Genomic DNA, 405,226 nt, shown 5'->3' on the forward strand with positions numbered 1-405,226 from the left:
AATGAAGAGGGATCAACAGAGCAGGGACTGCTGGCATATTTTAACATTCACTTTGGGCAGGTCTGCATTGTAGGGGAAGGTCACATGAAGATATGCAATTGCAGCTGTGTTTATTATGTAGCTAGAGTCAATGCATCTTAATTGGGCCTCCACTAAAGGCGGTCAACTGGAGCCCACATTCCCATCAAGTTGCCTTACTCCTAACTGCAGGGTAGTAGGGGGCGGGAGTACAGTGCTCCACAGGGGTGCCCTATTAGGTCAATTTAGTGTGTGCTCACTGGGCACCGTAAATCAAACTCTGGAAGATTAACTGGGGCAGGGTCAATCTTCCCTATAGTGAAGATGTACCCTCAGCGGGAGCAGCAGGGTGAGTCTCCTGCTAAGCGCTTTTGAATTCCCACCTTGCAGACCTTTGGTCATGTTGGCAAACAGTTAGAGCAGTAGCCCCAACTTTAGTGAGACCGGCACTATTCCTAGGAGTAAGGTCTTACCACTGTGAATAAATGCAACCTGTTTTGGCTCTAAGAATTCACCTCAGAAGATTTACAAATGAGGCATTCCAAGGTGGTAAGGTAAAATAAAGTCCTTGGAGATGGAAGGGAAAATAAGTTAGTTGTCATCATAAACAAGGACTTTGCTGTTTAACAAATGGCAGTGGATGTATTTAGTGAACTTCTCAGCTCAGCCCATTTTAAGCTCTGTATTTACTTTGCTGTTGGTTGTTGACTCTATTTCTTAACTAACTAAATAGCGCTAGGCCACTATTTGAAAAATAATTTCTCTCACACCACATAGGTCCCTCAATATGAATGAGGAGGAATGGATTTGAGGTAAATCTGCAATTATACTCTCAGTCCCAAAGAGGATGATATGCTATACCCAGAATGAAGTGGGGGAAGGATGTGACAAAGTGTCCAAGTGAAGAGGAGAAGGCATGACTTCTGGAGTGCCGAGTGAATTTAATTGTATATTAGAAAATATTAAAATAACAGAAGCACTTTAAACATGGTGGTGGGTTGCAGGCAATCCCCCCCAGCATAAACTAGAGCAGACCAAGGAATCCTCTAAACAACTAGTCTGTCACACTTCCGTGCTGACCACAAAAAGGCGGAGTGGTGTCAGAGCTATTACATTGCCTGTCCATTACCCAGTTATTCCCCTCTTCTGACGTCAACGTTCTATAACTAAACATGTTGGTTTTTTGGCCTCTTTGCCCGGAGCACAGAGCAAAATAGCCTTAACACAAAAGTATGGCTTTTATCTGATTTGAAACACTGGAACATGTTGGCTTTTTGTTTTGTTTTTTTTTGTCATTCAGGGCCTGTTGGGGTTAATGTGTCCAAGATTTGGTCCTTCGGAAATAAACAAGGTCAGAGATAATTAAGGTTTGGAAAGTCCAAAGATTCTGCAAAGGCATTTTTGATGATCCATACTGTTTAGAGCTCGAAGTCTACTGGGTTCATCCTACCATCAGTACAGATGCAATTGTACATTAACTGGAAGAAGTCAATTTCACCATTAACTAGCTGACAGTCAAGGAATCCCATGGGCCTATCTTCTGTTATAGTTTCAGGCCATGAAACACGCTTAGGCTGGATTCTACAGACATCAGCCTGAGGCATTAGCCATTCTCCACTGGCTTCCCAAAACATGGGGTTTTGTCCCTGGGATTTGAAACAAATTTCCTCTCTGTTGAGAATTATTGTCCTGAATATTCTTTCTGAAAGAACATTTCATAAAGATTTGGGTGCCAACCATCTGTGCACAGGTTTTTTTCTTGTAGTGCTGAACCATTCTGTTTTTGGAACTGGCAGTTAGAAGTCTGATCCCTGTGCGTGCCTTCTACCCTTAATATAATAATGGGGAATAATATTTTTTTCTGATCTTGGGACAGAGACCACTTTATAACCCTATACAATCAAGACACTCAGCAGAATGCTTAGTTCTGTTTCAGAAAACAGAGAGATGTAGAAGTTGTTGCATGTCCAGTTTTCTTCAGCTGGGGGGGAAATATGTGATAGACCTAGAGATAGGGACTATCTGTCTCTTAATTAATTATTGGTAATCTATCACCATGGTATCCAGGTACTTAAGCTTTTTTCAGGGCAACTAGTCTAGCAGGATGGGCCTACCTTCAGGCCCGCCTGGGAAAACAGATCTGATTAGATACTTATGTCTAATATTCTTCTGCAAGATTTGCTTGCCTTCAGTCTTGTGCCAATAAAATAAATACTGCTGGGAAAAGAGGAGGTAGTCAGGGTAGGCTTTGGATATGCAATACTCTTTGTCTTTGCCTCCATATGCATCTCCTGGGGTTCAAATTTTGGTGATGGAATGAATCTCAAGAGAAATGGAAATCCAAAGGCTTCAAGGCCATATGGTGGAGTATAACTCATCCATGAGTATTTCCAGCTCTAACTCATGACATGAGTCAAATGTAAAGTCCATAGAAATGGGTGCTTCCACCATATCAGCAAAAGCATTTCTTAGTTGAGCTGGAGGGTAAAATTGCTCTGAGGCCTTGGTTAGGAGCTCCTCCAGCCAGCTGGATGGTCAGACATGAAACTCACCCCATGGGTGATTATTGGTGGACCTTTGTAAGAAGAGGAGATGAATCCTTTTAGGGATGGGACCTCTGGTTATGGTATAATGTCATCTTTAAAGTGCCGGTGAAAACTAGCATGATGCTTTTGGTCAATGAATACATATCTGCAGCTGGGAGCATAGCAATCTATGTATCCGTGCTATTGTAGAGCAGAACCAAAAAGTGCTTTTTTACAGAACTGTGTGCTCCAAGGTCATGAAATGTGAAAGGCCTGCACCATGTCAATAAAAACTTATCTTAGAAACAGATTCACAAGGGTTTGAATCCACTGTTCCATTTCCCTGCTTTATGCTATCCCTGACTCCAATAAACCACACAGAAACTGCCTTGTAAATAAAACTTAAGCATTTAAATGCCAAGTAAAAATCTGAAAGTCCTGCAGATACCTTCTGGTCCTGAGAGACCCATCAGGACAAAGCAGTCCCAGCACACCAGATGATTTGTGACCCAGCGTATTCCAGTAAATAGAATCTGACTACTAGGTCTTTGTTTAACAAGCAAGAATCACTAATGCCAGTCAATAGAATCAGATACAGTGGAGGTGAAAGAAGGTAGAATCTTAATATTTGACTTGAGAAATGCTTAATGTCATTCTGTCTAACTCTGTTTCCAGTAATAAGCTTGAAATGAAGGTAACACTTGGTCTGCTCTTTCTAAATGGAAGCATCTTATCTAAGTGCTCTAATAGGAAGTAAAATGTACACAGTGGATTGGATTATTATATTCAAAGCACCCTGTATATACCGAGCAGGCCTGCTGATGAGGGGTGGGGAGCAAATGGGACAGTTGCACCAGGGCCTGGAGATTCAAAGGGGTCTGTAGATCCCGACTTGCTGCTACTGCAGCAGTGACTGGAGCCGCAGGCACCTTTGAATTGCTGGGTGCTGCCCGAGGCCCCATCCCTTTCAGAGGCACAGACCCCTCTGCCCCACCACCTTGCTCCAGGGCCTGCAGTGGCTGTTGCTGATACGGAGTGGAGAACAAGAGTGTATTAATAGAATAAGTTCCATGCCCTAACTGGCTTAGAAATGTCATTCTGGAAGAATCCAAAACAAATAGCAGAAAACAATCCCAAATGGGTTAGTGAGAGGACACAATTGGCACAGGGCATTCAACAGGGTTAGTTTTTGTCAAACAAGGTGGCCGGGGGGCTTTGCATGTGTTTCTAAGTCAATGTTCATATTTATCACCATATTGAAGTATGTATTCACTGATTTGTTGTATTGCTAATCCCTCTGTGACTTCTTTCTCGTTAGCCCTATGCATGGTTCATTCTCATCAGGCACCTACTCTCCCTACTCTTAAATTTATCTTGAAGTCCTTGTCAGCTCTGGTGTGCAGCGTGAATCTTTTCCTTTTCCTGATCCATTCTCTGCCTGTCCGTCCTTAAGACTGTAACATTGTACATGCAGGGACCATCCATTATTGTATGTCTTGAAAGCACCTTAGCACATTATAGGTATTGCTAAAAATTAGTATAAATAGAAACCTCAGTCCTTCAAACACTTAAGTAACCTTAAGCATATGAGTGTTCCAAATGGGAGGCAGGTAATAAGGATTTTCTGCTGCTTACTTAGGTGTCTTTTTACAATCAGGCTCACAGACCCCACTCCCAGCTTAGCCAAAAATTCACAAAGTTCCACTGTGAAGGGTTAATTCGGGATATTATTTTCTGCACCACACACTAAAGCAGACTGAAAAGTGTGCCAGAAAAAGCCTGTGCTGCGTCACAGGTAAATACAAAATGTTATCCATTTACAAGTTTCAGACAATTAAATTTAACAAATGGAATGTTGGAAAATAAAGATTAACATCTAGTTAGTCATGACTGTTCTTTGTTTTCAGAATTGCATCTATATGTGGCTTACAGCTTCTCTAATTCTCTTGGTCCTATTCATGAATGACTTATGACTCAGGCTGGAGCACTTACCACATACAGTAAATTATGTAAGAAGATTGCACAATATGACTCTCCCATCATGCAATTTACACTAAATTGTTCACCATGAACCTTTGCCCTCCCCATCATGTAATAGGATACATAGCTGAAATGCAGACAGGAGAAATACAAGTTGAAAAGTCTGGTGTTACCTGCTCAGCTTTCATTTACTTTGACACTGACTTTTGTTAAAGTCCACGTAGAAACTGAGCATTAGGGCCTACAAAAGTGTTCTACAAATGAGCACAAGAGAAGGAAGGAGCCTCACAAGAGCCAGAGGGGGAACAGAGCAATTCCTGCAGCTGCTGCTGGTGAGTGGATACCCTGGGAGACAGCAGGGAGATGGATTATACCCGACTCCTGAAGGCAGAGCTAGCGGGGCTGTGCAGAGAGAGGGGCCTGACTGTGGGGAAGGAGACCAAGGCCCAGCTGATTGCCCAGCTGGAAGAGAATGACTGATCCGGGGGTGCAGAGCCTGTCCCGGCAGAAAGTGGCCGATCACCCTTGGGAAGCGTTTCGGATTCTTCGACAGGAGCGGGGGCTCGACTCCGTACTTCTTTGTATGTGGGGGTGGGGGGGCCGCATACCCAGGATTTTAAGAAACTAGTTTATTTTAGGGGGAGGGATGTTTTAGTTCTCTGCTGGACAGTAAAATAGTCTTAAATCAAAGGGAAACAAGGCTGGGAGATGGTGGTCTGTTGTACTAGTCTGAAGCTTGTCTTCAGGGAGGTGGAGATTGACACTGGTTCAGTCAATCTTCCGGGTTCAATTTAGTGCAACTAGAAGGAACACATTAAATTGAATCCTGAGGGTGCCCCTGTTGACCATGGTAAACTGCTGGAAATTTGACCTAAGGTACATCAACTCCAGCTACGTGATTCTCGTATCTGGGACTCCAGCTATGCAGTTCTTATAGCTGGGACTTCAGCAACTTATTTAAGTTGCCACTTCTTTGAAAGCTTTCATATAGGCTATGTCTACACGTGCACACTACATCGAAATAGTCTATTTCGATGAATAACGTCTACACGTCCTCCAGGGCTGGCAACGTTGATGTTCAACTTTGACGTTGGGCAGCACCACATCGAAATAGGCGCTGCGAGGGAACGTCTACACGCCAAAGTAGCACACATCGAAATAAGGGTGCCAGGAACAGCTGCAGACAGGGTCACAGGGCGGACTCAACAGCAAGCCGCTCCCTTAAAGGGCCCCTCCCAGACACAGTTGCACTAAACAACACAAGATCCACAGAGCCAACAACTGGTTGCAGACCCTGTGCATGCAGCATGGATCCCCAGCTGCCGCAGCAGCAGCCAGAAGCCCTGGGCTAAGGGCTGCTGCACACGGTGACCATAGAGCCCCGCAGGGGCTGCAGAGAGAGCGTCTCTCAACCCTTCAGCTGATGGCCGCCATGGCAGACCCCGCTATTTCAATGTTGCGGGACGCGGATCGTCTACACGTGCCCTACTTCGACGTTCAACTTCGAAGTAGGGCACTATTCCCATCCCCTCATGGGGTTAGCGACTTTGACGTCTCACTGCCTAACGTCGATTTCAACTTCGAAATAGTGCCCAACACGTGTAGCCGTGACGGGCGCTATTTCGAAGTTGGCGCCGCTACTTCGAAGTAGCGTGCACGTGTAGACACGGCCATAGTGATTAAGTTCAGAGATGTCACTGTCAAGCGAGGCTGGTCCCCTACCAGATTTGCTTTTCTTACTACACAGCAGGATGATTTGTTCCTGTACCTTCAGTAAGACTTCTTTAAAATACAGACAGCTCTACTGCACTCCTTTCCCCCTCATGTTAGCGTCCTAGGGAATCCTGCCCATCAGTTTCCTGAGAGAGTCAAAGCCTGCTTTTGTTAAGTCCAGGGTCATTATTTTGCCTCTTTCCTTTCTTCCTTTGGTTAGGATCCTGAACTTGACCATTTCGTGATCACTGCTGCCCAGGTTGCCATACCCATCTGCCTTCCTATCAGTTATTTCCTGTTTGTGAGCAGCAGATTCCTGGCTGGTTCCTTCAGCACTTGCACCGGGAAGTTGTCCTCAACTGTCTCTGAAAACTTTCTGGATTGTCTGTGTACTACTGTATTGGTTTCCCAACAGATGTCCGGGTGATTAAAGTCTCCTATGAGAATCAGGACCAATGTTCTAGAAACGTCTGTTAGTTGTTTGAAGAAAGTCTTGTCTACCTCATCCATCTGATCTAGTGGTCTATAGCAGACACTCACCTTAAGCTCTCCACAGGCTTTTCTCCTGTTTTATACTGGAGCTCTGACCAATTATACTGCTCACTTACATACAGTGCAACTCCACCACTTTTTTTCTGCCACCTGTCCTTCCTGAACAGTTTATACCCTTCCATGACAGTGATACAATCATGTGAGTCATCCCTCCAAGTCTCCGTTATTCCAATCAAATCATAGTTCTTTGTTCCAGGGCTTCAAATTCTTCCTGCTTGTTTCCCAGGCTTCTTGTGCTCGTGTGCAGAACATCTTAAATAATTAGCAGATTGGCCTACTTTCTCAGAATGAATCAGGGGTCCTCCTTGTGTTTATTCCTGGTATCCCACTTTCCTCCCTCTGTTAGCTGCTGCTCCGTTCACTGCTCCCTTTTCAAGAGTCTCAATTTTAATTTACCTTTGAAAGAATGAGAGTCACATGCTCTAATAAACTTTTAAGTTGATATTGCATATTTGGTGTAAACAACTGAGGGTGTGCCTGCACTAGTAAATTAGGTCGAATTTGTTAAGGTTGATTTTTTTTCAAGCAATCAGTTTCGTAAAGTTGAGGGTGCATGTTGACACTGGAACATGAAGTTGATGGAGTGCGTGCCCATTAGGGTTGGCAGCTTCTGCTTTGTCAGCAATGCACTGTGGATATCTGTCCCACAGTTCTTGCTGCCTACGTCTTGTGGTTAAGCTCTCAGTGTCTGAAGGAACAAAAAATACTGTGGGGGGTTCTGGGTGTGTGTCTCAGCCTCCCATAGTGCATGTATCACTTCTGCCTTCCTTTGCAAAGCAACAGCAAAAAGGTTTTGCACTCTTTTTTTACTGGGTATTCATGCAGGTGCCATTGCAAGGCTAGCATGGAACCTGTTCAGCTTCAAACTATTGTGCCAAGTATTATGAACACCTCATGAATTGAGCTGTGGTATGTGCAGAGCCTAAGGTGCTGCCAGACTGATGGAGAGTCTGAGGTGGACAGGAACGTATTCCTCTCCAGTGTTCCACGTTCATGTAATGGTGAGATGCTGGCTGCACTTGATGCTTTGTACGCAGTAGAGCACTGATTCTGTTGCTGTGGAACAAGCTCGGACTGGTGGGACCACATTGTTCTGTGGGTATGGGATGATCAGCAGTGGCTACAAAACTTCTGCATGTGTAGGGCCACTTTCATGGAACTTTGCACATTGCTTTCTCTGACCCTGAAGAGCTGTAATACCAAAATGAGACCTGCTCTAATGGTTCAAAAACTAGTGGCAACAGCTCTGTGGAAGCTTGCAGTACCAGACAGCTGCTGGTTAGTGGGCAATCATTTAGGAGTAGGCACATCTACAGTGCAAGGAGGATTGGTGCTCCACCCCCAGATACATTAAGAAATTACTCCTGAGAACCAAGGCTGTGTAAGTACAGTGCCTGCCACAGATCACACCCAACTACTTAAACCCTCTTGTAGCATGATTAGAAATGAGAACTAACCAGAGGTGCCCTCCCCTCCATCAGGGTCCATCTGCAAAGTGTCCTGGGAGGAGGGGATGAGCTCCAAAGTTAAAAAAAGTTCCTGGTTGTCAATGAGATCAGTTGTTCCGTTCACCTGTTGACCATTGTTCTCCTCCTCTTCCCCATCTTCCATGTGTTCCCTGCTGTTGCCAGAAGCTGCCTGAGGAATTTCTTGGGAGGTATCCCCTGAATGGGGATGGTGCTAGGGTTCTCCCACCCCAGAATCCCATGAAGCTGATCACAGAAGTGGCATGTTTGCAATTATGACCCAGAATGTCTGTTTTCTTGTCTTCTGTTGTGCCGTCCAGAGCTCCTTTATTTTCCTGCAGCACTACTGAGCAACCTTGGTCCCTCCTTTTTTCACTATGTCCTGAGAGATCTTCACAACCTCCCTCCAGCAATAAGGTCCTTGATCTCCTGCTCACTTCATGCTGGAGCTCATCTGCGACCCTGGGAATTCATGGCCAGAGGGGCTGCTATGGTGTGCCACCTGCTCCTCTCACCAGGCTGGCCAAATAGGAAATGAAATTCTAACTTTCCTTGTCTGTTTCTTGCACACCAGGGCTGTGTCTACACGTGCCCCAAACTTCGAAATGGCCATGCAAATGGCCATTTCGAAGTTTACTAATGAAGCGCTGAAATGCATATTCAGCGCTTCATTAGCATGCGGGTGGCAGCCGCGCTTCGAAATTGACGCTCCTTGCCGCTGCGCGGCGCGTCCAGACGGGGCTCCTTTTCGAAAGGAAGCTGCCTACTTCGAAGTCCCCTTATTCCCATGAACTCATTTGCATGGCCATTTCAAAGTTTGGGGCACGTGTAGACACAGCCCAGGAGAGCAGCAGAGCTGAAAGTGGTGGCCAGAATGGTCACACTGGGATACTGTGGGACATATCTAAGAGGCCAAGAACATCCAATTTCATGACATTTTGTCTGCACTACCCTAAAGTTGACCATGCTAGGTTGATTTTTGGCGTTACTCCTCATGGAAAGCAGGAGTACAGAAGATGACTTTAGAAGCCCTTAATGTCATCAGACTGGACCCTGTAGTATGGACTGATTGCTTAGAATATTGACCCCCAAGTCAGCCAAGTTTGGCCTAATGTCCTAGTATAGGCCAGGCCTGAGTCTGATTATTTCCTGTGCTGTGATTGATCTTAAACTCCTACACGACATTCAGTGCTCCTTTTAACTGCACATTCTGTGCTTCCCATCATACTACTGTGCTGCCTTTAGAGTCTGCTCTTTAATTATTTAGGCTTGTCAAATAAGTTTGACTGCTTTTATTTTAAGAATCTTCTTTATTATGCTATATTTTTGTGCTCTAATTTACTCATTTGCATTTTTGACCTACAGCAGGTATACTGTTTTTTATAAGCCAAACGATATACTGCTGTAAATTAATACTGTATGTGTTACTAGTATTGGAAGGTGTGAACCACAGAGAGTTTCAGAAGGTTGGTTTGAACTGATCCCCAAAGAGTTTACATGCTGATTTCAACTTTATTGCTGAGTATCTCACGATTTCAAAAGTCTCCCTTTTCCCTCAATACTTTGTCTATATGTTCAAAAATCTGCAGTGTTAACGAATACAAGCAGACATTCTAGAACCATTTTGCAGGGCAGAAGTGATTGCTACATGACTCATACTAGTCATACCTTGCAGTGTAATTCTCTCTTATGTTCTCTTGTACATAATGAGGCAAATTAAAATTCTCAGCATCCCTTCAGATGACGTAAGCTGGTTTTAGAAATCTGACTTTTTAACCTTTTTTTGAGATTATATGGAGACATTAATTTAAACAAAGTACACTGCCTAGGTACAAAATGTGAGGTCGGCTGCTCGGCATCTGCTGAAACTAGCTGTCTGCATTGATGACTGGTGCGTTCATGAATTTTTCAAAAAAGAAATCTAATATCTTTTTATAAGAGGCCAGAAAGGATTTTGGATGCTTCAGGTTCAAACAATGGATGAACGTCTTGGTTTTATAGAATCCCGCTTTAAGAAAATAACTTTGGAAGGAAGTGCATGTGAAGAAGTAATTGCATTGAATTAAATATTAATCGTGTGTAAAGGTAACTGATTAAGCACAATTGTAAACAGGTTTTTCTCTGTGGCAGTAAGCAGGGCCTCATGAAGGCAACTGGGACTCAGGGGCTACGTCTACACGTGAAGGCTACATCGAAGTAGCCTATTTCGATGTGGCGACATCGAAATAGGCTATTTCGATGAATAACGTCTACACGTCCTCCAGGGCTGGCAACGTCGATGTTCAACATCGACGTTGCGCGGCACCACATCGAAATAGGCGCAGCGAGGGAACGTCTACACGCCACAGTAGCATACATCGAAATAAGGGTGCCAGGCACAGCTGCAGACAGGGTCACAGGGCGGACTCAACAGCCAGCCGCTCCCTTAAAGGGCCCCTCCCAGACACACTTGCACTAAACAGCACAAGATACACAGAGCTGACAACTGGTTGCAGACCCTGTGCCTGCAGCATAGATCCCCAGCTGCCGCAGAAGCAGCCAGAAGCCCTGGGCTAAGGGCTGCTGCCCACGGTGACCACAGAGCCCCGCAGGGGCTGGAGAGAGAGCATCTCTCAACCCCCCAGCTGATGGCCGCCATGGAGGACCCAGCAATTTCGACGTTGCGGGACGCGGATCGTCTACACGGTTCCTACTTCGACGTTGAACGTCGAAGTAGGGCGCTATTCCTATCTCCTCATGAGGTTAGCGACTTCGATGTCTCGCCGCCTAACGTCGAAGTTAACTTCGAAATAGCGCCCGACGCGTGTAGCCGCGACGGGCGCTATTTCGAAGTTAGTGCCGCTACTTCGAAGTAGCGTGCACGTGTAGACGCAGCCAGGGTGTTTGGCATTGCCTTTAGTGAAGCAGTTCCAGACCACATAGTCAAGTTCCCTCCAACCTATAGAGTTCTTCACAATGCCAACACAAACCACATTTCACTGCCCAGAAGCCAAATTTATTCCTTTACTTTCAAATATTAACTGTATGTTCTGTTTCAGAAGTTCTCAAACTGTGTTGGGATTCCAAAGTGAGTCATGACCCATTTTAATAGGATTGCCAGGGCTGGTGTTAGAATTTCTGAGCCCTGCTGCCCGCAGTCAAAGCCTGAGGACTCCAGGCTTCAGTTTCAGGCCTGGGAAAAAGGCTCAGATTACGGCCCCCCCTGCGTGTTTCCTGCTTGGGGCTGAAACCTTGGGCCTGGGCTTTGGCTTTATCCCTGTCTTCACTGCTAATGGGCTACAGTCTCAAGCAGGCTCACAGGGGTAATAGAAGTCTCCTTGTGCTGTTACAATACAATTTCTTAGTGGAAATCTGAAAAACTCTACAAATACAGGTTAATTATCTCTGTAAACAAAGCAATGCAGTAATTACATGATAATTTAAATTGTCCCATTTTATACTTAAGTTCAAATTGTCATTTTAGGTGCACATTAGGAAGAACAGGAGATGGAGTTGAATAAATCATCCTAGAAATTAAAGGTAGAAATGAAAATCTGAACTCTAACATATTATTTCCCCAGTGTATTAAAAAGTGATTAAGGAGTAATGGAAAAGCTTTTGATTTTAGTAGCTTCTAATGCATTTCTACACTGCTTAATCAGCTACTGAGGCAGTTGAGGCAATGTGACTCAGAAGTTGAGAGATGGAAAATTACTGTCAGTTGTCAGTCTACAAGAATGCAGAACTATTAGGGATGAAATGAAAAAGGCAAGAGATGATTGCAAAAGCTTAGAACATAATGTATAACCTTTAGGACAATCTCTCCTCTCTGCTCCCACCAATAGATGGAAATAAAAAAACAGACTATTTAATTGGCTTTTAAAAGCAACATGGCTGGGAGCAATATATTTTGGTGTGGTTCCTTACTGAAATTCTAAAGGCTAATCTGATCTGCTTGAGCTGTCTTCCGTACAAGTCCCAAAACCATTACACCACTCCTATAATCACCACAGATTGTCACAAAGCACGGAGTGCATACCTATGTCCTATACAGGGCAATTACAAACACATTACCCAATACATGATGCCAACCCAAGCCAGAGTTTATTGCAGAAGGTTTAATACTGCACTTCTAATCTATACAGTAAACCCAGGATGTTGGTGCCACAGCACCCCAATGCTTTATTAGAATTAGCATATAAAGATACTGTAGACTAAGTACTGTATGTAACGTGTCAATTTCAATGTTACAATCTGGTGAATGTATGTATCCTCTTTTGGTGCATGTGTCATTCTTACATGTCTTGTTTATAACTTCACATGTGGATCTGTTTATAAATCTAGATGTGCTCATGAGGGCCATCACTGATGCCCTGGGACCTAGATGGCCTGTGAATAGTCTTGTTTGTTCTGAAAGCACAAACTGTGGTTGGTCCTAGAAAAATGGTTAGCCAGGCCACCTGATGGTGAAACCCAATTTGTATCCAGTAATTTTCCATTTAAGGTGAGAAAAGTTTGAAATAAGCACAAAGAAGTCCCATCTTGTGCAAAAGGTATATAAGAGGAGGCAAACAAAGAATAGGAAGTTGCCAGATGCCAGGAGACCTCCATATAACCGTGTAAGATGCTTGCTGAAAACACCTAACATTGAACAGGGGGAAGTATCGGCCCAAGCTAGGAGGCTGCTTAGCTTGTGAAAGAGATAATTAAAACAACTGTTTAAGGTAAAATTTGCAAGTAACAGGTTTTTTAGTGGATTGGAACTGGCTAAGCATTTTTTATTCATTTTAATTTAGTGGCTTACTTTGATGTGACTGTTTTCACTGCAATCACTTTAATCCTACTTTTTATATGTAGTAAACACTTTTGTTTATTATCAAGGCAAGTGTAAATAATTGTTACGTGGCTGGAGAGAAGGGGCAGGGAGGAGCAACCATTGGGCATATTTCTTTTGCATTGACAAAGAGGGCAGACATCCTTATAACTGTTCCCTGTGGAAAACTTTTACATGGAGTAAGAGATTTATTTGAGGTTTTGATCCCTTTGGCGGGTCGGGGGAGGAGGGTTGGTTTTCTGGGCGCTGAGCCTTTAGAACTGAGTCCTCCCAGAGCAGAGACAATTCAGTATTTGTGCTGTTCAGCAGGATGGTAGCTACCCAAACTCTGTGCCTTATCTGGGGGAGACCATAGGGTCTGGCCCAGCAGCACAGCATGATGGGGAGCCCCAGAGTTCAAGAAGGTAGATGTCAGTGGTTTGATCAGCACACTGGAGGACAACCCTTAGAGGACTTATGTGAATTTTACCCATCACAATTGGCATCCAGTTTTAAGCCCCCTGGTTAGCCTAGCTCCAGCTGCTCCACAGCAAAGCCTAGCCCCTTCAGAGTATCCTCACTTTTGCTGCCCTAGCCCATGTGAGTCTTGGGACCAACCCATTTAGGTTCTGCACTGACACACTATAGGAGTCTTTCCTGATCATTTGTGTTAACTATGGGAAAACTCATCCTCCGGGGAAGGGTACTGGAGGACTAACAGCTATTAAGTGAGCTCTCCAGCAACTTCTCTGCAAATGGGTGGCTTCCAGACCAACTTAAAATACAGACATACAAGCAAGCACAGCTTTGAAGCAAATGTTTGAGAGTTTTTGTGTGTATAGAAGGAAGATTTGGGCGAAAAGGAGCATGAGCTAATGTGTAGCTGTACCCTAAAAGAGCAAAAAATACACAAAGTCCCCAGAATTCCCCTTTCTTCCTTACATATGAATATTCATACACTGTACAAATATGCACCTATGGTCACAGTGTTATGTTACATCAGTTTGCCTCGTAAATATTTACAACTCGGAATGAAAACTTATCTAGGGAGTACCGTGTTTTTATTGCAGTCTGGCAGTTATTTAAAAAATTACAAAGTATGTCTATACACAGTCACTATAATGAGTAGTCAAAATAAATAATCTAATGTCTGACTTGTGGAAGAGAATAATTAGCTCCCCAAGGGTCATCCAGCCAGGCAGTATGTAAAACTAGGGCTATTAAAAACATAAAATATTTAAGAACCTTATTACTTTCATCAATTACAATTACATATTGCTCTGTTATTGATGTACAATCCATTGATTCTGTTTTTTAGTATGCAATATTTCTAGGGCAATTTATCATTTAGAAAAAAAAATGTGTATCTCCTGAGTGGCTTTAAAATCCACTATAGAATCAGATATAAATTTCAACAGGTGTCTGAGTCTGCAGCACTGGGGATTAGTTCTGCCACGAAATGCCTGATCCTGTACCACTGAATTCAGCATGCTACTTGTCATGGCAGAATTCAGTGCAAAGACTTTCCACAAAGCCCTTTGCACTGCTTAGGCCCTGAACAGGGAGTTTAGCTGCTACAGAAGGTCTTGTGTGATCTTAAACTCCATCAGAGTAAACACTGGGGTTTTAAGTGTATCATAGAATCATAGAATTCCAGAGCTGCAAGGGACCTCAGGAGGTCATCTAGTTCATATGCAGTAACATAGTTATTTGCTTAATTCTTATTCATTTGCTGATGTTGCACTTTATGCAAAATACTTTAAATCCACAGATATATACACTAGTGCTGACCTCATGAGCAGACCACATGTATGCTCCAAGAAGACTGGAGAATAGAGGCGGCTTTAAAAAAAGATCAGTTAAATAACTCCCCCCCACAGCGGCTGACTTGGCTCCCTAAAGAAATTAAACTATCTGACTCTAAAGTGAACTTTAAATGCACTAAAGAAATACATCTTTTCTACTAAATGATGAATTGCTCCAGAAATATTGCAACTTAAACCCAGAGGAATTCTGTATCAATAACAAAACAAACGGTAATTGTAAGAGATAAGAGTAATACAATTCTTGTGTGTTTTATATTTTGTTTTCTTTTAGACATTTGAGTTTTTGTCTAAAATCAACATTTAAAAGATTTCCCTAATCTCTCCTGGAAAATTGTAGCTATTGAACAGAGATGACCAGTGTGGGGATTCCAGGGGTGCCCCTGCCCTGCCCTCTTACCACCCCTTCCCCCAGTTCTGCCCATGCCCTGCGTCTTCCTGCAGAAGCTCATGCTGCTCTTGGGCAATGCTGCTCTGGGAGAGAGCAAGGACCACCCCCCACACTCATTGCTGATGGTGAGTGCAGAGCAGGGGGCAATACTTGGGGGGGTTTGCATGTGGCCCCCTATGCACTCCCCACCTGTTGCCTCTGCTGTTGAACTTACTCACTTGGTGCCCTGATTCTCTGAGCATTCAGCAGGCTGCTCTGGAGCCCTTGCTTAGAGAGGGAGATCCCTGTTGGGGACAGGACTTAGGAGAAGTATTAGAGTCCCAGGAGGCAGGTTTTTCCATTTCATTTCAGTGCCTCAGATGTGTATTCCCTGGCTTGGCCACTGCTCCTTCCCTTGTCTCACAAGAACACCAGACCTATGAAAAGCCCATTTCTAGGATCCAAGGGAAGAATGACATACTTTTACAGGGGGGTGGGGAGTTTGAACCCACAGATTTTAGGCACATGAGCTCGTCCTGATGAAGTATCACCCCTGAAGTCTTTACTTGGACAGCTCCAGGTAGGGCGTTGTGGTGATGTGGACAGCTCCAGGTGGTGGTGATGAAGCTCCCTTCCACATGCCCCTGAGCTTTCTTACAGGAACATTACTGGCTGTTTCCCTTAGTCACTGTTAGGGAGTGAAGGGAGAGTGCACAGTTTGCTTCATTTCTCACTCTGGCTGCAGAGGGCAGGGGCTGATGAGTGTAGACTTTGCTCCAGTTCACTGACAGGGACAGGAAAGGGAGGTGCCAAGCAGCCCTGGTACGAATCTGAGGGGCTTGGCTTGGCCCTCCATCTTCCCTACACTCTCCTACACACAGAGGCTATGTCTACACTAGCCAATACATATGAAATACGTGTTCAGCGCCTCATTAGCATGCGGGCGGCCGCGACTCTTCGAAATTGATGTGGCTTGCTGCCACGTGGCTCATCCAGACGGGGCTTCTCTTCGAAAGGACCCCAGCTACTTCGAAGTCCCCTTATTCCCATCTGCCCACAGGAATAAGGGGACTTCGAAGTAGCCGGGGTCCTTTTGAAAAGGAGACCCGTCTGGACGAGCCGCGCGGAGGCGAGCCGCATCAATTTCGAAGTGCCAGGGCCGCCCGCGTGCTAATGAGGAGCTGAATATGTATTTCAGTGCTTCATTAGTAAACTTTGAAATGGCCATTTGCATGGCAATATCAAAATTTTTGGCTAGTGTAGACACGGCCAGAGAGAAAATCCCCAGCCTTCAGCTCCTCCTCACCCCCAACCCTGACTCCTCCATCCCCCACACCCGCTGCCCTGAGCCCTCTTCACATCCCAACCCTGAATCCCGCACCCTGTCACACATACACCAACCCCCTGTCCTGAGCTGTTCCCCCTTTGACTCCTGCACCAGTCTTCATAATTGCAATAACTGAGCAAATGTTGAAAGAGTCTGAACCAAGCTGAAAGAGAGTGAGCCAGAAAAAGAAGATGAACCTGGAATAGGTTTGCTTCTCAATAAACCTCACAGAAAAGAGATAAAATGGGGAAATTTGGAGTAATGCTCCATTTTGGCACAGCTAAATACATGTGTAAAGTTTGAAAAATAGAAGAAAATGTTGTTGCAAGACAAATTGACTATTGCCCTTTTTTATTGAAATGTAGCAAATAAGAATTTATACAGATGAAGAAAAAATACACTTGATGGAATTTCCATTTAAAAATTCCTAGAAATAAAGCACACATTTTTAACAGAGAAGATGATTAACCACTGGAACAACCTACCCAAGGAAAGTGGATGGCTAGGGATGGCTTTCAGGAAGCTGCTGTAGTCAAACCTGAGCTCCTGGGCTCAATGCAAGGGTAAAGGGGTGAAATTCAGTAGCTTATGATATACAGAAGGTCAGATTGGATGATCTCATGGTCCTGTCTGTCGTTCACATTCCTAGGTATGTCTACACTACGGAGTTATTCTGGCATATTTTATTCCACAGTTGTTATTCCAAAATAAGCTATTCTGAAATAATACGTCCATGCTACAGGAAAGCCCCAAAATAAGCACAACTTATTCCAAAATAGCGGCCACTATTCCAAAATAGCTTTACTGCGTAGACATGCTCTCTGAGTTCTGCAAATTCTGGAGAGTACATGCAATTGATAAACCCACATAGGCAAAGTCTCAGACCCTGGTGTTCACAATGGCTCCTTAAGCGTTCACAAGCCTATCCAGCCACTTATCAGGCTACATTTTCACAGCCAATGTTCTTAAGTATTGTGATACAGCTATGAAGTGCTAAACCAGCCCTTTGGCCCTGATCTGGGGCACTCATCCTACACTCAAGTAATCTGATGTGATTGAGAACTAAAGAAGGTGCATACGTTAATAACAAATCTGATTCTGTGTTGTCTACTTAAGTGCTTTCAGAAAGCCTTCATCAGCCACAAAAAATGCACACCATGTGTAATAGGCAATGGTAGGTGACCAACCGTCCCATTTTGGGATGCCAAAAAGTCCCAAGTTATTTTTTAAGATGGGCAAATTGTCTCATATTTAGGCCCTTGGGGGGCTGGGGTGGGCTCTGCTGCTTCCTTGGGGCTCTGGTGGGCAGAGGGAGCACCTGTGGCTGCCACTTTCCTGGGGCTCCCAGGGATTGGGGGAGCGCCAGTTCCCCAGGACTTGGTGAAGCTGGCAAGAGCCTCCTTTTCCAGCCATTTCTCGCTGTTCCATATTTGGGTGAGGGAGATACGATCACTGTAGGCAAAGTGGTAGCAGTGGGCACTCTGTACTCCTTCACAATAGAGTGTTCCAGTCTGGTGTCATCAAATGCTGCTGTGCACAATAGGGATGGTATTAGTGGGAGTAACAAAAACCTGTTGCAGCACAAAAGGTTGGCTTTCTGGTCATGACAAAGAAAAGAGCCTTCCATGACTAGTGGAACATATTGGAGAGAAAATAGCTGAGTTGTCCTTTAAATACAACCCCTGTGCAGACAGCACAGCCCCTCCCCGAAGCATCTTAAGCATCATGCAGACATCAGAGAGAGAGAGACAAACTCCCATATGAAAGGCTCATGAGCTACTTGTTCCATGTTCCACAGTACACAACAGCACTACTGTATATATGTCCCCAGTTGGTCCTTGTCAAAGCTCTCAGATGCTACGCCCCTGTGTTAAATGTAGCCTTGTCACCAACCTTCCATGGGTGGCTGAACAGCCCTGACCCTCCCCAGGTGGCCATACAGCTGCAGCCCTGGTCCCAGCCCTCTCCAGGCCATGGAGCTGCCACAGCTCCGTCCCAATCCTGGCCCTCCCTGGGCAACTGTCCTACCATGGCCCTGACCCCGGCCCTCTCTGGGCGGCTGGGCTGGCATGACTCTGGCCTGGCCCTCTCCAGGTGGCTGTGCTGCTGCGGCCAAGGCTGCAGTCCTGGCTCTCCCCAGGCATCTGGAGAGCCGCTGCTCCACCCTGGATGGCTGGCTGCTGCAGACACAGCTCTGATCCTCCTTGGGCATCTGGACTGCCCTGGCCCCAAGCCTGGTCCTCCCCAGACAGCTGAGCTGCTGCCATGGCTCTAGGCAGGCGTGCCGCAGACCCTGCCTTCCCTGCGTGTCTGGGAAGCAGTGCCAGTCCCAACCCTTCCTTGGCAGCCGAGCTGCAGCACCGCGACCCAAGCTCTCCCTAGGCAGCTAGGAAACATAGGCAGCTTTGGAGAGGCAGTGCCTTCCCTTGCCTATGTAACTCACTGTTCATGTTGAATGGCTGGCTGCTTTTGTGTCCCATTCTAGATCTTGTTAGTGGCCTGGAGCACCTGAGGTCTTTCTGTGACAGTAATAATGGGGAAGCACTTGCTCTTCACCACAAAATCTGGTCTGTTGTGTTGAATGGAAGCTTGGTGGTTGCATCTGTCCAGGATGCTTGTATGGCTGGGATTATGATTTCAAGATCTGTGTATTAAAAATATTTCCCTAATACAGGTTGAACCTCTCTAGTCTGACATGTGCTCATCCTGCAACATCCATAATCTGGCATGATTTTAGTTAGCTGGATGACCACTTATCATGGGTGCGGCCAATTGTTCTGGGGTCCCATAAAGTTTGGTTACAGGCACCAGTCCTGGCTCTCAGTGCTCTGTGCTGTTATTTACCCCTAACTGTCTTCTAAGAGCCCAGTAAGCAGTGGAACTGTTTGTAATGTGATTGACAATATGGACCTGATGTGGTTTGGCAAATTCTCTCACTTAGCACCAGTCAGGTCCCAAGAGTGCTGGACTAGAGAGATTCAACCTGGATTTTAAAATAAATTTTCATTGATGGTGAGTCTAGACACTTACTATTACTTAATTCTCCTCTGGAGAGAAGGCTTGCAGCTGACGTGAGAGCTTATAGGAGTGCAGAAATACCTGATTTGATTAATTCCACGTGTGGTTTTCCTTGGCAGAAACAGAAGTGAGACCTAATACTCAAAAAGTGCAGGTCTTCCCATACTTTTTATTTTTTCTTTCCTTGCAACTAATAGTCAGCCCATCTGTAACAGATTGTGTTTAAGACTAAACAATCCCACACTAGTTTTTAAACAGCTCAAGGGAAATACTAATAATGGAGTCCCTAAGGCAAATTTCCTATTACTTTAATAGCACTTTCACAAGTGCCAATCTATATTGTTGCTGTGCAGTGTAGCTTAACTTGGCTATAGGTTGTAGAAGCAGTCATTAGTTGAGCACTATGCCAAGTATACCTCAGTGCAGAGCTTTTTTGTGCTGGTAGTTGCTGGTTCTAAGTAGTAGCACCCGAGCAGCCCCAGACATGGGACTGGCTGTGTGAGGAGATGGGGAGCCAGTTGAGAACAGGCTCCCCCCGCCTTTTTTTTTAAACAAAAAGGCACTGCTTGAGAGAGATTTCACCTGAGGGACACAGCGCTTTGTTTGTATGAAGGACTCAAAACTGACCTTACTATAACAGGTCAGAGTGTAAAATATATTTTATTTCTCTGACTATTCTTCTATGGTAAAGTGCAAGAAATAATGTTTACACATTTTTGTACATCTATGTCTTTATAAAAGTTTTCCCCATTTTTTCCTGTTAAATAGCTAAGATACAACAAAATACCTAATAAATGTATTACAGACCCACTGGTTGCCAAGTGCAGTTTCACTGAACATTATGAATTCCTAATTCCTAAAACTTGGAATTCACTGCAGTACAATGATCTCACTTAATTCAATTTTCATGATATTCTCTTTGTACTTCATTGTGTAGATTCTGACTAAAATGTCTATCTTATCATTAAATATATTACAGCTGCTGAAGAAAATCAGGCTGTATTGTCTGTGTCAAAAATAGATTATCGTATTGACAACATCCCATATTATGAACATGGTGTGTAGTAATTAGGTGGCTGTTGCTGCTGGAATTACTTTAAACAGATCAAAGGATGACTGGCTCAGGTAACAGCTAAAGGGGAAAACAATTCTGTTTTAGCTAGCCATGCATTTTTGAAGGAAACAATATTAGTGTTGTCCTCTGGTCTTTCATTTATTTAATCTTGTTTTATCAGAGAATACAAGATCAGAGAAGTTCTTTGGCTGCACCATCTGTTTCTTAGCAATTGGGAATGGTAGAATAATTTTCTGAAGAACTGCTGACAAGATGTGGCAAGGGAACAATATCCACAAGGACCAGATTTCTCATTAAAATCACTGGCTCAGCAGTGCTATTCTACATTCTTCATTTTTGTTGGTTATCTGTGGTGTAAGGGGGACAGGAACTGGTAGGTGGCATTTTTTTTTTTACTGTATGTACTGGTGCTGAGGCTCTTGATAGTACCTAGAATTGTTGCTGTCACATCAGTTTTGGCAGTACAGGCTCATTTAGGTCAGTAAAATTATTTCAGACTGTAATTTTTTCATTATAATGAAAGTAGCCCTAGTCACTTCATGACCTTCACCTATGGGCCCCGTGCATTCTTCAGGTTGTCTGACTGTTGTCATCTCCTGTTTTAGCTTCATGTCTCCTCCTGAACTAGAATGGGTAATCTATTCTGGGTGCTTGTTGTGTGGAATTCGTGCCATTATTCCAACAGTACTGAGGTCACAGATGTTAGAACAGGTACATTCAGGTCAATGTGTGCATGAGAGAAATTGCACGAAGCTAAATTTGGTGGCCTGATTTGGATTGTGCCATTAAAGAGAAGGCAACAGCTTGTATTTCATATCAGGGTGTGAGAAATGCATTCCAGTTGGCACCTCTACACTCATGGGACTGGCCTGAAAAACAAGGCCAGGTATTCATGATTATTTTGCTGGCCCATCTGTAGGAAGCATGTTCATTTAGCATAAGTGCATTCGTAAAATAAGTTTACACTTCATATTCCTAACTTCAGATATAAAATAATACATGCCCAGAAATAGAATATACACACTCAGCAAATGATAACATTTCTATGATATGTTACATAAAGTATTTTGTGTAAAGCATATTCCACTTATGCCATACTCATATTCCTAAGCATATTTCTATAATGAATACAGCGTACAATGTCACACAGTTAACTAATGAACTAGATGATGTATTAAAATACTCTAAGAAATATGTACATTTTTAGCCTGATTTTTTTAAAATGCATTTCTGGAGTTGTGCACACAATCAGCCAGTGGTACATGCAAATAGAAAGTTAGATGAGTCACTTGCTATTTGCAGGTACTTGCACCTAACTGGCACATACATAATTGTTGGTGCAAAATGTTGCAAGTTGCACCTGAACATTCCTGAAAATCAGACTTTTGTTTATTTCAATTCATGAGCATTAACAGTGGTTAATACAGGTTGGACGTCTATAGTCTGGACTTCTGTCATCCAGCAACATCATTGGTCTGACATCCTTGTGGGTGCTCCTGGGCTAGAGCACTCAAAGGAAAACTCAGGGGAAAATCTTGGTGCTTAGCAACTCCTCCCCTGCCCTCCCAGAGCTTCCAGAGTGCTGCAAATAGCTCATTTGCAGGGCTCAAGCTCAGGAAGTGAGGGGAAGGAGTAGGTACTGGGTGGAGGATGCTCTGGGGAAGAGGCAAGGTGGCTGTGGAGCCCTGTGTCCAGAGGCTAGGAGTGTCACCCTGCAGCTGGTGGAAGGGGCTGGAAGCACAGCCTGGCAACTGTAAGGCACAGTGCATTTCTGCAGGGCTGCACTCCTGGATCCCAGCCGGAGGGCTCCACAGCCATCCTGCCTCTTTCACTGAGTGAACCCCTTCAGTCCCTGCTCAATGAATGCTGGCTCCTCTGTTGCACCATTGAGCTCCTGGGTCTGACAAATGCCCTGGTTCGTGAACAGCCCAGTCCTGAGGGCGCTGGTTCAGGGATGTACAAACTCTCTTGCTAATGATGCTGATAAGTGGAACACTTTTTCTGGAGAACAGTCTTACTGCTTTCAGATTTGTTTTGAACCAAACTGCACAATGTTGACGTGCATTTAAATTTGATCTATAATCAACACTGTCAAAATTTAACTAGCTCCAAAATTCTTTAACAGTAAAATCTGTGAATTTTCTTCAAACTCTTCAGTAGTCACAAGTTTGTGGTTAATTCAGCATGGAAAGAGGAGTTTGCAAAAAAACATGGAGGAAAAGTTTTAAAAAAATCTTTGTGGTCACTAAAGACCCTCACATTACCTTGGATGCAGTTGCTTTTTTCATTGCCAGTTACATGAAGGCAATGTGCAGGCTCCCTAGACCGATGGACCTTTTTTCCCAGAATATTTCAATTCCGTGACTTTAATTACATGTTCACCACTGACCTACTGAAAAACAGAGGGAGCTGTTCTGGTAAAAGATGCACTCACTGGCAAGTGAGGGAGTGATATTTTGGTTAAAGTACAATACGTATTTTACAAGTCTCAGTAGTTTTCCTCAATTCCTTTTAAGTTGAAATATTTTTGTATGCACACAGTCAATATCTGTGGTATCTGCGGATGTAGATGTGCCCTCTGCCTTCTTGCATTATTGACTTTGTCAAATGTTTGAAGTGTCAAGATAAAGAGAACAGCCCCACTGAATGTTTAAGACAAACATGTCTGTCTGTGCAGAAAGCATTAAAAAAATGATGCAAGAAGCAGGCAGCCTTGGAGAGGGATTTGGTGCTAAGTATATGAAAGACTGCAGAAAAGTGTGTGACTGACAAAGGCAACAAGTACAACTGGCCCAAGGATAGACTATTTTATGATGCTTCTTGGGGGGTTCTGCAGCCCATGATACCTTGTATTCATGCTGGCTCTAGCAGTGTCTTTTTAGAACATGCCAAGCCCTGGTGGTGTGGTGGTGGTACATCAGTACTGCTTATGTAATGCCTGTACTACCTGTAGCACTTGTCACCATAGCAACAATTTATTTCCCAGCTCTGCATAGTGAGTTTTCAATGAATGTTATGGAGTTTTCTGTCCCTTTCTCTTCTATATAATGATCTAATTATGGCTGCTGTAATTGGGGTGAGTTAGGGGATAAGAAGGTGAAGGGAGATCTAATATTCTTATGCAAGAGGCAGATAAAACTGACTATTTTTTCATAATTCAAGGGGATTTGCAAAGAATGCCAACAATGCCCAATTCTCCACAGCAAGGGAGGGAGTCATGGCTGTGGGGTTTCCCCTATGCATGTGGAAGCCTGTACGCAGGAGAGTTTATACTAATCCTTCTGTAAAGGTGTAACAAAGGGTGCCAGGGAATAGGCGTACCTGCTGGCATTCTGACCCAGATCCTCAAAGGTATTTAGGTACCTAACATCCATTGATCTCAGTGGAAATCCCTATTTCCTGCCTGGATGTTTACAGGAAGATACAACTGGTTTTGGAGCTCTATGGTGTTCTGTTGTATTGAGATCATTCTGGTGTATCTATTCTGCACATAGATACAAACCTCTGGGTCTAGGTCCACAGACTTATGCTGGCAGGGGTCATGCTGGCCTGTGAAAAATGGCTGTGTGGACATTGCTTGAATGTTGTTGCTCAAACTCTTGGGCCTCCTGCCAGGGTTGAGAGGGCAAAGTTCCCAGCCAAGCTGCAGTGTCTCCATAGCTATTCTTAGTTCACTAGCATGAGCTCTTTCAGCACAAGCCTGGGGACCCAGGCTGGGAGATTTGCTCTCCAAAGTAGTGTAAATGCATCCTTAATGGCCATGCCAAAGTGGCACAGTCCCATTGCTTTGGTTTGATCAGAGCCCACTGTAAGGGCGAGTGAATGGGGCCGTTGTTCAGAGCACTGATCTGCTGTTCTGGTCAGCTTTTTTTTCTTTACGTCTTATTGGCTGGCCTCATTTGTGCTTGGCCAGTGGGTGTGTGTTCAAAACATTTTCCTCCAAGGATTAGGGCTGCTCCTAAATTTGATTATTACAAATCAGGGAGGGGATCCTCAAGGAATTCTTTTTGAAGCACTTGGAAGAGAGGAAAGTGATCAGGAATAGTCAGCATGGATTCACAAAAGTCAAGTCATGCCTGACTGACCTGATTGCCTTCTATGATAAAGTAACTGGCTCTGTAGATATGGGGGAAGGTGGTGAATGTGATATACCTGGACTTTAGCACAGGTTTTGGTACAGTCTCTCACAGTATTCTTGCCAGCAAGTTAAAGAAGTATGGATTGGGTAAATGGACTGTCTGTTGGATACAAAGCTGGCTAGATCATTGGGTTCAACAAGTCATGATCAATGGCTCAATGTCTGGGTGGTGGTTGGTAACAAATGGAGTGCCCCAAGGGTCTGTTCTGGGGCCAGAACATCTTCATTAATGACCTGGATGAGGAGAATTGCACCCTCAGCAAGTTTATGGATGACACTAAGCTAGTGTGAGAGAGATATGCTGGAGGGTAGGGATAGGGTCTAGAGTGACCTAAACAAATAGGAAGATTGGACCAAGTGAAATCTGATGGTGTTTAACAAGGAGAAGTGCAGATTCCTGCACATAGGACATAAGAATCTCAAATACCATTACAGGCTGAGGACTGACTGGCTAAGCAGTAGTTCTGCAAAAGAGACCTGGACTTTACAGTGGTGAAGAAGCTGGAAATGAGTCACCAGTGAGCCCTCGTAATCAAGAAAGCTAATGGCATATTGGGTTGCATAGTAGGAGCACTGCCAGCAGATCTAGGAAAGTGATTATTCCCCTTTTTTCAACCCTGGTGAGGCCACATCTGGAATATCATGTCCATTTCCAGGCCCCCCATTACAAAAAGGATGTGCATGCATTGGAGATGGTCCAGCAGAGGGCAACAAAAATGATTAGGGGGCTAGAGCACATGACTTATGAGGGGCAGTTGAGGGATTTAGGCTTAGTTAGTCTACAGAAGAGAAGAATGATGGGGGATTTGATAGCAGCCTTCCACTGCCTGAAGGAGGTTTACAAAGAAGGTGGAAACAGGCTGTTTTCAGTGGTGACAGGTGGCAGAATGAGGAGCAATTGTCTCAAGTTGCAGTGGGATAGGTCTAAGTTAGATATTAGGAAAAAACTATTTCACTAGGAGGGTGGTGAAGCACTGGAATGTGTTACCCAGCAAGGCAGTGGAATCTCCATCCCTAGAGGTTGACAAAGCCCTGACTGGGATGATTTAGTTGAGATTGGTCCTGCTTTGAGCAGGGGGTTGGACTTGATGACCTCCTGATGTCTCTTCCAAACCTATGATTCTATGATTGTTGTATGATAGATGTTGTGACTGCCAGAGCTTTACATGAGAAAGTTTCAGCCATTCACTGAGACCAGAATCCATTGATAGTCTTTATTCCTTGACTTCTCAATGGCAACCAATAAATCTTTTGTAGAAAAAGTCTAGAATATACTGCCGAGCGTAAAAGGGACAGCTACATGGTTGAAGTAGTGCATTGTATTTATTATTGCAACATGTCGGAAATGAAATGTGCTAATGGAAAATATAATCAGGTGAAAGCCAATAAAGCAACACCATCTCCTAGCAGCCTGCCTCCTCTGTTCTTCCTGAAAGCAGATTTTCTCCTGTATGGCAAAGACGCATTGCCAGCTGTCTCTGTAGAAAATCCATAAATAAAATAGGGTCAGGTCAATCTCATGATCCAAATGATGCCACGGAAACTCTGCTGCTTGAAGGCTGTGAAGTTTTCTGTATCTATTGTCAGCTTATTAGATTTTTCCTCTGGGTGGCATAGCTCCTGGCCTTTTGTTGTCATTCAGTATTTGAAAATCTGTTACACAGAATAATTACTGCAAGAACATTTTTGTATGTGTCGGCAACGGTAGCTTGATTACTTTGTCTGGTAATTTCTGAAAGAAATCAGGGACCAGAGCTAAGTAGAAAACAAGTCCCACTGGGAAAATACTGATTATGTGCTTTGGAAAATGAAGTACAAACACTACATTGTCTCTCTCCTTTTTAAATCACAGCAACCTGTGACAGCATCATCTTCTTTAGTTCTTTATCATGGACTGTGCCCTGAAACTCAGCAGTAGGCTAAATTCTTTCTTGCCCTCCCAAGATAACTTCCTGTTCCCTGTAACAGCTGCATTCCTTGTTTCCTTGGGAAGTCAGTGGTGTCTCAAAGATAGTTGAGTGATGGGAGTTCAGAACCTGAGGAGACAGTCTTCATATAAAGACAATCCTGCTGGAAGAGTACCAATGCCTGGGATGATGGGCTGTCCAGGATGTCTAGGTTTGTGGACCATGGGTAGCAGATAGAATACTTCTAGTTAGGGCTCTGGGGAGGTGTCTGTGAAGATTTGACAAATCACTGCTCGCATTGTCTATCCAAAGTTCTTCCCATTTTAAATGTGGGAGAACCAGAAACTATGCACACACATTTTCATATGTATGGGGTAAATTCACCCCTGACCTTCCAACTCTTCTCTTGTGGTGAATTTGGCTTGTGAACTAGTTTGAGATGTAAATTTTCTGTCAGATTAGACTAAAAAGGAAACTCAAATCTAAACCATGTTCAAAAGAGACGCTGTAAGGGAAGATGAGCAGGACCATTGCTGGGATAGAGTGAGGGAAATTTATCTCTCAAATGATCATTTTTAAATAAAAAACTGCTAAGCATGTCACTTCTGTAGCATGCAGCAGCCAGGTAGGGAAGGATTGTGGCAATTTCATTTTAACTTTGGCCACCCACAAACACCACTGTGGACTTCAAAGACAAGCACCATGATTCTGCTTAAGCTCAGTAGCTGCATGTTCCAGCACTTCAGAGGCAACTTGGTTGCTTTCAAGTTCTGTTTTCCCTTGAAAAATCTAAATTGGGAGCACTTTCCAATTTAGCTTTTTAAAGTGAAAATACAACTTCAGAAGACTAGCCTTCTCTGAAACACTGTGCTTCCCAGCAGGGGCTTCGGAGAAGGCCCAAGGGAAGAAAGAAAACATACACAGCAGAAGCTTTAAGTTGCCTTTGTTGCTGAACTCTGCAGTATGTCTTTGAAAAAGAAAATACCAAAAATAACAGGTAATAAATATGTAAAAAATCTGAACTTTCTTTTATACCGAATTGAAAGTAAGGGCTGGGAGTTTCTTGTACAAAGTAGAACATCAAAATAGCCATTATGTGGTTATAGAACTTCTGTTTTCTTAGTTATATTTACCAATTATTTTTATTTATTTTATTTATTTATCTTATATTGTTTGTTTATTTATTTATTTATTTATTTATTTATTTATTTATATTTTTCTTCCTTTATTTTTTAATATTTACCCTGCCCGGAAGACCTTACAATATTAAGTCCCACATCCTGCAAAAAACTTGTGCATGTGTTTAACTTAAGTTTGTGTGTAGTTACATTGGAACAGATTCTTAGCTGGTGTGAATTGTCATAGTTTTCCTGAAGTGTATGGAGTGATGACCATTCACACCAGCTGATGGTCTGCCTTGAGTTGATTAAGCTTGTGCTTTTGCCTTGCCAGAAGTGAACCTTAAATTGGCAAGTGAAACAAAAGATGGGAGGAAGGAAGTGGCCCAATCCCCATTTTACAAAGTGACCCAAGGTCACACAGGAACTTAGTGGCAAAGGCAGGTATTAAAGTAAGTTCCTTCAAATTCCAGTTTAGATAGATCCTTCCCCACAAAATCACCCTTTCTCTGTTGGTGAAGCAGAATATTAATTATTTATATCTTTGTCAGCTAAAAGTGTTCCCAGCAATGTACCAAGTAGGTGACAGCAGGGGCAGAATTCTATCACTTGTACAATGCACAGGCTCGCCAAGATGCTGGGTTTATTTCTTACGAGAAATTCTGACTGAAATGAAAACTATCTCATGGATAAATTTTGTAAGTTTTTCATTCTTTCCCAAAAGGTGGGGGTATATGTGTGAAATGTAACTCTTTTGAGGTGTTTTGGGTTTCCTTTCCATGGTTGCTCCCCTCTTCTATTCGGGGAGCGGGATAGGGGGAGGGAAGGGGAAATGGTGAACAAGGGGAGGAAAGGGGAATGAAATTGGTTAGAGGGTAAAAATCCCTTTGTGTTGAATCATTTTATTGAAAAATGTCAAATTATATTATTAGCAGAACACTGGTGTGTGTGTATGTTTGTTTTTACCAGCCCAACTGACTTAAATGCCACAGAAATCAGTACTTTTGCTTGGCACTTCTAAGCTCAGAATTGAGCTCAAAATCCCTACCCCAAAGAGTTAACAAAGGCAGTCAATAAAGAGGCAGTGGGTCAGGTGAGATGTGTATTTGGCCCCTTTTTGTCTTGAGAGATGGTGGTTAGCAGCGTCAGTGAGGATCTATGGGCAGTGCTTGAGTCTGCAGCTTCTCTCATGGCTTATCCATCCAATATTGGATTTGCACGATCGATTGCAATAACCTCATGTCAGTCTGTTTCCGAATTCTTGAGTCTGAGGGTTTTTCCTTCTAAGGTGAAGTTCTTTTGCATGGCTTGCATATATACTATTAAAGGATGATGTGCCCTGTCATAGCAATCGTTGCCAGGCATTTCAATCTGATGATGTAGATTCCCAGGAGTTTAGATGCTGAGTTTTTTCATGTTGTTTTTATACATATCCTTGAATCTTAGCTTTGGTCTTCCTCTTGTTCTTGTTCCACATGACAGTTCACTGAAGAGAGTTTCTTTGGGAAGACATTCATCACCCATTCTTTGCACATACCCAAGCCATTGTAGTCTTCTGCTTTTGAGGATCACTGTGAGGGTGGGTCTCCATGCCCCACTGCCTTGTGGATTATCCTGGGAAGGAGCAAGGCTAAGGGAGTAAACCCTGACAGAAAATCCGGAGGGCAGTCCTAAGGCGGTTCTGTGCCAACTTCTGGCATTGACCCGGCAACTTCTGCAGCTGAGCTGGTACCAGATGTAGAGGTTATCCTGTCCTTTGGACTATATCAGTAAAGCTGAGAGGGGAACACTGGCGTCTGGGCAGCCCAGGGTCCCAAAAAATTGCCCAGGCTTGCACCTGGAGAGGTATTCCAGCATCTCTTAACAGCGTTGAACCAACATGGAAGGTAACAGATACCGGTTATAAGCTCTTGCTCGATTGGCGTAGAGAACGAGTGCCAGGGGTTGCTTTTGACAGTGGGAGAGATTGTTGCATCTCACTGGACAGTCACCGCCCGCCTCAAGCTGGGCAGCCCCCAGCCAGTAGGGTACTGTCCTGCCAAAGTTCACCTGCCTCACTGGGTGCGTGAGGCTTAAGGTTCCCAAACCTGACAAGTGACTGAAATTTGAGCACCAGGCAAACCAATAAGAAAATCACCTTCACAGTCACAGTCGACGCTGCAAATGATGATCCCAAGTGGAACTACGAAGGGCGCGATCCGCAGTCTATGTAGACTGAAGGATGCTACTACTACTACTACTACTATGAGGGTGGGTATGCCAGATCTTGACAGGACAGCTGCATTTGAAACTTTATCTTGCCATGATATTCATAATTCTGCGTAAACAGCGAAGATGGAAGCTGTACAGTTTTTTCTCCTGGTTCGAGTAGGTGGTCCATGTGTCAGATCCATGTAGCAGGATACTCAAAATGCATGCCTGGTAGATCAGTATCTTTGTTTTTACTATCAGTTTGGGATTGTTCCATGCTCACTTCATGAACAGTTTGTGTAGCTGTTGGTCTATGACTGCTGTTGTGCGTATTGAGTCTGTGTTCGTAAGGTCATAGGCAGATTCAAGACCCAGACACATAGTCCACACATTCCAGCTACCGAGCCAGAGGCAAGTTGATTCATTATTTCATTTTATGGCAGCTGATCATTTACATCCACCTTTAGATTTTTGGTCTATCCCCATGCACCCAAAGAGAAAGACAGACGTGGCGGGTCAGCACCTTATTGACTGGGGGCTGCCCAGCTTGAGGTGGGCGGTTGCTGACTAGTGGAGTACAATGACTCCTCCCACCGATGAAAGTGACCTATGGCATCATCCTCTTCTCCAGTTGAGGAGGGCTTATAGCCCGTAACTGCCACTTTCCGTGTTGTTTCCATGCTATCATCAAGGGTGGAGTGTCCTCTCCATTTGGCTGTAAAAGCTGTATAAGCTTTATTGAGTGTTATGGTAATGTCACACACTAGCTTGTGCTGGTGAGTGTCTCCCTCTTACACGCTGCATTGACTGGGCTAGTGTGTGGAGCAAGTGCGTTGCCCAAGCTGCACTATTTCTCTCTTGGTTGCCCCAGTTGAATCCAAAGGAAAGACGAGTTGGAATGTTTGGAACCGAAGTGACTGCAGGGAGATGCCAGAAAGCAGGTTGGACTCCACCACTCCAGATTTTTCTGTCTGGATTTACTCCCATAGCCTTTGGATCTCCTGAACCTGCCCACAAGGCTGTGGGAATATTCTGACAGAATTGTCTTCCCTGGGGAGATGTAAGTAGTCACACCACCCTTGGATGCTGGTGATCAAATCATGGTCCATACGCCATTTGGATTATCCAAAATAATCCATGGACCCAAGTATCCCGTACCCTCATCTCATGCAGAATGAGGGGGCAGTAGTCTTATTTGATGGCGGGCTACTCTTGCCACGTCACAACATTGTCATTGGCCACTGAGGATTTTTAGTTGGGATATCAGCTGCTAACCAGTGCCCCATCACACCCCAGTAATGTTGCTGCTGCTGGTCCACGGCTGCATATTTGCATGACAAAGCACACTTATTTTGCAGCAAACCTCTCCTGGAGAGGTCCCTTCCTATCCACCAGCCAGAGACGTGCCAGGTAGCATGCAGATCTGCTGCCCCGGTAGGTGAGAGGTACAACAGTAAAAAAATCAGACAATGCTCAGATTAGGTGTATGCCTCCTCTTCTTTTGTTGTTTGCTCATTTCTTGTAGTTAGCTTGGTAGAAATGAGTTTTGAAGAGGGATCGGAATGAGGCAAGGGTGGTGTCACGGAGCCTGGGCTTTGGGAGGTCAACATGTCCATAGTGATAGAATGGTGGAGGATTCAAAGATGGGAATGGGAGAAAAGTTCATGATGGCATAACTGATATCTTGACACTGATTAATGCTTGCTAATATGTCTATGGAGGGCAGATATTGTTTTCCTGAAATTAGACATGGATTGTGTCACCTGGAGGACTGCTTTTGTTTGCATTAGGAGCAGAGAGGATTCTCACACTCTCTGTGAAGCCACAGTCCTTTGCCATGGCCTCCATTCTTTTAGGCTGAGCAACAAATCCTAGTGTACATTTGTATGATGGGAGATCTGAGCCTTGTGTGCCCAGGGGCAGGGTGGGAAAGAAAGGGCTGCAATTGAGGGAGAAGAATAAAAATATAAAAGAGATGCAGCTGTTCCTCCCTACTTGTTTAGGATGTCCCCATATTTTCATTTTAAAGGAGGGACAGGGCATTTTTTTTAGCACTTTGCCACTACATTCATGTCCCACTGAAACTGTTTTTTATAAACACCTTCAACATCATTCCAGTGTTTTGATTTGAAATCCTGGTCAGATCAATAAGCCCACATCTATTTTGGGCCCCAGCCAGAGCTGCAATCTGCCTCTCTTCTCCTAAGGAAAGAGCATATTTTATGTTATATATTACTCAAAGGAGCTTCTTTGTGAACCAGTGTATAACACTGTGGTTCATACAACAAAATGGCAAGAAATGATCATAAAATAAAGTAACGGAATTCACGCTTATTTGTGTATTTTCACTTAGGTTTGAATCTAATCCTCCAAACCATAAATGGATGAAGGGTTGATTTCTTTTATCAAGCTGTTCTCCCAGCCCTGTTACTGGCCTATCTAGCTGGAGGCATCATTAGCATCCAAATCAGTTGAACTTCATCATCGAATGGTTCTGCACTGTCTCTCAGAACTAGGGTCATCTTATTCCTTTCAAGCATTGGAATATTACTCAATCTTTAGACAATTTTTATGAGTTTTTAACGTTGGCTTTGCAATTTCATTTATATAGGTGGTTTTTGATATTAGTGCTAGAAACAGAATATATGTTTAAAATGTTCTCTTAGAAAAACTAACTTAAATTAACTTATTTCAGAATGGTCAGTAAGGCAGAGTCAGGAATTGGCTCTAGGTAGCAACTGAGGCCTAAATTCTAATCCAGAGATCACAGATTTCCATTGAGTTCATTCTGTTTGCCTCAGACTGTGGAGAGTCTGTCTGAAGTTAGGTCTTCACTTAAAACTTTTTCTGATATAAAGTTGATTAGGGAAGTTGTTTTTTTATAGCCATTTCCTGGATCAGCGAAAGACCCAGTGTAAATGCTGCTATAATGGAGACAATATTTTTGCTGGTATCTTATTTCATAGGGATAACTGGTATAACTGGATCCCCTGCAAGCCAATCTGCCTGAAGGGTAGTACCTGTGTTCTGCTTTTCATTCAGCTTCTGAGAACAGTGTGTTTCTAGCAGTTGCAATTTACCACACATCTTTTGAAGCAAGGACATTTATTCTTAAGGTTAAATCATTACAAGAAAACATATTCAAACATAAAGGCTCCTGTATGCATGCTGAGGGATCACTCCTCAGGCATATGGGGATGAGTAGACCAAAATATTTCCACTCCTTCTGTTCAGGGTTCAAGGTTCAGGGCTCCCTTTGACAGAATATTATGTCCATTATCTGGATCAGAAAGAAGGTTTTGCATCAGTTTAAAAAATGTATTGGTTATATGCCAAAAGACCTTTTTCTGCCTGCTCTCTGGAAATCCCAGACTATCCATCTATGCAAACTTCCCAGGCATGGTGTCCACCTCAAGGTGTTTACAACTTGAGTGAGTCATCCTGATCACCCTGTATGTTTCCTAGCAGCATCATAATTTGGCAATTCATTCTATAAAGTTAGTGAAAACTTTTAGCATAGGAATATTGTGTAAACCTGATGCAGGTTGAACCTCTCTCATCCGGCCCCTTCGGGACCTGACCAGTGCCAGATGAGAGAATTTGCCAGGCAATGGGAGGTCGATATTTTCTAGCACACTGCCAACATTTTGACTTCTTACTGGGCTCTTAGAAGACATTTAGAGGTACATTACAGCTGAATAACAGCACAGAGCACTGAGAACTAGGACTGTTGGCTGTAAACAAACTGTATGGGACTGTGGGAAACTTGGCACACCCATGATAAGTGGTCATCTTTTGGTAACTAAAATCATGCCAGATTATGGAGTTTGCCAGAGGAGAGAGTTCCGGATTAGAGAGGTCCAGTCTATATGTGGTTTAAAAGAGGAGGAAGATATGGCTGAAGTTGTCATGGAAGTAAGATGTTAATATCAATAGATTTAAACCAGCAGTGCTAATGTGTGGTAAACTTTTAATTTCAGTTTTGCCTGAGTAAAGGCTGCAGGATTTAGCCTGAGAGAATTAATGAGACATGTCAGGTCTGTTCACTGTTCTGATTCCTCAGATGTCTGTGTGGAATATACCATCTTATACCTGCTCAATCACAGTTGATTAAAGAGGCTTCTACAGTAACATGATGTGTACTTTTGTTATCTATTCTGAACCTATCTAGATCTATAAGCTGGAGGAGGAGAGTAAGAGGAAAAATTTATTTTAATCTTCTGATCACCTCTTCTTCCTCCTCTTTTCAGCTGAGATAAAATGTTTGTCTGCCTCTTTCCTTTTAAGGCTGTCACTTCAGGAGACTTTTTTTTTGATCATCTGTAGAACTACCGTGTAAGACAAAGAGCCAACTGATGAGTGCTTACAAGTCTGTGTTATAGTTCCATAATATTTTCTTTAGACTGTGTCAAATTCAGTGAAAAACTATCTCATTTGCACGAGGAGAAAAAATTAAAATACTTAAAAGTCTGACAGTACTTTAATTCCTTCAACTAATGAAAGAGGCATGACGTATTCACACAACGTGAAATATAAACTGCATGACTGATGAAACTAGTACTGCTGATATGCTATAGCTGCCTCTGGAATCTCTGCTACATTGCATTTAATGAAGTGGGTCTTCGTCCACAAAAGCTTATGCTCCAAAATATCTGTTAGTCTATAAGGTGCCACATGACTTCTTGTTGTTTATGCTATAGCTATAATTTTCATTATGTTTCAACCGCAAGATAGTGGGCATATACTTGCTGTACCATGTTCACTTCTTACTCTTAATATGATAAACCTATTGTAGTACAAAATGGTGCCAAAGACATTTGACACTTTTACTGTATTTCTGTATGCATTATTTGAGGGGTTTTTTTTTGAAAGCAAGTTTATGTTCTAAAAACCATAGGCCCAACCCTTCAGATCCATGTAGGTAATGTATGTGACTAGTGTTTACATGACTGAACTGTGTGGGCCAATATCCTGTACAACTTACTCAAGCAAAATGCCCACTGATTGCAGAGAGTAAGCAGCGTACAATCTGCTCTCAATTGTATTTATTTTATTCAAATGCTTTTGAATGGAAATGCAGAAATTTGAAAGCTATCACAATAATATATCAATCAATAATAAAACTGTTTAAGCACATACATCCACCTAAAAGATCATACATGCACATATGGTTAAATCTTTACATACAAATATTGTTAAATATTGTTAAATCTTAATGCCACTTTAAGATCACTTGCTTTGTCAATTACCAACCTCCTGATCTTTAATTGAATTTTATTCAAGATGTTGCACATAGACTTTTGTTGTTAATGAGAGTTCTTCTGAACGTTGCTTCAGTTGATTAAAAGTTCCCAATATTAGACGATGAATTCAAGAAAGCTCACAGTGGAACAAATAAATAGTGTTCAATGTTGTTGCATTGTCAATGCTCTTCTCAGCCAACCTAATATAGGAATGTCGTACAGTTATTAACCTACAAATCTTTCCTCCTTTGTCTAAAAATAGTGCCCAATCAGGTGCCTCAGTAAAAATACTAGGTGTTATAAATGGCAAAGCTGATTTCCAACTTAAAGAACAGTGGGGGAGCATGGCTATAGCTTTGCCATTTAGCAGTATGGCAGGGAACATGTTGCAAAGCACAGAGCTATCCCTCAGTAATTTTTCCTTAGCTTAGATGCTTCTTATCCTATGCTTATACTGCAAGAAGAAATCCTGTCATTGTTTACAGTTAACTCTAAATAATGTTCAAGCTCAGAGCGATACCTGTGTTTTAAGATTATCAAATCTGAGGGCTTTTTCCTGCATTCATGACTATTACATAGTGAAGTAAATCTGTGTAATTATTGACTGTCATTAAGGGAAACAGCTAGCTCAGAGTTACCTGTCATCAATTCCCCATTACTTAGGTCAAATCTATAGTGACACATTTCATGCCCTCTCATGGCTGTTGGGCTTTGCAGTAGCTGTAGATGCTTAGAATGTTTAAAGCACACTTGCTTCTCTAATATTAAGTTTTCCTTCTGCATCTCATCCATTAATATTTTTATCTATTGGGTCAATGGGCCAGGTTCGCTGCTAATTTAAAGTTGAGTAAAGCCTTGGAAGTCAAATTGACATGACCTTATGCCAGCAGTGAATCTGGGTCAGTATATCTTGATTTTAGTCAAGAAAAACAAAGGGGAGTTCTCTTCATATGGTAATCATATAAAAGCTGGAAAAAACTATAGAGGAACTACACAAGATTTTGAATATTTACGTCCCAGTCTTGCAAACTCTTATACAAACTTCAGTCCCCGGAGACAAGTTAGGGATGTAAGGAAGGGTTGGCAGGATCAAAGGCAAACACACACTCATGACCTGGAGACAAAATAAATTTGATAGAGAAAAAAAATCTCAAAACAGCCAAAGTATTCATAAACTATCACAAAACATGTGGTGTGAGAAGATGAATATCTAGATACTTTATCCTTTCTAGAAGGAAAAAAAAGATGTGTATATCAGTTTGGCTTAGCAATCTAAAAGGGAGGTCAGCAGCCAAATGATACAGGTGTGCTTTAGACCTCGCTGGCACCTGCTTGCTGTGAATTATTCTTGGCAAAACATTGGAAATTTTGGCCTTAATATTACAGTAAAAGCTGTGTGATCTGTCACCCAGATAACTGGTACATTCAGTTAACTAGCACACTGGCCTGCCGTGGCTGCTGCGGGGCCAGCTGACCATCCTGAGCCAGCTGATGTGGCTGTCTTGTGTGCAGTGAGGTCATCAGGGGGCTGCTCTCCTGTCAACACTGGCTACTCTTATCTTGGTGCAGTTATCGCCAGTGACAGGAGGGTGTTTATCAATTTAAGCAGATGCGATAAATCGATGGTTGGTTGAGTGAATGTGAAAGCATTGATCCCTGGCATAGGGGGGACAAACTAAGTAAGGAAGTCACGTTACTTTTATTGGATATTATGTTCAAGAAGGACAGTACCCATTATCTGGTGTTACAAATGTACACTTCTTGGGGACATGCAATAATCTGAAAAGCTACGTTTTGTCAGATTTCAGTTGCACACAAATATTTAGGTATCAAAACCAAATATATTGTCTATAGTAGCATGGCAAATATAAAAACAGGCATTCTTAATCCGCATATATACTACATTTGTTGTTTTTATTGAGCAGAATAATTACGTGAGTAAAGGATTCTTCAACAAACTGGATGAACAGTTTGTGCCCTTGTTTTTACATAGTTAAGGTTTGCTTTTATGGAGTATATGACATATATTTTAAACAGTTGTGCAGCATTTGCAGACTGTTTTTAACCTGGTTTGAAATTTGTTGCAATGTGTTATTTTTGGCTCAAGCAGCTCTATTTCCACTGGAATTGTACATGTTTACCTAGCTCCCTCCAGTGACTTGAAAGGCAAATAGAACTAATTGTGGAGTCTATTTCCTCAAACTGCAGCTCAGCCTTCTGCAAAGAGTGACTTCTTTTAATTACACCAAATTATAAATAGTATTCTACAATGTGCAGCTAAACAGTAACCATTAAAACCCACAGCAGCAAAGTTAACCAACAACATCGACTTTCATTATTTTTACCTCTTTCTGTAACTACTATTACAGTTAGTTGCTTTAAATTTCAGATGGGCTGAATCAAACCCCCAGTTCAATATTTTTAAGGGGAAGGGAAGAAGCCAGGAGAGGGAGGGGTTTCATAATCTCTACTAATATCTAGTTCAAGATTTAGAAAGTAGTTTCAATCTTTATAATGGAATGAATGAAATCCCTAGATAATACTGAAGCATTAAGCAGCCAGTTCCTGATGAGAATTTAGGAGCTGTTATAGGAGGAAACATAACTGAGATAGAGTAAAAATATTTCATATCTATTCCATATTTGTAAAAGACAGAAGGGTAGAAATCACAACCAATCTTAACAGCTGTGTATGGGTTGACTTGATTGAACTGAAGAGTAAAAACCAGACCCCATTGTACAAGGTACAGAATAAATGTAATTCCTGTGCCAAATGTTTTACTATCTGAATAGAGACAAGATGTGAGAAGGGATGTAGAATCTGATATAGTGGGACCAGAGTGAAGGAAAGGAAACAGTAACAGCAATACGTGATCCTTAGCTGGGTGCTCTTTGTGTGTGTGTGTGTGTGTGTAAGTAAAAATGAACTACAAGACCTGGTTCAATTCTCTGAGGAGCTGACTCCCACTAGTACCACACACAGTGGCCTCATCTTTTCTTGTCTCTTGTTGTAGCGATTGCAAAGGAACTGTGCAGGGCTATCAAACTGGCTGTTATTTTTTCATATACCAAAGCCCATTATTTAGTAAAGAAAGCAAACGTTTGGAGCAAGAGGCAGTTTTTCATATCTTTTAAGTACAAAAACTAAAGGTAAAAAAATCTTTTGGGGGGAAAAAGACATTGATTAATAATCTTCTCATTTGTAAGATGCCTCCCATCACTCCAGAGCTCAGCTGAGGGGCAGAGTGGCTCCCTTGTGTGCTATGTGGGGCTTTGGCACATGCAGGGCTTGGCTCCTCCTGACCAGTGCACAGGGCCGGAGCGTCTTGAGTTTTCCATGGGGCCAGCCCAGCCAGAGGCAGCAGGAGAAGGAAGAAGGCTGCCAGCTAGGTGATTGGGGAGCCAGAGACTGGTTCTCTGTGTAGTGCTGGGAGCAGGACACACCATGCCGGGGCAATATGGAGGACCAACAGGGGGTGAAGGAGGCAACGCAGGGAGAGGGAGAACATGTAAAGGGTAGATGAGTGGTCAGCAGAAGCAAAACATAACCAGCTACTGCAGGGACTGCACACTGCAACTTTGCCTGACTACCAGCCTTGCACATTCATCTCCATCATCAGACACTGGACCCTGACTCCTGGTGGATGGACAGCTGGCATGCAACCCTGCAGCCAACAGTAGGACCCACAAGTACTGATGGGAGGAGAGAGCTAGACAATACAGAATAATTTGCCATTTTTCAAAAAAGAAAAAGTAGAGACATTTGTTGGAGGGCGTAAATATGGGACTGTCCATTTAAAAACAGAATATGTGATCACCCTATTAATGAAGTAGTATGACTATTTCAATTTTTTCCCAGTTACTTGATTAATTATGTACATTTCATCTTTTTAATTTCTGAGAGTTATGAATAAGATCCTTTGGGAGGACTAATCGCAAAATCTCAAGGATTGTGTGTGTTAAAAAAAAGTCTAGCTGTAAGATCTTGCCAAATTTGTATGCTGTTGAACAAATTATTCCTTTTATGGATCACATAATATTGCATAACATTACATATGTTCTATCCCTGGATCTAAAAATGAATGTAATATTCTTATTACGTCCTCCTATAAAACATTTACTTTTTTCTTACATCATACCGCAAACTGTACAGTTGAGTTCTCTCTTTTGAATCATACTCTCTAGTTCCCAGGAGAAGGTTGTAGGGTGATACTTACAAATATGTTCTCTTGCACTCTTCCACACAAAGTTTTAAAAATTGAAATATCATCTCTCATTTCCTTTCCCCTTTGGGACAGGCAAAGAGCTTATTTTGGATATGGTTAGATTAGTTCGAATTCTGAATTCTTTTGATAATTAGCACCAGTTTTGAGTTTTGTAGTAGAGGAAATTATGTCTGTTGTGGTCCATTGTTGAGTCAACTATTCCACTATTATACCAGAGTTGTTGTGGGAGGTGGTGATTGCAGAATAAAGTAGTCAGTTAACAATCTGGTGGAGAGCATTAAATACCCAAACTGAACTTTTTAAATTTAACTACTCAGTGAGAGGCTAATGTAGAAATTGGCATAACAGGCAAACAGTGGTCTGTGTAGCTTAGGAGGACTGTTTCTTTCTGTATCAGTTGTTTTATGATGTGTTCTTTCATTCCTAGCTAAAGGCTATGAATACACGTCCCGCCCTTTTGGAAGGGGAATGTAAATAAAGTGGGTTGAACATGCTAATGATGTGCTGATATGAACATTCAGTGACTCATTTGCATAATAGCAACCACTTGAAGCATTAAAAGCGCTGCTTTCAAATTGCAAACTAGCTGTGTAGGCGGGGTTCCTTCGAAAGGAAGCCCACATTTCAAAAGTACCCTTCTTCCCAATTTTTTTGCATGGGATTGGCTGGACGGGGGTGGGGGTGGGGAGTAGGGTGACCATCTGTCTCACTTTGGGCGGGACGGTCCACTATTTGGGATTCCAAAAAGGCATCTCTACTTATTTTTTAAAAGGGACAAATAGTCCCATATTTGGACCCTCCCTCTGTGACCTTTTCCGTCAGCAGCTGGCAGCCATCACTTCCCCAAGCCTGGGAGAACTCGGGGGAGTGCTGGCAGCTGCCACTTCCCCAAGGCTCTGAGGGATCATTGTCAGCTGCTGCTTCCCCAGGGCTCCGCGGGAGGCCGGCAGCTGCAAGTACCTGGGGCTCAAGGACAGGGCTAGCAGCTGCCACCTCCTTCCCAGCTCTCCAGGGCTTGACGGAGCTGGGAGGAACTGCCCCTCCCCACATAGCTCCCTGTCCCGTATTTGGAACAGGGAGATATGGTCACCCTTTGGGGAGCCACCTGAACACCTGCTGCTCTTTTTTTTTTTTTTTTTTTAACAAACAAAAAGGGCACTGGAAGAGTCTACGAAAGAACTCTAAAGATTGACAAATCTGAGGGAAAATCCACTTAAATGAGAGGGAGATAGATGTGTTAAGGGTGATAAATTCTTTAAAATCCTTTCCTCTTCCCACCAATATTGTTTTGCTTTCCCTAAGTAGACCCTAATGGCTGGGAGATCGTGCTGTTTATGTCTGATGTAAAGTGAATGTCCAGTACATTCCTTGCAGGCTGGGTTTACTGACTGAAGTGCAGTCTGGAATCACTACACAGCATGACTTTCCTGCAGCCTTGGCAGAGGACAAGTTGACTTTCTTTGCCTCCTTCCCTGCCGTGACATAGATTTGAAATATGTCCTTGTGCTGGAATTTACTCATAGCACATAATGGTTCCCACAATAATACTTATCTCCTGTGTCCCAGCATGTTTTGTTGAAGGACATTGGAAAATCCTGGCGATCTGAACAACGGCATAAGCAATGGAATGGGAAAAGTTGCTTTACTAGTCAGGAGGCTGGAGCTCCTCAGTAATTAATTTTATTCCTTGGCCTCTTGATTGGGTATTTTGGAATTCAGTGACAGACCTTGATGGTCACATCTTGTTGAGGAGAGGGGGAATTCCTATTTCAACCTGGAGGCAGAAGCGTTCTGACCAAAACTGGGGGGTGGAGCTAGTCATTTGATTGCTTTTGCCCACATCCAGCCTGAAGAATCAGTTCACGGTGCAGCAAACTGCCTGGCAGAGTCCAGAGTTTACCTGAAAGAAACTTGGTAAGAACAGTTTGGATAGGGGAGGGTTAAGGTTCCCTTATCAGAGGTGTGATCCTTGGGGAGTTGGAAGTCTCAAGATGATGAGTCTTGTGGACTTTGATCACCATGTCAGACAGCTTCAGTCAGCTCCTCTGGGTATAGAATAGTTACTGTGCCTTCAAATTGGTCCCATCTGGGTTTAAGCTGTTTATGTGATGATTCTGTCAGGACTAACAAAACATCAGGTATCCTTTAACAGGCAGAAATGAACAAAAGAACATATACACACAGGCACCACATGCAGGGGGAAAATGAAAATGCTTGTGCTCCGATATAAACTCTGTTAAATATTTAGAAACTAATTCTGCTGCTGCCAGTGTGAACTGAATCAGGAAAATTTATATATATACTTGTTCCTTTGTTTACAATAGGTTAATTAAAAATGAATCTCTGCAGTTTTTCCAAATATTTATTCAGGATGCAATTATTAAATGTAAATGTGACATTTTGTGTGACCCCAGTGTTAACTTCATGGATTAGAATTTTAAAATAAATCTCAAGTATTTCTAAAGAGGCATTTATATGCATTACATTTCAATAACACCAATTCAACCAATTTAGAGGCAGACTTATATAGAAAATATTTACATATTAAAACTGGATTAAAGATGGATACGGAACACCTGGAGCCTGCCTAAGTGGTAAAACTGCAAAAATCCAAATAACCACCAACATAAAATAACCTGAACACAGCAAAAAAATTAAAGCTGAACTACTTTTCAGCTGCTAAAATAAGGCTATAACATAGCCCATCTTAATGAAGCCCTTTTGGTCAGCCAGAATCATTGCACAGTAGTGCCTGTCTAGTACAACCATCTTGTATGAAAGACAGTCTGTACCATTGTTTACCCTTTTCACAAAAAATGATACATTTTGTACAAAATATGCCTTCTGAAATATCATATGAAAACTTATAATTTTCTGATCATTGTTGTCCTGGTAAAACAGGTGTATCAATATAGTATGCAAAGTTATTAGATTCTGCTGTATAACATTGCTGTAACATGCATCAAGTTTAGCAAACCAGGAACAAACCAGTTCCTCCGAAACAATCATAACCAACACATAAATCTGGTTTCAACAAAATCAAGTGGCTTATCACCTAGTTTAGTGGCCCTTCTTCACCAGAAAGAATGTAAGTGAGAAATTTGCATATTGCAAAGAAACGGCTGTGGGGTGGGGCTAATCCCACAAACCGTCTGTCACTTGAACATCAACTGAAGATAATCGTCAAAGAAGAGAAAAAGGTGTAAGGATAGATAACACAGAACAGAAATTACCCCTCTCTCCTCCTTTTTTTATGCTTACAGCAGCAAGAGTAGATGGACAAACAATGAACTGTGGGAGGGGTCCTGTCTTGGTGGTTTCCAGCTGAAAAATATTGCAGAGAGCATGTGGGGAGAAAAATAAACCTTAGTTTAAGTTTGTTTAGCACATGGTTTCCCAAACTGGGGGTGTGAAGAAATTCCAGGTGGGGCCTGGGCAGCGCAGACCCCCTCCATTATTTTTCTCCCACCCTTTGCTTCTGGCTCTCAGCCCCTGCCATTTTACGAGGGTGACCCGGTGCAGCTTCTATAAAAAGCAGGGAGCCAGTGTAAGACCCACGTGCTAAGGTGAGTGAGTGTGGGTTGTGGGGGAGGAGAAGAAGGATGGAGTTAGATGGGGGGTGGGGGGTGCCTGGCTCAGGTAAGGGGGATGGGGATAGAGTGAAAGCAGGGAGCTGGTGGTGCCTGGATTTGTGAGAGTGGAGGGGCTCGGGTGGGCAGTTTGTGGGGCTCAGGCGGCTGGCCGGCTTGCTGGACTCATAGGGATTTGGCAGCTGGCCCCGGCATTGCAGGGCTTGGGCAGCTCGGGCTGGTGGGTGGGCAGCTGGCCCAAGAAGCATGGGGCTCAGGCGGGCAGTTGGCCCCAGCAATGTGGGGGCTCAGGTGGCTTGGACTGGCGGGCAGATGGGTGGCCCTGGGCAGCAGGGGGCTTGGGCAGGCGACTTGGGCAGGTGGGCATGTGGCTGGCTCCTCGGTGTGGGGCTCGGGTGGGCAGCTCTGGCAGTGCAGGTCTGAGTCAGGTGGGCGGCTGGCATGGGCAGCTCTGGCGGCTGGCATGGGGCACAGGCGGCTGGCCAAGTGGGGCTGAACCTGGAACCACAAGGGGCCAAGAAAAACTATTTGTGCTTATTTTTAATTTTAAATAAAGTTTCTATATCAAGTTTTTGTTTTTATTTTAAATTACAAATTGATTGTTTTGTTAAAAAGGGGGTTGGATGATGGTAAAGGAGAGGTGGTGGGGGACATGAGGGTTTCTCAAAAATCGAAAGGGGGGGCATGATGCCAAAAAGTTTGGGAACCACTGATTTAGCATGATAAGTTTAGCATGATAAGATGTGGTTTTGCCTTGTATCTTTTGTTTCCTTTGTAACCAATCTGACTTTTATGCCTCATTGCTTGTAATCACTTTATCTTTCTGTAGCTGATAAACTAGTATTGCTCTTTTATCTAAACCAATATGTTTGGGAACCTTCCCTTGAGATAACATTGTGCATATAATTCTCCTTTGATGAAAAGATGGGCTTTTAATGAATGTGTATTATTGGTGAGAGCTCTGGGCAGTCAGAGACAGATTTCTGAAAGCAAATCTAGAACTGGGAGTTTGCTGGTGTCACCCTGTATGTAATTCCCAAGTGACTGGCCAGAGCATTCAAGCAATTCAACTGGGAGAGATTTTGCATGCTGGATGCTCTGTGTGGACTTCCAGGAAGTGTTGCTTTCATGAGCTGTGTCTACACATGCACGCTACTTCGAAGTAGCGGCACTAACTTCAAAATAGCGCCCGTTGCGGCTACACGCGTCGGGCGCTATTTCGAAGTTAACTTTGACGTTAGGCGGCGTGACGTCGAAGTCGCTAACCCCATAAGGGGATAGGAATAGTGCCCGAAATAGGGACCGTGTAGACGATCCGCATCCCACAACGTCGAAATTGCTGGGTCCTCCATGGCGGCCATCAGCTGGGGGGTTGAGAGACGCTCTCTCCAGCCCCTCAGTTCACTGGTGACCGCGTGGAGCGGCCCCTTAAAGGTCCCCTCCCCCTCCCTGCCTCTGCAGGAAGCTGAGGGAACGTGCAGGCTGCAGCCTGCACACGTGGCCAGCCTGCACCACCCTCAGCCCCACAGACCTGCGATGGCTGCCCGGCAGCCCCCCCAGCGCCCCCAGGGGACCCCCCCCAAGGGGAGCCAGGGCAGCCAGCCTAGCCAGAGGGGCAGCCAGGCTGGCAAGCGGCAGCGGGGCCCCTCCTGGACGGAGGCCGAACTGCGGGACCTGCTGGGGCTCTGGAGCGAGGAGGAGGTGCTCCAGGCAATGGGGAGCAAGAGGCGGAACGTGGATGCGTTCGCTTGGCTGGCCGACGGCCTGGCTGCCCGGGGTCACCCTGCCCGCACTCCTGACCACGTCAGGAGTAAGGTCAAGGAGCTGCGGCAGGGTTACTCCCGGGCCCGGGATGCGGCCAGCCGATCTGGGGCTGCCCCCGTCACTTGCCCCTTTTACAGGGAGCTCAGGGACATCCTGGGCTCCCGGCACACCTCCTCCCCTCCGGCCACTCTTGACACCTCGGCTGACGAGCCCCAGCAGGCCCTGCAGACGGAGTCCGCCCCGGAGGCAAGCCCCGCACCCTGGGGGCCCCCCGCGGAGGCCACCCCCGGGACATCGCGGCAGGAGGAGGAGGAGGAGGAGGAGGGGGGCTCCTCCTCCGCAGAATCCAGCCTGCAGATCCTCCTCCTGCCATCCCGGAGCAGCAGCAGGGCCTCCGCCCCCCGGGGAGCTCCGGACCGTGGGAGCGGACCGACAGGTAGGTACCCCTCTCTGGTGGACACCCCTGGGCTTGAGGGGTGGGGGTAAGACATATGTGTCCAGGGCCCCCCACATGCTCACATGGCCATGGCCCCAAGGACACCAGGGCCATGGCCTTCACAGCACTGCATCCATCAGCCCCTGCCCCCCACCACCCCGCATGACAGTGCCATGCCCCATCCCCGGGCCATGGGGGAGCGGAACCTCGAGGGGCCCCCGGGAGGAGGGGGTGGGACACCCCGCAGCAGCAGCATGTGATGGAGTGGGGGGAGTGCCAAAGGGAGACTCAGGCTACATCTGAGCAACAAGAGCCGAATAGCTCCCAGGGCCAAAGGAGGATCCTGGGGCTACAGCTGGCAGGTGACACCTCTGCCCTGAACAAACAGGAGGGAGGAGCCGATCTGGCTTGGAATTGGGGGGCGAGGGCGGGGGCCACAGGTAGAGGCTAGGGGAAGGGAGAGCTGGAAGGCAGCCAGCCTGAGGAGGGGGAAAGCTGCATCCCCGAGGGGCACCCCTTGAGGTCTTCTCCCCACGACGGGTTGGAAGGACTGTCTCTTCCGACAGCTGGTGCTGTCACTCCTGGCAGAAACTGGGCATCTGTGGCCTAAGAAACCTCTCCTGCTGTCAGACCCTGCGGGGTGAAGTGAGAGTTGCTCCCACCAGGGGACGGGGTGCAGGGCAGGGGGACTCCTGAACCCCATCCATCACAGCAGCATCTCCCGGGGATGGGGATGGGGAACCTGCAGCACAGGGCTGGGGGGACAAAGGCCACGGCTCGGGGCCCACACTAACGCCTGTCTCCATTCTTCTTCCCCCGCTCCTCTCCTGTGTCCTGCAGCTGCACCATCAGAAGGACCGGAAGAGAGCGCCGGCGAGGCGTCAGTCGTCCCGGAGAGCCCTCCGGGACCATCGCTCCAGGGCAGCCCCTCGGCCGAGGACCGACCGGCCCCACCGCGGGCTAGACGGCGGACCCCGCGCCTACAACCGCTGACGGCGACGGACCCCCAGCTGCTGGCCATCCTCAGTCGGCAGCTGGAGGTCGCGGAGCAGCACATCCAGCTGGAGGAGCGGGCGCTGGCCTGGCGCCAGGAGGCATGGGGGGCCTACATGCAGACATTTAACCGCCTGGTGGACTACCTGGCCCCCCATGCCGCGCCGGCCGAACCATCGCCCGCCCTGCCTGCTCCTGCAGCCCCACCACCAGCTGCTCCGCCCGTCGCCGGCCTGTCCGCCGTCGCCCCGCCACCCACCCGCAAGGGCCGGAGCGCCGAGGGACCCCTGGAGCCACCTGACACTCGCCGGCCCCCATACCTTCCGGTCCAGCCCGCTCCCACCCAGCCACGGACCAGGCTGCAAGCGCGGCGGGGCTCCCGGCCGGCCACGCCCAGTGCCGGGCTATAGGGGCGAGGGGCCCGGGACGTGGCCCCCCCCCTTGTATATAGTTGGACCCTGTTTTTTTTGTCCCCCCGTTTGCCCCGTCCCCCCCATGTAAATAGTTCTCCCCTTTATCCTCCCTGGTTTTCTTTTTATTATTTATGGCAGACAGTTGTTTCTTTGGATTGTTTTATTTTTGTACATATTGCTTTTCTTGAACGTTTGTACCTCGTTGTTTTCTGTTTGTGGTTCACATATATTTATTTACATCAAAAAAAAATTCGGAAAGAAAAAGAAAAGTTTCGGCAAGGAAAAAAAAAATTTACGTTCAGCCACAAGTGCGTGCTGTTATTTGTCCAGGACAAGTGGGGGGGGGGGGTGCTCCATGGTGTGGGCGTTGGGGCAGGAGTGTGGGGGAGGAAGGGGCGGGCAGTAGGGGGCCTGGGCAGAGTTCACCCCGCAGCCTGTTCGTCGAAGTGGGCCCACAGGGCCTCCCGGACCCAGGTCCCCTCGGGGTCCACCTGCTGACTGGGGGCAGCAGGTGGCTGGACGTGTGCCCTGCCGGCCTCTGCAGCCCAGCCCTGGAGAAAGGTCTCCCCCTTGCTCTCGACCAAATTGTGCAGGGCGCAGCAGGCACCCACAATCTGGGGGATGTTGTTGGGGCCCGCATCCAGGCGGGTCAGGAGACATCTCCAGCGTCCCTTCAGGCGGCCAAATGAGCGCTCCACCACCTGGCGCGCACGGTTCAGGCGCTCGTTGAAGCGCTCCTGGCTAGCGGAGAGATGGCCCGTGTAGGGGTGCATGAGCCACGGCCGGAGGGGGTAGGCCGCATCTGCGATGATGCAGAAGGGCATGGTGGTGTCCCCCAGAGGGATCTCCTGCTGGGGGATGTAGGTCCCCGCCTCCAGCCGGCGGCACAGGCCCGAGTTCCGGAAAACCCGGGCATCGTGGGTGCTGCCAGGCCAGCCCACGTAAATGTCCTGGAAACGTCCCCGGCTGTCCACCAAGGCCTGCAGGACGACAGAATGGTAGCCCTTTCGATTGAGGTATCGTCCGCCACTGTGATGCGGGGCGCAGATGGGGATGTGAGTCCCATCCAGAGCCCCGAAGCAGTTGGGGAAGCCCAGGGTGGCAAAGGCGGCGATGGTGGCATCTGGGTCCCCCAGCCTCACGAGCCTGTGCAGGAGCATGGCGTTGATGGCATGCACAACCTGCAGAGAAAGCACATGGGACAGCACCAATGAGGGGTGAGCAGGGTGTGCGTGGCCCTGCCCTGCCCTGCCCTGCCCTTCCCTGCCCTGCTCTGGCCCCCCTGCCCTGGCCCCCCTGCCCGGGCCTCCCCCCATGGGTTCGCTTACCTCCATGAAGACAGCCCCGACGGTGGCCTTTCCGACACCAAACTGCTGGCCCACGGATCAGTAGCTGTCCGGAGTGTCCAGCTTCCAGACAGCGATGCCGACCCGTTTCTGCACTGTGAGGGCACGCCTCATGGCAGTGTCCTGGTGCCTGAGTGCGGGGGTGAGCCACTGGCACATCTCCAGGAATGTCTGCCGGGTCATCCTGAAGTTCCTGAGCCAGTGGTTGTCGTCCCACTCCCCAAGCACCAGCCGCTCCCACCAGTCGGTGCTGGTGGGGTAGCTCCACAGCCGCCGGCGTGTGAGGCGGGGGGTGGAGCGGGGTGCTGCAGGGGTAGGGGTTGAGCCCTTCTGCCCTGGGGGCATCTCCTCCCCTGGGGCAAGGAGGTGCTCAGCTGCCTCCCACATGGCATGGGTCAGGGCAAGCCCTGCTCCTGCCGGGAGGGCTGGGTGGACCTCTAGCTGCTGCTGCTGCTGCTGCTGCTGCTGCTGCTGGGGGTCCATGACTGCGGCTCCTGGGGTCTGTGTGCCTATGGCTCCTCAGACCGTGTGCTGTGCAGGCTGAGTGTGTCTGGGAGGGGCCCTTTAAGGGAGCGGCTAGCTGTTGCCCCGGAAGCACTAGTCCGCCCTGTGACCCTGTGTGCAGCTGTGCCTGGCATCCCTATTTCGATGTGTGCTACTTTGGCGTGTAGACGTTCCCTCGCTGCGCCTATTTCGATGTTGGGCTGCGCAACGTCGAAGTTGAACATCGACGTTGCCAGCCCTGGAGGACGTGTAGACGATATTCATCGAAATAGCCTATTTCGATGTCGCCACATCAAAATAGGCTACTTCGATGTAGGCTTCACGTGTAGACGTAGCCATGGTAATTCAGAGTAAAAGGCATGCTGGAGTGGACAGTTGAGGGGGACACAGTTGTTCAACAGTCCAGATTGTACCTTAGATAATAACACATTGTCAGAGGAAAAAATTAAATCTTCAACTTGACCGTGGCCATGCCTATGAATGCTGGTGCTCTGTGCAAGCTAGTGCTGGCACCTCTCCCACTGCAGGGGGTGGATGAGATCTGTGGGGCAGAAGCTGTTGGGGATAGGGGTAGTGTGGCCAATTCTCCCAGTCCAGGTGACATTTTTGCAAATAGCATCTGGCCCATCCAGCCTGGAGAGTTGTCAGCCCAGCCCAGCGCAGGAGCAGGGCAGGGAGGCTCACCTGCATTCTCGGGACAGAAGGTGGGAGGTGCATGTGGCAACAACCATCAGGAACATGGGGTGGAGGACTCAGGAGGAACAGAGGGTGGTTGCCCAGCTGGCTGGAAAGAAGCAGCACCTTGAAGGGGAAATGGCTGTTTTTCTCCAGCCACCAGCTGCGTGTCTGCCCCTTGCTCCTTCTGAGTCCTCTGGTCCATGCTTGTGCTGCTCACCACTGCCTTGGGAGTGAGGGCTGGGCACAGACGGCAGAGGGGAGTTGTCCAGGCTATGGGGCTGTCAGAGCCCATAGGTAGCACCCACATGCCTGCACACGTGGAATTGGTGCCATTTGGTGCCTCAAATTTTGTGGTGCCCCACCCAGCTGGGTGTTTTGTGTGTTGGTACAGGTGGTACTGTGATTTTAGGTTTATGGGTAGGTGCAGATGGCTGAGCTGTGGGTGCCTGTCAAGGTGCTTCTTTCATTTGCCATTGTGAGGGCAGCACTGAGTTCTCTGCAGCCACTCATACTATCGTCAACCCCTTTTCTCTCAGGGCAATGTTGCCTAACAGACAGACTCCATATCTACATTCTCCACCCCCTCCGCCCTTTTGGGGTTGGGTGGCCTATTGGCCAGAAAGTCAATGTAATTTCCCCTGTGACTGAGGTAGTACAGCCTAGTGGCCAAAGAGTCCATATATTTCTCTTGTAGTCAGGGTAATATAGCGCAGTGATCGAAGAGTCACAACAGTTCTTCCTGTGATGGGAGTAGCACATCCTAGTGGCCAGGGAGTTAATACAATTCCTTCTGAAGTCAGGGCAGCACAGAGCTCTTAGCGTTATCTAGCACTTACCAGAAGCTCTGCTTTTAATAGACAAGAAATCTGCATAGCTATTTTAGATAGTTTGTGCATCTGTCTGTCTGCGAGTCCGTCCATCCATCTGTGAGCCCATTTGTTCAAGAATCTCTCCTAAACTATAAGACAGAACCACCAAATTTGGTATGCAGCTTCCTGTTATCCAAACTTAAATCAGGGTCAGAATTTGATTGTGTCAGGAAAACAGGATGTACTTGGAATGAGGTTGTTTTGCATAACATGGAAAGGGCCGGGGCTGATATACTGCAGAGTAACCCCGGGGAGTAGCGAGTGTTGGGACAGCTGTACTACAGAGTGACTACAGGGGAGCAGCTGCACCAGAAAGAGAGTGGCCATCTGGGGCCAGAGCTCCCCATGTCGCCTCACAGCAGCAACTTGTGCAACAAACAAGGCAAAAGTTGTGCAGGTAGCAGTCTCCTTCATCACATAAACCTGATTCATTGCCAGAACATTATCCCTCTTGTCCATTAAATGAAGCAAAGGCCTTGCGTAAAAACTAGTGTGTGACCTATAAGAGTGTATCGTAATGCATGTGCACTAGGAGACTGAATTAAAGTTACACAGGCAGCCTTCGTTCTGACACTTCCTGATTGCTGAGTGCTTGACTTTAGCATACTGTATGCCGTACTGTAGCATGTGTTTCCACACCCAGAAATGATTTACTCTCAAACCTGGTTGGAGCCATGAGCATTGTAAGTTACAACGTGTTCTTCACTAACTCCGACAGGTCTCTTTCCTCCATGAATTAGTGATGCTGGCTTCTTCCTCATGCTCAATCACCTTCTGCCTGCATGAAATATCTTCTTCTAGGTTCTGCTGAGGCAATTCAACAAGTGTGTGAGCCTCCATGGTTTTGTGACCCTTTACCCAAAGGAGAATGGGGGGACAGGATCTTGAGTGTAGCATACCTAGCCAAGCAGAGGCATTCAGTCTCTGCTGCTGCTTCTAGAGTTAGAAAAGAATACTGAACGGGAAGAGCATATGGCGCTGGGTCTGAGTGCGTACGAGAGATGGGGATGTAGAGCCCCTGAAATGCCATGATCATTGTGCCACTTGATAAATGGCACAGAAGCAGTGTGTTTTTTGTAAATAAATGAATAAATATACAAATAAAAGAGGAGCTGGTACTTAGCCAGCTCCCTGCCCCCTACCCCAGCCAATGGTGCAGCTGGAGCTGCTGAGGTGCCCATACTGAGTATCAGCAAGTAGTGGCAGGAAAAAAGCACCGTGCAGAAGTGACGTCACTGTTGATGGCAGTAAATATCAGGATGCATGGCTCACAGCTTTGCCACTACTACTTTAGGCAGAAGGTCAGAATATTAAAATTTCAGCTGGAACTGCTGCGCTTTTATGCAAGGCTGCCCTCTGCCCCCCTCCCCTCCCAGATGTCTTTCTCTCTCCCCTCCCGCAAAGCGGAAGAGGATTATTCCTTATTGACATAGTATAGGCTGTGATGGTTTTATTACCTTAACCTCTGCTTTATTAACGTTAGATTTTTTTCTGGGTTTGTGTCAATCAGAATAGCACAGTGGGCTGCAGTGGAACTATAGTTATTTATACCAGCTGAAGACCTTGCATTTTAAGGGCTGACAACAACCACTAGATGACCCTGTCCCAAGCCAAGTATTATCTGATGCTTTGGAAGATATTAAGATATCATAACTGACAAATTTGTTAGTTAGAACATTCCATGCATGTTACATAGGGTTAACCAGCTATATAAATTTCAGAATTTTGTGTGTATTATTGAGGAACAAAACAGAATCAAGCTCTAAAAAGGCAAACAGTAGAATTATTTTGTATGTCTGTTCAACACAGAGATTGTCTTTTCAGAGTGGGATTTTTTTTATACTATGGAAACACTTAATACTCATAAATCTTGTAGTGTGTCTAGAACATCTCAAAGTAGGTGTCATGTCCTTCTAAATTACAGCATATAAAGGCTGTAATTTTCTGTAGTCCCTTTGGGCAAAAGCATAATTCATACATAACATAATTTTAATGGAAATCTTTTCCTTTATTCCTTGGCAAGAGAAAAATCTTTGGTAGGAACTTATCACAATTACTAAATATCTTTCCCTTGGGCATTCATACTAACATTTAAGCTGATTTTTCATTTCATTTAACACAAATATTTTTTACCCCCTAGGGAAATTATTCTCAGTTATAGTTTCAGGATTACTGTCTTCCACAGACTAATTTGTTTTATATATTACTGCTCTGAGATGGAGAAGAGCAGTGTGAACTCCAATCACAGGTTTTGAAAAATGAAATACTTGCAGCATATTTTGAAAATTAAACAGGTCTTTTTGATTGCCCATTCGGATAAGCAGCAGCTAGTATATCTGACTCATGACTCAAGTACATACAAATTCACCAGAGTCATTTTCTCCTGGTTTATACAATCCCATGTTAGAAACGTAAAAGGGGCCTGCTTCTGCCCTTGCTTAATACCAGAGCAATTCCACATTTGGGCTGGACTCCTGATTTACAACATTTTAAGCAAGGGGAAAATCAAACCTTATGAGACTTTTACAAGGCTCTTTATCAGATTATTCAATAGGAGGAGAATTGTTGCCATTAGAGATTACACTGCCACTCTAAGTAAATTGTTCCAGATGTTCTGCCCATTAAGAATGTGAGTGTTTTCAGAAGAAGCGGGGAAAAGTGACTCCTTAAAACCACAACTGGCTGAAAAGCTATTGCTTTAAAATGTAGTTTTGATGGCAACTTTTGTTCCTGGAAGGAAAATGTTTTTAAAAGTCCCATTAGAATGGGCTCAAAGCCGAAGAAGGGCTGAGAACTTAAACTCCCATTAACTTTCCTGGGAAGTCTGGGACTTTGTACTTCCCAAATAAAATCTTTGTCTTAAAGAGGATTTCTCCCCTTGTCTGTAGTCAGTTAGAAAATTCAATTTCTTCTACAAGTTCTTAGCCTGACGTTGAATAGTACTTTCTTCCACATGTGAAATCAAAGTGATAAGGGATCATAATCTGGTAGATAGCTTTCAGCAGCAAATAGTTTGTTTTATCCAACTCTTGTCATGTCTTGTAACATTCTCTCAAAGTACCTACAAATAGCCTAGCTTTTTAAAACAGTGTTTATCATCAGTTAGAGAGAGCTTGATCCATCCAAGTCTGAAAAAGCCAAACCCATAAGGCAGGGGTAAGCAACCTTTCCGAGGTAGAGTGCTGAAATTTAACATTCTGACCTCCATGTATGATCTGAGTGCAAGTGACCATTTTTAAAGTCACAAATCGTCCAACTTACAACAGCTTCATTAATAAATAAATCAAGATGCAGAGCAGTACTGTTTAGGTGGTTGTTGGTAGCATTAGCTGATCTTTTGTTAAACCACAGGTTGCATGGCTTTGAGCAAGCTCCTGGCGCATAGGGGAGGGGGATGAGGCTTAGATCCCAGCTCATGTTCCAATGAAAATTGTCTCATGTGCCACTCTTGGCACCTGTGCCGGGGGTTGTTGACCTTGGCTATAAGGTAATAGGAGCCCCCAAACTTAAGCATAAATGCACACCTTTTTGTGTTCATGTTAATATCCATGTGAAGAACAGCTCTTTTCCAATATTCCCATGAGCAAAATATCCTATCCATGCACATGGTCAAGTAATTTTGAACATGTCGAATTCAAGGGCTGTTCAGAATTCACAGAAGCATCTCTCTCTCTCTTCTTTCCCTGTTGTTCACATAACTCTAATTACAGCCTAATCCTGTGGCCCTTACATAAGGGCCCTTACATCAACCTACTGAAAGTTAGCTGAAATTATTCACTTCAATAAGAGGTACAGGGTGCAGTTCCAAAGAAGACAACATGAAAAGTTTTCTTTTTATTAAAAAGTAGGGTCAACTACAGGTATGTGTTTTGATGCTGGAAAAATTTAAGATCTCTGTATTGTAAGGCCCACTGGTTCTTGGAATATGTGTGTGTTCTTTGGTTTTATCAGTGCCAGTTCCAGCTTGTGCTATCTTGGATTGTACCTACCCATCCTTTGTATTCAAAATACTTTTCAGAGGTGAACTAGATGATTTTCAGGTCTTGCATATGAAATACCAGAAATACCACTTATTTTAATGATGAGAGCATCATGGGTTAAAATGTTAGTTACACAACCGATTGACAGAAGAATTTAGTAAAGCTGTTTGGGAAACAAATGTTTTTTAAACCAAAACATTGACACATGATTTTGTAAAAAAAAAAAGAATTCCTCCGTTTCTGACCAGCTCCAGAAATTAGTTTAGCTTTGGATGCATCAAAATAAGCAACAGATAACTAAAAAACATTCTAGAGAACAAGTTAAAAGGGTTAGGAAGCAGAGAAAAATGGCTAAGATTATCAAATCACTCAAGAAAGGAAAGAAACAAGCATGTCTAACATTTGGCATTTCAGAGGAAGAAGGAAATCTGCTAACGCAGCTATATACATAGAAAAAATTGCTTTTTGAGCCTTGTAACCATCTACCTATACCTTAAAGTATGAGACATCATCAAGCTCTTCTAGTACATGTGTATGCATGACAAGCCTTTTAACAAATAATCAGCTGGAATATTTGACCGCATAGAGCCATGAAAATCATGTCTAAGAACCAGATTTACAGAGGTTTTTAGGCACCTGCTGGAACTTAAAAAAACACGTAAGTTTGTTAGGAACCTAACTGCATTGAGAATTGGCATCTTTACACACCTAAATACCTTGTAAATCTGGCCTTAACTGCTCACCAGGTAATCAATATAGTTCATTTTCAGTAAGATGCCCAGACTTAGAGAAGTCCCAGGAGGAGTGGGATGTTTGGCACCTCACACACTATGAATGTTCAGTGTCATTCACAGATGCTGCTTATTGAATAATAAAATAATTACAAAACTGTGTATGTCATGTTTCCCTTGCTAGGCTCTGTATTTACAGTCATTAATTCCAGTGGAATACCTATCAGCAGATGTAAAAGCAGGTAGAATAAGAGGTGTCTCTGCAGCATTTCAGTTATGATGCAGAACACAGAAGAAAATAGCATAGAGGTCTGCTCAAGAAAATTCTATTCGTATATGATACTCCTCACTGCAGTGTGTCAGCATGTTCAGGTTGCAAATGTTACCTGCCACTTGTGATCTATAATCTTAATGAGGGCAATGCAGCATGCCCAAGGAGAAGAAGGTGCAATTGCTATGCATAGCCCCTGCATCAACGATTCCTAGGGGCCCCACCCCAAAGGACACCATTTTGGGAGGATAGGGGCAGCAGCCGTGCATACCACAGCTATCAGGGAGCGAGGGAGAAGTACCTGGCTTGTGTGTATGCCTCTCACTCCTGGCTGGTGAAGGGAGGGGGCAGAGGAGTAACTCACGCCGTCAGTGTATTTTCCCCTCACTCCCTGATAGAGAAAACAGCATCCCAGGGCACTTGGCTGCTGCTGTCCCTCCCCGCCTTTCTGAAATGGCACCCTGGCCCCACCCTGTAACAAATGTTCTCTGTGTGGAATTCCTATTAGTAGTAGGCATCCTTCAGTCTGCATAGACTATGAATCGCGCCCTTTAAAGTTTCAATTGAGGACTTCATTTACAGTGTCTATTGTGACTATAAAGACCCACACGAGAGTGACAGTCCTTGCTGCATCTCTTGCAGATGTGGTGGGTGTCTGGCAAGTCCTTATTGTGCTTTCTGTGCGCTCGCTTCTCCTCTGCTAGCTGTCTGATCTTCAACTCGCCCTTCTGAAGGCCCTTGTGTAACCCCTGCCTCCATCTGCTGCGGTCGTTCTGCTAGATCTTCCCAGTTGTCCAGCTCGATGTCTACCTCTCTGAGGTCTCTCTTGCAGACATCTTTGTAACACAACTGGGGGCGTCCGGGAGGTCTTTTGCCAGAGGCTAGCTCACCATACAGGATGTCTTTTGGAATCCTTCCATCATTCATCATGTGGACATGGCCAAGCCAGCGGAGTCGACTCTGCCTGAGGAGGGTGTGCGTGGTTGGGATTCCAGCTTGCTCGAGGACGGCAGCGTTGGTCACTCTGTCCTTCCATGATATTCCAAGGATGCGCCTGAGGCAGCGCAAGTGGAAGACGTTCAGCCTCTTTTCCTGGCGGGCATACAGGGTCCCAGTCTCGCTGCCATAAAGGAGGGTGCTGAGGATGCAGGCTCTGTAGACTTGCATTTTGGTGTGAGTGTACAGCTTGTTGTTATTCCACACTCTCTTGCTGAGTCTGGACAGAGTTGTGGCCGCTTTGCCGATCCTCCTATTTAGCTCAGTGTCCAACGACAGGGTGTCAGTGATGGTGGACCCAAGGTAAATGAACTCGTGGACAACCTCTAACGTATAGTTGTCAATGCTGATTGATGGGGATTCAGCAACATCCTGACCGAGTACGTTCGTCTTCTTTAGGCTGATGGTAAACCCAAAGTCCTTGCACGCTTTGGAGAACCGATCCAGCAGTTTTTGAAGCTGGTCTTCTGTGTGAGACACTACAGCAGCATCGTCTGCGAACAGCATGTCTCTGATGAGGACTTCTCGCACCTTATACTTCGCTTTCAGCCTTGCAAGATTAAACGGTTTCCCATCAGATCTTGTGTGCAGCAAGATGCCCTCTGTTGAGGATCCAAAGGCATGCTTCAGGAGGAGTGCGAAGAAGATCCCAAACAATGTCGGAGCAAGCACGCATCCTTGTTTGACGCCACTCCTGATTCTGAAAGCATCCGATAATGCGCCGTCATATTGGATGGTTCCTCTCATGTTTTCGTGGAACGACTGGATCATCTTCAGTAACCGTGGAGGACAGCCTATCTTGTGGAGCAGTTTGAACAGACCATCCCTGCTGACCAAGTCAAAAGCCTTGGTCAAATCGATGAAGGCTATGTAGAGTGGCTTTCTCTGCTCCCTGCACTTCTCCTGCAGCTGCGTTAGAGAGAAGACCATATCAACGGTAGACCTCTCTGCGCGGAATCCGCACTGCGATTCGGGGTACACCCTCTCAGCAATCTTCTGGAGTCTGCCAAGGATGACGCGAGCAAACAGTTTACCAGTGACGCTTAGGAGGGAGATTCCACGGTAGTTGTTGCAGTTGCTTCTGTCTCCTTTGTTCTTATACAACGTTACAATGTTAGCGTCACGCATATGCTGTGGAACCTCACCCTCTTTCCAGCACAGGCACACTAGCTCATGCAGGGGTTCCAGGAGTGTGTCCGCGGCACATTTGATTACCTCTGGTGGTATACCATCCTGACCAGGGGCCTTTCCAGCTGCAATGCTGTCGATGGCTCTCTTCAGTTCATCCACAGTCAGCTCTTGGTCCAGTTCGTCCATTACTGGTAGGAGCTCTACGGCATCGAGGGCTGCGTCAACCACAATGTTCTCGCGTGAGTACAGCTCAGAGTAGTGCTCAACCCAGCGCTCCATCTGTTTGGATTTGTCAGCGATGACTTCACCAGATTCGGATTTCAGAGGTGCCATCTTGTTCTGGGTGGGTCCTAATACCTTCTTCATACCCTCGTACATTCCTCTGAGATTACCAAAGTCGGCACAGGTCTGAATGCTGCTGCATAGCTGGAGCCAGTGGTTGTTGGCACAGCACCTGGCTGTCTGCTGTACTGTTCTTCTGGCCTCTCTAAGTGCTTGCTGGGTACTCTGGCTCAGTGAGCGTTTGTACTCCAGGAGTGCAGCGCGCTTCTTTTCAGTGACTGGAATCATCTCATCAGAGTTAGCTTCGAACCAGTCGTTCGTGTTTCTAGCTCTTCTTCCAAACACCGACAAGGCCATGTTGTAAACTGTATCCCTCAGATGTTGCCATTTGGATGTCACATCAACGCCCCCAGGGCCGCTGTGCAGATTTCCCTGGAGGGGCTCTCTGAATTTTTCAGCTTTCTCCGAGTTTGCGGTCTTTCTGGCGTCAATGCGGGGCCTTCCAGCAGGTTTAGAGTGGTACAGCTTCTTGGGTCTCAGCTTGAGCTCGGAGCAAACTAGCGAGTGATCTGTATCACAGTCAGCCCTATGATAGCTACGTGTCAGAAGGACGTTTTTGAGGTTATTACGCCTAGTGATGACCACGTCTAGTTGATGCCAGTGCTTTGAGCGTGGGTGTCTCCACGACACTCTGTGCTGTGGCTTCGTTCGGAAGAATATGTTTGTGATGCACAGATTGTGGTACGTGCACAGTTCAAGGAGACGCTGTCCATTGTCATTCATTTTCCCACACCGAAGTGTCCTAAGCAGGAAGGCCATGAGGCCCAATCAGGTCCAACTCTTGCATTGAAGTCACCCAAGATGTACAGTTGTTCACGAGCAGGTATTTGCGCTACAGCAGCACTAAGCACGTCGTAGAACTTGTCTTTTACTTCTGGTGTGGCATACAGGGTTGGAGCATAAGCGCTGATCAGGTGGACATGACCAGCGCAAGTTTGAAGCGTGATCCGAAGAAGTCTTTCTGATCTGCCCATCGCTAAATCCACCGTTTGTAGAAGGGTGTTTCTGACAGCAAAGCCAACACCATGCTCTCTGGGTTCTTCTTGGGCTTTACCGTGCCAGAAAAAGGTGTAGTCCTTTTCCTTTAGAGATCCCGAATCTGCGAGTCGTGTCTCTTGCAGTGCAGCGATATCAACTCTGAGCCTCTTCAGTTCCTCATTGATGACAGTGGTCTTTTGAGTGTCACTGATGGCCTGAAGATCTTCCGTCAAGCCGGTCAGCATGGTCCGCACATTCCATCAAGCAAGCTTGAAATGTTGATGTTTCTCATTTCTTGTTGATTTTCTTATTGGTTTGCCTGGTGCCCAAATTTCAGTCACTTGTCAGGTTCAGGAACCTTAAGCCTCACGCACCCAGCGAGGCAGGTGAACTGTCACAGGAATTCCCGCCACAGGAATTCCTATTACTATTACAGTAAACCTTCGATTTTTATGGACCCCCTGATTCAGCAGACTTTGGGAACAATGGATATGTCCCCCCAGCCTGCCATTGTTCTCAAAGTCCACTGGAGTCCTTGAAATCCTAAATCCTCCCCATCCTGCCCCCCCCCCAAAAAAGGCAGGGACTTACCGGGGTCAGAGGAGTGTATGGCAGCTCCAGTGGGGGCAGCAAGTCCTGCAGGCCGTGAGGTGGCCCCTCCAGCTGCAAGCAGTGGGATGCCTCCAGTCATGCGTGGCGAGGCAGATGCAGCTGCGTGCAGTGAGGTGCCTTTAGATGTGTGCAGCAGGTGCATCCAGTCACAGGTGGTGAGGCAGCTCCTGCTGTGTGGTGGGATCTGAGCTGGGGCAGGGTCTGGAGACTCTTCCAGCAGCGGCTTCGGTGAGTGGCAGTGGGATTTTTTTTTCTTGGTTTTGTTTTTTGTTATTTTGGAGATTTTTTGAGCCACGGAGACTGGGGCTGGGGGAGTGCAGGGAGGGGACAGTAGTAAACCCTCACATTTAACAGACTTTCGGGAATAAGGGGCACCCCTCCCCTACATCAGTCTGTTCAGTGGAGAGTTTACTGTAATAGTAATTTTACACAAGGACATCATGAAAAATAAGGGCAGACAGTCTAAAAGTCCATATTTATAGCATTTTGCTGACACTCTACTACTTATTATAATTAAATATTCAAGAATAAACGATCATTTATAGGATAGTATTAACAAAGGCTCTAGTAAGGATTGGGCTCTCACTGGTCTCATTCACAGAAAATCTTGACACTGGAAGGCTTATGTGGTTCTATAGTGTTTTCTTATATAAATCCAAAGCATCAGTTCAACTCATAGCCTTCCCCTCAGCTCAATCAAGGTTGAATCAGTTAACTATGAAAATGCAGCCTAGATGGGCTACTATCAGGTGGGTGTGTAACTAGTTAGATAACCATTCACGGAGAGTGGTTATAAATGGTTCACAGTCATACTGGAAGGAAAAACAAGTGGGGTTCCATAGAGTTAGTTCTGGGGCCAGTTCTATTCCATATCTTCATCAGTGGTTTAGATATTGGCATAGGGAGTACGCTTATTAAGTTTGCAGATGATGCCAAGCTGGGAGGGGTTGCAAGTGCTTTGGAGGACAGGGTCAGAATTCAAAATGCTGTGGACAAACTAGAGAAATGGTCTAAGAAAAATAGGTGCAATAAAGACAAATGCAAAATACTCCACTGAGGGAGGATCAGTCAGTTTCACACATACAAGATGGGAAGAGACTCCCTAGGATGGAGTACTGCAGAAAAGGATCTAGAGGTCATAGCGGACCACAAGTTAAGTATGAGTCAAAAGTATGAGACTTGCGAAAAAAGCAAATATGATTCTGAAATGCATTAACAGGAGTGTTGTGAGCAAGACACGAGAAGTCATTCTTCCACTCTACTCTGTGCTGATTAGGCCTCAGTTGGTGTACTGTGTCCAGTTCTGAGCACCTCATTTTAGGAAAGATGTGAAGCAACTGGAGAAGGTCCACAGCAGAACAATTAAAATGATCAGAGATCTAGAAAATATGACTAATGAGAGAAGATTAAAAGAACTGGGTTTGTTTAGTATGGAAAAGGCTGATAGGGAACATGACAGCAGCTTTCAAGTACTTAAAAGGGTATTACATGGTGGAGGGAGAAAAAAAAATATTTTCATTAGCCTCTGATGATAGGACAAGAAGCAATGGGCTTAAATTGCAGCAAGGGAGGTTTAGGTTGGACATTAGGAAAAAATTCCTAATTGTCAGTGTGGCTAAGTACTGGAATAAATTGCCTAGAGTGGTTGTGGAATCTCTGTCACTGGAGATATTTAAGAATAGGTTGAATAAATATCTAGCAGAGATGAGCTTGATGGTGCTTGGTCCTGCTGTGAGGGCAGGGGACTGAACTTGATGATCTCTTGAGGTCCCTTCCTGTTCTAGCATTCTATGAAAACTCTGGAAGGGCAGGAGGACTAAGCATGGGTGGTAAGTGAAGCTGCTGCTTGGGAGACAAACTCCCCAGCCTGTGAACTGGTCCATACCTGTTCTGCACTGGTCCTGCCCTTCCTCGTCCCCACTTCTCTCTTCTTAACCCTTTCCAGCCAAATCCCTGAAGCCAAATATAGCAAATGACATTTGGAAAGAAAACTCTTTCTAAAGAACACAGAGCATGATTTCCACTGCATACCAGATTGTGAACACTGGACATGCAAAAGGTACCTGATTAAAAGCAGTAAATTAGGGAATAAAAATACCACTCACAGGTTTTTTGATCTATTCTGAAGTTTGTCAGAGATTTATTTGTAAAAGCTTTGTAATAAGGGCAAGTCAGTTGTCCAATGGAAAAGGACAATACAAAGTATGGAATACAAGATGCAGCCCTTCTCTGTTTCACATTTTCTTCATCAGTAATTCTAAGCTGATTTTATATTATAAATATAATCGTAACCCTTCCTAAAGTAATCATTCAGAGTAGTACATATTTAAACTCCCTGAAACAGACATTATTTTAAATTAATCAGTTAGAGCAGTTTAGTGTGTTTATAACAAATTTCATTATTTATGGAAAAAAGGAACCCTAATTTATTTTGTGTGATTTTCAAAACAGACATGTTTATGAAATTTCATTCTGTTTATGTTAAAAATATGTTTCCAGTGATTTTAGGCATGACAAAAGATTTTATGTTTTAGTGAGGTTCTGATTTTGATGGAGGATTCTCTTAAAACTAGTTCACCAAATTGTCAGAAGTAAACAGGATGCTCATTTGTTCAGCTAGCTAGAAGAAAAGGAATCCTTTTAAGGGCTTTCTTCAGTGGGCGGTGGGGAGGTGGAAGGAGAATGGGGGTTGATAGAAAGGACAGGAAGACTTTGAAGGCAAGTGTTTGTACTATAGTAATTAAAACTAAAATGTTTATTTTATATAAGGGTGGCCTTTTGAAGAATTTGTTTAAAAAAATAGTATGTCTGAATATCCAAGCCTTTAAGGCTAAAGCTGACTGCTCAGTTGTGCATCTAAATATCTATGCAAGCAATTTTTACAGATGTGATTTTATAATCTTCAGCAACAAACTAATGCAATGTTTAAGGCAAATTTTAAGCTAAGGTCCTGTAGACATAGTAATGCACAGCTGGTCTTGTCTGTAAATTCAGGGTTGGCACATGTCTGGTAAATGGCTTTACCACCACTTAATGGCTCTTTCACAGGTTCAGTGTTAAGCTAATAGGTTTGGCAAACTAGAAGGTTTTCATTTTTAAGTTAACAGATCCAGTTCAGGAAAGAGTCACCAGTCTGCAAGCTGCAACAGCCTGCTGTGGGAGCATTCAGGGAAGGTCAGAATAGGGGTAGAAAAAGGGAAGCACTAAGACCCAGTCAAGGCATTGCCTCCTTTTGCCTCTCACACTCTACGTCCATGGGGCTAAGCCAGAAAATTGAGCCGGTGGAGCTCCTGAGAAATAAGAGAGAGCCACAGCATGAGCCAACAGGCTGAAAAACTACAAGAGCTAACCTGCAGAGTGGCCAGGAGAAGGAGCCTCTACTGGCCACCAAGCAGCAAAAGCTGTAAGCAATCCAGAAAGTTTTTTCTTTCCATCTGCACCTTGTTTAGTACTGGCAGCTATTGTTGGTTGTGTTTTTTTTCCTTTCAGGCAGTTCTACAATGATCAAGAGTGTTTGTTTAATTTGGACAGTAATCAGAGAGCATTTCTGTCAACATATGGTCCTGCTTAAAATGGTTTTTAAAAATATTTAATATAAAAAACTATTAGAAGATAGCAAGATGAGTGCCCAATATTCTTACAGTGTAATGCATTACAGGGAGAATGCATTTTCCCTATTGGAAGTTTGCATGGTCTTGAATTTCAGTCAAGTGCATATTCCTGGGAAATATTTCTAATCTCACTGTATCTAATGTGATTTTAAAAAAAGCTGGAAGAACAGCTACAAGATTTGAAGCCATCTTAAAAAAATTAGAAGCTCTTTCAACATTGACTACACTTCATTTAGATGGATTTCAAGCTCTGGATGAACATGGCTGATAAGGTAGTTAAATATGAAAGGAGAGCAGTCTATAAAAATGGAAACAATGGAAATTGCATGACACTATGCTCCAGCCTTTCAGCTCACTTGGACACATCTCAGCAGTTAACTTGACTGTTTGCCTGTAACTTTGATACCATTATAGTAAATGATATGCTCAAGTAACTCTATCAATATATATCATATTCATGTACCCCATTTCTTTCATCTTTGCCTTTCTCGGCTGTGCATTTTTCTTTATTGTTTATATGTTCACTAAAAATGGAAAAGAAAGCTAAATTGAATGTACTTGAATTGTGACTCATGCTTGAATAGTCAGAAACTCAAATTGTTACAGCCTGGAAGAAAACCAACCAAGGTCCAATTCAGCAGGTCCTCCTTGGACAGGGGTCCAGAGGGGATATTCCATGAGTTGGCCTTGAGTCAGACATGTGGTCCATGCATACAGTGAATGAGGAATTGCCTCTGAAGTCTTTATACCTCACAACAGAGGTGAAAACAGTAAGATTCCTTTATTCTATAGGTTTAGAGATCTCAAAATGATATGTGAAGGCTATCATTACTCACTCTCAAGATGAAAAAACTCAAAGCATAGCCAAAGCAGACACATGGGCTACTGCTACAATACAGATGTATTTCAAAATTAGATATTTAGAAACAGCTATGTCAAAATATTTTAATTCAAAGCAACACAGCTACACACAAAATTCATTTTGAAATAGCACACAGCATTTCTGGACACAGAATTATTTTGAAGTAGTGCCATTTGGAGCCATTATGGCTTATTTCAAAATAACACTATTCTGTGTCTTAATAGCGCCTGTTTTGAAATATCTCTTTTGAAATAAGCGTTATTCCTCCTACAATGAGGGCTACCAATTTCAAAATAATGCACCCACTATTTTGAGTTTATTTCAAAATAGCACGAGTGCAATCTAGATGCTAGCAAAGTTATTTCGAAATAACAGCTGCTATCTTGAAATAACTCTGTAGTGTAGATGTAGCCAGCTAGTCCTTTCTGAAGGCATCGGGATACTTTGTGCAAGAGTCTCTTCAAAGCTTCCGGTGCTTAGGATCAACTTGTCCATCATTATAGCTCCCCAAGTTTTCAGAAAGTGCATTTGTTTTCAAATGAAGGACAATAGTATGTGGATCACAGGTAACTAAGCTCCTGTCCTTGGCCGTGTCTCCACGAGCCCCAAACTTCGAAATGGCCACGCAAATGGCCATTTCGAAGTTTACTAATGAAGCGCTGAAATGCATATTCAGTGCTTCATTAGCAAGCAGGCGGCCGTGGCGCTTCGAAATTGACACGCCTCGCCGCCGCGCGTCTCGCCCAGACGGGGCTCCTTTTCGAAAGGACGCCACCTTCTTCGAAGTCCCCTTATTCCCATCAACTCATGGGAATGAGGGGACTTCGAAGTAGGCGGGGTCCTTTCGAAAAGGAGCCCCGTCAGGACGCGCCGCGCGGCGGCGAGCCGCATCAATTTCGAAGCGCCGCGGCCGCCCGCATGCTAATGAAGCACTGAATATGCATTTCAGCGCTTCATTAGTAAACTTCGAGGTGGCCATTTGCGTGGCCATTTCGAAGTTTGGGGCTCGTGTAGACGTAGCCCTTGTGGGAAGAATTAAAAGGCAGATTTTTCTTCCTGTGAGCAATGGGCCTGCTCATTGGAATTTGATCTAGAGCAGGGATGAACAAACTCTTTACTTTGGGCCCCACTTTTTCACCCTGCAGTTAGCCAGGCCCTCCCCCTCCAACCTGTGGGAGGACCACAAGAAGGGATGTAGGGGAATGATAGAAGGGGGGATTGCTCAGTAAGTGGGTGCTGGGAGGCTCCAGGGAGTGTGCCAAAGAAGGAGGGGTGCTTGCGGGGAGGACCTCAGGAGGGTATCGATGACGTAAAGGATTCCAGCATGAGGTAGTCCAAGACATCTGGATTTTCCAACTGCTTGGATCATTTACAAAAGGAGGCATCAGCCTTGCTTTTATCTGAAATGGCGTGAACATTTTGCTGTCTCTTTTGCTTATTTTGCTTATATCAAATTATATTTGCAAACATCTGCACTCCTTTGAGAAGCTTAAATTTTGCGATTATTGATGTAACATACAAATATGGTACTGGGGAGCACATTCTTTCTGGGCAAATTAGTGGGGGTTTTGGGGGGTCCCTTTTAGTCTGAGTTATCAATTGGGATTATCTGTTAGGATCATGTAAGCATATTGCAAGCTATCAGTGTTCTGTGATGGAAGAATTGGGGGCATTGGTGACTCTTCTTCTGTTTTCTTCTCCATTTCTATATGCAATCTGTCAAGGTGCCTTATCAAGTCAGGAATTTGCCAGCTGCCCTGCTGCTTGACTCAGGGCCTCTGCACATTCTGATTAGCACAGTGGTGTGGAGTGGGGGTGCATTCCCTTGGCAACAGCAGCGAAGACCATGCAGGAGAAAGCAGAGGTCTGGCAATGCAGTGGAAGCCATGGGGGCGGGAGATGATTGCGCTGGGCCCCCTCTTACAAAATGTTGCGCCCCATCTGGTGGCCCCCACTTTGTGCACCCCTGAGCTAGAAGACTTTTCTTGAGGTCTATACCACCTTTCTTGGGCAGGAAGAAAAAGTGTCTACAGTACCGCTGGGAGTACTGGGCATGTGTCATTTGATGCCTCTATTTGGACACTTCTCAAAGGAGAACACTTTAAACCACTGCAATGTTAGGTCAGTTATTTCCAAAAGTAGAAAATATCCGTCAAAGGGAACATCAGAAGCTACACCTGAATCAGGCAGTTATATTATTATTCTCCTGCGTGCAAAGGCCGTAATCCAAGAGGAACTAGTGAGACATCTAAGGCAGATTGAAGAAATGTCTTTAAAATCCAATGTCCCTCTGCCAAAAGGCTTTGAACTCTTCCATAGAGTCTTCAGGAGGTTTCTCTGTAAATTTTGATGAAGTCTCCTGGTTAAGGAAATCATACTTAGCTAACAGCAGCTGCAACTTCTCTATTTACATTTGATGAGATGAATAATTTTTTTCCTTAGTGCTGCCAGTTTTTTATTCTTTTTTGTTGGTTCACTTACATCTTTCTTTCCTTGACCTCCATTGACAGCAGCTATCAGAGAACTTGGGTCTGGATGAGAATAAAAACATTTGAATTCTTGGGTGGGGACATTTATATGTTTGCCAGTGTATTGAGCTGTGGGAGACAGTGAAGCAGATCTATTCCATCAGACTTTTGCTGGCTGTAAAATGACTTCATAAACTGGGAGGGTTACTCTTCCCAAGGTTGCTCCTTGAAGAATGTCCAATAACTTGTGGGTATTCTCTTGCAAAAACTCAGCTTGTATACCAAGTTCAGAGAACATTCTTCTGGTAGGATTTAAAATCCTTTGGGAGTGGTGCGGTGAGAACAAGCTGGGGACTACTGAATCCTATGCAGAGGTTGAGGACAAATTGTCTGGAGACGAAGTGATGTTCTGAGACAGCTCATTCCTCCAACAATTGCTCATTTTCCTAGGCTAGTTGTTCTACAGTACACGAGGCCCTTAGGTAGAAGGAGATTGAGATCTGTGGGATCTAGGAGCCCCCCAAGGGTTACAGAGAGACCAATAAAACATCAGAGGTCTACAGTGCTTTGGAGGCCAAAATCTGGCTAAGGGTGAAAAGCAGCTGGCTTCTCCTTGCTGTGTGACTGGTACTGATCCCAGTACTAAGAGTCCCCCCTCTCGAGGTGTCCTGGATGTTGAATATATGGAGATACACAGCTCATAGAGCTGGAAGGGATCTTGGGAGGTCAGCGAATCCAGTCCCCTGCCCTCATGGCAGGACCAAGCATCATCCCTGACTGATTTTTTTTTAATCTATTTGCCCCAGGCCCCTAAATGACCTCCTCAAGGACTGGACTCACAAGCCTGGGTTTAGCCGGCCGGTGCTCAAACCACTGAGATATCCCTCCCCACCACTTTATTGCACTTTCCATGTCTTGGTGGGAATGGAGAGGACGTAGATGAGTGTGATCCAGATCCAAATAATTAGCGGCACAAGAAGCACACTGCCAGCTGGGACTATGGAATGGCCCAATGTGTCCAACACTCAGCAGGGCAGAGGTAAGGTCACTTCTGGTTGTGGTGCCACCAGTGTCTCTAGAATGTAGTCTTATTTCTATGCCTGATGCCAAAGTAGGGCTGCAGGAGGCAGTGTATAGTCCAGTAACAACAGCCAGTAAAGACTTTGGTGCCAGAGCTCAAGCTGAGGGTGCAGTCAGTGCTGGCAGTGAAGAATGACCTGGTTCCAGTGAAGAGAGTACATGGGCACTGGATGGCACACATAAGGCAGTCTTAGTTTGTCTCCTAACCAGTGGGGCAGACACTCGGTCAGAGGCATTGAGGGCCCAGAAGTAATGAGATATAATAGTCCTGTGTACTCCTGCATGAAAGATGAACCAAGGACAGAGAGGAAGAGCAGGTTCTTTGCCACCTCACGTACCTGTGGGGTTGTAGGCATCAAAATGAGAGGTTCCAAGATGGTGTCTGTTGGTAACAAAGTTGATGGCCTCCATGAGAACCCAGATCCAGAGACAACAGTACTGTTGGGATTTTGTGGTACCCAGTGGCAACCCAGTGAGCCAGGTGTTTGGTGGAATCAAGAGTCTTGGATGCTTCATTCAATTCAACAAATCTTTATTTAATGTGCACAAATGGCGAGTGCCTGGTACAAAGTCAGCCAGAGCCCCTTGAGAGAGAAGCTCCTCCCCTTGGTATTTTATAGCACATGACAATTACAAAACATGAACCTTTGGCCAATCATATCACATTTCCATATATAGACTTGTTTACCACATGCTTGTACTTTTCTACTCCTCCTGTTGAGCTGACCCTCCCCCTTGGCCTCTTTCTAGAATGTTCATAGGGTCGTGAGACACAGCATTCTTCCTTGTGCATACACACCCTCTAAATCACATTTTGCATAAAATGAACACAAGCAGACCTTGCAGTACAGAATCGGGGTCTCTTATTTCAGTGCTGGGGAGACAAGGGCTGGTAGCCCAACACAAGCCGGGGTAGCCAGAGAATCTTCCAGTCATGTCTTTGAGGTGGAAGACAATTGTCCTTGAAGCTTAATTGGATTCTATCAGTCTTATGGGCCCATTTTTGCAAGGAAGCCCAGGAAGAGAAGATGACCCTCTGTTCCTCGGTAGTAGTGGTTGACTGGCCTGGCAGAGCAGTTGGGCATCAGTGCCAACATAGATGTAGTGACCTGTTCCAGGAGATGCTGCTCAAAGTGCTGATCCCTGGAAATCTGATTGTTTTTTTTGAAGGAGCAGGAGGTACTACACCTCTCCTTGAGATGTCCTTCAGCAAAACTTAATGACAGGCATGAGGATCACTGTGAGAAACAGATAGCCTTCCACATAGGGCCGTGCTTGGAGTACAGCATGTGTCCAGTGCTCAGCTCCACCAAATGACTAGGAATAAAAACAATAAAGAGATCCCACTCAGAGAACGGCTAACCTATTCACAGAAGTAATAAAGCTTGATGCTAACACACACACACACTCTCTCTCTCTCTGTGAGAGAGTGAGTGAGAGACCGAGAGAACGAGAGAGAGAGAGAGATGCACACAGGGAATTAGGACTCAGTTCCTGAGCAGTCACCAGGAACTAAGGTGGGTTGGGGCATGGCTGTTCTTATATAATATTAGGAGGGATCACAAGGAGACACAAGGCATGTGCTCCAGCCCCAAACTTTACGGAAAATTTTTCTTGCTCTGGCTATCTGAGATGCACACTCGTAAGTGGAATACAGGTCACTCTGTATCTGCTTGAAGAAGAACATAGAGCTTTATACAGAGAGATTTCCTGTTGGCCACTTAAGAGGTGCAATTCCTTCACCAAATGCCCTTAGATTGACATTGACTCCTTTGTTGCTGCTGCTTTTGCTATATCCAGCCACCCTTAATCTAAAGTAAGCTAGCAAACAATTTGAAATCACAGAGTGAACGAGGACATAAAGTACATTTTTATTTCCTTTTCCACTTGCTGGGATTTGTGCTCACTGATCTCCACATCTAAAACTGTGGATGCCAATGAATGTGAGAATTTCTTTTACCTGTAGTTTTTATTTCTCCTGGGGGCAGAGACATGCAGTGGTCTAGATAGTCCCTCTAAATATGACAAAATGTTCCTGATAAAACTACAGTTATAACTATAATATTGCCAATTCTATTAACCCAATAACCTGTATTGATGTTGAAGATAATGTTCCCCACTGAGTTTCAGGTTTGAAAGTTGTCTCTTGAGGTCTGATTGTGGTTGTATAGCAGTTCAGCAGAGGCAGACTGAATTCAGAGGGGGTGGTGAGGGGAAATGTGTAAGTGGCCTCTGTGATTATGGAATAAGCACTTCACTTATGAATAGCCCTGACTAGTAAGTAGATGGAAACAGAGGTAAGGAAGTCAAATTTCTTTTTCCAGCCTTTTAAGAGGTTATCACAAGTAAGAGTGAGTTAAAGCAAACTGTATAGTAGTTGATACAGCTTCAGCATATTTGCAGAATCAAAGAATTAGCTCTTAAATCATTAAGAGCTAATAAATTTTCCAACCTTCCTTACAATGTTCTCTGAGTATTTTGTATCCTCTAGCTCTACAGATTTCCTTTCTACAGCCAGCCAGCCAGCCAGTCTCGATCTCTCTCTCTCCCTCACTCATATCATCATTCTGCTTTCCCCCCACATATTTAATCATTTGGTAGTATCGGAAGGGTTGATCAATTTTAGTGCCAGTCACTGAGTTTGTAGGTGATGATGCAGGTTGTAGCTCTAGGGTAACCAGCTGTTTCCTACTTAGCTAATTGGGAGAATTAGGGTCTGTACTTTGCTAGTGCAGAATGGTCTCAGCTGGTAGCATCGTACTTTCTCTGCACTTCCTTGTCTGATTTTATTCAGGTTTGCCATCGCTTTTACTCTGAGGCTGAAGTGCAAAATCATGATTTTGTCAGTCAGAAAGTAATTTGAGCAGAGAGCAGCTGTAATGTATTTTAAAGCTGACTGGACTAACAAGAGAATACAATGGAATCTCATTATGGCAAGCCTAAACACACACTATTAAGAATTTTTATTTTTTTAACAGGTGCATTCCGTGCTTTAAGAGGGACATGTCTTTATAAGTCCCAGTGCCTTCAGTTGAGAGACCATAAACATGCCATAGTCCCTGAAGTGTATACATTACACATGTAGGTTTGTGTGCGGTGAGAGGAAATGGTTTGTTAGCTGAGAAACATGTATGTAATATGAACCTTTTTTTCTGTTTTGCCCTTCTTACATTTAAACTGCTAAGATGAGGCCCAGGTGCACCTTTATGGTTATAATGCCTCATGGATCCTAGGTACATGGAATCAAACAAGTAATACAAAGTAGTGAGAGTTGGGGTGCAACTAAAATTCTACCCTCACCTGGTTACTGGTGGGCAAAAGCTGTTGTCTTTTGTAGTCAGATAAATGACTGTAGCTTAAAGTAAGTAACTGGGACATTGTACAGGGTCTGCATCAAATCACCTGCTCCCCCTTTTCCATAAGAACTCACTGAAATGAATGTTCTCAGGGAATTGATGGTCTACAACCTTACACTTGGACCCAAATTAGTCTGGGGCTGTTCTCTGCAGTTCAGATTCAAGAGTGAAACATGGCAATGGTTCACATGCAACGATGCTACCCTCTTCTGAGCTGTGTCAGAGAATTAGGCTGCAGACAGGCAAATGAAACCTCATCATTCCCATTTTGCAGATGGGAAGGAAAGCACAGGAAAGGAGTGGAAGAGATATTTGTTTTCTAGGAAATTTTGAGAACAGTCATGTCTAGCTTCAGATCTACAAAGACTCTGAAAGCTGAGCCAGGAGCCTCATTGCACCCCTTCTCCATTTTCCTCTCTTGAAAACATACTGACATTTTAAATGCACAAAAAGGCTATGTCTATACTGGTCCCTCTCTTTCGAAAGGGCATGCAAAAATGGCTGATTGAAAATGCAAAAGAGGTGCTGGTGTTTTCCAAAGCCAAACAGCTGTGTAGATGGGATTCCCCCTGTAGGGACTGAACTCTCAACTACAAGATGTGGGGAAAAAAAGCAGGCTGAAGTTAGGGGCAGAGTAACCTAAAACCATCCCACAAGCCTTTTACCAGACAGCAGGTTGGGTGTGGAGGGTGAAGGATGTACGGTAGCAGAGATCACTCATAGCAACTAGGGAAAAAAAACAGAATAGTAAACAGGAGGCAGAACAGAAAGCTCAGCAGCTGCAAGGAGAAGTAGCTTCAGTTGTGTAGCCTTGACAGATAGCAACTGTGTACTTCTAGGCAGGCACCCTCCTTTCCCTTTTCCCAGCCTCTGGAGGTGGTTGTGTGGCTTGAGTTCTCATCAGGGTGCTAAGCCCAGATTTCACGGATCAGAGTGGGCTCCTCCTCAGTATTTATGTCTGGCTAATAAGTGTAGACCTCCAGCTAAGGCATTGCTATCTATCACTGTACACTGACATATAGTGCGTTCAGCTCTATAGGTATATTAAGGGCCCAGTTTTGAGAAGACAAGTGCCTTCCCTCATGGGCCTCATTGCAAGTGGAGAGTAATAAGCATCAGCCAAGGTTAAGCTCTAACTATTCTCTTATATATGCATTGTTGCAACCACTTCCCCTTGAATTCAATGGGCATTGAACATTCATATCAAAGGATAGAATTTCACCCATGATTACAAATTCCGTTTAACCAAATAGTCCTTTGAACTTCAGTTATTTCCCTGAGTCTCTTGTGTGTGTTTCCATATGCAAAGTGAGCATATGAATTCTTCCTAATGTACTTACCATGCCAAATAAAAATTTCTCCTTGACCAAATTGTATTGGCAGTAATGCATACTTTAATATCCCAGCAAAATCAATGTAATTATATGGCTAACATGAATCCTTATGCAGAAATCACTATGTAAAAATAAGTTCCCTGAACAATGAGGATTTTTGATCACAGACTTGTGAAATCAAAGAGAGTTTGATTTTTATTCCAAAATTACTTTAAAAATTCCTCATGCTGAGAAGGAGAAGAGATCTGAGTTAAGTCTAGAAAGACAGATGTACTTTTTCAAACAAAGGGAAAACTCAAAGCTATATACATGGGTGTCAAGGATACTGGAAATAGAATGTACTGCTAGCTGTTTAGAAACTGGTAGTTATCCTGAATGACTCACAATTAGCTTATTTTAGCCAATAAAACCAGATTTTTATTACAAAAATATAAACTAGAAACTTCCGCCTGTTACATTCTCAGAGGAATCATTGGCAGCAGTTTTCTTTCCAGTCCAAACAAGATAGCCCATTGAGGTATACGAAAAAATGAGGGGGAACGAGAGGTTTCCCTATTTAGTATTAGCAACACCAATTTAGAAATTGACAGTCTTAAGATTTTACTGTTTAAAATCAGAATTAGCCTTTATCTGTTTTGGAGGAGGTTGCCATCAATTTCTGCTCCATAAATCACACCAAAATGATTAAAGATATTGTACATAGCCATTAATGCTGGACTTTGATCTGTTCCAGAATTTATTCAGGAAATGCCACAGCATGAAGATAACACACAGTTGACTGCTTCCAAATGGGAAAACCTCCCAGAAGTAAAGAACTTCTGTTTTAAATTAAAACAAGGACTAGGTTTCCAAGGGCATGTGATCATTAATTTATAAAGGGTCTGACGAGCTTATCAGGTGACATTAATGGAATCACTGACCTGTATTAAATGCTGTGGAAAAAACACTTGTGTTATTTGGGACTAATAGATTGGTGCCATATTGCGCTTGCTTTAGCCTTCTAAATATCTATATATAGATAGATATTGTGAGTTTAAGCAACCTAACCAAATAAAACTAGATTACTAGTTATCATAAAAATTCCCCTAAGTGTCAAATAGGTACTTAGGACTCCAGAGTGTTGTTGTTTAAGCCTGAGCTATCTTTTCTGAGCTCTGAAGAAATGACCTAATTCCATCCCTTGCTGCTGTAGCGTAGAAGTTCAAGCTGTATTTCTCCAGAGAGAGGAGACTGAATATTATGATGCCAAAAGAGTCTGCTGTTTATTGTGCTGGGGAGTTCGTTATTTTCATGCTGAAGTCTCCCTCATGCTGAAATCTATTCCACTGAATCTGCCAGCAAAATATAATGATAAACCAAGGAGCAGTTAAAATAAGTCATGTGCTCTTGATTTCATTTTAAAAACACCTGAGAGGTGTATAAATCACCCTTTTAGTCTAAATTCTGTTTTAAGAATGAAATTGGTGGAAGTGGATTTAAAAGACATTAAAAATCAATAGTGTAATCAACTTCAGTGTGCGGAATACAAAATATCCCTTGAGAGGCTGTACAATTCCATAATTGATATTGCAATGGTGACCAGTACACATCAAAAACAAACACTGAAATCTCATACATGACCACCTAGGAGCCAAATCCTTCAGCCTTTCACCTTACCATGAAGGTTCAGTTCTGTTGCAATGACATTACGTATCATAGAATAAATCCTTAGAGAAGTAGAATGCTCCCAACTCACTCTCCTGGTGAGTGAGCTTGTGTGTTCCAGTTAATCCAAGAGCAATGCCATAGGGAGTTTCATATTCCAGGCATAGTTGCCCAGGGCAGCAAGGTTAAGGGGGAGGATCTAGATGAAGAACAATCCTAACAGCCCTCAATGGCAGAGCAAGCCGAGGGTAAGGCTGCAACTGCTGTGAAGGTGGATGAAGGCTGCAGCAGACAAGAGACTCTCAGTCATCATGGATCCCATGCCATTGGACCTGAGACTTCTGTCCATCAAGAATCACGTGGTGGCTGCATCTTCTGTCCATCACAAACCATGTGGTGGCTGCAGTGCAACTGTCTCCCCATGTTAAAAGAATTGCTGTACAGGCATCTTCCTCTATGTACTACTTTCCTAAACTTATACCTTACAGTGACTGCAGACAGGAGAAAGAATGTGAAATCTGGAAGCTTTTAGTCATGGACCAGCATGTAGGCTGCAAATGTATGTATCAGTCGTTCCATTTCCAGGACTGAGGTGGTAAAACAGTTTGGCTGCTGAATCCATGACTGAGCAGCCCAGTTTAGGATCTGCTCTGCTCACCCCACATGAGGAGGGGGTTAGAAAAAGTCCCTAAACATAGTCCATTTCAACCCCCGCCCCGCCCCCGACTGGATAACTGCATCCTGTAGGTTCACCTCTATGTAGTTGAAATTGAACAGTAAACTTTGCAACATGGAACACTGGGACTCTAATGGGCAGCCCAGACAGAGGACAACCTGAAAGATGCACAACAATTATTGCCTGCAAGCTGTGACAATTCAACATCAATATAGGTGCCCTGGCAGAAACTCGTAGACCAGAAGAAGGAACAGCTAAGAGAAGGAGGTGGCGGGTACACATTTTTCTGGAAGGGGACCCCAAAGGAATTAAAACAAATACATGGAGTGGGATTTGCCATCATAAATGAACTGATAAAGATCCTCGTCGTCACAAACACCCTCTTCCACCAGAAAAACATATGTGAGACCTCATCGCAACATCTTTGATCGAAGCACTGGCACCTTGTAGACTATGTCATCGTCCACACTCAGGATTGGTGTGATGTCCCTCTCGGATGTGCAATGACTAGTGCTGATGACTGCTGGACTGGTCACCACCTTATTCAATCCACAATGGCAGTTAGGATTGTCACCAAATGGAGATGTCAGAGGAAACAGATCCAACAAATGATCAATGTACAAGGGCATGAAAGAGCCCATCAGACAAATGACTTCCAGGTAGCATTCCAAAGGAAGCTGCCAACAGTACACCTTGAAGATGTGGAAGAACACTCGTGTCAACTGGAAAACGCTATCATTGAAACGTGGAGAAACCATTGGCTACCAGTCCAGAAATCATCAGGGCTTGTTTGTTGAGAACGATGTGTATATTGAACACCTGATTGAGGCAAAAATAAAAGCTTTTAGGGCCTGGCAAAGCAACATCAAATGCACAACAAAGAGAAGTGCGTGCCAAGGCCAAGGCAGAAGTCCAGCATAAAACAAGGACTCTGAAAAACCAGTGGTGGACTGCGAAGGCATGAGAACTCCAGCATTTCACAGCATCAATGGTACAAGAGATTTCTTCAATGCTACCAAAGCTGTTTATGGACTGAGAAACCATGGAATCAGTCCTCTGAGATCAAAGGATGGTACCCAACTCTTCAAAGATAATTGCTTTATAGTGGAGGGAGCACTATAATGAGCTCCTGAACCGCCCCTCCAACATGGCCCTTTAATCCCTTGACCAAATCCCTCAGCAACTGCCTTGGGATGATCTTGCAACACTTCCTTCCCTGAATGAGGTCCAAGCTGCCATCAAAGTTCTGAAGTGCAAAAAGTCAACCTGACTAGATGGAATCCCCACTGAAGTCATCAAAGAAGGCAGACCAGAACTCCACAAACAACTCCACCTCCTGATTCTGAAAATCTGGGATTGGGAGCAGATGCCATAAGATTTCAGAGACACACTGACTGTGAGTGTCTTCAAGCAGGGTGACAAGTCAGACTGTGGAAACTATCATGGCATTTCCCTCCTTGCACAGGCAAGGAAAATCTTACCTTGAATCCTTGCAAAACAACTCCTGCCACTCTCAAAAGAAGTTATTCCAGAATCCCATTGTGGCTTCTGACCATTCCAAGGAACAACGGACATGATCTTCACCACCTGGTATCTGCAAGAAAAATGTTGTGAACAAAACCAAACCTTATACATGAGTTTCATCGACCTGACCAAAGCATTCAACTCAGTCAGTTGTAGCACCCCATGGACCATGCTCTCAAAGATCGGCTGCTCCAAAAAATTCATTACCATCTTGAGGCTGCTTCATGACAACATGACTGCCACAGTATTGAGCAGCAGTGGATCTCAAAAACAACCCCTTTGAGGTCAAAATGGGAGTCAAACAAGGTTACATCATTGCTCCATCACTGTTCTGCATCTTTATTGCCATGATCCTTCACCTCATTGATGGCAAGCTTCTAGATGGCGTGAAGATTATCTATAGAATTAACAGGAAGCTTTTCCATCTCAAGAGACTGAAGGTCAAAAGCAAGACCTTCACAACCTCGATCATGGAGCTCCAGTAGACAGATGACAACATGACTGCTGCTCTGTCTTCCATAGCCCTTCAGACCATCTTAAGTGCATTTGCTGAAGCATACGAGAATCTCAGCCTCATGCTGAACATCAAAAAGACCAAGATGCTCCACCAACCCTTGCCAAGGGGACAATCTCAAGTACCTTCTCTCGATGTCAATGGAGAACTTCTGGCAAATGTGGAGAACTTCCCATACCTTCAAAGTTATCTTTCCACTAAAGTTGACATTGATGCAGAAATCCAGCATTGTCTGAGTCATGCAAGCTCTGCTTTCACCCACGTGAGACAAAAGGTCTCCAAGAACTGGGACATCTGTCCCAAGACAAAGCTTCTTGTATAAAATGCAGTTGTTGTTCCAACACTACTGTACGCATGTGAAACCTGGACAGCATACAAGCACCTTTTGAAGTCACTTGAACAATATCATCAAGACGCATGAACATTAGCGTCCTGGAAGAGTCAAACATGACCAGCACTGAAGCCAGTATCTTTCATCAACAACTTTGTCGGACTGGTCACATGGTTCAGATGTCTGATCAGCACCTCCCAAAACAGTCTGTTTTCCGAGTTGGAGGAAGAGGAGAGGAGCGTTGAGGGCAGCAGAAGCAATATAAGGACATGCTGATGGCACACATGAAAAAGTGCAGCATTGTTGTTGACACTTTAGAGAGCCTTGCCCAAGACCATCCCCAGTGTATAACAGTAATCTGTGAGGGTGAGGAGCAATTGGAGAGGTCCTGTCACAGTGCAGGCAAGGAGAGGCAGAGAAGAAGAAAAGACGATCAAACACTGCCCCATGTCCCTCTAACAGCTGCCAACAACTGCCCCTTCTTTGATAAGATCTGGAGCTCCAGAATTGGGCTAGTCAGCCATCAATGGACTCACAGACAGGAGGATGACATGAAAATATCCTACTTGTTATTGGGTGACAACCAAGAAAAGAGAGAGAGTGCACCCCAAGCCCCATTGAAATCAATGGGTTTTCCACACCATTAATGTTGGATCCCATGAGATGCTTCTACTGTACCTCCAAAATGTGCTCGGAATACAGTACTTACAAAAGTCTCGCATGTATGTTGACACATATTGATAAGACAATGCGTCCTTTATAGTCTCTTCCATTTGACTAAAGAAGTGAGCAATTATTCATATTTATATTTAATAAATTCCTTGACAAGCAATAAAAAAGCCTGCTAGGTTTAACTGGTCTTGGCATATAAGTACTTCCAAAAGGTTGAATGACCTTTTCGCTTTTTAGATGTGTTCTGTCATTAAACTAATGTAAAGTGGCTCAATTTAGGAGAATAAAAATGCTTTTAAATACTGATTGAAAATTAAATCAGCTGATCATTATTCCCAGGTGGTATTCTTCTAAAAGCTATAATTCAGAGTTTCGAACAAGTACTCTGTTTAAAGTAGATGAATCTTGTCTGGGAGGAGTTTATTGAAGCAGTTTGTTAGTTCCTAAACTTTCAAGCTCAAGTGCAAAGGTGCCTAAAAATGTAAATTTGCACTTGTTTTCAGGAAAAATAGAATTTTCTCAAACGTACAAAGCCTTTTATTTTTTAGCATTTTGCTGTCTAAATACAAGCAGCTGTTACACATGTCACAGATAGGACAGAATGTAACCTACTGGATATCACCAAATTAGTCATGATAAACAGAGAAAGTAGCACTGGGCCAAGTTGTTTTAGGTATTTGATTTGATTAGGCTGTTTTAGGGTTGGGAAGTTTGGATCAATTTTAAAACCAGCTCTGGAGATTAAAATAAAGTAGTGCATTATTGGGCTAAATTCCCTATGGATGCCAAGATAATCAGAAGAAACTGTGAACAATTTAAAATAACAAAGCTTGATGCAATAATTTACAGGAACAAAATGAACAAACAAATACAAAAAACAAACAAAACCAGGCATGTAAAGATTGTTTTTTTTGTTCCTCTGCACTGGAACACCCCACATAAAAAAGTGAGAACACCACGGGATAGGAGGAAAGATCCTTTCATGGATCAGGAATTGGTTAAAAGACAGAAAACAAAGGGTTGGAATAAATGGTAAATTTTCACAATGGACGGGGGTAACTAGTGGTGTTCCCCAGGGGTCAGTCCTGGGACCGATCCTGTTCAACTTGTTCATCAATGATCTAGAAAATGAGGTAAGCAGTGAGGTGGCAAAGTTTGCAGATGACACCAAGTTGTTCAGGACAGTCAAAACCAAAAGGGATTGTGAAGAACTAGAATAAGATCTCAGCAAACTGAGTGATTGGGCAGCAAAATGGCAAATGAAATTTAATGTGGGTAAGTGTAAGGTAATGCACATTGGAAAAAATAACCCAAATTACACTTACAACATGATGGGGTCAAATTTAGCTACGACAGATCAGGAAAGGGATCTTGGAGTTATAGTGGATAGTTCTCTGAAAACATCCACGCAGTGTGCAGCAGCAGTTAGTAAAGCAAATAGGATGTTAGGAATTATTAAAAAAGGGATAGATAATAAGACAAAAGATATCATACTTCCCCTATATAAAACTATGGTACACCCACATCTTGAGTACTGTGTGCAGATGTGGTCTCCTCACCTCAAAAAAGATATATTGGCATTAGAAAAGGTACAGAAAAGGGCGACTAAGATGATTAGGGGTTTGGAACGGGTCCCATATGGGGAGAGGCTAGAGAGACTGGGACTTTTCAGTCTGGAAAAGAGGCGATTGAGGGGCGATATGATAGAGGTATATAAAATCATGAATGGTGTGGAGAAAGTGAACATAGAAAAATTATTTACCTTTTCCCATAATACAAGAACTAGGGGACACCAAATGAAATTGATGGGTAGTAGGTTCAAAACTAATAAAAGGAAATTTTTCTTCACACAGCGCACAGTCAACCTGTGGAACTCCTTGCTGGAGGAGGCTGTGAAGGCCAGGACTCTATTAGGGTTTAAAAAAGAGCTCGATAAATTTTTGCAGGTTAGGTCCATAAATGGCTATTAGCCAGGGGTAAAGTATGGTGCCCTAGCCTTCAGTACAAGGGCAGGAGATGGATGGCAGGAGATAAATCACTTGATCATTGTCTTCTGTTCTTCTTCTCTGGGGCACCTGGCATTGGCCACTGTCGGCAGACGGGATACTGGGCTGGATGGACCTTTGGTCTGACCCAGTATGGCCATTCTTATGTTCATTTTGGGGTCATTTGTGAAATAATATTGGGCACATGTAGTGAAAATTTGTGGATTTGTTAATTGGCATGATACGTAAGTGCAACTGGACTAAAAAGTGGATTTGCTTGCACAGCCAAAAATATTAAGAAAAGATAAGGAGTTTCTGTCACTCAGATGACTTAGTCTTAACAACCTAGGTAATGTGGCTATCTTATGCAATGCCTTAAACTCCACTGCAGATGACTGTTGCTATGTGGTTTTTAAGATCGTATGATTTTAGCCTGTTTTAACTTCTGGAACTGGGTGATACTGTATATAGCATGTGCTGTGGTTTTACATACTCTGTGTGAGTGCTGCCCAATTGCGTTAGCCATGGAGGACATGTTTTACATATTCTGAGCCAGGGCTATGTCAGGAGAGGGCTGACTGACCATTACAGGAGCTCGAGATGAACAGCCTGGGATTTTCTCCTCAGGGAAGCTTCCCTATTTATCTTCCTCTTTCTTCTAGGCAGGCTGCACTTCTCAGGCCCCTGGTCCTCCCTCCAAACTTACGAGAGAGATCCTCTGCTGACTGGGGCTGACACCCCCTTCAGCCAGTTTCCTTTCTTCTGTCTTGGGAGCCCCTCTTTCCAGGCTTGATGTTTCTGGCAGTTGTTGCACTGGAGAACTGTAGCCCCTTTGGCCAAGTCAAACGATCAACCTTTCCCCAGTGTGTTTGCCTCATGTGGGTTCTATATAGCCTATCTCAAGCCTTTTTGCAAGAAAAGGAGGCAGAACACAGCAGCATGGTGCCCTCTGCTTTCATATGCAGGAAAAGTAGACTCTTTGGTCTGGGTGCTATCCTAATGGAAACCTTCTGAAGTCTTGGGGAGAAGTGGGGGCTGGTATTTATTTCCTTCCCCGTGGAAGCCAGCACGTTTTTTTCTTAATTCTCACATAAACAGAGATGTATGGTGTTCATGGGAGTTGTTCTGCACCATCCTATAGAAGACATGGAAAAGAGGGTTACCAGGCTCCAGGAATCTTTGCTCAGCCTTGCTCTGTTTGCTCCAGGTGATGATTGATGCTAAGCCTGGCTATCAGCCCAATGGGTGATTTATAGACAGTCAGGAGAATCTTATTTCCAATATATGTCTGAAGGCAATATCCATTCATTGAATAGCTTTGGGATTCATATTCAGAAATTCCTGGAGCGCTACTAGGACCTGTATTCCAGCTACTCACTAGATGCATTGTTAGATTTGCCCAATATTAACAAGCATTCCAAATAAGCCCCAGAGCTGAATTTAGCCCTCAATTCCCAGATGTTTGATGAAAAGCCTGGGTGGGTGACACACATACAGCCTCACCCGGGTGCTGAAAAGCTTCTGGAATCCTATATAGACAAACCAGAAATTTGCTTTTGTCCACCTCTGTTTTCTTTTGTTTGGGGAAAAAAAACCCAAAAAACTGTTCATCTCTTTCGCAAGTTTCTGATGAGCGGGAAGTGACAAAATGTGACATTCCAAAGCTATGTTTTCCCAAAGATGAATGTGTTGTACTTTCTTGGTAATTTGTACAGGTCACACTCAAGTGCACACACCTTGTGACTTTATAATGGTGGTTTTGAAATTGGGCATGTGACGTTAGGGAAAGCATATGTGTCAAATGTAATGAGCATTCATCCTTAAACAGTACACAGGGTTCAAGGGTTTGCTGCTTTAAGTATTCAGAATTCAGCCAATGAAAACATTTTTTTTTCAGATTAAAACAATGCTTCCTCCTGTTGTTTGCCTAAGAACAAGAATATGGGTGGGTAATAATTTTTGGGCCACTCCAAGAATTTGGTAAGTGGTGAAGGGTTGCACTCTTCTACGATATTAATTGGCCAGGCGTGGGGTCTGGGACAGAGATTGGATGCAGAGGGGAGCTCAAGGTAAAGCATTTGGGTCCAGGTGGGAGTGTGGAGTCTAGGAAGGAGTTGGGGTGTGCTGTGAGTGTTGCCTAGCTGGCTCAGGCAGTACCCTGCACTGCAGTCCCGGCACATGGAACCATGTGCAAGATAGTGTGTCTCACCCAGACGCAGCAAGCAGCCTCCAGGCATGGGCGCCAGCCTGCTGCCAGCCTAACAGGAGGCTGGCTGAGCCCTAGGCCCTGTGGAGGGGAGAGGGAGACCTGCCAGCACCTGCCATGGCTGGAAGAAGGCTAACCACAAGGGTGGCCTTCTGGCTGAGGAAGTCCTGGAGCTGGTGCTGGTCGTCCCACTGCCCATGACAAGCTGGTCCCATCAGTCAGATCTGGTGCAGTGCCTCATATCCACCTGTGCACCCAGGGAGAGGGAGGGCAGTCATGAATGTGACTGTGTGGTAGTGATGGTGAGTACCTCAGAGCTGGTATCTGGCTCGCCCTCCCACAGGAAGAGGAGGACATCTGTGAGGAGGTGCAGCGGGTGCTGAAGCACCTCAGGGTGGAGCCAGTGCAAGCCCCGGGGGCTGCTTTGGCACCATGGCTAGCTGGAAAGTGCTGGGTCTACAAGCCTTGAAGCCCTGCCCAAGCACTTGTGCTGTCCTTGTGAAGGTAGGCACACATCAGCATGGGTAGGGAACCGGTGTCGGGGCAGGGAGGCGCTTTAAGGGCGCATCTCGCCAGTCTCCTGGAAGGGATTTCTGGCCACGTGGCCTTGTCTGATGGTGTTCTGGGTGGCTGCTCTCTTGAGAGAGCAGCCGGGCAGTCTGGCTGCTCTCTGTTGACAGAGCAGATGGAAACAGCAATTTGCTTTGCTGTCTGGTCACAATCTTATGACAGAATTTTTTGCCTCTCTGTGTGGGCAGGAACTAGCTAGGGGCTGCGTGTGAGGCTCCTGGGTGCTGGGCATGGTGCTGGTGGGGTGTCTGCTCTCACTCTGGTGTTGCTAGGAGGGTGTGTTGCTGGAGGCTTGTGCTCTCCCTGCCACCAGCACACTCTCAGCTTCCTGCCACGGGATTTCTGGGTGCCTGCATCTTTAAACACAGCCAGAGATATAGACTTTAGAGCCCTGCTTATGCTGGCGGGCGCGTCTCAGCCAGCCATCGCCATGGAGCACCCCATCTTTCGAAAGAGCGGACAACGGAGCGTCTACACACATTCTCTTTCGAAAGAGCCTTTCAAAAGAGGCTGTCTTCCTGATATAGGAAGGGAAGAGTGATTTGGAAAGGCAGGTGGCATTTTTTCAAAATTTCTTTCGAAAGAATGCATTTTGTGCATAGACACGCTGCGTGACCTTTCAAAAGAGGCCCTCCTTTTGAAATGTTTCTCAAAAGGACCTGCTAGTGGAGACACCATCTGAGTGTTTTGTCCAGTTTAGTTATACATGACAACACGAATGAGGCTTCCAGTGTGATTCTTAGGACAGAGGTTCCAAATGAAATCTATTTAAACAGTGGATCAGTGAGATGTAGTTAACACTCAGCTCACCAACCAATCAGAAGATTGGTTTACAGCCATTCGTAGCCCAGAATCTGTAAATCCCGGGGAATAATTCATTCAGTAACTGACCTGTTTGCTGTCATCATGTTCGTTACTCAGTGTCAGTGTAAATTTTCAATATTGCCAGGGATGACTCTATAAACCTTGCTGTAAATACAGAAGACTGAATCACTAAAAATATCCTGTCATACGTCAGTCAACTGGTACACTCAGAAGTAGTACTCCTGGTACCTTAAGCATTGTTGGGATGTTGTTTTCATGAGAAAATCATTCCTGTCATACGTCAAATTAAAAAAAAATACAGCTTGTTGGCGTAAATGTGATATGGAGCATTGTTATGAAAGATTCAGAAAACTCATACAGTCCTCAGTAATCCATCATTTCAAACCTCTCATCATTTTGTTTCTTTGTCTAAGCAAACCAGGTAAAAACATGACTAATCAGACAGACTTGAATATCTCTCAGAGGTGGCTTAAAGTCTACAGAAGGAAGTGGGTGTAGAATACTTGAGCTTGGAAAAAATGTTCTGTATTCTTCTCTTGTTATCTACTAATTGTCTTCCACATAATTGTTCCACTCTGCTCTCAGAGGCATTCGACAGAATGCGTTGTTAGGGGGTTTCTTACTTACATTCATATTCCCATGTTGGTCACTACAGGAATTGGAGTTTAGTCCAAAATTTTGACTCTATTTGAATTTAGTGATCTAATAAGGAAAAAATCCATTGGCTGGATTCTTAGATGACGTAAACTGGCTCTACAATGGAGCTATGCTGCTGTAGCCCAGATGAAAATCCAGCCCAATATTCAATAAACATTTTCCTCTTTATGAAATGGTTAGAAAATAGGGGCTCTCTCCTTGCATGTTTCATTCTGCCAGGAATGGGGTTAAGCTGAGCACTATGTTAAAAACAATAAATTCCAGCAAAATTCTTTTGTTTATGATTGAGCCAGTCACTGCTGGCCTCTCTCTTTTGGTAGGCGGGGCTATGACTCTGTCAAATATATTTTGCAAGAAGGGTGGCCATATTGAGTCAGCTCAGTGGTTCATTTAACTCAATATCTCATCTTCCGCCAGTGATCAATGCCAGATGCCTCAGAGGGAGTGAACAGAACCAGGATATTTAATGGGCGCCATCCCCTGTCATGCAATGCAAGCTTTTGGCAGTTGGAGATTTAGGGACATCCTAAGGATGGAATTGTGTCTCTGACAACCTTGGCTAACAGTACTTCCTTTTGTTTATTTTAAACCTGCTGCCTGTTCATTTCATTGGATGGCCCCTACTGCTTTTTATGAAAAGGGGTAAATAGTACTTCCCTATTCACTTTCTTCACACCATTCATGATTTTATAGACCTCTATCATATGCCCCTTTAGCCATCTTTTTAAAACAATCTTTATAGATGATCTTTTAAATTTCTCTTCCTACAGAAGCTGTTCAATACGTCTAAGTCATGATCATGTTGAAGGGAGCAAAAAAGCTAGATAGGAACAAAACCTAAGTCACATGGTTTAACGCCTAAAATAAGATATATGCTATATAAATACAAGCAGTGTGTACGCTGTGCAAGCAAATCAGAATATGCTGGAGTTTGCCTTCATAAACTCAGCATGGCTCTGCAAAAGACAAATATTAATTTGTTAATATTTTGGGGAACTTTATGAACTTTTGGGAATTATAACCCTCCTAAAGATGTCTCTGTTTTGGTTCTCTGCCTCAAAAAAGAAACATCGCTGAGTTCCTGCTAACTGTAACCACCCAAGTGCCCTTCTGCTCATCTTTATAGATCTCCAGAGTTCTGTACCGTCTATTCACTTCTGTCCTCAGATATCACCTGTAGTATTTATATTAATCATGAGAATAATGAAATCCTTGGGTCTGGTGTGATGTGGTGGCTTATCCTTATACATCAGTGCTGTAGGTCTTCCTCCACAGCCTTTAATACTTTTGGATTTCAGGAGATGATTAAAGCAGAGCTCTTCTGTTGCAATTTTCATTTGAAAATAACTTTTTATTGTTGTTACTTTTCCCATTTTAAAGGGGTAATTTATCTGATGAGCCAAAGGAAACATTGTTATCCTCCCTAGCTTGCTTTAGAAAGATTCTGCACTCCACTTGACACGAGCTGTCAGTAGGCCTCAGACCAGTCCAGCTATAGTTAAAGAATTCAAAGTCAGCAGTTAACAGCTAAGAGGAATGGAAGCAAAGAAGATTCCAGTGTTATTTAAAATTGGAAACTCTTCCCCTTGAGGTACTTCTGGGTTTACTTCTTCTTAGAGCTCAAGGGATGCTGGTCTGGCTGTGGAAAATCCCATGTAGCTGTAACCCACACACCTATGTGTAATTCACGGTCCCACATGGAGGCGCCTAGACTACTTCACAGAGAAAGAATGAGTTCTTCTCTGCAGCCTTAACTGAGAGCAAGTGGGCTTTTAGCTCAAACTGTGAAGATGCCTGTGCTAAGCTCCAGAGGTCCCAGGTTCAAGTCTTCCTGTGGGCAGTTACATATCCTTAGTAGGAGATCATCACAATTTGGCAGTTTACCCCAGCCTCCTGAGCAGGTGACACCATGATAATTGTGCCAGCTAAACAATGACATTGGCAAAGCTTTTAGTGTTCATTGTGGCCAATACAAGTTGGTGGAAAACAGTTTTCCTGTCCTATAACCTATTTTGACATTAAAATACCCACTACACGTTGGAGTAAAACAGACCTTTTGACTTTTTGTGACACATCAGTAAAAAACAGGGGTGAACTCCTACCACCTAATTGCCAGTTGTTTAGGCCATCACTAGGGATGTAGGAGATCTGTGTTCAAATTCTTGTTTTGCAGGAGGGTCTTGAAACAACACCTGTCAGGAGAGCACCTCAGACTATTGGGTATTCTGGGGTAAGGATGTCTGGAATTGAGAATTCTTTCTGACAGAAGCCTTTCTCATGAAATATTTTGGTTTTGATGAATCCATATTTACCAATTATAAAACATTTTGTCAAAAAATTCCTGACCAGCTGTAGTGGCCAAACTTGTGCCTTTTTTATTATTATTATTATTATTTCAAATCTCTGCCTAACAATTTAACTCCATACTTTAAATTTGTAGGTGTATCCTATGGCTGTGTTTTCATTTTCAGTAGGTCTCCCCTTAATTTCACTGCTCCTCACTTTCTGAAGAATCACAGCCGCTGATGAGCAAGACTGAGAAAAACAATGGGAATGTCTGCATCTCTCTTGTCACCCAGATATGGATTTTTTTACTGAGTGCCTATTCTCTGGGTTCCCCCACCTCAATCCACTCTGGCACACTTTGCGGGTTGGGGGATCACTTTGCCCCTCTTTCCTGGATGGAAAAGGAGAGCCCACTATGAGAAGCATATAATTCTCTTGTATGCTTTAAGCATTCACTTCAGCACTTTTGGTAGAGTATTCTCCATGTATAATAGGTTACAATACCAAGGAGAGGAATCTGAGGCTGACAAAACCTTCTGGAAACATGAGAGCTTTGCTAATGTTATGGAATGTAAAAGTGATTTCTAAAGTAGAACTACACATATTTTGAATTAAATGTTTTAGCCGAGATTTATTTCACAAGACTTGTAATATCTTCTACCTCAATAAACAAAAAGCAGAGTGTTAATGTTCCAGTATTAAAAACATCTGCATCTAAGTTGTGGGGAAATAGCATTAGTGCTATAACTTGGTGACAGTCTTTTGAAAATGTGTAGAAAAGCTGACAGGTCTCTGTTCTCGGTAAAAATAAACCAAGTGACACCTGCTTGTTCAGTCAAAGAATTGTTGAGATACGGTTTCACAGTGCTTTCCATGCCATCACTGAATCACTGTGTGGCTATGGTACATCTCAATGAAGTATAGTCTAAGGCTATAACTGTACTATAGTTGCCATTTCAGGATAAAAATGTACCCCAAAATAGCAACTCTGCAGCTAAACACTGCGTTCAAAATAGCAGCAGTATTTTGAGCTCAATAGTCCAGTTCTGGTACCCCTTGGGGTAGTGGAAATTTTGAAATAGATGCTTATTTCAACCTTTGGTTCTGTGTGGGTGGCACCAAATTCAAAAGAAGTTAACTCAAAATAACTTACACAATTTGCATTGCGCAAATTGCATAAGTCATTGCAAATTACAGCTACAGTGTAGTCCTAACCTAAATGTCTATATTCCCCTTTACTTGTCCACCAGGATTCCTGTCCAGAATTAGGGTATGTCTACACAGCAAAGTTATTTCAGAATAACAGCCCTTATTTCAAAATAACTTTGCTAGCGTCTACACCAGTGGTTTTCAACCAGTGTGCCACAGCGCACAGGTGTGCCATGAGAAATGTCCAAATGCGCCATGAAATTTCATCAATTTCCCCTCACAGTGGCTCTTTGCAGAGTCACCGTGGTGGGAGACTGGGGTGAAACTGATGACCCTGCAGGACCCTGTTTGTGCTGGGAGGCAGCTGAAATGCTGCTTCCCAGCCCAAATGAGCTGGCAGGGAGCCCATCCCCACTCCCTGCTGTGGCAAGGGGGGAGGAAGGAGGTGGGAGCCTGTTGGAGACTGGATATGGTTTAAATGCTGCATTCTGGCTCCACTGGGCTGGTGGGGAGGGTAACCTGTTTTCACTGGTTACTTATTTACTCGACATCCTTAGCATGGCATTGAGCAGATTCTGAGAGTGCGTCTGTGCTCGCTGCCGAAGATGGTGTATTTTGTGGTGGATTCGAAACCATAAAGTGTTTGATCCTTGTGTAGCTTGTTGTAGGCACTGCTGTGTTGCAAACCTCTCTGGTAAGACTGTAACCGTAGCAAATGTGATATTGATGAGCCATCGAGTCAGCTGAAAAAGTGGGTGTGGTGTGCAATTGTTTGTCTCATTGAAGCGTGCCGTGTTACTGGAAAGGTTGGGAACCATTGGTCTGTACAATGCAACCGCTGTTTTGAAATTATTGTAGTGGTTGGCTTATTTTGAGGAATAGCAGCTATTTGAAAATTGGTATTTTGAAATAGGAGTGGTGCAGACAGAGAATAGAGCCTATTTTGAAATACAGTAAACCCCCTGAGTAACTCAAAATTCCTCCTTGCAACCCGTGTGTAACTCAAAACTTGCATAAGTCAGGGGAGGAGGACCCCTCCCTCCTCCAAGCCCCTGGGAGCCTGGACCCAGGCCCAGCAGTGCCTAGTCTGCTGTTTGCGAGAGCTGGGAAATTGACCAGGTGCTGCTGCAGCTGGCTCCCTGGGGCTGAGGGGCTTGCCCTCCACTCCCTTCTCCCTCATCCTTGGAGCCCCTGGGAGCCAGGGGACAGCACCCCAGGGCAGAGCTGGTGGAGCTGGGCTGGGGAGGTGCTCTGCTGGCGGTCACGAGCCCCAGCCAGTGAGCAAGCCTTGTGTTTGGGTCCCCCTCAGTGCACCACCCGGTCCACCAGAGCAGTGCTGCTCCATGGCCTCTTGCAAGAGGAAGCAGGTAAGAGGCTTGCTTTTCTTTCCCATGTGCTCAGGCTTCCTGCGCGCCCGTCCCCGACCATCTCAGATTTTGAGTAAAATTCGGCTGCCTTAGATCAGAAGGTGTCCATCTGCTTTGGGGGAGCTGAGCGGCGGTGGGTCTGGAGCCCTGTAGCTGTCCCGGCTTGCAAAAGGTGGCAGTGGCAGCTACTGCTCTGGGCTGCTTTCCCCTCTCCCCAGCTGCTATTGGAAAAGGGCTTTGCCTGGCTCAGTGGTGACTAAGGGGAATGCAGGGGTGTTGAGGGTGAGGACCCACCACCCACTCTCCTTGTAGTAAACATCATTTTGAAACAGTGGTGGGAAAGATCAAAGTGGGCTCCCTAATTCTCCCTTTTTCAACTCCCTACCTGCCCTCCTCCCCATTCCCCCAGTCTCTTATTTCAATCCAGGAGAATCCAGTGAATCATCTAATTAAAACCAAAACATGAATTAAGCATGAGGCAGCTGCTGCTGCTGCTGCTGCTGCTGCTGCTGCTGAGCTGGCTTGGCAAAGGGATCCCCACCCCCCACTGGTGGCACTCCAGTCCAACTGCGATCCCCCTGCATCCCTCCCCGCTGTGCCGTGCTGGCTGTGGTTGCTGAGGCAGCAGCTTCCAGGACTCACCGAGCAATTGCGCAAAAACAAGATACACACTTGTCAAATGTGCATATCCTGGGGGGTTACTTTAAGCCATAATGCATTCAATGGCTTTATTTTGAAATAGGCTGTATTGTGTGTAGATGCTCTATTTCAAAATAGCTGAGGGACATTTCAGAATGCATTTTTATGTAGCAGCGTTATTTTGAAATGAGCTGTTCTAGAAGAGCTCTTCCAGAACAGGTTATTTAGAAATAAGGCTGCTGTGTAGACATACCCTTAGAAGGCACCTCTGTAGGGAGAGCCATATTTTCTTCCTTTCCTCACTCACTACCAGTGTGAAGCAATGGAGGGATTACAGACATTTTGGCCGCATATTTTTACATCTACTTAGAATCTGAACTGAAATGTTTTATAAATAATAAAACTGGGGCCCTGTGAATGGGAAAGAGCAGAAGTCATATATTCAACCTTCTTGACTTCAGCTTGGGCAAGGCTCCAAGACCACTAATAGTTCCCCATGCCCTCCACTCCATGTAAAACTAAATCCTGCCATCTGCTCCATTCAGTCAAGCAATTAACACCTTATCCATTTATCTTCTCATTTTCCGGATAAATTATTTAAACTACTGCTCTGTGTGAAAGTTTAAACCTTTAATGTATTGCTGACATTAATATTTAATGTTTCAAAGGTGGAAAAATCAATATTTGTTCAGCATTTTACTCTCTAAAGAAAGCAATGGACTAAAAACTCTTTTCTATGATCCGCATGTAACCCTGACAAGGATGGGAGTGAGGGCACATGGTGGGAAAATGGATCCTGAAATTATATTACTTGTTCATGCTGACTCCTTAAGGAGCTGAGTAGCTGCTGTCCTTTTATCTAGGCTGCTGGGGTAGGTGTGTGCAAAAGGAGCTGTTGCCTGAGGGCCTGGTGATTTAAAATGGTCTGGGATTCCCAGCACTGAAAATTACTGCAGGAGCCTTGGATGGCACATGTCTGATAGCACTGAATGGCCGGGTGGGACGCTCGCCCCAGCCCCACACCTTCCACACAAGGTCCTGCGCCTTCTGGAAGCCCAGAGTGTGGCCCTCTCTGAGCCTGGTGAAGCTTCAGCCCTGCCTTTGCCACAAGGAGGGGCATGAATTGTTACATCATTTACAGAGAAAGTCTCAATTAATGACATGAGAAATCAACAGAAGCAATTTGTTTGGCCCTAAAATACACCAAAAATCATTATTTTGCACTAATTTTTTAAGTGATAAGTCCCATTTCTATCTTCCTCTTGCACTAGCAATATGTTCTAAAGGGCCGGGCTAGGAGCAGCCAGCCTTCCATGCTGCCTGGACTGCACTGCAGTCTCCCACAGCTAGCACTCAGCTCTACCTGAACTGCTCTGCTTGCAGCTCCAGCAACCGTTAAAAGGGCCCAGGGTTCTGGCCACTGCTGGAGCTGTGGGAGCAGGAATGGCAGCCTGGAGCTTTGGGCCTTTTAAATCACCAGGCCCTGGAGCAACTGCTCCCTTTATTACTCCTCTCTCTGTTGGTGGCCCCACTCCACAACATTGTCGATTCTAGGGTGTGGGATGCTAGATTAAGTCAGCTGGGTAGCCCTCCTCCCAGAGCTTAACACCACATAAGCAGCTAGTTTATCTGTGTAGGTCCTGATCCTTCAAATGACTCTGCCCACACCAAGCCACACTGAGATTAGTGGGGATCAACCACTGTGGCGTCAGTTGCAGGGTGGGGGTTTTAAATGACATCATTTTTATCATAGGGTGCCCCTCAGCTCTGAGACAATGATGTCTCCAATTCCCCACATGGCAAAAGTTTAGATAACCTATCTCAATGCAATGCAAGTAGCATGCATTTTATATAGTGTATTATGAGGCTAAAGGAATATGTACCGTGTTATGTATGTTATATATGTTAGCTTTTATACTCAGGATCATGTGATATTTGAAATCTGCTCGACTGCATGTAAAAAATCTGTATGTTGATAGTCACACATTTCTAACTTGTTCTACTGTCAGATGCACTACTCACTTTAGATAATGTTTTTCTTTAACACTGGTTTTATGGTAGGTTTACCCCTTTGGAAATACTTATTGACACCTAAGATATCAATATTCATCCCTTATAAAGTGGGCTTTCACCCTTATTATATTTTTATCTCACTTTCAAACATCTCTTGCACAAAAAACTTGAGAGAAAATGAAATAATATAAGTGATGCTAACATACTGTTTTTTCATGATTTTATTATTTTTTCAATAACCCTTGGAGCCATTACCTAAATATTTGCATGCGATTTAATGTACTGTATAATACTGAATATGTACACTGTGTTAGCTCAAATATAAAGATTTGCAAACCTTGGGCTTTGAATATGCATGGGACTTTAAATGAAACAGCAAATGACATAGGAAAAACTTGGTTAAGTCATGTTAGCAAGTTGATCAATAACAGACTGATTCCTAATTGTTGTGACAGTCATGCAGATGGTGACTGCAGACAACTAACTACTGTGGAAGCCTGGGATGGACTGTAGCTAGCAGACATCTATGCCATCTAGTGGTTGCTTTTATTTTTAACAAGATGGTTTTACATTAGGGACTTCCACTTTTCCAGTTTGTCTTCTTCCTGCCTCATTCCCCAGATAGTCTTCAGTAAAGCTTTTGGACACATGGATTAAAACGAAGGGTTTTTTGTTTTGGTTTTGGTTTTGGTTTTGGTTTTGGAGGGAGGGATTGTCTTAAATTGAAGAAGAAAGAAGAGAATCAGGTTTTTTCTCCCCAAGTGTGTATACCAGATTGCAAATAGGCAGCCTGTCCCTTTAAGAGCCAGGATATGGCCAGCTTTTCCAATTAGCTTAGAGGCTGTGTGGAAACCTTAACAGGCTGGCTGCTGAGGGCCTGACTCTTTATATAAAGAGCAGCAGGAAGTGGAAAGGGGAGGAAAAGAGATGTCTATGTGGTAGAGAAGTCTGTGGTCTTAAGAGTGGAAAGAGTAGCTGGTAGAGAAAGTAAGTAAGGCAACCAGATGCCAATGGAGGTCCAGATCAGGAAGTGAAAATGGTGATGGGTAGGCCAATTCCTGCGTAAGGACCATGAGGAATGTATCATGAGACAAGCGTTAGAATGGAATCCAAAGGGAAAGCAGAAAAGGGGACGTCACAAACAAACATGGCAACAAAGTTTTCTGGACGAAGTAAAAACAGCTGGCTTAACGTGGGATCAAATGAAGACTATAGCCAAGGTTCGCAAGAGATGGAGAATGACTGCGGAGGCTCTGTGCTCAACTACAAGTCCGAAGGATTAGTCATCATCATCATCATCATCATCAAGGCAACCAGGGCAAGCTGGGATGAAGCTGTGGAAGAAAACTTCTGAAGAAGTTACTCAGCTGGCAATAGACTCATCCTGGCCTCAGCTCCCTGAGGACTGATTTGACCAGACCCAGAGGCCTTTGTTCTGGAACTTCCAAGTTTTGTCTTGGCTCTGAGGTGAGAGCTTTTAACCCAGGAGTGAGCGGTAAGCAGCCTGCAGGCCAGATGTTGTTCACCGGGATTGGCCCCTGGCAAGCTGCCAGCTGCTTTATTTATTTGTGTGTCCACAGGTACAGCTGCTCACCACTCCTATTGTCTAGGAATGGTGAACTGCAACCCACAGGAGCTGCAAGTGGCCATACCTACAGATGCGCAGTTAAATAAAGCATCTGGCAGCCTGCCCGGGACTAACCCTGGTGAACTGCATCCAGCCTGCAGGCCCATTCTTGCCCAGACCTACTTTGACCCATTCTTCAAGTGCCCCTTTCAGAATGTCTTTAAATGAAAGCACATGGAAATTAGAGTTTGGCTTCACCATAAAATGGCCATACTGGGTCAAACCAATGGTCCATCTAGCCCAATCTCCTGTTTTCTGAGAGCAGCCAATGCCAGGTGCTTCAGAGGGAATAAATAGAAGAGGCAATCATCAAATGATTCATCCCCTGTCAACTCCCTTCTTCTGGCAGTCAGAGGTGAGCGACACTCACAGGCTAGGATTGCATCTGTGACCACTTTGGGAATGACTATTGATGGATGTATTATCCATGCACTCATCTGATTCTTTTTTGGAACCCAGTTATACTTTTGATCCTGACATCATCCCTGGCGATGAGTTCCATAGGTGGTTTGTGAAGTACTTCCTTTGATTTCTTTTAAAACCACTGTTAATTTTGATAGGGGAACCTCAGGTTTTTGTGTTCTGGGTAGAAGTAAATAACATTTCCTTATTCACTCCCTGTGCACCAGTCACAGTTTCAAAAAAGTCCCTTTTGCTAGGAGAGATCCTAGAGGAAATGGACTTTTGTAATGAAAATCAAAAATTATAAAGCGAGATAAACCTGCTATTTATGCCAAAGTAACTCTGGAGTAATTTGATTGATGGTAATTGAGCTGTTCCAGGTTTACATTGGTGTAATGACACCAAAATTCAGCGTAAGCCTAGGGTATGAATTATAGTCCTGTGTCGGGAGGATTGCGTTTTACTTTCTTGTAGCCAGCCCATGACAGATGACTGGAGAAGCCCCAGATGGGAGTGAAAAGAGGGAGAGGACTACCCCTCGGAGACTGGTAGGAAGCAGCTCAGAGTAGGGAATTGAAGACCCTGGGAGCACGGCATGTTGCAGTGGGATCCCCCACACCCCTTTGAGTTAGTAGTGGACTATTCCACTGCTGACAGGGCCCTGGGCTAGAAAGGGTGTTGAGGGAGAGTCCAGTTCCCACTTCTCACCCACCCTATGCAGAGATTTATGCCTATTGACTGGTTGCTGACTGCTAGGCCGCCCTGCCCTGCAGAGAGGGTTCTGTACTGGCTCTGGCTGCAGGCGTACTCTGACCAGGAAAAGGGGGACACAGGGAAGAACCCATCCTCTGACAGTTTCAAATATAAGAAAATTTCCTTAGAGCAAGAGGCCAGTGCATGTATATGTTTGAGGTGAGGGGCAGTATGCGTTTATCGTGGATTCAGGCTATGAAGTATCCTTCATGCTGTACAGTTGTGCAGTAAATGGAGACTACCCAAGGCAATGTGTTTCCACAGACAGAACTTCAGTGTGGTGCCTCCATAGTCCTAAAAAGGTAGATTTGACCAAGTTACCCGACTGTCATGACAGAAACCTTCTGCTCTTGGCTGCTGCCCTATTCACCTACAGTTACAGCCTCAGACAACAGAGTTGCCCCACCCTAAGGAAATACTTACTGAGTTAGCAACAAAAAGACATCAGGATTCTGTGGAAACAGGAAGATGTTTCCACCCCTTAGGGGATCTCTGCACCTTCAGGCATAACAATTCAAATAGAGAGCTGGAATAACTTTTTAGGAGGCCAGACTTGGGAGCTGCTTTGCCAAGGTCAGGATTCCACGTCTAACAAATAGAACCAGCAGGAGTCTCTGGGATATGGCTCCCTTTGGGAGAGAGAGAAGGTTTTAGGCATGCGTTTGACTTTGCTCGTTTCAGTCAAGTATACGCCAGAAATTTCCCTTCAGAAGGATCAGTCTACATGGTAGGACACGTCATCTGAAAGCAAAAACTTGAAAAATACTCTTCTAATTTTTCGTGTAGTACACGCTAATTTCCAACAAGAGAAATGGTGTGCTTTAGTCATTTTATTTTCTCTTGTGGGAAGGAAGTTTATTCTGTGGAGTGTAAATCACAGTAAAAAATGTTAATGCCTTTTGCTGCCAATACTACTAGAGATTTTCAGTTTCAGATCTGCAAGTTACCTCAGCCCCTACTTATTTTCCTAGGGAAAACTACAGTAAATAAATTCACAGATGAATACAAGCCATCTGCATGTGATTTGCAGAGTTTGGTTTTGTTATAAGTTAATGTACTTTGTGCTCTTACTAGTGCAAAGTGCAAGGTCATGCACATTAGGGGTTAACAACAAGAATTTTTGCTATAAACTGGGGTTTATTAGTTGGAAGGCAGAGGAGGACTTGGGTGTATTGGTTAATCACAGGATGACTATGAGTTGCCAGTGTGATGCAACTGTGAAAAAAGGCTGATGCAGTTCTAAAATGCCTCTGATGAGATTATTTCCTGTAGAGATTGGGAAGCATTAGAACCATCGTACAAGACACTGGTCAGACTTCATCTGGAATATTCTTCTACATTTCAGAAAGATAAACTCAAACTGGAAGCAGGTGCAGAGAAGGGCTCTTAAGATGATCCAAAGAATGGAAAACCTACCTTATCAAAGGAATCTCTAAGGCTGCGTCTACATGTGCTGCTTCTTCTGGAAGCGACATGGTAATGAGCAGTCTGGAAGATGCTAATGAGGCATTGATGTAAGTTTCCAGCACTTCATTAATATATGGCCATGTGATTTGGAGTCCAGAAGAACCTTTTCCAGGTTCCAAAATACATGTGCAGATGCACAGCCTGCACGGATCATCCAAAAGGAAACCCTGCAACCTGTGGCTCTGGAGCTGCATGCAGCTCTTTAAGGACTTTTTTGTGGGTCCTGAAACTATAATTGCAAAGTAAAACAAACAAACAAACCCATGTGATTATTTTCAATAAATGGGGAATGTCTAGAAGCCCAAAAGTGAGCAACTTGTGTCTAAATAGCAAACAATATTTGATATCAAAACATGGATAACTTCCCCTAGCATCCTCCAGAGACAGAGAAAGTTCAGGAGTGGAAGTCAGGAAGACAGTGGTACAAACACACATGTAAAGTGTGAGGAAATAGAATATGTAAAAAGTTTGTGAGCATCCTGCACTGAACATGTAGCACATTACAAATCATTGTGGGTACACTGTTCTTAAAAAGTATGTTTTTATGTTATTTTTTAAGGACTGTCTCATATTCACATGTATTGTGGCTCATGAATTATTGATTTTTTTACCGAATTGGAAAAAGTGGCTCTTCTTGCTATTTTGGTTGCTGACTGCCCCCCCCAGTCCGCCACCTCGTCAAAAGAAGGCAAAGATAGCTTGCTGCTGTTCAAATTCAGCCATTCATTTTATTGTAGCTCTGTTACTAATTTGTTTCCTATAAGCAATATAAATAAGCAATAACACTCAACAGGACATGGATTAGAATTTGATAAACATGTGACCCAGGAGCACTGTGATAAATACTCCCAAAGTCTGAAACTGGAAACAGCCTAGAACACTTAATACTAGGAATCTTGGAATATGTTTGAAAAAAAGATTTACTCTCTTAGTCTTCTTTTTTTTCCTTGTGTGAAACACTAGAGTTTTAAAAATGTATTTCTCTATATTGTGTCATCTTTTTATTTTTTCCACTCAATTCAGCTTATTTCATTGGAACCATATTTTCACAGCTTTGGGACTTCTTAGGAATCTGAAATCTATAGCAGCTTCTCAGGAAACTGGATTTCACTTCAGCTGTGCTGACCTATGAGTCAATCCCATTAAAGCATATGGCAAAATTCTCATGGAGTTTACTTGCATTTGGCTCTGAATCATTCTCTATTTTTCTGGAAAAAAAAACATGAAAGGGACAAAAGGCGTAGAATTTCCATGAGGCTAATCTTAATGATTGTAAACTGTAGAGCATGAGAATCCATTAGGACCTTTATTCCAAATCCATTGCCCACACTTCTGTCCAATCCTTCCCATCTCTCCTGCTGGTCCTCCTGCTTTCCTGGCAGCAGGACTCTCTTGATATTCTTTTCCCTTTGGATAGGTCTACGAAGCAAAGTAATTTTGAAATAACAGCTGTTATTTCAAATGAACTTTGCGAGGCCTACACAATGCAACTGATATTTCAAAATTATTTAGAAATAACGGTTGGCTTATTTCGAAATTAGCGAACCTCACTGCAGGAGAAATAATGCCTGTTTTGAAATAGCTATTTTAAAATAGGTGCTGTTTAGAAAGGGTATGGAGACTTTCTCAAAATAAGCCATAGTGCATCCAATGGCTCTATTTTGAAATAGGGTGTATGTATGTAGATGCTGTGTTTTGAAACAGTTAAGTGCTATTTTGAAATTTTTTTTTGTGGGTAGCAGTGTTATTTCAAAATAAACTGTTCTGGATTAGCTAGGTGAGACTAGCTTATTTCAAAATAAAGCTGCTGTGTAGACATACCCTTTGGCTGCATCTATGCTACCCCTCCCTTTCAGAAGGAGATTGTAAATGCAGCAGATCGGAAATGCTAATGAGGCGCACTTATGTGAATATTCAGTGCCTCATTTGCGTAATTACAGCCACTCACCATGTCGGAAGTGCTGCTTTTGAAATTTAAAATAGCCATATACATGGGGTTCCTTCAAAAGGAAGCCTATTTTCGAAAACACCCTTCTTCCCAATTTGCTTTGGGAAGAAGGGTGCTTTCGAAAACAGGGCTTCCTCTCAAAGGAACCCCATCTACATGGTTATTTTACATTTCAAAAGCAGCACTTCTGATGTGGCATGTGGCCACCATTATGTAAATGAGGCACAGAATATTCATAGCATCACCTCATTAGCATTTCTCATCCGCGGCATTTACATACCTGTCTGAAAGGGAAGGGTAGTGCAGATGCAGCCTTATGAGCAACAATAGCCAAAGAGAACAAATAGCAGTTAGTGCTTCGTAGGGTGAATGATTAATAACCCCACAACCAAGTAGTGGCCCATGTCTTTCAAGATATCTAATTACATCTAAGACCTTGCCCCATTATTGTATCTGAGACCTGACAAACATTCATATCCCTTCAGGTAAGGAACTTTATCCCCATTTGTACAAGTAGGGCTAAAGAAGCATGGAGTGACTTTTCCTGAGGACACAGAAAAACTACAGTGAATTCAAGAATGGAACCCCAGTTGTCTGAGTTGTACCCACAAAATCATCCTCTCACTCTACAAGGAATAATCCATGGAAAAAGTTGACTAAAGGAATGGCACATATCCCACTTCAGTTACTTCTTTCTCTGGTCCTGTTAATGCCAGGTGAGCCCCTCCTCCCCAGTTTTCCTCCTCCTTTCTCCCCCACCTCCCGCTGTATAAACTCTGGATTCTTATTATCTGCTCCAATCTGAAGAAGTGGGTCTTACTCACAAAATCTCATTATCTAATAAATATGATTAGTTAGTCTTTAAGGTGCTACAGAACTGCTTGTTTTGTGTGAAGCTACTGACTAACACAGATACCCCTCTGAGAGCTGGTTGGTTATTGAACATCAATTTTCATGTCTCTACCATAGCCTCCATTTCCCCACTCCTTTGGCTTCAAGGTTGAGCTAAGTAAGTCAGTGGTGAGCCTGTGTCATGCACACTGGTAGGTCCAGGTCTGTGGCAGGGATAGGCAGTCAAGGTAAGAAAGGTGGGAGAGTACAATTCTTCCACAAAGCAGAGCATCTGAATGCACCATCCCTCCATGGTTTTTATTGTACTCATAAAAATGCTCAAGTGGAGGTGTGATAAAGAAGAATGGCTCTATTAGAAGAGAAGAAAGTTTGTATTGTTTTTCAAAGCCTCTGCCTGCAATTCGTCAGCTGAATCGAAACCAGGGGGCTAAAATACAAGTGAAAATAGTTCTTATTCAGAGTGTTAGGTATGAAAAATGACCCTGGGAAGAGTATGTCTATATGTGAATAGATTTAAATGTTCAGGTCAAATTCAATAACGTAAAATTACTGAGGCCTAGATTGAGACTCTAAGCACAGTCCTGAGCAAGGAGTAGTATGTAAAGTGCGGTTCTCCAGTCGGCATTATGACAAGGCACACTTGTGTCTAGTTTGTCCCTTGCTTACCTGTGGTGGTGGGGAGGTTACTTACTACTGGCCTATACTATACCGTACTGCAAACCCCACTACTACTGCCAAAACCCACTGTCATCTACTGGCTCAGCTACTCTGGCCAATGAGCAGAGTGGTAGGGCCAAGACTCTTCCCATTCTCCATTTAATGTGCTCCAGGGGTGAAGCAAGTGACTAAGCAGCCCTGCTTACTGCGGCCTGACCTGAGCAAAGGATATTTCTCTACTTGGAAGGTATGTCAGGACATAAACTAGATACAGACTGGAAGATCTCAACAATAGTGATTGGATTAGAGTGGAAACATATAAGCAACCCTCCTCATCACAGCCAAAATAAATTTGCAACCGTCACATCAATAGAATGGCATTAAAGGAGGGATGATGATGACACCAGAGGGCATGTGTGCAAGAAAATAAAACAATGTCCAATACTCATTAGCTTTTGAGCCTAGTACAAACCTACATAAGCTTAATTTGCAAAGGAAAAGAATCAGGGGGAATTGTTGACTTATCTAAAATTAAAGGGCACAGTGGAAATAAATGACCCTGCTCTCTCAGTATAAGAAGTTGCCATTAAATCCATAAATGGAGATAATCCTATGCTTTGTGTCTAGTAAACCTGATTAATTCAGTTACAAGAGACTTTCCCAAGATATGAATACTGTGGCTGGAGCTTTAAGAGCTAAATCATTTTACAGCCAATAACATTCCCTACTCTTTAAGCTAAGATAACAAATCTCATGCTTCAAGGCACACACTGATAGTAAAGGCTTCTACTCTTTGCCAGAGAGGATTACACCAATGGTAGGAGGCATTACATTTTGGCTTCAGGGTGCCTTCTGAAAAACACTGACCAAAGTGACCAGTCTAGCTGGATAAATGATTGACTCCACCTTGGTAGTTCCTGTATCCAGTGTAGACATGGTGTGTGGTTTATGTTTTAATGACTTAGCGGGTGAACGATTGAGAAGGTTACGGCTTTTTTTTCCTACTGGCAAATAACAACAAAGGTAGGTTGTTTTAATTATAGTCACTTTAACATTTGACAAACTTAGAGCAGAGCCTCAGTGGTGGGCCAAAAGGTTCAGTTCAGCTAATCCCCCCCACTCCCATATGCAACCATACTCAAGCCTCTCTCAGTCTGTGAATCAGATGGTAAGCGTCATGTGGTTAGGTTTTGTCACAAGATTTTCAGTTGTGCGCTTCCTGATGTGTGGTGGTTTGGGCAAATGTGATGAGTGTGGGGTTTTAATTGCAGTATTCTTACATTTCTATTTCCAACTGAAACCAGGAAAAGAAGAAATGCATTTTTAAAATGTGTGTGTGTGTGTGTATTTTTGTGAATTTCGGAAAAGATTTTGTTCAGTGAGTCTTTAGCAATGAATCATTTTCTATATTATCTACAGGTGGCTTCCTAACTTCTTCCCATAACCGCAGTTGGATGTGATAGTCTTCTATGCCACATGTATTGCTTCTGTAAGTGTTTGCAGCTCTGTTGCTGTTAATGTACTTGTGCCTGTGCAGGGCCACAGCAGAATGAGGCTCTATTTCCAGTACTGGTGACATTCCTCTTGCAGTATGTTCAAGATGGCTATAGACTCTTTAATCAGAAATAAAGTGGGCATTGTAATTTTAAATTGGACCCATCAGGAGAGCCCTTCATTGTGACCGTGGCCAGGTCCACACTACTGGAGAAATTTGACCTAAGATTTGCAACTTCAGCTATGAGAACAGCATAGCTGGAGATGACATAGTGTCATCTCTAGTGTTCCCACTCTCTCATCAACTTTCCTTACTCCTGGAGCCCTGAGGTCAATGGAGGTGCCATCAGTGCTCAATTTAACAGGTCCTTACTAGACCTCTGAAATTGAACCTTATGATATCAAATTCCAGAATAGCCATCTCCAAGTAAGTGAAGATAAGCCTGAAGAATGGTCTTCTGAGAAGTGGGCTAGTGACTGAGCGCATGGAAGGCTGATGTGGTAAGAAAAGAAGTGAGGGTCATATAATAGTGAGGAGGTGGACAATCTATTTCCACCATGCCCTGATATTTTCCCCCTTAATTGGGCAAACAGTCAGAAGTGTAGGCCAAAAGGGTTGAGCATTAAACAAAGTGCCCTGTCCAGGGAAGTTAAGTAGGTACCACGAGCAGCAGCTGTTTTTGTCATATGGGGGTCCCTTTTATACGTTGTTGTTAGGGACAGTGAAGTCCCGATGTAAAGTGAAACAATGTATAAAGGGGAATTTTGCCCTGTAAAAATACATGTAAATACAGGGGGTTTGGGACCTCACATGCAGTAATGGTGCCATTGCCCCAGTGTCAGTGTTTGAGCCTTGCCTCCCCACATTCCTGGTGAGCTGCCACTCTGCAGGGTGCTCCTGGGGCTGCCCCCCTAGGCTCACTGGGTGGCTTGTCTGCCTTGCCAGGTGGCAGTGACAGGGGCACCAGAGGCTCCCTGTACAGAGAGGTGCTGAGCAGGCACTGGAAGTCGTTGGGCGGAAAGCTGGTCATCTCCAGCCTGGCTATGAGCTTGGCTTTGTTGGCGCTGGTGAGCCGCTTGAGGTGGACCAGCAAGTTGGGTCAGAGAGGTCGCAGCTGAAGTGCAGGCTGTGGAAGGGGTGCAGCAGCCAGGTGGTGGGCACGACTGAGGAGCCGCCTGGCAGGCCCAGCCCCACCTTGCTGAAGCTGTACAGGTTGAGCTGATGATGAAGCTGGTGAAGTTGGAGGTCTTGAAGAGCTTGGCCGAAGCAGCCGCAGCCCTGTCATGCCCCCGGCCCTGCCCCGTGGCCCAGCCCAGCGCCCAGCAGCTCAGCCTTGAAGAGCATACTGGGCAGAAGAAGCATATGTGATGATGTAAGAGCATGGAATTTATGCATCTTTGCCTTCAATATGTCCACAATGTAAGTGCGAAACAATGTACACTGGGGCGACATGTAAAGGGGACCCCCGGTACTACTTTGTTCAACTTTTCCAAAGAGCATTTCCGTTACTCCATGTCCCTTCTGTTCAGAGTGCAATGCTCATTCGTACTAGGCCCCTTGCCTTGGTGCTCCATCTTATGGTCAACTGGTTAGAAGTGAGCGGGTGTGCAAGGAGCCCTGCACTGATGTGTAATATTGTTGGTGCAGATTGACTACATCAGAGGCACCTCCGTGGTAGCTACCCTTCTGGTGAAAGCGCATGGAGTAATTGTTTTTTAATGACAAATGAGTTCGGGAATCATGGGATCACTATTACTGAAAATTCAAATCCTTCCATTAGTCCCCAACATGTTTCCTGATTTCCAAAGCTTCTCAAAGGTCTTGTCTAAACTTGCCCCCGGCTTCGAAGGGGGCATGTTAATCAGGGTGATGGGAAATTACTAATGAGCTGCAGTGAATATGCAGCACTTCATTAGGCTAATTCACCCCGTGGCAACTATGAAGTGTCAAACTTCGAAGTGCCGGCATGTGTGTAGCCACAGGCATTTTGAAATGCTCGTGCTACTTCAAAGTGCCTTTAGTCCCCAAAATTATGAGGCGCAAAGGCACTTCAAAGTGCCTGCAGCTACATGCATGCCAACACTTTGAAGTTTGACACTTCGAAGTTGCCGTGGGGAAGAATTAGCTTAATGAAGTGCTGCATATTCACTGCATCACTTCATTAGTAATCTGCCACCACCCTGACTAACATGCCCCCTTCAAAGTTGGGGATAAGTGTAGACAAGCCCAAAATGTAGTATAACACATGATTTTACCTGTGAAAATCAATACTGGATGAGTTGCTATAAATTAGTCTGTTGCTAAAAATGTTAGATAATCAGCAAGCAAAGCAAAACTGAATTAAATAGCACATAGTCAAACTATTCCTGAAATGCCCCAGGTATGAAAATTATTCATCCAAACTAGTTGATGAAAATTACTTTTAAGAAGTTCAGGATTGGTTTGTGTGCACAATATTTATATTAATAATTTATAACTCAACTAGTATTGATTTCCATGATGAGTGAAATTTTATATTGGGGCTTTTAATAATCTATAAAGTACTCTGGAATTCCTGTGCTGAAAGAGGGAGATATAATTTTGTTAATATTATAATATCATAGGAAAAAATGAGCTTTTCTTTTTTAAAAATAATTCAGATTTGACAATATACTACAAGATTTGTGCACTGGAGATATTCTATATGTAGAGTTTTCACAAGGGAAATAAGAACATAACACAGGAAACCACAAAAGAGCTTTGGCAAAATGCAGTCCTCCTCTCTGTAAAGTCAGACATATGCCAACAGACCAAGCCATTTATCATTGTTACAGTGTCTGTCCTTGTAGCTCCAAATTGTTCAGAGATGGGCATGCTTATAAAACCCTATATTTGCATTCAAACACAGGTAGTTAATTGTATGAGTAAGTGATTAGTTATGGTTGGGGTCTGCAATCTGTGGTTCTGGAGCTGCATGAGGTTCTTTAAGGACTTATTTGTGGCTCCTGATGCTATAACTGCAAAGTAAAAACAAACAAAAAAAACCTTCCTGATTATTTTTGATGGCTGGTGAATGTCTAAAAGCCCAAAAATGAACAACTCTTATCTAAAAGTAGCAAACCATATATGATCGCAAAATGTTGGATAACTTGTCCCCTTGTCCTGCAGAGAGAGAGAAGGTTTGGGAGTGAAAGTCATGAAGACAGTGGTACAAACACACACGTAGAGTACAAGGAAATAGAACATGTAAAAAGTTTGTAAACGTTCTGCACTGAACATGTATCACATTACAAATCATTGTGTGCGCGCTGTTCTTAAAATAGGTGCTACAAAATGTATGGTTTGACGTTACTTATGAATTACCATCTCATATTCACATGCATTGTGGCTCATGAATTGTTGAGTTTTTTACCAAATTGGAAAAAGCGGTTCTTCTTATTGTTTTGGTTGCTGACCCCTGGTTATGGTCAACATTTCACAACTTGTTTGCAAATGACCACTTGTGCACAGGGAGTAGGAATGCTTGGGAGCACACAGGCTGCATGGCATGTTGGCTCAGAAATACAAATTAATTTTAGCAAGTAGAATTCTTTAGATCACATCCTTAAAGGGATGACAGTGTTTGAAATAATAAAATGACAATATGAAGACTGCAGGGGGGAGATCTGTCAGCCTAACTGAAAGTTCATTATACTGCTTATACCATTATCCTAAAACTTTTTATCATCTGGCTGTAAATGTGCAAATTAAAAACCCAGAGGTAATTTTGTGTTTTATCTGGATGTAAAAAGATTGTGAAATTAGCATCTCTTTCATAGTTAAATAACTTTAACCTGTAAAGTGACCTTTTAGTATGCAAATAGCAGTGCTTTGTTGGATGGAATACATTTTGTTAATTGTCAAATGATAAATGGAGAAAATCTGAAAAAACAGGAACTCACTTGGAAGGTTTATATGATAAGGGGAAAGGAAATGTTTTATATTTATGTGCAGGCTCAAAAGAGTGATTGTCTACTGCTGTTCAAGTCTGTGACTCTGCAGCTGTAATCAAAACCAGCAGGAGAATTTTTAACTTACATCACCAGCAGCAAACTTGGTGAATACATACTGCATGCCCAGAAAGATGTTGGATTTCAGCAGATTCTTGGATAACAATTTTTTGTTCTCTGCTTTTAAAATGTTCTGCAAAAACTAAATGCTGTCACCAAAAATTAGACTAATTATTGAACATTCTTCTTGAGATCAAAATGTTCATTTAAATTCATGCTCTTTTTGCTTGAAGGAGGGCACACACAGGTAGAATTAACTTGTTTTAGGAATGATGAAAGCATGCACCAAGCAAGCTTTTCCATTCATTTTTGTCAGCACACCTCAATCCTGACATGAAAACCTTTGCTGTCCAAGGCCTAGCCTTCATACAGCAGTGACTGTATGTTTGGAATTGTGTTGTGGTTTTGTGATGCCTAGACTAAGACAAACTTGTTTTTAATTTTCCTGCAGACTAAAATAATATTTGAATTCATATTTTCAGAAGCGATTGGCTGGGGCAATAATCCACTGCATCACTACATTTACAATTTACTTCACTTGGAACAGGCGCAAACCCTAAATTACAAATGCAGTGTTATGGGGTTGCTTCCACAAATAAAGGTTCTAAATAAAATCTGAGGTTTTTAATGAGTTACATAGTTCCAGGTTTTGGTCTTCACTACTGAAGGCAGATGCACTTAAAAATTAATGGCTAATGTAGATGAAAACACTGCTTTTTTTCAGTTCTTGGCCCACATGCAGATGAATAGTAGGCCCATGGCAGAGTTAAGATTCACAAGCAAGCATCATAAACCTCATGAGTAATTGAAGTGATGATGCTTTTCACATAGTGTGAGTTGTTCAGGATCATACTCTTAAGATCTGATTATTGTGTTTGGTTCGCATTTGTTACATTCAAGCTGCATCTCTACACATCTATTAATGTATTTTTGTAAGCATCCATTTCTTTTCATACTTTCCGTATTAACAAAAGTAAATTACTGGAAAGTCCATCATCATTTTCAGACCAGGGAACAATTTGTTCTCCATAGAACTGTGATTTTAGACTTAACTATGCTGTGCTGAGGATGCATTGTTTCTACAATTCTTCTCCAGAGCTTCAGAGCATAAAAATATTTAGCCCCTCACTGCGTCCTGGAAAACAAAGCTCTGCTAGTCGTAGAGCTTTCTGATTATTGCTTGCTCTAAGTTTTGACAGTAAGGTTCCAACCGGCTGTGAGCATGTTATATGTTGACTACTGCATATGGATATATTTAAAGGCTTCAAACCACATAGCCAAAAACAAATCATATGAGCAAACTGTTATTTCTTGTGCTGAAGTGTTCAGGGTCCTATAGTGACTTACTGGCTGCTTTCAAAGAGGCGAGTCCCTAAAGATGTATTTCGAGTATATGTCTCAAAAGAGCAGGCAAGAGTGTAGATATTTCTGGAGGATGGTTTTGCCAGAGTGACTGTTATAATATTCATGTGTTACAAACCTCAAACAGTAACCATTTGTGTACTGGGCTGCTACACTCTGAGAAGTGATCATCCATAGACAGCAGAGAAAACATAATTTCAACAAGCAGACACATTATAGAAATTAGTTGAAGTCATCAAATATCTTTTCCTGCTTGAAATCAGGTGGGAGTAACTCAGGGAGCAAGTACAGGGGTTTAAGTATTACCACAAAATAACAGAAAACAGGACTCAGCAGTTTAGTGACCATCTTCCTCTATAAGTTAATAGCTTCCCCTCCTCTTATGGAACCCTTCCCTCAGAACCAACTTTCCTCTTCTTATCTAACTTAAAAATCACTTAGGAAAGTTAGATGTCTGCAAGTCACCAGTGCCTGATGAAATGCATCCTGGAATACTCAAGGAGCTGGTGGAGGAGGTATCTGAGTGATTAGCTATCATCTTTGGAAAATCATGGGAGACAGGGGAGATTCCAGAAGACTGGAAAAAGGCAAATATAGTGCCCATCAGAAACTACAGATGGGTCAGTTTAACTACTGTGCCAGGAAAGATAATGGAACAAGTAATTAAGGAAGTCATCTGCAAACACTTGGAAGGTGGTAAGATGATAGGGAATAGCCCGCATAGATTTGCAAAGAACAAATCATGTCAAACCAATCTGATAGCTTTCTTTGATAGGATAACAAGCGTTGTGGATTAGGGAGAAGTGGTGGATGGCGGTATACCTAGATTTTAGTAAGGCGTTTGATATGGTCTCGCATGACATTCTTATCAATAAACTAGGCGAATACAACTTACATGGGGCTACTATAAGGTGGGTGCAAAACTGGCTGGATAACTATCCTCAGAGAGTAGTTATTAATGGTTCTCAATCCTGCTGGAAAGGTATAACAAGTGGGGTTCCGCAGGGGTCTGTATTGGGACTAGTTCTGTTCAATATCTTCATCAATGATTTAGATATTGGCATAGACGGTACACTTATTAAGTTTGCAGATGATACCAAGCTAGGAGGGGTTGCAACTGGTTTGGAGGATAGGGTCAAAATTCAAAATGATCTGGATAAATTGGAGAAATGGTCCAAAGTAAACAGGATGAAGTTTAATAAAGACAAATGCAAAGTGCTCCACTTAGGAAGGATCGATCAGTTTTACACATACAGAATGGGAAGCGACTGTCTAGGAAGGAGTGTGGTAGAAAGGGATCTAGGTGTTATAGTGGACCACAAGTTTGGGATGTATTAACAGATGTATTGTGAACAAGACACAAGAAGTCATTCTTCTGCTCTGCTCTGCGCTGGTTAGGCCTCAGTTGGAGTATTGGGTCCAGTTCTGGGTGCTGCATTTCAAGAAGGAGGTCGAGATATTGGAAGGGGTCCAGAAAAGAGCAACAAGAATGATCAAAGGTCTAGAGAATATGACTTAGGCTGAAAGAACTGGGCTTGCCTAGTCTGGAAAAAAGAAGATTAAGGGGGGACATGATAGCAGTTTTCCGGCATCTAAAAGGGTGTCATGAGGAGGAGGGAGAAAACTTGTTCTTGGCCTCTGAGGATAGAACAAGAAACAATGGGCTTAAACTGCAGCAAGGGAGGTTTAGGTTGCACATCAGGAAAAAGTTCCTAACTGTCAGGATGGTCAGATACTGGAATAAACTAGGGAGTTTGTGGAATCTCCATCTCTGGAGATATTTAAGAACAGGTTAGATAAATGTCTATCAGGGATGGTCTAGACAATATTTGGTCCTGCCATTGGGGCAGAGAGCTGGACTTGATGACCTCTCAAGGTCCCTTCCAGGCCTAGCATTCTATGGTTCTATCTCTTCTGAAAAGAGATTAGGCTACAATGATTATAGTGATGGACCTGGGATAAAATGAACTATGGGCCAGCTTTTCCTAGCCTTACTCACACTGCCTTAAGTTCAGATCCATAAAGGTGATTAGCCGTCTCATTCCCATTGAAAACAATTGGAGTGAAGTGCCTAAGGCTGCATCTGTGCTGCAGTGATCCTTCAAAAGAAGTTCTTCTAGGAGAGATCTTCCAAGAAAACTTCTTTCAGAAGATCGCATCAACACACAAAAAAGACTGACTGAAAGAGTCATCCGCTCTTTCAACAGAGAGTGTCCGCACAGCCCTGGCTGCTCTTTCAACAGAACGGGCCAGGTATTGAAAAATCGGGCACCATGAGGACTTCTCTTTTTCAAAAGAATCTTTCAGAAAAAGGCGCTCTTTCTCATCTGGGAGAGAAAAGGGCTGCATTCCTTCAATTTTAAATTGAAACAGCTCATTTCGTGTGTAGACGCTCCATGGATTTTTCAAAAAAGACCCAGCTTTTCTGAAAAAATTTTGCGAGTGTATACGCAGCCTGAATGTCTTGGAAGATCTGAGTCTTACTTGATAAACAGCCCCATTAATGACTGGGACTGCTCACAGACTAAGGTAGTGCTCAGCGTGGTACAATCTAAACTGATGAGAGCAGGATTTTAGTTCTCAGATATTATTTCCAAGAGCCCATCATGCCTTCCCCGTTCCATCATTCAGGGCCCTGGCAGGGTGTGAGGTCCTGGATCTTTACTCTCACAGGGTGTGGAGGGCTGCCAGGGCTTGAGGCATCAGCCTCAGGGGTGGTGCCAGGCCCCTGAGGGTTCAAAAGTATTTACTCTAGATGGCGCCATCTGAATTCAGCCCCTGTCTAATAGTGTTGTTAGTAGTCTGGCAGGTCATTGCATTCTGCCCTAGGTTGATGAAGTGGTGAAACTTTGGCTGAACAATAGGGTAATGAGAATTTTTTTTGAAGGGTTCAGGATTCAGATTTCATTGGAAGTATGAAAGGCACATAATCAGACCCATTCTCAGCCTAATCGAGGGGTGGGGGTGAGTGGGTGATGGACTACATTTTCTAAACAAACCATTGGAATACCCTATGCCAGGGACTGGGGCTATTCATTCAGCATATTCCTGGGGAGCAAACTGTTGCCTGGCAGAAAGTGACTATCCAATTAATGACTTCACTGAATTTTGGAAAAGGAACCTATAGAAAGGGTCCTGCACTCAGTGGTGAGGACAGGTAATATTTTTGTTGGAGGCAGCACTTTATTTACAAGGTTGGGATCAGCTTTGATGTGTGCGCTCCTCTTTGCCCCACTGTTTCATATTCTTAACCTGTTTTGTCAAAATTGACCTGTTCTTAGAAATTTCACCTTCAGATAGTAGTTTTGTTGTTTGTAAGTAATTGGAATGCTGTTTCCAGAGAAGAAATCCTACATGTAATTAATTTCCATGTTCCAGAGACACAAAATGATCACAGCAGTGCTTCATGCTGGAGGAGCACAATAAGGCTGGTATTGGGCTCAGAGTGATGCTTCTCATAAGCTAATGTCACATTTACAACACACTTATCCCTGAATGAAAGTCACTGGCTATAGAATTTCAAAGTTAAACCATTCATATTATGTCACAGTAGTAGGTTTTGCTGGTGTATCTTTGTAATGCAAGCATTTGCAGGGAAATAGCCAGCTATGTTACAGCCAGAGCCTTTCCTGGGGAAGCATGTAACATCCTCTTTATGGTGGCCTCTACCTCAAGAGACAGAGTGCTAGGCTAGGAGTCATGATAATAAAATACATTTAAAAAACAGAAGATGATAGCCTCATTGAGAGAACTGGGGACCTGTCAGTGAGGGAAATGTTGAAGAAATGTTTGGCCACACCCAAAGTTACTGCCTTCCTCTAAAACTATTACTCCTCACAGAGTACAGCTCATTCAGATGACTTATCCACTGAAAAGAACATAATATGGGGAATAAAGCCTAGGGCTCAAAATAACTCAAACTGCAGTCCATAAGGGAGACCAAGTGTCTCCCTGTAGTACAGTACCAACCTTTATTGTTAAAGCAGGTTTGAAATTGTAACTTTGGGCTGTAATTAGCTGTAAAAGCAAGGACATGTGCTAAGAGTTCATGTGGTAGGCTGACATGGAAACACATTACTTTTGGCCAGGAGGAGGTCTATTAAAAATAGGAAGGGAGTATTTATAGGAATAGAATAGGAAAAAATCCTTGCCAGCTCCATATGTTTGAAATATAACTTGAGATATTTTCCTGCCAAGATATCACATAACAATGGCAGACTGCCATTACCTCCTCTCTCCCTCATAAACAATCCAGCAAGAAATCTTGGGATAAATCAGACTGCAGCTTCATTATAAATGGATACATTCCACTGGTGCTCATTTTATACGCTGGGCTCCTCTGAGGAGTAAATTTTTCACTGTGTTACCTGGTCAGCTGTTGGCTGTTGCCGTATAAGTCCCGAGGATGCTCCACTTCCTTCAAGCTTTCTTGAAAGGATAAGAACTGTGCTGTGCACCACTGAGCCCTCCTTGCTGCCTCCCATTTTGACTGTTGTGTGTATGAAACAGAACCCATTCCAGTTTCATCTGCTCACTTTGCATTCTTCATCCGTGAAAAGGCATCTTGAAGATACATAAGACTCCTGGTAAGATCCAGCACAGAACAACAGCTAAATCTAGAAATCTCCACATGAATGTAAAGTATATTTTTATGGGAACTGGTCTCTTTCTTTGTCCTTGGATTTATTTATCGGGCCAAATTACATCTCCTGTGTGAATAGCTATAGTGAGGGGAGAGTGTGGGGACTTTCTTTCCAACTCAAACTTTAACACAGAAGGAAGTGGCATGATCATTTTTCTTTCTGCTGTGGAGCACAGGAGAGGAAGCAGTGGCTGCTAGTACTGCCAGCACTATCATGGAGGCATATCTAGGTTGGGGATGGGAGGGATGCCGATGCTTTAGGAAGCATTGGTTATCAATGCTGAATGCCCATCTCCTCCTGCTTGAGAGAGGCACGTGCTCAAGAGGCGTTATGCCCTGTAAACCATTAATGCCTGTTTCCTGACTCCAACGTTTTGCCTCTATCCCTACAAACCATCTGGATTTTCTTAGACTCACATGATGCATAAATAACTCCTAAACCATGCGTTTTTCTACACTGGACGACGTCCTCAGCTAATGTAACTGGACATGGCTATATACTGGAACCAACGATGCCATGCTCATTTACATCTTCTGGGGATTTGTCATGATACATTTTTGTTTGCCACAGTTCTCATGTCCCATGCTGCTGTACCAGAATTGCTGTATTCCATATATTCTTTCCTAAAGCAGCATGTGAACAAGCATACACTATGATATCCTGCAGGCTTTCAATTGACTGCTTACTGAGTTGGATGCAAACATGGGGTAACTCCATGAAGTTCATGGAGTTGCATCACCCAGGAATTTCCAGTGTTCTAAACATGCATCTCTCTAAGTAGGTAATGTACCCTGCAACTGGATGTAATTATTTTCTAACCCACTGCCACAACTGTCTTTGGAAGTCAGACTTCCTTGTTCTCCCTGCTTTTATCTACTCCGTTGTCTCTTGGATATTTCCGTGCCTTCTAGGAGATTATCCCAGACCAAACCAATATTTTTGGGGGAGGAGGGAGAGGAACCCAATATTTGAAAAATATTAAATGGTCCCTGTCACAGGTTTACCTGAGCCAGTGGGCATCGTGTGACATGACTCACCTAGAATGGGAGCTTCCATTCCTGTAGTACAACCAAATTCCCATCCCTTTGTTACAGCCTGTTACAGCCTTGAACCCCGCAAACATAAACACGAGATAGCCATGTCATCTCCTGACATCTGCATTTAGACATGGGAACCAGAGATACCCATAACTAAGGCAACCTTGGCTTCAGCCCCATGAGAACATTAAAAGTGGCGTTGGGCCAGTATGTGCACACCCAGCAAACAGCTAAGAGATAAAATCACTGTGAGGTCCCATCCCAGCTGAGTTTCACCAGGGACTCTCAGCTTCAGGAGTGCCCCAGACTTTTCCCAGCTTGAGCAACATCTGGTGCAGCCCTGATGTGAGGCACTTCAGGACCAGAACTCCCTGTGGCAGACGGGGCGTAAGCACATCAAATAGCCTCTTGTGCAGACCTATACATTCCTGTTGTACTTGGCTTATTAATGTGTACCTTGTGAATAATTTGCAGTAACTTGGGGTAGATAAGCTTAATAAAGTACTGTTATGCCTAATTGGCTCCATCTTGAAGCAAATTCCATAAATCCCATCCAGCTTTGGCCTTGCGAGTTGACAGTCTAATTTAGGGTTGTCCGCCTGGTCTTACACAGAAGAAATAAAATATCTCACTGCTCTTTGATAGAAGCAGCCAGCTTCTGTGTCCTGACAGGCCTTTGCCAGCTTGGAGCACTGGTAACCTCTGATGTATGAAGTCTCGCTGGTTCCACCAGCAGCTGACTCTGGGACACCTGTCTTGGAAACCGTTGAAGGTCCAAACTGGCTTCTGTTCTCTTCTTGAAGGACTGCTCCTGAGCGTAGAGTGTACCTGGTATTCGAGGCAATGTCAGAGTGTGCTTGAATACACTGTGTGCACATGTGCTGTTCATATCTAGTCTTTGACTCTTGTCACCCAAGGTTGTCGAGCATGTACAACAGGTAAGAAAAATTAAAGGACTGCCAAACTGACAGGAGCAGTGAAATTCAGTGAAAAAAGATAAATATCAAGTTGAAGCTTATAAGAAAATAACCAAAACCTGATAAAAATCAGTAATTTTCAATATGGCAAAAAGAAAAAGAAAAAAAATTGCCAGACTTAGCAAGGTTTGCTAACTTTGGGAAAATAAGAGAGCAAGCAAAAAAGGTTTGTTTTCAGAGAGCTGAGAAGAGCAAAACTTAGAAGTAGCCAGACAAATCAAAGGAGGGCATTGTCTGCATTAGGATGTTAGTGAACTGTATAATACTAAAAACATTTCTCACTGTGCGTGTGTATGTGCATGCATATATACATTTCATGCAATATTCAAGGTGTGGTTATACCATGGATTTAGCTGTGGAACTGTTTCCTGAATAGACTTCAGCTGCAGTAAATCTGGTTTATTACACAGCTTGCTTGGCTTCTCTGAGTAGTGTTAAATTTCTATACAAGATTCACTTGTATAGATAGTGGTCTGAATGATTCACCACTGGGGACAGCTCAGGCTAGCCACCCAAGCTCAGACTCAAGGGGGGTCAGGTGGATCCACACTTTGGTGGCTTGCCTGAGCTGCCCTCCCATGCTACTACATCCACACTGCTAGCATACGAGCTCACACCAAGTTGGTACGAATCTGTTTACCTTGGCTTGGAGGCTCATCACCTGCTGAAGTGTAGACAGACTCATGAACATTTTTGCAATGTTTACACTATGTCTTTACATCATCCCTATTTAAACAGTGATTTTAACAGGTTTTGGTGCCTGTTCACCCAAGTCAGCCAGCATACTTGACCACTCTTGTTCCAGTTGTGTTTAAACACAATTTTTAATTATGGTTCAGCAACTAGTACAGACAGGGCAGTAGCAGGTTGTGATTCTCTGCCTTGGCACCTTCTGCTGGTCTGTCTGGGAATTAGCTCTCCCAGTCCTGGAGCACCCCCTATTGGCCAGTATCCATTACCTGCCTCCAGTTAGACTCCACCATGCATGAGGACCTCCATTCCTCCAAAAACGTGGCACCCTTCCCTCAGTACTGCCCCACAGCAGTATCCTCACACTCTGGGGTCATCCCTGCCTAGGAAACCTCAAGCCCTATACCCATCTTGCCTTGGTAACCCTCCGCCAGTCATCATCTAGACCCTACCTCAGGAGCAAATTGCAGTCTGAAACAGCTACTCATCATTAGCAAAGGGGTGTGGACCTGCTGCCTTCTCCTGCCCTGGCTGCCTCCTTGGTAGACCTAGTATCCCTCAAGCCTTCAAAGCAAGGCCTCAGCCTGGGGGTTTGCCTGGCCAGAACTTCCCAGCACTGCCTGCCCTTCCCTAACACTGCTCTGTCTCAGGTATCCTCTCTAGTTTCCCAGGCATCCAAGTCCTTCCTTTTCCACAGCTGCAGAAAGAGTATGTTCTTCCTATCTAGCATGCCTTCCTATAGGCATAGGCAGGCCATTGATTGTCTCAAGTCCATTTCTGATTGGGTCCCAGGCCTAGCCTTCACCCAGGAGTGTTTTAACTCCTTGTGGATAACAGTGGCTTGGAGCCAATACTACACTGGACCCAAATACAAACATTCTTTAGTAGTTAAGTGCAAGGAAAACAACAGACTTCCTAATCTGCTCCCTCAATACCTCACCGGTTCTCCTCAATTTCATCCAGCATTTCAGTTTATTTTATAGACTTGTCTCATAATAAGCAGGCTCTTGCTCCAGTTTCTGATAAATGCATGGAAGACTAGAACTCTGTGCATGCGAAGCAGGAAGCCCAGAGGCCAGGATGTTTTTAATCTGAGAGAGAGAGAGATCTTGGGGCATGAGCCATTGACAACTGTTCACCAGCATCCCTTGTCCTGGACGATCTTTTCCAGTTCTGACCAGGTTTATCCTGTTTTTTAGTATCTGCCTTTAGGTCTCCACGCCAGGCATTTCTTGGGCACCATTTATTCCTTTCTCCTTGTGGCTTCCAACTTAAGACTTGCATTGTGGTGTTGGTGGTTGGTTTTCTGAGGGTATGTCCAACCCATCGCCATCTTCTCACCCTGATTTATTCTTCAGCAGGAAGTTGGCACATCAGTTGCCACAGGCCTTGGCCTCCCTCCGTCCCCGTGAGAAATCCAAGAAACTGTCTTGAGCTCTCTTAGCTCTTACAGCACACAAATGCTTTGAGTGTGGCCTCCCTTGCAGGGATTTCCAGAAATTATTTGTTGATACAAAGATTCCCTGCCAGTGAAGCTCGTTGGAATCTGGCAGTCAGAAGAGGGAAAATTGCTTAGAGATAGAGATGAGTGGCTGACCCCCAGCATCTGCAGGCTTGACAGTGTGGGAGAGGAAAAAGCCTCACCAGCTGCCTCGGTGTCTGTTGAGAGGAGCACTCTGCAGAGGGCATGATCTGGTCTTTTAGTTAATAAAACTTCTTTCACGTAACAAATCACGTAACAAAAAGTGTTTAAAACTGTTTAGCCATCATGACTGCACTAGAAAAGTCCCTCTCACATGCTTATATCCTGCTTGTGTATAACACTTAGTATTCTCTTTGCTGCTTGTCTGCTTTGTTTATGATAGCTGATTTTACTTAATCATCAGCACACCCTGAAGAGGAGTTGTGGAGTCTCAAGGCAAGAAATGCACTCCAAGAAATACCACTGATGACAATAGTTGGCAACAAGCCTGAAATCTGTGAACAGAAGGTTGATGGCTCCCATCTCCACAAGAGGACAATGATGTCAGGAAGTGTAACCTACTAAAAATAGTTTTAACCCTTCACAGAGTTGTATAGCTCTCACAAATCATTTCAGGTTTTGAATATGAAAGACAATATGATCATGAAGATACAGGGGAGTGTGACAAGCTCCAGTGCTTTTCTTTAGAGTCAAACAATTCTTTGGTACAAACAATGTTTTTTCATTTCAAAGGCAATTGTTTATACCAGCTGGCTCTGACAATCCCAAGCCTGTAGAAACAATAAGTACACTGCCTTTCCCCAAAAAAGTGCTTTTCATCTGATACGAACAAGCTGTGTGATTGAAAAGCCATTTGTGGAGTGTATTTATAGTCATGCCCTTTAAATTTGAGGATGTTAGTGAACTGTATAATACTAAAAACATTTCTCACTGTGCGTGTGTATGTGTGCACATATATACATTTCATGCAATATTCAAGGTGTGGTTATACCATGGATTTATGTAGTGTCACTATATTTTCTGTCTTATTATCTATTCCTTTCCTAATATCCTAAATTTCCTAAAACCTTATTTTTGTTGTTGTTGTTTTGTTTTTCAACTGCCACTGCATATAAAGTGAATGTTTTTATCCAAGTGCCTCCACGAGTCACTGAATGGTAATAGCTACTTTGGAACACATTGCTTTGTATGTATAGTTGGGCCTAAGTTTTGCATTATTTGCACCTATCAACGTTGAATTTGCATGGAATAATTGAACAATTTTCACTATTTTGTGCTTATCCATGTTGAATTTTGTCTGCCCAGCTTTCTCATCCAGTCCCCCAGTTTTGTGAGATCCCTTTATAATTCTTTGGATTTAACTAACCAGAGTAATTTTATAGTATTTGCAAATGTTTCCACTTACTGTGTACCCCTTTCCCAAATCATTTATAAACATGGCCTGCTGGAATAATGGCTGACTGGAGCACTTCCCAGGTACAGGCTGGGCCTGGGATGCTAACAACTGAAGAGCCCCCACCAGAGAACAATCGAAGAACTCTGTAGGGAAACAACAAGCAGCAAGACCTACCTGTCTATTCTCTTTCCCTAGCAAAACTGCTGTGTGCTGTGTGGGAGTCTCTGTGTGTGTGTATGTTTCTAATGGAATCAAGTTAGGAGTGCGTGCTGAGTGAGGAGAAATGCACAAGTAGCTTGCTTCTGGTTTTTGTGATTTTGTAGAGGGCAGGCTGGCAAAGATAAGACCATGCAGGAGTAACAGGAAATACATTTCAAAGGTTTCTCAACAGTGATATGATAAAATATCCACAGAGTTCATCTAGTTGCTCCTCATTCGCGTCTCTGATCTGAGAGATTGTTCTCATCTTCTTGGGATGGAAGCCTCCAAAAGCCGCATATATCACAGTGTTGGTGTACATGAAATACAAGCACTGGGAATGCATTGGCAGACCCCCAGAAACTAGCAGATGGGAACGAGGTGTAAAACTGGAGCATTGCAAACACAGTTTGAGAACAACTTTTTCAGGGTTTCTAAGGTGATATTAGAGATGGGACCAGTGCTTTTATGCCTCTCCTTAAATGTTAATCCTGTGTCCTACTATGCTCTTCTCAGAACTGTAGCACAGGATAATCTAGTTGGATGTACCAAGGGAGAAGTAGGCTATCAATAGAGCAAGATGTACTGAGGCAGGATATCCAATGTGAGGAATAAACCTTTAATAAAATGGTGTATTACCCAAGAGATTCCCCAAGAATAATAAACAATCCTCTTTTAGAAAAGTTGAATAAATTCCCAGTCCTCTCCCCTTGTTTCTCTTCATTATCAACTAGATTACAGAATATTCACAGTTTCAGAGTCCCAATGTGTCTTGTAGTGATGGACAACTATACTGACCCTGCTAGTGTTTGAGGACTTGCTCCCCAATTTTCCATCTCAGACATCATTGTGGCCTGAGACTGAAGCTTTTTCAAGCCTTGTTTTATGACCTTGGGAGCCACTGCACCAGTCTACCCTTTGTGGTTTTTTTTTTCTTTTTTTTCCTATTTTAATCATTGAGATGCACTTGTTTCTTGGGATAGTCAGGCAGGGCAGGCACTCAAAATCAAGAGTTACCAAAGGTAGCACCTTTGCACAGAATGATAATTAAGAAAATGTAAGAATCAAAGAAAATTATTTAATCCATAATCTTGTCTACAAAGAACTCTGAAAAATGGTAGTGATATGGGTTATGAATCTTAACTTCACTGAATTAGGTGCTGGTGGCAGCAGACTTATGTGTCAGATGCTGGCCATCTGGTGTGATAGTTCCTAGAACTCTCACACAACATCTATTTGTTTCTCTAAGTTAGCCCATCACGTTTCATTAGCTTAAAACAATGTGCCAGTAGCCTTTTTTTGCTAATGAGTTTCTCCATTTCTAGAGTTCTTACCTGTGAAGTTTTGGTGGTATGTTAAGATCAGGGGTCTGCAACCTACGGCTCTGAAGCCACATGCGACTCTTAAAGGACTTCTTTGCGGTTCCTGACACTGTAATTGTAAAGTTAAAAAACCTTCTTCCTCTTTATGTTCAATAAACAGTGACCATCTAAAAGCCAAACAACTCATATCTAAATAACAAATGATATGTGATCTTGAAATACTGGATAACTCCCTCTTTAATATGTGCAGTGCATTGTTGGAGATGATACTGTACCTGTCTTTTGATCGTGTTGCTAATAAAGTCTTGATTTTGGAAAGGAAACAGAAGCTTGCCGCATTCCTCCTGTGAAGGGCAACCTGCATTTTAAGAAAGCTGAAATTAAATGTGAAGTAAAAGTGGCAGAATTGAAGTGGGTTCGGGAGTGAAAGTCAGGAAGACAGTGGTACAAACACACAAGCAAAATGGAAGGAAATGTAAAAAGTTTGTGAATGTCCTGCAGTAAACATGTAATACATAACAAATCATTGTGTGTGCACTGTTCTTAAAATAAGGGGTTACAAAAAGTATGGTTTGATGTTATTTATTAAGCACCGTCTTGTAGTTGCATGCATTGCGGCTCTTGAATTATCAAGTTTTTACCAAATTTGAAAAAAATGGCTCTTTTTGCTTTTTGGTTGCTGAGCCCTGGTTTAAACATTTCCTTCTTCAGTTAAAGCACAGTACATGATTACTGTTTTATTTCCCACGCTCCGAAAGGTTTGTCTAAGTCCATCTTACTTTTTCTTCACCGGTTCTACTGGAATTTCGAGGAGTGCTTTTGAACTGAAGTATAATTTTTATCTTTGTTTCCTTTTCAAAGGCTGTTCCCTCTCCCTATGAGTTTTTGGAGACAGACCTAGAGACTTGACCCTTGAGTATTTTAATGAATTCTGCACTCCAGAAAGTCTTACTTGACTAGGAACACTTCAGTTTCCTTTCTGCATGAGTTGTAAGAATAGATACCTTAAATAAAACATACAGGCTACGTTTGCACTAGCACACTACGTCGAAGTAGCCTGTTTCGAAGTAAGAACATTGAAATAGGCTACTTCGACGTGTATCATCTACACATCCTCCGGGGCTGGTGCCATCGACGTTCAATGTCAAAGTAGCGACAGGGAACGTCGAAAGGAGACGCCCCGGAAGGAAATGTGGAGCGTCCACACACACAAGCGCTCCCTGTTGAAATAAGGGGCCAGCAAAGCCTGTGGACAGGGTCACAGGCTGGACTAGGCCTTCTGGGGCAACAGCAAGCCTCTCCCTTAGAGGGCCCCTCCCAGACACACTTGGCCTGCACAGCATGAGGTCCACAGAGCCGACAACCAGTTGCAGACCCCATGCACACACCATGGACACCCAGCAGCAGCAGCCGCCAGAAGCCCTGGGCTGAGGGCTGCTGCACACGGTGACCACAGAGCCCCGCAGGGGCTGGGCAGAGCATCTCTCAACCTCTCAGCTGATGGCCGCCATCGAGCACCCTGCTATTTCGATAGAGTGGGACACGGATCATCTACACACGCCCTACTTCTACGTTGAACATCGAAGTAGGGTGCTATTCCCATCTTCAGATAGGAATAGCTATTTTGACATCTTGCTGCCTAACAGCGATTTCAACGTCGACATAGCGCACGGCGTATGTAGATGTGATGCATGCTATTTCGACATTGTGCCAGCTACTTTGAAGTAGCTGGCTAGTGTAGACACACCCACAGTGGTCTATAACACCTAATAGCTGAAATCAGACATGTAGAATCATGTTAAGCAGTACCTTATTCCCAACAGTTACTCAATTTAAGTGACAGCAGCAAAATAGGGCCCTAAATTAAGTTCATTGATTTGTTATACCTCTCACTAATCTAATGAAAGTTGAACACTATTTGAAAGGTAATTAAAATATTAATCCATGAAAATAGTAGTAGATGTGAGTGCTCAGGATTTTCTCCTTGATATTCAGTATATACACATGTTCTGTGTATATTTTATCAAGACTATAAATTAAACAGTTGTTTTTAAGAGAGAAAAATATTTCCAGTCTAAGTATTCTCATTCTGCATAAGGAACTCTCAGTAATCCCACCAGGAATTACAATATAGACACATACTAGCTGTGTCTACACGCGCACGCTACTTCGAAGTAGCGGCACTAACTTCGAAATAGCACCCGTCGCGGCTACACGCGTTGGGCGCTATTTCGAAGTTAACTTCGAGGTTAGGCGGTGAGACGTAGAAGTCGCTAACCTCATGAGGGGATCGGAATAGTGCCCTACTTCGATGTTCAACGTCGAACTAGGGACCGTGTAGACGATCCGCGTCCCGCAATGTCGAAATTGTGGGGTCCTCCATGGCAGCCATCAGCTGGGGGGTTGAGAGACGCTGTCTCTCCAGCCCGTGCGGGGCTCTATGGTCACCGTGTGCAGCAGCCCTTAGCCCAGGGCTTCTGGCTGCTGCTGCTGCAGCGGGGGATTCATGCTGCATGCACAGGGTCTGCAACTCGTTGTCGGCTCTGTGTATCTTGTGCTGTTTAGTGCAAGTGTGTCTGGGAGGGGCCCTTTAAGGGAGCGGCTGGCTGTTGAGTCTGCCCTGTGACCCTGTCTGCAGCTGTGCCTGGCACCCTTATTTCGATGTGTGCTACTGTGGCGTGTAGACGTTCCCTCGCTGCGCCTATTTCGATGTGGTGCTGCGCAACGTCGATGTTGAACATCGACGTTGCCAGCCCTGGAGGACGTGTAGACGTTATTCATCGAAATAGCCTATTTCGATGTCGCCACATCGAAATAGGCTACTTCGATGTAGGCTTCACGTGTAGACGTAGCCACTATGGGTTAGGATCTGATCTCAACCACAGTAGGTTTAATCCAAACTAACTCCATTGGGTTTAATCCTGGGTGCCAAAGAAAGTACTGATTTCAATTTACATCACTGAAGCTAGTCTGAAACCAGACTCTGGTCCTGCCATCTTAAATTTTGAACTGTATATTTAAAGCAACTTTTCACACAATTATACTTTGTGTTTCAGTAAAACAGTCCTGCAAAACTGCCACTTAATTTATGTTAACGTGGATCTGACTTGAGAATGATTATAACCTGACATGTGTTACCCATTGAGAATTCTAAAAACAGCTCAGTCAGCCCTTTGTAATTAACGAATTTCTGACCCAGTTTATTCTTTCACCTTTCCTCAAGCATAAAAATTTACATAACAGAATGATGAATGTATTTTTCTATTGAAGGCATATTGTACTGCAGCACAACTGCCTTCCAATATAGAAATCGCCATAGTAACTACTCATTCCTTATTGATTAGATGGATAAAAAAACTCATAATACACAAGCACATTAACTTGCAGGAACATAGCTTCAGGCCACCCCTGTGGGTGCCTTTACTTATGCATTCTCCACATTTACAATATGTAAAAGATATCTGTTAATGAATCAATGTTCTGTGAATTAGACCACGAAATAGCCTTTTCTGCTGCTTCCACCACAGTGTATCCTAATTATAAGTCAAGTTTGTTATGCAACATATGAATAGAAGTCTTTACTTAGAGTGGTTTGTTATTGGATCAGAGCAGATGGCCTGCATACATGAAATGAAATGTGCAGAAAAAGAGATTGTTGCTGGTTTCTTAACAAGGCCAGCTATTTTACATTTCTGGCCTCTAATTTAAAATGAGAAGAATATTCTGGTTTAGTGTTGATGGCAGGGGTCGATGATCCCTAGATTAAACTCTCTGCTGTGCCACATTTAAGTGGATATGTATTCAGATTCTGTACTTCTATCTAGGAGAGTAGAGCCTGATATTGCAATTGTTAGATACTCAAAAGGTTCCTTTGACTTCAGAGGTAATTTGCTGGGCAATCATGGGCTGCGTCTACACTTGCATTCCTCTTTCGAAAGAGGCATGCAAATAAGGGAAATCAAAAATGCAAATGGAGTGCAGATTTATATATATGGCACCTCATATGCATATTCTTCCTTCAAAAGAGCTTCTTTCGAAAGAAGAAAAGCAGTGTAGACACAGCTCTTTCGAAAGTAAGCCCCATCTTTGAAAGAACCCTTCTTCCCATAAAAAAAGGGAAAAAGGGTTCTTTCAAAGATGGGGTTTACTTTTGAAAGAGCCGCAACTACACTGCTTTTCTTCTTTCAAAAGAAGCTCTTTTGAAGGAAGAATTTGCAAATGAGGTGCCATATATGTATATCTAGACCTCATTTGCATTTTTTATTTTCCTCATTTATATGCCTCTTTCAAAAGAGGAATGCAAGTGTAGACGCAGCCATGGTGACTTACCAGCACTGTCAGCTGACTTGGTTCTTGGATCAGCCTTCCACTGCTTACTGTTGCACACAAATCAGACATGCTCCAACAAGACTTTCTCTAAGATAAGTTTGAAATTTTCTGAGAGTTTTGCCTGGGAACTGAAGTTATCTTTAGTAAATAACCAGAATGTTGCATAAAATTAAGGCTATCATATCTGTTGAACAAGAATCATCCATTTATTCAGAACAGCAAAATCAGAAGTTTGATTTTTTTTAAAACATAACTCACTGGCTTCAGTGGGGCCAGGATTTCATCCATTTTGCTATTTTGTCACCATATTATCCTGGCCAAATGTTGCAGAATCCTATTGGACACTTGTGTAGAAGACAAGGTTTTGGACAGAGTCAGTTGTAGCTGAGAAAAGAGGTGTGCTGTTTAGAAAGAGGTCGTACGCTAAGCACTGCAACACTCACTTTCCTCCTTATTTAACCTGCAGCCTTATGACCTCATTCTGAAAGCTCATCATATCTTAAAAGTTGAGTCTGGTCAATAATTGGAAGAGGAGGTCACCAATGGTAAGGGGTAGTCCTGCAGGAAGTGATGTGGATAATTTGAAAGGTAGATTCCCTACAGAGAGAAGGGGTCTATAACTGTCTCAGAACAGATGATTGAAGGAGTTTTTTTGGCAGCTGAAGATACCTAAACACTTAACCGGAAAGAAATGAGCACATTTGGCCTCTAGGACTGGTCTGGGGTCACGTGTGCACTGTGGGACTCTTCACTACAAGAGAGAATCAGAGTTAAATACTAAGGAAAGGGTGGGGAGGCCACACTGGTTGTTTGGTTTTTTTTAACATGCCTGCTTGTACAGTGATAGACCTGAAGAGGTCTAAGTGAGTGGATATAGTTTCTTGAAACAGATCAAGTAGGAGAAAGACCAAGAAAGAGAGAAAGAGAGAGAGTGGAGCTAGACTGAGGAGACAGGGCCAGTTTAGTGGAAGAGGCCCAGTGAGTGAAGAGAAAGGGATTGATGTGTCTATTTATTCTTTAGGCTTGTCTGCTTTGGGATTATTACAGCCTGCAAGTGAGAATGGCAGCTCAGAGTATGTCTTCACTACCCGGAAGATCAACCCTTACTTGAAATGTAAGTTATTATGAAACTGACTGGGTTGATCTTCCGGGGTTCAATTTCACATGCCTGGTAGGGCAGCATAAAATTGAACTATCAGGGGTCAACCATTGACCCCTCCACTCCTCACTATCTGAGGAGTAAGTGAGGCCAATGGGAGAGGTTCTCCCATCAACCTCTCTTTGTGAAGTCAGCCACGTAAGTTGATTGTAAATAAGTCAGTTCTAGCTAGGCAATTGCCGTAGCTGGAATTGCATAACTAGTATTGACTTTAAGGTCTTGTGCAGACATCATTTCAGTCTGTGCTAATCCCAAAGTATCAGCTCACTGGAGTTTGGGTCTGGTGGAACCTGCCAGCAAGAATCTTGTGTAAGCTCTGAAGCATAATTAATTTCACAGTACCCGCAGATGGAGTATGTCTAGTTGCTGGTGTCATTAATCCAGACCCTGCTATCATGGTCACTTTTTATTCTCTGTTTATTACATGTGTAACTTGATTATTACTCACCAGATAGTGGACTTTTCTGTTCGCATTTGCTTGCACTGAGTTATTCTTGCCTGGCTGAATGTTGCACAAGTCAAGGGAGAAGGAAGATTAAGGCAAGGGGTATGTTCCCCCTGATTCTCCAAACAAAGCCATCTTTTTCCTTCTGAAGGAATAACCTAGGACAGTAGTAAGAGGGCATTGTTCTGCATGAAGGACTCTGTAAATGTAAGTTATTACGAAACTGGTCAACAGTTAGAGAATACAAAGCCTGCAAAAATGGCAGAAAATGGCAGGACCAGAAAAGAAAATCTCTGTCTAACCTATAACTTTTGTATGAAAGTCCCCATCGACCAAGTTCAAAGTGAGGCAGAAATAAAAGCATTATTGATTCCTGTTCTTTTTGTTAAAAGTTGACTTAAAAGCATGCAATAGTGGCTTATACAATTGCCCTAAGAGAGAGGTCATACAGTGTATCAGGCTACAAGGTCTTTGCTTTCATGCAAATTGTGTTCAAGAAAAAGTCAGCTGTGTTTTTTTCCCTTCTGTAAGTGAGAGTTAGGAAAATTCACTTAGCATCATCCAGTGCAGTCAACAGCACATGCTAACGGGCTGGGGCCTAGGAGCCACTACTAGCCCATTTCACATATTACAAGATTTTATAATAAACCTTCTATCCAATAAAGGAAAAAAAAACCTGTCCTAGCAAGACAGGTTTCATTTTTGTAGCTACCTTTACACTGAAATTTATACAGGTTGAATATCTCTAGGCCAGCACCCTTGGATCTTGGCTGTTGCCAAATGAGAGAATTTGGTGGACCATGGGAGGTCAATATTGTCTAGCATGTTACCAATACATCCACTGCTTAGTGGCCCTTAAAAGATATTTACGGCTAAATAACAATAGAGAACACAGAGCTAGGACTAGTGCCTGTGATCAAACTTATGGAACGATGGGTAATTTGGATGCACTTATGATAAGTGGACATCCAGCTAACTAAAATCATGATGGATGTGGCCAGATGAGTGAGTTCTGGAGTAGAGAGATTCACCTTGTACATATAGAGAAACCAGAGTCTGTCAAGGTAAGTGATGGTGCATTTCCTACCCACAGAGGAGAACATGCTACCAAAGCTGATGACAGGTCCCAGGAATTGCCACGCTGCAAGACACTGGTGATCTAGCCTATTCAGGGTTCTGTTTCTGAGAGTGGCAAGTGCTTCTGAGAAAGTTGCAAGAAATCACTTAGTGGGCATTTATGAAATAGCCTGCCCATAGGGAAAGTTTTCTTTCTAATCTGTCAGTGACAGGTTGGTTCATGCCCTGGGGCCCCAGGGTTTATATCTTGTGTACCTTTGTTTTGCCATATAATGTAACCATAAAAGGTATCATTTGTATAAATACCCAGTCCTTTTGCATTAATATCAGTAACTCCCATCTTTCGCCTTTCATGGCATCAGCGCTTCATGAAAATACATTGGGATTTTTCTCTTTTCTCATCTCAGGTAATATTTAGATTTCGTTTTTTAATTCTTACCCTAACCTGTGTTGCTGAAAAAAGCCTTTCATTGGCCAGAACCAGTTTTTTCTAGTTCTTCCCAGCTTTCATTTCTGCCTGGACTCCATCACTTTGTGTGCATACGTGGCCACTGCCCTGACATACCCTCGCTGGAGGGAGATGTTAGAAAATGTAACATCAAGACTGCAATTTACAGAGTCAAATCTGAATCAACTGGTATTGTGAATTGGAGCAGCTGGTGTAATGGACCTTCATGGAGGATCTAGGGCCTGGTTTATACAGCTGGACAAAAAGGCTCACAAAGAGGAAGAGAAGCATTTAGATTGCTTTCTCAGATGAATGGATGTGAGCATCAGGATTTGTTCAGATCTACAAGCTGGTGAAGAAGCTAGCCAGCCTGGATGGTTTTTAACAAGTCAGCTCATCTGTATTGCAGTATTTGAAGTCCATTGAGCAGATTTAGTAAAACACCTTGACTGTGTCTTCACTACAGCGGTCTTTCAAAAGGTGATCTGGAAGATCTCCTTTCGAAAGAGTGCATCTACACACAAAAGATCTTATCAAAAGATTGATCCACTCTTTCAATAGAAAGTGTCCACGGAGCTCCCACTCTTTCAAAAGAATGGGCCAGGGACTGAAAAATCCAGCACCACGAGGACAGCTCTTTTGAAAAACGGGCCTGGAGAGTGTCTACACACACTTTTTTTCAAAAGAAGCTTTTGAAAGGAGACGTTCTTCCTGATCCAGGAGCAGAAGAAGGCTTCCAGAAGAAAAGACTCATTCTTTCAATTTCGGATTGAAAGAGCTCATTCTGTGTGTGGATGCACCGCGTATTCTTTTGAAAATGAGCCAGACTTTCCGAAAGAACTTGCTAGTGTAGACACAACCAAAATGTATTTCAAAATAACACCCAGCTATTTTGAAAAAGCATTTTCAGACACATAGAACTATTTTGAAATACCACCATTGGACACTATTATGGCTTATTTCAAAATAGCTCGATTCCATATCTTCACAGTGATTATTTTGAAATAGCAATTTCAAAATAGGTGTTATTTCTCGTGCAATGAGGTTTACCAATTTTGAAAAATTCACCCACTATTTTGATTTTATTTTGAAATCGTACGTGTGTAGTGTAGATGCTAGCACAGTTATTTTGAAATAATGGCTGTTATTTCAAAGTAACTCTTATAGTGTAGACGTAACGTGTACCTGCTACCCCCTGCTCACATCATTCATGGGGCTGAAATAGACTTTTCTTTTCTAAATTGCACTGTTATGCAAATAATGCAATATTTTAATGTTCAGGAGAGACTAAAATGAACGTGTAAATAATAGCACAAAATAGTCCTATGTGGAGGAAAACATCTCTGTTCCAGTCAGCTTATTTTTTTTATGTGCAAAGGGAGATCAGGCTGCTGGAAGGTAAACAGAGCAAATCTTTTCCAAATGTTGTTAACTGACCAAAGCAATCTTTTTGTAAATTTAAAGTAAACACAAAGACACCAAGGATGCAATAATCTTAGTAATTAGTTATTTCTAAAGGGCAGAGAAACTAATTGGGGGAGGACGTTTTCCTTTTTGGAAGAGCTAATTATGAGGCTGTTTTATTAAATTTAGTAAACCAACATGGATGTGATAAATTCCAGAGAGCATACAAACCATTTGAGCATTTAATTTTTAGGGGAGTTACTACACGCAGTAGATTTACATAAAAATTGCATAATGTTTAAGGTTCTCATCTTAACATATCTGTAATCTCTAAGCTTCTCTGTAACTGTTCTGCAAAGACCTGGAGTTTTTCATAGCAAGTTCATATGTCAATAATACAGTGGAATAAAAGCTGTGTTTTTAATGCATTGCTTTCATATGCACAGGTACATGCATTTGTTTACAGATATATATTGCTTCATAAATATTAAAGGTTAAATTTTCTTCAGTTACATTGGTGTAAACCTGAAATAATGTCAGAGACTTCACTCAGATGAGGGTGGTCTGAACAGCCATGTAGAACAGAAGTCACTATTATTGTACGGTTTACACGGATATGATTGATATCAGACTGCGGCCTGAATAATTAAATTTGTATGAGTGGAAAAGAAAAGCAGACATGGAAGATATAATTAGTGGAAATACATATGTTGTTGGCTCTCACGTAATAAACTGAGAACTCTCGCTGAAGTAATTGCATTTTATTTGCAAAGTACACTTGGGAATTTTTTTAAAGGTGATTACACATTTTCTTCCATTTCCCCAGATTTCCAGAGAACTGTACTTTACAAATAGCAACAGAAACAAGTAAACCTAGCTTTCAGTATACGCTGCCACCATGATTGCTCAGGAGCTACAAGCTTATTTGAGCCAGTGTCAAAAGAAAGAGGAATACGTTAAAGCAAAGGAAGAAGCAGGAAGTAGAGATTAATACCGAGAATAACCAGCAAATGATAGCACTGGGAAAAACTAGATAAATAATTGTAAATTGTTAGCTGCATATTCCAAGGGTGAATGTAATAAAATGCTGCTGACTCAGGAAAAGAACAGTAGTTAAGGAGAATTTTCTGAACTCTTGCCATATTAAAGGGGTCATTTTCCATGCATGAGAGGCTATCTGTAGCTTTTCCTGAATCGAAAACATTACACTTACTGTTCTTCAGATATGCCACAGATACTGACTTATCTCCCCACCCCCCAAAAAATAAATAAATAAATAGTGTCTACCACTTCTAGGGTGCAAAAAAGTCTGTGTAAGCCTGCAGCATAATGCAGTATTTCTCCCCCACGCCCCACCCAGCTGACAGATTCAGAGATAGTGATCAGCTGACTCATAAAGGCTACTTTAAAATTATCTCATTTATCTAGTAGCAAATTAGCAGAGCAAAATGGAGAGCTCTCGAGAGTGAGATCTACTTCTGTGGTCAAATACTCTGAGATAAATTTTCAGTCTCTCTCGCCATGACACCCTATTGAATTGTATAAGGAAATGTAACTATTCTACTGCTACTCATCTTCCTACCACAAATGGGGAGACGGACACCTTTTCAGTGCTTTGTCTTTTTAGACTCTTTTTGCCTTACTGAAAGGTAGCCCTCTCTATGGTCTCTGGAGGCCAATATGAAAAAATCGTGAAAAGTCAATAAATTTGAATCAGGTGGTAAGACAGTTGCTTGAAAGGCCCAGTCCTTTTAAGTAAATGGTAGTTTTTCTCCAGGGCTTGAAAGGAGACAGCTGAAGAGCAGAAAGATTAGTACAGTCATAGAATAATCCTGATATTAAATAGGCCGGGGTGGCCAGCCCACAACTCTCAAGCTGCATGTGGCTCTTTGACCAATTAATGTGGCTCCGTCTCAGAGCCATGCATCTTAAGTGCCATCTGCCATGCCACACACACACCCCACTGCTTGGTAGGAGAAGCATGTGGCAGCAGCGACGGAGGAGGCAGTGGCAGCGATTCCAGTGAGTTGCCGAGATCAAGTTTGAGCAGGGGGATTAAAGGTGCCTGGCTCTGGGGGGAGGGATGGGGAATTGGGTTATACTGGGGAGCTGGCGGTGTCTGGTTCTGGAGGAGGGGAGGTGATTGGATTAGAGCAAAGTCCGGGAGTGCCTGGCTCTGGGGGAGAGGGACAGTATCTATCTATCTATCTATCTATCTATCTATCAAGAAGTGAAGTGAAGGTATGTTATATCTATATAGATAAATAGACAGAAATAAATATATAATACGTGGCTCTTTGCACTCTATTCATGGCTCCTAGGCACAAACTGGTGGGCACCCCTGAACTAGGCTCTGTGTCTGATGACCCCGTGAGGCCCTGGCGTTTACTACAGGACAGTAGCCCAGTAGGTAATTTGTTGCTAACTGAGTCTTTAAATAGTTCATAAGTTAAAAACAAGAGTCATGCAGTCTGTCATTGCACTAATGAATCTGGGATGAGCCATGCATTAGAGGTTAATTAACAAATACATTTAACATTGATATTTTAACTCATGCACAAAAATGAACTGTGGAAAAAATTAAAAGGAATATGAATGGTCCAGTCTTAAGTCGAAAAACCAAAACACGTAACAATTTAAGCAACTGATTCCAAACTCACCTCAGTGCTAAAGATTTTAGAAAGAACAGCTGGTTAGCAGGAGCACTCTAGCTTTTTACCATTAAACTTGAATTAAAATCCCAAAGCAAACTGCAGCCTACCCTCCATATGTCAACATCACAAAAACAGTGCAATTAATAACTGGTATTTTCTACTGAAAAAACAAACAAGATTAGAAGTACTGGCACTTAAAATTAAAAAGGTCATAGAGCAGTTTTTAAACTAAGGGCTGGGGAAAAGCTGACAGGTGCAGAGGTGCACATGGTTTGGACAGTGGCATCCCTTAGGGCAGGATCTTATTGGAGATTCTCTATGTGCTAGTAAGGAGAAGAGGATGAAACATGATAAAACACAGGTAGTATCTGATGAGGAATGGTCAAGTGTAACAGAGTCCCTTTCAATCACATCATGTAATAGCAGGCAGCTAAAGAGTGACAAGTTCTTAAAGTGCTTATAGACAGATGCTTGAAGTCTAAATAATAAGATGGGTGAGCTAGAATGCCTTGTATTAAATGAAGATACGGATATGACAGGTATCCCAGAAACATGGTGGAATGAGGATAATCAATGGGACACAGTAATACCAGGGTACTATTTATCGGAAGGGCAGAAAAGGTCATGCCTGGGGGGTGGGGGTTGGCACTATACATTAAAGAAAGTGAAAAATCAAATGAAGTAAAAATCATAAAGGAACCAAACTGTACCATAGAATCTCTCTGGATAGTAATCCCATGCTTGAATAATAAGACTATAATGGTAGGGATATATTAACAAATACTTGACCAGAATGGTGATAGTGACTGTGAAATGCTTTGGGAGATTAGGGAGGCTATCAAAAAAAAATCATGGGGGATTTCAACTACTCATATAGCCTGGGTACATATTACCTCAGGACAGGAGGCTGAGGTAAAGTTTCTTGACACCTTAAATAACTGCTTCTTGGAGCAGCAAGTCCTAGAACCCACAAGTGTAGAGGCGATTCTTGATTTAGGCCTGAGTGGAGCACAGGATCTGGTCCAAGAGGTGAATATGTCTGGATCTCTTGGTAACAGTGACCATAATATAATTAAATTTAACATTCCTGTGGCTGGGAAAATACTACAGCAGCCCAAGACTGTAGTGTTTAATTTCAGAAAGCAGGATTACACAAAAATGAGGAAGTTAGTTAAATGGAAATTAAAAGGTACAGTACCTAAAGTGAAATCCCTGCAAGCTGCATGGAAACTTTTTAAAGACACCATAACAGAGGCTCAACTTAAATGTATACCCCAATTTAGGAAACATAGTAAGAGAACCAGAAAAGTGCCATTGTGGTTAAACAATAAAGTAAAAGAGGCAGTGAGAGAAAAAGTCATCCCTTAAAAAATGAAAATTAAATCCTAGTGAGGAAAATAGAAAGGAACATAAATTCTGCCAAGTGAAATGTAAAAATATAATTAGGAGGGCCAAAAAAGAATTTGAAGAACAGCTAACCAGAAAGTGAAAAAGTAATAGAAAAAAAAATGTTAAGTACATCAGAAGCAGGAATTCTGCTAAACAACAAGTTGGGCCACTGATCGAGATGCTAAAGGAGCACTCAAGGATGATAAGGCCATTGCAGAGAAACTAAATTATTTCTTTGCATCAGTCTTCATGGCTGAGGATGCAAGGGACTTTCCCAAACCTGAGCAATTATTTTCAGGTAACAAATCTGATGAGCGGTCTCAAATTGAGGTAGCATTAGAAGAGGTTTTGGAACAAATTGATAAACTAAACAGTAATGAGTCACCAGGACCAGAGGGCATTCACCCAAGAGTTCTGAAGGAACTCAAAAGTGAAATTGCAGAACTATTAACTGTAGTTTGTAACCTGTCATTTAAATGAGCTTCTGTTCCAGATGACCAGGGGATAGTTAATGCGATGCTAATCTTTAAAAAGGGCTCCAGAGGTGATCCTGGCAACTACAAGCCTGTCAGTTTGACTTCAGTGCTGGGTAAACTGGTTGAAACTCAAGGAAAGAACAGAATTGTCAGACACATTGATGAACATGATTTGTTGGGGAAGAGTCAATGTGGCTTTTGTAAAGGGAAGTTGTGCGTCACCAATCTATTAGAATTTTTGGAAAGGGTCAACAAGCATGTGGACAAGGGGGATCCTGTGAATATAGTGTACTTAGATTTTTCAGAAAGCCTTTGACAAGGTCCTTCACGAAAGGCTCTTAAGCAAAGTTAACTGTCATGAGATAAGAGGGAAGGTCTTCTCTTTGATTGGTAACTGGTTAAAAGATCATAAACAAAGGGTAGGAATAAATGGACAGTTTTCAGAATGGAGAGAGGTAAATAGTGGTGTCCCCCAGGGATCTGTGCTGGGACCAGTCCTATACAGCATATTTATAAATGACGTGGAAAAAGGGATAAACAGTGAGGTGGCAAAATTTGCAGATGACACAAAAATACTCCAAATAGTTAAGTCCCAAGTAGACTGTGAAGAGCTACAAAAGGATCTTAATAAATTGGGTGAATGGGCAACACAATGACAGATGAAATTCAATGTTGATAAATGCAAAGTAATGCACTTTGGAAAATATAATCCCAACTATACATATAAATTGATGGGGTCTGACTTAGCTGTTACCACTCAAGAAAGAGATCTTGGATTCATTGTGGATAGTTCTCTGAAGACATCCATTCAGTGTGCAGCGGCCGTCAAAAAAGCTAACAAAGGGTTGGGAATCATTAAGAAAGGAATAGATAATAAGACATATAATGTCATATTACCTTTATATAAATCTATGGTACATCTCCATCTGGAATGCTGTGTACAGATGTAATCGCCCCATCTCAAAAAAGATATATTGGAATTGAAAAAGGTTCAGAAAAGGGCAACAAAAATTATTAAGGGTATGGAATGTCCACTGTATGAGGAGAGATTAGAACTGGGTCTTTTTAGCTTGGAAAAAGATGATGGGAGGATATGATAGAAGTATATAAAATCATGACTGGTGTGGAGTAAATAAATAAGGAATTGTTATTTATTCCTTCTCACAACACAAGATCTAGGGGTCACCAAATGAAATTAAAAGGCAGCAGTTTAAAACGAACAATAGGAAATATTTTTTCACACAATGCATGGTTTACCTGTGGAACACCTTGCTGGAGAATGTTGTGCAGACAAAGACTATAGTAGAGTTTAAAAAAGAACTAGATAAATTCATGTGAGATAGGTCCATCAATAGCTATTGGCAAGGATGGTGTCCCTAGCCTCAGTCTGCAAGAGGCTGGAAAGGGGTGATAAGGGATTAATCACTTGATGATTACCTGTTCTGTTCATTCCCTCTGGGGCCCCTGGCATTGGCCACTGTTGTAGGACAGGATACTGGGCTTGAGGGACCTATGGTATGATCCAGTATGGCTGTTCTGATGAACAGGGGATGCTGCAGGTCATTACTGAATGGAAGGATCTGTGAAAGTCTTCCTTCTTGCAGTCTGCCTGGGGACATTCTTGTTTGATAACCTAAAGTCCTGGTCTAGCAGTGAGCGAATATCATTGAAACATCAGATCCTTATCATCAAAACCACTAAGCTCTTTGCAAATATGAAGAAAGATATGTTTTGTGTTTTTTTTAAATAAATTATTCAAATATTTTTCCTTTAAAAAGAATTAAAATCATGCCAGCGTTCTGTCATAATCAGTGTTTTTTTTTTAATTACAAAAAAAAAAAAATAAGACAGTATTCAGCTGTCTCCCTGTCCCCTCTTCCCAGCCAATCCCAAGGCTGCGGCTGCTAAAGTGCCCATACTCAGCAGCAGCAAGTACCGGCACAAAAAACGCACTGTTCATGAACTTGCAGTAATAAGGTAGTATGTGCCTAAAATGAAGAGAAAAATTCTGGGGGGGTTTCTCAATTTTTCATGTATTCATAACTTCTGTAAACAGATTAATCTTTCTGGCCACAGAAGGTTAAATGAGAAGATTGAACTAGGAATTTGCAGTTGAGAAAACTACATCAATTGGATCATATTACATTTTATAGGTTCTGTTAATTGTTTAAAATGTAATTACCTTTTAAAAAATGGAAAGTGGTAAAAGAATTTGCTATTTGTGTGCAAATATAGTTATTAAGCCAAGTTTTTGGAATCACTGTTCTAACTCTAAAATCACATTGCACCTATGTAAATGAAGAATAAATATAGCAAAGTAAGTGATTACACTGGTGTAATATGTGCTTAGGTGAAAGCTGAGTTAGACCCTATGTTATTCACTATTGAAGTAGCAGAAGCCCCTGCACTGATAAAAATATTTTTTCTGACTTTTTTCTAAAATTATACTCCAAGACAAATAGACGAGCAACCTCTGAATTGGATACACCAGAATTTAGGCACTTTATAAAATGCAACCCAAGAGCCAAAATCCTTTTTGTCTGCCTTGCACAAAGAATCCTTTGCTGTTAATAGGACTACAGGTCAGTAAGGTCATAACAATTGCAATTAAAAAAACCACATTTTATGAATTAGTTCATTTTCAAACGCTGTGAAATGGAAAATAATGTCAAAGTATTTTGTAATTTTTCTCCATTATTTTGACCATCTCTAATTATAACAGAAATGTAGGATATGGCCCATGGCAGAAATATTCTTTGCTATATGAACTGTAATGCCAGATTACAAATATTTTAGATTTGGTACCAGGCAAGCCCCAAATTTTTTTGAGAATTGAGAAAGGACTTTCATTGCCCTGTGTGCTACTCGATGTCAAGCCAATAGTGAGGTAACTTCTGAAACAGTTGTTCTTGCATTCAGTGAAAGGACAATGTTTTGATGTCATAGTGACAGCATAAACACACAACCTCCATCCGCTTGTCACCCTAAGCAATTGCCATTGCTGAAATATTTCTGTGATAGGTAAATATATCATTCACCACTGTTTCTACATCCTGTTAATGGAAGCAAAGTGAAAGGCTCACAAATTTCAGGTAACTTTCCTCATGTGTCTGTCATCAGCATAAATACATTTGAGTATGTTCTTTAGCATAGTGCCTCCAAAGACAGTAAGCAAGTTTGTTACTGTACCACATAAAATTTCAAACCTGGTAATTCTATAAACTACACTATCTAAGCCCATTGGATAAATATAATAAGGATGTAGTGCAACCCCTCTAAGTCACCCACATCACTATGCTCAAAACGTTCTTGTTTCTGTGATCTTGCTTCATAGAATCATAGATCAGGGTTGGAAGGCTTCAAAGGCTTCTCCTGGTTTTCAGAGCAAAAATTCATTGTGTGTTGGAAGGGCGATGAATGACAATCACAAGCATTGTCTGATAATGCAAGGAAGCCAAACCCTTCCAAAAGGCCACAGGAAACGGACTGTGTTGTATTGAATGAACAGCCAAGTTCACTGCTGTTCTGATGGGACTGGGGAATCCTCCAGAGGAATAGCAGTGCACTGTCTCATATCAGTATCCTGGTCACTGAGTGGGAGCATGGTATCATTAGGCTCACATGGGCAGCAGCATACTCCTCCCATCCGGCTGCTTGACAGATATTGGAGGGAAGCACGGAAGGCTAACAGTAGCACTACTAGACGGTACAGTTGTAACAACACAATTAGGATATTCTTAGCTGTGAAAAACACCAGCATCTGATTGATTACTTTAAAATAGATCATCAGTATCAAACGTAAAACGAGAAAAGGGCCGTCTTGTATGAAAAGGCTGATTCCAATGTTCCACAGGTCTGCGCTGTGTCTGCAGAACAGTAAAATGGGGACTCTCTTAGATGACACAGGTAACTGACAGCCAATATGCTGCACTGTAAATAAAAGACATTGTGTTAACAGAGCACTCCAGATGTAAAAGGCTGAATGGGCAACTCAGATGTAGAGTCAATTATTAATGCACTAAACTATCAACCCTGTAGGTCTTGGTTCAAAATAAATTATGCCCAGGGCTTGGTTCAGCAAAGCGTGCACTTAACTCTGAAAAATGTGTTTGCAGTTAGGTATGTGCTTAAGTGCGTTGCTGAATAGAGCCTGAAAAACAGGTATATAGCGTCACTCTGTCCTTATCCCCACCACACAATCACTCTCAAAATTTGGTATGACCAGCAGGCTCCTTCAGTGTAGCACATGGCTCACACAGCAGATGCTGCAGGTTAGGATTGAGATGTACTGAATGGGAGATATGTACAGTGCTTTCAAGCAGTAAGAATGACTATAGTCATTGCTGTCTATTTCCAAATTTAAGGGTACTAAATCACATGGTACTTGGATTCATTACTCTCCCTGAACCTGATGAAAATGTTCCACTAGGTAATTTCAAATAGTAGCAGAGAGGGAGCCGTGCTAGTCTGTATACCATCAAAACAAAAAGCAGTCAAGTAGCACTTTAAAGACTAGCAAAAGCTCCCCTAATAAATTATTTTGCTAGTCTTTAAAGTGCTACTTGACTGCTTTTTGTTTTGGTAATTTAAAATGCTTGTGGAGATATTGCACCTGCAAAGCAAGGTAATGTCTATGGTTCATTCATGGTAAATATGGTTGTCTAACAAGAAAAACTTATAACTGAAATATGACTATTTTGTTTAAAGTATGTGGTGTTTAGATTATCATTGGTAAAAAGAATATCTAGATACTTGGATGTAATCAGACTTGTTTTTATCATAAACATTACAAGAACTGTGTTGTTTGTCTTTTTGGACATAAATAATTAGGTCACAAATGGTAGATAAACATCTTAATACAGTGAAACATTTTGTTTCAATCCATTAGAGAAATAAAAGTTGCTGCATGTGGCTGCTGAATTTTCTATGCACGTGAGTCATCTTGAAATACCCTGCCATGATGCAGCTGAAAATCATGTGCAGCACTTCTTACAAAGCACAGTGGTGCAATTAGTTAAACAGTGTCAGAGAGGTAGCTCTATTAGTCTGTATCTTTGACAACAAGAAGTCCTGTGGCACCTCATAGACTAACAGATATTTTGGAGCATAAGCTTTCATGGGCAAAGACCCGTTTCATCTTTGCCCACAAAAGCTTATGCTCCAAAATATCTGTTCATCTACGAGGTGCCACAGGACTTCTCATTGTAGTTAAAAAGTGTCTCTCATTCAAATAGTGGCACAGCGGTGTTGTTATTATAAACCCACTATTAAATAGAATTGTCAGATATGGCAAATATTTTAAAGGCATGCATATACTGTTGTCTAATTTTTAGCTGTGAAATTTAGGAAGATAAATGGAATAGCAATGCCTAGAAAAAACAGGGCAGAGGAAGAAAAAACTGATTAAGCCATTGTATCAATTTTATATAACAACCTGATGAGAATTTATTCTTTAGCTGACTGTATAGACTAGGTGCAGCTGAACTGTAAACTCAGAGGAAAGATGGGTTAGAATACTGAAAGCTGATATGGGGAGACATTTGTTACACTTCTTTGAACCACCAAAGTCCTCTCTGTGAGAGGGTAAACACCCTGAGGTAGAACTTGTGATGCTTCCACTACCTCCTTTTCTTGTTCAAGACAAGAATGGGCTACTTAATACCTTTATGATCAGAGTTACTGAACATTGGAGAATTTGGCCAGGCCACACTCTTTTCTCAGCAAACAACATTCACTTAATGTGCTGTGCTGGCCTCATGTTAAGGAGAGGACAGCCTGACTTAGGGGCTTTTTACCATGGTTTATCCTGGTGGGAGCCAAACTTGAAATACATCTTTTTTTTCTATGCTGATGTTGAGCTTCCTTCAAATACTGCATAATTATTGCTGTCCAAAAGCCCTTATCATAGTCTCGTGTGGTGATATTTATTTCCCTTCAGACAGCACTGTGAGGGTATGCCTACATAGCAAAGTTATTTCAAAATAAAGCCCGCTATTTTGAAAACACTTTGCTAGAGTCAATACACTGCAACTGCTATTTTGAAATAATTTCAAAATAGTTGATGGCTTATTTCAAAATAGGTAAACCTCAGAGTACAAGGAATGGTGCCTATTTTGAAACTGAGATCTCAAGATACGGGCTGTGTAGGCAGGGGATAGAGCCTACTTAGAAATAAGCCATAGTGCATCCAATGACTATTTCGAAATAGACGCTGCGTGTGTCAAGACATTATTTCAGAATAAGGTTTGCTTATTCCAGGGATTCCCTATAGTGTAGATACATTATTTTGGAACAGCTTATTTTGGAATAAAATCTACAGAATAAAATATTGCGGAAAAACTTTGCAGTATAGACATACCCTAAGCGTGCAAAGGCCTGAGATATGCTCAGGTGCTTCTTTTTTCTTTCCTCATCTATTTGCTGTTACTAACCTGCAAGATCGAGTGGAAACTGCAACATACTCCAGGTCCATACACCAAGAATTGCATAAACAAGAATATGGTTATGCCTAAAAACAGAAAGTGAATGAGTAATGAAACGAGCTCCAAAGTATTGAGAATGTTGCCACTTTTTGAAAGAAATAGGAGCTCAACATTACAGCTAGTAGGCTCATGTGTCATTCCAGCAGAATTATGTACAAACTTGGGGCAGCTCATACTGAGAATCCCTACAGTTGGTTTATATTTTCTACCTGCTTGAGCTGGGGAATTTAGACTAAACCTCAGTGTTAATACTGAATAGTGATCAGAGTATGGGAATAAATTCTGAGGTTCAACAGGGGGAAAATGCCTTGCCCTCGTGGTGATTTGCTGAGCTTGAACCATCTTTATTATGTAGGGAGACCCTTCCCTCTTACAGGTACAGATTGGCTGAATAATGAAAAAAATACAATGTATGGACATTTCCAGGGACATAACCATCAAGTTTAGTTTTCTGTTATTTGTGCGGTCACGTTCTTTATAATAATTAGATAACTAAGTATCTCTGAAAACATATCTGAATCACTCCAGTGATTATTCATCTGAAAAATTCATGGTTGAAGCACATTGCTTCCTAGTCTCTTATTTTAAAACTTTGTCTTCCACTCAGGGAGCAGGAACAATATCATGAAACTGAATATACAACCTGGATAATTTATAGCCACAGCAAACTGTTTGCAAACAAAACACAGGCTTCAAAAGCCTCTGACTTTTAAGAAAATCAAGATAAGCAGTGAACAAACCACTGTCCAAAGGACAAGTACTGTTTGTAATAAATTTGGTTGGATGAACTGTGCTTGCATGTATTGCAAACACCATGTATTAGTTACTCCATTTTCTAGGTTCTCTGAGTACTTCCCTTTGCATGGATGTGACACATTTGTTCTGAATAATCTCCTCTGAAGATGATGGGAGCTGCTTGTGACTTTAGAGGATGGAGAGAAGGGGATAGAAAGTCCTAAGCTGCATCTACACTACGAGATAAAATCAATTTTATTAAAATCGATTTCTTAATGTTGGGTTTTATCCATTTGATTATGAGCATCTTCACCTTCCCACATGCTCCCCACAAAATCGACTTTCTGCTGCCACACACAGGTAGCTGAAATCAAGCTTAAATAAAGTGCTGCAGCAGTGTTTTGTGGGAACCTATCCCACAGTTCCCTGAGCCTTGATGCATTCTGACCCCACAAATAGATGTGGGTATATGACGACATCTTCCGACATTTAATTCTTCTCTTTACCCTGCCATGTTAAGTATGTTTAAGTAGAAACGGTTGCTACACTGAAACTCGAATGAATCATTCACAGTTACGGCTCACGGTGACTAGAAGACTCTAGACTACAGCCAAGTTTGGACCTGCAAAAGAATAGGGCAAGAATATTCCCCACTGGAAGCCTTACTTTGACAACTGTGGTAATTGTATAGCTACTACATTGCGTTCATTGAAACACGTATGGCTCGGGGCTGCTAAAGGGCCCCCTGCTACAGCCAGCACCTGAAAATCATGATGTCTGACAGCCCCAAAAACCATGACTGTCCAGGCAGACCCCTGACCCTCCCCTATGAACAGCATGCCTAGGCTTCATTTTGGGCTTGGATATTGATTTAGGCCTCCTGGGAAAGAGGATTCTAAGTAGATGTGGCTGCTACACTGAAACTCAAATGAATAATCAGTAACGGCTTGGGGCAGCTGAAAGACAGTAGACTTTGGACAGCCATGAAAATTGTGACCTCCCACAGAGACCCTTTCAGGAACTTGACCTTTATGTTTAAGTAGACATGGTAGTTACACTGAAACTTGAATGATTCATTCAGAGAGTTACAGCTCAGGGTGGCTAAAAGACCCCAGACCATAGCCAGGTTTAGACCTGGAAAAGAAGACCCTTAGGGCAAGAATATTCCCCACTGCAAGCCTTACTTCAACAACTGTGGTAACTGTATAGCCACTACATGGCCTTCACTGAAACATGTATGGCTTGGGGCAGCTAAGAGACCCCTGGCTAGAGCCAGCCCCAAAAATCTGACCGCTGCAGGAGACTTCCCTTTGGTGGCTAAAACATCCCCAACTACAGCCAGCCCCGAAAATTGTGACCTCTGAGGGAGACTTCCCACAGCCACCTAAAAGAAACCAGACTACCGGCAGCGTGCAAAAATCATGACCACTGAGGGAGACTTCCCTTGGGTGGCTAAAAGACCCCTGGCTACAGCCAGCCCCAAATATCGTGACCCTCGCCGCATGCAAGCTGCCGGGCACCTTGCACAGCACGTTCTGTTATTGATTCATGGTCAAGCCACATGGTGCGGCTGGGCATGGGAATGTCCCAGACTGTGTGGGATCTCCAGGGGGAGGGAAGGGAGGAGATGTAGGAATCAGGAGAACATGTAAACAGATGATAATAAATTTCTCATCCTACTGGAGAAGCACTACCCCCAACCACAGCCTAGCTGAAACATGCTACAGGGGGCCAGCGGCTGGCACCAGACAGCTAGCAGGGGTATACACAGAACCATGGACCTCACAGCTGTACTACTAGCAAAGAAAAAGAAAGAAGATTTTTCAGCTTCTCATGACTCTACAGCCTCGGGCGTCCAGGTGCCACGTTGTAATGGTCATGTTGCCAAATTCTGCCACACCTGAGAGCAGTGGAGATATAAGAGGCTGAAGAATTGTGGGGCACTTATGGGACATCTATGGAGGCTAATGAATTCAATGTAAAGATATGGTGCATCCTCATTACACTTCCTTCGGAATTTTAAATTCAAACTGAACGATACATCCATCAGGTTACTACGATTTTAGGATTTCGATATTATGTCAATTTTAGTGGCCATAAATCAAGCTAATGGAATTTACACTCAGGACAGGCACTTGGAAAAATCAGGCTAACTGACTTAAAATCGATTTTATATCTTAGTGTAGACGCAGCCCTAGACAGTAGCCATCTCTTGATATCTCTGAATAACACAGTTTCAACAACCCCAAATCCATACATCATACAAAACTTGAAATGGAACAAGAAGGAATTTGGTGTAACCTGGGATACAAATGTTTTACTTCAGCAAATATTACTTACCTTACATTTTCTATTTCTAAAGTCTCACTAGTGAATTCAAGTATGTCTGCTGCTGTTCCCACAAACATAAGCAGCAGCTGTGACAACTGATCACGGGTGATTTCACCGCCAATGGGAAGAAGCCATCTCCCTATTATTAACAGCAGCAGAAAAGTCTGATGAAGTCCCAGTGTCCATACAGTCCCACACACTGTTGAGAGCTGGGAGACAAGAACTCTAGCCTGTTGCAAAGATCAGAACAACAACAAAAATAATGTCACTAGAGGGAAATGAGGTGGCTTAGTTACAAAAGTTACTGTCACTTAAATGCCCTTCATTTTCTAACCATGCTAGTTCTTTCTTCAAGCAGAATTAAAGCCAACTGTTTCATGCTGCTGGTGTGACTAACAAAATGGACTGTCTATTGATTGATCTGTTTTTCTCACCTCTCATTCATTGTTCACTTACAACTGTGCAAAGTGTAACAGTTAACTCCAAAATCATTGAGCTGAATTTTGTTATTCTTGGTGAGGAATGAAATCCATTCAAACTCAGACCAATCCTGGCAACAACATTTGGGTAGGTCTATGAAGCAGAGTTATTTTAAAATAAGAGCGATTATTTCAAAATAACCATCCTAGCATCTACACAATGCAACTGCTATGTTGAAAGAATTTTGAAATAGCGGTTGGCTTATTTCAAAACTGGTAAACCTCATTCTATGAGGAACAGCACCTATTTCAGAATAACTATTTTAAAATAGGTGCTGTTAAGACAGGGAATGGAGCCTATTTTGAAATAAGCTATTGTGTGTCCAATTTCAAAACCTATTTCAAAATAGGTTCTATGTGTGTAGGTGCTGTATTTCAAAATAGCTGAGTGCTATTTTGAAATGCATTTTTGTGTGTAACAGCATTATTTCAAAATAAACTGTTCTAGAATAGTTTATTTTGAAATAAGGCTGCTGTGTAGACACAGCCTTTACATACACATACACCTATGGGTTTTTATAAATAATGATTTGCATCACCCCACTTTTCAACAATACACTGTGGGAGACTCAATAAATAGACCCAAACAGTTCTGTCTCATCTCTGCATCCCTATTTATCATAAGATCTATACACTGGTATCCCACCGTCTCAATTATGTGATGGTCTATTCCCTTATTTGTGTGAGTGTGTTCTTCTGATTGATTGAAGCCTTCTCTGTTGCTGATATTCTTCTGTGTTTGTTGAGCTTCATTACTGCAAAGCTACAATAAACAAATCATACACTCAGAAAACATCATGGGGTGGAGGAGGATTCTTGGCTTTTCACTCAATAACTTCATCCTAAATCGACATCTTCCTCCTCTTACAACATTTAATCCCCCAGTTTTCCATTCCTGTTGCTTTAGCAGTATTTGCAGTACACTCTGGCAGCAAACTGTAATATGCTGCTTGTGCCCACCCCTTTAGAACTTGAGCCTCATTTGCATCTTGATCCCAGTCTCAATTAGCCCACAATGGATGTCATTCCTGAAGCCCAGCCTCCTCTGAGGGTGAGCAGTGAATTCCAAGGCAATCAGCTCTGAGAGAGTCTGTGGTTTTACCTATTCATGTATTAAAATACTATGTCATCATAACACATACTGCACTTGGTTTTACTTCTGAGGTTTGTCTGGGGTTAGTAAATACAGTGTGAGTGTAGGATCCAGACACTGCAGCAGAGTTCTAGTACTACATTTTTGTTCAGAATCTACTCAGCTGACTTCTAATTGACATATTTTTAATAAACACATCTTAGAAACAAGATAAAAATGACAGGTATCCATTTACCACTGCAATCACAGTTACCTCCCCCACTCCTTGCATATCGTAAGCCTGGCCTTTTTCTTTTCCTGCATCAGAAATCTACAATGTGATATTACTTGGAAAGAATAGTAACAGAGAGGAAGCCGTGCTAGTCTATACACTATCAAAACAAAAAGCAGTCAAGTAGCATTTTAAAGACTAGCAAAATAGTTTATTAGGTGAGCTTTCGTGGGACAGACCCACTTCTTCAGCCCATAGCCAGACCAGAACAGACTCAATATTTAAGACACAGAGAACCAAAAACAGTAAGCAAGGAGGACAAATCAGAAAAAGATAATCAAGGTGAGCAAATCAGAGAGTGGAGGGGTGAGGGGGAAGGTCAAGAATTAGACTGAGCCAAGTATGCAGACGAGTCACTATAGGGGCTTGTCTGCATACTTGGCTCAATCAAATTCTTGATCTTCCCCCCCACCCCTCCACTCTCTGATTTGCTCACCTTGATTATCTTTTTCTGATTTGTCCTCCTTGCTTACTGCTTTTGGTTCTCTGTGCCTTAAATATTGAGTCTGTTCTGGTCTGGCTATGGGCTGAAGAAGTGGGTCTGTCCCACGAAAGCTCACCTAATAAACTGTTTTGCTAGTCTTTAAAGTGCTACTTGACTGCTTTTTGTTTTGATACTTGGAAAGAGAAGAGGGGGGTCAGTATAACATCCTTATACCTTTAGGGCAAAGAATTCTGCAGCTTTGCCTACAATTATCAGTAGTGTTCTCCTGTTAATACTTTTACTTCATAATTCATAATTAACTTCTGTGCCAGGAAAGGTAGTGGAGCAGGTAGTTAAGGAAGTCATCTGCAAGCGCTTGGAAGGTAGTAAAGTGATAGGGAACAGCCAGCATGGTTTTGTAAAAAACAAATCATGTCAAACCAACCTGATAGCTTTTTTTGACACGATAACGAGACTCGTAGATAAGGGAGAAGCAGTGGATGTGGTATACCTAGACTTTAGTAAAGCATTTGATACGGTCTCGCATAATATTCTTATTGACAAACTAGGCAAGTCCAACTTAAATGGGGCTGCAATAAGGTGGGTGCATAACTGGCTGGCTAATCGTACCCAGAGAGTAGTTGTTAATGGTGCTCAATCCTGCTGGAAAAGCATAACAAGTGGGGTTCCGCAGGGGTCTGTTTTGGGACCAGTTCTGTTCAATATCTTCATTAATGATTTGGATATTGGCATAGAAAGTACGCTTATTAAATTTGCAGATGATACCAAGCTGGGAGGGGTTGCAACTACCTTGGAGGATAGGGTCATAATTCAGAATGATCTAGATAAATTGGAGAAATGGTCTGAAGTAAACAGGATGAAGTTTAATAAAGATAAATGTAAGGTGCTGCACTTAGGAAGGAATAATCTGTTTCACACATACAGAATGGGAAAAGACTCTCTAGGAGGGAGTACAGCAGAAAGGGATCTAGGGGTTCTAGTAGATCACAAGTTAAATATGAGTCAACAGTGTGATGCTGTTGCAAAAAAAGCAAACATGATTCTGGGATGCATTAGCAGGTGTGTTGTGAACAAGACACGAGAAATCATTTTACCGCTCTACTCTGCGCTGGTTAGGCCTCAGCTGGAATATTGTGTCCAGTTCTGGGCACCCCAATTCAAGAAAGATGTGGAGAAATTAGAGAAGGTCCAGAGAAGAGCAACTAGAATGATAAAAGGTCTGGAGAACATGACTTATGAAGAAAGGCTGAAAGAATTGGGCTTGTTTAGCTTGGAAAAGAGAAGATTGAGGGGGGACATGATAGCGGTTTTCAGATATCTTAAAGGGTGTCATAAGGAGGAGGGAGAAAACTTGTTCTTCTTGGCCTCTGAGGAGAGAACAAGAGGCAATGGACTTAAGCTGCAGCAAGGGATGTTTAGGTTGGACATTAGGAAAAAGTTCCTAACTGTCAGGGTGGTCACGTACTGGAATAAGTTGCCAAGGGAGGTTGTGGAATCTCCCTCGCTGGAGATATTTAAGAACAGATGAGATAGATGTCTGTCAGGGATGGTGTAGATAGTGGTCGGTCCTGCCGTCGGGGCAGGGGACTGGACTCGATGGCCTCTCGAGGCCCCTTCCGGTCCTAGTGTTCTATGATTCTATGAATTCACCTCAGTTTTCAGGAAACAGCCACTAAATTATCACCCAGATTTGTAAAACAGAATATTGTGGATTTTCTATATTGTATATGTGTAGTTGAATTTGCCAGTAATTGCCACTATGTTTTAGCAGGGTCAAACACATCAGATTTAGGATATGCATGATTGTAATGGGGTTGTGTGCCTAAGGTCCAGTTCTGCTCATTTACAGCACTTTATAACTCAAGTAATTGATGGCCGTTCCTCCAAATGTACAGCTGTGTGAGACAACAGAATGTGGCCCCATTAGCTCTCATTTTATTGTTCAATAGAGCATTTAAGTACTGCAAAAATAACACCTCACAACCTCGAATGATACAACATATGGCCCACTTCCAGGCATGGGTGCAAACCCCAGCTTTATCTTAGAAGGATAACAGATTTCTGGATGTTAGCAATGGGTAGAAAAAATACTTTTTTTACTCAATTAGGAATTTATTTACCCCAAAACTGGGTGTGTCTACACTAGGAACTAACTTTGAAGTTAGGCACTACTTCGAAGTAGCCAGCAGAAAATCTACACACTTTTTCCCTTACTTGGAAGTTAGGGAGCCCAGCTTCGAAGTCCTTATTCCATTCCCGGAAATGGAGTAGTGCTCTGCTTTGATGTTTAACTTCAAAGCAGGGTGTGTGTAGACGCTCAACTTCTAAGAACTTAGAAGTTGTACTTTGAAGTAAGCAACTTCGAAGTTATTTTTGTAGTGCAGACACAGGCAGTGTGTAGAAAAAATATTTGTTCATGAATGGTGAAATTCTCCCATTGTTCAGGGGGCTAATACAGCATTTTCTATTGTGAAGACTTGAGGGGTGCATGGCTCTAGTGCGGGGGTGAATTTCACTTTAGAAATGGACCCAACACCAATGGTACCAATGATATGAGAGTGAACCATTTGTGAAGTTTTAATTTCAGTTCACAAACGCAGAATGCCTGCAGTTCTCTGTAATGCACTGTCAGTGGTTCCAAAAATACCCACACAGGCACCTTCTGATTTAAAGGTAAATCAGGATAAAGCTGACAAATGCATTCTAATCTGAAGACACACATACCCTATGCATTGGAGGGAGAAGGGGACTATTTTAAGGCCCTTTCTTTTATTTGGGTGCCTGTCTGTCTTGATTCTGGTTGTTTCACTTCTCTTTCCATGAGATCCCTCAGAGGAATTAAAAATAGATTGTTTTGTCTGGCAAGAAGCTATTTATTTCAACTTCCAAGAAACTCTTAGTGTAATTGCTGAAATGTCAAGACTAATTAAGAAAGAGGGGCTTGAGCAGTGGTGTATTCCCTTAAAGCAGAAAAGCACCTATTTCTACTTGCTTTAAGCACATACTCTGAGAGAATTTAATGAAGACAAAAAAACCCATGAAGTCACTGAACTTTAGGAAATAAATCCTCATTGCGTGGAGCTGCTGTGACTAAATAAACTATCATCCAGGGAGAAGATATTCAGTGACTCTTGGTATTGTCCCTGGAGCAGATTGGATATGATTTAAAAAACAAACAAACAACCCCATTTTCCTAACAGTCTCTAAGCTTCTCATTTCATTCTACTCAAAAACAAAGCTAATTAGAAAAATCCAACCCCTCAATTATTGAAGACTTTGATCCCATCCTATTTCTGCCAGATAATGCATCTCAGTTTTTCAGCATGTTCATTGCATCAGCGTAGGAGCTGAGAATGGGATTCACAAAGCTACCTAGGCAATTTTAATGCAAGTTTGGAGCAGAAACAGTTGGGGTGGGTTTCTCACCTAGGCACCTATTATGCCATTTTCCAGAGACACAAGGGAGCTGTATGCTAGTCAAAAGCCGACATCTTCTAACAGTTACCCTGAATTTGAAATTCCACTTTTCCCAGTTAGTTAGAATGGAGCATAAGCGAAACATCTCAGGGTACGTGTTCACTACCTAGAAGGTCGCCACAGTCAGGGCCTAGTGGAGACATGTAAAATGGAATTATCAGGGATGACAGTTGACCCCTCTATTCCTCCATCTCGCAAGGGGTACCTGACCTCAGGTACCACTCTGCAGTAATTGTGGACAAATACTGACTTCTGCCTGCCACTGCTGCAAATACAGCCTTTTCTCAGTAACCTGGACGTTGAGGAAAAAACAGATGCTTGTTGCTTTTGTGATTAACTGAATCTTAATGGCTATGTTTATGCTTGAAGGTTTTGTTGACAAACCATGCTGCATGTTTATACACAAAAAGGGTTTTTTCGACACTGCGTCAACAAAACTCAGCACTTTCACCAGCAGTGTTCTGCCTCAAAACTTTGAGGCATAACACCTTTGTCGACAGATTGCTGTCTACAAAACAGCTGTGTAAACACCCCCAGCAGGCCTCTCTTTACAGACAGGGCATCCACAACAAATGGGCAGCCCTGTCTGCTGTACTTCCGTATACCTGTTTTGTTGAGAGCAGCTAGGCGTTCTGGCTGATCTGTCAAGAGAGCGGAGCGCTCTCCCTTTTTGCTTTTGTGTGTGGCCACACTCTGTCAACCGTTTTGTAAGGACATCTCTTCCGACAATGACTTCTGTTGACAGAGTGCTGCAGTGTAACTGTAGCCAGTGACAAAAGCTGTTAGGTTAGCTGTTTGAGTTACTTGTGTGGGGATAGGATTGGAGGGAGTGTGTCGCAGGGAGAGAATTTAACATAAAAAAAGGAGAGGAAAGAGCCATTGAGGTTTTGTGTCTTATGAGAGGGAAGGTAGATGGAGGTATTCCCACAGACATGAGACATGAACACAATGTGGATAAATGAGGAGGCTGCAACTTTAAAGTTTTTGCCTAATTGGGATAATGAATGCAAAGTGTAAGGGGTATGTCTCAGTGCACATCTGAATTAGCACTGCTGGCCAGGCCATAGCTGGTACAGGACCATGACCTGTTAATTGTAGTCCAGCAACCTCCCATGTATATGATACACGGTACAGTAGGTGGGCCAGGCCTAGAACCTGGACTCAGAGGCAGAAGGAGGTAGAACGTTACAAGAGAACAAGAAGCAGCAGCAGCAGCTCCAATACAGTTGAAGGAAAGTGGGGAAGAAAAGGAGAGGGAACACATGGAACGCTGCCTCAGCTATTCCCATTTGAGAGATTGCCTACCTCTCCCCATCCTAGAGTGTACCTCAGCTGCTCCTGGCACCATCAAAGGTGCAGCTTGTTGAGCAAGGCAAGAACTGTCAGACGGGGGTAGGGGCTGAGAAAGTAAAGAATGTGCACTCAAAAGCAGGTTACTCTGTCACTATCTTCCTATTTCTAAAGCCATTTGTGTTTTAATGTGATCTTTTCTCCCTCAGAGGTAGGCTTCTCCTTCTGCAGAATTCTGCCCTGACATACACTCCTTGGAGTGGCTGAGATGTGAGCAAATGGCAGACAACTATATTTCTTAACATGTTCATTTAGTCTGAGAACAGAGTTGATCCAGTTACATTTATGCCTCGTTCTGGTTCAGTTCTCTGTGACTATTTATGCAACTGGTGTACACATGAAAGCTTGGGGAAGAGGTAAGAATTTTACCAAGTGCATACAAGCCTGCATGAGAGCACTGGTGTCAGAGGCATTTACCCAGCCCATATATCCACTATACACGTGCAATTATTTAGTGGTAATCTGACAAGAGAAAACTGACTGTAAAGTCCAGCAGACAGTGAATAAGTCTGACTTCCATCTTGCTTGCTCCTTTGGGAAGGAACCCAACTATTTTTAAATATTGGATCTATAGATGTAGCTCCATGTAATTAACACCTTTTTTGTACAAAAAAGGATAAGAAAATATTTTAAAACTCCTCAAACTTCTTGGGCTACCTTATTTCCTACTTTTTTCTTCCTATACTGAGATTCAACATCTCTCTGATTTCCTCACATGATGTTCATACAGTACAAACACAACCAAATAGAAGTTTTTTGTAACACTGAACAAAACATATTGGCTGCATCTACAACAGCAAGTTCTTTCAAAAGATTTTTCAAAAGAATGGGGCTCTTTCAAAAAATCCTTTTGAAAGATCCTTTTGAAATCACTCTTCCTTCCCTGTTTCAGGAAGAACTCCCCCTTTCAAAAGCTTCTCTGGAAAGAAAGCATGTATAGATGCTCTGCAGACTCTTTTTTTTCAAAAGAGCAGTCCTCATGGGGCCTGATTTTTTGATCCCTGGCCTGTTCTTTCAAAAGTGCGGGGGCTGTGTGGATGCTCTTTCGGCAGAGCAGATCACTCTTTTGAGTGTGATGCACTCTTTCGAAAGAAGTTCTTTTGGAAGAGATCTTCTGGAAGGGCTTTTTTTTGACAGATCTATGTAGTGTAGACATAGCCATTCTGATTGTTCTTTCAAAAGTTTACAACTGAATATTGACTTAATACAGTTTTGAAACTTTGCTGTGCAGAAGAAATATTTCCATTTATATGTTTCAATAGTTTATATTTAGTACTGTACTGTACTGGCTCTGTGTGTGTGTGTACAATGCTTTTCTTGAGTGGACAACTGTTTAATTTTAGGGATTCAATCTGAAAAAAAAATCTTTAATAATATCTATTGTCTCAGTTAACTCAAAACCTTTCTTTTGTGTATAGAATAAAGGTTAGGTAGTGACATCCTGGTTCTTTTCTAAAGAAAAGGTACAAAATATTTTATTATAAAGAGTAGCAATTGTGACTGGGTGCTACATTTTGGCCCAGTTATTAACAAGACTGATGTCCTTTCCTGAGGTCTTGATTTGAATTAATTAGGTCATATGTACTCCCAGAATCTTCTGTGCCTCTCTTCAGGAATAAACTGAACTATTTACTTGATATAATTCAATTTTAATTCAGAGGAGCAGTATATCAATAAAATACAAAGCATGCCATGTTGTAACATCATTCTGGGAAATAATCTACTGCCTTTGAGTACAGAATTAACCTTTCTTAGCCCAGAGTTAACAATTACAAATGTTCTTAATATCCACTTCACCTGTTCACGAATGTTGAGGAGGATTTGCAAGACATAAAGACAATAAATTCTTGCTCCTGTGTTTAGAAAGAGCTTCAGGCAATCTCAGTGCAAATGCAATTTTGAATATTTGATAATGCTTCTCTGTGATCTAACAATGTTTCAAAGGAGAAAATGAGGCTGTGTTTGATTAATCAAACTTACGCATTTTCTTTCTATTGCTTTCTGCTAATGATGCTCTCAGGCTCTTCTGAGGAATTTCTAATGCAACTCTTGGGGCTGAATCCTGATCCATGGTAAGCCTCTTTGTGCCACTCGACCAGTGCTAAGGAGACTTAAAGATGCACTAAGTGGGGAAATGACAGTCATCCAGCACTGAGGAAGAGATGATGAAGAGCTTTAGACCAGCTCCATGCTCCACTGGGCCCCATATGGCATAACGGGTGTACCAAGGATAGGAAGAAAACCCAGTGCAGCTCCAAAACATATTGGGCTTGTCTACACTAGCTCCCTACTTCGAAGGGAGCATGGTAAGTAGGGCGTTGGGAGTCTATTAATGAAATGCTGCGGTGCATATGCAGCACTTCATTAAGCAAATTCCCCCCTGTGGCAACTTTGAAGTGTTAAACCGGGAGTGCCGGGGGTACTTTGAAGTCCCTTTACTCCCTTTTGAGGAGTAAAAAGTCTTCAAGGTACTGGCAGGTGAGCCGCGACTAGATGTGAGCCGGGACTTGGAAGTTTAACACTATGAAGTTGCAGTGGGGGGGAACTTGCTTAATGAAGTGCTGCATATGCACCACAGCACTTCATTTGTAAACTCCCAACCACCTACTTATCATCCTCCCTTCGAAATAGGGAGCTAGTGTAGGCAAGCCCATTGAGTAGGGCTGGAACTAGCAAAGAATTTGCATCAGGATTGGAAAGCTTCAGCTGACTCATTTGCAGCTTCCCTTGCTCACTCATGGCTATCCTTAGCACTTCCTGGTGTCACTGAAGAGTCCAATCTTGAAATGTAAAATTGTCATAATCCTCATGACTAACAAGAGGACTTAGTCTCAGCAGAGCCCCTTTAGTCCACAGATGGCAAAACAAAAAAAGCAATCAAGTAGCACTTTAAAGACTAAGCAAATTATTAGGACCTAATAAATTATTTTCTTAGTCTTTAAAATGCTACCTGACTGCTTTTTTCTTGTTTTGATAGTATATAGATTCACATGGCTTTCTCTCTGTTACTATTCAACAGATGGCAAAACGTTTCACAAAAAGGAGTAAGTATAAGACTACTTTTTTAAAAGATAAACTGAAGCATATTTAAAAGTGGCTTGCCCAAAGTCATTACAGGGAATTAACAGCAGAAGGAGGACGAGAATTCAGCTTCCCTGTGTGCAGGTCCTGTCCCTGTCTGCTTCATCACAGTATAGTACGCCTAGTGCCTGGCTCCACTATTCATTCACACAGCATAGAAAATTTGTCCACCTTGATTACTGTTTTTGGTTCTCTGTGCCTTAAATATTGAGTCTGTTCTGGTCTGGCTATGGGCTGAAGAAGTGGGTCTGTCCCATGAAAGCTCACCTAATAAACTATTTTGCTAGTCTTTAAAGTGCTACTTGACTTCTTTTTGTTTGGATAGTATATAGACTGGCACGGCTTTCTCTCTGTTACTTACAAGTAAAGAGTTTCACTGAAGTCAAATTTAACGACCAACAAAATGACTAGAAAATGGAATAAAAGGAATAAAACCTGGCAGATTAATCATGAATGAAAGAATCACGTTTTAGATACATCCTTCATGTACCACAAGAAATACCTGAGTTTCGGGATCAGTTTCAAGCAGCCATAAGGAAGGTACTATGCTAATCAGATATAAAAATATTGCTGGAGAAAACCTGTAAAGAAAAAGAAAAGATGGCTCAGTTTACAACACTGTATAAACACCACAAATATCCCACAATTTTCGGAGCAGAACATTCAGAAAGTTACTTTTCAGTATGAACTGTATTTAATAAATGTTTTGAGAGTTCTGCCATCTGGATTATAAAGGAGAGGGGTAATGCAACTAACACTTTAACAGCTGCCATTCCCTGTGAATTCCTAACGCAATCAATACATGCAAGTTTTAACACAGTTTGTTAGCAAACTTCTCAAAGACTATCTATTCAGGTTTGTTTAAAAACTTTTTTTCAAAAACAAAATAAAGATTTCTCTTTTAATGCATCTACTTTGCCTACTCAGTTCTGTGTGGTAGAGACTACATAGAAGCATCTTGCTGAAGGTCCTCTTTCTAATCTCACGTAGGTGTAAATCAGGAATTAACCCATTGATTTGCACAGATAAAAAAGTAGACTGGGGTCAGAGTCTGCGTGTAAGTACAAGGGTAGAAATATCCTGAACCAAAACAAAAGCTTCCTCTCCAAAGGATACTTCATCAACTGTTTGTGAAGATCCTGGCTCGATGGAAGTTCTGTAACCTTGTCTGTTGCAGACCTCTTTTTCACTATGTCACTTCTGCTTACTTCGATTGTCTTCTTAGGGTTCCTTTCTGACACTTGTTTTCCAAGAACACTAAGGAATTTCATGATACTACCTGCAAACGTTTCCCCCTTTTGTTGCTCATGTTTTCCCACTGAAATGGAAGCCAATACTTTCTTCACCTTCATTCTTTGGACCTTAAATTAGGTCCATTGTTGTTACTATTACATCAAATACCTTGTTTTGTGTTATCCTGGTGAAAAGCTTCTTGAAGTGAGGGGTGTCTTTTCACTGACAGCAGAGGGTCCTGGATCAAACCCTAGAAATCTAATCCTACTCCTGTTAAAATCAATGACAGAACTCCCCTTGACTTCACAGGTGCAGGACAAACCTGAAGAAACTTAGTTCTCATTACTCTGATCACTAAATCCTGAAGTCACTTGAAATTGCCTGGAAGAGCCGAACTACCTTTTCACCATGATGATCTGACAGCATAATTAAAGATGTTCACAGTCATGTTAGGAAATATTAAGCCCTTCACTACAGTTTTATTATTATTTCCCAAAAGCAGCCTTTATTCTCTCAAACTGGTCTTGTGGTGAGAGCTCCCCAACCCCCTAGTTGCTGTGTGACTCTGGGGGTGTGCCAGCCCTGGAGCTCCCACAAAAAAAAACAATGAGTTGGTGCCATCAACCCCTGCCTGCAGTCCCTCCCACCTGCCAGCAGCCGGGCTGCTCGACTCCTTGCCTTCCCTCCCGTTGCTTCCTGCACACAGCAGTCAGCTGTTCTACAGTGTGCAGGAGATGCTGGGAGGGAGGGCAAGGAGTGGGGGCATGCTTAGGGGAGAGGGTAGAAGGAGATGGGGTGGGTGTGGGGCCTTGGAGGGAAGAGGTGGAGCAGGTGTGGGGTTGGGATTAGGGGAAGGTGGTGATTTTGCGGAAGGAATGGAGTGGGGGTAGGCTTGAGGTGGAAGAGGGTCAAACACCCGCCAGGCAGAAAGGAAGGTGGTGCCCATGCTTAGCAGGTTATACATTGTAATAAGCTGTAAAGCCAGTGTCTGTTCAGTCCATATTTGATTTTTAGTGTCTATCTGACTTATGAATTTAAGCTCCCAGGCTTGTCTTTTGAAGCTGTTATGCAGGTTTCCTTTGAGGATGAAGACCGATAGACATCACTTGATTGTTCTCTGCTAACTACTTATGCTAAACAGTATGCTCCACCTTGGCTGTGTTTTCAGTTATGAAGAACTTCAAAATCGCCATGCTAAGGCCAAATCGAAGAATACTAATGAGGCACTGAATGTTCATTTCAGTGCCTCATTAGCATGCTGCTGGCCACAGCACTTCAAAAGTGCTGTGGTTTGCTCACCCACAGCTCGTCTACACAGGGGTCCTTTTTGAAAGGACCCTGCCAACATCAAAATCCCTTTATTCCTAAAAGGACTTTGAAGTTGCCCAGGCAAAGTACTGGCAGGTTAGCTGCGGCTACACGCGAGCTAGCACTTAGAAGTTTAACACTTTGAAGTTGCTGGGGGGGGGAGAATTAGCTTAATGAAGTGCTGCATATGCACCGCAGCTCTTCATTAATAATCTTCTAACACCCAACTAACCATGCTCCCTTTGAAGCAGGGAGCTAGTGTAGACACAGCCTGGAGTACCTCTCTGAGACCTGAAGAAGGCTCTGTGTGGCTCAGAAGCTGGTCTCTTATTAACAGAAGTGGGTTCAATAGATATTACCTCACCCACTTGGTCTCTCTGCTGTCCTGGGACTGACCTGGGTACTGCTACACTGCATATTTTTTCTGTAGGGTTTTAGCAGAGAATTTTTTTTCCAGCTGTCTGGTTAGTGGTGCTGATCTGGAATCCATTGAGCCTGGGGCCGGGGCAGGTGGAGCATAGATTTGTCTTTTGTTTGAGATGGCATAACCAAGAGGAAACACACCTTCGCCAGCTCCTTCCTATTTTTTATTCTTCATATGTGATGTAAAAATTACCTGTGCTAGTGCAACAAGCAATCATCTTCAGCCATAATTCATGGACAAAATATGATGGGTGTTCTGTCTACACAATCAGATGTGATGCAGACTAGTGCTTAATTGGTGCCAGGTCCCAGCATTTCTAGGTTGGCAGCTTCTAGCCCCAACACCTCTGGGGTTGCCACATCACTTATGAAAGTGGAGAAAAAGAAAGATTGGGCCCCAGCGCGTCTTTCATTTCAAATTAAGCACCCCTGCAAATAATTCAGTCACACAAGCCTCTGCACAAACGTGTAGTGGCAGTGATCAAATATGTGTATGCAAACTTAATCCTGACAACTTCATCTGATTTGTGCACTTTGGACTACATGTAATCCCAATTATATAACACTGATTGATCAGAAATCTATTTCTGTCCCTCAAATCCAAATAAAATTTATCTACAACTCTTTGTACCCAAAGATGTTCTAAATGTCCCCTTATTTACTTGAATAACCGGAGTGTATTTCAACAAAAAGCTATGAACCCCTCCTAAACTATGATTAGGAATTGTACCACAGTTCAATTTTTCCCAGATTTTCAGGAAGATTACAGCTCTATCCCACTGCTAGAAGTGAGCACCAGTAAGAATGAAGTGTTTACCAAGTGCTAAACCATGGTCATGTGTGAACTTGCTAGGTATTTTCCTTATCTTATAGGAAATAATTAGGATCATGGTGACAAATGTTGGCTTTTCTAGACTATTGTTACAAGTGTGATTGAATCATAAAATCACAGGGTTGGAAGAGACCTCAGGAGGCCATTGAGTCCAGCCTCTGGCCCAAAGCAGGACTGAGCTGTTTTAGTTTAGAAGGCTAATGTAGCAGGATGCTTTCATTTTTGGGATGGAATATCCAATTCAAGGAGAACAGACAATGTTGTTACATTTATGTAGCTAACAAGCATTAGGGAACTGGAGCTCTGTGCAGATGCAGGAGCTAACCTGCATGCAGTGTATAGCAGAGGTGAGTCCTTAATTCATCAAATTCTCCCTTTTTCCACTTGAAGATTGTTCTTAATAGCAAAAATCTTGAATGTATGTTGTTCAAACTAACCTAAAGTTCTATGTGAATCTGGTTTCCTCTTCAGGAGCATCTTGTGATTGGTGATTTTGGTGATTTTACATGCCCAAGCTTTCCAATTTGTACAGATTTCAATGGTGATCTCCATGCACACAGGATTCTTTCTATGTGCAATACAGTGTAGAATCAGCACCTAAATTTGTGAATGAATTATTTGCTCAGCTCCATTATTCAGTTGGGATTACTGGCTGACTGCTAGTTTAAACAACAATATTAATAAATAAAGTGAATAAAAAGGCATCCACAGGGTCTTCTTATACAGTGTTCAGAATAAAGCTAATTTCATTACCCCCAGTTAGGAAACAATTCTACAGTGAGTAGGGATTAGAGTAGATTAGGTTATTGCTAATTTATGGTGCAGTTAGCACCAGTTGTTTCTGGAATAGATCCTTCTTTATGTTCTTAAAAATGCATTTAAATAAGCGGATATTCTTTTCCTCATCTAATTTTCATGCTTCTGTGAAATACTAAGAAGGAAAATATCCAGTATACTGGAATTTATTCACTTAGGAAATATTAACACATCTGTGCCAAAACAATCATTATGACTGAGTTTTTTTTTTAGTGACAATATAGAGAAATATAGCCACCAAATAGCTTTATTTAAGTGTTACTTTGTTACTGGTGATCATTATAATACCTATGGCATGTCATTTCTAATGGTTGTATAAAATTGACTGAAATCTCTGGCCACACTTTAACAGACCAGGCATGTCTGTCAAATGTTATTGGACACAAATGCCACTTTTTTTTGAGGGGGAAATTACTGCATTTTGTCTGTTGAATAAACAGTAGGTAAATAACTAATACAGAACTATAGAATACTAGAATAGGAAGGGACTTCAGGAGGTCATCAAGTCCAGTTCTCTGCCCTCACATCAGGACCCACACCGTCTATATCATCACTTTAACCTGTTCTTAAATTTTATCTCCACTGGTGGAGATTCCACACCCACTCTATGCAATTTATTTCGGTAATTAAGCTCAGCCCAACATCAAAATAGGCGCAGCGAGGGAACGTCTACACGTCAAAGTAGCACACATCGAAATAGGGATGCCAGGCACAGCTGCAGACAGGGTCACAGGGCGGACTCAACAGCCAGCCGCTCCCTTAAAGGGCCCCTCCCAGACACAGTTGCACTAAACAACACAAGATACACAGAGCTGACAACTGGTTGCAGACTCTGTGCCTGTAGCATAGATCCCCAGCTGCCGCAGCAGCAGCCAGAAGCCCTGGGCTAAGGGCTGCTGCCCACGGTGACCATAGAGCCCCGCAGGGGCTGGAGAGAGAGCATCTCTCAACCCCCCAGCTGATGGCCGCCATGGAGGACCCAGCAATTTCGATGTTGCGGGACGTGGATCGTCTACACGGTCCCTACTTCGACGTTGAACGTCGAAGTAGGGCGCTATTCCTATCTCCTCATGAGGTTAGCGACTTCGATGTCTCGCCGCCTAACGTCGAAGTTAACTTCGAAATAGCGCCCGACGCGTGTAGACGCGACGGGCGCTATTTCGAAGTTGGTGCCGCTACTTCGAAGTAGCGTGCACGTGTAGACGCAGCTTTAGTGATGTAAGAACCCATCCCATCTGCAAGTCACAAGGGAACTGAATTTACAGGGGAAAATGTCAAGGGGTTTAGGTTTGAGTTCACTTAGGAGCACCATAGAGCAGGGGTCAGCAATCCCCGGCACAGATGCCAAGAGTGGCATGTGAGCCGATTTTCATCGGCATGTGAGGCGGGAGTTCAGCCTCGCTCCTCCTCCATGCAGCTGGCAGCTTGCTCAAGGCCAGGCTGCCTGTGGATTAATAAAAGACCAGCTAATGCTACCAACCACCACCTAAATGGTAAAGCTCTGCATCTTCATTTGTTAGTGAAGGTGTTGTAAGTAGGACCATTAGTGACTTTAAAACATATCACTGGTGCTCGGCCAATACATAGAGGTGAAAAGGTCAAATTTTGACACTGCCTTGGAAAAGTTGCTGACCCCCGCTGTAGAGGTTTGTGTTAGGGATCACTCCCCCCAGGGCAGAGGAAGGCAACAGCACCTACCTACAGGCAGGGTGAGGAAGCACTCACTGTGGGGCTCAGCTTCTTTAGCAGGGCTGAGCAGAAAACAGTATGCAGGGAGCCTGTCCGGGGGCGGGGCAGGGCAGGGCAGCAGTCAGTGCAGGGCTCAGCTCCCTTTCAGCAGGGCTGAGCAAACACACAGTAAGTAAGGGGCCTGCCTTGGGTCAGGGCAGCCACAAACAAACAATGCGTGTATATCTGCAGGTGGGGGCAGGAGGTCACAGGCTCACCCACTCCACTGCGCCCGAGCCCAGAGCCCTAACAGCAGCTTTCATGAGCTGCCGGCCAGCGGGGATCCAAGCTGCAATGCACTGACATTGGCCCCAGCGGGGTGGCCCACTCTGGCTCATCATGGAGATCGGGCAGGTCCATGTCCTCTGGGTAGTACGTGGGTGGTAGGTCCGGAGACTTGGACAGTTCTGAGCTTTCCTGGTAGCAGGCCAGTGGCAGGTCAGGGGGCTCAGGTAGATCTAGGCCCTCCAGATAGTGGACCAGCAGCAGGTCTGGGGGCTCAGAGGCATGTAGGCCCTCTGGGTAGCAGGGAAGCAGCAGGCCCACAGGACCCCCAGGTGGTCCAGGTAGTGAGCAACCAGCAGGTTCGGATGCTCCTCTTGGGTCAGTTCAGGGCAGCTGACAGGTCTGGCCAGTCTGCGGGTCTGTCATGGGCTATTTGGCTCCTGATGTCAGGAGCCAGGCCTGAGCCACCTGGTCTGCTCAGAGGCCACTGTGTTAATGAGCTCTGTGTCCCGCCTCTGGCACTTCCTGCTTTGCATGTTAATCTCATGGGATGTGGGTCAAAGGTGCTCTGGCTTCGCCTAGCAAGGCTGCAGGGAGGTCTCCTCTGCTTCTGTGGCGGGGGGGTGAGGTCACAACACCTCGCTACATGCAGTTATAAATTTTACCCAGTGTCTGTAAGGATCTAAACACTTTGTCTATGGTTATACTATAGTGGTGTGTCTCCAGAAGTCACTGTTGGAAGAGATTTCCTGACAAAATTCTGTCGGCAGAGTGTGGCCACACACACAAGCCAATTGGAAGAGCGCCTCACTCTGTCAACAGAGCGGCCGGACTGCCCAGCTCGTCTCTTGACAAACGAGGCCCCTGGAAGCACAGCAGGCAGGGTTGACGATTGTCTTGGATGCCTGGTCTGTCGACAGAAGGCCCCACCGTAGTGTCCACACAGCTTTTTTTGTGGACAAAATCATCAACAGCTGGGTTATGCCTCATGGCTCAGAGGCAGAGCGCTGCTGGCAAAAGTGCTGAGTTTTGTCGACAACATGCATTTTGTGTTTGGATGTTCCACCAGTTTTGTTGACAAAACCAGATTTTGTCAACAAAACTCATAAGTGTGACCGTAGCCTTTCTGTCTATGGCCTGATCTTACTAACAGTGAAGTCTCAAAAGGCAGGATTAGGCCCAGTTTTTTAAAAAAGATTTCAGCAGGCTTGCTCTAGGTGCTAAGTGAATTAGTTTTCCTTGAGACTTTTCACTGACCTCTGTTGAATGCAAACTGATTTCAACAGCTAAAGCTACTCTGAATTTGCGAATTTTCTGGGTCATTATGGGGGCTCTTTTGCATACTTGGCTTAATCTAATTCTTGACACCCCCCCACCCTTCCACTCTCTGATTTGCTCACCTTGATCATTTTTTTTTCTGATTTGTCAACCTTGATTACTATTTTGGTTCTCTGTGCCTTAAATATTGAGTCTGTTCTGGTCTGGCTATGGTCTGAAGAAGTGGGTCTGTCCCACGAAAGCTCACGTAATAAATTATTCTGTTAGTCTTTAAAGTGCTACTTTACTGCTTTTTTCTGAAAAGAGGTGTGTGAATTATTCCTTTGCATGCATAGCTGCTGGTGCTGACAAAAATGGGATGCTCGTACACTGCTTCTGTATGAGAAACATGTATCTTGATCCCTGTACTCACTAAACAGTGACTGCATTATTTAAAAAGTATAAGACACGTTAGTGCTATGAGGGTTTGAGTTTAGGCTTTGAAGAGTTTGTGGCTTGCCTCACAATAACACACTACTTTTATAGCATATTTAACACAGTGGCACCTGCATTTATTATTATAAAATATTTTTCATTTAACCCATGGATTTACAGACAGACAGAAGATTTCTACAAACAGAAGATCCATAATAATACTGGCAGATGCAAGACCTTATATCTGCTTACAGGATGCTGTTGATTTGGCTCACTGTTTAGATTAATGAATGAATTAATTAATTAATGGGATATGGACAAAAGCAAAAGCATGCTGTTGGTATGGGCACTTTCTAGACACATGTGAAACCTTTGTGCTCGGGCAAAGTATGGTATATAGTTAAGGAATCTTTGTCTCATCCACATTCATTTATACTGAAACATTTTCAATGTAGTAGCTCCCATATTTAATATGAGACTGATCAGAAATTAAAATACAATACCGTGCAGAATCTACATAATACCATGCAAGTGGTTTTTACACATCTTTTATTTGTTGAGTCTCACTCCAGGGTAATCACTGATGCAGTCATAGAATCATAGAATCATAGAACACTAGAACTGGAAGGGACCTCGAGAGGCCATTGAGCCCAGCCCCCTGCCCCAATGGCAGGACCAAGTACTATCTAAACCATCCCTGATAGATGTCTATCTAACCTGTTCTTAAATATCTCCAGCAATGGAGATTCCACAACCTCCGCTGGCAATTTATTCCACTGTTTGACTGCCCTGAGAGTTAGGAACTTTTTCCTAATGTCCAACCTAAACCTCCCTTGCTGCAGTTTAAGCCCGTTGCCTCTTGTTCTATCCTCAGAGGCCAAGAAGAACAAGTTCTCGACTTCCTCCTTATGACTCGCTTTTAGATAGTTCTGAGGCAGCTGGCGGCACTGCTGTTCATGGAGGTAGGAGTCAGAACTAATAAGGAATAATGTTACAGAAAACTCTAAATCTCAGTGAAATTAGTAGGAGGATGTGCTGCTGGTACGAAGATATGGAGCAGCCTGCTTTCTCCGGGATTTTAGCCCAACCAAAAGAGCCCAGATTTTCTTTCTGTGCAGATTGTATCAAAACCCCAGAGGAGTTATTATGTAGTTTTCCTTTCCAGCTATTTCAGCACTCTAGGTCCATCAGCACTAGAACAAAAAAATGCCTTGCATGAAACACTGATTTTCCAATGGTTTCCCTGACAAAAGTTTGATTTCCAAATAGCTTGATACAAAACTAACCATTTTAAAAGCTCTTTTGGATTTTGCAGTGGATTATGCAGAACTATTCCACCCACAAAACCCCATCTGCAAACCTGTTACAGAAATTGATGAAAGAATTCCTGAAATCTCGACAAAGACAAAACAGGAACAGTATATGCTGCAGAGATAAAGTGAGCCTCGGGTCTGAAATGAAATCACAATCTAGCTACAGTTTAGAAGAAGGGTACATGTAAAGAGCCAAAAGACACCCTGAAAGAGCCAAAGGGATATGCTCACCATTTGTAGCCTTTGCCTTGCTTAAACTTGAGGGTGAGCCCAGTTTCCAGGCACAGGAGGAGGTTGAGCAATGCCAGCAGCCAGTACTTGGGTTCCTTCTTCACTTCAGTCACCCTCCAAACCCCGATCAGAGAGTGTAAAACAAAGAGCAGCCGTGTAACCAGGGCATTGATCAGCACTAGCAGCTCCATCCTCAGCTGGCCCTCCCTCCCCGTTTCCAAGTACTGCGAGGCCCAGTCCCTTTCACAGGCGATGGGAAGTTTCCCTGGGAATAACTGTGTGTGTGCAAAGCAAGCAGACAGACCTTTCCTCTTGTTCCATCTCGACAAAGGGGCCCACTATAGCACAAAAACTGCCCCTCCCCCAGACTTCCTGAAAATTCTTTAAAAGAAGCCAAGACCAGACTTTTAAACTGTAGTGCTGTCCAGTGTGGGATTCTGCACAGTGCTGGCTGATCTTATGCACTCACAGGCACATAAAGGATTCCTTCCCCTCCCCTCCATAGTCTCCACTAGAAAGACTGTCTGGTGTTTGTGTCTGGTGGGTTTTTTCCCATCACTTTGCTTTCATTCTTTCTTTTTCCATTTGCTGCTGTTTCATTTATAGCAAAGTACAAAAGATGCTAGAAAATTTACCAGCTTCTGCAGCTGGAATTGTACAACCCTCCTCTCCTGATAAATGTTGCTTTAGCAAAATAATTTTGATTGTCACAGTCTGACAAATCAGAGAAGGGAAGAATATATACAACTCAGGCTAAAATCTGGGCTGACTCGCTAGCCTTACCTCATGCCACTCAGGAGAAATGGAAAAATATACAGTCTGAATGTTATGCCAGTTAAGTCTGAATTTCCTTGCTTTTGCATTTTTATTAAACTTCAATGAAAATAGTATGTAAAGTGGCTTTAATGTACATGGGAAAATTTCTTGGTTATAATAAAACAGTTTCATTTACACTGCATAATGTGCAAGAATAGTTTTTCCCTTGGGAAACTTAACTTGAATCATCATTGTCTTGTTCAAGTTTTATGCACATGTGACTCCAGTGATTTCAACAGAGACACATGTGTGTAAAACTGCATCATTGAAGCAGAGACTCAGCTCCTTTTGTTTGGGCTCCCTAATTATCTGACTCTTTACCTTATATGGTGATTTTATATATCCTGTGTTCCTCTAAACCTAAGCAAACATTTTTGCAAAGGTTTGTAACACTTACAGAATAGGGGTGTGTGTGTTTAGTTCAGAGCATTGGATTCTTTTAGTGTATGAAACCACAGCATGCACTGATACTCTGCCAAAAAACCCAAACCAAAACACACCTTTCCATATGAATCACAAGGAGCCAACAGATAGACAGAGTTGAATAAATAACATGCATTCACAGAATACTCTCTTTATTTTGCTGAAAGGGCCCTTGAATTTGTAGCTCTGAAGATACTCTGAGGAGGAAAAAAAGTCTTTTATAGACTCTCCAGATGATCTGGTTTTGAGAGGTGGAATGCAATTTGATTAGAAACAGCTGTACAGCTTACAAAAACTACTCAAAAGCTCTTAAATATTATTTTAGTGAGTTATATAGTATGTGCCCATCCCAGTCTCTAGGTGCCCTTATAAAAATGTCAGTTGGAAAGATCAATGGGGAAGGAAGGAAAGGACAATAATACTAAAATTCTCCTGCCCAAAGAAAAACAAAGAAGCCACTTCTGCCACTTAAGACACCCACTCAGGAAACGCCTGGGTAAATAGATGGGGTTTGCAGTGTACCTTTGAGGTCAACAAAAACTGTCAGACTGAGGGGGAGATTACTTTCAAACAGCCCACCACTGATAATATTCTAGTCTAGAGCACCCCCACCCACTTTGAATCGAAGAGGTGTCATTTCATGCCCTCCTACTGAGGTTTACAAGAACAGACCTAACCTCTAAAGTAGCCAAGAGTGAAATTGTACGGGTAACAGGCTGGTAATGTTAGCATGAAACCGTTAGCAGGTACTCATCCAGCTCAGAACGCTTTAACTGGGTTCTGCAGACCCAGTGAGTCAGACAACACATTATCTTGTCTGGATATCATTCATGGATAGGCCCACAGATTTGGGGAGGGAGATAGGGGAAACAAAGGCAACAAGTGCTCCTGGGCCTGGCCTTTCAAAGGGACACAGAGCAGCAACCCCTTTGAAACACCCTGGCAACACAAGGGTCCAACTGGCCCTGAGGGCTGGCTGCCCTTTGCCCCACCCCTTCTACTCCGGGCCCCAGAGCTAGCCCCCCCTCCCGTCTTGCCCTGGGTCTGGGGCAGCTGGCAGCACTGCTGTTCATGGAGTTAGGAGCAGATCTGTGGTGCGGACTGAGCAATCATTAAATAAGAACCCTGGAAACAGCCAGGCTTGAAGAGGAAGTTTGGAGCTGAACTGCACTCCATCATCAATTTCTTTTGTAACTAAAGCTCATAGAGGAGCAAGTTTTGACTTTCTACAGTGTATGGACTTTGCTTTCGTGTGAGCAGGGAAAAAGAGTGTCTAATTTTTTAGCTGATATTTTTTCCTTTATCGACTATATTTCAACTCTGGATTGACTTTGGTAGCATTGAAGAGGAGCCAAAAGTTGGTTTTCACAGGGTAAGTATGTCACCAGTAATATTGGTTATCTTCTGTGTGCCCCTGTAACTGGAGTCATTGTTTTGCTGTGTACAGAATACCCATTCAAAGAAAAAAAAATCACATGAAGCTCAAGGATTACAGTGCCTATTTTTCAAAAGCCCATTGATGTTAGCATTTTATGTTCTACCACACTGAAATGTCCTGAAAGACGATGATTTTAAAATAACACTTCACTAGAGTTACTTGGCTCTGGACCCATTCATGCTGAGGGATTTTTGTCAACTGCTACGTCAGAATCCCTTCCACGTAACAGCAAGGCACACTTCTCCGCCGCAGAGTAGTAGCTCTCTCAAGCCGGTACTTTCAGATGGTTGGATAGTACAAGCTGTTCTTTCCCATTTTTTTAGTTGCTTTTTTGCCAAAGAATCCCATCTCTACCCTCATGATAATTTAAATGACAGTCAACTTTTTGGCTGGCAATGTATAAATATCAGCAACTGTCAGTTGATATACCATAGTCCATTAAAACTATGTTGACTCTTGTAATCTGGAATAAAGAGTGCTGGGGAATTCTAATGACTCTTTTGCTGCATCATTGAATTAATTGCTGTTTATGATCTGACAGTGTTCTTTAGCCACTCTGGAAGTTATTTTTTTTTCAAATCTGTGAAATATTTTTCCCAGGGGATTTTTGAAGAGGCAATCAGCCTATCTACCAAATATTTAGCTACAAACTGAATAATTATGACAGTCCCACCAAAAAAATCAAAACCAAACAAATTTAACATTTGGTAGTTAAATTACATGTTCAGATGTATGCTTTTCCAACACAAAATTGAATAATTCCACAATCAATCCAGTTTTCAAATAAGAAAAATCTTTACTGTCAGGCTATGGCTGCACTGTAGTTGCTATTTCGGGATATAAATTTATACTGAAATAACAATTCTGTGGCTAAACACCAAGTTCAAATTAGCAGCACTATTTCAAGTGCAGTATTCTGTTTCTGCTTCCCCTTGGTGTGAGAGGAGTAGTAGAAACTTCAAAATAGCCACTTATTTTGAACTTAGGTGCCATTTGGACTGCACCAAGTTCAACATAAATTAACTTGAAATAATTTACGCGATTTGCATGGCGCAAATTGCATAAGTTAATTCAAGTTATAGCTGCAGTGTAGCCGTAGCCTCAATTAGCAGATATGAATATGCAAAAGGCCAAATCTCTAAAAATGTGCTATACGATAGACTATGCTAACATAGTGAAAGAGTGAGGAAAATGGCTAAAAGACTGAAAAAATAGAGAAGAAGAAGAAGAAGAAAAAGAAGAAGAAGATTAGATCTCTAGTAAAGAGCCAATGTGATTGCAACAGCACTAAAATCCCTTTAAGAGATTTACTGAATACTGCCCTGGATTAGAATTTGATATAAAATAACTTAACTGAAGTCATACAATTTCTTTGCCATTTGTAACTGAGTTAATAGCATATGTTCCTGGAGGATTATACTTAATGATTAAGGAAATTAGGTTTTGTTTGAATTTAATGTAGTTATATAAAGCTGCTACAATAATTTACAGCTTTGATATTTAATATTAATAATACAGCTCTTAAAGAATCCTAGATATAACAATGTCATTATGAATTGAAATATTATCCTAGTAAGTCATCTGTATTTGCTAGTTGATAAGAATGTTCATCAACTAGATATCCTCAACAGGAGTTTTCTGATAAAACCAAAGTAGTTGACAGCATAGGGTAGGTGTGTGTGTGTGTGTGTGTGTCGGGGGGGAGCTTCCTATACCTGTTACCCATAGCTCACCTGAGAGGAATTCTTCAATCTCAGAAGAATGAAGCAGTTACTGCAATGAGGCACCTCTTATATATTCTTTTCCTTGTTTTAATTGCTGAGTAAGTGATCCTTCACCAGTATTAGAAACTCTCATCTTTCTTATAGATATTCCTCCCTCTTGTTTTTCCTCTCCCATTCATCATCCTTACCTATCAAAACAAAAAAGCAGTCCAGTAGCACTTTAACAACTAACAAAATAATTTATTAGGTGATGAGCTTTTGTGGGACAGACCCACATCTTCAGATCATAGCCAAACCAGAACAGACTCAATATTTAAGGCACAGAGAACCAAAAATAGTTATCAAGGTTGACAAATCTGTTATCATCCTTACCTATTCACCTTCCCTCTACTCACATCCCTCTGTTTTTGCCCTCACCTTCCCTGTCCATCACAGCAGCTTCTCCTCTCCTTCTCATACCTTTTCCTTCTGCATTTCATTTCATCTTTTAATGACAGCCCCCTGCCTTTTTCATCCTCACGTCTGTATCTATCACCTGTACTTTCCAGAGCTGTTTCCTTCAAAATGGCTGGAGATGTTAGTAAGCCACTGCCTTTCAGTGGCAGGAATGGGATGTCCTGGCCCCGTCTTTAATACACATTGTAATGCATTGTTTTCAGCTTTTGAGAAAAAAAACTGTTTATCATAGAGTATTTTCAGTTATTAGTGGCCAGGAGTCTGATGTGAGCATAGCTCCATTAACTTCAAAGCCCTAGCAGCTCCCAAACATTGCATGAAAAGAAACATTTTCTGTAACTTAGTGCTCAGAACCAGGGTTAAATCCTCTGCCCAACTCTCAGCTGCAGATGCCTTGCTGGTGCTGTTTTCCCATTGTGCAAATGTGACAGATTCATGCCAAAACCCTACTGGCACGGTGGGGGCAGATGGAGCTCTGGGCCCTTTTGAAGTGCTTGTGGCTGTGAGGAGAGGGGGAGAAGTGCTGTTGTCCTAGTGGCACTGAGGGCTAAATGCCCTTGGCCCCACCCCTTCTGCTCTTGGCCCTGTCCCCTTCCGGAACACAGAGTTGGGCACCCTTCCCACCTTGCCCTGGGATGGCTGTCGGCGCAGCTTATAACCTGTAACTAAATAACTCCAAGAAATCGTGTCAAACGCTAAAGAAGGAATTAAGGACAGTAACAGAAAATTCTAATTTGAAAGCAAGTGGTCTGTGTAGGATGATCAGAGCTCAAAAGACTAAGTGCATTCCTCACTCACCATCATCAGAATAAAAGCTCGTGGTTATGGTCACCTTGCTTTCTGTATGATGAAGCTATATATTCATAGAATGACTGTGCATCTCTTGACTGTTTGGACTGTTACAGGGAAGCGTAAAGACAAGTGTAAAGATGTAAAGACAAGATTCCCAAAGACAAGCTGGGATCCCGGAAGAGACTTTTGGGACACTGGCAGTTTATTACCTCACTACCAGTATTTGGAATTACAAACTTGGACTCACCTGTTAATATATGTTACCCACTTTAACCTCTCAATAACTCTCATTTCCAGATTCTAACTCTTTGCTCCCAACAGGCTTTGTTCCTGTCTGGGAATGTTAGAGTTCAGTGAGGCTTTTTCTCTGTTATGCTTGATACACATCAGTATTCCAGAACAACAAGACTATAGACTAACAGATATTTTGGAGCATAAGCTTTCGTGGGCAAAGGCCCGCTTCATCAAAGACCATGCTCCAAAATATCTGTTAGTCTATAAGGTGCCACAAGACTTCTTGTTGTTCTCGAAGCTACAGACTAACACGGCTACCTCTCTGATACTTATCAGTATTCCAGGGATTAGGAGTAAAGTGTCGAACAGCTGCCTAGGTTGGATGTGTGCCTATCAGGGGTTTCCACACACTAGCTACAGCCACAGCTGGATAGTTAACCCGACTTTCTGATCCATTTTGCTGGTAGAGAAGTGTGCTGGGGCCACAGAAGGATGGAAGATCTGATCCCTTGAGAGGAAGACGTACTTCTAGAAACATGTATCGTAAGATCTTACTCTCACTGCAGGAGTGCAGAATTTTAAAAATCCAAGTGTGAATCTGCTAATCACAGAAATAAAATATTAGCATGGTGGTATTATCTGAGATCAAGGGCTGTAGCAAGGTGCTTATTTACCTTCTCCTATTTCATTTTTGCTGCCAAGGACCTGATAAATGGAAGAGGAAATACGGTTTGTCTTATCCTCTTTGACCCTAAGCAAGCTAGTTGCTGTTCTGCCCTCCAATATTGTTGTAATTTTTTCCAATAATGGTTATATGTCCACATCTTTGTTGGTTGCAAAATATATGCAATTTTGCAAACAAGCTTCCTTCTGAAGGCTATATTTTCTCAAACCATCTGTTATATAATTTTCTTTCCCAGAAAAAAAAAGAGTCTGAAAGCCAGAAATGACTTCTGAATGCTCTATGCCCAAGTTAGTAACTAGTCTAAAAGCTGTAGAGAGATAGTATCATTTTTTTAAAAGTCTTGCTGCATAAAATATTGTCACATTGCCTGGCATTACCAAAAACTGAGTGCTCATTACCAGTCTTGGTTTTGATAACTCCCTCCAAGTAGATAATAATGCCAGCTTGTTCATACTTAATTTCATTTAAAAACAACAAGTCCTGTGTCCCCTTATACGCTAACAGGTATTTTGGGGCATAAGCCTTCGTGGGCAAAGACTCACTTAATCAGATGAAAGCTTATGCTCCAAAATATCTGTTAGTCTATACAGTGCCACAGAACTTCTTGTTTTTGAAGATACAGACTAACTTGGTTACCTCTCTGATACTTAATTTCATTTGTGTCTTCTCTTCGGTATTTTAATCTCATTGCCTAAAGTTGTGTTTCCTTTATTTGAGATACCTGTCTGTGCTGTTCCTGGTGTAGATAAGGACTGAATAGCTACTAATAAAGGGGACTTTATGGTGAAATAGGCACCTACAAATACCCTTCATATTGAAAATGCAACCATATGTTTCTAATGATCTTTAAACTTCTTGAAATCAGGTGTCAGGGATACGAGTTTCTGAAGAGAGTCACATTAAGGAAAAGCTGGAAAGAAAGGCACTAATTATCTCAGTGAATTGGCTACTAATTCTTATGGAATTTGCCAAGTTGAGTAAACATTTGAATTAGATACATTCTTATTTGGAAAAGGAAACCTCTGATACCTGAGCAAAAAATAATGTAATCCGATGGACCAAACTTGTGTCATTACCTGCTGACTTTCTCATTTGTAATATAAATGCCCAAATCAACACAATAAGAACAGAATAATGGAGGCGACAAAAGGGCACATCGAAGATTCTTTTTCTATGGATTGCTCTATGAGGAAGGCAGATTACATATGTCATCTTTGAGAAGAGCTATACTTTCCTGTTTCAAATGCAGAATATAAAATTTGTGGGTGGGATTTATATTCAGGATGCTAAAGAGACATGCAACATGTAAAAAGTTGTACCCTGGAACGTGGTAGATGACCTGACTACTGACATATAGAAGGCTCAATAACTTTGAAACCATCAGTTAAAAAAATTGAAATGAAGGTACTGGGACACAGACTGTGTGATCATTTGAACATAAGAATGGTCATGCTGAGTCAGCTGAATGGTCCTTCTAGACCGGTGTCCTGGCTTCCAATAGTGGCCAATGCCAGGAATCCTGGAGGGAATGAACAGACCAGGTAATCAGGTGATCCAACCCCTGTGGTCACTCCCAGTTTCTGACAAACAGGCTAGGGAAAAATGTCTGCTCCTCCAGGCTAATCATTATTGATGGACTCGTCCTCCATGAACTTACATAATTCTTTTTGAACTTCTCTGGCAAAAAGTTTCACACATTGATTGTGTTGCATGATGCAATACTTGTTTTAAATGTGCTGTCTACTAATTTCATGTGGTGACTCCCAGAACTTGTGTTATGAGAAGGAGCAAATAACACTTTTTATTCCTTTCCTCACACTAGCAGTGATTTTATAGGCCTTCCAGGGGGATGTGTGGGGAGCACGTGCCCCCCAAATGCCATGGCTGGGAGGGACAAGGGGCCATCAGGCATTGGGTCCAGAGCCCAGAGAACTAGACCGGGTGTGGGGCTGGCATGCCACATTCACTAGCAGTGACATGGGGAAGTGGAAGGACACAGCCCTAGCCTGCTCTGATCCCCCTGCTCCTAGTTGTGCCATCCTGTTTCCTGCCAGGGAGTGTGGAGGGTGGTCCCATCCCTTCACTGAATGATGCAACCAGAGCCAGGGGAGCAGAGTTGAGTGGGCTGGACCTCTGCTTCCCCTGCTGCTGAAAGTGTGTGGGGCTGTGATCCCTGCTAGTCCCCAGAGCCACATTGTTTGGGGGAGGGGTTTGGGGAAAGAGCTGACAAGGGGCAGAGAAGAGGTAGAGTGGGGTGGGAGCAGGACATGAGACAGAGAGGAGACTGTCCTGGCCCTGTCCTGTGCTAGGCACAGAGCAGGACGGAGTCATGTGGTCACTGGTGCCCCCAACCATGTCTCTCCTCAGCAGTCACCCCTAGCTCCTGTAGTTGTCTCTTGTCCAAGCTGAAATGTCCCAGTCTTTTTAATCTCTCCACAGATGGAAGCTTTTCCATACCTCTCATAACTCTTCTTGCCCTTTTCTGTACCTTTTCAATTCCAGTATATATATTTCTGCAATGAGTCAATGGCATTGACAAACACTATTCAAGATGTGGACATACCATGGATTTATATACGAGCAATATGATATTTTTTGTCTGATGATGTATCCCTTTCATAATGATTGCCAACATTCTGTTAGCTTTTTGACTACCGCTGCATATTGGGGAGACCTTTTTACAGAACTAACGAGAATGACTCCAAGATCTTTGAGTGATGAGAGCTATTTTAGACCTCTTCATTTTGTAAATATAGTTGGAATGATGTTTTCAATGTGCATTATTTTGCTTTTATCAACACTTGCAGGACCTGTCCCTTTGTGCTGGCTACAGACAAGTTACTCATTTGTACAGGAGCTACTGGTGGCCCTGGGCAAGGAGCCCCACTGTCCAGGGCTGCAGAGCTGCTGCAGGCCCTAGGCAGGGGGCCACCACTGGCTGGGGGAGGGGGAAGAAAAATGCTGCAGGAAGATAAGCACCCTCCATTAACCCAACCTGCTCCTGCCCCCTTGTCCCGTCCAGATCACCCAACTCTGCTCCTACATCCCCTCCTGCCCAGACCCTCCTTTCCCACTCTGCTCCTGGCCAGACCCCCACCTTCAGCCTCTTCCTGCATCTTCCCTCTGACCCAAGTCACTCACCTCCAGCCTACTGCTGAATCTCCAACGCACTGCTGCACCTTACCTCCCTCCCTCCCGAATCCCCAAACTCCAGCTCATTCCTGCACCCTCCCTCCCATCCAGACCTCAAACACCCACCCCCAGCTTGCTCCTGCACCTTGCCTCCTGGCCAGAACCCACACACCCACCCCCAGCCCACGGAGGAGGGAGAGAGAAACCTGCCGTAGGCAGGTTCTCCAGGGCTCCGGACCTAGCCCTGCAATGCAGTGGAGGCTCCAGTGGGGGTCTGGCCCCAGTCCCATGCTACCATGGGGCCCTTTGCAGTGGGGCATCTAGCCCCAGAGCTGCTGTCCAGCTTGCTTCTGTGCTGGATCAGTGGGGAGGAGGGGCAGCATTGAGCTCCAGCCATGTGCCATTAAACAGTGGGATGGACAGACAGACAGGTCTGCTTTTATAACAGTGTATAGGTTTAATTTTATCTGTCATTTTGTTTCTTGGTCACCCAGTTTTGTGAGATCTCTTTGTAACTATTCGAAGTCTGCTTTTGATGTACCTGTCTTGAGCAGTTTTGTATCAGCTGCAAATTATGCCACCTCACCCTTTAGCCCTTTTTCCAGATAATTTATGAGTGTATTGAATAGGACTGGTGCCAGAACAGGCCTATGGGGGATATCACTTTTTACCTCTCTTGCTTCTGTGAAATCACCATTTATTCCTGCTGTTTTGTTTCCTGTCTTTTAACCAGTTACTGATCCCATGACAGATTACTTTGCTTAGGAGCCTTTGGTGAGAGATTTTATCAAACATCTAATCTGAACACCTAAATACACTATGTCCACTGGATCCCCTTGTCCACATGCCTGTTGACCCTCTCAAAAATTGTAATAGTTGGTGAGGCATGATTTCCCTTTACAAAACCCATATTGACTCGTGCCCAATAAATTATGTTCATCTCTGTGTCTGACAGCTCTGTCCTTTACTATCATCTCAACCAGTCTGACTGATACTGAAATTAGGCTTACTGGCCTGTAATTGCTGGTGAGCCTAACATTCTTAGTTTCAAGACAGTAGGTGCTGTTTTCAGAAGTTTCAGTAAGTGCCCATTGAATTAGTATTAAAAGGGATCTTAATTATTTATACTAGAGAAAAGTGTGGTCTGTGGTTTGCTCCTAGGACATAAATTAAACTATTATGCATCATCTAAAAACAACAGCAACTAATGAGGAGTTACAGCAATTGGGGAAAGAGGAAGAGTGGGGAAGGCTTCTTTTCCTCACCCAGTGTGACCCACAACACCAGCTACTGACTCCACAAGCCTTCAGAAGACCAAGTTCTAAAGCTCCCAGATAAAGTGGTTCCCTGACTTCGGACTACCACCTTCCTCAGTAACTGAGGCTTACTCAGATGACATTAAAACATGTTCTCTAGACAAATACAGTACAGGTGGAACCTCTCTAGTCCATCATTCTCTAGTTCAGCAGCACGCTATGATTTTATTTAGTCAGATGTTCCCATATCATGGGTGTGGCCAAGTTTCTCGCAGTCTCTTAAAGTTTGTTTGCAGCCACTAGTTCTGGCTCTCAGTGTTCAGTGATGTTATTTAGCTGTAATTTACCCTACGTGTCTTCTAAGAACCAAGTAAGCAGTGGAAGTGTTGGTAATGTGCTAGACAATATTGACTTCCCATGGTTCTGTAAATTCTCTTGTTCGGCACTAGTCAGTTCCAAGGGTGCTGGACTAGGGGAGTTCAACCTGTATGTCAAACTCTACAAAGACACTATCGCCAGCTCTCCAAAACGTTATTGAAAGTCCCATGGTAGCTAGTATTGTGTTCTCAGACTAACAGCTGCTGGAGACAAATGTTTATATGATAAATGTTTACATGAGGCATTGTTTTCAGGGTTTTTTTTTAAAAGCAAAGATTCTAGCAGTCATGATTTCAAAGAAAAGCTTGACGATCTGACCTAAGAATACTGTAAAAGGTTGAAAACCAGAATGTAAATAAAAAGAACCCCAATTTTTTTAAACTTCATGATTTGTAACCCAGATTTAGGATTTTCTTGTGTCTTGAAAGTTTGTGGTTTGCAGTTTGGAAGGGACTAGGGATTATGACGGCAACCCAATGCAAACAGCTGTACATGCCATAGAACATATGTCTGTGCTGCCACTGGGCTTGATATTCATGCTAAAGGGACTCTGAGGAGTGTGGTAAAAATAGTAGAGTAGCCATTGCAGCACTAGTGGAAGTTCACTAGCCACAAAAATTCAAATACAGGTGGTTGGGTGAGCCAGAGTGTAGGTGGCTAAACCAGGCCAATGTTACCATATCTACACTATTTTTAGCACACTGTTGTAATCCCCAATTCATACAAGTCTGTTGACTAAAGCTATGAGGCCTGATCAGGTGTGAAGCCCACTCCAGGGGCAGTGTAGATATATATGACTACAGCTATCTTTACACTGTATACTGAAAGTTGCCAAAATTCACAGGAAAAGGGTTTCCACAGTCAGACTCAAGCAGCACCCCCAAGATGAAATCCTCCCTGTTGGAGCTGATGCAGTCTGTTGTGTGTTTGTAGGCTTTTCATGGTGTCACAGGGTGCTAAGTGAAGTGAAGAAGTAAATTAAAGCTCACTGTATCACAGATTTTGTACACCAGGGTCAACAGAGCTTCCATATTAGTTTATCTTAAAATGAGAAAGACCTAAATGGAGACAGGCCATAACACTAGCCAATTGAAATTACTATGTCACCAGTGCATGTACCCATGTTTCCAAGATTCCCAATGTGATAAATTAGTGTTGGAAGGGTAGGGGAGTGAGAGAAGGCAGAGTTCAAATTTTTGCTGAATAATTTCTTCTTTGGATAAGTAGATTTCACAAAATAAGTAAGCTCTCTTCTCTAAAGAAAGAGAGCCTATTGGTAACTAAGAATTTGCTCACAGATGTAACTTTTCTCTAATACCCAAAGCAACCACTGTGGTGGGATTTTTACATCACAGTTGTCCATTGTTCAATGCAAAACTAATGCTGTTAAGGAACTGGAAAGCTAAATCAGAACTTCACACAAAGAACAGTTTACAGACATGACAGAATTGCCAGGCCCCCAGGCAAGGTCGGGGGAGGGTGGCTCTGCACTCTTGAGAGGGATGGGGCCTAGAGCAGAAGGGGTGGTGCTAAGGCAGCCAGTGTTCAGCAGAGCCAGGGCTGCACCATACTTCTCCCAACCCATAGTGCTGCACTCTGGGGGCGATTTAAAGTGCCCATGTCTCCAACCAATCCTGTGGGCCAGGTGACAGAAATAATAGTGCATGAACATCTCACACATAAATTGCAAACCTGACTTGTCAAAGGAAACATAATCTATTTTGTTAGACTATTAAGTAATGAACTGATACTCATATTTTGAGTTAATGATACTTCGGTACTAACAGATGGTATCATAGCAACAGTTCTAGTTTATATACTGCTTAATGTTTAGTCTTTCACTCATCTTTATTTCATGATGTCTTTCCTCTTTGTCTTCCGCATGTTTGATAGCAATAATTAGCAAAAATACTGTGAAAGTTCATGTACAAGTGATGTGGTTAATTAAACATACATTTCCAGAAAGGGTATGATTACCGTGAAAAGACTATAAGAAGTTGCCGTGGTTGTCCTAATTATTCATTATTTATATTATTAATTATGACACTATAAGAAGTGTACTGCTGCCTCTGAGAAATGTATCTCATGCTTTGTATATGAATATAATTCCAGTGTTGTGAATTATAACTTCAGAGTAGCATATCAAAGCATTATTCCCACTCTCCACAATGATACCATTTCATCTTGCACTACTCTTAATATACATTCTACCCAAAAACGTTTTACAGTTAATACCACATTTTGCAGAGTTAACTATCATCATCAGAAAAATGAAATTTCATCTGTTCTAGCTGCAGCTTACAATATGTTGAGTTGAAGGTGAAGCCATTGGGAGGTGCAGGAATGTTGTTCCAGATGAGAAACCTCTTGCATGAACCATGGTAATTATGTGGTGGCAGATTGCAAGAGAAGGCCAGTGCTAGATGAACTGAAAGGAGACTAGGTAAAGACAAGGCCCAAAAGAGGCATGGGGTGCAATGCCATTGGGAACTGGGGAATGAAATGCGTGATGTACCAGGGGCAGGGGAGTCAACAGCCAGATCCCTGGATGAGGTCGGTGGGTGGTGGCTCCAAGCTCTTGAAAGGGTCAGCCTCTCAAGTGGAAAGGGTGGGTAGGAGCAGTCAGCCCTCCACACTATACAGTCCATGGTGTGGCACACCGCCTGGTCCCACCTCCCCACCCATCTTTACCTGGAACATGCTACTTGCTGCTCCAGAAGTCATTTAATGGGCTCTGGCTACCACCTCTGCCACAATAGCAGGGGTGGTGGCCAGGATCCCTGGGTCCTTTGGAATCACTGGTCCCCAGGACAATTGCCCCCTTCCTACTGTCAGCAGGCCTGACCAGGGGAGTTTTCGGAGATACACATTTGTGGGGTTTCTTTTTACTTCTGAGAGGGCAGACAGCAGCATTCAGCATATCCTGAGGCCTGGGGTGCCAGGATTTAGGAAATCCTACTTGACATTTTTGTCTAAGTGGGGAATGCGGGACTTGTCATGGAAATTCCCTGCTGGCTGGGGTTCCCACGACTGGGACTGCAAGTGGGGACTCTGTGTCCCGCACATGCTATTTGAAAAAGTGGCAATCCTAATAACTGTTGATTCGCAAAGCATTGTGGGATAGTTCTTGGAAGCATGCAAAAGCTAGTATGCATAATTGCATCCCCGAAATGATAGGACGGATTAATTCAGTTTGAAGTGAACCTATTCATTCTGCAAGAGGTCTCAAGAATTTGCAATAAATATGGTGTTATAGTTGCACAGTGATGGACTGTGTCCAATTTAGGCAAGATTTTTAAAATCATATTAACTTGATTTGATCCAGCTGAAAACTTCTGTGTATAAAAGACCTTAGATAGGTTGCACACAGGAGCAAATAGGACACAGTCTATCGAGAAGATACAGGCAGAGAGGTTTCTCTTAAGCAAATCTCTTTTGGTTTTTGATGGACATTCAGCTCAAGGAATGTAATAGGGATGAACTTACTAATCAGGGAGGGCAGAGAATATTGCAAGTCTTTTTCTGTTCTTTACTTGTTTAATGCGCTTCTGTTTTCTACCATCTAGCAAGCCTAGCTTTCCTCACGACCACACCTTGCCATGAAGAAGCATGGCTACTTCAATTACTAGCATTTTTTAGACATTTTCCTCCCTATCACATGTGGCTATTCCCCTCACCAATTTCTGAGCAGCTGTGTTGGACAATCTTTTTCTATGTCTGCCTGCACTACATCCTCAAATAAAAACGTTTATGAAGAATCAGGATGTCCCAATAGAGCAGTTTAGGAAAGAGCCACTTTATGTAATAAGGATAATATCATATTTTAAAATAATTAGATATGAAGAACCCAGCCACCATTGCTGTAAACATGGATGCACCAGAGAGGTTGGAAAATGTTTTCATGGGGGTTTAAATGTATTTTAGTACTTCTGTCACTATTGTACTTGCTTGCAATGAGTGCAGTGATAAAAGATGGTTCATGTCCCTGTAGAAAAGAGCCACATAGGAAATACATATAAGCTACAAGTACAAGCCAAGTATAGTTTGCAAGTCTGTTTTTAATTTTGCTAAGAATTAATAGTATCAGAAAATGAACATTTCTTAGTAAAAGACTGTTAGTGATATACCTATAAGCTATGGTTACACTAACAAGTTTTGCCAGCAAAAACCTGGTTTTGTCAACAAAACTTGTGGAGCATGCACACACAAAATGCATTTTGTTGACAGTATCTGGAGAAAACACAGCACTTTTGCCAGTGGCATTCTACCTCAAAGCTGACAGGCAGAATGCTGCTGTTGACAGCTTCCGTTGACTAAAAAGCCGTCTGGAAGCTTTTGTGGGGGAGGGCCTTCTCTTGACAGACAGGACATCCAGAACAATGGGCAGCCCTGTCTGCTGTGCTTCCATGTGCCTGGTTTGTTGAGAGAGAAGCTGGACTGTCCAGCTGCTTTGTTGACAGAGCTGAGTGCTCTCCCGGTTGGCTTCTGTGTGTGGCTGCACTCTGGCAAAAGAAATGTTGTTGGGAAAACTCTCCCAACAGTGACTTCTGTTGACAGAGTGTGGTAGTGTAACTGCAGCCTGAATGACTCCAGAGCTTCAACATACCTTGCATTTGTGCATTTGAGTGAACACAATACTAGCATGCAAGCTTTTTTGAGCAGCATCCCAAGCTTGAACATGGTATAGTTTTGACGTCTACCAAATCTATCAATTGTTCATACAAGTGATGGAATGAGTCACCTGCACATATGGATGACAATGCTAGCAGAAGTGCTGAAGTATCTGCATGTACAAAGCTGCAAGAATACAAGTGGAGGCCATGTTTTAGAACTTTGGCATGCTTATAAAACAAAACTCAGAATGATCCCTAGAATTGATACCCAGCTATACATATTGAATAAAACATTGTTCACCAGCGTTGAAGCCATCATGGAAGGAAACTAATGTTTATGCCAAATGCAAGTTGAGGTACTGCTCCCTTACACTCCACTGTGAACAGCTGTAGGCCAGGAAATCCTTAATATCTGTCTAACATAGGCAGAAAATGTAGCAGGTCCAAAGTGTCAGGACACAGCTTTAACATCTGTTGCCTGAAAGGTTAAAGCAGCCTAGATTTTCAAGAACAATATTGTGCCATTGGCAGTTATCTTTTGGCTATCCATTCTTGTTTTGACATTGATACCCTCTTGTGACATGACTGTCTCAATGCAGTCTCATGATAACACATCGTACAGCCTGATGGCATAATGAATAATGATGTTTATGTGATCATAGACACACATTCACATGAGTCGTTAGCCAGAGCCTAGTGTTGAACCTCCCTTTGCTGAGCAAACTCAGAGAGAAGCTAACTCGAGGCCATTTAATTGAAGTTAGTATGTTACAGCTGGTTTGAATCCAGATTGTTTCTGGACATGGGACTGAAACTGCTTTAGTAGCAGGGATGAACAATCTCCTGCTGTCAGCAGATAGATGGCAGACATCCAATCTCCTCCTCCTATAACTCTGCAGCATTTGTAAAAACGAAGGAGTTCTGTGGCACCTTAGAGACTAATGGATTTATTAGGGCTTAAGCTTTTGTGGGTAAAACCCACTTCATCACATGAGCTGGAGTGGAAATACAAAGGCAGGTACATAGGTAAGAAAATTACTGCAAAAGAAGTTGCTGTCATTATAAATTAGGGTGATTGCCTCTGTAGGGTTTTAACCAATTTAGATCCTTATTGAGGCCTAATTGTGTAGTCTGGAATTTGCAAATGAGTTCCAATTCAGCTGTTTCCCTTTGTAATCGAGATTTTATCTCTTTTTTTTTTATTTTATTTTATTTTATGTTTTGGTAGCAGGATGATTACTTTTAAATCCTTTATTGAAGTCCAGGGAGGTTGAAGTGTTTCCCCTACAGGTTTACATTTGTTCTCTCTTTTGAAGTCTGATTTGTTCCCATTTATCCTTTGGTGCAGAGGTTGTCTGGTTTGTCCAGAACACATGGTAGAGGGGCAAACCCTGTTGTCAACTCTGCCCACGTATCTATACAAGTGGACGGAGCTGGCCCTGGGGTTTGCTGCAGAGATAGGTTCCTGGGTAAGTGTTTCTGCGCTGCGTTGTATGGCTGTAGGTAACTGTGTCCACATATCTATTCAAGTGACACCATTACAGGACAAAACTACATAAGTCACACTGTCAGGGGCTCATATACCTGCACATCCACTAACATGATATACACCATTAAGTACGAGCAATGCAACTCTGCCATGGCTAGATCACTTATCCAACGCTGAATGTATTGTTTGTCCCCTCAGAAGCCATACACTAGAAGAAACCAGAGAAGAGAAGTGAAAAGTTAAAGGCTCCTCACCAAGAACCCTCTCATGGTGACAGCTTCTCATTAAACTGAGGGAGTTCCCGCTCTGATGTCTCCACTGGTGACAACTGTCATGAGCTATAAACTAAGGATGGGAGAGCCATTTTTAACTCAATTCTTAGGTTGGTAGCCATAAAAAGACAACTTTCACAGGGCTCTTGTCCCCAAAACTTCTTGCTGTCAGTCTTCAGCATGCAAGGACAAGAAGTCTATGAAAGAAAAGCAGTAACATCATCAATTAGAAAGGGCAGAAAGAAAACATCTAAATAGGTTTAACATACTGTTTGTAGTAATCTTTCAGCAAGTTAGGGCCTGATTCAGCACCCAGGGAAGTAAGTGGAAAGATTTCCATTAACTTAAATAAGTATTGGACCGTTGTTTGTGACAGCGGTACAGTAGGTTAGTGATTTTGTCTGGAAAGAGAGATAGACTCTGCCCAGAAGAGATTATGACAAACTGACAAGTAGAGAGAAGTCAAGGAAAGGATCCTATAAAAGGGATTTTTTTCTTACTAGATCAGCAAGCTTCTCTTTAGGCAGTGCTGCAAAAGTAAGATTTTAGGAGGCACTTAAAAGTGGAGAGGACATGGAACTTGCAAATGAGAAGAAGGCTAAAGGGTTACTGGTAGGGGGACATGACACATCTGGTATACCTTCAGCATTCCAAATGGCTGTGGGCATCAGGAACATTCAAGAGTCTCAAGGGTATTTTGGTACCTGTTGATTTAATGGGAGTCATGCACTTAAAAACTATTGGGGATCTGGGCATAAGGAGCTTTTGAAAGTGTTCTCAGTTCCTTTAAAGTCAATGTTTGGGTCTTCTGAATCTGCTTTTTCAAGATAGCTCATTGAAAAAAGGCAAGTGTATGTTTTATTGGAGGGTAATCTTAAAACACATCAGTGTTTTTCTTAAAAACAGTATGTGATTCACATAAAAATTTAGTGAGTAAAAATCTTTAAAGAAACCAGGGTGGAAACAACTGGTTTACTCTTTGATTACACAAGCATTTCAGTTGTTACCAATCCATTTTTAATGAATTTAGAGAACCAAAAAAGATTTTTTTCTCACATAACCTAACCTTTTTGGTTTACTTAGAATTTAGTGTGCTCAGGGGTTGGAGGATTGGATCTTTGATGGAGAATAAATATTTAAAATCCTCAAATACTATTGACCTAATGGCCAATTAAAGTCAGTAGAATCTTTCCATTGAGTTCGCTGGGGTTTGAATTGAGTTCTAATAGAGTAATATCCATGGAAACATTTAATACTAATGAAATTGTCATTTCAGAAAATACGAAAAAAGAATCAACACTAATAAGATGGATTTAGAAGTATATGAAAGAGAAATGTTTTAATTAACAGCTTTTTAAAGTGGAACTGTACCCATGTAAGCCAATTACCAGGATCTTTATAAAGAACCAATGCTTTTAATAGACAAGTGTGTGTTTTTAAGCATCATCTCTTTAACCTTTTATGTTTATCAGGCTAACAAATTCGTAATTCACTGATGTCCATCATACAAGTAACTAGTTAAAATTCTTAATCAGATTATGGTGGCTATAGGAAAAAAGTCATTTTAAAGTAAAATCACAGATTGTTATGACTAATGCTGTATAAATTAACATAAAGTAGTTCAGATAGAATTATCCCTGAGACTTTGCAATTAGGAGCCACTCTTAGGAGTGCACTTGCTACACTTTTACCAATTAATCACTACTCTGTTGGGTAGTAAGAACAAAATTGAATATTGTGAATATGGGGAGACTGATTAATTGTAAGTGGCAAATTGCTGACTGGCTCCATTATTACTCTTGCTTTAAAGATTTTGGGGAAAAACAAGTGCCTTCTCAATTTTATAAATATATAAATTATACTAATGTGCTCAGTATCAGATGGCTATTTCAACACACTTATTCAATCGCAATTGTTCTCAGTGTTAGACAAAAAGATTTACTGTTCAAGGGATATCATTCTGGGCACAGTTGTCGAAAGAGGACCTTCAAGTTGGGCTCTTGAGTCTTTATTTAAACTATTAGCTGTCTTAATTTCCTAACGTGCTGAGCACCAGCAAATCCCTTCCATGCTGCCAGCCTATTTATTAAAATCTTCAAAATATTTAGTGTGTATTATTCCAATATTCTGAAATACAGCCCAGCATCTTTTTTACGACTGGGCCCATGAAACAAAACATGTTCGCTTCCTGTGTGTTTCTGATCTGTCTTTACTGGGGGCTGGGGAATTCATACAGCTAATCTACCACTGCAATAAAACCTCAAATTACAGTTTTCAAAGCAGCCTACATTTCAATGGGCTTTAGAGACTTTGAAAATTTCAGTCTTACAGAATGCTAAAGAAAGAGCCTTGGCCATTGCCTGTTGAAGTCAGTGGAAGGGAGTCTTTTCTCTGTCTTTAAAACAGAAATCAGATTAGGCCCCAAATTGAGTTAATTCCTGAGTATACTTAGGATTTCAAGCACTGTGTGATGGAGGCCATTTCAGATGAATTGTCTTAATAAAAGCTCAAATTAGAAACATGTCTCTCAGCTAATTCACCCTGACAATAGCAGAGCAAAAAGGTAGTATTTTCTATAATGCTTATTACCAGTTTCACACAGGGATATGGGACATCCCCTGAAAATCTGGAAACTATCAAAATGTGATTTTAATTGTCATGAAATTGCTAGAAGTGTTTATCTTGGCTAATCTAAGATGAAGTCATCACAGCACATGGAACAACTCTGAAATATAGCACATGAAAATCCCCGTGGAATAGTTAAAATGTTACGTAGCTGAAAGACAAAAGGCTACATAACACAGGGAAGAAACTAAGGAAGGGTGTTTTAACAATCAGAGATACCTCCCTTGTCCCCCACTGCCAAAATACCACTGTTATATTCAAGATTGCCTTTTTAGAGAATTACTTTGGTGAAAATTAATGCCCTTGAGTTTCCCTTACCCAGACAGATTTCATATGAGGATGTACGTTTGCCAACAACGTCTTATATTCCCTATGCTCAATATTATGATAGTTAACTACTGTTGTTGAGGGTACTATGCTACTAATGATACTAGGTCCTTAACAGTAACAGAGAGTAAGCCGTGCTAGTCTATACACTATCAAAACAAAAAGCAGTCAAGTAGCACTTTAAAGACTAGCAAAATAGTTTATTAGGTGAGCTTTCGTGGGACAGACCCACTTCTTCAGACCATAGCCAGACCAGAACAGACTCAATATTTAAGACACAGAGAACCTAAAACAGTAAGCAAGGAGGACAAATCAGAAAAAGATAATCAAGGTGAGCAAATCAGAGAGTGGAGGGGTGGGGGGGAAGATCAAGAATTAGATTGAGCCAAGTATGCAGACAACCCCTCTCTGATTTGCTCACCTTGATTATCTTTTTCTGATTTGTCCTCCTTGCTTACTGTTTTTGGTTCTCTGTGTCTTAAATATTGAGTCTGTTCTGGTCTGGCTATGGTCTGAAGAAGTGGGTCTGTCCCACGAAAGCTCACCTAATAAACTATTTTGCTAGTCTTTAAAGTGCTACTTGACTGCTTTTTGTTTTGATGGGTCCTTAACAGTGATATCTACACAGCATCTGGGAGAACAGCAATGAATGACTTACTGCAATTGACAAGACAAGGTGGATGAGGTCATATCTTTTATTGAAATAATTTCTGTTGGTGAGAAAGACAAGCTCGTGAGCCACAAAGAGCTCATCTTTAGGTCAGCTACGTGTACATTATTTTCTGCAATTAAGTAATTTATGAATGTGTGCAATCCTGTATAAAAATACTAGACAGAGACAATCCTTGTGACAAAGGTTATGGTCAGAAGTCCGATAAATGCCCACTGAAGTCATTGGAAAGTTCCCTATTGCCAGTTCTTGCTAAGGAGCACAGGACTAGCTTACTGTGAATAGTTCCACTGACTTCAAGTGCGCTCCTTTGGTTCTACTCCTGTTACTACTACTTAGGCTACATCTACACTGTGAAATAAAGTCAAAGCTGAGTTTCCGCACATGCCCACAAAGTTGACTTTGTGTGTCCCCACTAAATCAGCAAAGTTCAACTGTTGCAGGTGTGCATTGTGGGAACCTATCCCACAGTTCCCTCAGCCCCATGGCATTCTGGGTTTTCTTGCTGGTATGTTTTGGGAAAAAAATCCCCCACAAGTGGTTGTGGGTGTGTGATGTCATTTTTCCGAAGTCTCTTTGCCCGATGATAGAAATTGTTTGAGTTGTCTGCATTATGCCTCTCCCTTCACCCCCCGCAAGCCATTTCTAAGCATCCATTGCTGGGATTGTGGTTCATTGTGTCCCTTTTTTTTTTTTGTAAAAAAACAGTGACGTTTAAAAATAACCTTACGGAGCACACAGCTGACTGTGCCATAGGAACAGGTCACTCAGCTACTTTTCCCTGGGTGAAAACACACCAAACAGGTCACTGCTGAGACTGTGGCTCCTCCAAGCCACAAGGTTTGGGAAGGGAGAGTACTGGAACATGTTAATATCAGTAGCCAAGGGCCAGTCCCCTGCATGTGTTGCCTCTGAGGGACCAGCCCCCCAGGTAACCTGTTGACATTTTTCAATCAGTTGTATGCCTAGGTGTGGGGGTGGGGCAGCCATAAAAATATTTGCCACCACGGGTCAGTCCCCGTAAAACTCAGCTGGCAGGGCCAGCTGAGTGACCAGTTGACACATGGTCCAGTGGGGGCTGGACCGATGACCACATAGTGGCTGGAGGGTGCAGGCTGCCCTATACAAATGTGAAGCACAGAAAAGAAGTTTCATGAACTCTCCTGCTAAATCCTTTGCAGGGAAGAAGACATCACCCCACATGGGGCAGGACATGCCGCTGCCCACTGTGCCATTGTCTGGTCCCCACAACCAGGCCACCACCTGGTGTGGTGGGTGGGACCATGCTGCCAGTCAAAATGAGATCCTGGATCTCCTGATGGCTCCACGCTTGGGCTCTTTTGCAAACCTGAGAAATCATGGCTGGATGCAATCACAAAGCTAAGCTGAAAGAACATGAATTGGCTTCCTGTTTCCTACTTCCTGCACACCTGGAGAGCAGCGGAGGTGAAAACGTATAGAACATACACATTCTTGGCATTGTGGGATACCCTTGGAGGCCAGTAAAATTGATTTAAATCAAAGCTGTTTCCACACTAGCATTAATTTGACCTTTTAAATTTGAACTTGGCATTACACTGGAGGGTCGAGGTGCGAAAGTCGACCTGAGCACCCATTAAAATTGACCTAATGGTATTTGCAGTGAAGACAGTCACACTGTAAAATCAAGCAAAGTGCCTTAAAAATCACTTTGTATTCTAGTGTAGACATAGCCTTAGTTACACCAGATAAAAACACCACAAGTTATCAAATGGGGTGAAGAATGGGATGAGGAAGTTAAATCATCTGGCCATTTTTAACTAATAGAGCCAACATACTTCAAAGCTTCATTTCTTTTAGAACCATGTACTGGACGGATTGCTCAGAAAAGCAACGATAATGGAGGGTGCTGCTAGGAGCCTTGTAGGCCATCCTCTTTGAATCTATGGGGCAAATGCAAACGATATAAACCAGGGCCACTTCAGCAATTACCTTTATTCTTAAGATTGTCATGTTACCTTTTAGGTTCTCCCAATACAAAAAGGAAGTTAGATTAAAACCAACCAAAAATAACATTAATTGCTTTGTCCATAAGGCCACAACATAACATCTTTTATCCTTAGAATCCAGAATGATAACATACAAGAACCAAAGCCAGGGATACACAAAGTAGGCTGCTTCCTAAGGAAGAGAATCATAGAATCATAGAACACTAGAACTGGAAGGGACTTCGAGAGATCATTAAGTCCAGTCCCCTGCCTTCATGGCAGGACCAAGGACCATTTACACCATCTCTGATAGATGTCTGTCTAGCTCGCTCTTAAATATCTCCATTTATGGAGATTCCGCAACCTCCCTAGACAATTTATTCCAGTGTTTAATTACCCTGACATTTAGGAAGTTTTCCCTAATGTCCAACCTAAATCTCCCTTGCTGCAGCAGAGTAGAGCAGAAGAATGACTTCTCAAGTCTTGCTCATAACAGTTACTGCATCCCAGAAACTTGGTGTGGTTTGGTTTTTTGCAACAGCGTCACACTGTTGACTCATATTTAGTTTGTGGTCCACTATGACCCCTAGATCCCTTTCTGCAATACTCCTTGCTAGACTTCATCCTGTTTACCTCAGAGAAAGAAGAGAAGCACAACTCATACCATTGTGTTCTAGACGGGCTCTTTACAAGACTGACCGGTGAGACCCAGATCCCATGCTTCCCTAGAGAGTCCCCTAGCCTCAAATCACCATCAGGAATTCCCCCACCTATGTCATGCACACACTTAACAGTGATAACCTGCAATTACAACACAGTCCTCAATGTACCACACTACCCTCTAGGTCATTCTCAGCTCTTTTCACTTTCTCCTGGATCACACCCATGTGTTCTCTTTCACACAGTTACCAACACCAATATTGTTTTTTGACTAAAAGCACCTAATAGGGCAGGTGCACTGAACTTAACTTTCTTTCAGAATTAAATTCTTTAGAATATATCTAATGAGAGTCTATATGATACTAGCATGCATGAATCTCAATTCCATTTCATAATGGAAATTTCTGTATTTTATATTCACAATTATAGAAATTAATCTAAATTAAATATCCCCCCCGAGAGCTTGTATTCAAGATATGTGAATGACACTGATGATCTATTATCCAGCAAGTGTTTGGAGCCAGAGGGGAGCTTTGCAATTGTTAAAGGTAGCCATGTAATACATGGTTGTAATGAGGGAGCTGCTAATGGTATCCTCTAGTAACATATCAAGAAGAAAATATCTGCTTAATAAAATGTAATATTAATCAGAGAGCCCTCCTGATGCCTCCACCTCCCCCCCTCCAACTGATAATGTGACATAAAATGTAGTTGTAGCAAAACTGCAGACCATCTAATGATCATTGTAGTCAAAGTTCTGATGATTTTAACTGCTGCTTACTGGCATTTTGTAACTTCCACTGTCCTGAGGGGCTAAGGATTTTAAACAGGCTAACCTTCTTATCCTGCTTTTTATTTCTTCCTCCTATCGCTCACAGAACTACTTGAGTTAGCACTTTAAGCTGTTCATTTACATAACAACTTTAAGCTCTTTTCTTCTCCCATTTCTGATGGTTACGAAAGACCCACCTATTCTATGAGACTCAGGGTATGTGCAGGAGCTTCCAAACTCAGTCCTGTCTTCTGTCTTCATAATAACTTTACTTCACGTTTTATTCTGTAAGTGCTTAGGGACTGTGACTTCATTTCCTACATGATGGCTGACCTAAAGCCAGGTGAAATCAACGAGGAGTCTTTCTGTTCACTTCAAGGGATTTTGCCCAAATACAGCGTTAAACAATAAATATCGGCAATGATGGAGCACCAGCAGCATATAGTGGTGCTCTAGTCCACATGGAGGAAGGAGTATAGTAATCCAAAGAGAATGAATCTGAAACACTCGAGCTGAAATTCAAGAATCAGATTCCCAGCTGCAGGAAATCAGCAAAACTCGATTGACTTCAGTGGGGCTAAATCCATTTCCAGCAGCTGAGGATAGAACCCTGTCAATGAAAAATTAGCTGTTGTCTGAAGTTTTAAACTTACGTTCTGTGCTTTATTGAACTTGGTCTTCTGCTGATCTGTTTGAAAAAAGAGTTCCACTAGTACAGACAGAGCTGGGAAAGAGGCTACAGTGTGTGTAGCCCCTCTATAAATCTGCGTGTTAGGCTGCCTGCCTCTCTGTAATCTGAAAGGGGTAGCCGGGTTAGTCTGTAATTTCACAAAAAAACCAGAGTCCATAGCATATTAAAGACTAACAATTTTATTTATTAGGTAATGAGCTTTCATGGGTAAGACTCACGTCATCAGATTTCATCAACCTCCCGTGTGTGTGTGTGTGTGTGTGTGTGTGTGTACACACACACACACACCCCCTGTATTCTCTTTTTTGCTCCACAATCTGATGAAGTGGGTCTTACCCACAAAAGCTCACTACCTCTCAGTAGTGATGAGTAAACATTCAGCATTCAGGCTGATTAATTTCTGATGTTTATCCAGTCCCTTTTCAGGCTAAACATAGGGCAGGAAATCTGACAATAGGCTCTCTTGAGATTTGCAGCACTTCCCAATTTAGGCAGCTAGAAAAGCGATTATGTCAACTAACTAGCTTTGCCAATACCAGGAAGAGAAAGGATACCTTAATTAATAACTACCAAATTTTTTCACATCTTACAGTAAATTCACTTTATGGGCTAAAGTATAAATCCATTCTTATTAGAGTTGAACCAGTTGCTTTAGCCCTAATAGTGAAGACATCTGTTGCTAAACCATGGAGCCAAATTCTGTTCTGAGGTATGCCTGTATTAATGAGAAATAATTAAATTGCTGTCAGAAGTTTTACACACCTTTACAACTGAGTGCAGAGTGTGGGATTTTGTCTGTGTGCAGCAGGGAATAGTCTATTTTGAAATAAGCCCTAGTGCGTCCAATGGCACTGTTTCGAAATAGGCTCTGTTGTGCTGGTGCTGTATTTCCAAATGGCTAAGTGCTATTTTGAGATGTATTTTGTGTGTAGCAGTGGTATTTTGAAATAATTTATTCCAGAATAGCTCTTCCAGAACAGTTTATTTTGAAATTAGGCTGCTGTGTATCAGAGGGGTAGCTGTGTTAGTCTGTATCCTCAAAAACAATGAGAAGTCCCGTGGCACCTTATAGACTTAACAGATATATTGGAGCACCAGCTTTCATGGGCAAAGACCCACTTTGTCAGACAGGCTTTGACAAAGTGTTTCTTTGCTCATGAAAGCTTATTCTCCAATATACCTGTTAATCTATAAAGTGCCACAGGATTTCTCATTGTTGTTGATGTGTAGATGTACCCATAGAGAAATTTGATTAGGTTGTCTGAACAGATACTCCAGAATGTCCTCAATTTTTTGGCAATGGCATACAGTGTTGCTTTAACTGAACACCTACAGTAAGGCGTAATTGCCTCACATAGTTCATTTTTCTATAAAATTGGATTTTAGCCAAATTGGCTAGTGAATGCTATTTTGGCAAACAATTATAAACAAATATATTGCTGTGTGTAAACAAGCTGCCTTAACTCTTCCCTCCATGGCATGCAAGACAAAGCAGTTTCCTGTACCAAGAACAATAATTACTTGACATATCACGCAGAAACATATCTACCCTTCTTACTTATGTCAACAGCTTAGAGATCCCCAACCCAACATTAACAGTTTGATTGCAAAAATCCTTAAATGGACAATTTCTTAATGACAGATAATTCCCAAACCAAACTCATACTAAGGAGAAAATGCAGAATCATCCTATTAGGGACGGTAATTGGGCTGTGTGCCCCTACCTTGACTTGATTGTTGATACGATTAGGGTAAAGACAGCAAGCATTTGTGTGAAGTACAGATGTGTATCTATGAAAGAGTGTTATATGCAGTCATGCAACTTTATTTTGTATTTCCTGGGTTGGAGGCAGGGCTAGTTGAGATGGGAATTATTTTCCCATCAAAACCTTAACTGTTTTGAATTAAATATTTTCAAAGACAGATAGATTTCTAGCTTCAGGGTCTGTAAAAGTGAATTTATTTTCTTGTCTTAAAAAGGACCATAAGTGGAGTGAGTGTAGCTTTCAGTATCTATAAACTGAAAACAGACCGAGGGACTTCGCCCTCAGTTATTTTAGAATACTGATGTTAAAGGATGGTTTCACTTATCACTCATTCTGCTCCATAAATGACTAAGTGGCCTTTCTGAGAGGAGTGAAAATCTTTCATTTTAGCCAGTAAATATTAGTGAGAAGTGTGGGAATGATTAGTCCCTGGATTCCCAACTCCTTCCCCCAAAACTGAAAAATAAACTAACCTTTTCACGTCAAGGAAAAATATCGCATAGGGACCAGAAAGTAATAAGAAAATAATTGGTGAAGAGGAGGGAGAGAATTTTATATAGTTGAGAGAAAAAAGAAATGTGAAATGCAGAGTCTTTCCCAGAAGGGATAGGATGGAAACTAAGCCCCCAGTCTTGCAAACATTCACATATATGCTTGACTTTAAATATGTAAATAATCTCTTGTTTTTTCCTTTAAGCATGTATGAAAGTTTCTAGGATCAGGGCCTCAGAGAGACACCAAGAAATAAAATCTCAGTAAATAAAGTCATGAATGTTTATTAGTATTGCACAGGTTTACAGGTATACTGGTGTTAAAGTATCAAGAACCAACAATAACACATTTAAAATGCACAGCAGAAATCCACACATAGTTACAAATCAAGATAATAAATTTATATCCCCAACAACTGACATGTCCATGTTTTGAAACTCTTTCAAACAATTTCTGACAAATAAGTTGGAAACACTGTGAAATATATGAATCCATGGTTTAGTTTTACTATTTCTCATGAACCACTGCTAACAGACAATTTAAAAACAGGAGTGCAGAAGGTACCTCACAGAACTTCAGCACAGAAGATCTGGCAGGAAAATGACATTTTAAAGAGGCAGGCACTCAAAATAAACTTGAAAAGTTGTTATGATTAAAAAGAAATCAAGACCTTTCTATAAGCTTTTGCATCATAACAAATGATAATAAATAAGAGCTGCTTGCGGTAAAGCCAATGGAAAGATCAGCTTAGCATGAAATGTTCCAGTATATTAACATGTTGCTGACAGAGAACAAATCCAGTCCTTGAGGTTTAAGATGGAAGCTTAAATAGCACCTCTGCTTATGTCCAAGCCATTTCTGCTTTCTCTGTTTGCCTGAGAAGTCTCACTTCTAATACCCTGTACTAGAAGAATCCTCTTGCCAGAAAGGTAAAAAAGTGAATCAGTGAGTAATGCACCTGGTTGTGATGCTACCTAAATCATAGTACTCTACAGTGAAAGTTTCCATTTGTAACACTATACAGAAAATATGAAATATCAAAGTAAACCTGAAATAAAAATATGTGGGTGGAAGTGCAGGTGTTTGGCATTTAAGGATTTGGCTTAAAAGGATGCATTTTAATTTTTTTTGTTTTTAATTTCCCCTGGAATTCACATGATCTGCTTTGTACGTTTCTGTCTTGATACTGCATGTGGAAATGCTGCACAGATACAGATGCTGTATTATGGGAGAGCTGCTACTGTAATCGCTTTTTTTTTTTTTTTTGGAAAGAAAAATATTGTCATTGAGTACAAGAGAAGCTGTGAGCTAAGGAGACTGTGCCAGTGCAGTCTGGGAGCTGATACGGGGTGCTCTGAGCAGTCCAACCAACCCAAAAGATTGGGTAACAAAGTGAGCACAGTCTTTATCAGGAGCAATAACCCCTTCCTGGGGTCCTTGTGATTTGACGCAGATTGCAGGAAAGATCTCTGGCTCACTGGCAGGGAATGCAGGGCTGGGAAACCACAGAGAAGGGCTAAATGCAGAGACACTGACTCAGAGGTGGTTGAGATGGGAAGGAATGTTGGGGTTCCCTTGAGACTTCTTCCACTTGGCTCTGGAAGAAGGAAGTGAAGATTTGAGATCCTAGAACTGAAGCCATTGCAAAAGTGTGTAGAATGTTACCATGTTTTTCTTTCTATACAGGTATGTATCCATAGCCGCGTCTACACGTGCACGCTACTTTGAAGTAGCGGCGCCAACTTCGAAATCGCGCCCATCATGGCTACACGTGTTGGGCGATATTTCGAAGTTAACATTGACGTTAGGCGGCGAGACATCGAAGTCGCTAACCCCATGAGGGGATGGGAATAGCGCCCTACTTCGACGTTCAACGTCAAAGTAGGGAACGTGTAGTCATTGCGCGTCCCGCAACATCGAAATTGCGGGGTCCTCCATGGCGGCCATCAGCTGAGGGGTTGAGAGACGCTCTGTTCAGCCCCTGAGCTCAATGGTGGCTGCATGGAGCAGCCCCTTAAAGCTCCCCGCCCCCTCCCTTCCTGTGCAGGAAGCTGAGAGAACGTGCAGGCGGCAGCCTAGACACGCAGCCAGCCTGCACGTCCCTCAGCCGCCCCAGACACCCCCCCCAGCTGCGATGGCCACATGCCAGCCCCCCAAGTGCCCCCAGAGGACCCCCCCCCAAGGGGAGCCAGGGCTCCCAGCTGAGCAGCCAAGCGGGGAAGTGGCAGTGGGGCCCCTCCTGGACGGAGGCCAAGCTTCGGGACCTGCTGGGGCTCTGGAGCGAGGAGGAGGTGCTCCAGGTAATGGGGAGCAAGAGGCGGAACGCAGATGCGTTTGCTCGGCTGGCCGAGGGCCTGGCCGCCCAGGGTCACCCTGCCCACGCTCCGGATCATGTCCGGAGTAAAGTGAAGGAGCTGCAGCAGGGTTACGCCTGGGCCCGGGATGCGGCTGGCCGATCTGGGGCCACCCCCGTCACTTGCCCCTTTTACAGGGAGCTCAGGGACATCCTCGGCCCCCGGCACACCTCCTCCCTTCTGGCCACTCTTGATACCTCAGCCGAGGAGCCCCAGCAGGCCCTGGAGGCGGAGTCCGCCCCAGAGGCAACCCCCGCACCCCGGGGGCCCCCCCAGGAGCCCACCCCCGGGGCACCGGAGGAGGAGGAGGAGGAGGGGGAGTCCTCCTCGAGTGACGCCGGCCTCCAGATCATCCTCCCATCCAGGAGCTCCAGCCGGGCGTCCGCCCCCCGGGTGTCGCCCGACCATGGGAGTGGACCGTCAGGTATGTACCCCCCCGGTGCACACCCCTGGGGTTGAGGGGCGGGGGTAATAGATATGACCAGGGCCCTCCACATGCCCAGATGACCATGGCCCCAAGGACAGCAGTGGCATGTCCCTCAGAAGAGTGCATCAGCCCCTGCCCCCCCCAGCACGACAGTGCCATGCCCCATCCCCAGGGCTGGGGGGAGCGGAATCTCTAGGGTCCCCTGGGGGGAGGGGGTGGGACACCCAGCAGCAGCAGCAGCAGCAGCAGCAGCAGCATGTGATGGAGTGGGGGGAGTGCAAATGCGAGACTCAGGCTTGATATGAGAAACAAGCTGAATAGCTCCCAGTGGCTAAGGATGATCCTGGGGCTACAACTGGCAGGTTACACCTCTGCCCTGAACAAAGAGGAGGGAGGAGCCGAGCTGGGTTTGAATCGGGAGCAGCAGTTAGAGGCTAGGGGAAGGCAGAGCTAGAAGGCAGCCAGCCTGAGGAGGGGGAAAGCTACACCCCAGAGGGGCACCCTCGGGGTCTTCTCCCCAGGACAGGTTGGAAGAACTGTCTCTGACTGCTGTACTGTCGCTTCTGTGCGAAACTGGGCATCTGTTGCCTAATAAACCTCCTGTTGTACCTGCTGAGTGAGAGTCACTCCTGCCAGCAGACGGGGTGCAGTGCAAGGGGACCCCTGAACCCCATCACAGCAGCATCTCCCGGGGACGGGGATGGGGAACCTGCAGCAGAGGGGTGAGGGGACAAAGGCCACGGCTCGGGGCCCACACTAACGGCTGTCTCCACTCTTCTTCCCCCCCTCCTGTGTTCCACAGCTGCACCATCAGAAGGACCGGAGAGCGCCGGCGAGGTGTCAGTGGGCCCGGACAGCCCTCCAGGGCCATCACTCCAGGCCAGCCCCTCGGCGGACAACCAACCAGCCCCATGGCGGGGAAGACGGCGGACCCAGCACCACCAGCTGACGGCGACGGACCCCCAGCTGCTGGCCCTCCACCGTCAGCAGCTGGAGGTTGCCGAGCAGCGGCTGCGGGTGGAGGAACGCTGCCTCCAGCTGCAGGAGCGGGCGCTGGCCTGGCGCCAGGAGGCATGGGGGGCCTACATGCAGACCTTCAACCATATCGCGGACTACCTGACCCCCATGCCGCGCCGGCTGCCGCAGAGCCTGCCCTGCCTGCTCCACCTGCTGCTCCACCCGCTGCTCCAGCCGCTGCGCCATCTGCCGTAGCACCGCCACCCGCCACCGAGGGCCCTTCCGCCGAGGGGGACCTGGGGCCAGCTGACACTCGCTGGCCATATCTCCTGGTCCTCCCGGCCCCCAGCCAGCCCCGGCCAGGGCTGAGGCCAAGGCAGGGATCCCGGCCGCTCACTCCCAGCCCTGGACTTTAGGGGCGTGGGGCCCAGGACGTGGCCCCCCCTCCCCCTTTGTATATATTCCCCCCCAGTTTTTAAGTTAGTTTGCTGTAAATAGTTTGTATATTTGACCCCTGATACAATGCTGATCCTTACCCCCCCATGTAAATAGTTCTCCCCTTCCTTGTCTTCCCCTTTCATCTTATCCCTATTTTTATAATATATATATATATATATAAGTTAGATTTTCCCTGTAAATAGTTAGTCTTGTTGATAATAATAATAGGAGTTCTAAAGATATTTGAGTTGACGAACAACTGTCTGCTTTTATTTTTACAAGAAAAGTGTGGGGGGGGTGCTCTTGGGTGCTCTGTGGTGTGGGCGTAGGGGCAGGGAGTGTTGTGGAGGATGAGGGGGCAGTGGGGGGCCTGCCAGCGTTCACCCCATGGCCTCATCGAACTGGGCCCACAGGGCCTCCCGGACCCGGGTCCCTTCGGGGTCCACCTGGTGACTGGGGGCAGCGGGTGGCTGCACATTGGCCCTACCGGCCTCCACAGCCCAGCCCACACACACACACAGAGTAAAATTCCTTTAATCCGACATGCCCGGGACCAGGCGGGTGCTGGATTGCCAAATTTTCTGGATTATTGGATGTCACCACACCCGCGCTCCTCCCACTTCATAGGGTGACCAACCATCCCATATTGTTCAAGACGGTTCCTACTTATTTTTTAAAAGGGACAAATTGTCCCGTATTTAGGCCGTTGGGGGTGGGAGTGCCCACTGATGCCGCTTCCCAGGGCTCTGGCCCGAGAGTGCCCGTGGCTGCCACTTACCTGTGGCTCAGGGTCTGGGAGTGCCTGTGGCTGCGACTTCCCCAGGGCTCCAGGCTGAGAGCGCCCATGTTGGCCACTTCCCTGGAGCTCCAGGCCTAGACTGCCTGTGGCTGCTGCTTCCCTGGGGCTCCAGGTGGGGAGCACATGCAGCTGCCACTTCCCTGGGGCTCCACGGCTGGGAGCACCCACAGCTTCCACTTTCCCAGGGCTCTGGGGCCGGGAGCACCCACTGCCACTACCTCAGCCCCCTGCAGCCCTAACCCACTCCAGTCTTAGCCCCCTGCCCCCCTCCCACGGCTCCAGCCTGCCACCCAAGCCCCAGACGTATGTGAATTTCAAGACATACATATCTCAGGGGACTTCTGTATGCCGGACCATCAAATTTTGCCAGATTATCTCCATAAGTGGAAATATTTTTGCAAGATGCCAAACCATCAGAAGCCGGATCAAAGGAATTTTACTGTATGTATCTGCATGGTAGTGTGACACAAGGCTGAACAAACTTTTTAAGTCAGGCCATACCTGTCATTCCTGCAATTAGCAGCGCCCCCACCCCCAATCTGTCTAATATATCCAAACTGATGGAAATTTTAGTTTGTTCATATGGAAAACACCACTTTCGGCATATATAAGAAAATAAGTATGTAGGGTGTAAAAACTTTCTTAATAGGTATGTAAATGTGAATACATGTCCATAAACACAGTAACATATTTCAACATTAAAGCATAGTCATACCAGAACAGCCTCAATATTTAAGGCACAGAGAACCAAAAAGAGTAATCAAGGTTGACAAATCAGAAAAAAATGATCAAGATGAGCAAATCAGAGAGTAGAGGGGCAGAAGGAGGGGTGGGGAGAGTTAAGAATTAGATTAAGCCAAGTATGCAAAAGAGCCCCTATAATGACCCAGAAAATTCCCATCCCGGTTCAAACCATGTGTTAATGTGTCGAATTTGAATATAAAAGAGAGTTCAGCAGCCTCTCTTTTCAGACTGTTGTGAAAATTCCTCTTCAGTAAGACACAAACTTTTAAGTCATTAACAGAATGGCCCACTCCATTAAAATGCTGGCTGATAGGTTTGTGGATCAGGAGTGTTTTTATGTCTGTTTTGTGCCCATTAACTCTTTGTGTAAGAGAGTTTGAAGTCTGTCCAATATACAAAGCATCTGGTCATTGTTGGCACATGATGTCATATATAATGTTAGTTGAGGAACATGAGAATGTGCCTGTGATTCTGTGAATAACCTGGTTAGGTCCAGTGATGGTATCTCCAGAATAGATATGTGGACAAAGCTGGCAGCAGGCTTTGTTGCAAGGAAAAGTTCCAGGACAGATGTTCCTGTGGCATAGACTGTGGTTGTGGGTGAGAATCCTCATAAGGTTGGGAGGTTGTCTGGAGGAGAGAACAGGCCTGACACCTAGGGCCTTCTGGAGTGTGGCATCCTGATTAAGGATAGGTTGTAGGTCTTTAATAATGTGTTGCAGTGGTTTGAGTTGGGGGCTGTAGGTAATGATCAGTGGTGTTCTGTTCTTGGCTTTTTTGGGCCTATCTTGGAGTAGCTGGTCTCTGGGTATTCATCTGGCCCTGTCGATTTGTGTTTTTTTATTTCTCCTGGTGGGTAATTCAGGTTTATGAATATTTGGTAAAGATCTTGTAGTTTCCAGTCTCTGTCTGTTCTGGTCTGGCTATGGTCTGAAGAAGTGGGTCAGTTCCACGAAAGCTCAACTAATAAATTATTTTGTTAGTCTTTAAAGTGCTACTTGATTGCTTTTTTGTTTTGATAGTATATAGACTATCATGGCTTTCTCTCTGCTACTACATTTCAACATTTTTGATGAGCTAGATGATCCTGAGACACAGCAGCTGATCATGCTGTGCCCCCCTTCTGAAATTTCATCCCCCTGAGTGTGAAATTTCATGCACCTGCTTTGCACATGCCTGGCATAATAAAAGACATCACGTAAGCTATGTAATAAGTGTTTATGTGCACATACATAAGTATAATATATTTCATTTTCATAGTGCTTTCCATAGTGCTAAGGATCTGAAAACTCTTCACAGTCAGTTCACATAGTGAATTAAGTCTTACTGCATCCCTTTGACAATGGCAGATATTAGTATTCCCATTTTAATGTGTGCAAAAACTAGGGCACTGAAAAGTTAAGTGACCTGGCTGAGGTCACTCTGTGAGAAATATTACAATCATGAAAAAAGATTTAATCATTAAATTAATTTACCCCCCCTTCTTAACAAAACCTTATTACTGCACTTAAAATCATTCTTTATCTATCTGTGCACCTGCCTAGCTCTCTAGCTATCAGAGAGTCTGTGTCTGTGCTACATTTTTTCAAGAACTCCTCTTAAATTGTAAGAGCTACAATGACAAAATTTGCTATGTAGGTTCCTCTTACCCTAATTAAACCAAGGTCAGGATTTGGTTGTGCCCTAAAAGTGGAAGGTGACTGACATCCCACATTTCCAAGAACATGGAAAGGGAGGGGAAAGAGGGATGACATACATCATACTCACCACTGGGGACAATGACTGCAGGGAACAGTGATTCTCCAGAGTGACCACTGAGGGCAGCTGCAGCAGGAACACAGTAGCCATGTGGAGACAGGGCTGTCCATCCTGCTGGCCACCAGACAGGTAAGTGCTCTGCTTACCCTGAGGTCCAGTACTCCACATGCACCCCACCCCCAACACACACACACAAACCACTCCCCACCACACCGACCCTTCCCTGGGACTATCCACCCCCTCCAAACACTGGGGCTAGGACTGGTGATGGTGCTGATGATTAAGATGATGGATAGTACTTTTGGTTGTTCTGCAAGGGATAGTAATAGTATATGCTATTATGTATGCTCAGATGTTGGAAGTTTTGGTCATCTTGTATTTATCTACTTGCTCAGGTAGAGTTTTTGTGATTTTTGCTACCTGTGCTAATAAAAACATCGCAAGAACAAAACAACTGGATGCGTGCCTGGGCCTCCTTACCTCCATGACGACAGCCCCAGCTGTGGCCTTGCCCACACCAAATTGGCAACTCACAGAACAGTAGCTGTCTGGAGTGGCCAGCTACCATTATGTTATATCTAATATTTATTATATTAAACCATATTCCAAATACCCAGGTGCCTCCCTCAGGAAAAAAAATAGTTGTTTGATTGCTGTTATTTGACCTGCCCAGGCCTTGTTACAGAATGTGCAAAATCAAACATGGAATGTATTCAAAACAGAGTAATGATCATATATTTTGAAGACTCATTTGAATGCATATTATTTTGCTGATCTTTGACAAAGGCTTGTTTGGGGCTCAGGTTGATCCTAATTATGCCTTAGACATATGTAGAAAATGATACCTGGAATAGAAACTGGCCTTGTGTTGCTACTTCCCCCATGAATTAGTGTAGTTTTAATCTTCCTAACACAACTCTGTGGAGCTGTATTGTGTATCCATGAGCAGCGTAGGATGAGGAAACTTTCATGTTTTTGAGATTTCATTTTATATCCATTGCAGACTTAACTGTATTGTATCACACAGAGGCCGGGTCTACACTAGCCAAAAACTTTGAAATGGCCATGCAAATGGCCATTTTGAAGTTTACTAATGAAGCGCTGAAATACATATTCAGCACCTCATTAGCATGCAGGCGACCGCGGCATTTCGAAATTGACGCAGCTCGCTGCCACTCAGCTCGTCCAAACAGGGCTCCTTTTCGAAAGGACCCTGCCTACTTTGAAGTCCCCTTATTCTTATGAGCAGATGAGAATAAGGGGACTTCGAAGTAGCCAGGGTCCTTTCGAAAAGGAGCCCCGTCTGGACGAGCCGCGCAGCAGCGAGCCGCGTCAATTTTGAAGTGCCATGGACACCCGCATGCTAATGAGGCACTGAATATGTATTTCAGCACTTCATTAGTAAACTTCGAAATGGCCATTTGCATGGCCATTTCGAAATTTTTGGCTAGTGTAGATGTAGCCAAAATGAAACAAAGGAAAACGTCCCTAGGGACAGAATGGAATCCACCAATTCTATCTTTCCTCAATAGGAGAAGAATCTCTGAAAGAAAAGGACCAAACAGTTCTTAAATGTTAAGAGTTTGAAATCAACAAATTTTCATCTGCTTTCACCTTTTCTTTCCCCACTCCCATCCTGTGCTTAATTATTTTTAAGTATCTGAATATAGAGAAATGCCCTGATGTAAGATTTTAGAAAAGGATACTGTATAGAAGAAACGGGAAAAGACCACAAAGACAAATATTCAGACTTTTGTGATGATACTAGATGCAAAGGTGAAATAGATTATGGAAGCATTAAGAGACTGCCAAATTGAAAGGAAAGTGAAGATGGCTTTTGATAGTAAAACACTGAAATCTTATTGTATGGGGATCAAGGTTGCAAATAAAAACATCTGGCTTTGATTGTTAAAGCCTGATTGCAAGTGGAAAAACTGGATATTATACCAGGTATCATCAGAATTGGAAAATCTGACATTTTCTTTAAGAAAAAGAAAGTCAGACAGACTTAGCAAACAAAGCTGTTGGACAAGGACAAGCTTCCTTCTGGAACATGTTGCAAAGAAAATATAAAGGTCTAATTCTGATCTCTTGTTAAGGTGTATCTGGACTACCTCCACTGAAGTCAGTGCAGTATAAAACTAGTGTCAGTGAGAGCAGAATCGTATGTTAAATGCAGCTCACAGTGGTGAAATCTGACCAATTTCATGTGATCTACAATTCAGTAGGGTAATATGGTCAGGTGCAATTGAATTTTTAATGTTATTTTATTTAGTGTTTAAATTTATATCTTCAAATTTAAGCATTAAGGGTCAAGTTCCTAACCAGATTATGTTCCTTTGCACTATTCCAAGATGTGACAATTGGGACTAAAATATGTCTGGATAGAACAGCTTGGGATTCCCTGTGTCACGCAGCTAGGTGTGTCTAAAGCCAACCCAGCTCACCTTCTCTTTGCCTCCATATATACAGGAGACATTTTGGAGTAGCACTGGAGGGATGTGGCCTAAAGTGGCTCATGGTATGACTCTTGGTAGAATTCCAGTTCCTGATGGCTCAGGGTTAATTTAATTCTTTCAGGGACACAGCTCTGTGATCAAGGGAGTTGGTTTCTCTTCCCCGTTCCTCTACCATGCTAACTCTGAGCTCAGGATACTTGAGGTCTGAGCCCAAAGAGAAAGGAACCAACCCACAAACAGTAGTTTTGTCCTCAAACTCAAATACTTGTAACTTCCTAATGTATTGAAATAATTGAATGAAAGTAGAAGATGCTGGTTAGCTCAATCTGAATTTTTTCAGTGAAGATAAGCACTGACTGTCATTACGCATAGTAATGTGGTGTTTCTCCTCCTCCATACCGTGATCCCATGTTGCAAGAGAAGAAAATGTTGTACCACAAAGAAAGGGAAGTTGATTACAATCCTCATATGCCAGAAATGGTCTGTTAGCCAGCATATCCTTGAGTGCTAGGTATAAGGCAGATCTACATGTGAGTGGATGTGTGATTTGGCAGGTTAATAAAGACAATGGAGCACATGGGGAAATTACTAGATGTGCTGCAGAAATGGTGAAAGACAAATTCAGTTTCAAAGTGAACACAGTTTTCCATTGCACATTTCTGAGACGATATTAGCAATGAACCTGTCTTAAAGTCACAATTCTCTTCTACAGAGTAGTTTGAAAAGGTGCAACCTATAAGATCAGACTTTCTTTTCTAAATCCTTGGTTTTGTCCATCAAGAAATGTGGAGATATACCTATCTCTTAGAGCTGGAAGGGACCTTGAGAGGTCATGTAGTCCAGTCTCCTGCCCTCCTGGCAGGACCTATCACCATCCCTGACAGATTTTTTTTTTAAATTTGTTTGTCCGACATCTCTAAATGGCCCCCTCAAGGAGGAAACTAACAACCAACCCTAGGTTTAGCAGGCTAATGCTCAAACCACTGAGCTATCCCTCCCATCAACTTGGTTGTATTGCAAAACTTCCCTTCAGACACTAATTCAACATTATTTATTCAATCAAATAGGAAGTTACTTTATACTTTGATCTCCTGCCATCTTACAGTTGTATACAGAGAAGACAAGGAAAAGGAAGAGACTTCAGTTCCCTGCCATTCCCAAAGGGGTGGGGCAGGAAAAGTCAAGAGAAAGTCAATTTAATTTTATCTTTTTCCAAATGCAAGATACTAGTCTATCACCGCTCTTCTTTGGCTAACATAAAAAGCACTATAAGCTATTAGCTCTTGGTTCATTTTTTCACATCACCTATTTGATTGCATGTTTTCTTTGCCCAATGTATGTACGTTCATGCTTTCATTAATTCCTTTATGCTGATACTTGTAGAAATAGTAACAGAGAGGAAGCCGTGCTAGTCTATACACTATCAAAACAAAAAGCAGTCAAGTAGGACTTTAAAGACTAGCAAAATGGTCACCTAATAAACCATTTTGCTAGTCTTTAAAGTGCTACTTGACTGCTTTTTGTTTTGATAGTTGTAGAAATAAAGTATTTCATAAACAAGGCCCCTTTCTCACCCTTTTCTCCTGAACTTCTTAAGCTATTGGGGTTTTGCTTTATTTCTGAATCACCTACTCATCCTCCCTTCTGTTGCAAAATGAGATCACAGTACAGATGAGGGGAAAAAGACAGCTCTGAGATAATGATAGTCACTGTTTATTTGCAGTGGTATTTTTCTATGTTTCTATTTGTGGAATATGGAGCATATGTTAAAGACTTTTACATAGAGACCATTAAGTTTGGAATCTTTCTTAGGCTCCTTAGTTACTTCCAATCTTGCTATCTCATATGCCTTATTTTTCAGAAAATCAGCTTCTGTACATTTTCAAACAAGCAGAGAACCTAATTTTTCCAGGATGTGTAGAGATGCACAACATGTTAGCAATAGCAGGGTGGAACTTTTAGATTTACCTGAATTTAGACCTGCAGATGATAGAGGTACTTGAAATCATGAGGAACCAGGCTAAGCTGCTTGTAAATTTGGTCCAAAAATTCTAATAATAAAGAGTTGAATTATCAACAGTTGATGTTCAAAATAAATGCAACATTAAATTTCTGAATTTTGCACAATGACACCAAACAAATCAAAAGAGAATCCTGTGGTAACACTGAGAACTATATGGCGTCAAAAACATGAGAGAGACCATCAAAAATCAATACCTAGACACAGAGGCTATGTCTACACTAGAGAATCTATTGACTGAAGTTTTGTCAGAAAATATCTTCCAACAAAACTTCTGTCGACAGATTGTGGCCAGATCTCAAAGTGGATCAAAAGAAAGATCTACTCTGTTGACAAGAGAGCGGCCGGACCACTCTGTTGACAGAACAGCCAACTGGAAGCACAGCAGGCAGGGCTGCCTGGTGTCCTGGAAGTCCTGTCTGTCAACAGAAGGGCCGCCCCCGGAACATCCAGACTGGCTTTTTGTTGACAGATCTCTGTTGACAGAGGAGTTCTGCCTCATGGGGGAGTGGCAGAACGCTGTCAACAAAAGTGCCATGTACTGTTGATTTACTGTCAAAAGAACGCCTTGGGAATGCGGACTGTCCACGGGTGTTGATGACGGGGCTCCAGCTTTGTCAACAAAATTCTCTAGTGTAGACATATCCAGAATGAACAGCAAAATAGTTCATTAGTTGAAGACTGAAGCAATTCAGATAACTCAAATGGTAACTTGGTACAGTATTTATTGTTTTATATTATGGCAACACTCAGAACCCCAACCCTGCTCATTCCCTCTTGTGCTAAATGCTGTACAGAAATAGAAAGATCCATGGTTCCTGCCATAAACAATTTATAATCTAAGACATTAGAAAATTGAATAATACTTAGCCCAGTTTTGTTTCGTAACAACATGTGGTTAGAACATTCTGCTGTTTTAGTACTATTTCTAGGCTATGTCCCCTACTGTCTCAGTCAATTGATTTATGCTTTATTTGCTTCCAAACTATTAATGCTTTGCCTTCTCACATGTACTGTATTGTGCAGTTCTATACCCATTAAAATATCTGCAGTCTCCAAACCCAGGGATGTGTTACATCTTATTTCCATTGCAACTGTTTAAAAATTGCCATAGAAAACTGCTTTTTCAGTAAAAATAAAAAGAAATAAAAAATCTGAACCAAAAATATTTTCACTTAAAATGAAATATTTTGTCCAAATAACAGTGCTTCAGTTCAGAAGACCAGGTAGCAAATCAATCAGATTAGTTCTTTATTCAAAATTCTTTGTGTTCCTATTATGGCTCCAAATAGTCTCAAGAGTAAGCTCACAGTCTCATCCCCTTTATGATGGTGTTACAAATTTGTCCTCATTTTAAATTGTTTGGATCAATTTTGCCCTTATAAGAACTGTGCCTGTTTATTTTAAATTGGACACCTTACTAACTGGAAATAAAAAATTATAGCTTCTTAGAAGTTAAATATATATCCCAGACTTAGAGCAAAAGCCACTGAAGAAACACAAGTATTAATGGTCAACTTTTATATAATTTGTTATGATAGCACATTGGAGGTTTTGATTAAGCAAAATTTTGGGAGGGGAAGTGTCTGCTTTCTACCCAAAATTTAAACTTCACTGAAAAACTAGACATCTAGAAACCCAATGAGTTTTTGATTTTTAATCAACATCTGAAATATTTTGATAAGGATACCCCACCATCTTGCCTCATGTCACCATTGTTCATCTGCTGGACTCCACGTCCATAGTGCACTTTGGCCATGCAAATCCAAGGACATAGTGTTGAGAGGAGACCAGATGCATCATGAGGAACACACATGGGCTGAAAAGGGAGTCCAACCTAAAGAGGAGAAAAAAGGTTTCTGGATACACTCTTTTAAAATTCATATATTGCCTCTGATTTCAGCATGGACATAGACAGTTTGATAGATGGAACAGAAAATACACATTTCTAGGGTTTACTGTATTTAAAAACAGAATTGCTTGTACTATGATCTTTGGAATAATACATCAATACCACAATTTACTAGTGAGAAATACTGCAGTTAATTTCCAGCTCAGCCAAACATAGAAGAACTGTGTTGCCTGTGAAAGAATAAGGTCATTTTTATTCACTTGTAGATGCATCTGCCCTTAATTACCAATATATTTTATATAATGCAAAACATCTCAATATAGTGATATTAACTTTCAATATCTATGTAAGCTAACTGCAAGAAATCAAAGTACTTCATATTATTCTTGTACAATCTCTTCATCTATATCTTTGTACAGTTAATAACTGTTCATGTCTACTGGCAGGATGTCAAAGATGCTTGTAAAAACATGAGGTACAGGTGAAAGAAACTCAATGAAACAGCAATAACATTTGTTAGCTAGCAATTGCTAGCAATTGAGTTGTACACTCTAATTTTTTCAGTCTCTGTTTGCCCTACCATCAATTACTTGCTGAAAGCTACACAGAGTGGTTTGTATATGTCATTGTTTGTAGAGCACAGAAACAAGGATAAAGTCTGTCAGTCTTTTGAGCTGCATGCCAAATCAATATAGTCACTACAAACATTTTAAAAATGAAAAAGAAAACATTTCAATATTCAACCAGTGAAAACACACAGAACAATTTTGCCCCCTTTGCCTGTTTTTATTGATCTGTGTAATACTCCTTTAAAAGTATAATTTTTTGTCAGCTGGAAAACTACTCTAGTCAGATGTTGTTAATTATAGATTGATGTTTGTGAAACTTACATATTATTTTTCATGCCATGAATACATAATTTTGTAGCAAAGAATCAGCAAAAAGTTACTGAAAGACTTGCTTTTTTAAAAGTTCTCTTATAGTTGCAATTACTTCTAAAAACATTTTCAACTGCAAATAATCAAACATAATACAAAACATTATTTTCAGAAGAAAAATGATATGGTGGGGAGACGTCCACTTCAACACAACACTAATTCAATTCAAATTCAAACTACCCTAATTATCCACAGGTGAATATTAAGCTGGTTTTGTCAGTTTAGTTTATAAAGGACCAACTGTCTTCATTGACTTCTGTAAAAAGATTGTTGCAAACTCCAAACTGGTTGGGGTGGGAGGGGTTGAAGAGGCCACACCTCCTGCTCACATTGCTGCACATGCTTTTAAAGGAAGGAACAAATAAAAGACAACTGCTGAGGTCATTTGGGACTCAAAGATTGGATGGACACTGCCAGCTCTTGGCAGCAGGGGGAATTAGCTCTCCAATTGCATCAAATTCTAGGCGCTCCATTGCTTACAATTCTGAGTCCCCCATTACATAAAGGATGTGGACACATTGGAGAGAGTCCAGTGGAGGGGGACAGAAATGATTAGGGGGCTGGAACAAATGATGTATGAGGAGAGGCTGAAGGATTTGGGCTTATTTAGTCTACAGAAGAGAAGAGTGAAGGGGAGATTTGATAGCAGCCTTCAACGCCCTGATGGGTTCCAAAGAGGATGGAGAGAGGCTGTTCTCAGTGGTGACAGATGACAGAACGTGATCTCCAGTTGTGAGGGGAGGGAGAGAAGGTCTTGGTTGGATATTAGGAAAACCTTTTTCAGTAGAAGAGTGGTGAATCTCTGGAATGGGTTACGTAGAGAGATGGTGGAATCTCCATCCTTGGAGGTTTTTTCGTCCTGGCTTGACAATGCCCTGTCTGGGATAGTTTAGTTGGGATTGGTTCTGCTTTTAGCAGGGAATTGGATTCAGTGACCTTCTGAGGTCTCTTCTCACCCTATGATTCTGGGATTCTAGACTGCACAAGTGGGTACCCCAGACTACACTACAGAGGATCCTCAACTTTAGAGGTTGATGGAGACACCATGCTGCTGCCCAGGTTGTAAAAGCTCACAGGGGACTCAGAGGCAAGAAATAACCATGAGAAAGTGTTGGGAGCTGACACCTGAATCCTTAGTAAGGGGATCACTGTTTCATATGCCCGTGTGTTGGAACGTGAGAGGATAGGGTGATCCTTGGTTCTCCTGTGCCAACTCTGTGCTTGCCATTAGGCATTAACACTCAGGATCATTGCAACTGGGTGTTGTTTTCCTCTGTCTCACTCAGAAGATCAAAGCCTCAGATTGCTATTGTTGGCTCCAACCAAAAGGCTGGTGGCTGTTGTTTGCCTGCTTTGCCCAGTGGGCCAGAGTCCCAGGCTGCTATTGCCAGGCCTTACCAGGGGGCTAGGGGCTGCAGATTGGTGGATTTCTCTGTCCCACCCATAGGGCTGGAAGCACAATAGTGCTATTACCCAGTGAGCCAAGGGTGGGACTGAGAACTGTTTCCCGTGAGACATTACAACTGAAAAAAGAAAAGACTCAGAGGAAGTGTCTGGTACAGCATCAAGAGGCCAGAGAGAGGAAATCCCACTTTACACACAGCACTCCAGTGACAAGCACACATAATAAAGTAGACTCAAGACTGAAAATGGATTAAGACAAAGTTAAATAATCACATAGTTTCAGTTGGTTAATACACAGCATTCAAAAGCATTGCAGCATGGTAGAGCAATGGGACTATCCCAATAAATGAAATGAAGAGGCCCTAATTTCTACATTATATATTATTATTCCCTGCTTTCATTACAGTTGCAAGCCTGATTGTGCGCCCATTAAAGTCAATGGCCATACTCCTACTCCTTAATGAATGCCAGATATTTTCTTTAAAAATCTATTGGTAAAGACTCTCAGAAGATACATTTATTTATCACACATCAGCTATTAATCTAGGGACCAATATTTAATTTATCTAGGTTATTACAGAGTGCCCATTACTGAGATACCTAACAGCAGAGATATTGAATAATTGTGATGATCACAGCCCATGACATTAGGTTTTTCCCTTTTATATGAAATGTAGCACAAAAGAAATTCTACTGAATAATGTGCCTTAAATCTCTTTCTCTTGGTAGATTCAATGACAAGAAAAACTGGGTCTTGCATCGTCCTGTAATAATGAGATCCCGTACCATATTCCCTAACGCTGCCAGATAGCTCACTTTGCTTTCATCTCAGAGGCATTTTATTCTGGAAAGTTCCCTAGCTAGGAGAAAAAAGGTGGTTTTTTTAAGTTAAAAAACAAACAAACAAAATAATGAGGTAAAATGTACCTTAACAGATTCATTTGTATTCCTCTATCAGTGGTCTATGATTCATACTTGTGCTCTGTAATACAATACATAGATGAGTCACACGGAGAAACAGCCTCTGCACAGGAAATTAATTTGTCATTTTAATGCAACATTTTTCTTCCAAAAGGTGAAACAAAGATGGGTTATCAATAGTCATGAATGAAGGGTCAAAGAGCTGGAGAATTTGTTTTGGATAAATACCCCAAAGTACACATGCTTTACTATGTAGGCTTTTGGAGTTTGCAAAATCAGAGCCTAATTCTGTATGCTACTGATTTCAGTTTGTAGGTGAGGTCCTTTTCAACATTTGTCGCCATCAATTTATATCCAGTTAGGAACCTGAACAGCTAGTTTACTGAGTTACTCAGGACCCTAGCAAATTCTGAAAGGATGTAGATGGTGTGGATGAAGTGTTTTCTGGTTATGGAATAATCACCAACACACCTTCCCAAATAAACCCTCTTAACATGCACGTGAAGGTCTATTGGAAGAAGAGTCAAATAGGCACAAGTTCAATATGCAATGGTCTCAATATCATCCAGGCATTAACATCTTAGAGGCTGTGTCTACACATGCCCCAAACTTTGAAATGGCCATGCAAATGGCCATTTTGAAGTTTACTAATGAAGCGCTGAAATACATATTCAGTGCTTCATTAGCATGCGGGCGGCCGCGGCACTTCGAAATTGACATGCCTCGCCGCCGCACGTCTCGTCCAGACGGGGCTCCTTTTCGAAAGGACCCTGCCTACTTCGAAGTCCCCTTATTCCCATCCGCATGCTAATGAAGCGCTGAATGTGCATTTCAGCGCTTCATTAGTAAACTTCGAAATGGCCATTTGAGTGGCCATTTCAAAGTTTGGGGCACGTGTAGACGTAGCCAGAGTGGCAGTAAGCAACCTTTCCAAGGCAGAGTGCTGATATTTTGACCTCTCGGTATCAGCTGAATGCCACTGATACTTTTTAAAGTCACTAAGACTATGTCTACACTAGCCCCCTAACTTTCGAAAGGGGAATGCTAATAATACATGTTAATATATGCTAATGAGGCATTGCTGTGAATATGCAGCTCCTCATTAGCATAATGGTGGGTGTGGCGATTCGAAAGCGACTCTTTCGAATCACGCACTGCCCGTGTAGACAGGGGCCTTTCCAAAGGACCCCCCAGTCTTCTAAAGTCAAGTCCCTTATTCCTATTTGGTTTTAGGAATAAGGGGCTTTTGAAGATGGGAGGGGGCGTCCTTGTGAAAGTCCACTGTCTACATTGGCAGTGCACAATTCGAAACCGGTGCTTTTGAATCGCTGTGCCTGCCATTGTGCAATGAGACACTGCATATTCATGGAAGCACCTCATTAACATATCCCGGTGTATCTTATTAGCATCCCCCTTTCGAAAGGTGGGGGCTAGTGTAGTCATAGCCTAATAGTCCTACTTACAACAGCTTCATTAATAAATAAATAAAGATGCAGAGCATTAACATTTAGGTGGTGATTGGTAGCATTAGCTGGTCTTTTGTTAATCCACAGGTGGCATGGCTTTAAGCAAGCTCCTGACTGTGTGGGAAAAGAGGGGCGGGGCGGGGCGGGGCTGAGCTTCTGCTTCATGTGCCAATGAAAATCAGCCCATGTTCCACTATTGACACCTGTGCTGGGGGTTGCTGATCCCTGTCTTAACATCTACATATAATTAGAAACCGTACATTAGCTTTTTGCCCATCCCAAATGTTATTTTGAAAATACCAGACTGTACTTATTTAAAAATAGCATAGACTTCTCACAATCAGTGTTTTCTGAGTCTGTAAATCTTGATGAGGGAATGCTGACATTAAAGTTAGCATGTGTACATATATAGCTGATATTATATGTACATTAGAGACCTAAATATCATTTATGTCAGAATCTAATCCATCTCTCCTTAAAGTCAGTGGGAGTTTTTCTAAAAAACAACAAGGAACACAATCTGGCTCAAAGCATTTAATTTACCCTCCTTCAGCTGCTGTGCACACAGCAGGAATATTGCCACTAAGAAGTTTATATGGGCATAAAAATTCACTATAAACTCTAGGAAATTATCTATTGGTTTAAAGTTGCATTTATGATTTCAGAACAGTGTGTTTACAACTACAATTGCATTTTAACTACTATAAATTTAGAAATAAACTAGTTTAAATATAGTCCATGATGTACAGTGGAGCACATTTAGATGTCAAGGTATTTTTAATGCAACTCAAGCCCCAAATAATAAGGCTTGGTGATTACAAAAGAAATGAGGAACGCATAACTAGCCATCAGTATTTTTTAACTATCCTACAACTCTGGGTTCACTTTCCTTCAGATTTCTACTGAAATCACAACTGCATATAATCAAGCACTGAGAAGGACTGTACTTCAGTTTACTTCTATTCCATTTCTCTCCCAACATATTTTTAAATTTGTGTATTAGAAAATGCACAGTGGCTGCCATTTAAAAAAGTAAGCATTTGAGGAGAAGTACCATACACATGCCACAGCTATTTCCCATATTAGATAGCTCGAAGGGGAAGGCAAGATCAACTTCCTTGTCCTAGCTTCTTTCTTCCCTGCCTCACCTTTGCACCTGTTAATGACTATGATCTCTCTCACTGACTTCCCACTTGCAACCCAGCCACCTGTTCTTCACTTGCTCCCTCCTAGCTATTAATCTCCCTTCTCCCAACCACACCCATCCTTCTCTTGTCTCCTGGTGAACCTGCCCACCTTCTCTGGCTTCTTTCCTGCTGTATACAAACATATCCTTATTTCTCCCATCCTCAAAAACCTATGGCATAGTCATCTCCTATATCAAAGTGCAAGTTACATGGACCCACTTTAAGGCCACTCTGCTACCACACCCACATCAATAAGAATCAGACCTCTGTGCTTGACTACACTAATCTCGCCACCTATCACTCTGTCTCCATCCTCTTAACTCACTGAGGCCGCGTCTACACGTGCACGCTACTTCGAAGTAGTGGCGCCAACTTTGAAATAGCGCCCGTCACGGCTACACGTGTTGGGCACTATTTCGAAGTTGAAATCGATGTTAGGCGGCGAGACGTCGAAGTCGCTAACCCCATGAGGGGATGGGAATAGCGCCCTACTTCGAAGTTGAACGTCTAAGTAGGGCACATGTAGACGATCCGTGTCCCGCAACATCGAAATAGCGGGGTCCGCCATGGCGGCCATCATCTGAGGGGTTGAGAGATGCTCTCTCTCCAGCCCCTGCAGGGCTCTATGGTCACTGTGTGCAGCAGCCCTTAGCCCAGGGCTTCTGGCTGCTGCTGCTGCAGCTGGGGATCCATGCTGCATGCACAGGGTCTGCAACCAGTTGTAGGCTCTGTGGATCTTGTGTTGTTTAGTGCAACTGTGTCTGGGAGGGGCCCTTTAAGGGAGCGGCTTGCTGTTGAGTCCGCCCTGTGACCCTGTCTGCAACTGTTCCTGGCACCCTTATTTCGATGTGTGCTACTTTGGCGTGTAGACCTTCCCTCTCAGTGCCTATTTCGATGTGGGGCTGCCCAACGTCGAAGTTGAACGTCGACTTTGCCAGCCCTGGAGGACGTGTAGACGTTATTCATCAAAATAGACTATTTCAATGTTGCTACATCAAAATAAGCTATTTCGATGTAGTGTGCACGTGTAGACGTAGCCTGAGTAAGTGGTCCACAGTTATTGTGTCATCCTCCTCACCTTATGCTCTCTCTTGGATCCACTTCAGTCCTGTTTCTTCTTTGTCTGTTCCTCTGAAACTGTTCTCACCATAGTCTTAAACAACTTCTTCCTTATTGTGTCTCAGGCCAGTACAGGTTGATTCTCTCTTGTCCGGCACTCTTGGGACTGGACTGGTGCTGGACAAGACAATTTGCCAGACCATAGGAGGTCAATATTGTCTAACACATTGTCAACACTTCCACTGCTTACCGGGCTTTTAGAAGACATTTAGGGATAAATTAGATCTTAATAAAAGCACAGAACACTGAGAGCCAGGGTTGGTAGCTGGAAATGAACTGTATGGAACCAAGGGAAACATGGCCACACCCATGATAAGTGGCTGTTCAGCTAACTAAAATCACGCCAGATTACAGATGTTGCCAGACAAGAGAGTTCCAGATTAGAGAGGTTCAACGCATACTCCATTCTTATCCCTCTTTGCCATTTCTGCTTTATTTGATATTGCGGATTACTCTTTCTTCCCTCACTTAATGTTTTCCCTTTGGCTTCTGTGGTTTGCTTTAGTGTCAAGCCATAAGAATCCACATACTTTTGTGCAAAGTTACAAGTTGGTTCAGGATCATTTAGAAAACATTACTAAGACTTTTGCTAAACCAGCTTTTAAGGTTGTACAATAATTTGAAAATTGGAGTTTTACATTTCATGGCAAATTTTTCTCTGAAATATAAGTGGTGAGAGACCTCCAAGTATCCCTTAGAGAATAGAACCCATTGTACAATGCTTGTAACATATAATTATTTTTTAAAACCTTGCTGTGATAAGTGCAGAAGCTGTTAACCCCCTCCCCTCCAGAAAATTGGAATTATTTCACAGTTGATGTCTGAATCATATTAGTGGGTAGTGAGGGTTGCATGTTTCCCATTTCCTAAAGATAGTGGATAGATTGTATATGTCTCTGTGCAAAATCATTTAATTCAGCAGATTGTATATATGATCATAAAGCTGACAATATGTTTAGTTTATGAAAGACTGTTTAGTTTAGTTTAGTTGTGCAATATGTTTCATTTATGAAAGACTGAAATTCAATACACTGACTTAAAATCATGAAGACAAAATGATATAAAGACATTCATCCTGGATATATGATTATATGTTGTCTGACTGCACATTACTTTCTGTTGATATTTAGGATAAATAATTCACTACAGATATTAAATAGAAACATGATTGAAAATAAGGATATATACACACAAATATATATATAGTAGGTAGAATTTTTGTTTTTATGACCTACACTGTCAAAAGTATCTGTATTACTGTATTACTACTTAATGGCTTGGAAACAAATTGCAACTGCATGGTAGCTAATTTATAGCTATGTGGAGTTGACTTGTGTTTAATGAGACAGATGCATACAATTATTGCAGTCACACTGAAATTGAGTGGCTACATCAGCATATTTTTAAAATTGAAACACGAGAGTTTCTCTGACCAATTACTGCAGAATATGGCACTACTGTCACAAAAAAAGAGAGCGTTTGTGAGGTATCAAATTCATCTGTGAATAATGATCTCCAAGAGAGGTTAAATGCACTGAGTACCAAATGTGAATTGCTGCTGTTTTCCTGGATGTTAACACAATCTGTTTCCATTACAACTGTTTGCTTAAATCAGTGCTTCTCCATGAAACGAGCAATATCAAATTGAAAATAAAGGGAAAAGATCATTATTTCAACAAGTCAGTGTAACTGATTATGCCATATGTTTGGTAAAATGCTGAACAAACAAGCTGGGTCTACATGTGCAAGAAACTTCAAAATATCCAGCCCTCTTTTGAAAGAATGTGAGGAGTGTCTACATGTGGAATACATTCTTTTAAAAGGAAATCAAAGGAACATGGTGCAGCCTTAAAATCCCAACCCCGATCCCCTGTCAGGAAGAGGGTCCGCTTTCTGAATACTCTTTTGAAAGAATACAAGTATAGACGCTCCATAGCCCACTCTTTCGAAAAAGGAGTCCGCCATGGCGCTGGCCAGTGGGGCTCTATGATCTCTGTGTCTGGCCTCCCATAAAGTGTTATGGACCCAGAAACCCCATGGCAGAAAGCTGAGAGTGTGCTAGCAGCACAGCCACAAGCTGACTGCAGCATGCCCTCTCACCTACCCTCCAAAACTGAAAACAACAAGAATCTCCAGCAGCTGCCCGCCACGGGAGCCCCAGCCCCCACCTCCCAACAATGGCCCTCACGGGGACCTGGAAGAGAGGGGAAAAAAAGGGCACCCTCCTGGATGGAGCAGAAGCTCAGAGACCTCCTCAGCCTCTGGAAGGAAGAGGAGGTCCTCAGAGAAATGTAGGTCAAGTGGCACAATGCCACAGCATTAGCGTGCCTGGCCCATAGACTCTTCACCCATGGGCACCTGGAGCATACTGCAGACCGAGTTCGCACTAAGGTGAATGAGCTCTGGTAGGGCTATGCCCAGGCCCGGGGTGAGGCCAGCCACTCCAGCGCAGGTCCATCCACCTGCCCCTACTGCAGGGAGCTACGGACCATCCTGGGGTCCCAGAACAGCTCCCCACCACCTGCCATCCTTGATACATCTGCGGACGAGCCACAGCCAGAGGCAGAGGGGCAGCCAGGACCTGGGAGCCAGGAGCTGGACCCCACTGCAGAGTGTCAAGTGAGAAGGGTGACCTCATGATTGATGTGCCCGCCCTGTCATCCAGCTGGGTGACTGGGAGCTGGGCATTGCCAGACCTCATCGAAGGACCCTCTGGTAAGTAGATGGCAGGGTGTGTACCCTGGCCTGTGGGGTGGGGGCAGTGCATCTGTCAGCCAGCCAGCCATGCACATGACCAGTGTTCCCGGGTTGGACACTTCCCAGCCTTGCATGGCACCTGGCACCCCATGACGGCCGCCAGCAATGGCCAGCACCTGCTCCTGTGGACAGTGCTGTGACCCACATGCATGGTGAGAGGTAGTCCGGGCTCGACAGCACCTGGAGGCTGTTCCACATGGACTGGGAACCCCTACTTGCCTGAGGTGCCCCATGGCAGCCATGCCTTTGGATGGGATGTGTTGCCCCCGGGAGGGGGGATGGTGCCCCAAGGGGGAAGGTTGTGGCCCCACAGTCATGGCCTCAAGAGCCATAATGTGGAACTGACACACCATCCTTCTCTCCATATAGCTGTGCCATTCAAGGGCTGGGAGAGCCCCATGCCTCTGTCATCCCAGAGAGCCCCATGGCAGTGGTGGTGAGTGCCCCAGCATCCCCCACACTGCACGATGTCAGGCCCACAGTTGGAGACCCCCTTGGTGGACGGAGGGTTATATGGCCAGCTGCCGCTAGGCTGAGGTGACTGAGTAGCACCTTCACCTAACCAATGGTGGAGGGTGGCCTGGGACAGGCTTGTGGCCAACCTGCAGGACATTAGTGGCATCTTATGGGAGCATGTGGCCAATGTGGCCCACCTCCTTGCCCCCACCCTGCCAAGCCCCCTGCTGGGCCAGTCCCATGGCCATGCCTCCCAGTGCTCCCTGCCCCATCTCAGCCCCACTGAGGACCCCAGACTTGGGGAGTGAGGGGATGCTGGGGCCAACGGGGCTCCTGGCCTTCCACCCCAGCCCTGGACTGATCCCTCCTGTCCCCCATCCAGGTTGAGGTCCCTCCCATCCTCCCCCAAGGTGAAGTGTTCTCCTCCCTCCCTCTCTCCAGAGGTTTATGTTCATTCCGGTAACAGTTTCAGTAGTGGGTAGTAAATGTTTTATTTGACAAACACCCCCATGTCCATGCTCTTTGTGGAGGAATGGTGAGGGGTGGATGTATGGGTGTGGTGGTGGTGGTGGTGAGGAGGGTGAGTGATGGATGTGTGTGGAGGATGGGTGTGGGTGGGGGTCACTGGTGCTCATCAGTGAAGCTCCATTGGAGAGGCCTCCCTCATGCAGAGCCCATCTTGGTGGGCCTGGCAAATGGGGGCAGCTCCTGGCTGCTCACGCCTGGGGCCAGACTTGGCCACCCACCATGCACAAAGACATCCCCCTTCCCCTCCATGATGTTGTGGAGGGTGCAGCAGGTACCCACCACCTGGGGCATGTTCAGCACCCTGACTGGCAGCCACAAGGGGAGACACCATCACCACCATTTAAGGCACCCAAAGGCCTGCTCGACCACGTTGTGGGCCTGGTTGATGCGGATGTTGACTGCCTTCTGTGTGGGGTCGAGGTGGCCCATATAGGGCTGCATTAGCCACGGCTGCAAGGAGTAAGCATCATCCGCCACCCTGCAGAGTGGCATGGTGACATCCCTGACCAGCATCTCCCACTGGGGGACAAACTTCCTGGTTTCCCGCAGAGCCCGACGTTCCGGAGCACACGTGCGTTGTGTGTCCAGCCAGCCCAGGCAACATAGACGTCCGTGAACTGGCCTCTGTACTCCACCGGGCCTGGAGCACCACCAAATGGTAGCCCCTTGCTGTTCGTGTATGGGTCAGAGCTGTGTGCTGGAGCACAGATGGGGATTTGCGTCCCATCCTGGGTGCCGAAACATTTGGGAAGCTGAGTGCAGCAAATCCCGTGACAGCGGTGTCTGGATCCCCCAGGCAGATGACCCTGTGGAGGTGCGTGGTGTTGATGGCTCGAATGACCTCCACAGGAGGGAGGATGTGCACTTTCATGAGGGCGTGATGTGGCATTCCTGCCCCCCTGCCCCCTCCGTGCCCTCTCAGCCCCCTCCCTGCCCCCACAACCCCCTTCCCACCCCCCACCACCGAAGGTTGTCCTTGCCCTGGATCCCCCTTCCCCGCTCCCCTTGGAGGACAGGTGACCCAGGCATGGCCTACCTCCATGAGTGTGGCCCCGACAGTGGGCTTGCACACCCCGAACTGGTGTCCAACGGAGTGGTAGGAGTCCAGGGGCCAGCTTCCATATGGCTATGGCAACCCACTTCTCGAGGGAGAGAGCAGGCTGCATGCAGGTGTCCTGGTGCCTGAGTGCAGGGGTGAGCCAGTTGTAGGGCTCATGAAAGGCCTGTCTGTTCGTACAGAAGTTGTGGCTCCATTGGGCATTGTCCTGCTCCCCCAGCACTAGGCACTCCCACCAGTTGGTGCTGCTGGAGTGGCTCCAGAGGCTCTGGGGCACATGAGGGGGTGGTGGGGTCCTGGGCAGGGGGACTCCATGGCCCCGGGGGGCTGCTCAGCCACTCGAGTAGATGGGGGGCAGCTGCGACAACAGTGCACAGCAGTGCCAGGCACAGTCTCCAAAAGCATTGTCTCCTCAGCCAGGAGCGGCAGCTGGGACTCCACGCCAGTGCACGCTGAGCTCTGCTTGGCTGGGGGCAGCTGGGCAGCACTCAGCTCGTGCAAGCTGGGGGTGTTGGGGAGGAGCCCTTTAAGGCAGAGGCTGGCTGCAGCCCCAGAAGGACTTGTTGGCCATGCGACCCCGTCCATGGCATTTCTGGCTCCCTTCTTTGGAAAAAGTCCCAGGAGCCATATGGATGCCCCCTTTCGAAAGAACACAGTGGTCTTTCGAAAGGACGGATCGATGGTTCGATACAATTTTTATGTGTGGTCACTATTTTTCGAAAGCCACACTTTCAAATGCCCTCATTCGATTTTTGGCCTTTCAAAGGAGTGCTTATGAGTAGACACAGCTACAACAGATAAAATATTTTTTGGTTATTAAACCAAGTGTAATCAACCCCATTACATCCACTCATCCACCTCTATAAGGGAATCATATAACTATAGAAATCAAAAACAAATCCAGTGACTACATTAAAATTTGTGAACCAAGTGGCACCGCCAATACATTGGCATGAATGTATAGTCCCAATAGTCCTCTCAACTCATAGTCTTTTCGATCTCACTGAGACTCTAGGAAATTAATTATAAAATGAAATTATAAAAGAATCAGTTCCCAAGATTCCAACTATACAACTAAGAAGTCACTTATGGCTTTCCATGCCTGTTACAAATATAAAACATAACTGAGCACAATGTACAAAATAGTTATCTTCTATACTCAGACGTAAACTCACGTCCTCATGTTGTTCAGCCTGTTAAAATTAACAAACCTGTGGTAACACTATATAACAACCAGTTAGCCTCTACATTGTCAAGTGGGAAAAGTGCCAGTGATGTCAGACATATGATCATAGCTGCGTCTACACGTGCACGCTACTTCGAAGTAGCGGCACTAACTTCGAAATAGCGCCCGTCACGTCTACACGCGTCGGGTGCTATTTCGAAGTTAACTTCGACGTTAGGCGGCGAGACGTCGAAGTCGCTAACCTCATGAGGAGATAGGAATAGCGCCCTACTTCGATGTTCAACGTCGAAGTAGGGACAGTGTAGACGATCCGCATCCTGCAACGTCGAAATTGACGGGTCCTCCATGGCGGCCATCAGCTGGGGGGTTGAGAGACGCTCTCTCCAGCCCCGCAGCTCACTGGTGGCCGCGTGGAGCGGCCCCTTAAAGGTCCCCTCCCCCTCCCTGACTGCAGGAGGCTGAGGCAACGTGCAGGCTCCTGCCTGCACACGCGGCGGCGAGCCTGCACAGCCCTCAGCCCCTGACAGCAGCCATGGCTGCCCAGCAGCGCCCCCAGCGCCCCCAGGGGACCCCCCCCAAGAGGAGCCACAGCAGCCAGGGCAGCCAGAGGGCCACGCAGTCTGGGAAGTGGCAGCGGGGCCCCTCTTGGACGGAGGCCGAGATGCGGGACCTGCTGGGGCTCTGGAGCGAGGAGGAGGTGCTCCAGGTAATGGGGAGCAAGAGGCGGAACGCGGATGCATTCGCTCGGCTGGCCGACGGCCTGGCTGCCCGCGGTCACCCTGCCCGCACTCCGGACCATGTCCGGAGTAAGGTGAAGGAGCTGCGGCAGGGTTACGCCCGGGCCCGGGATGCGGCCAGCCGATCTGGGGCCGCCCCCGTCACTTGCCCCTTTTACAGGGAGCTCAGGGACATCCTGGGCTCCCGGCACACCTCCTCCCCTCCGGCCACCCTTGACACCTCGGCTGACGAGCCCGAGCAGGCCCTGCAGCCGGGCTCCACCCCGGAGGTAAGCCCCGCACCCCGGGGGCCCCCCCCGGAGGCCATCCCCGGGACATCGCGGCAAGAGGAGGAGGAGGAGGAGGAGGGGGGCTCCTCCTCCACCGATTCCAGCCTGCAGATCCTCCTCCTGCCATCCCGGAGCAGCAGCAGGGCCTCCGACCCCCGGGGATCTCCGGACCGTGGGAGCGGACCCACAGGTAGGTACCCCTCTCTGGTGGACACCCCGGGGCTTGAGGGGCGGGGGGAACAGAGATGTGTCCAGGGCCCCCCACACGCTCACATGGCCATGGCCCCAAGGACACCAGGGCCATGGCCCTCACAGCACTGCAGCCATCAGCCCCTGCCCCCCGCCACCCTGCATGACAGTGCCATGCCCCATCCCCGGGCCAGGGGGGAGCGGAACCTCGAGGGGCCCCCGGGCGGAGGGGGTGGGACACCCCGCAGCAGCAGCATGCGATGGAGTGTGGGGAGTGCCAAAGGGAGACTCAGGCTACATATGAGCCACCCGAGCCGAGGAGCTCCCAGGGCCAAAGGAGGATCCTGGCGCTACAGCTGGCAGGTGACACCTCTGCCCTGAACAAACAGGAGGGAGGAGCTGAGCTGGCTTGGAATTGGGGGGCGAGGGCGGGGGCCACAGGTAGAGGCTAGGGGAAGGGAGAGCTGGTAGGCAGCCAGCCAGAGGAGGGGGAAAGCTGCATCCCAGAGGGGCCCCCCTTGGGGTCTTCTCCCCACAACGGGTTGGAAGGACTGTCTCTTCCGACAGCTGGTGCTGTCACTCCTGCCAGAAACTGGCCATCTGTGGCCTAAGAAACCTCTCCTGCTCTCAGACCCTGCGGGGTGAAGTGAGAGTCGCTCCCACCAGGGGACGGGCTGCAGGGCAGGGGGACCCCTGAACCCCATCCATCACAGCAGCATCTCCCGGGGACGGGGATGGGGAACCTGCAGCACAGGGCGGGGGGGACAAAGGCCACGGCTCGGGGCCCACACTAACGCCTGTCTCCATTCTTCTTTCCCCCCTCCTCTCCTGTGTCCTGCACCTGCACCTGCACCATCCGAAGGACCGGAAGAGAGCGCCGGCGAGGCATCGGTCGTCCCGGAGACCCCTCCGGGACCCTCGCTCCAGGGCAGCCCCTCGGCCGAGGAACCACCGGCCCCGCGGAGGGCCAGACGGCGGACCCCGCGCCTGCTACTGGCGGCGGCCACAGACCCCCAGCTGCTGGCCATCCTCCGCCGGCAGCTGGAGGTCTCGGAGCAGCACCTCCAGCTGCAGGAGCAGGCGCTGGCCTGGCGCAGAGAGGCATGGGGGGCCTTTCTGGATACCATCAATCGGCTGATTGATTCCCTGGCCCCCCATGCTGCGCCGGCCGCGCCACCGCCCGCCATGCCTGCTCCTGCAGCCCCACCACCGGCTGCTCCAGCCGTCGCCGGGCCGTCTGCCGTCGCCCCACCACCTCCCCGCGAGGGCCACCGCGCCGAGGGACCCCTGGAGCCACCCGAGACTCGCCGGCGCCGCTACCTTCCGGTGGAGCCCGCTCCCACCCAGCCACGCACCAGACTGCAGGCCCGGCGGAGCTCCCGGCCGGGCACGCCCACTGCTGGGCTGTAGGGGCGAGGGGCCCGGGACGTGGCCCCCCCCCTTGTTGGACAGACTTTGGGGACTGGGTGGGTGGTGTGGGTGTTTCCCCTGTTTGCCCCGTCCCCCCCGTACATAGTTCTCCCCGTTCTCCTCCCTGCTTTTTGTTTTTCTTTTGATGGCACACAGTGCTTTCATTTTTATTGTTGTACATAGTTTTATTTGTGCCCATCTTGGTTTTGTTGAATGTTTGTCCCTCCTTTTTGGTTTCTGTTTCACATATATATATTTTTTTATTTAAAAAAAAAAAATTCGTGAGGACAAAAAAAACATTTACGTTCACCCACAAGTTCGTGCTGTCATTTCTCCTGGACAAGTGGGGGGGGCAGTGGGGTGCTCCATGGTGTGGGCGTTGGGGCAGGAGTGTGGGGGAGGAAGGGGCGGGCAGTAGGGGGCCTGGGCAGAGTTCACCCCGCGGCCTGGTCGTCGAAGTGGGCCCGCAGGGCCTCCCGGACCCGGGTCCCCTCTGGGTCCACCTGCCGACTGGGGGCAGCAGGTGGCTGGAGATGTGCCCTGCCAGCCTCGGCGGCCCAGCCCTGAAGAAAGCTCTCCCCCTTGCTCTCCACGAGGTTGTGCAGGGCGCAGCAGGCACCCACAATCTGGGGGATGTTGTTGGGGCTGGCATCCAGGTGGGTGAGGAGACATCGCCATCGTCCCTTGAGGCGGCCAAATGAGCGCTCCACCACCTGGTGCGCACGGTTCAGGCGCTCGTTGAAGCGCTCCTGGCTGGCGGAGAGGTGGCCCGTGTAGGGGCGCATGAGCCACGGCCGGAGGGGGTAGGCCGCATCCGCGATGATGCAGAAGGACATGGTGGTGTCCCCCAGAGGGATCTCCCGCTGGGGGATGTAGGTCCCCGCCTCCAGCCGGCGGCACAGGCCGGAGTTCCGGAACACCCGGGCGTTGTGGGTGCTGCCAAGCCAGCCCACGTAAATGTCCTGGAACCGCCCCCGGCTGTCCACCAAGGCCTGCAGGACGACTGAATGGTAGCCCTTCCGGTTGAGGTATCAGCCTCCACTGTGGTCCGGGGCGCGGATGGGGATGTGAGTCCCATCCAGAGCCCCGAAGCAGTTGGGGAAGCCCAGGGTGGCAAAGGCAGCGACAGTGGCACGTGGGTCCCCCAGCCTCACGAGCCTGTGCAGGAGCATGGAGTTGATGGCACTCACGACCTGCAGAGAAAGCACATGGGACAGCCCCAATGAGGGGTGAGCAGGGTGTGCATGGCCCTGCCCTGCCCTGCCCTGGCCCCCCTGCCCTGCTCTGCCCTGGCCCCCCTGGCCTGCCCTGCCCTGGCTCCCCTACCCTGCCCTGCTCTGCCCTGGCCCCCCTGCCCTGCTCTGCCCTGCCCTGCCCTTCCCTGGCTCCCCTACCCTGCCCTGCCCTGCCCTGGCCCCCCTGCCCTGCTCTGCCCTGCCCTGCCCTGCCCTGGCTCCCCTACCCTGCCCTGCCCTGCCCTGGCCCCCCTGGCCTGCCCTGGCCTCCCCCTGTGGGTTCTCTTACCTCCATGAAGACAGCCCCGATGGTGGCCTTTCCGACGCCAAACTGCTGCCCCACGGATCGGTAGCTGTCCGGAGTGGCCAGCTTCCAGACAGCGATGCCGACCCGTTTCTCCACAGGGAGGGCACGCCTCATGGCAGTGTCCCGGTGCCTGAGTGCGGGGCTGAGCCACTGGCACAGCTCCAGGAATGTCTGTCGGGTCATCCTGAAGTGGCGGACCCAGTGGTCGTCGTCCCACTCCCCAAGCACCAGCCGCTCCCACCAGTCGGTGCTGGTGGGGTAGCTCCACAGCCGCCGGCGTGTGAGGCGGGGGGTGGAGCGGGGTGCTGCAGGGGGAGGGGCTGAGCCCTGCTGCCCTGGGGGCATGTCCTCCCCTGGGGCAAGAAGGTGCTCAGCTGCCCCCAACATGACAAGAGCCAGGGCAAGCCCTGTTCCTGCCGGGAGGGCTGGGTGGACCTCTAGCTGCTGCTGCTGATGCTGCTGCTGCTGCTGCTGGGGGTCCATGACTGCGGCGCTCGGGGTCTGTGTGCCTATATGGCTAGTCAGACCGCGTGCTGTGCAGGCTGAGTGTATGTGGGAGGGGCCCTTTAAGGGAGCGGCTAGCTGTTGCCCCGGAAGCGCTAGTCCGCCCGTTGACCCTGTCTGCAGCTGTGCCTGGCATCCCTATTTCGATGTGTGCTACTTTGACGTGTAGACGTTCCCTCGCTGCGCCTATTTCGATGTCGGGCTGTGCAACGTCGAAGTTGAACATCGACGTTGCCGGCCCTGGAGGACGTGTAGACGTTATTCATCGAAATAAGCTACTTCGATGTAGGGTGCACGTGTAGACGTAGCCCATATGTGGCTAATAGACTCTTTGGTGGAAGAAAAACCGTCAAAAAGCAGGTAAGCAAACAAGATTCTGCTTCAGCAACTACCTAATACTTTTTATATGTGCAAGACATGGTCCAGTCCCATGAATGAAACCACAAGCAACAGGTCTGGTGGAGAAGACTTCCACCCAGCTAAGGTCATGACGAAGTTGGAAGGTGTTGGGCCACCACTTCCTTTAGCAGCAAGGTAGAAATTAGCTGGTTAGATACATCATCCATAGCTGCAACTCACAGTAATAGGAGACCCGTCAGATAATTTTAAATTGTTCATGTTCAGTTAGCCATCTTTTTGTGTTATATCTCTGAATACTGCCAAGAAACAGTTGTGCTGTGTGAAGATAACCATTGCAGCACAAAAAACACTATCTGGCCATGTGGTGGAGGTACATGGTGGTTCTGGTGAGTCTGTGTTTGATTATAACTTTCTGACAGTGTAAGGTGAGAACAGGATTGAGCATTAGGCTCAACCCTAAGGAAAGCCACACGCCTTTGGAGCATGTATTGACAAGCAGTCACAATCATACTAAGTGGAAAGCAAGATACTTGAGGTAAAACAGAAGCAAAAATGTCATTAGTCAAGTGACTTTTAAAAAGCATAATACGGTAGATGCTCAGTTTATGTGAGGGTTCCATTCCCACAGTCCCTTGTGCAACCTGAATTTTGTGTAGGTTGTGGGGTGGCTTTTCCCTGGCAGAATGCAGGTTCTGCAACTGGGGAGCAGCAGGAGCTCCTGAAACTCCTTTTGAAAGAAAAGTCTTGGGGGTGGGGGGGCACTTGGGGAGGGTTAAGCCTGCTGGTGGGTTGGGGCCATGGGAAGGGGGCAGAAGGGTTAAGCCTGAGGTGGGTTAGGGCTGTGGGGATGTAGAGTTGAGCTGGGGCCATGCATGGAGGGCCAGTTGAACTGGCGAGGGGAGAGTTGAGCCAGAGCCATGCATGGGGGTGGTGAGCTGGGGTAGAGCATGATCTGGAGCTGTGCGTTGGTGGTGAGCAGGGCTAGGGGGGTGGGTTGAACTGGGTCCACGGGAGGCCAGGGGCAGTTTGAGCCAGGGCTGGGGGAGTGGGATTTTAAGTTGTACTTAATTTGCATTAATGCAAGCTAAGTGCAACTTGAAATCACGCATTTTGAGGCTTTACTGTATAATTTAAAATTGAAGTCTTTGCCTTTATTGGTAAATTAGTCATATTCCCTGAAGGACAGAAAACATTCAGGAAGACCTGTAATGGAGATTAATTCCAAGGTCTGAATCTTCCATGAGGTGAAAACTGGGTCCCAGACACAAATGAGATTATTTTTAACATCGGGATAAATCTGCTTATGTCTGATTATTTCTTAAATAATTCTTCTCTAATCAATATTTCAAATTTCCCAAGGTATCTCTTCCCAGATGATTTAGTACAGTACTTAAATCTTTATTGTATTTACTTTCCTGTTTTCCCATTGAGCATATAATATTAAACTTTAACCTTCCTACCATTAAATATATTTAACAATAAAATAGTGATACTTCAGTTATATAGGGATCTACAGTTTCATAGAGCTTTATAAATATTGATAAAATAATCCTTAGAGCTTTCTGAGGTAAATACACACTCATTAGATCCTTTTTACAGCTGGAGAAATGGAAACCTAGAGAAGCTAAAGGGAAATTTTTTCAAAAGTATTTAGAAACCAAAACATACAAATAGAAATGTAAGTGTTTTTGAAAATTCTTCTTGATGCCTGTCTGCATGTTTATGTGCCTAAATGCCTGTACAAACCTGATCCTAGCTACGTCTACATGTGTATGCTACATCAAAATAGCTTATTTCGATGTAGTGACATTGAAATAAGCTATTTCAATGAATAGCGTCTACACTTCCTCCAGGGCTGGTGCCATCGACATTCAAGGTCGACGCTGGGCAGCACCACATTGAAGTACGCGCTGCAGGGGAGCGTCTACACGCCAAAGCAGCACACACCAAAATAAGGGTGCCAGGAACAGCTGCAGAAAGGGTCACAGGGCGGACTAGCACTTCCGGGGCAACAGCTAGCCGCTCCCTTAAAGGGCCCCTCCCAGACACACTCAGCCTGCACAGCACGCGGTCTGCAGAGCCACAAGCACGCACATCCGTCGAAGCAGTATGGACCCCCAGCAGCAGCAGCCAGAGGTCCACACAGCCACCCCTGCAGGAGCTTGCCCTGCTCAATGCTATGCAAGAGGCAGCTGACCACCTTTTATTCACAGAAGAGGAGCTGCCCCCAGGGGAGGAGGAAACAACCCCAGACCTTGCTGCCCTCTGACCCCCCGCACCCCGCTGCACCTGCCGCCGGCTGTGGAGCTACCTCATGAGCACCGACTGGTGGGAGCGGCTGGTGCTCGGCGAGTGGGACAACGAGCACTGGCTCCAGAACTTTCACATGAGCCGGCAGACATTCCTGGAGCTGTGCCAGTGGCTCACCCCCGCACTGAGGCACCAGGACACTGCCATGCGGTGTGCCCTCACGGTGGACAAACGGGTAAGCATCGCTGTCTGGAAGCTGGCCACTCCAGACAGCTACCGATCCGTGGGGCAGCAGTTTGGCGTGGGCAAGGCCACCGTCGGGGCTGTCCTCATGGAGGTAAGAGGACCCAGGGGAGGGCAGCCCTGGGGGGGAGGGCAGCCCTGTGGGGGGAGGGCCAGACACACCCTGCACACCCCTCACTGGTGCTCTCCCATGTCCTTCCCCCGCAGGTCGTCCATGCCATCAATGCCCTGCTCCTCCACAGGCTCGTGCGGCTTGGGGACCCGGATGCCGCCATCGAGGTGTTTGCCAGCCTGGGCTTCCCAAATTGCTTTGGGGCTCTGGATGGGACCCATATCCCCATCTGTGCCGCGGAGGACAGCAGAGGACGCTTCCTCAACAGGAAGGACTACCATTCTGTGGTCCTCCAGGCCTTGGTGGACAGCCAGGGCCGCTTCCTGGACATTTATGTTGGCTGGCCTGGCAGCACCCATGACACCCGGGTGTTCAGGAATTCGGGCCTGTGCCGCCGGCTGGAGGCGGGGACCTACATCCCCCAATGGGAGATCCCTGTGGGGGACACCACCATGCCCCTCTGCGTCGTCGCAGACGCAGCGTACCCCCTCCGGCCCTGGCTCATGCACCCTTACACGGGCCATCTCTCAGCCAGCCAGGAGCGCTTCAACACGCACTTGAACCATGTGTGCCAGGTGGTTGAGCGCACTTTTGGCTGCCTCAAAGGGCACTGGAGGTGTCTCCTCACCCGCCTTCATGCAGGCCCCACCAACATCCCCCAGGTTGTGGGTGCGTGCAGCGCACTCCACAACCTGGTCGAGAGCAAGGGGGAGACATTCTTCCAGGGATGGGCTGTGGAGGCTGGCAGGGCTGACATGCAGGCACCTGCTGCCCCCAGTCGCCAGGTGGGCCCCGAGGGGATCCAGGTCCAGGAGGCCGTGCAGGCCCATTTCGACAAGGCCGCAGGGTGAACGCTGGCAGGCCCCCCACTCCACCCCCCCCATCCTCCACAACACTCCCTGCCCCCACGCCCACACCACAGAGCACCCAAGAGCACACACACCCCTTTCTTGCAAATAAAAATGGAGCTGTTGTTTTTGAAACCAAAAACCGGTGATTTGTCTTATTATTCAAACAACAAAAATATAATATATATATAGAGCAGAACAAAAGGGGGGAACTATTTACATGGGGGGTCAGGTACCATATAACAGAATGGGGTATAACACAAACTATATACAAATATATATGGGGGGATATGTACAAAGGGGGAGGGGGAGGGGGAGGGGGGGCCACATCCTGGGCCCCACACCCCTCTACTGTCCGGCACCCGGGGTTGGCGGGCGCGACCCTCACCTTGGCCTGAGCCCTGGCCAAGGCTGGCTGGGGGCTGGGCGAACCAGCAGGTATGGCCAGCGGGTGTCACCAGGCCCCAGGTCCCCCTTGGCGGAAGGCCCCAGGGTGGGGGACAGCGGTGGGACGGCGGTCGGAGCATCGGGTGGAGCGGCGGGTGGAGCGGTGGGCAGGGCGAGCAGAGCAGCAGGCGGCGCGGCATAGGGGGCCAGGTATTCCGCTATGCGCTCAAATGTGTGCATAAAGGCCCCCCATGCCTCCTGGTGTCAGGCCAGCACCCGCTCCTGGAGCTCTAGCCACCACTCGTCCACCCACAGGCGCCGCTCCGACACCTCCAGCTGATGCCGGGGGTCCGTGGCAGTCCTCGGGTGGGGGTGGCTCCGCCGTCAGCCCCGTCCTGGGGCTGGTTGGTGCTCCGCCGAGGGGATGGCCTGCTGGGATGGCCCCGGTGGGCTCTCCGGGACCACTGAGACCTCGCTGGCGCTCTCTGGGCCCTCCAATGGTGCAGCTGCGGAACACAGGTGGGGAAGAAGAGTGGAGACAGCCGTTAGTGTGGCCCCCCGAGCCGTGGCCCTTGTTCCCCCACCCCTCTGCTGCTGGTTCCCCATCCCCGTCAGATGCTGATGATGATGATGGGTGTCCCACCCCCTCCCCCCCCGGGGGACCCTAGGTTCCACTCCCCCCATCCCCAGGGATGGGGCATGGCACTGTCCTGCTGGGGGGGCCGGGGCTGATGCACTCTTCTGAGGGACATGCCACTGCTGTCCTTGGGGCCATGGTCATCTGGGCATGTGGAGGGCCCTGGTCATGTCTGTTGTCCCCGCCCCTTAACCCCTGGAGCGTGCACTGGTGGGGTACATACCTGACGGTCCTCTCCCAAGGTCGGGGGACACCCTCTGGGCGGATGCCCTGCTGGAGCTCTGGGACGGCAGGACAATCCGCAGCCCCCATCCCTGGAGGAGGATTCCCCCTCCTCCTCCTCCGGTGTCCCGGGGTGGGCTCCTGGGGGGGGCCCCTGGGGTGCGGGGCTTGCCTCCGGGGCAGACTCCACCTCCGGGGCCTGCTGGGGCTCGTTGGCCGAGGTGTCAAGAGTGGCCAGAGGGGAGGAGGTATACCGGGGGCCCAGGATGGACCTGAGCTCCCTGTAAAAGGGGCAAGTGGCGGGAACAGCCCCAGATTGGCTGGCCGCATCCTGGGCCCGGGTGTAACCCTGCCACAGCTCCTTGACCTTACTCCTGACGTGGTCAGGAGTGCGGGCAGGGTGACCCCGGGCAGCCAGGCCCTCGGCCAGCAGAGCGAATTCATCCGTGTTCCGCCTCTTGCTCCCCATTACCTGGAGCACCTCCTCCTCGCTCCAGAGCCCCAGCAGATCCCGGATCTCGGCCTCCGTCCAGAAGGGGCCCCGCTGCCTTTTGCCAGGCTGGCTGCCAGGCTGGGAGCCCTGGCTCCCCTTGGGGGGTGTGCCCTGGGGGCACTTGGGGGGCTGGTGGGCGGCCATCGTAGCGGGGGGGTGGCTTGGGGCTGCAGGGAGGCGTGCAGGTAGGCTGCGTGTCAGTGCTGCCGCCTGCACGCGCTCTCAGCTTCCTGCACAGGAACGCGGGGGCGGGTAGTTTTAAGGGGCCTCTGCACACGGCGACTATAGAGCTCAGGGGCTGGAGACAGCGTCTCTCAACCCCTCAGCTGATGGCCGCCATGGCGGACTGTGCTATTTCGATGTTGTGGGACGCGGATCGGCTACACATGCCCTACTTTGACGTTCAACGTTGAAGTAGGGCGCTATTCCCATCTCCTGATGGGAATAGCGACTTCGACATCTTGCCGCCTTATGTCGATTTCAACCTCGAAATAGCGCTCGCCACGTGTAGACGAAATAGGGTGCTATTTCGAAGTTGGCGCGGCTACTTCGAAGTAGCCGGCACATGTAGACGTGGCTCCCTAAGTGACTTGGCCAAGGCCACAAAGGAAAGTGACAGAAGTAGGAATAAGGAGCTTCAATTCTGGGCTCTTTCTCTAAGATTGTGCTCCCATGACCAAACTATATTTACCAGAAACAATTTTGTCCCATTTCCTAGAAACACTCTATTTACTTGATTTTGGTTCAGGTAGGCAAAACAGAGGTGTATATGTTACACTTTTCCACATGATAAAATCAGTGTGAACTATCAAAACTGTGAGCTACAAATCAAGCTGTGTGTACAACTCAAAAGTTTCCAGAAAATATAACAAGGAACACTGGGAATAAAAACACCGTCAACCTCAGGAAATACATTTGATGGTGCTGGATGAGGTTATACTGGTAGTTATAGACACAAGACTGTATTTAAATGCTCTTGGACTTTGGTTATTCCATACATGTGAGTCATTCCAATACTGTAGTCAGGGGGAATAGGTAAGTTTCTAGACAGAAGATTTATAATACCCTGTCTGTAGTTTGGTAAAGACTGGCCTTTTTGACTTTACAGAACTTCATTGTAGATCCTGAATGGGAAAAGGATGAGAAAAGATACCCTAAAAGAGTAGTCCCCAAACTTCTGAAGGCTGTGTGCTTGTCTGCAACCCCTTACGCCCTTGGAGTCAGGGCTAGGAGTGGGGACCTGGCTCAGGGTGTGTGGGAGGACTTGGACAGAGGTAAGTAGGACGAGTCTGGGCCTTCGGCTGGGAGTAGGTCTGGGGCCTGGAGTGGTGCCAGAGACTGAGGTGCCAGAGGCTTCAGCCAGGGAATGAGGCTGGGCTTGGGGCCAGAAACAGAGCCACACAGAGGCTGGGGATGGAGCCAGCGGAGAGGTAGGAGATGGGAGTGTGGCTGTGAGTGGCACCAGAACAGAGAGGGGGCCAGGGACAGGCTGGGTAATGTTCCCTCCCCAACTGTCCTGGGGGTTGACATAGGTCCCACCACACCCACTCCTAATGTGCCACTGTGCTCCCCAGTGGGGGGTGCACCAAACAGTTCTCTGCCTTAAAGGGTCATAGAAGGGAGGGCAGATCACTAGATTCTACTGTCCCCCATGGTAGATTATCCATCACACATTTAAAAAGACAAAAAGAGACCATGTGAAATAAATGTTAGGTATTGATCTGTACAAAAGCTTGTATGTGCAACAATAACAAGGGTCAACTATTTTAGAGGATTTTAATTACATGGTAGCAACTACTTGATCTGGAGTGATGTCATTGTCTGGAAGAGAACTGAGAGCAGCACTAAATACAGCTTACTGTTACATTCATACTGGCACAGCTCAGGAAGGGAAAGTAAAGGTGTTTTAAAGTCACCATTGTGCTCCCCAGATCCTGGCCCAGCCACACACAAGGCAAATGAAGGCTACTCTATAGGCATAGCCAATGGCTCAGAGGAACTGCAGCAGGTGGGGATTGCTAGTATTCTGGAGAACACCAACCATGCCCAATGCTCTGGTCACAGGGAGAGGGCATCGCATTGGAGCCATTACTTAGGCTCTGCACCTTATACTGTGGCAATTCTCATGTGCATGGCTATACCAGCATTAGGGCCACTTTGTGGTGATATGGAGTATCAGCGTGTGACTTATGGTTATGATTCTGGTAAGCCAAGTACCAGCTCAGGGCAAAGGTTAGGCATCAGCTGAGAACAGACAGAGTCACAGCAAGAAGTCAGGCCAATTCATTTATGTATTAGTATAAATCAAAGTAATTGTTACAAGGCTAAGAATGTATCTGGTGTTTAACTAATGGGATCTACCAGCATTGTTTCAACTTATTTGCAACCTGTTATAAGGTAATAGCAAACATTTGCATAACCCATCAAAGGAGAAGGAAGCCTAATGGCAAATGATGAACCTTATCAGGAAAGTACTAATTCTTGTGCATTTGAAAGCATGTACTCATTATGTGTGATGATCAGAAATCAAAAACTCAAATTATGTTCTTCCTCTTCCTCAAAGAGTCCCTATGGATAGTGATGCTGTCAGCTTGTTTTGCTCTAAAAAGAATCTACCAGCATGGCTATAAGCACTCAATAATTTTTTCCCTCTGTCTTCATAGACGAGGTAAGCTCCCAGACTGCTGCACTAGGCAACCCTCCGTGGGCAACCCTCAGTGACAAAAACACAGGTTAAGAGCTATTTTAAGAAGCTAGATATACACAAAACCACAAGGCCTGCTCTAATGCATCCAGGGTGCTGAGAAAGTTGGCTGATATGATTCCAGAGCCATTGGCCATTATCTTTGAAAACTCCTGATGATTTGGGGAGATCCCAGACAACTGGAAAAAGGCAAATGGAGTGTCCATCTTTCAAAAAGGGAAGAAGGATAATCTGGGAACTACAGAGCAGTCAGCCTCACATCAGTCCCCAGAAAAAGCATGGATGGGAGGCTCAAGGAATCAATTTTGAAGCTCTAGGAAGAGAGGAAAGTGATCAGGCATAGTCAACATGGATTTACCAGGGAGAAGTCATGACCTGATTGCCTTCTATGATGCTCTGTGGACATAGGGAAGGTGGTGGACATGATACACTTCAACTTTAGCAAAGCTTTTTATATGATCTCCCACAGTTCTCTTGTCAGCAAGTTAAAGAAGTATGGTGGTGGTTAAATGGACTGTAAGGAGCAATGGTCTCAAGTTTCAGTGTGGGAGGTCTAGGTTAGATATTAGGAAGAAGCTATTTCACTAGGAGGATAGAGAAGCACTGGAATGCGTTACCTAGGGAGGTAGTAGAATATCCATCTCTAGAGGTTTTTAAGTCCTGGTTTGAGAAATCTCAGTGTGGGATGATTTAGTTGGGATTGTGTTGGCTTTTAGTAGGGTGTTGGACTCAATGACCTCCTGAGGTCTATTTCACCCCTATGATTCTATGGACACAATGAAAAATTCTTTCTCTCTGATGTGTTTGGCAGAATAACTGAATGAGAAGACAGAGATTTCCAGAGTTGTCATGAGTAGGCCTGAGAGACTTTTGGGAAAATGGCAGATTACTACATGTCTGCTGCCACTTGGAAGGATATGGTGACTCACCTATACATGTTCTTTAGCTGTTTTAATTTCTTAATAACTCTTTTATTTTGTAGCTAGTAAATATTTAGTTTCTTACAGTATGGGTTACCCATGTTGTCTTTGGTCTGAGATCTAGGATGCAAATCAATCTGGGTGAGTGACTGGTAACTTGACACTGGGTGTGACCTGGGCTAGTTGAGGTTTTTGGTAAAAGTGACCATTTATCAATAAGTCCAGTTTGCCTGGGTGGCTAGGTAGACTGAGCATCTACGGGGATTGTCTGTGACTCCATCATAAGACTAACATAGTACTTTGGGATTTCTTCTTTGGCAAGGCCTGAAATCTAATTACAGAGCATAGCACCAATTTCAGGTGTCTCCCTAGCTTCTTGATGGGCTGCCTTGAGGTGAAATCCCGTTCCTCTTGAAGCCAATGGCAACATTCTTATTGATTTCCATGGGAGCAGGATTCCAGGTGCGTAATTTGGGGGAAGAGCAGACTCTCCTAAAACAAAACATCTCTGTGAGATTCCGGGGCCACTTTACACACATATAAGGGCAGAACGATTTGAACAGAAGTATAAGAGGAGAAGACGTCAACGTCACCATGATTTATTGCATGCTGAAATCTAGAAGGAAAAACGGCAGTAATGAACTAGATGATGAAAATAAGCTGCTTTGCATTACTAATGGACAGTTTACTTTACAAAGCCACTAAACCATATTACACAAAACACATATATTACATTGTGTCCTCTCTATCTCAAGCGAATAAATAACATTAACATGAAGTGGAAGAGATTTATGGCAGGAGTGAATCTCCATGCATTGCTTTTTTCTGACAAAGTAACTCTAGGTATTTCTGTCACATACAGACATTGCATCACTAGTCAAGCTAATTCCTGGTGTAACTCCATTGATTTCAGTGGCAGAACGCTAAATCAGGACATAGACCAGATAGATGGTTGAGATAAAAGAAAGTACTCACACTAATTGATAATGACATCATCCCAGCCCAGAGCACCCTGATTGCTTCTAGTCTCATTTACAGGTTTTTTTTAAATATTTTCCTTTTTCATTGTCTAAAGCCTCAGATCCTTTGAAAATGACAGCTCTTTTTCAGTTTGGCAAACAAATTGCATTTCCCTTTATATTTTTAATGGTGCTAAAAACTAGCATAATTTTATTAACAGCAATATAATAGTAATGACCTATTGTGTTTTCATCATATAGCATCTTTCATTTGAAGATTTCAAAGCATATTATAAACCTTAACTAATTATATCTCAAAAGGCTGGCATAAGGCTGTATCTACACTACAGCAAGATCCATTTTCTGGTGATTGATGCACCAGGAGTCAATATAGTGGGTCTAGTGAAGACCTGCCAAGATGAATACAGACCACACTCCAGTCAACCTCAGTGCTCCAACCCAAAGGAACAGGTTAAGGTAGATTGACAGAAGAGCATCTTCCATCAGCCCAGTGCAGTGTAGATGCTGCAGTAAGTTGACCTAAGCTACCTCAACTCCAGCTATGTTTTTCATGTGGCTAGAGTTACATAACGTAAGTCAACTTACTCAGCTGGTATAGACTTTGCCTAAGATAATAAATAGTATTACACCTATTCCACAGACAAGGGAAGCTAAGATTCTTTCTATGCATGAAAATTCCAGGCAGGTAAGTGTCTTTAGATTAGTAGAAATGACCTTACATGCATCTGTACACAATTTTTTTCCTATTAAGGGGTGTTCAAACATCTCTCAGTGGAAGTAACTCCAGCCCATATTGTGACAGACCCCCCATGCTTTATGGAAAATGGTTATGAATATAAATATCCATAACTCGGAGATGCTTAGGACGAAATGTGTTGTGTAACCTATCATTTTTACTGCTATTACCTGCTGGGTCTGTAAATCCTATTCTTGTTCATGTATCATTTTTGTAGTTGAAGTAATAAGTATTATCAACATATTTATGTTCCAAATGTAGAGAGCTCAACGGGTGGTGTGGCTAACCTGCTGTGACAGTATGGCTTGTGAGGGGCTAGCCATACTTAACCATCAAAAACCCTTTCATGGGTGGCAATCCACATCTGAGGAACTCAGCTGGAAACATGCAATCCAGCAGACAGCTATCCTCTGCCCTCTATCACACACATCTTTGTGCTGAAAGGAGTTAAAACAATGTAGTAGCAGTGTGGACACATCCCTCTTCTGTTATAATTAAATCATTGCCATAGTTCTGCCACTACTTATCCATGCTGCGTCACTCACAGAATTGATCTGTGAACTGTCAAGAGTTCAAAGCTTCCTTAGAATTAACAAAAAAACTGAATAGCAATGTATGTGTATGCCCTCAACATTCGAACTCTAATGAAAGATCCTGCTCTACATTTTTGTCAGAAGAACATTCAGGTAAAACCACAGATCTACTCTCCTGCAATGAGAGCATCAGAACAAGTCTCGTTTGAACATCAGTGGTGGGCCCCGGGGCAAGCTGCAAGGGAGCCTGACTCCATATCCCAGAAGGGGAAAGGCCAAGACTGGAAGGGTCAGGGCTTAGGGCAGTTAGCCTTGGCACCTCCCCATCCCCATGCTCCCTCAGAGCTGTGTGTGGAACATACATGGCATTGCAAAGGGGCATGGAACTCTGGCCACCCCCACTACCAAAGTAGCAGTGGCATCAGCTAGAACACTGGGCCCCTCTGAAACACCAGACCTGGGGCAACTGCCCCCTTCCCCCCACACCCCATTAGCGTGTTTGCTTTTGAACAAAATCCAGGCACATAATTTTTGAGTTATGCATGTGCAAAAGTTCTCATCTGACATTTATGGGACATATGGGATTTCTTTTCATTTATTTTATTTCATTTACATATACCCAACTACCAAACAGATAAATGGGTTTTGCCTGAGCTTGCAAAAACAAAAATAAACCAAAATTCCATATGCATCTGGGCTGGTACTAATTATGGAGAATTTCTAACCAAAAGAAATATATTTGAAAAGACACAAGGAATCAGAAAAGTAAGTCTCTAGTGAATGTATCATTACATCGTGAACTATTGCAAATATAGTGGTCACTACCACTCCTATTATAATACACAGAAGAATTGAAAATATTTTTTGCTTTACAACTGACAATCAACCAGAGATGCTCAGCCATTATAAACTACTACTCAGCTGCTATGCTTTATTATGTAGATCATGATTTTGAATCTAAAGTATAAACTGTACAACCAGTAGATAAAATCCAAGAAAGTGGCTCTTCATTACAATTTCCTTATGTTAAAGGAAAAAGTAATGAGCATCTCAGACTCACAAAGAATTTTAATTATGATTCTTGTTCCCAGGATTAGTTCTACTATATTACATTTCATTATCGTGTATGTGTGAAATGAGGTATACAGTACCTATTAACAGTTCACACAGGGATGAAAGCTTGGTCCAAAATATAGTTCACATTTTTTTAAAATTATAATGTAGAGGACATGGAGATTGGTTACATTTCCCACTAGCGAAATATTATCAATTTAGTGTAATAGTTTACATTTTATTAACAATGAAATGCAGGTTAGAACTTGTTTGGGCCAGTGTTGTGTAATTTCACTCTGTAAATAAGCAACCCTGACTTTTAGAATATGCTGAAATGTAAGGTAATCCAACTTTAAAACAGGAAGTGACTTCTAAAATTATTTCCATTATAATCCCCAATTGCAGATATTCATAATTTTTTATAAAGTTCTCTCTTGGGGCTGAAACTTTACATAGCATCATAGAACCAGAAGGGATCTCAATATGTCATCATATCCAGTCTCCTGACCTCACAGCAGGACCAGGCACCATCTAGATCATCCCTGACAGATGTTTATCTAATCTTCTCTTAAATATCTTCAATTATGGAGATTCCACAACCTCCCTGGACAATTTATTTCATTGTTTAACCACCCTGACAGTTATGATGTTTTTCCTAATGTCCAACATAAACCTCTTGTGCTGCAATTTAAGCCCAATGTTCGGTGTCAGCCAAGAAGTGCTGTTTTGTTGAGAATGCAGAGACATTTTGAGGTCATTTTGGCCAATGGTAATTGCAAAAAAATTTCTTATAAAATTTCCAGGGATAATTTTACATCATAGCACTTGCAAAAATTTTTGAAGATGAAAGGTTAAATTGTCTTTAATCAGAAGTAATGCATTTGTTAGGCACGAGGGGGAGGAAGATAACTAAAAAATAATCTATGATAATTTTCAGTGGGCCTTCCCCCTCTTTGTGGTTTCCCATACAAGGTGGAAGACCCTTTTTGCCTTAGAGTCTCGGGATGTGGTGCACTCAATGTCAGTTTTGTGTGCAAGAGACAAAAACTATCTCCTGAAGCAAAACCTTCTTTAAGAACCTGATCCTTTTAACAAGGGCACCAAAATGAATTTTATAATAGACTTCAACAGGAGCAGCATTGGGTCTGAAAAAAATATAGGTACAGGAGATGTAAAAAACTGCCAGAGTCTACAACTTTTGGGTCTTTGTGATTTTCAGTGCATTCTGCAAACTCTATACTTTCATGTAAAAAACTTAAGGCCTCAGTACTTAGTACTTATGCAGACAAAGCTCCTATAAGCTTCTGTGTAAACAGATATGCTGCTGACCTATTTAACTTGGCTTTCTAGAAGACTAATAAAATTGTGGCTAGTCCATTCAATGGCAAGATGTAACACAAGAGCTCACATGAACTGCAAATGGCAGAGAAGGACTGCTGGAAGAGGAATTATGTAACAAAGTCTCCTGATAAGTCTCCTTTGCTTTTGTAATATCATCAAAGTGTGAATTAGGCCCATATTTCTAAAACTTTTGGGCTATGTTGACACAAGAAGCCTGTGTTGACAGAAGTGAGTGTCAGAAGGGATTTCCCGCCAAAACTTCTGTCAACAGATCATGTCTACACATAAAAGTAGATTGAAAGAGCAATCTGTTCTGTCAACAGAGAGCAGCCAGATTGCTCAGCCTTCTCTCGACAGAATGGCTGGCAGGAAACTCTGCAAACAGGTTTGCCCAGTGAACCAGAAGCCCTGTCTGTTAAAAAAAAGGGCCCTGGAGCATCTACATGGCTGTTTTGTTGGCAGAACTCTGTTGAGAGGGAGGCTATACCTGAACAGGGAGAGATATAATGCTGCCAATGGATGTGCTGGGTTTTCTCAACAAAGTGTCAATAAAGTGCATTTTGCATGCAGATGCTCTGCAGTTTTTCCCAACAAAAGCCTAGTTTTGATGGGAAAAGCCTCTTATGTAGACTTGACCTTTGAGACCACAGAATATCAAACAATAATGTTTTTATTCTGAACACCTATGAAAATTTTCTTCAAAAAATTGTTGTGAGACCAAAAAACAGCAACATGTACGGCAAAACCAAAATGAAGTAATTTAATCGGGTATCAGAGCAATAAAGAAGTAACATAATATCTGGTTTTAATAACAGAAAATAGCTACCATCTGTGTGTGATATCAAAAAAAGTGTCAGATGCTCACGTCACACCTGCGAGTTGTTCATGGAACACCAGTGTTCTGAGGAATGTAGTTTAAAAAACACTGAATTAGGGCATAACCTTCAACAAATTACACAAATGGAAGAAAAAATTAAAGTAAAGACTCATGGTTGTTCATGGAAATGGCATTGCCAAAAAGAGGATAAATTTTCTGGCTTGTTACCTCTGACCATGCTTCCTTACATACCTTGTCCATTAGCAGTTTCTGATGGGAAGGTTTATTTTCCACAGACTGATATTAAAGAATTATGGGAAGGGAAGACTGGGGAATCAATATGCAAACTTTTTCAGCTGAAACTTCAAAACTATTGGAGTAGTGTGATCTAATCAGACATTGAATAAATTATACATCAGCTGTTACTGTGTACCGTAAACTGAATATCATAGACTATATATTCCCTGTTTTATGGAGGAAATTAGTATTTGTTCATGATTTAAACTATATAAAATCTACCTATGTACCAGACAATGAGATTCTTGTTAAGAAGAAGCAGAGGTTGTAAATAAAACTTACTATGTCAAGTGTTGCTAATAGGCATTATAAACAAAGACATGACAAAATGCGATTCTCATATTTACATTTCTGGGGTACAGGGAAGAAGGGAAGTTACACCAGACACTAGAACCATTCTGGTTTACACCAATGTAACTCCTTTGACTTAAATCTATTTACTCCAGATTTACACTGGTCTACATGAGACGAGATACAGATGCCAGCATGTTCAGATATTCTCCTGGTTAAATATCCCAGGATTCTCAAAATGCAAAAGTTTGTTCAATTGAAAGTATGCTGCAGCTTGTGTGTTGTATTCAAATCCTCCTATGAAATATATTAGGTTAAAATAACTCATTTTGGCAAATCCGCCCATTACTGATCAAAATTTCCCTTGGTTATTTAGATACGAACAATGCATGACTTGGTGCTCAACCTGACTGTGGTTTGGAGTGAATATGAACATTAACTCCTCCTCTCAGGTCTTTATAAACTTCTGCTTGCACGGTATCTATTTCATACTCAGAATGCAAGAAACAAAGTGCTTCCAAGAGTGATTACTGAGTTAGAAGCCCTTTTACTTTAATGTACTCTGCCGAGATCTGTCCTTAACCTCAAATGAATCGGGGAAAAAGGGAGAGGGTGAGACTATACAGCCTTGTTATAATTCTGATCACAATGCCTTGTGATTACAGAATGACCTTTTGTGTTTAGATATTATAAAAATCATCACACTCATTGTAGCAAGAGTAGTTCCGGTAACTCCAGTAAGTAAGGATTACCCAGTTCAATGTGGGTTGTAGCATGAAGCCATTATTCCAGCAATTACTGTAACAAGCATTCAGATTTGTCAACATTTGCAGATTTTTAAGGTAGCATGTTAGCAATAGGGAACTGAAATACTAAGAGTGAATCTGGGGTGAGTCTCCACTAGTGTAAATCAGTGAATTCAATTTACACCAGACAAAGGGCTGGTCATGGATATTTGTCTGACCTAGGATGTGGTGAAAATTAGCAAATTGTAGTGAGCGAGAGAGAATGCACAGTCTAAACTATTTTTGCATTAGAATGTACAGTAGCATACAGAATATTTTGTGTATATGCTTGTTGCCCTTTTCCCCATTCTTTTTATTTTTTTAACCTTAAAGCTATCAGTGGGGTGGCCATGTTAGTCTGTATCTGCAAAAACGATGAGAAGTCCTGTGGCACCTTTTAGACTAACAGATATTTTGGAGCATAAGCAAAGCGGGTTTTTGCCCATGAAAGCTTATGCTCCAAAATATCCATTAGTCTAAAAGGTACCACAGGACTTCTCATTGTTTTTACCTTAAAATAAACTGAGATGAATTAAAGTACTTTTTTCTGTCAGATCTGTATAGCATGTTCTGTCAAGTCTGCATCCTATTATCTGTAAGGTACAAGTTTTCTATTGCAGAACAACTCACAGTACAGTAATGGGAGGAAAGAGGAAACTGAATTTATTTTGCAAAGTTCACTGATGTGTTCAGAGACCTTGTGTGACCAAATTATTTCTTTGCCATTTCCCTCATTCTGGCTAGACTTCCTGAGATTCTTGCAGCTGTTTCAGGGCTTGCCATTTTATCTAAGCAATTTGTCACTTTTTGAAAGTTATCATTATGTAGTCTATAATGTGCAAAAATGCCCACTACAAAACACGGGGCATAGTTGAGTCACAAGAAACTGAAAACTGTCCATTACCCACTAAGCTTGTGATTTATAGTTTGAGAATCAACATGTGTATAACTGCTTCTAGCTGCGCAGAAACTCTCACCTTTCCTGACATACCCAAACACTGCTCAAACAAAATCAGAAATCTGTTTGAATGAGGTTCAGTGAGATAGATTCCCGTGGTGTATTGTAGAATTATTCGTAGTATTTTACAGAATTGGTTAAGCTGCATGTAGCGCACACATTGTGAATTCCTGCAATTGTGAAGTGCTCTGTGTATGACACTACTATAGCTGCAACTGTTTTCTCTTTTATTGTGTATATTAATTCAACCACATAAGGACATTACTTAGAATTACAAGCATGAATAAAGGTATAAAGAGAATGTTGGCATTAAATGTGACTTTTGAATGCAATATAACATTCTCCATATTCCTTATGATAATTTAGTAGGTAATGAGTAGATTTTGAACCCAATTCTGCATTGCTTTTGCAACAAAAATGCCCATTGGTTTCAGTGAACTTTTTCAATTTGCAAGAAATAGAGGTTCAACTTCTTTAAGTGAATCCATTTTCTTTATAAAATATTAAGGGCCCAATGCTGGATTCTTCCTAAATTGAGTGGAAGACTGGAGTTCAATCTGCAGTTTTAAAGGTGAGGGCCATAGCCTCTTTGATATTTAATTCAAGACAGAAAGTATCAAAATAAATGTGTACCTATAAATGGATAGATTCTTAAAAGCAGGCAGCTAAGATACTTTTTCATAATTGTATGGGCCTCATGTTCAAAAAATCCACATTTGTGCATAAAATGAGCATTTAAGTATAGAGAGAACATTTGCTTTGTTGATTTTCAGAAGGAATTTGACAGTATACATCAGAAAGTGAGCTGGGCAGTGTTGGAGTCAAACAGAGTGGATAGCAGACTGACATGGTTGTTGAAGTATATCAGCGACAGTGTGGAGGCAGAGGTAAGAACGTGCAGAGAGTTGGGAAGTTGGTTTAGAACTAGTAGAGGTATGACACAAGGAGATATGATATCGCTGAGCACCTAGATAGAGTGATGGACAAAATCAAGGAAGTGGTAGAAGGGACATCTGTGCATGGGATGAGAATCAATAAATTGAGGTTTGCAGATGATATAATTATCATTGATGAAGAGAAACTAGCGAGAATGGTGCATGTGCTGAATGAGGAAGGGCAGTGGTATGAACTGATTACGAACATCGATAAAACAAAACGAATGGTATTAGGAAGTAAGAAGGAAGATCAGTCTAGGCAAGATTGAGCTAGAGAACATAGCGAAGTTCATGTATCTGGGGAGCAACATAACATATGATCAAGACTGTAAGAAGGAAATAGTGACTAGAATAGTGAAAGCAAGAGCGAGTTTGAAGGTGATGGATAAGATCTAGAAAAGAAAAGTGATTAGCTTAGGAACGAAGCTGAGTATCTTGAAAATGTGTGTTTTCAGCAACATGTTGTTTGGATGTGAGATGTGGGTGATAACAAAAGATTTGAAGAGAAGGATATTGGCATTCAAGAGGAGTTATAGAAAGATCCTTAGGATAGGTTGGATGCAGAAGATCACCAATGAGGAATTATATAGAAGAGACAGCCAAAAGAGAACCTACTGCAGAAGGTTATACAACAGAAGTTACTGCTATTCAGGCATATCTGCAGAATAAATGATGAATGAAAAATCAAGACCCTGTTATTCAGCATAATGGATGGTTTGAATAGGAGAGGCAGACCCCACAGAGAATGGGTAGATGATATACTAGATTGATATAGAGCTAGTCTACAGAAACTAAGCCACTCCGAACTGGACAGGGAAAGATGGAAGGGGTAGGTTTAGAAGTTGAAATAAGAAAAGAACAAATTAAAATTTACTTAGAAAAATTAGATGTCTGCAAATCACCAGGGCCTGATGAAATGCATCCTAGAATCCTCAAGGAGCTGATAGAAGAGGTATCTGAGCCTTTAGCAATCATTTTTGGAAAATCGTGGGAGACGGGAGAGATTCCAGAAGACTGGAAAAGGGCAAATATAGTACCCATTTATAAAAAGGGGAACAAGAATAACCCGGGAAACTACAGGCCAGTCAGCTTAACTTCTGTGCCAGGAAAGATAATGGAGCAGGTAATTAAAGAAATCATCTGCAAGCATTTGGAAGGTGGGAAGGTGATAGGGAACAGCCAGCATGGTTTTGTTAAAAACAGATCATGTCAAACCAATCGAATAGCTTTCTTTGATAGAATAACGAGCCTTGTGGATAAGGGAGAAGCGGTGGATGTGGTATACCTAGACTTCAGTAAAGCATTTGACACGGTCTCACATAATATACTTATCAATAAACTACGCAAATACAACTTAGATGGGGCTACTATAAGGTGGGTGAACAAATGGCTGGATAACCAGACCCAGAGAGTAGTTATTAATGGTTTTCAATCCTGCTGGAAAAGTATAACTAGTGGGGTTCCGCAGGGGTCTGTTTTGGGACCGGTTCTGTTCAATATCTTCATTACTGATTTAGATATTGACATAGAAAGTACACTTATTAAGTTTGCAGATGATACCAAGCTGGGAGGGGTTGCAACTTCTTTGGAGGATAGGGTCATAATTCAAAAGGATCTGGATAAACTGGAGAAATGGGCTGAGGTAAACAGGATGAAGTTTAATAAGGACAAATGCAAAGTGCTCCACTTAGGAAGGAACAATCAGTGTCACACATACAGAATTGGAAAGGACTGCCTAGAAATGAGTACAGCAGAAAGGGATCTAGGGGTTATAGTGGACCACAAACTAAATATGAGTCAACAGTGTGATGCTGTTGCAAAAAAAGCAAACATGATTCTAGGATGCATTAACAGGTGTGTTGTGAACAAGACACGAGAAGTCATTCTCCTGCTCTACTCTGCGCTGGTTAGGCCTCAGCTGGAGTATTGTGTCCAGTTCTGGGCACCGCAGTTCAGGAAGGATGTGGAGAAATTGGATAGGGTCCAGAGGAGAGCAATGAGGATGATCAAAGGTCTAGAGAACATGACCTATGAAGAAAGGCTGAAAGAATTGGGCTTGTTTAGTTTGAAAAAGAGAAGATTGAGGGGGGACATGATAGCGGTTTTCAGGTATCTAAAAGGGTGTCATAAGGCAGAGGGAGGGAATTTGTTCTTCCTTGCCTCCAAGGGTAGAACAAGAGGCAATGGACTTAAATTTCAGCAGGGGAGGTTCAGGTTGGACATTAGGAAAAAGTTCCTAACTGTCAGGGTGATCAAACACTGGAATGAATTGCCAAAGGGGGTGGTGGAGTCTCCATCACTGGAGATATTTAAGAAGAGGTTAGATAGGTGGCTTTCAGGGATGGTCTAGAAAGTGCTTGGTCCAGCCATGAGGGTAGGGGGCTGGACTCGATGGCCTCTCGAGGTCCCTTCCAGTCCTACTCTTCTATGATTCTATGAAGTTGTGAGGGAGGCATCAGACACCAATGGATGCTGAGCCCATGGTTGTTGTTGTTGATGATGATTTGATAATATAATTACCAGACTAACCTTTGTAAATGCAAGGTTTGCAGGTTCCACAAAGATGGACACAAATTTTACAGATCCAACTTAAACACTCCACAGTTTCTTAACTTGGCAGTAAAAAGTCAATGAACTGATTCTCACAGGTTTTATGATAAATGTAAATGTTATTTGTCATTTAAAGTATGTCCACACACAACCTACTATTGATAGTTCTTAACCAGATTTTTACTTCAAATTGATGAAGCATCATAAATCATGTTAATAATATGAGTATTAGTGGTATAGCCAGAAAGGAAGAGGTGCATGGGCCCTGACTTCTGGTGAGTGGGGAATGACTGAGGTGGTAGCAGTGATGTGGCCACCTCTCCTCTGCCTTCCAGCTAGCCTTGGAAGAGGGGGAGGTATAAAGATTCTGGCCAGGGTCCCCTGTAAGACTGGGACCACCCATAAAAATGTGTGCCTTGCACACACACGCACACACACACCACATTTCGCCTGCCCTCTCCCTGCTGGGAATGGAGATTGAGGTGCAGGACTTGTGCCAGTCTGCCTGTCCAGTTCTCCTGTGGACAGCAGGGTCAGAGCACCATGGCTTGCTCTGCTCTGTCACCTGGTGCTCCCAGCAGAGAGTGAGTCTGGAGTGCTAGGTCTTGCCTGACTCCACTGCCCAGAAGTCCTAGCAGACAGTGAAGCTGAAGCACCAGGGCTTGCCCTGCTCCACCTCCTGGTGCTCCCAGCAGAGGAATGGGGTCAGGCTATGGAAACTTACAAGCTCCCTACTCTGCTTCTCATTAGGAGCACCAGGTGGGCGGGCCACTCCCCTGACCTAGCTAGAGCACCGGGTGGAGGGGGCAAGCCACTATGCGCTGTCGACAGTAAAGGCAAGGCTGGGGTGGGTGGGCCCTGTGGCTATGTCCATTACAAATATGCACATTCAGGATGAAAAACAGGTGGCAATTCTTAATGTAGTTCTACTTGTTACAACTATGGCTGATATACATACAGATTGGCTCTGCTGAAAGGAGAGGAGACCTCTGATATGGATTTAATCGGGCCACAACTTTATTATTAGAAGTCTGAGATTACCTTGCAGATAACATGTACAGTGCGGGAAACCCTCTCTTGTTTTCTCCCATAATTGATTAACTGGACAGCAGGAGTGCCTTTACTAGCTCCCCCCGCCCCCGCCTTTCCACCCAGGTCCCTCCAGCAGATCCATTACCATGACCTTATAATGTCCTGGGGGTGCCTCAACCAACTCCCCCAACTTCCATACAGATCCCTCCAGCAAATCCATTCCTGAGACCTTACCAACCACCCACTCCCAGGGTGTACTACAATGATGGGAGATTGGCTCCATGCCATACCAGGCATAGGAATTTCCAGCTACTCCTTGCTTGCTCAGGTTACTGAGCATCTCTGCTTAAACCCTTTCCCCAAATCATTTGTCCATTTCTATATATCTTTTTTTATAGAGTACATATGCTGGACATCTGCTGTACACTTAAATAATGAGTAGGACAGAGAGGGAGCCGTGCGAGTCTATATACTATCAAAACAAAAAGCAGTCACGTAGCCCTTTAAAGACTAGCAAAATAGTTTATTAGGTGAGCTTTTGTGGGACAGACCCACTTCTTCAGACCATAGCCATACCAGAACAGACTCAATATTTAAGACACAGAGAACCAAAAACAGTAAGCAAGGAGGACAAATCAGAAAAAAATGATCAAGGTGAGCAAATCAGAGAGTGGAGGGATGGGATGGGGTAAAAAGGTCAAGAATTAGATTAAGCCAAGTATGCAGACAAGCCCCTGTAGTGACTCAGAAAATTCCCATCCCAGTTCAAACCACATGGTAATGTGCCAAATTTGAATATGAAAGACAGCTCGTCTGCTTCTCTTTGAATAGCAGTGCAAAATTTTTTTTTCAGTAACACGCATACTCTTAAGTCATTAATAGAATGCCCCATTCCATTAAAATGTTGACTAACTGGTTTGTGGATCTGGAGTGTTTTTATGTCTGTTTTGTGCCCATCAACCCTTTGTCTGAGGGAGTTAGAAGTCTGTCCAATATACAAAGCATCTGGGCATTGTTGGCACATGAAGGCATATATGATGTTAGTAGAGCAGCATGAGAAAGTGCCTGTGATTCTGTGAGTAACTTGGTTAGGTCCAGTAGACAAAGGGTTAATGGGCACAAAACAGACATCAAAACACTCCAGATCCACAAACCAGTTAGTCAACATTTTAATGGAATGGGGCATTCTGTCAATGACTTAAGAGTATGCGTGTTACTGAAAAAAAATTTTCACACCACTATTCAAAGAAAAGCAGAAGAGCTGTCTTTTATATTCAAATTTGGCACATTACCACGTGGTTTGAACCAGTAACAGAGAGTAAGCTGTGCTAGTTTATACACTATCAAAACAAAAAGCAGTCAAGTAGCACTTTAAAGACTAGCACAATAGTTTATTAGGTGAGCTTTCGTGGGACAGACGCACTTCTTCAGACCATAGCCACGAAAGCTCACCTAATAAACTATTGTGCTAGTCTTTAAAGTGCTACTTGACTGCTTTTTGTTTTGGTGGTTTGAACCAGGATGGGAATTTTCTGAGTCACTATAGGGGCCCATCTGCATACTTGGCTTAATCTAATTCTTGACCTTCCCCCCCCCCCGACCCCTCCACTCTCTGATTTGCTCACCTTGATCATTTTTTTCTGATTTGTCCTCCTTGATTACTGTTTTTGGTTCTCTGTGCCTTAAATATTGAGTCTGTTCTGGTCTGGCTATGGTCTGAAGAAGTGGGTCTGTCCCACGAAAGCTCACCTAATAAATTATTTTGCTAGTCTTTAAAGTGCTACTTGACTGCTTTTTGTTTAAATAATGAGTTGCAACATAGGACCTTCCGCCTGCCATATTCTTCATGAATAGGGCTCACCTGAACCTCCTGTAAGACAGGCAAAACAACCCCCTCCACCACCAAAACCCTACACTTGAGCCAGTGTCCTCGAAAGGGAAAAAGTCCTTCCCAGCCCCACTCAACAGGGTGCATAGTGTAATGTCCACAGCAGCTATAGCCATTAACGTGGTGCTGCTGACCCTGCTCTGTAACTCAGAAGGGTGGGTCCTGACATAGACTGACCTTCTAAAACCCCTCATTCCTGGGTGATGAGTCAGTCACCTCATTGGCCCTTTCTCAAGCAGTTTTATGTTTTCCTTTCTCCCTTCAAGCCCTCTAGATCTTCTGATCAGCCTGGCAAATGACTGTCCAGCTTAAGATGCAGGGCAGTGATTCCTTTTGCTGTCCACTCATAACACCAAATTTGTTAAATCCTCATCCTGTAAGATTGGTGTCAAGAAAACCTCGATCGTGATTACTAACTTGCTAAAAACTGCAGATTTCATCCCTTAGTAACTAATCTGTCCTCTGTGACAGCAGCATTACATCAGTGCCTTGTGGCTTTTAATAGCAGATCTTGTATAATCATACTTAAGATTATTAACATAGCAATTAATCATCCTCCCTGACCACTCTGCATCAGTGGACATCACAGCAGACAATTATCTAGAGACAATTATTTCTCCTCAGTACAGTGGTTCAGTTTTACACTTCCCTTCTCTTCTACAAGCGTCAAAGAATCAGTGCTTGGTTATTTTTAAGAAAAAGAAACACATACTCCAGGTTTGTGTAAAGTGCTATGTTTCTGCTGCTTTGTTTTGTTGGAGTGCAGACTACCGGCTGCCTCTCTGTTACTAAACTCCAGGTTGTCATTGTTTTTACAGAACAAACAAAGCTATGCCTGCCATTCTTCTAGAGTGGGACAATTCAAATCATACATAATTTCAAGGATATGACCATCCTAACATTCTATACAAACTGGACAAAACCCCAAATTACTCGAAAAGAAATTCTTCCGCTTAGCTCCAGCCCTGTCCATCCAATCCTTGCCTCTGCCAAATTGCTGTATCTTCAAGAAGCACAACCCAAAATCTTCATCTTAATTTTCAGTCAGTACTAAGATACGCAAATCTCAAATTAATATCAATAGGAACTTTTTGAGAGTATGTAGTTCAGGATCTGGCCAAATAAATATATAAACTCCATAGCTTACTATTGCCTAGCTCTTATAGTGCTTGTCATCAGAAAATCTCAAAGTGTATCATTATTCCCATTTTACAGACAGGGAAACTGAAGCACAGAGAGGTGAATGATTTGCCCAAAGTCACCCAGCACCAGACTTAGTCTAGTGCGCTGTCTGTGATGTATTTTAATTTCACTGGGTCACAAACTGCCAAGTATTAAAATAACATAAACACTGAACATAGACGTGAAAAAGGTGATGTGAGTTGTATTAGTGATCCTACTGTCTTGTCTCTCCAAGAAGACAGAAACAATTAAGAAATTGGTATTATTCTTGATTTGAGCCAAAATATTTCAATCATCAGAGCCAAGGACTGAATACAGGTTAGTAGAATTCCTAGAAATTACATGGAAAAAAGACTGATAAGAATATGTACTTAATCTCCTGGGATCTGTGCTTTTTCCAGCCAACACTGAATTAATTTAGGATCAATCGTTCATATTAGTTCTTGACCATGTAATAAATTTTAGGGTTAATGTAAATGTTCATTTAGTACTGCAGTGTGCCATGAACATGAACTAAGTATTCTTAGGGTTCTGTCATCGCTAAGTTAAGTTTAAATTATTTTAAGAGTGTAAACCTGGAGAACTGATGTATAAAGAAATGTGGATAACTTAGCTGACAGTTGTCTCAGAAGCTACTTCCACACACCAAAGTTATTTTGAGGTAACAGCCATTATTTTGAAATAACTTTGCTAGAATCTATGCTACACACACACTATTTTGAAATAAATTAGAAATAGCGGGTACATTATTTCGAATTTTGTAAGCCGCATTGCAGGAGAAATAATGCCTATTTTTAAATAGCTATTTCAAAATAGGCACTGTTAAGACACAGAATAGCACTGTTTTGAAATAAGCCACAATAGTATCCAATGGCACTATTTTGAAATAGGCACTATGGCTGTGTCTACACTACCCCTTCCTTTCGGAAGGGGCATATAAATGAAGCTGATCAAAAATGCAAATGAGATTTAGATATCTCATGCATCATTTGCATACTCCCACGGGATCTCACTTCAGAAAGGGGCTGCTTTTGAAACACAAACACCTGTGTAGATGGAGTTCCTTCAAAAGGAAAACCCACTTTCAAAAGCACCTTTCTTCCCAATTTTTTGATAGATAGATAGATAGATAGATAAATACATGGTTCTTTGCACTTTCAGGATGTGAAAAAGCACAAGGATGTGTGAGTGACAATTTAACATATGAGACAGAGGAGGCTTGTATCAGAGGTGAGCATCAACCATTCTAGAGTGAATGAAAGATGATCGATAGAGCGGGGCTTGACTATGAAGGGCCTTGAAGACAAATGGTTTATATTTGATACAAAACAGAAGAATGAACCAATGTTCCAAACTCTACAATTACTTTGTAATCACAAAGGTAAACAATGTTAAAAGTGATATAACTATATTGTATAATACATATTTAAAATGTTACATTAAAAAGGCCCCTTACTACTTTGTCTGAATTTCCCATCTTCTGTAAGTTTATTTTTTTAGATTTTAAACTTTTTAGGGAAAGGACTGTCATTATTTTTGACACCATTGAATATGCTATAATAATAATTATGCTTCATGACGAAGGTTAGACATTTCTTTTTTGAAAAACTATATTAAAAGTATATTTAAACAGTCACAACTAGGCTTTTCAGTTAACATTATTGTTTCATTTTTTTTCTGCAGACCAAAGAAGATACCAGTGTAGTTCTATACAAAGCAAAGAAGCTATTATTATAATATCTTAAGATTATATAACGTCTGTGGGGAAAATATTCCATTGTCCCTGCCCTTTTGTCCTTGAATAGGTATGTACACCAATTCTGTAAGAGGCTTTATATTTTCTTTCATGTCTTTGTTGTGAAATTGAGAATTTTTGCCACCTTCTCCATATGATCTTAACCAGCTTTTAGAGCAACAGAGAAAAATTTAGGACAAGAAGTTAATAAAATGTATATACAGTTGAAATTACATGGGGCTATTCAGGAGGCAGACTCGTTTCCTGAGATGGAAAATGGTTTGGGTGTGGGGCTTTCCAAATAATTTATTGTAAAAAGTACAGTAGGACTTCATACTTACTAACATCTCAGGAATAGTGGTTGTTCGTAACTCTGAAATGTTTCTCACTGAACAAATTATATTGCTTGTTCTTTCACTGACTTAATACAGGTTTGAAACTACTATTCAGAAGAAAAATGCTGCTTTTAGCCATCTTAATTTAAATAAAAAAAGCTCACAAACAGTTCCCTCAGCTTATCAATTTTTTTTTTAAATTTCTCTTTATTTTTCAGTAGTTTACATTTAATGCAGTACACGTTGAACCTCTCAAATCTGGCACCCCGATCTGGCAACATCTGTGGTCTGGCGTGATTTTTGTTAGCTGGATGTCCATTTATCATGGGTGTGACCAGGTTTCCCACTGTTCCATAAAGTTTGTTTACAGTCACCAGTCCTGGCTCTCAGTGTTCTGTGCTGTTTATTTAGCTCTAATTTACCCCTAAATGTCTTTTAAGGCTATGTCTACACTACAAGAATAGGTTGAATTTGCTAAATTCTTCCTTACAGTGCCCAAATTACAAAGTCAAAGCCCCATGTACTTGCTGGGACATTAGGCCAATGGAGTGCATCCTGAGTAGCACGGCATAGCCATCCCACAGAGCCTGCTACCTCTTTGCATCCTGGATTATGTGCCCAGTGCCTGATGGGACCAAAACATCTGAGCGGGTTTTTCTGGGTATGTACATGTCATCAGCCTCCCATAATACATTAATTTGCTCCCTCCCTGCAAGCAACGGCACAGGTTTTGGCATGCTTTTTCCCCTGGCTATCAGAGCAGACAGCAGACCATGGCAGCATTGTGAACACCTCACACATCATGCTGCCATTTCTACAGAGCATTACCAGGAGCTGCAGGGAAGAGGAACAATGTGAAGAGGCTGCTAACAGAGTTGTGCAGGAGCCCAATAGGTGGATCAATTGGCATATGCTGGTGGTAGTAGATCCCACCGATGCAGTGCAAAGCTGATTCTGCTCCCCTGAGATGAGCACAGACATGTGGGACAGCGTAGTTATACAGGTATGGGAGGGTGACCAGTGGCTGCAAAACTTTCATATGCATAAGGCCACTTTCATGGAACTTCGTGAATTACTGTCCCTTGCCCTGAAATGCAGAAACAACAGAATGAGACCCACTCTTACAGTTGAGAAGCGAGTGGCAATAGCCCTGTGAAAGGAAGCTTTCAACATCAGACTGCTACTGTTTGGTGGGGAGTCAGTTAAGAGTGAACAAATCTACAGTGGGGGCTATGTGATCCGAGTCACCAGGGCAATCAATACCCCTTCGGCAATGAAAAATACTGACTCTGGGAAACGAAGGAAATAGTGGATGGCTTTGCTGCAATGGGGTTCCCTAACTGCAGTGCTGAGATAGAATGCACATCCCTGTCTTGGCACCAGGCCACCTTGCCACAGAGCACATAAACCACAGGGGGTACTTCTCCGTGGTTTTACAGGCATTGGTAGATCACAAGGGCCATTTCATAGACATCGGTCTGGGATGGTTGTGAAAGGTGCATGATGCATGAAATCGTCAGGAAAGCTGGTCTGTTTAGAAAGCCACAAAATGGGACTTTCTTTCCCGACCACACAATCACCATTGGAGACATGGAGATGCCTATAATTCTGGGTGACCCAGCTTACCCCTTGCTCCCTGGCCTCATGAAGCCATACACAGGCAGCCTGGGCTGCAGTGAAGAGCAGTTCAACTACAGGTTGAGCAAGTGCAAAATAGTAGTAGAATGTCCATTTGGCTGTTTCAAAGCCAGGTTCAGGAGCCTCCTGACTTGGTTAGACCTCTGCAAAAACAACATTTCCGTTGTGGATGCAGCCTGCTGTGTGCTTCATAATTTATGGGAGAGCAAGGGAGAAAATTTCACATCAGGCTGTAGGGCTGAGGCAGATCAACTGGCCAGTAATTATGAGCAACTGGACACCAGGGCAATTAGGAGAGCACAGCAAGGGGATCACATGGGGCGGTGGAGTGGGGTTGTCACACTTGGAGGCTGGACAGTGCTAGGGGTCACATGTGGCAGTGGGGTGGAGTGGGGGGTCACCCACAGGTTGGGCAGGGCTGGGGATCACGTGCGGCAGTGGGGTGGAGTGGGGGGTCACACACAGGTTGGGTAGTGCTAGGGGGTCATATGCAGCAGTGGGGTGGAGTGGGGGGTCACACACTGAGGTTGGGCAGTGCTGGGGGTCACATGCAGCAGTGGGGTGGAGTGGGGGGGTCACCCACAGGTTGGGCAGGGCTGGGGATCACGTGCGGCAGTGGGGTGGAGTGGGGTGTCACACACAGGTTGGGCAGGGCTGGGGATCACGTGCGGCAGTGGGGTGGAGTGGGGGGTCACACAGGTTGGGTAGTGCTAGGGGGTCATATGCAGCAGTGGGGTGGAGTGGGGGGGGTCACACATGGAGACTGGGCAATGCTGGGGGTTGGGGTGGAGTGGGGGTGTCACACGAAGGCTGGGTGGTGCTGGGGGTCACGTGGGGTAGAGTGGGAGAGTCACACGGAGTCTGGGCGGTGCTGGGCGTCACGCGGGGCGGTGGGGTGGAGTGGAGTGGGCGGACACACACACGGTGACCGGGCGGTGCTGCGGCTCCTAGAGCTCTGCCCCGGCTCTAGCCCCGCCCCCGCGCCTCCCAGGGCAACGGGGAGACGCGCGGCCGGCTGGCGGGCATGGCGGCCGAGCGGAAGGAGACGGAGACCAGGCAGGTACTGACTGCGCGCCCGCGGCTCCCACGCTCCGGGGGGTGTGAGGCGGGGCCAGGGCCGGCTCGCCGTTGCACCCCCAGGCCCGTTGCACTCTTCTGGCCATCTAGCCCAGGCCTCGGGAAGAAGGGCAGGGGGCTGCCCCCCCCTTCAGCTGCTCAGTGTGAGCAGCTGATCGGCCGGCGGGGTCCGCTGCTTTGGGCACGTGGTCTGTCTACGAGCCAGAAGCTGTTGATCTGAAATCCTGAAAGGTGATTTGTTCTTCCGTGAGCCGCCCCCAAGGGAGGCCGTGGGTGACCCTACTGCAGGGGCTGGTGGAAATGGACGTGGTATGCACGTGGACAGTCTTGTAATAGTCACAACGAGAAGGAGAGTTTGAGAGCAACACACACAAGTTGAGACCCCCTGCCGAAAACTTTAAAAAAAAACAGCTGAGGGCGTTAGCAGACAGCTCTGTTATTGTCTCGTTAAAAGTCAGGGAGTGGGTAGGTAAGGTTAAGGGTAATGTGCTGGGATGAAGTAACTTGCTTCATACTTAGGAATAATTGGTTCTTATTATGTGGACTGTAACATTTATGTATTTAGACTTGGAGTTAAATTCTTGCGGATTTGTAAATTAGGTGATAAATGCATCTATTATCATTACTCATCACCATTAATTTGTTTTTAAACAAAGTTTTTGTAATGCGTTATTATTGTATCCAAAGTGCAAACAAATTTCTTCATGCAGATGTTTCTTGGTTTATTCATTCTGAGAGACGTCTTAATTATTAAAATGTCATTGTTTGTCTGAAGGAAATGTACGCAGTATACAACTTTACAACACTTTTATAAAGAGTTTAGAATAAGCCTATTCACATAGTCTATTTTTATTTGCAGTTTCTGTAATCTTTTGCTCACATTTATTAGTTTCTGGTACTGTATTTTAGATTGTTTATAGGATATATTGTCGTCTCAAGATTTCTACTGATTACTAACTTGGTAAAGTTGTGCATTCTGTATTAAATTACATAAGTTTCTGGTTGTGACTCAGTCTATTTGTTAAGTATCAGAGGGCTAGCCGTGTTAGTCTGGATCTGTAACAGCAACGAAGGGTCCTGTGGCACCTTATAGACTAACAGAAAAGTTTTGAGCATGAGCTTTAGTGAGCACAGACTCACTTCATCAGTCTATTTGTTGTTCATGTACTTGACATAAAACAGGATTCAAGGCTGTTGTTTTTGATGTTTTATCTGCAGGATCTTAGGAAACACTTGTTTTAGATTAAGCAGTCTTAATCATTTGGTCTTTTAAAAAACAAGCATTTATATATTATTGTTGGAGAAGAAGTAATATCTGAATCATAAACATGGCAACATATAGTATAAACTGTTGTGGTCTTAATTTTCCATTTAGTATATTACTGAGTTATCATTCGTTGTTTTAAGACCTGCAGATTGTGTAGTCACATTAAAAGTTTAATGTCAGTGCAAATACGTGCTGATCCAGAATCTTCTTTAAATTTTAATTGTTGCATCTCAAAAAAGTGTTTTTTTTTTAGTAAAAGGACACAAGTGCTTCTGATATTTTCTGTTTTAATGCACACCAAACATATGAGAGCTTTCATTCTTAGATTATAAGCTTTGTCCTTTGCATGTGACACATCTGTTTTTTCTCTTTTGAATGCAATTTAAATTAACATGACTATTTTTGTTTTCTTCATTATTTATGTTACATCAACAGAAGTACAGTGATTAAAAATAGTGACTGTTGATTTTTAATTTTCCAGTGATGGAGTGAACATCTGAAGTGCTCTTAAAGAATTTGCGCTTAAAGAATTTGCCCTTAAAGAAATAAAAGTCAGGACTTTTTATCTGAACTGTTCCATGTAGACAGTTTGTATTTAAAATATTTCATAGTTAATTTGATAATGAAATGCCTATAAGGTAATAATAAGTGGATCGGACATTTTATATGGAAGTTTGGCCCCCATATTATCCGTAGTCATACCTGCCTGACCACCCTTATATGTTACTGTTTGTAGGAAGATCTCAAGTTTCTATACACTTAAGTTACTTCATTTGATCTGAGGTAACTGACGGGTCTATTTGTTTATTAACATATTTAAAAAAAAAATCATGTGTGCCAAAAAGACCAGAGGAATACTTTTTATTGTAGTTTCCTACCCATGTTAATAAATAAATATGTTTGAGCGGTACAAAGACTTATACATTTGCTTTTCTCTGCCTCCTTTGAGGGACATAGTTCAGTTTTCTTAGAGGATATCATATCAGCAGTAATTTTCTTTGATGTGCCTGATGGAGCTGCCAGTTGGGGGAGAGAGAGAGACAGCAAGAACCTCTCTGGTAGGAGAGCAACGAAGGGTCCTGTGGCACCTTATAGACTAACAGAAAAGTTTTGAGCATGAGCTTTCGTGCCACAGGACCCTTCGTTTCTGTTACAGATCCAGACTAACACGGCTACCCCTCCGGTATCTGGTAGGACAGTGTACTTTTTAAGCCACCGTTAGCTTAGGAGTTGGAGCTTTTTGATAGTTAACCATATGATGGTCCTGCAAACATTTTTTCTTTTGAGCCTGATGGAAGTTTAGCTTGGGGAATTCCAGAAATACAGAATTCCTCCATCTTTTTTGCAGTCTTATTGGGGTTTCCACCTTACGCTGTTGTGACAAAAGACACCAAAGCTACATCTACACTACAGTGTGCTTTCAAAAGGTGATCATTTGGAAGATACCTTCTGGACGATCACTTTTCAAAAGACACAAAACACAGAGAGCCTATGATCTGATCTTTTGAAAGATTGCTCTGCTCTTCCAAAAGAGAGCATCTACCCAGCTGCAAGCGCCCTTTCAAAAGAATGGAGCAGAAGAACGCTGTGGATGAGGTTGCATGGTGGACAAGCCCTTCCAGGGCCCACAAACAGCTGCTCCCTTAAAGAGCCCCTACCAAACACCCCCTCCCTGGACACACTGAGGCATGCAGAGCTTCCACATGCCCCACACTGCCCGTGCCTGGATCTGAGGGCTACCCACATCCAATGGATCCTGAGCAGCAGCTTCTGGCAGTGGAGATGCCTGTCCTGAGCACCATGGTCAGCCACCTGGCCCATGTGGTCATGGCCACCCTCCACTTCCTACTTGGGGCAAGCCCCCCAACTGGGGCCCAGGAGCCCCCCCCTCACCCCGTATCCTGCTAGAGCCGTCCCTGACTACCCCGGCAGCACGAACTGATGGGAGTGGCTGGTGATGGAGGACTTGGATGATGCCAGGAAGCTCCAGAATTTCCTCATGAGCGAACAGACCTGCCAGCAGCTTTGCTCCTGGCTTGCCCCCACCCTGTGACACTGGGATATGTACATGTGGCTCTCCCTCCCCATCAAAAAGAAGGTTGCCATCACTGTTTGGAAGCTGGCCACCTGAATAGCTACTGGCACATGAGGCATCAATTCGGGGTGGGCAAGGCCACTGTAGCGGCTGTCCTTATGGAGGACATGCTTGGGTCGCACACCTGCCACAGAGGGGCTCTAGGGAAAGGGCAACCCTTGGTGGCGGGGATCATGGATGAGGGGGGGCCAGGCAGGGGCAGAGGGTGGTGGCTGGGCACACCACCATCACGCCCTCTAGAGAGTGCATGCAAAGATCATAGAACCTCGCTGCCATTGGCTGGGCTGTCTTCCTGTGCCAGTTGGCTTGTGCGATTGAGGACTCCTCTTTCAAAATAGCAGCCTGTGGTGCATCTACACACGTTTTCTTTTGAAAGGAGCTGCTCTTCTCGACCTGGGATGGGAGGAGCACGTTCTAAAGGGGTATCGCATTCTTTTGTTTTACTTTTGAAAGTGCACATTTTGTGTGTACACGTTCTGCATGTTCTTTTGAAAGTGCCCTGGTTTTAGATTTATCTTTCAGAAGACCATGCTAGTGTAGATGCAGCTCAAGTCTTTCTGAATGCAGTATTTCAGTGGCAGAAGGGTGCTATATATTCAATAAAGCTAAATAATTCTTTCAAGGTAGACAAAACGTTAAATTACAAATGATATAATAGTGATGTTTTAAATTATGCAAAATTTAATATGCTATTTATTCTCAATCAGTTGTAGGCTTATTAGTTATTCACCAATGCTCTTAATTTGTAATGGGCCATGTATTCTTCTTTATCAGGACTGATGTTGATATGTTGTGGATGATTGTATATGTTGACTGTACAAACTTGTACAGCTGCAGGAATTACAGCTGAAACACTTGGGTGGAGAGAAATCTGTTACAAATGCATCTTGCACTCTTTATATGTGTGCTTGTAGAATTTGAAATATTTTAAAATTTGGAACTTAATTGCTGTGTTTAGGTAATTTAAGTTTATATTAGGTTTAAGCCACTGATGCCAGTTTATAGTGTTATATTATTATATTTATTAAACCTGTAAAATCATATTAAATGTTTATTGTATAAAATTGTATAAATAGACATTACAGTAGCTTATGCATTTGTTTCTCTGAGAGAGATTGTTATTAAACTGCATTTCACAAATGCAGGTAGCACTGCACAGCCATTCTTTCAGCCTTGTTATTGTTGCAAAGGAATTGAAGGGCTGTGCTGTTCTCTGACAATACTGGTAATATGTTAGCATCGTTTCTAAGTATGATTTTATTTTCAGTAATTATAAAATGGTAGTATATTGAACTACTTGTTTATTTTCTTAACCTATGCAGCCTCCATCTCATAATCTACACCCTATTGTACTCTAAGTAATAATGTTATGAAGCATATCATTAAAAATAAAAGCTATTTTCTATTCTATTATTTGTGTCAGAGGGAAGTGTTATTTTCTTCATTGCTTTGATGCTGATTAATTGTTTCAAAACACTAGTTTGGGTCAATATTATTACCGCTGGAGACGGTATAAAATGAAAAGCTAAAAAGGATATCAACTATAATACGTATAAAAATAGACTAGCACATAACCAGCAAATATTAGTGTGTCTAATAGATCTTGGTACTCATTCCTTCTTGCATCCCTGTTTTCTGCAGTCATAATCAGCTGCCCAGCTACACCATCTTCAAGGTGGTGGAAGTGACACTACAAAGCTGCTATAATCCTTTGTCCCGTTTTATGGACATTCTGCAGTCCCTCTCGGGCTACAGGTAGAATTAGCCAATTACCAGTCTAAATTGTTCTCACGCTGCTTTGAAGTATGAATGCCAGTGATGCTGAGCCACTTTTGGATACCAACTTCCATTTCTTTGTGCATGTACCTGAGCACAAACCTTATTTTGGGAGCTTAATAGCACTATATAGAAGTTAGTGAAAAAATGCTGATAGTTTTCAGTGGTATGCAATTGAATCCTAGGAGAATAGAAAATATTCACAGTTCATGTTGTTGTCATCCTGCTAACACTTTCTTTTTCTTCAGTACAGAAATATCCACAAATTATTAGTTGATAAATGTTCATTTTCCACAGCAATTCTGTTTTAAAACCTGGTAATGATACAGGTTTCATTTTATAGTTCTTTGAAATCTCACAGCAAGATTGAATCACAGTTACTGAATGATGCTAAACACAGGTAGATGTTGTCTAAGCTTGTGTATGAACGTTGTTCATCTGCACCAATTGCTTGAACTCATTAGCAGCAGCAGGACATTTTAGTATTGTAGGCTAGTCAGTAGACAAATGTCAGTCAGTGACAGCGATTTCATAACTTTTCTTGACATCTTGTTTTATTACTTAACTATTGTAACAACACATTTTTACTTGCTTACTGATTAACTTTTTAAATTCTTACTGCAGTGTATTATATAATCCAATCAAGTATTTGCCTTGACTTTAGAAGTCTACTGCATTGTTAATTCAAGGTCTGTTTATAGTCCATTATCTACATGTCCTGCTTTGTGGTATTATTCTAAATGAGTATTTTTATGTACAACACAAATGGAAAAAATTACTCTCTGCATTTTATACATTTTATTGGGATAAGTAATTACATAATTTAGATCACAATACACTTTTTGTTTTGTTTGTTTTACAATTAGAAAATTGTTAGAAAATCAAGTATTTATTTTAATTACAGACAATTAAATTGTCTAAAATGAGTTTAATGGTTAACATTCTCCTGAGCTAAATAGGCAAAACTTAAACATTTGGTTTTCTGAGTACGGAGAAAATAGAATTGGTAGAAAATTGCGTGTGTTTGCATGCATGTGTAAAAGTTCTCCCCCCATTTTTTTAAGGTGAACAAATTAACTTCACACCTATCCCTAAACTCTGTTCCTGGATTCTATTGTTGCAGAAAATTACTCCTGCATTTCTGTTTTGATGATAGATGAATTATCATTGTACGTTCATTCTTTAAAGTTCTTTGTGATCAAAAGTGTTATAAATTAAATGAGTTTTAATACAATTTACTCTTTTCATGTAGGAGGAAAGCCAAGGTCAAGATACTGTAGCTGGAGAGACTATGACATGGAAGTTTCTTTCTCTTTCCCAGATTAGTGTTTTGTCAGAACAAAATATAGAAGGGGTTCAAAAGTAAGTATTGTACAACAAATACAGATAATGTTGGTGTTCGACTCAGTGAAAGAAAACTTATGTGGTTTATCAGTTTAGGGGTTTTGCTGACTTGTGATGTTCATAATTTGGTGTGGTGGACTTTCATAAAAGACTTATGTTAAATCAAACTCTGGAAGTTGTGGAAATTAGTGAACTTGCTACTATTTAGCTCATGCATTGTGATACTAATTCATGATTTTATTAAAATTAAAAATATCGTTTGTAAAAGGAATGAGTAACACTAGTAGTTTGCAAGACAATTATTTTTGTGTACACTCATCCCTTGTTTAACGACTCATTTACTTACGAGTACTCTCTAAAACGAGGGACATACACACTTACCTTTGTTCACTGTGCAAGTGAACTTCCCCGCTTATATGAGCCAGCCACCAGGTCCGTGATCGGGGGTGGGGAGATCCGCAGCCCCACGGCTGGCTCCACTCCAGTCGTGGGGTCCCTGGCTGGGGGGCAGGCAGATTTGCAGCCCCGGCTGACCCAGTCCCAACACTCCTACCGCCTGCCCCGCTCCCAACACCCATCCTGGCCTGGTCCCCGAGCCCCAGGCCCATTGCACCCTCCCAGGTACCACTGCTGCAGCCTAGAGGAACAAGCCACCACCTCCTGCCTTGGAGCCACCCTCAGGTTTTAATCCTCCCTCCTGCTCATGGCCCCAACTGCCCTCAGCCTTTAACTCTCTGCAACCCCGCCCTCAACCCAAGGTTCACTTACCTTTCAAAAACAGCGGCACATGTTGCCACTCTTTCCCCGAGTTAGGAGCACTAGAAACCAATCAGAGACTTTTACGTGGATTTTAATGGTACAGACGAGTACCCAGAGACCAGCTACTCCAAGATAGGCCCAAAAAAGCCAAGAACAGAACACCGCTGGTCATCACCTACAGCCCCCAACTCAAACCACTGCAGTGCATTATTAAAGACTTACAACCTACCCTTAATCAGGATGCCACACTCCAGAAGGCCCTGGGTGACATGCCTGTTCTCTCCTACAGACAACTTCCCAACCTTATGAGGCTTCTCACCCACAACCACGGTCTATACCACAGGAACACCACTCCTGGAACTTTTCCTTGCAACAAAGCCCATTGCCAACTTTGTCCCCATATCTATTCTGGAGATACCATAACTGGACCTAACCAGGTTATTCACAGAATCATGGGGACATTCTCACATTCCTCAGCTTAACATCATATATGCCATCATGTGCCAACAATGCTCAGATGCTTTGCGTATTGGACAGACTTCAAACTCTCTTAGACAAAGAATTAATGGGCACAAAACAGACATAAAAACACTCCTGATTCACAAACCTGTCAGTCAACACTTTAATGGAGTGAGCCATTCTGTTAGTGGCCTGAAAGTTTGCATCTTACTGAAGAGGAATTTTCACAACAGTTTGGAAAGAGAGGCTGCTGAACTCTTTCTTTTGTATTCAACTTCGACTCATTAATACGTGATTTGAACTGGGATGGGAATTTTCTACATCATTAGAGGGGCTCTTCAGCATAATTGGCTTTGTCTAATTCTTGACTCCCCTGCCCGCCTTCTGCCCCTTTACTCTCTGATTTGCTCACCTTGATCATTTTTTTTCTGATTTGTCCTCCTTGATTACCATTTTTGGTTCTCTGTGCCTTAAATATTGAGTCTGTTATGGTATGGCTATGATCTGAAGAAAAAGTGGGTCTCTCCCATGAAAGCTCATCACCTAATAAATTATTTTGTTACTCTTTAAAGTGCTTCTGGACTCCTTTTTTTTTTTTTAATTGTAATGATAGAAGTTATATAAATACTCTGTTTTTGCCAGTCATTCTTGTGTCAAATTGTTTGTCAGTCACATACATTGCAGAACATTGAAAAAGGTGAATATCAGAAAAACCTAGTTCTCCTTGAAATAACTTAGGGTGTGGAACCTACAGCCAGCATTGGGCCTGCAAGGCTCAGGCCTCTCTTTCCCCTTCCCCGCTCCAGAGGTGCAAGCCGGTGCAGGCACTCCAGTCGTGTGGAGGGAATCTTGAGCCTCATGCACCAGATCCAGGCAAGCAGGGGCCTGAACCAGCCAATGGACTGTGCCTGGTGGTGGGGAGAAAGCAGCTTCTGTGAGCTGTAGGAAACGACTCACCATGGACACCTCACTCCTGCCCCCATTGCTCTCATTGGCTGAATCTTAGCTAATAGGAGCAATTGAGGGTAGTGCTGACAGGGAGTGCTTTCCTGCCATTTGCAGAGCCACATGTGCCCCTCTGTCCCTGGAATTGCACCAAATAGGTGCCCTAACCCCCTGCCCCTACCCAGTCAGATTTCTGTGTCCCCAGCCCCTTCTGCACCCCCTTCCAGACATACCTTCCCATCTCAGGCTTGCTCCTGTACCCTCTTGACTATACATACCCTCACAAACACCCCTCCTGTACCCTCTCTCCTGCCTAGAAATTAATTATCTTCACCAATGTGTATTATGTTCATTATCATAAAAAGAAGTGTCATGTTATCATGCTTTTTGAGTCACGGTTTTGTGACAGCAACATCAGCTATGCTTCCAAGTGGAGCTGCAGCAAGGATCTTTTTGTAGATGGTGGAGTTGCAACAAAGCTTACTTTTGTGGTATTTTTCCTTTCTAGCCTTATTTTACTCTAAAACATCCCAAGAAAATCAAAAATGAGTCTCTTTAATTTTTAGCTTCCTTTTACTCAGTGATTTGTGAATTTTAGATCATCTCAGTGTTAACTGTTTCTTACATAGAAGAATTGACTTTGAGGTTCCACATCGCACCATAATGAACATAAGAACATAAGAACATAAGAATGGCCATACTGGGTCAGACCAAAGGTCCATCAAGCCCAGCATCCCATCTGCCGACGGTGGCCAATGCCAGGTGCCCCAGAGAAGGAGAACAGAAGACAAGTGATTTATCTCCTGCCATCCATCTCCTGCCCTTGTTATGAAGGCTAGGGCACCATACTTTATCCCTGGCTAATAGCCATTTATGGACCTGACCTGCAAAAATTTATCAAGCTCTTTTTTAAACCCTAATAGAGTCCTGGCCTTCACAGCCTCCTCGGGCAAGGAGTTCCACAGGTTGACTGTGCGCTGTGTGAAGAAAAATTTCCTTTTATTAGTTTTGAACCTACTACCCATCAATTTCATTTGGTGTCCCCTAGTTCTTGTATTATGGGAAAAGGTAAATAATTTTTCTATATTCACTTTCTCCACACCATTCATGATTTTATATACCTCTATCATATCGCCCCTCAATCGCCTCTTTTCCAAACTGAAAAGTCCCAGTCTCTCTAGCCTCTCCCCATATGGGACCCTTTCCAAGCCCCTAATCATCTTAGTTGCCCTTTTCTGAACCTTTTCTAATGCCAATATATCTTTTTTGAGGTGAGGAGACCACATCTGCACGCAGTACTCGAGATGTGGGCGTACCATAGTTTTATATAGGGGAAGTATGATATCTTTTGTCTTATTATCGATCCCTTTTTTAATAATTCCTAACATCCTATTTGCCTTACTAACTGCCGCTGCACACTGCGTGGATGTCTTCAGAGAACTATCCACTATAACTCCAAGATCCCTTTCCTGATCTGTCGTAGCTAAATTTGACCCCATCATGTAGTACGTGTAATTTGGGTTATTTTTTCCAACATGCATTACCTTACACTTACCCACATTAAATTTCATTTGCCATTTTGCTGCCCAATCACTCAGTTTGCTGAGATCTTTTTGTAGTTCTTCACAATCCCTTTTGCTTTTGACTGTCCTGAACAACTTGGTGTCATCTGCAAACTTTGCCACCTCACTGCTTACCTCATTTTCTAGATCATTGATGAACAAGTTGAACAGGATCGGTCCCAGGACTGAGCCCTGGGGAACACCACTAGTTACCCCCCTCCATTGTGAAAATTTACCATTTATTCCAACCCTTTGTTTTCTGTCTTTTAACCAATTCCCGATCCATGAAAGGACCTTTCCTCCTATCCCATGACCACCTAATTTACATAAAAGCCTTTGGTGTGGGACCGTGTCAAAGGCTTTCTGGAAATCTAGGTATATTATGTCCACTGGGTGCCCCTTGTCCGCATGTTTATTAACCCCTTCAAAGAATTCTAATAGATTAGACAGACACGACTTCCCTCTGCAGAAACCATGCTGACTTTTGCCCAACAATTCGTGCTCTTCTATGTGCCTTGCAATTTTACTCTTTACTAGTGTTTCTACTAATTTGCCTGGTACTGATGTTAAACTTATCGGTCTATAATTGCCAGGATCTCCTCTAGAGCCTTTTTTAAATATTGGTGTTATATTGGCCGTCTTCCAGTCATTTGGTACCAAAGTGGATTTAAAGGATAGGTTACAAACCACTGTTAATAACTCCGCAATTTCACATTTGAGTTCTTTCAGAACCCTTGGGTGAATGCCATCTGGTCCTGGAGACTTGTTACTATTCAGCTTATCAATTAATTCCAAAACCTCCTCTAATGTCACTTCAATCTGAGTGAGTTCCTCAGATTTGTCGCCTAAAAAGGCTGGCTCAGATTTAGGAACCTCTGTATCATCTTCAGCCGTGAAGACTGAAGCAAAGAAATCATTTAATCGCTCCGCAATGGCACTGTCTTCCTTGATCGCTCCTTTTATATCTTTATCATCCAAGGGCCCCACTGCTTTTTTAGCAGGCTTCCTGCTTCTAATGTATTTAAAAAACATTTTACTATTGTTTTTTGAATTTTTGGCTAGCTGTTCCTCAAACTCTTTTTTGGCTTTTCTTACTACATTATGACAGTTAATTTGGGAGTGTTTATGTTCCTTTCTATTTTCCTCACTAGGATTTGACTTCCACTTTTTAAAAGCTGCCCTTTTCTCTCTCACTGCCTTTTTAACATGGCTGTTTAGCCATGGTGGTTCTTTGTTAGGTCTCTTACTGTGTTTTTTTATTTGGGGTATACATTTAAGTTGGCAAGAAGCAAGAAGGGATACCCATGATCAGTAAAAATGTATGCAAATACACTCACTGATACACAGATGAAGTCAGTCATACCATTTTTACTTATTAAATGTAGTATTGTAACTCATGTTTTAGTATACTTAAATGATACTTGAAGAAACATGAAGAATAGGGGTTATGTTTCTGATTACATTTATGTTCACGGGACAAATAAGTTCTAAGTGATATACCTGAATCAGATGCCAGGAGTACATGGTTGCTATCTGACTAAATCAAACTTGTGGGACCTCTCACTTGATTTTATGCTTCATCTTTCTATCACAGAAAACTGGAAGAGTTTCTGAATTTCAAACAAATTAAAACATCTTTGAAGGAAGCTGTTTTACTAGATTATTATGTGTCGGGATTTTGGTGGGCTAAGGGGATGGACTTCACTCATCTACAGCTCTCAGAGTTTTTGGCTATCTTGAACTTCCAATTGGAAAATCTCAGCAGTAAGTATAATTCTTAAAATATTTATTTGAACAGAAACTTAGCCTGTTATCTAAATTAATTGTTTTAATGTAGTTGGCTAATAGAATAGAAGACATTTTTTAAAAAATTAAATGCATGAAAATTTTTTACCATACTATTACCTTGCAAAAAATTCTTGAATACAAGTAACTAGGACTTTTGCCAGAATGTATGTGCTTTGTAGTCAGGAAAATAATTCTTAGGAATTTCAGTTATTTTGATGCATAGTCTCCACCACATAATATGAATTAACTGTATTAAAATTTAATTAGCTTAATATGAATTAACTGTGCTAGTGAAACTACGGAGAAGAATGGAAGCATATCAAATGATCTTTCCCATGTATATTTGTGCATGTGTATTTAAAATACTGTGTACTATTCCCAGGACTGGTAGTGCTACCTGTTTGGGTTGCCTGACATTTCCCATTATAAAACCCTATTTTTAGTTGCTTAAAACAATGCCAAACTTTAACCATTTGGGTGCAATTTTCTATGCCAGGTGTCTGCCTCAGGCTGAAAATTTTTCTGGAAATTTCAGCTAAAACAGAGTGAGGTTGTGGAAGAACACTCTGGCCCATATTAAGATATCCTGGTGAACTTTTTTAAGAGCTGTAACACACACATGCTTTGAAGAAGGGATTTGAAATTTCGAAGGAGGATGGCCTGTGTATTAGGGGTATGTCTTCTCTGCTCTTGTGAAAATCTGCCGCTATTTGGCCTGGTGATAAGACTTTGGAAAAATAATTATTTACACATACGCTGTGGGGTTATTTTGTTTCTTAAGATTTTAGCAGCTAATTCTCTGAAGATTTTTTTTTCTCTAGTGGGCTTGTTCTATCACGGGGCTGAACAGGACTTGCCCAGAAGTAGCTATTCTGTTGCAAGCTCTACTTGGTTGAGACATCTGCTCTGAGGTGTGTCTCTCCAGAGATCTGAGTGACGCCCTATAGCTGCCTCATTCAAATGTAATTGGGACATGAGCTGGTCCTGGGAGGGGAAATTGGAATTAGGAGACTGGAATTGGAAACTGGTTGGAGAGGTTGTGAAACTGGGACAAGAGGCTGATTTTGGAGGATGAGCCCGAGAGCAGTTAGGAAGGAGACAGGGTCGGAAGCTAGGAAGAAGAAAGGGACCAAAAACCAATGCGTGGAGGTTGAAAGAGAGAACTTTAACTGGTTTGGCATAGAGGCTACTGGGGCAAGGAAGTGGGTGTAGAGGTGAACTCTAAGATTGTGTGAGAAGCTGGAGGAGGGAGATGGTCATGTGGGTTTAAGTTTTAAGTGTGTGCTGAATTCCAGTTGAATCAATGAGCACTTTCAGCTGTCCTTTAATATTCATCTTGCACTAAAATGGTTTGCTGCATGTAGCTGAACTTAAGCAAGCACATGCTTAAATACAGTGCTGAAACAGGGCCTGACAGAGTGTAAGTAGTGCTGCTTTGGATTGGTGTTTGGTTAGTTGTGCCTCAGTTAGAAGAGCGCTAATTCAGTAATGGTTAGTGTCTGCATCAGCAGACCTATTCAGACATTGGAGTATAGCTTGAAGATTTAACTAATTTACATCTTAACATTTACATTTCAGTCTCATTCGGATGTGATGGGAAGTAGAAAATATGGCCTTAGGCAGCATTGGGTTCTCAGATTTATTCCCTTTGCTTTCTTGAGCCCCTTCAACTGCTATTGAGGCTTGGTCTGTGTAGGAGATAAGGTTTCATTTAGCTGACGTTGGTTGATTTTTTTTTTTTTTTTTTTTTTTAAAGCAGTTGGCTCAGACAAGAGAGTCCTTTCCACTGGCTGTGGCTTGGTCTACACTAGGAGATTGGGGCTGCATCTACATTATGAGATAAATTCAAATTTATTAATGTTGATTTTGTAATTCTCGAATTTATAAGTTCGAGTTTGACCATCCTCACCTCCCCACATGCTCCTCACAAAGTTGACTTACTGCTGCCACACTCAATTGGCAAACGTTGATTGTTCCAGTAGTGCATTGTGGGAACTTATTGCACAATTCCCTCATCCCTGTAGCATTCTGGGTATGCTTGCTGGTCTTTGAGGTCATCTTCCCACATTGCATTTTCCTCATTCACCTCCCATGCTAAGCATAGATCTATTTTTTTCCTCTTGGAATGAAGGAAAAGTAGGGCGTCCACAGAGAAGGCAAAAAAGCTTACAGAAATGTCTGTCTTCTGTAGCTGAAGTCTCAACTGACCATCCACTGAGTGTCCCTCCTCCCATGATTGATCCAATCCTAGAAAATAGTACAGAGACCCATACTGTATTCTCAAAGTTAGAAGAAAGAGGATAGCAAAGTGTAGGAAAAAAAAGATTTTTGACTTTCTTGTTCATTACACGTACATTGCCAACATGAGTGATGGCCGTGAAATATCCCCGAAAAGCTTGAAGAATGAGAAGATAGGAAAGTTTTTCAAAAAAAGAGTTGCTGAGGGGAGAGTCTTTGGCTTTCCAGTGCACTATAAGGCTTCTGTGCAATGGCCATGTTCTCAACTGGCCATCCACTGAGTGTCCCCACTGCCATCATTGCATCTGATCACTGAAAATAATATAGAGGCCTGGACTGTATTCTCAACATTAGAAGAACAAGGATAGAAACGTCTAGGAAAAAAGATTTTTGACTTTCCCCTTCAGTACACAGATATTGCCAGCCTGGCAATATCTTCTCCGCCAGGGGAGACTTCCCCCCAGCAGCTGCAAGCCCTAGTCCCATGCTATGGGTGTGCAGGGTGGGGGCGGAGGGGTTCAGTGGAGGCCCAGTTGAAGTGGTCCCCCCGACTATCTTAGCTACTGGGGGATACTTCCCCCCCCCAGGGGCTGCAAGCCCCCGAATATCTTTCCTGCCGTTGGAGCCCTAAATGCGCACAAGCTGAGACGTCGTGCTGCCTGGCAGCATGGTCAGCACTGAATGTCAGACACGTCCTTTTATTGGGTCGGGGGCTACCCATGTGACGTGGCTGAGTGTGGAAAAGACCCTGACTGTGTGGTGCCTGTGGGAGAGGGACAGGGGTTTGCACACATGTAAACCACTGGGGAGAAGTTTCTCAATGTCTTATGCAAGCATGACTCCCACGACAGCCTTGTTGTCATGCAATGCAGCGGAGCAGCAGCTGGCGCCAGGCAGCACAGAAGAACACAAGTGTAGAGACTGGACCACAAACTCCCTGCAGAGGCTATTTGTAATGGGTAGATGCTCTCACAGTGCTATTTGCAAAGAAAAAAAGACATTTCTCAGGCCCTAATACAAACATGAGTCCACAGTCACAGGCTTCCTGGTCCTGCTTTGAACTTTACGGTCTTCTGTTACCTAATTTTGGTGCACCTAGAGAGTAGTGGCCAGAGTGGAGCACTGAGGGGCATTGTGGGTTACATACCAGCAACCTCTGGAGGCTAATAAATTCAATTTTAGGACATGGTACTTCCACACTGTCCTTTAATGAAACTTTTGAATTTAAGCTTGACATGCTACCAGTCAGGTACCTGTGATAGTGTCCTCTCCATATTAGTTCACCCTAAATCAAGCTAATGGTATTTAAAGTGAAGACAGTCATGTGGTAATATTGAGGTAACTGCCTAAAATTCAAATTTATCTTTTAGTGTCGATGCAGCCTAAGTCAAATTTAAGGGTCTAAGATCGGTTTTATAAACTATCAGTCTACTGCGCAGTGCTCAATAGGTCAATTTAAAGGGTCTCTAATGCTGATTTTTGTATTACTGACTCCCCACCAGAGTAACTCAAGAAGTCAAATTTGCAATGTCGAGCAATACAAGTGGAGACACTAGCATTATTAAAATCATTTTTATTAACCTTTAAACTGTACTGCAATGCTCCTCCAAGTGTCGTTTCTGGTCATCGCTCCACCTCTGCTGCTCTCCAAGTCAGCTGCAAGTAGGCGACAGGAATAAGTGGTCATCAGCCCAGGAATTTTGATTAGATTTTCTTTCCTCTCTGGCCTGCGTGGCAAGCAGACGTGTGGCTCGCGTCTCTGCAGTACACCTAGCACACCGTGTAGCCAGGAGTTCCCAGGATCACAAAAGAGATCTCCATCGGGGATCTTGGACCTCCTTTTGTACCAGGGGGAAGATGCTATTTTCAAACAGCTCAAACCCAGCAAAAGGAATGCTGATATTTATGGTAAAACATCGCAGGACGTAATTGAGAAAGGATACAAAGGGAAGCTCAGCAGTGCCACGTGAAGATCAAAGATCTGAGGCAGAGCTACAAGAAATGCAAGCAAGCCAACAGTCAGTCTGGGGCATCACCCCAGAAGTGCCGATACCACAAGGAACTTCACCCTATTCTGTGGGCAGATGCAACTTTTTCCCCCATAAGCCAACTCAATTCCTCTGTGAAGAGTGTTCCTGGAGATGATGATGAAGCATGTCCTGATGTGAAAGGGGTGTACAACAGCAGGGTCCATTCCAGTGTAGAAGTAGATCCTGAAAGTCAGGAGCTGTTTGTGAAGCTGAAGTCCATGGAGCCTATCCTTTTCACTCAGGAGGCAGCTTCAGAGGCAAACCTGGATCCTGAAGAGGGTTACTTAGTTTGGTAAGTGTGGTTTTTCTCCAACTGATAATATTATGTTGCTGTTATGTGGGATGGAGGTTCTTTACCCCTTTCCCTTGAAACAGCTTGTTACTATGCCTGGGGATGGAGCACCAGTCCTATTTGGACTTCTCACGAAAGGTCATAGATAGGCACTTTTTGATTCTCCTTACAAGATTTTTGGGGAGACCTGGCTGGTTCCTCCTTCCATGGTAAGACACCTTACCAAGCCAAGCAACCAGTAAGTGGTTTGGGATCATGGCACCACAGAGCATTCTTGAACATTTTCTAACATAGGATGAACAATCTTTCCTTATCCCTTTTTTTTATTCTGAATGCACAGGAAGTTTCATGAGTCACTAATGATTTTTTGCCTGTGACCTACCTAGTGAAGAGCAAAACTCATGCGTCTCCTGGAGCAGCCACTTTAAAATCCAGGTACTGCTTTAAGCAGCACGTGTTCCAGGCAACTCCCATACCCTCCCACAGTCTGGCGGGCAATCAGGCACACAGCACCTCCTCACTGCCCCTTCCCCAGTATTGCTTTAAAAATTTTTCCCCCATGAACTGAGGATAGCTTATCGTAGTGTTGAAGGTAAGCCTCAGCTGTAGAAGAGCTTAACATCATTCTGCTTGGATTCATGCATTCTTCAATCCTTAAGAGTCACCAGAGTGACCTGGCAGTTGCAATATGTTCTTTCATAGAGACGGACAGACGTTCTTTGTCACTATGGTCCTTGTTCTAAGTAAAGATAAAAATGTTGCAATTGCCATTCCAATGACATTAATATTTCTGAATTTATTTTATCAGGAAGGGACCTTGGTAAAAGACAAAGTGGGCCCTGTCCAACTGATAAGAAGTTGCCCCAAATGTGAAGGAAGAAGAAGTCCCAGATGGAATGTTGGAAAATTATTTTCATGTCGTGACAAAGGAAAAAACAGAACTCAGTGGCTGGAGAAAAATCATTATGGATGACAAGCATGAATGCAGCAACAACAGGGAAGACGTGGAGGATGAGGAAGAGAAAGGAGGGCAAAAATGGTCATCAGGCAAATGAAGCAGCGGATCTCACTGACAGTTAGGAACTGTTTTTAACACTTTCAATTTGATTACTTTTATAAGATTAGCTCTGCTGATATGTAGACTTTTAATTCTCATTAATTTTGAAAATAAACTCATGTTTTATTGATCTGGTCTGACTGGATAAATTTTTTTAAAAATTACTGACAACATGAAATGGCATCTGATTCTTATTCGTGGTTGCAATGAACAGTATCAAAAGTGCATAAGCAGGAGCAGGTACATATTGTTTGGATCCGTTACTGTACGTACTGTGCTTCTGAGAATAGAATCTGGCTCTGATTCTTTGTGCATGTAATTATGGTGGCAATGTCTGAGTAAATATATTGTTGCCTAAGAAATTAGTGTGTCATCTACTTTTGTCCTGACAAGACAAAGTGACCATCAGTGTATTGTGAAGGAGGGATAAGACTATTCTTATTTAAAAGAATAATGGAAATAAGCAATACAATTTGTCCAATTTTAAAAAAAATGCAGCTTTTCAAACTTTTAAAAAAAAGTCTCTGTGCCGTGCCAAGGAAACATCTGCCACATATATGTTTAGTTTTTGTTCTTCTGGATTGAATTGCAGCCAAACACATGACGCTAGAAGACAACATAAAAGAGCTTGCAAGAGCTATGGCTGGAATAGGCGAGTCTCATTCAGAAAAAAGTGGTGGCTTGGATTACTTCAGTGTTGATCAAGCCAAGGCTATAATCAGTTACTTGAAGAGCAGGTATTCTTTTTTCTTATATCAGTTATGTTTGTGTTCTAGTAGTTCAGTACTATAAAGGATCTGCCAATAAAAAGTGTTGTTTAATTTAACATAATCAAACTTTGCCAAAAAATCATACACACACTAAACTAATCCTCCTGTCCCTCCTCTTCCGCTTCCCTGGGTTGGAAAAAAAAAGAGGGGGGGCAAAAAACCTAAAGCAAAACATTTACTTAAATAATAAGGATCTTGTCTCAAATGAGAAAAGCCAATAACATCAAAGTTTAGGCTAACACTCTTGATATTGGTGTTCAAGAGTCTCTATTCTTCAGCTGGGCAACAGGAAGTTGTTTTTTTTTTTCCATAAGGTATGGAGAGGGGAGGAAAGGGCAGAGTGTTATAAATTGAATATTTTTAGGCTGTAGCCCAGCAAAGCACTAGATTGTGCATGTAACTTCAAGCCAGTGAGTAGTCCAATTGATTTCAGTGGAACTGCTTGTGTTTAAAGTTACGTATTTATTTAAATACTATACTGGCTCATGGCCATGATCAGTAAATATTAGTCCTTATCGGACACACAAGGTGAGTTAGGTAATATCTTTTATTGGATCAGCTCCTGTCAGTGAAATGTAAGCATTGAGTTACAAAGGTCGTCTTCATATTTATGGACTTAAGAAGTTTTCATAGCTTGAAAACTTGTCTCTCTCACCAGCAGAAATTTGTTCAATAAAAGATGTTACCTCATCCATCTTATGTCTCAGTATCCTGGGACAGGCATGATTCTAACGCTGCAAACATTGAAAATATTTTGTGTTTTAACATAGATTACACTAAAAAACAATTTGGGAGCTCACGAATAGATTCGGGAATTCCATAGCATTTTATGCACAATGAATGTACAATGAAAATCATTAACAAAATCATTCTGACAATCTGCCTTCCAGAGTGCTCCTGGCACACTGCAAAATTAGCTGCCCCTTTCTTTGGGCTAGATCAGAGTGTTATGATCTAAACCTAAAGTATTTATGAATGTTATAATTTTTTAACTTGGTTTTTCTTTCTAACACTTTCATTTGTTTTATGGAACAAAGGTTTTTTTCTTTGAAAGACCACAAAGACTCTTTAGTAACTATGTTTTTAGACTGATCAGGTCCACGTAGTTTGTAGTGTTTTGACCTCTGAGACCTTAGACCTAGTCTTCTATTGAAATCTTAACTTTAATGTGTGTCGGATCAGGTCCTGTAACTTTACCAGCGGAATGTTACTCTGGGTAATGATTTATCTGGGTGTTAATCAAGTTTGTGCATGAATATAAAATATCCTTCCCAAATTGCTGAAAAAAGCGTTTATTTCAGACATTTGTGTTTTTAATAAATGTTTTAAAAAGGGTACATGTAAGCTTTGAAGCCATTTTCAGATTATAAAAACACCCCCTAAATATTGCTACCTTTTAATACATTTTCCTATCTTTCTTTTACTTGTTTAATTTTTAAATGATAAGTCTGTAATTATTTTCTTCTCAAAGGGAATAAGCTGTTTCAGTTCACACAGTCAGAGACTCTCTCAGCTGGTGGGCACAGCCACAGAATGTATGCAAAGGGGTTCCCTTCCAGAGACCCTCACCAACTATGATGATTACGATGGACGGATCCCTGCTAGGCTGAGGTGCCCACCTAAGGGGCCAAGTCGTTCTGGGCAGGTGGTCAACAGATGAATGGCTCAGGCAAATCCGCCTCCTAGAGGTCAGAGCAGTACGGTATCCAGGCATGAACTTCTCCATGTAAGAACATAAGAACAGCCATACCGGGTCAGACCAAAGGTCCATCTAGCCCAGTATGCTGTCTGCCGACAGTAGCCAATGCCTGGTGCGCTAGAGGAGGTGAACTGAAGACAATGAGTAAGCGATTTGTCTCCTGACATCCATCTCCTGCCTTTGACAAAAGGCTAGGCACCATACCTTACCCCTTGCTAATAGCCATCTATGGACCTAACCTCCAAATATTTATCGAGCTCTTTTTTAAACTCTGTTAGAGTCCTGGCCTTCACAGCGTCCTCTGGTAAGGAGTTCCATAGGTTGACTGTGCGCTGTGTGAAGAAAAACTTTCTTTTATTAGTTTTGAACCTGCTACCCATTAATTAAATGTAGGTCACCAACAACACAGTGTGCATCATTAGGGACAATACAGCAACAACTACATCAACAAACAGGCGGAATATGCTCTTGCCAACTCTGGCAAGAAGCAGTGCAACTGTGGGAGTGGTGTATCCCTCGACAAACCCACCTTGTGGCGGCCTACATACTGGGAAGTGAGAATTTATTTGCAGATGACCTCATCCGCAATTTCCCTCTCGATCACGAGTGAGAAATCAACAGATGCACCCTCTTCCCTGTCTTCTGCAAATGAGGGTGCCCAGATGTGGATCTGTTTTTACAACTGCCAACACATGCTGCCTCCACTGTTGCTCCAGACAGGGGATTAGGCCGCAATTCATTGGGGGATGCATTCAACATCCTATGGAATGCACCTTTAACGTGTGCATTCCTGCTGATTCGTCTCATTCAGAGGGTTGTAATCAAGATAAAGCAGGATAGGACTTGGGTCATACTACTAGCACCCAGATGGCCCAGACAGACCTGGTTCTCTGAACTTCTTCATCTGTCCGAACGTCCCCCAGGCTGTCCAGCTGCCTCCCTCCCATCTGCTCGCTATTAACCCAACAGAATGGGTCCATTCACCACCCAGCCATTGACTACCTTCACCTCCATGTGTGGTTACTGGTTAGCTGACAGATTCAGAGCTGCATTGCCCACCTCAGGTCCAAATGATCCTCAAAAACAGGTGGCAACCTGCAACAAGAAAGACTTACTCACAAAAATGGCAGTGCTTCATAGCATGATGCCTCTCCCAACCATATGACTCCATACGTGCGAGGATCCCACATATACTCACTTAAGCTACTTCACCTTTTATCAAACAAATCTATCCATCAGCATGAATAGGGTCCACCTGGCAGCCATGTGGGGTTTCCACCTGCCTATCCAAGACCACGCAGTCTTCTCCCACCTCTTGGCCAAGTGATTGCTTATGGGCTTCCACAATGATCCCTCAAATTAAAGACCTGAAACCTGCATGGGACCTCAGTTTGGTCCTTGGGACCCTAGCCGTCAAACCCTTTGAGCCAATAGCCACCAGTTCTCTGATGCACTTGTCCATGAAAGTGGCTTTCCTTGTGGCAGTCACCTCTGCATGAAGGGTAGGGGAGATCAGTACACTAATGTCGGAACCACCATATATGACTTTTTACAAGGACGAAGTGGTCCTCTGCACCCACACTAAATTCCTCCCTAAAGTACTTACTGCTTTCCACTGCAACAAACCAGTATACTTACTCATTTTCTTCTCCACACTTCATACCAATGATAGGGACAGAACCATGCATACCCTCGACGTCCACCGTGCCTTGGCTTTCTACCTGCAGAGAACAAAGCCATTCTGGAAGATAAGGCAACTCTTCATCTCCTCAGCTGAAAGATCTCATGACATGCCTATCTCCAAACAGAGGCTGTCCAAACGGATCTCAGGCTGTATAAGTTTAATAAAGAACCTCTGGTTGGCATTCGTGCCCATTCCACACATGCAATGGCTGCTTCTACAGCCTGCCTCAGAGGTGTGTCCACTGAGGACATTTGCAGAGCAGCTACGTGGTTGTCTGCTCACACATTCACCCAGCATTATGCCATACAAATCTTTGCTGACTCTCAGACCGCATTTGGCCGATCTGTATTCTTATCAGCTGATGTTCACAATTCAAAAGACCCACTTCCATGCAATGATGCTGCTTTACAGTCACCTAAAGGTAGGGTGCCCAGAGGGACTCTCAAAGAAGGCAAGGTTAGTCACCCTGTGCAGTAACTGAAGTTCTTCAAGACGTTCTTGTGGGTGCTCCACCACCCATCTTCCTCCCCTCTGCTTCAGATTCTTTATTTGGCTTCTGAATCAGAGAAGAACTGAGGAGCTGGCTGCCCGCACATGCACAATAAGTGCTACAGGAGTCTTGTGCCTGTGTCCTGCGCATGTGCAAAGCCAGAACGGGACACTGCTACCTACAAATGTATGGTCAGTGGGCACAGAGGGACTGATGCACCTAAGGTGAAGCACCCCCAGGACAACATCTTGACAAACTCCAGTTACTGTACAGGGTGAGTAACCTCTCCGTCTCTCTCTTGAGTGGTAATAGCTAATTCAGTCCCCATCATTTTGTAGGTATATTTGGGGCTATGTTTTCTAGTATGCATTATTTTGCATTTATCAACATTAAAATTCATTAGTCATTTTGTTGCCTGGTCACCTAGTTTTGTGAGAGCCTTTTGAAGCTTTTCATAGTCTACTTTGGACTTATCTTGAGGAGTTTAGTGTCTGCAAATTTTGCCACCTTACTCTCTCTCCCTTTTTCCAGATCATTTATTAGTATGGTCATTAGAACTGGTCGCTCGATGGACCCTCACGTGACACCACTAGTTACTCCTCTCCAATTTGAAAACTGACAACTTATTTCTACCCTTTGTTGCCTTTCTTTTATCAATTCATGAGAGAAGCTTCCTTCTTATCTTATGACCGTTTACTTTGCTTAAGAGCCTTTGGTGAGAGACCTTGTCAAAGTGTTTCTGGAAATCTAAGTATGCTGTATCCACTGGATCCATCCTGTCCACATTCTTGTTAACCCCTCAGAGAATTCTAGTGGATTGGTGAGGCGTGATTTCCCTTCACAGAAACCATTTCCCCCAACAATTTGTTTGTTCATCCATGTTTGACAATTCTGTTCTTTACTATAGTTTCAACAAATTTGCCTAATATTGACGTTAAACTTGCCAGTCTGCAATTAGCAGCATCACCCTTTGAGTCCTTTTAAAGAATAGGCATCACATTATCCATCTTTCAGTTATTCGGTACGGCAGATGATTCAAAGAATAGTTTACAAACCACAATTAGTAATTCCACTGTGTGGCAGATGGCTTTCTGTAGGCTGCAGGAGCCTGCTAGAAGGCAGGTATGCTGGGTGGTGGCCTAGTGCTTTCCTGTTCCCTGAGTGAGCCTAGTTAGGGCAGGCAGCTGGGGCCTCATTAGGAATCAGCCACAGCTGAGTCTAATCAGCACTCACGGTCAGCTGAGGCCCTGGACTCCCTATAGAAGGCTCCCTGCCTGGTAGCAGGGTGGAAGTTTTTGGAAGGTGTAACAGACAGAAAGCAGAGCAGAGCAGGAAAGGAAAGGAGCAGAGCGAGATGGTACCACGGCGAAGCGGTAGGTGAAGTGGCCCAGGGTGAGAGTGCTGTATTGAGGCAGGGGTGAAGGCCCTGCCAGCTGCCTCTTGTCCTCATAGGGACCCTGGCTTGGAGTCCAGGGTAGTGGGCAGGTCTGGACTCTCCCTACCCTTTCCCAGAGGGTTAATCCACTGGAACAGGCAAGGGCCTGCAAATGGACTGGCTTTATCCTCCCCATTCTGGACTTGCCTATGATGAGGATGGCTCGCTAAGCAAAGACACCTGCCTCTGGAAGGACCTGAGCAGATGAGTCTCCGTGAGTCTTTGAGGCACAACAGAGAACCTCCAGGAAGTGCAGGGACCCACAGAGGTTGACGGGAAATTGTCACAACAGTTTAAAATTTGAGTTCTTTCAGAAACCCTGGGTGAATGCCATCTGGTCCTGGTGACTTATTACTGTTTCATTTGTCAATTTGTTTGAAAACCTCCTTTAATTCCTCAGATTTTTCACCTAACAAGAATGAGTCAGGTTTGGCAATATTTCTGAGATCCTCTGCGCTGTTCCCTGTCAGCTGAGCAATTGGGCAGAGACCCAGGAGATATGCAGGTGCCTCCCAGCTGATTAGCAGAGTGCCTGAAGCTGGTAGCATGTGTTTCTACTGTTGTGCACATCCATACATGCCTTGGTGCACATAACAAAATGTATGTTGCCCATGGGTGGAAAAATTAGAGGGAAAAATGATTCTCAGCCATGAAGACTGATGCAAATAATTCATTTAGTTTCTCTTCAGTGACCTTATTGTTGCTGAGTCCTCCTTTAGCATCTTGATCATCCAGTGGCTGTTTAGCAGGCTTCTTATATCTAATGTACTTTAAATAAAGCCTGTGTGAGAGAGACACAAGGTATTAACAATTGAGAGGTGGCCTTAGGAAACTCTCTTTACTAACTTCTTCATTTCTGTCTCAGAAATGGGGTGGGAAAGCGAGATGCTACATGGTAATTTGTGCCCTAGCACAAAGTGATAGCTTCCTTAGTACTTGCTAGACAATTGTACTTTTAAGGGTACACAATAAACAAAGATTCTGAATGTGAGAGAGTTCACCTTTGATTAAACAAGCACTATGTCTTCCACCATATTTAGGAATGGAGCAATGAAAATTATTTATAATGTGAAGTGAATTAATATATTAAGGACAATGAATATTTAAATATTTTAGTCCAATGTGAAAGTCTCTTTCAGGTTACTTTTTGTTGTAATACTCAAAACTGCACCATCAATCACTGGTCTCTATGACTATGTCAGCTAAATTAATATTATTGATGTGCTGTGTTCTCCTGTTGCTTAGGGGAAACAAACCAAAAGAAAAAGGTAAGAAATTACCCTTTCATGTATTCTAACACAAAAGAAAAGAGCCTTACTTTTTACTCAGTTTTGCTTACTATATGTGTTAATTAAATATAAGGTAAGTTTTAGTCTAGTGAAATATTTATCTTGGAGTTCAAAATGCATTTCTAATCTGAAAAGTGGCAGTAGAAAGATGGTCTCAGAGAGTAGCCATGTTAGTTTGTAGCTTCACAAATAACAAGCCATCCCGTAGCAGCTTAGAAACTAACAAATTTATTAAGTCATGAGATTTTGTGGGTATGACCTACTTCTTTCATCTGAAGAAGTGCGTCTTACTCAAGAAAGCTCATAACTGATAGTCTCTAAGGTGCTGCAGGACTCCTTGTTAATGTAAAAATGGCTTCATGTGCTTTCATCTTTGTTGCTCTCAGGTTTTCTGGGTCAGAGTTTCTCAGTATACTGCTAGCCTGGGATCTGAAAGTCCAGTTGACTTGGTTTCCTGCTCCCGTACCATCATCAATAATGAAGATCCATAAGGCCAAATTATGCCTTTCTAACAATTAAGTTTGAGTCATTTTTCAGAGAACATTAAGCCCCAACACACAATTTCACAGGGTTAGGGTTGATATAATCTGAAGTGCTGTATTGAGTGTATAATAGCTGTTTGATATGAATCTTGTAATATATGAAATGGCTTACGTATTGTAGCTAGAATTACAATTCATCAAGCATCTCTTCTTACCAATGCTGAAGTATCAGGCATCTGACCTATAGCATAATTCCTAGAGTAACAAACATATTTAAAATATTTTCTTTCTAAAAATACGTGGCTATGTTGTCTTTTGTTTTTTTCAGCTTATTTCAACACTATAAACTGTATGAATATCTTTTCTATAATCCCAGGGAAGAACTTGTAATAGGCAGTGAGGTAAGTACTTTATATGAATAGCAATGATTACACAGAATTATTTGATGCATGACCTGTGACATCTGTTTATAAAGTTCAAAGCACCTTTGTCAAAATTGCTTAATTTCTAACAATAGGGAGCACATGATTGAAAGGTAGGTAAAGTGATATATGACCCCAAAAAGAGTTATGGGTTTAGACCAGCGGTTCCCAAACTTTTCCAGATGGGGACCCATTTTGACAATTCAGGAAGACTTGGTGACCCAAGGCAATTCAAAAACGGGGGTGGAGGGAGCAATGCTGTAACTAGCTAATTTTGCATCTGAGTCAAGAATATAAAATTGTGCCCCCTCATGTTTATATATTTATAGTAGTTATTTCATAGAAAAGGGGAAAATACAACAATAAAATAACATGTTTATTACTATTTTATTATTATACTTGATTTGAGTTGTGGTAGGGGAACGACCCTCATCCCCAAACCAATCCCCCCAGACATTCACCATTTCCTCAGCTTAAACCTCACACTCAGAAGCTGGAGGGGCTGAGGGGGAGTCACACTGAGGGGCTGGGGAGTCACACAGTGGCTGAGAGGGTTGCACTTGGGCTGGGAGGGTCACACTCAGAGGCTGGAGGGAGATACAAAGAATGAAAACTGACAAATCAGCTACATAGAACAGAAGGGAAAAGGGTGATGGGGGTGCAAAATTACTGCACTTTAAATCAGTAATCAAAATAAAAGAAGAGCACATACAGTAACTCCTTGATGACCACAGTTCTAGTATACCTAGGCCCGTTATTAATGGCAGCTGTCAACAGATAGATACTTACATTAATTATATAGGAACATTTTAATTAGACATGTAAGACACTCAGGTAGCAATGGGTATGTGTGGTATTAAACTTTGTCATATATATATCTTAAATTTTATACATGTGTTTGGACACATTGACCACAAATGTACTGATTCAAGATTTAGACTGGAATCCAATGTTCAGGTTCAGTTCCCTAAACATATGTGTTTGTTTCTGCTTGATTCTACTAAATAAGGATATATTTCACAATTGATTGAACAGGTTTTATGCTTTTATTTTATGAGAGGCGACAATCAGTTGCTTTGCTAAAAAAGTTGAATTTTAGCTTATAAATATTAAGGACAATTATTTACTATTTTTCCTTTACACTTGAAGATTGCAGTTTGTGTTACAAACTGGTATTATCAAATTTCTTCCATGTTTCTTCTGACTGGCTTAATAAAGCATATGAAAGCTCTGTTTCTAGAAGCTTTCCTTAAGATTATAGAGAGTACTACATTTTATCTGGAAAAGTGCATCAGGCCATGTGATCATTCACTGATTGAAGTGAATTCTGGCTCCACTGATGTCATTAGAACAACTGCCATTAACTTCAGTGGGCTCAGGATTTCACCCTTAGGCTTCATGTTTTATTTTTTCCACTGTTAGTTAATCATGTGAAGGATTGACTAACACTTGATTATTGGCAAAATTATTTTTAAAAAGTGAAGCTTCAGTTAAGAAATCGTTTCACCCACACGTTTTGTAATTTATTGGGTATATTATATTTTAGTATATGATAAATTAATTGAAAATCTTTTAAAATTATTTTTATGTAAAGCTCGTTTCTGAATAGCTACAATCAATTTTCTGTGTCAGAATGCAGTTATTCACTAATGTAAGAGTGGATAAATGTCAACTACACCAACGTCTACTAGCCAAAATGACACCATCTTCATTATTAATCATTTGGTGCAGTAGGGATAAAAACATTGGAAGAGAACACTGTCAGGAATGAATGTCACCCAATTTGTCTTGGCATTTATCTAGCATCAGAACACAATTATCCTATGACACTCCAATCCCTCTTTGAAACAAACTTGTGGTTTGAAACATGTCAATGGCAATCTTTCATGGTAATAAATCTAATCTACAAAAATTCCACCATAACAAAAATTCACACCAGTTTTGAACTTGGACCTTCCTCTGGCCATCTGGTGTATTATGCACCTGCCTGCCTGCCCGTTTTAGACTATCAGGCCCTGTGGCAACAATTATGCTAGCTACTCTGTATTATACAGCTCTGACCACATTTTAGTGCTTAATAAATATTCATAGTTTATACATTGTTTTGTTTGCTTTGTTACATTCACGCTAATACACTATAATTCAATTGTTTCCTGCTATTCAATCAAGTAATTTTCTCTAAATGTAAACGTCTAAGTTTTCATGTACACATGCCCTGTGATTAGAATCTGGCCCAATGTAGGTCTCTGCTTTCAAAGTGATTTCATTTCCAGATTTTATCTGGAAAACAAAGCATTACCTAAAATGCACATTTTAATTTTAATTACTTCAGGTTGAATCTCTCTCGTCCAGTACTCTCTCGCCCGGCAACATACATGATCCGACATGATTTTAGTTAGCTGAATGACCACTTATTATGGGTGTGGCCAACTTTCTGTGGTCCCATAACATACGTTTGTAGCCACTGGTCCTGGCTCTCAGTGTTTTGTGCTGTTATTTAGCTCTAATTTACCCCCTACGTGTCTTCAAAGAGCCCAGTAAGCAGTGGAAGTAAAGGTAATGCTGCTAGATAAATACTGACCTCCCGGGGTTCAGCAAATTTTCTCAATCAGCAATGGTCAGGTCCTGAGGGTGCTGGATTAGAGGAATTCAACCTGCTTAGTACAAAAATCTTGTTTCTAAATTCTTCCTGTACTTTCTTTCCATCCCTGCTGTAATCTTTTTGCCTTCACTGCCCTATTGAAGAGAGCCCTTAAAGGAACAACACACCTTTTCTTTAAAATAGCTGGAAAAATGAGCTTCCCTTGCTTTACTTCTGACTGTTTGATGAACTAGTTTTAAGAGAACCCTCTACCAAAATCAGCACCTTAATAAAATTTAAAATCCTTTGTTTTGCCTAATAATCTTTAAAAACATACTAATATAAAATGTTGAAATTTCATAAACATGTTTATAGTTATGGAGATCACATAATAAGGTACGGTTCTTTTTTTGTAAAAGCAGTGAACTTTGTTATGAACAAACTAAACCACTCTGATTAATTTAAAATAATAGCTTTGTTTCAGTGCATTAAATATGTTATAATTGGGAATGTTTATTTTATGAAGCCTTTAGAATACTCATAAAATAAAAAATCAGTTTAGAAATACTGATTAAGAAAATATAAAACCGAGAATGCTACGTTATATATTCCACAATTTTTAAGGTTGTATTCAGCAGGACAGCTGACTTGCCCTTACTACACAGTTTTTGCAAACTTCAGAGTATATTTAAAAAAAGGATCACTGATATTTTTATTCCTAAATTAGTGCTTTAAATTAAGTACCTTTTGCATGTCCAGTTTTCACAATCTGGCATGCAATGGAAAACATGCTTCATTTTCTCCAGAAAGAAATTGTAGAAAATTGGTTTGTTTCTTTTTGTTTTTTCCCAAACGTTATTTGTTTCATTTGTGTTCAGGGATTTGTCTGGAAGGGTCTGAGCAGAGAACGGGAGGAAAGAGAAGAGGGAGACTGCGGGGAGAGAGTGGGGACTGGGCCTGGGGCAGAGCGGGATTGGAGTATGGGTGAGGCCACAGGCTGGGGGTCTTGCCTCCCTAATTAGTAGCCTAACACATCACCCATGTCTACATGCATAGTCGTTCCTCAGGTCGTAGTACCGCTAACAAGAGCCCCGCTCAAAGCTCATCCCTCACAGAAGATGTATAAGCCTTCCTGGTAGAGGTGCCCCATACCAGTGCTCAGTAACGAACTCTTTCTCCAACAGTGCTGTCACTGATATCTGCCGGAGAGCTCATTAGTATCTAGTCTGAGCTTTAGTTTGGTATTCGGGGCTAAAACAGTTTTCTTACTAAACAGCTGTGACAAATGCAGAAACAGAAAAGCAGTCTCACGGTGTCCCATCCACATAACTGCTCTGCTCAAAATGGTGGAATCACTAAAACGTATGCACCACTGCCCTCAAAGGGGTAGGATTGGCTGGTTTAATTTTGTTTTATAAGCCCTCTGTTGCTAATAGATGATTGAAATCTTCTTTTAGCTTAAGTGGGAAGGGCTTGTTGTCCTATAGCTAAAATATCCAGGTTCTCTCCTTAAGAGCTGCTGCAAGGTTGTGAATGGTGGTGGTGGGTACAATGATGATAACTATTACATGGCTAGAGGATTATGGATTAGTTACTGTTATCTGCATTGTATAAATGCAGAACTTCAGGGAAATCAGATAAGTGGTTTGCTTCAGATCACATAGCATGTCAGAGCTGGGAATTGTACCCATATCTCTTGATAAAAGTCTAACCTGTTACCCACAACACATGCTTCCTCCAAACATACATTGTTACAACAAATGAGAACTGGGAGAATTTTATAACAGAAATGCCTTTAGGAAATGTACTTTCCAGAAGAATCTTGGAGCAGTGGGTTATAGGACTAGTGTAGATAATTGTATTTCTGATCATTCATTGCAATTGCATCAATCCATACCTTTAAATTGCTCTACTCTTTGGAGCAATAGATGACATCTGGTACCTCCTTCAGATGCTGTGTACTGTCATTGGCCATGACCCAAACTCAGAAGCCCCCTCCCATTGGAGAGCACGGCTCTGGAGTCACCTAAAGTGGAGCATCCACATGGACAGCAATCAAAGAAGAGAAGATTACTCAGTGTGTGTGCAGTAATTCAGGTTCTTCAAGATGTGGGAGCTCTGCTGTCCTCGTGCCTTTCCTCTACTTGGAGTTTCTTAATCAGTCTACGCAGTAAGAAGGATCAGATTGTGGGTTGGTCACACACAATCGGTGACTGCCTGGAACAGCACGAGGCGGGGACCGTGCATGTTTGACTCAACCAGGCACTGCTACCGAAAGCCTACATCTGAGAGAGTGCAGAAGCACATGGACACCTAAAGTGGAGCACCCTCAGGGACATACATCTCAAAGAACCTCAGTTTCTGCACAAGGAGAGTAACCATCTCTATTCATATGTGATCAATGATCATGCCAATTGCCATAATTTCAGTTACATAACTGTGACTCATAAATAATGGTTTGGCGTGGTCTGACTCATATAGTGTAGTGTAGTTTTATGAAAATAGTGTTGTAGAACCAACACTATAAAGGGCAGCCTGCATTTGGTAGGCTATTTAAAAACATTAGTTATAATGTTTTTGTTCTATATTTTCACTTCAGCAAAAGTGTTTTGAATATTATTGTCTGAGGTTCTTATGGTGTATGAGAATAAAAGGTCAAAACGGAGAAAGAGAGATGAACGGTATGTTTGTTAAGGTAATAAAACTCACAACAAGCATCTAACCAAGCCTGGTGACTTTAACTTGCCTTTTCAGTTATCAAGCCTATTATTTCTCCTTCACTCCAGTTCTACAAAGACCGAACAGTTAGAGATATATGTTTTGTTGCACATGACAGTATAAAAATTAGAGGGATGAAAAGGTGCAGGCTAGTCGTGTAAATCCCTGATTTTTTTTTTTTTTAACATGTATATGGATGTTTCCCTTATAAACAGCATTCTTGTTGTAGAGTAGCTTTTTCTTTGATGTAGAAAGAGGCTCCAATAAAAAAAAATGGATCAAATCCTTGGCTTAGGCAAATCAGCATAACTGCACTGCTGTTAGTGAACCACATTTTATAGGCCTCTTTCTTCTGATCCCGCTGAGGGATACCGAAAGAAACTACATCAATATCAAAATTGTAGCGCTATGAATTTTCTGGACCTTATATTTAAAATAGTTAACCATATAAATATGGCATTAATCTATATGTACAATAGTATACACAATATGACATTGTCATTGTCTCCATTAGTTTCTGCATGTACAAATATGTGTGATTGCTACATGAATTACTTAACAAGTAAGTTTTCCAGTTCTGCAGTGAGCTGCTGTGGGGCAGATTGTTGTATCCTAATAAACTCATTGTAGGATCAGAGTTTAGGTGTGCAAATACAAAACTAAAAAGTGTGAACTAACCTAGCGCTTTCAATGTCAAGATGATTTCCAGTAAGGTATTGTTTTCTCCCTGCATAGTCTGGAGATTTCACTATCTGATTTGTGATTTAATGTACTTGTATTAGTCTGCGTACTCAAAGAGAGCAAGTGGAGCACAGACTAAATTTGATGTATAGGAATTCAGTGGAGCAATTCCCTTTAATATATGTCAGATTTCATAACATATTTAAATTAATATATAAATTTCATAAAAGTTTTTATTTTCTGTTTCTGTGTTTATTACAGAATGAGATATTACAGCATGTCTTGTAATATTTTTCCACAACATTTACAAATTATACTTCACACAGTACATGTTTTTGCTGCTCTCCAGAGTGTATATTTGGGTGAAATGAGTTTAAAGTCTTCTGGGATGCTGTCTGCTTTGAAACATACCTTAATAAAAATAATGTGGTTGGTAAATCTAGCTTTGTTTTTAGTTGCTCTAGCCAGTAAGATTGACCAATCTGCTATTTTATGGTTCAGATAACTATCTAAGTTTCACTTCCTGAAGTAGTACTGTACAGTATAATTTAAGATTACATTTAACGGCAGTGCACATTCAATGTCATGCTATGCTGTGTATTAGTCACTAGGTATCACCCAGTACAGTTAGAGTTCCAGAATAATTTCCATTATAATGTTCTATTTCTATGTGCTCCTAGCCTGCAGAAACATTAAGCTTTTGTGGCTGAATTTGTCTAAATTTGCTTTTCTATCTAAATGTGTGATTTTGTTTTTCTTTTTGTTGTTTGAAGTTTGAACAGTATCTTTTCTGTTTGTGCTTGGGTGTGGGAGGGGAGGATGGAGAAGGGAAAGTGAATTTGCTTTTTATATTATAAAAACTACTAAAACTTCATTAGAGTACTGTCAAAGAGCTGAAGTTTGAAACGTGATATTAACATAATCATCATAAAAATAGTGCCTCTTGATGTGAAAAAATGGTTTTGATTAATGAATTCTGTCCTTCTGAACTGAACATGGGCACACATTTACACACTAACCAAGTTTATTAGAAAAATTCCTTGAGCACATAGGCTACTTCTGCACTGCCTCACAGTTGGGAATGCAGAGATTTGAACAGTAGTGCACACTAGAGTTTTGCACTATAATTCCACTGTGTGGATGAAACGGTTCCCCTAGTTTGCGTTAATGGAGTCCACTTCGCGCAAGACTACAGTGCACGGTAGTTTGCATACGAGGAAGGTACAGCAAAGCACTTGGAAGCACACTGCTAGTCACACTCCTGGAGTCTGAACTACTGGACAGCGTGATCGGCCCTTAGGTTCACTCTTAGAAACACACTGACTAGTTAAATACACACTTTTCAGAGCTTGCTGTCTTCAAATGTTCATGCCTTTAGTTGGCTTTATCTTGAAGGTATCACTTTGGCCAAAACATCAAAGCAAATTCAAGAGTACATTCAGTAGTTTTACTGTACGACTATCATTGTTTAACGCTGGAAGGTTGCACTTTGTAGCTTGTGTAAACCAAGGTTATTGTATGTTCTGTGTGTCCTTGCATCACTCCACTCTCCAGTGCAGGCACCATTTGCCACCTGCCTCCTCCTTTTTTTCCAGGTGTTCTCTGCAATTCCGGAGTCCCATATCAGGGTTTCCTTTCCAGTACCGTCAGCTCAGCATGTACACCCATCCCACATTCCCACTAGCTCTCCATTTCCTTCCGTGGAAGGATCTGTGTGTGCTGCTCTACCTCTCTTACCTCCCATATATGGGTTCTGGGTACCCCACCTCCTTTACTCTTGCCAGTTTCCTCCAGTCTCTTCTCACCAGAATGTTCTGTGTTTCCTCTTCACCCTGGCAAGGGATCTGTGTGCATCCCATTCCCCATTTCCCCACCATTCCCTCCTTCTTCCCATATCAGGATCTCCTAATCCCTCCCACACCAGGGGGTACTAATTGCCTCATTCCCTCTTTCTCTGCTATGCCAAGGGTTCTGTGTTCCCCTGCCTACAGCTCTATGGGGCCCCATTCACCCATGGCAAGGGTTCTTTGTGCCCCCTCCCCCTGTTCCAGGGCCTCCCATTCTCCCTCACCCACATGCTGGGGCCTTGCACACACACACCCTTCCCCCTTCTCACAATTTCCTCTTCTCTGCCCCACCTCCATGGTAGAGAAATCATCAATGCATCAGCATGTAAACTCTGTTGGAAGAATCAGCAATTAATACAAGGGTAGTGTTGTGATGTAAGTTGTAAATGGCTGCCATCAACTGGTTCACTGATCTATAGATAATTGCAGAGGTTCATGAAGCAGTTGCTGTGTTCTAGAGCTAGCAGGTCTTCATGTGTCCATTGCCATCCTTCCAGTTTTTTAATTTTTCTCCAAGTGTATATTGATTCTGGCCATTGATACCCAAAACATTCTCTGAAATTTTGGAATTCATCAAATTCTGCAATATTGAGTTACTTGACAGAGAAATGCTATTGAGTGCAAGTCCTTCACAGGTTTGGTCAAACAGCAAGCTCTACATTAGGCCTTTAACATATGAGGGATGTTTCTGGTGGTGTATTACAGAAGTGTAGTAATAAAAATAAGGTTCAATTAGTGAAGTAAGCAGTGAAGAGATTACACTCTTTGGTTCCACAAAAAGTGACTTGAGAGCTTGGATCTGTCTTGAGGTGTGATGTTGGCAATGACTGAAGACATCTTAGAGAACTTGGGTCTGTCCTTTCAAGTTGAATATAGAGGATAAAAGCATAGCATGCTTATTTAGTTATGTATATTGATTTTAAATAAATACTTTTGTTAAGCATATATTATTTATATTCATAGACTTTAAGGTCAGAAGAGACTATCATGATCTTCTAGTCTGACCTCCTACACAGTAGACCCCTCTCTCTGCACGGACTTAACTTACGTGTTTTTATATTAACACGAGTTGAGTCTGGGGGGACCCTACTTTCTTTTGCCCTGCCTCACTGCTTACCCCTGCGCTGCTGGCCAGCTCAGGGGCTCCTTTGGAGGCAGCTCTTGCCTTTTGGCTTCCCAGTGCTGCAACATGGGGTGGGTGGAGAGGGGCGGGCATGGCCAAGCCATGCTGCAGGTGCTGCCCAGGGCTCCAGCACCATGGCTGGAGCAGCCACTGCCCAAGCAGCCCTGGGGCCAACCTACACGGCAGCTGCGGGGTGGCAGGGGTACCATGGCTGCTTTGCATGGCCAGTGGCTGGAGCAAAAGGCACCTGGCCCCCTCCCATCCACAGAGGGAGCTGGAGCCGCCAGCTGGAGCAGAGGCTCCAGCTATCTGCTTCCCGCAGCCAGGTGAATACTGGGGATGTCCTCACCCCCCATTTACGCAAAATTTGCTTTACACAGAGGTTGCCCATGGCACAACCTTCAGTTAAACTGGGGGTTTACTGCTCTCTGCAAGCCACAGAACCTCACCCATCTATTCACCTACACCTAATACCCACTGACTCGTAACCTCTGGCTGAGTTACTGAAGTTCTCAAACCACAATTTAAAGAGTTCAGGTTACAGAAAAGCCACCATTTGTAGTCTCCTCATTAACCAGTTCTTTATACATCTTTAATTCTCATATTAATCCCCATTTTCTCCTAGTTCTGCATGGGAAATTATGTCAAATGCTTTACTGAAATCCAGGTAGATCATCTGCAATTCCTCCGTCAAAAAAATAACAATTAAAAAAAAAAATCAATGACCACCTCAAGAAAGGAGCTCACATTAGTCAGGCATGATCTACTTTTTGAAAACCAGGTTGTATTTTATCTCATTTACCATTCGCCTCTATGCCCTGGACTACTTTATCTTTCAAATTTTCATTCCACGACCTTTGCATATACTTCAGGTCAAACACCTTTAATTTCTCAGATCATCCCACCATTTCTAAAAAATAGAAACCATATTAGCAATTCTTTAGTCATAAGACGTGATCCCAGAGTCTACGTGTTCGATAAAATCTCTGCTGTTGGGCTTGCAATTTTGTGTGTCGTGGTGAGGCAGAGTGGCCTTCCTTTGAGCCTGATGGGAGGAACTTACCCCACGCAGAGTCACAGTCTGGCCTCTTTCGCCAGAAGCAGAATGGCAGGAAAAGTAATGGAAGAGGCAAGCCCTCCAGATCATTTGGGACAGAGATAGGAAAGGCTACAGAAGTCTAGACCAGGGACTGAGCAGTGCAGCACCCTGTTGCAGGTGGAGATGCACTGTAGAGAGGAGTTGATGGGGCTGCCATCTGCCATTTATCCTGAGGAGACTGAGGGCTCATGGAGTATGGAGACCTGCTAAGGATCACTGGTAGGAAATAGCCAGTGGGAACCAGACATTTAGTCTGGTTGTGCTGCTGGGAAATGAGGTTAGCCTATTTTGGTGACTTCCTCTTTGAACCTGCTGGTGGGACCACCCAATACTGTGGACTGGGGCCTGGTGGAGTAGGGTGGATGCAAGTCTTCTGACTATCCACCCTACCCCTAGGGAGGTGGCCTGTTCACTTTAGACACATGCCCTGTTTGTGACTTTCCCCAGCCAGGAGACTGTTGGTCTCTAGTCTGTGAAGGCTGTCTGCTTCAGCCTGAAGGGTGGAGCTGAACACTGCCTGCTGCTCTGTGACACCCACAGTCTCAGAGCCCCAGACTGCATTAATTGTTGTCTGCTGCAGCCACAAGGCTTGGCCTAGAGACCGTGCTGTGTTGCCTTGACCAGAGGGCCAGAGCCCTCACCCTTGTGGGATAAGTTGGTTGCTGTTTGATGAAGTGAGGTAGAGTGGCCTCCATCTGAGCCTGATGAGGAAGGTTGACCACAGAACCACTGTATTCTTGGACAGAGATGTTGTGGGGCCTCACTTTAATCCCATTAAGCTGTTTGAGTTGACTTACACCTCAGGCGAGGTAATTTTTTACTTGTTTTTCAGGACTTCCTCTAGTATATTCAACATACAGTTAGAGAGCGAGAGCACCAGATGCTTATGTTTCTGTGTAAGACCACTGCAACTGTCTTAAAATTCACTGAGATTTGAGAGTAGAATTTGTAAAAGCACTCGTCATTGACCTAACATTGCTCCCTTGAAAGTGAATAGCAGTCCAGTGACTTCACTAGAATTGCAGGACCAATGCTGAGCATTTTTGGAAATTCTAACTTTAGAGAATGATTAAGGATGCTTTTAAAATGTATGTAATATATGTAAAAACATATTAAGTTTACATAGTGGTCCCAAGGATATAACTGAAGTTTGGGGTCCCTGAGGATATTTCAGGTAGGAGGAGACAGTCAAGTATTTCCTTGAGGAATCTTGTTTATTTTCAAGGAGCATTCAAGGCCAGTGTCTCTGAACAGAATCAAATAGCAGGAAATAACTTCTTTTGCTCACAGTATCAGTCTCTCTTTTCATTCTGCTCCCTGATCCAAAGATTTCTCCCCAAGTACCTTCCAGAGACACCATGCTTTCAGCTGCTCCTACAGGCTGTCTGTGTTTTTACTCTGTATCTCCCATTATTTTCCTGTTTTGCATTCCTGCAAGTCTCCTCCCTCTGCCTCACACTCGTTGACATATACACATCTGATTACAACACAGATTTGACCTCTCCACTCACATGTTGCTAATTTATGGGTATCTGTGTTTTAGGTGTGCCCCTTCAGTGTTTCTTAAAACTATCTTAAGCAAAGGGGATATTCGTACATCAGTTGTAATGGTTTTAACTCAGCCTATATCCAGGTCTCATCCAGCCTGTAAGAATACTTTTTATGCCAGTCTGTGTCATGTGTAACAAGCTGTAAAAGGGAAGATGGAAGCAAGACACAGACTAATTTACTAAGGGTTTGCTAGTTTACTTACAAGTTCCTGAACACCCTGATTCTAACCTTCAGGCTGTATGGTATCCAGTGTGATATCACTTGGCAGTTACAATTTATTCTGCAAGGGCAAATGTGCACATTGCAAAAATCACCACCACAGTTGTTGCTAATTGGCAATTAGACCCAGCCAATCATTGCATAAAAAGATCCTTGAACATTTGTTGTAATGGAAATCATTAATTTCCTTAACTGTTTTGTGACCCTCTGTATATCAGCTTTTCCTTCAAATTTATGCAACAAAAATTGCATTCACAAAAATATTTCTGGAATGGGAAAATGTTACTCATGTAACTATCCATGTTGACACGGTCATCTTGAAATCTCATTGTGAGTTTGTTGTGACTAAAAAGCTTGACCTGTTTCACTTTAGTTAAAACAATATTGTCTTAACTATGAATAGCTTTTGGCCTGTGATTGTATTTTTGTTTCTAACAACCTTTACCCCTATTGTTAGGAAGAGTCAACAGATTCTCCATATTTAAAGTACTAACAGAGTCTTGGTAATAAAGATCTCTCTTGCTACCTCCTTACAATTCTCTAAAAAGTTTAGTATGTCCTCTAAATTTCACATTAATCTTTGACATTTTGTCATTTGTAACAATGAACGTTATCTCTACCTAGCATTGCATTTATAGACTTTGGGCATTTAATTGATATAATGCTATGTGGACTATCTGTTGTTCATAAACTAATCAAAAAACTCAATGTTACTTAAATATTTGTCACACTTGAATTTTGGATGCTATGTTAAATTGACATGCACAGTAACTCGTATTTTCCATTTAATGAACATTAGCAGAAAAAATTTAAATATTAATACAAAGATAATAAACACAATAGGACATAGAATATTAATGTGAACCATTAATTGACACATCTTATAAATAAAGAGCCATCACAGTTAAACAGTTGAGGTCTGTTAACAATCTAGAACTATTTTGATAAGTCATAAGCTCACAAAGTAAAATATAAAAAAACAATGGAAACTTTCTGCGGTGCAAGAAGGCTAAACTTCAGTTAATGTTTAAAATTTCTCTTTGGACTTTAGAGGGTTAACTTACTCTTTCTTTCACTAGGGAGATGAATTTTATAAATAAGGCAGAGGGCTCTGAACTTGAGATGACTTTTCCTGTTTTTGTTATAATTTGTGTATTCTGTGTGTGAAGAGGGCATTTTTGGTGATGTTCTAATAATGAACTTTTCAAATTATTTCATGCAATTTTTCTTAGAGGGGGAAAGCTCATTGTCTCATTCAACGTAACTGATATTTTAACTAAGCTTAAAAATGGGAAATCTTTGTAATGGATTGCACTTTTTAAGATTTACAGATATGTAGACTTTTTAAAGGTCTAGATATGTGCAGTACAAGCTTTATTATCCAGCATGTTTGAGCTGGGGCTGGCAGCTGGCTGGCTGGCTTCACCCCCTCTAGTAGAACAATAAGCATCCATCCCTGCTCCACTGGCTGCTGCTGGGAAGGTGGTCTGCTCTGCCAGCCACACAGCATGCCAGTTAATGGAATGTGCCGGTTATCCAGATGCCAGATAACTGGGTTTTTAGTGTATGTGGACAATTACAAAAGCAACTGCTTTATGTGGCATTTGGAATCTCAGATATTTCCTGTGTTTTAACTAAATTATTCAACCTGCAGAAATATGCCTGTGCAAGGTTGTTTTATGCACCATTTGAGTCGCACTTAACTATTTAAAGTACATGATTTAAAATTAGGAAACAAATAGTGCATAATTTTTGTATAAACCATCTACATGGGAAAGAATTTCACCAATGGTGTACAGTCAAAGGCTCCATGTACCAAAAGAGGGAGGCACATAATTCCAGATAGGCCTGGGCAGTCAGTGAAGTTGATGGTGGGGAAGAAGCTCCCCAGCCTGAGGCTCCAACTTGCTCCACCCCAGGCCCCAACCCCTCTCCATTTGTCTCCCTCTTCTCTTCCTTCTCCCTCCCTGCTCACCTGTTCCAGCCAAATCCCTGAAACCACATGTAGCAAATGAAATTCGAAAAAGAAAAAATCTTCTACAGTTTCTTCTTAAAGAAAATTGAACCTATTTTCCGCTGTATGACAGGCTATGAAGACTATATGTAGAAGGTCTCTAGTTAAAAACATTTTATTTGGCAGTCACATTTTTTGATATATACATTGAAGTTTGACAAAGATTTATTTGTGAAAACTTCATCTGTCCTTCTGAATAAACCTTAAATATTATGGGATACACCATGCACCTCTTCTGTTTTACATTTTATTAATCAATATTTCTAAAACAATGTCTAAGCCTTCACAAAGTAAATATTCCTGATTACTACGTATTTAACACACTAAAACAAAGACATTATTTTAAATTAATCAATCAGAGTGGTTTTTTGTGTTCATAACACAGCTCATTGCTTTAGAAAGAGGAACTCTAATTTATTTTGCATGATCTCCCTAGCTACAGACATGTTTATGAAATTTCAACATGTTTGTTAAATATGTCTCCAAAGATTTTAGGCATAACAAAAGGTTTTATATTTTATTAAGGGACTGATTTTTGCTAGAGGGTTCTTTTAAAACTAGTTCATCAAATAGTCAGCAGTAAACTATGGGAAACTCGTTTTTCCAGCTACGTGGAAGAAAATGGGTGTTGTCCCTCTAAGGTCTCCCTTCAACAGGAGGTGAAGTGAGAGAGATTACAGCAGAGATGTACAGAAAGGACAAAGACTTTTTGGAAGCAAGTTTTTATATGAAAATAATATGCCTAATTTAGATGAGTGATGCATAAAGAAGATGCACCTGTACCATTAATATGGAAGTTGACAGGCTGCCAAGGTGGGGAAAGTAATATATGTGAGTGCTCTGCCCTATGCATATCCCCAAACAGAGTGAGTAGCCAAGAAGAACATGAGATGTATTCCAAAGGAAGTGGAAGCAACCCAAAAGCAGATTTTTTTGATGGGAGGGAAAGAATAGAGTCCGGATTCTTATACTCTTTTCATTGTTGAAAAAAAATTATTTTTCAGGGTGGTAAACAGTTTTTCCAAGCTGAGGTTCATTTTGAAGCTACCAGGAAACCTACATAATTTAATCATATATATATAATTTTTGCTGTGTCCATCTGTCTGCCTACCTGGGCAAAGTTCTACCATGTTTCCCTCCCGCCCTGCACTGTGCCGGCTGCAGATCATCCCTGGGCTAGCATGGGGCCCAGCTCAGCATTCCAACAGACCCTCACACACTGTGCTAGCCCCTCCCCCACCCAGAGTGGGGCCCAGCTCAGCTCACCAACGGGACCCCCTGCACTGTGCCAGCCCCAGACCCTCCATCAGCCAGCATGGGGCCCAGTCACCCCTCCCCCAGCTACTGTGAGACCCGGCCCAGCTACAGAACAGACCCTCCTCCCGCAGCATGCCAGCTCCAGCCCTTTCCCCAGCCAGCAGGGGCCCAGTCCATACCCTTTACAACAGGTTTCTGTCTGGTACTTTCTTCCAGCTCACCTTCCACTTGCAAGTGGAGCTGCAACAGGGCCTCTAGTGTTAAGCGAGTATGTTGTGGAATATAGTGTTGTCAATTTTACAACACACATTTTAGGACCTGTATTTTTTTACACTTTTTATTTATATATGTATTGTCTTTCTGCGACATCGCAGTCTGTACATGTCAAGAATTTAACTGGCTTTTTGTTATGCCAAAAAGGCACTGCCTGCTATATGGCATGGTAGTGGGTCAAAGTTGTATTTGAATGTGGGTTGCAAATATAGCATGGGAATTTTTTGAACTACTCAGGGTAAGTTAATAGAATAATTTTTAAGCAATAAATATATGGATTACGCACTATTCTACTTCCAGTGAGGTAAGACAATCCAGCTTAGCTTTTAGGCTTTAGAAAGCATTCTGTGCTGAGTTTTGGATTTGCAAAAACTTCCAGCAGTGCTTCTGACACTGGGCAGTTGAAATCCAAGACTCTTTCATAGTCTTACAGGCTATGTCTACACTGCAGAGCTATTTTGGGATACCTAAATATCCCGAAATAGTTATTCGGCATCCAAGAAATGCACCTGTTGTTATTTTGAAATATTTTTCAAAATAATGGGCGTGCTATTTCAGCATTCCTGTACACCTCATTGCAGGAGGAGTAAGGGAGTAAGTAGGTAGGACCAATTGCTTATCTCATTTCGAGTTTAGAGCCATAGACTTTAAGCCATTTAATGCATTTTGTGCAGGGTTGGACATCATTGACGTGCACCATTGAAAATGTTCAGTCTCTATGCTCATTAGGCTTTGCCTGTTTAATAAAAAAGTTGGGAGAGCTGGTGTGAAAGGGTAATTTTGTAATTCTTATTATAGTTCTTTAAATATCTGGTTAAAATTCTCACAGTTTTTCTTAGAATTCCTTTAGTATTCATAATGTCCATTTATGATTTTAATCTTTGTCTATTACTCAGTCAGGCCTTTTAATGATCCTCCTTTGTTCTAACACACACATTTTGCTAGCTTTTGTATTCTCCATGAGTCAAGAATTGGTTGGAGGTTTGCCTTTGGAAAAATGCTAAATTATCTTCAATGATATAATTTCAAAGGAAGTATTTAAGGTAGTTTTACTTCAACTGATTCTTGTTAGTTAAGATGTATGTTAGTATTGTTCCAGCTCACCCAGGTTAAAAGGAACGGATAGCTGGAGGCTAGGTTGCTTTGTTGAAACTATTACCAGAGATACACTGTAGTGCCCTCGTGTGAGTTCTAAAAACATAATTATAATCCTGTCTGTTTGAGGAAAGGAACTATGAGGCAAATTCTGTTCACATTCCTCAGGAGACTAATTCCCAAAAAGATTTTTCTCCTTTTCTGCTGTATTTAGAAACAAAACACTGTGAATTACTCCTGAAATGTAAAATAATCCCCTTTTCTTTGGAGTCCTGAAATAGCAAAACCCAATGAGAGATAATAAAAACTGAATTAAAGTCTTATGTCTGCATTTCCTAGTTTCTGCTGGTGTAACTCAAATTTGTATTGCCATTAATGGTATTTTTATTGCCATATATTTAATAGACCTCTTTATTCTGATCAAACTTCAATTAAATGGGCAAGTAATAAAGGAAAAAGGGGAGTAATCAAATTACTAGACATAATTGGTCAACCCAAGTATTGCTAGAGCTGTGCAGGCCTGCTGACAGGGAGAAGCGGGAGTGCAAAGGGGCAACTGTCCTGTGATCTGGCAATACAAAAGGGCTGAGGACTCCTGGGACTCTCAGCAGCCGTGGCCTGTTGGAACTCTGGGCCCTTTAAATTACTGCCAGAGCGCCATGCACTCTAGGAAGCATTCAGGGCTGCAGAGGTTAGTGGGGTGTGCTGCAATCCTGGTCATGCTGAGGTCTAGCTGCCCAGTCCTGTGACTTCTGCCCCAGACCCTGCCATTACAGGGGTATGGTACAGCCTCCACACCTTGTGCAGGGTCCTGGTGTGGCTGTCAGCCCCGCTGGAGCTATATAGTGACGGGGGTGAAGATAAAACAGGGCTTTGGTGTCAGTCATAAAGCTTATAGCCTTTAAACCTGACAGTGAAAACCCATTGATACTTTAGCACATTTTTTCTGTGAATTTAAATTATGAATTATTTTATATATTGAATATCAGAGCAATGGAAAAATCATACACCATGGATAGACTATTAATTTCAAACACAGAGGACAGACATTAAACAAGCTTAGAAGTCTGACAGATGAAGAGATTTGTTGTTTGATTAGTGCAAAGCAAAACGAGAACTTGTCTTTTTTGTAGATTATTTTTCTCCTTCATAGTACAGTGAACTTTAAATAAACTAATACATATGAAACATACACAATCAAAAAATTAGTCTGGAATGATGCTGCTCATTTAGAGGAAAGGTTTCAGAAGGGCTGTACAAGAAATACAGTTCCTAAGACCTAGAATATCAAATATAATAAAATATATCAAGTACAATAAAATAGGGGAGACTGGATTGCTCAGGGAATTGATGTATTTACAGGTTGAATATTTCTAGTCCTGCACACACTGATCTGGCAATATTTGTAGTCCAGCATGATTTTAGTTAGATACCCTCTTGTCATGAGTAAGGCCAAGTTTCCTGCGGTCCCATAAAGTTTGCTTATAGCCACGAGTCCTGGCTCATGGTGCGGCTATTTAGCTGTAATGTGCTGATGGTCTCCCAAGAGCCCAGTAAGCAGTGGAAGAATTGGTAATGCTACCTAACAATATGGACTTCCTGTGAGTTGGCAAATTCTCTGGGTTGGCACCTATCAGGTCTTGAAGTTTCAGGACTAGAGAGGTTCATCCTGTACTAAGTCTTAGTCTGCTTGGTCACCATTTTGAATACAAAATAATTATTCAGCAGATTATGTGAAATAAGTTGGTTTCTACCCACTTTCTAATAAAGTTTGTTAAAAAAGCTGCTCTCGCTAATTTGCTAATAAGCAATGAAATGTGGAAACACACTAATTGCTTGATCATGAGGGTGCCTCCAAGATCAATCTGTACAGTATAAGTGAAAAAAAATTCCCTAATTTCGCCTCTACTCTTCCTAGTGGTGAGGGTAGGCACCCAGAAGTGTTTGTGTGAAAATTAACACGAGTCATGCTGTGTGACGTTTACCCAGGTGCACAGGTCCCACGTAAGGCTGTGCAGGGATGAGGGCAGGGCCTGCTGCACTTCCTGGGCATCAGCTAAGGATCCCTCTGTACCAGTTCCAGTGAGGTTTGCACAGTTTGAGGGGCATAGGAACAGCACTCTGGAGGGTCTTCTGGAAACATGATGTCCAGGGACCCAAACCCCCATATGCTGTTCCCAGTAGTCTGGAAGGAAGAGTCACTGTGTAGGATTGCAGGGTTTGTGTTGCAGTCTCAGAGCTTGTCTGAGAGGTGGATGAGGTCTGTCTTCCTCTACCCGCTGTACCTGCCTGCACAATGCCAAAATCACACAGGAGTTTATGGGGAGGGATGGATTCCACCCACTGTTGCAGCTATTTGTTAAAAACTGTTGAGTATGCGACAAGGATCTAACTTGGCCACTCTAATTTACATTGACTAGTATCCTATAAGTAGTCCCAATAACGTCAGTGGCTGTTTGCAGAGTAAATTACTTTACTGACATTGTGAGTACAGGTTGCAAAATCTGGACCCACTTTAGAATTCTTACAGATTATTTAAACGTAGGATGCAAAGATCTTAGTTTAAAGACTTACAAAGAGCTTAATGCAGCTTCTTGCTTTAGATGGAAAAAAGTGGTGTAATACAGTAGTTCCTCTTTATTGATTGATCCTGAAGATGATCTCATTGCAAATATTTTTATTAATTTTATAGTTTATCATCAACTGTAACAGACTGGCAGGCCCCTTAAGTGTTGGAGGTTTGGAATTAGCTCCGATTACTAAGGAGGTATAACTAGGGTTACCATACTGACTTTTCAGAAAAGAGGACACCCCTGATAGGGAGTGTATCAGTATCTATCAACTCACATTGTGTTAATATATTCTATATATACTATAGAATATTAATACAAAGTGAGTTGGTAGATATTGATACAGATACACTCCCTTGCAGGGATGCCCTCTTATTTAATATGGTAACCCTAGACACACCTGGGAAAGGGAAAACAATTTCTCCATAAATATCGACAGTAAGCTGCCTGTAGAGGGGCAAATGTAAGAAATTGTGGGGAATTAGAGAGGCTCATGAAGGAAAACCTTGGTACCAAGGGCATTAGGAAGCCAGCGCTCAGTAAGCATGTGGAGGCTATGAGGAACCTTGGCTGTGTCTACACTAGCCCCAAACTTCGAAATGGCCATTTCGAAGTTTACTAATGAAGCTCTGAAATGCATATTCAGCGCTTCATTAGCATGCGGGCGGCCACGGCACTTCGAAATTGATGCGCCTCGCCGCTGCGCGGCTTGTCCCAACGGGGCTTCTTTTCGAAAGGACCCCGCCTACTTCGAGCTGATGGGAATAAGGGGACTTCGAAGTAGGCGGGGTCCTTTCGAAAAGGAGTCCCATCGGGATGAGCCACGTGGCGGCGAGGAGCGTCAATTTCGAAGTGCCATGGCCGCCCACATGCTAATGAAGCGCTGAATATGCATTTCAGCGCTTCATTAGTAAACTTCAAAATGGCCATTTGCGTGGCCATTTTGAAGTTTGGGGCTAGTGTAGACGTAGCCCTTGACTGGGTTTGGGCCTGGAGGCCAGTGCCAGAGGTGGAGCACTGTCTAGGAAGAACTGGGAAGATGAGGTGTTAGATCACACTGGCACAAAAGAAGACACCAGAATGAAATATTGACTTGCTGAGAATTATGGATTTTCTTGGGGGGGGGGCGTGAAAATAAAGTTCTGTTTTTGTTGTTAAGCCAGTTACTGACAGGATGTGGTAATAATCCAGAGACAAGCCTTTCTGCAGTTCTTAAGTAAACCTGAAGAGGGGAAACAGAGGCAGGATGATGATGAGCGACTTCCAACCATGAGGTGGTGCTCAGTAAACAGGAACCCCATTGCATCAATGTTAAATTAAGGTAACTTGTGATGTTTAGTTTTCAACATTAAATAATGTTGCAGTAGCATTTTATAATAGACATAATGTTTGTTAGTATATATGTACTGAATTTAAGTTTTTCTTGGATAAACTTAAAATTAAGTATCAAATCGTAATTAAATTTAAACAACAGAACTCTAATTAAAGACTTTCATGTCTTTAAAAATATTTTAGGCTAGATTTTTCTCTCTTTCCTCCCACACCCTTATTTTTACTGGCTTTAATTATCCATGATAATTATCTATGATCTAATGCTATTGCAATATTTTCTAAAACAGAACAATGCCAGAATGAAGTATTTACGTCTAGGTACATTTGCCAACATGCTTTCTTTCTTGTCCTCCCCCACAACTCCTTATATCCTGGGAAAGACTCTGAATTGATGACTGGATCGAGGACAGCGGAAAAGTAGTACATCAGGAAACTGAGATGTGCAAATAACTTTTGCAGTAGAAGAAAGCCTTTTAACTAATTTCAGAAAGAAGATACTATTTTTCCAGACTGTTGTAAAACTGAGACAGGAAAACTGATTGCCAGTGTTAACAAAAATAGAATTCACCAAATTCTTTATGGCTGTGTTTAACCTCTGTTCCTTTAATCATAGTCACAGCAGGGGAAAGGGATGTGCTAAAATAATTTGTTACGTATAAAGCAGCAAACATGTTTAGCTACAAACCATGCTTCCTGTTGGAACAAACAATAAGGCCAAATGTATTTAATTTTTTAATGAATTTTGAGCTAAGTGATCCTTTTAATTACATTAATCAGACAGGCTTCCACACTGCAAGCCTTGGGGCTAGAAATGCAATTTAAATCCTTTGTACTAACTATGTCAAAACTTTTGAAATAGTTGAAATAGCTTAACATCTGCTTGATTTTACATTTCTCTGACACACAGTTTTTATAATTTGGCTTTTATCACTGCAATATATGGCCATCACAAAGAAAACAGTATTTTTGCAAAAGTATTTCTATAATATCTATCTGTCTGTCTAAATACATAAATGAACAAACCAAACGAAACTAAACCCTGGACAGGTAAAGGGGACTAGATCGCACCAAGAAATCATGGAATCAATCCCCTGAGATCAAAGGATGGTATCCAACTCTTCAAAGACAATGAAGCCATTGCTTCTCCCTGGAGGGCGCACTTATGAGCTGTTAAACTGTCCTTCTACCATAGTCCTAAAATCTCTTGACCAAATCCCTCCACAACTGCTGAGGGAAGATCTTGCAAAGTTTCCTACCCTGAATGATATCCAAGTTGCCATCAAAGCAACGAAGAGCAACAAAACTACTGAACTAGATGGAATCCCTGCTGAAGTCTTCAAAGAAGGTGGGCCAGAGCTCCACAAACAACTCCACCTCCTGATTTTCAAGATGTGGGATAGGGAGCAGATGCCGCAAGAGTTCAGAGACACACTGATCATCAGTAAAAAGGACAACAAATTGGACTTTGGAAACGATTGCAGCATCTGCATCCTGGCAATGTCAGGGAAAATCTTAGCTGAAATCCTTGAAAACCGACTCCTGATGTTCTTAGAAGTTCTTCCAGAATCCCAGTGTGGCTGCCGACTATTCAGAAAAACAGTGGACATAATCTTCATCACCCAGCAACTACAAGAAAAATGTTGTGAACAAGACCAAGATTTGTACATGAGTTTAATTGACCTGACCAAAGTGTTCAACTCCATCAGTCATAGTGCCCTGTAGACCATCCTCTCAAATATTGGTTGCCCCAAAATATTCAATAGTATCTTGAGACTGCTTCACAACAACATGTCTGCCACAGAATTGAGCAACAACGGATCCAAAAGTGATCCCTTTGAGGTCAAAATGGGAGTCAAACAAGGCTGCATCATTGCCCCAGTGCTGTTCTGCATCTTCATTATCATGATGCTTTATCTCACTGATGGCAAGCTTCTAGATGGTGTGAAGATTGTCTATAAAGTGAACAGGAAGCTCTTCAGTCTCAGGAGACTGCAAGCTAAAAGCAAGACCTTCACAACCTCAATCATGGAGCTCAAGTCTGCAGATGACAATATGGTTGTTGCTCTCATAGCCCTTCAGACCATCTTAAGTGCCTTCACCAAAGCATATGAGAATCTTGACTTCACACTGTACATCAAAAAGACCAAGGTGCTTGTAACCAACCAGGCTCGGGTTCCCCAGAAACGAGGCTGCACCCAGAAGGCAAGTGCTATATTTGGTTTATTGAAAGCGCGTGACACCTGCGACAGGAGCCCCGGAGATGCTGCAGTCACCAGTGGGGGAAAACCCGACATGTTGGAGCTTCACTCGGGGAGAGGCTCTGTAACAGGCCTCCTAACACTAGCTGATAAAGCTCAACTCATTAACATAAGATTGCCTAAAATTGCCAATGCATTCCTTATCACTATCTCTTGTGGCCTACTGCCAGCATAGCCTTGAAGTGTTGGCAAGCGTGCTTTGTTTTGCAGGTGTTGTCATAGGATTCCTCTGAGGGTTCACAGAGGGGTCGGACTGCTCTCATGAGACTGTTACAAAATCTTCTCACACCCTACAGTGCTACACCAGCGACGGGAGAATTCGCAATGGGACAATCTCATTTACCCTCTATTGAAGTCAATGGAGAACTGCTGGAAAATGTGGAGCATTTCCCATACCTTGGAAGTCATCTTTCCACTAAAGTAGATATTGACATGGGAATCCAGCATCGTGTGAGCTGTGCAAGCTCTGCTTTTGCTCGCCTGAGACAAAGGGTCTTCAAGAACTGGAACACCTATGCCAAGACAGAGATCCTTGTATACCACACAGTGGTTATTTCAACTTCGTTGTATGCATGAGAAACCTGATCAACACACAAGCATAATTTATGAAGGCAGGTGAACAAATTCATCAATTCTGCCTCAAGAGAATCCTAAGCATCTCTTGGGAGGCTAGCACATGGACACTAACGTCTAGGAAGAGTCAGAGCAGCACTGAAGCCGTTATCATTCACCAACAACTTTGTTGGACTGGTCACATGGTCCAGATGCCTGATCAGCACAGAGTCTGCTTTCTAAAGTGAAGGAAGGCCAGAGGAGCATTGGGGCTAGAGGAAACAGTGTAAGGACATTTTGAAGACACATTTGAAAAGATGTAGCAGTCACGCTTGGGAGAACATTGCCCAGGACCATCCCCAGTGGTGAGCACTAATCTGTGAGGGGGTGGCACAATTTGAGAGGTCCCACCCACAGCATAGATGAGGAGAGGCCGAGAAGGAGAAAAGAGCGACAAAAACTGCCCCCCATCCTTCCAGCAACTACCAACACCTGCTCCTTCTGTGATAAGACCTACGGCTCCAGAATCAGGCTGGTCAGCCATCAATGGACTCACAAATAGGAGGGTGACAGGAAGACATCCTCCTCGTTATCGAGTGACCGCAAAGAGAAGAAGGAGACTCAGGGGACTGATACTGATTTAGCTTCTTTCACCTAAATTCACTGATCCATGCCTATATCAGCAGTGATTGAAAGTTATTGAAATCAGAAGCTGTTTTACACCACACATTCATTTTGCATATCCTACCAGTCAAGATGGGGAAAAGATATAATCAGTGTAGTAGTTGAACTAAAGGTGGGTGCCACAAGGGATTGAGAAGAGAAAAACCAATGTTCTGATATGGTGGTGATAGGTGTAGCATGATATGATCTGTTCAAGAAGGTATGAAGCAGATGTCCTGACCACTTATCATTAGCCCAGGAAAACCAATCACAGTAGCAAACGTTAGTCACAATGTTGTCATACTATATTTCAAACGAGTAATTACAGTCTTCCTACAGTAAGTCCTTTGTATATGTACCTGGTTGGCCAGTCTGCACTACCCCTCTCTTTCGGAAGGGGTATGTAAATGCAGCAGTTCGAAAATGCTAATGAGGCACTTATATGAATATTCAGTGCCTCGTTTTCATAATAGTGGCAAACTAGCCATTGTAGATAGGGTTTCTTTGAAATGAAACCCTGATTTTGAAAGCACTCTTATTCCCCCCACCCCCCAAAAAAATAGATTGGAGTAAGGGAATGTCAAACTGGGGCACGTATTTTGAAGTTGCCCTCATCTACACTGTCAATCTGCAATTCAAAGTCTGCACTTCAAAATTCACATGGCTGCCATTGTGCTAATGAGGTGCTGAATACGCACGTTAGCACCTCATTAGCCTGCTTTGAATTGCCTCATTACCATGCCACCTCCAACAGGAAGGGGCGAGTGTAGAAGCAGCCTTAGATAAATAGGAATGCAAAATAAAATTAGCAGAATTAACAGCCCTTTAACCAATACAGAAATTTGAAAAAAACATTGAGGGGAATGGGGTTAAGAGAGGAGAAAATGGATGGGGAGAAATGAAATGTGATTGTGGGGAGTTAGAGGGAATTCGTAGAAAAACACAGAAATAAAGGGTGTGTGTGTTGGTGTGTGTGTTATATTAGGCCCTGTAACTTGACTGCAACCCTTGTGACCAAATGAAATACTTCTACAAGGTAAGGTTTATTAGATGATAAATAATTACATTTTAGTGTATCCACAAACTAAAAATACTCAGCCACATCTTTATATTTCAAGTGGGGTTTTCCTTTAGTTTATGCTACATAATAAGGGAAGAACAAACTTTGTGACAAATAGCTATCTAGAGCTTTGGAATTACCCTGAAGCATTGTATCAGTTATAACTGCATTAGTTTATAATGGGGAAATTTCAGCAGATCTTGCTATCAAATGCTGATAGGTAAGTGAGTACACTGAGCCCAGTATAAGTATCTTTGTCACTTTCTTACATTTTGATGTAATGGCCCAATCCATGCTTCTTTTGTTAAGAAAGTATTGTTTAAAAGCCTTCTTTTGAGGAGAATAAATGGCATATTGGGTCAATATATTAACACTTGAGCCTGGAGTTCCAGTTCCAGCTACTGTCTGTGGCTACATCTACACAAGAAGCCTGTGTTGACAGAAGTCGCTCTCAGAAGGATTTCCTGGCAAAATTTCTATCAACAGTTTGGCCATTTCTACACAGGACACTTTCTCCGAAAGTGGCATGGTAATACATGGCCTGAAATATGCTAATGAGGCATGGATGCAAATTCCCCGTGCCTCATTAGCATACGGTCACGCGATTTGGAGTCCGGAAGACATTCTTCTGGACTACAAATCGCATCACCGTATGCTAATGAGGCGCAGGGAATTTGCATCCGTGCCTCATTAGCATATTTCGGGCCGTGTATTACCATGTCACTTTTGGAGGAAGTGTCCTGTGTAGAAACGGCCATTGTGTCTACACATAAAACCAGATCAAAAAAGCAATCCATTCTGTTGATAGAGAATAGCCAGACTGCCGGTCCCTCTCTTGACAGAACGGCTAACCGGAAGCTCTGCAACCAGGGCTGCCTGATGAACTGGAAGCCCAGTGTGTTGACAAAAGGACCCTGGAACACCTACATGACTGTTTTGTCAACAGAACACTGTCAAGAGAGGCATTATACCTGAATGGGAAAAAGTAAAATGCTGCCGGTGGATGTGCCAGGTTTTGTTGACAAACTGTCATCCAAGCACATTTTATGTTTAGACTCTTCATGGTTTTACCCAACAAAAGCTCACCTTTGCGGGGAAAAGCCTGTCATGTAGATATAGCCTGTCAGAAAAAGAAAATGAGTTTTGGTCCATACTAGACCCCACCCCTATTCTGTAAACATGTCAATACCACTCAAATGTTTTCTTCATGGGAATATCAGTTTAAGAAATGCTCAGGGCTGAAGCTGTGGAAGTGCTAGGGATCAAAGTTAAGGGTTAGTCTAGAAAGTGGGGTAACGTACTCTTCAGGTGGTTTGATTGAAGAGCCTAATGTCTTGTGCATTAATTGCTCTCTGTAGGACCTGCTGGTGTGCATTTAAAAGTTGCCTCACATACTTTAATGAAGTACTGTTTCATGCAGGACTACACTAAAAGGCATTTTAAGGAGCTTGTGACCATAACAAGTAGGATGTCTTCTTGCTGCCCTCCTATTTATGAGTCTATTGATGGCTGACCAGCCCAATTCTGGAGTCACAGGTCTTGTCACAGAAGGGGCAAGTGTTGGTAGTTGTTGGAAGGGTGGGGGCAGGTTTTGCCACTCTTTTTTCCTTCTCTGCATCTCCTCATCTGTGCTGTGGTGGGACCTCTCAAAATTGCCACCCCCTCACAGATTACCACTTACCACTGGGGACAGTCTTGCACAGTGTTCTCCCAAGTGTCGACACCCGTGCTGCACCTTTTCAAGTGTGCCTTCAGAATGTCCTTATATTGTTTCCTCTGGCCCTCAATGCTCTTCTGTCCTTCCTTCAACTCAGAAAAGAGAATCTGTTTTGGGAGACACTCATCAGGCATCCAGACCATGTGACCAGTCCAGTGACGTTGTTGGTGAATGATAATGGCTTCAATGCTGGTCATGTTTGACTCTTCCTAGACGTTAGCGTTCATGTGCTAGTCTGTCCAAAGATATTTAGGATTCTTTTGAGGCAGCATTGATGATTTTGTCCAAGTGCCTTCAAATGACGTTTGTATGTTGCTCAGGTTTCATGTGCATACAGGAGGGTTGAAATAACCACCATACTTACCAGCAGCTTGGTTTATACAGTCCTAGTTAGATCAATGCATTGGTGTACTTTAGAAATCATATGTCGATAGTGTGCATTGCTGTTCCTTGGAGACAAGCCTTAAGATGCATTGGCAATAGTGAAAGGGAGGCTTGCACAGCACCATTTCACACTATGCCTGGTTCAAATCACTACAATTCATCCTTCACTTTGCAGCATGAATTTTTCACCTCTGTATTTTGATACTAAAATTGTGGTTGACGTAAAAGGTATGTGTTGAAAATTGATTGTATTTTTAGCATTATGAGGAGAAAACAATAAATGGCCAGCTGTAATTTACAGTAATTTGCACTGGCCTACAGTATGTGTGTTCTCAGGGTTTTAAAAATAATATATGGATCCAACAAAACTTTCATATTTCAAGATATTAGTGCATCAGGTATATTGGAAAAAAGCTGAAATTGTTAAAATGAGCTCCATAAAACACTTTGAACTACAGTTCCTGGAATGTTCAGGGAACGTACATGCCTACATATTCTTAGTCATAATCCATCATTTTGATTCCAGATCAATGGGTTATGACTTTCTGATGTCAGATCTGTGAATTAAGGCTTTTTTGAGTACAGCTTGCTATCCAGTTATTGCCACTGTCCGTGTAATATAAACCATTATTTATTCACCATTCAGTCAGCACTTTGCTTCCTAACAATCTAAAACATACTTGCTCAGTTTTTGTTATGTGCCCAAATGCTGCACACTTGAGAAATCAAAAATGGTGAGTGCTTACCAAGTTAAAAAAAAAAAGACTTCTATCACAACAAATGGTTTAGGGAATATCATAGTTCCTACTTTTTGTTGAAAAAGAGGGAATTAAATTTATGGTGAAATAACTTTTATGTCCTACCTGCACAAATCAATAATAAAATAGCACAATAGTTGTGGTAGATATCAGATTTATTTTATAGTTCACAAAGCTAAGTTTCCTAAAAGATGACACTTTTTCTGATAGGTGATCTTTATAAGGTAGATCTGCTTCTAATTAAATGTAGAGACACCAGTTGGATGAGGTAAATCTATTGTTGGACCAACTTCTGTTTGTGAAAGAGAAAATGTCTGTTGCACCCTTGAGAGCTGACGAAGAGCTCTATGAGAGCTCAAAAGCTTATCTCTTTTACCAACATATGTTGATCTAATAAAAGATATTACCTCATCTACCTTATTTCTCTAATATCCTGAGACCAGCATAGCTTCTGTTATAGTTTGCAATGCTGTTGGTGCTATCTGATTACATTTGACATTTGGTGGTGTGGTGGTTTAAGTCATACTGCATATATATCGGTTATGGGATACTGGAATCTCTCTACGTTAATTCCTTATAGCATAATAAACTTACTTTAAGTGCAAAAAATTGATAATGCAATAGGAAACTGTTATCATGTAAGTATACATCAGTTACATTAGTACATTTTATATGTCTCAAATCAAAACACTGGACTTGGCATACAAACTTATAAAAAAGAATACTTAGTAGAAGATAAGATCACCTGCTTCCACAGTAATCCTTTCATTAAATGCAATTGTACCCTGTTGGGTTGTGATTTCAACAGGTTTCTCAGGTTAAGGGGGATTGGACCTGACCTTTATTTGGATGGGAGACGTCTAGATTCTAAAGCAGCCTGAATTATCTTTTGAGGTTAATTTCTTCATTATGCTACTTTCCTGTGAAATGCTATTATGAGCACATATCCAAATGTTGTGCTTGTAGTCACCAGTGTTTCATGTAAGCTGTGTGCTTGTGGGGCCACTCAGGAGAGATTTGAATGCTGCCCAGCTGAATACCAAAACATCCAAGCTAGGTTTTTTGTTTGTATTGGTGTTGCACATTCACACATGCCTTGGTGCACAAAAAATGTATTCCACATATGGATAGAAAAGATTACAGGAAACAAAGGTGGTCATGGTGCTGCTGTCAGAGGAAACTAGTTTGGGCTCCATTTCTGACCTACAATGCTTTCTCTTCAGTGACTGTAAACAACTATAAGTGTCAGCGGTTATAAGTTACACACAACTCTTTCTAAGCAAGCACATTATTCTGAAGGTGAAAGCTTTGGAGAGAAGACATTTAAAAATAATAATAGTACATATATGCTAAAAAACTTCCCAGAGGTTACCCCAACTGTAGTGTAGGGCTCTCATAGTATCAATCCATCAAAACACACACATGGAATTTCCTCATGTTTACAAGTTCGTAACTGTCTCAGATTCAAAATCAGACCAACTATGAATAATTCTTTTTTATTCCCCTTATGCAGCTCAGGCCTTTGATCATGGCCTCAGGTAACAAGTGATCAGCCAGAGAAAGGCACATTTCTTTCTGCATAGTTTCAAATGGTTGAGATTTTGCATAACCAGTGCTTTGGAATTTTCACTCATGCCCCCCTCAGTAGTTCCCAGGAAATCCATGTCATTTATATTGTCCCCAAAAGTCCATTCTTGTATGGCACATTGGTCAGTGTACTCCTTTGGTCATCTTGGCCTTTCGCCACATTATCCACCTACAGAGTTACATACAGTTCTGGCCCACAGAAAATTTTGCATGTAGTAGAGTAGACCCAAAAATACGTCAACTAACTTCAGGCATGTTTCAGAAAAAAACTGTACTTTAAATATGGCCTGGCTCATTACGCAGCTGCTCACCAACTAGTGGTGTAAACAATTTAGCTAGAACTCTGTTCAGATAATCTATAAGATGGTTACTTAACACAGATATGTATGGTAGTCGGACCCTAAGTATCTGTCTCTCTGCCTTTCTTTTTACCAACAGATTTCCCAAATGATAAAAATTTTGTACCAAATCCAACTTAAATGAAGTCAATGGCAAAAATCTCCTTGACTTTAAATTTCCTGTCAAATGCATTAGACTGCTAGATGGAGATATAAACAGTTTATCTTGTCCATTAGAAAGTTCATAGATGATGATAAATTTCATCAACTGCTACCTGCTCGGTCTGGGCAGCGTGCCAACTTTCTGGCATAATGTTGACTGGGAAGCAGACAGTGACATAGTTTGGTCAAAAAACTTGTACAATGATTTTTTTGTTGTAATAGTGTTTTTTAAATGATAAAAGAGATCAAGAAGTGCATCATAATCAAAATATGCTTCTGTCTGCTTCCCCATCAGCAACTTCTAAGTTATAAAAAATTAGATTGTCTGGAAAGTAATCAGCAAAGGTTTGTGCTTTGTCTCATGCTACATTCTGCCAGGAAATGCTGCAAATTAGAAGATTAAAATTAGTGCTTCGGATGAGAGCTAGTAAAACTCCAATTGACATATATATTTAAAGAAGAGACAGCATTTTAATAAGGGAAAAAATGAGTTGTGAAAAAAATTAACTTTCTAATCAGCTGCTGCTTTCATTCCAATATGAGCTGAGTAGTGACATATGATATTCTTGTGATATACATAACCTCCATCCATAGGAAGAGCTTTTATCAGGGTGGAATCTTGAGATTAATTGATGGTAGATGGGCAAAAACACATACTTAGGATATTCACATGAACAGGTAACTTATTTGTGGGTTTTGAGATATATTTTTTAAATGGGGCCTCCTGTCAATGTCATATATGCATATAGAGTTCTTCAGGAGATATATGATGAGGTGCTGGAAGCAGTGCTTGTGTGTGTAGTTGTGCAAATGATACTATGGATAAAATAGAAGCCATGACATGAAAAATTGGCCTTTAAAGTTAGTCATTTCTTAGCATGTGTTATTCAGTGAAGATTCAAATGTCTTAATCTAGTATGATAGATATCTGCTGCATATGTGCACCCTGGGAAGGATACATTCTGTGAGTTGGAAAAAGAATATGCTTCTGGTGCGGGAATGAGTATTTCTAGTTGATGTAAAAGACAAGTCAAAAGCCAATGATGGGAGTCAGTGCAATGAGATTGTAGCCCATCAGGGGGTCTTTGGGTATGTCCACATTGCAGTTAAAAACTCACAGCTGGCCCATACCATCTGACTTTGGTTCATAGAGGTCAGGCTAAGAGGCTGCTGAATATTGGTGCAGACATTCAGGCTCAGGCTGGATCCTGGGCTCTTGGGTCCTGTCTGATAAGAAGGTTCTTGAGTTTGGGCTGCAATCCAAACCTGAAGGTCTATATCACAATTAACCAGACTTTTAGGGCTTTTCCACATGTACAGTTTTGCAGCTTCAGCACTTAGTGAAGATGCTACATATGCTAACAAAATTGTTGCTTGCACTGATGTAGCCACCTCCCTGAGAGGCAGTAGCTGTGCTGACTGGAGAAGCCCTCCCTCCAGCAGAATACTGTCTACAGAGGGAATTTCCAAACCCCTGGGCAACATAGTCATACCAATATGTTTGGAGTGTAAGCCAAACCTTAGCTAAGGGGTTGGCAATAACCCAGCAGGGTTGCAAGAGTGGCACATGAGCTGATTTTTATCTGGCGCAGGGCTCCAGTGGCTCAGGTGGCTGGCATATGGCTGGCCTGGGACTCCAGTGGCTTGGGTGGCTGGCACGGGGCTCGGGCAGTTGACGGGCAGCTCCAGTGGCTGGTGTGGGTCTCTGGCAACTTGGGAGACTGGCGCGGGGTTCCAGGGGTTCGAACAGCTGGTGGGTGGCTGTCAAGAGGCTCTGGAGGCTGGCAGGTGGCTGTTGTAGGGCTCCAGCAGCTGACGTGGGGCTCTGGTGGTTCGCATGGGGCTCAGGTGGCTGCTGTGGGTCTCCAGCAGCTCGGGTGACTGGCACAGGGCTCTGGCAGCTGGTGCACAGGGCTCAGGTGGTGCGCAGGGCTCTAGCGGCTCAGGTAGCTGGCACGGGGCTCAGGGCAGCTCAGGTGGCTGGTGCACAGGGCTCTGATGGCGCGCAGGGCTGCAGCGGCTCGGGTGGCTGGCTCTGATAGCTTGGATGGGTCTCGGGGCTATTTTTAATTTTATTTTTATTTTATTTTTAATTTTAAACAACATTTTTATACCAAGATTTTGTGCTTATTTTAAATTACAAATTGAATTTTTTGTTAAAAGCAAGGCTGGGTAATGATAAAGAATGGGTGAGAGAGCATGAGGGTCTCTCAAAAATCAAAAGCAGGGAGTGTGATGCCAAAAAGTATGGGAACCACTGGCTTGCATGATCTAACAAAAATGTTTCTCATATGGTTCCTGGGTATATTAATTTATAAATTCAAAATACAAAGTCTCTTCAAATTGTTAAACATAGAGCAGTAAAATAAGCATCTAAAACAAGCTGTATTTTGTATATATCAAGGGCTTTTTTTTCTTCAGAAAAATGTGTGCAATATTTACTTTATCCAGTCATTAATCGTAAGAGACAAGGCATATGCCTCAGTGCTATGCTTATTTGAACCGTAAATCTTCTTATTTTTTGACAAAGAACTGAAACTGAAATGTTAATATTTGAGATTACATGTAACAGGACCACAGTGATAAATCAAATCATTTGAACATTCAATTACAAACAAGAATGTCAATAACAAGTCTCTCACTGATAGTCACTTAGAAATCCAGAGGCCAACAAACAGAAAATATCTACAAACACAGCCATTTTAAATGTCACATTCTCTGCAGTTACTAAAGATTAAAGTTAGCATAATTTTAAAGCTCAAAATCTTTGCCATGAATCCCAGATTGAGGTAAAATTTTTACGTGATTATGAAGAGGTGTAAACAAATTCAGCTCTTTTATTTGTTTTAAACAATGTAGATTAAATTATAGTTGGTGAGGGATACAGACTTAAGTGACTTATGTTTAAACTGAGTTCAGGCAAAAAATGTTCAGCTGAAAATAGTTTCTTCACATTCTTTGAGCATATTTTAAAAACCCTTACTTGCTTGCGTAATTTGTCTGAAGGTTTCATAACTAGACAAAGCAGAATGATGTTTGTATGCCCTTACAATCAAACAGTACAGTATTCTCCAAAACTTTCCATCCCCTCACTGAAGGGAAGGAATACCTTTTTGTTAGGAGATTCATACCCCTTCAATAACAGTATCTAAGGCGTGGCTGACTTTGGAAGCTAACCCTTAGGAAATTTTTCCAGTCACTCACCATATTTTAATTAGGTATTATGTTGGTTCAATGGTTGTACTACAAAAAACATAGAATCATAGAACACTAGGACTGGAAGGGACCTCGAGAGACCATCGAATCCAGCCCCCTGCCCCAATGGCAGGACCAAGTACTATCTAAACCATCCCTGATAGACATCTATCTAACCTGTTCTTAAATATCTCCAGCGATGGAGATTCCACAGCCTCCCTTGGCAATTTATTCCACTGTTTGACTGCCCTGACAGTTAAGGACTTTTTCCTAATGTCCAACCTAAACCTCCCTTGCTGCAGTTTAAGCCCATTGCTTCTTGTTCTATCCTCAGAGGCCAAGAAGAACAAGTTTTCTCCTTCCTCTTTATGACTCCCTTTTAGATACCTGAAAACCGCTCTCATGTCTCCCCTCAATCTTCTCTCTTCCAAACTAAACAAGCCCAATTATTTCAACCTTTTTTCATAAGTCACATTCTCTAGACCTTTAATCATTCTTGTCGCCCTTTTCTGGACCCTCTCTAGTTTCTCCACATCTTTTTTGAACTGCAGTGCCCAGAACTGGACACAATACTCCAGCTGAGGCCTAACCCGCGCAGAGTAGAGCGGAAGAGTGGCATGTACATAATCAAAGTTCTACTTAACATAAATTGCAGGAGCATACAATATAGTTTAATAAACCCACAAATGCTCAACTTCTTTTCTTACTTAACATAAACTGATGAACATATGCTATAAAAAGAGAAAGCCAGTCTGTATTGGCTTGTTTATAGCAGTATTTAAAGTAGGTTAGCTTTTTATGTTGTATACTGAAACAATGATCTCTTTTGATCGAAAAAGATATACCAAGAACTGTTGAGATAGAAGTTATACAGCAGAACAATGATCATGCAGTACTGATATCCTGATGACCATTTTAAGATTAATATTTTTGGCTATGTGTTTTCTTTTGTTGTACTGATGGGTGCAGATCAAATATTTTTGTATGAAAATGGAATCTGGAAATACTTCAAATTAGTATCCCATGCAGAGAGGCAACCTAAAATCTATAACTTAGAAATTATAGAGGAAAATTGCTTCAGTGAATACATCTGTGAATCCAGAAATGCATGTTAATAACTTAATTTTAATGATAAAAACTTGAAAATAAGTCACTAAAACAGTCTCTAGTCAATTTTCTGATAAAATAAACTTGTTTTTCCATTTGTGATTTAAATGACCTACAGTCGTATTTTGTTTGAACTAGGTGTTAATTAAAAATATGGAAATGAATTTAAAACACATTACAGTTCATAGAGAAAGAAAAATAGCAACTGATTTATTCACACAACCATGCCTGTTTTGATATGTTTTTAAAATATTTAAGTTACTGGCATTTTTTTCTGCATGCTTGTTTTCAAGCAAAATGTGATTCCAGTAAAAACAGTAACTGAATTTATAGTCCACATGACAAATTGTTGTTTTAACAGAAATTTACACATTGAGACAAAGACTTAAACCGGTGCTGTTTGTATTTTATGTTTAATAGCACAGGATGCAACATTACTGTCTTTATATCACCCTGTATCACAAGAAATTATGGTGCAGCATATTAAAAAGAAACACCATATTGCACTTCTTAAATCACATGAACAATTTCTACATCATACTAGCTAAGAATCAATATTATGTTTAGAGTTTTTATTAATGCCAGTCTTTCAAAAATGAAACTATTTTATTTACATATCAACTGAGAATTAACTGAGCAGGGTAGCCTAATGATATTAAATCTACACATGGGCTAAGAGGAATTTAGACAACTTGTTTCCTGCATATGTGACAACTTGAAGCTGCATGCAAGACATTGGTTTTTGTGGGTTTTTTTTTTTTTTTTTTTTTTTTGGCAGGTGGGATTCAGGGGGGGTTGCATATGACTACTCTTGCATGCAGACAGTGCTTTATTCAGAGGGATAAGAAGGATGTACAAGAAATGTGTATATAACAAGTAGTCCTGAAGCACCATGGAAAGCAAGACTATGAGGAAAAACAGTTGAAGACAGTTGGCAATTTTTCAAAGGCCCATTACTAAGGGCTCAAAAGCAAAACATTCCTCTGTGTAGAAGAGATAGGAAGTGTGGCAAGAGACCAGCTTGGCTTAATCAGGAGATCTTAAATGACCTAAAAATCAAAAAGGAATTGTATAAAAAGTGGAAACTAGGTCAAAGTACAAAAGAGTATAAACAAATAAATGCAAGAATGTAGGGGCAAAATTAGAAAGGCAAAAGCACAAAACGAGCTCAAACTAGCTTGAGACATAAAGGGAAACAAGAAAACATTCGATGCATATGTTAGAAGCAAGAGGAAGACCAAGGACAGGGTAGGCCCATTGCTCGATGAAGAGGGAGAAACAATAATAGAAAACATGAAAATGCCAGAGGTACTTAATGATTTAGTTGTTTTCAGCAAGAAAGTTGATGGAGACTGGATGCATAACACAGTGAATGCTAGTGGAGATGAGGTAGGTCAAGAAGTTAAAATAGGGAGAGAAAAAGTTAAAAATTACTTACAAAAATTAGATATCTTCAAGTCACCAGGGCCTGATGTATTGCATCCTAGAGTATTCAAGGAGCTGATAGAGAAGGTATCCAAGCCACTAGCTATTATCTTTGAAAAGTCATGAAAGTCAGGAGATATTCCAGAAGACTGGAAAAGGGCAAATATAGTGCCCATGTATAAAAAGAGAAATAAGGAAAACTCAGGAGATTGCAGACCAATCAGCTTAACTTCAGTGCCAGGAAAGATGATGGAGCAAACCGCTAAGGACTCCATCTGCAAATATGGGGAATATAATACGGTGATAAGTAGCAGTCTGCATGCATTTGTCAAAAACAAATCATGTCAAACCAACCTGATAGCTTTATTTGGTAGGAAAACAAGACTTGTGGAAAGGAGAAAGTGGTGGACATGGTATACTTAGACTTTAGTAAAGCATTTAATACAGCATTGCATGACCTTCCTTCATAAACTAGCGAAATGAAACCTTGGTGGAAGGGAATAACGTGGGGTTCCACAGGGATCAGTTAGTTTTGAGGCCAGATCTGTTAAATATCTTCATCAATTATTTATATAACAGCGTAGAGAGTACACTTAAGCAAGTTTGCAGATGATTCCAAGCTGAGAGGATTTGCAAGCTTTGGAGCATAGGGTCAGAATTCAAAATGATCTGGCCAAACTGGAGAAGTGGTCTGAGTAAAATAGAATGAAGTTCAATAAGGACAAATGCAAGCATTCCAGTTAGGGAGAAAGAGTCAGTTTCATACATACAAAATGGGGTGTGACTCCTTAGGATGGCATACTGCAGAAAGCGTTCTAGGGGTCATAGTAGACCACAAGCTGAGTATGAATCAAGAATATGACAGCATTGCAGAAAAAGGAGACATGATTCTGGAATGCAGTAGCAGGAGTGTTGTGAGCAAAACACGAGAAGTCATCCTTCTGTTCTACTCTACAGTGATCAGGCCTCAGTTGAAGTACTGTGTCCAGTTCTGGGCACCACATTTCAGGAAAGAAGGGGAGGTATTGGAGAAGTTCCAGAGAAGAGCAACTAAAATGATAAAAGGTCTAGAAAATATGACCTAGGAGAGAAAATTAAAATAACTGGGTATGTTTAGTTGGGAAAAGTAAAAGCTGAGAGGGGACATAATATCCGCTTTTAAGTACCAAAAACGGTGTTGCAAGGAGAAGGGAGAAAAATTATTCTCCTTTAGCTTTTGGTGATAGGACAAGAATCAATGGGCTTAAATTGCAGCAAGAGAGGTTTAGGCTGGACATTAGGAAAAATTTCCTAACTTTCAGGGTGGTTAAGTACTGGAATAAATTGCCCAGGGTGATTGTAGAATCTCCATGATTGGAGATATTTAAGAACAGGTTGGATTAATGTCTAACGGATTATATAGATGGTGCTTGGTCCTGCCATGAGGGCAGGGGACAGGACTTGATGGCATCTTGTGGTTCCTTCCAGTTCTAGTACTCTGATTCTATGACCCTCAAAAGCTGATGACCTAATAAATTTGTTACTCTTTAAGGTGCTAGAGGACTGCTTGCTATTTGTGAAGCTACAGACTAACACAGGTACTCCTCTAAGAAACTTGTATCAACAGGCAAGGGCTTGACATTTCACAGACTAGGTGAGCTGGTGGAATCTTTGTGCAGCTTCAGGAAATAGCTATTAGCTACAAACTGATAATAGAATCAGAAAGTCTCCTTTTTACTGTTCGGTTATATTAGCAGATAGGCAGTTCAAGTTAACATTACATGAACTCCAGCCTGTACCTCTCATAGTCTTTCCCTCACCCTTGTAGCGTATTAGCTCTGGTAAGAGAGCAACTAACATCTTCCTTATATTCAGGTGAAGTTTTACAAGCGAAAACTGTCCCATGAACCAAGAGTAATTAACTGCAACTCCCTGCAGGGTTCTAACACCTGCCAACAAGAGACAAATGTAATGCAGGCACATTTTTACACCTAAGTATTCAAAACATTGTAGGCCATTGTTCAGCTAAACTCAGCAGGTACCCATGCTGTTTGCCATCTTTTCATGCAAAAAAATAGACTTGAAAGGAATCTTCACTAAAGATGTAAATCCCTCGTCTTACCTCATTGACTAACTTGTAAGATGTACTCAAAGGTAGTTGGCTACTTATAGCTTAACATTTTTGTTCGCTGTCTCTTACCAGTCTAACAGTTCCAAGAACAGGACATATGGGTGGCAATGAGAAGCAACAGCCCAACAGCAGTATCATGCCACAAGATTTTAATCAGTAGCCACACATTCTCCTTCGTACTTCCCTTTTGTCTCACTAGATAGTGTCAGCTCATTGAATCAGTCTTTTCCAAGCTTCACAGGCCAGTGCTCACTCGAAAGCCACTCAGCTCTACCTGACATGATCTATCCACCATTTCTTGGCTTTCCTCTTGTTCTCCATTCACAAGCTCTAGTCTCAAAAGCCTCCCTAATAGGATTTCCTTCACCGATCCTTCATACTTGCACATACAATTTCAGCCTCCTCTCTGGCAGCTTCTCTCTAATACTGCAGAGTTTCACCTCACTCTTACTGGTATCGTTCTGCATGGGCTCTGGCAGTATCATGTCTCTCACTGCCCTTAGACATCTTTCAAGTCTTTTGAACTGTCTTTGGTCACCACTGTCCTTGATCCATATGGAAAAGCTGGCCCTGCCATAGTCCCTTCAGTAATCTGAGCATCCATATATTATAAATCTTTCACTTATCTTGCGTCAGACTTCCTGAACACTCAGGGATCTTGCTTACAGTTCTCTGGCGGGGTTTCTCCATTTGCTCTTATCCACTCCCTAGGGTACTTAAACTCAGAAGCCTGATTTAGGAACAGGTCCTCAATGATACTCATCCATTTTGGTTCCGTGTGAGTCACTCAAAGGATTTCAGACTTTTCTTTACTCATTTTGAGACACAAAGTGTTTCCTCTTTTAGGCATCGATCACTGGATTAAATCTCCTTCAGTGTTAGCAATTAGTGCAATATTGTTTGCATAGATCAACTTTGTGACACCTTCTCTTTGAATTTGCCTATTTATGAAATCCATCACACTTATGAGTAGTAATAAACTAAGTGCTGATCCCTGTTGGAATACAGCCTTTACCTTGAAATCTTCCACTATACTGAAGAGTATTTGCACTTTTGCCATGGAACTTGCTATCCAAACAAGATCCAGTACCTCATAGGATCTCAGCAGAGGCACCAGTAGTCAACTTGGTAGTTTGCCGGGTGCTTTCTTCAATTCAGAGAAAGCCCATACAAACCCCAGTGTTTCCTTTCCAGCTTCTGTTTTGCCAACTAGCAGTGAGCACAACCTTTATCTTCCTATTTTCTTTTCTGCAGCTAAACTTCTCCCATCTTAATGGGCTCCAGGACTCTGCAGATGTGACAGTCAGTGATTCTCCCTAAGAACTACATGCAGTTGGACCAAACTGTCTGAAGGCGTTGATTAATTCTGCCTTGATTTTTGTCTGTAACTTCTGCTTTTCCAAATGCCATCTTCAGTAGCGTATCTTTGTCCTCTGTCTCTGACAGGTCTTTATTACCTTTCCAACTGCTTGCTTTGCTGCTCACCTTTATAGGCAACAATCACTTCTTCTGAAAGGTTGTTTTCCATCACTTACATGTAGCTACACATGCTGAGTACAAATATAATCTCTTCAAGATTGTGTCATAAAGCTGATAAAATGTCGAATTTCTACAGTGGTTGAATGACTAAAATGGACACTTAGGCTACTGACTACACTAGCTAGTTATTCCAAAATAACAGCAGTTCTTTCAAAATTACTGAGTTGGTGCCTAGACTACACCCACACTGTTTCAAAATAATTTCAAAATAGCGGGTGCATTATTCCGAAACTGGTAAGCCTCAAAAGCTGCTTCTACACTTGTCCCCCTTTCCAGAAGAGGCATAGTAATGACCAGAGCAGAAGGTGCAAATGAGGCATGGATTAAAATATCTTATGCCTCATTAGCATATCCTCATGAGATCTCACTTCGGAAAGAGCCCCGTCTACACTGCAGCTTTGCTTCTGGAAGGGGATCTTCTGGAAGCAAAAACTTGCAGGGATATGCTAATGAGGCATGAGATGTTTTAATCTGTGCTTCATTAGCATCTTCTGCTCTACTCATTACCATGCTCATTCTGGAAGGGCAGGGCAAGTGTAGACATGGCCAAAGTGAGAGGAATAATGCCGATTTTGAAATTGCTATTTTGACGTAGGTTCTATTGAGACATGTAATAATGCTATTTTGAAAGAAGCCATAATGGGCTCCATTGGCACTATTTTGAAATATCACTATGGACCTGCAAATGCTATTTTGAAATGCATTTTGTGTATGGTTGTGTTATTTCAAAATAAGATTTTTCAAATAGCTGTTTCAAAATAATCTTTTTTTTGAAGTAGGGCTGCAGGGTACCCATAGCCTTGGGGTCCAAATGTCCCTGGATTTTTATTTCTGATTTCTGTATGTCTGTATATAACGAACAAATCTGATTTCAAGCTAGGAATGTTAGGGCTAGCCTGCAAGTTTGTAAAAGTTGTGTCAGTCATACCTGCTCTAAGTCTTCATCCTCAGGAAGCAAGTGTGCCTGTATTGACAAAATCCTGCAATCTATATTGGAGCCAGCTTCTGTACTTTGTTTGCTGACAGAACTTGTACCAGTGAGAAGGGTGAGGTATTTTAAGTGGACTGCAGGATTCAAACACACAGGAGCAATGCTTTCTGGTATTAAAAACTTCAAATTCCTACAATGCTATACATGAATTTAAAGAGGTTTATGACAGGGTTGCCTGCTCCAGGCACTTGAAAATCAAGATATTAACTCAAGAAATCAAGATATTGACTTAAAAATAATAAATGTTGAGTTTCTTTTATTTGCCTTCCTGTTTTTGAGCTCCGACGATTTATGTTTGCAATCTTTTCTCAGCCACCACCAGAGCTAGACACTAACTTTATTTTTTAAATGAAAGCTGAGATTCTCATGTAATCCCATGACTCCATGGAAGTGGTACTGCGAACACAGAATGAATTGACAGCTATTATTCCAAGGTGATTCAGTACTGCATTATTGCTGTCCGTGTGGAAGCACACTGGTGATATTTTCATTGTCCCCTCCATGATGCCTGTAATGTATTTAGATTTCAAAATTGTCACTATTAATTGAACGTCAGGTTAAAAACAAAGAAACTATGTTGCAATCCAGTAAAAGGGAGGCATTATCCCTTTGCTTTGGGCCCTGAAACTGTGGCAGTCCCTGAATGTGATATTAAGAGGTGTTTTCCACACAGGGGCCTCTAGAAACGAAGGATTTGTTTGCTTCCTGTAGACTCACCCTTTTCACATTCCGAAGCATTTAAATTGGCAGCCATTGCTGGAGAAGCAAAAAATCCTGCCTGTTAGCTAACAGGCGAGTGCCTCATTTAGATACTGAAATGGTGAAAGGATATTTAGAAGATTAAACTTGGAGGGAAAATATTTATGACTCTTTGTTTCCTTACAATAATTTATGGGCAAAATATAGGAAAGGAGGAGCACAACTGATAAATAATATCCCACATGTAAACATGATGGCTGCAGCAAATTCTTTTCATTTAAAATTAATATTGATGTTCATTAATATAAATTACAACATTTCAGATGACACCGATGTCCTTGAAGTCAGATGTCACTGACTGATTTACAGTTTCATGGGGGAGGGAATATCCTGTGTGGGGAATTTAATTATAGCAACACATTATTTAAAATACCTAGTTGGGGCCACATTCATTAGTGATAAAATTAAGGTTCATAGTTCAAAATTTTGAAGAAGACAGGGCTTCTGGAAGGAGGGTTTCCTTCTGGGGGATCCCTGTGGGCTGCACAATTACATGGCTATTTTGGAGTCCAGAAGAGCTTCTTCTGGACTCCAAATCACATGGCCATATGGTAATGAGGTGCGGGAAATTTACATCCATGCCTCAGTAGCATCTTAAAGGCTGCTCATTTCCATGCCCTTCTGGAAGCGTAGAAGCAGCCATACTGTATTTCCTGTATTTATTTGTATTTACTTTCACAATATTGTACATATGGAAAATGTAACTTAAATTTACTTATGCCTAAAATGCTGGTTATTTGGATAATAGATTGCCGAATATGAAAGAGTTTGCTGTATGTCACTGAACTGGCTCATGTCCACATGGCAGAAGTTAGTAAATACTTTCCATCCTTTATAAAATGTACACTTTTCCCTTTTCGGTAAGATTTACTACAAAGAAGTAGAGTTTTAAGCATGTGGAGGAGAGTATGGTCCTGTAGATGGCCTGTTAGATGGGGAAAATAGTTTAATTTCTTTAGGCTATGAAAATTTTGAAGCAAATACAGCTTTGGGACAAAATATTACATTTCTCACCTAAGAAGAAATGAACAAGCATTAAATGTAGATTCTGATTTTCTGCACATATATAAGTAAATCCAAACCATGATCTTAGCTTTTGCTGATTTTCAAACTTTGATATTTATTCATTGAGTAGTTTGGTTCACTTCATATTACATATGTAAATACAGCAGAGTTTTCCAAAAACTTGAATTATTACGTAAGTATATAGTTGATTTTAATATCCATAAGATTTTGAAGTTGAACATTCTGTGCCATGACTCTTAAGATGCATCAAACAGTCATATATAGAATGTTAAGTATCAGAGGGGTAGCCCTTTTAGTCTATATCTGCAAAAACAATGAGAAATCCTGTGGCACCTTATAGACTAACAGATTTTTTGGAGCATCAGCTTTCATGGGCAAAGACCCACTTTGTCTGATGCATTGGAGTGAAGTGTAGAATCTCCACTCTAGTGCATCAGACGTAGTGGGTCTTTGCACATGAAAGTTTATGCTTCAAAAAATCTTTTAGTCTATAAGGTGCCACAGGACTTCTCCTTGTTCATATAGAATATTAAAAACTCTTTACATACACAATTATAAGTTATGCCATCAGCCAGTGTTTATATTATGTAATATAATCTTAAATATGATGTAGTGTGTATAAAATGTATTGTAATGGTAACATAAGCAACACCAATTTAAGTAACAGATGACATCTGGGGGAGATGTTATTCTATATGCATAACCCATGCAGTTAATTTTACAACCACCACATGTGTACAACTCATTTATGAAATCTTCTTACCAGTTCTGCTGCTGTTCTGTTTAGAAATATTTCTTTATACTATTTTATTGTCTGTGCTATGCCCAGGTTTCTGAAAAAGCAAGCTGGTAGTTCTCAATAAAATACAAAAATATAAATGTCCAGTTTTATGCACACCTCCACTAGAAAAGAATTAAATCAGAAGTAATTGTATACAGCTATATATTCAGAATAATATTGAAACAGTAAGTGCAATCCTCAACTGTACCAACCTCACAGCTGGTGCATCTGAAGGAGGATCCACTTCACTAAACTGGTGCAAGATAGAGCAGCTGTAACTTAACAAGGTTGATGTGGTTCCCCAGGAAGTATTGCATCACCTGGAGATTCCACTTACTCTGTCTGTTACATCTCCTCTTGCCCCCAACTGGCCATGACATACCCTCTGCACTGGAGGACCCAGCCCAATATTCCTCTGTTAAGGAGGAATCCTTATTAGACACTTTAAAGATGGTTTACAGTTCCTTTTCTCCACAGGACTATAGTGGGCAGTGAGAACTAAAAGTCCTGGCACATTCAAAGAATGATTGCTCAGAGCTCCAGTAAAAAACAGGAGAAAAGCCTGCTTGAGCATCTTTGGGTTGAGTTTAGAGGTTGGAGCATGGATGATGTTCTGGTGAGCAGTGTTATCTGGAAGCTAAGCATTTGGGCATCCGCCAAAAAGAGATACAGGTGCCACCAGCAGATTAATAGAGAGAGAGAGATCACAGCCACCCAAAGTGGGCAGCACGTGTTTCTGTTGATGGTGTACATCTACACGTGCCTAAAACTTATTCTGCCCATTTATTCTGGAGAAAAAAAAACAGTAAGAACATTGGTGGTGGGTGTTTGCTGTAGACCACCAAATTAGGTGGATGAGGTAGATGAGACTTTCTTCAGGCAACAAAGAGATGCTTCCAGATCACAGGCCTTGGTTCTCACTGGAGATTTCAATCGCCCTGACATCTGTGGGAGACCTATAAAGCAGTACACAGACAATCCATGGAGGCTTTGGAGAAAGTTGGGGGCAACTGAAGGACCCAGTCAGGGGCCAAGCTCAGTGCAACCTGCTGCTGACAAACAGGGAGGAATTGATAGATGAAGTAGGTTTGGGTGACAACTTTGGCAGCAGTGATCATGAGATGGTCAAGTTCAGGATCCTGACCAAAGGAAGAAATCAGAGCAGCAAAATACAGGCTCTGGACTTCAGAAAAGGAGACTTTGGGTGTGTCTATACAGCAAAGTTATTTCAGAATAATGGCTGCTATTCCAAAGTAACTTTGTGAGCATCTACACAACAAAACTGCTATTTTGAAATAATTTCAAAATAGCAGATGGCTTATTTTGAATTCTGTAATCCTCATTGTACAAGGAATAGCACTTATTCTGAAATAGATATTTTGGAACAAGGGCTGTATAGAAAGAGAATAGGGGATATTTTGAATAAAGCTATCCTGGAATAGCCCGTTCCAAAATAACGCTGCAGCGTAGACATAGCAGAAGAGTGTTTCCAGGGACTCTAATCTGAAATAGGCTCTATAGTATGTGGACACTATTTTGGAATAAGCTTTTCTTATTTTGGGGCTTCCCTGTAGGGTGGATGTGTTATTCCAGAATAGCAAATATGGCAGGTGACCAGCTTGGCTTAAGAGTGTAATCTTTGGTGAGCTTAAACACAGAAAAGAAGCTTACAAGAAGTGGAAACTTAAAATAGAATGGTATAAATATATTGCTCAAGCGTGCAGAGATGTAATCAGGAAAGCCAAAGTGCAATTGGAATTGGAGCTAGCAAGTGATGTGAAAGAGAACAAGAAAGGTTTCTATAGGAATATTAGCAAAAGGAGGTGGTCAAGGAAGATGTGTGACTCTTAGTGAATAAGGGAGGTTACCTAGTGTCAGATGAAGCTGAAGTACTCAATTCTATTTTTGCCTCTGACTTCACACACAAGGTCAACTCCCAGCCTGCCTTTGGCAACACAGTATATGGAGGAGATGGGTAGTCCTCAGCAGAGAAGGAACAGGTTAACTATTCTAAAAAGCTGGAAGTACACAAATCCATGGGGCTGGATCTAGCACATTAGAGAGTGCTGAGCTGAAGGAGTTGGTTGATGTGATTGCAGAGCCATTGGCCATTATCTTTGAAAACTCATTGCAGTTGGAGTTGGTCCTGGATGATTGGAAAACAGGCAAATAGAGTCCCCATCTTTAAAAAAAAGGAAGAATAATAATCCGGGGAGCTACAGACCAGTCAGCTTCACCTAAAACCCTGGAAGAATCATGGAAGGGATCTTCAAGGAATTCATTCTGAAGCACTTGAAGAGATGAAGGTGATCAGGAATAGTCAGTATGGATTCACCCGGGACAAGTCGTGCCTAACTCACCTGATTGCCTTTATTCAGTACTGGTGAGGCCACATCTGGAGTATTGCATCCAATTCTGGCCCACTGACCCAATTACAGAAAGGAAGTGGACGCATTGAGAAGAGTCTAGTGGAGGGCAACAAAAATTATTAGGGGGCTGTAGCACATGACCCTTATAAGAGGAGATGCCAAGGGATTTGGGCTTCTTCTTCGAGTGTCCCCGTGGGTGCTCCACATTAGGTGTTGGGCTCGCCCGGCGCCGCAGATCGGATCTTCCAAGCAGTTTCTGCCGGACCGCGCATGCGCCGGTGCGCGCCGCTCCCTTGCGCGCTCCTGGCCACGTGCGCGATCCGGTCCCCGCCAGTTCCTCTTAACCGCCGTCGGCTGCAGACGGAATCCAACTAGGCTACGGCCAAGTTAGCGTATTCAATGGTTTTAACTGTTTTTCTTTAAAGTTTTCAAGTTCTTAGGCTACTGTTAAGTTAGCCAGTTGTTATTTTCAAAAAAAAAAAAAAAAAAAAGAAACAACAAGCGGGACAGCATTCAGTCCAGTCCTAGTAACAAGCGGAGCACCGGAGGCCAGGAGCCTAGGGCCATTAGCCCTCCTGCCGCGGCCGGCTATCGGAGAGGGGGAAAACAGCACAGAGAAGGTGCTAAGTACCCCATTAACAACTGAAAGACTCACCAACAATGTCCTATTCAGGATTCAAGGAATGTGAGTCTTGCCGAGAGGCAATGCCAGCGTCTGATGGGCACAGTCACTGCATAAGGTGCCTGGGGGAGTCCCATGTCACGCAGAAATGCTCCTTCTGTGCAAAATTAACAGCCAGAGCAAGGAAGGACAGGAAGATGCGGCTTGAAATGCTGCTCTTCGACAAGGCCCTCCAGCCAGACGTGCCGGAGCGGCCACAGCAGGAGGGACCCTCCAGGGCCCATAAAAGGAAAGCCGCCTCCCTCACCCCATCAGCACAAAAACGGAGGAAAGTCTCCCCAGTCCGATCCCTGCCGGCAGCAACACCGAGCGGGATGGGAGGAGCGCACAGCCCCCAGCTGCAGCAACAGCTGATCGGCAGCGGCACGGAGAGCCACGTGGAGGCGGCTCAGCCTCCGATAATCAAACAGCCGCCCCGCACCGCAGGCAGGGCGGTGGCTAAACAAGCACCGGTACCGGCGGCACCGCAAGCAGCGGCACCGATCCTGGGGAACCGGTGGTGCAGAGCGCGCAGGCGCGCAGCCTGCAGGCACCGGAGGACACAGCCCGTGCGGCACCGCCCATAAGCATGCCAAGCACGGTGCGGATGGGGCCAAGATCCCCTACACGTCAGGGGGCGGAGCTACCCCCTCAAGGGAGGGGGAAGGCTGCACACAAAACAAGGCACCGCAGCCCCTTTCCAGACAGGGCTGCAGAGTTGCTTTCCCTCAGCCCTCCGCTCATGCTGCAGACTCCAACTAGGAGGCAGGGGTCCCCCCTAGCATACCTGGAGCCCCTGTCTCCATTTTTACAACCAGCCTCGCCCTGGCTGGGACCACCTTCACCCTTCCTGGGGTTTGAGCCGCTGGAGTACTATCACAAATCGCTCTCTCCAGTGTCCCAGGTCTCTCGACGATTTCACTCCCCCAGACGCAGAGGGTACGCACCAAGGGAGTGGTCTAGGTCACCTTCCCAAGAGCAGTGCCCATGCTGCCATGGTCGCCCCTATCATGCGGGGCATAGAGACCACCGGCAGTCTACCAGGGAAAGATCCCCACAGACGGTCCCGTATCCCTGAGGGCAGTCACGAACGGGGACAGAGACTCAAGTATCTCAGGGGGAACTGGTTATGGAACCCCGAGATTTTTCTCTTGCAATCTTCCAGCGAGCGGATGTACCATCACCAACAGGAACCGGAAGGGTCCAGAGAGGCGTACCCTAGTGGTTCCTCGCTCTCCTCCCCGGATGAGGCTACGGCTCCGCGGGACGTCCATGCTCCGGACGATCTCAAACAGTTCCAAGAGCTGTTTTAAGAGGGTGGCCTTCATGCAAGGCACCCAGACAGCAAAGGTGCAAGAGAAACACCATAAGCTCCTCAAAAATCTAAGACCTCTGGCCTCCTCCAAAATAGCAAAACCGCTTGATGACGCAATCTTGGAGTCCGCCACTATGATATGGCAGACCCCTGCGACTATTCCGCCTGTCCACAAGAGAGCGGATTAAAAAACAAAAAAAAAAAAATACTTCGTGCCGGCGAAGGGGATGGAGTTCCTGTTCAGCCACCCACAACCAAATTCCTTGGTGGTGGAGTCATCGCAACAAAGATCAAAGACATCGCAATTCAAGACGGGGGAACAGACAAAGATGCCAAGAAGCTAGAGCTGTTCGGCAGAAACGTCTACTCCTCCTGCACTCTACTGTTGCGAATGGCAAATTACGCAGCGCATCTAGCGAACCATAATTTCAACAACCACACTAGGTTAACCTCCCTCATGGACTCGCTTCCAGAGGGCAAGAAACCGGTGCTCAAGGCCATCGTGCAAGAAGGCTACGCGGCCTCGAGGATGGGAGTTCAGATCGCCCTGGAGGTTGTGGACACAGCAGCACGCTCCACAGCTATGGCAGTGGTGATGCGAAGGGAGTCCTGGCTCCAGACTTCGGGTATACCGAGGGACCTGCAGACAAAGATAGTCGATCTTCCCTTCGACTCGCAAAAGCTCTTTGCTGAATCAACTGACTCGGTCCTTCATTCCAGTAAAGATTCAAGAGCCACACTTAGGACCCTGGGGATTTACACCCCTCCATACAGAAAGAAAAAGTACTACCCTCAACAAAGACGGTACCAGTACCAGCAACAGCGTCCCCAGTACCACAGGGGTTACGAGCAAGGGCGACATCAACAGCACCAGCAGTACAGAACTCCCAGGCGACGTTCCCAACAGAGCCGTGCGTCCTCGGGGCAGGGCCAAAGGCCACAAGTTTGACACACAGATCCAGGGCTGCGCCATCACTACCATCGCACAAGGTCATCCGAAGCGGTTATTCCACCATCGCCTCCGACCGTTCTATAACCAGTGGCAAAGGATCACCACAGACAAATGGGCGCTGGAGATCATAGCCACGGGGTACGCCATCTCCTTCCAGTCGCTCCCACCACCACGACCTCCACCCAGGCCCCACCTCCAGGAGGCCTCCCACGTAGCGAGGCTCAAGCAGGAGGTAGACCATCTCATGCTCATAGGGGCAGTGGAAAGAGTGCCGGAGCAACTGCAAGGGAAAGGGTTCTACTCGAGGTACTTCCTCACGGAGAAAAAGACAGGAGGCTGGAGGCCCATCTTAGATCTTCGAGGCCTCAACCGGTACCTGCGCAAGCAACGCTTTCGGATGATCACAATCGCCTCCATCCTTACGGCACTGGACGATGGAGATTGGTTCGCAGCCCTCGACTTACCAGACGCGTATTTTCACATAACTATCCATCCGGCTCACCGACGATTCCTCCGGTTTCATGGTAGGCAAAGAACATTTTCAATACAAGGTCCTACCGTTTGGCCTCTCCTCGGCCCCCAGAGTCTTCACCAAGACCTTGGCAGTGGTGTCAGCCTACCTGCACAGACAGGGGGTATTTATATTCCCGTATCTGGAGGACTGCCTACTCAAAGGGGCCTCGAAGGAGGAGGTACTACGCATGATACGCGTCACAGCAGGCACGTTCTCTTCGCTCGGCCTGGTTATCAATCTGACAAAATCAAAGATAGACCCCACACAGGACATAGAGTTCATAGGGACACGCATAAATTCTATTACAGCGAGAGTGTATCTACCAGAGACTTGCTTTCGGGCCATCGGCTCCCTTGTGCAAGTCATCACCTTCAGCCCTACGGTGCCGGTTCTGACGTGCTTACCGCTGCTGGGCCACATGGCAGCAGCGACGTTCGTAGTACAGAATGCCAGGTTACACATGCGCAGCATGCAGCACTGGCTGGTGAGCATATACAAACCAGCAGCACACACCATTCACAGGGTGGCGTCGCCCACAACAGAGGTGCGCAGATCCCTGCAATGGTGGGTAAACCCCAAGAACCTGCTAACAGGGGTACCCTTCCACCAACCACACATATCGGTTTTTCTTACTACAGATGTCTCCCTCATAGGGTGGGGAGCACACATGGGCGAAGAGGTGACGCAAGGGCTGTGGTCCTCCACGGAGCAGTCACTGCACATAAATATACTGGAGCTCAGAGCAGTGTTCAATGCCTGCAGACACTTTCGAGACCATATACAAGGCAAAGTAGTCGGGATCAGTACAGACAATACCTCTACCATGTTTTATATAAATCGGCAAGGAGGAGCTCGGTCCCGTGCCTTATGTGCGGAAGCAGTCCGGTTGTGGAACTGCTGCATCGCCAGCAATATAACCTTGAAAGCCTCGTACTTACCAGGCGCTCACAATGTGAAGGCAGACCAGCTGAGCAGGCGTTTCGCACTCATGCACGAGTGGCAGATCCGTCCTGATCTGCTGCGACCGATTTTTCACGCATGGGGTTTTTCCCCAGATAGACCTGTTTGCTACTCAACACAACAAGAAGTGCCCACGATTCTGCTCCAGGGCAGGACTGGGACGGGGGTCCCTGGGGGACGCATTCGCGATCTCCTGGAGGGGCCCCCTGCTTTACGCTTTCCCTCCCACAGTGCTCATCCACAAAGTGTTGCAGAAAGCCAGGAGGGAAGGAGCCTGAATGATCCTGATAGTCCCAACGTGGGATCGACAGCAATGGTTCCCCCTACTCCTGCGCATGTCGGACCGGCCACCGATGCCCCTTCCGGTGGCGCCAGATCTGCTCACGCAAGCCCAGGGGTCCATAGTGCATCCGCACCCCCAAGGCCTGCGACTACAAGCGTGGTTAATCCATGGCTCAGCTCCCTAGAGAGCACATGTACGGAGGAAGTGCAGCAAGTCCTAGAAAGTAGCAGGAGGACTTCCACCAGGAAGACCTACAAGCAGAAATGGACTCGCTTCACGGCATGGTGTTCTACCAAACAGCTAGCCCCCCTTTCGGTGCCTATACCTGTGATATTAGAGTATTTACTGGACCTCAAGAGAGGAGGACTCTCACTATCCTCGTTAAAGGTCCACTTTGCCGCCATTTCGGTGTTCAGACACGAAGAGGAAGGGCACACAGTGTTCGCCCATCCCATGGTTACCAGGTTCCTCAAAGGGTTGGTAAACCTATACCCCCCTCGGAAACCGCTCCCACCTTCGTGGAACTTGGACCTGGTGCTTAATGCAAAAACGGGACTACCGTTCGAGCCTTTGGCCACGGTTTCCCTCCGCCTCCTTACGATAAAGACGACCTTTCTTCTTGCAATCACGTCAGCTCGCAGGGTGAGCGAGCTTGCGGCAGTTATGGCAACGCCACCCTGCGCTGTTTTTTCCAAGGAGGCGGTAACCATACGGCTGCATCCAGCCTTTGTTCCTAAAGTTTCTTCTGAGTTTCATATTAACGAAACTATCGTTTTACCCTCGTTTTATCCAAAGCCTCATAACTCTAACAAAGAGGCGCGCCTACACCTCCTGGACGTGAGGAGGGCGCTAGCCTTCTATATAGACAGGACCAAGTCCTTCCGGAAAACAGATAGACTCCTAGTCTCTCTCGCTCCCAAATCCAAAGGAGAATGTCTCTTCGCAGAGAATCTCGAAGCACATCGTATCTTGCATAAAAATGTGCTACGAACTCAAAAAGACTCCTTTACTGGCCACGCCCAGGGCTCATTCCACTAGGGCGGTGACGGCATCAACAGCCTTTTTCAAGGGCGTTGCGCTAAAAGACATTTGCAGAGCGGCGACCTGGTCATCCTATGACACCTTCGCCAAACATTACGCCCTTCACAGGGTATTCCAAGAGGATACCCGTCTCTTGACAGCGGTCCTCTCAGGGACAAGCTGCACATAATCCGATTACCCACCTCCTATCTTGGGTTACTGCTGGGTAGTCACCTAATGTGGAGCACCCACGGGGACACTCGAAGAAGAAAGACAGGTTACTCACCGTAGTAACGGTGGTTCTTCGAGATGTGTCCCTGTGGGTGCTCCACTACCCGCCCATCCTCCCCGCTTCGGATCTGTTTAGTGTTTTGCAGGAGCATCTGAGGCGGTTGGTCAAGGAACTGGCGGGGACCGGATCGCGCATGTGGCCAGAAGCGCGCAAGGGAGCGGCGCGCACTGGCGCATGCGCGGTCCGGCAGAAACTGCTTGGAAGATCCGATCTGCGGCACCGGGCGAGCCCGACACCTAATGTGGAGCACCCACGGGGACACATCTCGAAGAACCACCGTTACTACGGTGAGTAACCTTTCTTTATTTAGTTTACAGATGAGAAGAGTGAAGAGGAATTTGATAGCAGCCTTCAACTCCCTGAAGGGAGGGTCCAAAGAGGATGGGGAGAGGCCAGTTCAATGGTGACAGATGACAGAGCAAGGAGCAATGGTCTCAAGCTGCAGTGGAGTGGGGTGGGTGTCTAGGTTGGATATTAGGAAAGATTATTTTCCTAGGAAGGTAGTGAAGCACTGGAACGTGTTACCTAGGAATGTGGTAGAATCTTCGTCCCTCAAGGTCTATAATCCCTGGTTTGACAATGCTCTGGCTGGAACAATTTAGTTGTGATTGGTCCTGCTTGTAACAAGGGGTCAGTCTTGATGACCTGCTGAGGTGTCTTCCATTCCTGTGATTCTATGCTTCATTATTTTTATGGCAAGTACAACAATATATTAGCACAAGCAGATTGCATAATCGTTTGCCCATAATATTTTATCCATTTTTCTTCCTATCAAAATATTTCTCTCAATTCAACAATTACATTGATTTAAGAGGATAATTGGAGCAACACAACTTTATCATGAGTAAATAACTGTGAAAATTAAAAATCTTGATTTTTTTTAAATAAGCAGGACAAATATTTTAATACAGATCAGCATGAGTGATTTGTCTTAAATCTATTCATGGACTTCAAAAAGTAAAAGGAATTTATAACTGTTTATAAACAGGAGTATAATGCTGACCCATCTCCTTTTGTGTTTTTAAATAGATTTTACTACAGAGCCACTGCTGCTGTTAAACATGAAGTTTTGTTCTAAGGAAGCAAAAAGACTTAATTATACTCTTTAAAGGAAATTATTGAAATAGAAGTATTCATTTAAAGTACAGTTTTTGGCTCTGGGCTTTCACCACAATTCATTTATTCTAGTTTTCCACTGAACTTATTAAGAATGAAACATATAAGAAAGTACAATTCATAATGGCCCTTTCACTGTTCATAAACCTGTTATTACTAAACAAAGTAATTCATAGTCTACCTTGCAATCTTGGGCACTTTTTAAAATCATTCGGATTTTGTAACTGTTTGGCTTATAAAAGAAACTAGTTTTATTGTAAATTAGTTATAAAATGTGACAATTCAAGGGTGGTTATAAGACTCTGAACAGAAAAGGAAGAAAGAGTCTCTGGAATCAGGAAGGAATTTTCCCCCAGATCAGATTGGCAGCAACCTTCAGATGTTTTTGCCTTTCTGAGCAATGTGTGGGTAGGGGTCATTTACCAGGATTATCTGGGTGTATCTCAGTCATTTGCCTGCTGTTACAGGGGTCTCAAGCACTGGTGCAATTTGGTTCCTCTTATTATGTACCTGTACCACATAATAGTTTAGTCTCCTATGAATCTCTTACTTTGGTCTCATTTTGGTTGTTGGGTTTAAAGCGACAGGTGCTGGATGGTGTCAGTAGCCTGTGGTATATACATGAGGTTATAATCTTGTGATCCCTCCTGGCCTTTGTATGACTCTGTTTAAAGGGAAACTGTAAGGTAAAAAGGTTGTCTTAAAAAACCCAAACAAATGAACAACGAAAAAGCTGAAACCCTCATTTATGTTTCAAAAATACATTCAGTTGATTTTAAAAACTAATTTAGTTTTTATTGTTTATACTGGTTTCTCTTATTCTTTGATTTAGAAGCAATAGTTAGATGACCACTTATAAACAGTATCACAGTACAGTAATATTCTTAAAATATCTACATCATATAATCTTGGGGTCTTATTTGGCACTGTATTTTACCCCAGTATAAGTCCCTTGGAATTAATAAAATAATGCAGTGATGAACTGGGACCCTTGACTCTAAGATACAGGAGTGGAAATGTTTTATTTTATAATAACCTTTAAAATACCCCCAGCACTTTCATGTCCAAACTTCATTACACAGGTGAGTATAGAACTGCAGTGCTGTGAACCTGAGGAAGTCATCAGCATTTTCCAGGTGAATTGTTCCATTTTAAGGAGGACCTCCTGGAAGTAGTTGGATGGTAACCTAAAGTTGCTGTGTATTTTGTCATCCAAGTTTTTTGTTTCTGTTCAGTCTTCATAAAGCTGTGAGCCAGAATTAAATCCTTTATTATAAAGAGGGCTTCGGTTTTTAAATCCACACAGAATGTGATTGAACTTGTCAAGCCAATGGATGCCCTTTTCCCTGCTCCACTAGAAGAAGCTATATCTTATGAAATTTATTCATCGTTTATTGCAGTACCCCTCGAATCAGAGGTGGAAACTGAGGTAAGGGTTCATTTTTCATCTGTTGTAGGTTGAGCTAAACACCCCCTTCTACGTTTTCCGATAAGATGATAGTGAAAGTCACCAGTTTGATTCCTCTGTCCATCTTATTCTACTAAATGAGTGTTTCTCAACCTTTTTTTATACAGTACCCTCCTTTCAAAACAAAAGTATAAGTACCCCGAGTACCTACAATATTCACACACAATTTTTTCTACCATTGCAACACATTTGTTTAAACAACTTAATTGTAACTGGTTGTTTGGAAGAAATTGCCTATATGCAATAAACTTGCTGTCATACTTATAAATGTGCAAAAAGGATAAATAAAAGAATGTAAAACATAAAATCAGTTCAATTTCTCTGTTCATAAAAAGGTTGAGAAACAGAGAGTTAATGTACCCTCTGGAAGCTCTAAGTACCCCCAGGTGTACACGTACTCTTGGTTGAGATCCACCATACTAAATCATAGCAGGCATTCAGTTTTCAGAATTAAGCTGCATTAATTTGTCAGCAAAGGAGTATGTATGTCATGTATTAAGCATCTCCCACCATTCCACAGAAAACAATCACAATGCCCAAGCCATGTGCCTTCTCTGCAATGGTCAATGGAAAAACTCAGATGATCTCTCCCAAATTAGAATCTTTCATATGCCATCATAGCACATTGCTGCTGTGCCTTTGGGCTGGCAACATTTAGATATTGCCTATAATAGTGGAATGTTCAAACTGAAACCTTTCCAGTAACATTTACTTTTAATTTATTAGGAAATTAAGCAAGAATGTCATCCAGATGGGCTCCAACCAGAAACAGAATCCTTGGATGTAGATCCTATGGCTGGGTTCACCATTGAAGATGTTAAGTCAGTATTGGGTCAGATCACTAATGAAATTATTGGCAGTCTTCAGGTACTGTTTTAGAAATATGTTCACTAATTTGAACTGTGGCTAATTACTCTCAGGGGAAGCTGTGTTTGCCTGTATCTGCAGAAACAGCTAGAAGTCCTCTTGCATCTTAAAGACTAGCAAACTTATTTGGGCATAAATTTTCATGGATAAAAAACCACTTCATCAGGTGCATCTGACAAAGTGGTTTTTACCTATGAAATCTTATGCTTAAATAAATCTATTAGTCTTTCATGTGCCAAAAGTCTCCTCAGTGTTTTTGTAGTTAATTAGTTAACTAATGACTAAAAACTGGCAAACAATATATTCATCTGCTGTAGGAATATGGTTTAACAGGTGTACATAAATTGCAGATAAGTCATTTCACATGTAATAAGAGCCAAAAATAGGTTCAGTAACAAAACACATCTTCACAATTGCTGTGTTGTTTATAAAGTATGGGCTAGATCCTGCTCTCTTGGATCTCAGTGGAAAAATTTCTTTTCAGTGCTGTAGGTGGGAAAGAATACATGCCATAATAGATATGCTCAAACATGCAGCTTTTGAAACTTGCACATACACACCCTCAATTATTATGTAGGTCACAGCATGTAAGCCTATTCTATAATATAATTACATAGCTGAAGTTATTAAATCATAAAAGAGCTGGACTATAGATTATTGAACCGTCTCACATGGCAGCCTGATCCACCAAACATCTTGAAAATGCTGAATAGAATTAACCAAAATCTTGTTCAGTATCCATTATTGTCTTCAGTGTACCTATCACACTGTATTAGTTGAAGAGAGAACATGCTGTCAGAAGTCTTACATGGGCCACATTTACTCACATTTGATGTAATATAATGGAATGAAAATCTGTTCATTACTAATGATACCACTTCCTCTGAAAATAATTTGATATTGAGAAATTGTAGTTATATGGATTATGCATAATGGGAAATATCTGTTGGTAAATTGACACACAGTGCCATGCCTTAAGGTTTGACTCTGTGTGCCCATTCAACTTGTCATTAGAAATTGATGAAAAGGTCTGGGCCTGAATTGTGGCTTTCTTATACATGCAAATAGAACCTGCTTCTTTTTAAAGAATTTAAATATACGTTTTTCTCTTGGCCTCAGAGATTTTACCTTGGCAAAACTCCCAGTGAACTCACTGAGAGTTTTGCTTGAAAACGGATTGCAGGATCAAGTGAGAAATACATTTTTACACTTATCAAGCTTTAGTTATGTACCAGAAGAATAATATCTTCTTTATTGTACTAACCATCCTCCACAAACTCTTCTGCAACTGATTCCTCTTTTTGACCCGGCCCCATAGTTGATTTTATCATCAGATTCTGCCTGATCCATGATCAAAATCTTTCTACTATGTTCTTAGACATTGAACTGTGACTTTACACTCATACGGTTCATCTACACTAGCCCCCTCCTTCGAAGGGGGCATGTAAATTAGCCCAATCGGTGAATAGCAATGAGGTGCTATGCTGCATATGCAGCACCTCATTAGCATAATTCTTGCTGCGCAAACTTTGAATTTGCTAACTTTGAACCCCTGGCAAGCAGTGTAGCCGAGGACACTTTGAAATACTTGCACAATTCCAAACTTCCCTTACTCCTAAAATGTTTTGGGAGTAAGGGAACGTCGATGTTCCAGAGGTACTCCAAAGTGCCCATGACTACACTGCTTGCCACCACTTCGAAGGTAGCAACTTCAAAGTTTTGAGCAGCAAGAATTACGCTAATGAGATGCCGCTTATGCAGTGCAGCACCTCTTTGCTATTCACCAACTGGGCTCGTTTACATGCCTCCTTCAAAGGAGGGGCTAGTGTAGATGAGTCAATAGTGTTACATCAGGCAAATATTATTAAATGTCAGATCACAGAGGTGGCTCAAAATAGGTGTGAGAGTAAAGATAGTGGATTGAAGTAGGGAAACGCCACAGCTGATTTTCATTAGAGATTTATCAAAGAAGGATGTAAGAATGCTAATGGAAGGGTAGCTAGGTTGTGGGTGACAGGTACCTTGGAGATTCAGTTCTTCAAAAGTGATTAAGTATTACCTAAAAGACATGAGTAAATGGGATATGGACTTATTCATTTGTACTTGACAGTGGTCCAAGCATAGTGAACAAAGTACATAAGGTCTGAGTGAAGCTCAAATAAGAATTCCACTTTTTTGGTGCTTTCTCTTAACTTCTCAGAACTTTTAAATTTTTCAAGATTTGCCCATCACTACTTGGTGCATTGGAATATACCAATAATAGGGATTTTAAAGATAAGAAATATGGCAATAACAGGGATTTTAAAGATAAAGGCCTCAAGTTTAACTGAAAGATAGCCTACTAAAGACTTTCTTGGATGGAAGTTAGCACTTGATTTTTAAGGACCAGTTTGTCTACTGGTATAAATTACATCTATCTATTGAACTTAATACAAAGCTAACACAGAATTTGGCCCTGAATCTGGGATCATTTTGTGTAGAGCCAGTAAAATAAATTTTTCCTTTCCAAACCTTCATAGAACACTTGAAATAGTTGGAAGGACCTTGGCTACGTCTACACTGTGAGATAAATTTGATTTTTAATAAATTTGATTTTTTAATCTCGTTCTTACGAATTCAAATTTAAGTTTTCTCATACCTTCTGGAAATTCAACCCACCATTTCTCCATGTTGAGTTACCGAGTCCCATTGCCTTATCCACATTTGACTGCATGAGCAAAGCATTGTGAGTACCTATCCCACAGTGTCTTAGCCCTGTTTTGTACCAATGAGTTGGGCAGAAGAAAAAATTGCCGCAGTTGCTTGTGGGTGTTTGATGTCACTATCCCAGATGCAAAGCACTGTCCCAGAATTCAGAGCACCCACTAACCGTGCAAAAATGAACAGGAGATCTTGCCATTTTCTCTGGCACAGCACTAACACAAGCACAGATCCTTGAATGCTTCACGTCATTGCACACCCTGTTACGGCAGCTTCCTGGACTGTCATGCACTTTTTCTTATGACTACAAAGGGAGATGATGGTTGAGGATGATGATGAAGATTTTGAAGAGGAAGTCACTCAACTGCAGTCCAAGAACTCTCAAATGCTGGCTGCCTTGCATGCATTGCTGACAGTGAAGTGGCAGTTTTGGACTCATGAGACTAGCACAGAGTTGTGGAACCACATCTTTTTGGAGTCCTGGGACAACCAGCCGTGGGTGCAGAACTTTTGCATGTGGAAGTCCACTTTTATGGAACTTTGTGATTTGCTGCCCTCCCCTACCCCAGCTCTGAAGTGCAACAGCACAAGAATTAGGCTAGCTTTAACAGTTCAGAAGCCAGTGGCAATCACTCTGTGGAAGTTTGCAATGCCCAACAATTACCAATCAGTGGTAAATCAGTTCAGGATGGGCAGATCTACAACAGGGGCCAGGGTGGTTCCGGTAGCCAGGGCACTCTGTCAGCATCTCCTGAGGAACACTGTGACCCTGGGAGATGTACATGTCATAGTGGATGGCTTTGCTGCGTTTGGGTTTTCCTAACTGCAGTGGGGCAATAGATGGCACGCACATCTCCATCCTGACCTTGGATCACCTGGCCTCTGAGTATCTAAACAGAAAAGGGAACTTCTCAATGATGTTGCAGGTGTTGGTAGATCACAAAGGTCATTTCACTGACATCAGCGTGGGATGGCCAGGAAAGATTCACGACATGCGGATCTTCAGAAATTCTGCTCTGTACAGAAAACTCCTGGATGGGACTTTTTTCCCAGACCAGAAAATCAAGATTGGCGACATGGAGATGCCTATTGGAATAGTGGGTGGCCCTGCTTACCCTCTGCTCCCCTTGCCTCATGAAATCCTACACAGGAACCCTGGACCGCAGCCAGGATAACTTCAGTGTCAGACTCAGCAAGTGCAGAATGGTGGTGAAATGCTTCTTTGGCCATTTAGAAGCAAGGTTCAAATGCCTGTTGACCCATTTGGACCATTCTGAAATTAATATCCGCAATGTGATTACAATGTGCTGTATTTTGCATAATATTTGTGAATCCAGGAGGGAGAATTTCATGAATGCCTGGAATTCTGAGGCTGAGGCCATGAGCAGGGCTTACTCACAGCTGTCTACAAGCCATTCTTCAACAATTGTGGAGACAGCAACAATCAGGGAGGCTTTAAAACGTAGCTTCATGAATGATCTGCCAGGCACATGATAACGCTATATTTCTCTGTTGTAATACCACCCTCCACTCCCCCAAATGATTTGTGCTCCCCATAAAATGTGAACCAATAAATCAGACCATGGCTTTCACAGAAAGAATGCTTTTACTTGGTGGGAGGGGGTTAAGTTTCAGGAAGAAGAATGGATGTAAATGGAGGGTTCTTTTTAAAAAAAAAAAAAAAAAAAGTGGAGCAGCTGTGCTATTGGCCCCCTCCACCCCTGCCCACAGTCTTCTCCTTTGAGTCCTCTGTGGCCTTGACATAGTGGCAGGCAGCTGTGCTATTGGCCCTCTCCACCCCGCCTGTGCCCTTCTGCCGAGAGTCCTCTGTGGACCTTGGTGTTGAGGTGGGCAGCTGTGCTGTTGGGCCTCTCCACCCCAGCCTGGGTCCTCGCAATGCTTTGTGCTCCCCACCACTCCTATATACCAAAAAATCACGCTGTGGTCAAAGAATAAGTTTATTTTGAGGAAGGAGAGAGTTAAGCAGCAGGGAAAAGAAGCATTGTCAAATGTAGTGGAATAATCTTTTTCATTGGCTCTTGAGGCCAGAGCAGTAGGCTGTCCTTGATCTCCCAGTCCATGTTTAGGGACCACAACGAAGGGGAGGGCGACCTCTATTCAGGAGACTCTTGGCAGCAGTGAGTGCAGCCTGCATGCTGCATTGGGAGTCCCTCTGCAGTTCTAGCATGGAGCGCAGACTTTAGTTTGGTCACTCACTGCCACTATGAGCTTTGTCACATCCTCTCTCAGGTGCGCCATTTGCTTTCTCTGGAACTCAAGCATACTCTGCCGCCACTGTGCTGTAGTCTGCTGCCACTTTGCTGTGTCCCTTTAGCCTAAGGTGACCATCTGTCCCATATTAGGTGGGACAGTCCTGTATTTGGGATGCCAAAAAGGCGCCCCTACTTATTTTTAAAAAGGGACCCATAGTCCCACATTTGGGCCCTCCCACTGCTGACCTTTTCCAACACCAGCTGTGCAGGTGCAGCTGCTGGCGGGAGTTACTTCCCTGAACCTTAGGGAAGCAGGGGGAGCGCGGGCAGCTGCTGCATCCCAGCCACTTCCCCAGGGCTCTGGGGGAGGGCCAGTGGCTGCGGCTTCCCCAGGGCTCGGGGAGTGCTGGGGACTGCCTCTTTCCCAGGGCTCCCAGGGAGCGCTGGGGGCTGCAGCTTCCCCAGGATTCCAGAACAGGGCTGGCCACTGTGGCTCCCCTGGGGCTCACAGGAGCCATGTCTACACATGGGGTTAGCGGCACTAACTTCGAAATAGTGGCTACACGTGTCGGGCGCTATTTCGAAGTTAACATCTATGTTAGGTGGCGAGACGTCGAAGCCGCTAACCCCATGAGGGGATAGGAATAGCGTTCAACGTCGAAGTAGGGACCGTGTAGTCATTGCGCGTCCCGCAACATCGAAATTGCAGGGTCCGCCATGGCGGCCATCAGCTGAGGGGTTGAGAGACGCTCTCTCTCCAGCCCCTGCGGGGCTCTATGGTCATCGTGTGCAGCAGCCCTTAGCCCAGGGCTTCTGGCTGCTGCTGCCGCAGCTGGGGATCCATGCTGCAGGCACAGGATCTGCAACCAGTTGTCGGCAGCTGTGCCTGGCACCCTTATTTTGATGTGTGCTACTTTGGCGTGTAGACGTTCCCTCGCTGCGCCTATTTCGATGTGGTGCTGCGCAACGTCGAAGTTGAACATCGACGTTGCCAGCCCTGGAGGACGTGTAGACGTTATTCATCGAAATAGTCTATTTCGATGTCGCTACATCGAAATAAGATACTTCGAAGTAGGCTTCACATGTAGACGTAGCCAGGGAGTGTTGGCAGCTGTGGCTTCCCCAGGACTCCAGGACAGGGCTGGTGGCTGTCACTTTCCCTGGGCTCCTGGGGATCGCCGGTGGCTGCTGCTTCTTCTGAAAGTGATTGCTCATGTTCATTCCAAGTTGGGTGTGCGCCAGCACATGCCCAGTTGCTGTAAGCTTTTTGCCCTAGGTAGTAGCCATAGGTTCAGTGCAGCACCCCCTGGAGTGGCGTCAATATGGTGACCAGTATATACACCACCCAGCCCCCTCCCTGCTCAGTTCCTTCTCACTGTGCTGTCAGTGGCTGGAGCTCTCTCTCTTCTTCATAGTCAGCTAGTAGCCATCACTTGTAAATTAGTGAGTAATTAGTGTAAATAGTTGTAAATAGTTTACATAATTGCCTTTCAATCACAAATAGTTTTTCATTAGTTATCAGTGAGCTGAGGCAGGACTTTAACCCCACTCGGCGCTTCAGTGCCAGGGGATGCCTAGCTGGCTAGAGTCCCTATCCAGGATAACTGGACGGCAGTCACCTGGTCTTCCGTACACACATTCATGGCCCATTACGCATTGACGCAGCATGCTAGAGATGACACTTCAGTAGAAAGGGCCATGCTACATTCTGTCTGGGACTCTGACCCCATCTGGTAGGCATCGGCTAGTATCCACCCAATTTGGAATGCACATGAGCAATCGCTCGAAGAAGAAAAGACAGTTACCTGTTCTTTAACTGGTGTTCTTTGAGATGTGTTGCTCTCGTCCATTCCAAAACCCTCCTGCCTTCCCCACTGTCAGAGTAGCCAGCAAGAAGGAACTGAGCGGGGAGGGAGTCGGGTGGTGCATATATATATTGGTTGCCATATCGGTGGCACTCCAGGGGGCACCACACTGACCCTATGGCTACCGGCTAAGGCAAAAAGCTTCTGGCAACTGGGCATGCATCAACGCACACCCAACTTGGAATGGACATGGGCAACACATCTCGAAGAACACCAGTTACAGAACAGGTAAGTGTCTTTCCCCTGGGACTCCCTGGGAGCACCAGCAGCTGCTGCCTCTTTCCTGGCTCCCTGGTGCTTGGTGGAGCTGGGAGGAGCCGTGTCCCCCCCCCACATATCTCCGTGTCCTGTATTTGGGATAGGGAGATATGGACACCCTACTGTTGTTGTTAGTGGTTTCTGCTTGAGCCCGCTCCATGTGCTGCAGGATAAGATCTTGTTTGGACCTTTTGTGCTTCCTCGCCCTGTCTTCCACACTAGCGATACCTGCTGGAAAGCGAAGGTCAGTATTTAGATACAATTCACACAAAGTGCTTACCAATGGAATGAATGGGTCTCTGTCTGTACTGTCAGTGAAACTTTCTTTTTGCAAGACCACTTAAGGCTTCTTAAGGATGGGATTCAAATCGTGCATTGCACAAGCCATCATTTATCCAGACCGTTTCGTTGTGGACGTGGTAAGCTATTGTCCGCTTTACCAGGAATGGTTGGGAGGGAAGCAGTGGTGCATGTCAGTGTCCTGGAGCAGGGGAAAAAGTGTCAAAATGAAGATTGGGCAACATATTCGGGTCCTCTCAAAGAAGCATGTGCAGCTGTTCATAATAGCAGCAGTTCTTTGGAGATGACCCGGACTGCCAGTTGGTTTCCTGGACTTTGTGATACACCTGCCAGAGTTCTTTCACCTTTGCCCGGCATTGCATAGAGTCCCAGGAGTAACCTCTGGCAATCATCCCATGCTGCATCTTCTCAAATTGTTCTGCATTTCCCTTGGGCACCCGAAGTCTGCTCGCCACTGATCCCTCTCCCCAAACTGAAGGAAGATCCAGACTCTCCTGATGGCTCCTTGCTGGAGTGCTCTTGTGGCCCTGAGAACGACTAGACAGATCACTACCTTGAGTGCTCATGATTGCAAGAGATGGCTATTGATGTGATGGCTACCAGTGTGGTGCAATGCAATGAGTAAAAGACATTTTGGCTTCTGGGTGTCCCTTCTGTTTCCAGGGGTTGCTGGTGATGAATTCAAATTTGTAGGCTTCCTGTGACCTACTTCCTGCACACCTGGAGAGCAGCAGTGATTGAAGCAGCCATACATGGTGGGTAACTGTAACTTTGTGGGATACATAAGGGAAACTTCTGGAGGCTAATAAATTCAATTTTAAGACATGGCGCTTCCACACTTGCCTTTATTCAAACTTTTAAATTTGAACTTGACACTATACCCAGCTGCTTTCAACGATGTTATATCAATTTAGTGCTCCCAAAAATCGAGCTAATAGTATTTACAGTGAAGGCAGTCACTTGGTACAATCAAACTAACTGCCTTAAATTTGAATTTATCTTGTAGTGTCAATGTAGCCTTTATCTTCTTTTCCTTTCTGTTTCTGGTCTGTTTGTATTGTGACACACCTTGGACACATCTAGACAGCATTCCTCTTTCAGAGGAGGAATGAAAATGAGGGAGATCAAAAATGTAAATAAAGCGCTGATTTACACCTCTCACACTTCATTTGCGTAATTTTGTGTGATCGCACTTCTGGAAAAGACTTTTCCAGGAGCAAAAACAGCAATGTAGATAAGGTTCCTTTAGGAAAAAAAAATTTTTTTGAAAAAACTATTCTTCCTCATGTATTTCAGGAAGAAAGGTTCTTTTGAAAACGGGGCTTTTTTTCTGAAGGAACCTATCTATACGGCTGTTTCTGCTTCTGGAAAAGTCTCTTCAAGAAGCACTATCATGCGAGATTACGCAAATGAAGGACAAGATGTTTAAATCAGCGCTTCACTTGCATTTTCAATCTCCCTCATTTGCATTCCTCCTCTGTAAGGGGAATGCTGTGTAGATGCAGCCCTTGTGTTTCCATGGGCATCCAAGCATACTGAAAAGGTTACATACATTCAAAGTCCACTGATATTCATAGAATTCCATCCAGTGTGCCCAGATTTTTACAGGCAACAGAATTGCAGACAGCTACATATTATCACTGCCAGGAATTTGCTAAAATGTATCACAGCCCGTGTGCCTTCACTGCAAACATTACACTGAAATTTAAGCACTGAAATGTTTTAGAATTCTGTTTGTGTAAATACATATTCATTATTATATGTGTAATTGAGACAGACAAGCAACATCTCATAAACCTTGTTTTTATTGTTTATTTCCAATATGCTTTCTAAGTTCCAGTAGTGGGTCAGTAAAATGTATTACACTGGAGACCTAATATCTGAAATGAAAGAAAACACTGCAATAACCAAATCTTGGAGCACTCTTTCTAATTTCACGTTTAGTGGTGAAATCTGAGAGTACAGACAAATTAGCATATCTCCCAATTTAATGTTACATGAAGAATGGCTGGCCCAATATCACTTCCTGTACATGCAGATATATTACATTGGGATCACATACAGTAATATGATAACGTGTTATCACATAAGCACAGGCTGGAACACCATAATGTCTGCAAAACAGGAAGGTGTGTGCAGGATATTGTCAGTCTTAAAGCACTATGTCAAAACCATAAGGACAATGTGCAGCACAAAATAGCTCCATCCTAACCATTTTTTTCTGATTGTCTTCACAGACTGAGATAAACGAAAAACTGCAAATGCAGGAAGAGGCATATACTACAAGAATAGACAAATTGAAAAAAAGACCTGAGTAGCCAGACAAGAAGAATGGTGCCAAGCTTTAGAGAAATCTAGGAAAACAAAAGAAGACAGTTGACATTAATTAATTTTTTTACAAAGGAAACTGTTGAGCTAGATATTCCTCCTAATTTCAAAACTTTGCTGTCTCCTAACCGCATTTTATATCCTTTGATACTTAGAAAGATAAAAGGATTAGAAAGACATGTAGTTCAGAGATATAAAAGTCTTCTTTTAAATAGCACTTTCTGTTAAAATTTAACATTCCCAGTAATTCCGTTCCTTTGTGTTTCTCCTATTGTAAAGTATTTTAAATATGATTCTAGAATTTCACCCATACCCCACATTGCAGCTATATTAAGGAGTGAATGTCATTAACACATAATTATACACTTTAGATCTATAATTATTTTCTTTAGTTCATATTAAATTGTTTGCTACATTTACTAAAACTTTAGTATAATTTAACACTTTTTATGTCCACTATATTGAAATTACATAAATACAGGACTGGATGCTGCAGTTCCTTCTCAGACATAGCTCTTCTTGACTTCACTAGGAGTTTTGTCCGACAATTTGTAACACTTTAGTTTTAACTGTATTTATTATACATTAGCATTGTTCGTATCCTGTCACATATTTTATAAGTGTTTGATAGCCCAAAATGAACCCTAACAAATAAATGATAGGAGGCAAAACTAACTTTGTAATATATTTTAGATATGTGAAACCTATTTGTTTTCATATTACAGAGCTGTGAACCTTTGAAATCACTTAGTTAAATATGAATCTTGCTTCTAAGGTTAGGCTAAATATTAAATGGAATATTTGAAAACAGACCATTTTTAAGCAGTAAAATTACGTATTTGCTTCTTATAACATGTTAAAGAAATTATTCCCATTCCATCTACATTTTTTATGATGGAAAATAAAAATTAATGGAAAACCTGTCTAAACCTGATTAGGAAAGAGAATGAGTTTTGTTTGTCACTCTTTCACTTCTGTGGGCACCAAGAAAACAACCAGAAGGGGGCAGTGGTAGCACATTATCTATTAAAAGTATTTAAAAAAATAAATAACATCCAGTAGCCCCATCTGAGTGAGGCTATGTCTACACTAGAGTATGAAGTCGATTTTAGGGGATTTAGGTTGATTTTATAATGTACCTGTCTTCACTACAAATATCATTAGGTTGATTTTAAGGGGTCCTAAGGTTGACTTTTCTACTCCAGCTTGTTCACAAGGTGTGTGTCTACACTAGCAACTAACTTTGAAGTTAACTTTGAAGTTAGGCACTACTTGAAAGTGGCTAGCAGAGACTCTACACACATTGTCCCTTACTTTGAAGTTGAACTTCAAAGTAGGGAGCCCAACTTCAAAGTCCTTACTCCATTCCTGCAAATGGAATAGTTTGCTACTTCGAAGTATGCTGTGTGCAGATGCTCACTTTCGAAGGTGTTTACTTTGAAGTTGTACTTTGAAGTAAGCAACTTCAAAGTTATTTTTGTAATGTAGACACAGCCAAGGAGTAACACCAAATTGAAGTTTACAAAGTTGACTTAATGCTGGTGTAAACCCAGCATTATTTAATTTGATTTAATTGGCCTCCAGAAGTATCCCACAATGCCCCCCATGTGTCTGTTATGACCATCGCTTTCACCTCCGCTGCTCTCCAGGTGACCAAGAAGTAGAAAACAGGAAGCGGGAATCAGCCTGGGCTCTCCACCTGTCCCCACACCACTCAGCTGCTGAACTCTCTGGTTTGACCCCCTGCCCCACCACCACCACCGCCGCTGCCACCACCATGCAGCTGCTGGGTTCTCTGGCTGCCCTCCACACCATGCAGCTGCCAGGCTCTCCAGTTGCCCTCCCCGCCCCACCACCACATAGCTGCCACATCAAAATGAAAGGAATCAAAATAACTCTATCAAAATGAAGCATTTCAACAATACCAAAAAAACAACTTTTCATTAGCTGCAGATTGAAACTTTTCAGATTATTGCTGCATTTTATATTTCTCAGGGCTAGCCTGCTACCCTTGTAATGTGTGTGCCAGGGCAAGCTGTAGAAAAGTGGCATGAAAATGCATTTGGCAGTTTGTTTTCAATGGGAGCAGGAAGTAAGGGCAATGCACTCTGGAATGATATCACACATCACAACCACTTATGGTGTATTTTTTTCCCCCATAACACACTGTCACAGAAACCCAGAATGCAACAGGGATGCAGGAACTGTGAGACAGGTACCCACAATGCACTGCTGACACAGTCGAACTTAGCAAAGGTAATGGGGACACACTGTTGACTTTCTACATGTGTGTGAACACTCACAATTAACTTTATAAAATCTAGTGGTATAAAGTAAATTTTAATGAATTTGACTTTATTTCCGAGTGTAACCTGAGAATGGGTTGTGATTGTATACTTGAGAGCATCTTTCAGACATGGACACAATGAATTTATAAGGCAACTGTTTAAAATTTTACATGGGCAGAATATTTTCAGTCAAGAAATGGTTAGCTTTCTGACAGCATATGGTTGGTTTACATTAATGCTTCTGATTTGTCACTTTTGGTCTCTGTTCCTATAAGCCAAGAGTTTCTAGTTTGAGCACACGTGTAGCTCACAAAGAGTTGTGTAGGAAGGTTACCCCAAAAATTACCCTCCAAAAATACCTTCTGCTGGGCCAGGTCAGCTGACTTGGGTTCACAGGGCTCAGGTTGTAGAGCTATAAAATTATGTTGCTGGTATTCAGGCTCAGGCTGGTGACTGAGCCCTTGAACCCAGTGAGGAAGGAGGGTTTAGCCCACAGCCTTGTGAGTGTGAGTCAGCTCACACAGCCACAAATGATTAATTGATGTGTAGACATACTCTAGGAGATATATACAGGACTTTGTAGACAAAAACTACGATATGACTGCAAGGTATTTTTACACTGCTTTGACATGCAGAATCAGTACATCTGTAGAACAGCTGAAAAATCTGCTAAAATTCCTAAACAAAGTTCAGATCCCACAGGCCAAACTTGTACAAACAGTCGAAGTGAAATAAATTGACACTGCCAAGGGCAAAATTCCCACTGATTTAAGTAGGGCCAGATTTTCACCCATATGTTCTATAAGGAGACACCATGATAAGGAATCTTGCATACCATATGATTCTCGCTAATGTGAAATGCAACTGATCGTGCTTTGGATGTACTGGTATTAAAATGAGATGTAGCTACACTATTATGGATTAAGGATTCCTGGCTCTTCTCAGCTAAAATCACTTACTATTTTTAGGATCCTGTGTACTCCTTTGTTAGTATCCCTCTAAAAGTAGCTTATTGTGTCATTCCTTGTGCAACCAACTGGGACTATTTCCAACTTTCAGTATACTTAATCTTTAGTATGTATTACTTTTGATATACTATAGTTGTACACAGTGCTTTCCAATGCATATCATTTAAATTGTTTAACCAGCTCCTTGTCCTGAAGAAGTTTTGGTAGTAGTTGTACAGGTTTAAAGAAAGGAAAAGGCGGCTAACTTGTCCTTGCTTCCTGAAAATAGGGTATTCTTTTAGTGCAGGACAACTGGGCTACGTCTACACGTGAAGCCTACATCGAAGTAGCCTATTTCGATGTGGCGACATTGAAATAGGCTATTTCGATGAATAACGTCTACACATCCTCCAGGGCTGGCAACGTCGATGTTCAACATCGACGTTGTGCAGCACCACATCGAAATAGGCGCAGCGAGGGAACGTCTACACGCCACAGTAGCACACATGGAAATAAGGGTGCCAGGCACAGCTGCAGACAGGGTCACAGGGCGGACTCAACAGCCAGCCGCTCCCTTAAAGGGCCCCTCCCAGACACACTTGCACTAAACAGCACAAGATACACAGAGCCGACAACGAGTTGCAGACCCTGTGCATGCAGCATGAATCCCTCGCTGCAGCAGCAGCAGCCAGAAGCCCTGGGCTAAGGGCTGCTGCACACAGTGACCATAGAGCCCCGCATGGGCTGGAGAGACAGCGTCTCTCAACCCCCCAGCTGATGGCTGCCATGGAGGACCCCACAATTTCGATGTTGTGGGACGCGGATCGTCTACACGGTCCCTACTTCGACGTTGAACGTCGAAGTAGGGAGCTATTCCGATCCCCTCATGAGGTTAGCGACTTCGACGTCTCGCCGCCTAACGTCGAAGTTAACTTCGAAATAGCGCCCGACGCGTGTAGCCGCGACGGGCGCTATTTCGAAGTTAGTGCCACTACTTCGAAGTAGCGTGCACGTGTAGACACAGCTCTAATGTGCTTCAGCGACCCTGGTACAAAATGCTAGTGGCAACAAGAAGGCATGTGGAGTTTTACTGCAGAGTAACTAGGTGATGTCCACCACAACAGAAGTGTGCGTGTGTGGACCTTGCATGGCTACCTAGTGGCAAAAACAAAGAGAGCTTATCTCCACTAGGGTTTTACACTGGGGCTATGTCTACACTAGCCAAAAACTTCGAAATGGCCATGCAAATGGCCATTTCAAAGTTTACTAATGAAGCGCTGAAATACATATTCAGCACCTCATTAGCATGCAGGTGGCCGCAGCACTTCGAAATTTGCGTGGCTTGTCCAGACGGGGCTCCTTTTCGAAAGGACCCTGGCTACTTCAAAGTCCCCTTATTCCCATCTGGCTAGTGTAGACACGGCCCAGGATAGCCCATATGCATTAACTATCCTGCTGCTTAAAAAAATCTGTGTATACGTGATGACATGGGGTAGAGCAGTTCTGCCCTACTCATAGCTTAGGCTAAATGCTCAAATTTTCCCTTTTTTAGAGGAATGAGTGGAGCGCAAACAAAGAACACAAAGCATGCAAATGTAACACTCAATGTTTATAAATGAGCAAAGTCAAAAACAAAAGTTAGCTTCTGAGTATTTGGTAGTGTCTCTTCTGGTGTTAATTGTATATAGCAAGCTTCAAACTATAGCAACTGGGTAACCAAGCAACACATACACAGCATTTAAAATCAGACTATATTCACAGTGATTCATTTAATTCTCCCAATAAATTAATATAATCCCACGCAGAGGCAGAACATTAAACAAAATACTGAATTCATAATAATCACAGTGTGAACAGAATGTGAACTATTTCCAGTGGCCAAACAACTTTGAGGGCAGTATGCTCTTCACACCATGGAGGAGCGGTCTATTGTTTGACAGTTTGCACAAAGTCTCTGTTAAGAATATTTTTGTACAGACGTAGAACTTTGCACCAGTAGTGCTGGCTCTGTCAGCTGATAGCAGTATTTGTTTTACATGTGTACACAGTCGATTAAAAAAAAAGTCACTTGTAACAAGCATCCTTTCAAGGAGGGGTAACCAGAGTGCTGAGTAGTCAACATATTGTTGTAGACTGCAAGGTACAGTTATTTCTCTCTGAAAGTTATATATAAAGTTAGGAATGTGCATGTATTACCGGCATAAATTTGGCAATGTCTTGTCCACTGTGGAATTTCATGTAATCAGAAACAAATCTAAAGCCCATATGTAGGTGGCTTCAGTGCAAGAATTGTTATAACACTTCCTTTTTACACTCGTCTTGATGCGTAACATATATTCTGGGAGGAGTTAAAAATATATTCGGGGCAAATCCTCAGCCCAGTCACAGGATGGATTGGAGGGAGAGGAATTAAAAGCAGGAGTCCCCAAGCAATTATGCAATTTTCCATCTAGGTTGCTACGGCTATACTAGTCTACATGGCTGCTTACATGCCCTTACCCTGGAAGGCCTCTTGGAATTCTGCTAGGCCCAAGAGGCATACACATTTTATGTTGTAGAACTATACCCATTCCATTGCCATGGGAACATCAGGACTTGAGGCGTTTGTTTTTGTTTGTTTGGTTGGTTGGTTGGTTGGTTTTGGGTTGTTTTTTTGGTTTGGTTTGTTTGTTTTTGTTTTCTTCCTTGGCAAGGCATGACCTACAAGTTTTAAATTCTGCTTTGAATGAAGAAGGTTTATGAATGATTTGGATATTGGCATAGAAAGTACGCTTATTAAGTTTGCAGATGATACCAAGCTGGGAGGGGTTGCAACTACCTTGGAGGATAGGGTCATAATTCAGAATGATCTAGATAAATTAGAGAAATGGTCTGAAGTAAACAGGATGAAGTTTAATAAAGATAAATGTAAGGTGCTGCACTTAGGATGAATAATCTGTTTCACACATACAGAATGGGAAAAGACTGTCTAGGAGGGAGTACAGCAGAAAGGGACCTAGGGGTTCTAGTAGATCACAAGTTAAATATGAGTCAACAGTGTGATGCTGTTGCAAAAAAAGCAAACATGATTCTGGGATGCATTAGCAGGTGTGTTGTGAACAAGACACGAGAAATCATTCTACTGCTCTACTCTGCGCTGGTTAGACCTCAGCTGGAATATTGTGTCCAGTTCTGGGCACCCCAATTCAAGAAAGATGTGGAGAAATTACAGAAGGTCCAGAGAAGAGCAACTAGAATGATAAAAGGTCTGGAGAACATGACTTATGAAGAAAGGCTGAAAGAATTGGGCTTGTTTAGCTTGGAAAAGAGAAGATTGAGGGGGGACATGATAGCGGTTTTCAGATATCTTAAAGGGTGTCATAAGGAGGAGGGAGAAAACTTGTTCTTCTTGGCCTCTGAGGAGAGAACAAGAGGCAATGGACTTAAGCTGCAGCAAGGGAAGTTTAGGTTGGACATTAGGAAAAAGTTCCTAACTGTCAGGGTGGTCACGTACTGGAATAAGTTGCCAAGGGAGGTTGTGGAATCTCCCTTGCTGGAGATATTTAAGAACAGATTAGATAGATGTCTATCAGGGATGGTGTAGATAGTGGTCGGTCCTGCCGTCGGGGCAGGGGACTGGACTCGATGGCCTCTCGAGGCCCCTTCCGGTCCTAGTGTTCTATGATTCTATGATTTTTTAACTCAAGCTTTCATTTGCGTGGCTTATAGTCTTTGTGGGGACACCAGTCCAAACCTGCTCTGTCCTGTGTGCACACAGTTTACCTCATGAGTTTAGACCTTCCATGCATCCTTGCTAGAACCTTTAATTAAGTGTTGGCAATCTTAATGTCTCCTAAATTAAATCTACCAAGTGAAAGAGGACCTATGCTCCACCTGGAGAACAAGGGTTTAAGTTAGATAAGTCAAGTAACTTAAAGAAAATGAAGAAAAGTTAAGTAAAAGTTGAAAGGAAGTTAAATAATAGCAAGTAAGGCTTAAGAAAAGCACTTCAACAACTGAGGGAATCTATAAGGAAGATTAGTTAAATGTAATTCTTTGGTCAGGCAGCCTTGTTTGTCATGTAAGCCCAAAATTTCTAAGTCCTAGAAAGACATGTGGCCAGGCTACCTGACCTTGAAACCTGTTTTGAATCCAGTAATTTTCCACTCAATGGCTACGTCTACACTAGCCCCAAACTTCAAAATGGCCACACAAATGGCCATTTCGAAGTTTACTAATGAAGCGCTGAAATGCATATTCAGCGCTTCATTAGCATGCGGGTGGCCACGGCACTTCAAAATTGACGCGGGTCGCCGCCGCACGGCTCATCCCGACGGGGCTCCTTTTCGAAAGGACCCCGCCTACTTCGAGGTCCCTTTATTCCCATGAGCTGATTTCATCAATTTCGAAGCGCTGTGGCCGCCCGCATGCTAATGAAGCGCTGAATATGCATTTCAGTGCTTTATTAGTAAACTTCTAAATTAGTAAACTTCGAAACTAGTAAACTTCGAAATTAGTAAACTTCGAAACTAGTAAACTTCGGGGCTAGCGTAGACATGGCCAAGGTAAGAAAAGATTGAACAGAGCACAAAGAATTCTTGCCTTGGAGAAAAGGAATATAAGGGGATGGGAGGAACAGAGGGAAACAACTAGGGAGTTGCCAGATGCCTGGAGACACCTCCTCTTATCACTTAAGTTACTTGCTGGAAAAATCTAAGACGATGGAAGGAGGGTCAGGCCCAAGCTAGGAGGCTGTTTAGCTTGTGAAAGAGATATTCTGAACAACTGTTCAGAGTAACATCTGCATGTATCAAGTTTCTTGGTGAATTAGAATTAGCTAAGCATTTTTTGTTCATGTCAGCTTGCTTAGATCTGACTTTTTTCACTTGCAGCCACTTAAATCCTCCTTTTTATTTTTAATAAAAATGCTTTTGTTTATCACCAAGCCCAGTTTAATGATTCTGACTGAGGCGGGGAGGAGGGGGTGGAGAGGAAGGAAGGCACAACCACTGTGCATATCTCTCTTTGTTGACAAAGAGGGCAGACATCCTTATAAGCTTTTATTGTGCCAAACTTTTACACAGAGAAAAGTGGATTTATTTGGAGGTTTATTCCCTTTTGTAGATGGGTTTCTTGGGTGCTGAGCCCTTAGAACTGAGTCCTTTCAGACCTTAGCTGGCTCAGTGTTTGTGTTGCTTTTCAGGGGGGCAGGAGCCTCAAGCTCTTGCCTTGTCTGGAGGGGATCAGAGGATCTGACCCAGCAGGACAGGGTGGTGGGGAGCCTCAGTGAGCAGGAAGGCAGGTATCAGGTTGCATGAGTTGCGCACCAGGAGGACAACCCAAGGGGACTTACGTGATTTCCTCAAGTCACACCTTTCTCTGTACCTTTTGAAATTCTAATACAGTATGCACCTCCTAAAACCAGCACTCTGGTCTGGTAACATCCCTCATCCAGCAGGACCAGGGATTTTACTGGATCAGACAACTAAGTGGGAGGGTGCAGCCCACATCCTCTGGGAGTCCTGCTATCACAGCCCCAGGAGGGGGAACCTTGGGGGAGCCCACCTTTCCCCAGCAACCCCATGGGGGGCAGTCGCACAGGCCTGGGCCAGCATCCCTACAGGGCTGGGAGCAGCCCCCATGGGGCCAGAGCCAGCTTCCCCAAGCAGTCCTGCAGGGCTGGAGCTGGGTTTCCCTGGCAGCCCCATTGGGACAGCGTGGGTGATAGCCTGGCAGTATCACAGGCCGGGGCTGCTGGCCCAGCAACAAGTGGGGGAAGCAGCCCAGTGGGGGTGACAGCTTAGGGCTCTAGTGGCAAGTTACCTTCCCTGGCCCAGCAAATTCTCTTGTTCATGACTGAACAGGATCTGACCATGCCAGACCAGGGAGGTACAACCTCTCCATCTTTTTTTTTTTTTGGTGGGGGGGCAGGTGTGCAAGCGGGAAGGAAGTGAATGAGGTAGCCAGAACTGCACACATTATTCCAGGTGTTGTTGTACAATGGATTTATATATTTGTATGATATTTTCTGTCCTGTTAGCTATCCCTTTCTTAATGGTTCTTAATATTCTGTGAGCTTTTTTTCTGCTGCTGCCCATTGAGCAGATCTTTTCAGAGAACTATCCACAGGAATTCCAAAATCTCTTACTTGAGTGGTAACAGCTAATTTAGACCACCTCATTTTGTATGTATACTTGTAATTATATTTTCCAATGTGCATTACTTTGCATTTATCATCACTGAATTTCATCTGCCGTATTATTGCCCAGTCAACTTGTTTTGTGAGATCTCTTTGTAACTCTTTGAGGTAACTATTGTTCATTCCAGGCATGTGTGATTTTCCCCTCCCAGACTGTAAGGCTGTATCTACACTACAAGATAAAAATCGCTTTTATTAAAATCTATTTCTTAACGCTGAGTTTTATCCATTCCATTTTGAGCATCTTCATCTTCCCACATACTCAACTTACTACTGCCACACACAAGTAGCTTAAATCTAGCTTATATCGAGCTGCAGCAGCATATTGTAGGAACCTATCCCACAGTTTCCTGAGCCCTGTTGCATTCTGGCCCCATGACTAGATGTGGATATATGATGACATCTTCCCATATTTCATTCCTCTCTTTCCCCTGCCATGTTAAGTATGTTTAAGTAGACACGGTTGCTACATTGAAACAGCATGTCCAGGCTTTATTTTGGGCTTGGATGTTGGTTTATGCCCTCTGGGAAAGAGGACTCTAAGTAGACACAGGTTCTACACTGAAATTCAAATGAATCATCAGTAATGGCTCCGGGTGGCTGAAAGACAGTGTGCTTTTGACAGCCATGAAAATCGTGACCACCCACGGAGGTCCTTTCAGGAACTTGAATCTGTATTTAGGCCTCCTACCAAAGAAGACCCTTATGTTTAAGTAGACGCTGTTGGTACAATGAACTTGAATGATTCATCAGGCTAAAAGACCCCAGACTACAGCCAGGATCGGAGCTGGAAAAGAAGACCAGGAGGACAAGAATATTTCCTGCTGCAAGCCTTACCTCAACAATTGTGGTAATTGTATAGCTAATACATTGCCTTCATTGAGACATGTATGGCTCGGGGTGGCTAAAAGACACCCAGCTACAGCCAGCCCCTGAAAATTGTGACTGCTGAGGGAGATGTCCCCTGGGTGGCTAAAAGACCCTCAGCTACAGCGAGCTCTGAAAATCATGACCACCGAGGTAGCCTTCCCTCAAGCGGCTAAAAGACCCCTGGCTACAGCCAGCCCCGAAAATCATGACCACCGAGGGAGAGGTCCCCCAGGGGACTAAAAAACCCTTGGCTACAGCCAGCCCCTGAAAATCATGACCCTCACCATGTGCAAGCTGCCTGGCACCTTGCGCAGCACATACTTTTATTGGTTCAGGGTCAAGCCACATGATGCAGTCGGGCGCAGGAATGTTCCAGACTGTGTGGTGCCTCAAGGGGGAGGGAAGGAAGGGGATGTGGGGGTCAGGACAACATGTAAATGGCTGAAGTTTCTCATCCTACCAGACAAGCATGACCCCCACCCACAGCCTCGCTGATACATGGTACGAGAGGGCCAGCAGCTGGCACCAGGCAGAGCAGAAAAAAGGCTGCTAGCAGGGGTATACACAGAAGCACAGACCCCACAGCTGCTCTACTAGCAAAGAAAAAGAAAAGATTTTTCAGCCTTCCATGACCCTACAGCCATGGGCTTGCAAGTGCTGAATTGTAACGGTCCTGTTGCCTAATTCCTCCACACCTGAGAGCAGTGGAGACGAAAGAGGCCAGAGTGGAGAACTGTGGTGCATTGTGGAGCAGATACAGGACATCTGTGGAGGCTAATGAATCCAATTTAAAGACATGGCACATCTTCACTACCCTTCATTTGGAATTTTAAATTTGAACTGAACACCACACCCTTCAGGTTACTACAATTTTAGGATCTTGATATTGTCGATTTTAGTGATCCATAAACTGAGCTAATGGAATTTACAGTGAGGACAGGTGCTTGGAAAAATCAGGCTAACTGACTTAAAATTGATTTTATCTCTTAGTGTAGACACAGCCTAAGTGTCTAGCTGTGGTGCTATGGCATTTGTATCTAGAAGGATGACAGAATACTCAAGCTTACCTGGGTTAGGGCCTCAAAATTCTGCGGTTCCATTGGTCATATCAGTCTGTCCAAATATGGCATAGGGTTAAAAAAATCTCATGAAGTTACAGACTAACCTTCTGCATGAGATACATACCAACATACAGGTAAGACAAATCCTGTCTTAGGTTTATCTGATAAATTGAGTCTTTTTTTTCCTTTCGAGTATTATACCCACCCCCCAACCCTATCCTTATCTGTTCCAATTCCTTGTCATGCCATGCATACCAGTGCGGCTGAATAAACAATAGCATATTTCTACCCTAAAAGAGGAAAAATCCTCCTATCTGATCAGCTATTCCACTCTCCTTTCTGTTTGAGGTTGTGACCTTCCCTACTGCACTGCATTAAATCAAGAATCACTAGGCATTTCCAAGAGGAGAACTTTTCCTTTCATTGCTTTCCAAACAAATGTCCTCCATTCCTTTCTCTGACACACACACATTTTGGATCATTATACCAAATTTTCCCAAGCCTTCTTGACCCCTCTTTTCGTAGTAGATGAATTTATACTAATGATTGGGAGATACATAGTGAATGACTACATTTTCCCTATTTAGCAATTGAGGGAACAAAACCAATATAATCTATGCGCTGCCACCAAAGAAGCAATTTGTTCATTTGCTAGGAAATATGGAACTTGGGAGGTTTGCCGTATTTCACAGTATGTTAGCTAATTGTCTGAACGATGTTTTGTGGAAGTAATGCAGCCTAGCAACATTGCTTTACTACCTCATGCAGGGCCCGATATTGATTTCAGTGGGAGACAAGGGTATGAAGCATCCTGCAAGATCAGAGTCTCTGCTATTAAATCAGGGTTGATAGCTGAGTGAGCCTGCCATGGCGGTGTCACAATTAATGATTCTTTGAATTAGCGAAGTGAGAAACGGTGAATCCACTGCAATTCTGCTACTATGTACAGTTACACAACTACATGCCAATATATCTACCAGTGTGATTCTGTATACCTGCAGTGAAATTGCTGTAATGAAATAATCTTTTATTATTAATGAAATTGTCTACTGATGAGACATTATGTAACCTCATGAATTGCAGACCAATTTTTGTGAATTTGATTTGATAAATGAAAGTGTTAACCACTTTTGGACACATTTGTTAGTAGCTTGTTAAGCAATGCATTTGAACAATCTGTTATTGTACTTCCTTTTTAACACATTGTAACTGAAGTGACTCCGTACTGAAACTGGAACCCCATTTTAAACTATATTGGCTTAAATCTGCTTAACATTAGGTGTGTGAAGGTAATGGGCTCAGTCCCCAATACCAGCCCATCTCAGAGACCAGCTTCTCGGACCACCTTCCTGGCCAATGCCTATGAGGGTGACAGAACCTTCCCAAATGTAATGAGCAGGAGTGGCTGCGCACTGACCAAGATGGGGAAGAACCTCTCCCTGAGCTGGGTGGGCAGAACCTAACCCCTCACCTGAACAGAAGTCAGGCAGTGAGACTGACTGTATAAAAGCCCTGTCCTGAAGCCCAGTAGGGACCCAGCCAGCAGAGAAGGCAGATATGGGTCCTGAGCCCCCAGTCTGGGAGGCGAGGATTACCCTGCAGGAGGCTGAGGACTGGCCCGGACGTCTGAGCCTCACTGAAGAGGAGCTACGCACCAGGACAGAAATACAGAAACCCCCCACTCTACCCAGGCAAGGAGGAGCCTATCCTGCAGACCCTTGAGGTATGATTCAGAGGGGAGAGTCTGGAAGAGGCCCAGGGTTAGCTGGGTCAGCATGTTGTGGTTGGGATCTATACCGACCCCAGTGGCAGACCACTCTGCTGTGGACAGGGTCCTGATCTGGGGTGCTGTGGAGTGAGTGGGGCTGCATCCCCTCCACCCCCACCACCCCGAATCTGTGGGTGGCACTGTCCCTTTTGCTGGTCTTGGTACATGCCTGGGTTTGTCGGCCATCCAGCTTGCAAGATGGCTGAAGTTTTTTAAACTACCTTTGTTTCTTGTCCCATACCGAACCAGGGCCTGAGCCCACTGACTCTCTTGTTTGAACTGTGCATCTCATTTGCTGCCCTGCCCTGAACCGGGGCCTGGGCCCAACGAGTCTGGTTTGAACTCCTAGTGATTGTTGTCCCACCCTGAGCCAGGGCCTGGACCTAGTGAGGCCCGAGCACAGTCCTGAACCCCAGGACTTTGTGGCTAACACCAAGAAACAGGGAGACAAAAGCTCCATCAATAAACAAATCAAAGTCACGTCTGCCAGTAACTGATGATTCGTGGTTATACAGAATCCTGGGACAGTGAGACAAGATAGGATCTATGAACCAAAACATATAGAAAGATGGATGCAAAATTGTAGAGTTGGGTCTTTTGGTTCTACAATCATCCTCCAGAAGCAGCAGTGCGCTCCAGCGTGACCTAGCTCCCCACCTCATGACGAGACCATATGGCCAGTGGACTAGCATGAGCAACTGAGTCTGGTAATTATATCTCATCCTTAGAAGTCTATGTATGTATGCTTATGTGTGGAGGATAATTTTAGCTATGGACAGTAAATTGGTTCTACATTTACAGTAAATGTGGCAGATTGCCTTATCTTCCATATAAGCTTAGTTCTGTTTCTTTAACTGTAACGAATTCCTGCATGCTGTGACATCAGTGATAGCTAGCTGGAAAAATAAAAACATTTTTCTAAACATGCACACAAAAGATCATTTCATGAATGTTTTTGATGTCATGCTAGGTCATTTGCAACTGGAATGTGACAGAATACACACGCTTACCTGGTTTAGTTGATGATTTAGTGAGGGTTGGTCCTGCTTTGAGCAGGGGGTTGAAGTAGATGACTTCCTGAGGTCCCTCCCAATCCTAATCATCTATGATTCTACGACTAGCTACAAAAAAACAAAAATGATTTTTGAGGGGGGTTCACACTGGTGTTTTTTCTAATTGAGATTTCAACAAAAGATATTGCCAACAATTTGTATTCTGAAACATTTCAAACAGGTCTAATGGCAACAGATTGTTTCAATTTGCAGCAAAACATTAAAAAAAAACCCAGAAAGTATTTAAAACCTGTCTTCTGAGTCCTAAAGCCTTAGCTGGGGATAAAGGGCCATAGTTCTACAAAGTACAGTGCATATATGTCATTTTACTTCAAGAATGGACTTGACACTGTGTACGTTCACTTTACCACTCAACTGCAGTTCTCCATGTACAATACAAATATGGGGCCTGATTTTCCACAGAAGTCAATGGATAGCCGTGGTATTTGCTCTAGCCTTTAGATAGGTTTATATGAAGATTGGTCAGCTTTAATTTACCTTTTGCTGATTGTCATATAAATTTGAACTAATGAGACAGATTCTAAAGAGGGTTTTTTATTGTTGTTGGTTGGTTTGGTTTGTTTCTCCATGGAATTCAGTGAGTTTTAGTTGAATAAAAACAGAACTTCAGGATTTGGTCCATCAGTTTTAAATTAGAAATTCTAGGATGCTGTTTCCAAATTTCTTTTCTGGTCCAGTCTATGTTCAGGTTTGAAAAAGTACATGTTTTGCATCAAAGAAAAACATTTTAATATGAAATTGCTTATATTATTCCTGTACTTTGTGTCAACAACCAGGAGTGAACCTTTGGATTAACAATATTAATTCCCAGTTTAATTTTTGGAAGAAAAAAAAAAAGGTGCCGGTAGTCAGACAGCTCCCCCACCCCAGCCAATCCTGCAGCTGGGACTGCTGAGGTGCCAGTACTCAGTACCAGCAAGTTCTGGCACAAAAAAAGCACCGTTAATTCCTAATCTTTCACTTATCGTACAGCATTATAATATAATTTGACTGTATGGCACATTGTCAATAAAAATCTAATATTGAAAAGAGTACTGATCATCTAGTGCAAACGGAAAGCACAGTAGATGATTTAGAGAATGTGTCAAACATTAAAGCTATCTAATATCTTCTAAAATAGATTGATACTCATAAATCCAGGATAAATGACCTGTACAATTACTTAAGAAGAAATAATACTCATTTAATCATGCTTCCAGAGAAAAGAGGGGAAAGGTTGGAGAGAAACTCATAAAGAATTATTAAATCCCTTCAAATTCAATACTTTGCTGGTCACAGAGAGAGCAAAAGTCTGTACAAGCCCAGACCTGATAAGTAGTTTTCCAGCAGCCCACCTGAACCCATCATTGTGAAATGACTAAATTACAAACAGCGTTGAAAAAAATCTTTGCTTGCCCAGCTGTACTGATTTTACAGCTCTGCTGAACATTCTCTTTCCCAGGTCCAGCCTGATACATGGTGCATTGCTTTGATTTAGCATTTGGCTGAGTCCAGGGGTGGGACGGCAGCTTGCTTTCTGCTTTTTGACTGTAAATATTTTTCTGGTGGTAGGAATGATAATGTAGATTATTGATCATTCATGAAAGGACGAGGGACTAATTGTCTACTGAAAGGAACACCTGTACAAAAAGTAGTTAAAATGGGTAACAGTGTTCTCTGCACTTTAGACTCAGGATAATTCTGCTTTACTGTTCAAGTCCATTTTAGAGTTTGAGTAATGTGGATGACAGGAAAATTTGACCTCTTTTTTTTTTCTTCACTACAAAGTAAAAGCCTGACTATTCAATTGCATCCCACTCAAAACGTCCACTGATTTCAAAGGGACTGTTGGTGTCTTAATTTTGCAAGATGGAGGCATTAAGCATTAATAAATACCAAAATTGCTGTTTTAATAAATGTAAATTGATTATTATCCTTTGGTTTTATTATTATCTTGAGCTCAACACTGTTGACAGTGAACACATAGTGCTCAATGCAACACTTTTCATGAAAGAATAGAGTACAGATTGAACCGCTCTTGTCCAGCACCCTCGGGACCTGACTGGTGCCAGACAAGCGAACTTGCTGGACCACAGGAGGTCAATATTTTCTAGCACATTACCAACACTGTCACTGCTTACTGAGCTCTTAGAAGGCATTTAGGGGTAAAATACAGCTAAATGACAACACAGAACACTGAGAGCCAGGACTGGTGGCTGTAAACAAACTTTATGGGACCATGGGAAACTTGCCTACATGCAGGATAAGTGGTTGTCCAGCTAACTAAAATCATGCCAGATTATGGATGTTGCCAGATGAGAGAGTACTGGAGTAGTGAGGTTAAGCATGTAAAGTGCAAATCATCAGCAGTTGTAAATTGTCATAACTCCACCAATGGCACATGATGCTTTTTAGACCACCCGAGGATCTGCCCCTAGGCCAGTTCTTAGCCCTGTGTTTGTCACTCCCTGAAACTTAGTATGGGGGTGATCCTAACCACCACCCCACCCCTCCATCTCATTTACACACACATTCTCCCACATGCTCCCAGTTAGAATTTAGTTAAAATTCTGCTAATCTGAGAGCATGCATGTCAGGTTCTCGTCTAGGAATAAGCTATTCTTTCTTATTCATCCACTTCTGCTTGAATCCCAAGCTATCAATGCCCTTAAAAGAAAAAAGTTTGGCTTTAGGGGAAAAAAAGGCTATTCAAATTATTCATGATTTACATCAAGAAGGGACCTTTCCATCTTTCAACTAACAAAAAAGGGAAGTTTGATCTTCCTCCAAATCATTTATTTGAGACCCTTCTAAATTTCTTTCTAGTAGGATAACTTTCTTACAAAGCATCGGTATTCAGCAGAATAATGACTATTATATAACAAGCACAGTACAATAACCATCGGGCTAATAAATGGCCTCCTGGTTCTATGGAAAATTTAACAAATCATAAAAGCATTTATTGGAGGTAGGCCAGGCACAAATGACAAAGCAAGTTCAATGCTGCTTTTGGAAATGAGTCGTGGTCAGAAATACTCTCTGGGACCAAAACCATTTATTTGAACGTGAGAGGTAAATTTAGTCACCTTAATTTTCAACCTAGATTTTATGTTGATTCTGCAGCATTGAATAAAGTCAATGCCAGCAGAGTGGCTGCTGCAGCTGTTCCAGATGTAAATGCAAAGAGGGCCATTTAAAGGATCTGTTCAGTTGAATACATTATTTTGAAATTATGCAGATTATATTCAAATTTGACTTGATACGTCTTTATTATGTGTTTTTAGGGGAACAGAAAGAGGCTATACTTTTAAGTGGTTTATTAACATTTCTAATCACAGCTCTTTGACTTAGAAAATAATTGTTCTATTGAGAGTTGAGAAGCTGCCTGTAAACAACTGGCAAAGGGACATACTGCCTTGTGTTCCCCATAGAGAAAATATCAAATTCGATTGATTAATCAAAGAAGACGTTATTTGATTGAAGAGAATCTTTTCAAACTTTATTAAAGCCACTGAATAAACCTTGAACAATCAAAGTTCATAATCTGAAATTCTGCTATGTGCACAAATACAGTAGCTCCTGTGTAAATGTTCAGCATGACTCACAAGCCAGCGATGAAATGTATGTGAACATTTTTTTCAGTGCCGCACACAATCTTGATGTAACACAAGCAGTCTTGATTGGGATCTCAGACCAGAGTAACTCTGTTGACTTTATTGGAGTTGCTCTGGATTGCCACTGGAGTGAGTGATGTTAAAATCAATTCAATGGACTTTTTTTTTCCATTTTGTTTTTAATCAATAATTCTGTAGTTGGAGTCCTGTGTTTTCTGACTCTTGTAGAGATCTTTCTTTGCTTTTCTTGAATCTGAGTAAACTAGTCAGGTCCCTGTCTAGTATGTCAAACATACTCAATCTGACCTTCACCAGAATAGAGAAGCTGGAAACCAGCAAAAGGAACAGCTGAAGCTGGAAGGAGATCAGCAAAGGATGTTAGCAGGGAGGAAAGGAGAGCTCATGAGGTGAGGTGACACCCTCTGCTCAGCAATGGAGGTCAAAAGAATTGGAGAAGAACTTTATTCACTGAGAAATTCAAAGACACAATTTCCAGAACCAAGCCTTCACATTTGTAGTAAGCACACCAGGTGACGTGTAAGTGCAGTGCATGTAATCCATGAAAAGGTGGCTAAATGCAGCTTCTGTGATTGTGATAGGATTGGCAGGGTAATATCCATATTTATTTTTAAGAAATTTTTAAACTGTCCGTTTAAAAATATAACTTAGATGGGGTTATGATTTTTCAGGTTCCATACCCTCAGTCTCATTTTTCTATTCCATCTCTCATTTTTTATGCCATCCTCTTTCTTTTGCTTAATCCCTTCCCTCCTTCCCCATTCCCAAGGTCAATGGCAGGTTCGCTCCTCCTTTTTACTAGGTGTAGTGTTTGGGAGGACAGCACAAGCCTGATGGGTATTTCTGGAGCATGACATAAGGACCTAAGCACTAAGGCCCCATATAAACCACTAAAGGCAAAAGGAGAGTTTCCTGCCTCCAGTTCATCCAGTAAATGAGTGTTTCCTCCTTACAGCCAAATACTGGCATGCTCACTCTCACTGGGTGGCACTTTACCTCACACATAGCTTCATGGACATTAATGAGAGCACTTCAGTACTAAGGTGTTACTGTCATATACTCACCGAACACTAGAACTGGAAAGGACCTTGAGAGGTCATCAAGTCCAGCCCCCTGCCCTCATGGCAGGACCAAGCACCATCAACACAACCCCCAATAGATACCTATCTAAACTGCTCTTAAGTATCTCCAGTGATGGAGATTCCACAGTCTCCCTAGGTAATTTATTCCAATGTTTAACCTCCATGACAGGAAGTTTTTCCTAATGTCTGACTTAAACTTTCCTTGCTGTAGTTTAAGTCCATAGCTCCTTGTCCTACCCTCAGAGGCAACGGAGAACAATTTTTCTCCCTCCTCCTTGTAACCCTCTTTTAGGTGTTTGAAAACTGATATCATACCCCTGTAAGTCTTCTCTTTTCTAAACTAAACAAGCCCAGTTCTTTCAGTCTTCTGTCTTTAGACCTTTAATCATTCTTGTTGCTCTTCTCTGGATCATCTCCAATTTCTCCACATCTTTTCTGAAATGTGGTGCCCAGAACAGAACACAGTACTCCAAGTGAGGTCTAATCAGTGCTGAATAGAGTGGAAGAATGATTTTTTGTGTCGTTCTCAACACTGTGCATCCCAGAATCATGTTTGCTTTTTTTGCAACAGCATTGCACTGTTGACTCATATTTAGCTTGTGGTCCACTATGACCCCTAAATCCTTTTCCACAGTACTCCTTCCTAGACAGTTGCTTCCCATTCTACATGTATGCAGCTGATTGTGCCTGCCTAAGTGGAATACGTTGCATTTGTCCTTATTAAACTTCATCCTGTTTATCTCAGACCATTTCTCCAGTTTTTTCAGATGCTTTTGAATTCTGATCCTATCCTCCAAAGCACTTGCAACCCCTCCCAGCTTGGTATCATCTGCAAACTAAGTGCACTTTCTATGTCAATATCTAAATTGTTGATGGAGATATTGAATAGAACTGGTCCCCAAACAGACCCCGTGCAGCCTCACTTGTTATGCCCTCCCAGTATGACTGCAAACCATTAATAACTACAATCTGAGAATGAAAACAAAAAAAGCAGTCAAGTAGCACTTTAAAGACTAACAAAATAATTTATTAGGTGAGCTTTTATGGGACAGAAAGCTGCCCCACAAAAGCTCACCTAATAAATTATTTTGTTAGTCTTTAAAGTGCTACTTGACTGCTTCTTTGTTTTAATAGTATATAGACTAGCACGGCTCCCTCTCTGTTACTATTCAATCTGAGAATGGTTATCTAGTCAGATGAACCCACTTTATATTAGCCCCAGTTTATTGATAAGAAGATCATGTGACACCATATCAAATGCCTTATATATATGTATAAGGACATCAGAGCCTGACCTTAAGAAATGTTGTAAAGGCAGTGCATAGCCTTCAATGTGTAATTTAACATCCCATAATTCCAATCTGTGTTTCAGACCATTAAGGTTGAAGTGCATACAGTAACAACAAACTGTGTGAAGTGTTGAAGGGACAGGGTTGTGGGGACAGGGTTGCTGCAACATTGAATTCCCTATCTGTGCTCTTGCGCTCTTCTGTGAAAAGAAACATACTCAAATATGTTCCCATATCCAACATGTCTGTGCTCCTAGAGTCATCAAGGTCACAGCTGGAACAAATTAGAAAAGCGAATGAGCACAATAGTAAAAATAATATGTTATGTTTTCTTGTCAGAGGGATGTTGTCTTTTTCACTAGAGTCATTCATTCAGACCTTTAATTTTAATAGGGCTTCCGTGATGTGATTTGCTGCCTGCCATGTTGTTCGCTGCTTTTTCATGTTTTCAGTCTCTCTTCAATATTTCCTTTGTAATGTCTCTCCCCAGTGGTTGAGTCTGACACTAGAGCTCATGTTTCCATTAGACACACAAATTGTGTCTAAAGATTTATCGCTAATACATTTTCTGTTACTGAAGTTTGCTGTAAAAAAAAAAGTGCTGGGGGAGCTCTGGGGAAACAGACATTATCAACAGAGAGTGAACCAGATAAAGCCCTGTATCTCTGTAGGAATGGTGGATGGATTAAGTGAAGCATAGTAAGTGCAATAGCATTAGTTAGCCCTTTTCCCAACTTTTCTCACTAGGTGAGGTATGAAAACTCATATGGGAATGTGGCTATACCTGAATGAAGAGAGAGAGAGAGACAGACAGACAGACAGATCTGTCAGTAGCTGCTTAACTGTGTAGATGGCAATAAATGAATCTGTGAAGGTTTGTATTGCCTTTTGAAGAGAAAGCCTGGAGTACGATCAAGGAGGCCCTACCCAGCCCCTGGGCTGGGCTATACGAAGAGGAAGAGGGAAGCATAGAAACTGAGGTAGAGAGAAGAGGAGTAGAAGTCATGTAGGCCATAGCAGGCAGTGGTTTTCCTGTCCAAGTTGCTTGAGCCTCAACTCATCAGACTCAGAAACTCGGTGTTGTAGCAGTCAGGTTTGAGAGCTCTGCAGGAGGGACATGAGCTGAGGGCTTTGTGTGACAGACATTGCAACTACATAAAATATCTCTGTGAAGCATGTTCTATTATGCATATGAATGGTTTATGTGTCACTGTGGGCCAGGGACTGTATGTGATGGAGGGAGGTGGGGTGCTGTAGCTCTGCCAGGAACTAAAAGTGGAGGGAAGGATCATTCATGGGGAGGGATAGCTCAGTGGTTTGAGTGTTGGCCTGTAGTAAGTAGTAGGGGTAGTAAGTTCAGTGCTTGAGGGAGCCATTTTGGGGTCTGGGGCAAATACAAAAAGGACGGGGGGTGCTTGGTCCTGCCAAGAGAGCAGGGAACTGGACTTGCCAAGGTCCCTCCCAGTTCTACAAAATGTTTATCTCCATTTATTTTATTTTAATGTCAGCTTCCCATGTGGAAAACCCCTCCAGAGATGTACTGTCCCTGGGGAGGACTGCATGTACTCATTCAAAGTGGGTTTTGCATAGACCAAGAAACCTGGGGCTTTTGGTATTAAAACTGTCTTTTACTGGGCTTCCTGCTAGTTCAGGAAATGGACAGAACTGGGGTGGGCACTTGAAGAAGGATTGGAAAGACACTGATCTCCCCCAGGTTGGTAGGCAGCTACCACACACCGTTATAGCCCCTGAAGAAGGAGAGAACTACAAGCCCTGGACCAGCTGGCAAGGCACAGTGAACAACTGGACTGCAAGCTTAAGTCCTTTGGTCTGTGGGGAGAGGAGTGAGAGTAAAGCTTCGAAGCATAAAGCCTTAACCTTCAGTAATGACCCTGGAGAAGGTGTGTCCAAGGTGTATGAACTATTTCTTATGAACTATTGAACCTTATGAACTATTTCTAGGGTGACCATCTGTCCTGTATTTCCTAGGATGGTCCCTTATTTAAGTTGTCTCACAGGCGGCCTGACTTTTTTATGAAAATGGGCAAATTGTCCTGTATTTTGCTAGGCTCCTGTTCCCCAGTTCCAGGTGTCTCAGGGCAGCAGCCTGCGCTGCAGGCAGATGGCCAGTTGTCTGGTGCCCTGTGCCTTGGGGTGGCAGCTCCTGCTTCAGGGGAGCTCCTCCTGGGGGGAGCTGCCCTATTCCATGGTATACCACAGCATCAGCCCCTCTGATGTAGAACTCTGCTGCAAGGTGGCTGCCTTATTCCCCAGCATCTTATGCCTTGAGGAGGCAGCTTCTGCTGCAAGGAATCTCCTCTGTGGGGCAGCTACCCTATTCCCCAGCATGGCAGCCCCTGCTGCCAGGTATCCCAGCTGCAGGGCAGATGCCTCATTCCCTTCCTCCACCGCCAGGAAGCTGCAGAGCCCCTATTTACAGCATTCCCCGACTAAGAGCTTGTGGAGCCCCCATCCTCCACTCCCTCTCATTGAAAGGCTGCAGAGCCCCCATTTCCAGTGCCCCACCATGGAGCAATAGCCCCCATTGCCAAAGAGCCCTGACAGGGGACAGCAGCCCCGTCCCCATCCCCAGAGGCAGGTGTCTTGTATTTGCCGTAGGGCAATGTGCTCAACTTAACTATTGCTGGTACTTGCTTCTGTCCTGAAGACTTATTTAAGTAAAAAGGCAGCAGGAGAGGGAACATATTGTTTTGTTAATGTGCTTTGGCTGCTAGGCCTGAGCTCTTAAAGTGCTAATCAGGGCAGACTAAGGTGGGATGCTCCTGCCTTCCTGCACCAAGCCACAGGGCGGGGTACAAGGACTGCCCAACAGGGTCTATGACCATTCATTCTACAAGAGGATCTGCCCCCAGGGCTGTAGTATTGGTAGGCTAAGCACTTCCTCCATTCTTGAAACCTCTTTTGTTTAGAAAATGTGGCTTCCCAGCAGGATTTCTGTGATTTATTTATCATGGGTTTTTTCAGTTCCTGCACATGCATCCCTGCAGTGTGCTGTTGCTGGAAAATGAAAGCACTTTTAACCTAAATAGTCCATTCTTATTAGAATGTAACACATTGAACAAAAGAGAAAGGTGCTCCATAATGAAATTGCTGCACAGGGAGTTACTGACTGAACTAGGTAGGCTGAAACTTGAACATTATCCTGCATGGAGGAAAACTTTCTAAAGAACAAATGCAAAATAAAAGTGATAATGAAAAAAAACCTGACAGTATATTGCATAATATCATTTATTAGGTCTCTGTAAATGAAAATTTACATCAAGCTCCTTAATTTATTACTGAACGCTTCCCTTTTATCCGCTGCATGTGTGTGAGTGTTGCATTCTCTCATTTGCTCAGCAGGTTGTGTCAAAAAGATGGACCGGGGTAACCACTGACAAGTGAACTTGAAACTGGGAGCTCTGGAGCTTAATGCATGAGCCTCTGTACAGTTTGAGCTAAAAGTCAGCTGGCTCTCAGCTAAGGCTGTAGGGGAGACTCTTTCTGTAAGTGGTCTAGGTGCCGCTACATGGGATAGTGAGATATACCGCTAGGTGCATGAGTTATACCAGCACTGTAAGCTCAGGGTTGTGGAACAACTCAAAGGGCTTGGGTTTAAATCTCCAGATTCAAGCCCATCTCTTTTCCTGAGTCTGAATTCCATCAGAATGGGAAGATTCCTCTTTCTGACCTGGATGTGGTCAAGACTTTGCAAAAATGGTCGTTCTTGGGAGGTTATGGCCATTTTGACCAAATTACATGAGATCTTACAAGATCTAAGCAGTGTCTATCCTCCATGCAAATGCAAGTTCTGATTCAGCCTCAGCCAAAACAGTGGATTTTAGTCCTGGATCCAGCTCTAATTAGGGTCTCCTTGACCTATTACTAGAATCACATCATAAAGGTGAGTTTGCACACAATTGCATTCTCAACCAGCTAGAAAAAACTTGTGGATGATGGCGATGATCCAGAAGCCATTCTTTCACCTTCTAGAAGATGTGGCTGAGTGGGGAGCCTCTTCAGAGCTCAAAATGTTATGTGGTTCTTTCCCCAGATGTCTCCATGTGGTTTGTTCCCAGCTGCCTGACCCTGTGTATTGAATGAAGGTCTCTGTGAATGATACATGCTTCTTCTATTAATCTAAAATCTGTCATGAGCAACAGATAAGATGACCTCCAATAAACCCATTTGCTTTTATTTTGGAGCACGTTGCCAGCTTGACTCTTTCATAACTCAAGATACATTTTGGAGGGTTTTATTTCAATACATGTATATCAAACCTGGCACTATATTTTAGTTCTAGTGTTTGGAACAAGAACGTGAGCTGAACAAGTCACAAATGGCCAGAAAATTACATCACATCTTTTCCAAACTTTTCTCTGTCTTCTCATCTTTATTTAGAATATTTTTTCAAATGGATTTACAATACTTATCCCTATTACATTAAGATTTATAAATAACTTGTCTAATCCTGGGATGTGCTGAGTCTCTCAATTCCCATTGATTACAATGAAGTTATAGGTATTCAGCACATAGGAAGATGGTTCAAATACTGGCAGTGTTCTGGGTGAGAATAACATGAAAGTCTCCCTGTTTCTAAAATTAAACTGTATTTGCAGCTGCAGCATGCATTCCAGCCATGTGCGCACAGACTGACTTACTGGTGCCTCCAGCAACCTGGGCTCCTCTGTCCTCATTTCTGAAGGTAACACCAGGGTTTAGTCCTTATAGAGCTGTCAGCAGCATCTTTCCTCTACCCTAGTAGACAGGGCCACCCTCATGACTTTGGGTGCCCCATGCAGCCTGAGCATCTGCATCCCTCTTCTTCCATCAGGCAGCGGGGGGGTGAGGGCTGTGCTCCAAGCTGAGGGGGCAGGAGCAAGACAGAGAGGCTGGTGGCCGGGGGAGGCGGGGGGAACCAACAAGGCGATGGGCTTGGAGGCAAAGCTGAGATGTCAGGGGACTGGGGCCACAACTCCTGGGGGTGGTCAGAGCAATGGGTGATGGCCTGGGGGATTCAGCTGCTGGAGCCAGGAGATGGAGCGGGGAGGCTGAGGGGCTGTGGGGTTGGGCCATACTACTGGGAGGTGGAGCGGGGGCCAGAAGATTGGAGCTGCCTGATGCAGCACTGTGCTAGGCATACGCAGGCGCAGCATACCAGGCTAAAGTAGTGCCCTGAATTTAGTGGCATCCAGCAAACTGAGTATTCCACATATGCATAGAGATGCCTGCTAGTGGGCATCAATCCCTGCAACTCTTTGGGGACAGCACTGCGCAGGTGTCAGCCTGAATGCATTGAACTGCATGGTCAGAGATTTATTCTGTAACTGAAGCCCCCTTTACCCCCCGTCTCAAAAAGAAGAATCTCTCTTGTGTGGTTGCAGCAACAAAGTGTCCTGTGGCACCTTATAGACTAACAGAAAAGTTTTGAGCATGAGCTTTCGTGAGCACAGACTCACTTCATCAGATGCTGGTCTTGGAAATCTGCAGGGCCAGGTATAAATAAGCCAGAGCAAGGGTGGGGATAACAAGGTTAGCTCAGTCAGCAAGGGTGAGGCTTACTACCAGCAGTTGATCTGGAGGTGTGAACACCAAGGGAGGGGAAGCTGCTTTTGTATTTAGCCAGCCATTCACAGTCTTGTGTGGTTATGATACCATTTATTTTTTTATTTTTCCTCTGAAAGGTCTCAGAGACTCCAGAACAACAACACCTTCTGTGAAACAACTAAGGTAGCTTTTTTAATTCACACTACTTTGTATTATTGAAATGCAAGTAGATTGTCTAAGTCCTGTAATAACACGTCTTCAGTGAATCCAGCATGAAATACAATAAATAACATGTCAATAAATAATGTTGGTAGCTGTCACCATCCTTCACTGAAAAAGTTTAGTATGGCACTGAAGCCTCTTAATCACATGCATTCACCATGGAAGCATCTTCTGGTCCCTTCACTCTTTGTCCTCTAGTTGTTGTAACATTTATATTGCAGCAGTATCCAGAGATCCCAGTCAGAATGAAAGTAGCATTTTTCAAGGTGGTATACTGTATTCTGTGCATTTATACAAAGCTTATAGGATTCCCAGCTTGAAAACCCTCACAGATTTTTTTGCATGCTTATTCTACCTGAAATCCAGGCACAGCTTGTAGCAGGAATTGAAAAAAAAGAGATTCCAAGAAGGTTTGGAAAGGGATGCTGGAGTATGGAAATGCAGTAATCTTCCCCAGGAAAGGTTTGAGGCTTTTCATGCTGCAACATAACAGCTACATCTACACTAGCACACTATGTTGAAGTAGCCTATTTCGAAGTAAGGACATCGAAATAGACTACTTCGACGTGTATGGTCTACACATGCTCCAGGGCTGGTGCTGTTGATGTTCCACATCGAAGTAGCGACAGGGAACATCGAAAGGAGCCGCTCTGGAAGGAAATGTGGAGCGTCCACACACACAAGTGCTCCCCGTTGAAATAAGGGGCCAGCAAAGCCCCAAGACATTCCCTTGAAGGGACCCTCCCAGACACACTTGCCCTGCACGGCACGAGATCCACAGAGCCGATAACCAGTCGCAGACCCTGTGCACGCAACATGGACCCCCAGCTGCAGCAGCAGCAGCCAGGAGCACTGGGCTAAGGGCTGCTGCCTGCAGTGACCATAGAGCCCCGCAGGAGCTGGACAGAGCGTCTCTCAACCCCTCAGCTGATGGCTGCCATGGAGGACCCCGCTATTTCAAAGTAGCAGGATGCAGATCGTCTACACACGCCCTACTTCAACGTTGAACGTCGAAGTAGGCCGCTATTCCCATCTTCGGATGGGAATAGCGATTTCAACGTCTCACCACCTAACGTCGATTTCAACGTTGAAATAGCACACGGCGCATGTAGACACGACACACGCTATTTCGACGTTGTGCTGGCTACTTCGAAGTAGCTGGCTCGTGTAGACGCACCCAACATGTGGCAAAAGAGAAGAGGTTAAGGAGAAGATAAGGGTAACAGGAAAAGGTAAAGCCTCTTGATTCCAGACCATCACTTTCAGAAATTAAGAAGATAAATGAAAAAAGCTACCAAGTACCAAAAATGAAAGACCAGAGGCCAGATTTTACCTTTAGTAAATGCAAATCCAGAGTAACAGCAGCGAGCTGAATTAAATCCAAAATATTTTACATCAGTATACCGAGAGCAGATTTTTTTTCCTGAAGTAGGTGTGATTGTGTTATAATTAGGATTAGCATTATCCAACCACAGATACAAATTCACCAAATTATTTGCCTTGTTCTCTGTCATATGTTAATTAAAGCGTTAAGCTGTGACACAGAGAAGCCAAGCCAGGAACGATAAGTTTGTCTTGGAGAATTCTGGTATTACAAACAAAAGGATACAAAACTGTGTCCAAGTTAAATATTGATATGACTCAAGAGGAACTAGTAAAACTTGTAATGAAGCTAAAAATACTGCATGCGTGAGATGATTATTTTACAATATGAAACACTGGCATGCATATAAATTCAAGATTTTAGTTATTTTTATGTAAACCCATTTGGAAGAATGACATCTTTTGAGAGGAGATGTAAAGTGGGTGCATGTTATTTGTAAAACATGATAAAAGTTTAGTACAATAAAACAACGAGAAGTCCTGTGACACCTTGTAGACTAACAAATTTATTGGAGCATGAGCTTTCATGGGCAAAGACCCACTTCATCAGATGCACCTTCAGATGCATCTTTGTCAGATGCACCTTTTGTGGGCAAAGACCCACTTCTTCAGATACATCTTCAGATGAATCTGATAAAGTGGGTCTTTGCCCACAAAAGTTTATGCTCCAATAAGTCTGTTATTCTATAAGGTGCCACGGGACTTCTCATTGTTTTAGTGGATACAAACTAACACGGCTACTCCTTTGATAATAAAACTACACATTAATAAGTAATTATGGAAACAAACTGACATATTCAGAGTAGCTTTGGGCAGATACTCCTAATTCATCAGTATTGCAGAATCCATCTACTGACTGCTAAAGTTACTCTTTATTTGCACCCCCTTACTTCATATAGGGTAGGTCTACACAGTAGCTGGGAGTTGCTTTGCAGTGTGGGTAGACAGACACATGCTAGTTCTGCTTGAGCTATCAGGTTAAAAATACCAGTGTGGCTGCCATGACGTGGGCAGCACATCAGGCTAGCTGCCTGAGAACAATCCTGACCAACCCCCCCAGGTATGTACTTGGGCAGCAAGCCCACTCCGCCACTGTAGCCACCCTGGTATTTCAAGTGGACAAGCCTAACACCAATGAAATTTTTCTTCAAAAGAATTGATGTTAGACTAAAATAAAATAAAATAAAATCCCAAACAGCAACATATACAGCAAAAACAAAATGAAGTAGTTTAGTCAGGTATCCTAGCATTGGAGAAGTAAGATTGTATCTGGCTTTAATAACAGAAAATCTATACTATCAGTGTATGATATCAAAAAAGTGTCAGACACTCATGGTACACCTGTGAGTTGTTAACAGAACACCAGTGTGCCACGGAACATAGTTTAAGAAACACTGATCTAGATCATATAAGAAATTAGATATTTTTTTTAATTCTTTCAAATATTATTGATTGATTATGTGGTTCCCTTTGAAGAAAACGACAGGCGGGGTGACTACATCCCAGATACACATAGTTCCTGTAAGATTTTTTTACTCTTTTTCTTTTTGCATTGCCTTATTCTTAATGCTGTCTTTAGACCAGATCTGTCGCTTTTCTTTTTTCATTTCAGGCTATCATTACATGTTTACTGACTTCCAAGTAAGAAGTTGCAACAATACACATTGATTGTTACAAATTTTTAAACAACTTACAAAAAATTCCACAGCTGTATAGTTAGGTCTCATTTTTGCTTATGAACAAGATCGTTTTTGTGCAACAGGTGGGTACACGTGCCAGGTTAGATAAGCCCAAGAAGTAAATTGACATAGCTTTGTGTTCAGGTGTTTTTCTTTCAGTACAGTAGTATCTCAGTTGAGTGTGTTGCAGGATGAAGGACTTGCTGGGTAAGAGAATGTTCTTGGAGAACAGACTAGCATCTTCATCTTCATCCATGGAAATGGGAGCTGGAACAACCTGCTCTGCTGCACCCTGCCTTGCCATCCATCTCCCCACCCAATGTGCTCAGAATTGCCGCCACAACAGGAAGCAGAATGCCGCAGCCCAAATGTGAACTGGAGCACAGATGACTGGGAAAGGATGGTGTGGTGGAGGGGAGCAGGCTGCTGGGCTGCTCCAGCTCCTGCAGTGAGCGTGGGAGGAGGCAACACTTGCTACCACCCTGCGCCAGGCCCCCTGATACCTCCCGGCTCATGTTGCTCAGGTTCAGGAAGAGGTAGGAAGAGGCAAGATGGGGTGGGGGCCCCGCTTAGGCAGGGGGATTGCTCTAGGCCCTGCATCTTGGGCACTAGGGGAGGTTGCCCTGAGCCCCACACCCTAGGCCTCACATTTTTCTAGGGCTGGCCCCAAATACTCAGGAAGGTCTTAAGCAATAGATCATTAACATGGTAGGCAGGAGTTCTGGAGAAACATAAAACCAAGGAAACAAAGAGGGTCCCTCTTCCCTGCTATCTATGGGGGTGTGCCAGGAAAATATTTTAAGTCATGGATCATGTAAAATCAGATAGTTTCTTCATTCTTTGGCAATGGTTGTGAAGTCACACTCTGAGTGATAGTCAGCACGGGTAAGCCCACGGCCCATCCAGGAACTGAAGCAAATTGGTCACTGGAATTTTCAGGTTCAGTTCCCTAGCCCCAAGCCACTATGTTTGACCCCCTTTGCAGTTTGTTTTGAAAAGTTTGCTCAACCCTAGTAGACAGAGTCTTCCTTTTGAAATGTTTCCTCTCCACAGGTTGGAAAGTATTTTATTTATTTATTGGAAAGTGGTTTAGGTTTGGGGGGATTTTTTTGTTTGGTTGGTTGGTTGGTTTTGGTATTAAAAAGAAAATACATTGACATTTTGAACATTCAAGATGCCTTCTTTAAAACTTGTCTAAAAGTATGGCCTTTGGTGGGGGATAATTTCCTAAATGTTGGAAAAGTATGAGAACCCACTCCAGGAGAGGAGTTCTTGAAGTTACATGTTTGTGGTGTGTGGCTACTAAGCATTGTACAGCATGGTGTTGTCTCTGTAGGATGATGTTTCACTGTTCTGTGCACTCTGGAAGTAAACAAGGTTCATGTTCTCCCAGCCAACTGGCTTTTAAGCTTGTATCTTGAGCACCAGCTCCTTGCTTTCCTTGTGACTCTTTCTTTGAGCTGAAAGTATGTCACCAAAGTGACTGATCTTATGATCCTGAAGTAGGTAAAACACACACACACATACACTCTCTCTCTCTCTTCCTCCTCCCCCCCTCACCCACAGAGTGAATTCTGGATGATCTCTGATACCTTGGAAATTCAGACAATTGTTTCTGATGTGTCACTCTATTTGAAAAGTGGCTTATCTTTTCTTTTTCTTCTCTTTTCATTTTTTGCTTCACTTTTTAAATAATGTTTCTAGGCTTGATGGAGGTGGAGGGGGAATCTACAGTTCATCTATTTAGAGGCTTAAAAATGTCCTTTTGTAATGTACAACAGCATATGCTTTTCTTTGAGACTGTCTAGGTAGAGATTATAAAATGAGGTAGAGATATTGATTCATATATTTTAAGGGTATTGCTCCACTTTCTCTGTATTATTTAAATAATGATCAGTCACTTATTTTAAAGGGGCTTATAAAAGTTGATCTACCAGAAATATAACCTGTTAGAAACTAACTCAGCATTTCAGAAGGATTTGGGTTTGTGTGATGGGGTGGATTGGGCCCTGTGTCTAGCCTTGTGGTCTTCCCACACCTTTCCCCAAAAAGGAGGACCATAGAGAGGTCCTCCAAGCAGGCTAGAGCGGCTGCAGGGAAGCAGCCAATCAGGCATTGAGTAGGCTATATAAAAGCAGCTGCAGAGCGAGGCGGTATTTAGTTGCTTTGTGTCACTCAGAGAGTGAAGATTAGGTGGCTGACCAGAAGAGTAGCAGTGCCAGTGCAGCGAGCTCCCGGCAAACACAACACAGTCAAGAGGTAAGGACAAAGATGGCACAGAGCTTCAGCGAAGGTATTAACATAGCAGTGGAATAGACATAGCAGCCAGCTACTATCTAAAAGATCCTTGGATGGAGCCTAGAGTAGAGCATGGGACCAGGTACACCCCGCTCCCCATCCCCATTAGCCACTGGGGGAAGTAGCCCAGATCTTGAGGCATCCCAAAGTGGGGTGTGATGGGGGGGATTTGGACTAGAGTGACCCAGCCAAAAGGCTAGAACCAGAAGGGCCCTGAGAGGGTGAAGATGTTGCCTTCACAAAGGAAGCACTGGGGGCGCTGCTCTATTCCAGAGTGAGACCAGACTGAGAGACATTAGAGAGGGAACCAAGAGAGGCCGTGTTAGACTTGGAAGAGGTTTGTGTTATTTTGCACAGATTGTGTGTGACTCAGCCACACAGCCACAGGGCTGAGTCACCAAAGAGCCTCCATAAGAAAAGAGAGAGTACAGGTGTGCACGCTTAGCTGGGGTGAGTACAACCCAGTTTGCCAAAGCTTTCTAAGCCTGTGACCCATTGGCTGCAGGGCATGGTGTAGATGCCTCTACTCCTTTAGCATGCAAATTGTGTAGCTTATTTTGAGTAGATTTAGAAATAGACTATTTTGGCATGTGACACGATCTAAATAAAGTCCTATTTCAAGATATCCCTGTGCTCCTCTTGCAATGTTTCTAGGGAAGCCAGAATAGTGTGCCTATTATTTTGAAAACTATTTCAAGATGATGGGCATGTTGCATAGATGTGGGCAGCTATTTCAGGATACCTTTGTATCATGAAGACATAGCCTTTTAGCGCTGCCTCTTATGGGGAAGCTCAAGATCAATACACTACCAATCTGGTAGTGTCACACCAGAGGTCTGGGCTAATGTCCAGTTTTTAGGCCTACCAGCATGTGGCTCTGGGGACTTCAAGGCCCCATGCTCGGGGAGTTGGGGGGAGGGGCACACAGGACACAAGCTTGGGTTTCCTTACTTTGGGTTCCAGCCCAGATGAGGCTGGTTTGTTCAAAACCTCTGCTGTACCCATGAGCTTCTTCCTGGGGTGGCCTGCAGATAGGCTTTTCTCACAGCCTCTTCCTAGGCTGACTCTTCAGCAGGACACGAAGGGGATCCAAACTAGCTGAAGAATTAAAAAGTTCTGCACCAGCTCTACTTGAATGAAGGAGCTCTGACTCTTAATAGTCCTTAGCAAGGCTCTAACTCCAGGTGATCTATATTCAAAAGCTGATACAAGGCAAGCCTTTCACAGGGCTAGCTCAACAGGTTTACTCCCAATCAGAGCCCCAGTACTGAATTTCTCAACTTTGATCTCATCTCTCTAAGAATGAGGTGAGGGCCAGCCATCACTAACCTTTCAGGCCCAGCAGAGCCTAGTCACTGCTTTCTGTCACACCGCATCAATCCACTGTTTCAGTTAACAGTAGTACAAATGAAAAGTGACACAGGCCCTATGTTTTGTGTTCAGTGATAGATGACTGAAGCATAACGAACAAGTAATTGAGGGACAGGTGATATATAAGAAGCATGAGACATTTAATAGATTCATAGAGAAAAATAAAGATCTTTTTAGTTTCAAAGGTTAATTATTAAAATAGCAGTATTTAAATGCAATCTCAAACAGCGCTTAACACAAATGAACCAGCATTGTGCTATTTTAGCTCTGCTGTACCAATAGAGCTTGTAGCATTGTTCCATCTTTCCTGTTTATGTTTTATCACATGCCCAGCTACTTGTAGCTTTGGTTTTTTTCCATGGAGTTGGATGATGTCATCATGAAGTAGTCATTGGTACTGAACAAAGACTTGCTTCATAGTAGCAGAATCCAAACTAATGGAAGAACACGACAGCAGATGTAGATGGTGTCATCCAAATCTATAAATAAAAATCCTACCATTTAAGGTGGTTCTGAGAGTGAATAAAGAACCTGCCATACTGGGTCAGACTAATGATCCATTTGCCCAGTATCCTGAGACAGTGGATGGAACCAGAGCTTCAGTAGAATGTATCTAGTAAGGCAAGTGGAGGGGCACGTTGAGCATTGGGTGTATCCCAGCTTCTCCATGCTAATAACCGTTGATAGACCTATCCTCCATGAACTCGCATTGTTCTTTTTTTTTAACTCTGTTATAGTCACAACTTCCCCTGGCAATGGGTTGTGTAGGTTAATTGAACATTTTTCTTTGTGTTAAACATAGTGGCCCATGCTTTCTGTGTTCTGGGAAAGGGTAAATAGCGCTTCCCTACTCACTTTTTCCACACTGTTAATGATTTATAGACCTCTGTCCTGTTTCCTCGTTTTCCCTCTTTTCTAAGACGAGTAGCCCTAATCTTCAGTCTGTCCTTTTATGGAAGCTATTCCATGCCCTGGATAATCTTTGCCCTTCTCTGAATCTTTTCTAGCTCTTCTATATTCTTTCTGAGATGGAGTGACCAGAACTAGGCACAGTATTCAAGATTTGGGATAACTATGGATTTATATAGTGACATTAGGATATTTTTCTCTTGTTTTCTATCCCTTTCCTAACATTACATTAGCTTTTTGACTGCTGCTGCTGCTGCACATATAGCTGAAAATTAATAGCAGAACCACAATAGCTGGGCAGGCACAGTGATTCCAATGAGGAGTCACTGGCAAAGAAGTCAGAAAGTGCTCTAGGTAGAGTGTGATCAGCCCATTAACCTTCACCCATCCATCGTGAGCTTGCTTTGGTCACCACTGTGCTGTGAAGGCCATTATGCCTCATTGCTGCCACTGAGAATGGCAGAATAGAACCTTTCTGCAGGGAAGATTTACTGTTGGTGTAAACATGTTGCTTAGATATCGGAAAACTAAACCAAAGCCTTCTGAATAGGAACAGATTCTCCTTCCATGCTCCCCCTGCCAATCTTTCTGCTTATCCTGCTTCATTCATCCAAACTGGTACTCTATTTTTTCTGAAAATATTCACTCATTCTTCTCACTTTAAGCAGTTTGTTCTAATTATTAGGATTTCACAAGTCCACTGAATGATTCTGATATGCATAGGACATTAAGATTTTGCCAGGTGGTAACCTTCTGTATGTTGCCAGAGACTGAACCCAGTATAGCATAGCTGGAGGGGTGGGGGAGTTGAGGCAGGGAGACCATTTACTTGGGCCGCTGTCAGGCTACATGAAGAACTCTGACCCCAGTTGGTCACTCTTCCTGGTGCAGCCACCCTCAGTGGTCACTCTTCAGTGTAACTGTCCCTCTTATCAGTCCCCTCCCTTTTCTGTGTTAGGGAAAACAATCCCATTCTAGGCACATCCCACTTTCTGGGCACAACGAACCCCTGACCTTGCTTTAAGTTAGGAATAAGAGAAGCTGTGTACCATATCTGGTGGTCCTGACTCTTACCATTTAGGAAGAGTTCTTGAACAGACAGACTCACAGACAGACTGATACACAAACTCTCTAAATTATATAGAGAAACTAACCAACGCTAATTCTAAGAAATGCCATTGATCCTGCATGAAGAACATTCATGACACAGTGTCATAAATGAAAACAAAAGTTTTCACATTCACACTGTGATTGTATTAGCTTGATAATTACCTTAGCTGAAGACCCTCTGTTTGGACATAACTACTAGGTACTCCCAGCTTAACAAACCAGACCTCTAAACCCAGGGAAAATTTTCCATGGTGATCCCATAGATTTTGTAGCAGCCACTTTTAGCTTGGGGATTCTCCCTTGCTGTGTTCCAGCTTTTCCCAGAGTTCCAAAAGTTGGTTCTGCAAAAGCAAACTAGTATTTAATTAAAAACCTGAAACAGAACTAAACTGTGTATATATAGAAATTAAAACTAGCAACAGCTGCTGTAGCAACAAAACTCTGACAGCTGTCTTTTGTGTGCATAGATGCATGTATGCTCAACACAACTTCCAACCCTAAACTGTCAGGTCGACAGTTGGTACTCTTAGAAACATTTGCATCTGAAATGTCATTGGCACTTCTTCAACTTTGGACAAATTTTCACATCTTGCAAATGCTTCAGAAAACTTTGGTTAATGTATGGAGTTTGTGCCAGGTCCTTGGAAGTATTTGGCATGATACCCAACTATAAGCAGACTCTCTGTGGGTGAGTTTTCCCCCCTGTCTCTGCCCCACATAGGGAACTGTGCACCTACCATCTGGTCAGTGTGAAAACCCCTCCCATTTACTTGGAGTGTGTACTTTACTGTGTATTGTAAATTCACTCACAATTAGGTTTTTTTTTTAAATCTGCAATGTGTGAAACCTGGGCCAGATCTTCATCTGGTTTAAAAAAAAATTACTCCTCGTAAGTTACAGAGGGGCAGCAGTATTAGTCTGTAGCTTCACAAAAAACAAGCAATCCTGTAGCACCTTAAAGATCAATTAATGATGAATAAATAAATTTATTAGTGTTTAAAGTGCTACAGGACTACTTGTTTTCCATGTAAGTTAATGATGCTAGAGTGATATGTGCCACCTGAGGCTCTCGAGAAGATCTGTATCCAGGAAGATACAACTGTGTTTATCAGTCTTACTGCTGTTTTTCAATCAGACCATCAATTAAAGTGTGACTTGACATTCCTTCCAAAGACAAATGTTTAAGAACAATTCTGTTTAACATCATATTGAAGGAGGAGTCAAAAGTGAGACCATTTCAGAGACAACCTGAAGTTTTAAAATGATGTGTGTGGTTTTCAGTCTTTGGTAATGGTACATTCTAAACTCCTAGATATGTTAACTGAGTGAAAACAGTGTGTATGAAGATTCATTACTGTACTTGTAACTTCTCCACAAAACACTGCATGGAATCAGCAAAGGATTGACAAAGCTCTGGTCCAGGTCAGAGCTTCAGATACAGCAGTAAAAAAATAAAAACCATCATAATCATTGTCAAATAACAAATAATTATAGATATACAAAAGATCACATTTGCATTTCTTTGTGTCACCAAAATAAGGGTCCAGTTAGGGATGGGTTGAAAATTTGACCCTACGTAACTATTTGGTATCTGTTTTTCTGCCTATTTTAGGATTTTACAGGCATACAGGGTAAGCTATCATGGTAGTGACTGAGTACCTTTCACATAAAATCATCATCAAAAGCAAAGTCATTAGTGGGCTTCCTGGTCTCTGACTAGTCTCCCTTTGTTGGGTGGTTTTTGGAGGGTGGGATGGGTGGTCTTGCTGTGAGCATCACTCATAGTGAAAAGCCTTTCTCAAAAAAAGAAATTTTGACAAGGTGTCTTAAGGAGGGTCATACTCAGAATTTGCCTGCTCTCTTCTGGAAGATTTTTTCCAGATCTCCTTGAGAACTGGGGACAAAGTTTTCTGTCACATGCTTTCTCCTGAGCTTAGGTCAATACTATGAGGTTAATTTGAAGTTAGCCACGTTATGTTGATTTTTATGATAAATGGCTCTACCCTACCAAGCCTCTTCCACCAATCTGAAGAACTTTTAAAGTCAGCTTTGGTATGCCACCTTGATGAGAAGAGTAGAACTAAATTTGACCATCTGTGGTTGACTGTCCACTGTTTAATTTGACATTTGTGGACTCTCCAATGTGACCTGTCTGCCCATTACTTTCAACTCTGCTGCACTCCGAGGTCCACAAGAAAAGCCACAGGAACTTTTAAATTTAATTTTCTGTTTGGCCAACTTGGCACCAGCATGTTGAGCCCAGCAGCACACCCCTGACCATGAATGCCCAGGGTTGCAAATGCGCTCCAGATTGGAACATGCAGGAGGTACAACATCTGATTACTGAGTGAAGAGAAGAATCTGTGAAGGCAAAGCAAAAAGCGGATATTGCTGCCAAAATTACACAGGGCGTGGAGGAACAAGGATACAGCAGGGACACCCAGCTGAGCTTCATGAAAATAAAAGATCTCAGGCAAGTGTACCAGAAAGACAAAGGAGGCGAATGGTTGGTCCAGGTCAGAGCTTCAGATACAGGTACGCTGTGACAAGGTGCAGAGGAGCTGCCTGTTCTGCAGTACACAGAGGTGAAGTCCATCTTCCCTAGCCCTTACCCATTTGCAGGGAGGCACTCCAGGCAAGGGATATAAGCAGTATTTCTGCATTCACTGCTGTTGGAGTAGGGTTTGGGAAACAGTGACTCCCTGCTCAGCCATGGCATGATCCCCAGGCTGCAGTGATGTGCCTTCTTGGCCATGTCTACACTAGCCCAAATCTTTCAAATGGCCATGTCAAAGATTACTAATGAGGCACTGAAATACATATTCAGCACCTCATTAGCATGCTGGCAGCTGCGGCTCTTCGGAATTGCTGCTTTTCGCTGCCACTTGGCTCGTCCAGATGGGGCTCCTTTTTGAAAAGAACCCTCCAACTTCGAAATCCCCTTATTCCTATGAGCAGATAGGAATAAGGGGATTTCAAAGTTCTGGGGGTCCTTTCGAAAAGGAGCCCTGTCTGGATGAGCTGCATGGCAGCGAAAAGTGGCAATTTCGAAGAGCCACGGCTGCCGGCATGCTAATGAGACGCTGAATATGTATTTCAGTGCCTCATTAGTAACCTTTGACATGGCCATTTGCATGGCCATTTCGAAGATTTGGGCAAGTGTTGACGTAGCCCTTGTGTTTGAGGCCTTTCTGCCCAGTGGCGAGTTTGGATCCTGCCTCAGGATCCACCATCTGACAGTTGCCTATCTCATTTGGTGGGGAAGAATTACAGCTGCTGTTCTTAGAAGAGCTCCAAGGTAAATTGAAGCAGTCAGAAAAGCTAGGCAAGCATAATACTGCAACTAGACCTCTCGTTTGATGCCAATGAAAGTGGCTAATATTTAATAAATGGAAACATCATTGAATTAATTGAATTGGTGTAAAATGAAACAAAGCTCCATTCCCTGAGGCACCCATCTCTCCATCTGGTGCTAGATGGTTAATTGGGAAGCCTCAGTTCTAACTTACTAAATGTTTTACCTTGTTTCTTATAATACGGAGCAAACAGTAGGAATAGCAGTGAGTGGAAATAGCCTTAGTCAAAGGAACATCCTGGATTCTCACCCCTAGTTCTTTTGAGTTGTGGTTTTTGACACTATAGGATGTTCTGGGAGGCATTTTTAACTGAAAGAATATCATCCACTTACAGATACTGGCAGGAAATTTCTCTGACCTCAGCACATGGCGTATGAGGCAGGAAAGGAGATGCGGGGAGGAAGTTGGTATTGGAGTGACAGAGTAAAAGTACTTCCTCAGCTAGAAGTAGAAGACAGCATAGATTGGAATACAAACTAGACTCGAGACTCCCAGATTTACTTAACAAGATCCTTAAATTGTCTGGTGATGTTGAATCAAAAATTGTTACATTCTCATATTAGTATGGTTTTATGTTCACCACAGACTCAAAAAAAAAATCAGTGCGTTATTATGGACAAATTTAATCCCATCGAAAGTCAGGAAGTTCAATTTAATAAGTGCATACAGAAACCATGACTGCTACATAACAGAAACGATAGTATGTATGATCAAGGAGATGTTTAAAAATCTTTCCTCAAAAATACAACAGAAGAAAACAAGCAAGCATTTGAGGCCAAATTTCCCACACACTGATTCTTCTGCAAGTGAACATCAGATTCTTTAAGCCTTGTTGTCCAAGGTCTGCCTCACAAAAGCTTCTTTTAGAAGCACTGATGGATGTGACTGTCTTAAGCCTTATCTTCAGTGGAGATATCTGCACTACTGAAGCAACATCAGTGTTGTCACATCGACACAGTTTAGGGCCCAAAGAAAGAACCTGGCAATGTCTCTTTAAGAATGGACTGTGCCAAAGCACCAGAAATAGCTGAATCTGATGTCCCGATTTAACAGCCCATCCAAATTGTTAATAAGCACTTTAAGAAAGGCTGATTTAAGACTGGAGACAACTAAACTGATTGTTCTTTGTCAAGTATTTGAAAAATGCATCCCTGTTGGATACATTTTCTCAATTTAGAGGAGCAGAAGATTTCTGATAGAACTGTGAATATACTATTTAGGGGATGCTTAGAGTTTATTGCCTTATCACATAATAGAAAACAGTGGTTAGATTTTTAAAGGTCATTAACCTAGCCAGTGTTATAGGCATAATTTGTCCCTACCCAGCTGGAGGCATCTTTTGTTTAGACCAAACAGTGTGGTCTAAAGCATAATTTATGACTAAGAAGACTAGCAAGGTTGTGATAAGGAATGACCATTGATTGAATCATGTCTTTTAGACTGCAAGCTTTTGGAGCAGGAACTGATGTTTGTTAGATATGTGTGCAGCACCTACTACAGTGGGACCCTGATCTCGCTAACGTCTTTAGATGCTATCACAATATAAATTTCAGTAATGATAAACATAAAAAGGTGAAGGGACATGGAAACTGTTTTACCCTCTATTGGACTTATGAGATCAGGGTTAAAAGTCCCAGTTAGCATCCGAACTATCCTTTTATTTCCATTTATATAAAAGGGTTTAAACCCACCAAACCACTGCATTTTTAAATAGGTCACAGCACACTGGGTGTTGGCAGAGCTGCATTTATCACAGGAGAAAGCCCTGCTCCAATAATATAAAACAAATAACAGAAAAAAATTGAAGTTAGCAAAACACGTGTTTTTGACTCAGCTTTGACCATTGTCTATTTGTTTCAGGAAAGTGCGCCTTCCTGAAGCTGTAGGTAAAATCTAGAATCATTCCTATGCAGCGCCTTTCTTAGGTAACAAACCTTGCACTTCAGCAAAAGGTCACCATTTCACAACATATGGGCAAGTGAAAGAGAGTTTGATGTTTTAGTTCACACAGGTATAGGACCTCCGTGAACTGTGATTTAACTTTTTCCATCCATTTATAGTTAAAAACTACAAATCATAGAATTTTATCTAAACTGAGCACAAATATTCCTCAAAGCACAGTCAAGTCCTGATCAAAAGTTTCTCAAGTCAACAAACCTTTTGAGAAACCCAAAGAATGTTTCCAGTTTGAAAATGAGACCCAGAGCAGGTGAGTTTTACATGGGTTGGGATTTTGCCACTGAGAGTCTCTGTAGTCTTAGTCTAAATCCCTTCTGTGCAAACTGATTTTGCTGCCACTGGTCATATTTTCTGCTGACATTCCAGTTCTTGAGTGACAACATAGGAAACACAAAAAGACAATAAATACAAATGTTTAACTCTATTTATGGAGCACCAAGTAAAAGCAATTTGGGGTTTATTCAAGTTCTGTTTATGTCTACTCAGATGTATCACTTTGTACAAAGTGCATAATTTAAAAATGTAAAAGTTGTATTATATACTTTTATAATGCAGGAAATTAATCCAAAATAAAAAACATGCCACATACATGTTGATACCATCAGACAAATGGCGATGTGTTTTTTTGCTGATAGGATACACTTCACCACACCTAACATGATATCCAAATTTCACTCGTCAGAGGAAATTGGCAGCATTAGGATCCATCCTGTTGCCTTTATTTAAAACTGCTGCCAGTCTCTGCAAAATGTAGCAGCTTTAAAACAAATGGTTGAATTAAGATTATAAGGAACACTTAAATGTCCTGCCTTGACTGACTGGTGTATATCAGGTAACAAAATAAAATATGATCCTGGTGCAAGAGTATCTGAAAATATATAGGCTCTTCCTTGTTTATGCAATTTTGCAACAATGAAGTCAAGGACAGTCTAAGCTTTCTCTTAAGTGCCCTTGTTTTTAAGCTTTAGCTCAGCTAAGTGGAGACACCTGGTGTTTGTTGTTGCAATTTCACTAATGCGTCAAAGGTCAGAAAGCAGAAATGTAACAGTTAACTAGATAACTATGGAAAAAGCAATTCACAATGCTTTTGAGAAAATACTCTACCCCTACAAAGGTCTTCCACAAGCCTAACAATTGCTTCTGCATTCTTTGTGTAATTAAAAAGGCAATGTACAAAGATAAGTCTTTCGACATCCATCAATACTGCATGTATTTAAGGAAAAAATTGTCTGATATAAAGTCAAAATGATAACTTTTGTGTAACAACTGTTCTTTAATACTTAATAAGTAGCTTGTGTAATACAGTTTCAGGGAGGGAGAATGTTTATACAAGGCCAAAGGAATATTAAAATATCTATAGATGAAATACTGAAACATGAAAGGTCTGATTACTCTTAAAATCCACAGAATTATTATCATCCATCACTCCTTCCTTTTAATGACTAAACTAAAAAGTGAGACATCAAAGTTTTAAAAGAGAAGTAAGCTTCTATACATTCAGGACAAATACTAGATTCCAAAAATATTTTGATAGAACCCTAACCCAAAAAAATTGAAAAAAAATCATTTTAATGAATCGCAAAACATATGTTATGTTTTGCTCTAAAAGCTATGAAGCTTGTGCAAAGCTCTATTATGGTAACTGCTTGGCTTTTCATGCATTCCTAAATTACCATGTAATCTAAAACCTTGTTTTCAGCAGCTCTATATTGGAAAGTCCCTTGCAATAATCACAATGATTACAGGCTCGGAGGAAAACAAAACTTGTTTGTATAATTGTAAAATAAAATTGGATTTATCAGACATCCTATCTTTTTCAAGGGGAAAAAACAAAATTCATTTTTTCATTCTTCCTGGAAATATTTTAAACAAACGTTTAATTCTGGCCACACTACAACTTGAAAATACAGGGATACTCGGTGTAAAAATATGTTTTTCCTGTAGAGACTTGACTGTAATTGGTGTGCCAAAACTCTCTCAAAGAGATTTCATTGTCGTATCTACTTACATCATCTTAATGCGATTTTATTTTACTTTGTCAAAGTCCTATTAATGTAAATGTGTTCTTGATAGCAAACAGAATTCTTTTTTATGCAAAACAGGATTCAGCTGACTCTAATAAAGCAGCTTGCAATCCATTAGACTAACAGCAATGTACTTATTTTGTTTTCCAAATCAAGACTGTGTCAGAAAGCTATATAAGGAGATTTGTCTTGTTTTTCCACAATAATTGCTAGGGTGGGGTTACATTATGATCTTTAAATGAATAGTATCACTTAAAACAAACACTTCATATATCTTTTATCTTCCCCTGCATACATTTCTGAGTTTTCTTTGAAAACAGAAAGCTACTTTTTCCAGATAAGTCATCAAAATGTTTCCAAAGTATTTTAACTGCCAGATTAACTATATCTAGAACATAAAGATAGATGGCTTACATTCTTTATGCAGAAATCCTGCCACAGTGTGGCAACTAGCAACAAATTAATTTCTTTTGCAACAATGCAAAAACATTTTGCAAGGCAAAGCTTACAAAGGTAAATAGATACTTAAAAGAAAATAGGGTTACTCATTTGAAAAAGTGTAGTCTGTAAACAAAGAACAGAGGATTAAATGTGCTCTTTCTTTTTTTAGCATATCTGTTATGGCATCTGTTAATGTATTCAGTTAATTAAGGATTGCATTGACCTTGTGGCAATTTGTGAAATCTAGGAATTTTTTAAATTCTGCCTCCCCCCCAGAGTCTAACATAATCTGCTTCAGGTCAAAGTCTGTTTATGTCAGCAGTGTTCATAGTATGTAACTCTAAAATGTTTTAATAAATTTATCAGCTGGAAAATATTGCAAACATTTCATTTCCTTTGATACAGACACAAAAACCCCCTCTTCCTTCACTGCAAATTCTTGCTCATATGAATCACTCTGAGTAATATTTGCTTTAACTTTTGTGTGGTTCTACAAACAGTCTTTATATGGCCAAACTTCAAAGCTGTTAGAAATAAAGGTTAGAAATGTAATAGGAGTAATCTATTATTAGGCATGCAACATTAGACCACTTCTAGTTATAAACCTTAAAACCTGAATAATCTGAGCTTTTAACTTGTATATTTATTGTGTTTTCACTTACTTAGTCATATATCATGGAGGACTCTTTTGAACAGAAATATTTTCCATAGGAGTATGAACCACGATTGGATTTAATTTCTTCTAATATTTAATTTTAGAAAAACTGTACTATTATTACAGGGCTCTCACATGTCAAAGCAGAAATACTTCACTTGGTGTTTCTAGCAGTGTAAAATTAATCTCTTACAAGCACGCTGACCTGAAAGTCAGGTTTCAGAAAAATAGGCTTGGGGTAAAGGACGGGGACTGGGGAGGGAGAGATAAGATCTTGTTCTTTGAATGGGGGGAGGGAGAAGAAATGTCACAACCCACCACTAACATCAAATAACAGAAAATAAACAGAATGTATATTTGAAATAGTAGTTTTGGGGGGAAAATACATAGCTGTCTACATGGCAGGAATGTTAATTTTTAAAATCTGCCCTGTAGTATTTCCAGTAAGTAAGAGAGTTCTTTGCAATATGAGTTCATTTGTCTCCTCTCCACTACCACCACCTGCCCCTGGTATGCTTACAGTGAAAAGAATGTACTAATGTTTAGAAATGAGTCAGATGTCAGAGGGAGATCTTTATAGAGTTGGAAAACTTTGAACTGATACATGCATGTAGGAACAAAATTTAGCATTGGTAACATTTTGTTCTTGATTAAGTCTGTGCACTAATGCAGTAGATGAAAAACAAGTTCTGCAGCTGAAAACACTGCATTTCAAACGCAGTCAGAAAGAAGCCATCGTTCAAACCCAAAATTTAAAACTCTTTTTTGAATTTTTGAAAAACGTGGATTCAGCCTGGCAGCAAAGTTGAACATTTTTCTCCATCTGAAGCCAATAGGAATTTTGCCATCAGTGTCGAAGGCATCAGGAACAGGCCTTTGTCTGCAAACATTTTGTTAATTTTTTTTGTTGCTTAAAAACTAGAAATTTCATAATGTTTATTTGGGTCACATTTTGGTAAGCATAGGTTTCATTGTTGTTGTTTTCTCAGGTTAGAGGAATAGGTTTCATTAAAAGGGGCCAACTGAGCAGTGTCCTGGAAATATAGTTGTATGTTTTCACATGTGCTCTGATGGAATATTCAGAACCCAGCTCTCCAAGGCTTCCAAACTGGAGCATTCCAAGAGAGGGATGCTATTTTGAAGGGATGCTCACAAAAGGTGGCACTGGCTGGTGTACCTGTGACTGGTAAGCTGACCCCCAGGTGGGCTTAAAAAGAGCACCAGGAGCCAAGAGGGTTAGAGACTGGGTGCGAGAGTGTTTAGAGCACAACCTGAGTCAGTCAGGGCAAGAGCTGGCAAGATCTGTTAGAGATAAAGGGAACTGTGGAAACTCCTGAAAGAAAGTTGTAGGTAGCTTCTGGGGAGAAACAGGAGAGCAGCAAATGGGGTTTTGCTGTCTAACTTCCGAAAGCCACAGAGAGAGTGGAGAGTGATGATGTCTTACTGGAGAGCTGCATCCAACAACTGGAGGAGCACATGGGACGAGACTTCCATGCCTGAGAGCTGGCTGCAGGAGAACAGTGAGAGAAGTCCAGGAGCAATGGAGGCTGAGGTAGATCTCGCTGGGAAGATAAGGTTCCAGTCTAGTTGGAAGAGCTGGTGGGGAGTGTCTGTCTTGGCAGAGGGACAAATGAGGAGTGACAAGGAGCCACAGCATGGCAGAGCACACCACAGTGTGATAAGGAAGCACTCCCAGCAGAGGAGTTTAGGATTATTTATTCTGCATTTTGGTAATAAAGCAGCTCCAAAGAGAAGCATTAGTAAGATAAATGAGCTGTTGTGGACTTACTGGAAGTTATGAAAAGGGAAACTGAGGCAGATGAACTGATTCATCTCCAGCCTGCTGCAGGAGGGGTTGGCTTAGGACCAAACCTTGTGGGAATGCACTCTCAATTACAAAGGAAGTAGCCTACAGTCCCTTATCACTAAAGAGAAACTAAATTTTTACAGTGTAAAAATATGTGATGGGGATAATATTCCCATTAAAAAGGTGTCTGAGTCTCAGAGGTCTCATTTTCTGTCAGTGAAACATGGATGAAATTCAGCAGCCTTGCTTCCCAGGGGTTCCTAGGACTGTTTCCCTTGGGTTTGGTTCCAGAGGAGATTTGTATCCCCCTCCCCCAGTTTTGCTTTCAGTTTCAGGTTTTTGAACTCAAAACTCAGTCAAAATGGACAAATTTCCCCTGATTTCGCAGTGAAATCTTAAGCAACCATAATTTCAAGACCTCAGTTAGGAGACAATGTTATCCTAAGTCCAAGGGTGAAACTGGGTACATAAAGATCCAAGAAGCAAACTTTCTACTGAAACTGGTCAGTCTTAGTGCATAACAAAAGCTGAAACCAAGCCACTTTTCTATTGTTTCAGATTCTGTTTGGACCATTTCACTCAGCTGTAGATTACAAACTATCAAATATCATTGTGGAGGTGAGTGGAAATATCTCTTCAGCTGTTTTCATTTGTCTGTGAGGCAATTCAAGACACACACTTCCCCCCCCCATCTCCCCACCACCAAACCCAATATTTCTGGTTTGATAGGTTACCTATTGTATATACTGTCACATCAGACCTTGTGGTACTGTGTAGGTTCATGCCTTCACAGGAAGCATACGTGCACAAAGCTTTGACAGCAAGAGCCTAAGGAGCAATAGCTCTCGCAAGCAACCATGAAGGCTGTTAATATTGTGTGGGAGGTGAAACATCATTGAAAACCTTTATTCTGGGGTACTGGGACAGGAAAAGGTCATAGCTTTTGAGCAACAAATATCCATAATTAATGTGTTATGGCCTCAAAGAGTTCTAATTTGCCCAGCAAATTTTGGTAGTTGAAGGAAGTATGAAGACTGAGCACTGCTCCGAGTGTTCCATTCAGCAGTAACTTACTATAGATAAAGACCTGTCACATGGTATTAAAAACAGAAGAGGACAAAGATGTCAGATGAAGCTAGACTGACTGTGAAGAAACTTTTAGGATGTTGCCATCCAGGGCTGTCATTTTAAAAGAAGCTTTTGAAAATCCCAGCCAGTGAGTCTCCTTTGGAATCACCTTCACTGTACCTTTGCTACTTTTACTGCATAAGAATTGTTCACGTGCACCAAATATTCCCTTCTTGGTGGTGGTCTCTGATCTCTGGACTCCCCCATCCAGAGAACAGATTCTCCCAGCCTGGCAGTTGTTGAGCGGCCAGCTATGCTATGGATAGGCTTCTTGACTTCCATGGGATTCCTTATGGAGCATGATAGTGCTCAGAGTAAGTGTAGCAGAATCTGCCTTTTCATTCTGTCTTTCTTCAAAAGTCCCCAAACCACAGTAAACTTTATTCACTATATGGTAAACCCTCGTTTTACTGGACTAATAGAGGAGGAGGGCTGTCTGCTATTCCCAAAAGTCTGTTCAATGTGAGAGTTTACTGCCTACCCACCCCCTTCAAGCTCCCCCAGCCCCAGCCCCCCAAAAAAGCCTGCCACTCACCAGAGCTGCCACTGCTGGAGTTGCCACTGAACCCCACAACGCATGGCTGGAGGGGCCACTGCGCGGTCTGAAGGAGATGTTGCTGGAGCCACCATGCACTCCTTCCTGCTGGTGGGAGGAGTGCCTGGCAGCTCTAGGGGAGGAGGTGGCAGCTCTTCTACACCACAGCAGTAGTAAGTCTCTTAAATTTTGTTTTGTTTTTTGGGGGGGGGGTGTAGGGGGGTGATTTTACAGACCCCAGTGGACTTTGAGGACAATGTCGGGGGGAGACATCTGTTCCTCCCAAAGTCCACTAAATTGGGGTCCATAAAATCAAGGGTTTACTGTATACCGCATTTAAACAAATAGCTGAGATGCTCTCAGAGTTGGATCATAGGCTGGGCATTAGGTGCCTGATTCTTACTGAGTTCCCCATTCAGACTCCCATAGGAGCCCTAGCAAATCTCAAAGCACTGAGTCTTCAGAGTCCTACATAAAGAAAAGGCCATACTCCTTCTATGGTCTGCTTGGTATCCCCAGGAGATGAAGGAAGGGCTATACCTTATTTGCAAAAGATGGGGAAAGTAGAGAGGAGGAAGAGAAAACTATGGGTAGAGGAAACTAAGTAAAAATTGGGCTTGGTTGGTGAGAAAGGGAACAAAACGAAGAAGTCCTCAATCATCATTCTTTTCCCCACTTGCTATTCCTTCAGGTCTTTCATCATTCCTGCTAAATCTCCTGTTCTAAGTCCACTGCCATCTTTAAGAGTTAGATGTTCAGTTGCTGCTCTTCACGTTGGTCCACAGGGCAGATACTAGCATGTAGTGCTTTACATAATTGTCTCTTTGCTAATACTTGTACACAGCAGTGGCCCTAGGTATTTTGCCAGCCAGGGCAGAAAACATTTTTGGCACATACCTGTAAAAAAAACAGAACAACAAAAAAAGTGGAGGCAGCAATTCAGTGCACAGATACCCACCCCCAAAATCAGTCCTGTTTGTATTGCACAGGAGGTGCGAATCCTTGATTGGAACAAGTAGGCATTCCTGTTATATTGATACTTATTCAGCTAAAAGGCGGGAAGATGCAATTGTGTTAGGACCTGGAGTATAAAATGTCTGTCACACCATGGTTAGAAGATGCACCCACAAAATCAGTCCAGTCAGCAGGTGTTTGGGTAATATCATTGGTAACATCACCCCACCTCCGAACTCGGTGCCCAGGGTATGCTGTTGTACATCACTGCTGATTCCTAATGGTCCTTAAAATGGTGCTTTGGGTACGAAGCGTCAACACTGGGAGATAGTATTGTGATCAAGTTGGAGGCCCCATACTAGTGCATGGTGTCCACAGGCAGGTTGGGTATTTGGCAGCATGTCTAAATATCTGTCTTATGTGTGCCTACGCTGTAGTATCTGACAACTTTAGTTTCTAAGACTACATCTACACTACAGCAGTCCTTCCAAAGAATTTCTTCTGGAGATCTTCCGAAAAAACTTCTTTTGTAAGAGCAGGTCCTCGTACAAAAAAAAGCAGGTCAAAAGATCAATCTGCTCTTTCGATAGAGCGCATCCACACAGCCCCCACTTTTCAAAAGAATGGGCCAGGAATCGAAAAGTCTGCCACCATGAGGACAGTTTTTTTGATGAAAGGGCCTGCAGAGCATCTACACATGGTTTTTTTGAAAGAAGGTTTCAAAAGGAGGCACTCTTCCTGATCCAGGAGTGGAAGACAGCTTCCAGAAGAAGAGCCACATTCTTCCGCTTGCAGATTGAAAGAGCGCATTTTGTGTGTAGACACTCTGCGTGTTCTTCCAAAAAAGGGCCTGATTTTCCAAAAGACCTTGTGAGTGTAGACGCGGCCTAAAGCATTTAACCTCACAACACATCTGTCGTGTATGGAGGAGAGCTATAGGAATCCATGTAAAAGGACATGCTACGTTAGGAGCAATCAAAAGATAAATATCAAGCAAATGCAGAAAGTGTTATCTCTTGCAAGTGGAGATGAAAGTTATTTGATGACTGGAGAGACCGGGAGGGATATATCTGATACATTGTAGTTGTGTTCATGAGCTGTGAGGGTCAGCTAAGGTCATGTGGAGACTGTTTTGTTTTAAGGCTGGGATTGTTTTATGGCATGTTTGATGTAATGCATAGGGCTTTCTAAAAATGTTGTAAACACCAAGGGATTATTAAAAGGTACAATAAATCTTAAACCCTATCTGCACTGGCTGCCTATTGATTTCTAGGCTGAATTGAATATGTTGATTTTTAATCTATGATCCTTGAAGTTTTGTCTTGACTAGGAAAAGTGGGTGATTAGATTGAGCTTATATAACATGTGCTAGCAAAGCATGATCTTAAATGGAACCTTTTTTTCCTTACCTAGATGCAGGAAAATACCCTGTAACTGAAATTAGCTGGTCTGAGTTCTAATCTATCTGAGGCTGCAAAAGAGAGGAGTCTGGAAGGACAGCAAACTCCATGAAGGGCCCTCAGTTGTAGAAACTGCTTCCCAGTCTTTGTCTGAACCTGCTTGATTTTTTTTCCAATCTAATAACCAAGTTTGTGGCAGGGCCTTGTAGCCAGCCAAGAATAGGACCCCATTGTGCTAGACACTTTACAAACAAAGTAGACAATCCCTGCCCCTAAGAGTTTACAATTCCCCTGAAAAGTTGCCTTTTTAGTAAAACAGAAACAAAAAAAACCCACAACAACATTTGATCCAAAGCCAGTTCTGACCCAAACATTTTTGGCTTTCACTTCAATCCAAAAATTTTCTCTGGAAAGCGGCCGCTTCAGAAAATGAAGTGGTCAATCAAAACACAATTTTCTATTGGAAAAACAGTTTCAACAGCTCTTTTGCAGCATCAGGACACCAGTGGGTATCTTACCAGTGGTGGGTACCAGCAAGAGTGGAGGGGTACCAAAACCTTGATTTTAGGGAAAAATGAAGTGGGTGTGGGAGCTAATGTTTGGGGTTGTCTTGCTGTAAGTAACCAATAAGTTTGCAGATGACTTATTTTAAATGCTCAGATGTTAAGAGTAATAGATGGATGCCTTGCTTTTAAACTTTATTTAAAATCTCAGATATGTAAACATCCCTTTGCTTTTCAGGTAGATTTCAGATCAGACTGAATGTAACAAAAATAGTAGCTAGATACACCTTTGCAGTTTCTCTACATGTTTTATTGAAATTAGACTATTTTTTTTTTTTTAAAAAAAAGCAACAGAGGTAGCCATGTTAGTCTGTACTCAGACAAAACAAAGCAGCAGAAATGTAGCACTTTAAAGACTAACAAAATGATTTATTCGGTGATGAGCTTTCATGGGACAGACCCACTTCTTCAGATCGTGGGTCTGTCCCGTGAAAGCTCATCACCGAATAAATCATTTTGTTAGTCTTTAAAGTGCTACATTTCTGCTGCTTTTTTTTTAAAATGTTATATTTGGATTTTAACTCTGTGCAGACCTTCTTGTAACTTTTAGCCACTGTATTTGCACTTTTGTTTCACATAATTAAACATCCAGTACTACTTAACAAAGAAATAAATAGCATATCAATAATGCAGTAAATACTTAGATGCAGGCAAATGCCAAAGCCATTATCTATCAAGCAACGGCTGTGAGCATTAGCTTTGATTAATCAATATTGTTATATGATAGGTGAAGGAATGTCAGTCAGGGCTCTGGGGGAATCCCTTATGCTTTCTAAACAGCAAGGGTTTCTTTAAGAAGAAATTTTAATTGAATCCTTAATTAAATATGAGACCCAAAAGCTCATCAACACAAGCCCCACTTCCAAAATATACCAGTGATAGTCAAACTAGGTCCGAGTTTACACTCAAAATGCTTGCCGATAGTCAGATACTGGTAGGAATGTACCAGCAGCCTCCCGCTGCAGAAAGTTATTTTGCCATTATCTTAAACCAGTTCTCTAAAGAGAGGAAGCTATGCCAATAAAGGGCATTTTTTGATGGTTCACCTGCCTCTGCACTAGGGTTTTTGCCTCCGAAGCCATAAAAGAGCCTTAAGTGCAACATTTTGCAATCTCGTGGTTTCTACATGATGATAGCAGTTCTGGAGTATATTAGTTTCAAATAATCCAAAAATCTAACTGAATCCCAGCCCTACATAAGGATATGAAGGGAAATCAAATTAAATATACTGTAACATTTCCCTTAGAAAGCAGAAAGTAGATTGAAAAAGTGTCAGAAGAACCTTGCTGACCATGGACCTGGTCCAACACACATTAAAATCAATGGGAATTTTAGCATTTACTTTGAGTATGAGATGAGATCATCTGTTGGGATAAAAGATAATATCTGTGACACCATCTGTCAAGACATATAGTTTGCAAGGACAAATTTAACAAGGTGAAGAATTATAAAAAAAATTAATCTGAGATGCATTTTCCCCCGAAAAGCTGGGCTCATTTTGATTTCTCTTAACAATGAATGCTTTGAAACGTATGGGTGTCTTTTATGGAATTTCTTTCCTCCACAAAACAGGGAAATGGATCTGTATTCCAGAAGGAAGGACAATTTAAAAAAACTTGGCCAAGCTCCTTCTGTATTACTGTATTGCTTCTAGAGATTAGGAGAATGTAATTTTAATTGGATCCTTAATTAAATATAAGGCCCAAAACCTCATCAAGAGAAGCTCCATTTCCAAAATACAATACTAGGCCCTTGTTTACACTCAAAACGTTTGCCAATAGTGAAATACTGGTAGAAATATACCAACAAGCTCCCTGTGCAGAAAGGGATTAGGAGTCAGGAATGACTCTGATCCACTAGATAGAACAATGCAGTACACAAAGAAAGATACAGATGCCCTAGTAGACAGGCAACATAATAATTATTTATAACATGTGGTCCAAAAACAAAATCATCTTTCTCTGGGACTGGAACATACATAGAGACAAAACGCCTTAACAGAGATTGTGCTAACTTGCCATTAAGGTTCATTTTATCTTTACAGGAAGAAAGCTTGTTACCCTATTTGGCCTGAGCGATTAGTTAATATCAGGGTTTTGCTACTTGCTACTGCTGGGATGAGAAGCTGATGATGGTGTTGGACATTTACTGACAAGGAGTGTGCACAACACCCAGTTTCTCTGAACACAAAAGGGGATGAAGCAACAGGAGGCAGTTTCCTTGCACAGTAGTCCAAGCTTGCCTTTCTAGCTAGCACTCTACCCAAAAGCATGTCTATACAGCAAAGTTATTTTGGAACAAAGGCTGCTATTCTGAAATAACTTTGTGAACATCTATACAGCACAACCGCTATTTCAAAATAAGAAGCCGTGCTTCCAGGGGCTCTAATCCAAAATAGGCTTTGTGTGAGGACACACTATTTCAGAATATGTTTTTGTTATTTTGGGGTTTCTCTGGGGCTTTCATTCAAGGCCATGCTATGAATAGTTCTCTTCATGCCTCCTAGCTTTCTCACTACCCCAACACAAACACACTTCCACCAGCTACAGCCGCTGCTTTCTATTGTATACAGCCTAGTCTTTGCACAGAGATGAAAAAATGGAAACCAATCACAAAACAAAGGTATTAATTGTTGTTGAAATGAGGAACTAGCAAGTCTCTTAACTTCAGTGAGGGTCTCTGACTGCCCATAGATCAGAGAAATGCTTAGTGGGAGCCATCCATCTCCATCATAACATTTCAAATAGGTCTAGGTTAAAACAAAAAAGCAGTCCAGCAATACTTTAAAGACTAACAAAATAATTTATTAGGTGAGCTTTCGTGGGACAGACCCACTTCTTCAGACCAGAGCCAGACCAGAGAAGTGGGTCTGTCCCATGAAAGCTCATCACCTAATAAATTATTTTGTTAAAGTGCTACTGGACTGCTTTTTTGTTTTGATAGTATATAGACTAGCACGGCTAGCTCTCTGTTACAGGTCTAGGTTAAGATGTTCCAAAGTACCTAGTGAGTGGAGTGCCTCACCAGTTAGGTGCTACACTTGAGGGCTACATCTACACAAGAGGCTTTTTGCGGCAAGACTGGGCTGTTGTCGGGAAACCCATGGAGCATCTACATGCAAAATGCACTTTGTCAACAGGTTGTCGACAAAATCCAGCACCTCCACTGGCAGTGTCATACCTCTCCCCATTCAGGAGTAACGCATCTCTCAACAGTGTTCTGTTGACAAAACAGCCGTGTATATGCTCTGGGCTCTTTTGTCAAGAGACAGGGCTTCCGGTTCCCTGAGCAGCCCTGTTTGCAGAGCTTTTGGTCAGCCATTCTGTCAAGAGAGGGCCGGGCAGTCTGGCTGATCTCTGTTGACAGAGCAGATTGCTCTTTCAATCTGCTTTTATGTGTAGACATGATCTGTCAACGAAGTTTTGCCAGGAAGTCCTTCCCGACAGAGGCTTCTCATGTAGATGTAGCTGAGATGTTTTAAGCGGGGCTAAATGTACTCAGCGTTTATAAAAATCTGACCCCTTTAAGATATCTCAGTGACTCACTCAAACATAACTAGTTATTTTTAAAAATTGTGCCCCAAATCTTACCTATGACTCATCTTGTGTAGAAGGTACAAATTCAATGCCTTTCCACTGGGTTCCCACCATAAACAAGGTTTCTTCTGGTGGGATTTCCTTATTCAACATTGCTCTTTGAATGCCTCCACCAGCCCTTCCTTTAAAATGTATGCACACAGAATTATGTAAGTGTATCGTTGCAGACTATCCAGGGCAGTTTAAATCAGGTTAGGTATAATCAAGAAGAGACAGAGCATTTGTCTCTCCAGAAGATTAAAATAATTGCATCATCCCCCAGTGGCATGGGGCCATAGTGGTTGGAGTTCAAAGATCCTTGTGTCCCTAGGAAAGTACCTAATATCCTCTCCAAAAAGAACAGAAGTGCTACAAAAGAGGAAGAAGAAGATTCTTTGTTATAAGAAGTTTGTGTCCTGTCCAAACAGTAGTTGGAGAGCATAGTATTTCTAGCAGAGCTGGATTTACAAATCAATTTAATTTCACTTCCTGTGGTTTAATTTGACAAGCTTACATGAACCAGTAGAATGGAAAATTATTTCTGTACAGTCTCTGGCATTTATTAGGTAAATGATGTGTTCAAAATCTAAGCAAAATAGCCAGGCATGTCATCCTGGTTCTAACTAAGGTTTAGTGAAAGGCACAGTAATGTCAGTCAGTCATCCTGCCAACATTTGGGCTCATCATAGTCAGGGATAGAAAAGAGCTATTAGATTATTGAGCCTGTTCCCCAGGATGCAGAGGATGTAACTGGTGACTGAGGGGGCACGTATCAAACCCATATTTGCCGTTGTTTTGTGTACTCCTTCATTCTGGGTCAGATCCTAAAGTCCTTTTTCAAGTAAGACCCCTTATGAAGTTCTGTGGTTAGAGCAGTGTCCTGAGACTCTCAAGGCCTGGGTAAGGTTCCCTTCTCCTGGTGGACACTGGGGACATCACTTTGTCCTCTGTTCCTCATCTATGACAGGGAAGTAATATCACTGCCCTATCTCACAGGGGTGTTGTGAGGATAAATATGAAATACTGTGAGGCACTTGCTTATCAGACAAATGGGCATCATAGAAGCACCATAGATAGAAACTGGCTCTAAAGCTTTTTGCTGAGAATAAAAGTAAGGCATGACAGGATCAGTTGCAAATGACCACAGGCTATTTGTCCAGCAATAAAATAGAATTCACTATACCATTGTATTAAACATAGTCTCCTTGAGCTGGTTTTGTGTACATAAGGAGTATAAACTGAGGGCAACACAAGATTGTTCACATATGGAGAATCTGAAAATGATTCCTATTAGGGAGTACATGGTTGTTCTTTGTTTCATCTATCGGCACAGACGCTGTCTGATCTGAAAGGGTAGATGGGGGGCGTGTCCCATATGTTCCTATGTTTGATTTAATTAATTTACTCCGGGCAGTAAAGCTAGTCATGTGTTTAATATTTAAGTGGTAGTCGATTCCAACTGAGTCCTTTTTTTTTTTTTAAACAGGGAAAGAAGTCTCTTCGCTACAACAGCCCAAGAGGGCTGTAAACTGTAAGGCATTTAGACCTTGTCTCTTATTTTAAAACTGAATCGCATTTGACTTTGGTTGTCAAACACAGCTTCCCACCTCCAACTCCCCAATTGTGGTTGATCACTATCACCCTGTTGGTATTGACTGGTTCAGCCAAGGTCACCTGTTTGTAAGAAATATGCATCAAATTCTTGTTGACTGCCATATTGTATTTCAGTGGGTGTTTGGCTCTCTTCAGGCGGGGGCCATCCATTCTCAGCATGGAGGGGAAGAGCAAAGAGGAAAGCCATTTAAAACTGTGTGGCTTTCTAAGCATAGACATATATTAACTTTGTAAAAAGAAAAACATGTGCATTAAATAGGATACTACCCTCCATGTCATAGCTTATTTGGTAGCCTAGAGATAGCCAAACCCTGCCTTTACCGCCATTTGAGAACTGAAATTATTTGTTCAGACTCTAATTTTACAAACATTATGTATATTCATGTGAGTCATCTCGCTAAAATCAAATGGACTAGTTGAGTGAATAAGTGCCACTCAGTGGTCATAAGCTGAGCTGTTTCCTTAGGTAGTGCTCATATTGATTATTAGACACAGTATGCCCAAGCATTTGGGTACACATATGAACCAATAAAAGGCCACAAATATACATAGAACACTTGCAAACTCTCAAAGTAAGTGGCTGTTTGCCGTAAATCACAGCTGATTAGTTCTGGTGCTTCCATACAAGGAATGCTATACAGCTCACACCCACAACAGGAGTCGTGGTTCTTTGTCTTCATTTGAATCTTCCCCAAAACATTTTTCTAAAATGGCCAGCTGGAGGACTCAGTCCTTCAGCTTAAGAAGTAAAAGCTCATCCAAAAGCCCTTTGAAGTCAACAGGAGGATTCACATTGACTTCAATGGACTTTGGATCAGGGTTTAGTACTGCAGGTTGAGTTCAAATCCAACTGGGGGCCAAAGAGGGATCAATTCCACAGCCATTGTGCCTGCTGTGTAGTGTAATCTGTGACACAGAAGCACGTGACTCACAGTGCCAGTAAAGCTGCGCAGAGAACCACTTTTTCTGTTCATCTACCAGAATGAGAAGTCTAAAAGAAAAAAATTTCTTTGGGTCAACATGAAACTCAAATGTTTTGAAATTTGTGGTGAACTATAAAGATTGAAAAATTTCACCTGACTCAGAAAGAAACAAAGTGGGCGAGGTCATACTTTTACTGGCTCAGCTTCTGTGGGTGAGACATGCTCAGTCAGGAAATCTGTTGCTCAAAAGCTTATTTTTATCACCAACAGAAGCTGGTACAATGAAAGGTATTAATTTCCACATGCTGTCTCTCTAATATCCTGGGACAAACATGGATCCAATGACATTCCAAAAAGACACCATTTGTTCAATTTTCAGATTAATTTTTTATTAAAAAGTAAGGGAAATTTTTAAGAGAAAAAAGTCTTTTCAAAATGACAATCAAAATATTTCATGTTAGAAATCTTGAAAGGAACTTTACCACTTCTGATTTTTGTCAATCAAAACAATCTGTCAAAATCAAAACAAACTCACAAATTGTTTCATTTGACCCAAATCTGAATTTTTGGCCAAAATAAATTGATTATTGAAGTCTAAGACACAGTGTGCCCAATACACAAAATGTCACCAGCTCTAGCATCCAACATCATTGCTGGGAACAAATGATTTTTTTAATAGTTTCCATATGTGAGGCATTGCATTGTGGTGGGATACTGCAGACCAGCTTACATTCTGTAGCTTGCATCATTTGTCTCTGCCTGTCCTCACTGGGAATTCAGAATTGTAGATTGCATCGGGTGAATGAGGTCTTAGCTCATAGTTCTGGCAACCAGCTATAACAGACACAGTCTGTAAAATCCCTTGATGTGTAAACATGCATGGCATTGTACAAATACAGCACACCAACACATTGCAAGAAGTGGTTTCTTGCAAGCTTTTGCACAATGGAAATGTTAATAGAAACAAGTCTCAGTAATAATGTCTATAGTGGTACCTGAAAATATTCCCATCCTATCTATGCTGGTGTTTAATTTTGTTCCAGAACTAGTTCAAGGGAGCCACCACTACTGACAATCTTTTTCAGCAACAGGTCCATTTTCTAGTGCAAAGAGACAGATTCAAAAGCAGGAGTGACTCACTCATAATGACCACAAAGTCAGATGTCATGTTGTAAGCAAAGGAATGGGAATTGAGAGGGAAAATAAAGTCCAAAATGAAGAGGGAAATGAAAATGTCACCAACAGCCCACAAAAGGGTGGCAAAAACATTCCAACTTAATAAGGAAATTAGAAACCCTCCTGTTCATGGGTTCTCCCTGTGGGAGTTAGGTGAGAGAGAAAATCCATATTTGGCTTGTAACTCCAACAGCAAAGAATCTGGTGTCTCTGTCCCAGAATCGTTCCCAGTTCTAGAACATCTGATCACCCTAACTGATGCTTACCTCTGTACTCAACCTAATTTAGAAAAACTGAGTATTCTTTTAGCTCTGAATAAAAATTGTGTGCCAAAAATTAAGTAGAAAGAAGTTTGTCTATCTCAGCTGACTGCAACCTGTCATATGGCATGGGATTCTTATGATGATATTTACAACTCTAAGCTGTTCCTGTGGCAGAGGGAGAGTGTGTGTGTGTGTGTGTGTGTGTGTGTGTGTGTGTGTGTGTGTGTTTTCCATTAAAAACGGTTTGAGGTAAATCATTTGACAGGAGATGAAATGCGAAATGGCTGGTGTGCGTATTTCCTGTGCATCATTTTTAAAATGCAATGATATTTAAAGCCATAACAGCCATGCTTCCTTTCTGTGAGCTATGAATTTACAAAAAAAACAAAACAATAAAACAAAAACAAAACACTTTTGGTTGCATTTATTATTGTTTCCATTGAAGAGGTTTTATTCTGGGTTTTGTGAAAGAGCAACTATTTTCAGTAGGGACATTAGCATGTTTTCTGTAGTTATAGAAACAGAAAAAGCCTCAGCTTATTGGCTACAGTGATGGCTTTGAAATGACAATTGAGTTTGTGCAGCTCAAGATAAAATGAACTCTGTGGCCTTCTCTCTCTCTTTCACAGTTGTCCACACCAATGCCACACATAACAAGGCATAATTGTACATAACTAGCAATTGGCGCTCTGAGCCAGTATACAAGTCACATCTGATTGAATAACACCATTTCAGAACTGCTGTCTAATCACATTTTTCAGGCTCTATGAACAAAATAATGTTAATATAATTACATGAGCATAATATTAATGACATTTTAGATAATATTGCTGCTTCTATGAGCTGTTGTGTTATTAATAAGGTATGACAGAAAGTTATTTGATACCATTTGAAACCCCACTTGTATTTTTGCATCTCTCTCGCTGATAATTTAGGGACTTGATTTTTATGAGGTATGGCTTTGATGGCACTTGTGTTCTTGCCCTTAATGGGTCCCTCTGGAGCAACACTCATGAACCCACATTAATAACATCTCAAATGTGTACCTTGGTTAACAACCGATCAGCTGGAAACCTCAAATTTTATTTTAGCTATTTCTTTGTGCTATTGTTGGAAACTGGTCTTCATTGAGCCTGGGGAGATTAACCCAGCTTAATTTTTGAATAGGAGTAAAGTAAACAATTGGTTAAACTTCTGAGGGTCCAGCTCATATTAAGGGGTTCACATAATCAGAATAGTGACACATATCAGTTGTTATTGGCTATGTTAACTGTAAACATCCAACAACTCTGCCAGTCCTAGCAGCTTTCATTTTCACGGCTGCAGTGTTGTCAACTTCTTGCTGTTTAAGCTTGAATGTCATAATATTCAATGGTTTTCTTAAAGCCTCAGCTCTGGGAGTCACCTAACTAGATGAGAATCTCAGTATTCCTTGTTTTTAGAAAAGAAAATATTTAGTCCTCCTGCTTGCAGGGAAAAGCTAGAAAATGTGATGCCTAAAGTTTCAAAAATGAGAGGGTAAATGAAAAGACTGCTAAATGCACTAGTCTGGTTTAAAAGTCACAACATGGAAAAACAAACAGTCATATTTGGGGGGAGCCTGACTTACTAATTTTTAGTGCTCAAGCTTGGCAGTACTGTGATCAGAAGACTTCCATGACACAGTGCATGGCCAAAAGCCCAATAAAGTAAATGCAGAAATTTTATTGATTTCAGCATGGTTTGGACAATGCCCCTTCTATCTGGTCTGGTTTGCTCAGAGCTTGCTTGTTCCTTGATCCACCAAACAGCTCTTTCCACAAAACTCCTCCACAATTGAAATCTGTGGGAGATCAGAAAATAAATAAATGAAATAAAACAACAAGCCTGCTCCCTCCACATATGCAAACATAGAAGGTTTAGGATTGTATCTCAGCTGCATTTCATTCTAAGTATAAAAATGGGCTTAGAAAACTTCCATTTAACGTTGTTTCCTGTCTCCTAACATTCCTAACCACAAATATTTTTAAGTGTAACCCATGAAAATAAAGCTATTTAATAAATTGACACTTTAAACACTTTTTTGCTTTGACTTTGACTGTTTTTAATAAAGAGTCTTACTTCGGCTTTTATGTATTCAGTTCCAGCTACTACTCTGTCTGTACCCTATCTTATTTCCTTCGTGTAATCTACAGATCATCCGCTATCGTTGCTATGTTTTATGGTTTTGCATTACTTTATTGACTTCTTACACTGCAGCTTCTCCCCAAGCCCCTTCTTGAAAACAGCCTTTTCTGAGAAGCTTAACTAAAAACCTAGAATGTCCAAACAAAACTGCAGAAACGTTACCAGTTTGCAAATTTCTTTTGGCCACGGAAAGTTACAAAATACTCATAGAAAGAAACTTAGCTAGCGCCTGCAGGACAAATTCCAACTTTTGATTATACATGGAATTTAAATTCCTGCCATATACATGCTATTTTAAGTGCATGGAGTTTAGAGGAGGGGGAAGTCTCGATCACTTATGCCATCAGAGCAATGATGAAAATATATTCTCTTGTTACTGGGAATAAATGTTCCAGGGCACTGTGACAGATGCTATTGATACCACACTTGAAATGTTAAATTCACTTTAAACTTAACAGGATGTCTACAATCATCCCAACAAATAAAGCTAGTTAAAGAGACACTCACTATCTCCTCAGAAACTCACAACTTCTCTCCCAGTTCCCTGCTGTTACTGGGTGGGAGACAACTTCCCTGGGTCTCCACCCTGCATCGCATATATTCCCCAGTATACTAGCACAGCTCAACTAGTTGCATACTGGAGTGGCAGAGACAAACTCCACATTACTCCACCCATTCTCTCTCACCTATGAATATTCTCCACCGCTACGGCCAATGTAGGCACTGCTGGGATGGAAAGGTGCAGCCCCAGCTCCAGATAAACCACAATTTGGCCCTAAACAAACTAGAAGATGAGACATATATTTTCACTTCTTTCATTTGCACGTTTGGTTTTTTTTTTTGTTATTCATAACTATCATTTAAATCACTGAAACTACTTGAGTAGTAAGCAGTCACCCTTGCTACCAGGCCAGATAGTGTAAGTATTGCATTTTCTTACAAGTGTATAATTTTTCAAGCTGATGATATCACTTTAAGAGGGCCTTGCAAACACTCAATTTGGCAATGCTTTCAACATTTTGATTTTTAAATAGACAGCTTTTTAGTCAGATACAATGAAAGGAAAATGCTAGAGAGATCTATGGAGGGAAAATGCTATTGCAAAATAATCAGATACTGGGTGTTCACATTTTTCAGCCATGAGTGCGTGCATTCATGTAAGGTATTTGTGTATTTTAAATTAGAATACAGTACAGTACATTAAATTTGGGGTGTTAAATCTGCTATGAGTGTGTCCTGAGAGAAAGAAATCCTATAATATTTGGGCCAACCACACATTAGGAGGTGTTTGGACATGTTATTTTGAGTTTTCTAGAAATGGGATCAGGTGTCAATTTTGGATCTGAACTTCCCCCAAATTTGGAGGGTTTGCTCTCGTACTTGGTTTTGACCTTTGGCAGGTGATCCACAACAAGAGAGGCTTGAAGCTTACTTAAAATAAGAGACAGAAATATAAAACAAATTTCTAGTCTTCCTGCAGTAACTATAACACTACAAAAGAGTCAGGGGAACTCAAATATGGATGGAGAAGTGGGTTTTTGTTCTGCAGTGCTCACAAATTACTTTGTTGTTTTTCAAGAAATAGTGAAGGGAATGAGCAGGTCAACCTCCTGTAGTAAAACAAGTAACCAGATAAAAGCCCAGTTGTGCCCAATACTGTCTAATGATTGTTCAAGACTGGTTTATGTGTCAGAATATACCCCCAATAAATCTTCCAAGGTCAGTGCAATGGACATATGATAAAAATACTGCTGAAATGCAAGTTACATTGTCAAGAAGTTTGCTCTGGGTAAAATTAATATGCACATCCAGTTATTCAAAGATATTTAAAAACAATGCATCTCTCACTTGCATTATCTTCTTCTCCTTTAAAAAGTGTCCTGATCCCTTTAAGATGGTTAATCTCACTAGTAACTTTTTCTACTAGAATAGGCTGCCTGTATTAGCTATGTGCAATTCAACCAAGAGGGTGGGAGGTTCTCACCGTTTATCTAAGTACCAACAAAATAAGTATATGGTACAGAAATGAAAACAATGTTTCTACAGTACATGTTACTCTGAATCCCTTGAAATGTGCTCATCCAAATGTCCCCCACAATTATCCGCATACTAATCCCGTCTGTGCTTTCCTATCCAATCAACTCTTTCCCAAATAACTCAAGAAAATGCATAAGCTTTCCAGTGAGACTGGAAAGTCCTTGTATCTAGAAAAACAGGAAGCAAGAACCAAGTTTAAGGACCCCTCACTGAACATGCTGTCTCCAGTTCCTCCTATTTAAGCCAAAAGCCATTTGCCTGAACACCCAAGGTATCACAGAAGGACTGAGGGGGCCACAAAAGTGTGCAGGAACTGAAGTATTTAGGACTTGGTAGGTTAAAAACCCACCCTCTGACTTTCCCCCTTCAATGAACTGAACTTCAGTGCAGCTCATGGAACCAGTGCAGCATGTTCCCTGTCAGAAACATCACTGAAGTGGCCAGTGGCATTTTGTATCACATCAAATTGTCAAATGTTTTTAGAGTGTGGGCCAATGCAGAACTCATTACAATAATATAGGCTAGCCACGATAGTGACATGAATCACGTTGGCAAAGTCCGTATATAAGAGAAAGAGTTCTGACATTCTGGCTCAGTTAATGTGACCTCTGCTAGTTGCCTGGGTACTTATCCGGCTCCCACTACCTCAGTATCTGAGTGCATCACAATAATTAAATAATACATAATTATAACTCCCTTGTGAGGAAGGAGAATAAAGGCAATGGCATAGAGAAACTGACTGATTTGTCCTTCTTTCATCGGAAATATGAGAAGATCTTAGAATTAACTCAGATCTCCTGAGCCCCAATGCAGTCATACATTACAACACCTTCTTTCCTCCCCTGAATCTTGTTGGGCTTGTGAAGAAAGTGAGTTTGGCAAAGGGCCCTTTGCCATCTGCCTTACCAGCAGGTAAACCAAGGGCAAAACTCCTTGCTTTGGAAAGGCCTATTTCCAGACAAAGGTTGTGGTTGTCTTTAAAAGGCAGATTCATTACATTCCAGGGGGGTGGGGAGGACGTGTTCCTTTTGTTTTGTCAAACAGCTAGAGATAAACCTGTGCAAGGCAAAGTCTTCATTTTGGCCTGCAGCCCATGTGGCATTTCCTGTTGCCAGAGTCAGGGAGTTGGAGGGTGATGACTGTGAGTAACAGTCGTGGCCAAGTTAGAACATGGATGTACAAATCTGTGCAAGTAATGGCCTAGAGAAATCATCAGGATGACTATTTGAATACAGACCTGTTTACCAGAGTTCTGGTACGTTAGATCCATGAGTTATGAGGTGCACTTTGCTTTTGTCATCTAATAGCTCTGCTTAAAGTTGTGCCTGCTTTAAATAAATTGATGAGACTATTGTATCTTGTATCAGTTCATTTCTCTCCCAAACCTATCCCTGAAAACCAAACCTCCCCAACAGATCAGCAGCTGGAATGAGGACACATCAACACTACACCCAGGTGGTCAGGGACTGAATAATATTGTATCCAATTGAAACTACAGGAGAATTTAAGTATGCATAATACCAACCTGCCCAACTTGGAATTCATCCAAGGTATGAGGGTCAAGCACCTTCTTTTACAAGCAGTGTTAGGAATTTTCAGTGTCTTCATTTAATACCACAAGGGGAATTTACTTAGGCAGTATATACTACATAGAGGAAGTATGAACTGGACGATCTAATAGGTACATAATTGTTGTGTCAATTTTGGCAACCTATCTGGAACCAAAGTGCTGCACTGAAGTTCACATAATTTTACACTCTTTAGTTGAAAGCATAGGTGCACAGTTATTTTTTTCCTTCTGTTTTCATTGATACGTAGAAATTGCTCATTTTCGACTACCCATGACAACAATGTGCAAATGATCAGCATTGTCAAGGCCTTAACAATTAAACATAGAAAGCCGCCCCAGAACACCTTAGGTCCTTAGTCCACTTTGTGCTTACCTCAATCACTAACTTTTATAGTTTAGTGATTGCAAGTGAGCAGAACCCCAGTTTTCTCTCAGGTGGGATCTCCAACTGACTAGGGCCCCTAGCACCGTTCTAAAGTATCAATTCAGGCCAGAGTAGAGGTGGATGAGAGCGCTGAACAAAAATCACCCCCATCAATTCCTGCAGTGCCCTGCAATCCAAGACTGAGATGCTCCAGGCTCTGTTGTTGGCACAAATAAAACAAACATTACACTACACTACACAGTACATGTGCACAACATATGATTGTAAACAGGGTTTATTTCTAAACCAACTCTAACTGAAAACATTATACTGTTTCCCTCACCCAGGCATTGAGCCTGCAAGCTCTTAAGCCCATGCCTAACTTAACATTGGTGAATAGTTTCATTGAAGCCACTGGACAGTGTAGGTTAGTGCCTAAGTGTTGGCTGCCTCAGGATGACTGGGACAAGTTTTGCCCATGGATGTGTGCACCGAGGAACTCCAGGACTTCCAGAGGAGCATCATATGCACTTTGGAATATATTTTAAGGCAGGGGTCAGCAACCTTTCTGAAGTGGAGTGCTGAAGTTTGACCTTTTGACCTCTATGTACAGTCCAAGTGCCAGCGATACTGTTTGGCATCACTAACAGTCCTACTTACAAACAGCTGCATTAATAAATAAAGCTTTACCATTTAGGTGGTGGCTGATAGCACCACCTGGTTTTTTGTTACTCCACAGGTGGCATGGCTTTGAGCAAGCTTCCAGCTGCATGGGGAGGAAGGGTGGGGCTGAGCTCCCACGTTGCATGCTGATGAAAATTGGCTTGTGTCACTTTTGGCATGTGTGCTGGGGGTTGCTGACCCCTGTTTTCAGATGTATAGTTTAAGCTTTAAAAAGTCATCCCTAGCCATGAAACAAATGCCACCAGAGAATATAAAGCAGGAAGACCTCTTTCCCCTGCTGGTGAATTCAAAACCAGTCAACTGGAATTACAGAGGAGTTTATTAATAAACTTCACCAGTTTAGGTAGCTCCCTTGAAAACACAAAGATAAAACCATCCCTCCCCCAAAGCTTGCAAGAGGCAAAGCATATTACTTTCTCTTATTTGGATGGCAGGAGCCAGCACAGCCCTCAGGAGTTGTTCTAGGGGCTGTAGGAAGGCAGATTAACATATCCTTAGCCTAAAAGCTTGCAGAGAAAAAAAATTAAAAAAAAAAAATCTTAATGCTACCCTTTGGGTCGACCAAGTCCTGAAAGGCTGTTGCCATGCAGTGATGCAGTTCTCGGTGTAAGGAGCCTAGCTACACCAAATAAGCCCTATAATAAAACCGGAGCAAAACACAAGCAAACCAACCAGAGGCCAGCCCGGGTGCTACGCGTACTCTGAGCGCTAGGAGTCGCAAGAAAAGCAAGGGCCAGGGTAACCTGATTTCTTCTCGGTAGCCAATAGACTTGTTGCTGCCTCTGCTGAGCAGAGCCCCGTGTTGTGTCGGATCACGGTGGAAGTACTCCTGCCGCGAGGGTGGCCACCAGTGAGGGCGGAGGGTTAATCCCCCCCCGGTGGCTGGAGCCTAGCGGCTGCTGGGCGGGGCTGGAGCTAAAACACACCCTATGATCGGGTGCGATCCAGCTCCCCAGCCCGAGACTGCAGCGGGAGGTTGGACGGAAGAATCGCTGCCGGTCCCCCGGTTCAGAACAATGGCTTGTAAACACAAGCGGCGCGCGCCGGAGGGGCCGGACCAGCGGCACCCTCTGTGCCTTGAGTAGCGTAGGGCGCCGGCGGGCTGCCCCCAACATCGCCCCTCGTCTCCTCTGCTCCCCCCAGCAGACCCTCTGACATGGGGTGGGGGAGCCCGGGGCAGTTTGCTCTCCAGGAAACATTAGCGGCTTCTAGCGGGCTGGGCTGGGCTGGGCTGGGGGAGTTGGGGGTAGAAAAGCCGGTTGGAGGGGGCAGCCAGCCCGCTCCCATGTCCATGCTCCCGCTCCCCAACACGAGACAGCTGCAATTGCAGATTCGAGCCACACGCGGTAGTGTGCAGCAATTAGCAGATAAACTGCTGACTAAAGTACCAAACCCTGAAGTCTGATTGAAGTCAAGGTCACTGCTGCTCCGGGTCGCTCGCCAAAGGAGCCCAAAAAGTGGGGCGAAGGGGGTGTTGGCCAAGAGAGGTCCGATTTGTGCTCTGTGCCCAGCCTGCTGATTGCACCTGAAGGCCCTCTCATTAGTTCGCTGTTGGTTTTGCAACTCGCTTAATCCACCAGTTCTTTTGTGAACCGGTTCACAGCCCCATTCCACGACATCCCCCCCACGCGAGATACCAGATACAAACCTGACACGGGACTTTCAAAAAATATAGTTCTCCATCAAGCAACCAATCACTGGAGAAAAGCCCATCCGGGAGGCGTGTGGCTGCAGGTGACGGGGAGACCAGACAATAACCTTAGCAGGGGCTGGAAATACACAACACCCACGCCTGCTGATTTCTGTCGCGGAGGCTGAGAAAAGTCCTGCTCCAGGCTCTGCTAGCTAAGGCCGTTGCTTTCCTGATGATAAGTCCTGTCCTGCCTGGATTGTCTTCCTACCCCATTCACTCTGTTTATGAGTATTTACTTTACGTTAGTCGAGAGACCCTGCACTGCAGGAGTTTGCTTCTTTCCCCCCGGGTGTCAGTGTCTGCAGCCTTACATCTGCTCCGTGATTGATGGAGCCTTGAATACACGTTATTACTCTTTCACAAGCAGAAATCAAACAGGCTATTAACTACATTACTTCAAAGCACAGTTTCAATACAATCTACTTATCTTAATTGAAACTTTCTTTGTATGGGTATTTGCAGGGGAGATAATTTACAGGTGTGTGGCAAGCATCACATTAAAGGAAAGTAATGCAGAGGTGGCGTTACACCAGCATTTTTAAGACACTTTTAAAAGCCCTTCACAAACTTGGGTGCAGGATTTTATTTGAGGTAGTTTCTTGGGGTGTGAGAGGCTGTCCTGCCCGGGGCTTCACTCCCTGCTGCACCAATCTAGTTACCGGACTGCAGCTTTTCAGGACTGTCCAAGGCGTTGCTCTGCAACTGGTAACATCAGAAGAAAAAAAAACTCATCAGGGATTTCTTTTTCTCCCTGCAAGGATTACGCAGCATGCAGGACTGGGGAGCGCCTACCTTTAACAGACAGTGTTTCCAATTAGATAAAGTATCTTATAGACACTTGGAGCCAAAGCTTCAGACAAAACAGAAGTTGCTCAG

The 405,226-nt window shown here is 43.0% G+C and overlaps 2 protein-coding genes across 21 annotated transcripts; one reads left to right on the forward strand and one right to left on the reverse strand.

The window, feature by feature from the left end:
- The first annotated feature begins 4,684 nt into the window (after positions 1-4,684).
- On the forward strand, positions 4,685-397,861 carry CABCOCO1 (ciliary associated calcium binding coiled-coil 1). 20 transcript variants are annotated; one of them, XR_012646277.1, is made up of 11 exons: positions 248,495-248,624; positions 255,032-255,141; positions 260,443-260,612; positions 266,846-266,990; positions 274,431-274,503; positions 328,085-328,207; positions 328,973-329,113; positions 363,564-363,649; positions 364,629-364,674; positions 384,264-384,323; positions 393,347-393,408. XR_012646277.1 is itself a non-coding variant. In XM_075000159.1 (10 exons), exons 1-8 carry the CDS (start codon positions 248,589-248,591, stop codon positions 363,645-363,647), a joined length of 882 nt encoding a protein of 293 aa, XP_074856260.1. In that variant the 5' UTR covers positions 248,495-248,588; the 3' UTR covers positions 363,648-363,649; positions 364,629-364,674; positions 393,347-397,861. The 20 variants fall into 20 exon arrangements, 15 of the variants coding, with proteins under 15 accessions (XP_074856258.1, XP_074856260.1, XP_074856259.1 ...); XR_012646279.1 differs by lacking the exon at positions 384,264-384,323 and adding an exon at positions 367,966-368,145 and having other exon boundaries at positions 393,347-393,367; XR_012646278.1 differs by lacking the exon at positions 393,347-393,408 and adding an exon at positions 367,966-368,145 and having other exon boundaries at positions 384,264-384,316.
- On the reverse strand, positions 134,116-160,549 carry TMEM26 (transmembrane protein 26). Its single transcript, XM_074999921.1, has 6 exons — positions 160,147-160,549; positions 150,848-150,926; positions 141,275-141,391; positions 140,159-140,379; positions 137,033-137,109; positions 134,116-134,531 (listed from the first exon to the last, which is right to left on the reverse strand). The coding sequence occupies exons 1-6, from the start codon at positions 160,335-160,337 to the stop codon at positions 134,116-134,118; spliced, it is 1,101 nt and encodes a 366-aa protein (XP_074856022.1). The 5' UTR covers positions 160,338-160,549.
- Positions 397,862-405,226: the final 7,365 nt, after the last annotated feature.

This window comes from Carettochelys insculpta, chromosome 7, assembly GCF_033958435.1.
Source record: "Carettochelys insculpta isolate YL-2023 chromosome 7, ASM3395843v1, whole genome shotgun sequence".
Classification (NCBI taxonomy): Eukaryota; Metazoa; Chordata; order Testudines; family Carettochelyidae; genus Carettochelys; species Carettochelys insculpta.

Excerpts from the sequence above, each read along its gene's own strand:
- TMEM26 (XM_074999921.1), bottom strand. The coding sequence starts at position 160,337 with ATGGAGCTGCTAGTGCTGATCAATGCCCTGGTTACACGGCTGCTCTTT. Across the intron at positions 141,392-150,847 it reads AAACTGATCCCGAAACTCAG|CTTTGCAGTAATGAAGCTCA; the intron begins GTATTTCTTGTG and ends TGTTTATTGTAG. Across the intron at positions 134,532-137,032 it reads GTTTCCACTCGATCTTGCAG|TGCAGCATATTGGCTGTCAG; the intron begins GTTAGTAACAGC and ends TTTTATTTACAG.
- CABCOCO1 (XM_075000157.1), top strand. The coding sequence starts at position 221,977 with ATGAGCACCGACTGGTGGGAGCGGCTGGTGCTCGGCGAGTGGGACAAC. Across the intron at positions 222,148-222,362 it reads CCCTCACGGTGGACAAACGG|GTCGTCCATGCCATCAATGC; the intron begins GTAAGCATCGCT and ends CTTCCCCCGCAG.